Here is a 574,384-nt window from a genome sequence, read left to right on the forward strand (position 1 = left end):
GACTGAGGATGGGGAGCACTTGGTTTTATTCTCTACCAGAGCCTTAGCTACCCTTGAGGAGTCTCTGTCTTCGTGCTCTTATTTGACGGGAGGGAGGGAGGCAACACTGCTTACCTCCCAGGGATGCAGTGAGACTAAATGTCGTGTCCATAATGCTTGAGGTCAGGTGTGTAAATGTGCATCTAACGCTTGGCGGTGCCAGGGCTTTTTTCTGAGTATCATCTGGTAACAAACAGCGATTCTACCACCTGTAAAATATTGGAGCTGCTCACAAACATACACTTCCAGGCTCTCCCTGTGGGGAGCAAAATTTGGGTTCTTTGCCATCAGGTGTTCATGTTCTTCAGTATCATAAACCCTGCCTTTACTTTCCACTAAATGCTTCCCAAAAGCTTTTAAGTCACTGAGACCTGCATGTTACCACATTCTACTTGGTTCTTTTATTTTTTTTAATGAATAAGACATATTTTATTTGAATCAATAAAATAGGTATCTACTACAATACAAGAAATCTCTACAGCAGTTCCTGGAATACAGAGAACTTAAATATACTTCTTGTAAATCTCTCCTTCTCTTGTAGATCCAAAAGATAAATTAAATAAATAAGAAAACCATAAATACACATTTCAAGATACAGCAATTATTAGGTACAAACATTAATCATCTCCTCTTTGCCTCCATCCTGATACTGCTTAAAGCTATTAATTAACAAATGAAATACTACGATACAGCTTTCTCAACAGACAAAACTCTTGCTGTCCTGGACTGTGTGTTGGGTGCTCTATGGGTCACGTTAGCTACAAGGGCAGGTACCACAAATGCTCACTGTCTTAGTTACCCCACATGCAGCAAATGGATTTTTCCCAGTGTCTGTCCATCTTCTTTGCTTTTGCTTTGCTTAGGGAATGAGACCGAAAAAGAGAACTGGTGATTACTATTCTCCCTACTCCTTGGATGTATGCGTTGCTGTGCAAGAGAGTAATTCCACTGAATTTACTAGGTTTACCTTCCAGCAGGATTTCTATGGGCTGGGGAGGGGGGTGTAGTGTGGTTGGTGATATTTGTAAAAGACGTTTCAGGAAAATCTTGGCCATGGCTCCAGCTTGGTCAGTCATGGAGGACCTGATGTTGGCAGGGGCACGGTGTCCGGGCTGTTACACAGGGGCAATGTGTCAGGGTCTAATTTAAAGGTGGGGTAGACCCTTGTGAGAAAACTGCTCTGGTGCTGTTGAGGTGTGCAGCCTTCAGTGGGCATCGGCATTGCTCTCGCATGTCGTGGCTGGCGACACATGATTGATACCGAGCCACCATCGCCTCTTCTCCTTGCCCTGCCAGCAGCTGGGGCCTTTCAGTGTGTGGTTAACGAGGAGCTGTTTTCTCCTTCTTTCCCAGGAGGAAGACAGAAAAGCAGGAGAGCAAATCATCCCTCTGTCAGGCTGCTGGGCCAGAGAAGGACTTTTGCCTTTGGTAAGGAGGAGGGGAGAGCCTGTGTGACTTCTAGCTGCAAGGCTGTCCTCTGTGAGTTGTTGAGCACCTCGGAAGGAGAAGCCTGTGACTGAAGCAGTGATGGACAGCTGAATGCGAGGGCTGACAGATATTTTATGACGGGCTAGTGCCTCTCCCCTCCTTGGCAGACTCTGGACTGAGTTGGCTCTGGCTGTATGAAAAACCATAGTACCTTTACAAATGAGAACTTCCTTCCCGTCCTACTGCCTTCTCCAGCACGTCCAGCCCCACATAGGTGTCCCCTGCTGCCCTCCTTGGAGCCACCAGGGACATTTGCTCTGTAAAGCTACCAGGCTGCTCCAGTTGCTTTCCCATCCCATGGACTTTGGCTGCTCAGGTTGCCAAGCTGCAAACCTTTCCTGTGTGCTGCTCCACCCTGCTCGCCCCAAAGCCAGAGGACCTGGCTGCTTTAGCAGCCTTTCCCTCCCATCCAGGCGGTACCTCTGAGCTGGTGACCCCTGCCCGGGGAAAACCGCCCAAGCCTGCAGCTCTGCTGGCTATAATCCAAGGCTCCCTCAGTCCTGTGCTGTAAGAAAAATTCAGAATATGCTTTTTTTCTAAGTCCAGGTTGAAGATGATCTTAACACAAGCAGTGGATGAAGTCAGCAGGTAACCCAAGTGCAGAAGTTGCCCAGGTGGCTGTGGTAGGAGGGGAAGGAGCTGTAACTGCCGTTAACGCTGCCGACATATGGTTCAGACCTTTGGTGGGTTCACAGCTCTGGAGCCTCCTCACCTCAGTACCGTGGCACTGTGCACGACAGCATCTCACTATGTTTTACTACGCTGGCTGTAGGCAAGCAAGTTTCAGATGGGAGCTTCTTTCCTCTGCTTCTGTCATAGAGTAAGACTTTTATTTTTCACTTATGCTTTGGAGCACTGGCAGTTAGATTAGAGAAGATCGTCATTACTATGAGGAACAGGAGATACACTTCCTCCAATTTTATATTTAAAGTTCTGTATTTAGGCAAACCAAAGCCTTTTATAATAACCAGGGGAGCACTCATATGAGGCAAGTACTGTTCATAACTAATATTGTCTGTAACACTGGTGAAACTTTTTTTTTTTTTGAGAGGAAAACCCAAGGGGCCATGACCAGCAATTTCTAAATTGAAAAAATTTTTGAGCAAAATTTTTGAGCAAATTCCATTAAATCCATCTATTCATAAGCACAGGTCTCCTATATGCAAATATCTCATGTTTAGTCACCTAGTTGCATCATTTACATATTTTCTTTCCTCCTAGTATTTTGTGCACTTAGTGAACTATCCTGTTACCACACAGGTGGAGAGCAAGTTGCTGACTATCAGTTAACATATAAGCAGGTTCTATGGAAGAAAGTATCTCTTGAGGTTATCCAGTTGCTCATAGTTTGATCTGGCAGGACACTTTGAAACACCAATCACTTGTCACATAGCAAAGTTTGGTAAATGTGTGTTTGCAAACTTGCTCAGTTCTGACTCACCCATTCTTTTAAAATGTTTGCATCTAACTGAAGAAAAAAAGATATTTAGCATATGTAATTCAACCAAGCATATCGTAAGATGTTGTTTTTACCTCGTGATATAAGAGGGGGAAGAGGACAAGCAGTGGTACACAACGGTCAGACCCCTGGGATTTAATGGCACTCTGTAATTGATCTGTTGCCTCGCAGGAATACATAAACCTCTTGGTAGGCTTTTCTTGTTGTGAGGCCGAGCTGATTCAGACAGGACACATAAAATGTTGAATGGGACAGCAGTAGTTTCAGCATCATTGAGTCAAGACGTAATTCTAGTGGGATACTTGGGATTTTTAGTATATTGCAACAAAGAAAGGCCAGTGAGTTGCATCACATTCACCATTTTTACCTTAGTTAGCCTTTCTCCCACCATTCTGAGGCAATGGCATCAAGTAATAAAAAGGATATCATATTCCTGGATGAGCTGTGCCGTGTCTGTTCCCTCATAAATCCTAGAGCACCTTGTCCTGGCTAAAGGACCTTCTGTCTTTCCAAGTGATGCTGAGCCTTATCAGTCTGCCTCAAAGGCACTGTTTGTTGCCCCCAGGTACTCTGACTTCTTCTTGTGCTTCATCCACATCTTCCTCAGGAGCCTGGGCGTCCCGCACAGGTTGCCTCCCGTCAGCGGTAGGGAGGCTTCTGCTGCCGGTGGCAGGGTCAGGTCGTACTCTGCTGTCTTCCTCCAGCGCTGCCTGTGGCTAGCAAATAAAGCACAGATGCGTAAAGCACTCACCTCTGTGGCCCTTCTCCCCTGCTTATGACTACTAGCCACTGAAAACCAAGGGCTGCCTGTTTGCAAAGGTATGTCTGTACCTCGCCTGTCCCTGGGACTAGCAAGTCCGGGGTGAGCAGGGGCTGTGCAGAGCAGTGGGCTTGGACACCGCCACTGCCCCCTCCCTGCTGCTCCTGCTCCCCTTGGAGCCCCTCGTTGACTTGCTATCAGGGTGCACACTCATACAAGGGGATGGGCTACAAGTGGGACTGCTACTAGGTGCAGCCTCTGTAGCGTTTGCCACCAGAGCAAAAGCTGGTAGGTGGCCTGGGGACAGAGCTGAGCCCTTCCACCAACGCCCCAGGGACCATGCGGCGGTGCCCAGGTGGGGTGAGCTCCACCTGGCCGAGGGGGCTACGCTGGCTTACACTGGCCAAGGGGGGGGTTATGTCTCTGTGCACAAAGTGTGAGGACACTGTGACAATGAGCTCGTTACAGTCCCTCAAGTGGCAATGGCGGCATCTCAAATATCACGCGGATCCGTGTCTGGGTTAACTGTCTACTGATGAGTGCATTTGTACTATGGTCAATCTGTTCCTTAATTGCAGAATCACAGAATCACAGGATCGTATAGGTTGGAAAAGACCTTTAAGATCATCAAGTCCAACCGTAAACCTAACACTCCAAGTCCACCACTATACCATGTCCCTAAAAGGACGCTTAAAGACAATAAAGCTTTGTTTAAAAAATATTTAATTACATTTTCTAAACTGCCTTAGGGCAAATATTATAGACTTCTTAAGGGGAAAATACTTAAATTTTGAATTTAGATGCTTTTCTTTCTAGTGATAAGACAGAGCTGTAACTGGCACCAGAGCAGCTGTATAAATGGCCATGTCTGACGATATAATCAGTGTGTCCTTTAGCCGATCTCTCCCTGCCTTTGGGAAGCAAGCGGCATGGCTTTACTGTAAATCACCGAGGTTTTACAGCTGCGATTCAGAGGAGATCTGCAGCTGAGCACTTCTTTGTGTTCCTGGTGAGAGGGTGACCCGTGGTGGAGGTGCCCCGTCCGCTCCCCTGCCCTGCAGTGCCCCACGCGCAGGCCCCCAGGCTTGGCTGGAGGGGTGGGAAGGGACTTACTCGTCTGTAGGACTGCCGTCGCCTGCGGGCGAGTCTGTGGCAGCTGCCGCTTTCGCTGTGATACGGGCAACTGGCGATGGTGGGAACTGTGGGGGGAAAAAGCACGTCATTAGGAAACGCCACTGATGAGTAGGGACCCCAGGTTCGTCTGAGGAAGGAGGCTGTTTTAGGTAAATGAATAAATACTGGAAACGTCTTACCAAGAGAAAGCAGGCTGGCTAAGGATTTGACTGCCCAACTCTCACCCACACAAATACAGACTGCTCACATGAACGGTCTCACTGAGCTCAGCACAGGGCTCGTATGAGCAAGAACTACACTACCCATCAAAGGAGGGAGGCTTGCAGAACTTTTTATTCCCTAGTTTTTATGTCTAACTTCCTGAGGAGGCAAGGCTTTTTGCAGATGGAGCAGCCTGCTTCTTGCAGCTCTCCACAGGCCACCTCTACCGCTGGCTGGGAAGCAGCTGTCCCAGCCATCGCCATTTCTTGAGCGTTCAGAAATGTCTCCCCATTTTGCTGGGTGCTGCTCTGTGGTGTGGGAGGCCCTGGTTCATGCCCCAGTTCTGCCACAGCCCCACGAGTGCCTTATCATCGACTTCCTCCTTGTCTTATTTGATCATAAATCGCCCGCCGGAACTGAGTCACATTTTCCCATAAACAGGCCACTGAGACTGGCATATCCTCCAAGATGGTAAGCTAATGTGTGGGTTGCCCAGAAATAGAAAAAAATGTCAAAAATTGTGACGTGCTCTTGTAATTTCAGGCAATAAACACACTTACTAATTTTACTGGCAATACTGAAAAATTTCTTCATGTTATTGTCAATACTATAACTGGTCTTAAGCTGTCTAGGGCTATTTCCCCTGGGATTAATCCGAGACTGGATATGTTTAGGTGTGCTCTGCAAGTATCCCAAGACTTAAAGATGTTTGAAATTACTTTTGCAAGCATTCTTTGAAATTTAACTGGATTAATTACTGGTAGGTCCAATTAGTTTAATTACACCGAATACCATTAATTTTGACCATCCTTCAATATTGTACAGACATTTTTCTCGAGTGTAACCCAGCTACCAGCTAGCAACTATACTGCAGCCATCTAAAAGAGCATTTGAAGCCATAAAGTTTCTACAGCATGGTCTGGTGTTGTTCAGAAATTTTTCAAAGGACTATTTTCTGTTTGAAAACCTAGTTCTTGTAAAATGTAGGGACTTTGAAAATTGTGTTTTGGTAAGAAAAAGAAGGGAGGGAAAATGTTTTAGTAAAGCTGAGTCATTTTTAACCAAACCATTTTGACTGTCCATTACAGAACAAATTTTTGGTTGTTGTATGATGATTTTCCCATCAACTCTTTATTGACATTTTTGATTGATCTGATTATCATGTCAGGCTGGCATTCTGCAGAATATGAATTATTTGATGCTTGTTCCACTTCAGAAATTAATTTTTTCCCAATTGTGAAATTCCCTGAGAAACAAGAGGCTAATTCCTCCCAGCTCTTGCAGGTGGCTGAGCTTCCAGAATGGGAGCCTGCCTGTTTCCATCCCACAACCCTTCCTGGTTCCCTGAGGCGCAGCCATCCTCTGCCAGTCTCTGCTCCCCGCTAAGGATCCTCTGGCAAAAATCATGTCTCAAAGCCTTAATGAAGACTGTGAAATCTGCACGTACTCTGACAGGCTGACATGCTGTTAATGTGGGACATGCTGACAAGTACTAGGTTTTAAGATGCATCAGGCAGTGGTAGTTGGTCTTGCTGTATTTACTTACCAAAGATTTTCCATCGAACAGGTGATTACAGGACTTGGATGACTCTCGTTCAGTAATTCCCACTGCAAAGCATAAGAAACATGGCATTATTGGTAGTCATCCCATTGGCACAGCTTGTATTAAAAGCCTCTTCCACGCAGTTAAACCCAGCTATGAATAGAGCCCAGATTCGGGTTATAGTCCCACTAGATTTGATTATAGCCAAAAGTGCAGAATTTTCTTTATTATGACCATCTACTGTGATGTCAAAATAAGTGATTTTGGAATTGCTTAAGTCATTCTGGAAAGTCACTCAACTGCTTGCTCCTAGGCTTTACAAATGAGATGATGGACTGTCCTTAGGGGACCAAGCTAAGTGGGAGCCCTTCCCCCTCTGTGAACACTCGTGTATGTATATACAAAGAGGGGTCCCATCTGCTGCTCCTCAGAGGCTGGGTGACACAGTTTTTGTGTGTCTTGGAGACCTCACTGCCAGGTTTGTCCTGCCTAGGAGATCATTCTCCTTTCTGGATTGCCCTGTGGAGTTATTCTTACCTGGGCAGAGATGTGGGCTACATCCACCCCATCACGGGGAGGGATTTCAACCTTTCTGTCTGCCCGTGGCTGAGTGGCAGCTCTCTCTGCTGTCCTCAAACCTGGAGGTTACATTTCAGTTACAAGTAACTGCTCAGCCCATAACTTATCCATGGATAAATGCTCACTGACATTTCTGCTAGTTGTGCCAAGGCAATAAATGAGGGATGCCAGATTTTTTCATGGAGCCAAATCCTCCCATTTGGCTGTGGGAATGTGGAGATCTCTTTTTTTTTTCTTCCCCCTTTCTTTCTGTTCCTGGCTGGTTTTGGTTGTCTGCTGTTTTTTTAAAAGGATATTCAGGTAAGTGAAGAGCAAGGGTCTACAGAAACACCAAGATTCACCAAGACAGAGGACAGAATATGATTCACAACTGCTGTGACCAATGGAATATAAATAATGACAGCAAACATCAGAAATAGCCACGGTGCTGCTTATAGTGCTGTCTCCAGGATGAGTTAGCAATCAGAACTGTCTTCTCCTTCTGAGGGCAATATTTAACCATGAAAAATATCTTAACCAGCCTCTCTCTTCCCACCACCCCCCTCCCCCGCCAGTAATTCCATTAGGTACCTAACTGTATCTCCTCACATCAAAGTTTAATTCAATTACCTCCTCTCATCTTGCATATTAGGTACTAACAATATTCAGCAAGTGGCTCCAGGAATCAGTGCTTCAGCTAATGTCCACATTTTTTCTTTTTTTTTTTTTTTGTTGTTTGCTCTTATATTGTCTGATTCTTCCCTTCAGTCTGTCCCTCTTCTTATTAGATACAGAAAATGTTCTGGCAAAGTTTTAGCAAAATATGTAAGCAAAAGTAAGTCCTCATGGCTTCAGGTTCAGAAGCGCTCTTCAGGACAGTGGTGGCTGGGTGCGGCATGAATTCCACTTCCAGAAGGTGCTATGGATGTCCAGGCCTGGGACAAGGGTTGCTCCACATCTGTTGTTCTGACTTGCCCTGTGTTTCCAGGATGAGTACTTGTACAAAAACTTGGTACCGAACCGAGTACTTCTTTCCTGGAGGAGAAGTGCAATTGTTTTTTAATCTGTCCATCCTGTGAAGCAAAGCAGAGCTTTGAGTGCAGTCAGGGGTTTCTTGTTCTGGCCTTCCACTTCACTTACTTGCCTTGCTGCATGCTGGAATGCACTGTCCTTATGCTTTGATATTTGTGTAGGGTTTCCAATGCTAGCAATGAGTGTGCCGATGCTCTCATCTATGCTCTTGTTTACACATTTTCCACTTCTTCTGGAAGTTGAACTGTTCACTCTATGACCCAGATTCCAAGTTGTGCTTTACCTAATCTGAAGTCTCTTTAATATTCAGCAGTACTTGTCTGTGGAGCAAGCATGGAAAACTCTACAGACACAACTATTTCCAGTAAGAAAGTTGAAGAATGTTTTTGAAGGGTGAAATTTATGTGGAGGTCACATTTGTACAGAGATTAATGAAAACAGATGATACATATCCATACATATACCTCACTTCATATCACAGTGTGCTGGCTCTCCAGCTGTTGAGAAACAACTGGATAAACCTTTCTGGACTCTCTCATGGCACCCTATTCTCTGTGTAGGTATTATTAGTACAGTGCGTACTGAAACTGCGCACCGCAGCACATCATAGCAAAGAGCTGTTTTTATTTTCATACAAATATTTACAAACACTTCTACTTTCCTCCCCTTAAAATGCTAACTCTGCAAAATCAGGCACTCAAAAGTTATGAAATACCAGAATTGGACCAAAGTTATTTCATCCCCCAAGGATCTAGACATTGAGATTCTCTAATTCGTGACCAGAAACCATTTTTCCACAGACTTTCTGCTTCACTCATATAGACAGCGTTCACTCAGAAAGCAGTCGTTCATCCTTAGCTTTTATTTCTCAGTGCACAGTCCTACACTTACTTTCCCCACCAGTGAATCCTCTGAGGACAGAACTATTAATATTTTCACTGGCTTTTCTGTATTGCTGATCACTCTGGTCATCATCTGCACAAATGTTTTAAAAAACCAGCTTCATCACCTCCTGGAGGACAAGAAGTTGTGCCAGGGAAACAGGGGTAGGTACTGAATTGAAGATCAGAAGTTCCTGGGATCCAGTTTTTCAGAGGCGTGAGGAGGATGCAGCACAGTTCATAGTCAAAGCGCAGTTTTTAGTGCAGCAGGAACTGAGTGCTCCCGGGTGTTGCAGCTGGAGGTGTGAAGCAGGCACCCAGAAAAGGGCTGTGTGCGGTGACGAGCATCGCTGAGGAGCCTGGTGGCAGTGATGGACAGACCGTAGGGAGCTATGGCAGGAGATGCCCTGCCGCGGGCCCTGAGCACCTTCTGTTGTTGGGATCTGACAAACAACCTCACCACACTGTGCGAGCTTAGGCAGCCCTGCAGTACCTCTCTTGTCTTGTCCAGGTGCTCCCGGTGAGTTTGTCCTGTCCTGTTCTCCTTGTTCCCTCCTTCCACTCCTCAGTCCTTTTTGTTTTAGTTTTTGTTCTAATTTAAACTTAATTTCTCCCTCTTTCCCATTCAGCATCCCAGTTTCTTTGCCCAATCCCTTCCCTTTCTCCCCCTACGAGAATTGTTTCCCCTTTTTCTGCTCTTTTTGGATTCCTACATTTTTTCTCCTCTTCGCACCTCTCTGTCATCCTTTACCTCTTGTTGCCCCTAACAGCAGAGACCAGCAGTCCCTCCTTTCTCCCCTGCCGGCTCTCTGCCACCCACTACCCCTCAGCTGGTCCCAGCCACTTCTCCTCCTCTCCCTGCTCCAGCCCCGAAGCCCCAGCTCTTTGTTCAGCCTTTTCTTGGCTCTGGTCCTGGTTTAAGATCTTTCCCTACAGTCCCAAGCTTAGTTTGTTCTTTCCCGCTCTTGTCTGGTCTGTGTTCAAATGGGATGGCTTATGAGCAGTGCAGTTGCAGACCGGTGGTGTGAAGAACATGTACCTTCACGGTAGTATCTGCTTTACAGATTTAGCACCTTTTAACAGCTGAATGTCCCATTTCTCTACCAAACGTGCCATATGGGATTTTTTCAAAGGCTTATGACTTGACTGCATCTGGGTGGCTTTTCAAGGGAGAGCAAAAGATGCGTTTTTGATTAAAAGGCCAGCCCTTGCCAAACTGCATGGCCGTGCTCCAGCTTCGACCTTCCAAACATAACACACCAGCGTTGAAGGAGCTGAATGACCAGTCTATTTATGTTTACTCATTTCCTTGGTTTTGCATTGGCAAACTCTATTTTTCCTTCACGGGTTCTCACAAATATGCTGAACAAGTTTCCGTTGAAAAAACAAAATCAGGTCTGTGGCTGACATCCCAAATCTAAAATTTCATCCCAAATAATTATGTTCTAAGCAGGGATCTTATACAATAAGATGACTCAGGCAAACTCAGTAATACGCAATCTATCATCTCTAGAATATTGTCAGCCTTTGGAAAGGGAGTGTTTATGACTGAACAAAGCGAGTTTATGACTCTGAATAAAGCGAGAGCTCTGCAATGCCATGGTCGTTATCTCATTAATTCCACTGGACATGGAAGTATCCTTCAGGTGCATAACAAAGCGCCTGCTTCGCTGCACACCGGAAGACTGCAATATCTAAAGATGTTCTGAAGCCACAGAGGAATAAAGCCACTTCTGCGGACTTACCGTGCTGGGCAGCGCCCTTGGTGGGGCAGGGTCCCCGCTGCCCGCTCTGCAGGCACCCCAAGCCCCGCACGTCATCTTCGCTGCACAGCACCTGGAGGAGGTCACCCTGGGGGGGCTGCAGCTTCTCCGTCCTGTGGGGCCGACAATCGGATACGGCTACCACCTACAGCGAAGAGGCAAAACCATCCCGTTACACCCGGCCTTGGAGATAAGGTGGTCTGTCAAGGTCACGGGGGAGCAGCATGGCGCTTGCTCTTCCCACGTCTTTACTGTCATCCAAAGGGGATTTTGTTGGGCAGGGACTGTGGGATTTGAAGGGTTTGTTTTGTTTGGATCCTACCTCTGTGCATGAGATGTATGAAAGTACGGGAAAATCAAGTGTGGTCTCTCTGGGACCCAGCTACTTAGTTGTCCATTTCTGTATTCTCCTCAGGAGACTGAAATGTCCTTTTCAAGATCTACTGAACAGGATACGCCTTTGAGACAGCTCAATCATATTATAATCAATAATCTTATTGCATCATATCTTGGGCAATCAGTTAAACTTATGCAAGGTGAATTACAAATGCTATTTCTGCATGGCCTCTTCTCTCTTTTGGACTTATTTACATTTTAGACCTGGTAAATGACTACAGAGGATACAAGGCAGTGAATAATTGTGCTCCTAGAGATTAATTTTCACAAACACTAGCTTGCACAAACAAAACTCACTGATTGCTGCATCTTTGAACATTAGGCCCCCTGTATATCAGAGTCCCTGAAAATGAGCGTAAACAGCATCAAGTTCTTTTCTACATCTACCACGACTAAGCCGTGGCCCTCACTGTACTGCCACAGGCAACTGGGGAGGCCAGAGCTAATGTGAGCTTAAAAAAACAGGGATAGGCTCCAAGCATGTGGATCTATCAGGACGGTTATCCAGGATGGTCCAGAAACAATTTTCTCAAGAAGATTAAAGTCCCGACAGCAGGGAAAGAGTGTTTCATACTTTGGGTTTTTTAATTCTTCTCCGAAGGCTTGCTACTGTCATACAGAGAACAAGTTAAACAGGGCAAAGATCCAAACCAGCAAGGAAAGAAGACATGTGGCAACTATTCCGACTGTTTCCTATTAGACTTGTTTATGTTGATCTTATGTTGGAAGACCAGGAGAAAAGCAGTTACTTGCATCTAACTGATGACTGATAGTTGCCATCTACATGTTTTATATAAAAATACAGTTATTTTGTCTCAAGACTGAGATCAGCAACGGACCGGTCTGCTATTGGCATAGAAAAAGACTTAATTCCATCTATTGCTCTGCCTTCTAACATACACTCAAGATAAAAACAAGACCGCATTCAAGCATGTTCCCTCACGCAAAATTGTCCATTTTCTTTAAGTAAATTTTAATTCAGTTTGCTATTAACCTGCAATATTCTGTGTATGTGAATTTTTACACACATTAAAAAACACATGCAAACCAATGTTTTCCAAAACAGGAAAAAAGAAAAACCCCAACCTGACCACTTTTTACTCTTTTGACTCCCTGTACCCTCAGGAGTCTGGAGAAGGCTACATGACATGGATCCTACTGACCAGCAGGAGAAAGAGCAGAAACTGCCCAACAGCAAGCAAAAATACTGCTGGAAAGGGCTGGTGAGGCAACCAAAGCCTAATCCAAGACCTGAGAGGGGTTTTCTCTTTGTTGTGTGGATTTTGGCACACAGCCTAACACGATCCTGCTCCGTAAGCTACTTAAGGACGTGCCCAGTGTTAAGTTAAAGTCAAAGGGACTACTGGTGTCCTTGAAGACAAGCACATGCTAAAGGAGGCTGCGGCTGGGGCCCAGCTCTACTGACCACGAATCTGGCGATGCCGGACACAGCTGAGCCTCAGCATCGCTCCGATAATTCAGAAATGAGGGTGATGCTGGTGGTGGGAAGCCTCCTGTTGCTGCTTAAGCAGTTGCCCTTGGCTCTCTCCCAGCCAACTGGACCCATTCCAGGACCTCCCCATCCCCCTGCAGCAGCTCCTCGCAGGCTGCAGGCTCCCGTGTGCACGCACGGGTGTGCAGCCCACTGCATCGCCCTGACCACCCGAAGCTTGCAAGCTGCTTACCAGAGGCATTGCCCCCATCACCACAGCAACATCGGTGGAGACACTTGTCTTCATTAGCAATACGATGAGGCGGTGGCTGGCAGGGGTCTCTCATGACAGCCCTTGGAGTCTGCCTCACGTGAACCCAGCTCTTCCAGCTGTCAAAGAATGCTACAAAGCTCACCTTTCCCACCAGCTCTGGAAATATGCGCAGTGCTCTTGGTCACACTCAGTCTTCTTTGGTGTGTGACAGAAAATGTCTGCAACCCTCTGCTACTGAGACACTTGAGGTCATTTCTTTTGCACAGTCACGGAAAGAGCGTTTTTGGTAAGTAGGATGCTGGCTGCAGTCGTCTCTAATCCTGAAAGTGGCTTATTTGATCAGTGTAAACCACCACGAACTTGAAACTTAACAATCTGCCTATGCATTGCAAAGGATGAAATTTAGTTTGGGGAAAGGAAGCAGGATTTTAAACTCCATTAGTAGCAGGAATTATTTAGGTGCATTGCCTATGTTTTCAAGCTTCCTCGTTACATGTCATATCAGTAATGCCAAAATGCCTTCAAGCAGAAGAATCTGTATAAATAAGTTGCAATGCCATTTTCTGTTACAGCTGGAGACAACAGCGCAATCTCTATAGCACATCTTCAGTTAACATCTTTGCAGCATTTGGCTGTAGTACCCTTTTGGAGTTTCTTATCTCCTAATTCAAGATTTCACCGTGACTTTGTCTACCTCACCCATTACTGTAATATGTAAAGACTTATCTAGGTCAGGAAACTAAACCTGCTGCAGTGCAGTTTTGATCTAAACTGGAGCTGACATTTCTCTAGGGTACCTGGAAAGAAGGACCAGTGGGAAGTCACTTTTCTTTTCTAGATGTACCAGGGAATTTAAATCTGTGTGAATGGCAGAGCCAGCCAAACTATGCAGAATTAGTAAACTGCTCTCTAAATAACTACTCTTTTTAGAACCTGTAAGTCCCTTGACCGGCTCAGTCTGTTTGCAGGACGCCGACTCTGAATTCAGAGCTCAGCAAAGTCTCTTTTTTGTGGATTTTACCACCTAGCATACCCACTGTTGGAATTAGCTGTGTTAAGTGGGGAGCACAGAGGATGCAGGAGGGCTGCAGAGCAGTGCAGAGGTTGTTCCAACAACCCAGCCAGTGCTCCTCGACCCAAAATCCCACCGGCAAACCAACAACCAACCAGAAGAGGTGACAATTAAACATCTGGCTTTGGATAAAACTTTGAAGCTTAGAGGCTGAACAACGAATTGCTTGTTAGTGCTGGAAATGCCAGATTTGCAGAGTTAAGCTCTTTTTGATGGTCTAATGCTGATCTAATTTTTAATGTGGCAGCACTAGCATGCACACAGGGATTTGCCATTTTTCTGCAAAAATGGCAGCCAGGTACTGGTGTCCAGACGGTTCTACCCCAAGGATTTTGGGGCTAGAAGAGCAAGGGAAGAGAAGGGAAGGACCTACTATCACTGGAAATAATTCTTAATAGGGCAATAGGAACTGCAAATAAACATATTGGTGAAACAATTAAAAAAAAGAAGGTTTTTTTTCTCTGCCCCTTTTTCTCACCTTTCCACAGTCATGACTGTGCTTTTGGGATAGGCTCTTGAATGTGATGGAAGTTATCCCCCAAGGTCAGTCTTTTGAATGTCAAATCACTTAATGCTACACTGCTTGAGTATTTCTGTTGTGAAAAAAAGGTCTGGCAGATGTCCACGTTGCTTGCTATTTTTTCCCTTGCTGAGGATTAAAGTTGTGCATCCACTGCAATCACCAGAGCAGATTTCATGTTAGCTGAGGCATTTCTACAGCACTGAGTGCAGGTGCAGAGGTAAAAGTGAAAAATAAATAATCATTCTGCTACTTTTCTGTGGGTCTAGAAATTGGCAATCACAACTTCCTCACAGGCACGTATATTCCAGTACCCGCAATTTATTTGAATGCTTGCGCATGAGCTGTAAGCAGCTGCATCACACTGAAGAAGGGGAATGCACAAGTCCAAGAGCTGACTGTGCCAGCTGCGTTGGTTTGAGAGCCTTGCTTGTTTTCTTAGCTGGGCCTGCAGACCATTCCTCAGGCTCGGTGCTCCCACTGCTATCTGGTGCTGCCTGCATCATGACTAAGGGCCAAGCAAGGGACACATTTAATTGAGGTCAGGAAAGTCCCAAAGGAAAACAAAAATCCTCTAAGAATACAGCAACAAACCAGGGACTTTCTAATCTTATTTTCTTAGACCTTTATGAGTACAGTGCTGCTACAGCAGCTGATCCAATCCAAATGAAATATTAGAGGCTCCCGTTTAGCAGAAACAACAACTATCTATCTGCTGAGATTCGGAACATGATAACAGACATACAGTTGCCCTAGATTTTGATGAGAGCTAGCTGAAAATTTTCCAGCTGAGTAGTTTTATGAGAAAATTCTGGTTAGGAATCTGGGCATTTTCTTGGAAAAGTATCTATTGTGTCAAAAAAATTGAGAAATTATCTGAGCATTCTGTTTTATTAAGTCAGAATAGTTCCCTTTGGTTTGGACTTTTCTCCTATTTTTATATTACATGGAAAACAAAATATACCAAAGGCATAACAAATAAAAATCTCAAAACATCTTATTCTGAGTAACACTCCATCACTCTGACTTTCATCCTCATTTGGAATGAAGAGTCATTTTGAAACTTCAGCCTGAGTTATGGGACAAAAATAAGATTTTCACAATTTGAGAAAATACACACATACATAGTTTCTACCTAAACACGACAGGCATGTTATTGACCCTTTCTGGGGACTGCTTCAGGCATCCTGTGAAGTATTGGGATCCTGTGATCCGCTTTAATAACCAAGAGAGGGGATGGGAGTGAATGTGGCGAGGTTTTTTTTCAGTGCACAGGTAAGTGTGGTAAGCAGGGGGGACCTACGGTGCTGTGGGGAGCTCAGGGAATCAGGAATATGGAGGCTATTCACAAATGAGGATGGGGCTGGGAAGTGGGATAGGGCATGGAAAAAGGAAAGGCCATTGGAGATGGAAAAGGTCAATGGAGCAAAATATTTCAACAAAGTGCCAGAGAAGAGACAGGTCTGTAGTGAGAAGAAATGCTTTGGCAGAAAAGTCTCGAAGCTTGTAAAAAATGTTTTGATATGCACAAGAGGAAGAGGCCATCATTCCTGCAAGTCAAAACTGTGATAAAAGGATTGTGGAAGGGGTTGTGAATGGGCCAAGTGGATTTAAGGAGGGAAAACTGGCTCTGAAGACAAGAAACCTCATGCCCATGTGTTGAAGTGTCCAAACTTGGAAAACATTTTCTCAGAGCATGAAAAATGTTCAGTTATTGGAATTTGGAGGGGCACCTCACCTGCAGGGAGTGGGTAAAGCTCCGGCTGTGCCCTCTGTGCTGGTGCACCGGGGGTGAGTCAAGGACAGGCAAGCACCGCTGGGATCAAGGGACAAGCATCCTCCTGTGCCTCCCTCAGAGCCACCTTTTTGAATCGAGGTTACACTCCACTGCTTGGTGTTTTTCTCCCAAATTCCCTGGAGAATGGGATACTGGCTCCTTGATTAATGCGTATATGTATTAATATGATTTGTTTGCTTTTCATACCTGCCTGTCCCCCTGATTAAGGTTTTATGGATATTATTAAGGCCTTAAGTCTGTGATTGCTTCAGATGACCCATGTTGATAAGCTGCTATGTTCATTTTGGCTGGCTCTGCACAGCAAGACTGTATTTTTTGACGTTTCAAAGCGCTTCTGTAAATAAACTGTAGCTTTACAGAAACTCCCCTTTCTGTTTCCCGCCCCACTCCCTGCATCAGACACTGATGCACTTCTTTTCCCTGAAAGATCTGCTTCCCATTTATCCATGGCATTTTTAAGTATAAGTGTAGCCAACTAGAATAAAAAAAAGAAAACAAACAGAGGAGAGAAAGGGAAATTTTTCTTACAGTCTTGGTTAGGATGTGCTGCGTACTTTTGGCTCGTCTTCGGGCAGGACTACATGCTGTGAAAAGAAGAACAGGAACACGGTCAGGGTGCAGCGGAGGTGGACAAGATGAGGTTACACATGCCTCTCAAAGTCCGCTGTGAAAATACACTTGGGGCACGGTGGGGAGGGGGGGGGGGAACAAGAAAGGGTTTAAGGAGGATTCCAGCTGAAACAACCCAAAAGAAAGCCCTTCCCAATGTCATCTCAGAGCCCATGCTCTAGCTACACAATACAGACATCCATGATGGCAACAGCCATCCCCAAGTTTCTGCACTTCTCCCACAGGCTTCCAGGAGGAACCGTCCTCTGTCCTGAGTTTTGATCTGGCCTCCCACCTGCCAATGTTTCAGCAGGAAATGAGCTTCCCTTTCCACCCAGTCACCTTCAAACATGACGAGTACATACATCAACTTTGGAGAGGCCTATCATTTTATCTAGATCAGGACTTTTTCAATAAGCTCAAACTCCTTTGTGACGTCATTTCACTTTTACTGCGTGATGTCCGAAGCACAACATTTGCACTAAGCCTAGTCTTTTATTTTCAATTCTTAAAATGACCCATTTGGTTCTTTAACAGGGGACATTTTGCTTAAAGTCTGGGTCTCAATTTTATTTCTTAGACCCATGAAGACACCAAAATCATAGGCAAAACAGAATCACTAGCCACTGACACACAAGATGCCAGGACCATAAGGCAAGCTTTTGACTGGACTGAAGTGACTGGTTTTGGGTGAGGGTTTTTTTGGACAAAGTGAAGATTGTTTAAACACTTGTTGTTTCAGTTTGACTTGAAACTGGCCTGAAAGACTCTGTGATACTCCCAGCTCTCCCTCTCATCATACCTTACCCTTTGCTCTTTAACATCATTACCCTCCCCTGTGTTCAGGCTACACGACCTACAGGATTTAGCAGGCAGTGACAGAAACAGGCCTGCAAAAACCTGCCAAATTCAGAGAATTAACTCCAATTCTAAAGGCTGACCCTGAGGGCAAGGCACGTGAATGGGGTTTTCCTATTCAGGCTCCATGTATAACCCAAAGGCTTTGAAGAGCCAGGAAGGTTTCTTATGGGATGACAGGTGACTCTTGCTCTCCAGGTGAGCTTTCCTTTACATTTTTGGCATACATTCAACTCCAGGAGTTGCAGTGCTTATTGCTGCTCTGTATTAATGTTTGCGAAGGGCTTTGAAGCTGTGGAAGCAGCTGGAGGTCATCCAAGGCTGCTCGTTACTGCAGCCAAACTCCTCTCCTCTCATGGCAGGAGTAACAAGTGACTGGGCTTTCCAGGGCTCCGGTACAAGCAGAGCTGGCAGTGGGACCAAAGTCACTCTTCCTAGACAGCTTGTGTTTGTCTAAAAGCCACCCCTCGATACCCCAGTGAGGATATAAGTGCTGAGTGTTAGGATCCCACTGGACAGAAATAAGTTTTGGCCAATGCTCTGCCCGCAGTGAAACGGGACCGTAACATGGGGGGCGATCAACCCTGCCCAGGGTCCCTGCCAGCGCCCCGCTGCAGCGCAGGGTACTTCCACACTGAACTCATCACAAGTTATCTGCCTGTATGGAGCTTGAGAGTGTGCTAAGCTGTCAGTTCGATTACGGTCTGTTTTGCATGGCGTGATATCCTCAGGGATCCCTACTGCCTTCTCCTGCAGAACACGTTTTATATTTTAAACCATGGCGAGCGTGGGATGCAAACCAGGCAAACATAATGAAGGTGGCTTTTTTTCCTAGGAATATGTTGTAACTTGTTTTTGAAGCTGCTGCAATCACCTTTACTTCTGGAATTTCATCGTGTGAGGACTAAACTAATTGCTCACAAGCACAAACACTCAAGTGCAGAAAAGTTTAGTGATGCAAGGAATTACCTTCTTGTCTCTCTGGTATTTTATGTATTTTACTGGACAGTGTGAGGAGCACAGTTTATATAGATTGCTACCAGAAACAAGTACTGTTATGCTGTTATTGGTACTCAGGCTGGTGCACAAGGAACAACACATAAATATGCCTAAGGGTAATAAATTTGCATATTTTCAGAGTACGTATGATCCACAGTCCAACTCACTGCCTGTCATCTGCCAGAGCGAGTGGCAAATGGCTTGCAGGGGCTGAAGAAAGGCAAGGCATGAAAGGGAAGTCACAGTACCAGTAAACATGCAATTACTTGAATAGCTATTGAACGAAGAGTGAATCACGGAGGTAGCCAGAAGCGACCCACTTGCGCAGGAACACAATGGCAGCAATGCAAACAGTGGGGCTGCAGGGCTCTCCCTGCAAGCATGATTTTCTGCAGGGAGTGGGAGCAGGAAGGGAAGTAGGAATCCTTGCAGGTGATGTTTCTGGATTTGCCTGCAAAAGGATGTTTGTATGTACAGCCCAGCTTTTGGACAACGAAAACAATTACAGTGATGGTTCACTTTGTCATTTCCACTTATATTCTGAAATTACGCAGCTGAGAGCTCATGCTCGCAGCTTGCAAGTAAAGATCTGATCTGGCCCCACAATTTGTTTACCCTGCTTTTACCTGCTTTCTTGTTGCTGAAATATGCAGCCACTGAGTTTAAACTAATTTGTTCAATCAAATGCAGACTGGGCTTTGTCCGGTTCTTACTCTTCATTACAAGCAATTAATGTTAATCATGCATTCATTTCCAGGGCATGGCTTTGGAAATGTTCCACTTATTGAGCCAGCAGACTTAAATTCAACATTCATGCAGTTCACCCAGTTCATCGGAGCTGCTAACTGCTCGCAGAACTTCATTTTCTTTTCTATTACACAGAATAGCCACACAGTTGCAAGCTGTCACTTTAGCAATTACCTCATAGGTATATCAACACCGATTCCAGATCTCCCAATTTTGCCAGCGCAAAGATTTTACACAGCCACAATGTCGAAGCACCTGCACAGATTAGCTCCAGAAAGAAGCAGCGAGCGCTGGACTGCAAGCAGAGCATGGCACGGCATGGCAGAACAGATGAGCTGCTCATTTCAGAGATTTCCCTGATGCTAAACACCCCATCCAGCTAAAAGACAACACCGTGGCGGTTGTTACAGTTTTGATGTACTCACATTTGGATGAAATCACGGTGGTGAAAACTTCTAAATTCTCGTCGCTGCAGCTGTAAATCTGGTGCATTTTCCACCTCTGCCTCCTGACTGCCTTTCAGCTTCATGCAACTGCTCTGAACTTCTGGTAAATAGGTTTCACTAATCCAATCTGGCTCTGTGATCATTGTCCAGATCTACAAAGGACAGACTGATGCTGTGATCTCATCTCATTCCATATTCTTCATTGCAACATTTTCTGCTCCCATCTGCCATTCTATGAATACTATTAATGCAAAGATTTAATTTAGCTGTTACTTAACCCTCTATTCAGATAGGAGCATTTTATTTTATGTCTCCTTTTACCAGTTTGGAGAATCCTCTACCATAAATGGCTAATAATTAAAGTCTGTTCTGTGCGGCCAATGTATAGGCAAATACACATTTATAGAAGTACTGCAAGGATTTTTAAAATAAGCTGGGTTAATACTTTGTGTACTTTAACACATTTATCGTAAAAATTTGCTCCTCCCATATAATGAGGAGCTGATTCTAGGTGTATTAGAAAAGCATTTTATGCTTTACCTTTAAGTTCATAAACTAGTACCTGAATCCTGGGCACTTCAGTGTAAAATTTCAAATGCAGATGACTAAAGAAGGGCACGTCAGGCAGATGTACATGGGTCTATATGTCCCTACACTTCAGTGGCTGCAGAGAGAGGGCAGGTGGCTCCGTCATAGATGGGTTCCTACATGACTTGATGGTTCTGGGCCCTAATTCCATGTTTATGCACTTCAATAAAGGGTCTTCTTGCCAAAGCTTTTCATTCCTTAATGCTCCCATCAGAAATTGTTCCTTTCTACATCTACAAAAATCAACCCCCTCAACTTCTGCTGCCATGGACACCTGAGATAGATAGAAAATTTTGGCTTGCAGGCTCCAGCAACTGATGTAGCAGAAACACTTTCAAGTGTGAATAATGATATTAAATTATATCAGTGTAATGAATAGCCTTCATTACTAGCACCTGTGTGTAATTAACACAAAAACTAGCACTGTCTTCTCCTATAGACGTCTGCCACCAACAGTCCCAGATGGAAAGTGCCAGCAACCATCGGCTGTCCCTGTCATATTCATGTAACGTTTCTTATTTGAAATAATAAATATTGGTCAAATACACATCCTGAGCCTGAAAGCATTCTGGTTGAGTGGAAGGTGTCACTGTTTCAAGAAAGAAACGAGTGAAGTGAAGCTGGTGTCACTTGTCACCTCCCAGGGCAGCCTCCTGCTGTCCAGGGGCAGCAAAGCCATTGCAGGGCTGGGGGCATTGTCCCAGCAAACCGTGCTGTGTTTGAAACGGGTGGTGGGACGGCAATATAACCAAGCAAAAGTTCAATTAGTTTTTGATTTATTGCGCCACATGTTCTGCTTGTATGACTGATGTCATTAACATCAGGCTCGGCTGGCGTGTTCATCTGTCCCTGCCCGGCTCCCTCTGAAGGCGCACACACTCAACAGATGGGGAGCTGCACGAGTGCGAATGCAATTGTTTATCCCCCTATTGTTCCTGTGTCAAGCAATCAAACCAAATCCATTACCCACCGAGAAAAAGACCAGCACACCGTCCATTCAGCAGTGAATGGAGCAGAGGCGGTTATGCAGGGAGGCTTTAAAGCTTTCAAAAGGATAAAAAAAATAATGAAGAGCAACACTGAATAGTTGACCAAAAGAAAAAAAAAGGCTATAACAAATCTAACCCACCTTCTATTTCATCTTCGGATATTCAGAGTCCTCTAAGAGGCACTTCTGGATCTGAATCATTGTTTTCCTAGTTATAGGTATTTTTAAATCATAGCTGGGGTTTAACATTAGAACAAATATTTGGTGCTTCAGCACTTTGAGGGGTGGTGGGGATGTGGAAACTGAAGTGAGACGCAAGAGCTGGTTACCAGCTGGCATTCACGGCTTTATAGGCTAGGTTTTGAGCAGGTAGGCTTTGAACACCTCTCTTTACAAGGGACATGATGCTCTGGGGATGAGTCACTCTGGGTGCAGAGAGCTGACAAAAGGCTCTCACATCAATTCCAGACAGAAAAATAGGGCTTGGGAGGGCCAATATAATCTGTCTCAACTGGGAATGCATTTCCCCCTGTTCACGAAAGGGAGTTTGCTGCTTCATTCTGCCCAGATCTTACAGGGTAGTCGAGCACTGTGAATGCCCAGGGTTTTGCAGGAAATCTTAGTGTGGCTTCAAGAGAAGGACTGCATATATTGGGCTACTTTTTTCTAGCTGTCCGTGAGTTATTTTCGATAAATATCTTGGTTTATCTAGCTACAAAATAGGTGTGATAATACCTGCCAAGAAAGCATACTGTCAAGCTCAACTGCATGCAACCTGCTGAAGAACAGCAGGCAGTAATTTTAGACTTGAGGAAGGTATTCTCCACAATGTCCAGCCTGGGGACTGCTTGCAGAGCCACATCAGATGATTTCACATAGCATTTCCCTCCGGCTCCCTACTGACCTAACAAGAGTTCAGTCTGTGGTGGGAGCAGGAAACCAAATGTTTATTGATCCTGTGATCCTCCCTGTTTTATTCCCGAAATTGCATAAAATATCCAGAAACTAGGCTCCAATTTTTCCTCACTGCTAAACACAATTAATAAGCTATTAATTTAATTCACATGGTGCCACTGCAGCCAAGAGAAGACGCAAAAAAGTTTTTGCACTGGGGTATATCTTTGACTGAAGACTCCCAAGCCAACATGTGGAATCCAAATTCCTCGCTGTGGGCTAGGATGTATCTCTGTTTAGCAAATACCTGATCCCAGTGTTGTCAGTAAATGATCAAAACATTTGCTGGTGGAAGAACTTGGCGACTAAAGGTGAATGGGGACAACTGAGGAGGAGGAGGAGGAGGAGGAGAACTCAGGACACAAGAACAGACATATGGTGTCTGGCAAAACATCCATCTAACCTGAACTGCAGGTCTGGGACAGGGAAGGTATTTGATTTTTGGGAACGTGGGCAGAAAAGAGGGAGAAGTGGAGAAGAAGAAGAGGCGTATGCTGAGGCCAAGGTGGAAACAACTGGTGAAAACATCATAAAATTCAGTGAACCTTGTCAACATGGCAGAAAATCCCAGAAGCTGGCAAAATGTTCCTCTGGGGAGGCGGCGAGAGTGCTTTTCCCATGCGCTGGATCTGTTCGGCTACATCTGGAAGAAACACGCGTAGATGCTTGTCCTGTTTACCAAGTATGCCACAGTTGGTAAGCTTAAAAGGAATCCAATAAAAACAAATTTGAATTATGGTAACAAAAAAATGTAATTAAAACTTTGAGTAATTTAAGAGAAGTATCAGAAAACTTATTAATCCTGGCCTTTGTAAACAAATGAATGCCTTCCCAGAGCAGCATTTTCTTCCAGTTAAATCAGTGGTACTGATTTCCAGTGAAATCCCGGTACTCTCAGCATATGCAAGGGATATTGCCAAGGGATTCCCTGGCCCGCAGAGGACAGAGGTCTTCCCAAGGCAGGTCTCTGGCTTCTCCCTGCATCTTGTACCCTGTTGTGTAAGAGGTGAATCTAATCCGTACTGAGCCACTTGAGCCTATTTCGCACCGTTAGCTGGGCAATATGATAAGGATAAATCCCAGGTATTTTTGGAATAGGATTGTGAACCAGAGCTATGCAGAGTTAACCATTTAAAAATAAACTGCACATGCATGCTGTGGACATTTACTCTAAAACACTTCTGCGTGATGCAATGCAAGCAGCATTTTTTATGGAAAGAAAATCGCTTTGTTTCATTTTAGGGCCACAGAATTGCAACTGCCAATGACTGAAAAGGAAAACCAACAAAAAAAGCAAAATATAAAGTGAGCTTCTCATACATAATCTGTTATTTTTCTCTAAATGCAAGGAAGAGAGAGGCAGATATGCTATCAACAACTTCACCTCATACTTATAGCAGTCTGCAAAACTAGTTCAAAATTAAAGTAGCGTTGCACGGCTGAAAGGTTTGTGAATAAGTGAAGATTTTTCAAAAGTAGCATTTTAATTTGCATCTGGCTGGAAGCTGCTGTAACAGATTTTACCCAAGTGGAAATAAGATCAAGGCATTTAAAAAACATTCTGAACTTTAAACTCACTATAGGGGACCAGGAGAGAGGGATGCAAGTGTTGTGCAGTTTGAAGGGGCTACTGCACAGACTTCTCTGCTAATCAGAAAAGGAAATACCAGCCAGACCTGGAAGCCAGGCTGAAAGCATCCCCCCACTAGTTACAGAAAGATACTGCAGGATCCTGAGGGAAAAAAAAAAAACAACCAAAACCCAAGCCTGGTTGGCTCCTCTTAAAAAAGTTACATATAGATAATTGGACATTCACAAATTTGCCCTAAGCTTGTAAAACACACTTGAGTAAGTCCATACAATGATTAGCAAGAAGCACAATGCCCAGCACTGCAAGGTTCAAGTCCCGCAGAGCTTGTGCCAGCAGCAGGGATTGCACTGAGCCAGCCTTAAAGGTAGGGCCAGGCTGAGCACGTGGAGGCTTAACAAACTTTCATACACTGGTCATGTACTGGTAATCCACAGAAAGCATTAAAAAAGTCAACAAAGGAGCGATATGTCCAAATTGGGCTGTGACAACAGCAGCTTACTAAGATGCTGAACTTTAATTACATTTGTCCTTGATTAATTCATTTTTCAAGCTAATTGATCAGTGAGGTCTTCATTCCCCTGATAAAGCACAATCATTTTTGGATGGGGCTTTTTCATTCCCAATTTTTTCCTTTAAAACATTTTAAGATTATTTTGACTGTTGGCTCCTGATGTGAACATAACCATTTTTGCACAAACAAGCACATTAATTAAAGCTTGTCTTGTGGTTCCTGGATTTGTGCAGTGGTAGCTGTCTTGCTGCAAGTGCGTATGATGTCTTATACTATACGGAGGAAAATCCACTGCTTGGGGTAACCAGGCACAAACTTCTTAGGATTCCTCCCATGGATAAGTCTAAAGAATGAGGCAACCTGAACTGTCACCTTACTTGTCTCTAGTGTGTCCTCACGCAGCCATCAAGCTCCTTTTGCCACGTGCAACACACATGCTCTGTGGGGTGAAGGTCTTTGGAGAGTATCAGATGGCATTGCCTCCTCTGGCCTAAGTTCTGCGTGAAAATGAGATTAAATTTAAAACAAGGACCATCATTATTGGCACTCAGAGACCCCTACGCTAGAAACTTAGAAAATAGGAAGTAGGAGAAGCAGGGTCAAATTTATGAGTCCCCTTTTGGTCCAGATTTAAGTTACGATGCCTGCGTGAAGCAGCAAGACAGCACAGGAGATGGCACCGTGACAGAGGAGGTTTTAGGATAGAGTGGGAGCACTGGTACGGAATTGCTGTGTCCTGGAAACGTGAGACTTTTGAAGCAGCTTTTGTGTGACAAGTATGTTAAACGGCCATACTGGGTACGACTATGAGCCTGGAAGGGGACACTGGGGGACTCCCTCTGATGCCAATTATCCTAAAAAAGGGTTTTGGAGAGATGAAGCGGGTTATCTTCTCTCCCTGCTGGTTTGGTCTTTGGCCTCTCTACTGATGCTGCCAACAGGGGTGTCAAAGATCTTCTCCTTTAAGTACCTGACTTGTTTCTAGGAATCTGATTAAAGTAGATCACCTCAGATAACAAGAGGAATTAATGCTGCAAATACATAGGAGAGGATTTTCAAGCTCATAAGCTACACAGAGGTCAGTCCTTTTCAAGTCACATGGCCTCTGAGATCTTCGATTTTCGCAGAACTGATGATCTTACTTGTCCTTTTCCTCTGTCCTATTAGCCTTTACACTTAAACACTTACCTTTACTAATTCAGTTCTGGTTGTAATTTGTTCAGTTACTCTGTCCACTACATGGCACACACTGTACAGAGGTAAGCTTGGGAGAGAGAAAACCAAAAGGGAACAGGAAAGAGTTTTCAGGGGCTTTGCAATAGACATGGCACACGCTCCTTAAGAACTACATAATTTTAGATTCTACATCCTTCGGGTTTTTACAATGTTTTGTAAAATGCATATTCTCATCTTAGATGTTCCCCTGAAGTCTGACGTTTCTATGTCCTCTCGACTTGGTTAGCCAAAAAGAGGTAGACTCCTAGATCCTAGCTCTTCAACTTTTTCTACTCTCTAGCCTCTTTTTATACTCTCTAACCTGTAACCGTGTTATATATTCAGGCTCAGTGTCTCAGCTATAAGCAACCGTACGCATATGTCTACACACACGTCAGGTTTTTTCACCAATGCCTTGTTTGCTGTGCACATGCAGGTATCTCCAGTGAAGGCCATGCTTAGACCTTTAGCACCCGTCAGCCGACCCTGCGCTGCCTTTGTTCAGTGGGCTGGCGTTTTTGGGTAGGGTCTGTTGGGTAGGGTCCCGAACTGCGCTTTACAGTTGGTGACATGACCATTTCTGATATGAGAAGTCACAGACGGTTACTTTACTATCAAAATCTGCCCCCAGCTCTGTGCTCAGTTTTACCAACTGAGTAGTCAGTAATTTTAGGACTTCCATTTAAAATACAAATACAGTTAGTTATGCAGTACATCAGCTTGACCGCACCAGGAACTAAACCTGGGAGATGGCTACATGAAGGCTGTGGGACGTGCTCTTCTAGGATGTCCTAACTGCCAGAAATGTGTGTCTGAATGGGACCTGCATGCTCCAGGAGTGGGAGCAGAGGCTGCAGCCCTCCCGGAGGGAACACCGAAGTGCCACCGCTCACAGCACAGCACTGACACGGCTTCAGCCCTTCCTGGCTTGGAAAAACGACCCTGGAGAAGGACTGATCCACTGAAACAAGTGTTACAGGGCTCTGAGGTTTTAGTAGTGCAAGGCAAATGCAATTCAGGCTCTGTTCACGTTAATTCCCATAGTGACAGCTTTCAAGAGGCAGCGATCTGTCCATCAGAAAATGGATTACGACCACCAACTCTCGCACATAAAGTAGTGAGCAGCCATCTAATGGTCACTAGAGAGACACCCCAGGTCTGTGCTGGTGACCTAGAGGTGAAAAGACTTTCTTTGTCCATCTGAATCCCTGAAGCTTTCAGACCCCTGATTGGGGGGGAAGTTCTGATATAAACGACCATTAATCTTCCTTAAGGTGAAAAGGTCAGAAGAGCAAGTTATTCAATGTTAACTGGTTTTTATGCCAGCAGAAAAGCATCTTTATTTCCAATGCTGTCTTAAAATATACAGCAACACTTAAACATCCAAACTTTCGCAGTGATTTTTCGAAAGTGACGTCTGTCAGCTTTTAGATAGATGACAAAGTCCACACACAGTGTCAGCCCCCCACAGCTGTGTCCATAGCCATACCAACAATGCCACACAATGGCGTCCTTAAATCCCATAAAGGCAAGTGACAATGCCACAGAATGAAGCGATAACGTACTGGAGCTGCTGACAATCAGTCTTTAACATGTGTTATCCATTTAACTGCAGGTGTAAATCAGCATTTCAATGTCAAGTTGCTAATTTAAGGCTGTATGGTCAAACATCCAAATAGCATACCCCAGGAAAAGCACAAGAGCATTGTTAAAGTAGGTCAAAGTCACTGCAAGTCTGGGAACGCAGATGAAAAGTTCCACATCAATAAACCAGTGTTTGTGCTATAATATATATATTTCATGATAGGTAGTATTAAATTAAACATTTACCGGAGCTCAGACTACAGTGCGGGCACAGCCATCATTCTGTTGCCGCTCGGTTGACTTTGGTGGTGTACATGCTGCCAGCGTACGTGGCCGCAGAACCAAGCTCTGTGGCTCTACAGTGTGACATGAATTAACACGGCTCTCCAAAGGACACGGGTCACATTTCCTCTGCTTTCACTTAACTGTGCCACCTCATGGATGTGCATTAACTTTTCCCCCTTTAATTTGCATGTTCAGAGAAATAAGGAAAATATCTGCTGCCATTTGTTGTATTTAAAGTTCTCTGAAAACCGAGTACATGTCATTTTTCAAAAGAAACCAAAGGCTGAAAGTATTTTTTTCATCCCCTCTCCTATTAATAGGAAAGTAGTTAACTTAAGACCCTGATTAACATTCCACTGAGCTGTGTCAAATGGTTCTTCCTCTTATTGTTATTATTTGGCTGTACAACGTTTTCTACCAACTCGCTCGTGGCAGCTGTTTCAGTACAATGGGAAAAAAAGAAAATGAATGGCATTTCAGTGGGTTATTTAACGGAAGCCTAGAACTGGCAAAATATAAAACGGCATTCAGAAATGTTGCATCTAAGGGAACTGCAGCCTTCCTAACGATAGCCCAGGCTTTGGGGATTTTTTGTCTCAGTTTCACTGAGAAATTCTGAGCAACAGTAGAAGCTTCTGCTTATTCTCATGGACAATGACGCATAAAAAATATGCACTAAACATTTCGTAACAACCTGAGCCTGCGTGATTTCTCATGTGTGCACTGCAGGTAAGTACAAAGGTAACTGCCTGTGGAAAAAAACGCATGCGCAAAGATAGCCGAGACCTCTGCAAATTCGGTCACTGGCAGTCCCGCCACACCACTGCTCAAAGAGGAACCTCTTCTTCTGCAGACGGCCTGGTGACGAGTCAAAGATGGAACCAGGTTTCCAGGCAGGATTAGTAGGGGCAGGTAGGTGTGGAAGACCCTCTTCTCACTGCCCAGGGCTGACACTGCCGCAGACAAGCAGTCTGTGTGCTGCTGCGTGAGCTACAGCTCCTGGAGAGATCAGGAAAATGCTCACATCACTTTCTGTATTCACTAGCTGGTGTTTGAATTTAAATTAAGTTCCCTTTTATTTAGGAAGCACTCAGGGATGGTCTGAGGAAAAATGGAGACCATACCTTTAGGCCTCCTGCTGCATTGCGTCAGTTTGCCCTTGTCCCTTCTCCACAGACACGCTTAATGCAGTGACGGATGTATTAGGTTGGAGCTGTTGAACCCAAGGCATACTGCACATGGCCTGGAGCACTGTGATGCTTAAGCAGATTTACTCGGGGGTTATGGAAAGTGCCTAGACATAGCTTTGCTGTGTGTCTCTTAACCATCACTCTTTCTCATCCATTTTGGATGAGGGGATGGAAAGTCAACCACAAGAGAGAAGATGACAGCCTGCACATTGCCTTAAAGTGAAGACGGTGCAACGAGGAATGAGCATGCACACTAACCCACCTGTGATTTCTTCCAAGTTTATTCACACAGGATGATGGTGAGAGTTTTTGCAGATTTAGGCACTCTGGTTACATATTTTTTGCTTCATTCTCTTTTTGCTTTAACTGCTGGGAAAATCAGCAGTGGAATGTGAAGAGGCAAGGGAAAAGAAGGGCTGGACAAACTATTATACCAGCTGCCCCCACTTCTACTGATGCCAAGCAGCAACCCTGCAAGTTCCGAGTACCTTGAAACAGGAGTGGGCTTTCCATTTTGTAGTCCAGGTAAAACTGTATCTGCTGTCAAACTGTTTTCACCAGCACTACGCGTGCCCTTGTTCATACTTGCTCTCCAAAGCTAACCTTACCACTGTAGATGGACTGAGCGAGTAACTAGATGGGCCAGGGTTCGGTTTGTGTTTGCCTGCACAGAACTTGGAGAATACAGAACTAGGGGAGAGAAGTAGCAGGTCGACGTCCACAGCAAGAATCTACTCTACTAGGAGTTCCTAGGGTCCCTCAAACCATTCTTCTGTCATGACTGAATAGCTGCCATTTATGCTACCTTAAAACCTACTAAAAAACTAGATAAACTGAGCATTCGTTCTTTTTTATGTAAAGACTGACAAATCCTTTTATATACTTATAGCTGTTTAAGACAGAAAGTGTCTCTGACTCCACAAGGAAGAGGGAGGGACTCAATCAAGCCCTACTGCTAACAAGTATGACATACAAGGATTGGTAGTGTTGTCATGAAATATGTAATAATACTTACAACTATGTACTGATTACGCAGAGTAAGGTGTGCAGAAAGCATCTGAAATGTTGACAGAAATACCGTGCAGCAGTTCGGGTGCTTTTATTTCTGGAACGCCTCTAACATTGCTCTCAGTCGTCACCCACGATACAATGATTTTGCCTGCACAGCACCAAGGTCACCCAGCAAACGATGTTGCAGGAAGAGTCATTATGCTCTGGGAAGCTAGTGAAAGCCTACTTTCTCTCAGTGGTTTTGGTTCATAGTTACTTTACAAGATTGAGGTTAACACGACAGAGTTAAACACGGCTCTCAAACACTTTCAAACAAGCTTGTGTTTATAGCAAGTACAGTATTATTGGTTATTTGCATTCCAGTGTCATCTAAAGGCAGTAACAGATTTGTCATGGAGGGCTTGAGTAACAGAGCAGTAGCAGGAGCCACAAGAACAAGCTGCCTAGATTTCACACACGTGCCCAACCACCGCTGACCACTCACAATTACAATTTCACCCCAGCTCCCCATACAAATGCCAGGCTCATGGGCACAAAATAGGCATGTTCAAAGATACAGAGATATTTGACCAACTAGGTTTTCCCAGTACAGAGCAATTTAGTAAGATAACACATGAAAAACCCCGGTACCTCTTCAGTTGTGAATAAAACTACCACTGCCCGGTAGCCAGGGCATGACTCCCTGTCACACCATCACTATTTGAAAGACAGCACTGTGGGGCGGCTTGAGCTCCCTTGATTTTTCCTCAGAAAATTTCCACTAGTAACTAATAATTGGTGGTGGGAGAACACTTGCGTAGCTGATGTCCATAAGTGGGATTTCACAACCAGTTTAAGCCAGTTGAAGACCGTGATGCTGCCAAAGGGGTGTGGGAAACAGAAACGGCCCTTCTTACAGCACCATCTGCTTATGTTGGGTTAGGCATTACATCAAATTTTGCGTTTGTCTCATCTATAAACTATGGATAAAACCTACTATATCAGAGGGGGGTGTGAGGCTTAATTTAAAAACTAGCAAGAGCTCTAGGTTACCTGGTATAGGAAGTTAAGTGCAAGGTTCTGTCAGTTGAAAATGCAGCCTGCTAATAACTGCCATACTGGCAAAATAAAAAGTGTGCTGGAAGGAAATACCCTACATTCCTAACTAGCCCATCAAAGTGCTCTGCTGCAGTGATGAAACCCATGTGCTGTTCAGTTCCCCAGAAAGTATATTCTCCCCAAACACAGCATGGCTGCCATGAATTAGACTCCCAGAAAAAAGATTCTCCCTTCAGGACTCTGTACTGCTACCACAGCCTGGAGAAAGACAGGAGTGGAAAGATGAAACAGGCCAAAAGATTGTGTACAAAAGGGTTTGACAAAAAGTTTTTTTTTCCAAACATGGCAGCTTTGTACAATACAATAAAGTGAATCTCTTGCCCCTTGCTATTACAACATCAGCCTTCGTGACAGAGGTTCTTGCAGGCAATTTCAGCAGAGGGCAAGATTCAGAAGGACATGGAAATCAAATGTGTGTCCCAGCACAGGCTGAGGCATACTGGCAGTACAGTCCCTATGGCCACTAAACCCATTCTGTGGTTAAAAAGAAAATCTCCAGTCTTCAACCAGTACCCATCCACCTATTTAAACTGAGCTTTAAAACAGATCCAATGTCAGTATCCAGTACACATCTGTCCTCAGATTCTAGGATAGCATTAGCTTTAACAGACAAACAGAAGAATGCAAAGGTGTAAGTACAGAGCCTTCTCCTTCAACAGGGTGACTGAAAAGTGTTCCCACTCTAGCAGAGAGAAATAAGTACACCAGAGGTTATGGGGTTCTTCTCGCGTTTGTCTTGCGCTGTGGTAGCTGCATGAATCAGATGCTGAAAGGGCCCAACATGAAGCAGAATCTGATTTAAATGAACTGTACACACAACCATGTGCACTTTTTTTTTAAAAAAAAAGTATTAAAATTTTAGTTTCATTTCTCCCTTTCCCACTTCCCTTTCTCAGTTGACAGTCAACCAGCTGGTTAACTGCTCCGAACGTGCACACTCATTCCCACATTTAACAAGTGCTCCCAGCGGGGCACTGTGCAGCCATATGCTACACCACCACTTTTTAATATTGAACCACAGCACGCTGCCACTTCCTTAAGCTGGTGGCCGTACTCTGAGTGACGGCACCTGCAGGAGCTCAGCAGAAGCAATTGCTTCACAGAGAAGCAAGATAGAGTTGATAGCTTCTTTCCACAGAATGCAGCAGGAAAAGGGAGCTGTTGCCCCCACAGAGACAAAATGACCGTGATGGATGATGTCTTGCTGTTACGTGGTTCCTGTTGAGCGTGTGACCATGCTTTACTCTGGTTTTGCTCCTCCTATGAACGCTTCATATAGATCTTAAAAGGAAAGATAAATATCTGACAATACATGTCAAAATTTTAACCCAAAGCAAACTTCCAGGAAGCCTTTTCCAAATATGTATAAAGTGTGTAGGCTTTTTCTTAACCAAACAACAAAAAGTACCCCAGTTCAATAGCCCTCTTTGCGAAGCCAGACAGTAAAAAGATGATGCAGGGGAACAGAATACAGCAAGCTGACATTTTCTGCAAGGTAACTCCCTTTCCCTATTTAAAAATGCCCCCAATTATTTCTTAAATAGCATGACTTTTTAAAACAAAATCACAGACAATTTTAATAAAAACCATAATTTGTAAAATATTTTGGAATATCCCTTAAAAATTTTTCCACCTTTGACGACCACCTCTAAAGCACAAGAAAGCCTTAGTAAATTGAGAAATCTGCTCCAACTTTTATGCAAGTTAATACCACTGACTACTGAGCAAGAAAAAAACCCCACAATCAAGCCTCCACTTTAGAGCACTATTTAGTTAAAGATGAATTACCTGACCTTTGGGCAGTGTACAATGGAATGGAAGTCAAAGACACACAAGTTCTTCCACTCTCTAAACAAATTCAGCGCCCTATCTACAAGAAATTACCTTTGTGTTAGAAGAGAGCACACTTTTCGGAACAAAATGTTTAAGCTAATAAAGCTTCATGGAAGCCTCAAAGAGGGCAGATAAGTCTTCTTCTGTTTGGGGACGTGGTGATAGTTTAGTCACTCTCTCCTGCAAGATTAAAGAAAAACTGGATTGCAGAAGGTTGCCAATGAAATTAATCAAACAGTAGCTGAACTATGTGCCTTTGTACTAACGTCCTTCACAAAGAATAACAAGGTTTTGCAAATAAGTAATCAAGTCATTAAGGTTGAAGCATCATTAACTGTACAGTACTTCCAAGAATATATTAAATTGCCTATAATTAAATACGCAGAAGCAAGATTAAAATGCAGTTCAGTTGCAAAGTCAAGTACTTCAAACATGGGTCTTATCAGTCACAGATGTCAGAACAGTGGTGGGTAGTATCCTGGGAATACAGTCCATTTTAAAATTCACTTGCCAGCATTGGAACTAGGAGATCAATTTTTAGGGACCAATATTTTCAAAATACAACATCTCTCAAGGCCCAGGAACTGCCATAGTTGGGGAGAGTAAACAGTGCTTGCAACTCAGACTCCAAAAAACGAGACCCAGCAAGGGACGGTAGTGAAACTGCTTACTAAATAGCCTGACACTTTGGAATCAGAATACAAAATAGTTGTGGTTGGTCTTCATTTGGACAGTGATTCAACAGAATTTTCGGGTGCTGACGTCCCACCGACTAAAATGAAACTTAGGTTTATGGTTCACTGCTCTGCTTGACAAAATAACCTCAAAGGCGGGGATGGCAATTCAGAAAAGCCCCATGCTACTGAGGCTGAGGAGCTGTATTACTGTAGGTATTCAGTTACTGCAGAAACACTCAGCTGAAAGGGCCTAACATTAATGGACTCGTACTGGTTATGATTAGTACTTTTATGCTTTCAACAATCAATGATCTTAATATTTACTGAAAGATTGGGGAGAGTTACAAACATCTGCAAAGACAGAGGCCAGGCGTACACTAGGAACACCTTATCTTTAGATGAATGTGGTGCATTTTAGCCAAGATGGGAGTTTCTTCTGCTACAACCTGTTTCAGCATCTTCCTCATGGAAGAGGCTGTCCCAGTAAAAGCTCTAAATTTTTTCCCCCCTTTTTCACACGTGAGACAGTGGGTGTCATTTGCTGGAGGCCTTGCCTCACACACCAAGGGGGATGCTGGGGAAGGGGCTCCTCCAGCCCCCTGCCTCGGGGGGAGGCTGAACTCAGACGCCCTCCCGAGCAGAGCACACACCGCCGCCGCAGCACGATGCTGCAGTGCAGTGCTGCAGCTGCTCCACTTCCCTCTCAGCCCATGGGGCTGTGATTTGTGGACAGGATGGATATGGTTACACAGCAAGAGAGGCCACTGCACCGTGAACTTAACATGTGAAATATTTGTCTAGCATGGTGAGGAAGTCAGCTGTGAGATATTCACAGTTCAAAATCACGCTCAGCATGGTTAGCATGGCTTGTGATGAGTCTGAAAAGTGCAGCTTTGTGTGCATAACTTCAACCTACACAAGAAGCTTTGCTGGTGCAGCAGTAGCAATCAAATGATACCTCTTTCCCCATCCCTGACCAGCACTGTTATGCACACAGATCCAGCCAAAGAAAAGGCTAAGGTTCTACGTGGTTTTGAAACCAAATGGAAAATTCAAACAGCACTAGAGCAAAAGTAAGACTCACAATATGCAAAATATAAAAACTCAGTGCTCAAGTACTCAGTAAATTCACTAGGCTTATATTAGGACACTCTGAGCCAAATTACAGCTTTGCAGCCCTGTGCACTGCGATGGACAGTTATCTGTAAAGTCACGCGGGGTGACAGGAGATGATCACCCTGACAGACCGCAGCATTTCCCAGCTATATCGACAGGCTGCAAATGGATGCTCCTCCTGTATGCCTTGACACAGAGGCACCAGCACTCCCTCTACACAAGCCTGCTGATATTTGCTGGTGCCCAGACAGCAAGGCCCCAGCTCACCCAGTCTGACTCAGTGCATTCTGGTATAGTGCCAAAAATGAGCAACTCCTGGCTCATCAGTGGTTCAGCCCCACCGTAGCTGCCTCTGGGATGTCTGCAGGGGGTGGGTGGGCTAGAGAACAGCCCTTCCACTGTCTCTCATTTTCAGTCCTCCCCATCTCCCCTCAAACATCATCACAGGGCCGGACACCTTAGACCTTGGGACAGCATGTTCTTTGCTAGACTCACTGCTGTCTGTAAATAGGATAAATCTCAATAGACTCATTTAGAAAGGAAAACAAAATTCTGCTTTAATGTCAAGTATAAATGTTTGTCCCAGTAGAGTTCCCACCCCAAATCCCAGCAGTTAGAGTAGATCAGTTTTGTTTTCCTGCAGCCTGCACTTCACAATACACCCTGCACACTTATTAGTGCTATCACCACTGCACCACACTGCCTTGCCAACATGAATGGGTCAGTGCTGTATTCCAAAGAAAACCTACTGCAAGATGAAAAGAAAAAATATACCAAAGATTAAACCGTATGGACTACCTCTGTGGGTAATAATGGACTATTAAGGAACACTAATACATTTTCATCATGCTACATCTCTCATACAAAAATGAGGTTTGAGAAACGATTAGGTCATCTCATTTTGCACAGTGCAATTAATCATCAATGCCGTGAGACGACAGTAAATGAATTAAAAGTCAATTTGAGCTAAGCTAACAAACAAAAAAGAAACCCCTTCAACATCTTTTGGTGGAGAGCCTTCCCCCCCAGCTATGCGAAACATGCCTTCCATGAGATGCTGTGCTTGTTATGACCCAAACCCAACTGTTTTAAAGGAACATATTTATCAAAACAAACCTCCAAAATGCCCCATTACAATTTACAAGCACAACCTATTTCATGGGCACTCAGAGATCTTAGTTTTCTTCCTGGCTTTGCCACTGTTCTGTTGTGTGTGATCCTAATAGTTGCACCTTTGTGTCATTTTCTCAGGTATAAGATAGGAATATTACTATTTACCCTCTGTTATAAGTTGCTCTGAGATTTACGAATGAGAAGAACTAGACATGGTAAGAGGTACTGCTGTAAAAAGTGAATAACCTTTCAGCCTACAAAATTTTCATTTTCTCCATGGTGTTTATTTCCCTTGCTACTTGGTGGAAATAAATCCTAAGTGGACAGAACAGTCCATAGCATATGAATCAAACTGTCTTTTTACAAGGAAGGCACTGGATTTTGCTTTTGGAGTGGTGTGTTGCTTTTTGCAGTGTCTTTGTGAGCACTGAAACAATAAAGGGTATTACAAGTTTAATCTATATCATCCCAGGGGACCTTATTTCAAATTCTGATGGGGGTCAATGGAACAAAAAAGCCATCTGGGAAGAAAAGTGCAACTTCTCAATATGGAAAAAGTTTAATGCAAAGTGAGCTTGATCATTCCTACCAGATAGCTCTTGGTATTAAGGCTTTATCTATAACCCATCCTGCATACATAATTAACAGAGATAGTTATGAAAAAGCAGTATCTTCTACAAAGATCAAAGGTCTATGAAAAACATCCTCTTTTTTAAAAATGTGACTTTAAAAAAAAAAAAAACAACCCAAACACCTAGCCATTCTTTCTGAATCCATGCAAAGAACAGACTGCAGCATGCACTCCATCTCACTGAAAAGAAAAACCTAAACTGTGCAGAGAAACAAAATACTGTTGACTATCCATAATTTTCTCCATTTTAATTGTTTTCATGTAGGACTAGAAACAACATCTGCTTGAAAAGAAACACTTCTGTTTTTTAAAAAATCTGCTCTTTTTATTTGACAAGAAAAACTGTTTTGCTTTCTGTCTTACCTGAGGCAGAGTGCCTTTGACTAATGCAGGGATGTCTGCTTTAGAATAACCAATTGCAGCTAAGCCATCATCAACATTCAGATCAAACAGGAATTTCCGGAGCGTGTCTGCCAAAATAAACCCCGCATCTTTGATTCTGGCAGTGCGGATGTCAGCTCCTAAAATAAGACATAATGCCTTGACTGTAGGGCGGAGAGGGAGGAGGAAGCCTGTTCTGGACTTAATTTAATCATAATATGAGCTGAATACATATCCATACATAACAGTCACTGCCCTAAAAGCAACATGAAGTAAAAAGAGGAATCAGTCTTCATTTTACAGTTGGAATAGTTTGTAAAAGGTGAAATAAAACAAGATCAGGAGAAGCAGGTAACTGCTGCCAGAAAGACTAACTGTCACATGAGGTTAACTTCCTTTCCCTCTGTGCTTACAGGGAGAAGCACTTTTCGGTCTGACTAACTGCTGGGAGGAAAGAAGCTAATGCATGAACGTCAGTGGTATTTATTTTTATGGACAGTGTGCCAAATGCTAACTTTATTTTAAGGCCTTGAGTTTGCTGACATCTAGAGGACATGGAAACCACTGACTATTCTGTTCAGTTACACATTCAAAGAGAGGACTAGAGCATGGAGGCTGAGAAAAACAGCAGATGCCAGGGCAGTGTTCAAGGGGTTAAGTAAATGCTAAACTTAATGCTATTTGAGTATGTGCTGACTTGTGTAGGATAATGTAGAACTGAAGAGGAGGAACTGGTATCTTTGAAACATCTCCTGAATAGTAATGAAAGCATCAATATAAAATGAAAGACTACCAGTATTTCTTACAGAATAGTTTGTTTCTCCCCTCTTTCAATGAATGGTCAGGACTTATTTAAAAGTAGTAATAAAAACATGTCCAGATAGAAGACACAGATTCCTCCATATGATTTCTTTTCAAAGTAAGCTGAGCTAAATTTGTTCTCTGTGTAACCTCAATGATATTACACCAGAACTATGTTAGGTCCAAGTGTCATACTGAGGATGAGTAAGAGCACACATAGCTACAGGAAAAATACCTTCTGTGATCCTCATGCAGTTCAGTCAAACATTCAAAGGGGGTTAAGTGAACAGGAAACCAACAAGCTCATTTGAGGAGCTCAGATATTCGGGTAGTAAGACTGGCAGTACTGTGGTAGAGAATGTCTGGGAGAAATTGATAAACAAGGTATGACAGAGTGTTGTACGAAGTCTTATGCTATTGGGATTATGCCACGCAGTCTGAGTTTATCCTGGGTTTTGCTGTAGAGGAGTAACTGGGATACAAACCCAGTATCTTCAGATCATAAAGTAAAAGGGAAAGGGAGGAGGGAAAAAAAGGACAGTAAATGCGAAGGGCAGTTTTAAAATACTGCTATAGTTATAGTACTTTTTGCTCAGCCTAGAGGATACATCAGTCTTTGACTGCACTTAGAAAATTTCTGGCCACATGCACACCTATTTCAACTGTTTAAGAATCCACCCAGGGAGGTATTAAACTTTTTCTGGCTGTACTCAAATTTGCAGCTGTACATACACACAACATAACTATTTAGTAATCTGCTCCATGTCATAAAATACCTTCTTACTCATTGCATTTGGCAACATGACAGATTTGAATCAGCTACTGTAGTCAGTTGGACTCTGGACTGGAATCAGAAGTAAACACCCAGGTAGGAATTAACAAATTCAATTCCACATTACATGTTTTTGGCAGAGTCCCTTTACAGCAAGGCAGACAATAACATAGTTTAAATTTCTATTGAGAAAATTAACAGAGTGTCCTGGTTTTGGCTGGGATAGAGTTAATTTTCTTCCTAGTAGCTGGTATAGTGCTGTGTTTTGGATTTAGTATGAGAATAATGTGATAACACACTGATGATTTAGCTGTTGTTAATCAGTGCTTATACTAGTCAAGGACTTTTCAGCTTCCCATGGTCTGCCAGCGAGGAGGTGCAGAAGAAGCTGGGAGGGAGTATAGCCAGGACAGCTGACCCAAACTGGCCAAAGGGCTATTCCATACCATATGACATCATGCTCAGTATATAAACTGGGCGGAGTTGGTCAGGGGGGCAGCGATCGCTGCTTGGGGATGGGCTGGGCATCGGTTGGCGGGTGGTGAGCAATTGCATTGTGCATCACTTGTATATTCTTTTAACATTATTATTATTATTATTACTATTTTGTTTTATTTCAATTATTAAACTGTTCTTATCTCAACCCACAAGTTATTTTTCACTTTTACTCTTCCGATTCTCTCCCCCATCCCACCGGAGGGGGGGGGAAGAGGGAGTGAGTGAGCAGCTGCGTGGTGCTCAGTTGCCAGCTGGGATTAAACCATGACACAGAGCTTTTAGAGACAGAATTTAAGGCAGCAGTTGATAACAGAAAACCTAAAGGAACTGCTTTTTAACCAATTGTTTTAAAATCAAGGAGCCACAGTCAAATTCTCTGATATGCTGTGCTGGCCAGTTATGCAGAAATATTTTCTTAGTCTACTTTGAGTTGTATGTTATTGCAGTAGGAACACAGACATTTTGTAGCTTAGTACATGATTCCAGCTAGGTTTGTGTTCTGGTTTTGACCATAGGCAGGATCGCATACTTTGGAGGAAGGCTGAACAAACCTCATAGCTAACATTTATGAAATAAATGGAATTTTCCCCCAAGGTATTTTTTCTGACCATATTGTTTTACAACCTCTTTAAAATACCATGATATTTTCATTGCCTATATAAAGTCCCACTCTTCCTTGAAACCCACAATGCTTTCAGAGTACTTATACAAGGAAGTCATACATGTGACTGGATTGCTATGACTTGCATACAGAAGGCTGACCATACAAGGGACTGAACACAAATTTTCCAAATACCAGGAGATTTACTCTAACCACTTTCTCTCTCCTCTCTACGCTGCTGCGCATGTGACTGTGATTGTTCATTAGTGAGCATGGGTATTAGCAGCAGTTTAGCTACAACACAGTCTAGTGCAGACAAAAAAACTGACCTTAGATATAAATAAATTAGCCCACCGCAGAGCCATGCTGTCACAGCTAGACTGCTAACAGCTCCAAGATTACATTACTGAGGGCTAGTTTATTACACACAGTCATGCTGGGGGTGCAGTGAAGAGGTATCCTTTCTCTGGATAACAAAGCACTGTATGAAAAGATAATCTTTAAATGAGCTGTCAGCCTGCAGCATTTACTTTTATTCTGCTAAGAAGCAGAAAAGGCCACTTTGTTCATTAACCCACTTCTGAGCCATCACAGATGTGTCCACAGAATAGCTACTCCATGGTTTCCCGTGACATCGGCCACTGAGAAATTCCAACACCTACAAACAAGCTAAGGCCTACATTAGAAAGACCAAAACCCACAGTTGCATGCCACAGAAGAAGAGCAGGAGTGATTCAGAACATCACTCTCTCCTAATTCATTGCCACAGCAGGAAATTTGTTAGGCAAAATGCTTCCTTTTAGCTAACAGATATACCCAAGTACTGGTTTGTTTTATGGTATCTACTCTAAAGCTACTATTCTCCATAAAGCACCAAGAGAGATGCCAATCACAGCTACTCTCTCCTGATTCACAACAGATCTACAGTCAATTTCAGCTGTCCAGTTTCCTAGTTGAGAAGCAGATTTCTCCAGCTTGCTTCTCTGACTACATCATCCAATTAGCAAAATTAAGCATTATTCTACCTAAGCTTGCATTATGTGTAACTCAGCCTCCAGAATCTTGTTTCTTAAACTTAAAACCCCTGCAACAACCAACTGCAATTGCTTGCACACATTTTTTTTTCCTCCCAAAAAGACATTTTGGAAAGAATTCATTTGTATGAGTAAGCTGTATCCATAGAGATTCCTACCTAGTATCTCTGCAGCTTCCAAGTGCCGCTCAGGATGTATCTGTGCTGTGAAAGCAAACACTGCTGGGGATGTCAGCACCACAGAAAGGCCATGTGGCTGGGGAAAAAAAAAAAAAAAAAAGAAAAAAGAATAAAATCACATCAACAGGACATGTACTTTCAACTTCAATGTGCTTTAATGCTCATTAATGTGAGATAACAGAGAATTGACATGTATAATACAAAAACAAAGATAAACCAAGTTTTACCACTAAAGAGTGATCCACATTATAATCCTTTGGTTTATAAGTTTTCACCAAACCAGAAATAGGGTAAGACATTCCATGGCTGGAACAGAGAGTAGAGAGAAAGTGGTTAGGGCAGCTCTCCTGGTATTTGGAAAATTTGCATTCAGTCCCTCGTGTGGTCAGTATTCTGTATGCGAGTCTCTTAGGTACAGGTACTCAAAAGGTATTTAGGTACAGATATGGTATGGATATTAGGTACAGACAACCCTCACCCCTCTGCACCTTACAGACCTAGCTGTAAAAAACAGTATCTCCTTACTTTGCGAGTGTGAAGTTATATTACTCCACTGACTGGGCTGAAAGATGTTCAGTTACTACAGTAATACAGATACGCCAAAAAGAGCATCATCTGCATTCCTACCTGATCACACTGCCTGAGAAAAATAAACATTAATTTTGAAATATAATTAAAGAGTGGATTTGCTCAAACAAAACGAATGAAAGGAAGGTCTCTGAAGAGAATGTCTGCTAATAACTTCTCCACACAATTCAGGCTTAGGCTTTGCCTCTCTGAGATTTTCACCCATATGAAACTACATTGCCTTGCAATATTAATTACAGCTAATTTCAGCCTGCTGAATGCCTACCCCACAGACAACTGCATCCATTCAGGAATGGCACAAGACTACCTCATCACTGTCTCACTGCAGAACAGCTGGCATGAAATTCAAGATTTTAAATGCCATTGATTTTTTTTCTAACTATGGTTTTTACTATCAAAGAAGGTAAAGAAGGCCATGTTTTGCAATTTTCATTATTGGATTTGAGTATCACAAGCCAGAATATACATAAATGCCAAGAGCCCATCAATTTCTCACAACACATTGCTCCCTCTGCATCACAGCCCACGTTACAATGTCTTATATATTCAGCAACAAAGGCAGCGATGTCTTTGACAATTTGAAACAAATACTAGCTAGAAGCTGACCTCGGATGGGGTTAACATTTTTCTGTACTCACCAGAGATGAACACCAGCATTGCCAAAGCCAATACCAGCAAAAGCACTTGCTAGGTGCATGTTGGCTCTTGCTTCACGGTCTTCAGGGTTTCTGATGGCTCTGTGCACCATGAAGACAATAGTACCAGTGAATTCACAAACGGATTGGTAATTCAAGATGGAGAAGGGAGAGAGGCCTTCTTTATGGACAGATATACAAAAACCTCTAAGATAGGCTGAGATAAAAATGCTGGAAATAGGATCAATTCACGCTTCAGTCAGAGAACAGTCCTGCTTCTGGTTCAGTAAGTAAATCAAATTGGTTCAGTGAAGGGCAAGTTTCCTTTTACTTTTCTAAACACTGAGTAAACAGAGTGAATTTAGCCATATTCACCTCAGTGGTGGTTTAAACAATTCTACTTAGGAGCTCTGGCAATCCTACGCACAGCTCCAAGATCACTCCAGCTTTCTCACCATCTCATTAGGTGGTGGTCTGGACCCCACCATCTGTGTGGGAAGAGGACAGGGTTCCTCGCCTTCCTATGCATCAGACTGCTTGTGTAGTTTGACAACATGGAGAAAAAGTCTCATTAATAGATTCCACAGGAACAATAAACAACTACTTTGACTAGCTAGGTACTGTAAAAAGTCTTTTACAAAAAAATCCACGTTGGTCTTTAATAGAAGTGCACATGGTATACAAAAGCTGTATACAGGCTAAAACTTTATTGGTAGGGATAAAAAACAACTCCCAGTTAAGTCAAAACTTAATCTAAATTGAAAGTCATTGAAAGTAGGACCTAGTTTTCAATAAATGCATAATTTTGCACTTTCATAAGTACATGCGGTTACCTTCTTGATGGATGTATAAGTATCTTAATTGACACTGCAGGTCACAGAAATTACACCAGCAGTGTTTCGTTCAGTTTGTTACATATTCCCCTTATACTGTCATAAAAAGAGGATGCTTGAAAAAATATGTGAATGCTGCTCCCATATTAACTGAGCAGCTTGAAATACCTTTAACTGAGGACTTATAAAATAGATTCACAGAGGCATTAAAAAGCTACCTCCTCAAGACAACCTAGTAACCCTAATTTTACTTTCAATTTTATTTGAAAAACTTTTTGCTTTATTTAAGAGAAATCCAGGGTAGCAAATGAAGGTTTAATGTAGTAGTTTGCCTTATTTTAGCCTAAGATTCAAGTTCTCAGCATCCCTTTTTGGGCACCGAAGACTGAACATACTGCGAGGGGGGTGGCTGTTAAATATATTACCTTTTCAAATATTTAGCCACAATGCGCAGAGCATGAAGAGCCCAGACATCACTGATGGGGTTGCTGCCTTGGTAAGCTGGTCGGTTGATTGGATTTGAAGGGCAGGGACTGCGCATGTTGTAAGGCAGAGCGGTGTACGACTCTAGAGCATGGCTAAAAGAAAGATGGAAAAAATCAATTATTTAAGCAGGAGAGCTCCATTTTGCTGCTGCCCTTTGAATGCAGGTTCTTCTTATTTACTTCTGGTGTTTTCAACAGTTGCCAAAACTAGAAATACAATCTCATAGACAACTGGGAGAATGCTGGGTGGGCACCTCCAGAGTGCTTCGCTCTCCAACAGACACACAGAAGGCATTCCAAACACAGTCACAATCTATCAGTTCACACCATGCTTAAAGTTAGGTTGGATGAAGGGGCATCTTGGGGTGTAATGCTTTTCACTGAAGAGCACTGTGCATCTGCAATGGGTGCATTTCCGTTCTGTAGGACAGGAACTGTAAGAGCCTTTAGCACTGGAAGCATTGTAAGCTACCTTTCTTTTAAAAGTATTGACCTTTAAAAAATTAGGATTATGATATTTAAGCTAAGTGGAATTGCCAACAGTCTCATCTCTCAGATACTCATGAATTTGGCTATGTAAAGAAGGGGCACTACCTACATAGCTACATTTAGATGTACAAAACTATAGACAAACCATTATCATTTATGAACAAATGCCTCAATTCCATTACAGACACAGTAGTTCAGGATACTTCACCAAGCTTGAGAAATCACACTGTTTCATTATACATCTATTACTTTAATATACACAGCACCCAGAAGCAAAGTAAGCTCTGGCCCTCTGAATAGAAACTTCCATGCATTTTGTGCAGTTAAAACTGTGTAGGTTTAAGATGAAGATAATTTTGTGCCAAGTGAAAATCACATTATGAGAGAGGTTCTGAAGATGGTCATAATTGGGCTATTACCTGCCAGCAACCCACAAACCTTCACAAATTTTTGTTGACACATGGTGGCTTTTATTAGAAAACTCTTGTTCTCCATTCCCTGCCATGCCTGTGAGACATGCTAAATGCTGTCGCAGTTGTGATTAATCATCTACATGATCTCTTAAAAAGGGATACCTGGATGCTCTTCCCTGACAACAACCATCCTGGAAGCAAATGGTTTCTCCAGTGTACTGCAAAAACATTACAATTTCTGCAAATAAGTTATTTGTTTCCATACATTCTGAGGGAGCTAATGAAATTAAGTAACAGGAAAGTATAACAGAGACCACCTTAACAAGAACAGGAAAGGGAGAAAAAAAGATCATCCTTTTCTGCTCCTAAAATGTATTTTTTCTACAATCACAGTAAGAATACAAAATTGTAATAAATTCAAGTAGCAGCCTACACAGAAAACTCACCAAAGCACATCAAAGCCACTGTTGGCCACTATTCGCTCAGGCATAGACAGTGTGTGTAAAGGATCAATGATGCCTAATGTTGGCTTAATGGCTCTTGAAGCGATTCCTGCAATATGTAAGTGGGGAAAATGAGTTAAAGAGGACAAGCTTAAGGTTCAAAACATAACAATAATGAGGGAAAATTATTTGAAACTATGAAGGTAAAAGCAAAGAGGGAGAAGGGAGAGTAAGAAGTATCTATGAATCTAAGTCTTACTGATTATCAAGCCCCCGTAAGAAAGTTGTATCATTTGAGGCTGTTTCCTGAAGTGAATTATACCAGACAATGTTCTCTCTCCGTTTGTAACCCTCCCTGAGCAGCCTGTATTTTAAAAATGTTTGTGCTGAATGGCATCTGCAACATTATTCTTAGATTTGTATCTTCTGTGAACAATCAGAGGGCAAGACTGGTTTGTGTCTACAATCAATTGCTATTGCTAATTGCTGTCTTCAGCATCTGTAATAACCATGCCTTCATATTTTCGTTAAGGGGGCACAGATGCAGCTTTGAGAAAGAGACACATACAGACACACACAAACAGACTGATTGACTACATACAGATTAGAAAACTCTGAGCTATGGTCAGAGCTCTTTAGCACACCCATTTGGGTCCCAAGTACTGTAGACTGTGTGGCATATAAAATCCACACGTTTAGAACTAAAACCTCAAAGCAGCCATGAAGCTTAAGATGACATTTTAGCCTTAATCTTTATTTCCCAGGGATGAAAAGGCCAAAGGAAGACAGTGCCCCTCACTTGCACAGCATCTCAGGCCTGAGGTTTCAAAAGTCAGGAAAAGGAACATTTGGTTGCAATTACACAACAAAGAAACAGAAGTCTTAAAAGCAGAAAGAAAAATACAGAGGAAATAAGGAACAGTTGGTTGACCCTGAATGTAAGTAGAAATTTCCTTTGCAATTAACATTTTCTGCCATTTAAGAACTTGAAAGATTTTAGTTTCCTGTTTTGCCTTCAAACTATAATCCACTGTATTACATAGGTATTTCATTATGTTAATATGCTATAAATTTAATTCAAGGAGGAAACCTTTAAGCTCTTCAAATTTGCCTGTGGCAGTTGAATAAAATAAAATGACACTTGAAATGACATGCAGTATCCCTTTTTTTCAAGGCAGGGAAATAATGAAGACATTGGAAAAGCAATTGTCTTGAATAGCAGATAGGGAAAAAAAAAAAAAATCTCACCGGTTTTTACTTTTAGTTCTTTGAAGTCAAAAATGGCAACACCAGTGGTTTCACTTCCAGTTCCAGCTGTCGTAGGAACTTAAAAGGAAGAATGGGGATAACAACAAATAATAAGTAATATATAATATTGCAAAATACATAAATAAAAACACAATATTAATGCCACCAAAAATATAGGATCCAGGAAATCGTGGAGGTATCCCTGATCCGAAGCCAACAGGTCAAAGAGAAACTGCCGCTTTGATCTCTTTTCTCAGTAAAAAGAGTCAAACTCAGCTAAACAAGACAAACTAATGACAAAAATGGTGATTTTACTTCCACTGAAGTAAAGAGCAAAATTGCTGCTGAATACAACTAGAGCAGAAGTAAGCCCAAAGGAAGGTGAAACAGTCATGGTAAACTGATTTCAGTAGAAATATGATACAGAGCGTGGAATGACTCCCTTTCTCCTAGCCCTCACTCTCCACACACCCCTCTCCTGCTTTACCTGCAATAAGTGGCTTGAGGGGCACAGTGACAGGCTTCCCTTTCCCAATAGGAGCATTGACATAATCCAAGAAGTCTGATGTAGGGCTGGACGCATACAGGTTGGCAGCTTTACAGGTGTCTATTACAGACCCACCTCCAACAGCAACATAGGCATCAAACTCTCCCTTTTTAGCAAATGTAATGGCGTCCAGGAAACTTGGAAAACAAGAAAAGCTTTCCAATTAGTCAGGAGAAAAACAGCACACAAAGAAACTGACTATTAAGACCAGTGTACAGGTCGCAAGGAGGTGTTTAAACAGCTGTATGGCATGCTGTAAGAGCCTAGGCACTACTTTGAGAAGCACACTGTCAGAAGTAGTACCTTTGGTCTGTTGGCTCCACCCGGACATTGTCATACATCTGAAAGTTTATACCATATTTTGCCAAGGAATTCAATACTGCATTTACAGGAGGGAGTTGGGAGAGGTTTTTATCTGTCATCAAACAAACTCTTCCAGCACCAAGATTCTGCAGGTCCTACAATAACAGTGAAATTAAAAACCAAACAACTGGTTGAAAATCATACACTGAACTATTTAAATACTAATCCAAATCAACAGAACCACTTAATAATAATAAAAACCCCAACCTAAAAACAGTTGGTTATTGTAAAATTTTTGAAACAGTATCAGCTAAAGAAAAAGAGGATTAACCACATACGTATATATATATATGTGCAGAAAACAGCATAAAGTATAAAGCTGCCAAACTTACATAGTTGAAGTCTTATGATAGAAGAAAACTAATGATAAAGATGTTGAACAAGTGAAAACCAAGTGGAACCACTTAAGACTACAGTAAAATGTAAAATATTTTTTGAAATATTTTTTCCTACACAATTCCTGTGACATAAAAAGGCTTTTCCACAGGTTAGGTCTCCCCTAACTGCCTACCAAAGCACGGCATTAAAATCTTGAAAATTTAATACTGAATATTAATTTATTGATGAAAAATCAAAATAAGGTGGCAAAAAGAAGAAAAATAATACTACATCCTAACCTTTGCTAAATTAATTGTCACAATAGCTATACAATACATCAAGTTCTAAATAATCCTAATGCTATTTAAAGACAGAAGTTCTGTCTAACTTCATTTACTATCTGACTATTAACTTACTTTACAAATTTGTAAATAAAAAGAGAGAACTGTTAATGCCATAAATGCCAAGAAGAGAGGAAAAAATGATAAATTAAAAAACCCAATGATAAAGGCAAACTGGAACAATATACTCAGCTGAATCATCTCACGCTGCTGAAACAAAAATTCTACACTTTCACAGTGCAAACTCAGACCTGAACGAATACCCACCTAATTTAATGGAAAGTCTCTGATTCATTTTAATGAGCACTAGAAAAGACGAAAGTGATCTTGAGAAAACCCTGGTGAGTCACCAGGATTCAAAACTTTTTGAATTAAATTCCCTGTCAGAGAAAGATATGGTTGCATAATCCTGGCAAATCATCAATTATCTAATTATCCACTAAGCTGCATTTCATGTACTCAGTTATACCACAGCAACATTGATGTAACATGTTTCTGTTCTTTACCCAACAGTATTTTCTGACCTTTTTACACTGGTATATATGACTACACATACTGCAGAGCAGTGGAGATTCAGACACACCATATACAAGCTTTCCCTTATAAAATGGATTGATAGCACCAGCAGCCCTTTAAAAAAATAACTTATCACTAGTGATGGATTTACACTATGGAAGCTTACCATGCCAATCTCTTTTGTAACTCCTTCTCCATATCGGATGTTTGAAACGGCCATCTACAAAAAAAAAGAACATATTTTTTCTGGAAAAATGGAGAAATGGCATCTAGTCCCAAGCAGTCAAAGTGAAATATAAATATTTACTAATGTAAATATTTGTTAAATGCCATAGTTGGAAGTACACAAAATATTACTTTTAAATCTAGTATATTCTGTTATTAAATCTACCTCAAATGCATAGTCTGTATTTCCCAGCGTAGGCCATTCAGGGACTGGAATGGAAATGAAACAATAAAATTAACAACGAGACTTCAATCTGTATCTCAATACTAAAGTTGACAGATTCCTTTGCTTTTAAAATCACTAATACATTTGCACGGGTCATCTTGGCTTGTCGGGGTAACAGTTACCCATTTCGTCCCTTGTTGTTTGAGAGATTAAATGATCCAGTTACTTAATTTGAGTCATACAATTCAGCAAAACAAGGGTGTTTTTTCTGTCCTTTAGTAATTAATTCTTTCCTATAAAAACTAAGTTAGCAGGAAGTTTGCATGAGAATTTGTTTGCACTCTGCAAAGACCAGAACAGTACATAGCAAGTATGTAGAACTGAGTATCTGCAGAGCATATGGGCTGCTACATACAGGTTGAGAGGTGCTACAAATGTATACGGCTATATGATAACTTTCAGAACAACTTTTATGACAAATCCATGAGACATCCTCCATACAGACCCAGATAGAGAACATCTTTTGTATGTGTGAGAGTAATACTGTCAGGTGTTTACACTTCTTTTTACTTCTGCCTAGTCCTGAACTTGCAGGTGAAACGGAATTGCTTGCTTGAAAATTAAGGAACTGCATGCACTGCTAATAATGAACAAAGTTTTAATAAGAATCAGTGTGTCACTATCAACTTTATTTAGTAGAAGAGAGAAGATATTTATAAGGATTGCATTTCAGTTACATCCTCTCTCTACCATGTCATTCTTGCATGAATTTCCACAAAACTCTCCATTTCTTGCATATCCTGATTCTGCCACAAAGTGAAGCAAACTGCATCAACTGAAACAGCCCATTCTTCTCCAAGAAAAGATCAGATGAGGCATTCTGCTCTTCCTGCTGAAGTCATGCCTTCTGTCTGCTATATTAATTGAAAATATGCGATTTGGATTCAGATCCAATGAGTGAAGCCACGATAATGAGTCTTACAGACACTCTGGGGTGCACTGAAGCACTGACCCACAACAGTCACAGATAGATGTATTAAAATCCTTTATGCACTTTCTATTCAAGCCCAGGCCAGCTGCTATCAGCTCTTTCATTGCCATCTCTTGCCAGGCTGTACATGTTTGACCTCTCCTGGAGTTTGAGTCTGCTGTACTCTCAGTCATTAATCTGACAGGCTAAGAACATGTCCAAGCCATTTACTCTCTTGCTTTCTGATAGTATAATAGATGCCCTGCTGTTATATTCTTGAGCCAAACTTAACCTTCAGGAAGAATTTTACTGAGTTCAAAAATTGCACTATTTCCTCAAACACTGCCAAGAAACACAATGAACATTTTTTTTTCTGCTACAGTCACTGTTAAATCAATTCCCACTATTTAGAGACTTACTGAACTGATACCATCTTGCTGCCTGATACCATCAGGCAGCACTTACTGAACTGATACCATCAATTGCTGCCTAAAACGTACAGAGAGGGTTCTTAACTAAGACTTCTATTTAGCAAGGGCTTAGTTTGAATTGACCGAGTAGGTCATCAAGCAGACAAGCAGAAGAATGAGATTCTATTTCTCAGCTGCGCTGCCTTGGGCTGTATGATGGTCTTGGGCAAAACAAGTATCTGAACATATATATAGCTTTTCCATGTGTAAAATGGTAGTGGTAGTTCTTTAAAAAGTGTCTTAAGTAAAGCAACTGAAACCAAACCACTCAGAATTACACATTGCTGAAATTATGGTGAAAAATACTAATTTTTATTGGATCTGGAGACTGACCAGCACAAAGATAGCTATTCCCATAGCCTCCCTACAGTCAATGCAAACAGAAATTCCTCCCAGGGTGACTCGGTCACTCAGCACAGCTCTCCTGCTCTTACTCCACCACCCTGGCCTAAGTGAGCTGCGTTCTCGGGACTGACTATATAAAAAGCCTATGGAGATTACATTCCCCAAGCCAAAGCAGACCTTTGTGAATAGCTCCTTTTTATCCATACCGCTTCTGGTTTCTTTTCTAATGTAACAGATGAGTATTTTTCCCCTCAAAAGCCAATCTTAAGTTAAGATGGCTCAGGTGATGACAGTAGTAGTAGCAGCCAGAGCAAATTTCTGATCAGCTTGCCTCACAGTGAGGAGGGACAGGATGCATTAGTTGTGTTTTACGTGGAAACAGTGACTCTATCCAACAACAACCACTATCATTGTACTGTTGCAAAATAACAGACTGCTTACCTTATCCTTTAAACTGTTCTCTTTCCTACCTGTTACCTGCACCCTCCGCCCAGGTTACACCGATACATACGGCTCTACAGGGCCATGGTCTCCCACAGAATTATTTTGGAGACACAAATTAAGTCTTACCTTGGGAATAAGTGTGGCAATGGCTCGGGCACCGACATCTAGTTACGAGGTAAAAAAAAAGAGGCATGGTTAAAAGGAAAAACTAAAGCAGAAAAACGAATCTGTCCTTGCCTAAAAGTCTCCTGTATGCACCCGTTCATCGTGCCCTACCCCAGAGAGGCCTGCCAGCAGAGCCTGGGTGCCTGGGGAGGCCTGGCCCGCCCCCGGGGCCCAGGGGAGCGGCAGGCCGGCAGCTGGGCCCCCACCGAGGGAAGAACACGGGTGGGTCCCGGTAGCCGGCCCGTGAGGTGCCCGTGTGAGACGGGGGGGTCAGCGCTAGGGAGGGGGCATTAGGAGACCCCCACGGCCCCCAGGTAGGGAGCGGCCGCTGCTTTTCACGTTTAAAACCTGCCGGAGGAAAAACAGCGGCCCCACGGGCGGCCCCGCCGGGCTCCGGGGCCTCCGCTGGCGGGGAGGCCGGTCCCCGCCGCCGTCCCCACGCTGAGGCGGCGGCTGCCCTCAGCCGCCCCGGCCCGCCCGCACTCACGCGGCCCGCTGCAGCTGCCGCAGGAGGCGAGCGGCCCGCTCCCGCCCTGCTGCCATGGCCGCGGCTCTGGGGGGCCGAGGGCCGGGCCGGGGGCCGGGCCGTCGGCAGCGCCTCCTCCCGGGGCAGGCGCCAGGGCAGCGGCGGCTCCTCTCCGCTTCCCGAGCCCCGTTTCCGCCGCATAGTTTAGGAAAGGAAGGACTTTGCACGGTTGGAGTAAGAACCGTCCCGACGCGGCTCCGGAGGGCCTGCCGGGCCCCGCCCGAGGCTGTGACACCTGCACCCGCTGGGCAGGGCCAGAAAGCGGCAGCACCCACGGAGCGCCCGCACCTCCGCTCGGGTTACCCCATCGCTGCTGGAAATGCACAAACTGCCCAGGATTTTAGCGCAGAAAGTTCACCTTTAACGTCGTCAGCAACATAAAATACCTATCGAGGGGATATGCATGTGGAAAAACCCACCTGCTCTGTGGTTGAGCAGGTACAAGACGCACCCTGTGGGAACTGCAGGAAAATCAGAGGTCTGGAGTGTATCTCAAAGCAACTTTTTCTCCACATTTCCAAGTGCTTTTTGCCCCTGCTTTGCCTAGCTACTTAGACCGAAGGCTTGGTATCAATGGGTTGTGCCCATGAGACTGTACCTGCCACTGGCAAGTCGGAAGCAGCCCGCGGTGGTGCAGTCTGCTCAGCACAGTGGCGAGAAACATGTAAGAGGCAAAGAACACATCTTCTGCCAAGCCCACAGGGTGAGCAGTAGTCAGTCCGTCAACACCACCCAAATCCCTTCAGCCCCAAAGCATACGTACCCCTTCTGCCCTCAGCAGCCGCCTTGCACAGACAGAGGTTTTGCTTTTTGATCGTGCTCAAGCTGCCATCCTACTGAACTGCTATAGAATGAGACAACAGAAGTGCTATAGTCACATAGCTTTTTCAAAAACTCATTTGCAGCGAAATATTACGTTATCAGTAACCACTCACAAGTTTACTACTGGAAAGTTTGAGAACTTAGTTTACTTGAGATTGCCAGAACTTGTTTTACTACCCCTCTTACCAGGAATGGCCCCAGGGAACAGCATCCTCCCTGTAGCTAAGCCACACATTGGGACAGCAAATTGTATTTTTTATTTCAAGTGTACAGGAGGCACTACAGAGTTCAAAAGAGTAATAAGCAGAAGTCTGAGATCATTTCCAGTATCTGCTCTCAAACTGCCTGGTAAAGAAAAACACTGTGAAACTATTTCTGTGAAGTGATGGGTTACTGTTAACACAGGGAGAAATTTAGGTTTTCACCTGCTGTTCAATACGAATATTTTTCTGTTGAATTCAATGGCTGGTCACTAGCTTTGACTTCTTCTTTTAATCAACAGAACTCTCTAGGCAATCTGTACAGTTTCTTAGGCCCTGCAATAAATCTTACAGTAAGTTTTCACATTCCTTTTGTAACCGAACCTGAATACCACAGCGCTGAGCAGCAGAAGTTGACTTACAGAGCAAGAGCTCCACCATCAGGCCACTTGCCCAGAGCAGAGAGCAACAGCCCCGTCCTTGCTATCTCTGAGCAGGCTGTTACTCGATCAACACACAGGTTACAGCTGCGGTCCACCCCCAGTCCCAGTTACCTGAGCAAGGACAGCTTTGCTCAGCTCCAGTCCTGCCTGGAAACGCTGCAGCCACAGCCAGCTGTGAAGCAACATCACCTGGCTGTCCCTGCGAAACTGGGGGGAACTGGGGCTCCCGACCCCCTCGATACACCACCAGCTCCCCTTGGACGGAGAACACAGCCCTCCTTGACTGCCAGCTAAGAGCCAAACGCAGGACATCTCAGAAAGGCCGGAGCATATTTATTGACAAATAGGTGAGGGAATAGAGCAGCGGGCAGGAGGCTGGCAGCGACAGTCCCTTCCCACACCTCGGCGGGCATCCCCAGCCCCGTGCCGCATGCAGTCCCTCCATCCCTCACGCCTTCTTCCTCCTGCCGGTGCCGCCGCCTGCGGGCCGCTGCTGCTGCTGCTGCCGGCGGGCTCCGCTCTTCTTGCTGCTGCGGCCAGCCCGCTGCTGCCGGCGGCCACGCTTCCCCCGCTGCGACTGCTTCTTGCCCTTGGCAGCGGCCGCCTCGGCTTCCTCCTGCCGCAGCTGCTTGTTGACGGCGCGGGTGATGTCGAGGACCGGCTTCTTGCTGCCCATGTCCCGCAGCAGCTCCAGCTGCCGGCTGCGCTCGGCCGCCAGGTTGCCCAGCAGCGGCTCGAAGCGGCGCTTCCTGCCGCCGCTGCGGGAGGGCGGCTCGGCCGGCTCCTTGGGCAGCCGGGGCTGGAAGCGGCCGAGCGAGGCGGTGGAGACGCGGGCGACGCGGGCAACGCGGCCCAGCTCCTCCCGGCTCTGGTGGCCGGTGGGGTGGAGGGGCGCGGCGGGGACGGCGGCCCCGGCCCGGTGGGCGCGGGCCAGGTTGCGCAGGCGGTTGAGCTCGTTGCGCGCCACCCGCTCCCGCTTCTCCCGCCGCAGCCTGGCGAACTGGTTCTCCTCCGGGTCGGCGCCCGCCGGCACCTCCGCCAGCCAGGCGCGGGCCGGGTCGCCGCCCGCCCGCCGGTAGCCCCAGCGCCGCCGCCACTCCTTGGCCTGCTCGTCCCACACCAGCGAGGTCCGCTTGCGCCGGCGGATGCCCTTCAGCCGCGCGAACTGCTCCCAGCGCGTCGGCGGCCGCGGTCGCGGCGGCGGCTTCTCCCGCGGCAGGCGGAAGGCCGGCTCGGGCAGCCGCGCCACCAGCGGCCCCCCCGCCCCGCCGGCACGCTCGGCCGGCAGCTCCCAGAGCCGGGCCACCAGCAGCTGCGTGTTGTCGCGGGCCAGCGCCCGCAGCTGCGCCTCCCGCCGCGGGCCGGCCCCGCGCAGCCCCGCCGCCGGCGGCGGGTTGCGGTCCAGCGCCAGCAGGTTGCCCAGGTCGAACTCCAGTTCCAGCTCCTTCTCCACCGTGACGCTCCGCCGCCTCTCCGCCTCCTGCTCCTCGGCGGCCGCCAGCACCTCCTCCACCCGCACGGCCGCCATGGCGGGCGGCACGCCGGGCCGGGCCGGGCCGCTCTCCACACGTGGAGACCGCTCCCGCCGGCCGCTCCCGGAAGTGCGGCAGAGCCCTTCCGGTTCAGCGCGCCGGAAGCGCGCCTCCGCGCCCGGATGGGCGGAGCCCGGGAGGCCCCGCCCGGCGGGGGCGGGCTCGGCGCACTGCCTGCCGGGAGCTGTAGTCCCGCCTGCGCCTTCCCGGGGCCTTCTCCCGGCTGCTGGAGTGTCGCCGCCCGTTAATTCCTCTCGGTTCCTGTCAGGGAACGCCTGCGGCCGTGACTTACGGGCAGGCGCTTCCAATGAAATCCCCTGCCGCCCCCAGGCTGGGGCTGTGTGTGGGCCGGGGCGGCCCCACACCTGTCTCCCGCCACCACCACGAGTGGGGCAGAGGCAGAAAATGTGTGGAAAGAGCCAGCGCGTGAGGGGATGCAAAGGCCAAAAGCGCGTTGCAGTGCAGAGAGATGTTGCCATCACAGAGCCGCCAGGGCCTCGCAGCTTTCCCGGCCTGTGCCTGCCTAAGGGCCGTGCCATGGCATTCCAACACTGGGCAGCTCTGAGACTGAGAAACAGGAAAATACTTCTTCCATGGGTTTTGGGTTTTTTTTGGTAGCATATCGTTATGTCTGACAGTCATTGCTGTAGAGCGATGCCTGTAAGTGCTTGTTGCGGGACCAAAATTCAAGTACTGTATTGCAGCTCCACAGAGACCAACACAGGTCTTGCGGGCAAGTCTTGCCGCAGAGAAGGGAGGGGAGGAATGCCGTTTGGGAAGCGGTATCACCTGGCAGATGTCTCATCAGGCATAATGATAAGTGAGGTGATCGGGTGATACTGCATGCACCCAAAGGTCAGCTGGGTCAAAGATACCTCTGTGCTATTTTTAAACAAATGAGCTATGGAAGAATCCTTTTATAGCTATACAGTGATTTGGCTTGTACAGCCATGACATTTTGAGCTGATCCCTGGTGCCCTAAAAACAAGCTCATGATAGCACTTAACTGTAGCCAAGGAAAGTGACGGGAGTTTTTATACTAAATACAATTTTCTGCTAAGTTATATGACGTCTCTGCCTTTACATTATGTTTGGAGTGATGGAAATGATTCTGAGTATAAAGGCACAGCAGTATTGTTGGAACGAAAATAAAATGCCAGCCTTGTAAAATGGAGATGAATAGCTGATTCTCAAGTCCTAATGCCTAGGATATCACAGCTTACGCTTTGTAATTCTAACTATGATAAAGTCTTTGTTTTTCCATGTCAACAGGTCTGAGTATGATTCATATACTATGGAGCAGCAGAGTCCCTATGCGTTTAGACCCAGGCCGGATGGCACAGGCAGTTTTCCCGTTTACCACAAGATGGCATTGCGCTGGATAATATTTTGTTCCCTGTCTTGGACAGCTCATACTTTCACCTGGAATTACAGATAAAATTAACTTTAAGGACAGTTCTTTGAAGAGGTGCACATGCACTATTTAGATTTAGGCATAAATTTTACTTTTGAACTGCAAGGTCCACTTCTTTGGCAGTCTGGTCAATACCTTTACGTTGATCCCTGTACCCTACTGTTTTATCCTTATGCAGCTAACTGAGTTCTTTTGGTTTATATTTGTACAAAGCCCAGAAGCCTTCAGGTAAATGTCTGGACATAATGGGCAATATCTATTGCACTTCCAAAGTTGCTTTAAGTGTTAATAATTACTGTGTATCACTGGAATAGCGGAAGGAGTACATGCCAGGAATTGGTCTTCTTGTTTTGCCTGATAGCATGACCCTGCTAAGGAAGGGAAAAAAGAATCTCAGAAGGTAAAAATTACTTTCCGGCAACTGCTGTGTAGAACTGAGTTCCAGCCTTTTTATGTATTCCAGAAATTGTCATTTACTGTATGAGTGGTCCCAACACAGTGAACAGGACTGTTCATTTACTCAATTGCTTCACTGTTACTTTGCGATAATAGTCTAATAGGGGCACCTTTATGATTACGGATTAGTGACAGGAAATTCTATACTTGGCCTCAGATGGACTTCAGAGGTGAATTTTTTTAATGGCCTTTTTTCTCCTTTTACTGATCTTTGTTGTGTGTTTCATTGCTTGAGGCAATGAATTGATCCTGCATATTTAGTCTCTACATACCTCATTGAACAGTATCACTTTGAACAGTAACACTAAATGCTTTTGCATTGGGGTTTTTTTTGCTGTTTATGAAAATCACACTTTCTGCAAATTAGGTAAGTCTTTGAAACTTGTCACAAGTAGACGTACAAGACATTCTTAACATTATTTCAAAAACCACAAAAAAATCATCTAAATATCTGTTTAGAGAATAATTCTGAAAAAGCTTCTTGCATCATTTCAAGGATTCAGGCTTCTAAAGAGCATGGGAGAAACCCTGACCAAGCTGCAGTCTCGGATGGTTTTGCTGTAGGCCTTGGCAGGGTCAGATTTTACTTATTACAAGCCGAAATCTCATAGTCTTTGTATAGACCTCCTCCTGTTGTATAGAAGAAAGAAATATCTGCTTGGTTTACTGACAACGCCAGACTTTTTGTCCTGTAAGCACAGGACATAACTGAAGAAGGAGCCTCATGCTACTGTGCTTCAAGTGTCCTCAGCACAATGTTGCCCGTTAGCGAAGCCTGGCTACAAAATCATTACTGTGGTACATAGTGATGGTATATTATTCAGACAGGACATTTCTGAGTTTGTGATTTCACAGTGTGGTTGGGAAGGTGGTAGCTGGAAGAATATTTGAATAAATTTGTAAACCAAACAGGATTTGTCAGTAAGAGTCATGGATATTTTGGGGAACTATCCCACTGTGAGAAGTGGCTTCTGAGGTGCTGACCATAGCAATCATAGCCACACTTTGAGCTTATAACTCCCAGTTTAGAGCTGAGAATTACAAGCAGGCACGCAGCTTCCTGTAAGTGAATAGGCATGTGTGTACTGCTGAAAATTTGGGCTTTTGAAAGATGAAAGGGTGATATCAGTGTTGGATTATAGAAATAGCTGTTAGAAAATATATATTTTTCTTATCTCACGTTTGCTCCAGCTTTGTTATGAGGCTTTTGCAGTAAATTTTTTAAGGATAAATTTTTAGCAATGCTTATTCATTTTGGTCATCTCTGGTTTTGGGTTCCTAGTTTTAGAATCTTGAACATTGCATTTCTCAAACTGCCTGTGGCTGGATTTGTGGGTGCTCAGCTGTAGGACTTGAAAGCAGTTATCCCTTACCATGGGCACTCACAATCCATAGATGCTTAAACAGTTTCAGCCTTACTGTCTCTTTCCATGAGGTTCTCTGTCTCTTCAGTATAAATGATGATAATAATACCCAAGTTATGGGGTGTGTGTATGTGCTTAATTCCTTAGTATTTGCTTACTTTCTTTACTGTGAGATGATCAGACAGAAATTGGATGCTGTGGCAAAGTGCAGGCTTTCTACGGGGTGAAGAAGGCTGTAGGGTTTTGGATTGTTTTTTTTTAACTGCAGTTGAGGTCTGCGTGAAAAACATAAGACGGCAGAGTGTAATTTGCAGAAACACTTGTAAAAGATTAATAGAAAGCATAATGCAGCATATATGTGACGCACCAGAAGAACTACATCATTGGTATGATATACTGTTGGTTTTGTTTTTCTGTTGGAAAAGAATAAAGAATTATCCTGTTTAACTTTTATTTTTGTAGTTTCTGTTCAGCTGGGCTACAACTTTAAGTTTGTATTTGATAGGAACTGCTCTAATGTAAGGTATTCGTGTCTCACTGTTAGTGATACCATTAACTTATATTTACTCTTCAAACTTTTGCCAGTTACCTCTGGATGGCAGTAGATGTAGTTACAAGATGATTCAACCAATTCGTAAGCCTGCTGTGAGGATCATTATGAAGAACACTTTTATCAGGAAAACCCAAAGTGCTGGTAATTTTGGCAAATAGTAGAAAGTGCCCTTAAAATACCCACACTGCCTCCAAATCATTCCTTTCCCCTGACTTTGTTCAGTACACTTTGAAGTAAAAATCTATGTTGTAGGATTTCTTCCTGTAAGGAAGAAGTTATTTGCTCACTGAAGCTAAATTAAGTACAACTGAATTCTGCTTCCCAATACATTTTTTACCCCTGTAAAATGTATTTCATGTATTTCAGCATGCATCTTATTTCCTGGGACATGTAAGTGCTTTTGCAGTCCCAATAATGAAGCATAGGCATGAAAATTTGGCTAAACAAAGACTCTTTCCTATTCACTAGTCCATATAATGTGAAAAAACTGTCAGTAAGGAATAAAAAAATTGCAAAGACCTGAGCCACCATCTTTTATCAAATATCAGGATTGACTTCAGCAGTAAAACAAAAATGTGCCTGGTAGTCACAGTTTTTACTATTCAAGAAAGAGTTAAGTTACTGATTACAGGTAATGGGTACTTGCTTCTCGTGGTTTCACCAATGCAAGGCCCTACTAGAAATGTGTTAAGGGACAACCTTAATTCCAGGCTTGTGGATTTTTCCACTGATGCTGATGATACTATCTGTGCTCACATGCTTAAAAACTTGGTTTGTAAATAAGCAGGATTAGATTTCCTGTCTGAAGATTTAATGTGATATTAGCAGAATGGTGTATTTGTGAAAAACCATGAAGATGAAACTCGGAAGGCTGTAGCTCTGGTCCCAAAACCTAAGACTGGGTAACTGGGAATGCAGTTACAAGTGGGTACGAAGTAGAGCCTGATTGTTGGTTCAGAAGCCAGAACACAGATAGCTGGCAAGATAGCAGGGCGATGTGGATGACTGCAGGCATTGTGGAAAGTGATTGGTAGACCATAATCTATTTTGATCAGTTGACTGGCTGTGGCTGCATGGTTTCACTGAACTGATTGTGGGTAAACAAAACAAACCTAAGATAATTTGAGGCCTTCCCAAGTGCTTGATGCCTATCTTGCTATGCATTAGGGAATCAGGCTGAAAACAGATTGTGATGTGGTTTGCTTTTTTATGAGCTTTACAGTGACCTGATTTCTTTGAGAAAGTTTTCTTGTAGCATGGTCTTAATATTAGAAATACCAGCAATGGCGTGGCTTGGTTTTGTTAGGTGTTTTTTAGGAGAATTTAAAGAACAGAGTGAGAACTTTATCAGACAGTGATGGAAAGAATGGCAACATAGTAACGTGTTCTTTTTCCAGGGTCAGTCCTTCTTATCACCTGTCTAGAGTAGACGTACTTTTTGGCATGAGATTACTTCTACAAGTTTAAAAAAAAAGCCATGGAACACATTTCCTTCTTTTACAAGAAATCTGTCATGCACAGAGATTTGTCCTGGATTAAGTCTACACTTGCAACCAGAACAAAAATGGTTCCTCTCTTCTTGGGTTGGGTTCATGGTTGGAAATGTCTCCAACTTGGGAGTGAGATGGAACGTGTAAGCCTTCATCCATGACACAAAGGATGTGCCATAGTCATTCCTGATTTTTGACAGAAGGACACAAGGCAAATCAAATCAAACTACGGGTTCAATACTGTGAATCTGAAATTAGGATAAATCTCTGTGTGTCTGCTGACGGTGACTGTGCCAGCTCCCATATTCTAATGCCTTTGTGAGTCAGAAGCAATCCATCTTCAGGAGTGGCCTTAGAAAAGGCTTCTTGGGCCATGTTTTCAGTAGAAAATCTCAGCTGTTTATGCTGAGATTTTGTACAGATACTGGATGCATGTGATTAAGCCTATGCAGATAATGGCATTCACATGTACAAGAGAGATTTGAATATTGATTTTTGCCAAAAGAAAAAGGATGAGACCTGATCTCAAAGCAAAACAATGCAATGCATTTAGGACCATGGTTCTCCAGTGACTTATTGGGGAACCTTCAACTTGGGGCTAGGCATAGATCCAGGCATCATTTCACACACACACCACAACCATCTCGTGGACCTCAACTGCCTGAATCTTCTTCCAGCCCTTGCTGGATGACATGGAGATGTATGCTGAAATGCTGCTTGCCAAAGATGTCTTCAAAGCCTCAGCACTACTTGGCAGTCAGCAAGAAAAAGGCTCCCCAAACCCGGTTTGTAACCTTTTATCCTCCACATTTCCATTCATCAGCGAGGCTGATCAGTCAGGATGGAATTTTGTCCTCAGTGTGTTTTCAGAGTATTTGTTCTTCAAGCTACCTTTGACACCAGCGTGATGAAATACACGTTGAAGGTGGTGTGATGAGGAGTGGGGAATGTACATGCAGGTCCTGCCATGAAGCAGCAAAAGCATTTGTGTATGCCGACTATGCCTCCCACAAGCTATTTTGATAATGTACGTTGTAGGCGTCCAAGTAAAAGATACTAAGCGCTGTGCTTCAAATTTGATGTTTCAGTTACATTGGTGGCAGTCACTTCAAGGTCTTGCTAATACATTTTCAGTTGACGGTCATCAATGAAAGGAGGAAAAAGTTGTGGTTTACATCTTTTTGTACATAGGAATATGGCACTTCATTGGAAGATATTAGAGAGGAGATATTAGAGAGGTTTTCAACCACATGTAACCACAGATGACTCATGTAGGACAAGAATCATCTGTAAACTTGTATGAGCTTGTACCTAGGATGTATGTTGTGGTTCAGAGTAAATTAGGGGAATTTTTGTTAAACAAATATTTTTCATTTTGAATGTCACAGCCTGAGGCTGTGACTCTATGTCATTATCTGTTGCCAGTGACAACAGATTTGGTTAAAATAGTTCTTGCACTGAAAAATAAGTTCTAGAGATTAACACCATCAATTCACAGGTTTTAGACCATGCTCACAAGGTAGCTGAATCAGCATAGCTGAGGGAGGTAGCTTCTAGGGTGGGAGTGTGAAAGCGTGGCTAGGCATTCGAAAGGGAACAGCAATATCTCAAACTGGCTTTTTCTCTGAGGGAATTAGCCACAGCTTGACTCACAAGTGGGGATGGCTTTCCCTTGGAGGAGCAATTGTGGTTCATGCCTACAGCAGCCTACCAAACCTCTTCTTGGAGAAGTCTGTCTTGTAAAGGTGGCGTAACTGCTCATGTAGCAGCAGAGATCTCCCATAACTGCTCCTGTAGCAACCAGAGCTCGCAGCCTGGTGTGTTAAGGGAAGCTGGCAGCAATTTGGGGTTACCTTATTATAATATACTATAAACTAAACCAGTTGCGACATAGGTCGCTCAGTCATTCCTGCAAAGGGTTTGGGAGCATCTCAGAGGGGTGGTGGTGGGGATAACTGGGACCAGGAACGACGTTGGCCATCACAAGGTAACCTCCCGGCTGCTGCTGAGTCGGAGCCCTCAGAGCTGGGGCAGGAAATTCCCTGTCCTAATCTCCAGTCAGAGCTCTTGGGTCCTTGGAGGGGATGAATGATTCTCTGAGCTGTTCAGAGCCTCCCTCGTGCCACCACAAAACCAAGCCAGCTGTTCTGCACAGTGCATCCTTATTCTTTTAGTTTTCTGCAGTGTGCCTCTGTTCATCAGCTTCTGCACTACAGGAAAAGGAGCAAACCTGTAAAATGGGATAGAATCTCAGTTTCCAAAATCCTTCTACAGGCACTGTGGGAACTGCTCAGTCTGTAATTTTCCTCAGTTACTAAGGAAATTTTCAGCCAGGGGCAGGGCAATTCCGTGTGTAGCAGTAGTTAGGAACAACGATAACATGAAAATAAATAAATATTTTCACATAATAAATGAAAGGGACAACAGAAAAGATTTGCTTCTTTAGCCAAGGGGGAATGCTTAATCTACAATACTGTTAACTCTTGATTTAAAACCTGCAGATACCTCATACGACTCATGTTCAGTCTTTGCTACTGGGACTACCTGCTAGGACGAGGTGCTGTATGGAAATAGGAGTGCTTGCTGGGCTGTGCTGTTGCTCCTGTTGCTCCTTTCTCTATAGTATTTACAGGGCCAGGCATTCGCATTCTCTAGCTGTCCAAATATCCCCAATTCTGCCAAAAGACACCTTCCTTTTCTCTTGAAGATGAATCCTGCACCTCCCTCTTCTCTGGGCTTCCCAACACTCGCCTCGCTCCCTACAGACCCATCCAGAGTGCCTCAGAGGTGCTCCATGTAACCCATCATCTGCAGCCTTGTTTTCCTCTCATCCCTTTCATTCCCTTCCATCATTCCTCCTTCACCACATTAATGCAGACATCTCCAAGGCCCATTATTTCTACTGTGTTTACTTACTTGCTCCTATATTTGAAGCTGTTCTTCATAGTCTGTGCTCTACCCTGGTCATGTCCGTTAGTATTTCTAATTATTTCTGTGAAGCACTGAGCTTGAATTCCCCTGATTTGTGGGACAACCTTGCTCCAGTCTGCAGCCTGTCTCTGGACTAGTTTGTCGGTGGACAGAACAGCCGTGTGTTGTGCTGAGGTGTGTCAGAGCATGCGTTTTTTCTGCAGGTCTACAGAGCACTCCTGGGGACCTGGAAAAAGTACCTACTAAATTGTGTGAGTAATCCAGGCTTAACTTTCCTATAATGCACTGATATAAATGGTGCGATAAGTTCGAATGGTGTGGTAAGTGTGAGAAACAGGTGGTGGTTAAGCTTGAGAAAGAGTTGATGGTAAGTTTGAGAAAGAGTTGATGGTAAGTTTGAGAAATAGTTGAGTTGTGAATTAAGTTTATGACTCAACCCTTATTGATGTTACCCGTCAATTAGAGGATCATGGAAAATCCCAGCTGTACCTTTGGTGTGGGCAGTGTTATGTATTGGAAAGCAATTGCTTTTCACTCACTTGGTAGGGCCTTTCCTGGGCCTTGTATCCTCCGTCAATGAAAATACAGACATCTATAATTGGAGAGAGTAGAAGAAAGAAGAGGAAACCTAAGTGGAAAAATACTTCATAAATGAGTTTTAGAGGATCAGTAGGGAAGAAGGAGGAGAGCAACATCTCTTTAAATGAATGGTTTGAATGATTGCAGCTTTTCCTTCACTCCAATTTACTCAAGCTGTGCAAAACAGCTCTAGAGAAAGCATATTCTCATTATGTTTTCTCTGATTAGAGAAATGTGTAGATGGTTTAGGACTGGACTGAGCATATTCACAGATCTTGGGAGATGCTCTTGTTCAGGCTATGAGTTATTATGATTAAAACACCTGACACTAAGCCTATGTCTTCTAGAGAAACCCTCTAAACAAAGAATTTGAACAAAAAGAAAAGTAGATGGATACTATCAAACATCTTATTTTCTAAAAAGGCTGGTTTTGGATTGGAAATTCAAAGATTTGTGTTCATCTCAATGGATTCAGTAGTGGTCTTCAAGGTGGCATGAGATCTTTGTTTTACATATAGGAAAAATGCAGTTTGACTGCAATATTGATTTCTGTCCTTTGAAAAAAAAGTTAAACTTGCTTTTATACTGTCACATTTGAGTTTGCATTTTCCATGTAAATTACACTAGTTTAAAATTACATACATATAGAAATAAAATATGCTTGTAAACCTATCTTCCTACCTACCTTCAGCTAGGTACGTTTGTTTTGCAAACTAACCATCTGTGTTTTCCTTTGTTTGGATTTTGAAGTTTAAACCCAGGCAGATAAAATTAAGCATGAATTTAAGAACCTTATGAACTAGAGCTTTGATCCCTTCCTTTTAGAAACCCACAGATTTTTTTGTATATAGCTTTGCTGAGATGTGATCAAACAGGACACAAGCTATGATTCTGAGTTGGTTTCATTATAATTTTGGAAAATTCAACAGATTGTTGCAAACTTGCTCTTTGCAAAATGCCCAGATGAACAAGTCCCCCAAATCACTTGAAATACTTCTTCATTCTGCTATCTTTCAGGGTGGTAGCATGACAATTTTTAAGGACAAGTTGCTTTCAGATTATGCTTCTGTCTAAAAAACAATAGGATGATAGAGCTTTCAGAGTCCAGAAGACACATTTTAACTTCAAATCCTTAGCAAACTTTTGCTGTAGCAGCACTAAAATCATGCCATGACATTACTGTTTGTGTTAGGATAGAGAAGAGCAAAATTTAGCCAGGTTTTCCATGTGTTGTGGGCAGTGAGTGGAGGAGCTTGCCAAGATAATGAGAGCTAATGCTAGATGAGAGCTGTTCAGACAAACCAAAATATGTTGGCTGCTACCTTGCTTCATCTCTCAGCTTCATCTTTAGCTAAACTAGGTGGGGAAAATGTTGTTTGCAGCCTGATTCAGGAAGGTATTCAGGCACATGAAGAGTCCTACTGATTTCAGGGTTTGAAGCGAGGTATGTCTTTAACTGCAGGTTTTGAATGCAAGATCCTCCAATAGTGTATCTCTCTGAGCAAAAAATTGGTAGGCCCTGCATTCTCATCGTGGTATCAAAATGAAGGAGCGTATGCGCCAATAGAACATGGATTGTTGGATGTATATTTTGTTTAAATGTACATGTCTTATGGCAAATGCCCCACAAAGAAACTTTCATTCTCAGCGTATTCATTCTCAGTGTGAACCTTAAAGCAAAAAAGTGGAAGTGTGCAAATACCTTCTATATTGCTTAATAACTCCTCCATGCAACTCTTAGAGTTTCTTAATTAAATTTTTCTCTGCTAACATTAGTACAACAGAGTCCTTGTGTAACTGCTGGCCGTGTACATCACTTTATAGAAACTGACAAATGAAAGGCCAAATAATGTGTTAATTACCTCTTGTTGAAATGTAAGTGCTGTTGTGACCTTTTTCTGTACAGTACAAACTACTTTTTTGCAGTGTCTAAGAGAAGTTATTTAAATGCATTATGAAAGCTATGCAGGGCCTGATCCTGAAAGCTTTTATGAACCAAATTCTGTCATTGCTACAGTCCAGGTCTATGGCCTGATCCTTGACAGGTGTGACTTGGCATAGCCTTGGGTCACATCAGCTTTGCCAGCTATCGGAGCCTGCTTTTGTGCACAGACTGTCAGCGGGACTAATTAGAGGGCCACAACTTTACAGCATCAGGCCAAAGAGTTGCTCTGTGTTGCTTGTTTCTGAGGGTACAGTTAGGGCACAGTTAGTTAGGTACAAGGATGTTAATAATTGTATGAGTATCTGCAAGATACAGTTAGGTACCCTCAGAGTATACAATTAGGCTAAGCTGTTGAAAAGGGTATGTAAAGGGAAAAAAACCTTGCAGATACTCAGACAATCATTAACATCCTTGTAACTTGCATTACATACCCACATGGGTACTGTGAATGAGCCCTCAGCAAGGCAGCTTTTTCCACCTATTCCCTACAGTTCCCTGGGATCTTTAAAAGTTTCCCCAAGAGAACATGTTGGTGTTTGTGGGCTGGAAGGATTGAGCCAAGAATTTGGAAATCACACCCTTGCAGCACTGCAAATGGGAAGGACCTCCAGAAATTGCGCTGATGATAATAGTGCCTCTAACCCACCCTTGTCTGTTGTTGGTTCTCCAGACTTTTTATTCTTGTTGCTGCCCCTTGAAAGCTTTCAAATATGCCTATGTCTTTCTTAGGCTTTGATACCCCAAATGAAAATCAGTAACGTACTTCCCAGGTCTTGCAAATGGCCTTCCTGTCAGTACCCCAAAGAATAAGACTAGGGTTTTTTTTTGCAACATCACGCACTGTTGATTCATATTCAGCTCATGAGCCAGTCTAACATTGTTTTGTGCACAGCTGCTGCCTAATGAGATGTTCCCCCTTATAGAATACAATACAGTACACAGCATAATATAGTACAGTACACAGCCAGTCCATATTAAATTAAATTGAGAACAGTAAGCTGAGCATCTCAATAATATATTAACTCTTTGCAATCCTGGCCTATATGAGGTGACTAAGGCCTCATGACCAACGTTACTTTTTCTGATGTCATACTTGCATGTAACGTCAGAAGAATATTGAACGTGTAGAGCAAGTGAAGAGCAAAACAGCAAACAGAGCAAGTGAAGCCATCTGAATCCTTCGCTCGGAAGTGAAACTGGCAGGGAATTGGGAGAAATGGTTGCAAAGCTTCAGAATTTTCTAGGTTGCTGCCTAGAAATGGCAGGGTGAGCGATCCCTCCCGCTGCCACGAACAGCAAGTCCCGTAGTACTGGTGGTGATCAACAACACTTTCTTGTGGAAACATGAAGTAGACCACAAACTTCTCAACAAAGACATTTAGAAATGTCAAGAATGCTGCAATTGACAACAGAATGTCACTTGGAAAAAAGCACATCTTGACACCAAAGCAGATGGCAGATGAGACAATTGAGCATTATGTCAAGTAGCTGCACAATAAAGCGAAGTCACATGAATTTGAACAGCTACCAGCCTAATTAGTGACTTCATAATTTGCCCTCTAACATATCACCAGGTGAAAACAGTGTACAGGAAACTCATCTACCATGAATAGTTGGGGCTGGCAGGACCTAATGAAAAACTGTGCTCTGCTCCTTTTTATAAATTCAGAACTGATACTGGAACTGTCTTTCAAGAAGAAGGCCTAAGCTGTCAGAGTTTTAAAAAGGTGCACGAACAAAATCCTATATGTTCTAACTCTACAAAGCATGCAACCATTTAAATATGGAACACTGCTGCTCATCTCCTCTAATTAAGATCTTCCTTACTCTGTTTTCCCATTCGTACAGTCCGGTGGATTTAAGTGGATTTACTTGTGGTTCATTTTGGTGTAAATGAAATGGGAATTGGTATCCTGAAACAGGAGTGAAAATTTATGTGCAACAGCTTGATTCTCATTTAGTCAGACATTACTTTGCACTCCTCTAACTGTGTAACAGAATTGTGAAGCGAATGTGGATGTAATCTATATAGCCAATGAGATGCAAAATACCTTTTGTATCAGAAAGCGTCAAGGCTGAATACGGCTTTGCTCCTTAGGACCTGAGCATAGATGAATTAATTTCTTCTCACATATGCACTGTTGTAATGAACCAGAATTTAACTGGAGGCAGTTAGAATTAGAAATTAGTGTATTTACATACTCAGAAACTTAGTGTGAAAAGAAAATGAGATCCACCTAGTTCCTCATTGATTTCCAGGTGTCTTCCTGTTAGTTACCTTTATTTTAGCAAGTACTTTGTAAAACATGATTAGTCTTTACAGAATACGGAAATCTCTCTGATTTTATTAAAAACTACCTTAAGTTTCATTTGCACAATAATTCATTTATTGTGAAGCATTACTGAGAAGCATTTGACAATGAAGATCTCTAAGTATTTTAAAATTCAAGTGCTGGAGAGGGTCTCATCACATTAGAAAGCAATCAACCATCTTGAGACAGGTTAATAAAAGCATCTTAAACTCATAATCAAAAGGCACTCTTGACCTCCATTATCAGGCACAGGACTCCTAATGATTCATTGATCACATTTTCTCTGTTCAACAAAAATATCATGAGCCTGAAGGTTTTGAGATATCTAACATGAGAGATTTTTTTTCCTGCCTCACAACTACAGTTGACAGATGACCTTTAGTCTTTCTTTCACATTAGTGAGATATTTAACAAAGATAATGCAGATACATTTTTCACAATTATCTGATGCACATGCTCACAGAATCCTCTATTCGGTACCACACGGTAAACAGATAAAAGAGTCTTGCTTCTGTAAATGCCTTCATTATAAATAAGTGCCCTGCTTTCAGCTCTCCTCTTCCAGTAAGATCACAAGGTTTAAAAGCCTCTGAGTGATTCTATGATTCTATGATTCTACGAATGCATGTAGTTAACCTGATGCTGTTTCACAGGGAAATTGGTGCATGTGTAGGTATACAGGAGGTTTTCAGGATGGATGTGTAGTCTGTTTTCATCCCTTCCATCCAGCGTCCCAACAACTGCACTTGCATTTCCAAAGTACCAAGAGGTCCATGTACTCAGCATTTTGGTTTACACTTTTGCTGTCGTGCAGTTCAAGGGGCGGACTGTGGCTTGCCTTTCCATCCTGAGCTCACCTGAAATTTCCTGGCTCGGGTACAGATAACAAGGGAGCTGTAACATTGAGAATATCCGCAGCCAAGTGCTCGCCCAGGGTCCTGGGCAGATTTGCACAGTCTGAGCAGAAATGCTTGCTGTCAGCACCAGAGCTGGCAGCTGAAGGTGACTCAAGTGTGCCTAGAAGAGCTGCAGTCACATCTCTGGATCATGGCAATGTTCCTGTTTTCACTGCTTCTTCGGCCCTGGCAAGTGTCTCCTGCTGAAACTGCCGGTCAGAGGTGTTGTGGAGGGCACAGGATTGCACAAAAGTGTTAAAAGAGCTACGTCACCGCAGAGCTCCCCGCTAGTACGTCAGTGGTCCTCACTGCACATCCCCGCTCTGTCTGTTTTACAGGTAAAACCTGAAGTTATTCCACTGAAGTCAACGAGTTTGAGGACTGTGGCCTTGTCCGTCTGAAAACCGTTCTCTGCTGGGGAGAGGGGGCAAGGGACGTTGTCCTGTCGGGATGAGCTGACACCCCTGCGCTCTGCAGGTGAGAACGGGGAGGGAGGTGAGAAGTAGGCAGACAGCATCACAGAGCAGCTGGCAGAACATGATGAGCTCAAGGTCACTTGGCTGTTGGCCCAAATCCACCCAAAAATACTGAAAGCCAGCAATTAGTCAGGCTGGCAGCCCCAAAAAAAGGAACTAGCTGAGCCATGGCATTGTTCAGCAAAGGTGTGCAGATTCTGCTAGCACCCTTTTGAAGGCCACCGTGGATGTAAACTGGGACCGTCACCGTTCATGGCCTAGCTCATCAGTGTGAGTTGAACTCAGTGTCATTTTACTTGAATACCTGCCTGAAAACAGATTCAAAAGTACATTCTTGAATGGATCAGGAATTCCTGATAACTTTGCAACTTCTCGTGGGATGAAGAGGTGAATGACTGAAGGCAGCAATGCTTTGATGCAAGATGCCTGTTAGAGTGGCAAGTACAAGCTCTGGACAGAAGCTTTCCCAGCACTGAGGCTTTTACAAAGTTCCATAAATTCTGAGACAGTTAAATCTTTCTTCCCCCCTCTATTAATAAACATGAATGTGTGGAAAATTACCCTAATCTTCTTCCACAGAGGATGTGCCTCCAGAATCACATCCAGTACCAGGGACCTCAAAATTCTGCTGCCGTATTTAGAGGCGATAAAAACAGTCCTTGAATTTCTGACCAAAATCCAAATATAGTCTATTTCTTTTTGCCAGCTGAAAATGTACCTTTTTATTGCATTCAGTTTTGTTCAAATTGAACTTTGTTCCAAACTTTTCATTCTATAAATGTCTCTTTCACTATTATTATTTAAATAAAGTGGGAAAGTGCCCAATTTAGTGAACTGAATTAGTATGCTACTGAATATGCCTGCTATTGTCATTCTACTAGGACTTGTGCTCTGTTCCTGTTATGACTTCTCCCTGACTTCAGCAGATTTACACAAGAGCTGAACCCAGCCTGTGAAGGACAGATTACCACAGGCAGTTGTATTTGATAAATTTGAAGTGGACGTGGTTGCTGTTTCTACATGATTTATCAAAGTCTTCACAGTGGGAGGCATACACCAGTTGCTACTTGGCCATGCATTGGCTTTATGGCGAGAAACTGGCAGTGCATGTCAGTGATGCCCTGAGACATCTAAGCCTACTTGTCTTGTGTGTCATGGTGCGCCAGCTCCTGGTTTCCCAAGCATTCAGCCGATCTCCAGCTTGGCAGTGTGACAGCTGTTGGCTGTGATGGGCACCTGTCTCTGAGAAGTGGGAAACATGGAGCTTAAGAGCCCCAGAGAACATCAGGAAGCAGAAGAGACCATGCAGGAGTGTGGGGGATGTTGCTGTGGTATTAACCTCAACTAGCTTTAGGTGTCTACACTATAGCCATCCACAATGAGCTGGTTTTTTTGGCTCCTTTTAGAGCCAATGGAGAGAAACTTGTTTCTCTCTTGTGGAGAGAAATACTGAGATATGCTGGATAACTTCTTTGAGATAAGACAAAGCTTGCCTGAGAAGTGCTTGTTTCTCTTCAGTAACCTTAGTGGCAATTTGGGTAACTCAAGTATAGCCCTCATTCTGTAGGTGTCACAGGTAGGTGAGATGATCCTATCTTTCTGGTGTGGGACCTTGACAGGTAGAGACCATTCAAGGTACTATGTATATATTCCCTATCCAGAGTCTTTTTTCCTTCTTGTTCCCTTCTTTTTATCTCCTCTGAATAAGCTATTTTTTCTCCTCCACTCTCCTTTCCTGTTTCTTTTCTTCCCTTGCTTACATTTTTACTCATAGTCTATTTTTCTTCTACACTTCGGTGCTTTGAGATGATGGTGATTCTATATAAATGGGTTTGGCAATCAAACTACTTAAGGAATTCCTTGGACATCTTTACTCATCTCTTGAGGACTGAAGGTGGAAAGCAGGCCAGTCAACTGGACAGACTCATTTGACCACCCTTGCTGAATGCTCTCTTCTTGCCCCACCTGTGTCTCACCCACTTTCAGTCCTTGACCTGAGGTACCAGGTGCAGCCAGTCATGCGACCTGCAATCTGGAGAAGGGGTTGTGCACGGCAGCGAGACTGGTGTTATCCAGTGGACCCTGTGCTCACAGAGGCTACTCCAAGCAATCTTCTGTCCTACATGGAGCCTCTCATGGCAGCTTCATGTATTTAATCCAATGCCAGGAGTCTCATGCACCGGGACTTTTGGGTTGCAGTGATGATACAGCTACCCAGTTTAGGGGATGGGCACTGCTGAAAGAGGGTGGTGGTGCCATTTTCTGCCCCTGCCTCCCTGGCCGTGGACCCCTGCTGCTTCCCACGTGCCACCGGCGCTCGCCTGACGTTGGAGTGAGTCAGCTCAGAGGATGGAGTGGCCAAAAATCACATTAGAAATGAACACGTTTTTCTCATGAGGGAAAGAGGAGAGGTGGCGATTTCTGTTCTTCTCTTTGAAACTGCAGGCTTTCAGGTACAGCAGCACTCTGCTCTGGGGTACAGTATAAAAGCAGTATATACGTCTTTAAAATGTCTGTGAAGAGGTAGTACACAACACTCCAGTCCAGCTCCCTCAGAAATTTCCTGTTGGCTTCAGTGGCTCAAGATTTAATTCTGTTTACTTGCTGCTGTGTTTCTGTAGTGCTGTCAATATTCTCCTACTTGTTCTGCATGGTCAAAGACAAAGATACTGTAAATATTTCAGTACAACATTAAAAATGGGGCTCGCTGTGCTGGAAAGCACTTATACAGCTATGCTTTATGTATTGTTGTTACACCAGGCTGCACTCTGCTCTTGCTCATGCTACTGAAATTCAGGAGTGATTCCCAAAACATCTGTAGGTCAGCTCTGTGGGGTGATGAAGCCATGAAGGGAACGCAAAAAAAAAAAAGGTCTGCAATATCTTTTTCTTCCTCCTTTTGCAACCTTTGAGGCAGAAATTCAGTGTGGCCTCCCTGAGTGCTGTTGTGCTGCGGAGGTGTGAGGACAAGTACTGTCCTGACCTGCGTGAAGGGGGAAGCCAGATTCTATCACCATCCTCATAGCCGTAGCCGGGTCCTGTTAGGTGAGAAGGGGTGGCCAGTGTTAAGGTGGTTGGCCAAAGCCCCTGCACTTCTTCATAGTAGACCTGAGCCTGCCCCGCGTTCGAAGCACAGCGCTCCCTGCTCACAGTTGCGGTTGCTTCTCTTTAGAGAATTCACTGGATTACTTATCGGAGATGAACTAGGAGTATAATCCCAGTGAATTTGTTGAAAAATGCAAATGAATATTCACAGCAGGTTTTTTTGGGGGGGAGCGGGGGGGGGGCAGTAACATTTGTTCAACTGTATTCCTTACACTTGGGTTATAAAAAGCAGCAAATTAAGGCTCAACATGAAGCCACATAACATAAAATCAAAAAGTGACAGCAGAAATGTTTCAGTATCCGCCCACCACTTGCACAGGGGAATGAAGAATAGTGTTTTACTTGTTCCAGAAAGACTATCATAGTGATCTAGCCTAACAAGCCGTGAAGTCCAGTCTTCTCCTTAGAGCCCTTTACAGTTTTGCAAGTCAGAATGCTTGGTTTTTCCTACAATTGTAAAGGAAGATGCAAGGTGGTACCAGTCAGTCCAGCTTGAAGGGAAAACACTGTGGTTCCTGCCTCCCTCTGACTCTAAAGAAAGGCTTTCAGGATGGTGAATTGAGCACAAAAACTTTGCAGAACTGGACTATCACAAACACATGGGAAAATGATATTACACTTGTCCGCTTAACCGGTAAATTTCTTATATAGTATAAAAAAACCTACATACACATTCAATCAACCTGTTTGCAGCTATGGAAGAACATAGACTATGCATTCAGCACGTACTGTCTTTCATTGCAAACCCCCTTTCTGTCTGCCCACTTTCTAACAGATGATCTGGGTGCATGCATTTAGGGATAAAGATCCAGGGACTTGGTTCCCCAGCGGGGGCCAGTTTCTTTTAGTCTGCCAGATCTTCCATTACATGTGTCTGGGGTCTGCAGCTGTGAGCCAGTCTGCCATTCAGGTGATATCAGACCTGGACACGCCGGGGCATTCAGCATCCACCACCCAGACAGTCTGTCCTGGACTCCATTCCCTTTCCAGAGAATTGCATACATTTGGGATTTTTAATTCCTCAGTTTCTATATGATCAATATATTTTGTGAATCAATTATTTTCCCCCAGCCCTAACCATGTGATACCTCTCAGAAGAGACATAAACCTGAGATGCTGATCCCTTTAATTTTTACAAGCTGGTCTCGTTTCATTAGCGTAGGGATATGGACCTGTCCCAAAGTCTTTGGAAGTAATTCCATTCTTCATGCATACATCCTCCTGAAGTGTCAATTGCAAAAGCCATTTGTCTTCATTTCCTGTACCAAAACCAGAGGACAACATTACTGTGTACCAGTTACTGCCTTATACTGCTCTCTACTTCTCAGGTGGGTTTCAAGTCAACCTTATAACTCTGTTCCAATTTAGAAATGGTCCAAGCAGTAGTTATACGTGCTAGGTGACAAATTGTAATCTGCCCTTGCTGCTCCTTAGGGGCCAACCTAATGGGTGCTGAAGGCAGCTGGAAGTCACTGCAGCGTGCTTTACATCAGGTTAAGGCCACTGCATTGGAGCTCCTGCAGCTATAGCTTGCTTGTGTGACCTCCCAGCACAGGAGGAACTCATACATTTAGAAGCTGTATGGAAAAACATAAATGAAGCAAAGGTTGTCTTCTGTAGGAGCAGCTGTGCTCACAGAAGATGTTTTTGTAGTGATGAACTAAATGGTGAGAATTTGCACCCCAAGCAGATATTGCTCTTCTGGAAACGTTTGTGGCAGAGATTTGGTCCAGTCAGGAGCAACCTGAAATGTATAGTGCTGCTTCGCTTGTGAAGCTGCCTGTTCAAGCACGTCTTGGCTGCTGGTGAAGTTCTGCAGTTTCCTGCTGCACTGTGCACAAAACTGACCAAAAAAGCAGAGCCGAGTTGGAGTTCTTCTAAATTAATAGCGTGCTAGAACAAAAGTTAATGAATTTCATAACAATTTGAATCCCTCATTTTTTGCGTTTACCTACTTTCATATTTGGGATATCCTGGTTTGAGAGCCACTTCTGTCAGTATGGGGCTTTAGAAACAAAAGATCTATATAAATATATATTATTTTAATAATATTAAAATAAAATAGCTGGTTTTGCTTATTATGATAATTTTGTATTAGACAATTTTCTCTTTTTTTCAGAGTCATGAGAAAAATAATCCTGGAATGTATTTCTAGGAAAACAATCAAAAGTTGGTAAGTCAAATGCTCTGTTACTGCACCAAACAGGGGAAGTAGCAGAAGGAGAAACCTCTGATGGTACCATTAATTAAAAGAAAAGCAACTCAAAACCTCACAACATAGCAAATTAACTATTAGGTACATCTGACTTGATGATTATATCTGTACTGTGGTCTGGACCAAAAAAACCCCCCCTGTTTGTCCTCCTGTGATTACTTCTGCAGCACTGTAGTACTGTCACATCCCCCTGGCTTTGCTGTTTTCATTATTCCTGACAGAACGTTTGGGTAAATGCAAGAAGAGAGAGGGGATAGTATAGCGGTTTGACAGCTCTAATTATGAATATTTAAGAGCTGCTTAAATGTGCTCTCTTTTATCACCTAATTTCCTATCAATGACAGCATTGGAAGCACTTGTCTCATTTTTCAAATCAAAGCTTCCTCAGGCAAAATGCTTGGAGACTGAATAGCTTATGCATTCTATTAATCACAGAAGGTGGGAAAAGATCCATCAAGTGCTTCAGATAGTTTGAGAGTGCTCCATCCTTGTAGAGCTTTCACCTCCCATTTCTCACAGATGAGTGCGTTTGCCTCCTGTGAATGATCTTTGTGATCCTTCTTCATCCAGAAATGGTTTCAGATTTATCTTCCTTCAACAGTGCGTCAAATGATGCCTGAATATTTATAAAAAGAGTAAATTCTAATTGGGGTTAGTCATAGATAGGAGGAAAGAGCAGTCATATGTTGTTTTCTTAAAGGAGGATAGCTCTTATTCTGCTTCCAGTGGGTCAAGTTTAATTGAAGAAGCATTACAGTTTAGGTGGAAAAGAGTAACCACTCCAACTTTGAAATGAACTTTCTTGATTTGAGCCAGAAACAATATTGTTGCCTGATCTTTATTCTGTGATTACTGTTACTTTCTGCATTTAAGGTTGACTTTGGCCATGACGGTGAAATGATCCCAATTAATTTTATCAGAGTTTTGTTCTTTATGCATATACTGAAGAGAAGTGTCTTCTCCTTACTAGATAACATTAACCAGACTCTCCCCAATAATGACATTTAAATTATGCAGAATGTGCTTAACTGCTGCAGCTGGAGAAGGGGAATATCTTCAAAGATGTGCAGACGGTACCCAGTAATAGCTAGTCTGGACCTTTGCCTCCTGGGGGGCTTGTGATGGCAGAGCAGCGTGATAACGTCCCCAACTTTTTGAAGGAGTGTGTGTCTGCAGTGCTTGTTCCCTCCTGTTTTGTCATTACAACTTGTGAATTTACATTCCATATGTTACTGAAAGATGACATGAGAGAGAAACATGATGACATGAAATGAAAAAAGTCAATACTTCACTCAGCAACATCTTGTGGTATTTCCTACTATTACTAGAGGGGGATATCATTCCTACTGGTCTCGTCAAAGTTAGGAAGTTTGATGGTATAGCACGGAGAGCCAGTCTCCAGACTGGAGATGTGTGGGATTCAACGGAGTGATGTCTGTCTGTGTTAGATAAGAGCAGGGGAAAAAAGGTTTAGATAGGGAATCAGAGAGAAGAAGGAAGCTGAAAAGAAATGGTTTGGGAAGATGAAGAGCAGGTTCAAAACTCCTTCGTGTACATTGACACAGCTGGGTAAAAGTGTCCTCGAGCTTAGAAATGCCTAGTCCCACAACTCCCACTGAAATGAGTAAGATCTGCATCCAGTTGCCTAAGAGCGAACCTCTTACCAAAGACACCCACAGCTGAAAATTTTGGATTTTTGTTTTCATAAAGTGTTGTTTTATATCCTATATTTAGTCTTCATCTTCATGGGTCTAAACTTAGAAATATTTTGGTCCAGCTACCAAGCTAGAGGGAGCTACAGAAAAATAAGGCTGCAAACCTTTTAAATAGAGTTCTGCTATTAACTGTTTCTAACACGCCATTGATTACATTTCTGATTTTCCAGAAAAATCACATTTTGCCCTCTGAATGACTGTTTTAATTTGCTTCTGATGCACAGTCAGTTTTCATAGCACAATGTTTCTCACCATTTCTCAGTGCTTAAGGGAGACTGTGTACATTTTTATACTCACTTTGCTACGTGCATTTCTGTTAACACATTCCTTCAGACTGTCTTTAAAAATACCTTAAAATGGAGCTACAGTTTTATTTATGTAAGGCTTTTGTTGTTGTTGTTGAAAGGAAGACCAGCTAACAAAGAAAAACGGGATGCCCTTTGTTGGAAGGACAAATTATGTCCTGAAACAACTACCAGGATTGTGGATTTCCCACTGAGTGACAGGTGAGACTTTGTAAGAGGGCAGGTTGCAGCCAAATACTGAATTTGGCCTCAAAGAGAGGAGACAATCTTAACCACACTTTATGGATTGACAGAAATTAATAGTGACCCTGTGCATTTGGCTGTGAGGGAGAATACGAGTCTGCTTACATTTTTCAGTCAAAATTGTTAGTTTTTGTTAATTGAAATGATTAGCACCTAAGGCATATTAACTATGCTGTTCAGCCCAGTGTAAATGAGATCACTGAATCATGTCCTTTATACAAATTTTAAAGTGGGTCAAAGATAAATTGAATCAGTGACCTTTTCCAGTAGTTTTCTCTGGGGCAAAGCAGTATGTGTCATGTGCCCAAGTAATCTGTTTTCTTTTTACAAGGTTCTCTCTTCTGCAGGGGTTTTCAGCAGTCTCCAAACTTGGTGCCTGAGTTCTGCTGGTCACAGCTCGTGGGACAGCCTGGAAGCACTTAGATAACCGTACTGACACAAAGCAACTGGCACTCCACCAGACTCAGTGAGTGAAACAAGCACAGGCTCACAGAACGGCTGGCGTGGGAAGGGACCTCTGGAGATCCTCTGGTCCAACCCCTCTGCTCAAGCAGGGACACCCAGAGCTCGTTGCCCAGGACCATGTCCAGGTGACTTTTGAATACCTGCAAGGAAGAAGACTCCACAGCCTCTCCGGGCAACCTGTGCCAGTGCTCGGTCACCCTCACAGGGAAAAAGTGTTTCCTGATGTTCAGAGGGAACCTCCCGTGTTTCAGTTTGTGCCCGTTGCCTCTGGTCCTGTCACTGGGCACCACTGGGAAGAGCCTGCCTCTGTCCTAGTTACACCCTCCACCTTTATATCACTCCATGCCAAAAGACTGTATTAATCACCTTAACGAACTTCCAGGCCTGATTAGTGGGGGTGTGTGATGCAGGGAGCAGGAAGAAATATTTCAATAGGCTTTTGATGAGTTGATGTATAAAGAGGCGAATGAATTATGTAATTTTTACTCATTTTTCACTGGAATCCATAGTTACTTGGGGTATAAGAACAAGAACAATGAACTTTGATACCACAACTCTCTGTGCCAATTAATGTTTGTGGTTTATATCAGGCAGCCATTTGATGAAATAAATAATAGCTGATGCAGAAACTGAAGTGCTGATTTCTCCTCTCTCAGATGAGTGCTCTACACATCTGACTAGATGCTCTCATGTATTCTTTGTCTATGGTTTCTTCTCTCTGCCTTTGGAGAGGGCTCTGGAGAAGTGGTAGGTAGGGCTCAGAGCAGGTCACTGAGCCCAGGTCTCCCACCTGCTGACTGAGTGTTGCTTCGACTAAATTACTGGATTAAAATGAGGAAATTGCTCCTCCTTCCTGTTTCTGTGTGCTCCCTGATGTATTAGGGCACACACAGCTTTGCTTCTTCAGTGATTCAAGTGCTGCAGACAAAACAGAGAGCTTTCAGTTTGTAGATCCTGAGAGGATGCAGAGAGGAGCCAAGGAGCCAGGAGTTAACGTTGCCAGGGCTGGGGTACTTCTGAGAAGACCCAGGTGCAGAATTTTACAGTGTATGTATATGTGCAGTGTAGCTGCCCTAGCGCAGTGTTAGTGAGTCCTTGCGCTAGGAACTTGCACTAGGATCATGGGCTGTAGTCTTCGATCAGTATCTCTTGCACAGCTACATCTCCAAAAACAAAGGGTGGGACACATCTCATTCAACTTTAGCTGGTTATTAGATAGCTATCTCGTCTAATCAATCATCTAGGTTCCTCTACACAGAGAGAGGAAGGCAGATGTAAAGAGAGATTTATCCAACTTACCTAAAATGAGCTGAACTGCCTCTGGAGCTGCTTCTCTCTAACCACTGATGGGAGTGCAGGCAGTTAGCTGAGGCAGGACACCTGGAATGGGATTTAGCTGCAGATCATAACTAGGTATCTACAAGTAGGGCTCTCTGTGGTGTGGACTGGTGTCTAACCTCCTGTATACAGCCACTTGAAATCTCTCAGAGAATCTAATGCTCTTACTCAGGGCTGGCAGATATGCCACAGGACCTACAGGAGACACCAGCCCTTCTGAAGCAGCAGCGGCAGGTCAGAAGGGGTACACTAGGATATCCAAAAGGCACAAGTTGCCTATCCTTGGACAGAGGAATCAAGCCCTTGTTCAGCGCAGACAATGAAGCTTGCTGTCAGGGACCTGTGCAAATCCCTCTGAATCCTGGGGGTTTGGCAGCCTGGGCTCAAGACCAGCTTAGATGTGGTGCAGCTGTCTGGCCCTGAGGACCTCTGCGGGGTCCTGCTCCTCCGTCACTTGGGAGCTCTTTCCCTCGGTCTCTAGCGGAGCTGCAGTGCAGGGGTGCCCCTGCCTGGTCTCGCAGCTCCCTGGGCCTGACCCTGGCTCCCTGACTTGCCTTTCTGGCCTGGCCTCAGGTCTGCCTTGCCACTACAGACTCTCTGGGGGATCACAGGGCTCTCGGCTAACGCTGGTTCCCATTGCCATGTCTGCTCAGCTCTTCTTGCCCGGATGCCCCAGGAAAGCACCCAGTGTCAGCGAGGCCACCATCCTCCTGCCCCGCTGCCGCCCTCGGCTCCCAGCTGCCCTCCCAAAGCAGACCCACTCTTGCTGCTCCCTGACACTCAAGGTTGTAGTGATTTAGCCCACCAAAAAGTAAACATCTTCTGGCTGGGCAGCTCTTTACCTCCCCTGGCTGTATTGATGAGAGCTCCACTGATGACGATGGGAGCTTAGACACTTGTCTCCCATGGCAACATCTGTCATAGCTAAATTTAGGTGTCTTAAACCGCAGAGGAATTTCACTTTTACCATATAAACAGTCAGGGCTCGGTTCAGTTTCCCCGGCATAGGCGTTCAGAGATGCCCCACCGCTTGGCAAGGCTGGAGGATATACCGCAGGAGCGGTGGGAAAGCTGTGTCTCACTGGAGCAGCGCTGGAGGCCGGGCGGCAGAGCCGAAGGGACCTCACGTGGCACCAGGTGCTCACATTCAGGCAGCCGGATTCTGCCCATAAAATCAGTCAAGGTGGAACTCTCACGAAGGGCCTGATGTTCTTTTGCCTTGAACCTGGATGTTTTTCTATGCAAACTGCACACAAAATGCCATTGCACACCCTGCTGCGGGTCAAAGTCAGAATGACTGTGTGGGGCCAAGCAGTGGGGAACCAGCCAGGACCCACTGGCCCAGCCAGGAGCAGGGCACTGGGGGGCACTGGGCAGCCCTGGGCATCAGGCACAGCCTTGGGGACGGGCTGAGGCTGGGACGGGATGTCAGCCCATGGGTGGAAGTGAGGATCAGGCCTGGAGAGGGAAACAGGGGTCAGACACGGCCCAGGGCGGCCAGGTTTGGTTCTGGCCATGTCGTCCTGCTCCTTTTGAATTCAGTAAAAATCAGAGCAAATTCATAGAATCTGCTTTCTCAAATGATAAACTTGCTTCAGATACGTTTTGTTGTTATTGACATAAATGACAGTGTGTTATAAAGGCATGTAATTATTTTATGCCCTCTGTGTGTGTAAAGCAGTGCATAAAATCTGAATTCTGCTGCGTGATGATTTTTGGTTTTATATGCAAAAGGAGTGCAAAACCCACCATCAGACTGCATAATTTCCTATTGTATGTTTCTGCATCATTAGTGAGGTTTTGCAACAGTCTTCTGTATGAAGATGTTCCTAAAATAACTGTATGGATTCTGCATCTTATCCACAGCTGTATCAGGGGATGTGTAGGAGGTGTCAACAAAGCCAGTAGGTGAATTTGAATATCTAATTAGTGTAGTGGGAACTTTGTTAATTATTTGCAAGAATGTAACTATTCTAAAATGTGTTTAAGATACAGCTTGCACGTTTAAGTTTTGTTATGGTCTTACGTTATAGACAAGATAATGGCATGGAGGAAATTATCAGGACACCCACCAAAGGCACTTGCTTGCCCATGAGTGGATCATTTCCTCATTCTTGAACGTGGAACAAAATGTTGCTTTTACTGTTTCATTAAAACATTTTCTCTACCTCAGGCTCCTGCTATCCTTCAGCTTCTTGGAAAGGAAAATAAAGCAATTCTTCAATATAATTCAAGAAATAAGACAAATGAATTGAAATATTTGGGTATTTGGACAGGAGATCATTTCAATATTTTATGTAGGTGTATAAACCTTAAGGTGTATTTGTAATGTAGTGTCTTGCAGCTTTCCTTCGAGATGTAGATTCTGAAAGGTAACCTGACCTTTAGCTCTTTTTCAGAATAGGGCAGTTATGGTAACAGCCAGTTTTGTAAGAAGGATAAGGTCATTTTTGTGGTTTTAGGTCAGCAGAGAAAGTGATAAAAGCTTTTATAGCTAACCTTTCTTTTCCTAATGAATGGATTTTTGAGTAAATGATTCAACTGTGCTAGGACTTTTCCTATTTTTTTTAGCAGTTTTTACAGAGTTTTCCATATTGAAGGTAGTGCAATATCTTTTGAACTTAATTGACTCTTAATTGCATCAAAACTGGTCTTCAAAAGTGGTCTATGTTAGTTAATGTTTTCTGCTGGGGAGTTGTGGAAGAGACTATTTTTTGATTAATTTTTTTTCATAGTTGATGGTTTAAATAGGACTTTTCCAAGTTGATACTGTCTCCAGTTTGGGTGTGAGTCTTCATTTAGACTTGACTGGCTCCACATTTTCAATAAGGTCTTGCACCAGGTTATAAGAAAGGATTTGCGAGACAGCAGTAAGTGAAATGCATGAAGTGTTAGGGTCAAGGAAAAGAAGGGGAAGCCTCAACTTTTGGGGTGATGGCCACTTGGGGTAAGTAAGGGTAGAGGAAATCAGAACATGAGTTACTCAGCCGGCCTCTGGCCAGTGTTTCCCTGCATCCCCAGGAAGCCCACAAACGAGGAGTGGGCCCAGCTGGTGCTGTGACCTCAGTTCCACCTCCCACTTCAGGAGGATGCGGCCGACAGTGAGAACTCACATTTTTGAAGTTTTAAAGGAGTAACTGGGGCCAAAAAGTCTGGAGAGACCTGAGACTGCTACCTACCATTTCAGGTAAATGAGAATTTATCACTTCCTAAGTGTGGTGTTTCCTTTTTGTCAGTATAGGCTACATTTTTGAAAAGTTGATTTTCGTGGTGTGCTTGGCACTGATATGTAGCGGTAGTCTTCAGTCACGCTATCTAGGTTTAATTCAAATTGAATTTTCTCTAACTAGGCTTAAGTATAGTTTTATGTGTTTGCTCTTCCTATTGCCTAGATTGAACTCATTTGTTTCCACATCTCTATGGCAAAGGGAATCAGATCCATGCCACATCTCTTCAATAAACCAGCATTCTATATCCCATTCTCTATCACACTTCGCATGTAATTACTTTGTCTAGGGTGGGAAGGTGTGTATCTAGGGTGAAGGACAGTATTCCTTATGGGTGAGTCTCCAAAATGAGTTTTTCTAGCCTTTTCATTTCTTGATTTCCAGTTCTCTTCTTCCGCAGTTAGAGCACAGCCTTTGCGGCACTACTGACAGTGTGGCCATTCATTGCTCTGACAGCTTGGCCTCCCGATTCCTTCTCTGTATTCTCTGCATGTGGAAAAATCCTCCTTCTTTTCCTGTGCTGAAAGACCTTTCTACTTGTCTTGCTGTGTTTAGCTGGAATTTGATCAATAATCAAAGGCATTTATTCCTAAGCCAAGCTTTAACTGTTCAAACAATCAAGACCCCCCTCCCCAAAACCAAAACCAAAACCAAACACAAACCCCAAAGCCCCCAAACCCAAAGCAGGAAACATATTTAAACAGTCACATAGGCTATGGGAAGGTTAGGAGAAAGTAGGGGCTGGGTGAAATACATGCTGGCTTTGAACAGAGGTGCTGTGTGGAAGGTCTTGTGGGCTCTATGCAGTGGCGGTTTCTCTGCCATGTAATCCAACATGCTCTGTCACATAAACAAAATTGACAAGAGCATGTATGTGCAACAGATCATGAGATTGGATGTAACAGAAAGGGGCTGCAGTACTTTAGGAAAAGGAGGCAGCAGGTAACAGACTGCCAGAGCAACTTTTCTGCCTCCCAACCTGCTCCTGCCAATGTTTCTGGGTCTTTTGTAGAAGACGGATTAGTCTTCAGGCTGGCTGGCTCTAACCCAGAGACTCTAGGTCAAGTGTCCCTGCTATACATCATCTGCAGAGATGTTCAGAAGGTCAATTAGGCAGGCGGTTTGATACCTGTATTTATAGCCCTGGTCCCTCATGTTGAGACTCCCAGGGAAACTTGTTCTGATGTCATGTCAGGGTAGAGAAAGCACAGATCCCTAATGCTAGTGAATCACCTTTACAGATGGTTAGAGTTAGCAGAACTGTGCTGATTTACAGTACTTGCTAATCTGGTGCCCTGTAAACTGGAAAAAGGCATGCATGGCGACAGGACAAGAAGCAATGGGCACAAGTTATTTCAGGGGAAATTCTGTCTGGATATAAGAAAAAAACTCTTCACCATGAGAACAATTAAACTTTGGAAGAAGATGCTCAGAGAAGTGGTGGAATCTCTGTCACTACAAGTGAGGCACTCATGCCTTGGTTTGGCAGATCCCTTGATAACCTAATCTGAGGCCCTGCTTTCAAAGGGTGGTTGGGCCAGGTCATCTCCAGAGGCCTCTTCCCACCTTGGCTTCTGTATGCTTTGCAGTTGTGCTATAATATTTTTGAAGGAGGAACAGAACTGTCTGAGTGGAAGGAACAGGCCAGGAAGAAATTAGACCAGCAAAAATGAAAGGGACCATATTGCTGTGTGACTACAAGCACAGGATGAACTGTAGGTAGAAGAGAGATGCAGGTGTGCATGGAACAGGGTTCAGATTTAAATATGACATTTCACTGGCTGTAATAAAAAATATTACCTGAAGTTAAAGCAAAAGCTGTGTGATAGGACCGAGCCTCCTGTGTCACCTGTCTAATTAGTCTCCATAATCTGCTGCTCTTTAGATGCTGACACTGTCATGGCTTATGCTTGTAGTTGCAGCAAGACCAGACGAAAAATTAGAGAATGGAGGGATCGCACAGAGAAACACTGTGCAATCTTCCCATAGAGAGTGTATATCATGGAAGCTGCTTTTGATTATATTGTCCCATTGCTCATGTTGAGACCAATAGCTAAAAATAGAAATCCCATTAATAATGATAAATAAGTGGCATGTTTAACACAATCAAATTAAATATATAAGTCTTAAGCAAAGATTCTTGTAACAATGTTAATTCATTAAACTACAGGTGGTCTCACCATGAGGGCATTGTATCATAGTGTCACTCATTAATAATCTTTTCCTGTCACTTCTGAATTAAATAATTTATAGAGATCCTGTGCATTTCCTCTGCCTATTAACCAACTTGCTATTACATACTACTGCAGGAGGTAAAAGTCCTGAATATTATAAATCCTGAAGTGATTTCTGATTTACCTGAATCGCATCCTGTTCTTTCTTTTCATGAGTCTTATTGCCTTGCTAGTAAACTACAGCTGGTAATAAGCTTAATATTACATACTTACATTTAGACTACAAAGATGTTTTCATTTTAAAATAGAAAAGATTTCAGAATTAGCTCTTTCTTCATCTAACTGCCAAATCCCAAGAGTAGGATCTCGGGCAAATCTAACAACTATTTAAGCGAGTAGATCAATGCCAACTTACTCCTGCTGAGTGGCTGTCCGTGCTTAGCTTACAGCTACAGGCATAAGCACAGCATGAGAAGAGCTCGGGAAGTGAGGTGTTAGTGGGGGCCAGAGGCAATTTTTTATTTGAAAGTTCAAATGTGTTTGTAAGAGACCTAAAATTACACCCTGTTCATGCTGATGGACCTAAAGCAGTTTGGAGTTCTGGGGTGAAGTCAATGGCAAGGCTTCTGTGGGTTTCACCCATGACCTGTTCATTGGATTACGGTTTGGATGGTGCCAGCTGTTGCTCTGCTGCTCTCTTCCCAGCTATTTCTTCCATTCCCACTTCCACATGCAGTTGGCTCCGGTTTCTCTTGCCGTGGCTTTCTCATCCCAGTTTGAGACTCACTGTCTGTAAGTCTAAATAATTTCATAGTACCTACTAAAAAAACCTCCCATTTTTATTTCCAAACAGGTTCCTTACTCCTTCATTTCCCCTGGTCCGGTCCTTGTTCTCTGCATCTCAGGCAGGAAATTCCTATTCCTTGACACTACAGAGAGGCTACGTCTGCATTAGCAAATACTGTGGCCCAATGGGAGCAGACCTTTGGAGTGAAACAGTATGTGTTCAGGACCCAGTGTCCACCCCATAAGCATTTCAGGGGATTTCACTTTGGACAACCTTTCATGGGCAGGTCCCTCCTTTACATTAGGACCATATCCCTCCCTTAATAATTTCACTTTGCAGGAGTGTGATCCATGCACTGTGAGACCACGCCACAAAATGAAGCAAAACATGGTAAGTGGTGGACAGACAGGAGACTGGCTGCAAGAGTGTGCTCCTCACCCACACACTAGTAGATGCACCTATGGTGATACAGGGGAGGAAGGTGTCTCTGACAGTGACAACACATTGGTCCCTGACAGTCCAGAAAACCAACTGCAGGAAAAAACGTGCTCAGCCTCTATGGCTTGAGCTGGAGGTACCCAGTGCCACAACATCGTTAGAGAATTTAGGCACCAAATACTAACAAATCTTTACTGGGCACGTGTGAGTAAAGATTCCTTGGAATTTGTAAATGCATCAGAGAAGCATCTCTGACATGAGGACAAAATTTCTGCTCCAAGCCAGGGCTCTTGAGTTTCTTAGTGTGAGATTTCTTTCAACTTGAAATGTTATTTCAAAACAATAACTTTTCCTTAAGATTATTCTCATAAACACCTGAAACATATACACTGAATTGAGGAAAAATTATCAGTGTAAAGCAGATACCTGTGGAAAATACGAGTCAAGAAGTGAAGTCTGTTAAAGAGGTAAGCATTTATAAGCTCTTAAAAGAGATTTCTGGGAAACATCCTCTGGAAATCACCCCATCAGGTGTCTCTGTTCAGAGTCTGAACTTCATGTTGATGTTCACAGTATAACATGGTACTCCATGATCAAAAAGTACATTTCTACTTACCTTTCAGCTCCCTCATATGTATTTTAAAGCTTGTAATATTGGTTTGTCCAAAAGTTCACACATGAAGACTTGGATGTGGAAGGTGATGTATGCAGTTTTTTGAAAGCTGGTGAGAAATACACTCCCATCAAAGAAACAAAAGAAGAAGTCAAATCAGACTGCATAAGGCTGCCCACTCATCCAAAATGGCCCTTCTTTGCCAGCAGCAAAGGAAAAACAAGCATGGAGCATGCAGTGTTATATTTAAAAAACCCCAGAAATAACATAAAATGGTGGTGCTTGTAGTTAGCCTCGAAATAACCAATGTCAATAAATATCAACTAAGACTGTAGAAATCCTACCAGGTTATTTTAAACTGCATGTTGCCTAATGAATTGTGTAGTCTTGTGGTGGATAGAGACCTGTGGAAGGGGCTGTGTCCCAACAGCTTGCCTGCTTTCTTCAGCTCTCGCAAACTCATCTCATGGGGGTTTTAGTTCTCCTGCCTGTCAGGGCCCCGAGCGCATCCCCTGCTGCGGGTGCTGGCTGCCAGGCTCCGGGCAGCTCGGTGCCGGTGCAGCCGAGGGCGTCCCCTGGCCCCGTGGCCATGGGGAGATGTGGCCCGACCATCACGGGCATGTCTGACCCTGGTTACCCTCACCAGGCCTGATCGTGACCCCCACCCATGCTGGGGGGGGTCGGGACGGGACATCCCGTCCCAGCCTCAGCCTGTCCCCAGGGAGGTGCCCGATGCCCGGGGCTGGGGCTGCCCCAGTGCCCCCCGGCTGCCCTGCTCCTGGCTGGGGTGGGATGGGATGGGATGCCAGGCCCTGCCCTGCCACCCCATCACTCCTCAGGGACCCTGAAGAGCCCTGGCACTCCCCAGCTGGTGCCTCGCATATGATATGCAGGAGTGGGGACCACGTACATGAGCCTCCTGGCCCACTTGTGTTGTTAAGAGGAGATTCAATACAAGTGACACCCTATTATGAGGCGGCCTGGGCACCCTGGTCCTCCCTCTTCCCCTGCCAGCCCCGCTCAGCTTGGCAGAGACACCCTGAACTACCACTGTCAAACTCACGAGGCCACTTGTGACCAAAAGGAGATGGGGAAAGATCATCCCTGTCACCTCTTTATCAATAGTGATGACACATTTGAGGAAACCGCTGCCCGTCTCCAGTGAGGTAGCAAGAAAGCCATGAATTATTTATTAGTTCAATTAGTTGACATGGGCGAAGAGTGGTGAGGGCTGTAAAATAATTACTTATTGATTTGCCTTTTCTTCCTTGAACTGCTTTACGATTTTGGTGCGAGACAGCAAAAGCACAAGGGCTCGGGAGCCTGCTTGCTTTCCCTTCTGGTTACAATGGAACTGGCATTACAAATAATGAGGCTTCAGCTCTGGACATGTCCAAATATTGGTGCTGGCACAACAGATGGAATAACTTTATTTGCTACAGCACAGAAGCTGTTACCCCATTATTTTCTGCAGGCATGTTAAGCAACAATCAATAACTCTCTGTCTGCTTATGGCATTTGGAAATCTCTGGGGACTACTTATGACACTCATTTGTTTTTCACACTTGCCATTAAATCATATTCAAAATGCCCCAGACCTTCAAAAGGTGGCTACTTTTTGGGTATTTTTTGTGCATATTACAAGGGGCCTAATTTTTGTGCATATAAATACTAACAAAAAAAATCTACCCAACTTCATCAGATGACAGACTATGACACTCTTACAAAGAAGGTAGGGCTAATGGCATATTTTTAGATAATTCAGAATTCTGCACAGCTTCAGTAAACTTCTAGTTACTTCATTTTTGTTGCTATGTCGGTAATTAGCAATGTTGGTTACAGTTTGTATCAATGCCTATATCATGAGGTCATCAGATAGGAGACAATCTGAGAGTGATGCCTGCTACATGCTTGTGGTGGTGTAGATATCAGAAACACTCTGTTGTTGAATTGTTACCATAGGCCACTGCTCTTGGGTATGGGACCTCTTCACAGAGCCCTTTAATTAACTGTTTTGAAAAGTAAAGTAAATTGCAAAACAAATACAGACCAAATAATGAGCTATTTCAAGTAAATCAGAAGCTTTAATAACATTATTGGAAACAAACAAATCAAATCACCTTCTAATCCTGGTGGAAACTCATATCCTAGGGTAAGAGTGTGACTAAGAATTTGTATCGTGGCTCAGGACTTCTTGCATTTTGAAGCACAACAGTTCTTAAATTTTTTGACTGTTATCAAACTGCAAGTTAGAACATGACATATATACTGTCGTTAGTCATCACAGTCTGTGGTCAGGAAAATGTCAGGTCCACTCAAAATTATTTCTAATCACAGAAGAATATGAAGAATTTCTATCGTAGGACTAGCCTGCGGTGGACAAAAGTGAATGTGACAAGCACTGACATTTAAACCTTGAATCAAAGTTGCAGGTTTGAAGAGAGGAGAAAGATTTTCTTTAGCTGGTGACTACCATCTATTCTACCACATATTTGCTCGTTACTCAAACTCCTAGATTCAGGTAGCACAGGGCTGTGTGTTTTTCTGTACTGGCCAGAGAAGTGTCGTTGATCAGATTCAGCAACTTGTTCGAGTAAAAGCCAGCAAGGTGGATTCTTACCGCTGGCTTTACAGCACCAACAGTGTCATTTTTCTTGGTGCCATCGTTGTTGTGGTTCACATGATGAATGACCTCCTTGTATCCAGCACTGGCATACACACACACCACTGCCAACAACAGGAAAATCAAGCTTAGGATCTTCTGAGGTGGGTTGATCCTGGCTAGCAACTAAGCCCCCAACCAGCCGCTTGCTCACTCCCTCCCCTCAGCGGGATCGGGGAGAGAATTGGAAGAGCAAAAGTGAGAAAACTGCTGCCTTGAGATAAATACAGTTTAGTAAGTGAAGGGAAGAGAGAGGGGAAAAAAAAAAGAGGTGGTACAAAGGCAATAATTCCCACGATGCTCAGCCAATCTCTGAGCAATGGCTAGTTTGGAAAGTAGCCATTTGAAAACTGTTTTTTCTAGTTTTATTGCTGAGCATGATGTTGTATAGTGTTGAATATCCCTTTGGTTAATTCAAGTCAGCTGTCCCGGCTGTGTCCCCTCCTAGCATCCTGCCCACCCCCAGCCTGCTCCCTGGGGGGCAGAGTGAGGAGCAGAGAAAGCCTTGACGCCTGTGCAAGCACTGCTCGGCCATAGCTACAAGATTGCTGTGTTACGAACACTGTTCTAGTCACAAATCCAAACCACAGCACCATACGGGCTGCTATGAAGAAAGCTGACTCCATCCCAGCCAGACCCAGTACAATTTCATACCAGTGCTTGCTTGTGAAATACTTGGACTGAGATTCTGGTTCACCCTGAGCTCTCCTGCTCTCCTGTTGCAGGGCCAAATCGCAGCTTGACCAGAAGCTGCAGCTAAGGTGGGTCTGGAGAAGATGAGGTTTCTAGAAATCATGTTTGTTCCTGTCTTGTCTGGTGACTCTGTAGCGGCTGTGGTCCTGCTGGTGGTGAGTGTCACTGTGAAACAACACTAGAGGTTTAAAAAAAAAAAGAAAAAAAAAAAAAAGGCAGTGCTAGGAAATTACACATAAAAACCCCAAGAAGAATACTGTGGTTGTGTGATTGAAAGCTTCAGGCACTGAAAGATACAAAATGCCATGATTATGTTGCCTGTACCATCCCCATACAGGGGATTATCACACCTCACTCGTTTGCCCTATGACTGTCTTCAGTTCCACGCTCGTACACCACTTTCTCCACAGGCAACTTTTAATTCCAGTGTTTTCTTAAGTGCTTGCCTTTGCAACATTAATGTTCTCAGCAGTTTCTCGTTAACACAGTGTGGGTGACCTATAGATATCTGCAAGAGGTTTTTACACTTTTTGTTTCTCTCTGTCTTTTCAATAAAACATATTTTCAGGAAGCAGAATTGAAGAGCATTGTGTTAAGCAGGGTCAGAATGAGAAATGTCAAGATCTTATTAAAAACCATGCATAGTCTGGGCATTCAGCTCAGCCAGTGGGTATCCTACATTTTTCTTGCAATCTGTTTGGGAAGTGAGCTTCTTCAGCAAGTAAATGTTAGTAGGAAATTAGGGGAAAGTTTCCAGCAGTTAAGTGTTATTCCAGCATTCAAGTGTTATTTTGAAAATATTTCTGGTTAAGTGCTAACACATTTTTAAGTGTCATTTAACAGGTATGATGGCATTTCATGTGGGAGGTGAGCGTACACCAACAACAGTACTGCTCCTTCAGCATGACACATATGTTCATTTTGTGTGCTGGAACAGTGTGGTTTTATGGGCACCTTGTCAATACCTACGTTGGCATCATTCACAGAATAATCCTATGGGGATTGTAAATTTAATTACTGTCAGAGTGCTCAGAGGCATTTTTGCACATCAAATCAAAATACGTAAATAAATAAATAAGGCAAACTTCTCTCTCCAGTAGAGACACTTTCTACCAGCAGCGGCTCCAAGTTCTGCTGTTAGCTGCCTGCCAGCTACCCAGTCCCCATCCACGGATCCGGGTGCAGGAGTAGAGCCCAGCCACATCAGTTTCTGAATGCTCTGCAGACACGGCAGTTTTTACCAAATTGCAGGAACGAGGTAAACATAGCTGCTAGGAAATGTGTTTGGTCTGTCCAGGGGAGTTCTGACTGGCTGAGGGAAAAGGTCAGGAGCAGCCTTCAACGAGACCATCCATCCAGGTGGATGTTTGACAGACCTTAGCGTACTCCTGGGAGGGATTACGTGGCTTTTGGAGGAGAGCTCCCCCCAGGGTCCTTGCTTTGTTTTTCCTGCAGTGGCAAAGGACAGTCTTTACATCATTCTGCCCACTACCTTTTTCCTCAGTTATACTGAAAGTCCTTCGTATGTTGACACCACGGCCTTTTCCTTGTTGGCAATTTTTTCTTACGCAGTTCAGCAGCTGGTAGTAGTGAGGTGTCAAAGGTCAGAGCAAATAAATACGAGAATTTTACCTTCTTCTATTCTGACTGCAGGGTTTAGCCTCTCAGCATTGGCCTGTGTGGAACACCAAAGAGGTAGTAAGTTTATCCACTGCCTAGTGAATTTATGTACTTTTTTCTGTATCAGTATTCTGCTGCTGTTTCGTTAGTTACAAATCATGGCTAGTTTTACTAAGTTAATATTAACACAGCACTTTGAACAAGCAAACCTTTGTAATAGTTAATGCTTCTAGCACACTGTATAAAGCAATATCAAAGGTGACACCGGATTAATATTTTTCCTATTTTCTTGCTTCTAAATGTCTTTGTTATCTTCTGTGGACTCAGGGTTCTTGAATAAGGATACTCGAAATAAATAGAGTAATTTGCTAATGTTCAAAATTAGATCTGCATGACTAATTGATGGTGGGCAAAATGGAGAACAAATTGTGTTCTGGTTGAACCCTGTGTAATTGTCCTCCTTTTCTTTTCACTGAACTGTAAATCCTAAACATCGTGGTGGCAGTAGCTCCTGTTTGGACCCGTAACTCAGGGGCTAGAGCACTCGCTACCACAGTATGGGAGATGCTGGGTCAGTTTCAACCCCTGCAAAGCAGTTTTGAAGCCCACATCTCTCACTGTCTCAGAGAGTGTTTTAATCCATGGATTTCATAAGGTGAAGAGGCAGACAGGAGAAGCTGGGAAGAGAAAAGGTTCTCCTGGTCCTATTACCCTGCTGTGTACAAATAATTAAATACTCACTCAAGCAAGAGCCAAACCCAGATGACCTGGCACCCTGGTGGGACAACCTGTCACTTGACTGCCCACCATGGGAGTTTCCTGGCAGTCAGGCTGCCACCCCGTCTTTGTCTCTCTAAACACTTACTGCAAAATAGACCAGCCTGAAAAGGAAAAACTACGTGGATACCCCTTGCCTGCTTTTTAGGACATTCAAGAAGAGCGCAGCTGAAGGACATTCATATCCGCTGGGGCCTTATTCAGGGTGGGGATTTCAAATGAAACTCCCCTATCTCCCAGAGGGCACCCCAGCTACCTCCAGTAGACTGCTCTCAGGTGGTACAATCCCAGCTGGGAGCTGTATAGGACACTGAGCAAACATATGCAGAAAGTGACCAATGTGCCTCATGTTTAGGCTCATTAGGAAGGTGAAAATTGTAGGACTTTTTTCCCCTCAAAAAAATTTAATACCAAGCAATTAAGTCATTAGAAGTTTTCTTGCCTTTCCCATCCTCCAGTCCTTCTAAGTGGAGCCTGATATTTAGGACACTCTCTGGATTGAGCTCCTCTCAGACAAAGGAGATAACTGCAGACAGGTCTTCCATATCCAGAGAAAGGAGAATCTCCTTTACAGATCCCAGTCTAATTGATTAAAGACTAGTGGTCAAGCACTATTTATAGTTTTGATTTTAAAAACGTTGGGATCATTGACATTTCCCTTCCCAGAAAAGCCAGCCCTCACTGTATTGCCTGGTGTCTGAGAGGTCTCATAAGCTTCTGCCCAAAGACCTAAAAGGAAGCACCACACCATAGTAGGAAACAGGAGAAATCCAATAGACCTTAAGATCAAGAGTCTTTCCATCTGTTTTGATGGATCTTGGATAAAGCTTCATGATAAGTGATGTTCATTTGTCACATTTATGAACATTTCACCACTTGCTTTATGCCTGAAAGAAATATGCTTAAACCCTGGTTGTTATACAGCATGAAAAGTATACTGAATTTAATGGGCCTGATTTTCTCCTCTGTTAGCATAAATTCTTGCTGGTTATAAGCCTAGTGATAGCACTGGTACTATACACATACCTCATTGATGCAAAAGAATGAAGAATGAGGCTTAGAGACTGATTTATATTACCTGAAGACAAAACTGGCATGCTTGATTTTAATAGTACCACAGGAGTTCCACTTGTCTTTAATTAATAAGTTACTTGCATTCAAACATTCATCAGAAGAAGCCCCAGAGGAAAATTGTGAATAAGTCTGTTATCATTTCTATATCTTAACTTGCATAAACATTTGATGATACCAACTATTCTAGCAATTAGCATTTAATACACGTAACACTAGCATAGTTTTAAAAAAAATAATAAAATTGCTGTTATCTTTTAAGGATAGACCCATTTGTTTTCCTTTTTCATCATATCCTAGTCTGATATTTTTGCTACCTCTTTTCAGGTTATCTTTCTGTTTTACATTTCTACTATATATTCAGGAGCATCGGAACAGACAAGGCATAAACCATAACATTTTACTTACATTTACTTAAATAAGAAAGAAATTATAAGTATTTATCAGCACATTTCAGTATCTTGCCAAACGCAAAGGTAGAAGTCCTTTTTTTAAAGGGCAAAGTAGTGAAATGCTTGTAAAACAGTCTTGGTGCTGCAGGCCTAAATCTACCTTGCATTACTTTGTTGTTGCTGCCTTTGTTTTCCTTCTCCTTGCTTTCCCTCCATGATTCAGTCTCTTTATTCCATGGCGGTCCCCAAATACAGTGTTTTAGAGTGAGATCCCCATTTTAATGGGCATTTCAAGATTTAGCATCTTGGAACTGACAGGCAGCATCAGCAAAAGTCTGTATGCTCGGCCTCAGGGCAGCAGGGGACTTGATTTGAATTTTGCAGGCATTACTGGAGTAATAGTCTGTACGGACAAATTTAAGGAGGGTAGTAGTGAAGAGTTAACAGGCATGCTAAAAGATCTGGGCAAACAGGGTTGCAGGAAGCTTCAACTTGATGTGACTCAGAAATGCTAGCAGGGTAAGCGAGGATTCCTGACGAGAGGTCAAGAAATATGATCTATAGAGCCGTACATTGACTTGCAGTTTCTAAATGGCAATCAAAGTCTCGGAACTGGCTTTCTTTGCAAAATCTTATTTCCTGTCATTTCTTTTGCAAGCTTTGAAAAATCCCGGTGTTTGGAGTGATTTTAATTCAGCGTTCTAATAACATTTCACACATGAAAAGAAACCAGTCCCTGGGAGCAAAGGAGTTACACTCTGACATTCAATGAGGCAAAAGTTTTTGAGAGGCTTGCTTTTTTCCACATATACCTTGAAAAAGCTGGATTTCCTGTCCATTGCATGTCTTTACATTGACCAGGGAGCAAACAAAAAATCTGAACAAGTTGCAGATTTATTTTTTGTGAAGCGTTGTGTGTTGGGAGTTTGTAAATAAAACACTGTTGTTCAAATATCAGGAAGCATTCCTGAACACCATGATGATGTGTGAGAAACGTGAAACTGGGTCTGAATAAGGAGTCAACTTGGGAAGGAGTCCTAGAGGATTTATTAACTTCAGGCCACACAGAATCATCTGCTTGATTTACTCAGAATTTCTGTGGGTCTAAGTGAGAACAAAGTCTCCCCAGTATCTTAAAGGCAGATTAGTGCTGAATGTGCCCAATGAATCTGGGAAACTTTGTGTTTGGTTTGGGAGAAAAACAGTAAGGGCTTGCACAGACTGCAACAGATCGGTCAGTTCTTCACACCTCCAACCCTAGATGGGAAAACGAAAACCATTAGATCACTGGAAGATGTTACAGATATATTTAAAGGTCACTGATTTGATTTATTTCTTTTGGGTACTGAGCACCTTCTCTTCCAGAAGTAGGTATTGCAAAAGTCAGCTTGAGCCTTTCAGGTGTAGGTATGGTGCATCATTCTGAGAAAGGTCAAAGCAAGCAGCAGCTCCTCTTCTTGAAAGGACCCGAGACATAAAAAGGTTTCTATTAAGACTTGTTCTGCAAAGTTATGCCTAGACTTTGAGCAGACTATTTCCAGATGTAAACAGAAAATTTTTTCTTACAGGAAAATTCTCAGTCTTTCAGGTGTTTTAAGATATGTTGAGCCAGTCTGTTAGACAAGAGCTGTCTGATGATAAACCAGCACTATAAACGATTTTAAATTGAGAACATAATAGAATTACTTACTATGGTTACATTTATTTTTCCACCAGTAAATGAACATGAAACTTCTTAGATTTTTTTTTAATTCGGATGGAGCCACGCAAATTAAGAATTAACAGTGCAGGATATAGTTAATTTGATGTAGTTGGAAGAGATTTTTTACTTCTGCTGTCAACTAAATAAATATTTATTAGCACAATTCATGAAGTATGGAGTACTTTGTATGCCAATAGTTACTCTGAGTATTTAAAGTCATAATTCCAGTACTGCCATTTTGTAACATTAAAAATAATGAGTGATATTAAAATGGTAAATTGGAAATGTGCCCACGGTTCGGTATATGCAGATAGAAAATTTATGAGAATGTGATACAGAGGTAGAAAAATCAGTTCAAGAGAAGTATCTGGAAACTGGTAAGTGCTTTCTCATGTACAGATTAAGAAATTTTGTACACAGCATACAAAACTGAGTGTTGTGAGCTGGTTGCTGTTAGCTAGATATCTATGCTAAATACATATGGTATTTAAGGCCAAATTTAAAATCTATCATCAGGCACATAATTTATAGCCATGCCCCAGGAGGTTGTGAACACATCAGACCTCATTTGCTGGGTAACTGTGGAGTCTATTGCAAATCCGAGAATAATTTCAGGAATAGGGTGAAAGGTTCTAATTCTCACTTGTCCAGATATTTACATCAGATAGAATATATATAAAATGCTAACAGATCAAAGTAGTAGGAACATATTGCCACTGATGTATATTACCAAAATTTTACTGTGTTCAAAGTTGTCTCTCACTTGGCTTCTCTTGGATGGAGCCTCTGTGCTGGCCCCAGTCTGCTGCCATAGTCGGCCATTAAGGAGTAAAATAGTGAGCTGTTATTGCTGGCAGGATTGTTGAAGCAGAGAATCCAGCTTTATTCTGTTTGCTTTGGGTTCAAATACACCATTTCTGGCAATATGGACCGTAGAGGCTCTATGGTTTGCTGATGATCAGGGTATGCCAAGACCAACTGAGAACTGAACTGGTTAACTGGAAGAAGAGCAAAACAAGCTCATCTCTGCCTGCAGAAATCCAGGCAGACATATTTGGCTGTTTGATGATCTGCCTCTTGTCTCAGTGGAGTTGATTTCATTAAAGCTGAACTTCCTTTTTTTCACTTCATTCTTTTTCCTTCAGACTAATACACTCTCTGAATGAATGATGCCCAGAGGTGCTATCGGAGTTCACCGTAAGGAAGTTGTTCTGGTACAAGATTCATTCTGGTGAGAACTCATCCACCTTAGAGAATTGTAGCTCTTGAACCATCCCAGTAGAGTTACAGTGACAAGATTATCCTAGCGTAGTTACAGCTGGGCTGATGGAGAAGTGCAGATGGCTGGAGAGCTTGCTCTGAATCTGGAACAGAAGTAGATCGCACTTGCACCAGGTATCTTGAGTATGCCCAACCTGCAGCCATGTATGAGGATGGGCTGGTCATGAGTCTACACTCATAAAAAATCTAACCTCTTGGTTTTTGCATATGTACAGGGTAGAGGAGCCCAAAGAACATTATTACTGGCACTATTTTAGATTATCCACTTCCATGAAGCTGTGGCACAAAGCTCAGTCTGTCAGTCTGTCAGATGAAACCGGGCTGAGTCTTTAGCGGGTGCAAATCAATGCAGCTGACAGAAGCTGATGGGTTCATGCTAATTGACATCACAATTTGCTGCTGACCTCTTCAATCTGCCCAAATCTTTGGCACTTTGTGCCTCCTATAATCACATAAAGCTGTGCTGAGCGATTGGGTTAAGATAAAGCGCTTTCCATTTACTTGGCACTCAGTGGGCACAGGTTCTGAAGGAGTTTTGAGGTACCTGAATCCTACTGGATTTCTTTAGAGGCTGGACGTCTGCCTTCCACAGGCTCTTTTGAATATCACTTCCATAACCTCTCAGTCAGATGTAAGGGTGGAGGGAGCAGGGCCCTGAATTGGCTAAGAACTGCAGTAATAACTTAAGTGACTTCAAGTGAGGTAAATACTAAATATAAATTTCCAGTTTGACACAGAATCCACTGACAGCACCATAATCTCAGATCCTTTCATCATGCATGATTATAAGCACTCATTGGCATGAGGCACCTATCTGTCACATTTATAGTTAGAAGCAGTGGAGGCAGCTGACATCTGACAAGGATGAGGCAGACCTGACAGGCACCCCCATCTTGGCTTGCTTCTCCTCTCCCTTTCGTTCCTGTCTTTCAGAGGCTGGTACAACATCTCCTCCCTACAGCGCAGGCTCTGCCTGCCCTGGTCTCGCTGCCACTGGAGGGAAACATGCCTTTATGGGATGACTTCATGACCTTGCTGCTGTCCTCATGGCAGCCATCAGGGCATGGGTCTTTGAAATGGACAAGGAACTTCTCAGAGAGCAGAAACCCATTTCAGACAGGCCATGTGTACGTTCTGTTTCCTCATGGTCAGGGACTTCTCTATCTGGGTACCCTTGAAAAAATCAGCAGTGGTGGATCCTTCCTGAATACGGGCTTGGTAATATGCATTGCTGCAGCTGTGTGTATTTAGCAGCTCCAGAGTGCAATGATCCTTCCAGACCAAGCTGGGTGCCAGATCTTTGCTGCGAGGAACATGCAGTCTATGAGCCCGTTAGCCCTATAGAAATCAGTCCTACATTATCAGAGAAGAAGGTGAATAACCAAATAGTGACTAAAGAAGTGTTTTAAATTCTGCTTCTTTTTCGTTCCTTGAAGAGGACAATGTCTGCCTGCCCTTTTCCTGGCAAAGCTAGCCTCTTTCCTCACACTTGTTTACTGCTGGAAGTCATCACCTTGGTGGAGGGCATCGTCCATCCACACCCACTCTATGGTGATTCACTCCCTTCCCATCAGCAAATGGAGAAAAGAATCAGCTCAGAAGCTGGTGGTATCCTGTTCCCTGAACACAATTAATATGATTATAATAGTTCCTAACTTTGCTCAACATATGTATAATATTGTCTATAAAATAGCTTCAACAAACCAAGGGAGCACAGTGAATACAGTAGTGGATGAATGAATGCTCAGATCAGCATTTGTCTTATTTCTAGGCTGTCTCTTCATTTTTGCTAAAACTTGCTGTGAAAAGGACTAGGAATTTCTAACAGTTTATTTCACTGTATTAGACTGATGCTGTCTAAAGCTGAGACTTGTTAATAAAATTTGCCTTTGGTACCTAACAGGCAAATATCTTACTTATTCTTCTGAACTGCTATGCCACAACCATGACACTTTTATGGTCTTCCCATTGCTAAAACAAGGAAACACAGTTTCCTCTTATTTTCTTACACCAGCATAAATCTAAAATAATACCACCATTGAAATCAGTGGCAGAATTTGGCCTGTCAACTTTTTGTGAGTTTTAAAAACAGCAAGGAATTGAAAAGGAGTCTGTTGTCTCCAACTTTAGTAGAGGAACTTTATCTATCAGGCAGCTGCTGTAGTCTACCTTCAGTTGATTGATGTTAGCTTAATAATGATGATCGATTAGATCATCAGTGTCATCCTTAGAAAGAATGTACTTTAGCTAATGACATCAGTTGACTAATAGATTCCTGTTTAAATGTCAAGGGGCCAGAGAAAGACACTCTGCTAAGTACTTACATTATACCTATTGAAAAAAATCACATCAAGTCTACCTTACAAAGGACTTTTGTGCCATAGTTATAAGCCCTCTCTTTCCTCTACTACCGACAAGCAAATTCTGCTTTAAGTTACAACAGTGTAAAGCTGAGAGTTACTCCATTTGTCTTCAAAGTTTGGCTCAGTCTTTCTAGAAACCACCAGGTATAAATCACTGAGCTGTGACCTGAACTTTTCTTTCCCTGCTGTCATTACAGAGGGCTGATCTCCAGCCCTGAAACCAGAGGTGTGGAAGGTGGCTCCTTTGTTCATTGTGGTCTCAGAAAAAAATGTTTGGGGTTGAATTTTCTCTTTCAAAGTGTGTTTGCTTTTGGAGAAACTCAAATTCCCTTCTTCTAATTATATACACTTCTTATGAACATCTTGAGAATATCTTCCATCATTATTGCTGTAAACAAACTGCATTTCACCTTCCCCTCAAGCAGAAGATTCCAAATAAATTTTACATTTAATGTTATGTAATTTTATGTAATTTAATGTTATGTAATTTTACGTTTAATGTTACGTGTTATGCACAAGTTAATTACTCCAGTCAGCTATACTATGCTATGAAATTTTCAAACATTTTAAAATGTTATGTATTTTCTTACACCAGCATAAATCTAAATTGATTTTTAAATTAACATTCAAGGAAATACTTGCTTAATGCAGACTTAGAGTAGGTAAATATGAATGGGAATGTCAGTCTATTACGCCATTCTTTATGGATTCCTTATGGAGAGGTACAATTTATGACAAGATATGACTAACATATTCAGCTAATATAAGGAGGTGGTTGAATAAGGGGCATACTATTCTATGTGCAGATGCATAATTGCACAGTACAAGATAATTTTGTACTTTGAACTTGAATCAAAATGTATGGAACTGTGAGCAGACCAATTCACTTTATTTTAATAGTGTATCTAAAAGCTTTCTTACACAGAAGTTTAATTCCCAGACAGATTTATTTTATTCCTTTTCAGAAAATCACTGCCAGTGTAAAAATAAGGTGCAAAGCTGATAGACACAGCATTACAGATACATATATGAATGTCTTTGTTCATAAGCATGTATGCATTAAATCCAGCTGCCCACCCAGCAGCGGTTATATTTTTATAACTGGAATTTGAATGTACTTAAGTGAATGTATTATTTTCGTGGCTCTGGCTCACTGGTAAGTCAAAAAACTTAATGGAAAGTTGACTATAGAAGCTGCCTGAGCAAAACAAACAAACCAAAATTACCAAGTGACGATATTTGCTTAGAGACCATCACGAATTTAATTGCTTCTGATATTCAGTTCACTTGAACACGTCCCTTCTGGAGCAGGTTGATCTGAGAGGACTATTGCAGGCAGCAGCAAGGAAAAGGTGAAGTAGCAGTGCTGATCCCCAGAGAGTCAGAGGAGAGTCTCTACCTGAAGGATGATCTTTAGCCGCCACTGAGCTCTCAGGGAGGTGGAGCAGGGCGAGAGCTTTGCGGAGGAGAAACACTCTTCCTTGTTTATCACTGTCCAGAGCAGGGGAGGAAGGAAGCTAGGGAAATACGTATGCAGGACAATATTCCATCATCCCAGCAAAAATCAGGAGGATGAAACACAGAGGATGGTGTGAGTATTTGTAGCATTTAATTTTACATGTCCAGCTTAAGTGGCTAAGGTTATTCAGTGCAGACTCATCCCCAAAAGACTTTTATTGGACTGAACCCTGACTGGCAATGGACAGAATCTGCTACATCCTGAATTTATACCAAGGTTTTTCAGCTGGCATCTTTGGCCTTCAGCCATGCCACCTTGCTCCATCAGCACAGAGGGTTATTCACAATGTATGAGCATCACAGTCTGATGCTACCTTTTCTTTCCTTGCATCAAAGTACCTTGCACTGCTGGGAGGGCAAAGACAGAGGCAATCCAGGGGCTAACGCAGCCATGACCTTCCTGGATGTGGAGAAGCATTTTGTTTGTGGAGGTGTCTGCTCTTCACAGAGTGCGACATAACCTGGGGAGACCTGAGAAGTTTTAAATGAGCTAGTACTCCCAGAAAAGCCTAGGTACTGCAGTATGACACCCAGACTAAAACAGGCTGTAAGCAATCTCTCCTGGATGTGGCTCTGCCAGTAGGAGATGTATTGCCCCAGCTTTTCAGTGCTACCCACTCTTAGGGGCTATTGCTACTCTGATCTGCTCACTCAACTATGTGTGTGAGTGCTCCCAAACCCACCTCAGTGAAAATGAGCAAAATAAATCTGAACCTGCTGTTTAAATTAGTCTGCTTAAATTGACCTGGCTCACACAAGAGGCTCAGAGGGCAGCAGTAGAAAAGCCAGCTCTGTAAGCTGGGCAGTCATGGAGAGTGGGGAGCTGTAACCAGGGCAGTGGGCTGCAAGGAGGTTTGTGTTTGTGTCTCCAGCATGCCCACACACACAGACAGGCTGTGCTTCCTGCCGAAGGGGGCTGCAGGTCTGTAAAGTACTTCATGGTAGGCTGGTAGAGTCCATGGTCTTTATTTTTAAGAGCATGACATATCTTTCATATGTGTCTGACTTCAGGGGACATTGAACTGGGACCAAAATCCAGCTCCTAGTGGTTCAAAGATGCCGAGATGCTCCACAACACCCAACTGCTAGATGACACAGCTGTGTACTCCATGCTGCTCAGGCTCTGCTGTGAGCTCAGGGGACCCGACAGAGTTCAGACAGAAGACAAAATCCTGCTATGAAGGTAACAGCTCAATAAGTGACACGAGTTTGAAATTCAACCAGCTATCGTCATGAAAGTGATAACAAGACAGCTCAAAAGACCCAGCACAGAGCTGTTCTCTTTGCAATTTCAGGATAAGGAGAAGCATTCATTGTCTCATTGCATGTTGCATAGTTTGCTTATTTCACCTTTATCTTATCTAGAGAATAAAAGTGTACTGAGGATGTCTTTTAGCAAGAAGAAAAACAACTTGAAAAGAACATTTCTGTTGGTGTCTATCTATCTGTTAATTTAAGTCTTTAAAAGAGAATCATATATTACAACCACCAATCCAGACCTAAACAATGTATGAAGAAGAATTTGGCATTTTTAGAAATATTTTTGCATTTTTTAACGTTTTGTTTCCCAGGACGAAAAATTAACTCTTTTAATAGTGGATTTTGCAAAAGTGTCTTTTTAAATTTTCTGCCGAATACATCATGCTGTGAATCACAGCATGGAGTTGTATAGGTCACATCAGACTTCTTTCTTTAAGGAAAACATGATGTCACATACGTGGCCCAGTGTGATGTGTCAGAGCCCATGAGAGGTCATGCCTGAAATGTGACAGAAACAGTTCTCAAATTAACTTAAAATCTAAGGACAAACAGAAAAGTGCTAGATAAAGCTGTCTCATGCTGTTAATAGTATTAACTCTTATGCTTTTCTGTAGCACCTTTAATCCTGAAATGTGACCATCTCTGGAACGAAAAAATAATTTGCTATTTTAAGTATGGTTTAACAGAATCTTTTTTTTTATTATTTTCCTTAAGAAATAATGACTGAAATTGAATCTCTTTATTTTAGTGACCTACCTAGAGTTAGGCTGAAAAATAAAATCTTGTGAGATACTGAGACCCTTAGGTTTATGGTTTTGATTCCACTTGATGTGATAACTCTCATCCCTACAGTTTTGCTTCAGTAATAACATGAAAAGAAAGGTACCTCCCTCTTTGAAGATGTTCAAAAGCCATCTGGACATGGTCCTGGGCAACCTGCTCTAGGTGGCCCTGCTTGAGCAGGGAGGTTGGACCAGATGCCCTCCAGAGGTCCGTTCCAACCTTGTCATTCCGTGATTCTGTGATTCTGTGAAATCAGCAGCAGTACATTGACCCACAGCTACAAACATATCCTGAGTCCACGACTAAAGACGCTTTTTCTTTTTTAGACTTAAACTCTCTTTGATGACCACCAGCCCTATGCAATGCTTGGGTCAGTTAAATACATGTTACTGTGGCTTCCCAAGCGCTTTGAGTAATGTGTTTGTCTGCTTTCAGATTGATGTTGTACAGAGTAGCACCAGTGGCAAGAGGGAGGTTTTGGTTAAAATAGACTGAGAATTACAATATTTAAATTATTCTCCATCTGAGGCCGTGAAGACATGTATATATAGGCATTTCATGAATTAATAAAAATTTGAGTTTTATTCTTCTGAACATAGACACATAGTTCTTCATAACATATTTTATGAAAGTGCTCACAGTCATAATCTCAATGAGAGTTTACACTTAATATTTAATCCCAAAGTCTCTTTCAAAAAAGAGGAATACATTTTACTATATCACATTCTGATAAATCTTTGACCAGATCTGCTCCAAAGTCTGGACAATATTTGCCTTTGCTTGAGCCCAGGGCTGCCTTGATGCATGGTACAGATTATTGTCTGTGTATGGTAATTAACGGTTTCTAATTACTCATCTATAAACCACAGCTCATTTTTCTCTCAGTTGTGCTGCATTGGTGCAATATTTTTTTCCTCTTTACCTGCACTAGGGCAAAGACCATTATGTAGTGTGTCCATGCCATGAGTCTATCAAACAACAGATCTATATTGCATTACTGTATCTATATTTAAAATTTTCAGTCAGGATTTCTAAATATTCCTTAACACAGCAACTGTTAATGGGAATAGTTATCAGATGAAAATTATTATGTCTAAGTTCTGTGCTTATTAACATTTAGCAACTTCTTTGGAATAATTAATTGTCCTTTCCTATTGAAAATCTTCATTGTTTGGTAAAAGTGCCAGGTTTTTTGAAGTGTGGGATCAAAATTCATTTGATCTCTTTGCCTAAAAAAAAATCTTTAATTTCCTGACTCTTCTGTGAGAACAAGTGTGGTTAAAAAGGGCTGATTGCTCTTTTCTAGTACTGCTGTTGGAGTTATGTTCAGGGAGATGCAAGTCATCATTTCTTCTTCTCTTAAGCTCTTCTAAAATGTCACTCTTGACATATACTGTATATACACTGCAAAGTGTGCCCAGATCCCAGATCCAGGCTCAGATCCAAACCTCTGGTCTGGCCAAATTTTTGTTTTTTACTGCATACAATCCATGCACGTGTCTTTGCTTCTATTCTGGTGCATCAGTTTGGAGAGAGTTTGGTGCAAAGGAGTTACAGGAATGTTTCCCAGAGTCCTTAATACCCCCTTAAATAGAGCCACTTGAAGGACTAGCTCATGGGAGAACTTGTCTGCCCATCAGCTACCTCAGCCTGTGTCTGGTGTGCCCCAGGCTGAACTTGGGCAGGCATGCGTTTCCCATAGGAGGTGACTGGCTTTACTTAGTTCCCAGTTGCCTCCTGCTTGCTGAGATGAGGAGGGGGTGTCTGTATTTCACTGTAATGACACCCAGGTTTGGTCCCCCTAAATCGGAAAAGGTGCAGAAAGGGAAAGCCAGGCCCTGCAGAGGCACAGACCGGCCGAGCGCAGTAGAGCTGGTAGGCAAGGCTGAGAATGAGAACGGGGTGACAGTGGGGACTGGTCTCTGCTTACTCGGCATCGCAAAGCAAGCATGGCATGTTAAACTAAAGCTAAATAGATGCTAACAAATAGACGTGTTCATACGCCACAGTCCTAGTGAGAAAGCACCTGGGGCCATGCCCAGGGAGCAGCAGCCAGACCTGTACCCCAATTTATAGGCGAGGAAGGACCAGTGCAGGCACATCTGGGCAGGAGGCAGGGAGTTCTTGGGCTACAGACTGAGTCACCAACAGGTTCCTGTCTGACCAGCCTGGCTACCACGTGCTTTGCAATTTTATACAGACAAGGTACAGAGTCAAGAAAGGTTAAATCCCAAGCAAAATACATTCATTCATCTTCAGAGGTACATCAGGCTCCGTGAATAACACTCCATCCCAAACCCTTGTTTCAGTTTGTTCCCTGCTCCTATCTATATTCAGAAGAAAGTGGAAGCTAGCTCCTTAAAATATTTATAAAGTGTTTTGTGCAACTAGTCTAAGTTCTAAATTTAACTTTTCCCCTAAAGCCACAAAACATTCTGGTAATAAATTCTCTCTTTTTTCCTATTTGGGAAGGAAAAGAAATTGTTTATTTTTAACAATTCAGTTCAGAGGAAAAATTATAGCACAGTGAATAGCAAGTAAATTAGCAATTCTCTCTATTATGCAAACCAGCAGGTCTTCTATTAACAAGGGCAGTTTGTGGCCCCTGGATTACAAGATCAATCAGGCAGTTCATTTTTATTTAATTTCAGGGAATTAAGTAATTGTAAATCAGGCAAAAGCTGCATGTAGGACTTGTATTTACCTGTGCTGAGTTGATTTACCTGATTTAATACCACTTTCTTACTCCTGCTTTATTTTCTGAAGTTGGTGTTGCTGATTGTATGTAATTTATCCCAGATTAAGGACAGTTATTAAAGACTCTCTCCAGCAAATCTGATGCAGACAACACCTTCAGTCTTGCTCTAAGAAATGTGCTTAGAGAGCCTGACACTCAGCCAAAGGGATGTTAACGATACATAGGCTGGGAAAGGGGAACTATTCCATCTACTCTGTTTTGTCTGCAAATTTAATGGCAGACTTCTTTTTTTTAATCAGGCATGTATGTTGGCACACAGAGCAGCTGGTGGGTTAGCTGTCCAAGGCAGCTCAAATGAAACTTAAATACAAGAGTTAAGTTTCATGTCCCCCTTCTGAGGCTGGATTTTACTCAATTGTAGTAGAAACCTCTCGGTAGTACATAGCAGAGGCTACCATTGTGCACAAGGTGGGACTGGGGAGGAAACATCCATCTCCATGTTTTGTCCTTCTTAAAAAGACAGATGAGACCTAACTGAGTTCCTCTTTACCTGTAGGTCTGTACTGTCTGCTGGCCATACACAGGAAGCAGGAAACCTTGCATTTGGTTTCTTCTAGATCACTTGACTACCCATAGACATTTGCCGCATGTCAGCCTCCAACTTTATGGTCCAAAGGCAGTAGTAGCTACATGTGCACATGCACCTCAAGCTCTTACTCTGAGCTGGTGCCATTAAGTGGAGTCAGATTCAAACCAGTTGATGGTGGGAAGCCTGCAGTCTGATCCAGGGAAAAGAGGAGTATGGATAGATGATACTACAGCCATTGGCCTCACCAGCTCCTGGAGCCCTAGAGGGACACAGAGCCCAGCAGAATTCAGAGCAGCTTTAAGACAGGACTGAAATATGCCATGGTCTAAATCAGTTCCTTGGAGCCAGAGGTGAACTGAAGTAGTGTGAAGCCATGCTGGTAAGCTCCAGGGTAACTGAAGGTCTGTTTTATGACATAGGTGCAGGACCAGAGATCTTCCTCAGAAATTCAAACAGCAGTCAACTGTGCTGCTGGATTGCGTCGTTCCGCCTTTGAAGATTAAAAGAATTGGATGGCTGAGATTAAAGTATACTTTTACTGCGTGAAGGCATACAATCCACCTACTCAGAGAATTAGATGAGTCATTCAAAAATTCAGTGCATCAATACATTTTTTTTAAACACAAACAAAATCTGAATTAGTAATGGCAGCAAGTTTGAAAATTATGTGAATGGGCACATCCTTGCTTATGGACCTTTGGTAGAAAACATGTATGGTAAAGAGGAGGTCAGTTTAAAAAAATAAAACATTTTCTAGAAAGGCTAACATCAGAAGAGAGATAGTAGATGTATTTCTCAAAGCAGGCCCCTGCTGCTAGTTCTGCACCATCAAGGACAAAATAGGTATGAAGATGGATGGTATTTAAGGCCAGAAAGCATCTTTAGATCATCTAGCCTGAAACCCTTCATGTGTCACATACATGCAGGTCATTGTCACCTCTAAGTTGAATTCAGTAACATGTTTGATGAAAGACGTCCCAGAAAGGCACTGAGTCCTGTTTTGAAAACACTTGAGAACTGGAGAGCCTAGCTCTTGACCAGGCAGTCTGTGACAACGGTTACCCTGTTTCGTGATAAAAATGGTGTGTCTCCGCTCTGACTTGGAGCTGTGTGGCCCATGTTTGCCTCCAGCGCCCACATCTTCTTATGCCTTTCCCCACCGGATTAGAGAGCTCAATGGATCAGAGCAGTAGACACCGCTTTTCAGTGGATCAGACATCTTAATTACAATGCCAGCTGTACGAGTGATCCAGGAGAGGAGCTTTGCTGGAGCACCGAGGGCTGTGCCGTAGGCTAGGACTGCCCTGCCGCTCCCGGGAGGCTGCATTACCCTCCGCAGCTGTAAAACAGAAATTGTGCAAAGGCGATTCAGCTTTTTACCATCTGGTACCTGAGGGAGAGCAGTGTGCCCTCTACCCTGCCCGCTTTCTTCCACGGACTGCAGGCTGCTCCTCCACCCTCACTGCCCTGTGACTAAGGGCAGGACTCAGCCACAACTTAACGGCAATTGTGAAATGTGTCTAGGTCTGGACTGTACAGTCAAATTGCCTCTTTTCAGTAACATGAAGGTTCTTCAGCGCTGCTGTGGCAATGCAGAGGTACCTTACAGTGAATAACATTTCATTTTACATTCACTTAAAGACATCTTTTTATTGTCAAAGTAGCAAAAGGAGGCCATAACAGAGGGGCAAGCTGACATTTTTGGAGGATACATCTAAGCTATGCAAAGGAACAAAATGCAGAAATTCATGGGTCAAGTTCCCTGACCTGACTAGTACCTCCACAATGTACAGGACAGTCCTGTGAGGCACTACTAGCTTGTGTCCTCTATAGGAGCTAAGAGGTCCCACCTCTCAACAAGGTTAGCAGACGTGGGTGTAGTGCATAGCCGATGCAGTCAGACTGCTGCTGGTTCTCAAACGAGCTCAGTAAACACCATCCCAGGGGTCTACGTACCCTCAACAAAGCATTTAAATCAGTATGTTCAAAACCCTGTGCTCAAGCTTTTTGACTTGTAAGTGTTAGCAGTCTGTAGTTTCTGTGATGAGATATGGATGTGTTGATTTGGAGGCCTTTACTACCCTGTTCTCTTTAAGACAGTGTATACATGGACTATGCTGCCTGGGCCTCATCTGGGAAAGAAGAAATCCAGCTGCACATGTTCCAGTGCTCCTTCAGCTCTGCTGCCTCATCCTTGGGATGACACACATCACAGGTGATATAATGTTTTCTTCCAGAGCTCAGGAGCAGACTTGTTAGTCATTGGAGAACTCAGCACAACTCAATTAAATTTATTCCACTACCTAATTGACATTTAGTCAGCTAGGAAAAAAACAACACCAGCAGAAAACAGTCCCTGCTTTCAGTTAAGATGTTATGAAACTTCATAACATCCCAACTGGCCAAATATGAGGAAGAAATGAGGAAAACCTAATTAGACATTGCATGGCCTCTCCTCCAAGTTTAAATGTAATATATTTGTGGTTACAGCTTCCCTTGAGGATCCTCCTACTCATGTCAGGCATACAAAAGTGTTAAAACATCTGTGACAGCATGGTGCATAACATAATATGTAATCTGTGGTCACAAGATCGGGGTTAACTCTTCCAGCCAAAGAAGGTGATATGTCTGCTGAAGGCTTGAGGCTCTGAGCATCTGTGATAAACTTAACCTCTGAAAGTGTGATGGACATGGACAGCCATTGCCATAGCAATGCGCAGCACGCCTCAGCTTTGGATGTTGTAGCAGATTGCTCTTGAGAGCAATGCAGGACGGCGTGCCCATCTTTGGGAACACCACCTTCTTACAAACAGTTTCTAGCACTTAGCAAGCCCTAACACCACTCTTTGAGCTATTGTGTTTTTTCCTAACAACTCCTGAAATCATATAAACTTAATAAAGCATATAGTCGTCAGGATCCTACTGCCTTTTAGCCAAAGTATTTGTGACATTGGGACACAAAACGTATGAACTCTCCCTTTTCTCCAGAACCTGGGGAGGGGGTTAATCCACAAGCAACAGACAGCAACTCCAATAGGCTTTTTACACTGTCTCAGGGGTATTTGTCTTAAGCAGCATAGGGGAACCTTGTCTAGTTCAAGTTTCTTTCTGGTAGCTTGTGGACTGACCTCTAGTCTTTTGTAAGATATCAGAAATGAGTTGCAAAATGGTTACTAACAACAGTTAAAAAGAAATGTGTGCGCACTCCTATGCATGATGGGACTGAAAAACAAAGAGGGAGGAGAAATAAGCTTTCATCTAGTTTTCAGCACACCTAAATCTCAAGTGGTGTCATTGCACAAGATGGTCCATTGTTTTGGTTTTTTTTTTCAAAAGGGTCGAGTGGTTCTTGTTGAATAAGGTTGAAGAAGATTGCTCTAGATTAAAATGCAACACAGCTGATGCAAATCTGGTTTAAAAAAACCTTGTTCAGAGACTAGTTATGATTACCTTTCCAACTGAGGAGATGCATCCAAGGAGCTATAACCTGTTAAACCTGCATATGACACCTACCTGGGAGGGGCAGCATAAGTGGCAAAGCACTTAAGTGTTACTGATGACCTGAAAAAAACCACTACTGGGCTAAAAAGCTGCAGACCAATAAGCAAAGTTCTGTTATTAGGAAGAAAAATGCACAAACCTAAAATGAGGGTATTCAGTAGACATAGATCTTCTGAAAAAGTCTAGGGATTACAGCAGATCACAACTGAATTTACATCAACCATGTCACATTGTTTGGATAAAAAAGCAGCTATCACACCAGGATGTATGCAGAGGAGTGCTTTACTCACTACTGATAAGGCTTCACCTTAGTCTTGTGTCCAGTCTGGTGTCCACCATCCTGCAAGATAGATGTAGTCTAAAGGAGGGTAGTATGGGTGATGCAGTCTTAGGAAACAAAGTGTATGTGGGTAGATGAAAGCAACTGAGAGGAGTTAATACAAAGAAAACTGAGTGAGACACAGTCGTGGTCGCCAAATAATGTTTTGATAGGATGAAAACTCATGGGCTGTGTGGATATTGCAGTTAGGTGTTAGGAAACCTTGGCAATAGTAAGGAAAGATTGATGTGTGGGTCGGGCAACCCCCAGTATCAAAACAGGCTGGGGGATGAAGGGATTGAGAACAGCCCTGCGGAGAAGGATTTGGGGGTACTGGTGGATGAAAAGCTGGACTTGAGCCAGCAATGTGCACCCAGAAAGCCAACCATATCCTGGGCTACATCAAAAGAAGCGTGGCCAGCAGGTCGAGGGAGGTGATTCTGCCCCTCTACTCTGCTCTGGTGAGACCTCACCTGGAGTACTGCGTCCAGCCCTGGAGCCCTCAGCTCAGGAAAGACATGGACCTGTTGGAGCGGGTCCAGAGGAGGGCCACAGAAATGATCAGAGGGATGGAACACCTCTCCTATGAAGAAAGGCTGAGAGAGTTGGGGTTGTTCAGCCTGAAGAAGAGAAGGCTCCAGGGAGACCGTATTGCAGCCTTTCAGTACTTAATGGGGCTTATAAGAAAGACAGGGACAAACTTTTAGCAGGGCCTGTTGCAATAAGACAAGGGGTAATGGTTTTAAACTAAAAGAGAGTAGAGTTAGACTAGATATAAGGAAGAAATTTTTTACACTTAGTGTGGTGAAACACTGGCACAGGTTGCCCAGAGAGGTGGTAGATGCCCCATCCCTGGAAACATTCAAGGTCAGGTTGGACGGGGCTCTGAGCAACCTGATCTAGTTGAAGACGTCCCTGCTCATTGCAGGGGGGTTGGACTAGATGACCTTTAAAGGTCCCTTCCAACCCAAACCACTCTATGATTCTATGATTTTATGATGTGGAGTCTCTGTGGTCCTACCTTGAGGCAAGATGATGGTCTGGTGTATCTCCGCCAGGATCATCAGACAGGTCAGGCTGTCCGGGTGCAGAGCTGTCAGCAGCATGGGTGTCCTATCTACCTTCTGCTCTGCCACAGTCAACAAGGAATAATTTGTGTTTTATTTTGTATATGCTACCTCCTATTTTTACTTGGGTTGAGCTTCCTGTATCTGAGGTGCTGAGTTTTTCATCTCACATTTTTACTGGTTGCCTCTATTTTTACTGCTGATCATCTGCATGAGAATGCTTTTCTGTACTAGTTCTTTACAGTTTTACACCAAATAGGAGCTTTTAATGAGTTACTCAGCTTCCAAGGCTGAATTAGTAGCGAACAAAATAATCCATATTTCACCACATGGTTCAGAAGCCACAGAAGCAGAAGGCCTCTACCATTCAGATATAAGAGAGCATAGTAGAAATTACTGACAAAACTGAGGTTCACAATGTCTGTAAAGCAGGTAGGGCTCCTGAGTATGTAGGAAACAAAAATGGAGCCAAGTTGCACTAAGCAGAAAGTAGCAGTTAAGAGTAGTCCCTTGAAGTAAGTACATTTATGGTGGTGTAAACCAGATCTGGCTGCAGGGAAAAACAGGCTTAAAGAAACTTGACTCATGTTACATTATCATAAGATCAGCTTCAGCCCCAATAGACTTAAGCTTCTCACACTGATTTTGATTAAACTCTTGTCACATGTAATATTGATTTCAACTGAATTATTTCTGTTCACACAATATGAAGGAGGTGGTCTGTCCCTATGAGCATAGAAGGTCTGCATGTCCTTCAGAAAATATATAGAAAGTAGTCTGCCCTTCCAGCATTGATTATTGTTTCAATACATGCAGGAACAGGAAAACATTATGCATGTGCATTTCCCAATGGCTAGTTTCAGCACTAAAGGGAGAAGTAACATTTGCATTCCTTAAAGAACTGATTGAGATTCTAAAAACAGATTGGAAACTTAATGGTAAGAAAGGCACAGCTTGAAAGTCTTTACTTTTTGGCATGAAAGTGTGGACCAGATTGACACAATCTGTGACGTAGTTTCTAATGAAGCATTTGTAATGAGACATTTAAAGCAACTCAAGAGGCCTCTCTATCCTGTTGGGAAAGGAACACAAGGAGCACATATTTGAAATTCATTCAGCAATGAATACATAAGCTGATCTTGACATGAATTTAGAGTAGGATTCAATTGTAGATAGGTGCTTGGGGAAGAAGTTGCTTGTAGCAAAAAAAAAAAAAAAAGAAAAGAAAAGAAAAGAAAAGGAGAGAGAGATAAATTAAGAGCTAAAATAGTTGGAGGAAACTCTTGGGAAAATTACCAAGAAGAGAGAGAGTTTTCTGCTTATTGAGCTGTTGAATCATGGAACTGATTTCAGTTGGAAAACTTTGTGCTGAAATTTCATGCAGAGACAAATTTGGTTTCTCAGTAGGTAGGTGGGAAGGGTGGGACCTCCTGATTTCTGTTTCTCATGCACATCTTGCTTACCCCAGGCAGGGAGGCATCTTTGGTGCTCACTAACACACTGTAACAAGCCCATTTTAAACCTCTGCTGTAGCTGGGTGAGAGTAATGTAAACATTTTTTTTTCTTAGTGTTTAAATGTTTATTAATTAGGCAACTCAAAGCATCCCACTAGGCCTGACCTTGACCCACTAACATCTGTTAAAATCATAGTTTACCTTATTTCCCTGTTGAAAAACACCTGTTTCCCTACAGAAAGCCACAACAAATGAATGACTGTGCTCTAACGATCTGACCTTGCTTCTGTAGCTCTGTTTTCTGATCCTGAAGTGTTGTTTTTGTTTGCTTCCTTTGCTAGTTAGTTAGGGATTAATTTTCTACCTAATCTGCTTGTGTAGCTCTTTGAATATAAAGTGTTTTTAAGTGCCAAATATTGCTGTTAGTGCTGATTAGGTTATTAGGTAATAATCAGTAGCTGAAATAGGACTTCCCAGAATGAGAAACAAGTATGGCACTCTTCCATGCTCTTTCCCGTCTGTGGAACGGCTGACTGGCTCTGCAGTGCCCGTACGGCATACTTGTAAACACCTTACTGAGCCGTATATGGCTATATGATATAGCCATATACACAGGTGCATTTTAACACCTGATCATGAAATTAACTTTTGGATGCAATGGCAGCTATGGCTTTCAATGGCATGAGTAGCATGTGCCACTCTGCAGCCATCCTTTAGGACTATAATCCATAGATGTGAAAACTCGAAAAGACGAATGCCTTGGTTCATGTGGTCTGACTTTTGCCCCAGTTTCTGTGCCTAATATTTCCTCTAGTCTGGCTGTAGGTCTTCAGAGGTGCTAATTGAAAACACTAGGCACGAGGAATTAGGTGGAAGTTGGGCTGAGTGAACCTGGGCACAAGCTGTCTCCTGTAGCACATGAACGTCAGAGCAATGGCTGATTACAAAAGCTGTCATCTTCCTCAGTAGTCATGGCCTGAAGTCTAGCATGGGCACAAGGGAAATTCTTGTCCTGGAGACACTTTTCGATTGATTTTGCTGTCAGGCTATAAGTCAGGAAGGCACTCCCAACTGTAGCCTCCAAGACTAGGTCTGCAGCGTCTTTTAGGCCCGGGCTGATGGCACTCTGCTGAACTGTGTGACGGAAGGAGCTGGCTTTATATTGTCAAGTATAATAAACCCAAATGTTAGTATGAATTTACTAACAAATGAAGGTAATTGGGTTCTTTAGGAGGGAATGAGATGACAGCTTTTACTGTACTTCAAATATCAGTCCCAATTACTGTAAATACGATCATGATGCAAAACATTAATTAGGAAAATCTGAACTGTTTGAAATGTAGAGTCCCATATGAATGATTAACTACATGCAAAATATTGTGCCTGATTAGAGGCATTCTACTGAGACAGCCATCTGTGAGCTCCAAAATAAACCTGGTAGGAGGGGAGGAGAGATCACGGCACTGAGGGACTGGCACGGCTGAGATGACCTAGGAAGCTACTGAGCCATGTGTATCTCATGTAGGATCATAGGACTTCCAGGACAGTAACGTCTGTGTACCCTATGTTCTTTACTGCAAGCATCTTCAGAAAGAATATTTGAGGGTTAAGGAAGTCAGCCACCGAAACAGTACATGGCTTGCTCAAAGTCACCTAGGTTGACAGTAGCAGAGAAAGGAACTGAGCATTGGTCTTCCAAGTCTTAGCTTAACTCTAGTTCTTGTTTCTTATGCAAGGGTGGAAGTGGCTGTCCACAAAAAGGTGCGAAATAAAACTTCTCAAAAAAGACAATAGTGAACACACAATTACGGCAAGACCAGGAACTACAAAATTGCCTGTAGGTCACCCCAAGTGCTCTTTCTGGTGGTGTAAATTCTTGTGATAATGCATTAGCAAGTGTTTATCCATTGCTAATGAAATAACGCACCTGGAAATGCTGGCTCCAGGTATTTCCTATGGGATAAACACATCCACCGATTACCTCCACCAAGTCATGGGCAAACTCTAAATGGTGAAGGACATTCTACTGAAATAAGGACTTTAGGACATAGCTCGGTAACAGAATAGATTTAGGGGAAAAAAAAAGAAAGAAATAATCTCTGATCTTATGGCTTAGTTTTATTTGTGTGTTCTTTGGCAGGGAGAGGGACGATGAGAGCTCAAAACACTTTATCTGCTGGTTTGTATCTTATTTGAAATGCATTGGTCTTCTCAGTTCATTAAAAATACTAAATAACTATGCTGTTGCTGTTTTATTATGAAACTTGGATATATATTGCCAAACGGGCTATTTTAGCAAAATATTCTGTTGTAGTCTAAATGTACTATTGTTCCCCATTTGGACATGAGTCCATAGCCACTGATACATAAAAGCTGACAAAATGGTGTTTCTTTGTCAAAACCTTGGTGAAAGAATCAAGCAACAAAGGATAATTGTTCATAGTTTGGACTCCTTTTTCAGTCAGTTCTTAGCCTGAAAGTCCTCTCTCTTTTTTTGGTGGTGGTGCCACATTCATTGCTGGTAGAGCTGCTCACCACCAGATCCCCCATTGATCCAGCTGGAGCATGAATATACGCTCCCTTTTCTGTCAAATTACTCGCATCACGTGCTGTGGTATTTATACTGCCTCCATCTTCTGTGCCAGCTTTAGGGGGAACAGATGATACCCAGAGCAACACAAACCCCGCTGGTACAAAATTATCTTGCTTTTGAAGAGTTTTGATCCAGCAGCACTTTGCACCAGGTGGCTGCAGTACTTTTGATCCAATACTGGCAGGCGTTGGGTCAGATTTGCAGTACTGAGTACTCGGAGCTGTGTGCCCAGAGCTTGCTCTGATCATGTCAGGAGCTTTTCTGCTTCTCTTTCTCAGCAGCTTTAGTCTTCTCAGCCTCTTTCAGATGGATAGCCTTCCAAAAACAACGTCCAATAAACTTCCCCTGCTAGTTATGCTGATGTATGGCTTTATCGGTGACGTGTGCGCATTTTGGGGACAGAGAGTAGTATCGTTTATTGTCTGGTTCCCTGGAGTACTATAATTAATGCTTACATTTATCCCAAAATGGAAGGTGGCTGTTAAATTCATTTGTTCCAAAGAAAATTGGTCTCGTGCATAACAATGCATTGTTATAAAAATTATATAATATAATAGTGAAAAATTACGTAATATCCTAGCATTTGACTTTGTTATCTCAGTATGCTGTTTTTATGATGAAATAAAACCAGGTTTATTCATGAGCAGCTTACGAAAATTTCACTTCAAGTGCTCTATCAGCTAATTGTTTAGGAGCTCTTCAAGAAATTCCCTAACCATTGATCATGATGCTACAATTTATTAGCTACCTCTTGTTGATTCTGAAGTAACAGTCTTTAGTGGGCTGTTTTCGTAGAATAAATGAAGTTGATGAAGGAGGCTTAATTGTCCAGATTTTGATGGAGATAAATATAGAAAACACACTGGAAGCTATAAGAGGAGGGTTCTTTTGGGGGCCTTTTAAAATCAGTTGCTAAAAGGTGGTGCAAGGTAACAAGTGATAAGTACTGTTAGCTGATAATAAAAATGGTTATTCACTGCTCTCGTGGTCTCTGCTTAGTTTGATTTGGAAAGGTCTGTGCTGCAAAACTGCCACTGAAACCTCACTGTGTGGTTCTCGCAGCAGACATGTACGTGCTCTTCCTAACATTGCTCAAATTTCCACTGGCAGCACCAGAATTTCCCTTTAAGGATGGCTGCATAGAGGGAACACTTCCCAGGGGATTGATTTCCCCATTCAGCCATTCACCATCAGGGCAAGAAAAGCTTCAGCTATGGCAGATGCTCCTGTCAGTGATGCTGTAAGTATCTCCGGTGTTCTTCTTGCTTTCTTACTCAAGGCCCTTAACCCGAAATTTAGTGCGATTCACTGTCACTGAAAGAGCTTCTGGTAATTCATCCCCAAAGTAGGACATTTGTCACTGATGAAAGGCCTGGTGTTAGTGTTAAGCATTATTTGACTCACGCATATTTGGTAGTGTGTTGCTCTAGTGCTCAATTTAGGGACAATGAGATGAGATTAACTCATGAATATTTGCATCTGAGGTAGTTGTTCTCATTATATTGATAATGAGTGCTTCTGGATGTAGCTGAGGAGTGAACAGTTTCAAGAACTCTAGGACGCAAGCAGGAAGAATTGAAGATGATTGCTTTCCAGAACAGCTAGCCCCTAAAACTACAAAACAGGTTATACTCTTCCTAACATGTTGCACAGGCAGCTGAGAGAAACTAAACAACATAGACTGGAAATATTATAAAGCATAGTGAGCGCAGCCATCTTTTACATCTTTCCACCTGAAAAACAGATGGAATAGACAGTTTGCTGGGTACAAGATAGCTGAGTTCTAGCACCACCTCTTGGCTCCCACCTGTAGGTATGGGATGATTCAAGCTAAACAAATGAATAATGGGGAATCAGGAAGCTTAGCCTTTTTGGATAAAGATCATTCCTTCCTTTTCTTCTTCTCAGAGAGATGTTATTTCCTCAGCTAGAGGCACAAAGCAAGCAATCTACCAGCCTTTCAAAGCACTGCTGGAATTTCTGGTGTTTCCACTGGAAATCTGAGCTGTGGGTGATCATCTGCATTGTTTATGTTGTGGAAGAATAAGGACTTCTACAATCAATTATAAAATCAATTCCTTCCTTTTCCAGTGCAAGGACAGCAATGTCAGATGCAAAGATATCTTTCCTAGGAAAAGAAGGATCTCGCCGGTTTTACAGATGAGTTGTATAACTGAAGTTCTCTTTTTCCTATCACAGTCACGTTACATATTAGGATCTGTTATGGAGCTTGTTTACTTTTAATGCAGATGTCATTCACAGACAGAGCACTTCTCAATCAATCTTTGTTCAGACAGATTCACGAAATAAAATTCTGTATTATTCTACTACAATTCTATTCTATTAAACACAAAGCGTGTTGCTGGATCACAAAGTCCCTAAGCTGCAGACCGCTTCCCGTCCGAGCCCCGGTGCACAGAGCTGCCTGGTTGGGCCCTAGCACGTGGAGCAGGGGGCAGAGAGCACGTTCAGCTGAAGGCTCAGTCAAATGAATGACAGACCCACGCTGTATTTGTGAAGTATGGTAAGCACTGTAATAGTTGTTACTTCTTCAGCACTCAGAAAGATAGTACAGCTGAAGACACAGCTAGTTAGTGGCTAGTAAGTGAGGCATCTGTTAGTTCCCAAGGGAAAATGAACTCAGGATGAGTACAGTCAGGAGATACAGTCTGAGACTGGCATCCCGGAGAGTGGCATGATACTTGATGCTGTGCCTGGCAAATTGGAGAAGGCCAGTGCCCTATCTGAAATTGTGCTATCGAAATATCAAAATATTACTTCATTTCTCCAAAACCACCGGGAGTTATACATGCTGTGAGTTCACAACAACCTAGTTCCTTCACTGTCAGAAGAGACAAGCCACTGGAAGATTTACTTCAGTTTAGATCCTTGAAAACATCTTAGTCTGGCTCAAGCTACATCCTAGCCATAACTGAAGGCTGAAGGATAAGTTGACTATCTGGTTTTGGTAATGAACAGAGACTGGTTATCAGTAGGTGTCAGTGGGCGTGAAAAGATTCACTAGACTGTTGTCTGTGACTTCTCTGCAGTTGGCATTGTTCATGTCCAATTCTTAGAAGACAAAAGTCAAACTGAATAGGATCTCTGTGATACTGTGGTGGAAATACATGCAGGTGGAAAACTTATTCCTTGTGGCTCCAGTCATAGTGACAGATAGCATGTAAAGATATTTAAGCTATGGCATTCGTTCTCTGGAACATGAAGCAGCTCTGCCTCAAGCTCTGAGTAGTATCTCAAGCAGAATCACGCAGAGAGACAAGGTTGCACTTCAGGACGGTGTTCAAGATTTGAAATCTAGCCTTGATCCCAAACTGTGATTTTATTTTCATTCTCTACAAAGGAAGAGTCAAATAATGCCTTGTTTCCTGTCAGCTGATTTTGACTCTGCTTGGTGTTGACTGTAATGGATTTTTGAAGGGATTATCACGTAGCTCGTTTTTTGAAATGAAGACCTGTTCTGAGGGGCCAAAACTGGGATATTTACCCCTTAGATAGGTATCTAGAACATGTTGTTTATTAGAAGTTTGTCCTCACATGTCGCTAGGCAGCTTAAGGAGGGAGGATAGTCCTGTGCCTGTGGCAGGAGACACAGTTCTCAGCTACAACAAAAAAAACATGTGCCACAGTTTCTTCACTCTCCAAATAGATTAATGCCTCCTTTCCTTGCTCCCTGAAGGACTTACTTGAGTGTTTCCTGGGTCTAGATAGAGCTATGCTGGACATGTTGGTTGGTTGTGAAAGCACAATATTCCTTCTTGCTCATTTCTTTAATTTGAGGTTTGTTTGTTAATAGAAATAGCAAAAGGATCCAGAGAGAAATTCCACCTCTTAGGCACAGTCACTGTAGTAGCAAAATTGGAGGGTATCTTGAGTCACACATATGTACCTACTGTCATTGTTCTTGCTGACATGATAGAGACATGACGGTGCAGTTTAATCACCTATTGACATGTAGAAGCCACTGCACTTACCGCTGCCCTTCTTTTCCAGTTCACCAGTTTCTTGTTATTGGCATCTCCTTTCCATTCCTGTTCTGCAACAGTCAGCCAGCCTCCATCATACAGCTCTGCCAAAAGCTCTGCCAAGACAAATAGGAGGAAAGCGTGTGCTTGTCAGTCTGGGGCCAAAACAAGTTTAATTACAGTCAGTGTCAAAACCCTAGATTTCAGAATGCACAATTTCATCCCCTCTGAGTCAGAACCAGTACCTTTTCCCCCTCAGGACCATTAACACAGGTAGGACAAGCGAGGGACTGAGATGCACTCCCCACATTACACCCGGGACCCTCTTCCTTCTCCTACTAGCAGCGGGAGAGACCTTTCTCAGTCTCAAGCCTAAGAGCAGTTCTGACTAAGCTCTAAGTGCTTTTGTGTTAACCCTTTTACTAGATGTGTTCCGGGTTCCTCTGAATCCATCTCTCATGGTAGAGGCCTTGCTGAGCAGACTTCCTGGGGTGGCATCTCTTGGAGGTTCGGATGAGCTGTCTGGTTGAGCCAAGGATTTTTAAAATCTTCCCTGAGCACAAGATACTCGTGGAAAACTGAAGAGAGGCAACCTCAGGGAAGTTTATTATAATTCACGCTGCTGTCTTACAGCAACACCTAAAGGTCAATGGCACTCACTCACCCGGGTGAGCCAGGTTATGTCAGAGATGGGTGCTGAAGAGCTCTTGGCATTTACCCAGATGGTTTTAGCCAAGTTTCAGTTTAACTGTCAATCTAAGGGCACGTATAGCAGAGCGCAGTGAGAAAGCGCTGAGCTATTGCTGCTCCAAACCCATGTGCCTGCTCTTGCAAAGAAAAGTGAGGAGCTACCAGCCCTCAGCAAGACTCTTACAGGAGATGTGGCATTGCATTGCTGGAGCAGTATGATGCAAGCTTGGACAGTCCAAGCATCTCTGCACCCATTACATGCGGTAGGCTTGCCCGTAACACACTCAACCTGCAGCCTTGCTTGGATCCAGTATCCATACACATGTCTTGGTGCTAGTTTTAGCCCAGTCTGTGGGCCTGGATCCTGGGTGGTGTTGGACTATCTCAGTACAGAATGCATTTCACTGCTAAACAAAATTAGCTATATATGGCTATTCATTAACTTCATTAAATTCAGAGGTAATATTTGCAAAGCAGTTTGAGATCTGCTTCTTATCAAGTGCTTTGATGTCAGGCCACTGGCACTGCTGTTTCTTGGTAAAGGAGAAATCAAAAACTTAGTGCCTAGGAATATTCATAGTCCATCTTGATTTTCATATCCACTATCCTGGAATAGAAGGGTTTTTAATGACATCCTCAGGCCGAAGATATACCTGCTTCTAAGTTTACAGGAAGCTCCTAGTTGTAGAGAAGCAGCTACGATACCTCCATTGCCACTCGTCTTTGCTCGCCCAGCATCAGGAGTTAAGAATAAAGCCAGTATTTTCTTCCAGACTAAAATATTCCTCTTTTGCTAAAAGAATAATATATGATGATGAGTGTGTGGCAGTACCATCCATAGCCGCTGTCATTACATCCGTAATGATGACAAAGCAGAAGAGAGATGAATGAAACCATCCAGTAAGTAAATTCATTAAGTATATGCTTTGCAATAACAGTAACCCACAATGAGAATGGGAATGGTTGAGAAATCTGGAAATTTTGTCCGGTGGAGACTGATCATTTCTTCCATTTATTGGCTGGCATGATTTGTGTTTTTATTCTGTACTTTGATTCCTTCACCCAGTCTTTCATCTTGGCTATATCAAAACCCACTCCAGTGCTTCCAGACACTGCAGCCCTGAATTAGAGGAACCAGACAAAAAGTCCTGCCAAATTCCTGAGAGAAAGCTGTAGTTTTGTGTTAGCATTGTCTTCTCCTCATAAAAATGTGTTTTCAGATAAAACTCCATTGGCCTCTGGCTTATGAATGTTTGTTGATCCTGTACATTGGAGATGCTGATGAAAACCACCTTCATGTTCCCAGCTAATTTAATACTACTGTTTACTATAATGTACTGCTTGAATTGCAGTAGCACTTAGGATTCCTAGTCACAGACTAGGGCGCCGCTGTGCTAGACACCAGGCAGGCATGGAACAAAAAAGAAAGCCCCTTGCCTAAAGAATTTGCAGTCTTTGGCATAAGTATGGTCATTATAAAGATAACAATCTTTTTTTCCAAGAAACGCCTCATCTTGTTCATTATGCCTTGCAATTAGTCTCATGGGGCTCCACTTCCAGCAACACGCACCTGTTGATAAGTGCAGCCTAGTTGGAGCTTACAGAGACTTTGATTCTTCCATTTTTTAATGAACAACAAATGGTGCATTAGAGATGCTTGCTCCTTCAAATATGCAGACATCTGAATTTCTAATTGTTTAGCATTAGTCATAACTTAAGTAGGACAGAGCAGATTCTATATATAGCCCATTGCCCAGCCATTCAAGACAGATAGTGTGTTTGTACTCCTTCCCATATTTCCTCACTTGAAAGGAGTGAGAAGGCAGTTGCAACATCTCTAGCCTCAAGTATTCCAAAATTGTGCTGCCCCCATCTCCTTCTCCCCCAGATATTGAGATTGTTTTCAGAATCATGAGATTTTTAAAGAAGATGACATTTTCAGCTCTTCTGGTGTTTATTTGGGGGTTCTCAGCCCTGACGGTATAGCTGGGTGATGTTTTTGAGCTTGAAGGCTAAACTTTCTTTTTTTTTAGCAACAGTTGAGGTTGTAACAGGATTCCAGGAGCAGGAGTTGCCCTTGGTATCACAAACCTCCTTTAAATTGCACTGATCATTTTCCTTCTCTACTCAGTTTTCATTTCTCAGTCTCATTCTCATGTTGTATGTGCTCTTACATATGAATGTATCATGTGTCTTACATTACGAAGGAAATCCTTGGTCACAACAAACACACATGGTGGATGTTTTGCTGCTGAGTAAGAGTTTTGCTTTCTGCAAATTCCAGCTCCAACTTTTCTCCCATTATCTTCTCCTCCAGTGGGACAGCAGTGGGTTGGCCACTGGACAAACATAGCCCCAGCAATTTGCTCAAATTGGTTCTGCCTGGATGATGGAAAATGCCACACCAGCCCAGCTGTGCTCAAGTGTTTCTCTTGGTTTTCATAGTGATGCCCAGATCCATCACCCCAGAAGCATGGTTTCCCCATGCTTGTGACACGGCTACAACTTTAGAGCTGAATGAACTAAATATTGCTGCTGACACTAATGGCTAATGGCAGGCCTGGTGTCGCACGTGGTGAGAGCAAGGCAAGGCCCCTGATGTCAAGGGTATGTTTGATGGCTGAAGCCATGACTGGCTCAGTGGTCCTTTCCATTGGGACATCCTAGCTGGACAGACAGGCTCTCACCTGCTCGTGGCCTTCGGTGGACAGTTCCTCACAGACTCCCTGGGACAAGCCTGCAAGCAGCCATCTACAATACAATCACGGTGTTGTGGGCTCCCCTCTGTGCCCCTCTCTCAGCGCCGAGTCAAGGGACAGCTCTGGGCGCTAACCTCCCAGGGGCAGGGACGTGCCTGGGGAGAGGCAATGGCCCACCCTGGTCTCCCCTACCTACTGTGTGCCCGACGCCTGCCCTCCTCTGGTTCAGCATCTCCCCTCCGGCTCAGCCGAGCCTGTACCCTGCTGCCCATACAGGCTGTGTGTGTCCTTGTCTCTGCCACTGCGAACTAGGGTGAACCCGGCGATTTCAGTGGGTTGTTCCAGATGCGTGCGAGATGCAAACCCAGACCCTTGTCCTTGCCCCAGTCTGTGCCAAAGACAGACAGACAGACAGACTGGATGCTCAGCTAACCAGCAAAATTCCTCTCATGGCCAAAAGTACCTAGACACCAAGACAACCAGGAATACCGATTGCTCAGTGTTCTCAGGGCGTGCTTGTTTGATGGATTTCCTTGTCGCTACCAATAATTGTGAGATTAGTTCCTGCAGCATTATCATTAACGGCATAGAGGGCTCGCACACGTACCCATGCAGCCTTCTCCAGCCCTTATTCAAGAGCAAGAATAGCAACTGACAAGTCTTGTGAGGTAAATATAAAGGTCAGCTGTTGCCTCCCTGGATGAGGGCTGTCAGGAGGAGAGAGGCGCAGCCCTGGCCGCCTGCACGCTTCTCCCAGCCTGCGTCTGCAACTTCCCTTTGCTGCTCAGAAGGAGAAAGCGAGGCCATGAGGCCTCCAAAAGTGCTTTTTGGTGATGTCCAAGAGGGTGTGGGCACAGCTCCTCTCTGTGTTACACGCGCTGGTGGGAATACCCCCCCGGGCGTGCGGGACTTTGGGCAGAGGGAAGGCTGTTGCTGGGGCAGAAGGTCCGTGACTGAGATTCCTGAGCGGCGTGTGCTGGCCTCTGCTCAGCTGGGGGTCAGGCTTTGGGAGGAAAACCGTCCCTGCAAATCCACCCGTGTGTGAGCTGCTGTGAACAGCTGTGTTCTTCCCAGACACGGTGGAACCGAGAGGATATTCCTGAGGAATTTTTCCTTCTGCTGGGACCCCCAGCCCATAAAATTGTGTCTTGTGGGCAGCCATCTGGGATCAAGAGTATGAACATTAAGTCATGAATGAAAATAGTCCTCTGGTTGAGCTTATGAACTTGGTCTCAGAAAATGCGAGATTCACTCCTGCCTCGTACGCAAATCCTTGAGGGATACTGAATACATCTCTTCACCATCTCATGTTGGTTTTCCCCACTGGAAAGTTTGGGAAATTAAGGTGCTTTCCTCTCTCTCTTACAGGACTGTAGGAAAACCGGTTATAAGTTGTAGGTGGAGCTCTGATACGACGGTGAGACGTACCACAGAAAATCCCTGTGACATGAGCATGTGAGTCCCTTCCTGGAGTGAGGTCATTGAAACATTGAAAGAGGAATTAAAACTGAATGAATTTTGAAGACTTCTTCAGAAGGGGGCAGAAGAAAGGGCAGATAGCTGAGCTCCTTATCAGTTTTGTTCTTTGTCCTGACCTAGAACGTACTCTTTTGTATTTAATTAATTGATTTATTTTTATTGATTTTTATAACTGACTTTAATTGAGCTTCCTTATGATTAGTCTGGCAAATTCAGTCTGCTGAGAAATAATAGGCAAATGTATTTAGTTCTTAAAATGACTTATCACCTTCAGGCATAGTAAGATACCTTGAATTTTTTTCTTTTTCTCTAGATTGCCCTAGAATCCATAACATTTATGACCATCAGATTTAGATTTCTTAGTATTAGGAGTACCAAAGGGTGAAATGGAAATCTAATGTATAGATGTGCCAGTGTATGATTGCTGGCACCTCAGAGTGGGTGAGATGATACACTGAGTTCACCTGAAATAGTCACAGAATGTAAGATAGCACGTTAGAGGGATCACAGGGACTGAGTAACGATGGTGATCACACGAAGGGGTTATGCGAGATGATGTGGAAATGTTTGCTGAACGCAACAATACCACAAATCCTTACCGCCTTCTGACAAAAGCTGGAGTGGTAATGAAATATTGCACCATGGTAGAAAGCTGATCTGCATCTAGTGTGTGTTCTTCGATGTTTGTAGTTGGACATCTTCAAAAATACCTGGGGTAAGAGCCATGCCCTCCATTTAACATCACCACTCCTGTATTGCTGTTTTTAGCACTGCGCAATCTCTCTGCTATGGTCAATCAGTGAGAAGGGGATTCTTCTTGCCTCACATTAGCTACCTAAAAATTCAGTGAGTAGGCTAAGGTAGTTGTCTGCACTCCCTTTATAGACAAGGGAACGAGGTGAGCTTCTCCAGAAGCCTGAAGGTACTATTTTGTGATGGGATGTATCATGCTCTGGGCATGCTTTTGCTTTCCACTAGCTACAGCAGAGTAGCTATAATTGCCTTTCAGTAGGTGCCTGAGTTTGGGATTACTAAGGCTAAAGGGCAGGTGCACCCAACCCAAGTCAGCAGAGCGGAGATGGGCCTTGCTAACACTTTTTATTTCTAGGCAATGTTATTCTGTGATTCACTGCAAAAATTATGTTTGTCCCCGGTGTTTGCAGAATGAGTCAAATATGAATGCTTTTCTTATGAAGGTATGCTAATCTCAAACTATATCACTAAACATAAAACTCCAATCCAGATATACCTGATATCTGCCTTGTCTCTCTCTTTCACCCCTCCGGTGAGAGTCCAGGATTTCTTCTGTTCTAATCTCCTTCAGGAGTAACAGCTCAGGTTTCACCCAGAAAGTAGTGACTCTTTGGAGAAAGGAATTCTATGTTCCTCGGCGTCAGTTCTGCATTTGAAGCGCTGAGGGAAGTACTTTTTGGTTTGTGTATCGGTGATATTTTATATTCCTCATCATCGAGACATCCAAATGTCCCACAGTCTTCCCTGCATTTAAATCGTTGCAAGCCCTCTCGCACATCACTCAGGATCTATGGGCAAAGTGGGTAATATGGCCATGCTGGACTAGAAACAAGCATATATGAGACACTGCAGACCCTGCTCAGAGCCAGGGGTCAGGAAAAAGGGGAGAAGAACCTGGCAGGTTGTACAGCTCTTGTGAAAATTGCAGGAGCTCTCCTAGCCCACTCCTATGCTCTATTTGCTATCCCTGTAATTCTTCAAGGGACGAAACTGTCTGCCTAAAGGGACCTAAATAATATTGTAAATGATAAAAAACATAAAATAATCTGAGCCAATTCTCACTGGCATCAATCTTTTGGAGAGATGCAGCCCTATGTCTTATTCAGATCTCACTCACGACACTAAAAAATGTATTTTGATCAGAATGCTTCCTTCTTTACATTTATGATCACATTTTTTTAAGAGGTTTCATGTCTTTAAAAGGTGTATTAAACCTAAAAATGGAAACACTGTGATAAAACCCACTCCAGAGCACATCTGGAGGGTTTGAATTTAATAAGTGCCTCTCGCATTTTCCATCAACTGATTGAACTTAGCTCCTGTTTCTTTGAACCTCTTGTTCTCACTGAAAGCCGTGCTGACATGCTTTAAAAGCATACAAATAGCTTCTGCTGTGACTATCTACACAATATATTCTGTTCTGTTTTCGTTGTAATACGCATTTCAGTTCATGAATGCCTGAGCTAACAGAGGTAATGCAGAGATAAATCTCTGGTATTACTACTTGTTTTTCCATTCGTTTCTTTATGATGCACAAGACCTGATTCTTTGGCACTTCACCAACAGTGTCCGAGTCTGGAGACAGGTATAACAAGAATTAAAGTGTATAGCATCCCTAAGGAGATGCTTAGAGTTGGGCTGTGGCCAACCTCATATATTACGTTGTTTGAACTTTGTTATTTTATTAAGGAAACAGATTTCAGATTCATCACTGATTTAGCATGGGTAGCATACGACCACCTTCCGTGGTGTGTTGAAACTCTTTGCTGTGGTGGGAGACATGCAAGTGCATTTACAGTCTAGGCAGGGTAAAACCAGTAGGTTTTCAGTACCATTTTCCAGTTTAAAGGGAAGGACATGATTAGTGTTGCAACTGAGGCAGTGAAGAAGCAGGACTGAGATGCAGTGGCAGAGCTGATGGGCTGCAAAAACCAAAGAACACACATTACACATGGAGTGGGTGTTGGGCCAGAAGTTATTTCTATAGGCAGCGCTACCTCCTGGAAGAGGAGATCTGAGGGTAAGCAACCCGGCGGAGACACTGGTGGAGTATGGTCTGGTGCCTGCAGACATAAGGGAGGCGGGAGAGCCTTTCAAAGGGAGCTCAACAAGGGATGAGGACACCCTGGAGGGCAGGGCCTTAGCTGAGGGGGGCACACAGGGAAACACGTGGCCGTGGGGGTGAAGACGTGGGGAAGCTCAGCTAGTAGTGTCGGGGGGGGGAAGAAAAAAGAGCAGTTGCTACCTCCGCGCGAGACGTGGGAAGACGGTGGGAGGGAAGCAAGGGCCAGAACGAGGGAGTGGGAGCCGGCAGCGCGGAGGCAGGGCCGGGACGAGCAGGCGGCGGTGCCGGAGGCGGCAGGGGAGGAAGGGCGGGCGGACCGGCGCCCCAGGCTGCTCTCCCTGTCCCGGCAGACGCTGCCGGGGCGGCCCCGCCGGCGGCACCCCCGGCCCTTCCCGCCGCCCCCACCCCCGCCCCCAGGGGGGCTCGCCGAGGGCTTTCCGCCCCCTCTCCCCTCGGCGGGGCCCCGGGCAGCCCGTGCGACGTGACGGTGTCGGCGGTGCCGCGGGTCCCTCCCGGCACCGGCACCTGCCCGGCCCTGCCCGGCCCTGCCCTGCCCCGCGGGGCTCGGCTGCGCTCCGGCCCGCTTTGCAGGGGGAAACGCTGCCCCGGCCCGGGCTGGCCCCGGGCGCGGAGCAAAGACGGGATCCACGCAAAACCCGCGCCCCGCGGAGCCTGCCGTGCCGGCCGAACGCAGCCGCAGCCGCAGCCGCAGCCGCCCCGTGCGGGCGGGCCCGGAGGCGGCGGGGGGCGGGGGGCCGGGGAGCGCCGGGGGTGGGGGAAGGACACTGCCCTGCGGGGACGGCAGCCCTGGTGCCGGGTGGGTCGGGTCCCTCCCCGCGGGCCGGCCCGCGAGTGGAAAGTTTCCCCCGGAGTGACCTCTCATAGTACGCGCCCGCTAGGAAATTCATTCAAGTATTTTTGTCAATGGGGTGGGGGGGGGGGCACCCTGCTCCCCGGCCCCCGGCCCGGCTGACGTCACCGCAGAGGCGATAAATATCTGTTGATATAATTGGACGTGAGATTTGGGGTTGCGATAGCGAAACTCGGCCCATCGCCGCTCCGACGGGCCCCCATGATTTATTCAGCAGTGGATCGGGGCACGCAATCGGGCTGTCAGGAGAGCGTCAGCTTATTAGGCAAGTTCTGCGTGATTCCAGGAGAGGGTCTAAGCTATAAAAATCCCGCGCCCCGGCTCTGATTAGGACCAAATCTGATCCCAAGTTCGCCAGGAGCCGGCTCCGAGGGAGAGCGAGAGGAAGGGACGCCGGGCACCGCCGAGCCCCGCCGCCTGCCCTGCCCTGCCCTGCCCTGCCCTGCCGCCGCCGCCGCCGCCGCCGCCCCAGGTAGGTGCGGGGCCGCGGCCGGGTGCGGAGCGGAGCGGAGCGGAGGGGAGCGGAGCGGAGCGGAGCGGAGCAGAGCGGGCTGCCCTGCCCTGCCCTGCCCGGGGCTGTGGGGGGCTGCGGGGGGCTGAGCGCAGCGCCCCGCGGGAGGCGGGGAGCTCCCCCGGCCGGGCGGGGAGCGGGGAGGCGTGGGGGAGCCGGGCGCTCGCAGCCCGCAGCTCTGGGGGACAGCCGCCCCGCCGCAGGCACCCCACGCACCCTCCCTCCCCCCGGGTGGGCGAAGAGGCGGGGGTCTGCGCACACGCGTGGGTTCTCTCCGCAGGGGCTCAGGCCAGCCCCGTCCGCGGGAGCCGCTGCCGGCGCAGCCCGCAGCCGCCCCGCGGGGCTGTTCCGCGGGCGGCGGCCGCCTCGACGGCGGGAGCCGGCCGGGCCGGGGCTGAGCGCGGCCGGGCCGCGGTGTGCGGGGCGCGGCGGGGCGCGGAGGGGCGCGGAGGGGCGCGGAGCGGTGCGTTTCAGCACCGGGACAGCGGCGGCGGGGGGCGGCCCGGCCCGGCCCCGCGCTGCCCTCCCCGCCGCCGCGGCTCGGCTGTGTAACCCCCCCCGCCCCGCTCTGCCCCGCAGGTTTGGGCCCCGACCATGAAGATCCCGCTGCTGGTCTCCACGGGAATCCTGCTGGTCGCCCTCCTGCCCTGCCAGGAGTGCAGAGCTCTCAGCAAGAGCCCGGCAGCCGCCCACGGGGCTCTGCACCAGCCAGATTTCTTCCAGCAGCAGCAGCAGCAAACTCTGCCCGTCCTGCTCCGCATGGGCGAAGAGTATTTCCTGCGCCTGGGCAACCTCAACAAGAGACCCGTTGGCTCTTTCTCCGCCTCTTCCAGCAGCACCAGCCACCTACAGCCCGAAGCCTCCGCCAGCAACTTTTTCCGGGCGGCGGTGCAACAGCTGCAGCAGCTGCCCGAGCGCTCGCTGGGGAGCCCCGAGGAGGGCGAAGCCGAGGGTGAGGCCGTGGAGAGGGAGAAGCGATCCGAGGAGCCCCCTATTTCTCTGGATCTGACTTTCCACCTCCTGCGAGAAGTCTTGGAGATGGCCCGAGCCGAGCAGTTAGCGCAGCAAGCTCACAGCAACAGGAAACTGATGGAGATAATCGGGAAATGAAACGGCCCCTCCCCGCCTTGCCAAAGAGATTCCGCAGTTAGCACAAGAATAATTACACCGTCCGATGTACCATAGTGCTGCTCTGATGTCATCTCTTTATTTTTATATAGCTTTAAACCTAGAAGGGTGTACTCCGAACAGCCTCTGTCCCTTGACTAGCATGCACAACCGTGTACCAAGTGCAGAAACACGAGTGTCGTTCGTAACCTCCCCTACCTTTATTTATTTCTCCATTTCCCAGTTATTCTAGTGCCATCGCTACGTAGGGATGTGTGAGCATTGGAAGAAATGGTGCCAAGAAGACAGGTAACTTTTCTGCTGGGGGCAGGGAGGTGGGAGGGGGAATCTCTGTAAGCTACTTTAAACTCACTTTTTTCCTGTAAACATTTTCACAATAAAACATCTTTTCAGCGCTCGGTCGATTTTGTTGTGTAAGAGAATGTTTAATATTTATATTTTTAATAAAAGCTGCAAAGTAACGATGGCTTGATAGACTTTCTTGCCTAGACGCCGGAGGGCTGCTCCGCCTCCCTCGGCGCTTACCGGGGCGGGGGGGGCACCCGCGGCCGCGGACACCCAGAGCCGCAGGGAGCCCTAAGTCACCCCCGGGGACCTTCGTGTCTCCCCTCCCCGCCCCGGGGAGCCCCCGTCCCTGCGGGCTCTCCCAGAGCCGCGCCCCGACGCGCCGAGGCCCCGGGCAGGGGCTGCCCCCGCCGCCGCCCGCGTCCAGGCTGCTCCCGGGGCCGGGGGGGTCGGGACCGGCCGGTCGCCCCCAGCCCTGCCGGCTCCCACCTCAGCAGCAGCCCCAGGGGGCTCCCCGGCTCCTGCCGCTGCCGCCGGGGCCGGGCAGCCCCCTCCTGCCAGAGGCAGCGATGGGACACCGGCGAGGCGCTCCCGCATCTCTTCGCCGTTTTCTTTCTAGCTCTGCTCACCCTCTCCGCAGCCCAAAAGGGCAGGTCCCTCCCCGCTTCGGCTCCCCGCGTCCCGGCGGCGGTGCCCAAGCCGGGTCCCTCCCAGGGGCGCCGGGGAGGTGGCGGTGCGTGTGGAGAAACTTCCCGGGAGGAACTGGGGGAAATCCTCCAGGGCGACCGTGAGAAAACAGGAGATCCCTCGCCCCAAACCACATCCCAGGGAAAAGCCGCTCCAGCAGCCGGAGGCGATGCGGTGGCGGCAGCGGTGCGGAGCAGAGCTTGCTCCGGGCTGGGTCTCAAAGCTTTGCGCAGCCCTCGCCTACGCAGCCCTCCAAAACTTCTCCGGCAGGAGCGTTTTCCAGGGGAAACTGGTACAAATGCGGGTCGATGTGTCTCAGCCCTGTAGCCAGCGATGGCCAGGACTGGGGCTGACCCCTCACAGCCTGCTAACCGGGCTCTGCGTTGCATCTGCACTGCCAGCTCACCGGCCCTGCTGGGGCGCAGCACAGCCCTATGGCCTGGCGTAGTCCCCTGCCAAAACTGTGTGTGTAGGGCCTGACTTGGGGCTTCTGGAAAGATCCACACTTAACCCTAGCGCAGAGCTTGACCCCTGGTCCCCCATGGCACCGAGCGCTCCCGGCAACCTGCCAATCTCTCTTAAACACTACTGAGTGCTGACACCCTGTCCCCAGTGACAAAACTCTCGGAGTGTCACCTTTGGTGCATCTTGTAGAGCTTTTCTGAAGACACAAATTTGATTTCATTAGATGGCTCCACATCTGCCACGCACACGGAACAGGACATTCGGCCATTCGCCTTTTCTACAGCGCACCACGGGGCCTTCAAATTAAATCTTATCTGTGACCACCTCACTGCATCCTGGTTTCATGCAAGAACATGCCCCTTTTCCTACAGACACGGATGACTGAGAAGACGTAGGCACAGATTATGGCTGGACAGACGTGGGCAGCACTCTAGCATCTGCCCCACACGCTCAGAGCTGTGTCTCACATCCACACGCGGGGGGTGGCCAGTGTTTTCGGCATGTGCACCTTCCTTGTCCCTGCCACTGGGCACCTTCCCTACAAATAACCTGTTTATGTCAGCGTTGTCTGTTGTGGCTTAGCAGGAAGAGTAAGTGCAAGGAAGAAATGGCAGCTTCGCTCTCCCCTCCCGTGTTCAGCCTCCGCAGCCGGGGAGGCACCGGTACCGCAGGGACTACGACTGACTGCAGGGGGGTGCTTAGACCCAACCCTGACTTGGGGGTGTCAAGGGCACGATGTCACTGAAGTCACCAGCACCGACGAGCTGGGATGCAGGAGGGTACTGAGGAGAAACGCTGTGTTGGCAAAGGATGCTACTAGTGAATATCTTACCAGCATTTTAGCTAACAACATTGGTGAAGCATTTACACCTACACGGGGACATGCCAAAAAGTGAATAACAAAACATTAGCAGTGCTCAGCCTACAGCTGTTGTGATGCTATTTTCCCCTTGGAAACGAGAAATTATTGGAAAACACTCTGACTACGATACAGTATAGCAATTTGTCCCCATGCTCCCATCCCTCTTAGGACTCTGTCATCTCAAGGGCCGGATACGATGTGGAGGTCAACTGAGTTCCTGGGAACGAAACCTGCTCGGATGTCCTTTTCCAGGCCAGTTTCTTTGTTGATTGCAGCCAGGCTGCCTGCGCTCACGGTCCCTCCGAGGAGAAGCACACCAGAAGCCAGCCGGAGTGAGTCATCATTCATTCAGTGAGTTCAACCAGGAGAAGGAGAAGACATGACGAGCCGGCTCGTCACCCCTCTCATTGCTCACAGGAGTTTCCTCCACTTGTCCTTGAGGGGATGGTTCAGAACCAGTCTGTAAAGGAAGGAAAGGTTGACAAATGGACGAGGAAAAGATGAATTGCATTAAAATCCTTAAGATTTCACAACACGCAGAAAAACAGAATGAAGTGGGAAAGAGGGGAAAAGGCAGGAGCATGAACATTTGGGGAGGCCAGCCAGACTTCTAACGCCAGAGAAGTCAGAGGGACTTTTGCCACAGACAACGGCAGAGGAAGGATTACGCCAGGTGAGCGTGTTGCACCTGTGCAAAGGGCTTAGTCCTGATTTGGACCTCTGGAATATTATTGCACCAAAGGTGATAATTGCCTGTTTAGAAGTGATCCTGAGCCAGCCTGGCTTCTGTAGCTGGGCCTCCAGATTGATGTGGACTGAAGCCAAAAGTTATTGTCAGTGCATTGCCACTCAAAATGATACTTGTTCTGCTGTCACGAAATCTGCCTTGGATGTGGTTTTTTTTTTTCTTTAAAATCTTTTAATATTTGTTTCACTTCAGTTTCACTCAGCCCAAGAACAGGAAATAAATAATACAGAGATATAAGCTTCTGCTTATATCCCAGGCCAAATTCTGCTTTTGTTTGCACAGGTATCCTACGCTTACAGTAAAAAAAAAGGAATCTGGACATGATATGCTGTAGCTGCTAATGACAGGAATTACTACTATTTTTTAACTTAGCTGAATATTTAACAGGCCAGTATGATATACAGAAATATTTTTACTAGTTCCAGTGTTTTCAGACCCCTTTGTCAGAAAATGAAGACCAGCTTTGTGATAGTCTCAGAAATCCTATTAAAGATAAAATATAGAAAAATGGGTGATTTGGTAGCTAAGGGATACCTTGTGTCTTCATCATTAAAATCACAATTTAGCATGCAATATACAGGATTTTTTTTTTCCCCCTATATTCCTAGATATGTACATACATTATTGTACATTCTTAAAATTGAAATAGCTGATACTGCCAGCCTTCTCTGTGCAGGGTTTCACCTTGCTTTGGGAACTTCAGCATGATCTCAGGAGAACTATTTGATGTCAAGATACTACTTGATAGAGGGAAAATGACAGAGCCGTGTCCTCTGAACTTTAACACATCTCAATCATTTATAATACTGTCCTAAAATGGAAAGTTACCAAAGCAGTGATGCTAACAGACATATCCAGGAACAAACAGTGAAGCAGGGGTGCTTGTGAGGAATGGAAGCATGGGATGGATGATTTCCTCAAGCATTTTTGTAAGTGCTTAAAGTTAAAGTGTACCACAGGAATTAGTAAGAACTAATGGTATGTTAAGTATAAATTGGCTACTGGGCTTCATTCCAGTTACTACCTATTTGAGTGTCGTGACACCAACAGACAAGACAGCATGGAGGTATGAAAAAAGTAGCTCCCTATTTCTTTATTTATATCTAATTAGAATTCATAGCTCCTTTTTTAGACCCAGATCCTCAGTTGCTCTAAACTGGAATAGCCCTACTTGTTCCAATGAAATACTATCTGAGAATCTGCTTTAATATTTGAAATGTGGACTGATCTTTGACTTAGATTGGTATTTTCAAAGCAAGGCACTCCCTGCTACTCACTGCAAAATACAGGGCTCAGAAAGGATTTTTATGGACAAGGATCTTGCAGAAGAATATAGTATTTGCTTGCTAACTTTATCATGTACTTTAATGAGAGCACAAGCATGGTGAAAAATCTGGGAGAAACAGCTGCCTACTTGAATACAGAAGTCAATTTTCAGCGATGCTGGTGAGAAGGGTCGTCTCTCCCAGGTTTATGCAAAAGTATTGTAAAGAATTGGGCCCACGGGGCCAGATCTTCAGCTGAAAAGACACGTAGCTAATTGAGTCCCAACTATAGAAGATCTGCCTCCCAGCCCAGGAAAGTGCTGAATGCAAACCTTTCAGCTGGAATGTTCCAACCCCAATTACAAAAGCCAGGTATCAGCAGTAAATCTGTGGCTAGACTTTCTGAGTCGTAAGGGATTCTGCGCTTTCTTGATCTCGGTGGATGCAGGTGCGTAGGTGGTTTATTAGTCCTCTGTGATGTTGAAAATTTTGCCTTTTATTTTTGGAAGCCGGAGTGCCTGGACTAGCTAAAAGTAATTTTGAAATTGGTTGTGCAATTTTGTGCACCGAGCCCTCAGCAGTGTGTGTAAGCAGGCATGGGACAACCCTCCTCACTTCTCCTCACCCTGCAAAGGAACTGGACTGGCAAGAGGTTTAAAAAAATAACTTCCTGTATTTTTATTCTTTTTTACTTAAAACCACACTGGTACCTTGTCATTTCTCTTCCTGTGCAAGATGGGCTTCCTTTAGCACTTCTGCTTGCTATTTCAAACAGCCATTATCCAGACATATACATTAAACTAAGCTTTACTTTGAAGCAAAAAACTATCTATGGGCTTAAACTTAAGTAGCTTGTTTCACAGAATTTGGACCTAACATGCTAGAAGAAATAAAGCACAATGTAATGACTGAGACTGGGCAGGTGACTGCATTACCTTGTTAACCAACACTGCTGCTACTGCATTTCAAACAAAACAATCTTTGTCTGCATCACTGCCAAAACTGTATTTCATAATGTGTTAACTCCTTCATATTCTGCTGTGATGACATCTTCCTGTGTCAGCAAAACAAAGTCAGAGCTCCAACATATTCCCACTGGGTTTGGCTGGATGAAGCATTTACTCCCTGCACCTCGCTGGACTCAGCAGGCTGCCAGGCTGCAATACCTCAGTGTGCCTTTCCAAGAGCAATCATTTGCCATCACACCCAGCTGGGAGTGAAGCAAGTGCAAAACTGACAATAGGGCCATTCCTCGGCTTTTAGACTTGTGTTTTCACATCTGTGACACTTTAGTGTTTGTGCTCTGAGTCATACAGTGACTGAGGTACGCTATCAGGTGAAGCAAGAGACCATCAAATGGTGCCAGGAGTAACTCTGTCCACGTTATTAAGTCTGTTCCCCCCTTCCAACGGCAGCCCACACAACTCAGAGTTATACAGTGTGCTGGGATTGTCTGAGACAAAGATTTTGGCTGTAGGCTTTTACAGAAAACAACTTTTTTGAACCAGGAGGTGATTCTGAAAGGTAGAAAGCAGAAGTAGGTCCCCTCAGTGTCAATGGGATTCGGGCATCCCCCCCCCCCCCATCGGTGCTTGCAATCTCATCCCGGATCACCTCACTCTCCCCGTTACCGCAGCCCTACTCCACTGCCAGAGAAAAGCTTTCTGCTGAGCACGGCACAGCCCTTGCCACATACCTTTCAGGCGGTTCAGATTCAACACTTCATTGTGTCTGTTCATTGCTATTAGGTAACTGTTGTTAAAATTCTACCCTAGCTTAATCTTAGTCTTGGAGATCTCATGGGTAGGGCTTGTTTTTTCACATTACCTAGAATAACAAGTCCCAACCCTTGATTTGGGTCCCTAACAGTAATAAGGAATAACTGAAGTGTTTACCTCAGATTACATTAATCACATTAGGCCAATGCTGAGAGAGTGCTGAATACTTACACTTTGATTTATATTTTCCCCTGTGGTGTCGAGTGACATCAGATGATGCTTTCAATAAGCACCAGGAATTTTCACCAGGCCAGCTCATGAAGCGGGGAGGGAAGCACACCCTGCATGACTGATGGTTGGATTTGTTTTTCCCATAAGCGAAGTCCAGGCTGGAGTTTACATGCCAATTCTTTGGAGGTGCTGAGCAACCACAACTCCCACTGAGCAGCCATTCAGCACTCCTCAGCATCTGGCACACTAAAATTTGCATGAATAAACAGTTTAAGGATCTCAGTGTTTAACCTGATGAGTCGTATCAGAGTTGCAGGTATTCAGCATCTTTCAGCATTTGCTTCCTTAAGCAGAGCACTACTTAAATCTGTATAAGGTTCTTGTAAAGGGTGTGGAGGGGAGGAAAGGGGTGAGTGGGATGGCTTTGTCATAATGTTTTCATTTATTAGGGCCCAGCAGTTATCCTGTTTATGCTGGGGAAAAATAGGCAGTCTAGGCCTTCTAGATATTTGAAACACAATTAAGTCTACACACCATTTTCTGCTTCACCACCACTAATCTCCATAGCTTTTAGGTACAAAGGCTGGAATCCATGTTACCAAACTTCAGTCGTACAGAAATGAGATGGCCACTCAAGCAAATTGCATTCATCCCTTCTAATGGGAGTGATGAGAGAAAGGCACCAGCAGAGGGTGATTTGTCCCATCCTAAAAGAAGTGTCTGTAGGGTAGATTGCTCTCTGGAGGTCCCTGTTTCTCTCTACTGAGTGGAGACACTCTTGGTGACCGGGTTAGACTAGATCTGGCTTTTAAGTAATTACACGAGAAAGAATCCAGCCAAATACTTCAAGATACCAGAAAATTGCTTGGTAGGAATTGAGGACTTTGACTGCACTATTACCTTTTACAAGATCAGTAACTCTTAAATTTAGGAAGTGTGGAAGAAAGGTGAAAGGTCTTCATAGTCTTCTTCAGTTTGTTGTTTGTTTTGGCAATTTTTTGCTTATTTTTGATGACTTCTGATAAGGTAGGGTCTGGAGAAACCATTGTTATAATGGCCCTCTTAGAGGTTATATCACACCAGCTTGTAAGGAGATGTGAGATATAAGAGAAATGAGGGCTGAAATGGTGGTTTCCTCCAGGGCTGTAGATCATCCACCAGCACATTTTATCCAGATTGAGCATGACTAAATGATCACAATTTTTTGTAATTAATCAGAAAACAAAAATGGTTGCTGGTTTTATGCTGGCCACAGGAGAATAGATTGTGCCTTTGTTGGCAAAGCAAAAATGACCTCCTCACATTTTTTGAACAAATATGGTTCTACCTAGTGAATTTGTAGTATTTGAACACTTTGTGTCACCCGAGTATGTTATTTCCGACCTGGTGCCGAATTCTCCAAAACTGTATTTACCATCTTGTGGAATCATGGTCTCAGTTTTGACTGAATTAATGAGAAAGGTCTAGATTTACAGTGAAATAAGTGAGAAAAAGAATGCATGTGGTTTATTAAAAGTCAGTATGCCCTAGGAAAGGGGGTTATTTCTTACAACTATGCACATGGATGCACTGGGTGGTTACAAACAGCCCTCTTGTGCAACTACATGATTATTTTCTGGAGCAACAATGCTAACCAAAGCAGGTCCTGCCCCTTGGCTCCCCATCCACCTCTTCCCGCTATGCCTCCATGGATCACTGTCCATTTGCATTGCTGCAGCTGTTTGCAGGGCTGTGCTAAGAATGGGAATGTCACTGGAATGACATCAATTTTTTGTTGTTTTTTGAGGTGAAAGAAGATATTTTTAAACCTGGACCATTTGAATGATTTGATTCCAACACAGCCCAACAAACAGCTGCCTCAGCACAAATGCCATGTGAGTGGTGGCATCGGGGAAGGAACAAGAAGCAGGGCCATTTGGCAAGAAACTCCTAAATCACCTTCGCTGCCAGAGAAAAAAATGGATCTACACCCTTAGGGGCATGTGAACTACCCAATGCCTTTGCTGCCTCCTCTTGATCCAGCAGGAGAGCAAGAGTGAATTTGTTAGAAAATGTGGGTCTTGGAGAGAGAAGCAGTGAAAATACAAGCTTCTTGCTTCTATGGTTTCTGTAGCCTCAGAAAATAAGTGAGAAATTAAAGTTAATTCCCATATTTTAGCTGGCTTGTTTAGAAACAACCCCCAGTGTTGACAAGAACAGGCATGATTAAAAAATGCTAGCTGGTCGCAAAGCCATCACAGAATTTGTAGACTATGTTTGTCTGCCTCAAATGTCAAGTGTTACACTTCTGGCACTCAACACTTCCAGGCAGCGGAAACAAAGGGAGCACAACAGGTTATTTTTAAATAGTTTAAACTTTAGTTCAAGCATTTTGTTTTCATATTTTTATGCAGTCTAGCTCCTTCAGCATAACACCTGGCAGCTGTCACATATATCACAACAATATTGTAATAAGAGGCTGCTTATTTTGTATGGATCTTTTCTTTTTATTAGCAGGAACCAACAGAATATTCTCTGAAATAATTGCTACAATTACCTGTCATGGAAATACATATGGTGGCAGACAAAATAATATGCACAGACAAGCTCCATCAGTCACACTACTAGATATGTCACTCTCTTAATAGTGGTCAATAATGAATTTTAAAAGTCCATTGGGAGGAAATGCCTTTCTTCAATAGATTTTCATTATATTACAATTAACATTATGTGGTTAATGTCTAATGCAATGTCTCTTACATAATGACCTTAAAGAGACCAAATATAGTTCAGCAGATATCAGCCTGGCTAGCTTATTTTGGTGTAGGATCTGCACACCTCCCATGGGATCCAAAGGTCCAGACACTTGAACCAATGGTGGAAACAGTTTTAGAGAATGGTGTGAGAGAGCAACTTTCTTCTAACTGTTACCTGGGACAAAGGAAATACAATTCCCTTATTTATGTCACCCATCTTTTCCATGACTCAAACAAAAAAGCCAGAAATAAGATACTTGTTTAATATTTCACCCATTGCTGCACATCACTGGCATTACTTTTTGTTGAGAGTGATTAACTACAGTTTTGCATAAAACCTAGTCCTGCCACTGTCCAGGAAAATGAAGGAAACCCAAGAGGAGAGTCTTACAAACAGGTCAATATTAAGGCTGCATGATCAGAACAGTCTTTCCACACATCATTCTTCGTTCCTCTCAGAGTGAAGTTTTGGAGGACTTCCTGATCAATGAGACATCTACCACTTCTGCTCCCTTCCAGCCCTGCTGGAGAACTGTCTAGCAAAGGAAGGATCATCTTGAGAGGCTGTAGGAGTAAGTGGTACGCACTGGCCACCAGTGCCAGAAAGCTACTCATGGCTACCAGTTCTCCCCTCTTCCCCCTACTTCTGCTTTATCAGACAAGTAGATATGACTTCAGATCAACAAGCTAAACTTGAAGTAAAGACCTTCCAAGAACTTCTCTGTGGCAGTAACCCAGCTAGTCCATGTCAGGGAAACTTCGCTATTAGCTTTCGGAGAGAAGTAGCAAACCTAGTAATGGTTTAACGTCATGTTTGTCTCTGTTATGTAGTCTTTCCTTTGAGTAATATGGAGTGTTGTAAAGGAAGGCTTTTTCTTCCTTTGCAAATGGTATTTTTGTAAATCCAATGAATGAGACAGAGTGCCAGTTCAGACTGTGACTCACCCCAGAGCTCCATTCACAGGATCAGATAACGGAGCCAGCATAGCTGCGAGGTGTGTAGACACATACCATGTTTTGGAAGTTGGAGCACTGCTCACTTTGTGAGTGCCTGGCTTAGTTGGGCTGTTTTAAGTATGTGGGGGGTGGTATATGTGAGCTGTGGACACACCACACCTTCTCTGAGAGACAAAACACACTGATGGAGATGCAGGAAGAAAAGCTGGAACGTCAGCTAAACCAACCAGCTGCCATTCTTTAACGCCACCACGTAACAGAGAAAATAAAGTCTTGGCCACAGTTAAAACATTTTTTCCCTCATCACCTGTTGCTGCTGCCCCTTTTCCTTTGTGTGCTGATTTTTCCATTTCCTCAGTTGCCTGAATCTTCTCCTTACTACGACTACAGCAACTGAAACTGGTAGCCAAGAAATGACTCTACTCCAACAATAATACATTGCTCAGAGAGCAGCACTGTGATTTCCTGGACAGACGTCTGTCGTATCACGTCTCACATTGTAATCTCTGCTCACCCATTAGCAATGCTGGCTTGCTTGCACAGCAGTCGGCCAGCCGATGCGCAAGATACTAAATCAAGCTTCCTTCTGCCCATCTCACACTGTTCCCAGGTGAAGTCCAAGGAAGCTGTGATAAATACTGCTCTTAAAGTCTCTGATTCAATCACAGTTATTGACCGGGTTTTTACGGAATATAGAGAACAGATCACAGGCAACTGTCCCCAGAGACAAGCTTGGAATTGGCCTGCATCTGGGTGGGCACCAATTCCATTTTTTTTTAAAAAAGGATTCTATTTATTTTATAAAATTAAAATATGAAACTGTGCATAAATATAAAAATGAATGTATTTAAAAAAATAAATCTGGTGCCAGACGTTGAAAAGGCTCACCAGCACTGATGGGGGAAACAACAGCTACCTTTCCTCTGTAAGGCATTTTGTAATAGAGCCAGTCATACAGCAAGGTGTTTCATCATGAAAAATAGCCACTTCTTCTGTGTACAGAAGTGCTGAGCCAGGAGTGCTCTAAGAGACTCTGTCTGTATTTCGATCACCACCTTTGGTGGTTGAGATAAACTCAGGCAGATTTTATAGGGTGCTCTCTAAATTAAAACGAGCAATGAGAAATTCAGATCACTTATTCTCCAGGATTGTGAGATCCTCATTCTCTGCTCAGTCAAAGGTGTGACATCTATGTTGGATATCTGCATCATGGTTTGAACATCACAGCACCTATCTATCTCCATTGGCTGGTAGCCTAGGATAAAAGGTTTTCTGAATTAGTCACTAGTCTCTTACTTAGTGACCTGGAGATTATTATAAAGATGTTAGGAATACATATCAACTGAGAAGGGAGCTAAGACTGAATCAACGCTGTTTGGTATGCCCCTCTCCTTTTTTTCTGTTTCATTTTGGCTGTATATGCAGCCCCCCAACTTGTATCTCCATTTCAAATGCTGAAATTCGGTGGGCACTGAATCCTGCAGGGTGCTGCGGTCCAGCCCCTTGCCTGCTCACAAGTCAGGAAAGCCTAGAAGTGGCATGATAAAATATCCAAAGTACTCAGTCCCAGTTTATTAATTCCTGCCAGTGGGACTTCAGTCAGATAAGCTGGTATTTAAATATTGATCCATCTCTAATGATTACAGAATGACAAGCACTGCTTTCCACAGACGAGTGTACAGCTACACGGAAAGCCTGAACTGTCTCAAGGCAGTAGGATGACAACTAACCAAGTATTTTACAAACAGATGGCTTGTGTTGTTGTGACATAAATCTACTGTAATGTGATGTAAAACAGCAACAGTTCATCCATGATTAAGAAATATTTTTTGTTTACACTCTATTTTCCTTTCCGAACGCCTTAACAATGAGCAGAATGAGCGATGCTTGGAGGAGGAGGTTGAGTGGAGGTAGGATTCAGTATTCAAATGAGCTAGTGGCAGAAAGACAAAGTCTAGGTGAGCCTGGCTTTGTATTAATTTGAACAGAAGAAATAATTTTGTCCACGCTGTCATTGTGGAGGTCCTTTTGCTAGTTATGTACTGAAAAAAATGAAATATACATAAATCAGATGGTATCTATGACTCACCAGACAAATCAGAGCAGACTATTTGAGGTAAAACTTCAGGTGAAGTATTTGCCACTCATATTAATTATGAGGAACTGTTGTCTGAAAGCCGGTCTTAATGCATTGCCCTCACGACTCATCACTGCTGCCTCTGAATCACTCAGATAATTCTCAGAAGCAAGGGAGAGAGAGGTGTTAAAAGAGGAACAATCAAGATTTCCTGATTTTCTCTGTATGTGTTTGCTAAACTGAGGGAAAAAAAATCTCACCTGAAGCACAAAGTCAAGATGCAAAATGGAAATTTACAGTCAGAATTTGCCACCAACTACACATCAGCCTGAGTGGCCTCAGACCCAGACGCTATAACTGAGTCCCAACTCACTAAGTCAAGTTACAGAGAAGCAAAGGCAGAATTTTTTGACCATTAACTGAGATTCTTGCATCTAGCGTTTGCCCTGTATTTCAGCTACAGGCTGAACACTTTTTTTTCCCCAAGTGACATTTAAGAGATGTTTAGGAAGAAGCTTCAAACAGAATTTAATTTGGGCTTGTATACTAGCTGATTCATGGGTCTCCTACAAAAGGCTCAGCTTCACGGAGGATAGATGACCCATTTTTCATTCAGTCAAAATTTGCAGATTTTTTTTATCTGAACATAAATAAACCCATCCAGTTCTCTACCTAAGGAAAAATATAGTACAAGTATATCCCGACGTAGATGATAAATATCAAGTTGACTTTTGCTCTCTGCGTTCCCAGATCTTTCATTAGCACTAAACACAGTTATTGCAGGGAGCAGAGAGCCTTCAGAGCAGCAGCTGGCTTCCTGGGAGAGAGCTGCCTGGGCTGCGCCTGCTGCTGATGCTAACAAACTTGTCCCGCTCCGGGGGCAAACTGTGGGAAGGCCGTGTCGGGTGGGCCAGAGGGGAGGGAGACCCTCCTTTAGCATCATTCCCACAAGATCCAGCCTTGCAAGACTCCCTTCTCTCATGCAAGCAATCCCGCCTCTTGCAGCAGTTGGCTTGAAGAGGGGGACTTAGCATCCTTACCTGAGCTGATTGGCAAGGCTGAGTTTCCAATTCAGAGAAGAGAAAGGAAATTATTATTTGTGTACCACCGCCACACTCGTGCAATCATTCCAGAGCAGCACTGCACTAAAATGTGGGACCGTACCTTTTATAGAGTGATGGAAAAGCAGAGGTACATGGACAATGAGCACAGCGTGATCTCTCTTGGGCTTATTTTGGTTTTAAATGATCTTATTTTGTCCGTGTTGTCTGCATATTGACATGACAACCAATCGGCTAAAACTTAGCTAAGTACTGACCTCTCTGACATGTGATTTAAAGCTGTCTCATGGAAAAATATTTGAAGGATCACCAGCTGAAATTGAAGTATTCAGCAGCAGGGCAAAGAGAACTACAGTACATGAATACAGAGAGGACTGTCCCTATGGTAATTCTGGCAGATGGCATAAGGTTGCAAGCAAGTAATAGAAAATTTTAAAACTAATGAAACAAGATTAACATAGGCCACTCCATTAGTATTTCTCCTCCCAAACAGCTCAGTCCTGATTATATTTTATATCCTCATGGAATTAAAACACTGAATTTACAGGCAGCAAAGGGAAATTAGATCAGAATACTGTTTGTGGATGATTAACTTGCATTTCCTTTCAAACTAAATGTATGTGCTTCAGTCCTTCAAAGCCACAGACAGCCACTTCTCTGACAGGGAATTTGAGGAACAGAATATGAGGTCCAGTACTTCATCTTAGGTGAAATAAACTGGATAACCAGAGACCCAGGTGAATACAACACTTCCATAAACTCACAAATTTATATGGTGTCACTGCATGAGAGATGTTGCCTACAAAAAACTGATTAGGGGAAAAAAATGAACAAACTTTTCCTTATGCATCCATTGCCCTCTGTATTTTAACCAGACTGAAACAATTTGAGCAGATGTAAGGTATTTTGTGATCTGCCTTCTTCCAGTGACAACACAAGAAGGTTTTATTATAAAATACTTGTCACTGCTGATTTTTGGGATTCCTCTATTAAAAACCGAGGGATAGAGTGGTCCTGAATGTGAAGACATTTTTAAGGACTACACATTCCCAGGAAGTGGTTTTACTGTTCTTCATGTGCATGGCTTTCTCTAGCTATCAGAGGTCTGCACAACAGAATTAAAAGGCAGAACTTAGGGCCAGCTTTTCATGTTTGGTTGCCTAAAGCTGGGCAGCAAGAAGGGCTTACATACCTGGCTTGATAGCTGGGAGTACTGAGCATTTGCACTGTTAGAAGTGACGGATAGATGTTCAGCACTCCTGAAAACTAATCTTACTGCTAAGGATGACTCAATGCATATTTAGAAGTCAGATTTCCAAGAGACTGAAGGGCCATATACCCCTTTAGGTGCGCCAGTCCAACAGTTAGATGCCACGAGCATTTACAAACATACACACCATTCTTCATATGCCTAAAGCTCCACGCCTATATGCCTTGGTAGCATCCTCCAGATATAAAGAGTACAAAACCACATGCCTGAGTCCTGAAATGCCAAATGGGTGAATGAGTTTCTGAGGTGTAACGCACAAAATATGTATTCTTCTTCCTAGCTCGCTCAGCCTGTCTTCTGAGACGAAACACAGGAAGACAACTTAAGACTTGGTGAAGGCTTGCTTCACCTCCTTCTGTAACTCATCACACAGTTTTTCTCTAAGCTCTCTAAATTTTTGTTTTGGACTCTAAGATCTGTTTCTCCCATGCACTGGAAAGGGCTGCTTGTTAATGCCTATGTTACTCTCCACTAATACATTGCTCCCCATGGTGGCAAGGCAGCTCATTGATGCTATTCCTGTGCCCTGTGTTTTAATCACTCACTCCTGGTTGTCATCTGCAGAGGCTCAGATTCACTTCAAAAGACCCCTCAACTTTAGACACTGAACAGAGGCACCTGGGTTAAGAGCAATGTCACCTTACACACAGCAGGCAGATGTGAAGATGTGCCAAGTGAGAACCAGCAGCAGCTGGTGAACTGTCTCTCCCTGGAGATGCCTCTCGTCCTCTGTCAGATGCAGAAGCAGCCTGTGGTGCCTATACTTCTGACTTAGGCACTCCCTGAAGTGGGATGCAGCTCTCTAGTGTGGAGTTACCTATTCTGTTCATGCTGAATCATCTCTTTCTGTCGCTTCTTAGACCAAGCAATCTGTACAGCTGTGGGCTGTACCTCCTGTTGCTGTACCCCTGCTGATACACCTTCCTGCACTCTGGATGAAATTTCTTGATGCATCGATACAATTTCTTAGAGTGCAGTGGCCCTTAAATAAAGTAGATTTTGGGAATTAATAGGTGGAACTGACTTATCTTTGCTGCTGAAAAAGAAGGAAATCCCTATCAGTGCATTCTATGAAAATAGCCTGAAAATAAATTATGTACTGCTTTTATGATGACAGTCATGAAGATTTATATTATTATTATAAATTATTATAACAGTTATTTCAAGTAATTTTGTTATTTGGCTTTCAGGGCCTTATCACACAAAACCAAAAAAGGGCAGTGACCTGATATCTCGCATGAAAGATAAAGACACGTAAACTGTCTAAACAGCCACCTCACTAGAAACGGAGAAGAAAATAGAATGCAAATAGAGTCTGAAACCAAAATGCCTTTCTCCCTCACCTCCTTTCTATTTCATCATTAAATAAATGATAAAGCTGTCACTAGAGACCACATAGAAAGAGGTCTCAAAGGGTAGAAATGAGAGCTTTCTGCATTTGTCTATTTTTAATTTCAAAAGGTATTTTGAATTAAAAAAGAAAGAGGGAAAAAAGAGCATAATGCTATTCGCATGCCTGATTTCCCAGGAGTTCAAACAAGCTCTATGTCCTCTTGTAATAATACAACGAATTTTCAAAACCAAACACAAATAAATTAAAATTAAACTATGATCCATAAATTTAATTGAGATTCACAGTGTCCGATGCTTTTCAAATGCAAATTACCACCAGACAGTGCATCTTTTTGCATCACTTATACAGCTAAAGCATAGGTGATAGCTTCTCCCCTCTTTCTTTTTTAAATGGAGAGATATACTTCAGTCATAGTGCTGGAATTTTTGCACATAAAAGCTGAATAATAATTTATCATTTTTCATAGATGCACCATATCATGTTGTACAGTGCTTAGAGCGCAGTACAGAAAATGAGCAGGAAAAACAAGCATTTTTGTGTTGAAGAATAGACCAAAATTGAATTCTTCTGTCATTAGAGAAAATATCCAAAGGTAACTACAGTTGTTTTGTGTCAGAGGTCTTTGGTCTTCAGAAAATAAGATTAAATGCCCCAGTGGTAACATAGAATTCTGTGCAGATCAGCCATATCCCTTTGGAAATAGAACATACACATGTCTTACCTAAGACGGGTGTGAATTTGGAGCTGGAAGAACTAAATCATGGACAGCATCTACCAAAAGGAGCTACTCCAGAAGAGATGTTATGGAATAGTTAAGGTTTAATTTACAGTATTTGCATTCAGGACAACTTCACTGGGTAGTGAAGTTCTTAGTCCTTGATCTTACAGAAATTTCAGCTCTTAGTTAGTGTGACCTAAGGAAAAAAAGCCTTTGCCTACAAAAAAACATTTTTTAAGCACAGATATTTAAAAGCACACACACAGCCTTGCGTGTCTAAAGGGTTGGGATCCCCCCCAGCTGCATGGGGATGCGTTTCAGGACCATGTTTGGTTCTCCGTGATCACTGGGAATGTGGGAGAGATGGCTTTGGATGCCTTTGGGTGCAAAAAGGACCTGAAAAGGAGTCCCCAACGTGTAGGGTGTGTTGTGTGGGCTGGGGTGTGAGAGGACTCTCTCCACGGTGGTGTTCCCTCGGCGGGATGGCTTGAGCCCCTCGAGTCCCCATGGACTTCCGGGGAGCAGGGCTTGAGCCATCCCCCTGAGGGACCACGGGTGGTTTGCTTGCAGTGGGAATCCCAGAAGCAGGATTATTTAGTGGATTTTTCTTCCTGATGTTTACCCCTCTGATGACAACCATTGCTCTCCAGATCTTCCTCCCCCATTTGTTGGACTGAACAAGCTCGGAGCTCTTCACATCTCCTGTCAACCCACAGGTTCTCCATCCTGCTGGTCATCTGAACAGCAACTGAAATATAAGCCCATATATCTGAGGGAGTAAATGTCTCTTTTAATTTTGAACTAGGGAGATGCAATGTTTAACCATGCAGGAGCAAGCTGAAGGGTGGCGTTTCAAAGGTGCGAGGAAGAAATGTTTTAGGCGGCTTGTATTGTGAACTAGCATGATGTTTTTGGATGGGAAGAAAGGGAAAAAATCCTTTAAAACCATGGAGGAACATCACCAGAGACACTATTTTAACTGTTAGTTAATGGTAAAACAAAATATTTCCTACCCATGAAAGTACAAATCATGTATTGAATCAGATTCCAAAGATGATGTAGTATGATAAGAAATGCCAAAAGTGATATGCAGAATGCTAACTCCTGTGAGAAAATAAGAAGAGTCCTTTACCAGTGTTGTCATGACATGAACTAGTCATTATCACTATGCTCAGTGAAAAAGCTCTGTTTCTACAGCACTTTTCCATGATATCCTTTAACTGGAGGAAGGGAGTAAAAACAGTGGTGTGAGGAACATCAGTTGAGGTTTTAAAAAAATAAACAAATATGGCATTTCAGAGTGGGTTGTGTAAAAATCACATGCAGGAAAAAAACAAAGTTGAAGTTCACATACTTAAAAATGATCACTGCCACACGACAGAGGCCATTTTGCTCTTGACATAGACACATTTCAGCTCAGATCCGCAATTCTGACCACGGCATCATCTCGTGGCATCACCCTTCCTAGCTTGGTCACTCTGCTTTTTCTGTTCGTCAGTACACTCCACACCTTTCTGCTTCCCGAGCTTTCCTATCCCTTCCTCTGCCTCCAGCCCAGGGGGAACCTCATCTTCACCTGCATCCCCTGCTCCTTCCTCCCCTGTCCCCAGAACCACATGCTACTCTTCTCAACATCCTCCTCCTCCCAAAATGTCAGTGTCACTTGTGATCCGGGAAAATGTCGAAACCCAGCACCCCCAAATTCACACGCCAACGGGAATTGACATCTTTCCCACACGCCCGTTTTTATTCCCAGTACCCGATGATGTAGAGAGCTGGGTACCAGATTACTGCTTTGGTGTGACTGAAAACCACTGCCACTGTTTTTTCAGACAGTTGGCCACATCAAACCTTAATTTTGGTCCTTTACTTGCTGCTGGTAAATTAAGACCCAGGGAAGCAGACCACAGTCAGGCAAGCTCCCAGGGAATTTACCCAGTAAGGATTTTACCTGACTATGGTGAGATTTGGCTGCCCAGTCATTAGTGGAACTGATACGAAGAAACCGCAGCAATTAATTTTACTGTGAATCTACCTGCTTTTGCCAGCTTGTTTGGAATATACTTAAGACGACAAGGTCATAGCAGATTTGGTAATTTTAAAATACTCTTTTTTTTTAATTCCACTCAAATATTCTCAAATCAAACCCTGACTTGAAAAACAGCTACTGAAATTTGGGGGTCAAATGTTGCTTTTGTTAAGACTGAAGTCAGCGAGGATCCTTCCACCAAATTCGTGTCACTGATTAAAGCCTCCAGCTAAAAGATAAGTGTCCCTTTTATCATATCTGTATGAACTCCTTCTAACTTTTTGCCTGCCACGTGGTGGTTTATCATAGTAGGGCTGCTTGTGTATGCTGAATGGTCCAACTTTAAAAGAAACAGTATGAAATACTTACTACCCACTTGTGCCTTTTCACACACACATAATCTGCTCCCGTCACAAACATACAGGTAATTGCTTTGTTAAAACATACGGCTTAAGCCTGTAAATCAGGATGGTCTAATTTAGAGAGTGCGGCTCATGGGCTGGTAGCCAGGCACTAGAGCAGGAGCAGGTGTAGTGTGCAAATCCTTCACACACAGCTCCCTCAGCTCTGTTCCTTGGATCTTTGACCCATGTGGAGTTTGTACACATATGCAGAAGAAGGAATATTCAAATTCAGGTTATCCCAACTCTAACATTGTCATTTTAAGGGAAACACCTTCCTGTACCAAACACATCAGTTTCTGTTATCCCATCATGCTGCTGGTAGTCTAACACAGAACTGGAATATATTATCTTCATGCTCTCCTTTAATCAAGTCCCAATAATCCTTGGAGGAAACCCTCTCCAACAGATCTGAACCCAGGAAATCACATTGCTTACTGAGAGGCAATCAAACACACAAGAAGGCTCTGGGTATTTGTATAGCTTTGTGTTCACATGGGCAAGCCATATGCGCTGGGTGCAGCCATAGAGCTGCAGAAGGCAAAGCCAAGCCATCGCTGCTCTACCAGTGGTGGTAGGATGGCATATGATGTACACAGGCTTTCAACAGGTGACGAGAATAATCTCATGCACAGGATTTGTCTGCTACTAACACATGCAAATATCTGATTGCGCAGAGGCATCGCCAGCCTCTCCAACAGCTCCTGAGCGTGTGCATGAGCAACTCGGATAACAGCTCGCACAAGCGAGGTGCACTGGCAGTTAAGCACAAGCAACTGTTGGCATGCTACTCTGAAGCTGAAAAGTCAGCCTGTCACATACTGAAACCATCTGTAAATCCAGTGGATTTGCTGAAACGACAATTTATGCTGTTTCCATATTGCTGAAATTATTCTTATTCTTTAGCATGCAGAGGAAAATTCAGTCACATTTTCCTTAACAATTGCCGTTCCCGCCTTGCTGCATGTCACAGCCCTCTGGGGTGACTGCGGTAGCACTGACCTTGGACGTCGCTGCAGTGGCATTACTTTCCTTACCACTCCTTGGTGCGGTCTCCTCGATTGCTGCCGCTGCCGGGGCTTCTGCCTTCTTTGCACTTGTTTCCAGAGAAACAGGAGGCCCTACTTTCCCCAACCCACTCACTGGGGTTGAGCTCGGACTGCTTGATTGCCGTGACTGAGCCTTATACCAGCTAGGGTAAAACAAGGGATCGATGGTTTCTGCTGTGGCCGGCACTTGAGTGTCAGACTCTGGGGGCTGTTGAGAACCACTTGGTGTCACAACCTCATCCTTAATCAGGACAGATAAAGAGAAGAACAAGCAGAGTGCACCGTGTTACCTTCCTGCTGTAGCCACATTGCTCTGCATGCCGTGTTTGTTATATCTCACTGCAAGGAATAGATTTGTCCTAATATATGGTCCAAAAATTTACAATCAAAATGCAAAGCAAAAGCAACTATCATTTGAATAACACAGATATGGAGGGTAGAATTAGCTGGGAAGAGGATGCTGACTGAGAAAGGAGTGAGAACGTGGTTCCTTAATTCAGATAAATGCCCAGTTCAGTCCTAAAAATATAAGAAATTCTCCATAAGAGCCTCATGAACTGGTACCAGCCATGAACGACAGGCATAGGTACCTTCGAACAGCTTGTTGGGGTTTGAGTTGACAACACCACATTTGCCAATGAGTCTGTTGATACGAGCAATCAGAATAAGGGGAATACAAAGACATTGAAGAGAAACATTTACCCACCAGCCTTGCTATCAATGTTATGAGCCAAGCACAGTTGCCCTGCCAGGAAGAGCAGCAGCTGGCTGAACTGCACCTCTCTACCTGCATCAAGCTCTCGGGGCTCACCCACATGGTACCTGCTATCACCACACTGTTTCTGTTTTGCCCTTTTTACACCAGAAGGCAAAAGCTGAAATACAGGTTTCCCACACACTGCAACACCCACATCATGTCTGACTCCACGTCCGACCACCTCCTAATGGCATTTTACAATTGCTACAGCAGCATGCCGTACCTTTCCCATTTTAGCCTTAGAAGTGAGGGACTCCACGTTAGTGGGCAGAATTGCTTATGTCTAGTTTTTGTTTGCATAAAAACCTACGTCAGTTAGGCAACATAAGTTTAGTTAAGTCAGTGCAAATCCTCAAAAGACAAACTTTGGTTAAATCAATAAAGCCTGATTTAAGAGCATCTTCATACAACTGGTGCAAACTCATGTATGTTTTTAAATCAAAGCAAGAATGAATCTATAGTCTTTATTTTCCCTTGTTTTATGTGGGGAGCTTGCTACAATCAAAGATTCTTTACGTGCTCTCTTGTTTTCACACTGGCCTCCTCAAATATCTTCACAACAGCCTTTACCCGCTCAGCAACTTCACTGGGTAAATTGCATAAGAGGAGAATTTGCTAAGTTAGTTGTATGTAAGGCCAGCTAAAGTAGCACATGAAGTATATTTTTTTATGTAGCTCTTTTAGAATATGTGGCAGTTATGGTCTCATTCTAATTGCATTCCTGAAGAAAAAATGCTGGCCTAAATTATTCACACCCTGAATCAGTTTGCTGCTAGGTTGTTGGAGGCAGTTTCCTCTCCTGTTTGGGGTATGATATCCCTGCATCCACCTAGATGATATCCCTAGGATGACCAGAGCAGAAGGCAGCAAACACCATTCACAGAAAACAGATTAGAAGTATGATCTAAAAATTGGTGGTGGAAAGCTCATTAAATCCAGAGGGAATGCCAAATTCTCCTAGTATAAATAGTCTCCTAGTATAAATTTTAACAACCATTTCATTTATAATAGTTAGTCTGAGTTAAATCACAGCAAGCATAACATCTATGGTAATGCGCTTAACTCCCAAACTGCATCTCATTTATATCTTCTGTATCTGAGATATCATATATATCTCAATTTATCTAGCAGCATAATTTTTGCCTATCAAGCGTTATATACTCAGGTCAAGAGGATAGGGTACAGTTGTGTGTATGTGTACAAAGGCAATAAACAATTTTGTTCTCCAGCGCATTGACTCCCTTTGCTGTGCTCCTGACATACGGTGCCTACAGGCCACAGGGGAGCGTTTTCTTGCTCTGCCACGGCGCACTCAGCATAGCTGGCAGGGCAGTGGGGCACCAGGGGCACTTACCTGACCAGCCGGAGCAGTGGGCAGTGGCACTGGAGCAGGTTCAGCCGGGGTCTCTCCCGCTGCACTCTGCGGTTTGGCGTCCTGCTGAGGTGGCTGTGATGCTCTCTCAGCCCCTTCCTCCTCCAACTCTTCCTCCTCCTCTCCTGATGACTCTGTGTGGACTTCATCCAAATCTTCACCATCCACTGTCTCCTCCTCTTCCTCTTCTCCCTCCTCCTCTGATAGGACATGCGTAAAAGGACAGGGCTGAGCACCACGTGAAGTTGGCTACAGTCTTTATGTAATTAGAAAGCCATTTACAATTGCACAACAAAGCTGATAATCTGCTGCCTGGCAGAGTACGCAGGCTGGGGAGAGGGCATTTGTGAGGAGCCTGCTCCCACCAGCCATGACTGGGCACTGCCATGGAGCTGCCAGCAAGTACTTCACACCAGGGAGGACACCAAACACACATGCTTGTTAAAATCTCAAGCTGGCCCCTTCCATGGGAAGGAGGACAGAAAGTCCTGCCAATGCAGTTATACTCACGAGGGATACACAGCATGGCCCTGCACTTTTTGGGGAGAGGATACCTGGTTTGGCACAATCTGCCAGGAAAAAAGTCCCTCTTGCAATTTTAGGTATATGTTTGTTTTAAACACCAGTGAAGCCATCATAATAAATCTTTACCAGGTCAGTGCTTTGCAATACATGACTGGAGGTTTGGGATACCAACCTCCCTAAAACCAGACTGTCAAACTTGATCAAACCATTGCTTTTGTGTCATCTGACACATCCTGTTGTCAGCATTTGTGGCTTGGCTCATTTCGAGAGGGAGCCCACTAACAATGCGTTTTCTTTTGCATAATCACACTATTCATCCTCACAAACGTCGGATGTTGTTCAGAGCCATCCTAGCACTTTGGAGAAATCAATTTAGATGGATGCATTAACCCAAGCTCCAAACTGGCTGTGCATTTTGCACAGGTTATGGTTCTGCCTGAGTATATAGAAGGAATGTAGATCTGCAAATTAAGGAACGCCCTCATAATGGAGAAATGTTTCTGTGGACAAATACACTCCTATAAGCAGAGTGCTGAATCTCTGCTTCCACGTCCCCTGGTTGCAGAGGACCTCATTGACTGTAGTAGGAGTTTCAAATGCAGGACCGAACTCCCGATTGCCAAAGCCCTTGCTAATGCCTTGTCCCCAAGAGGTGGGTGTCACATTCCCCATCACATGGTGGGGGTGTGTGCCTGGAGCACAAGGTCATCATCTTGGCAGATGCACGTGTGTGGCAGGGATGTGGCAGCCGTGGCTGATCACAGGGACAAACTGGGCACGAGGATGTGATTAGGGATTGTCCCTCCCAGGACAAATCCCTGGAGGTTCATGGCCCTGCGAGATGGCACCTGCTCCTCTGCTGCTGACTGGTGCTACAACTGCTGTCCCACTACATGGACCCCTGTGCCAAGTACAGCTAGTCCACGGATCCCAACCTACAGACACGCAAGGTCTCTCGCAGGGAGCAGCCACGCACTCTGAAGTTAGTATAAGTTGTGACGGGAGAGTAAGAGATGGGTGGCATCTGCATGAGACTTAACTGGACTGATAAAGGTAAATGTAAATGTACTAGCAGAATCCAGTGCTAGCAAGAAAATTAGAGATATCCAGATGACTGCCTTTTAATAGGAGAGATCTGCTTATTTGAAACATTCATTTCCATTAACTTCTTGTGGCTTACTCTGTAAGGTAAAGCATAGATGAGCCTAGATTTCAGGCTACTTTGGTAAATGTAGAATTACAACTTCATGTTATTATATAGACATATTAAGCATGTTTAGTCATGATGTCATGACTAATGACATGACACAAGATGTTAAATGCATGAAAGATGATGACAATTTTTGTTTCCCTCTATAATCCTGTGATCTTGAATTTTGATTACATTTCTGTTAAATTTCTTGATTATTAAAAAAAAGAGTTAAAAAAAGTATCTTTCATAAGTACTTATTTTAGTAGTAAACATTCTATTTCTTTAATGACTTTCTAGAGCAGACAGGCCATACAATAATGGCATCTTTTAAGGAAAAAAGGACTTTACAGACTGAGATAAAAGCTTAATTTTGTGGTCCCTTCACATGAGGAGTCAGTAAAGATCATGGGCTTAGGAAAGTGTTGAGGCCACATAAAAGGTAAGATTAATGGTGCCAACAGGTTATGTGATTTTTTGACTGTGATGGATTTTGCTTTTGATTGTAATTGATACAAAATGGTCTAGTTACACTTTGGGGTGGAGAGAAATATCTGATTCAAGTTTTCCTACTCAGAATCATCATGTAAATTACACACAGCTGCAATTTAAGAAAGCAATTGAGGTGAAATAAATGACATACCTCTGTCAAAATCAATTTCTCGTATTATCTTTTCTTCTCTACTGAGGTTCACTGTGAATTGGTTCATATTTTCATACCCATCCTCTATTTTTTCCATTTGAAATCCTTTAGATGCTTCAGTAATTCTGAAACAGAGAGATTGGTTATTGGCATTTGGATTTACAGATAAAGTTGTAATTTGTAATTCATTATAAAGATAAAAGTCTCAAGTTTAAATACTTACTTTTGTAGCAATGTTTTGGCATTCTGTGAAAACAAAAAGGAAACAACTGACTTCTTAAATGGTTCCATTTTTTCAGAGATTTTATGCATTGAGATCTAATTCTTACACAGGCTGCTTCTAAACGCACTAATATGGATCTCATAAATGACAACCATGAGATCTATGAATGAGATCAAATTTGAATGGTAATTAGTATACAGCTGAGTAAACCTTTTAGTTCATTGAAGACTTTTTAATTAAAATCTGAATATGATGGGAAATACATACAATTTCTACAAAAATGAAATGGAAATATTTTTGCTCTTCTTTTTTGTGTGTGATGAAAAGCAATAGTTCCATTACCATCTTTAGTCACAGTAAGTGTATCTTTGACTATCCATAAGGGCATACTTCTGGAGCCACAAAATTTTATTTGTCTGGAAATAATATTTTACTCTTCAAAGGCAGTTCTTTGATGAAAATAATTTATTTATTTTTTTTAGAAAACACCCTTCCAGCCTTTAATACAGAGGAATTGTAAACTTGCAGGACAGAAATTCTACACCAATGAATTCAGTGGACAGGCTGCTAATGGTTTCCTAACCAGCTCTCCTAAGTTTATAGTAAGAAAACAGATGGGAAAAAAAAAATTAAGTAAAGGCATAAAAATGTGACTGAAAACATAAATATTTAATTATTGGAAAGTTAATCACTCTGTCAATATGCAAATGAAACCTATAACTCACAGAAGCCCATATACTCATATATTATAGTGGTGGGACAACAAAGATATGTTGGAAAATGTTAAAATTCCTGTTTCGTCTTTGGGGACCAGAAATTCATACACAGGATAGTATATTTTGGTGCAAATAGCAAATACTCACGTTCTTGGTTTGGATACTATTTTCAAGAAGACTAGTCATTTGTCTGTGCTGATGCAAGTGTTTAAAAAATGAGTTTGTATAAATGTTCACTCAAAGATGACCAAACTCTGAATGTGCCTAAAATTGAGAAATGCTTAAATAGTATTTCGATAAACCCATCGTTCTTTTTCTACCTCTATTTATAGACTTTATACCTGCAAAAACACGGCCATTTCTGGTTCTTCCATGAACTGGATTCCTGATTCGACCAGCTTTGACACTGCTTCCAAATGATCCGCATACTTCTTCATCAGGGAGCGGACGTGTTCCAGTTTCTCCTCTTGGGTTCTAGTGATTATTTGTGTCATCTCATTTTTTCTTTCTTCCAGTACAGAATAGAGATAATCAAATTTTTCACACAGCTGCTCTTTCTGTCGTCTGCAGCATTCCTGTGAATCATTTGGTTTATATTAAACATGTTATGTTCTTAAAAGAGTTTCTATTTTTACAGTTACTTGGAAGCATTTTCATCAAAGAAATTCCTCTTTCTGAACAGTGCAAAGGATTCTGAATGACCCCAGAGACTTTTATAATTTTCAAAGTCCAAGCTATTGAAACAAAAGTTTTAAAACTGTTCTCAAACTCTAAGTTTCAAGCCACTGAAAGCCCCCAAACAGGTTATTGTATAACTTGTCAGTCTGCTAAAAAATTGTGAAAGGTATTTATGATGTCTGTAGTGATACATCAAAGTCTGCAGAAATAGTAAAAACCCTCACCATATTAGCAGCTGGGTTCATTTGCACGAACAGAATGGTTTTCAAAGGAGTGATCATCTCAAATCAGCTCTGGAGAATTTTCTTTTTCTACCAGAGAACCTGGAACTATCCTGGCTGGGCTTGATTTTCACATATGCCCTCTTAGACTCTATTTTGACAATAGGTGTCCATTATATTCCATTTACTGTGCACTAAATGAGGTAGAGGTACCACAAAGAAAATGGTGTGTGACAAAAACAAGAAAAAGGAATCAGGTTCCAACCCTACCTTCAGGCACTGATTTTCACATCATTTTTTGATTCACTTTTATTGTCCTTCCAACCAGATAACATAGCATATTTCACTGAGTAAGGAGGATGGGTTTGATGACTGCTTCATTGAGTGCTCTCTAACAAGAACACACTGCACTTGCAAGGGAGGATTTATGGGGAGGAAATCGGAGACAGGTTATCTATAATGTCTGAGGTCTACCAAACAGAAGTACTTGAGTCATCTGTGTGCCCCAGGGCACACAGATGGGCATAACCTTATTGTGGTTATATCTGGTTGCGGATGGTGGTGATTATTTAAATTTCTTTCCTGGGAACTGAGGCTGAATCAATTCCTCATTTTCGTCCCTTGAGGCATAATGCTGAGATCCTGGCAGCACAGGATTATTAACAGTCCCACAGTACTTTTGGAAGTGATAAGACTGATTATTCATAGCACCTGGCCAGAGAAAATCCAACTTTTTTCTTGACTTTCAGCCAGAGCTCTTTCCTATGAGTGGTGACAGTCTGCTCTGTATTGTTCAAAGGAGAAAGCCTTTCAAAGATGGTCATGTGGCCAAAAATCCCTGTCTACATTGAGGGGTGGAGAGCGAATACAGATCTTGTTGCATTGACCCAAGTATCCACCTCTGCTTTCCAATGAAGAAGACTAGGCTAAACAGGCACTCCTAATTTAAAACTCCTTGTGGGGGGCAGGCTTGTCCTGCCCTTCTGGAGGTCCTTGCCACTTCCCAGAAATTCCTGATTAGTGAATTATAGGGTGGGGATAAAGAAGCTTTTGAACCAAGTGAGTTACGGTTCCTGGGTGTCATTCTATTGTTTAGACCTCAAATAATCTTCCTCTCCGCTTTCACTCCTCTCCTAGCTTTCTCCCAGTGTTTCCTGCACTTCTGCTTACTCCAGACTCCTCTTTGGTTTAATCTACAATGACCTCCCCTGAAATGTCATTCAGATAACTTGTAAAACAACCTTAATTTCAAGACAGGTATGTGCTATCTTTGCCATTTGACACAGGACAAGCGTTAGGGGAAGAAGAGCAAGAGTGATAGCAGGGTGCCCTGAGAGATCCTCCCCTATCTCTAAGCTCTAATATATAATATTTCCTGCCAGAAGATATTACAGAGTTGTGAACTTCAAGAGTGAGAGTGCAAAACAGTTTCCTAACTGCAAATGCTGAAATATTTCTGAAATATTCTCTTCCTGTATAAAATGTTCCCATACAAAGTTTCTGCCTGATGGAATTACCCTAATCATATTCTGAGTAATGAAAAAGATTAACAAATACATTACTGTCCATTCTAAAAAGTTCTCAGCCTTTTTGTTTTTTAAAGCATGGCTATAGCAAAAAGAAAGGAGTCCTTGCCACTGAGCATAAGTCGCACTGCTTGTTCTGAAGTATCTGTATTGACTGGCCTATGCTATTAGCATTTGAAAGAAACACTGTAATTTTTCCTTCATTGTTTGACTCATATTGTTTACAGGGCTAAACAGTACTGAACTATTTGTTATTGTTTTCCAATATTTAGCATTTCATATTCCCTGTTTTTATTTTCAGTATAATATGTGAATTTGGACTACCTTTTAATCAGTTAAAAGCTATACAAGTATTAATCAGGTTTTTTTGTTTGTTTTTCTCTTTTTTAGGTTTGGACAGGAGCAATACCTAAATATAGAACTGTAGGCTATTGCTTACTCCAGCTGAAAGGAAAATGATCATGTATTTTCTGCTAAAGCAGATATTTATTGTTCTCTGCAAATTGTTAAGCAGAGAGAAGAGACAATCCTGGATTATAAGCATTATTTCCATGTGCGCACATTTCTCAGCTCCAGCTGTAGCTTTTCATCTTCAAGGACAAACTGATGTCAATTCAGACAAAGCTCTTGTATAGTAGGAAATGTGATTTGCTTGAAATGTAACACGGAAGTGCCAAGGTAAGCTCTAAGATCTATTTTCTGCAATCTCTGGCTTTAAAGGTGAAAAGCCTGTTAAACCATCTGAAGGTAAAATGGCTGCACTTTCTTTGGGCAGTTCAAAGGTTAGACTTTAAACTGAGTGGATGACTGAGGAAGCTAGTTTCAGAAACTGTTGTATTTATTAAGGTATTTTTAGCACAGTGTTTTCTCCCTACTTCAGACTAGATGTTTGAAGTTTTGTTTCTGGTTCAGCTAGTTCAGCTTAAATGAGTATAATCTTTTGCTTTTGTATCATTCAAATTTCTGCAGTTAACCTACTTGAAAGGCTTGTTTCTGTCTGCAAAGTCCTGATAGCAGCCAATTTCATCCTTGCGACATGAAGACTTCCTGACTACAAAGTTCTGACTGCTGCTAACGTGTTCTCTCATTTACTTGGGCTAATAGTTTTATGTTCTTTGAACCAAACTTGGCCATTTTCTGTTCTTCCATGCTCTGAGGAAATAGGAGCCTTGGGCAATTGTGTACATAGATTGTGGAATCAATTTTTCTTACCAATTAGAATCTATACATCTTGGATTAACTTCTTTTTTTCTGCAGTTTCTCTTTTCTGCTCTAGCTCTGAAGGGTCAATATAATTCTAATTGGGCTGAGAGGGATGCGACTCTTTCACTAGATGCTTCATCAAACTCTGATCATAAAATCAATTCATATGAGTTCCTTTCAGCCTATTGCTCTGTGATGCTCAAATTGGTCAGAGCTGATATTTATATTCACTTTGCTGGTGCAAACCTCTTGGAGGAAATGAAAACCACTTCTGCTATTGAATGACACAAAACTAATTCCAGCTCTGTCAGAGCAAGACCTTTACCAGAAAATCCAGACTCATGGTAAGAACCCAAACGCTTCCCTCCCACAAGCAAAAAAAACAAGACTCCTTAAAGAACAACATAAGTATATTAAATAACTAGTTCTGCACAGGAGGCAAAGTAACCAAAGTTAGAGTTGAACGGCATACTTGTCAGCTGTGCTGTGGCTACCTTGTGACTGAGACTAAGGCTCTGTTCACAGGACCCATCAGGTGTTGGACTAATACTGGTCTTTTACAGCTTTAGCACCTGATCTTAAATGTTAAATGAACTGGGAGTTGATGTAATTTTGTTGGATTTGCTTTTAACTTCAGTGATATCCTATGCCACTAATAATGCTGAGCAAGACGTGCTGATGTGGATTATCCTTACTCTTCGTCCTCAACCACGTGGCCAATGTCAGAGGCAAGGTGTTGAGCAGGACGTATCCTTTAGTCGAGGCAGTACAGCTGATACTGTACAAAGCCACAGGTAATGGTTTAGCAAAATGACGTGGGAATGCATGTGGGTAAAGTGAGGTCTGTTAAAGAATGACCATTACCATCAGTTCAAAAGATGTGACTTCACACTGAAATACCTGAATTTAAAGGGGTAGTACCTACCTCAACCGTCTTGCAGGTCTCCTCCAGCTGCGTGACTATCCCTTGCACTCTGTCATTGCTCCCCACCAGGACTGCAATGCCATCACTCAGCTCGGACTAGGCAGTAAGGGGAGAGCAAGCAGTAGGGCGTTAGACACGGTCCCACTTCAGGTGCCACATCTAATTGTGGGGAGCAGGGGACGAATGAGCCATACCAGGGTATTAGCTCTTCTTTCCACCAGAACTGAGGACAACTGGAGCTTTACCTGCCCACAAGTTACCCACTAGTACTTTGACATTTGTCTCCTCTCCCGAAACACTATGAAAACACTGACATTTTGAAACTTTTCATGGAGAAGAAGCTGTGGTTCGGAAAGGAGGAAGCACTTTGTTCTAGGAGGCTCTTCTAGATGCTTTTGTCTAAAGCGCTATGTTTCAACAGCCCCAAAATATTCCCTTTGGGTTTGTTGACAGAAAAGTCTTTGTCTCTTGAGGGACTGTTTTTTCTAGTGTCTGGGTCTAGCCACACCACTGTAGTATTTTCCTGATGACTGTAGCTCTGGGCTCTGGAGAGAAGAGGTGGGCCATGGACCTGGAGGGACTAGGATGCTACAGAGCCCCTGGCACAAAGGCAGTGGGGCTGGGGCTGTGGTGAGAGGGAAAGGGAGAAAAGGAGGAGGAGAAGGTGAAGGCTGAGCCACTGGCACAAGGGAAACGAGTGGAAGGAAGGAATGGCCTAAGTGTGGGGAGGGGGGTGACTGTAGGGTGTCCTTAGAAGAGGAGAGACAGAGAAGCTAGGCCCTAGGGAACTTGGTGAGGGTGCTGGGGAGGGCGAAGGGCCCTTGGCACACCACTGTAGTGACAGACGCAACCGTGTCCGTGGCCTCCACAGCTTTGTAAAGGATCGATCCTTTGAAGCATGCATCCTGCAGCCTCTGGGTTACACCTCCCGTCTTGGGCATGGCAGCCCCTTTCCACAGGCACACTGGGAGGGAAATCACTGCTTGCAAATCTCCACACAAAGGGAGTTATCAGGGGCATGGATTCGGTCCAAGAAAATTCTCCCCCTTCTCCCTCCCTTTTTGATTGAAAAGGATGTTTGTAACTACTTTCCTAAAGCGACTTCTCATTTGTAGTTTCCACACACAAGCATCTGTGACAAAGTTGGAAGCTGGGATTGCAAACTTGGCCTGTCTGATTGCTTGCCCCACTGGGGCCCTCCAGAAAAATGAGCTGTTTATCTCAGGAGGATAACCCAGTGAGTCAGGTTTTAAATTAATACTGCATTAAAAATAAACAAGTCTTTTACTAGTGACAGCAAGGGCAGAGGATGTTAGGTACATCCTGTGCTGCCAGCTATTGAATATTCCTTCATTCACTTGCAGGATGAGGTTTTTCACTTAACTTTTCTTAAAAGTGGGATGCTTAAAGGCAAAAGTGCCTGATAGTTAACTATTTGATTGGTAATGATCTGTTCTCTTTCCAGTTCATGTGTTGGAAATCCCACTTGTTTTTCTGATCTAAAAACACTGAAAAAAAGAGATTAGGAACCTCCGAAGAGAGATCCTCAGCTTCACATCAAATCACTGTCTAAAATGTTTACTCACTATACTAACAAAAATTGGGACACTGTAATATATTTCTGTGATTTCTCACAAATTTATTTTGCTGTGTTTCTAAACAGTTGCTACAGATTTATGTGAGCCTTTCACTCGCACACAGGAATGGCAAAGGCACCCCCAGGCCCCTTTGGAAACGCACAGGAAGCCCATGGGAATACTTTCCTGTCGATGGTCCTGTCAGTTGCTGGGAGGACTACGAGATACGAAAAGATATTTACCTTCTGTCGCTGGTAAACGTTTGTGAGAGGAGCAACTTGACAGTCTTTGTGGGCACCAAAGACTTTGCACAAGGAGCAGGTGGGCATTTCACAGTTCAAACAATAGATATTAATTCTCTCATCTTCGTGCTCTTCGCACATGGGCTGGTCACACTTCCTTTCGGGTCTGCAAAAGAAAACAAGTTTAAAACAAACTTGGTGCTCATGAGTTTCTGATGACAACACTTAGGGTATCAGCATGAAATAGGGTACATTTGTATAGCAGTGTCCAAGGCTGGCCTGAATACACAGAGTAGACTTAAACCTGCCACACAAGATGACTAAATAGACAGCGATACAGCTTAATGTCCTGACACAACAGAATGTGATGACAATATAGCAACATGACTTCATATGGGGATTCCAGCTGGGAGTGTGACTGAACCCTTGCTCATATTTAAAAATGTAAATAACCTCACTGAGACTGATCTCAGACTACTCGTGTACTTTAATTAGTACGTTATCCAACATCTGTCTGAAATATGAAACATATGTAATTCCTTTAGAGTTCATCACGCAAAATGTTGGGCACTTGGCCTTAATGCAGCAAAGCTCTTAATCAGGGGGCTATTTTGAAGTGAGAGTTGTAGGTATTGGTGGACCTTCATGCCCTTGACTCTATAGCTCTGGTGGTGAGCTTTGTGAGGCCCAGGTCAGGACTGTCAATATCAAAAAGAGCTGGATCCTTATGGCCTTTACACTAGGCCAGCAACCAAAATAAGGTCTCACACAAATTAATTTTAGCTGGATGGCACGTGTCTAGCTTGTACAGTGTTGAACTTTTTAACAGTAGCTACTCAACTGTACCAGCCACCAACGGCATGGGTTACACAAGAAGCGTTCCTCTCCTGTGCTAAGCCAGGAGCTGTCACCAGACTATAGCTCAGTCCTGATCTTCTCTTCACCAATATGATGTAGCCATATACACACAAGTCAATCCCTGCTATTTTAGGAACTAATTTAGTTGTAGCTTCCTTTAAATGAGCCACTTAACTGACATTCCCAGTGTAAGTGAAAGCTCTGGTCCAGTCTGTGTGGGCAGGCTGATGCTTTTCTGAGCCCACGCTTCAGTCTTAGCACCCTGAGCGTCTGTGGCAAGCACGTGAGTGTGTGAGGATGTGGTATTGGAGCACAGAGTTAGCAGATCAATGGAGCGAGTGTCCCTGGGGGTTCAAGCCTCCACAGGTTGCCAATCCTACTGTGGCAACGTTGAATCTTTCCAATATCAGCCATTATCCCCTTCTGCTACCATTTGGAAGGAGAACTATGACTATGACCAGTAGCAAGTGGAGCAATGCATCATAGAAATATATCTTTTCATCATTAGATAGAAAATATTTTCAAAAACTATAGAATTTAATGGAATTAAATGGCAACAAATTTTTAAAAGCTATTCTACAGAGCTCTGTAGCAAGGAGGCAACCCATCATTCTATTACAAGTTTAAAAGTTTATGGAAAGATAATTATTTTAGATTATATTACAATAGAGTTTTTCCATACAGTTCGGTAGATTGGACATGGCATTTATTTTTTAAAGACAAAGTACGGGTTTTTTCTTCTGAAGGGAATGGAATGTGATCAATTAGATGTGTTTAAAAAAAGATCAAGCACCAAAGAAAATGTCTCATGCCTTCATATTTTTTAAATTCAGGGGGGCACTGGAATTTAAAGGGTTCATAATGAAAATCTGTAATCTGCAATATAACACGATATACCAGAATAAAACAAAATGGACACTTCTGACGGAAGCCTGTATTATTTGGGTCAAATTTCCAGCATACATTTACATGAGGCTCTCAGTGTGTCAAATCTAGCATCAGCATCATTTCAATGCTAGTCAAAAGAGGTGTGTCTCCACTATAAGGAATGCTTTACATTGTTTGCAGATGACTGCAAACAGCCCCTAATATATTCATGCTATAGTGCACCATGGGAGGGCCTGCATGCAAGGACAATAACAGACAATGAATTTCAAAGTGATTAATTAAGACTGAAATAGCTGCTCTTCCTGCAAATATTTACAAGATCAGAACCAGAAACTACTAGAATGTTATTTGACACTGGAATGGTGCCACTAGCATGAAAGACACATTGCACAGGGCAAAAAGGTGACGGTGTCGAGCAAGTTCAGCCAGAAGTAGCCAACCTTCAAAGGTGCCGCAAAGAGCTGGAAGAAACCTGGCAGAACTCCCTGAACTAGTGGGGCCCTGAAGACAGTGACAGAAGACTAGAAGTAAACAGATCTATAGTCTCCTCCCTAGGCTTTGCAAAAGGAGAGATTTTTAACAGAACATTCCCTGACTTCAGAGGAGGTCCTCTAGGTCTATGTAGGTGTAGCAAAGGCCAAAACACAATCCTTAAGTTTAAAACCGTGGCTGCTCCTGAAACGGAAGATTAAAGAGTAGCCAGTAGGAAAATGACAGCATGCCTTTAGTAGAAGAAAAGATTCATCATAAATGTGCTTGTGACCAAAGAAGTGGCAGGTAGCTGAAATGGCCTAATAGCTTTGTGCTCTTGTTCTCTCACTGCTCTCTGAGATGCTAAGCCTGTGTTTGACTGCTATAGGAATATTCTTTTCCATTAAAATTGGATTGGGACCTTAATGTGCAGAGTGTTGTGCATGTTTTATGGAGAGAAGGATTCCCAGCACTGGTGAGGCCATACCTGGAGTACTGGGTCCAGTTCTGGGCTCCCCAGTACATGAGAGACATGGACGTACCAGAGAGAGTCCAACAAAAGGCCTTGAAGATGATTAAGGGTCTAGAGCATCTCTCCTGTGAGGAAAGGCTGAGAGAGCTGGGACTTTCAGCCTGCATAGGAGAAAGTTCAGGGGGACCTTACCAATGACCTTGATCTTATCAATACCATCAGGTATCTAAATACCTGAAAGGAGGGTGTAATGAGGGTGGAGCCAGGCTCTTTGCAGTGGCACCCAGTGACAGCACCAGAGGCAACGGGCACAAACTGAAACACAGGAGGTTCCCTCTGAACATCAGGAAACACTTTTTTGTGAGGGTGACCGAGCACTGGCACAGGTTGCCCAGAGAGGTTGTAGAGTCTCCTCCCTTGGAGATACTCAAAAGCAAAGCCATCTGGACATGGTCCTGGGCAACTGGCTCTGGGTGGCCCTGCTTGAGCAGGAGGGTTGGACCAGATGACCTCCAGAGGTCCCGTCCAGCCTCAGCCATTTTGTGATTCTGTGATTTGGTGAGGAAATGCAGAGTTGCTGGGCACATAAAGGAACACACTTTAATTAAGGACATAGTAAGACCTTAGCAAAACCGCTGTTTAATTAGAAGGCACGTTTTCCTTAGGATTTCTACAAATCCAGAAAGGTCTCTACTGAAATCCTGAATCCAACTTCGATAGTGTTTTTACTGAGGACCCTAAGATAGCTGTAGCCCTTCCTGTACCATCACATCACATAGTGCCTGCATGTGGTCAGGGGATGGAGAGAATCTGCATGACTGTATGAGGCACAGTCAGGTCATCAGTGAAGATATTAAACTCTGTTGGCCCCAGTATCAATCTTGGGCATACACCACTAATGACTGGCCTCCAGCTGACTTCATGCTGCTCACCATAACCCTTTGAGTCTGGCAGTTCAGCCAGTTTTCAGTCCACCTCACTGTCCACTGTCCACTCTAGACCTTATTTCATCAGTTTGTCAGTAAAGATGTTACAGGAGACAGTGTTGAAAGTCTAGCTAAACAACATCCACTGCTCTCCTCTCGTTCACTGAGTTAGTCATCTCACTATAAAAGGCTATCAGGTCAGTCAGGCATGATTTCCCCTTCATAAATCCGTACTGACTATTTCTAATCACCTTCTTGTCTTTTATATGTTTGAAAATGGTTTCCAGGATGGTTTGCTCCAACAGCTTTCCAGGGACCAGTGTGAGGATAACCAGCCTGTAGTTCCCTGGATTCTCATCTTTGCACTTCTTGAAGATTGCAGTAACATTGGCTTTCTTCCAGTCCAGCCCTCAGGAACCTATTCTGATTACCACGACCTTTCAAAGATATTGAGAGTGGCCTCACAATTACATCAGCCAGCTCCCTCACCACTCATGGGTTCCTCCCATCAGGATGTCCATTTTTTTTTAATATTCCTTAACCTGATCCACCTCCACAGAGGGTAAGTATTCCTTGCTCTAGACTTTCCCTCTGGTCTTGGGGGCCTGGGATTCCTGAAGGCTGATCTTACCAGTAAAGACTGAGATGAAGAAGGTATTGAGTACCTTGGCCTTTTCCACGTCCTTTGTCACAGGAGCCCCTGCCTCATTTAGCAGTGGACCCACACTTTCCCTAATCTTTTTGCTGCTTGTGTACCTGTAGGAGCTTTTCTTGTTAGTCTTCACATCCCTTGTCAGATTCAGTTCCAGGTGGGCTTTGACTTTCCTAAATCCATCTGTCCATGCTTGGACAGTGTCTCAAAATATTCCTGAGTCACCTGTCCACCTTTTTTTCCTTCCTTTTTAGCGTTTTATTTTTATCAGGAGCTCCTTGTTAATCAATACAGATATCTTGCCACCATTGCTTGAGTTCCTCTATATGGGGATGGACCATTCTTGAGCTTGGAAGAGGTGGTCCTTGAAAATCAACCACAATGATGGACTTTTCCAAAAGCAGTGAAAAGCCCATCAATACCCAGGGCAGAAATGGGGCTTGAAAAATGAGAAGACCAAAAAATTCATATGGACGTACGGATTCCTGCAGCTCCATTACACTAGTACTATTGTGAATGTCTCACCCCAGAAAACCATTGGCCGCAGGTGAGCTTGGGGCTTTGTCTCTGGGGGGAGTTGGAGAAGATCCAGGTGATCTCTCTCCTCATCTCTTTTGCTGCACAGTCTGTGGGGTTCCTCCTGCAGCTCTCTTGCTTGGTGACCTGTGGGCAGGGAGCCCATCTCCCTGGCCAAGCTTATCTGAGATGCTCAGGCACGCCTGCAGCCTGTCCTGGAGAGCCACATCCTCCCTCAGGAGCTCTGGCTGAGGCTTCTGAGGTGTCAGGGATAGCTGCTCCTGGTGGTGCTGGCTACCTTGTCGTGCAGCACATCACCACTGTTGCAGAGCCCACGCACGCTGCTCTCAGCACAGTGCCTGGTCCCTGCTGTGTGCACTGCTGCACGCAGTGCTCCATCTGTGCTCAGGGCTGCAGGGACAGCCTGTACCTAGGGGTCTCCCTGGTAGGTGCAAAGGAGAAAGAGCGCTCAACCCTCCCTGATCAGGATTCAGCCAGTAACAAAGCCCAAAGCACCTTTTGATCAGGAATAGCCGGCCAAGCTCGTTAGAGGCTGCCAGAGCTTGCGAGAAGTCACAGGCTCCTGTTGCTACCCTTTCCTGGTGGCAGCAGGCACCCTGATGTTCCTCAGATAGTTCAGATAATCTGTGGCCTACAGACTTTCAAACATTAGTTTAATATTTTAGTCAAGTCTGTTTCCACTGGGTTCAGTCCTTTGCCCTCCTTTAAAGCTTTGTAGGAGCCACATCGTGCTTGAAGATTTCTTTCCTTGCGTTGCTAATAGATTCTAAATTGGGCAACAGGCTACGCTGCCATCAGCTGGAATTTGATGAGCAATGGGATAAAAGACTATATGATGTGATTTTAGTAATAGGAGGGGCTGCATGTGAGGGCTTGGGCAGACCCTCCCAACCCCATAGCCCAGCTCCTGACCCAGTTTTTATTTAAAAAAACCCAATTCCTTAATTCAAATAGAAACTCAAACTTTAAAAAATATTTTTGAAATAAATTATTTTTGCCTAAGCAGGAGACAAAGCTTGCTCCCTAGCTGAATTCACCTCACTCTCCTATGTTCACGTGAAATGCAGCTGGGAGCCAGCATCATTCTGGCACACACAGTTATGGTGAATTATACCCACAGGAGGACTCGAGGGGAAGAGGCTCCTGTCTGGAAATCGCAGGTGCTGCCAGTTTGAAGGGTTGTCTTGGGAAGAAACAAGGAGGCAAATATCACATCTCACCCTTCCTCTTATGTACCTCTGACAGACCTCAGCCCTCAGTTTGGAAGAGACTGGTACAAAAGGAAGAAGTGGAGAAGACTTGATTTCCCTTGACTTTTTGGCTTCAGTGGGACAGCATGGGGTAAAGCCATGGTAGATCTTGCTCACACTCTCGTGGGAGCCTGAGGAACATTAGACGGAGGGAGATAAGCAGCTGAGGCCTATAAAGTGCCAAATAGTTTAGATAATGCTGCTATGCATTGCAGCTGCTACGTAACACTGATAACTTGCATTCTAAGGACATATGTGAAGGTTAAATAAGCACCTTAACAGACTAAATAAATGAACTGTTTGGACAAATATCTAAGAAAATATACGTTCATACTTATATTTTTTTTCTATTGTCCCCTTTTATTCATCATGTTGTGTTTTACTTTCATGGAATTAAAAAAAAAATCTACTAAATCTCTTACATTTCTGTTTAACTGAATTTTGTTCCAATTACCCATGAACTATGTGGGAAAAAGAGCTGCATTTCTTTATTTTTTAAGTTAAATCCAACTGTGAGCTGAAAAAAAACCAAACCCAAGAAAGACATGATGCCACACATGTCCAGCTTATTTGGTCAAAAGCAAAGTCCACCACAGTAGCTTTGCTGATTCATTTCCTCTGAGATTTTCCTGACTAAAATAATATTTGGGTATCAATGACACACACAAGGCTAGCTGACCTTCCCTTGGCACTGAGCACAAAGGGCAGCAGAAAGGACAATTTTAAACCAACTTTGTGCTCTCCGTTGCTTTGGAGCTCCAGCCTAGGCCCAGCTGCAACAGTCCCTGAAGAGATTCAAACAGCCAAGAAGAGCCAAAGCCACTGCTGGGGTCCAAAACGTCCTCTCTGCTGGTGACTGTCCTCCTCTGCCAGAGGAGGGTAGAAATGCCCTAAGCCACCTGAGGTGCGGGGCTCCTATGGTTGTGTCCACCTGCTCCAGTGATATCACCTCATTGTCCCTGTGAAACCCAGCTCCTTGTTGGGGTGGGATGGGTAGACTGTCAGGGAGCACGGCCAGGATTACACCTTCCTTCAGATGTACAAAACACCTTGCCATACAAAACTGACCCTATGGATGCACGCTGGTGTCAACAGGTGGCTTCCCTGAGTGAGAGCTGCTTGCTTGGCAGCCTGGGACCAGGCTTAGCTTCCCCCCACTAAGTTCCCCAAGGTGGTACCATGCATCTGACACATCCCAGGGCAAGAGAGATGAGAACACAATATTTTTCTCTTGCTGGATCCCTTACACACCCAATGCAGGCAATTAACATTCAGGAGTAATCTTACTTTTTAGGATTAACCCATTCCTCTGCCCTGGGGTCCTGATTCTTGTGCACAGCCACACAGCACTGATACGTATTATTTCTGTCTATTCCTTCTCTTTTATGGAGTCCTAAATAAGACTTGATTTTATGAGTTCACACCCCAAGCTGACAGGAATGGAGATTTTTTTATTGAGTTTTGATCTGACATTATGATGCAGGGTATCTTCTCTGTGAAATTCAGTTTTCTTCTTGTTTGTGCTGTCTGTCCCTCAGGATTTTCTAACAAGATTTGAAATTTCTTTCCCTTCTTTAGCATGAGAACACACAGGTTAAAGACAAATGAGATTCGTCTGAACTGTTTTTAAAATAAACGATGTGAACCTAGCTACTTTTCCCTTCTTCATGTGAGCAGCCATGCTGACCTCAAGGGCTTTGCTTGCACAGGTGAGTATTGCTCATGTGAATAAGCATGGCACAATCCTCTGCTGTAAGTAGAAGCAGGGAAATTAAGCATCTATTTGGATACGGTTTGCTGTGTTCAGTGAGAGCTGACTCCATTGCACAGCAAACAGACAGGCATGCACGGCAGCACAGTCCCTTTCTGCATTTCCAAGAGAGAAAACAACTACATCATTTTGTGCAACAAACAGAAAGACCAGAAGGCCACCGCAGTCTCCCAAACCATTTCTGCTTTTGTTGCAAACCTCCTCTGAAGGGTACACATTCATTCGTTACCTTGTAGACTCCTGCTTGTAGATGTCGATGATGTTCTCCACCAGCAGGTTCCTCTGCAGCCCGTAAACGCCGTGCCGGTCAAGGACCACTTCGTGCCTGCAGGAAGGACAGCGAAAGCGGCCTCCCGACGCCACGGTTGTGCCTCCCCTGGTCGGCAGGTAGGGGTTGGAGGCCTGCTCTTGCCAAGCAGCACAAGGAGAGGTGAGTAAGGCCATGCAAAACCAGGAAAACCTCTTTCAAAAGCACCGGGGCAAAAACATACTTGTAGCAAACCATTTGTCAACATGCCCAAGGAAAGGGTAGGTCCAGCAAGCCACCCTCAGGAAAGCACCTGGTGACTCCAGGGTGAGGGGCCGGTTCCTCAGCTCACACATGCGGCCAGGTCCCCGCAGCTAACAGGTGACACTTCCACCTGCTGCGAGCTCAGCCCTGGCCCCCCAGGGACGCTCAACTCTCCTTTAAATCACCCCCCCCCAGTCTTACCGACTGTTAAAAGCAATTCACTGAAACATGTAACAATCTGCTTTTCCATTCATTTCAGCCAGCGGCACTTGGGAAGCAGAGCTTTCTGTGGGAAGAAACCTACCTGGAAAATGTCGCTGGCGCATTTCCGACAGAGGTTGTGCTGACAGGGCAGGATGACCACGGGCTTGGTGAACATCTCCAGGCAGATGGGGCAAATCAGCTGTTTCTCCAGGTTATCCATGGTTTGCTGCTCTTTGGAGAAGGACTTGTAGTTCAGGGAGGTGCTCATCCCTAGCTTTTCCAGGGGCATATGCTCAGGATCACGGCCTCGTGGAGGGGTTTCCAGGTTAATTTCCCTTGAAATAAGTCCAAGGCTCTGCTGCGATCAGAGGCTGCTCTGGCCGGAGGACATTGTTTAAACGAGGGGCCGAAGGCAGCCGGGGCTGTTTTTAGCAGCACGGCGTCACAAGATGCCGTCCTGCCGTGCCCATATAAGCGCGTGAGAGGAGGACGGGCTGGGACAGGTGACGGCGGCGGGGGGACGGGGGGGCGGCCGGCAGGCCCTGGCTCTCCTCACTCACACATGGCGGCCTTCACCCCCTGAGGAGGAGGGAGAGCGATAAGCAAACGCAATCCGCTCCCCCCCTTATCTCTGCATGGTGGCGGAAAGTGTAGGGCTGTCCCAGCGGCATTACATGCTGCAGCCTAATAAATACTCTCTTGTGAGCAAGTAGCCGTGGCCGTGAGATGCGGGACGTAATTTTGCCCGTGCGTTTCGGCATGCTCCAGGATCTTGCCTTTCCAAGGTGTGAAGCACACGTGGTTGCTGGAGAAGACAATAGGAGCGATGGCTGTGCTGGAGTTCAAACACTTCAGGGCGTGAACATGTCACCACCTTGAAAAACAGTTAAAAAAAATTGCCTGCTTATAACTGTGCTTAAGTTTCTTCCGGTATGATTTTTTTTTAGGAGCTGTAACATAAGAATCTAACACGACTCTTCAAGTCATTAGTTCCACAGCGGCTTAAATATGCACCAAAACCAGTATTTGAATTTCTTGATGAGAAAGATACAGAAGAAATACAGTATGAAAAGCTTTCATTTGTACTGCTAGAGAATAGGTGCTAATTGTATATACTCTCTCTCCACATAGTTTAATTCAAATAGATTTTAGTTTTGGGCACTGCTGTGTTTATATCTGTTTATTAGACACTGATATCCCTCTCAGCTTGGCACTTGTTCCAGAGTTATTTTTAAAATGACAATTTCCCAGATAATTTGTGGCATGTGATGCCTGATCTTAAGGGAAAGCCATCTGTGCTTCTACTTGCCAATAATTTATCACACAACTGTACAAGCAATAAATATCTCATCCTCAAATTTAAGCCAAAGTGCCTGCATGTACTGTATAAAATCACTGTGCCACTGTACTGTACATGTAATCAGAATATTGTCTTCTCTTTTCATCAATAACTACAATACTTTCTCTGTTAAGTGCCTTGTAGAAAGCTCTCATGTTTATTCTACCTCATGACTGTATAGGGCTTGCATCTGAAATATGCTATAGAGCAGCTGAGCGAGTCCCCTATGTGACCAGGGGCAGACCCCGACTCTGAAGCAGGGCCCTTTATCTGCATGCAACACCAGTCTGGAAACTGTGCACTTCAGGGAAATATAAAAGTGAAGGTTTCCATTGATTTCTGCATGAAAATGAATACTATTCTCTGCATGCAATGGCAATGAATCACATTAATTAAATGTATTATTGACTATTTTATTTTCAATGCCTTGCATACTTGTTACGTGTTTGGGTGAAATCCTGTACCCATTTGTAGCCCATCCAGCTGGAATTTCCCCTACATAAACACACACGTTTTTCACCAGTCACATAAAAACAAAACGATTTTTCTGAAGTCTTGCATTCACGGGAAATTTGTGATAGCTTAATTAAACGCGTTTGAAATCACACCTTTGCTTTGACTGCCTGGTGCAGACAAGAGCCCAGAGCTGAGCGGGAGAAGCTGCTCCGGCAGCTGAGCCGCGGACAGCTGGGGCTTTGGCAGGGCCAGTGGGGAGCCTTTCCTGGCAGCAGTGAGAAGATATTTCTCTTCTTCCCCTCCCCTCCGTGGCCGGGTCAGAGGTGACTTCTGCGTCTGGAGGAATTTGAACACCTCATTCCTACCCTCCCAACTCTGAGTCAGCTGCCCCTTGCGTATTAAAACCTGCTTTAATAAGGGGCTTTGAATTAGATGAGGAAAGCCGTCCTCGCCTGGTGAGGCAGGCACTTCCACCTTGCTGCACAGGCAGAAACAGAGAAATTCTGGGAGGGAAAGCTGAAGGTTAGAAACATCAGTGCACAGAAACACCTGCATATGGTGATGTAGGGAAGGGGGCGTTCACGGCATGGAAAAAAGCCGGGGGATCATGCCGCTGTGCTGGCCCTTTGGACAATGAACTGAGGCACCTCTCAGGGTGTAACATGCCTCTGGGATGTAATTCTGATGAATTTATACTCACCTGTGGTAGCCCACAAAATCCTTCTGTTAACAGGCTGAGCGTGACACCTGATGCATCTGCAGAGGACATCTGATGGCAACAAGGTGAGGGACAGTCTGCTGCTGGTTTTCCCCTTTCTGTGTGCTGAAGCACGCTAACATGGAACAGATAATAAACAGCACAACCACAAAAAGGAGGCAACAAAACAAAGATAAACCCACCTTCTGCAACCAGGCCTAAGCCAAAATCTTCTTCTGGCAGGAATATGTAGTTCAGACATGTGAAAAATTAGTACAGGTTTTTCTGTCAAAGTATTATGAACCACAGCAGTGATTGCTAGGTAAAGAAATGTGGAGGCTCGGCCACGCTTGCAAAGGCTGGATGAGAAATGCCAGGAAAGCCACGCATGGTACAACAGTGCTGCAACAAGGAGGAAGAGAAGAGCAAAGCCCAAGAGGCTGCGGAGCCATGGGACGGTCCTGCAGCCAGTCTTCAGCAGGGATTGCTTAGGCTGGACTTCGAAGGATTCACAGTGAGAAAGAGCCCGGCACCCTCCTGTCTCTCCCTTGCAGTCCTATCACCCTCCTCTTCCTCCCCTTCCACACCCGCAAGGGAAGACCACCAGCATGCACAGCTGTCCACCTCCAGAGAATCACCAAGCCAAGCCATCTCTCAAGGAACTAACAGAGGGCAAGAGGACCTGCTTTAACTCCCCTCCTGGACAGAACCTCTGGATGTCTGCCAGCCATCACCAAGAAGAAAATATCATTTTTTAATGATTTTTTTTTTTTTCAGTATTGCTTGCCCAGGAATGTTACCTGGCTTTGTTGACACAACCGGATCACTGTTTCCTAGAGATATGCTTGCTTTTACAGACATTGCTTCCAACGCCTCTATTTTTGCAGCTGAATAACAGCTTGCGGGCTGTGGACTGACAGCCAGGAGAGCCTGAGAGGCTGGCTGCAAAGCAGTGGGTTTAGGAGAGGGATTTGGAGGAGGAAGGAGTGGTTGAGCGATGTCCAGGTTCAGGTTTCAATGCCTGTGCTGGTTTTGGCTCGATAGAGTTAATGAGATCCCTGGGGTTTGCATTCACAGAATTCCCCTCTGCAACCTCTTATCTTGTACCAGTGCTGTGAAGCTCTCATGTGTCAGTCACAGAAAATCTGCCCTGTGGCTCTCTTACATGACTGGAAAACAAAGAGAAAAAGCATATTTTTGCCAGCGGATAACTCCCATGTGACTTACCTCCCCACCGAACCCAGCGGAGAAAAAGCCCGCTCTGCAAGCACCAGGCTCCTTGCCCAGCCATCCTCACCTGGACATGGTGGGAGGCATGGAGCATCCCGGTCCATGGGGCGACAGCGTCCTGGCTTGCTGCCACCCCACCTCCCGCCTGTTCTCAGGGACGAGCGAGCACCCTGCCACCCCTGCCACCCAGCCCAGGGGTGGGCAGACCCCTCCACCGGCAGCTGCCTAAAGCAAGTGGGCAGCTGCCCATCATCCCCTAGGCAGGGATCGGCACCCACCCCCACCCCGCTGCCTCCAGCAGCCCCCCGCACTCCCGAGCCGGCGGGGCTCACCCGAGGGCTTTGTGGGAGAGCTCAGCTGCTGGAAGAGGAGAACACTGGCAGGCACCCTTGTGGGGCAAGAGAGGGGAGCAGCCACCACTGCTGTGCCGGGGGACCCCCACACCCACCTGCCTGTCTCCCCCAAGCTTTGCCCTGCCTTGCTCACCTCCGGCAAGAAGTCCTGGCTGCCCGAGCAATACAACATCCTAACAAAAATGAGGCTGCTCCCTCCATTTTTGCCCACCCGAATGTGAGATTTAGAGCAAAATGACAATGCGGCGTTCCCCTCTCCCCATTCCTCCTAACTCTGCTTGTTGTTTGACTACAAATATTTGCATTTTTAGCCAAGCATCCCTTGGGGGTCAGGGGGGAGGCTGTCCACCCATCTCACCTTTCGTCTGTGCCCATTTACTCTGCAGTGAGCAGTCCTCAGCAGCAGATGATGAGCACCAGCATTCCGACCTACCGCAGGCATGTTGCAGAAATTAAAATTTCACTTACATTTGCAACAACTTACTAAGCAGATGAGCCAGCTATAAGATGAAGCCCTCCTACCTATACAAGTGCAAACTGTGAACGGTATCTTGCATTTCATGTTTTTATTGTGATCACTAAACATCCCACGATAAATACTGAAACTACCCTTGTACATGACTCCATTTATGCAGCAAAAGAGCCTTTGCAACAGAGACAAGTGCTTTCAAAAACAGTTGCCTTTTGAGACTGACATTTTTCCACTCAAGATATATATTCGTCTTTGTGTACCTCGTATGTGATGATAGGCCATATGCGGTCAGTATGTGGAGACCTTCTAAAAACAACCTGAGAGACGGTTTCAGATCTCCAGGAAAGCAAGGACCAGCACAGGAGCTAATGACATTTTCTGAAATTTCCTTTTGCCCATACAAAATCACAGCAGCGGGGCAAGCTCAAAGCACTTCTAAGGGTGAGTCACTGGGTGCACATCAAATGTGCAGGAGCACAGGATTTCAGGGACAAGCTACAAAGATCAGTCAGAGGGATGACATCTGCTCTTTTCTTTCGAATTGGGGATGGACACTGACCTGAGCTGAATTGTGCTCAAAAGCAGCCTTCTCTGGGCTTATCCATGCTCAAGGAGCTTCCATGGTTTGCAGCAAACAGACAGAAACATGGGATAAATGGGCAGATGAACTACATTATCATTTGTGTTCCAGATTCATCAGCAGTACCAACATAAATTATAGCAGACAAACCTCTGAGATTTGTATTAAAAGACCCTGAAACAGGTGGATGAACTCCATCGGGGAGTCACCTCCGCGCGCCGTGGCTCTGCTGCTGGTGGGACACCAAACTGTGCTGTTGCTGCTCCCGGCTGCCTGCCTGGGAGAAGGAGGGTCCTGTGGCTTCCTGCTGCCCTCCAGCAATGCCAGCAGGCCAGCGTGGACGCCAGTGTCACCTGGCTTTAGGGGCCACAGGGAAACAGAAAGCCCTCCCAACAGAAAGTCCTGGTTTCCTCACAGTCCTTGAGATCAGGAAGAGAAATGGTGGTCGGGCCATACCCTTCAGGAAGGCAGGGCAACCCTGAACGTGATTCAGACGAGGCATTTATCATCTTCCCTGCAATTATCTGTATTCTCAAAGGTCTCAAAATCAGTGAGCCTGAAAAGACAGGCTGCTGGTGCTGTGGAATAACAAACATGAGATTAGCAGTTCAGCATCTCCCCGAGCAATACACAAATTTACAAGCCCAGAGGTTCCCAAACCCTCATCCCCTCAACACATTACTGCTAGAAAGAGATCTACATTTCACACGCAAGGCCTAAAAGTATGTCCAAAGCACTGCATGGAGGAAGTACTGCATGTGGGGAAGAAATAGCCACGCACTACTGCCTACCTAAAAATAGGTCCTCTCCAGGGCTAGGGACAAGTTTCACAAATAACAGGCACAGGCTTGCTTTTCCACACCCCCAAATATGCACTGCAGTGAGAATGAGACGTGAAGGAAGAAAGGATATAAATAAAACAAAACCAGTTAGAAAAATGGGAGAACACCCCAATTAGAAAAGTGGGAGAATCCCACTTCCTGTTGGAGAGTAAGCGACTAAATGCTTTACTATTTTAGCACAGTCCCCCACTTTTCAAATGCAGCCCTGACCCTTTCCCCTTACTTTGCTATCACAGCGTCCCATGGGAGCCTGTCTGTAAATCATCACTACGTGTCTCCCCTGCTAGCAGAGAGGAAGGAATGACGGCTCCTCCCTGAGTTCCTGCATTTTATGGAATAACATGGGCGTTTAGTGCGGGGTTAGCAGTGGAGGAGTCGGTGCTGTGACTGGGGGGTGACAGGCGACACAGCCAGGGCAGTGCTAAGGGGCCTCCCGAATGTATCAGAATTTAAGGAAAAGGCGATTGCAGAGTTTTAACCATAGGAATTTTGACTGGGGGACAGATTTGATTTCTGCTCTGGCCTTAACAGGCCGTAGCACTCCCCTTTAAACCCTGCTGCCACAACCCCAGCTCTGTTGTTAGGAAAGAAGAGTGATGTTCAGTAGAGAAGCGCCTTGTGTTTCACAGCACAGATCCAGCTCAGGCTTCCCAGCTGGCGTCAGCTCATCACTTCGCAGAGATACAGCCCTGTCCCAGTGTCACGTTTCTCCCCAGCCTTGGTCTGCTCAACATAAGCCACTCTTGATGCTATTTCAGTGTGTCTCCTCCATAGCTCAGCTGGCAGAGCAGAGGAGCGTGAGTATTTTTTTCTCCAGGTCAATGCTGAGGTCTCTATTTCAAAGGAGAGACTGGTTTTAAGGTTATACTCAGCACATGACTTTACACCACATCAGAGACCTGCTGAGACTCCATCCCAGCTCCCTAGGCTGGTCTAGGGTTTTCATCCATAGGTTTTCATCCATCCCCATCTTGATGATCATTCCTCCAGGACAGAATAGAGATTCAGTGCTGGAAGATAAAGGATCGAACATTATGGTATGACAGCTAAACAAAAATACTGTGTGTGGGGGCAGGAAAGTTTTCACACAGCAAGGCATTACCTGAACCAGTCAAGCGCCTGCTTAGCACGTGACTGGTGACAGAGGTGGTACCTCTGTCCTTTAGCTTTTTTTTCAAAGACGACCTCTGTTTTCCTTTCATGTATTCCTTTGCCCTGTAAATGCTCTTTAGGCATATAGCAAAACCAGCATGACTATTCATTTCTGAGCGCCAATGCCTTTTTTTCTTTTGAAAGTCAGATTGGAAGAACAAGTTTGCCTTTTGGCCATTTTCCAGCCAAGTTCTTTCGCCCTCTCCCTCACATGAGATTCACGTGAGTGTAGGGGAGCACAATGCATGAGAGAGCGATGCAGGTGTTTGCAAGGACAACAACAGCTGGAAACGCCTTCAAGCTGGGCAGGAGTTGAATGAATGCACTTTAAGCTATGATCAGGGATGCCATCCGCTGTGACATTGTGTTCATTGTACCAAGCGGCAGTCTATTGGATTAATGTCCTTTTGAATTATCACTTCAGGAAGCATCTCAAACACACCAACCCACGTCCACACGCACGGTGTTGTGTCCCCCTCTCCCATCAGGCTGTTCCCCAGGAGTCAGCTTTTCTAATTCTGGCTGAGTTTAGGGAATGCAAGGAAAGAAAGGGCAGACAGCAAGTCCTTTGGCCACAAAACAAATCAGATTTCGGGTGCCTCTTCAAAGGCTTTGACCTTGTCACCGAAGTGTCAGCTTTGCAGTAAAATGTATGTTTTGCACGGAAAGCCAGGGTTGGGCTGCCTGAGGATGCACATCTCTCACTGTGAAGTCCTACACCCCTGCAGTCAGGGTTGGGCAATATGAACGAGTAGTTCGTGGCAGCAAACTGCATCACAATAATCCGTTACCATGATCAGGGGAGAAGACAAAGAGTTTGGGGCTTTCTCTCCCCCCTCCCTCCCATTTTCCCCCTTCCTCTACCTCACCTAGCCAAGCACAGCCTGTCCCCAGCCCAGAGGGTGACTCCCAGTGACTCCAGCCATCAGCAGGGAGGGAAGCTGCTCCAGCGCTGTGAGCAAGGGAAGGAGTGCTGCCGTGAGCCGGCAATGCCTGACCTCCCTTGTCCTACCTCCATGGTCAAGAAGCTGGAAAAACACGGCACTGCTGACCCCATATCCCCCTGCCACAGCCACCCTTTGGATCAGGAGAAGGTGGCTGGGGGAGAGGAAGGGCATGTGCGGGGCACAGGGAGGACTGCGATGTGGTGGCAAAGCAGAGCACACGATCTGTGCCGGAGCTGCTGCGCGTTTCCATTATCGCAGCACTTAAGAGTTGCGCTGCTAGCGAAGCACATGGCTGCCTGCATGTAGTCTGCAAGAAAGAAGAGGTTGTGCAACAAAGTTAGTCCTCTGAGGGATCTGCTTGTTGTGAGTTTTTCCTCCTCGTGTCGCTTGTGTAGCTGTTTTTCTAATGCTGTGGGGTTGGATCTCCCTCATCTCCGCCCCGTTGCAGGTGTGCAGGGAATCTTACTTCAGGGAAACCTCGGGAGGTGACAAGCTGGAGCAGTACACAGCATGTTTCTGCTGCTTCTGGTAATCCCAAAGACTGCAATGGAAACATGAGAGGGGTGATAATAGATTTATGTATGAATAGACCACAAATCATATCTCTTCCAGTTACCTACGTAATATGGCCTTCGTGCTATTTCCATCCCTAATCATTGCGATTAAGCACTTCACAGCAAGGCAACAGCTTTGCAGCAGCAGAGCTTTGTGCAGAAATTTGTATTCAAGGTGCCTTTTAGGCCCTGGTTCCCCATATCCCAGAGTGATACGTCTGCCACTTGCCACCACGCTGCTGGGACATCACGCTGGGGCTGCTGAGGATTCCTGCCAGGAGTCAGTCTCAGGACAGCATCTCTCATTCTTTGATAGCTCAGCTCCCAGAGTGGAGGGCTGTGGTGCTTTCAGGGTAATCCTTAGTCACTGGCTTAATTCCAACTCAAAGGAGAGGGGGTTTTGGGGTGGGCCGGAAGGCTCTTGCTCATCACTGGGCTTCTTATCCTACCCTTGACAGACACCATGAGGAACCTCAGGAGTCGAGCCTGGAGCCAATCTCCTATTCCACACCAAACAGCAGAGGATGCCTCTGCCATCCCTGACCTCCAACAGAGGTACTCACCAGAGACCTCGCCCCTGCAGCCAAAACGGCGCAGGCATGGCTATTGCTATCCTTTAACACTCCGGAGAACATGCCAAGGAGCCTGATATGAGTTAGGTGGCCACAGGGTAACAGTTCACTGTAACCTTCAGCAAGCAATGCCAGCAGGCAAGCAGTAACACTGAAATCCCACTTAATCCAAGAGAGATGAAGCAAAAATGCAAATAAAATCATTTATCCATGAGAAATCCATTAATATCCATCCAAAATAGATGATATTTATGGAATACTTTAAAAAGCTAAACAGACTCCTACCCTTACCTGTCTAAACTGGCAAGACCTCTGACCTGTCACTGGCTGCTGTGCAGGTGATTGCCCTGAGAAGGTACAGTGCTTCCTTAAAAGCTTCCTCTGCAAGTCATGGCTCGGGTTGCATTCATTAGGGTGCTCCTAATATGTCAGGTCTCATAGCCAATTCCTTGGGCTCCTGGCAGACTTTAATCTGAAACGCATCCAGACTGGCTGCTCATTCCCGGGAACTGAAGTCAGCCATCGATCACTTCCAGGGAAGTATAAATGTCTCTCTCTCAAGCCAGGTGTCACCCAGTCAGGCATCAACTTCTTGCCTTGAAGAAGGTGACAACACTCCCATCCTTCCTCTGGTGACTTAACATGTTCCCGTGTGAAATGCTCTTTACGCTGACCCTCACAGGTCACACCAGGCTGGAAATTGAGAGATAAAGCATCTGAAGGGGCCAATGTGTAGAGCAGGAACTCCACCTTTTTCCATCTTGGTGATCCCATTTTCATCCTTTCCCTCACTTTACAGCTAGGGAGCGATTCTGAGGGAAGCGTGTCCGTCCAGCACGTGGGAGGCAGTGGGATCAGTGCCTCTGCTCTCCGGCCCTGGAATGGTGTTGTCCCCACTCCTCCCCTGGCCCCATGCGCTGTAGCAGCCGTGCGGGGTGGGGGGGGCAGAAAGGTGCCTGGGCCATTTCCTTCCAGTTTAGGGAGGAAACTGTGTTGCCAGCGGGCTAACGGGTATCTCTGTGTGGTCCCTATGTGAGGCCACTTTGTAAAACTGGAAGGAGAAAGTTTGCAGAGGCAAGTGGAAGATGCAAAGGGAAAAAGACACAATAACAGGGTACAAAAGGAGTAAGCACACAGCAGTCCCAGGATGTCCTCTGCGTTGAATAAGCACTGCTCCCTTTAAACTGATTCCCCAAAGCTCAGCACAAACCCCCCCCGCTCCTCTTCTACTTCGCGGCAGCACAGCAACCTGCTTTTCCTCCTTCCCACATCAGCCTTCAGCTCCTTTATCCTCCACCATGAAGGGAGTGGACTGTCTCAGCCTGTCCCTGAAAAGACAAGTCCTGTGAACCAAAGAGCAGCCTCTGCTCGTGCGGGCAGAAACTGCCCCCCGTACTCCTGATCCCAGCACCAGCTTGAAGCAAGACATCCCCTCCAAACCAAGGCTGACTAGGTGCACGCACTTTGCCGTACGCCCACCGGAATAATGATAGCAGGCAGGGCAAAGAAGAGATGTTTACATTATTGCAGAACAAAAAGTTTAAAAAAAAAAAAAAAAGAAAACGGTGGCATTCAGGCATTGAGCCAGTGCCTTTCCTATGACAGCACTCTGGCTGAGCTGGCCAGGTAATGCTAAAGGAATGAAATAATTTTAAATTTTGGCAAGAGGAAGGGCCAGCACGTCTCCTGGATAAGGAAGAAATAGGAGGAGCTCCATGCTAAAGTGGTGGACCTCCCTGGAAGAGAAGAATTTGGTTTTTTAGGAGGAAATTAGATGTGAGAGGCACTTTGTTCCCCCATGAGGAAATACTTCTTGGTCAACACAGCCTGAGGTGTAAGGTGTGGAGGAAGGTAGGCTCTCCGCTCCTCACTGTGTCAGGAGAGCCTGTGGCAAAATGCCTGGGTATGAGGGAATGGCCTTGCTGATTTAATCTTCAAAGCCAGTAACTGAAGTCTGGTTTTCTCTCATTTCTCCACCTACCTCTTTTATAAGTTTATCTATCTTGGCAACTATGAGTAAATGTTTTTGTTTGCTTTTTGTCTTAACCTGTCTTGAATTAAGTATGATTTCAGTGTAATTGGATACTAATGACTTGTTCCTTGCCAAAGGATGTGGTAAATCTCCACACAGAGCTTGAGGCACCTTACAAGCACTCTGGGTTGCCAGCTTGTTCTCCGTAATATCCAAAGCATTACTGAATGCACCCTCCCTCAGCTGCAGGGCCCTGCTGGACCTGCAATAACCAGGAGGGAAGAAGTGTCTTCTAGGGATGGGAGCAACCAGGAAGACCTGAATCCCATGGGCTTCTGCAGGGTTTGTTGGAGGATTTATGGTTTGGTGAAAGAACAAGCGGTTCTTGCACCATGTGCTGAGCAAGAAGAAAGGAGAGAATCTCCCATCAGCCATAACTGAACCAGCAACTTAAAGTTTATAAAAAATGACATATATTTGTAGCCTGCCTCGCTGCCAAGAGAGCCAGTGAAAGAAGTTAGGAGCAGCCACCAAAGGTAGGCTTGGCATACTGTCAGGCACACCCATCCTTCCCTACCTGCCCCCCACTTTGTATCACCCCTTCTCATTTCCAGCTCTTACCTGTATTCACCCCCTCCCTGGGCCACTAGCCTGATTTCCCAGCTCTGGCTCCAGCTTCCTCCAGGCATGAGGATGGTTCCCTGCTTGACCAAGGTTTCACCTCAAATCATTATTCTTGGCTGCAGCCCTGTCCTGGGTTCGAGCAGGGCCCACCTCACTGGGACCTGCTTTCTGAATCACAGGGCACCACAACACAGCTGTTCTTGCACGCAGTACGTGCTCTGTTAGCCAAAACTGAGTGACCTTGTTTGCTCAGAGCTATTCTGTTAGAAGTGCATGGAAATCTGATAAACTACTCTTTTTCTAACATCATCCTTTGTCCCCCCATCGCAGCAAGGGTAACACCCCTGGGATCTCTGAGCAAATACATGGAAGCCCTCTATCCCGCCTGGCCCGGGCATGTGGTGGATCATCTCTCTGGCTGCCAACTGGAGGAATAGGTGCAAGTTCAAGCTGCCCAACTAGAAAAAGGTGCTACCCCCACCCCTGCAAACTCCCATTCACAATTACATTCTTCCTGTTGTTACATGCCCACCAGCCATTTGGACACACTCACCCCCTTTCATTCACTTCGTGGTTTTTCAAGGTTAATTCAGGGGAAAAAACAAAACCCATCTGCAAAAGAGGAGCTATTTGCAAGTCTCTGCTTATGAAGGAGCTGCTCCCCTCCGTGCTTACCCCTCTGCACTGGCCTGGGGCAACCAGGAGGAATTTGGCCTCATCTTCACCGCCCACCTTACCAGTACCTGCAAAAAATAAAGAGAGCAAGAAGGAAAGTGAAGAGAGGATGGAAATAACAAATCAAAAGTGAGGTGTCTGTGGACGCAGACGGCGGCTCTACCTCTCACCTACTGGATACCTTCTGCACTTCTCACACCTTGCTCCCGCTCCATGTCTTCTGCTTCGTTGTCTCAGCACGACATTCCTCCTTCGGGCTGCAGTCTGACAAGCAACTGCAGGCGGCTGAGCTGCTCTGGCCAGCGGGATGGGGCAGCCCGTGCCTCTCACCTTCCTTGTGCTGGCCCTGGCTGCAGGGCCTGGTCCCCTTGTTTGCACCAGCTGAGCTGATTCACCTCACTGACCATTAGGAAAGTGCCCTCTTCTTTGCCGGAGTATCTAGTTGGCTCAGGTGCTGGGAGTGACCACAGACCACCAGAGCAGTGACAAGGCAAGCTGTGTAGCTGAGCACAGTGGAGAAGAGAGGAGGAGAAGTGAGACCTCATTACTTTGGAGCGAGGAGCTGCTAAACTGGCTCTTCCTCCTTTTAAATTTCACCCTCAACATCCTCGTTGTTATCCAGAATGTAATACTCCACAAGATGGTCCATGACCTGAAGGAGCGCTCACAAGCAAGTCAAGCCAAAAGCCATCACTTATCGCACTAGTCTGTCAAAATCACCGCTGCTGAGGGAGGTATGGCAGCAATGCGTGTTCAGATAGGGTTGTGGTGATTAACATCTGTCTCCAACAGCTCCCGGCATTTTCCCTGGCAGCCGGTAACCCCATCCTGCTCCTAAGGAATGGAAAGAAGAGTCATTCACGTTTTTCCATGCTCCCTAATGTCCAAAGCTGGCTAACTGGTTTTTATGTTTGTTTGTTTGCCTAATGAAGCTAGGGCTAAATATGCAGAGTTTGTTTTCAGCAGCCAGGGTCTCTCTGGTACAGACCTGTTCATGAAAGCCTGAACGGACAAGTGTCAGGCCAGAAATCAAACAGCAGTCAAAGGCTATCATCAGAAAGAACCCAGCAGCTCACTGACACCCAGGTTATTACCAGTGATGGGCCAACACGTTTGGCTGCCATAAGGTCAGTGAAGGGCTCAGAAAAGCAGGCAGCAAGCGTCACCAAGAAATCCTGAGACTGAATCCAAAATGTTACTGATCTGTGAAGTGTTCCCCGGCTCTCCCTGGAAAAGCAAAACTTACTCTGCATCTAATTGACAAGGAAAAACTGGAAAACAAATTCTGGGATGTTGTGACGTTTGCGGAGCATACCAAGCAACCAAGACCACAGCCACTGGGGCACTGGTCTCCTTCCTGAAGCACCGACATGGTGCTTTGTATGGATTTAAAGGCAAAGCCCATCTTGGCAGTCCAAAGAGAATTGTCTGAGCTGCAGGAAAAAAATACGAGGTACAGACCAAGAGTAGCTTGGGGCAGGAACTAACATGCAGGCGTGAGTCAGGCACGTTGTAACGGGAGAGGTATCGGTGTGACAGTGGAGTAGGGTTACCTGGAAGACAAGGTGCTGATGCTAACTTGGTGCCTTCAGAGCTGCCCTTACCCCTCTGAACACATCAGCTCTGCGCCGCACCACACAGCCTGTCCCAGCCCTGCAGGCCTTGTCTGTCTGCTCTGGGGTCCTTATGTGGGGGCAGGACCAAGCGTGGGGTGAAGGCTACAAGGCTCTTCTGCTACAGCATTGTGGAAGCAGAGGCAGATCCCACCTCCTCCTCCCAGCAGCTGGGATTCCTCCTCCAGACATCACGGGAGCAGACAGGCTCTGCTGGCCCCAGGGGCTGCTGGGGTTTGGGGGAACCGAGTTTGAGCGAAGGGGCATGACATAACTCCCAGCGTTTGGGAACTGGATGATATTACGATGTTTTCCTTTTCTCCTTTCGGCATAGATATTGCAGCAGGTGACACGACGCGGCTTGTTCCCAGCTTGTACTTGCAAAGCTCTTCATCACGGTGAAGCAACATCAGATACGGAGCTTGGACCCGGATGCCGGTGGGAAAATGGGATTTCCACTGCACAACCTCCACCCGCTGCTGGAGAATTTCGGGTTTTCCCTCCCCAAGCACAACAGCGCAGCAAAGATGAGGGATGGCGGCAGCATCAGAGACCCAACACCTGGGGACCAGGGTGTGCAGGACTTTGCTCCTGCCCTGCGGCCCCGCGTTTTGGCGGTGTTGGGCGTCGGGGCCGGCCCCCTCGGGGCTCCCTCCCGGGCGAACGCCCGGGAGGGAGCCCCGAGGGGGCCGGTCCCGACGCCCAACACCGCCCGCGCTGGCTCACGGCCTCCGCTAGGGGCCAGTGGCGCAATGGATAACGCGTCTGACTACGGATCAGAAGATTGTAGGTTCGACTCCTGCCTGGCTCGCTAGTTTCACTTTTACAGGGGAAGCTTGGGGAAAAAGAAAAAAAAAATACAAAACCCCAACCGTTGGAAAGCTGGAGGTGCGGATTTCCTCATGAAAGGATCTAATTAAGCTGGTACCCGCACATCCTGCTCAGCATCCTTGGGAGTTTTCAACTGGGTCAACTCTATCTCCAAAGAGATTTATTTTTAAAAAAATCGTGCTTATTACATAGATCTTTCCCAACCACACTGGGAACCTCCAGCACCCAAGTCGATTCCCAGCATCTTTCAGTTTTCCACTGTTGTACCATGGCTGACCCCAGAGAATGCTTGCTCATCCAGCTCCTGCTGCTGAAACAAGGTAGGTTTGGCTGCTCTGGGGAACATCCTGAAGAGCTAAAAATGATGTCTAAGTGCCCAGGACATCAGTTGAGAGACCTGCTGTTAGCTTAGTGATAACTGGATAGATGTGGTGACCCTGAAATCCCACTTAACTCAAGCCAGCTGAAGAGTAGGTACAAATAGAACCATGTGTTTACGGTATTCAAAATAGATACACTGACAAGAGTACCTAAATCAAAAAATAATAAAGCTTCAGATACTAACAAAATCAGGCAAGATGCTCTCTCATTTCCAGGGGTTTCCCACCTATGTGATCAGCAGGACATCTTGTCCGTGCACATGCCACCTATCTCAAACTGCCATCATCAGCCAGCACCTCGTCATGCGGGACCATTTGCACCATCGCTCCTTTGAAATCCTCCAGGCGGGCTGAAAATTTTTATCCTCATACTCTTAACTCCCCCGAGATTTATTCTATTTCCCCTTTCTCCAGGAGAAGAGACAGCTTTTGCTTGAAATGCAAACAAACCTTTTCTTACAACGTGGGAGCTGAGAATTTCTTTTTCTTGGAGCAGGTGTCCCCTCCTGTAGCTCCTCAGGCCAGTTAACAACCTCTGATCCATCTGTTTGCCTGTCCACCTCATTCTGGTGAGCCAGTGTATCAGAGTGAAACGAATGGGGTTTTTATAATCTCCAGCATCTTTCGTTATTAAGTGACACAAATGTTTGAATAGGATACATGCACACAGCTCGTTATTGGCACTTGCTGGAGACCAGATACAGAAATAATTAAGCACTTGCAGGTAACCGGTCACCAATACTATGCTCCTAAATGAAGTATTTAGCAAGCTACGCTATCATCCAAGCACTGAATAGGCTGTTATTTACTACATTTAAATACATGAGCATGCCCTAGAAGAGTGGGAAGCTGAGCCAAGCAGTTACAGTAATGTAACAGGGCCATAGCTCAAGAGGCAGAATAGTTGTTTAGCATATAGCAAGTCCTGAGATCAGTGCCTATATTTTTCTGGGGTTTGAGTTTTGTTGGTTTTGGTTTTGTTTTTCCTGGCTTTCATTCTGTTGTATTTTTAGCTTTTTTTTCCTTTTCCTTTGCCTTCCTTTTCACTTATGGGTAATACACAGTTACACAGAAACGCATGCATGTCAATACTTTCTGGGTGGGTGGGAGAGAAAAAATGTCTTGGAGATGGAGGGGGAAAGAAGATGGTCCCTTCTCCAGAAGAAAATCTGGGTGTGCTTTTATTTTGTGAGCTATCCTTTAGGACAAGGAAAAAGGAGTGCCACTGAATGAGTGAAAAGGAGTGAAGGAGTTTGCATGAACTTCTGCAAAAAGTAGGAGCAGAGACATTGATATAGGAAGGAGTCAATCTTAACCAAGAAAAAAATCAATCTCGTAGCCCTGGACAGAGTCTGTGCCCGCACTGGGGAGTGGCAAAAGGATGCGATTTTGGACTGTGGATTCAGATTTGACTGCTAGTGTGTGCAAACCTGTAAGAGAGCAGACACCTAAGGAAATGGGATGCCTTCCCTCAATTTCTGCTCACCGGGGTGTGCCAGTTCCCTGCTGGGCAGGCTTTTCACGCCTGGATTTCACCTGAGATAGTTCTGGAGAGGGGTGCACTGCACCACGCTGGAAGGAGAAAAGGCTCTGTGTGTGTGTCCATATGCAGACACAAAAATGTACTAATTAATAGAGAGGTAGCTGGGGCCAGGGATGTAATGCATGAAGTGTGTAACTACAGAGCAGAAGCTTGCAGGTCTGACTCCTGCTGAGCTTCATAAATCTGCTTTCCTGCTGATAATCTTGCTTGTACTCTGTTCCCACAGATAGTGGGTCTTCCTTGCTCTCATATCTGAAATCTACCCCAGAAAAACACTCTCACACAGAGAAGACTCATTCTGTGTTCTTTTGAAGGAGAAAACTTCCATTCTTCCCCTGCTATGCAGACAGACTTGGCCGCCTTCAGACACGTTTACTCTCTCCAAGCCAGGAGTTGTTGCCAAGTGTGTTTTTCTGCTCACCACGTAGCACCTGTAATGAAAAAGAAGACTTGAAGGGAAAAGGAGAGGGGATGGCAATACAACAGAATAGAAAACAGGAAAAAAAAAAGCAGCAGACTATGAGTGCTGGCACTGTTATTTACAACATCATAAGCAAGCCCATGTCCGGCTGCGTTAAATGTCTTCTGTATAAAGGACTCCTATGCTCTTTCCCACTGCTCCACCTTCTCCTCCATCATCCCGTGTACCCCTTGATCCCGCGATCTCCTCGATCATCCCATGCACAACCAAAGGCATCCAAATATCATGTCCGTCATCTCAAGTCAAGAGACCATGGAGCAGTTTTATCCACTCCCATCAGCCAGGGTGCTTGAAGGCCTCACCCGTAAGGCTTATCTAGCATCACATAAAGCTAAATCAGCAAGGATTATTTGGCACCACAGAAAGCAACAGGCAAAATGAGGAGAGCCTGTCCAGAGCTGAACTGGCACCCCAAGGATCACCCTGGAAAAGAAGACCTAATAAAACTAGCCAAGATTGAGCTAAAACCACCTAATTTTTTTGGCTTCACATAGCATAATGCCAAATATATATTATCTTTATTGTAATATATTACTCTTCTTAAATAATTTATTATTGCTACTAATAATATTTTTACGGAAAACAATGAAGCACCTCCAGAAGCATCGCTGCAACATGGATTTCAATGTTTACTGCAGGGCTGTCACCTCTTTGCAGTATTTTCTTTTTTTTTTTTCCAAAAAAAAAAAAAAGGGGAGATGTGTGTTGCTTATATATTGCATGTGCTTGAAACGGCTCCAGGAGCCTCTGCGCGGCCGTCGCTCTCCGGGCAGGCCGGGAGAGAGGCGGGGGGGGAGCGACGGCCGCGTCCCCGTCCATCACCGAGGGGTTGAAAAAATCAATTTCCCCCAGGAACGGGAAAAAAAAAAATTCAACGTCTCCTTCGAGCCGGAATCGAACCAGCGACCTAAGGATTCCCGCGGGACAGCGCCTCTACAGTCCTCCGCTCTACCAGCTGAGCTATCGAAGGGACCTGCCAGTCGCCGCCCAGCGGCCGTCCAAGGTGCCGCCCCACCCCGCGCGGAGTTTTGAGCATGCGCCTTGCGAAGGCAGAGGTTCGGAGAGGTGAGTAGCGCATGCGCGCAGCGAGCCCGCCGAGGGTGAGGGGTTTGCTGAGGGGGCGGTGGCTCGGCCCCTTGCCGCGTGCGGGGCCAGTGGCGCAATGGATAACGCGTCTGACTACGGATCAGAAGATTGTAGGTTCGACTCCTGCCTGGCTCGGCTTCTTTTGGTGCCTTGGTTCGTCTCGCCACACCGTCTTTTCACTCGCCCGTACAGAGTAAAACCAAACGGGCCTGGCCTCCCTCCCTGGTGGGCATCAAAACCCCATCACACTCACATAGAAACTTGCAGAGCACAGCGCCCTTAGATGTCCCCCTGTTTTCCTTTTGAATAGACATTTCCCAAGTTATAATACTCTCCAGAAAGTGTTCCAGATGTGACTCCCCATGACTGTTACGTGAGTGCAAGCAACAAGCGGAAAAATGAGGGTCCCAAGGGCTTTGCGTGACATGGTGTCCTTTCCTTGTGCCGCCTCCCGCCTGTCTGCACATCCTTGTGTCGTGACCGTCACCAGCCCCGTTCACAGACATCGCAAAATAAAGGATGGCGATGCCAAACGTTAGCAGCCCTAATGAGCTACCTCGGTTATTTATTCATAACAACACGAACCACTTTTTATAGTCAGCTTGCACTGAATCTGCGGATTGCAGCTACTCCGAAGCTGTGGAGTATTCCCAGATCTGATCATGGGGGACGCCTTCCTCGCCTCTCCTGGGTGCAAGCCGCTCTTCACATGCCGCATAGCCTTCGTATATGTCAGAAACGGGTTTCTGCAAAACCACACACTTTTCATTCAACTGCACGACAAGGATGCTCTCGCTCTTCTCAAGGCTGATGGACAGTCACTATGAAAATAAGAGTCTTCATCACAGCAGTGTTGCTTGCTGCCTTCAGAGACCTCGTGGTTATTTTCCGTGATGTCATTCCTAAGACTAACTGTACTGTGTCAGGCCAGTGATGAGCACACTGCGGCTCTCCTAGGGCCTAAAGGATTTTTCCCCATGTAATTTACCGGTGCATTAATTTGGTTAATTTGTGGGCACAGTTAAGGCACTTGACGAGACACGTACTTAAGATTGTTGGAAAAGTTTCAGCCTAGATGGTGTTTTACGGTTTCTGACGTTGTCATTTTTGCTTTGGGAGACAAAATAATCCAACGATGTGCCGGGCGTGTAAACGGTGTCACACGCTGAGCTCAGATGAAAAACAGTCCCCCCCGCCTGCGTGGAACGGCGACGGTAACAGGAGAGGAAGGAAAAACAAATGCGAGCCAGGCAGGAGTCGAACCTACAATCTTCTGATCCGTAGTCAGACGCGTTATCCATTGCGCCACTGGCCCTGCACAACACTAAAACTTCCTCGCTCTCCTGTGTACCCCAACAGCCGAACGCCCCGCCCCGCGCCGCCGGGCCCCCCCGGCTGCCCTCCCGCCCGCCGCGCCAGGCCCGGCCCCAGGGCCCCGGACGGGGGCACAGCACGGCACGGCACGGCGCGGCACAGCGCGGCCCAGCCCGCCCCGCCGGCAGGAGGCGCTCCCGGCAGACCCTGCCCCGCCGCGCAGCGGGCCCCGGCCGGGGCTGACGCCCGCCCTAGCGCGGTGTGCCTTGCGCATGCGCCGCGCAGCGCCTACGCGAGCCGTGCTGCGTTCTTGTGGCGTGGCGGAGGGCGGGCGGCCAGGTCCCTTCGATAGCTCAGCTGGTAGAGCGGAGGACTGTAGAGGCATTGCCCCGCGGGAATCCTTAGGTCGCTGGTTCGATTCCGGCTCGAAGGAGACGCCAAAATTTTTTTCTCCCCCCCCCCCCTCCCCGCAAAGTGCTTTTAAACAGCTTTTCTGCAAACAGTTGCAGATACGGTTGTTTTTCTCGACGAGATCCAGCTGCATTGCAAACCGAGCCTCTTCTGCTGTGACTCGCTGACTTGCAGCAGGAGCTGTTGCTGCGGGAGCAGAGGACGCTTGCTGCCTGACTGCCAACACCTTGTTAATTTTTAAAGGAAAACAAGATGTATGTTGCTCTTACTCCAACTTACCACAAACCCTCACAAAGCAAGTTAGCGCAGGAGGATACCTGTTGAGATCCCTTCATCTCGTCGCAGGTAATTAGGATGTTGAAATTCTGAGGGGGTTTTTTCTGAACCTCCTTTCCCCGACATGTCTACACACTATTTTCCCAGAATAAGGAAGTATCTATACATTTACATACTGCCACAATAGGAATACATTTTCACATCCAGCCAGGTGATACTTAGCACGTGTTATCTCTCCCCGCTAGTGGGAAATTGTGTGTCTTTACCAGCGTCTTTCTGAGATTATCTTGCAGGTGTTGGCTACCATGCAGTTGTCCCATGCTATTGCCTTCCCAACCCTGGGACGGGTGATGCTGGCACAAAGGACTGAGTCCTCTTGTAGGGAAGCTCCTGTACCTGTTCATCCCTCTCAAAGTGAAAGGAGATGCTGGATGTGATGATTTTGCTGACTTTAGTTCAGGGAGAGAAGGAAGGGGATTACTCTCATCTGCGGTCTTTCTCCCTGCTTTGTAACAGGACAACGAACATTTTCTTTTCTATAGAAAATGATAACATAGAAAAAGAAATCAGTAATTTTGACTGTGCTCAGTTCTGCATGCTTCATCATTTTTCTTTAATGATTTTATTCTAAAAAGAGGCAAAAATGTAATTCATTTTGACTGAAATCATATCCATACTTTGGGTACTAATTCTTAGGGAAGGTATGAGTACATCCAGCCAGAACAGTTGCCCCTTGTCCATTTTTCAAACACTTGGGCTTCTGTGGTCACAGAGACTGGATACCATCCTAGTGAGAAATATTCCTGTCCCGTAGCAGGCCCAGGCTCTCTGGCACTCTGCGCTGGCTCTTGGACAGCTGCAAAACCCCTGAGTGAGATGCCGGCCCCAGGGGAGGTGACCGGACATCTGCCATTGTCCTCAGCAGCATCACGGTTTCACTCTCTGCACGCACCCCTTCCTGGGGGAAATCGTTCCATATAGGAACTGATGCCAGTAAAACCACTGTGTTATATCACTTCATCGCACTGCTGAATTTTTTTATGTAGGCAAGCATTCTGCATTATATAAAGGGTTTGCAATGTGTGGCTATAGGTCTGGCTGCTTTGCATAGGTAGGTGCATCTGCTGCAATCCAAGACCAAGTTCCTCTTTGGGGAAACCCTGAGTTGCCACTTGCCACTTCTCGGGGTGTAAAGCCGTAATTTTGGACAGCTGTCTCAACAGCTTTTCTAGCTGTTACTGGAATGAAGTTGTTGACAGTGTGGAAAAGTAAAGGGAGTGCTACAATTCACACATACAACCTTTATTAGTCAGAGCGGTTGACAGCAAAGGTAGATTTGAATATATAGTAATTTACATATAAACAAATGCAGCAAAACAGAACAAAATTTTGAGGATCCGTACATTTTGAGGAGATTAATGGGTGTGCAACTGAACTTTACACAGAAACAGACCATGTAAGCATAGCTATATTCACATTAGGAACTTTTCTGTAAAGCAAACAAATGAGTAAAATCACATTGAAGAGCTAAGACCTGAAATCCGTATTCATCCTTTCTCCATGTGTCCCCAGAATAGCTAGTCCTGACAGCAGTGAGAGAGGCAAATGCTCTGGTACTCTGAAAACTAAGTTTCCTCTTTAGAATTAAACCGTGGGTTCAGACACTCAGATTTTTTAGCTGCAAGTCCCGGAGGACCCACTCAGAGCCTTGGTCATTGGTTTGTTCTGAGGTTTTTGGCTAACTGAGATAATATGTTGTGGCTCTTCTGTACAGATCCCCATGTCAGGAAAAGGGCTTTGCAAACATGCAGCAGCTTGTCCATCTTTGCATCACACTGTGAGATCGAGCCATAAATCTGTCCCAAGAAAACTCTCTCATCTAGAAAGAGTGAATAAGAACCACATGACATACGGTACATCTCGAGCCCATGCAGATAATTTCCTTGATTTTGGTAAACTTTGGCTCTGGTGAAAAAATTCCCCAATTGCTTTTGCTAATCTGGGATTTACCTTTCCCTCCCTGGCTTTAGGCCTGATCTGTAGCTGTTGTTGAAATCAAGGGTGCAATTCTCAGTGACTTCCATGAGAGCAGGAGGAGGGATTTCACACGGGAAAGGATTCCAGGTATAACGTGTAGCTTTACACTAGACTTCTCCCTGAATGCCTTTTCCATCTCTGCTGGAAATAGTCACTACGTAGCATGTGCATACTTTCACAGTGAATGTCTCTACCAGACAGTAAAACTTCAGAAATCACTTAGCCTGCATATGTGTCACGTACTATGGCTCTCCCTACTCCTTCGTTGGGTGATAACATCTTACACCAGAGTAAACATCGTGCAAAAGGGAATACCGAGGAAAGCCAAAAGATGTGTGTGTGTGCACATGCATGCACTGGGGCGAGTGGGTGCTGGTGCCCCCCGGCACGTACCCAGTGGGCTGCGCCCTGCCTGTCTCGCAGCACTAGCACACCAACGCACACACCGTCTGATCCGACCGCCCAGTGGGAAGATTTGCGGCACTCGGCTGCCTCTGGGAACGTGCCTTCTGGGGTCACGTCTCCACAGCAGCAGGATGGCGTCACCAGCTCCCCTTCTCTGGGACCACTGGGATGGATGGGCACATCCCCCCGGCACCGCTGGGCAGGCAGGACGGCAGTCTGGATTTACGTACGTATGAGTGGCCTCCAAAATTATTTGCAAGACACAACTGAGGACAAAGAGGAGTCCATGGGTAGGAGGGGAGCGAGTGCCTGTCCACAGCCCCAGCCGTGCCAGGACTTCCCCTCTTCTCTGAAGCAGAAAAATAGGCTATTTCTGAGGGCAATGTGAGCATTAGCTGGCCCCAGTGCCTGCACCTGGAGAACAGATATATAACCTGAACTGGAATTAATGGCTTTTAAAATGTCCATGTGTTATGGGAACTTTAAAGAAATGTTAAAAGTACTATTTCTTGTCTTTGGAGTTACAGCTAGTGTGATGAAACACACTCTTTTCCCATATATTTAGCTGCCACTGAATGACATTTGATGTGAAAGGTGAGAATAGAAGGAAGACAATAATGTTTCACAACCACAGAATCCAATTTTAAGGAAGGGAATAACAGTTTTGACTAGCTATATATTCACTGGTCTATATAATTTAGTGGTACATTATGTCCCCCTTTGGACCGCAGCACTGTGATTAGAGGAGCAAAAATAGCAAATGCACAGAACTGACAATGATTGATGTAATGTGATCAATAAAGAGAAATTCATCTCTCTAAGGCTTAAACTACTATGTCAAACCAGTGAAGTGCTAAGTTTAAGATTTCAGAGGTATTTCTTCAGCTCTTAAAAATTAGAGGCCTAATTTCTTCACGCTTGCTTTAGCCACACCACACGTATCTCCACTGATTTGTGCAGTGGTACACCTGAACGTACATCTCATCCCTACCTCTTTATTTAAAATCACGCCATGTGCTCTTAAAGCCCCTGTGCCTGGGGCAGAGGGGAGTACCCAGGCTCACCCCGATGAGCCGGGCTGCAAGGAGGACGGTCGCTCCTCTGCTGCTTGCCTGCCCTGCCAAGACCTTGCTGCTCCCGCAGCGCCGCTGCCAGTGCTGGCGCGATGGCTCCCGGCCCAGTGCCAGCGGGGCAGCGGGGCTGGCAGCCAGGGGCACGGTGGAATAAGCAAGCTGGCAGAAAGCTGTTGGCTGGGGACCAACTTCCAGCACATTGCAGCTGCAGCTGGAGAAGCTGGGGCTGCCCGGCATGGGTGGCAGGCCCGTCCAGGCTGGAACAGGGGAGCTTTGCCATGGGGCTGTCACCGGCTACGGAGAGAAGAGAATGGCTCTGGGGCAGCCCAGGGCCAGCCTCCCCCTCCATAGGGTGTTTGCCCACCATCTCCCGGGTTTGCAACTTGTGCAGGGGAGGACACAGAGCCTATGTATGCTTTTGGTGCTGGATGAGGCTCCTGGATTTGGAGTGACCTGCATTGTAATCACCAGCAGAATGATCCTCGAGCACTTTGTCCTGGCTCAGGTTTAAAATTGCCAGGGCTGGGCCCCAGCAAGCCTCTAGCTGCTTTGCAAAGAGCATTTCCTCTCTGGGAAGGACAGTCCCATCTGCCTTGCATTTCCTGGGAGGTGAAACCTCAGCTGAGGGTGGGGAGGAAAGCAATCATACCAAAGGGAGTATTATTAGAGGGAAAGACCATGCTGAGCCTGGCAGTTTGAAGCCATGAGAGACCAGCATGCTGGTCTGTAGAGCTCTATACTGGCCATAGGCATCTCCTTGCAGAGTGTAGATATCAATCTACTTGAAGTGGCCTGCCTAGAGGCAGATTCCGCCTTGATAGGAAATTACTCTCAGGTTACTCTTGATTAGCTTAAAGACAACTACAAATACAGGCTGCACAGCTTATCACGTGTTTTTTCTCACTGTGATACTCAGTGGGAAGCATCAACAGGTCATGTTTGCCCACTCTAGGAGTCTGTGTGATAGCTCTGATGGCTGTCCCCTATTAGCTGTGTCTTCTCAGTTGCGTTAGTTGGCTGAAGCATGATAGGAGTTTCTCCATCTAAATTGGGGAGGAAGACAAAAAATACTTTAAGAATCCTTTTCTTGCTAGCAAAGTCAGATTTCTTGTTAGCACCACAACATTTCATCTTAACAACATTTAATCTTGGCTTCACAGACAGCTGGGTGCGTACTGAAGAGGCAGCAATGCCCACACTGAGTCTACAAATGCTCTTACTCCTTGTCCACGAGTAATGGCAGATTTCTGGGTGACTATTGCTGTTGTTATTAAACTGGACATTAGCTGTACCTGGTGCTTTGCAGAGATGGCAAGATAAGGGTCCTTGCCTGTTCCAATTGGAAGTGCTTGTTCCTGCAAATGTCTGAATATAATGAGCGCCGTTGTGAGTCAGCAAGCACTAACCTTGACAGTGTTTGTGAGAATGGGCCAGAAATGAATCTTGAAGAAGGCAAAGTTAACAGTAAAGAAAGAAGAGAGTTAAAAGGAAAAAAATGCGTGAGCAGTAATTTACTTGAGAGGGAAGAAATCATATATATCCTGAAAGCCAGCTAGTTAAATAAAAATGTTAAATTGCATTTTGAGGTCTTATGTAATATATATACAATAGGATTTTGAGAATTACTGTTTTAATGAGTTTGGAACTGCCAAAACCTCATATTATCACTGTATAAATCCTTACTGCTTTGTACTTTCTCATTCCATGCAGTTATGTGTTTGGTTTCCCAATATATCTGTAAAAAATGCATTTGTTGTAGAGTGGAGGAAAGTGAAGTCCTTACAGAGTTCTCTGACGGCTGTTGTGTTCCCTCTGATAATGAACAAGGTTTGGCTGCCCTTCTCCTGGGACTCTTTCCAACCGACCATTTGGGGGGGGAGGAAGGGACTCAAGACTCAGAGACTGACTTTTAAAGGTTCAGCCACCTCAGTGAAGTGTTTTCATATGAAAAATTTTGGACTATCTATATCTTGATACTAGCACAGCCTTCACAGTAACTGAATACAAATGATGACTTTTTTGGCCAAATGACCGAATATTCAGAAAAAAACTCATCTGACATTTCCTCCTGTTTACATGACAGTTGATGGGATGAATCATAGGCAAAAGATGTAAGGTACAGGAGTAACGTAACCCAGAGCAGGAATCTAATTGCATGCCATACGGCTTCCCCTCAGTGGGAGAAGAACAACTTTGACTCTGTCAAGGTGAAAGGCAAGAATGATTAAATGCCAAACAGCTTCTCTGTATGGGCAATTCCGTATTTAGACACAAGGTCAAAGACAGACATGTTTCGTAACTTCTGAAAATATGTGAGTAATTAATGCTTAGAGCTCAGCTCGGGCTCAGATTAGTTTGGCAGTTCCAATCCATTTTTAAGTTGCGATGTATTTTCTAGATTTCTGAGCAGCACTCCCTCCCACCCTCTGCTGCCTCCAAGTTGTTCATTTTAAGGAAGATCGCTGATGGAGGCCAGAGGCTAGCAGTTCATTTTGCTGTGATTGCCAGATGTGCACCAAGAGAATAGGACCCACAGCAAACCTGTCGCATCACTTCCAGCTGATCTGCAGACAGCTCTGAGCTGACACCTTCCCCAGGTATTTTGTTGCCCACACCCTTCTAAGATTTATGATGGTTTTTATCAGAACAGGAACCCATGGTATAATAAACTGTACAAATATAGCCTGCTAATGGAGAGCTGCAGAATGGAGGTGCAGCAGAATTCACAGTTTAAACTGCTTTCTATAGATAGCTCTTGCTCACTGTTCGCCTACATTAGTATCATATGGAGTGCGGAGGAGACAATGAAGTGCTAAAAACTTACTGCTTCTGAGTTGGGAAAGTATTTTGTTATTCAGGTTCTTTTTTTCTTTTTCTTTTTTTTTTTTCTCTCCCAGATTTCATTTTCTGTAAAATGAAAGTTGGTCTAGAAATGCCTTGCTTTGTTCTTACAATGATAACCAAACAGGAGAGGAGAACAAACCTGCCAAACTGCTTGAGTGCATCATTACGGCCTGAAGTAGCAAGGCAATCCAAATTCCAACAGCACCTCCTCTGGGACCACAAAAGTCAACAAAAGGTTTGCCATCAACTTCAGTGGAAGCAAAATCTGGCAACCTGCCCCGTGTGTGTGAGTGAAAGTGATGAACTGTTGCAGGCTTCCGTGCTGCAGATGAGCGAGTGATACTTCCCTCTGTCAGTGTATTTTTGCAGGTCACCCGTAACATCATAGCACGATGCCACAGATTACCCTACTTTACACTTTTTTAATGTCTTGTTTGATCTGAAACCCTAAAAAATGTCATGTTTAAAACATAATAATCCAAATGTAAGACTTATTTTGGAAAGCAATCGTCCATTGTATGTTAGGCCACAGTCCTCTGTGGTATAAATCAATAGTCATGAGAAGAAATCACTGTAACCTAAGCACAGGCCAGGGCTTGCAAATCCCAAAGTTCCTTTAGTTCTGATGGTTGTGCTACCCATGGAAGTACATGCTGTAAAACAAATCTCTCACGGGAGATATTCAACTAACTAAGCACTAGAACTAGTCAAATATATTTGAATAAAACCTTCTTCTAGCGGAATATGCCATTTTATGAGAACTGAAGCCTTTGACAGGATTGTGTTGATTTCAGTGACAACTCACTTTGCTTTTACATTTTAGGAATGAATCACTGAATTTTTGGCCTCACATCTCTTTTTTTTCACTAATAATTATGTTTTATAGTATGTTAATTTGAGGAATGAAATCAACTGTGTAACACCTTAATTTTGTTAAGGAGAAATATGAGGGACTCTGAAAATTATTACTGTTGTGCCAGCTCAAAAGATGAAGTCTAAATCTCTGCTCCCACAACGTGCATATTGCCTCTTCTGTGCAGTACGGCCAGCTCCAAGCAGCTCCCACTGAGCGCAGCAACAACTGGTGGAGACTCGCTCTCAGAGTTTTTTAGCATCAGGAATGCTGATGTTTTATCGATGTTGCATTCCTCAGAAAAGCAATGACTGACTACAAAATATTTGGATAAATTAAAGTATGGCCTTAGCTTGAGAATCTACATTTTGACCTTAGCAAAAAAGTTCTGGCTAGCAATAATATAGATACTGCGGACAGCAGGAAGCAAAGAAATTAATTACCAGGTAGAATGCTCAGTCTGTGGGCAGAGGGCATGTGAAGAATTTGGATCCTAATAGGATTTCCTCTTCCAAAATGAAATCTGCTGCAGGAATTATTACAGTTTGTTTCTGAGTTACCTACAGGAGCGTTTCTATTATTTACATAAAGGAAGCCGTGAGTACTCATTTATATGGCCCAACATTTGAAAATGTCTGGTGGAGAAGCCCAGTCTTTGCCATTCTAATTCAGCTGCATCTTTTTGGCCAGCATCCCTAAAATCGGGGAGGGGGAGGGAGGGAGGAAGTGGAGTTTGAGCTGGTTATCATTCATTTTTCTAAATGCAGTGTCTGTTTTCCTTTCAGCTGCAGAAAAGATGCTCACATTACCCTCTGTCATGAAGTTTTTAGTTTTATTCCTGACATGTTGCTCTCTTTTCATCTAATTTTAAAATATAGAGAATTCTACTTGACTGGGGCAAGCTGGTTTTGATTGGTAGGAAAATGTAGAAAGACTGAAGAGATCAGTAGGAAAGACAGAAATATCTAGTTTTCTCCAGGCTCTATCTATACACTTAATATTGTCTTCAAAATACTTAAAACACATAATTCCACATGCTGTTAATTTTTCAGACTGGTGCTTTGCTAAACATTTTAAATTATTTTTAAAAATTGATATCTCAGTGAGACTTGGTGGGAGTAAAGGGATGGGAAGGTGGCCTAAAATTACTGAATACCAATAAATACCACCTGTGCCAGAAGGAGGGAGAAATTTTTTTTCTGCCACTGGGGAATTTTGTGCTGGATTTTGAGAGAGAGCAAAATACCTGCCAAATTATAAAAAAGGCAGAAGGATAAAAAATTCTTATCCTTCAAAGTTCCATCTTCATATTTCAAACTTGGCTTTGGTGTCATAGACCCATAAATATCAAGACCCATTTTAGATTTGCACTTTTCAGGTGCCTAATGTTGTAGAGTATATTACATTTTTTTCAAATAATGCATTGTGGTTATAAGGCTTTCACTAATAGTTTTTGTTGCCTTTGCAGAGACTGATCAAGTATGATCAATTCTTAAGCTGACTGTATTTACCTTGATACGCCTCTAGGCAAAACCAATTTAAAAACACCACCACACGTTGGCATATCAGTTATATAAATAGTATTTGTTTCAGCTACTACAAGTGTTTTGTTACATATTTAAGGAAGGGTAAATTTGTGTGAAAAGTTGGGGGGGGGGAAATTCTTCCTGCTAAGGGAACATGACATTTGCAATCTGGCAGTGCTAATTTAAGCATAATAAACGTAAGAATATAACAGCGTAAGACCTTCCATAACAATGGAAGAGAAAAAGAGTGAGCTGACTGCTTAGGTCCTTCCTCATAAAAAAGCGTAATCCTAATCATAGTTTATATAAATTTGCAACTGAAAAGTCGCCTAGGTCTTCCCGATACCTTGGCCTCTTATTGCTGGAGCAAGGATCATTGCCTCTCTCAGCCTGTCCTGCAAGTGTCCAGATCTAACCAGTTTGAGATGTTTCTGCTTCCCCTGAAGATGAAGGCAAAACTCTGCCCCACTTTAGCAGATTAGCACAGGGCTCTTTGTTCAAAATATGTAACCCACACTAGTGCCAAATTAGGAAATCACCACCAGCATCCTTTGGTATAGCCAAAACCTGAATTTGCAGCTGGGGGATGCAGCAAAGCCGAGAACAGAGGGTGACCTGCTGCCATGGGGGTCCTGCTGCCCCCAGCCCATGTTCCTGGCCGGGCGCTCTTGCTCCCTTCTTTGAGCCAGCATTAGCACTTGGCCTGCCCCACCGTGAAGCATGGCAGGGAGTTAAACGGGCAGGGAACTACACACATTTTTGAGAGGATTAGTTTTCACCTGGATTGTATCCAAGATCTGGCTCCTGGTAAGGCAGTACAATTGCTACTGCCAGTGCAGAAGAGAGGGAGCAGCTTGGGGGCTGGATGGGAGAAGGGCAGGACCGTGGCAGCTCCCATGCAAACTCTCTTAGGTTACTGCACAACCTTACTGTTGGAAACTTTGCATCTTTTCTTGAAGCCTTTTCTTGAAAGGGTACAGTTGGCCCATCACAGCCAGTGATAAATTTTACATGAACAAAAACCAAATGACAGCTTATTCAGGCAGATCAGAGGTGGCAAGCAGCAGTCCAGGCAGAGCCTAATCTGTAAGTACAGGGTCTAGGATATGAAGCAATGTGGGCATGGGGGCTAGAGGGTGAACATCGTCTCATAAGATGAGCCCTAAGACTTCTAATGTTTAAGTGTCTCATAAGAGATACGGGAGGTATTTAATTGTTAGTGCCATAAGTTTAGTTTTTCATTAACACACAACTTGGGAAGTTCATCAGGTCATGGTGTTAGCTGGAGTGAATTGGCATGTCTCCACTGATGTCTGGAAGCAGCCCCAGCATCGTGAGCAGAACATCTGGCCTACAGGCTTTAAAGATTGTTTTGAACAGCTTTGCCACACAGTAAGCCCCTATAATACACACCTCTTTCCATGTCGTTCTTAATTTGCTCTTCCAAATCTTCTGGAGACACACAAAACTCCTGCTCTTCCCCTTCGGGTGCTTTGGGTTTACACTTTCCACAGCAGCAGTTGAAGCAGCAGCAGAGGCAGCAGCAGAGGTAGCAGCCCGTCAGCAGGCCACAGACTGCAAACAGGCCCTGGGTTAAACATAGCAGGAGGAAAACCCCGTGAGCAATGACCTTCCTGAAACTCGTGGCAGCGTCTTACAGCTGAAAGCAGATTGTCGAAGAAACTCAGGTTCCCAAGTGCTTAGCACTAAGAGGAGTCTAGCCGCTGGCCAAGTACCTAAACAAGGGCCAGATTTTCTAGAGTCCTCCTCATCCACCAGCTCCTACTTGCCACTCAGGACCATGTCCACAGAGAAGACACCAACCAACAGGCCCCCACACACTCAACTTTTGAAAGTCTGTCTTCAGCTGACGGCCCTCAGAAAAAACTTCCAGGCAGTATGCAAAACCCCACCCACCTTAAAATGACTCATTTCCATCTTAAAAATGACTCATTTGCCCAAGATCACTTTTGCAAACACTTATTTACTGGCAGGTTCTTGTCAATAGCAAAGCCGAGAGAAAAAGAAGCAAAGACCCAGATGCATCCCACATAACTAGGCACTGAACTAAGGCATCCAAATTGGGACTGTAGCCCCCGTGAGCTCCCCACATAGTCAATGGTAAATTGAAAGCCCTTCCAGAGTGTGATTCAGCCTCAGGAGGATTTGAGTTGCCCATTGGGGGTGTCTCTCTCTCTCCCCATTAGCCTGTGCAGGAGCACACAGGTGACAACTCCTAAATTAGACTCCTCGGGCGGTGGTTTCTTGATGTGGGGACTCAGGCGGCAAGATGTTCCCACCTGCCTCACCCTCTGCTCACTCCTGTCCCTGTGGCACAAAGTGTGGAAGCTTCAGCAGAGGCAGTGCAACTGCCTGGGGCTGAGACCAGAGATTTGAGCCAGATTTAACAGCCAGAAAACTTTAATTTACAGAGCTTTTCTTCCTCCAGACCAGGTCACTGCCTGGATTCACAGCACAGCTCCACAGCTGCTTGCACTGGGGGCTGTGTGGCATGTTGCGGCAGTGGGATGAGGGGCTGCAGAAGGGGAGCCCTTAGGCTGGCATTGCCACCCTGTGCTCCATGGGTGCATGACGGCAGCCTGGCTCCTGACACACAGCGGATCCAGGCCTGCACCGAGATGTTTGTGGCAAAGGAGAAACCTCCACAGGTCATCATGGGCATAGTGGTGGTAAAGGAACGCCAGTGACGATCCTGAAAGAGGCATCAAGGCTGATATATGGAACGTGTATGTAAAGCCAGCACAGCTTTGTGGCTACCAGCTATCTATAAGTTAACTTGAAAGTACAGCCAGGCTTTAGCATTATAGTTATACAGTCTACCCTTTACTGTTTGTTACATTCGTAAGAAAACATGCTGCTGAGGAAGAAAGCAAGCACAAACATCAGGATATTGCCAAACTTTGACGATGAAGCTATGTAAATAACACTCAGTTATGTATGCATGTCTCAGGCAATATTAGTGGGGGTCGACTGGAGCATCTTTGAAGGTAATAAGACTATTTACAAGCCTAATATTAATATAGGCATGTATCAAGAGTGAACAAGGTGGTTTAAAATGAAAAGAAGGACTCTGACCTTTTATTTTAAAATGTTTTCCTTCCAATGGACACTCAAAACTGTTCTAAATGCCGTAACCCCTAAAATAAGTTTTCCCATAATAACCCCTAAAATAAAAGAAGTTATCTGACTGTTTATCATTTATGCCACAATGGAGAATAAATCATCACAATGCACAGAATGAAAAAAGACAGAATAAAAGTGTATAGAGGGAAAAAATACTTGAATTTATTCATGATACCTTAAATGTTTCAAGATTTCTTGTGCTTATATTATCGTAGTTGGTAAATCAAGAATCAGTTTATTGATGTGATCAATAACCTGTCTTCATGGAAGAGGGAGAATTGCTTTTTGCTAAAACAGTTAAACGAACAATGCCTATGCCTGCCCGTGGAGAAGGAGTTAAAGTTCCCATTACCCATGTAAGTATGTTCCCAGTTTAATATGCCTGCTAAGAAGTCTGGCACTCCAAAAAAAAGTAATTTTCACTTTGCATTTCTCCTTTCCTTTGAGGTTTCCTTACTTCGACTGATATACCTCCTCACAATTGTCAGATTTTCTGAGTATGAGTGTTATAGGAAAGAGGATTTACCAGGAATATTCATAGTTGAAGAGGAAAATAACAAGCGAAAGCTGTGGTTCCTACTGTCTTCTACCAGAATGGAGGAAACTAGGGGTCCAGAGGTCATCTGCAGATGATGTCTTGGACTCAAACAGTACTATGATGGCCAATATAAAAATCTGAAACTGACCCAGCATTTGGGCATGAGCTAAAAAGAGATGAGGAATAGTGAGCTCAGCTTGCAAAAAACACTTGGTGGCCTGTTTGTGCTGTGGAGGTGGCAAGATCTTGGGTTGGGGGAGGGATAGAGAGACCACCTGTGACAATCCTCAAATGAGCCTGTATGCATATTTTGAACTTTTTGCACAGAATTCTTAAAAACCAGGAAGCAGTGATTACTTTTGCTGGGATATTCAGCATATCTTGTCTCACCTCTGGGATACAGCTTCCTTGAAACAATTCACACATTCCTCCGTTAGCTGTTGGGGACTTACTAGCTTCTCTCTCTACTCTCGAGTGCTCTCCTTATGAGTTAAAGCCACAGCGGTTATTTCTGTTCCTGATTTTCTAACCACAAAGGCTTTTACACTTCATAAAACCTTCATTAACGATTGGTAAGCAGAAGAGGAAATAAAAGCTGAAAAAGCAGCAAACAGTGAAGAAAACCTTGTTTAGCAAGACTGTTAAAGGAGTCAATATTGCTGCTCTCTCAGCTCTAAGGCAATGCTTCCTGGCATCTGAACTGTGACAAAGAGGCCGAAGGAGACTGTGGACAGCAAAGAAAAGAGGGAATGATCCAGCAGGAGAAGACAGTGGCTGTGGCGGGGAGTCCAGCCTGCAGCAGGAGTCAGGTACAGCAGCTGCCGGCAGGCAGCCTCCAGCCTGCTTCTGAGGGTGCAACTGCGCCTTTCGCATTCATTGGTTTCATTCTCTGTTGGCGTTTGAGCAGCTTCCCTCTCACCCTGATTCAGAGGACACACTGTGGCTTCTCAGACCCGCAAATTGCCCACATGACTTCCCAGTTTGAAAGAGGACTGCAGGGCAGTGAAGCACTGGCCTGATACATGCTCAACACAGGAATGAATCCATGTTCCACGGTCCTCAGATCAAAGCTGTCATAGTGTGATTGCCTCACACAGTACAGATAATTTTCCTATGTATTCCAGCAGAGTCCTTGCTTTCCTGTGCTTCTGTTGCTGGAAATAGGTGGGGACAGCATGGATTTTGCACATTTGCAATTCTGTTGGTTTGTTACATTTCTGTAATGTTTCAATATTTGCTGAAACACTGGAATCTGACATATGCAAACATCAGAGGACACCAGTGACATAAGAGAACACATGAACACAACTCCCTTATGACTAGAACAGCCCATGACGTGTTTTTCCTTGAGCAATATGCCAGTTTTTGATGTATCATTCTCTTCCTTTCGTAGTCTTCCTTCACTCCACCCTTCTCACCTTTTCTTCCACTTCCTTTCTCTCACCCCCTCACCAGGGCACATATATGACACCATAATCACAGTGTTATGTATTATTATTGCTTACTTACGCTGTGTGCTGTATATAGCAAAGAACACAGCTAAATTTGTACTGTAATAACTTATTAACTGGTTGTCACATAAGTGGGACTTCTCGGTTTTGAATAATGAGTCATTTTTATTTAGTCATTACTGGAAAGAAATTCAAAATTAACCTGGAGCACTAGGTTCAAATTTAATTAATGTCTGAAAGTGTTACAAAACATGCACTCTATTTAACTATTTACCAAGTTAAAAAGAAAAAGAAAACATTCTATATTAGCGCTATTCTAAGCTGATGTTACATTCTGCCACTGTCGCTTTTCCAGATAATGTTGTTTAATTAAGCTTTTTGTAGCGGTTTACATTCAGATCCTACTGTTTGTTAAGCCTGTAGAGAGACCATGTTTTTCAGGGGGTTCCTTGTGTATATAATTGTCTGTGTGCATTGTAACATTTGATTTCCAACAGAAAATAACAGCTTACCTTTGCCCACCAGCTTGACAGCATGAAGTAGGTGTTAACATTTTCCTCACCAAACTGTTCTGCCACATAGAGCCCTAATGATCCGTACTTGTCATATATGTTTCGCTTGGACAGATCAGTCAGTGTTGCATGAGCATTGTTGATCTCTTTAAATTTTTCTGCAGCCTCTGGATTGTCCGGGTTCTTGTCAGGATGATATTTCAGAGCCAGTTTTCTTAAACATGGTAAAAAAAAAAACCAAACATAAGGAAAATAAATCATCTGTATGTGTGCATGTATACAGACACTTACAAAACATTACAAAATATTTTAGCAGAGATATAATCATTCTGAACAGTGTGTTCAGCCTTCTTTTTTCCAGCTCTGTTGTACTCAGTGGAAGAAAAGTGACACAAAGTGACTGAACGTGGAAGTTTTGGTAGAAGAGGTGTTCCTATTACACTGAGCATGAACTTTGTGTATTGATACCTAGTCAGCTACCATGTTAAAGGAGACAGTGATATATGCTGAAAGCACAGATTGCAGCATGATAACAAATCACACGCATTTGTTGCATTATGATTGCCAACTTATTTGCATAATTTAGCAGGTTTCAACAAAGATAAAGATTTTTTAAAGGTTGTTTAAAAACATGATGATCACACTGCTTATCCCATCAACATTATCTTCTTTATAGCAAAGCAAATTCCATGTTTTATTGCTTATCAATAGTAGCTATATTAAAATTTTGTAAACAGTGTCTGTGTTTGCAGAAGCCCAGACAGTGGTGATGGAAAACACAGTTAGGAGTTGCAATAGAAAGGAAGCATCTTTCTGAAGCACAAGGTGGAAAAGCATAGTGAGTTAGCCCCAGTTTCAAGTGCCTGTCTTTGGGCCTAATTCCCCACTGTCACACTTCTGAGACAGTCCTTAAAGCAGTGGCAGCTGATTGTCAACTGTTTTGGGCTGTTTATGCCGGTGGGAAGCCTTTGCTGGGGCAGGGCTCAGTACTGTCTTTTTCCCCTGACTGGCCACAGCGCTACAGCATCCGAGGACAGGTACAGCTTGGAAGGAACACTATGGGACTGTCGGCTCACAGACAGTGCTGGGGAAGCGCAGCTTGGAGAAGAAAGGGGTTGCTTCCAACCATTTTGGAGCACTGGCAGTGTGAGTTCACACGTACCTGCAAAACAAGCATAGACAGCAGTGTATCTTTTAAAAAATCTCCACTCCCTTTGAAGAACTGGCAAGATTTTTCCAGGGCATTTATTTAATGACTAGTGCTGACCTCTAGTGGCATCAAAAGTGATTTAGTAGCGTTTTAAATTCCGTGATCCTCACCTCAGTCAAGCTATGTTGCATTTTGTAAATATTCTCTCCGAGTGTTTCAGGAGCTAGCCATGACTGATACGCAAAAAAATATTATTTGTGGTGTGAAGGCAGTGTGCCCACATTTCTTCTAACAAATTTATCTCAGAGTAGGGTCTTGCTTGACTTTCCACTGAAGTCCCAGTACAGGTCATTCCCCCAGTAAAATGTAACTGCTTTGCTCCTGATGACAGTTCCTGCCTTGGAGACATTCTGCCAATATCAACACGGATATGAGCCTGGGAACAGCCTCTGTCAACCATCTCTTCAGTTCTCTATGCTGAACCCAATTCATCTTCTCATAGATAACAAGTAACTCCTTAAAGATGTCTCTAATAGCATGAAGGGGTTCATGTTCAGTCATATTTAATGTACTGTGCCTGTGGTACCTTAAACAAAAATTTTCAGTCATATATAACATCTGGTACCTTAAACGTAATAGAAGATTAAATAGGAGAACTGGAAAAACAAGCTAAGTCTTGCATGACTAATGAAATTATGTGCCATCCAAGTATTTAAGTCGCTTATGCAATTTATCCCTTTCCTTAGCTGAAAGCAAACCCCAGCAATTAGAATTAAAAAAATTCTACTTAGGGAGAGGTATTACTTTCAAAACCCATGCGTGGTTGCAGGCATTGGACAATCAGTCTCCAGCCTTTCTTTCTTTTCCCACAAACCCAAAGATATCTTCTGCCCTCTCCATATCCCCAACAATATCATGAAAAATAAGAATTTGAACAAAATGTAGTTTCGAAAAGGTGAAAAACATTGATTGCACACTCACTTTACTTAGTATTGCTTTAGAAGACTAACAGAATTGCTTTCAACATAGCACAGTTAACAAAAGATATGTTCTTCTTTTGATTTGGGGAAAACTGTCCTCACTAAAAAAAGTATATTAACAAAGCAATTCCCTGCACATGAAGATGACATATACTAATTGGAGATGATTTAGTAATGGGAAAGAGATCTATATACTAGTAGTGCAATTCATATGAGTGAGAAAAAGGACTCAGTTAGGTCCAATCCAAGAAAAAATAGAAGAATATATGACATAAGTATCAGGTATATAGAAGCTTTCCTGTGGGTCCCTGGAAAAGTGACGTTCCTAGTTGTGTCATAATTGTGGTCCAATATGAGCAGAGAAAAAGGAAGAAGCCAAAAAACAGAGAGTGAAATGAACACAGGAGTTTGTAGGCTACTTCCCATACAAAACACATGAATTTCAGTCCATTCAAATTTTTCTCATGATGAATGGCCTTCTTCACCACCTTGGGACCACTGACCACTGCAGCCCCTCACAACAGCAAACAATGTGAAGAGTTTGGAGATAAACAACAAGAAGAGAAACAGCCATCCCACAAGATGGATGGGGCACTTATAGAAATGAAGTCAGAGAAATATGCTCAGCACCTCTGTCAGTGGGAGGCTTAGGATGAGAGGTGAGATCAGCCTATATTGTGCTGCAGGGGTGGGTCTGATGAGGATACAACTGGGTGGAGGGAGCAACATTTTGAAGGCAGGAAAGTATATTGTCTAGGGTGAGATGTGGCTGTGGTACAGAGTATCGAAGGGTGTAAGATACACCCTGCCATTCCTTTGCACAGCACAGGTGGTAGAGCGGAGGACTGTAGGCTCCCTTGCACGGCCATCCTTAGGTCGCTGGTTCAACTCCGGCTTGAAGGAGCGCCCTTTTGACTCTGGCCCAGACAGACCCTGCGGCACCTTTGTCTCTTAAGCAGGAAAGTTCACGCTGAGGAGGCACTTGTGAGGTCAGAACGGAGCGTCTGAGGCCAAAAAGGCTGCTCGGGCCCAACTGGGAGGGCTGCACAAGCTTCAGTCGCAGTCGTGCGGTGGACAGGCAGCTTCCACGGCCCTGCTCGAGCCGGTGGGAGTTCAGGCAGGCTGCTTGAGTCCAAGGGTCACGGCCAGGCTCAGCATCAATGAGGAACGTGGGCAGGCACAGGCAGAGCTGCAGGCCAGATGCAGTGGTTCTCAGGAAGGTCTCAGGAAGGGCAAGAGGCTCAGCTTCAAAGCATCTCCCGTGCCAAGGAGGGCCGGGCCCCTGCTCAGGCTTCTCGTAGCATTTTCATGCAAGGCCACCATTTGCACACGCTCCAAGTTGTTTCTGAGCTCCGACAGCCAAATGCGCGTGGTGGTGGGGCTGCACTCAGGCTCCCAAGTGACTTGACCCCGAGTTCTGGTTTTGTCAGAGGGGCACCTCCAGCAGGGAAGTGAGTGGGTGAGTGGGTGGGGGTGTGAGAGCCAGGCCGATGGGAGGCCCAGGCTTTGGGTGCAGGGCAGCCTGGGTCAGGGGTGGGTGCCTGGGAGGGGAGGGGACCTCAGGCAGAGGCCGTGGGTTGGGGAATTAGCTCAAGTGGTAGAGCGCTCGCTTAGCATGCGAGAGGCAGCGGGATCGATGCCCGCATTCTCCACTGCTTTTCGCTCCCCTTGCCTGGACACAAGGCCCTTTGCCTGGGGCCCGTGTCCTCTGGGGGCCGTGGGAGCTCGCAGTGCACCCAGACAGCAAAGGGTAGGACAACGTCCTGGGGTAGTTACAAGAGCAGCGTGGGCAGTTTAACAGGGGACCTTCTTTTCTCCCTCTTTGCTTGACAGACGTCAAATGTCATCTCAAGTCCTGTGTCCAGCTCTGAGCTCCCCTGTACAGGAGAGACATCAATGAAGTGGAGGCAATTCAGTGGAGGGCCACCAAGAAGCTCAGGGAACGGAGGGATTTCTGTGTGAGGATGGGCTGAGGACACTGAGCATGTTCAGCCTGGAGAAAGCGAAGTTCAGAGGCCTTACGCAGGACCTTCCAGCACTTAGGAGGCGGTTAGCGAGCAGAGGAAATGCTGTCCTTTTGTCTGGTGCTTGAGCAGAGGGCAAAAGACGGCACAGTGACATTGGGTCAAGATGAGTGCAGGTGGATATGGGTAAGCTTTTTTTGGCCCTGAGGAGAGTCCAGCTGTAGAAGATGACGTCCAAGGAGCCTGTGGAGTTCTCCTGTTTGGGGGTCCGCATGATTTGATGGGCGAAAGGGCTGAGCAAGGTGGTGTGATGTTGGAGCTGAGGCTGTTTGAAGCATGATGTGGGAGTAGAGGCGTCATTCTGCGCTTGGCGTGGAGAAGTGTTGGATGAGCGTGTGATGGGCGAGGCAAGGGGCAGGGCCCCATGATTCCTTCGATAGCTCAGCTGGTAGAGCGGAGGACTGTAGGCTCCCTTGCACGGCCATCCTTAGGTCGCTGGTTCAACTCCGGCTCGAAGGAGTGCCCTTTTGGCTCTGGCCCAGACACTGCGGCACCTCTGCCTTTTGGCCCTGCCCGGGTGGCTGCCCGTCAAGGGCTGCCCAGCCTTGAACTCTTGCCTGAGGTGGGGAAGACGACCAGCCCAGGCAGTTTCAGGTGAACCCTGGGCAGGGGATGGTGGTCCTGAGCAGCGAGGTTGTCAGGGGTCACCCCCGGCGGGAAAGTGAGTGGGTGAGTGGGTGGGGGTGTGAGAGCGAGGCTGTTGGGAGGCCCAGGCTTTGGGTGCAGGGCATCCTGGGTCAGGGGTGGGTGCCTGGGAGGGGAGGGGACCTCAGGCAGAGGCCGTGGGCTGGGGAATTAGCTCAAGTGGTAGAGCGCTCGCTTAGCATGCGAGAGGCAGCAGGATCGATGCCTGCATTCTCCAATGCTTTTCACTCCCCTTGCCTGGACACAGGGCCCTCTGCCTGGGGCCCTCTGTCCTCTGGGGGCTGTGGGGAGCTCGCGGTGCACCTGGGCCGCACAGAAAAGGACAGCATCCAGGGCTGCACCAAGGGCAGCCCGGGCCCTGGATCGAGGAAGGGATTTTACTCAGCACTTTTACTCAGCACTTGACTGATGGCATCGAGAATAACACGGCCAGCTTCGGGCCTCTGCGTAGAAGACAGACATTGACCAAGAGCGGTGACCTGGGAACAAGGCCACCGTGACGGTTGGGAGCAGGCGCATTTGCCCCGTGAGGAGATGCCAGTGAACGTGGGCTTGTCCAGAGCCTGCAGAAGAGAGGGCTTTGGGGGAGCTAAACAGCAGCTTTCAAATGCCTGTCAGGAGATTATTGATTCAACAGGTATAGGCCTTTTACTGCGGTGATTGCGAGAGGCGTGAGAAACAACGGCCCGCAACTGAAGCAGGGCGGGTTCAATTTGTTCTCCCCTCACGCCAGGCAGGCAGGAGAAGAAGGGTGCCCCGGCGTGCTCTGCAGTCTCCATGCTTGGAGGCTGGCACGAGCCGACTGGATGAAGCTTTGAGCAAGCTGCTGTGATCCCCAAGCTCAGGCTGCTTGGAGGAGGTTTGAGTAGAGATGTCCTGAGGTCTCATGCGAGCTGATTTCTTTGATTGCTCTGTCGTGGAGGCAGAGCTGGGATGGGGCCCTGCCAGTCCATCAGCAGCTCTGCTGGTGGAGCAGAGGACTGCAGGCTCCCTTGCATGGCTACCCTTACGTCTCGTCCGGGCCCTGAGAGCCCTAATAGGCCTGACTGGCCCTGACCAGCCTCGTGTGGGGCCTCCACCTCCACCCATGGGTCCAGGAGCTGTATTTGCGTTCAGCCCTGCCTGGGCCTCCGCTCTCCTTCCGAGCTATACCCTAGGAGTCCTGGTCTCTAGCTCAGCCGTGGCCATGGCCACGGCCACGGAGATGTCCAGCCGCAGCGACCCTTGATACAGACGCTGACGCGCAGACAGATCTTCTGTCTTGACCTCATCCCTGGCTTGTCAGTCTGGACCTGCCTGGCACTCGCTGGACGTGATCGTCACCCTGCCCTATGCAGTGACCTCCTGGCATGCCGTTGTCCCTTCCTCACCATGACGCTTGTACGTTCTGCTCTGGACGCTCGCTTGGAGCGAGCCACCACGGCTGGGTCTGCCCTGGTCAGGTGGTGCGGGCCTGAGAGGTTGTGGGCAATGCGGGTGTAAGGCAAGCCTGTGTTTCTTCCTGCTGGGGAGAGTCATGCGGGTATGCGGGAGTGGTGTGAGAGCAGAAAGGTTGGATGAGTGTGTGATGGAGGCGCGAGGTGTCAGTGCTATCCCATGATTCCTTCGATAGCTCAGCTGGTAGAGCGGAGGACTGTAGGCTCCCTTGCACGGCCATCCTTAGGTCGCTGGTTCAACTCCGGCTCGAAGGAGCGCCCTTTTGACTCTGGCCCAGACAGACCCTGCGGCACCTTTGTCTCTTAAGCAGGAAAGTTCACGCTGAGGAGGCACTTGTGAGGTCAGAACGGAGCGTCTGAGGCCAAAAAGGCTGCTCGGGCCCAACTGGGAGGGCTGCACAAGCTTCAGTCGCAGTCGTGCGGTGGACAGGCAGCTCCCACGGCCCTGCTCGAGCCGGTGGGAGTTCAGGCAGGCTGCTTGAGTCCAAGGGTCACGGCCAGGCTCAGCATCAATGAGGAACGTGGGCAGGCACAGGCAGAGCTGCAGGCCAGATGCAGTGGTTCTCAGGAAGGTCTCAGGAAGGGCAAGAGGCTCAGCTTCAAAGCATCTCCCGTGCCAAGGAGGGCCGGGCCCCTGCTCAGGCTTCTCGTAGCATTTTCATGCAAGGCCACCATTTGCACACGCTCCAAGTTGTTTCTGAGCTCCGACAGCCAAATGCGCGTGGTGGTGGGGCTGCACTCAGGCTCCCAAGTGACTTGACCCCGAGTTCTGGTTTTGTCAGAGGGGCACCTCCAGCAGGGAAGTGAGTGGGTGAGTGGGTGGGGGTGTGAGAGCCAGGCCGATGGGAGGCCCAGGCTTTGGGTGCAGGGCAGCCTGGGTCAGGGGTGGGTGCCTGGGAGGGAGGGGACCCCAGGCGGGGGCCGGGGGTGGGGGAATTAGCTCAAGTGGTAGAGCGCTCGCTTAGCATGCGAGAGGCAGCGGGATCGATGCCCGCATTCTCCACTGCTTTTCGCTCCCCTTGCCTGGACACAAGGCCCTTTGCCTGGGGCCCGTGTCCTCTGGGGGCCGTGGGAGCTCGCAGTGCACCCAGACAGCAAAGGGTAGGACAACGTCCTGGGGTAGTTACAAGAGCAGCGTGGGCAGTTTAACAGGGGACCTTCTTTTCTCCCTCTTTGCTTGACAGACGTCAAATGTCATCTCAAGTCCTGTGTCCAGCTCTGAGCTCCCCTGTACAGGAGAGACATCAATGAAGTGGAGGCAATTCAGTGGAGGGCCACCAAGAAGCTCAGGGAACGGAGGGATTTCTGTGTGAGGATGGGCTGAGGACACTGAGCATGTTCAGCCTGGAGAAAGCGAAGTTCAGAGGCCTTACGCAGGACCTTCCAGCACTTAGGAGGCGGTTAGCGAGCAGAGGAAATGCTGTCCTTTTGTCTGGTGCTTGAGCAGAGGGCAAAAGACGGCACAGTGACATTGGGTCAAGATGAGTGCAGGTGGATATGGGTAAGCTTTTTTTGGCCCTGAGGAGAGTCCAGCTGTAGAAGATGACGTCCAAGGAGCCTGTGGAGTTCTCCTGTTTGGGGGTCCGCATGATTTGATGGGCGAAAGGGCTGAGCAAGGTGGTGTGATGTTGGAGCTGAGGCTGTTTGAAGCATGATGTGGGAGTAGAGGCGTCATTCTGCGCTTGGCGTGGAGAAGTGTTGGATGAGCGTGTGATGGGCGAGGCAAGGGGCAGGGCCCCATGATTCCTTCGATAGCTCAGCTGGTAGAGCGGAGGACTGTAGGCTCCCTTGCACGGCCATCCTTAGGTCGCTGGTTCAACTCCGGCTCGAAGGAGTGCCCTTTTGGCTCTGGCCCAGACACTGCGGCACCTCTGCCTTTTGGCCCTGCCCGGGTGGCTGCCCGTCAAGGGCTGCCCAGCCTTGAACTCTTGCCTGAGGTGGGGAAGACGACCAGCCCAGGCAGTTTCAGGTGAACCCTGGGCAGGGGATGGTGGTCCTGAGCAGCGAGGTTGTCAGGGGTCACCCCCGGCGGGAAAGTGAGTGGGTGAGTGGGTGGGGGTGTGAGAGCGAGGCTGTTGGGAGGCCCAGGCTTTGGGTGCAGGGCATCCTGGGTCAGGGGTGGGTGCCTGGGAGGGGAGGGGACCTCAGGCAGAGGCCGTGGGCTGGGGAATTAGCTCAAGTGGTAGAGCGCTCGCTTAGCATGCGAGAGGCAGCAGGATCGATGCCTGCATTCTCCAATGCTTTTCACTCCCCTTGCCTGGACACAGGGCCCTCTGCCTGGGGCCCTCTGTCCTCTGGGGGCTGTGGGGAGCTCGCGGTGCACCTGGGCCGCACAGAAAAGGACAGCATCCAGGGCTGCACCAAGGGCAGCCCGGGCCCTGGATCGAGGGAAGGGATTTTACTCAGCACTTTTACTCAGCACTTGACTGATGGCATCGAGAATAACACGGCCAGCTTCGGGCCTCTGCGTAGAAGACAGACATTGACCAAGAGCGGTGACCTGGGAACAAGGCCACCGTGACGGTTGGGAGCAGGCGCATTTGCCCCGTGAGGAGATGCCAGTGAACGTGGGCTTGTCCAGAGCCTGCAGAAGAGAGGGCTTTGGGGAGCTAAACAGCAGCTTTCAAATGCCTGTCAGGAGATTATTGATTCAACAGGTATAGGCCTTTTACTGCGGTGATTGCGAGAGGCGTGAGAAACAACGGCCCGCAACTGAAGCAGGGCGGGTTCAATTTGTTCTCCCCTCACGCCAGGCAGGCAGGAGAAGAAGGGTGCCCGGCGTGCTCTGCAGTCTCCATGCTTGGAGGCTGGCACGAGCCGACTGGATGAAGCTTTGAGCAAGCTGCTGTGATCCCCAAGCTCAGGCTGCTTGGAGGAGGTTTGAGTAGAGATGTCCTGAGGTCTCATGCGAGCTGATTTCTTTGATTGCTCTGTCGTGGAGGCAGAGCTGGGATGGGGCCCTGCCAGTCCATCAGCAGCTCTGCTGGTGGAGCAGAGGACTGCAGGCTCCCTTGCATGGCTACCCTTACGTCTCGTCCGGGCCCTGAGAGCCCTAATAGGCCTGACTGGCCCTGACCAGCCTCGTGTGGGGCCTCCACCTCCACCCATGGGTCCAGGAGCTGTATTTGCGTTCAGCCCTGCCTGGGCCTCCGCTCTCCTTCCGAGCTATACCCTAGGAGTCCTGGTCTCTAGCTCAGCCGTGGCCATGGCCACGGCCACGGAGATGTCCAGCCGCAGCGACCCTTGATACAGACGCTGACGCGCAGACAGATCTTCTGTCTTGACCTCATCCCTGGCTTGTCAGTCTGGACCTGCCTGGCACTCGCTGGACGTGATCGTCACCCTGCCCTATGCAGTGACCTCCTGGCATGCCGTTGTCCCTTCCTCACCATGACGCTTGTACGTTCTGCTCTGGACGCTCGCTTGGAGCGAGCCACCACGGCTGGGTCTGCCCTGGTCAGGTGGTGCGGGCCTGAGAGGTTGTGGGCAATGCGGGTGTAAGGCAAGCCTGTGTTTCTTCCTGCTGGGGAGAGTCATGCGGGTATGCGGGAGTGGTGTGAGAGCAGAAAGGTTGGATGAGTGTGTGATGGAGGCGCGAGGTGTCAGTGCTATCCCATGATTCCTTCGATAGCTCAGCTGGTAGAGCGGAGGACTGTAGGCTCCCTTGCACGGCCATCCTTAGGTCGCTGGTTCAACTCCGGCTCGAAGGAGCGCCCTTTGACTCTGGCCCAGACAGACCCTGCGGCACCTTTGTCTCTTAAGCAGGAAAGTTCACGCTGAGGAGGCACTTGTGAGGTCAGAACGGAGCGTCTGAGGCCAAAAAGGCTGCTCGGGCCCAACTGGGAGGGCTGCACAAGCTTCAGTCGCAGTCGTGCGGTGGACAGGCAGCTCCCACGGCCCTGCTCGAGCCGGTGGGAGTTCAGGCAGGCTGCTTGAGTCCAAGGGTCACGGCCAGGCTCAGCATCAATGAGGAACGTGGGCAGGCACAGGCAGAGCTGCAGGCCAGATGCAGTGGTTCTCAGGAAGGTCTCAGGAAGGGCAAGAGGCTCAGCTTCAAAGCATCTCCCGTGCCAAGGAGGGCCGGGCCCCTGCTCAGGCTTCTCGTAGCATTTTCATGCAAGGCCACCATTTGCACACGCTCCAAGTTGTTTCTGAGCTCCGACAGCCAAATGCGCGTGGTGGTGGGGCTGCACTCAGGCTCCCAAGTGACTTGACCCCGAGTTCTGGTTTTGTCAGAGGGGCACCTCCAGCAGGGAAGTGAGTGGGTGAGTGGGTGGGGGTGTGAGAGCGAGGCCGATGGGAGGCCCAGGCTTTGGGTGCAGGGCAGCCTGGGTCAGGGGTGGGTGCCTGGGAGGGAGGGGACCTCAGGCAGAGGCCGTGGGTTGGGGAATTAGCTCAAGTGGTAGAGCGCTCGCTTAGCATGCGAGAGGCAGCGGGATCGATGCCCGCATTCTCCACTGCTTTTCGCTCCCCTTGCCTGGACACAAGGCCCTTTGCCTGGGGCCCGTGTCCTCTGGGGGCCGTGGGAGCTCGCAGTGCACCCAGACAGCAAAGGGTAGGACAACGTCCTGGGGTAGTTACAAGAGCAGCGTGGGCAGTTTAACAGGGGACCTTCTTTTCTCCCTCTTTGCTTGACAGACGTCAAATGTCATCTCAAGTCCTGTGTCCAGCTCTGAGCTCCCTGTACAGGAGAGACATCAATGAAGTGGAGGCAATTCAGTGGAGGGCCACCAAGAAGCTCAGGGAACGGAGGGATTTCTGTGTGAGGATGGGCTGAGGACACTGAGCATGTTCAGCCTGGAGAAAGCGAAGTTCAGAGGCCTTACGCAGGACCTTCCAGCACTTAGGAGGCGGTTAGCGAGCAGAGGAAATGCTGTCCTTTTGTCTGGTGCTTGAGCAGAGGGCAAAAGACGGCACAGTGACATTGGGTCAAGATGAGTGCAGGTGGATATGGGTAAGCTTTTTTTGGCCCTGAGGAGAGTCCAGCTGTAGAAGATGACGTCCAAGGAGCCTGTGGAGTTCTCCTGTTTGGGGGTCCGCATGATTTGATGGGCGAAAGGGCTGAGCAAGGTGGTGTGATGTTGGAGCTGAGGCTGTTTGAAGCATGATGTGGGAGTAGAGGCGTCATTCTGTGCTTGGCGTGGAGAAGTGTTGGATGAGCGTGTGATGGGCGAGGCAAGGGGCAGGGCCCCATGATTCCTTCGATAGCTCAGCTGGTAGAGCGGAGGACTGTAGGCTCCCTTGCACGGCCATCCTTAGGTCGCTGGTTCAACTCCGGCTCGAAGGAGTGCCCTTTTGGCTCTGGCCCAGACACTGCGGCACCTCTGCCTTTTGGCCCTGCCCGGGTGGCTGCCCGTCAAGGGCTGCCCAGCCTTGAACTCTTGCCTGAGGTGGGGAAGACGACCAGCCCAGGCAGTTTCAGGTGAACCCTGGGCAGGGGATGGTGGTCCTGAGCAGCGAGGTTGTCAGGGGTCACCCCCGGCGGGAAAGTGAGTGGGTGAGTGGGTGGGGGTGTGAGAGCGAGGCTGTTGGGAGGCCCAGGCTTTGGGTGCAGGGCATCCTGGGTCAGGGGTGGGTGCCTGGGAGGGGGGGACCTCAGGCAGAGGCCGTGGGCTGGGGAATTAGCTCAAGTGGTAGAGCGCTCGCTTAGCATGCGAGAGGCAGCAGGATCGATGCCTGCATTCTCCAATGCTTTTCACTCCCCTTGCCTGGACACAGGGCCCTCTGCCTGGGGCCCTCTGTCCTCTGGGGGCTGTGGGGAGCTCGCGGTGCACCTGGGCCGCACAGAAAAGGACAGCATCCAGGGCTGCACCAAGGGCAGCCCGGGCCCTGGATCGAGGGAAGGGATTTTACTCAGCACTTTTACTCAGCACTTGACTGATGGCATCGAGAATAACACGGCCAGCTTCGGGCCTCTGCGTAGAAGACAGACATTGACCAAGAGCGGTGACCTGGGAACAAGGCCACCGTGACGGTTGGGAGCAGGCGCATTTGCCCCGTGAGGAGATGCCAGTGAACGTGGGCTTGTCCAGAGCCTGCAGAAGAGAGGGCTTTGGGGGAGCTAAACAGCAGCTTTCAAATGCCTGTCAGGAGATTATTGATTCAACAGGTATAGGCCTTTTACTGCGGTGATTGCGAGAGGCGTGAGAAACAACGGCCCGCAACTGAAGCAGGGCGGGTTCAATTTGTTCTCCCCTCACGCCAGGCAGGCAGGAGAAGAAGGGTGCCCCGGCGTGCTCTGCAGTCTCCATGCTTGGAGGCTGGCACGAGCCGACTGGATGAAGCTTTGAGCAAGCTGCTGTGATCCCCAAGCTCAGGCTGCTTGGAGGAGGTTTGAGTAGAGATGTCCTGAGGTCTCATGCGAGCTGATTTCTTTGATTGCTCTGTCGTGGAGGCAGAGCTGGGATGGGGCCCTGCCAGTCCATCAGCAGCTCTGCTGGTGGAGCAGAGGACTGCAGGCTCCCTTGCATGGCTACCCTTACGTCTCGTCCGGGCCCTGAGAGCCCTAATAGGCCTGACTGGCCCTGACCAGCCTCGTGTGGGGCCTCCACCTCCACCCATGGGTCCAGGAGCTGTATTTGCGTTCAGCCCTGCCTGGGCCTCCGCTCTCCTTCCGAGCTATACCCTAGGAGTCCTGGTCTCTAGCTCAGCCGTGGCCATGGCCACGGCCACGGAGATGTCCAGCCGCAGCGACCCTTGATACAGACGCTGACGCGCAGACAGATCTTCTGTCTTGACCTCATCCCTGGCTTGTCAGTCTGGACCTGCCTGGCACTCGCTGGACGTGATCGTCACCCTGCCCTATGCAGTGACCTCCTGGCATGCCGTTGTCCCTTCCTCACCATGACGCTTGTACGTTCTGCTCTGGACGCTCGCTTGGAGCGAGCCACCACGGCTGGGTCTGCCCTGGTCAGGTGGTGCGGGCCTGAGAGGTTGTGGGCAATGCGGGTGTAAGGCAAGCCTGTGTTTCTTCCTGCTGGGGAGAGTCATGCGGGTATGCGGGAGTGGTGTGAGAGCAGAAAGGTTGGATGAGTGTGTGATGGAGGCGCGAGGTGTCAGTGCTATCCCATGATTCCTTCGATAGCTCAGCTGGTAGAGCGGAGGACTGTAGGCTCCCTTGCACGGCCATCCTTAGGTCGCTGGTTCAACTCCGGCTCGAAGGAGCGCCCTTTGACTCTGGCCCAGACAGACCCTGCGGCACCTTTGTCTCTTAAGCAGGAAAGTTCACGCTGAGGAGGCACTTGTGAGGTCAGAACGGAGCGTCTGAGGCCAAAAAGGCTGCTCGGGCCCAACTGGGAGGGCTGCACAAGCTTCAGTCGCAGTCGTGCGGTGGACAGGCAGCTCCCACGGCCCTGCTCGAGCCGGTGGGAGTTCAGGCAGGCTGCTTGAGTCCAAGGGTCACGGCCAGGCTCAGCATCAATGAGGAACGTGGGCAGGCACAGGCAGAGCTGCAGGCCAGATGCAGTGGTTCTCAGGAAGGTCTCAGGAAGGGCAAGAGGCTCAGCTTCAAAGCATCTCCCGTGCCAAGGAGGGCCGGGCCCCTGCTCAGGCTTCTCGTAGCATTTTCATGCAAGGCCACCATTTGCACACGCTCCAAGTTGTTTCTGAGCTCCGACAGCCAAATGCGCGTGGTGGTGGGGCTGCACTCAGGCTCCCAAGTGACTTGACCCCGAGTTCTGGTTTTGTCAGAGGGGCACCTCCAGCAGGGAAGTGAGTGGGTGAGTGGGTGGGGGTGTGAGAGCGAGGCCGATGGGAGGCCCAGGCTTTGGGTGCAGGGCAGCCTGGGTCAGGGGTGGGTGCCTGGGAGGAGGGGACCTCAGGCAGAGGCCGTGGGTTGGGGAATTAGCTCAAGTGGTAGAGCGCTCGCTTAGCATGCGAGAGGCAGCGGGATCGATGCCCGCATTCTCCACTGCTTTTCGCTCCCCTTGCCTGGACACAAGGCCCTTTGCCTGGGGCCCGTGTCCTCTGGGGGCCGTGGGAGCTCGCAGTGCACCCAGACAGCAAAGGGTAGGACAACGTCCTGGGGTAGTTACAAGAGCAGCGTGGGCAGTTTAACAGGGGACCTTCTTTTCTCCCTCTTTGCTTGACAGACGTCAAATGTCATCTCAAGTCCTGTGTCCAGCTCTGAGCTCCCTGTACAGGAGAGACATCAATGAAGTGGAGGCAATTCAGTGGAGGGCCACCAAGAAGCTCAGGGAACGGAGGGATTTCTGTGTGAGGATGGGCTGAGGACACTGAGCATGTTCAGCCTGGAGAAAGCGAAGTTCAGAGGCCTTACGCAGGACCTTCCAGCACTTAGGAGGCGGTTAGCGAGCAGAGGAAATGCTGTCCTTTTGTCTGGTGCTTGAGCAGAGGGCAAAAGACGGCACAGTGACATTGGGTCAAGATGAGTGCAGGTGGATATGGGTAAGCTTTTTTTGGCCCTGAGGAGAGTCCAGCTGTAGAAGATGACGTCCAAGGAGCCTGTGGAGTTCTCCTGTTTGGGGGTCCGCATGATTTGATGGGCGAAAGGGCTGAGCAAGGTGGTGTGATGTTGGAGCTGAGGCTGTTTGAAGCATGATGTGGGAGTAGAGGCGTCATTCTGCGCTTGGCGTGGAGAAGTGTTGGATGAGCGTGTGATGGGCGAGGCAAGGGGCAGGGCCCCATGATTCCTTCGATAGCTCAGCTGGTAGAGCGGAGGACTGTAGGCTCCCTTGCACGGCCATCCTTAGGTCGCTGGTTCAACTCCGGCTCGAAGGAGTGCCCTTTTGGCTCTGGCCCAGACACTGCGGCACCTCTGCCTTTTGGCCCTGCCCGGTGGCTGCCCGTCAAGGGCTGCCCAGCCTTGAACTCTTGCCTGAGGTGGGGAAGACGACCAGCCCAGGCAGTTTCAGGTGAACCCTGGGCAGGGGATGGTGGTCCTGAGCAGCGAGGTTGTCAGGGGTCACCCCCGGCGGGAAAGTGAGTGGGTGAGTGGGTGGGGGTGTGAGAGCGAGGCTGTTGGGAGGCCCAGGCTTTGGGTGCAGGGCATCCTGGGTCAGGGGTGGGTGCCTGGGAGGAGGGGACCTCAGGCAGAGGCCGTGGGCTGGGGAATTAGCTCAAGTGGTAGAGCGCTCGCTAGCATGCGAGAGGCAGCAGGATCGATGCCTGCATTCTCCAATGCTTTTCACTCCCCTTGCCTGGACACAGGGCCCTCTGCCTGGGGCCCTCTGTCCTCTGGGGGCTGTGGGGAGCTCGCGGTGCACCTGGGCCGCACAGAAAAGGACAGCATCCAGGGCTGCACCAAGGGCAGCCCGGGCCCTGGATCGAGGGAAGGGATTTTACTCAGCACTTTTACTCAGCACTTGACTGATGGCATCGAGAATAACACGGCCAGCTTCGGGCCTCTGCGTAGAAGACAGACATTGACCAAGAGCGGTGACCTGGGAACAAGGCCACCGTGACGGTTGGGAGCAGGCGCATTTGCCCCGTGAGGAGATGCCAGTGAACGTGGGCTTGTCCAGAGCCTGCAGAAGAGAGGGCTTTGGGGGAGCTAAACAGCAGCTTTCAAATGCCTGTCAGGAGATTATTGATTCAACAGGTATAGGCCTTTTACTGCGGTGATTGCGAGAGGCGTGAGAAACAACGGCCCGCAACTGAAGCAGGGCGGGTTCAATTTGTTCTCCCCTCACGCCAGGCAGGCAGGAGAAGAAGGGTGCCCCGGCGTGCTCTGCAGTCTCCATGCTTGGAGGCTGGCACGAGCCGACTGGATGAAGCTTTGAGCAAGCTGCTGTGATCCCCAAGCTCAGGCTGCTTGGAGGAGGTTTGAGTAGAGATGTCCTGAGGTCTCATGCGAGCTGATTTCTTTGATTGCTCTGTCGTGGAGGCAGAGCTGGGATGGGGCCCTGCCAGTCCATCAGCAGCTCTGCTGGTGGAGCAGAGGACTGCAGGCTCCCTTGCATGGCTACCCTTACGTCTCGTCCGGGCCCTGAGAGCCCTAATAGGCCTGACTGGCCCTGACCAGCCTCGTGTGGGGCCTCCACCTCCACCCATGGGTCCAGGAGCTGTATTTGCGTTCAGCCCTGCTCTGGGCCTCCGCTCTCCTTCCGAGCTATACCCTAGGAGTCCTGGTCTCTAGCTCAGCCGTGGCCATGGCCACGGCCACGGAGATGTCCAGCCGCAGCGACCCTTGATACAGACGCTGACGCGCAGACAGATCTTCTGTCTTGACCTCATCCCTGGCTTGTCAGTCTGGACCTGCCTGGCACTCGCTGGACGTGATCGTCACCCTGCCCTATGCAGTGACCTCCTGGCATGCCGTTGTCCCTTCCTCACCATGACGCTTGTACGTTCTGCTCTGGACGCTCGCTTGGAGCGAGCCACCACGGCTGGGTCTGCCCTGGTCAGGTGGTGCGGGCCTGAGAGGTTGTGGGCAATGCGGGTGTAAGGCAAGCCTGTGTTTCTTCCTGCTGGGGAGAGTCATGCGGGTATGCGGGAGTGGTGTGAGAGCAGAAAGGTTGGATGAGTGTGTGATGGAGGCGCGAGGTGTCAGTGCTATCCCATGATTCCTTCGATAGCTCAGCTGGTAGAGCGGAGGACTGTAGGCTCCCTTGCACGGCCATCCTTAGGTCGCTGGTTCAACTCCGGCTCGAAGGAGCGCCCTTTTGACTCTGGCCCAGACAGACCCTGCGGCACCTTTGTCTCTTAAGCAGGAAAGTTCACGCTGAGGAGGCACTTGTGAGGTCAGAACGGAGCGTCTGAGGCCAAAAAGGCTGCTCGGGCCCAACTGGGAGGGCTGCACAAGCTTCAGTCGCAGTCGTGCGGTGGACAGGCAGCTCCCACGGCCCTGCTCGAGCCGGTGGGAGTTCAGGCAGGCTGCTTGAGTCCAAGGGTCACGGCCAGGCTCAGCATCAATGAGGAACGTGGGCAGGCACAGGCAGAGCTGCAGGCCAGATGCAGTGGTTCTCAGGAAGGTCTCAGGAAGGGCAAGAGGCTCAGCTTCAAAGCATCTCCCGTGCCAAGGAGGGCCGGGCCCCTGCTCAGGCTTCTCGTAGCATTTTCATGCAAGGCCACCATTTGCACACGCTCCAAGTTGTTTCTGAGCTCCGACAGCCAAATGCGCGTGGTGGTGGGGCTGCACTCAGGCTCCCAAGTGACTTGACCCCGAGTTCTGGTTTTGTCAGAGGGGCACCTCCAGCAGGGAAGTGAGTGGGTGAGTGGGTGGGGGTGTGAGAGCGAGGCCGATGGGAGGCCCAGGCTTTGGGTGCAGGGCAGCCTGGGTCAGGGGTGGGTGCCTGGGAGGGGAGGGGACCTCAGGCAGAGGCCGTGGGTTGGGGAATTAGCTCAAGTGGTAGAGCGCTCGCTTAGCATGCGAGAGGCAGCGGGATCGATGCCCGCATTCTCCACTGCTTTTCGCTCCCCTTGCCTGGACACAAGGCCCTTTGCCTGGGGCCCGTGTCCTCTGGGGGCCGTGGGAGCTCGCAGTGCACCCAGACAGCAAAGGGTAGGACAACGTCCTGGGGTAGTTACAAGAGCAGCGTGGGCAGTTTAACAGGGGACCTTCTTTTCTCCCTCTTTGCTTGACAGACGTCAAATGTCATCTCAAGTCCTGTGTCCAGCTCTGAGCTCCCCTGTACAGGAGAGACATCAATGAAGTGGAGGCAATTCAGTGGAGGGCCACCAAGAAGCTCAGGGAACGGAGGGATTTCTGTGTGAGGATGGGCTGAGGACACTGAGCATGTTCAGCCTGGAGAAAGCGAAGTTCAGAGGCCTTACGCAGGACCTTCCAGCACTTAGGAGGCGGTTAGCGAGCAGAGGAAATGCTGTCCTTTTGTCTGGTGCTTGAGCAGAGGGCAAAAGACGGCACAGTGACATTGGGTCAAGATGAGTGCAGGTGGATATGGGTAAGCTTTTTTTGGCCCTGAGGAGAGTCCAGCTGTAGAAGATGACGTCCAAGGAGCCTGTGGAGTTCTCCTGTTTGGGGGTCCGCATGATTTGATGGGCGAAAGGGCTGAGCAAGGTGGTGTGATGTTGGAGCTGAGGCTGTTTGAAGCATGATGTGGGAGTAGAGGCGTCATTCTGCGCTTGGCGTGGAGAAGTGTTGGATGAGCGTGTGATGGGCGAGGCAAGGGGCAGGGCCCCATGATTCCTTCGATAGCTCAGCTGGTAGAGCGGAGGACTGTAGGCTCCCTTGCACGGCCATCCTTAGGTCGCTGGTTCAACTCCGGCTCGAAGGAGTGCCCTTTTGGCTCTGGCCCAGACACTGCGGCACCTCTGCCTTTTGGCCCTGCCCGGGTGGCTGCCCGTCAAGGGCTGCCCAGCCTTGAACTCTTGCCTGAGGTGGGGAAGACGACCAGCCCAGGCAGTTTCAGGTGAACCCTGGGCAGGGGATGGTGGTCCTGAGCAGCGAGGTTGTCAGGGGTCACCCCCGGCGGGAAAGTGAGTGGGTGAGTGGGTGGGGGTGTGAGAGCGAGGCTGTTGGGAGGCCCAGGCTTTGGGTGCAGGGCATCCTGGGTCAGGGGTGGGTGCCTGGGAGGGAGGGCGACCTCAGGCAGAGGCCGTGGGCTGGGGAATTAGCTCAAGTGGTAGAGCGCTCGCTTAGCATGCGAGAGGCAGCAGGATCGATGCCTGCATTCTCCAATGCTTTTCACTCCCCTTGCCTGGACACAGGGCCCTCTGCCTGGGGCCCTCTGTCCTCTGGGGGCTGTGGGGAGCTCGCGGTGCACCTGGGCCGCACAGAAAAGGACAGCATCCAGGGCTGCACCAAGGGCAGCCCGGGCCCTGGATCGAGGGAAGGGATTTTACTCAGCACTTTTACTCAGCACTTGACTGATGGCATCGAGAATAACACGGCCAGCTTCGGGCCTCTGCGTAGAAGACAGACATTGACCAAGAGCGGTGACCTGGGAACAAGGCCACCGTGACGGTTGGGAGCAGGCGCATTTGCCCCGTGAGGAGATGCCAGTGAACGTGGGCTTGTCCAGAGCCTGCAGAAGAGAGGGCTTTGGGGGAGCTAAACAGCAGCTTTCAAATGCCTGTCAGGAGATTATTGATTCAACAGGTATAGGCCTTTTACTGCGGTGATTGCGAGAGGCGTGAGAAACAACGGCCCGCAACTGAAGCAGGGCGGGTTCAATTTGTTCTCCCCTCACGCCAGGCAGGCAGGAGAAGAAGGGTGCCCCGGCGTGCTCTGCAGTCTCCATGCTTGGAGGCTGGCACGAGCCGACTGGATGAAGCTTTGAGCAAGCTGCTGTGATCCCCAAGCTCAGGCTGCTTGGAGGAGGTTTGAGTAGAGATGTCCTGAGGTCTCATGCGAGCTGATTTCTTTGATTGCTCTGTCGTGGAGGCAGAGCTGGGATGGGGCCCTGCCAGTCCATCAGCAGCTCTGCTGGTGGAGCAGAGGACTGCAGGCTCCCTTGCATGGCTACCCTTACGTCTCGTCCGGGCCCTGAGAGCCCTAATAGGCCTGACTGGCCCTGACCAGCCTCGTGTGGGGCCTCCACCTCCACCCATGGGTCCAGGAGCTGTATTTGCGTTCAGCCCTGCCTGGGCCTCCGCTCTCCTTCCGAGCTATACCCTAGGAGTCCTGGTCTCTAGCTCAGCCGTGGCCATGGCCACGGCCACGGAGATGTCCAGCCGCAGCGACCCTTGATACAGACGCTGACGCGCAGACAGATCTTCTGTCTTGACCTCATCCCTGGCTTGTCAGTCTGGACCTGCCTGGCACTCGCTGGACGTGATCGTCACCCTGCCCTATGCAGTGACCTCCTGGCATGCCGTTGTCCCTTCCTCACCATGACGCTTGTACGTTCTGCTCTGGACGCTCGCTTGGAGCGAGCCACCACGGCTGGGTCTGCCCTGGTCAGGTGGTGCGGGCCTGAGAGGTTGTGGGCAATGCGGGTGTAAGGCAAGCCTGTGTTTCTTCCTGCTGGGGAGAGTCATGCGGGTATGCGGGAGTGGTGTGAGAGCAGAAAGGTTGGATGAGTGTGTGATGGAGGCGCGAGGTGTCAGTGCTATCCCATGATTCCTTCGATAGCTCAGCTGGTAGAGCGGAGGACTGTAGGCTCCCTTGCACGGCCATCCTTAGGTCGCTGGTTCAACTCCGGCTCGAAGGAGCGCCCTTTTGACTCTGGCCCAGACAGACCCTGCGGCACCTTTGTCTCTTAAGCAGGAAAGTTCACGCTGAGGAGGCACTTGTGAGGTCAGAACGGAGCGTCTGAGGCCAAAAAGGCTGCTCGGGCCCAACTGGGAGGGCTGCACAAGCTTCAGTCGCAGTCGTGCGGTGGACAGGCAGCTCCCACGGCCCTGCTCGAGCCGGTGGGAGTTCAGGCAGGCTGCTTGAGTCCAAGGGTCACGGCCAGGCTCAGCATCAATGAGGAACGTGGGCAGGCACAGGCAGAGCTGCAGGCCAGATGCAGTGGTTCTCAGGAAGGTCTCAGGAAGGGCAAGAGGCTCAGCTTCAAAGCATCTCCCGTGCCAAGGAGGGCCGGGCCCCTGCTCAGGCTTCTCGTAGCATTTTCATGCAAGGCCACCATTTGCACACGCTCCAAGTTGTTTCTGAGCTCCGACAGCCAAATGCGCGTGGTGGTGGGGCTGCACTCAGGCTCCCAAGTGACTTGACCCCGAGTTCTGGTTTTGTCAGAGGGGCACCTCCAGCAGGGAAGTGAGTGGGTGAGTGGGTGGGGGTGTGAGAGCGAGGCCGATGGGAGGCCCAGGCTTTGGGTGCAGGGCAGCCTGGGTCAGGGGTGGGTGCCTGGGAGGAGGGGACCTCAGGCAGAGGCGGTGGGTTGGGGAATTAGCTCAAGTGGTAGAGCGCTCGCTAGCATGCGAGAGGCAGCGGGATCGATGCCCGCATTCTCCACTGCTTTTCGCTCCCCTTGCCTGGACACAAGGCCCTTTGCCTGGGGCCCGTGTCCTCTGGGGGCCGTGGGAGCTCGCAGTGCACCCAGACAGCAAAGGGTAGGACAACGTCCTGGGGTAGTTACAAGAGCAGCGTGGGCAGTTTAACAGGGGACCTTCTTTTCTCCCTCTTTGCTTGACAGACGTCAAATGTCATCTCAAGTCCTGTGTCCAGCTCTGAGCTCCCCTGTACAGGAGAGACATCAATGAAGTGGAGGCAATTCAGTGGAGGGCCACCAAGAAGCTCAGGGAACGGAGGGATTTCTGTGTGAGGATGGGCTGAGGACACTGAGCATGTTCAGCCTGGAGAAAGCGAAGTTCAGAGGCCTTACGCAGGACCTTCCAGCACTTAGGAGGCGGTTAGCGAGCAGAGGAAATGCTGTCCTTTTGTCTGGTGCTTGAGCAGAGGGCAAAAGACGGCACAGTGACATTGGGTCAAGATGAGTGCAGGTGGATATGGGTAAGCTTTTTTTGGCCCTGAGGAGAGTCCAGCTGTAGAAGATGACGTCCAAGGAGCCTGTGGAGTTCTCCTGTTTGGGGGTCCGCATGATTTGATGGGCGAAAGGGCTGAGCAAGGTGGTGTGATGTTGGAGCTGAGGCTGTTTGAAGCATGATGTGGGAGTAGAGGCGTCATTCTGCGCTTGGCGTGGAGAAGTGTTGGATGAGCGTGTGATGGGCGAGGCAAGGGGCAGGGCCCCATGATTCCTTCGATAGCTCAGCTGGTAGAGCGGAGGACTGTAGGCTCCCTTGCACGGCCATCCTTAGGTCGCTGGTTCAACTCCGGCTCGAAGGAGTGCCCTTTTGGCTCTGGCCCAGACACTGCGGCACCTCTGCCTTTTGGCCCTGCCCGGGTGGCTGCCCGTCAAGGGCTGCCCAGCCTTGAACTCTTGCCTGAGGTGGGGAAGACGACCAGCCCAGGCAGTTTCAGGTGAACCCTGGGCAGGGGATGGTGGTCCTGAGCAGCGAGGTTGTCAGGGGTCACCCCCGGCGGGAAAGTGAGTGGGTGAGTGGGTGGGGGTGTGAGAGCGAGGCTGTTGGGAGGCCCAGGCTTTGGGTGCAGGGCATCCTGGGTCAGGGGTGGGTGCCTGGGAGGAGGGGACCTCAGGCAGAGGCCGTGGGCTGGGGAATTAGCTCAAGTGGTAGAGCGCTCGCTTGGCATGCGAGAGGCAGCAGGATCGATGCCTGCATTCTCCAATGCTTTTCACTCCCCTTGCCTGGACACAGGGCCCTCTGCCTGGGGCCCTCTGTCCTCTGGGGGCTGTGGGGAGCTCGCGGTGCACCTGGGCCGCACAGAAAAGGACAGCATCCAGGGCTGCACCAAGGGCAGCCCGGGCCCTGGATCGAGGGAAGGGATTTTACTCAGCACTTTTACTCAGCACTTGACTGATGGCATCGAGAATAACACGGCCAGCTTCGGGCCTCTGCGTAGAAGACAGACATTGACCAAGAGCGGTGACCTGGGAACAAGGCCACCGTGACGGTTGGGAGCAGGCGCATTTGCCCCGTGAGGAGATGCCAGTGAACGTGGGCTTGTCCAGAGCCTGCAGAAGAGAGGGCTTTGGGGGAGCTAAACAGCAGCTTTCAAATGCCTGTCAGGAGATTATTGATTCAACAGGTATAGGCCTTTTACTGCGGTGATTGCGAGAGGCGTGAGAAACAACGGCCCGCAACTGAAGCAGGGCGGGTTCAATTTGTTCTCCCTCACGCCAGGCAGGCAGGAGAAGAAGGGTGCCCGGCGTGCTCTGCAGTCTCCATGCTTGGAGGCTGGCACGAGCCGACTGGATGAAGCTTTGAGCAAGCTGCTGTGATCCCCAAGCTCAGGCTGCTTGGAGGAGGTTTGAGTAGAGATGTCCTGAGGTCTCATGCGAGCTGATTTCTTTGATTGCTCTGTCGTGGAGGCAGAGCTGGGATGGGGCCCTGCCAGTCCATCAGCAGCTCTGCTGGTGGAGCAGAGGACTGCAGGCTCCCTTGCATGGCTACCCTTACGTCTCGTCCGGGCCCTGAGAGCCCTAATAGGCCTGACTGGCCCTGACCAGCCTCGTGTGGGGCCTCCACCTCCACCCATGGGTCCAGGAGCTGTATTTGCGTTCAGCCCTGCCTGGGCCTCCGCTCTCCTTCCGAGCTATACCCTAGGAGTCCTGGTCTCTAGCTCAGCCGTGGCCATGGCCACGGCCACGGAGATGTCCAGCCGCAGCGACCCTTGATACAGACGCTGACGCGCAGACAGATCTTCTGTCTTGACCTCATCCCTGGCTTGTCAGTCTGGACCTGCCTGGCACTCGCTGGACGTGATCGTCACCCTGCCCTATGCAGTGACCTCCTGGCATGCCGTTGTCCCTTCCTCACCATGACGCTTGTACGTTCTGCTCTGGACGCTCGCTTGGAGCGAGCCACCACGGCTGGGTCTGCCCTGGTCAGGTGGTGCGGGCCTGAGAGGTTGTGGGCAATGCGGGTGTAAGGCAAGCCTGTGTTTCTTCCTGCTGGGGAGAGTCATGCGGGTATGCGGGAGCGGTGTGAGAGCAGAAAGGTTGGATGAGTGTGTGATGGAGGCGCGAGGTGTCAGTGCTATCCCATGATTCCTTCGATAGCTCAGCTGGTAGAGCGGAGGACTGTAGGCTCCCTTGCACGGCCATCCTTAGGTCGCTGGTTCAACTCCGGCTCGAAGGAGCGCCCTTTTGACTCTGGCCCAGACAGACCCTGCGGCACCTTTGTCTCTTAAGCAGGAAAGTTCACGCTGAGGAGGCACTTGTGAGGTCAGAACGGAGCGTCTGAGGCCAAAAAGGCTGCTCGGGCCCAACTGGGAGGGCTGCACAAGCTTCAGTCGCAGTCGTGCGGTGGACAGGCAGCTCCCACGGCCCTGCTCGAGCCGGTGGGAGTTCAGGCAGGCTGCTTGAGTCCAAGGGTCACGGCCAGGCTCAGCATCAATGAGGAACGTGGGCAGGCACAGGCAGAGCTGCAGGCCAGATGCAGTGGTTCTCAGGAAGGTCTCAGGAAGGGCAAGAGGCTCAGCTTCAAAGCATCTCCCGTGCCAAGGAGGGCCGGGCCCCTGCTCAGGCTTCTCGTAGCATTTTCATGCAAGGCCACCATTTGCACACGCTCCAAGTTGTTTCTGAGCTCCGACAGCCAAATGCGCGTGGTGGTGGGGCTGCACTCAGGCTCCCAAGTGACTTGACCCCGAGTTCTGGTTTTGTCAGAGGGGCACCTCCAGCAGGGAAGTGAGTGGGTGAGTGGGTGGGGGTGTGAGAGCGAGGCCGATGGGAGGCCCAGGCTTTGGGTGCAGGGCATCCTGGGTCAGGGGTGGGTGCCTGGGAGGGGAGGGGACCTCAGGCAGAGGCCGTGGGCTGGGGAATTAGCTCAAGTGGTAGAGCGCTCGCTTAGCATGCGAGAGGCAGCGGGATCGATGCCCGCATTCTCCACTGCTTTTCGCTCCCCTTGCCTGGACACAAGGCCCTTTGCCTGGGGCCCGTGTCCTCTGGGGGCCGTGGGAGCTCGCAGTGCACCCAGACAGCAAAGGGTAGGACAACGTCCTGGGGTAGTTACAAGAGCAGCGTGGGCAGTTTAACAGGGGACCTTCTTTTCTCCCTCTTTGCTTGACAGACGTCAAATGTCATCTCAAGTCCTGTGTCCAGCTCTGAGCTCCCTGTACAGGAGAGACATCAATGAAGTGGAGGCAATTCAGTGGAGGGCCACCAAGAAGCTCAGGGAACGGAGGGATTTCTGTGTGAGGATGGGCTGAGGACACTGAGCATGTTCAGCCTGGAGAAAGCGAAGTTCAGAGGCCTTACGCAGGACCTTCCAGCACTTAGGAGGCGGTTAGCGAGCAGAGGAAATGCTGTCCTTTTGTCTGGTGCTTGAGCAGAGGGCAAAAGACGGCACAGTGACATTGGGTCAAGATGAGTGCAGGTGGATATGGGTAAGCTTTTTGGCCCTGAGGAGAGTCCAGCTGTAGAAGATGACGTCCAAGGAGCCTGTGGAGTTCTCCTGTTTGGGGGTCCGCATGATTTGATGGGCGAAAGGGCTGAGCAAGGTGGTGTGATGTTGGAGCTGAGGCTGTTTGAAGCATGATGTGGGAGTAGAGGCGTCATTCTGTGCTTGGCGTGGAGAAGTGTTGGATGAGCGTGTGATGGGCGAGGCAAGGGGCAGGGCCCCATGATTCCTTCGATAGCTCAGCTGGTAGAGCGGAGGACTGTAGGCTCCCTTGCACGGCCATCCTTAGGTCGCTGGTTCAACTCCGGCTCGAAGGAGTGCCCTTTTGGCTCTGGCCCAGACACTGCGGCACCTCTGCCTTTGGCCCTGCCCGGGTGGCTGCCCGTCAAGGGCTGCCCAGCCTTGAACTCTTGCCTGAGGTGGGGAAGACGACCAGCCCAGGCAGTTTCAGGTGAACCCTGGGCAGGGGATGGTGGTCCTGAGCAGCGAGGTTGTCAGGGGTCACCCCCGGCGGGAAAGTGAGTGGGTGAGTGGGTGGGGGTGTGAGAGCGAGGCTGTTGGGAGGCCCAGGCTTTGGGTGCAGGGCATCCTGGGTCAGGGGTGGGTGCCTGGGAGGAGGGGACCTCAGGCAGAGGCCGTGGGCTGGGGAATTAGCTCAAGTGGTAGAGCGCTCGCTTAGCATGCGAGAGGCAGCAGGATCGATGCCTGCATTCTCCAATGCTTTTCACTCCCCTTGCCTGGACACAGGGCCCTCTGCCTGGGGCCCTCTGTCCTCTGGGGGCTGTGGGGAGCTCGCGGTGCACCTGGGCCGCACAGAAAAGGACAGCATCCAGGGCTGCACCAAGGGCAGCCCGGGCCCTGGATCGAGCGAAGGGATTTTACTCAGCACTTTTACTCAGCACTTGACTGATGGCATCGAGAATAACACGGCCAGCTTCGGGCCTCTGCGTAGAAGACAGACATTGACCAAGAGCGGTGACCTGGGAACAAGGCCACCGTGACGGTTGGGAGCAGGCGCATTTGCCCCGTGAGGAGATGCCAGTGAACGTGGGCTTGTCCAGAGCCTGCAGAAGAGAGGGCTTTGGGGAGCTAAACAGCAGCTTTCAAATGCCTGTCAGGAGATTATTGATTCAACAGGTATAGGCCTTTTACTGCGGTGATTGCGAGAGGCGTGAGAAACAACGGCCCGCAACTGAAGCAGGGCGGGTTCAATTTGTTCTCCCCTCACGCCAGGCAGGCAGGAGAAGAAGGGTGCCCCGGCGTGCTCTGCAGTCTCCATGCTTGGAGGCTGGCACGAGCCGACTGGATGAAGCTTTGAGCAAGCTGCTGTGATCCCCAAGCTCAGGCTGCTTGGAGGAGGTTTGAGTAGAGATGTCCTGAGGTCTCATGCGAGCTGATTTCTTTGATTGCTCTGTCGTGGAGGCAGAGCTGGGATGGGGCCCTGCCAGTCCATCAGCAGCTCTGCTGGTGGAGCAGAGGACTGCAGGCTCCCTTGCATGGCTACCCTTACGTCTCGTCCGGGCCCTGAGAGCCCTAATAGGCCTGACTGGCCCTGACCAGCCTCGTGTGGGGCCTCCACCTCCACCCATGGGTCCAGGAGCTGTATTTGCGTTCAGCCCTGCCTGGGCCTCCGCTCTCCTTCCGAGCTATACCCTAGGAGTCCTGGTCTCTAGCTCAGCCGTGGCCATGGCCACGGCCACGGAGATGTCCAGCCGCAGCGACCCTTGATACAGACGCTGACGCGCAGACAGATCTTCTGTCTTGACCTCATCCCTGGCTTGTCAGTCTGGACCTGCCTGGCACTCGCTGGACGTGATCGTCACCCTGCCCTATGCAGTGACCTCCCTGGCATGCCGTTGTCCCTTCCTCACCATGACGCTTGTACGTTCTGCTCTGGACGCTCGCTTGGAGCGAGCCACCACGGCTGGGTCTGCCCTGGTCAGGTGGTGCGGGCCTGAGAGGTTGTGGGCAATGCGGGTGTAAGGCAAGCCTGTGTTTCTTCCTGCTGGGGAGAGTCATGCGGGTATGCGGGAGTGGTGTGAGAGCAGAAAGGTTGGATGAGTGTGTGATGGAGGCGCGAGGTGTCAGTGCTATCCCATGATTCCTTCGATAGCTCAGCTGGTAGAGCGGAGGACTGTAGGCTCCCTTGCACGGCCATCCTTAGGTCGCTGGTTCAACTCCGGCTCGAAGGAGCGCCCTTTGACTCTGGCCCAGACAGACCCTGCGGCACCTTTGTCTCTTAAGCAGGAAAGTTCACGCTGAGGAGGCACTTGTGAGGTCAGAACGGAGCGTCTGAGGCCAAAAAGGCTGCTCGGGCCCAACTGGGAGGGCTGCACAAGCTTCAGTCGCAGTCGTGCGGTGGACAGGCAGCTCCCACGGCCCTGCTCGAGCCGGTGGGAGTTCAGGCAGGCTGCTTGAGTCCAAGGGTCACGGCCAGGCTCAGCATCAATGAGGAACGTGGGCAGGCACAGGCAGAGCTGCAGGCCAGATGCAGTGGTTCTCAGGAAGGTCTCAGGAAGGGCAAGAGGCTCAGCTTCAAAGCATCTCCCGTGCCAAGGAGGGCCGGGCCCCTGCTCAGGCTTCTCGTAGCATTTTCATGCAAGGCCACCATTTGCACACGCTCCAAGTTGTTTCTGAGCTCCGACAGCCAAATGCGCGTGGTGGTGGGGCTGCACTCAGGCTCCCAAGTGACTTGACCCCGAGTTCTGGTTTTGTCAGAGGGGCACCTCCAGCAGGGAAGTGAGTGGGTGAGTGGGTGGGGGTGTGAGAGCGAGGCCGATGGGAGGCCCAGGCTTTGGGTGCAGGGCAGCCTGGGTCAGGGGTGGGTGCCTGGGAGGGGAGGGGACCTCAGGCAGAGGCCGTGGGTTGGGGAATTAGCTCAAGTGGTAGAGCGCTCGCTTAGCATGCGAGAGGCAGCGGGATCGATGCCCGCATTCTCCACTGCTTTCGCTCCCCTTGCCTGGACACAAGGCCCTTTGCCTGGGGCCCGTGTCCTCTGGGGGCCGTGGGAGCTCGCAGTGCACCCAGACAGCAAAGGGTAGGACAACGTCCTGGGGTAGTTACAAGAGCAGCGTGGGCAGTTTAACAGGGGACCTTCTTTTCTCCCTCTTTGCTTGACAGACGTCAAATGTCATCTCAAGTCCTGTGTCCAGCTCTGAGCTCCCTGTACAGGAGAGACATCAATGAAGTGGAGGCAATTCAGTGGAGGGCCACCAAGAAGCTCAGGGAACGGAGGGATTTCTGTGTGAGGATGGGCTGAGGACACTGAGCATGTTCAGCCTGGAGAAAGCGAAGTTCAGAGGCCTTACGCAGGACCTTCCAGCACTTAGGAGGCGGTTAGCGAGCAGAGGAAATGCTGTCCTTTTGTCTGGTGCTTGAGCAGAGGGCAAAAGACGGCACAGTGACATTGGGTCAAGATGAGTGCAGGTGGATATGGGTAAGCTTTTTTTGGCCCTGAGGAGAGTCCAGCTGTAGAAGATGACGTCCAAGGAGCCTGTGGAGTTCTCCTGTTTGGGGGTCCGCATGATTTGATGGGCGAAAGGGCTGAGCAAGGTGGTGTGATGTTGGAGCTGAGGCTGTTTGAAGCATGATGTGGGAGTAGAGGCGTCATTCTGCGCTTGGCGTGGAGAAGTGTTGGATGAGCGTGTGATGGGCGAGGCAAGGGGCAGGGCCCCATGATTCCTTCGATAGCTCAGCTGGTAGAGCGGAGGACTGTAGGCTCCCTTGCACGGCCATCCTTAGGTCGCTGGTTCAACTCCGGCTCGAAGGAGTGCCCTTTTGGCTCTGGCCCAGACACTGCGGCACCTCTGCCTTTTGGCCCTGCCCGGGTGGCTGCCCGTCAAGGGCTGCCCAGCCTTGAACTCTTGCCTGAGGTGGGGAAGACGACCAGCCCAGGCAGTTTCAGGTGAACCCTGGGCAGGGGATGGTGGTCCTGAGCAGCGAGGTTGTCAGGGGTCACCCCCGGCGGGAAAGTGAGTGGGTGAGTGGGTGGGGGTGTGAGAGCGAGGCTGTTGGGAGGCCCAGGCTTTGGGTGCAGGGCATCCTGGGTCAGGGGTGGGTGCCTGGGAGGAGGGGACCTCAGGCAGAGGCCGTGGGCTGGGGAATTAGCTCAAGTGGTAGAGCGCTCGCTTAGCATGCGAGAGGCAGCAGGATCGATGCCTGCATTCTCCAATGCTTTTCACTCCCCTTGCCTGGACACAGGGCCCTCTGCCTGGGGCCCTCTGTCCTCTGGGGGCTGTGGGGAGCTCGCGGTGCACCTGGGCCGCACAGAAAAGGACAGCATCCAGGGCTGCACCAAGGGCAGCCCGGGCCCTGGATCGAGGGAAGGGATTTTACTCAGCACTTTTACTCAGCACTTGACTGATGGCATCGAGAATAACACGGCCAGCTTCGGGCCTCTGCGTAGAAGACAGACATTGACCAAGAGCGGTGACCTGGGAACAAGGCCACCGTGACGGTTGGGAGCAGGCGCATTTGCCCCGTGAGGAGATGCCAGTGAACGTGGGCTTGTCCAGAGCCTGCAGAAGAGAGGGCTTTGGGGGAGCTAAACAGCAGCTTTCAAATGCCTGTCAGGAGATTATTGATTCAACAGGTATAGGCCTTTTACTGCGGTGATTGCGAGAGGCGTGAGAAACAACGGCCCGCAACTGAAGCAGGGCGGGTTCAATTTGTTCTCCCCTCACGCCAGGCAGGCAGGAGAAGAAGGGTGCCCGGCGTGCTCTGCAGTCTCCATGCTTGGAGGCTGGCACGAGCCGACTGGATGAAGCTTTGAGCAAGCTGCTGTGATCCCCAAGCTCAGGCTGCTTGGAGGAGGTTTGAGTAGAGATGTCCTGAGGTCTCATGCGAGCTGATTTCTTTGATTGCTCTGTCGTGGAGGCAGAGCTGGGATGGGGCCCTGCCAGTCCATCAGCAGCTCTGCTGGTGGAGCAGAGGACTGCAGGCTCCCTTGCATGGCTACCCTTACGTCTCGTCCGGGCCCTGAGAGCCCTAATAGGCCTGACTGGCCCTGACCAGCCTCGTGTGGGGCCTCCACCTCCACCCATGGGTCCAGGAGCTGTATTTGCGTTCAGCCCTGCCTGGGCCTCCGCTCTCCTTCCGAGCTATACCCTAGGAGTCCTGGTCTCTAGCTCAGCCGTGGCCATGGCCACGGCCACGGAGATGTCCAGCCGCAGCGACCCTTGATACAGACGCTGACGCGCAGACAGATCTTCTGTCTTGACCTCATCCCTGGCTTGTCAGTCTGGACCTGCCTGGCACTCGCTGGACGTGATCGTCACCCTGCCCTATGCAGTGACCTCCTGGCATGCCGTTGTCCCTTCCTCACCATGACGCTTGTACGTTCTGCTCTGGACGCTCGCTTGGAGCGAGCCACCACGGCTGGGTCTGCCCTGGTCAGGTGGTGCGGGCCTGAGAGGTTGTGGGCAATGCGGGTGTAAGGCAAGCCTGTGTTTCTTCCTGCTGGGGAGAGTCATGCGGGTATGCGGGAGTGGTGTGAGAGCAGAAAGGTTGGATGAGTGTGTGATGGAGGCGCGAGGTGTCAGTGCTATCCCATGATTCCTTCGATAGCTCAGCTGGTAGAGCGGAGGACTGTAGGCTCCCTTGCACGGCCATCCTTAGGTCGCTGGTTCAACTCCGGCTCGAAGGAGCGCCCTTTTGACTCTGGCCCAGACAGACCCTGCGGCACCTTTGTCTCTTAAGCAGGAAAGTTCACGCTGAGGAGGCACTTGTGAGGTCAGAACGGAGCGTCTGAGGCCAAAGGCTGCTCGGGCCCAACTGGGAGGGCTGCACAAGCTTCAGTCGCAGTCGTGCGGTGGACAGGCAGCTCCCACGGCCCTGCTCGAGCCGGTGGGAGTTCAGGCAGGCTGCTTGAGTCCAAGGGTCACGGCCAGGCTCAGCATCAATGAGGAACGTGGGCAGGCACAGGCAGAGCTGCAGGCCAGATGCAGTGGTTCTCAGGAAGGTCTCAGGAAGGGCAAGAGGCTCAGCTTCAAAGCATCTCCCGTGCCAAGGAGGGCCGGGCCCCTGCTCAGGCTTCTCGTAGCATTTTCATGCAAGGCCACCATTTGCACACGCTCCAAGTTGTTTCTGAGCTCCGACAGCCAAATGCGCGTGGTGGTGGGGCTGCACTCAGGCTCCCAAGTGACTTGACCCCGAGTTCTGGTTTTGTCAGAGGGGCACCTCCAGCAGGGAAGTGAGTGGGTGAGTGGGTGGGGGTGTGAGAGCGAGGCCGATGGGAGGCCCAGGCTTTGGGTGCAGGGCAGCCTGGGTCAGGGGTGGGTGCCTGGGAGGAGGGGACCTCAGGCAGAGGCCGTGGGTTGGGGAATTAGCTCAAGTGGTAGAGCGCTCGCTTGGCATGCGAGAGGCAGCGGGATCGATGCCCGCATTCTCCACTGCTTTTCGCTCCCCTTGCCTGGACACAAGGCCCTTTGCCTGGGGCCCGTGTCCTCTGGGGGCCGTGGGAGCTCGCAGTGCACCCAGACAGCAAAGGGTAGGACAACGTCCTGGGGTAGTTACAAGAGCAGCGTGGGCAGTTTAACAGGGGACCTTCTTTTCTCCCTCTTTGCTTGACAGACGTCAAATGTCATCTCAAGTCCTGTGTCCAGCTCTGAGCTCCCTGTACAGGAGAGACATCAATGAAGTGGAGGCAATTCAGTGGAGGGCCACCAAGAAGCTCAGGGAACGGAGGGATTTCTGTGTGAGGATGGGCTGAGGACACTGAGCATGTTCAGCCTGGAGAAAGCGAAGTTCAGAGGCCTTACGCAGGACCTTCCAGCACTTAGGAGGCGGTTAGCGAGCAGAGGAAATGCTGTCCTTTTGTCTGGTGCTTGAGCAGAGGGCAAAAGACGGCACAGTGACATTGGGTCAAGATGAGTGCAGGTGGATATGGGTAAGCTTTTTTTGGCCCTGAGGAGAGTCCAGCTGTAGAAGATGACGTCCAAGGAGCCTGTGGAGTTCTCCTGTTTGGGGGTCCGCATGATTTGATGGGCGAAAGGGCTGAGCAAGGTGGTGTGATGTTGGAGCTGAGGCTGTTTGAAGCATGATGTGGGAGTAGAGGCGTCATTCTGCGCTTGGCGTGGAGAAGTGTTGGATGAGCGTGTGATGGGCGAGGCAAGGGGCAGGGCCCCATGATTCCTTCGATAGCTCAGCTGGTAGAGCGGAGGACTGTAGGCTCCCTTGCACGGCCATCCTTAGGTCGCTGGTTCAACTCCGGCTCGAAGGAGTGCCCTTTGGCTCTGGCCCAGACACTGCGGCACCTCTGCCTTTGGCCCTGCCCGGGTGGCTGCCCGTCAAGGGCTGCCCAGCCTTGAACTCTTGCCTGAGGTGGGGAAGACGACCAGCCCAGGCAGTTTCAGGTGAACCCTGGGCAGGGGATGGTGGTCCTGAGCAGCGAGGTTGTCAGGGGTCACCCCGGCGGGAAAGTGAGTGGGTGAGTGGGTGGGGGTGTGAGAGCGAGGCTGTTGGGAGGCCCAGGCTTTGGGTGCAGGGCATCCTGGGTCAGGGGTGGGTGCCTGGGAGGGGAGGGGACCTCAGGCAGAGGCCGTGGGCTGGGGAATTAGCTCAAGTGGTAGAGCGCTCGCTTAGCATGCGAGAGGCAGCAGGATCGATGCCTGCATTCTCCAATGCTTTTCACTCCCCTTGCCTGGACACAGGGCCCTCTGCCTGGGGCCCTCTGTCCTCTGGGGGCTGTGGGGAGCTCGCGGTGCACCTGGGCCGCACAGAAAAGGACAGCATCCAGGGCTGCACCAAGGGCAGCCCGGGCCCTGGATCGAGGAAGGGATTTTACTCAGCACTTTTACTCAGCACTTGACTGATGGCATCGAGAATAACACGGCCAGCTTCGGGCCTCTGCGTAGAAGACAGACATTGACCAAGAGCGGTGACCTGGGAACAAGGCCACCGTGACGGTTGGGAGCAGGCGCATTTGCCCCGTGAGGAGATGCCAGTGAACGTGGGCTTGTCCAGAGCCTGCAGAAGAGAGGGCTTTGGGGGAGCTAAACAGCAGCTTTCAAATGCCTGTCAGGAGATTATTGATTCAACAGGTATAGGCCTTTTACTGCGGTGATTGCGAGAGGCGTGAGAAACAACGGCCCGCAACTGAAGCAGGGCGGGTTCAATTTGTTCTCCCCTCACGCCAGGCAGGCAGGAGAAGAAGGGTGCCCGGCGTGCTCTGCAGTCTCCATGCTTGGAGGCTGGCACGAGCCGACTGGATGAAGCTTTGAGCAAGCTGCTGTGATCCCCAAGCTCAGGCTGCTTGGAGGAGGTTTGAGTAGAGATGTCCTGAGGTCTCATGCGAGCTGATTTCTTTGATTGCTCTGTCGTGGAGGCAGAGCTGGGATGGGGCCCTGCCAGTCCATCAGCAGCTCTGCTGGTGGAGCAGAGGACTGCAGGCTCCCTTGCATGGCTACCCTTACGTCTCGTCCGGGCCCTGAGAGCCCTAATAGGCCTGACTGGCCCTGACCAGCCTCGTGTGGGGCCTCCACCTCCACCCATGGGTCCAGGAGCTGTATTTGCGTTCAGCCCTGCCTGGGCCTCCGCTCTCCTTCCGAGCTATACCCTAGGAGTCCTGGTCTCTAGCTCAGCCGTGGCCATGGCCACGGCCACGGAGATGTCCAGCCGCAGCGACCCTTGATACAGACGCTGACGCGCAGACAGATCTTCTGTCTTGACCTCATCCCTGGCTTGTCAGTCTGGACCTGCCTGGCACTCGCTGGACGTGATCGTCACCCTGCCCTATGCAGTGACCTCCTGGCATGCCGTTGTCCCTTCCTCACCATGACGCTTGTACGTTCTGCTCTGGACGCTCGCTTGGAGCGAGCCACCACGGCTGGGTCTGCCCTGGTCAGGTGGTGCGGGCCTGAGAGGTTGTGGGCAATGCGGGTGTAAGGCAAGCCTGTGTTTCTTCCTGCTGGGGAGAGTCATGCGGGTATGCGGGAGTGGTGTGAGAGCAGAAAGGTTGGATGAGTGTGTGATGGAGGCGCGAGGTGTCAGTGCTATCCCATGATTCCTTCGATAGCTCAGCTGGTAGAGCGGAGGACTGTAGGCTCCCTTGCACGGCCATCCTTAGGTCGCTGGTTCAACTCCGGCTCGAAGGAGCGCCCTTTTGACTCTGGCCCAGACAGACCCTGCGGCACCTTTGTCTCTTAAGCAGGAAAGTTCACGCTGAGGAGGCACTTGTGAGGTCAGAACGGAGCGTCTGAGGCCAAAAGGCTGCTCGGGCCCAACTGGGAGGGCTGCACAAGCTTCAGTCGCAGTCGTGCGGTGGACAGGCAGCTCCCACGGCCCTGCTCGAGCCGGTGGGAGTTCAGGCAGGCTGCTTGAGTCCAAGGGTCACGGCCAGGCTCAGCATCAATGAGGAACGTGGGCAGGCACAGGCAGAGCTGCAGGCCAGATGCAGTGGTTCTCAGGAAGGTCTCAGGAAGGGCAAGAGGCTCAGCTTCAAAGCATCTCCCGTGCCAAGGAGGGCCGGGCCCCTGCTCAGGCTTCTCGTAGCATTTTCATGCAAGGCCACCATTTGCACACGCTCCAAGTTGTTTCTGAGCTCCGACAGCCAAATGCGCGTGGTGGTGGGGCTGCACTCAGGCTCCCAAGTGACTTGACCCCGAGTTCTGGTTTTGTCAGAGGGGCACCTCCAGCAGGGAAGTGAGTGGGTGAGTGGGTGGGGGTGTGAGAGCGAGGCCGATGGGAGGCCCAGGCTTTGGGTGCAGGGCAGCCTGGGTCAGGGGTGGGTGCCTGGGAGGAGGGGACCTCAGGCAGAGGCCGTGGGTTGGGGAATTAGCTCAAGTGGTAGAGCGCTCGCTTAGCATGCGAGAGGCAGCGGGATCGATGCCCGCATTCTCCACTGCTTTCGCTCCCCTTGCCTGGACACAAGGCCCTTTGCCTGGGGCCCGTGTCCTCTGGGGGCCGTGGGAGCTCGCAGTGCACCCAGACAGCAAAGGGTAGGACAACGTCCTGGGGTAGTTACAAGAGCAGCGTGGGCAGTTTAACAGGGACCTTCTTTTCTCCCTCTTTGCTTGACAGACGTCAAATGTCATCTCAAGTCCTGTGTCCAGCTCTGAGCTCCCCTGTACAGGAGAGACATCAATGAAGTGGAGGCAATTCAGTGGAGGGCCACCAAGAAGCTCAGGGAACGGAGGGATTTCTGTGTGAGGATGGGCTGAGGACACTGAGCATGTTCAGCCTGGAGAAAGCGAAGTTCAGAGGCCTTACGCAGGACCTTCCAGCACTTAGGAGGCGGTTAGCGAGCAGAGGAAATGCTGTCCTTTTGTCTGGTGCTTGAGCAGAGGGCAAAAGACGGCACAGTGACATTGGGTCAAGATGAGTGCAGGTGGATATGGGTAAGCTTTTTGGCCCTGAGGAGAGTCCAGCTGTAGAAGATGACGTCCAAGGAGCCTGTGGAGTTCTCCTGTTGGGGGTCCGCATGATTTGATGGGCGAAAGGGCTGAGCAAGGTGGTGTGATGTTGGAGCTGAGGCTGTTTGAAGCATGATGTGGGAGTAGAGGCATCATTCTGCGCTTGGCGTGGAGAAGTGTTGGATGAGCGTGTGATGGGCGAGGCAAGGGGCAGGGCCCCATGATTCCTTCGATAGCTCAGCTGGTAGAGCGGAGGACTGTAGGCTCCCTTGCACGGCCATCCTTAGGTCGCTGGTTCAACTCCGGCTCGAAGGAGTGCCCTTTTGGCTCTGGCCCAGACACTGCGGCACCTCTGCCTTTTGGCCCTGCCCGGGTGGCTGCCCGTCAAGGGCTGCCCAGCCTTGAACTCTTGCCTGAGGTGGGGAAGACGACCAGCCCAGGCAGTTTCAGGTGAACCCTGGGCAGGGGATGGTGGTCCTGAGCAGCGAGGTTGTCAGGGGTCACCCCCGGCGGGAAAGTGAGTGGGTGAGTGGGTGGGGGTGTGAGAGCGAGGCTGTTGGGAGGCCCAGGCTTTGGGTGCAGGGCATCCTGGGTCAGGGGTGGGTGCCTGGGAGGGCAGGGGACCTCAGGCAGAGGCCGTGGGCTGGGGAATTAGCTCAAGTGGTAGAGCGCTCGCTTAGCATGCGAGAGGCAGCAGGATCGATGCCTGCATTCTCCAATGCTTTTCACTCCCCTTGCCTGGACACAGGGCCCTCTGCCTGGGGCCCTCTGTCCTCTGGGGGCTGTGGGGAGCTCGCGGTGCACCTGGGCCGCACAGAAAGGACAGCATCCAGGGCTGCACCAAGGGCAGCCCGGGCCCTGGATCGAGGGAAGGGATTTTACTCAGCACTTTTACTCAGCACTTGACTGATGGCATCGAGAATAACACGGCCAGCTTCGGGCCTCTGCGTAGAAGACAGACATTGACCAAGAGCGGTGACCTGGGAACAAGGCCACCGTGACGGTTGGGAGCAGGCGCATTTGCCCCGTGAGGAGATGCCAGTGAACGTGGGCTTGTCCAGAGCCTGCAGAAGAGAGGGCTTTGGGGAGCTAAACAGCAGCTTTCAAATGCCTGTCAGGAGATTATTGATTCAACAGGTATAGGCCTTTTACTGCGGTGATTGCGAGAGGCGTGAGAAACAACGGCCCGCAACTGAAGCAGGGCGGGTTCAATTTGTTCTCCCCTCACGCCAGGCAGGCAGGAGAAGAAGGGTGCCCGGCGTGCTCTGCAGTCTCCATGCTTGGAGGCTGGCACGAGCCGACTGGATGAAGCTTTGAGCAAGCTGCTGTGATCCCCAAGCTCAGGCTGCTTGGAGGAGGTTTGAGTAGAGATGTCCTGAGGTCTCATGCGAGCTGATTTCTTTGATTGCTCTGTCGTGGAGGCAGAGCTGGGATGGGGCCCTGCCAGTCCATCAGCAGCTCTGCTGGTGGAGCAGAGGACTGCAGGCTCCCTTGCATGGCTACCCTTACGTCTCGTCCGGGCCCTGAGAGCCCTAATAGGCCTGACTGGCCCTGACCAGCCTCGTGTGGGGCCTCCACCTCCACCCATGGGTCCAGGAGCTGTATTTGCGTTCAGCCCTGCCTGGGCCTCCGCTCTCCTTCCGAGCTATACCCTAGGAGTCCTGGTCTCTAGCTCAGCCGTGGCCATGGCCACGGCCACGGAGATGTCCAGCCGCAGCGACCCTTGATACAGACGCTGACGCGCAGACAGATCTTCTGTCTTGACCTCATCCCTGGCTTGTCAGTCTGGACCTGCCTGGCACTCGCTGGACGTGATCGTCACCCTGCCCTATGCAGTGACCTCCTGGCATGCCGTTGTCCCTTCCTCACCATGACGCTTGTACGTTCTGCTCTGGACGCTCGCTTGGAGCGAGCCACCACGGCTGGGTCTGCCCTGGTCAGGTGGTGCGGGCCTGAGAGGTTGTGGGCAATGCGGGTGTAAGGCAAGCCTGTGTTTCTTCCTGCTGGGGAGAGTCATGCGGGTATGCGGGAGTGGTGTGAGAGCAGAAAGGTTGGATGAGTGTGTGATGGAGGCGCGAGGTGTCAGTGCTATCCCATGATTCCTTCGATAGCTCAGCTGGTAGAGCGGAGGACTGTAGGCTCCCTTGCACGGCCATCCTTAGGTCGCTGGTTCAACTCCGGCTCGAAGGAGCGCCCTTTGACTCTGGCCCAGACAGACCCTGCGGCACCTTTGTCTCTTAAGCAGGAAAGTTCACGCTGAGGAGGCACTTGTGAGGTCAGAACGGAGCGTCTGAGGCCAAAAAGGCTGCTCGGGCCCAACTGGGAGGGCTGCACAAGCTTCAGTCGCAGTCGTGCGGTGGACAGGCAGCTCCCACGGCCCTGCTCGAGCCGGTGGGAGTTCAGGCAGGCTGCTTGAGTCCAAGGGTCACGGCCAGGCTCAGCATCAATGAGGAACGTGGGCAGGCACAGGCAGAGCTGCAGGCCAGATGCAGTGGTTCTCAGGAAGGTCTCAGGAAGGGCAAGAGGCTCAGCTTCAAAGCATCTCCCGTGCCAAGGAGGGCCGGGCCCCTGCTCAGGCTTCTCGTAGCATTTTCATGCAAGGCCACCATTTGCACACGCTCCAAGTTGTTTCTGAGCTCCGACAGCCAAATGCGCGTGGTGGTGGGGCTGCACTCAGGCTCCCAAGTGACTTGACCCCGAGTTCTGGTTTTGTCAGAGGGGCACCTCCAGCAGGGAAGTGAGTGGGTGAGTGGGTGGGGGTGTGAGAGCGAGGCCGATGGGAGGCCCAGGCTTTGGGTGCAGGGCAGCCTGGGTCAGGGGTGGGTGCCTGGGAGGAGGGGACCTCAGGCAGAGGCCGTGGGTTGGGGAATTAGCTCAAGTGGTAGAGCGCTCGCTTAGCATGCGAGAGGCAGCGGGATCGATGCCCGCATTCTCCACTGCTTTTCGCTCCCCTTGCCTGGACACAAGGCCCTTTGCCTGGGGCCCGTGTCCTCTGGGGGCCGTGGGAGCTCGCAGTGCACCCAGACAGCAAAGGGTAGGACAACGTCCTGGGGTAGTTACAAGAGCAGCGTGGGCAGTTTAACAGGGGACCTTCTTTTCTCCCTCTTTGCTTGACAGACGTCAAATGTCATCTCAAGTCCTGTGTCCAGCTCTGAGCTCCCCTGTACAGGAGAGACATCAATGAAGTGGAGGCAATTCAGTGGAGGGCCACCAAGAAGCTCAGGGAACGGAGGGATTTCTGTGTGAGGATGGGCTGAGGACACTGAGCATGTTCAGCCTGGAGAAAGCGAAGTTCAGAGGCCTTACGCAGGACCTTCCAGCACTTAGGAGGCGGTTAGCGAGCAGAGGAAATGCTGTCCTTTTGTCTGGTGCTTGAGCAGAGGGCAAAGACGGCACAGTGACATTGGGTCAAGATGAGTGCAGGTGGATATGGGTAAGCTTTTTTTGGCCCTGAGGAGAGTCCAGCTGTAGAAGATGACGTCCAAGGAGCCTGTGGAGTTCTCCTGTTTGGGGGTCCGCATGATTTGATGGGCGAAAGGGCTGAGCAAGGTGGTGTGATGTTGGAGCTGAGGCTGTTTGAAGCATGATGTGGGAGTAGAGGCGTCATTCTGCGCTTGGCGTGGAGAAGTGTTGGATGAGCGTGTGATGGGCGAGGCAAGGGGCAGGGCCCCATGATTCCTTCGATAGCTCAGCTGGTAGAGCAGAGGACTGTAGGCTCCCTTGCACGGCCATCCTTAGGTCGCTGGTTCAACTCCGGCTCGAAGGAGTGCCCTTTTGGCTCTGGCCCAGACACTGCGGCACCTCTGCCTTTTGGCCCTGCCCGGGTGGCTGCCCGTCAAGGGCTGCCCAGCCTTGAACTCTTGCCTGAGGTGGGGAAGACGACCAGCCCAGGCAGTTTCAGGTGAACCCTGGGCAGGGGATGGTGGTCCTGAGCAGCGAGGTTGTCAGGGGTCACCCCCGGCGGGAAAGTGAGTGGGTGAGTGGGTGGGGGTGTGAGAGCGAGGCTGTTGGGAGGCCCAGGCTTTGGGTGCAGGGCATCCTGGGTCAGGGGTGGGTGCCTGGGAGGGGAGGGGACCTCAGGCAGAGGCCGTGGGCTGGGGAATTAGCTCAAGTGGTAGAGCGCTCGCTTAGCATGCGAGAGGCAGCAGGATCGATGCCTGCATTCTCCAATGCTTTTCACTCCCCTTGCCTGGACACAGGGCCCTCTGCCTGGGGCCCTCTGTCCTCTGGGGGCTGTGGGGAGCTCGCGGTGCACCTGGGCCGCACAGAAAAGGACAGCATCCAGGGCTGCACCAAGGGCAGCCCGGGCCCTGGATCGAGGGAAGGGATTTTACTCAGCACTTTTACTCAGCACTTGACTGATGGCATCGAGAATAACACGGCCAGCTTCGGGCCTCTGCGTAGAAGACAGACATTGACCAAGAGCGGTGACCTGGGAACAAGGCCACCGTGACGGTTGGGAGCAGGCGCATTTGCCCCGTGAGGAGATGCCAGTGAACGTGGGCTTGTCCAGAGCCTGCAGAAGAGAGGGCTTTGGGGAGCTAAACAGCAGCTTTCAAATGCCTGTCAGGAGATTATTGATTCAACAGGTATAGGCCTTTTACTGCGGTGATTGCGAGAGGCGTGAGAAACAACGGCCCGCAACTGAAGCAGGGCGGGTTCAATTTGTTCTCCCTCACGCCAGGCAGGCAGGAGAAGAAGGGTGCCCCGGCGTGCTCTGCAGTCTCCATGCTTGGAGGCTGGCACGAGCCGACTGGATGAAGCTTTGAGCAAGCTGCTGTGATCCCCAAGCTCAGGCTGCTTGGAGGAGGTTTGAGTAGAGATGTCCTGAGGTCTCATGCGAGCTGATTTCTTTGATTGCTCTGTCGTGGAGGCAGAGCTGGGATGGGGCCCTGCCAGTCCATCAGCAGCTCTGCTGGTGGAGCAGAGGACTGCAGGCTCCCTTGCATGGCTACCCTTACGTCTCGTCCGGGCCCTGAGAGCCCTAATAGGCCTGACTGGCCCTGACCAGCCTCGTGTGGGGCCTCCACCTCCACCCATGGGTCCAGGAGCTGTATTTGCGTTCAGCCCTGCCTGGGCCTCCGCTCTCCTTCCGAGCTATACCCTAGGAGTCCTGGTCTCTAGCTCAGCCGTGGCCATGGCCACGGCCACGGAGATGTCCAGCCGCAGCGACCCTTGATACAGACGCTGACGCGCAGACAGATCTTCTGTCTTGACCTCATCCCTGGCTTGTCAGTCTGGACCTGCCTGGCACTCGCTGGACGTGATCGTCACCCTGCCCTATGCAGTGACCTCCTGGCATGCCGTTGTCCCTTCCTCACCATGACGCTTGTACGTTCTGCTCTGGACGCTCGCTTGGAGGCGAGCCACCACGGCTGGGTCTGCCCTGGTCAGGTGGTGCGGGCCTGAGAGGTTGTGGGCAATGCGGGTGTAAGGCAAGCCTGTGTTTCTTCCTGCTGGGGAGAGTCATGCGGGTATGCGGGAGTGGTGTGAGAGCAGAAAGGTTGGATGAGTGTGTGATGGAGGCGCGAGGTGTCAGTGCTATCCCATGATTCCTTCGATAGCTCAGCTGGTAGAGCGGAGGACTGTAGGCTCCCTTGCACGGCCATCCTTAGGTCGCTGGTTCAACTCCGGCTCGAAGGAGCGCCCTTTTGACTCTGGCCCAGACAGACCCTGCGGCACCTTTGTCTCTTAAGCAGGAAAGTTCACGCTGAGGAGGCACTTGTGAGGTCAGAACGGAGCGTCTGAGGCCAAAAAGGCTGCTCGGGCCCAACTGGGAGGGCTGCACAAGCTTCAGTCGCAGTCGTGCGGTGGACAGGCAGCTCCCACGGCCCTGCTCGAGCCGGTGGGAGTTCAGGCAGGCTGCTTGAGTCCAAGGGTCACGGCCAGGCTCAGCATCAATGAGGAACGTGGGCAGGCACAGGCAGAGCTGCAGGCCAGATGCAGTGGTTCTCAGGAAGGTCTCAGGAAGGGCAAGAGGCTCAGCTTCAAAGCATCTCCCGTGCCAAGGAGGGCCGGGCCCCTGCTCAGGCTTCTCGTAGCATTTTCATGCAAGGCCACCATTTGCACACGCTCCAAGTTGTTTCTGAGCTCCGACAGCCAAATGCGCGTGGTGGTGGGGCTGCACTCAGGCTCCCAAGTGACTTGACCCCGAGTTCTGGTTTTGTCAGAGGGGCACCTCCAGCAGGGAAGTGAGTGGGTGAGTGGGTGGGGGTGTGAGAGCGAGGCCGATGGGAGGCCCAGGCTTTGGGTGCAGGGCAGCCTGGGTCAGGGGTGGGTGCCTGGGAGGGGAGGGCCCCTCAGGCAGAGGCCGTGGGTTGGGGAATTAGCTCAAGTGGTAGAGCGCTCGCTTAGCATGCGAGAGGCAGCGGGATCGATGCCCGCATTCTCCACTGCTTTTCGCTCCCCTTGCCTGGACACAAGGCCCTTTGCCTGGGGCCCGTGTCCTCTGGGGGCCGTGGGAGCTCGCAGTGCACCCAGACAGCAAAGGGTAGGACAACGTCCTGGGGTAGTTACAAGAGCAGCGTGGGCAGTTTAACAGGGGACCTTCTTTTCTCCCTCTTTGCTTGACAGACGTCAAATGTCATCTCAAGTCCTGTGTCCAGCTCTGAGCTCCCCTGTACAGGAGAGACATCAATGAAGTGGAGGCAATTCAGTGGAGGGCCACCAAGAAGCTCAGGGAACGGAGGGATTTCTGTGTGAGGATGGGCTGAGGACACTGAGCATGTTCAGCCTGGAGAAAGCGAAGTTCAGAGGCCTTACGCAGGACCTTCCAGCACTTAGGAGGCGGTTAGCGAGCAGAGGAAATGCTGTCCTTTTGTCTGGTGCTTGAGCAGAGGGCAAAAGACGGCACAGTGACATTGGGTCAAGATGAGTGCAGGTGGATATGGGTAAGCTTTTTTTGGCCCTGAGGAGAGTCCAGCTGTAGAAGATGACGTCCAAGGAGCCTGTGGAGTTCTCCTGTTTGGGGGTCCGCATGATTTGATGGGCGAAAGGGCTGAGCAAGGTGGTGTGATGTTGGAGCTGAGGCTGTTTGAAGCATGATGTGGGAGTAGAGGCGTCATTCTGCGCTTGGCGTGGAGAAGTGTTGGATGAGCGTGTGATGGGCGAGGCAAGGGGCAGGGCCCCATGATTCCTTCGATAGCTCAGCTGGTAGAGCAGAGGACTGTAGGCTCCCTTGCACGGCCATCCTTAGGTCGCTGGTTCAACTCCGGCTCGAAGGAGTGCCCTTTGGCTCTGGCCCAGACACTGCGGCACCTCTGCCTTTTGGCCCTGCCCGGGTGGCTGCCCGTCAAGGGCTGCCCAGCCTTGAACTCTTGCCTGAGGTGGGGAAGACGACCAGCCCAGGCAGTTTCAGGTGAACCCTGGGCAGGGGATGGTGGTCCTGAGCAGCGAGGTTGTCAGGGGTCACCCCGGCGGGAAAGTGAGTGGGTGAGTGGGTGGGGGTGTGAGAGCGAGGCTGTTGGGAGGCCCAGGCTTTGGGTGCAGGGCATCCTGGGTCAGGGGTGGGTGCCTGGGAGGAGGGGACCTCAGGCAGAGGCCGTGGGCTGGGGAATTAGCTCAAGTGGTAGAGCGCTCGCTTAGCATGCGAGAGGCAGCAGGATCGATGCCTGCATTCTCCAATGCTTTTCACTCCCTTGCCTGGACACAGGGCCCTCTGCCTGGGGCCCTCTGTCCTCTGGGGGCTGTGGGGAGCTCGCGGTGCACCTGGGCCGCACAGAAAAGGACAGCATCCAGGGCTGCACCAAGGGCAGCCCGGGCCCTGGATCGAGGGAAGGGATTTTACTCAGCACTTTTACTCAGCACTTGACTGATGGCATCGAGAATAACACGGCCAGCTTCGGGCCTCTGCGTAGAAGACAGACATTGACCAAGAGCGGTGACCTGGGAACAAGGCCACCGTGACGGTTGGGAGCAGGCGCATTTGCCCCGTGAGGAGATGCCAGTGAACGTGGGCTTGTCCAGAGCCTGCAGAAGAGAGGGCTTTGGGGAGCTAAACAGCAGCTTTCAAATGCCTGTCAGGAGATTATTGATTCAACAGGTATAGGCCTTTTACTGCGGTGATTGCGAGAGGCGTGAGAAACAACGGCCCGCAACTGAAGCAGGGCGGGTTCAATTTGTTCTCCCCTCACGCCAGGCAGGCAGGAGAAGAAGGGTGCCCCGGCGTGCTCTGCAGTCTCCATGCTTGGAGGCTGGCACGAGCCGACTGGATGAAGCTTTGAGCAAGCTGCTGTGATCCCCAAGCTCAGGCTGCTTGGAGGAGGTTTGAGTAGAGATGTCCTGAGGTCTCATGCGAGCTGATTTCTTTGATTGCTCTGTCGTGGAGGCAGAGCTGGGATGGGGCCCTGCCAGTCCATCAGCAGCTCTGCTGGTGGAGCAGAGGACTGCAGGCTCCCTTGCATGGCTACCCTTACGTCTCGTCCGGGCCCTGAGAGCCCTAATAGGCCTGACTGGCCCTGACCAGCCTCGTGTGGGGCCTCCACCTCCACCCATGGGTCCAGGAGCTGTATTTGCGTTCAGCCCTGCCTGGGCCTCCGCTCTCCTTCCGAGCTATACCCTAGGAGTCCTGGTCTCTAGCTCAGCCGTGGCCATGGCCACGGCCACGGAGATGTCCAGCCGCAGCGACCCTTGATACAGACGCTGACGCGCAGACAGATCTTCTGTCTTGACCTCATCCCTGGCTTGTCAGTCTGGACCTGCCTGGCACTCGCTGGACGTGATCGTCACCCTGCCCTATGCAGTGACCTCCTGGCATGCCGTTGTCCCTTCCTCACCATGACGCTTGTACGTTCTGCTCTGGACGCTCGCTTGGAGGCGAGCCACCACGGCTGGGTCTGCCCTGGTCAGGTGGTGCGGGCCTGAGAGGTTGTGGGCAATGCGGGTGTAAGGCAAGCCTGTGTTTCTTCCTGCTGGGGAGAGTCATGCGGGTATGCGGGAGTGGTGTGAGAGCAGAAAGGTTGGATGAGGGTGTGATGGAGGCGCGAGGTGTCAGTGCTATCCCATGATTCCTTCGATAGCTCAGCTGGTAGAGCGGAGGACTGTAGGCTCCCTTGCACGGCCATCCTTAGGTCGCTGGTTCAACTCCGGCTCGAAGGAGCGCCCTTTGACTCTGGCCCAGACAGACCCTGCGGCACCTTTGTCTCTTAAGCAGGAAAGTTCACGCTGAGGAGGCACTTGTGAGGTCAGAACGGAGCGTCTGAGGCCAAAAGGCTGCTCGGGCCCAACTGGGAGGGCTGCACAAGCTTCAGTCGCAGTCGTGCGGTGGACAGGCAGCTCCCACGGCCCTGCTCGAGCCGGTGGGAGTTCAGGCAGGCTGCTTGAGTCCAAGGGTCACGGCCAGGCTCAGCATCAATGAGGAACGTGGGCAGGCACAGGCAGAGCTGCAGGCCAGATGCAGTGGTTCTCAGGAAGGTCTCAGGAAGGGCAAGAGGCTCAGCTTCAAAGCATCTCCCGTGCCAAGGAGGGCCGGGCCCCTGCTCAGGCTTCTCGTAGCATTTTCATGCAAGGCCACCATTTGCACACGCTCCAAGTTGTTTCTGAGCTCCGACAGCCAAATGCGCGTGGTGGTGGGGCTGCACTCAGGCTCCCAAGTGACTTGACCCCGAGTTCTGGTTTTGTCAGAGGGGCACCTCCAGCAGGGAAGTGAGTGGGTGAGTGGGTGGGGGTGTGAGAGCGAGGCCGATGGGAGGCCCAGGCTTTGGGTGCAGGGCAGCCTGGGTCAGGGGTGGGGGCCTGGGAGGAGGGGACCTCAGGCAGAGGCCGTGGGTTGGGGAATTAGCTCAAGTGGTAGAGCGCTCGCTTAGCATGCGAGAGGCAGCGGGATCGATGCCCGCATTCTCCACTGCTTTTCGCTCCCCTTGCCTGGACACAAGGCCCTTTGCCTGGGGCCCGTGTCCTCTGGGGGCCGTGGGAGCTCGCAGTGCACCCAGACAGCAAAGGGTAGGACAACGTCCTGGGGTAGTTACAAGAGCAGCGTGGGCAGTTTAACAGGGGACCTTCTTTTCTCCCTCTTTGCTTGACAGACGTCAAATGTCATCTCAAGTCCTGTGTCCAGCTCTGAGCTCCCCTGTACAGGAGAGACATCAATGAAGTGGAGGCAATTCAGTGGAGGGCCACCAAGAAGCTCAGGGAACGGAGGGATTTCTGTGTGAGGATGGGCTGAGGACACTGAGCATGTTCAGCCTGGAGAAAGCGAAGTTCAGAGGCCTTACGCAGGACCTTCCAGCACTTAGGAGGCGGTTAGCGAGCAGAGGAAATGCTGTCCTTTTGTCTGGTGCTTGAGCAGAGGGCAAAAGACGGCACAGTGACATTGGGTCAAGATGAGTGCAGGTGGATATGGGTAAGCTTTTTTTGGCCCTGAGGAGAGTCCAGCTGTAGAAGATGACGTCCAAGGAGCCTGTGGAGTTCTCCTGTTTGGGGGTCCGCATGATTTGATGGGCGAAAGGGCTGAGCAAGGTGGTGTGATGTTGGAGCTGAGGCTGTTTGAAGCATGATGTGGGAGTAGAGGCGTCATTCTGCGCTTGGCGTGGAGAAGTGTTGGATGAGCGTGTGATGGGCGAGGCAAGGGGCAGGGCCCCATGATTCCTTCGATAGCTCAGCTGGTAGAGCAGAGGACTGTAGGCTCCCTTGCACGGCCATCCTTAGGTCGCTGGTTCAACTCCGGCTCGAAGGAGTGCCCTTTTGGCTCTGGCCCAGACACTGCGGCACCTCTGCCTTTTGGCCCTGCCCGGGTGGCTGCCCGTCAAGGGCTGCCCAGCCTTGAACTCTTGCCTGAGGTGGGGAAGACGACCAGCCCAGGCAGTTTCAGGTGAACCCTGGGCAGGGGATGGTGGTCCTGAGCAGCGAGGTTGTCAGGGGTCACCCCCGGCGGGAAAGTGAGTGGGTGAGTGGGTGGGGGTGTGAGAGCGAGGCTGTTGGGAGGCCCAGGCTTTGGGTGCAGGGCATCCTGGGTCAGGGGTGGGTGCCTGGGAGGAGGGGACCTCAGGCAGAGGCCGTGGGCTGGGGAATTAGCTCAAGTGGTAGAGCGCTCGCTTAGCATGCGAGAGGCAGCAGGATCGATGCCTGCATTCTCCAATGCTTTTCACTCCCCTTGCCTGGACACAGGGCCCTCTGCCTGGGGCCCTCTGTCCTCTGGGGGCTGTGGGGAGCTCGCGGTGCACCTGGGCCGCACAGAAAAGGACAGCATCCAGGGCTGCACCAAGGGCAGCCCGGGCCCTGGATCGAGGAAGGGATTTTACTCAGCACTTTTACTCAGCACTTGACTGATGGCATCGAGAATAACACGGCCAGCTTCGGGCCTCTGCGTAGAAGACAGACATTGACCAAGAGCGGTGACCTGGGAACAAGGCCACCGTGACGGTTGGGAGCAGGCGCATTTGCCCCGTGAGGAGATGCCAGTGAACGTGGGCTTGTCCAGAGCCTGCAGAAGAGAGGGCTTTGGGGGAGCTAAACAGCAGCTTTCAAATGCCTGTCAGGAGATTATTGATTCAACAGGTATAGGCCTTTTACTGCGGTGATTGCGAGAGGCGTGAGAAACAACGGCCCGCAACTGAAGCAGGGCGGGTTCAATTTGTTCTCCCCTCACGCCAGGCAGGCAGGAGAAGAAGGGTGCCCGGCGTGCTCTGCAGTCTCCATGCTTGGAGGCTGGCACGAGCCGACTGGATGAAGCTTTGAGCAAGCTGCTGTGATCCCCAAGCTCAGGCTGCTTGGAGGAGGTTTGAGTAGAGATGTCCTGAGGTCTCATGCGAGCTGATTTCTTTGATTGCTCTGTCGTGGAGGCAGAGCTGGGATGGGGCCCTGCCAGTCCATCAGCAGCTCTGCTGGTGGAGCAGAGGACTGCAGGCTCCCTTGCATGGCTACCCTTACGTCTCGTCCGGGCCCTGAGAGCCCTAATAGGCCTGACTGGCCCTGACCAGCCTCGTGTGGGGCCTCCACCTCCACCCATGGGTCCAGGAGCTGTATTTGCGTTCAGCCCTGCCTGGGCCTCCGCTCTCCTTCCGAGCTATACCCTAGGAGTCCTGGTCTCTAGCTCAGCCGTGGCCATGGCCACGGCCACGGAGATGTCCAGCCGCAGCGACCCTTGATACAGACGCTGACGCGCAGACAGATCTTCTGTCTTGACCTCATCCCTGGCTTGTCAGTCTGGACCTGCCTGGCACTCGCTGGACGTGATCGTCACCCTGCCCTATGCAGTGACCTCCTGGCATGCCGTTGTCCCTTCCTCACCATGACGCTTGTACGTTCTGCTCTGGACGCTCGCTTGGAGCGAGCCACCACGGCTGGGTCTGCCCTGGTCAGGTGGTGCGGGCCTGAGAGGTTGTGGGCAATGCGGGTGTAAGGCAAGCCTGTGTTTCTTCCTGCTGGGGAGAGTCATGCGGGTATGCGGGAGTGGTGTGAGAGCAGAAAGGTTGGATGAGGGTGTGATGGAGGCGCGAGGTGTCAGTGCTATCCCATGATTCCTTCGATAGCTCAGCTGGTAGAGCGGAGGACTGTAGGCTCCCTTGCACGGCCATCCTTAGGTCGCTGGTTCAACTCCGGCTCGAAGGAGCGCCCTTTTGACTCTGGCCCAGACAGACCCTGCGGCACCTTTGTCTCTTAAGCAGGAAAGTTCACGCTGAGGAGGCACTTGTGAGGTCAGAACGGAGCGTCTGAGGCCAAAAAGGCTGCTCGGGCCCAACTGGGAGGGCTGCACAAGCTTCAGTCGCAGTCGTGCGGTGGACAGGCAGCTCCCACGGCCCTGCTCGAGCCGGTGGGAGTTCAGGCAGGCTGCTTGAGTCCAAGGGTCACGGCCAGGCTCAGCATCAATGAGGAACGTGGGCAGGCACAGGCAGAGCTGCAGGCCAGATGCAGTGGTTCTCAGGAAGGTCTCAGGAAGGGCAAGAGGCTCAGCTTCAAAGCATCTCCCGTGCCAAGGAGGGCCGGGCCCCTGCTCAGGCTTCTCGTAGCATTTTCATGCAAGGCCACCATTTGCACACGCTCCAAGTTGTTTCTGAGCTCCGACAGCCAAATGCGCGTGGTGGTGGGGCTGCACTCAGGCTCCCAAGTGACTTGACCCCGAGTTCTGGTTTTGTCAGAGGGGCACCTCCAGCAGGGAAGTGAGTGGGTGAGTGGGTGGGGGTGTGAGAGCCAGGCCGATGGGAGGCCCAGGCTTTGGGTGCAGGGCAGCCTGGGTCAGGGGTGGGTGCCTGGGAGGAGGGGACCTCAGGCAGAGGCCGTGGGTTGGGGAATTAGCTCAAGTGGTAGAGCGCTCGCTTAGCATGCGAGAGGCAGCGGGATCGATGCCCGCATTCTCCACTGCTTTTCGCTCCCCTTGCCTGGACACAAGGCCCTTTGCCTGGGGCCCGTGTCCTCTGGGGGCCGTGGGAGCTCGCAGTGCACCCAGACAGCAAAGGGTAGGACAACGTCCTGGGGTAGTTACAAGAGCAGCGTGGGCAGTTTAACAGGGGACCTTCTTTTCTCCCTCTTTGCTTGACAGACGTCAAATGTCATCTCAAGTCCTGTGTCCAGCTCTGAGCTCCCTGTACAGGAGAGACATCAATGAAGTGGAGGCAATTCAGTGGAGGGCCACCAAGAAGCTCAGGGAACGGAGGGATTTCTGTGTGAGGATGGGCTGAGGACACTGAGCATGTTCAGCCTGGAGAAAGCGAAGTTCAGAGGCCTTACGCAGGACCTTCCAGCACTTAGGAGGCGGTTAGCGAGCAGAGGAAATGCTGTCCTTTTGTCTGGTGCTTGAGCAGAGGGCAAAAGACGGCACAGTGACATTGGGTCAAGATGAGTGCAGGTGGATATGGGTAAGCTTTTTTTGGCCCTGAGGAGAGTCCAGCTGTAGAAGATGACGTCCAAGGAGCCTGTGGAGTTCTCCTGTTTGGGGGTCCGCATGATTTGATGGGCGAAAGGGCTGAGCAAGGTGGTGTGATGTTGGAGCTGAGGCTGTTTGAAGCATGATGTGGGAGTAGAGGCGTCATTCTGCGCTTGGCGTGGAGAAGTGTTGGATGAGCGTGTGATGGGCGAGGCAAGGGGCAGGGCCCCATGATTCCTTCGATAGCTCAGCTGGTAGAGCGGAGGACTGTAGGCTCCCTTGCACGGCCATCCTTAGGTCGCTGGTTCAACTCCGGCTCGAAGGAGTGCCCTTTTGGCTCTGGCCCAGACACTGCGGCACCTCTGCCTTTTGGCCCTGCCCGGGTGGCTGCCCGTCAAGGGCTGCCCAGCCTTGAACTCTTGCCTGAGGTGGGGAAGACGACCAGCCCAGGCAGTTTCAGGTGAACCCTGGGCAGGGGATGGTGGTCCTGAGCAGCGAGGTTGTCAGGGGTCACCCCCGGCGGGAAAGTGAGTGGGTGAGTGGGTGGGGGTGTGAGAGCGAGGCTGTTGGGAGGCCCAGGCTTTGGGTGCAGGGCATCCTGGGTCAGGGGTGGGTGCCTGGGAGGGGGGAACCTCAGGCAGAGGCCGTGGGCTGGGGAATTAGCTCAAGTGGTAGAGCGCTCGCTTAGCATGCGAGAGGCAGCAGGATCGATGCCTGCATTCTCCAATGCTTTTCACTCCCCTTGCCTGGACACAGGGCCCTCTGCCTGGGGCCCTCTGTCCTCTGGGGGCTGTGGGGAGCTCGCGGTGCACCTGGGCCGCACAGAAAAGGACAGCATCCAGGGCTGCACCAAGGGCAGCCCGGGCCCTGGATCGAGGGAAGGGATTTTACTCAGCACTTTTACTCAGCACTTGACTGATGGCATCGAGAATAACACGGCCAGCTTCGGGCCTCTGCGTAGAAGACAGACATTGACCAAGAGCGGTGACCTGGGAACAAGGCCACCGTGACGGTTGGGAGCAGGCGCATTTGCCCCGTGAGGAGATGCCAGTGAACGTGGGCTTGTCCAGAGCCTGCAGAAGAGAGGGCTTTGGGGAGCTAAACAGCAGCTTTCAAATGCCTGTCAGGAGATTATTGATTCAACAGGTATAGGCCTTTTACTGCGGTGATTGCGAGAGGCGTGAGAAACAACGGCCCGCAACTGAAGCAGGGCGGGTTCAATTTGTTCTCCCCTCACGCCAGGCAGGCAGGAGAAGAAGGGTGCCCCGGCGTGCTCTGCAGTCTCCATGCTTGGAGGCTGGCACGAGCCGACTGGATGAAGCTTTGAGCAAGCTGCTGTGATCCCCAAGCTCAGGCTGCTTGGAGGAGGTTTGAGTAGAGATGTCCTGAGGTCTCATGCGAGCTGATTTCTTTGATTGCTCTGTCGTGGAGGCAGAGCTGGGATGGGGCCCTGCCAGTCCATCAGCAGCTCTGCTGGTGGAGCAGAGGACTGCAGGCTCCCTTGCATGGCTACCCTTACGTCTCGTCCGGGCCCTGAGAGCCCTAATAGGCCTGACTGGCCCTGACCAGCCTCGTGTGGGGCCTCCACCTCCACCCATGGGTCCAGGAGCTGTATTTGCGTTCAGCCCTGCCTGGGCCTCCGCTCTCCTTCCGAGCTATACCCTAGGAGTCCTAGTCTCTAGCACAGCCGTGGCCATGGCCATGGCCACGGAGATGTCCAGCCGCAGCGACCCTTGATACAGACGCTGACGCGCAGACAGATCTTCTGTCTTGACCTCATCCCTGGCTTGTCAGTCTGGACCTGCCTGTCACTCGCTGGACGTGATCGTCACCCTGCCCTATGCAGTGACCTCCTGGCATGCCGTTGTCCCTTCCTCACCATGACGCTTGTACGTTCTGCTCTGGACGCTCGCTTGGAGCGAGCCACCACAGCTGGGTCTGCCCTGGTCAGGTGGTGCGGGCCTGAGAGGTTGTGGGCAATGCGGGTGTAAGGCAAGCCTGTGTTTCTTCCTGCTGGGGAGAGTCATGCGGGTATGCGGGAGTGGTGTGAGAGCAGAAAGGTTGGATGAGGGTGTGATGGAGGCGCGAGGTGTCAGTGCTATCCCATGATTCCTTCGATAGCTCAGCTGGTAGAGCGGAGGACTGTAGGCTCCCTTGCACGGCCATCCTTAGGTCGCTGGTTCAACTCCGGCTCGAAGGAGCGCCCTTTGACTCTGGCCCAGACAGACCCTGCGGCACCTTTGTCTCTTAAGCAGGAAAGTTCACGCTGAGGAGGCACTTGTGAGGTCAGAACGGAGCGTCTGAGGCCAAAGGCTGCTCGGGCCCAACTGGGAGGGCTGCACAAGCTTCAGTCGCAGTCGTGCGGTGGACAGGCAGCTCCCACGGCCCTGCTCGAGCCAGTGGGAGTTCAGGCAGGCTGCTTGAGTCCAAGGGTCACGGCCAGGCTCAGCATCAATGAGGAACGTGGGCAGGCACAGGCAGAGCTGCAGGCCAGATGCAGTGGTTCTCAGGAAGGTCTCAGGAAGGGCAAGAGGCTCAGCTTCAAAGCATCTCCCGTGCCAAGGAGGGCCGGGCCCCTGCTCAGGCTTCTCGTAGCATTTTCATGCAAGGCCACCATTTGCACACGCTCCAAGTTGTTTCTGAGCTCCGACAGCCAAATGCACGTGGTGGTGGGGCTGCACTCAGGCTCCCAAGTGACTTGACCCCGAGTTCTGGTTTTGTCAGAGGGCACCTCCAGCAGGGAAGTGAGTGGGTGAGTGGGTGGGGGTGTGAGAGCCAGGCCGATGGGAGGCCCAGGCTTTGGGTGCAGGGCAGCCTGGGTCAGGGGTGGGTGCCTGGGAGGGGAGGGGACCTCAGGCAGAGGCCGTGGGTTGGGGAATTAGCTCAAGTGGTAGAGCGCTCGCTTAGCATGCGAGAGGCAGCGGGATCGATGCCCGCATTCTCCACTGCTTTTCGCTCCCCTTGCCTGGACACAAGGCCCTTTGCCTGGGGCCCGTGTCCTCTGGGGGCCGTGGGAGCTCGCAGTGCACCCAGACAGCAAAGGGTAGGACAACGTCCTGGGGTAGTTACAAGAGCAGCGTGGGCAGTTTAACAGGGGACCTTCTTTTCTCCCTCTTTGCTTGACAGACGTCAAATGTCATCTCAAGTCCTGTGTCCAGCTCTGAGCTCCCGTGTACAGGAGAGACATCAATGAAGTGGAGGCAATTCAGTGGAGGGCCACCAAGAAGCTCAGGGAACGGAGGGATTTCTGTGTGAGGATGGGCTGAGGACACTGAGCATGTTCAGCCTGGAGAAAGCGAAGTTCAGAGGCCTTACGCAGGACCTTCCAGCACTTAGGAGGCGGTTAGCGAGCAGAGGAAATGCTGTCCTTTTGTCTGGTGCTTGAGCAGAGGGCAAAAGACGGCACAGTGACATTGGGTCAAGATGAGTGCAGGTGGATATGGGTAAGCTTTTTGGCCCTGAGGAGAGTCCAGCTGTAGAAGATGACGTCCAAGGAGCCTGTGGAGTTCTCCTGTTTGGGGGTCCGCATGATTTGATGGGCGAAAGGGCTGAGCAAGGTGGTGTGATGTTGGAGCTGAGGCTGTTTGAAGCATGATGTGGGAGTAGAGGCGTCATTCTGCGCTTGGCGTGGAGAAGTGTTGGATGAGCGTGTGATGGGCGAGGCAAGGGGCAGGGCCCCATGATTCCTTCGATAGCTCAGCTGGTAGAGCAGAGGACTGTAGGCTCCCTTGCACGGCCATCCTTAGGTCGCTGGTTCAACTCCGGCTCGAAGGAGTGCCCTTTTGGCTCTGGCCCAGACACTGCGGCACCTCTGCCTTTTGGCCCTGCCCGGGTGGCTGCCCGTCAAGGGCTGCCCAGCCTTGAACTCTTGCCTGAGGTGGGGAAGACGACCAGCCCAGGCAGTTTCAGGTGAACCCTGGGCAGGGGATGGTGGTCCTGAGCAGCGAGGTTGTCAGGGGTCACCCCCGGCGGGAAAGTGAGTGGGTGAGTGGGTGGGGGTGTGAGAGCGAGGCTGTTGGGAGGCCCAGGCTTTGGGTGCAGGGCATCCTGGGTCAGGGGTGGGTGCCTGGGAGGACGGGGGACCTCAGGCAGAGGCCGTGGGCTGGGGAATTAGCTCAAGTGGTAGAGCGCTCGCTTAGCATGCGAGAGGCAGCAGGATCGATGCCTGCATTCTCCAATGCTTTTCACTCCCCTTGCCTGGACACAGGGCCCTCTGCCTGGGGCCCTCTGTCCTCTGGGGGCTGTGGGGAGCTCGCGGTGCACCTGGGCCGCACAGAAAAGGACAGCATCCAGGGCTGCACCAAGGGCAGCCCGGGCCCTGGATCGAGGGAAGGGATTTTACTCAGCACTTTTACTCAGCACTTGACTGATGGCATCGAGAATAACACGGCCAGCTTCGGGCCTCTGCGTAGAAGACAGACATTGACCAAGAGCGGTGACCTGGGAACAAGGCCACCGTGACGGTTGGGAGCAGGCGCATTTGCCCCGTGAGGAGATGCCAGTGAACGTGGGCTTGTCCAGAGCCTGCAGAAGAGAGGGCTTTGGGGGAGCTAAACAGCAGCTTTCAAATGCCTGTCAGGAGATTATTGATTCAACAGGTATAGGCCTTTTACTGCGGTGATTGCGAGAGGCGTGAGAAACAACGGCCCGCAACTGAAGCAGGGCGGGTTCAATTTGTTCTCCCCTCACGCCAGGCAGGCAGGAGAAGAAGGGTGCCCCGGCGTGCTCTGCAGTCTCCATGCTTGGAGGCTGGCACGAGCCGACTGGATGAAGCTTTGAGCAAGCTGCTGTGATCCCCAAGCTCAGGCTGCTTGGAGGAGGTTTGAGTAGAGATGTCCTGAGGTCTCATGCGAGCTGATTTCTTTGATTGCTCTGTCGTGGAGGCAGAGCTGGGATGGGGCCCTGCCAGTCCATCAGCAGCTCTGCTGGTGGAGCAGAGGACTGCAGGCTCCCTTGCATGGCTACCCTTACGTCTCGTCCGGGCCCTGAGAGCCCTAATAGGCCTGACTGGCCCTGACCAGCCTCGTGTGGGGCCTCCACCTCCACCCATGGGTCCAGGAGCTGTATTTGCGTTCAGCCCTGCCTGGGCCTCCGCTCTCCTTCCGAGCTATACCCTAGGAGTCCTGGTCTCTAGCTCAGCCGTGGCCATGGCCACGGCCACGGAGATGTCCAGCCGCAGCGACCCTTGATACAGACGCTGACGCGCAGACAGATCTTCTGTCTTGACCTCATCCCTGGCTTGTCAGTCTGGACCTGCCTGGCACTCGCTGGACGTGATCGTCACCCTGCCCTATGCAGTGACCTCCTGGCATGCCGTTGTCCCTTCCTCACCATGACGCTTGTACGTTCTGCTCTGGACGCTCGCTTGGAGCGAGCCACCACGGCTGGGTCTGCCCTGGTCAGGTGGTGCGGGCCTGAGAGGTCGTGGGCAATGCGGGTGTAAGGCAAGCCTGTGTTTCTTCCTGCTGAGGAGAAAACTGGGTGCCTGGGAGGGGAGGGGACCTCAGGCAGGGGCCATGGGCTGGTGAATTAGCTCAAGTGGTAGAGCCCTCGCTAGGCAGCGGGATCGATGCCCGCATTCTCCAACGTTTTTCATTCCCCTTGCCTGGATACAGTGCCCTTTGCCTGGGGCCCAACCTAGTCATGTCCGCAGAGGATGAGAGAATTCAGGGCTGTATCAGAAGTAGCACAGGGCATTGGAATATGCATAGGTGATTATCCCTCTTTTTTGGCAGTCAGTAAATGGCATTCAGGGTACTGCAGTCATTTGCTAACAAAATTCTAAATCTCCAATGTGTACTCACTCACAGAGATGTTGATGTACTTATGTTTTTGTAAATCGTCTATCAGATTGGATCTTTCCAAACTTCTGAAGAATATATAAGAAATACAGTATCTCTCTGTATATTCCTTCACTGTCAGACTGAAAAGCAGAAGGCAAAGTACAGTTTAAGTTATTATGCCAAAAAAGTTTCTAAAGATTTTTTTGTAGGGTAGTGAACATAAACAGGTCTCCTTTGAAATTCTGCTGATTAGAAGCCTATTAGCTTTACTCCTTGATAAATTAGACTGTGCCAAACTCCAAATAAAAGCACAGAGAGGTACCTCTGTCATGTTTATTAAAAAGTAAATTTTGCCCTGGGCTGTGGTAGTATGATTAATACTGACTTAATTAATAGTGGCAAGAAACTCAGAATCAGGTATTGCTGGTTTTATACCTTCTACTAAAGAATACCAGTTTAGCAGCAGATTTTTGGATTAGCATAAATTAAAAGATAATTAAAGCAAATCTATGAGACTGACTCATCATTTTATCTTGCAAATATTTACAGCTACTCCATTAAAAGTGAATCCCTCTGACATTTCCACTTTAGTCAGAAGCAGCCTTTTTTTTGCTGTAATTACTAATAAAGATGGATAAAGCACCACTGTCAGTTTTACCATAGATCACTGTGTAAATCATCCTTCTTCATGTTCAGCATTAAATATAGTTAATTCCATTCTACATTCTTCCATGACAACTCTCTCCTTTGGGGATTAATGAAGGCCTCCTTTTCATAAATTTAAATGTAAAAGCAACAGAAAAACATGAGGTTTGATACAGAAGATGGTTTCTGCAGCCAGGCTATACTACAGGGACACAGAAGGTGCAAGTCATGAGTGAATTTGATACTGTAGTAAGTTTATCCCCCAGTGGTACAGTTATGCAAGACAACAGAATCGTGAGATGTCAATAGTTTTCCTTCCATTGTGTGAAGAGTTTGAACATTCACTACTTCTCCCACCTCCATTGATTATATGCCTTTAGGAACAGAAAGCAGGAGAGATGCAATTTGTTCAAAAACACAGAGGACAGAGTCCCAACAAAATTCAAACTAAACGATGCAGGTAGATCTACTTCATAACCTCTTTTTCACTTCAAATATATTCTTGCATTTTATAGGAAAAGCAATCTGTGTTAAAGTTTGACTGGTAATACAGTGCAACCAACAACACCCAGAATGATGCTGTAATAAAAGTTTTACTATATTTATTAAACCTGCAAGTACATGTCTGGCATATTTCAATGTCAAGAACATCTATTTCACTCATGACATTTAAAGTTCTTTCTCTTTTTAATAGCAGCAGAACAGATTTAAGAGCAAAATGGCCCATAAAATCTTCTAGTCTTACTTCTAGATCTTGTTTTCAACAGTAAAATACTTTTCACCATTTTGATAACTCGTGTTTGAGTAAAACTTACCTTAAAGTCCTCTCTTCTTTTTCAATAGAGAACCTACCATTTCCTGTGCCAGTATGTTTCAGTGGTTGGTTACGCTCACTGTTAAAACCATGTACCTCTCTTTCAGCTCAAATTGCTTTTAGATTCCAAGCACTGGTTTTGGTTATGCCTGCCTTCATAAAGTGAAGAACCTTCTCACACCTAGCATTTTTCCCCTTCAAAGACATTACACACTATAACCAAATAATCTATTGGTCGTCTTCTTTATGATAAGATACACTGATGGAACTCCTTATGTTTCTTACTCTAGTTCTTGAATCGTTATTATAGCACTTTTCTGCATTGGCTTTACTTTTCAACATACTTCAGGAAAAGTTGTTAACACAAGAACTGGGTGCAGTATTCAAAGACTGCACTTCACAAGCATAGTCTGCATTATTTTACCCTAACAGTCTGACCTCTCATTCAGCTAGATTATAACATTTTAGATGAAGCACACAGATTGCTTGTGGGATGAAATAAATAGGTTCACATTGCATCATCTCTGATTCTTTTCAGGCTTATGGTGCAAAAAAAAATTCTAACAATGAATGACTACAGTGCAGGTAACTCAAAAGGTTTTACCATCATAATCATGCCAGACACACAAGTATTTTTAGACGTGTTGCAAAGCACATTTTACATACCTGTAGGACTTCTTAATCTCATCATGTGTTGCTCCCTTCTCTAGGGCCAGGATTTCATATAACGCTTCCCCTGATGTTGACAAAGCACGTTGCCTTTGTTCAGCCATGTTAGCAGTGCATTGCCAAAGCTGCTAATGTAGAATAGAATTTAAAATAGCAGGGACTGCAAGTATATATGGATAATATTTCTTCTTGTTCATTTTAACAGATTTTAATCAGGTAGTAAAAGGTTAAAAATACATGAAAGTGAAGCTAGAATAAAATCTCCTCTAAATTATCCTCCATCCCTTAAGATATTTTTAAATTATTTGGGAAAATGGAAAAGCAAAAAACAAAGAACAGAAGCTCTTGTGTTAGGTATCACCGTTCATATTAAAGGCTTGATGTTGCTTTCACTGAAATGAATGGCTAAATTTCCTGCAGCATTAATGCCTGCACATAATATTTCCACCTAGTTTTTATTTGTGTTTGTTTACATCTATCTTTTCTAAGTCTTAGAAGAATAATTCTACTATTTGTTAAGGCTATTGGCTTCTTGCAGTGGGGTAAGAGCTTTGTACCTCTGAGTATAACCTAATGCAACACAGCGGCGAATTTTTGCTTTCTCAAGAGAAGGACTCAGATTCAGCCTAACCAATTTTAGGTGCCTAATTTGAGTGATTAAGTTTGAAGCTTAGTCAAACTAGACGCTTATATTGTCAACAGACAGACATACATACTCAGAGGACAATTGACCAAGCACTTTCTCCGTATTACCTCTACAGCATGCTCAGGATGACTGCATGCCCAACTCATGTGCCTGAGGACAGGTAGAATGAATCTGGACCTAGGCAAGGAGACTACATACCAAGAATTGACCTCAGTATTACAAAAGTAACTGTTTATTGCAAACTTATGCATGAGAAATACTGATGTCAATCAGCGTCCTATCTTATTTGAGGTACAAGACTTTGGGCTGAATTCATGAGCTTGTGATAAATTTAACAAGGTGCCCTTATAGTATAGTGCAAATAAAGGCTAAGCATAGGCTGACAGGTTTAGTCCACTTAAGATCTATCATCCACTCCTCCGTGCATCACAGAGGCAAAGCAGACAAACAAGTGATTGTCCACTGAATGGCTCTACTACCTCCTTACACTTCATAGTTCATCCTTCTGGATTTGAAAAACCAAACATTTTTAAACCAGATCTAGCTAATGCTAGGCAATGGCATGAAGAAACGCATATAAACAATAATTTGAAACACCAGGCACAGATACCTATCATTCATAAGAGGAAGCTGCAGCTCTTTGATGGCAGACTTGCCACAACAAAACACTCACCACAACCTCTTTATTTCTTTGTATGTTGCACCCTTCTCCAAATCTTGAGAAGTGATCAGAGAAAAAGCCTAAAAGTGAGCTGTAACCCCAGCCGTAAGAAAAATTTCTGAGAACCTGTTTTGCTAGATAAGACTACCCACTCTGCTATTTCACCCTTCTCATTGCTGAGCTAGAAACACTATCTTGCGATTATTCATATATTATTTACTAGGCCACATTTTGGTTCAGAACCAGCCATGTAACACTTTTAAGCTCTTTGGCTTTGTTCAGTACCAAAAAGAAAATTGAATACCATGTAAGTACACACAGAAATATAATAAACTGAGTAATTCTGGCACATAGTATCTGATTTACTAAAAGACCTAAATTTATATTTACTTTGATATTTTCTTTCTCTTAATAAGCTAACACACAATTTAGGGTCTCGTGATCTGATGAAAAAAAGTTCCTTTCTACTTTTAAGTGTCGTAAACAAACCATCAACTAAGTGGACTGATTTTTTATTTTTAAAGTAACAATTAAGAATGAAATTATATATGAGCATATAGATATTACTTTATCACCTGCAGCAGTTACAATGCTACTTGTTAACAATGGTATGTCCAGAGCATATTTAACATAATCCTGGGATCTATCCTGATCACACTAGAATCATGCAAGGCACATCAAGCCTGGTAATGCACAAAATAATGGTAGGCAACTGTGTGAAGTCACAGATATACAGCATTATTTTAAAATTCTGTTACATAATGCTGATTAGCTACATGGCAACCCTGAAGCATAAAACAAAATTAAAGTTATGATGGATTTTATTCTGAAGAACTAAAAAATCATGTAATTTGTACTTTCTAATAAAAGAATTTTAATAACCCAGTTGGCTATGGAAATTTAAACTCACTACCTTGTTCAGTCTTTTAGTGATTAATCACCTTGAAGGTCTAACTGCTTCAAGTTATTTCTTACTTATTTAAAGCAGTCCTATAAAATACTAAAAGCACAATGAGATAACACATTTCTAGAAAAAAGTTATGCTCTCTTTATTAAGGAAGATATAACAGTTACAATTTTAGTACTAGATCCTTTCCTGATGGCTGAAATTACATTAGAATCCTATTTTCGAGCTATGTGTTTTTGTTCCAGTGGAACAGAGACAAGGAAATGTTGTTTACTTCCTTGACCGACAATAAAATATATTAAAAGACAATCCAAATTCTGACAACAATTCCACATCTCCTAAGAGGATGGGACCTCAGTTAACTTCAATGTTTTCTGTGCAAATTTTATACTATCCAGGATGAACTATCTTATACAGAGGTTGTAATAATATGCCTTTTTTCTACCATACCCATAATTCATTTGGATTTGCGCTGAAAAATAAGGCAAGGTGATTCAAATAACATACCTGCTTCAAAAAGGGATGGAACACAGTCTGGCATGTATAAACTCACAACATTATCCGCTCAATATCTTGATGTCTTTATGCCAATATAATCCAAAAGGAAAGAAGCAAGTGCCACCAGAAGCCTCGTTCCACGGAAAGTGGCTGCTGCTTTTCATCCTTCACAATCAAGGTTAAACAGGTCAGTGGAGTCTGATTACTCTTTTTGTTTGTTTGCTCAGTATCCAATTGGTTATCTCTCAGGAAGACCTATGAAAGAACGAATAAAACATTCATGAGCCTAAAGGCTGATATATCTGAGAGTTAATGACACCAAAAAATATGGGACATCAGTGTACTTACTTAGTTGTTCTGTGCTTTACTCTTGACGGAGTCTTGAGTTTGTCTTTTTTTGTGCACACAAATGTATTAAATTTGTTTAAAGATACAACAGTCTTGCTCTAAAGTTCACTTCTCTGAGACCAGCCATGATTTAGGCTTACTATATAGTCTCTTCCAGAACAAGATTAAGTGAAGAAGACCCTTTAGGACTCCTGAGTTCTTGTAAAATTTTATATCAAAACAGAAGATGTACTTCGCTTACTCTGATGGAGCTACTCTTCTAACGTATACCATTAAAAAGCCTGGAGAACCATTCCTTTCCATTTGGAATAGGGAAGACTGTAAATGCCAGAGATTTAAAAAAAAAAATTGACCTTGGGACATCATCCTTGGAACCAAATAGTTCATCCTTCAAACTCAGAAAGTTCATCTCCCAGATCACCCAGTTCCAAATGATATGTTTTTGTGGTGCATTGACCTTGGCCAGCTGCCAGACCCCCACCCAGCCACTTACTCACTCCTCCTCCTTAACAGGACAAGGGGAGAAAATAAAATGAAAATCTTGTGGATCAAGATAAAGATATGGAGATCACTTACCAATTACTGTCACGGGCAAAACAGACTCGGCTTGGGGAAAATTAGTTTAATTTGTTGCCAATTAAAATAGATTTGGATGGTGAGAAACAAAGGCAAAAATTAAAACAATGCCTTCCCCTCACCATCCTGTTTCTAGGCTTAACTTCACTCCTTCGTTCCTGACTCCTCTACCCCCACCCCTGAGCGGCACAGGGCGGACAGGGAATGGGGGGTTGCAGTGAGTTCATAACAGCTTGTGGTGGGTTGACCCTGGCTGGAGGCCAGGTGCCCACCAAAGCTGCTCTATCACTCCCCTCCTCAGCTGGACAGGGGAGAGAAAATGTAACAAAAGACTCGTGGGTTGAGATACGGACAAGGAGAGATCATTCACCAGTTACTGTCACAGGCAAAACCAGACTCGACTTGGGGAAATAAGTTTAATTTATTACCAATCAAATCAGAGTAGGGTAATGAGAAATAAAAAATAAATCTTAAAACACCTTCCCCCCACCCCTCCCTTCTTCCTGGGCTCAACTTTACTCCCAAGTTCTCTACCTCCTCCCCTCCAGCAGCGCAGGGGGACGGGGAATGGGGGTTGTGGTCAGTTCATCACACGTTGTCTCTGCCACTCCTTCCTCCTTGGGGGGAGGACTCCTCACACTCTTCCCCTGCTCCAGCGTGGGGTCCCTCCCACAGGAGACAGTCCTCCACGAACTTCTCCAAGGTGAGTCCTTCCCACAGGCTGCAGTTCTTCACGGACTGCTCCCGCGTGGGTCCCTTCCACGGGGTGCAGTCCTTCAGGAACAGACTGCTCCAGCGTGGGTCCCCCGTGGGGTCACAAGTCCTGCCAGCAAACCTGCTCCAGCGTGGGCTCCTCTCTCCATGGGGCCACAGGTCCTGCCAGGAGCCTGCTCCAGCGTGGGCTTCCCACGGGGTCACAGCCTCCTTCAGACATCCACCTGCTCTGGCATGGGATCCTCCACGGGCTGCAGGTGGATATCTGCTCCACTGTTAACTTCCATGGGCTGCAGGTGGATATCTGCTCCACCGTGGACCTCCATGGGCTGCAGGGGACAGCCTGCCTCACCATGGCCTTCACCACAGGCTGCAGGGGAATCTCTGCTCCGGCGCCTGGAGCACCTCCTCCCCCTCCTTCTTCACTGACCTTGGTGTCTGCAGGGTTGTTCCTCTCACATATTCTCACTCCTCTCCCAGGCTGCAGTTTCTGTGGCACAGGTTTTTTCCCCCTTCTTAAATATGTTATCCCAGAGGCGCTGCCACTGTCACTGATGGGCTCGGCCTTGGCCAGCGGCGGGTCTGTCTTGGAGCCAGCTGGCATTGGCTCTGTCGGACATAGGGGAAGCTTCTAGCAGCTTCTCACAGAAGCCACCCCTGCAGCCCCCCCGCTACCAAAACATTGCCACGCAAACCCCATACACAGCTCCTCTCTGCTGCTCCCTGCTCCTCACACTTTTCCCCTGCTCCAGTGTGGGTCCTTCCTGCAGGCTGCAGTCCTTCATGAACTGCTCCAGTGTGAGTCCTCCATGGGCCACAGTTCCTGTCAGGAGAACCTGCTCCTGGCATGGGCTCCTCTCCATGGACCGCAGTTCCTTCAGGAAATATCTGCCTTCTCCGGCATGGAGTGGATGGGCTGCTCTGTGGGTATCTGCTCTGATGTGGGCCTCTTCACAGCCTGCAGCGAAATACCTGCTCCACTGTGGCCTTCTCCACAGGCTGAATGGAAATATATGCTCCACCATGGTCTCTTCCACGGGCTGAAGGGAAACACCTGCTCTACCGTGATCCTTTCCAGGGGCTGCAGGGGTATCTCTGCTCCAGCGCCTGCAGCACCCGCTCCTCTTCCTTCTTCTCTGACCTTGGTGTTCAGAGAGCTGTTTCTCACACTTTCTTTTCCTCGCTCCTCACTGCCGTGCAGTTTTGCTCTTTCTTAAATATGTTTTCCCAGAGGTGCCACCAGCTTGGCCGATGGGCTCAGCCGTGTCCTGCAGTGGGTCTGTTGTGGAGCTGGCTGTATCCAGCCTGGGACAGCCCCTAACCTCCTTCCGCAGGGCCCCCCTGCAGCCCCCCGCTACCTAAACCCTGCCACAGACATCCAGTACAGTTTTACACAGACTGCAGTCCTGCAAACGGATTCATGGAGCCCCATAACCCAGGTAAAGTCTGCTTCAGCAAGAGTCAGTGAGTTTGTGCTTGGATTCTACTGCAAGACTGCAACAATAAATCAAGAAATTTTTTAAAACCCAGCATAATCAATTATGTTCACATGAAAACACTATTTATGAAAAAGGAAGAAAACAGTGTGATAGGTGATGAAAAAAATTAAGTGGATGCTTTTTAATGTGAAGCATGTGATTTGAACATTTCTCTTGTTCTTAGGTATATTCTTTAATTTCAAACATTCCCTCAAATTTCAGCTTTGGATGAGGATAAAGCAAGGCACATTTCAACCTAAAATGTGAGTGTTTTTCATAGTTATGAGAAGTCAAAATAGCATAGTCAAAATATCTTTTCCAGGACATTAACAACAGAGCAGGTACAGCTAATTCTGTTACGTTGTATGAAGACAATAAACCGGATTATTCAATCAACTTGCTTGATCTCAATCTTTGAAATGACTTTATCATTCTTGCAAAACAAACAAACAAATAAACAAAGTACATGTTTTAATGGTAAGAACAAATTAAGGGGAAAAAATATAAAAGGAAGAAAATAAAATCACTTTGAGGTTACCCAAGTCCTCTGTACTTATAAACATCCTATTATCAAGAAAAACATCACTCACTTCTGCAATCTTTTCACATACCTAGACCTGCAGTTCTGTGTGAATACAGCTCCCTCTGGTGTGTTGTGCTAACACTGCTCTGTAACCTATATTGCTTTTCTTATAAGCATTTTTGTTTTGTTTGAAGGAAATGAACGCAATCTCTGCAAACCTATTTCTTTTCCTTTGGGGATTCTACATCCTAAGCACATCCTAATGAATCTTTAAAAGACCCAAACGTTAATTAATTGTCATAACTCTTTCGTCAGATCAGCTATGTAATTTAGAAGAATAAAACATATAATTTGATACCTCTTCACTCTTCTCTTTTTTTTTTTTTTTTGTATCGTAACACCTAATAGTGCATCACAACACCACTGTGGCAGGCAATGCAAAACTAAAAGACAGTCCTAGTTCCAAAGGACCTTATATCTAAAAAGTCTTACCCTTTACATTTCATTTATATGTTGCATGCATTTCAAAACAGACAAATCAGAACATGTCTGGAAAGGTAAAGCTGCATATGAGCCTATAAAAATTTGAAACATGGCCCAGACAGAGCAGGAGGTCCGGGGTTGCTTCAGAAGCCTCCAGTTGCACACAACTAGAGCTAAGGGTTGAAGAACTCTGAGTCACTCTGGTCCTTCCTCCCACCGCTCCCTCCTTTTCCTGGCTCATAGCAAGTTCAGGAACTAAGAGCCTGGAGCTGAAAGACTGGTAGGTACACATACATGCATGAAAGGACTGGCATCATTGCTCAACAATGGTGTGAATTTTTAGCTTCCAAGGCAAGGAAAGACAATTTTTAAAAGCTGAACTGTTTTCTTAGTTTGTTGAATCTGGCGGTCTTAATACTGACATCATCAAAGCATCTAAGAGATAGAAGTGGACAGATAGAGCATTCCTGATCTTCACGGAGAACCTACAGCTTCTGTCTCTTTCTTCCAGTAGTGACAGGGAAAGAAAATCTCTGATTTTAGTCAGAGGAATTTGGGGAGTGACATAAATTATCTTGCTGATGTGCTTCAGTAAAGTCAGCAGGTTAAGGGAGGTGATCCTTCCCCTCTACTCAGCACTGATGAGGCCACACCTGGAATACTGTGTCCAGGTCTGGGCTCCCCAGTGTGAGAAAGACATGGACATACTGGAGAGAGTCCAGAGAAGGGCCACAAAGATGATGAAGGCACTGGAGCATCTCCCCTATGAGCAAAGGCTGAGAAAGCTGGGCCTGTTGAGCCTGGAGCTGAACAGGGGGCTCTGGGGTGGGGGATCTCATCCATGTATATAAATACCTGAAGGAGGGGTGCAAAGAGGACAGGGCCAGGCTCTTTTCAGTGGTGCCCAGTGACAGGACCAGGGGCAATGGGCACAAACTGAAACACAGGAGGTTCCCTCTGAACATCAGAGAAACATCTGAACATCAGGAAACACTTTTTCCCTGTGAGGGTGACCGAGCACTGGCACAGGTTGTCCAGAGAAGTGTCCTGGTTTTGGCTGGGATAGAGTTAATTTTCTTCCTAGTAGCTGGTATAGTGCTGTGTTTTGGATTTAATATGAGAATAATGTTGATAACACACTGATGTTTCAGTTGTTGCTAAGCAGTGCTTATACTAGTCAAGGGCTTCTCAGCTTCCCATGCTCTGCCAGGTGCACAAGAAGCTGGGAGGGGCACAGCCAGGACAGCTGACCCCAACTGGCCCAAGGGCTATTCCATACCATATGATGTCATGCTCAGTATAGAAACTGGGGGAGTTGGCAGGGGGGCAGCGATCGCTGCTCGGGGACTGGCTGGGCATCGGTCGGCGGGTGGTGAGCAATTGCATTGTGCATCACTTGTTTTCTACATTATTTTATCATTATTACTATTATTTTCTCTTCCTCTGCTGTCCCATTAAACTGTCTTTATCTCAACCCACAGGTTTTATTTTTTTTTCCAATTGTCTCCCCCATCCCACCAGGGTGGAGGGGGGAGAGGGCAAGCGAGCGGCTGTGTGGTGCTTAGTTGCTGACTGGGTTTAAACCATGACAGAGGTTGTGGAATTGCCATCCTTGGAGATCTTCAAAAGCTGCCTGAACATGGTCCAGGGCAACTGGCTCTAGGTGGCCCTGCTTCCTTTCCCCAGAACTTCCCTAGTGTGATTACTATTATCACCAATTTCTGTGCCTTGTTCTGCCAAAAAGGTGGTAAGAACATTAGCAAGGATGTTGGAATTTATACTGGTGACTGCCCAGAAGTGACAAGAGAAAGAAGGCAGGTGAGGAGACTGAAACAAGAGCTCTTGCTAGTTGATGACTTTTCACAGGTGAATAAATGGCAGTCTGAAAAAAAAAGACACAAAACAAGTACAGCATGAGGATATGAGTGAAGTACAGTAGGCTGATGAGATAGGGAACATGTACACTGAGAAAGGGTGTGTACAGTGGTAGTATGTACTGTTTTTTCACTCTTTGGGCAGGATCTATCTTTTGTTTTATTTTTGAATAGTGTGCTATGGTGATGTCAACATTAATAACACCCAACTGAGCAAGCTAATCAAAGGGCAAAAGACTGAGCAAGTGGAAAAGGATGCTTCTGCCAAGATGTGCTGGGCCTCTGGCTCAGGCACAGGGACTGATTTTTGTTAACAAGGGAAGAGTACTTCTGAGGTAGCTATATCCCAAAATGTTCTTGTCACTTCTTTTTAGCCAGTTCTGCTTCACATGCTCCTGGACATCTAGAGCCCTGCCTGAACTGTATTGCATGCTACCTGTTAGACAGTCAACCAATCTCCTAAAGAAGAGAGGACTGGTTTAAGGTCCTTTCTTCAGAGCGAGCCTTTTAAGATCTCAGATGAGCCCAACGATTCTACAGCAATAAATTACATTCATCTTGCCATATTTCTCTGTTACAGAATAGGTAGTGTCATTATGGCTTCAAAAGTAATAACAGAATTGATTTAAATAATAAGATTGCATTGCATCCATTTTTAAATACATATAACTATATTGGAAGGAAGGTATTCCATCTGGTAACCCATCTGCAACTCCATCTATACAAGAAGTAAGTATTCATAAGAGAACAGTCATATATTTGAATCCTCTGAACATATTGTGACCTTCTGTTACTATTCACATAAAATATCTCGATTTAAATATATGTTGGGTTTTTAATATCTTTCAACAACTTCAGTATTGGAAAAAAGTAACAAACTCAAGAAGCATGAACCTTAAATGAACAGTCTGTTACATATCCAAATTGCTCATGCCTTTACGTGGCCAGTTTGACACAGAGAAGCAATCCAGAACTGTAACTTCCTACCTCATTCCAGTAGATCTAGTTCAAAGGCTTGGTGGACTACCTAAGTTATATGCATATAAACACTTTTTTCCCTAAAAATTAAATTAGAGGCTTAAAAATGAAGTTTTAAGTAATAGTAATATACTTAGTTTTTTCAACAAGATACTCAGTGGAACACAGGGAATTTTATTTTCATCTGCAGTTTAGGAGAAAGTTCCATCTACCCTCCCTAATTTAAAGTGGGTCATGGAGGTAGCCATAACTAAGACATAAATCATCATAATCTCTCTGGCTTCAATTTAAATTTCTTTCTGAAAAGCAAAGGATAGGAAGTCCCTAGTTTATATAGCTTTGACAACTCAGAGCTGACTTATCTAGGGGTTCAAGTAAAAGTGAAGTAAGAGAGTCTCCTAAGTCCTTATTTAGGCAGTGCCTTGGTAATTTATTTTGCAAACAGCTGTAGCACTTTAAGGCATTATTCCACCACTTCTTATTGTAAGTTAACAAACCTATAGTTTTGATAGCAGAGTTATTAATTTTAGCACAGCCTAATCAGCTACAGCTAAGAATCAGTACGATTAGCTTGAACAGTATAAATGAGTGCTTTGAACTATTTTTAAGCTTATTTTACCAGAAACAGATTAGCAGTGGCAGTACCACATCTTCTCAGTACCTGCTCCTGGGAATCAACAGCTGCTTTCAGTCCTCCCCGCCAGGTACAACCTTTCTCCAGTACTTAACAGTTCTCTCCACTTGTTCCTCCTTCACACAGTTTTCTTAAACCAGTCTTTGATACCTCCTGCAGTCTTTGTCTAAGCAAGCTCTTTCCTGAAATCCCCAACATAGTCCTCAGTTCCATCCTGCACCAACCTCCTAACTATTCTCTCCCAAATTCCTACAAGCTGGCTCCTTACCAAAATTGTCCCCAGGAGGGAGGGGATGCAGCAGGGGAGATGGCAGTCAGTAGCCATTTCTTTTTAAAGCTTCATTAATCCTCACATAAGATTTATTACCCTGTCTTAGAAATGCTCACTTAATTGATGGCTGAGAAAGGTAAACTCTTTCTAAAGTGCTGATGAGTAACGGTCGTAACTTATTCGGCTATCTAGATCCAGAGAGGAATGTCTGTCCAGCTGTTGAGTTAAAAATCAAAGAATTAAAGCAATATGCAAAATAGAGGAATTACAGATTAATGGATGAGAAGACAGAAGCCTCAGATACATTTTTTTTTCTGAATGTCACTTACTGGGAGAAAGTAAAAATTTCTAAAAATGTATTTAATTAGAATAAATATTTCACCAATAAAGTAAAGAAGCAAGAACATGAATATGAATGATACTCTCCACATAGTAGGTGTAGAAAAAGCCACTGGAAACATTTCCCAATAATTCAGCAGACTAACATTTGAGTAAATTAGTAGCTTCATTGTTAACCATTTATCACAACTGTTCTTAGGGTTCCCCCCCCCTTTAATATGACAAGACCTTTCAGCTAGAAAATACTCAGAGCTGAAACTCAAAGTCTGAACCTGTGGGCTTACAGTTGGCTCAAGTCAGTCTGAGGGCTGCCAGCAAAGGAGCGGTCCAAACTTTCACTGATTTTCTTTCTTTTTTTTTTCCTTAGTTTTCAGTTAAATCAACTTGCTAGTCTGACTCACTCCATGACTGGCTTCATTACTAGAGCTGATGCAATGGAAGTGGTGACATCACACCTTTTCAGCAGCAGTAAAGTCTTACATTGTCTTCAGCTCACCACAAAACTGCACCTTAAAAAGTATATAGGGGCCAGAATACCATACAAGTGCGAAGCACAAGTAAATTCTATGGAAAACAGCACGAATTAGAAGAATTAAGACTCCTCCGGACTAGTCTGTGGCTATAGGACAGGCCAATGTTTGACAGCCCATTAAATATTTTGGAGGCTTCTGCTGCCAGCTTTACAGTGCCATGGGTGCATGACACAATGTGCTGTTCCTGTTGAAATGCTCTCTGCCAATTCAATTTGTTCAAACAAAACTTTGACAGGTTAACTTTGCCCCGGCGGGATGACTGCTACAACAGGCACCGGCTGCCCGCACAGCCCTAACCCTCTGTGGTTCCGGCACTACGTGTTCCTCTGCAACCAGGATAAAAGCAGACAGGCAGCGTAAAATCCTCACGAAGCGCTCTGCTAATTTGACAAAAATGTAATCATGTGCCCACACCTGATCCAGATCAAATTTGTACTGCTGGGTGATGTGGCATGGCCCAGAGCCAGCGGTAATGATTGTGGAACCACAGCGCTCGGCTAAGGCTTCTCCTGCAGATGAATTACCCGTACAGCAGACTGTAAATACAGCATGTGGCCTATCACTGTGGAAACAGCTTGTGCAGGCTCTCCAGGACCTGCCCCGATCCGCGCAAAAGAGACATAGCATAACCCCTTGCCAAACCACCTTTCTTTCTACCCTTAGAGGGAGGGTGCTGGGTTAGCCTCTGACTGAGAGCATTAAGTAGGGGAGGGGAAAAAAAAAAGGAAATTACATGTCTGAGGTTTTTCTTTCAGGCAAGTCTCTTATAAAAATAAAGGAGTGTGCAAATGTCTTTGTTTCCCTGCCAACTTTTATAAGAACTAATTAAGACCAAGGAGAGCTTCATTTTCCTGTTTATTTCATACCAAGAACAGCTAAGGAATGTAACCTATTGATGATTTTGCAGCTGCCTGCTTTAATTTGCTTATGACTGAGAAACAAAAAGTTAGTGTAACAGCAATGAGTTGCCAAAGCCGTGGAGCGGTCACTGGTGCGTGATCCAGCTGTGTAACCAAACTTCAATTAGGCAGCTGTGACAACAGAGCGCGGGCTGTCCTTTGGAGCAAGAAACCAGTATTAAAATTATGGCCGCTGCTTAGTAGTTGCTTATTTCCAAGTCGGCTGATTTGTCCATATTAAGGTCAATATAATTGTAAATATAATTGAGTGCTGGCATTTATTCCCTGCTAAAGAACATCATGCACTTTTCAACTTTATGATTTATCTATTGATTGCAATAAAAAATTCAGGCCATAAAATTCAGGCCATAAAATTCAGTGGTAATTGCTATCAATAAATGAAGAATTATGCTTTACCAGAAAACAATCTTTGGGGGTGAATATTCACAGGCTTTACCATAACTCGTATTTCTGAGTTCAGGCAAATCGATTACAAAGCATTTATTATATTGAAGAGTCCTATGGACTTTATGGAAATCACACAGAATTCAATAAAGAATTTTATGGCTGCTATAAAACCTACAAAATAATTTTTAATGTCCTTTTGATTCAGAAGGTGAGATCCCAGCCCTCTATAAATCAGGGACAGAACTCCTGATTGACATTGACAGAAAATGAGCACCCAATCATTTCCAGCTCTTATTTATAAAATTTTCCATAAATTACTCTATGTGACTGGGGAGCCTTGTGGGTTTTACTCACATTAAATTCTACTTCCTTTTTTTTTCCCAAAAGTGGGGGGGAGGATGATTCACTTCAGGGGAAGCGAGGTACTTTAGTTTCTTGCTTTCCTTAAAAACCAGCTCTTCAAACTTTTCCATGTTATTTCAAAATATTATTTCAAAACAATTTACAGATATTAGACAGGGATTCCCAAACCGTGGTATCCTAGCACCAGAGTACCTAAGCTACTTAGGAAGGCAGTTGCAGTCCTTGGGAACTACTGCTGCCCTGCTGCACCACCGGTCCCCAGCCCAGGTTAACCATGCGTCAGCTCATGCAGGAAGCTTTGTACAGTTCTAACGAATGGAAACGAGAATATCGAATAACAGCTAACTCTCCAAATTTGCACTGTTACATGTTTATTCTATTCCAAAATCACACACCTGGAGAGGTGAAGCTTCTCCTGGGAAGCTGGGCAAAAGCCTTCTCCTTACAGCAAGTAGAAATTGGCCACCAGCACCCTCTGGCTGGAATGGGCAGTATTATAAAGACTTCTAGTGTGTGCAGAGTCCATGCCATAGAACGGGGAAATGATTTGCTGTGGCATATATGTCGTACCAGAGCAGAACAGAATCCATATTAGGTATTACTAGCTGACAGTTGGTATATGCTGCTACTGTTCGTTCGCATCGCAATCTCCTCTGCTGGTGCTAGGCACCTGACTTTGTAATCTTTCATCATCAACTTTTGATGTCACAATTCAAAATAGACAATTTGCAATAACGGATTTCACCAATTCTTCCTTTCCCTATTTGCATATTATTTAAAAGTCACATGCAATTTAAATTAATGCATTGTTACAAATCACATACAAAACAATGTTTGTTCCTACATTTTATAAGTGGCAATTATAAATAAGTGTGCATGATGAACATTTGTTCATTTTTTTCCAAGTAGTGTTTAGAAAGATCCATTTCATCAATTGTTTCTGCAAATGGACATTCATGCATATAGACATGATAAAGTGACAAGAAAACAAAAATATACCTGAAAATTGAATTACAAAGCAATTATGCTTTGAATGCATATATTGTTTGGGAGCATAGCTTCACGCTGTACATTTTTTTCCATATCTTGCAATAAACCAGTCACTTGTAATGCAAATGGTATTGACTTGCACTGTATTAGTAATAGTTCTGACTTCTAACAAATTAAAGTCAATTCTCCCATTATCTGGGAATTGATTATCTTGGCTACAGATGCAATGACATGTAGCTTGCCCACAGATCATCCAGCTCAAGATCAGCAGCAATATAACCAATCTTTCACCAAATTAAGCTATTTGGGCCTATTGGTTCTCAAATCTTTGTGCTCTGCAGTAAAGTATCAGGATCTTTCTTTAGATGCTTTACACTCTTTTTGTCTTTTTAGACAAATTACAGGTACTGCAGAATATGTTTTTTCTACTTATTTTGCGTAATCATGAATTGAGTCTGTAAGTAAAACCTCCTGCATACAACTGAGCAGATGTCATGGTTCTCCCTGGTTTTAGGGAACCTGAGCAGATGTCACGGTTTTCCCTGGTTTTAGGTATACTATAAAACATGCTGTCTTGCAGGTTTTGAACAATTTGCAAACTAGTATATTTATTCATATTTTTTACGTTTTAGAATGAAATTGCTTAGTAAAGAATTATGTTAAAAATATTCAGAGTCCAAGGTGAGATTAAACATTATAAAAGTTGTTTATTTTCTTAGGCCTATCCTTGAAAAAAGTATTCTACAAACTTCTAGTCATGTAATTTAATCCAGAAAAATGCTGACATGGTTATTGATTTATGTAGATTTAACTGATGTTCTAACACATGACTAGAGGGTGTTCTCCATAATCCCAACTCAGCAAAGCATGTAAGAACATGCATAAAATTAAGTACATACTTTGCACCACTAATACTTTATGCCAATTAACCCATATTTTCACCGCAAATTCTGCTATGCCTGTCTTGTATCATAAACATGTTACATATATATTCGACGTTATATACATATATATTCCACGTTATATATTCCATATATATGTTATATATTCCACATATCCGTTACATATTTCAATATATGTTATACATATATTCCAAAGAATATCTTTTTGTGAGATTTTAACACTAGATTTTCTAAAATGAACTACTGTCGTGGTTTAACCCCAGCTGGCAACTAAGCCCCACCCAGCCACTCGCTCACTCTCCCCCGGTGGGACAGGGGAGAGAATCGGAAGAGCAAAAGTAAGAAAACTTGAGGGTTGAGATAAAGACAGTTTAATAGGTCAAGCAAAAGCCACGTGCGCAAGCAAAGCAAAACAAGGAATTAATTCACTCCTTCCCATGGGCAGGCAGGTGTTCAGCCATCTCCAGGAAAGCAGGGCTCCATCACATGTAACGGTTACTTGGGAAGACAAACGCCATCACTCCGAATGTCCTCCCCTTCCTTCTTCTTCCCCCAGCTTTATACGCTGAGCATGACGCCATATGGTATGGAATATCCCTTTGGTGAGTTGGGGTCAGCTGTCCCAGCCGTGTCCCCTCCCAGCTTCTTGTGCACCCCCAGCCTACTCGCTGGTGGGGTGGGGTGAGGAGCAGAAAAGGCCTTGACTCTGTGTGAGCACTGCTCAGCAATAACAAAAACATCCCTGTGTTAACAACACTGTTTCCAGCACAAATCCAAAACACAGCCCCATACAAGCTACTATGAAGAAAATTAACTCTATCCCCGCCAAAACCAGCACAACTACTTTTTGAATTGTATAGTATCCGAGTAATCCCTTATATAATCCTGATTTACACCATGTAGGTGAGTTTTTATGATACAGATGATGTGGTCTAACTGTGGGCTGACTCCAAAAGGGGCACTCCCATCGCCAGTTATATATCTGCACCTTGTACCTGCTGTGCTGTTTGGCTGGTCCCACTTTTTGGGGGGAGGCTAAGGTTCATTTTCTGCCAGCTTAACTCCCTAAACTCTCTTGGCTTACCCTAGAGCTGAGCATCAGTCCTGGTAGGAGCAAACAGCCAGGAGTGAGATGGAGTGTCATGGCCCCTCTGCATAGCAGCATCTAGCTTAGCACCGATGTATTTTAAAACCACATTTCCAGTGCACTCCACGCCATTAAGAGCCCAGCCTCTGTGCTTTAGTGCACTAACCCCCCCTTGGCTTTTAAACCAGAGACCCGTCTCTAATTAAATGCAAAGCTGCTTTTAAGAAATTGATTGAAAAATGTTCTCCTAGTACTCAGACTGGCTTTTATCTGAACATAAAAGTCAGTTTATCAGAGTTAATCCTTTTAGTATGCACTTGTCTTACAAGAACAATTTTCTTTCATTTGGTCAAGACAAAGGAATTCAGGAATTTCTGTAAACTAACCCTCCCATCGTTTTGTTGCATTTTTGTTGACATATCGGCAACATTCCTTCCAGTTTTAATTGGATTAAGCACATAGAAATGTAGTGAGTTGTAAATCAGACAGGATTCCAGCTACCTTTTTGCTATTGTTAAAAACAAAAGGTCTAGCAAAGAATAAACCTAAATAAAACCAGAGGTAGTCTCTTGAAAGTAATGAAATCGTTTCGCTGCATTTGCTCAGGTAGTTAATGGGAAGACTGGCAGAATGACAGATGTTTTTCCAGACTTTCAAGGAGAAGTCATGCTAATGCTAACCCCGACACATTCTTTTCTTCACAAAGAAATGTCAGGATGCTACATGGTGGAAAAACATGAGTTGCTGCAAATATTTAATCCTCTCACCTCTATTAATGTGAATGGGATAACCTTCTGTTGCTACAGGTTTTGATAGAAGAGTGGTCCCACCAATTAGCTAAAAAGCAAGCACAAAAAGATGAAATACCTGATTAATTTTTGATGCAAGCTCAAAAGTAATGGAGAACCTGAAGTAGTATATTTGAACATCTTTTGAAAAGGCAGAAAAAATAACTACTTGGAATATAATGGAGTAATTTAATTTGAATTCTAATTAGTATACCTTTTTACTACTAATGTAATCCTCTGAACGTAGCTGTTAATTCTAATTGTAGTTAATATTTATTTCAACTTAACTCTTTTTGTGAGGGAATAATTGCACAAAATGACACTTCAATAGAAATAAAATTGAATAATAAAAAAGCCAAAGTGCAAGAGGAGGGTAGGTGTAAGAGAAAGACTGCTAGTTCCCTGGATGTAGTCATCCAAATTATCAGATGTGCTAATGCTGCAAGTTACTCCAGCTTCCATTTCTGATTTGCTTCATCCACCAAAGGGAGACTGTTGTTAATGTGTCCTTTTTGTTGCTAGAAATTTTCCAATAATTTTGGCATATATAAAAAAGCAACTATTCTACATTCTCATACAAATAAGCTTCTGCAACAAGGGAGTGCACTCATCTTTAATATAACCAGAAATAAATTAAAATGTTCTTTGTCTGAAAAATTCTAGTGTTATTAAGGAAGGTCTCATTTTTGAGCTTTAAATAACAAACTGCTTTCCTTTAGTTTTTGACAACTCAACACAGTGAGATTAATAAGGCACTGTTGCTTCAGCCTAGTTGGTAAGCAGGAACTTCAGTTCATTATTTCACTTCTAGCAGTATTTGATATTCTCAGTTTTAATATTACAAGACACCTTTACCAGATGCCAACAGGCCACTAAAGAATCAGATGGGACACCAGGAATCTTTTGAACCTAAATACAACTTCCAAATCCAAACCTAATCCTAACTCTCAGTCCCTAATTATGGGACTGCTTACTTAATTTTTTTAAAAAAAGAAGCAAAAATTGCTTTAAAAAATCCTTGTTAAGACTGCGCTGGAAATTACACCTTCATGTCAAGAAATCTAGAAAGGATGTGCAATTTTAATGAGGTATTGGGGCAACATATAACACATTAAAAAAAGTTACAAAACCAAATCAAAATAAACCACTACATTTTCTAAAGACAGAACGGGTGATTGATGCGCTACAGCTTATCACAGAGGCTACCAGGTACTGTATGCTGAATGGTACACTGAGGAATTATTCAGCTGGTGAGTGTGCAATGCATTCGTTGCGTCTGTTTATAGGGGTCCAAACCCACTTCCATTACCAACACAAAAAGCTGTGAATTTTCAGCTTCTAATAACACCATTAAACTTGTAAGCTGCACCTCTGAAACTGCACCTGGGGTTCTCATATCCTCCCACTCTGATATTAAAAATATTCTGTGCATCAGCTGTTATTATGCATGTAAAAATGACACGAAGAGCAGCCTTCTCCACAGGCTTATGCTGACACCAACGCCCTTAGTCATTTTAACACCACTGTAGTATGAGGATTTTTGTCCAGACAACCATAATCACTGAGAAAACCAGGACTTCGACGGCTGAGATCATTTAAGCTGTGTGCACTCTAGCAAGTTTTCTAGAAATGCATTTAAGCAAGAATAAGTGTGTGAAAAGGATCACCTTTTCATGCTGTTATTCCCAATAATATCTTCAGTGGAGTTACAAAAAGCTGTCTTTGAACCAATATTAAACTTTTGACAGTCTGCAGCTGTGTTCAGAACTGACTTTTGTTAGCCTGTTTCCACAGTCAGCCCCTGTTTCTGGAGGCTATAACTTGTCAGTAAAACTCCAGTCTTAAATTAAGCATAGAGGGGGATTCTTAGGGCTGGAAGCAAAGAAAAACTGAAATCCTCTGGGCTCATTCTTTTTAACTTTCTGCTCCAGCTTGCTGGTTTTCGTGCAGAATTGGTACATGTCCATTAGCCAATGTCAGTTTAGTGAAATTGAAGTTATTACAAATATTGAAAGTATTCTAAATAGTTTTCAATACAATATTCAAAATACCAGAAATGGAAGCAAAAGCAAACAAGCAGTCTGCCCAAGCAAGCCAAACTGACTTAATCTGCCCCTCCAGCAGAATGACAAAACCTGCAGCTAATGGGAACATGGTACACGTGACATAGCTCGTCTTCGCTGACACTGCCCTTCTACACAGTCTGCTCTGACACTACCGTAAACAAAATCACCTATCCCACTTCATCTGATCAACTTCATGGACACAAACCGAAGCATCTAAATTAGGAGAAAGGCTGTGCTGTGTTCCTCCTTTTCAGTGAAGAGAAAGGCAGCTTCAAAGAATAACTTGAATGGCCTGCTGTCTTTCCCTTAATTATTGACTATGAAATTAGCCTTAGACAACTATTCTCTAGGTTAAGCCTCTAAAGTTAGGAAAGATGAACCTGGGCCACAGAGTAGATAAAGCTACTGCAATATGGGTACAAAAATGATTGGAAACCATTCCCAGAGGAGTTAGCAAGGGTTGACAGGATATACTAAATACCACTCTTCAGGTCTCTTCCAGATCTTGGACTCACTCATTCACAGAATTTTCACTGTGGACCTGACTGTTTTTGAGAGCATGCTTACTAAATTTGCAGATGACAGAGAGCCAGGAAAGACTGCAAGTATATTGAAGGACAGGACTAGTATTCAATCTTGACCAACTGAAAAAAATGGCTTGGGGAAATCACAATGCACTCTGGTAAAGGCAAGTGCAAGTTATCCCACTCAGGAAGGACTAACACACCAAGGGGATGGCTAAAGTTCTGCAGAAAATGATCTGGGGGTGCAGGGGATGGCAAACCAAACAGGAGTCAAGGATATCATAGAATCATAGAATTGTTTAGGTTGGAAAAGACCTTTAAGATCATCAAGTCCAACTGTTAACCTAGCACTGCCAACTCCACCGCTAAACCATGTCCCTAAGCACTACATCTACACCTCTTTTCAATACCTCCAAGGATGGTGACTCAACCATTTCCCTGGGCAGCCTCTTCCAATGCTTGACAGTCCTTTTGGTGAAGAAATTTTGCCTAATATCCAATCTAAACCTACCCTGGCGCAACTTGAGGCCATTTCCTCTTGTCCTATGGCTTGTTACATGGGAGATGAGATCAACACCCACCTCGCTACAACCTCCTTTCAGGTAGCTGTAGAGAGCAATAAGGTCTCCCCTCAGCCTCCTTTTCTCCAGGCTGAACAACCCCAGTTCCCTCAGCCACTCCTCATCAGACTTGTGCTCTAGACCCTTCACCAGCTTCGTTGCCCTTCTCTGGACACGCTCCAGCACCTCAATGTCTCTCTTGTAGTGAGGGGCCCAAAACTGAACACAGTATTCAAGGTGCGGCCTCACCAGTGCTGAGTACAGGGGCACGATCACTTCCCTAGTCCTGCTGGCCACACTGTTTCTGATACAAGCCAGGATGCTGTTGGCCTTCTTTGCCACCTGGGCACACTGCTGGCTCATATTCAGCTGGCTGTCGACCAACGCCCCAGGTCCTTTTCCGCTGGGCAGCTTTCCGTATTGCCACAAAATGTCATATTGCCACAAAAAATCAAAAAAGCCCGATGCAGACCCAGGGCAAGGCAGAGGGAAGGGACACACCGAACTGGGACAGGAGTATGCTTCAACTGGGCTGCCAGATGTCTGGAAGTCCTACGGAAATATGTAGTATTCACTCAGACAATAACCCTGGGTAGAAAGAAAGGATGTATCTGGATATGTGCCAGAGAAATGGCACATGCCAAAAACAATGTGTAAAAATGCAGTTACTGAGGACACACCAAATGAAAAGACATTTTCCTGTCTATAGAAATAAAACCTGCCTTTTATACCATGTAACTTCTTCAGGTAAGAAGAAAAGCTAAAAACTCTCTTGTGCTTGTCTTGATCGTGTACCTGGACAAATTAAAATTTTCTGTGTTCTCAGGGTGTTTTCAAAGTACAAGCATGTTATGCCTTTGAGGATCCTTATTTTCTGTTTTGTAGAAGGTGGGAAAAGCATCCTCGTCTGTTCAGACTGTTCAGTTCTGCCAGTGTTAGCTGGCTGTGCCCCAGAGTGGCACTCTGTGCTGTGCAGTTAGCCCAGCAGAATGTCTTGCTGGTGTACCTGTGTGATTTCATCCTCTTTTCATAGTAACCAGGAAACCAAACTAACTCCGATTTTGTGATCTTCCGTCTCTCCGGTTTCATGAGTGCCCCGCTTTGCGATAAATCTGGTAATCAGTAACGCTTCTTCCTTGCTAGACAGCACCCTGAAAATGATAACGATGTGTAAAAGACATTAACTGTAAATGTGCTAAAAAATTTGAACTATATTAACGCTCCCTAAATCTGAATAAATTCTGATGTGTAGTCTCTGTTAAAGGCTGTATCTGCCGTGATAAAGAAGCCACAATACACAGGGCTTACGTAGGTGAACTATGGCAACTCATGATGCCATATGATGCATTTAAGAAGTGCAGTACCATGGTGCTCAAAGCACTCCATGGTTCACAAGGAAAACAACTTAATTCAGACAAAATGCTGTGAATGAACATTGTGGTGTTGCTACACTTCTATAACAAAAATAAATAAAAACCTCTTTCCTGTGCTACAAGCTCTTAACTTGCAGCAAAACAAGATAGCAGACAGGATAGGCAGGATGTAAGACATAGAACATGTATTCTTTTTGTAACAAACATATTTAGGCTGAAAATACGTGACTTATGCCGTAATTCTAAGGCTGTGTCTATCATCCTGAGGTGGGATTCTTCCTCATAAACTTGTACGAGAAATCATCACCTTGCTAATATTAATAACTTCTGTATTTACTAAAAATAGTAATTTGTGTCCTGAAAGCAGACCACTTATGGAATCAGTCACTGCCTGGAAAAATCTATGCTTACGTCGTAAGAATGTATTTCAGATTCCTTAAAGGTGTTTATGTAACATTAATTAGAGATCAAAGGTAATTTGATTATTAGTGAGGGAAAAGAAAATGCTGATTATGTTATTTAAGGATATACTGGCTCAGACTGAGCGCTAATAGGACCTTAAAGAACTAGTTTCAACTAGTCAGATGGGAAGTACGTAGAGCGGATAAGAACCGTAAAACACATTATCAATAATCTTTATTTATAGTTTGACCTCGTAGGATTGAAATATATACTATGTATATTCAGTGAAAGTGAATATGCTTTTTTCCCCCTACAAAACATGACATTTTGTTCATAAATTGAATTTTAGGTTGACTAGAGTAAAAAGCCATCCTACCTGAGTACAGAAGACTAATTTGTTATTAGTAGGAAAGAACCAAAAGTAATTTTGAAAAATGAATGGGGGAGGGAAATCCTGACTCCAGTGAAGCTGGTGGAGTTCTATCAGTAACTTAAACTCACCATTCATTTAAGGTAAGCAGGCCAAATATGAGTAAACTGTCAAAGAATGCAGAAGAAAACCTGACATACCTTAATTACTGGGGAAAAAAAAAAAGCTGAGTATGTTATTTTTCTGTGAATTATTATGGGATTATTATATATTTTGAATTATTGCATGCATATGTTACAAAATCATACTGTGAATGCTTGTGACATTTTTATTTCACGGAACAGGAGGAAAACAGCTGAAGAAAGCTTTTAAAATGAGGCAGTTGATCCAGTGTCCTCTCTCATGTGTCCGAATATCCTTGTGGCTATCCATGAGACAATGTGGGATTGCAGTTCTGCAAAAGAACGAGGTGCATTTGTTAACTTCATAGCTCAGAGTAAAATGGCCATCAGTCCACATCTATAAAACTTCTTGTTTCTACAACTAGTTCAAACAGATGAAAATCCTCCATACAAACCACCTATTCTTTCCAATTGGGTTGCTCCAAAGCCATGTCATTGCCTATAAATAACCGTTATCATGTGAAATCTAAACCTTTCTGCCAGTAAGCAAGCACTTCGAAGAACAATGTATTATGCGAAATTAAATCATATGAATCATTTTGCAAAATCTGATGTTTAAGTGGGTACAGGCACTTCATGTATTATTCAAAGAACAGAAACGTTCCCTTACCTATCATGCTATATTTAGGATTTTTTTATGATGGAGAAATAAAAGAGATGAAAGGATGGAAAAAAGCAGCTGCAGGGAAAGACAAAGAGAGCCTTAGTTCTAAAAAACAAACCAAAGTTTAGTCCTAACTGTCCCAGCTAATGTGATGTACGCACCAATGGACCAGACCATGTCATGGATTACTCTATTTCTTCCCTAAAGTCCAATTCCTGGAATTGTGTGGTTTGCCAGGCATCTCATTTTTTACCTTAACAAAAATTACATGTTTTTACTTCTTCATCTTGCAAAAAACCACCCCTCCATAGTCTGAAAAATGAACAGCGAGGATTCAAATGCAAATACAAACTCCTCCGTGTATTGCTTTTGATAGATGATGCATTTTAAACAAAACCGTCTTTCCGTGTTTGATTTTCGAGTAGCCGCGCAAGTTGGCGTTGAAGGCCAGACCGCACCGACCGGTGCCCTTTCCCGCGGAAGCAGCCGGAGAGGCCGGATCCCTGGAGAGACCCACGCCCCCTCAGCGAGGCTCCCCCAGCCCTCAGGGCACAGCCGGGGAGGACCGGGGGCTGACAGAAAACGCGGGCACCGCGTCACCCCCCCCGACCGCCTTCCCCGCCCGGGGGCTCCGACCCTCCTCGCCCCCCGGGCCCGGCCCCCTCAGGCCTCGCCCGAGCAGCGCCGCGCACAGCACGTGCTCAGCCCGCCGGCGGGCCGGGAGGAAGGAGGGAGGGAGGCGCCGCCCCCGCCCCTGGGGGGGCCGCGCTGCCAGCCGCGGGGCGTGGCGCAGGCCGCCCGCCCAACCGTCCCCCCACCCGCCGCAGCCCCGGCCTCGCCGCCAGCCGCGGCCGCCACCGAAGGCGCGAAAAGGAGGGCGCATGCGCCTGCCGCGGCGCGCGGGGCCCGCTGGCGCCGCCGAGCCACCCTGCTGCGCACGGGCGGGCGGGAGGAAGGGGAGAGTGGGTAGTTACGTGATGACGCGCTGCGTGTCGCCAGTCGCGCGACCCACGCAGAGTCCGTCGCGCTTGTGCCTCCTCCTGGGCCCGTGCGCTCAGGGCTGTTCCGAGTGGGGGCGGGCGGGGCGAAGGCTTCCTCCCTCCTCCTCCCTCCTCCTCCTCCCTCTCCTCCCTCTCCTCCTCTCCCTCTCTCCCTCCCCGGGTCCCCTCTCCTAGGGCCCGGCCCCTTCCCCCCGGCGGAGCGGAGCCGAGCCGTGCGGCAGTAGCGGCGGCGGCGTCTCCTCCTCCTCCTCCTCCTCCTCCTTCTCCTCCTCCTCCCGGCCGTGCCGGACAATAGGGGCGAGCGCGGCGTGTGTCTCACCCAAAGCGGCCCCCCCCCAGGCCGGTCTCGCCTCCATGCGCGCCGCCGGGCAGCGGGGCTGACAGCGGCTCCCGCCGGCAGCAGCGAGGCCGAGGGAGCGGCGGCGGCCGCGAGCTCCGGGCCGGGACCCACCGCCTCGGGCGCTGACAGCGGCGTCCCGCTTCGCCGCCTCCCCCTCGCTCCCGGCGGCGGTTCCCGCCAGGCTTTGGCGGCGGAGGACAAAGGCCCGGGGCCCGGCGCGGCCCGGCCCGACCCCCCGGGGGGTGCGGGGGCGGTGAGGAGGCGCCGGGCCCCCGCGGGGTTTCGCCGCGGGCTTCCCCCCCGCCGCCCCGCTGCGGCGAGCCCTGCGCGGGCAGGTGCGGCGGCGGGCGAGGCCGCTGCCCTGCGGGGGGCCGGCTCACGGAGGCTTCTTCAATGGAAGTATGTTACCAGCTGCCGGTGCTGCCGCTGGACAGGCCGGTGCCGCAGCACGTCCTCAGCCGCAGAGGGGCCATCAGCTTCAGCTCCAGCTCCGCGCTCTTCGGCTGCCCCAACCCCCGGCAGCTCTCGCAGGTAGGCACCGCCACCGGGCCGGCCGGCTCCCGCCGCTCCTCGGCGGCGGGGTCTGCGCCGGCTCGGCGTCCCGCCGGTCCCCTGCCCGGGCGGGCGGCCCCGGCCAGCCCCCGCCGTGCCGCTGCCGGGCGCCAGGGCCTGCTTTTGCTGTCAGCAGGGAGCTGGTGGTGCCAGAGAGGTGCGGCGAGGGTGGTCTAGTGGCGGAGCTGCCCCCGCGGGCGCCCGGCGAGCTGCGGCGGGGGGCGGCGGCAGGGGCGAGCGGCCTGCCTCCCCGGCCGAGCCGCCGGTCGCGCCTTCCCCGCCTGCTGCCAAATACCGGTGGCGGTGACGAGGACATACAACGTCTTGTAGGTTTATGGCTAGTTATTGTCGAGGTTGTCTTTTTAGCATTGGTTGTAATGCGAGCGGTGAGCTCCGTGGGTTTTGTTTTTTTTCAGAGCCAGTGAATTATGTGTTTCTTCTGTAATTTTTAAACTAGGGTTGTTTTCTATCGTTTTAGCTTGGGCTTTCTTTGAAGGGTCGAAGTTTCCTATGGGGTTGCCAAAAGCTGCAATGACTTTATTGAAATAATGAACATGCACTGCAGTGTTTTATTTGGGATGCTAAGCTATTTCTCCCTCCAACTATTAAGACTTGGCAATCCGTCTAGAAAGAGACAAAGATCCTTGGCTTTTCCATTTCCACGGTATTGTTCCCTGCTCGCATTACATCAGGCACAAGACGAACTATACTGTGTTTTGTTTCATTTGATCGTGTTGGAAATACTACAGAAAGGGTCATTATAACTATCGGGACAAAAGGGAGGTTTTTCTTGTGACCACTGCCTTAAATTTCTGAATATGCGTTAGTATGGTTTCCCAGAAAACAGTGATAAAATCATATTCTGGCAGAAGTCTCTGGGGAAAATTTGGAATTATGGTGGAAAGCATGTGTTTTGGTGGAAAGTCAGCCGGTTTTGGCTTCTAGGGATTTCCTATAATGTCTAGATTGAAAGGTCTGTTTCAGTGCTCTAAAGTACATTGTCCTTACAGAGGATGTTGTCTTCGCTCTTTACATGTGTAATGGTCATTTTTTTTTCTTGTTTACATTTTTGGGGTATCATATTAAGTTATACTGATTTTTAATGACTTGCTCTGCTTCATATATGCATACATAGAAAATATAGAGCTACCAGTCTCTTTTGGCTTTGCCCCTGGTTTGGTAGCAGTGAAGCTCTGTGTGTATGTGAGCATTAGGCATGTGTGTGTTTGGGAAGGAAGAATCAACAAAATACTGTGTAAATGACCGTGAATTTGAATGGATATGGAAATAATTATTAGTAAGCAAATTAAGATGAACATATGTTGGTAACCCTCCCTTCCCTGAGTATGAATGTAATAATTGACAAAAACTTTGTTTTTATGACAAATTAGTTTTCCACATAGCAACTGGGTTAGGATGTTTTGCATTTGTACTGCTTGATCTGAGTTGTACTTGGTGATGGTCAATTTTCCATACATATAAGTCGTCTTGAAAGTCCAACCTAATTTAGCACATTTTGTCCTGTGCAAATAAAAGGAGTCTCTCTTGTTTGAAGCATTCATGGTCTTCTGGGAAAAGGAATAGGCAAAATGGTCAAGGTGATGTATTATATTTATTCCTTTTCTGTGTGGTCTCCAGAGCAGGTGATGCATGACGTGTATACAAGCTTATCAAAGTAAATATGATATTGACAATTAAGTATTTTTTTTCCCAACTTTCAAGCTTCTTAATGGATTCCTTGTTTTCTGACCAATACGCTGCAGGTGTATTAGAGTGAGTCACAAGGAGAGGTGCTTGAATAACTTGTAAAAAAAGTGAAAACTATATGTATGCTTGACCAAGTAGTATTTCCTTTGAGTAAACCAGAGAAATAAGCTTATGCATTAATAAAAGGGAATTTAAGTGAGGAAATCTTTGTAAATATCAGCCAGCTGATTAAAGTACAGCTATGTTTTGCTGTCTTTACCTTTTTTTTCCTTTTCTTGAAGTCTCCTACAGATAATAGGATGTGAATGTCTACCAGACTTGCTATCGTAGGCTGGTGTAAATGATGGACTAAGAAGCATCACCAGTGAGATTAATGATTCTATGTAACTTCGGAACTTAATTTCACCTTGCAAGTCTTCTGTAAGACTCCTAGTATTCCAGTTCCATTGCTGTTCAAAGAGGTCTGAACCCTTACCAGTTTGTCGTTTTCGGTCTTCTGCTTGGGCTAGCTTTGAGCAATAGGAGTAAAACTGGAGATGCGTACTAGCAAACTCAAAGCCACTTATGTACAGCCAGCATTTTACAGTTAATACACATTTGGCAGATTTTCTTAAAAAATGTAAGGTCTTGAAAATTGAATTTGCGCTTACAGATTAAAAGTGAAATGATTTTGACATAAGACATTTTAGGCTTATCCTTTCAGCAAGGAGGTATTTTACATGGGAAACTCAGGTGAGACAAATGCATGCTACATTAGACGTAGCATTTAATTGTCATAATGCTAAGCAGGCAAATATTTATCTCTTAAAATATATTAAGTGAAATTTCAGTTTAATATTTTGTTAAAAGCTTCACTAAATGGGTTCAAAATGGGCTCTGTGTTACTTTTTTAAAGCTTAAATAAAGTGGTGCTGGAAATGACCTCAAGAATTCTGGTCTATGCCTCTCAGCCCCAGGAAGGATAAATTGTACTTACAGTATTATTAGCAGATGTTTGTCTAATCTGTTTGCTTAATCTGTTTTTTAAGATACAGTCTTATGAGATGCGGTGAGCTGACATAACTCATTATTGCTGAAGGTTAAAGTCCTGACATTGGGCATGTATTATTACTACTTCCTTTATGCCATCTCTGATGCTTGTCAGGTGTTTGCTGTTTCAGTTCACTGAAACAGCAGAAAACTAATACAAGCAGGAAACTGGGTAGCTGCCTGCCATCTCTTTGAATAAAATAGGCTTAGTGAAGTTTGTCAGAACTGATTTAAAGGAAAGGATGGTACCACTAGGCTTTTGAAACCCATAAAAGCCTCAGATAACAGAAATTACGCAATCTCACTAGGCAACTTAACTGTTGTTAATAGTGCTTAACTGTTCTTGTCATAGGAGAGTTCTTTCCTAATACTGAATTTAGATCTTCCTTGTGGTGATTTACACCTGTTACTATCCCCAGTAAATGTGGAGAAAAGCTTATTCCTTTTCTCTTTGCAGTTTTCTTTTATGTATGAATTATGTCCCTGTAGTCATCTTTAATTTCAAAATTTAACAGCAAAAATACTAAGTGACATCTGTTACCTGGAGGTTATTTGTGATATTTACTGTTCAAGTCCAGTCAAGTGAAAAGCTGCTATTGTATGGGTTTATACAATTGTTTGAGTTAATAATTGTCTTTGAACATGAAATAATTTTAAATGCTAGTGTTAAAAGCTGTTTTTAAGGGCACTTGAATGGGTAACTGTTGAAATGACTAGGACATTTCACACTGGTGAGACTGACTTTAGGTTCACTGTGAGATCAAGTGGATGTTAAGTAGTACCTTGGATCATACGTTTAGGGTGTTCATTCCAAATGTTGCAAAATGATGTTTTTTAAATTAAAGCTGAGCTTTCAGAGGACGATTTTGGATTCTTTGCTCATCTGGTTTTTAACTTGTGTTGTTAATAGTAGTAAAAAGGAGTTTCTAAGACTGTCTGTACTTTAGTTTGAAAATTTTTAGTCATTTTTTAAATGAATAAGGGTTTATAAAAAACACTTCACAAATGTAGCTGTGAGCACTTTTAGATTGTGTCCTGTGTTGCACTCCCTCCCCACAAAAGTAGAATTGACATAAATGTATCACAAATGAATGCCTAAAGAAAACTGCCTAACCTGTTATTTTTGACTCATTTCTATCCTTCTACCTTGTAACTAGTTCTGCACTCTCTTCAGTGCCTCCAAAAATGGCATTGGTGGTATCTAGTAGCAGAGTCTGAATGGAAGTAAAGACCTAGTTTTGGCCTTTTTGTCCTTAAATGTTTGAAATTGATGATGGTAAAGGAATATATCTCCTAAGGACAAATTGCATGAAGGGGGAGTGGAGCAAATAGAAGACTCTATTTGAGTCTCAGAAATGTAGGCACTAAGTCTCTACCTGAAGTACCAAGTATTACCGTGTACCAGGTAGTACCATGTACTGCTACCTGGTGTTTGATCATCTAGTTCGTGATCCCTTTTTATTGCATCTCCATTTCATGCATTTAAGCAATACAGCATCATGCTTTGTGACTCTCCATGTTATATACACCTGAACAGTAGATAGCAGATCATGCACATGGAATCCTACATTTGACTTAGAGGACACAGTGGGGAAAAAAGTCACTAAGAGCAGCTGGAAGTGTACTGCACTGGTGGGCTCTTCAGTGAAGGGTACATGCTTCCTCTGAAAAATGTATTCCACAACATTAACTAAGTGCTTTGGCCATCTTTTGCTGTGTAACTCCTCTTTTCAGTGTTTGTCACCTGATATGATACAAACATGTTTTGCTCTGCATGTAGTGTTACAAGGTACAAGACATAGTTGAGAGGTGTATTTTTATGGTCTGAACATAGGCCTTGGTCTTTAATCCCATGGTTGCACCTTTTTGTTGGGAGAAGTGATGGCATGACCTATTTTTCCCTTGCAGCTGCTCATTTCTGCTCCTGCATTTTCCTCTCAGTTGTGTCAACTTCTTTTTTTTTTTTTATCAGGTTATTTTTCAGCCCTGGCTGATTCATAGTATAGTTTCACAAATGATTGTGCCTGTTAGTAAGGAGGAAGCAGTATGCCACAATGCTAGACCAGGAGTAACGAGGGATGGGGAGACAGAAGGAATGCCTTAGGTTGGCCCTGCTATTGAATGTGGAACCTTACCCTAAACCCCTTTCTTTCGTCATCTGCTGTTTTTCTGTAACTTTTCTTTTATACCTTTCTAATAGTCTCCATTAGTGTTTCTCAGTTGCTTCCTCATTTTTATTAGCTTTCTCCTGCTGTTTCCCATATCTCTGCTGCATGAATAATTAATAAGTTAAAATAATGAAATAATTTTCATGATGTGATTCCTAGCCTCTGGAATTAATTCTGTGTGTTGCTGCTATGCTTGCCATTCCCTTCATCTTCTATTTATTGTGTCTGGTTGCTGAGATTGCATCTATTCATATGAGAGGCAGAGTCTGACTCTACCCACAGCACAGACAAGTTCTGATTGGGGATTTCATGCACTACAGTAATTTTATGTGGCAGTTCATTTTTAAAATGCTCTCTTGAGTTTTATGACCAATTAACTTTTTCATATGTTTTAGTGTAAAGCAACATTGGTACTTTCATTCTGCAAAAGGTCATAGCAGCTTATTTCATGGCCTATAATTGCCTATGTAAGATCTAAGCAGAATAATAGTTTAAAGTTCCCATTAATTAGATTGTCTTAAATCACCAGAAGTCAATTCTTCTTTGTCCAGATTGTGTAATAGTATGTCTTGTGCTTTGTGTGAACCTCAATTTTCTGATGCTATCTTTAAAGAGAAATTGGTTTGAAAAGAGAGATTGTAGCTATGTGCCCCTTAAGTTGTGAAATATTGAATTTTAACTGTAAAACAATTTAATGAGAAGTTGACATTAGTATATGAATATTCAATATTCTATATAAACTAATAATGTAGTAACGTAATGCAAATACAGGTTGTTGGAATTAGAAGTGTTTTCTATAGGATGTCTGTTTCAGCAGCTTTTCTTTAAAAAAACCCCTGTATTTGCTAAGTAAGTCTGTTTTTTTAGGTTGCTTGAGAAAAGCAACAGTATCCAAAGTGGGTTAATTCTGAGTCAATATGGTAATATGCTCAATTATGAGGTAAAATAAAGTATCATAAAAATAATGTAATTTTCTGACACTTCTGTTGTTGTGCTGTTTTTGCATGTGGAAAATAATGTTGAAGACATCTGTGGTTTGAATCCTTATTTCTTCAGTTCTTTTATTTTCTGCAAAGCCTGTGGGGGAAAAAAGCCCTGGTAATAGTTAGAATGGTGATTTGTTAGAACAGTTCTCTGTCATGTCAATGACCATTGGCTTATTTTTTTCCTTGTGTTTCCCTCATCACTCAGTATCTACAAGTTTCCACTTGTTTTCTGCTAAAATTGTAGGTTTCTGAATATACTCAGTCATTTTCTAGCATAGAGGATCTTGGATTTGTGACTCTTTTTTCAGGTCCTGCCAGGTTATGGCTCATGTATAAGAAACGCTTTTTGGATTGGACTAAACCTGTTGTATTTGCCTTTCTTAAAAAATCACTGAATCTGTGTGGAAATAGTGAGTAATTTGGCAGCTCAAATTAGATATATTTTTTTTTTCCCCAGAAGTGTGAAACCAAAGTAACTTGGTTGTCCTTTACTGTGTAAATCTTTGTTAATACTCATCAATACTTTCCACATGTGAATTTGTACAGTTGGGTGTCTAAGATGTAATTCATATATGTCACGATATGATGAAAGAAATGTAGTGTATTCTTTTAGTTAGAATGCCCTTTCCTTGTAAATGAAGGACTGAGGATGGACATGCTAAAAATTTGAAGAGTTTAATCTTAATCTCGGAAATCATACTAAATAATGCATTTAGTGCAAATGGTCCTTTGTGTGCATTCACAGCTAAGTCAAATGTTCAGTTCTACTTGAGAAAATTCTTTTGTATAAGCAAATACAAATGCTTGGTGGGTGCATGTGCATGCACGTAAGGGTCTCACAGGAAGCGTGTGTCTGGGACCAGGAATTGAACGTAGACCTCTCAAATTCCAGTTCAGTGTTATGCGTAGAAATCCTCATAGGAAAACTTGGAAGAGTTTGTGTTTCATTAGATGTGAAGTTTTCCTCAGTTTGTTCTGATTATGTCATTAACAAGTAACTGCAGTGTAAATAAGCACCCCATGTAATCCAGCAAGGCAGCCTGCCAAAGACAAAGTATTTTATTATAAAAATGCAGTTCTGGAAAACTGTATTTAAGGGTTAGTTGGGAGATTGTTTCTTTGTATGTTTGCATGCTAGGTGTATTGTAAGGAATTTGTAGCCAAATATTTTGTTTTCTTTCTGGTCAAAAATAAATTTGTGGCTGTTATCTCACCTTCCCTGCCCTCCTCCCTTCCATACCCTGAGAATTTTTTATTTCTGTTACAGCAGTCTAACTCCTGTTTTCCTCCCACTTCCCCCCTCTTTGTACACCTGTGATACGGCAATCTGACTTATTATCTTCCTGACCACACTCCCACAATAATTATAATTAAAGAGATTCCTGGAGTCTGCTTTACATCACAAGGTAGAGGGCAAATTCTTTTCTCATCTCCTAGCTGGAAGCGTGAAGGAGCCAAAATTTGCAGCAGGCCCTCCTTCTCTGCCTGCCTGAGCATCAGAAAGAGAATGCTGCAATGAGAATAATGAAGATAGGTCTGTATCAGTAGAAGATTTTACTATTTCTCCCACTCTTTTCTGCCAGATGAGATATGTGGAGAGAAAGAGGCTGTTTACCAGTGATCCCCCCCGCCATAGCAGATGATCCCCCCGCCCCCCCCCAGCAGACATAGCTGGATATGCATTTAAAACATGTGAAATACAACTGTTTGCCCACTTTAGGGCAAGGGGTCAATTCTGTCCCAAGGGGGAAAAAACCACAGAGGAAAACATACAGTAACCTGTTCCAAGGCTGTGAGGAAAAAGGTTGTAATGGGAAGCTTGAGACTTCAGTAGGCAGGTCAGCCTTGGTACAGGAAAGGTTTAGAATCTTTGTGCGCAGTCTCTGTCTGATGTGGTGGTTCTTAGTTGTCTTAGAAATTGAGGTACATATGGTGTTGGGATACTGACAAGCAAGTGATTTCCTGAGGGGCTCAGTTACACATCTATATCAGAAAAAGTGAACACTCTTACAAAAAAATACTCTGTTTATTAATAGTGTAGTCCGGTAGTGGAGGGACCATAGCTGTCATGACAGGAGTGACACTGGCCTGTGTTATTTCTTGCTTTATGTTTGTAGCTAATACACTCTGTATGTTGATGTTGCAGTTGACGGCACACTGAGGAGGTTTCACATTTAGTCAGGCATGAACTTGCACTTCAATTTTTTTAAACTTTTCAGTAAAGTTCCTGTGCAACAGTGATCTCCTGAAATGCATATGTGTAGTGGTGGTGGTGGGGGTCTTGTCAGTAGTGCCCTGCCTTAGCTTCTCTTTTGGAATGGTAAAGGCCTCTAACCAGTTTTCAAAATGTCTGGAGTACAATCATTGAGCTCTTTCTGGTATCGGGCAAAGAAAAATCCATACAGTTTCTTTTACAGCTGCAAACATGGTGTGAGACTGCTAAATACAAAATGTCCGTGTATGGAAGTAAAGGTGAGGAGTTTTCTTTGATGTTTTTGCTTATTGTGAGAGATCTAGAGAGTAACTTTATGGAGTTTTGTTCTGTCATTTCTTCTGTTGTAAAGTCTGAGCTACATTTCCTTTAGCATAGTGATAATAGGAATTTCTGCACTTTTCACTGGACTTAAACAATATATTTAATCAGCTTTTCCTAGCTTGTTTTCATTTGGACAAAATAAACTGATTACATCTTTGTCCAGATAAAACATCTAGCATTTAGTGCACAAATTGACAGAGGAAATGGTAGAAGTTTATCTATTGCCTGAATTTAAAAAAAGGAAAAAAAGTGAACTGCAGTTTTTTACCTTGAGAAATCCCATAATGTCCCAAATACTTCCAAAAAAATTGTTGTCCATCCCAATTTTTTTCCTTCTCCTTTCAAAAATGGTACTGGTTCTCTTCTGAATAGTCACCTTGCTTATATCTTTGTCACTTCAGATTATTGTGAGAATTTTGCAACCTATCATAAATGAAGACTAGAAGTTAAACAGAGCAAATTGCAGGTACTAAATTCCTTAAGTTTTGCTTGCAGAGAATGTGTTGGGCTTCTACTCTGTGATCTGTATTGACTTTTAGGCTTTTTTAAGGAGGAGAAAGGCTTTATCTCCCTAGGAATGTTGAATGGTTGAAGCTATGGTTACCTTGGTGTTTTTCTTTTTCATGTGATATTACAGCATTTTTGCCAGTGCCCCTCCAGCTTACGTTGAGGCCCAAAGGGATGTTTTGTGTCTTAATAAAAGGCCCTTGGTTACAATTCCTTGTCTATCACCTTTTGATACAATAGACTGTAAGTGAAATAATCTGCTGTGCACTACAAGGCTAATCCATTTTCATGAGCTTTTTAGGAAAGATGATTTGAGAGGATTAGATGAGAAGTTATTATTCATGATTGGTTGACTAAGTAGGAAAGACTATTATGACTAATGAAGTTTAAGACTTTTTTTCTTTATCTTTAATACTGTTGTATTCATACGAGAGTGTAGGAAAGAGGCTATGTACTAAAAAATCTGATTGTATTGAAGCCAATTTGGGAACCAGGAGGTCAAATTTTTCTCTTATGCTGAATGTGGCAGAGGGTCTGGTTAGGGTGGGAGGAGGCAAAGATCGATAAGCTAACGAATACATCTTAAGCTCATTTCTTAATGTAATAATACACATTACAGAAGGTTTTTGTTTCTGACAATCCTCAAGTTAAGATTGTTAAATTGAAGTATGATGGTTTTTGTGTTTAAAGTGTCATGAAAATAGGAGGGCAATTTCTTTAATTCTACATTGTTTGACACTCTGTGATGCTGGGCTTAGTGCTTGGAGAGGCATGGTGGTTGATGATTGTCGTTGACTGGAGCCATAGTTTTTGTTACTAATATTATTTTAAACAGAAATTCTTCTCTTTCAGAGAAGAGTTTTATTTAATGTCTGTAGTCATAGTTCCAAGGTGCTTTTGGTGTTAAATGTAAACAGTATTGCTTGCACAGGAATTGCTTTTAAGCTGCGTGTCTTTACTCCTCCTCTTGTGCTGACATTTGCACTCCTCTGACCCCACAGAAAGCTAGTTTACTGAGCTACAGCAGCAGAAAGCCCTTTCCTTTTTGTAGCAGTAATTTTCTGCTTATTTGTCTCTCCCTGACTTTCTTGCAGGGTCTGAGGAGTGTTGGTGCAAGGGAAGAAGCAGGGATGTACAGTCAGAGGCAGCACAACTTGTGGCAACACTGACTCAAGTTGTTTCCACTGCAGTTGGAGGACTGTCCAGAACAGCTGACAACTGTGTGGAATTGTTTCCCTTTCTCCCCAAACAAGAGTGGGCTGAGTAGTTCCCCGTTGTTATTCAAATTAACTAATGCACTGTATTCTGCTATTTAGTATTCTTGAAAAAGCATTGTGCACCCCATGTCTTTTATACATTAGTATTCACATAACTTCAAAATCTGTAATTTCATCTTTATTAGATGAGTCCATGCTTCTGTATTTTTCAGATATTGGATAGATTTGACTTGGTAAAAAGAACATTTTAAAAGGGCTGTTGTTAACCTTTGAACAAGTGCTTGATAAAGGGCATTAAGTCAGAAGAATCTAGATTCTTCTCCTCTTTTTTAACTGTAAAACATGCAGTTTGGAAATTTGGGTTAATAGACTTCTTCAAAATATGAAATTCTGTTTTTGTTTTTCTCGTGTATGAATAGAACATTTACAAATAATGTACAAATGAAAGGTTATTTTCATGTGAAACTGAAAGCGTCTTTCCTGTCTCCTTTTTTTACTGAAAAGTAGGTATGGTTGTTACAGTTTATAAATGAAACGTGTCAGAACATGAGGATCAATCCTGTCTTTTGTCTTTAGAGAATTGCTTAGAATACTTAAAAGGCTTGCGTGTGTATGTGGGGGTGTGTGTGTATATATATGTGTATATATGTATGAAAAGAAATATATATATATATATGAAAATGTGATAACAGAATAAGGGTATGGTGGGTGCAGCATAGATTCAGAAAAAACAGTATTCATTGTACCATTTGCTACCATGTTGCCTGGTGTCCAGCAAGTCACAGGACAAAATAATATCCTAAATGTATCAATTTCTGGAATATTTGTTGCTTTTATTCGATCTTTCTAAGCAAGAAGTTTATGCTTATTAGATCACTAGCCTTTATCATTTACAGTAAAGTTTTAGAAGCACTTGGTCAGAATGAACAATAGATAAAGACACATAGTTTTACAGTGTTGTAAGTGCTTCAGGATGATGTCAGGTAACGGTTGGGATTGTTCGTTTTAGTCTTCCCCCCCCCTCCAGATTCCTAGTTGTTAGATATCTCTTTCAAACTTTGTAGAGCTTGCCCTGGCGCATGTCTTAGGCCAAGGACAGTCGTACCGTAATAGCTGTTCTCTATGTTGCCAAGTCAAACAAATTTGGATTGACTGAATACATGTGTGCACAGTTGTTCAGCCATCCGTTTCTGCTGAATTTAGTAGAGCACACAGTATGCTGATTATGTTGATTGGCAGAATTATTTTGAATCCCAGCCTGAAGTGCCTCCAGTTCTGTGGAGGTATTTGTGGGTGGCTTCCTTAGGGGCCTGTGTGGAACCCAACCCCTGTCCTAGCAGAAGTGCCTTGAGGGACTTCGGATGCTATATGCCAGTCTGCCCAGTGTAACACCATGAGAACATTCCTGGGAACCGTCAACATACAGGAGATAAGATAGGCTGTATGGCTGATACATTTGCTGGATCATGATAGAAGAGAAGAAGCTGCGGCAATAAATGTATTGGCTTCCATTTCATGCATGCTGGCATTTGTGAGAAGAGAATTGATCAGTAGCAGATGATTGTTCTGCAGATGAAGTAAAACTTGAGGATGGCAAAAGTGACGTGCATGGGCATCCTTTCTTAGTAGTTCTTCATGTTTGCTGTAGAAGACGCTGTATAAAGGTCTTACCTATTCCTTTGTAATATTTGTGAGAATAAAGAATGAGGACTGACTGAAGGCAGTGTATGAGAGTTGTGTCACCAGTGACTTATGGGGTTTGTCCCCCTTGGGAGAAGGGGGGCAGATCAAATAATTTGTGTGAAGTGCTTTATGGCAGAATATTACCTCTGCATTTTGTGAGATTGTTTTGAAAGCAATATGGTTTTGTTGAATGCACACATTGATCCCCATCTGTTTCATCTGTTGTATTTTCTCACCTCTACTGACTGGTTTGTGGCATTGCTTTCTTCATGTTCCTACATGGTGGCCCAGGCCCAGATACAGCCTCTCAAACCCTCTGTGAAAATTTCAGGTGTCTTTATGGGGCCCAGTACTTCACTTTACTCCAAAAGTGCCAATGAAAACGAGTTTAGTAAATAAAGGAAATGGATCTATTGCAAAAATATGGATTATTTATTATAGTAATATGTAATAAAGTTTTAAGCAGATCTCTGCTTTTTATGAATTCCACTGATTTAATTGCTTTGGGAAAAAGGAAGAGGCAGCTCTGGTCAGGAGGAGAAAGCTGTGGACTTCTAGGGCTTCCATGGCCACCTAGGCTTGTGTGTGTTGTCACGTAGTGGTGTATACTTTCATCCCTGCTTCTCATGAAGTGATATTTTTTGCTGGCTATGGGCTGTGCCACTAATTCTCTGCAGGGGATGAAAAAAAGACTGTGCTGCAGAGAGTATGGCAGCGCCTACACAATACAGAGAGGCCTCCAGTGAGGCAATAGTTGCTGAGTTACGGTTTCCAACATTGAGCTTGCTTCTCAGTTGCTTCTTCAGTGTCTCTGTATCAATTTTCTCACCCTTGTTGAAGCCATATAGTGGCCTCCAGCAGTGCCAGAGCAGTAAGACAGCTCTTACTCTTTTGTTGCAGTGGTCTTTTAAGCCTCTCTTGGAGCCTCACAAGGATGTGAACTGCTTCATATCCGTCTGGTCAGTCGTATTGTCTCATAGATGATATAATTGTCTGTGCTCCCAGTTTGGGCCCTTTGTGCTGCTGCTTTGCCTTGTAATTCCAGCGTATCCAGGACTGCTGCCTGCATGCAGCTGGAATAAAGGGGCTGCATTTGAGGTGTGCCTAGCACATAATTCACTGGCAGTTTTGGCGGCCCTGCCTCTGGATTGCGGGCTGACTTTGGGTGGGTGCAGGATACAATACTAGGTGTAAGAACTTGTGCTCTAACTGTGGAGTGGCAGTGTCTTTTGGAGCATGGTTGTTAAAGTGCTCAGTAACTGGGGAAGAGAGGCAGTTGTTGGTTAGAGCTGAAGTGACTTAATTTGAAAAAGGAAGGACAGAGGGGAAAGAAAGAGAATCCTGGTTTTGGAGATGAGCCCGATTCTACTGAGCGTTCAGATGGAGAGTATGGTTACAGTTTCTAGTTTCTGTAGTTTTTTCCGAAACCCTACTCTTCCTTTGACTGCTATCAGTCTTCTGAACACCCAAGTCAACCAGTAGAGAGTGTAGGCCTGAAATAGTTTATAACGGGGGACTGTGAAGTGTGCTTTTGTTGTTAGTCCGTAATTTGGTAATTGGAAAGTGTTTGGTAAAAGCACCAGAGCAATGATATCCAGAGGACTAACAAGGAAGCTACTAATGTGGGTTAATTAGACCCATAACGAACTGAAATAATTCAGTCAGGTTTCATCCCATGAACAAACTGACCTGGTAAAAAAAACCTCATATGCAGGCAAAGGAATTAACATCCTATTGTTGCAGTACTTTTCTTAATACTTTCTTTTTTATATTCAATGTCAGGCATCCTGCAGGTTTTTACTGTTTTATTGGTCCATGGTCCTACATTTTCTAGTTCAGGATAAAGAAACATATTAGTGAAAATTCATTGGTGCATTCAAAATGTAATGTTTGGGTTCAACAAAGATAGGAGATTTGCAGTTCTGAAGGCAGGTGAAATGTTTGTGTAGTTAAAATGGATATTTAGTGAAGTGATTATGTTCTTTAGTTTTGTAGTGTGCAGGTCTAAATGTTACGTGAGTTTTACCCTACCTTAATACTTTTTTTTTCAGTTTGCAGTTCTGAACTAGATGTGTGTGTGCTAGCTAGTTACACTTACTTGGTTGAAATGTGCAAGAGTTGTCTGCATTTTGAGTCTTTCTCAGTACAGTTAAGAAAAATAATGTTACAATAAAATCAGGAATTGTAATACTGTTAAACTTCTGCTCTAGGGCTGAGGAATTGTACAAGGATTGTAGGTGAGATAAGGGACTTCGTCATCCCTGCCCTAACAGCAGTGACCTCTCATGTCCTGTGTGGCCTGGTTTAAAGGTGCTACGAAGCGTCCATCTCCTCCAGCATCTCTGTTCCCATCTCAGCTATGCAGATACACATAAGCATATCCCTTCATTTAGCTGTTTTTGGAATCTTTCATCCTTCATCCTTCATAAATTCCGTTTCCTAGTCTTATAGGCTGTTCTATAGGCTCTTCTGTCTACCGTAGAATATGGTAGTTCTGCTCCTATACTTTTGAGGGGCAGAAGGACTCATGCTTAGGGAAGAGGGTCTGGTCAGTCTGTAATCCTTCACAGTGCTGTTAGAGACAGAAAAGGGATGAGAATGAAGACATAAATATACATAAATATTCTGGGGTCTGATGATGCAACCTGGGGCCCAGGACCAGTAATACAGAATTACTGGTGCAGGTACTGTAGTAGGCATTAGTGCTAGACTCTTTGGTGTTGCTTCCACTTTTAACTGCAGTGTCGCTCTTGTAGTAGTATATTGCTTTTTCACTAAATTAAATTAATGCATTTATGCTTATTTGTGAAAAATTACTCTGTGAGATAAGGACATGTCTTTCATAATAGCTTTTTAATGCTAGATCTCCAACACTTATTTATGCCTCCAACAACAGCCATGAGATATTCTGATTACTGGGCATGTTTTTTGCTGTGGAGAGCAACATGATGATTTCTGCCTCTTTAGCTGGGAGAAGGAATCTCTGGTTGGTGGGCTTTAAAATAAAATGTTTTCTTGGTATTCCATGGACGTTAAAATTCCTGCTAAAGGAACTGCATTTATCTTTCATGAATGTTCACCTTCATGAGTACATTTCAAGTATTAAGTATCAAATCTTTCTGGTTTTAATAGGTGTTGTGCTAAGGGGAGGCTGAAGGGCTGCGAAGCTGCTTGCTTTTAAAGTTCTCAAACAGTGTTTGAATGAAGATAGCTAGTGGACAAACCCATAAGGGCTGTGCTTGGTAATGCTGACTCTTCATCATACTGTGTAAAAACTTCAATAATCAGTCCTTCATACTCACAAAATAGAGCACATAGAATTTTGCATCTCCTACTGTCTCATCTAGGAAGAATGCTTTTTTTACCTCACAACTTCAACTGGAATTAATTTTCTGTCATCAAGCAAATATGTAGTGTTTAGGAGGCATGTGAGCTGTGCTTTTTGATGTTAAATACACAGAGGTAAAATATTTCAACAGTAGCGTGAAGGAGAAAGCAAGCTATTTGAATGTGTAAAACTAGCAGGAACGATAGGTAAAATGCATAGCAGAGCCTGTAATTTAAAAGGAAGAAAAATGGGGTAGGGGGAATGTTCTTGTGTAGATTTTTCAAATATTTGAGCTAGGAGATCCTATATAGTGGTATTTAAGAACTACGCGTGCTTTGGTCTTGTCCTTTGATTCCTTGTAAGGGTACAAAAGGTGGCCCAAGTGGAGTGCTCTGCTGATTTCTGTGGTAAAGGGACAAACTAGATCGATCATTCATTCTCTGTCAGGTGCACGCACACAGGCACTCACTTCAATAAAAAATAAAGGCATTTACAAATGTTATGTGTGGATGGACAAGCTTTGGAATTAAGAATTTTCAGGTTTGCTACTTTAAATTGTCCTGCAATCACAGACCAAATTATGGCAAAAGGATGCCTTCTTGAAGATGATTAAGGAGTTCTAAGTATTCTAAGAGCAGCTCTTGAGGCCATGGGGCACAAATTAGTTCTAATTAGCCCATGGTGGAATGTGTCATTGAGGTTTTTAAAACTTTCTCTTCTATAAGGTAGATATCCCAGCATGTTTCTCAAGATGTCTTGCCATGTTAAAATCCACACAACACCACCTGGAGGGTTCTTCTTTAAATTGCCAGTCTGCTTTGTGATGTGTATCTCCAAAGCCAGCTGACAACTCAAAGCAGTTGAACATCTGCAGGGACCACATTACATAAATGTGTTGGCGCCAACGTCAGTTCTTCCCACACATTCAAATGAAGCTGGTATGGCTGTACTATATCTTATTAATCAGCTTTGTCTGTCCATCTAGGTGATTTGTCTTTGGAAATGATGTCAGTTACTTAAGAATTTGTGGTACCTCACATATTGGCAAGGAAGGTGTGGTTGTAAGAAACTGAGCAGGAGGAATGGAAGCTGAAGAAGCTGGTGATTAAGTCCCCTTCTGGAAGATGAGACCTACAGAATGTCTTCAGTATTGGGTCTCTTTCTGCAAACTGGTTTCAGGATATGCAGATTAAGTGAAAATAAATGTAGTTTTCCTCTGAAGTGAACTTCTAGGCTGGTTTTTGGTGGGTCTGTGTTGTTTTTTGTTTGGAAAAGCAAAGTAACTGATTTTATGGGTAATACTAGCTGCCTTGGTGTTGCCTGGAAGGAATATAGGCACGGCTATGCATTTAAAGCTTACAGAGCAGCGCTCCAGAAGCTGTATCTGTACTGAAAAATGTAAACAACTCCAGTTGCAACTTGAATATTTTTTTACTATCTCAGAGTTTCCAAGTTCACATAAGCTGGTTAAATTCTTTTCTTAAAAGTTAACTGTTATACCAGTATGATACATTCATTATAATTTGCAGGTAGTATTGATTTAAATAAATTGATTTAAAAATGCTTTGTGCGTCATGGCAAATAAAAATCATTTTTGTATCCTATTGCTTTCATTCAAGTACAATAGGTGAAGCGTCATAATTGCAGATATTGGAATACACAAGGTTTTTGTTCCCAGGCTTTTATTCATATTAGTGGAGGGCATTAAAGTTAAGAGAATGCTCTCTTATTTTTTATTCAGCCCCTCTTTTTCAGCTTTCATTTAAAGATTACATGTTTTCAATAATTCTTAAGATTTCAGATCAAATTCTCAGTATTTCTGTAACAATTAACTTTGGTTATTTTTTTTCTATTGGTGGAAAAAGTGGAAGTGAAAGTCTTATTTTAGTGTCTTTTAAATTACAAACATCGATAGATGTTGCATCATAAGATTGGTGTCTGATTATTACATTTTTCAGGTGTTCTATGCTTTCTAAAATAGTTTTTTATCTTGGCTATTATATTATAACCAAGTATATTATTCTGATAGTATTTTGGCATGGATTGGTGCTATTCCTGAAAGCATTCTCTTGATAGGGGATTTCTATGAGTTTGAGGATCTGCTCTTTCAAGGATGGCTGGGGGATGAAAAGAGCCTCACCAGTTAATGCCTGACTATATTTCTTCTGTACTGTTACGAGAAACTTTTTGTGTGGATTAATGATTTTGGTTCCATCAACAGACTGTTCTTTTACCAGCACAATAGAGAACCTAATGCAAAGTCATCATCACGCAAATCCAGAATCTGGCACCCTTGATATCTTGGAGACCTTCATTGTGACATACGAATTAAGTTGTGGGCTGTTAATACTCTGCAGAAATCTAGACAGGGGTACAATGAAAAAAAAATTGATGGCATACCTGAGGAAGATTTTGTAGATTTAGAAGGTACCTAAATCAAGATACTGAAGATAGTTTTATCAAGATACTGAAGATAGTTTTATCAATTTTGTTAAAGATTAAACTGTCTTTATAGGTAGTGAATTAGCCTTTTATATCAACAGATATAATGGGCCTGTTACTTCATTGATAATAATTAAAGAACTGATATGCCATTTTATGTGTATTACAGTTCTTGGCTATTTGGAAAGCTTAAGATATGAGTCTGTGTAATGCTTGACATCATGCATTATTTCTAGTTATTAGTTTCTTTTCTTGCCTGATCTGATGATGCTTTGATGCTTTTAGTGCTGGATACTTTTTGGTAGCTAGCCTGTCAGTTTTGACCATAGGTACAAAAAAAATGTTATTCTAGAGAGCCAGATTACCTTCCTCCCCATTGTCTCCCCCTCCCCCCAAAATAATTTCTTCAGGAACGTGGATTGATATCAGATATGCCAAGTGATTATTAGCAGGATTATTTTAATTTCAAGGGACACCACTGGTATGATGTTGATTTGGTCTGAAGGAGTTTGACAACACCTGCAGCTTAAAAAGAAAAGGAAAAAAAGGTCTCTTAGCTACACTGAAATGATGCGTGTACACATCAAGGAAATGAGTCATTTAGTATTCTCTATTGGAGAAAGTGGTTAGGAATCCAAGGAGCCTTCTGCACACATGTAGCAGGCTTTGACATGCACAGATTTAGTGCATGCATGTAGGCTGTTCCCATATTCATAAGCTCACTGAGTCTGTTCTAGACTTTTATATCAAATGATCTCAGTGCCCAGAATGTGCTGATTTGCTGTGCGTGATACCACGTTGCTCTCTGAAGGATTTCCAGATATCTGGCAGTCCAGATTGATAAATGTAGGGAAATTGGATAGGTTACTTTTTAAGTACTTTGTCCAAACTGGTGCAGTTCATAGATGTGCTATTGCATATGCATGCCAAAATGGAAACTGTCAGGCGGGGGGGGGGGGGGGGGTAATAGTTTACTTGCTGCTTGTTGAGGGAGGCAAGAATATGCCTGGCTTCTCTTCTGGTTCCCTGTTTGTGTGAATTGTGAAACGGAGCCCAAGTTTCTTCTGGATTAATCTGGTGGTGGTGATGGTGAGGCTCAGCTCCTACCTGCCATTAGTTAATTGTCATGAATGGCAGTTAAAGAAAAGACTGTGGATGTCGTCTTCTCCTTTCTTGGGGTACACGTGCTGTGTACGTTTATGGATTCATGAATTCAGTCACTCCTTTTCTCCCAGCTCCTGCAAAAAGTTGGGTTACTCTTCTGACTTTGCAAAATGTTTGCTCATCTTATTTCGGGAGAAGCGCTTATGCCTCGTTACAAGCCTGAGGTGGGTTTCCCCAGCCTCCCATTTTCTAAACTCTTGGTTAATGAACTATCTTACTGTTGGGTTTCCTGAGCAGTTTGCAGACCTTGCTAAAAAGGTTTCACTGCAGCACGAAAGCTAAAAGGTAAAAGCAACTAAGTAGGACTGTTGAACAGGTCATTGTCTTTGGGCTTGAGGAATATTCATGTATATTCTTTAGAAATTTGTAGGTTGGCTGTACTTTTGCTAGTGCAATTGTAATTGAACACTGAGTAAACAAACCTCTATCAAATAGGTAATGTAACATGGGGGAAAAAACCAAACCCAAATATAGTTTCTTGAAAATTATATTTCTGTCTCAAATTTGTTCAGACCTTCCCCCCCATTTTTTCAGTCTTAAGAGCAAACAAAAATGATAAGCAGTTCTGATGTTGAGCTTTCTCACCTATTTTTAGTCTCATCTGAAGTGCAGCAGGGGTGCTTTCAGTTCAGTTCACTGGGTTTCTTACATTTCACCCTTTTGTATGTTTGAAATAACAAAAATACTGGCAGTTATAGAAATCACCACACTTTCACTTTTAAAGGAAGAATCTCAAACTGTTGTACAGAAATTAACCATAGATGTTAGGGGAAAAAAAACCCCAAAGTAATTCATCAGGTGAGTTTGTCAGGATATATTTTATAGTACAAAATGTCCAGGAAAAAAAAGTAAAATAAGTAAGTTGTGATATTTGGTTAGAGAATAAAAGTTGAATTCCTCTTTTGAGGGGTTTGTGATGTAATTTATATGGAGGAAGGGATTGGGCGCTGATAAGCTACTTGCTTAATTTTGCATGTGGAATTCCATTTTATATGGAATGATTTTCATTAAAGTATTGTGAGAATATCTAGCTAATCTCACCTGCCAGTGGAAAATAGCTTATTGTCCCTTCAGCTGGTTTTGTGGGAGATATTTGTGACCTTTGTAACTTTGTGTTCAAAGAAATTAATTTTCTACAAAAAAAAAAGCTATAGTATTAACATGAAAATGTACTGTTTTGATGCAAATTGAAATTTATCCTGACTGTTTCACAGATATATGCTGGTTTTTAAACATAACCGTGTTTTTCTCTAATGCCATAATAGACTTGCCTTTCTAAGCCTTGAAGAAGTTACAGTTCCAATTTCAAAGCTGTCTTTCTGTTGTCTGTTCCAACATGTGATAATAGATACCCACTTGCAAAAAATCAGGATTTGACTCCAGTGCCTCTCTTCAGGAGCCCCACATTTGTATGAGCTTATCCCACTCCTTCTCAACATGTCTGGAATCAGGAAGAAGTGGAATAATATATATTGCCTTAGGGCACGCCATGCCTCGGTGGAAGGCTGAAAGGTGTGCAGCTGAAGGGCAGCAAGCTTCAGTATGTGGGAGGCTGGAGCCAGGAAAGGAGTTCAGCTTATTAGTCGTACTTCCTACTTCTCGAATGTTGAGTGCTGTTATATTGAAACCTGTTTTGCAAAATTAGGGAATAAAAAGAAGATCTAATAATGTCAATGCACTGAGGTGCAAGTCAGCGCCAGCCCTGGGTGTTTTATCCCATGCATGCATACTGTAACAGACAGCATAGCAACCTCTTGGTTCAAGGTGATCTTGAAGTACTTATGATAGTAGTCTTGTACCAGTAAACACAAGCCATAACCTGATGATGAGAGGCATCAGTTTTTCAGATAAACTGCCCTATACCTGTGGATTTTAAAACATTAAGCAATTATTTTTTATTAAACAAGGAAACTTAATTATAGCATTGTTTAGTCTCATTGTAATTATTGCAAAGGTTCTTAGGAGGCTCTCCAGCACTCTGCTGTGCTCTTGTGGCTAATCTGTTCAAAGCTTTGTACAATGTTAAATTTTCAGGGTCAAAGGCATTTTGGTGTGAACCGTGCACTTGAAAACTTATTCTCATCACTAAGGACAGATTGCTTTATGGCTAATGCCCTGTCCACGCCTAGCCCCGATTACTGTACCACTTACAACTCTAGTAGGCATTGTGTGTTGAACTAACCTGCCTAGAGGAAGCAACTTTGGAGAAGTTCTAAACCCAGGAGTTTTAAAGACTTTTATTGAACTTTTGGGTTTGTAGACAATAGAAGGAACCAATCCAGTGCAGAAAGCTCAGTTGTTCAGGGAAAAGTGTAAGTAGCTCAGGTCAAGAGGATAAAAATGAATTGTTGTACAAAATACTTTAATTTTTTTGCATTGTACTGCTTTCTGTAAAAAGCTGGTACTTGCTGGTTAATAATGATTGCTTTAAATTTGTGCATTTGTTTCCAAATACAGCTTATATGCTGAGTATATTTGTATATCTCAATGTAAAGATTTATTCCTCTATTGCTCAGGATACATTTTCAATTTGTTAATTTTTAAAATAGATTTTAAATTTGTTTTCTATTGTTAGAACGTGATAAGTTATGTATCTATGTAGTTTATAGCTTAAAACAGCAGAAGTGGCTGCTGAGATGAATCTAGAGTTTGCAACTTTTTTGGGAAGTTATGTTCTGACCCAATAGAATTTCATAGTTTGGTTGTTGGTGGGTTTTTTTTTGTGGGTTTTTTTTTGTTGTTGTTTGTTTTAAATCAAAAGAAGATAAAAAGCTATGACATAAGTTTTCTTCCTTTATGGTTGTAATGCTAAAGAGAAGCACAGCATTTAGGAAATATGCATTTGGATTGCCTGTGCAATTCATGTTAACATCCTTACATCAATGCATTGCGAGGTTTTAATTTTGTTAATATTTTCCAGGAAATCTCTGCCTCCTTTATTGCACAAAATGTACTTGCTTGTGTTGTGAGAAGCGTTATAACCATGCCTTGTGTTTTTTATCGAAGAAGAATGGAGGATTGTGTGTACTTATAAGACAGTTAAATGCCACTCTGGAGAAAAAGATATTTCTCATGCTTCCATCTTGTAATTGCTTATTAGTGGAGACATGTAAATCAAGCTTTTCCTAGATCATGATTGTATGCTTCTCATTTGTTAAGTGCTTGATGTAAGATCTTGCAGCCTGATTTGCCTTTCCTGCCCTCTTTGTCCCCTCCACCCACTCCCAACAGAGGAAAAAGATCAGGCCAGGGACCTATGCTTACGTAAGGGCTGTATGTGATTAAAAAATTGGAAGAATACGATTATAGCAGTCTTAAACTGGGTGCCCAGAAGGACTGATGTTTGGGCTCTCATCTCTGTGCTGGGCTGGGGTTTTGAAGATGAGTACTTGTGAAGTGCTCTGGTATTTTTGATGAGTGCTTTAGAGAAGCCACTGAGAAAATTAATTCTGCCTTTGGAGTTTGAGCACTTGGCAATACGTGAAGCCTGTTGCCATTTCAGACCTTTCACTTTTCTTTTTAAGTAAAGAATTATGACTTAATTATGGGAGCAACAACCTATGTGCATAAATTGACTTGGGAACTCTTTGGAAAACCAGCATGGAATCTTACTCTTGGTCTATTAAAAAAAGTATATGCTGTGAGAGAATTTAGTTAAGATGCACCAGTACTCTTTTTTTTTCTTTTTTTTATTTTTTTTTGGGGGGTGTGGGGGTGTGTTAAGGATGTCATAACTATGGATTATAAGCAGCTGACTATGTTGGCTAATTACTTATTGCCATGAATACCTTTAAGTTCAGGATATTTTCCAAAATGTCTGTATAATTTGTCTAGAAGGATGTGTCTGAAACTTTCTTGAAAGAAATAGAAATTACTTCATAGAAATACTCATATCTCTCAAAGCAGAATAAAAGTTCAGTGTTGAAAATCAATTGATCTGTTATTTTCCGGATTTGAAAAGTTTTTGCTCTTCACAGTTTGGAAGGTGAATGAAAGACCAAGAGTTAGGCCTTTCAGCAGGCTGACAGGTCAGCCACAGTATGTGGTACCTTTCCTTCCCTGTTCCTGCACTATTCCCTGCACTATTATTTAGTGGGATATGATGCAAAAAAGGCGACAGTAGGATGAGAGTGAGTTCTTTGATTACACATGGGAAATGTTGGTTAGAGGCATGAGGAACAACTTGTAATTTTGTGTAGGAAGCAAAGCAGTAAAGAAAAAGTTGGGTTAATTGTGGTGGAAGTAGACTGATTTATAGCATGGGAAGCAAGGCTCTGCTGTGTACGTCACAGGTTGGGTCCCCCATGTCCCCTCCCCAAAAACGGGGATCTTGAACTACAGGCTGGGGTTGCATTTCTTTGTATTTTTTTCTAGTCTTTGGGGTAGGCTCAGCGCTTTCAGTGCTGTTCCCTTCAGGAGCAATGACATCCATATTCAGTAACTATTTTAAAGCAAAGAAACTTTTTAGTGTTTTTTGTTATTCTTTTGTTCTGATCTTTAGTTTTATGTGCTCATCTATATTTCCATAAGTCTTAAAATTCCTTCATAAGGTGAGAAAGGCTTTAATTATATTGAGGCTCATGTCTGTCTTCCATCATATTTGGAGAAGTAACTGACAGCAGATCCTCCTTTCCCCTGGAGAATGGAGTGAGCGGTGCCGTACACTTTTTGATCTGCAAACTCCCAGCTCTGACAGAGTGATGAGGAGCCTGGAATTATGCTACAGTCGTGCAAGTTACTCCTCTTTCTCTTCCCTCATTTTCCGAATGTGTTTCGGAGGTTGATTATGTAGCTTAATTGTTCTGCCATTCTGCATCTTTCCAAAAGTCCCTCTATAAAATTAGATCACTACATGCATAAGGAAATTATGATCCAATATACTAGACTTTCACTTTACTGCCTAAGTCATGTAATATTAATGAAATTAATTGTGTCTTAGTGTTCTTAGTTTGTTGCGCATAGACAGCACAAATTTAGTACTGGATATAATCCCGTAGCAAGCTGAAATGGCTTCTCACAGAACAATGGGATGATAGTGACACTGAATTTGAAGGCAAAACTGGGATCTGGTAATAAAAACTTGTATGATTTCTATATACCTGAAATACTAAATGCTTTCGAATGTACTAAGCTGAACTACTGTTCACGGTTCTCAGTGAAAATGAAAGGTTTTAACACCAGCTTGTGTGCAAACAGAGAATACTGCAAGCGGACTAAACCCAAGACTTCAAATGATAAATTCACCCATAGTAGCTAACTGTTGCCTTAATTAGATATAGCTTCAAAGCGTATGCTAAGATCTTTCCACTACAGCTTTTCATCACTTCCACAAGTTCAGCACGCCCTATACAGATGCTTAATTTGTATGCTGGGCCCTGTGATAAAGCTATTTCTGTCGATGAGATTCCAAAATTATAGGCACTGATGTCAATGCAGATGAGGTTAGCCTAATTTGGTCAAGAGAGGGCTATGCCATGCAAAATCTTCTTTACATGGGCACATAAAGGCCAGTGCCAAGACTGACAGGTGTCCAGTGGGTGGCAAGGAGCTTCAGAGATAAACATTCTTGTTGGTACTGCTACAATTCTTGCTTCTTTAAGAAACAATATAACAATTGTATGGCTTTTTTTCAGTATCCCTGCAGGATAACTAAGTAAAATGGAAATGGAACTTAATTTTACAAATGTAAATCTTTTAAATCCTATTGAAATCACTTTTTAATGCTAGATTATTAACTTCAATTTCTGTGTAATGTTAAAGCTTGACAATGAAAGTAGCATCAAAAATGGTTACCTTCAAAAATGGATTATTAAGTTCAGATGTATACTGCTGTGAAATCCCTGTAAGAAAAATTACTTGAAAGTGGTTTTTAATTGTAGGAGGTTGCAAAATGTTGTAAATGTGATAAAATGCACTTTCAGGTTGAATAATGAGAAGGATTGTATTTTTGAGAAGGCTGCAGAAGGATTTTAGTTGTAGTTAAAGAAGTCCCTAAACTTTTTTCTACTAGCTTTCCACCTTTTTTCTATGTCAATGTGTCAGCTGTGAAGTGTATCAAAAATGTATTAATCTATTAATAGAACACTTTCTTTATATGCCTGTTTCCATACCTCCTTCCATGCCTCCCCCTAACAGGAGATTGCAATCATGGATTTTTTTGCCTGGGAATTTTTTTTGTATTAGTTTTAAGCTTGTAATTCTTCTGTTCCTTTTTCAGCTATCTCTTTCTTAGTACTGATGTATTTTTTTAAAAAATAAAACCTCTTTCTTTGTATCCAAGAAAAAATATCTTATGCTGACATCTCTGTAATAGAAAGCTAAACCCTTTCAGTGTATTTCAGTCTAAAACACAGTAGTCCTTTTTTCAGTTTAACACCTGCAGACATAAGCCACAGCACTACTGAAAAGCTCTCTCTGTTACTGGGTCAGCTTTATCTATAGTGGGTGAGATACTGAAATAAGTATATTAAGTTTTTGATGAAAAGTCTTTGGATGCATGGATTGCTGGCACCCACGTGCTAACCAAATATTAATGGAAGTCAATAACTACGTGTTTTACAAATGTGTAAATGTCTATAAAATATCAGTTTTGCATGAAAATACCTTTATTAAACTTTATTAGCAAGTTTTTAAAGCATTCGCTATAAGAAATTTGACTCTGCTGCAGGTCAGAGAAGGAGAATTTGGAAGTATGTAAGACAGGATTGTGTTGGTAACTCAATAAAATAAAAGGTGGGAAGCTGGCAATAATATATTGCAGCCTGGAAAGTGAGGGAAGGTGTTGCAATTGCAGGTGTTAACTGTGGCATTTGGAAGGTTAGGGTTTTCAGCTTACTGTCTCATTAGAGACTTTCTAAGTTTAAGTAGTTCAGCTGAAACTGGTCTGCTTAACCAGTTCAGTTGAAATTGGTCAGCTTAACCATAATGGGTGTAGCTTTAATTAGTTCTTGGAAAAAAGCATGGGAGACTACAAGCATTTTTGGGTATGGTGCATGAGCAAGTTCTGAAATAAGTGTTTAGTGCAGATGAGTCTCCAGATGAATTTTGTCCGGAAAGAACATTGTGGCAAAAACTGTAACTCTGCTAATGTTTGGGGTTGATTGGTTTTTTTTAAAGCTTAAACTGTTAGATTTTTGAGGTGAAAGGAGTTGAATGTAGTTGGCCAATGTAACTTCTCTTAACCTTTTTTTATATTTCAGGTACTATGTGTTGCTGCTTAGCTATGTGCTTTGCATTTTTGTGATATGCTTGGGCACGGCCAATCTGATCTTTCTTTGAATCTCTTTAATCTTTATAAATTCCGCAATGACTATTTAAGTTAATTATTATTTTCATTTGTAATGCCATCATATTATAAATAAGATACTATATTGATTTGTGGATTTGACAGCAGATGGTGTAACCATTTCAGTGTTTGTCCTGTGTAGTCATTCAGTTATTTTAATGGAAATGATCACAGAATAGGAAAATAAAAGCTAGGCTTGATTTATTTCAGATGTTCTGTTGCCATATCTGCTTAATTTATTAATGAGAAACTTCCAGCTTTCCCCTTGAAATTTAATCTTTTTTGACAACATAATATTTTCATGTTTTTGTGTGATAGCTAGGAAGGAACCAGAAACAAACGTGACTTTATTACTGCCTTTTTAATGTTTATCATATTTTTGGATCCTTAGCATATGCCTGTGTGCCTGGAGAAATACTGAGATGTGTTTTTTTTTCTGTGGGAACTCTTAAATTTTTTTTAAAATAAAATTTGAAAATTATATCTAAAATTCTTGCATAAATACCTGCTTATAATAAATGGAAGCTGTGTTGCCTGGGGAGTCCCAATAGATGTCAATATTTTAATTTTGTGTAAACTACTCTTTAAATACTTCCTAAAAAGTGAATTGAAATGTGTATCAGGGGTTAAAAGTATCTTTTAGCTCTGCTTGAGTAGTGAAAACTTGCTAGTCAAGAACCTTGCAGGCAGATGTTTCTGAGGCTGAGAGGGAGGTGAGCCCCCATAGTTATGGGAGATTATCCATCACTCAGGAGCCAAATAGAAGCTCTTAGGTTTTTTGATTCGATCTATTAATTGCTGATGGCTTTTCATGTCTGAATGAGAGAGAAGCCAGGGAGCAAAGCAAAAGGAGCAGCTCACATTGTACCCTGCCCCCATGCCTTTTAGCCTCTGTTCACTGCACTGCATGGCTCTCTTCTTTGGGTTCATGAGCTAGACAGACACATCTGTGGAAATTCATTCATGCAGCTGCTGCTTGTGGGGGCCCCAATTGCTTCCTATGCTGCCTCTTTCCACACACACACTTCTAGGAGCTGTGAAGCTGCAGAGGTGAGCTAGTAGTGTTCATATAAGAATAAAAGTTATTGGAGAAGCTGCTCTCCAAGGAAAAGAGTGAAAGCCTTGAATTTAGATGACAAGCTTCTTGTCCTGTGTGTCTTCTGTAGATCATTTATGAAGAATTATAAGATGCAACTACTGTGACTTAAATTTCTGTAATTTCCTTTTCTGGTGTTGTGATGTGTTGACAATTTTGTGATGTTGTCTTTCTGTGAGATTGTAACCTCAGTGTTTTTTATTTAGGTTTCCAGTTAAATATAAGACAGACAGTAAGACAGTCTTTCACTGTTCAAAGGATGTGCTTTAGAAATAGAACATAAATGTTTTATTGCAAAGTCTAAAACATTGGTAGCTTTTCTTGTCACACATTACTGTTCATCTGTTTTCACTTACATAGCCAGGTTACTTGCAATATGTGAAGTACGTGGGAATTGGAATTACTCTTTATTTGCTTCCCAGATATCATTCAGTCTTTGTTGAAGGTGTGTTTAATAGTGAAACACGTTAACTCAGAACAGCTAAAACTCAACTTCTTGCATCTCACCTTCAGAACAGTCTGTCTTTACTGAATGGATTGCAGTCTGAGGCCCTGATGGTGGTTTGTCTTGTAACAATGGTACCGTTTTTTAACTCTTCAAAATCACGGGTGAAGGCATTCGTATTGAACTCTAAAACTGGTCCAGTTTCTTGCTGTGCCACACACCCTTTGTGACTGAGCAGATGACAGTATCTGCAAACAGGTGTGGACAGATACCAGCTGATGTAGACCAGCCCTGGATGAGCATCTGTACGACCATGCTAAAATTGTTTTCTGTCCAAGGTAATGAGCCTCACTATGTCCAACAGACAATTGAAAAATAAATATTTCCTAAATAACATGACATATATGCATGTGTAGACTGTCATCTTAACTTTTTAATACTTTTTTTGTTTCTTTAAAGAGGACTTGGTAAAAGTGGAGTATAGCTTCTTGCCAACATCTCTCCTCTGGAGAGAAGCAGAAATCTAAGTTCTGTGGATTTAAACAAAGCCCTAAAATGCAATAGTAAGTAAGCAGCCTCAGAAAATCGGTGTCTGAAAAAAACTGAGAAAGAGTACTGTATTGTAGAACTTTAGTTCTCTGGCTAGATATGTTTTCATAACAACAAGGGTTATATGGTACAAACTGGCACAGTGACAAATGATCCAGTTTAGATCCTTTAAATGTGTAATGGTATGTTCTTTGTAGAAACTCTGAAATTTACTATGTTAGGTAAAACAAATCACCAGAAGATTAACTAAAGTTCATGATATGACAGAGGCACTGAGAGTATTCTAATTTGTATTGCAAAAGCAGCATGTTAGAAAGAAGTAATCTGGTTCTAGATGTTTAATCTATGCAAGGAAATTAAAAATGCATTCTTATCCACCCCTCAACTAAGATATGTGCTTTTTTGCCGAGTCACTTTTTCAGTGTTACATGGCCATTTCTATTAACCTGCATAAGCATGATGTTGAGCAAATAAGATGAAAGGTTAAAAACAGCCATCAGAAAAAATGCAATATTTAATAACGCGCTTGCTTTGGCAAAGATTTATGTGATTTGTTTATAAAACACAAACTATGTCTTATGCCTTTTGGAAATGCAGTGTGCATAGGATTATCCTGATAGTTTTCTATTGCTACGTTAGAGTAGCTGATGAATGAGTGGTGGTATGGAAATGTAGGTTGTTGGCTTCCCTTCATTTATTGATATTGGATCGTTTATTTTCTAAGGCAGGGTTCCTTCTCTTTCTATCTTATTGAAGACTGAAATGAAAGATTTCTAATAATGAAAAGTGGTCTTTAAGGAAATTGCTATATTCTGTCTTCTGGATCTGTAGCCGTCCTTGGCTTTGGAAGTTCATGTTCTGGAGTTCTAAGCCCTTGGTTTAAGATCAACCAGCCTTTTGAGTTTAGTTGCAATGAGTTTGGTAGCAATGATGATTTATATGTGGTAATGAAGGTGAATTTTGCTAACTTTCTTTAATTTTTCATGTTTGCTTATTACTTACTAGCTGATATGTAGCTTTATGTGGTTGAGTTATCATCCCTGGAGGTATTTAAAAGACATGTAGGCGTGGCACTTAGGGACATGGTTTAGTGGTGGACTTGGCAGTGTTAGGTTTATGGTTGGACTCTGATCTTAAAGGTCTCTTCCAACCTAAAAGGTTCTATGATTCTATGATTTTATTAATAAGCAGCTAGAATAGTTGGAATCTTGTACCTAGTTGCAGCATAGGTTAACATGGCAAATCTTTTACGTAAGAAGCTGAATTGAAAGTAAAATGGTTAGATAACATTTTAAATTAAGACATAAGCAGAAGTAGCATTTGTAAAAGTTGCTCATTGTTGTATACGTTGTGAAATTCTAAAAGGTCTGCTCTCATTATCCGTAAAAATAATGGCATATTTTCCTCTTATTTTTTCCTTGAGTGCAGTGTTTAGTGGTTGGGTTGGGCTGCAGTAATAGCTACCCACATTTGTTACAAGAATATGTCTCAGAGTACCATTTAATTATTCTTTGTTAGTGAAGTCTGCTGAAGAGAGAGATCACACATGATAGATAATGAAGCAGGGAGAAAAGTGAAGAAAAGATGGATATTAGTTGAGAGCTGAGTGGTTGGTTTTTTTGTTTGTTTTTTTTTCTTTTTTTTCCCCCACTACGTGTGGATGCATTGGTAACCGATAAGCTTATTCCTCTGCTGTCTTTACGTGCTGTTAATGTAAATATGGTTAAGTTCCCTGACTGGTCCATAACAAGTAATATGCCAGTCGGGAGCATATCCTAGAAATCAGTGTGCCACAGCCACTGTTCTGGAAGGGGGTGTTTGAAGGGCAAAGGAGAATCCATGGAGATCTCATTTCTGGGCCAGGTGTACAAGTGCATGCATGTGAAATCAGGTCATTCTGGCAAGTAGGAGAGATTAGCAACGGGCCTCAAACTTCTGCATAAAATCTCGTGGTGGTGGAGATCTGTGAAGCCCTGCTGCATTTAAACAGGAGCATCATATGAGACCCAATAATGTCTGTGAAATATGGTGCTGTTGCTTCAGCTCTGGATTTCCTGTAGGTGTTATTGAAATGTTTTTTTGGGGGGAGCATTTAAAGATGCTTCTGTACATATAGTAGTTACTGAGGTTTGTAAGGCAACACTGAGTCATTCTTCAGGACTGCTGAAATGTATTTAAAAAAAAGAGAGAGAAAAGGATTGGAACAGATGGGTATTTAGAAATACACAAGTAAAACTGCGATCCTGTACTTGGTACTTCAAATAACAGAGTATGCTAATAGGAAATAATGGGTTTCCATGTGGACCCATGCAGATCTCTAGGAGTCTATATGGAAATAATTGGATCCTTGCAAATCACCAGGGCATATTAATGGAGAGCTACTTCGAATCGGTAGGAGCTGGTCCCATGTGATGCCAGCTTCACAATGAGAGCAAACTGGTATCTTTAGCTAATTCCTTAGTGGAATCTCTGTAACAACTGTTTGTTGCAAGACCCCAGGTGCTTTCTGCTGTATTGATAATGAATTCTTGTCTTATAAAGAATTACACAGAAAGGTTTACTCAGCAAATGCAAAAACTGCAGCAAAACAGCCTTTGACTGCTTAGATGCATCTACAGTGCTGTATATCATTAAGTTTACATTGAAGTCATTGGGATATTTATGTTTCTTTGTTTGGAAATGGTAAGAGACAGCAGTTGCACTTGTACGCTTGAGCTGACGGTAAGGACAGAGGAACTAGATAATGACTTGTATGCTATATTTGAGTGTTAAGTACTGGAAATCTTGCCTTATCAAACATGGTATCTCTGCATGCATTGAGAAAATGAATTTTAGAAAAACTGAAAAAGAATCTGTTAAAAAGCAGGGGGGAAAAAAGAAGAAAAAATGAAACAGCCTTAGGAACTTCCATAATTTTTAAAAGACAAAAAAATGCAATGTATGATAGCTGTTCTTTCTGGTGTGCTCCTTCGTTTCAAGATGAAGCTGAGACTGATGGTGATGTCCACAGTCCAAGGGTGACTGATTGCACTCCCAGAACTTAGGTAGTATAATAGGTAGTATGTTATCACAGAGGGAATTTAGTACTATCTTATGTAGTCTTGTACCTGAGGATTTACCATACTTGCTAATGACATTGACTAATTTATTTCATATACTTGTAAAACATCATTTATTTCACCTTCACCTTAGAATTGTTAATGGGGTTATTCAAAGCAGTACTTTCCCCAAAAGAAACAGGTAGCTTCTTTGTTGATTTCTTATACTTCTCATACAAACCAGTGCACTTTTTGGTCTTCCTCTGTCTCCAAATTCAGAATCCTATTTCTGAAACAGTCTTTCCATTTCTAAGCCATAGTTAAATAATGCTGTAGTGGTGCTTAACAGATGGGCAGATATTTTTATTTCTGTGTTCTGGTATTAAACTTATGCATGAGACAATAGTTTTACGAAAAACTCTTAAGAGGGGGCTAATTAATTAACCACTTACTATTGGAAGACAAAAGAGGAAAGGGTGATTACTTTGTATCACGATGTTTTCTAACATAATGTGTTTCCGATATCGGTGGAAGAAAGGCTTGCTCCATGCACTGGGGATAAGACCATCCACACATTCCAAGAACATCTTCGTGTGTTTTGTGACAGGAAAACAGAGAAGATTGATCAGGGATTGAAAATAGCGGTGACAGAGAAATGCTTGACCTTTCAAAGAGTGTAAGGTTATTTGTGTTAGAGCTTTATTTGGAGGAGAGTTCAGTCTTGAAGCAGATCGCCTCATTGTCCCTGTTTATCATGCCAATTTGTTTGTTTTCCAGAGTGGTTTCGGTATGTGCTAACTAGACTCCTTTCAAAAGAAACTAAGCCAATTCCACTCCTTTCATGCACCAAATGTACTCTAATCCTTGATAGGGTTGTAGAGGTTTGGCCAGTTATCGGTCATTTTTGGCAGCTTTGAACCTCCTGTGGTAGGGTACGGTTCAGGAAGTTTGAGTAAATATGGCCTGCAAAAAAACCTCCTGGGCTTCATATAGTATAGGTGTAAAGACCTCAGCAGCAGCTGTGTTTTGATGTGCTCCAGTTGTGCCAAATCGCTAATGCACATATAGCCTAATGCCATTTATTGTGTGTGTGGGTTTTTTATTTTTTAAAGTTACATCAGACTGGTGATGACTAATTGTCAGGGTGTCTTAACCTTGTCAAGTGTTTGGAGATGGTAACATTTTTAAATCTACCTCCGTGACAGTTTGTATTTTGGGTGGAACTTGACAGACCTTTAGATAAGCGCTGTATTCATTAAGTGAGGTACCAGAAGGTCCATTCTGAATGTTCTTGCCTATGGCTTTGATCTGACTGGTTTTCAGGGGCATGGGGAAGGGAGAGAGCAGAAGATATGTGTTTGGAATGTAATAGTGTTGTAGGAACCCACAGCTGGTGCTGAGATCATGATTATAGCTTAAAAGCCAGCCCAAATATTGGGAATCATATTATAAGTAACAAAGAGCCCTATCCCACTTACTGAGTCTTCTCCTTCATTCAGTAAACATCCACTGTGGCATGTGTCCCCTTTTCCTGTGGATAGGAGGAAATTAATTTCTCAGCGCTAAAGTTACTCCTTTGGTAATCTGCGCTAACTTTTGTATTTTGTGCACATATTGGAATTTGCAATATGATCTTCTTATAATAAAAAAATAATTATAGGAAGAGCAGCATCTTCATATAATTTTCCTTTCAGTTATTCAACTTCATCCTTTTAAACTCCTCAGTATCCCGCACTCTGTTCTTTTTTCCCTCCATAGCTGCTTTTTTCCAAACTATTTGAGATTTCTTTGCATTTCTGAAATGAAACACTTTTTTTGTCAGCTTAAAATGACAAAAATTAAAATGAATCTCAAAGCCTCACCAAGTATATAGGACCTCTTGGCTGCGTAATCAGTGCTGTTAGAGGAGGTTAGTCTGCTTTCCAACCCTGGAAAGTGCCGGGGGGGTGAGGGGGATTGTAGGCAAGTTCAACCCTTGGAGCAATAAGCCGAAGCAACATGCCAGTTCAGGCATGAGTATGTGTGGCTAGAAAGGTAGTATGAAGGTTGGCTTGGTATTTAGTGGACATTAGAGACAAAAGAAGACATTAGAGAACCATGACTGGTTTCAGTGATTGCATGCATTCAGTGCATTAACTTTCTTTCATCAACATTATTTATAGTAAGTTGCTATAAAAGCAAGCCTGAAATATGTTTTGAAGTTCAGTTCATAGCAGTTCTCCAGGTGGCAGAGATAAAAGGAACGTGTGAATATCGGATATGGTGAAATCTGTTGGAATGAGGCTCTTCATAGCATTTAAAGGCAAGGCAGTATCCTGAATTAGCTCCGGTGCTTTGAGTACTGGAGTTTGATCCTGTAGTCTAGCAAGCTTTGCTGTGTTAAAATATGCGTTATAGAAGCATGTAATCATGGTTTTTCATTTCCTTTAGCATTTCTGTAGGGTTTAGTATGGTTCGACTATTTGCCGTGTCCTCTGGTTGAGTACGGAGTTGGCAGCGAGACAGGGCAGCGCCGCTCACGCGGAGCAAATTGCTGGGCTGTCAGGTGACTGCAGCCTTCGCGCAGCTGTCGGCGGTGCAGGCAGCGCCTGCCTGCCTTCTGCCTTACCACGGCGCGCTACTTCTCAGGCTCTTCAACCCTCACACGGCTTCCAGCACTGGCGGGGATCAGGGAGGAGATTATGCTTCAGGTCTTCGGGGTGATCCAATGGGAATTGCATTGATCTGGTGTTTAGCTCTGATCCTTATCAAATGGATTACTTCTAAGGTAGGCCATTTTATTATTCTGTTTTGGCTAACTGGGTTTATAAGTAGCCTGAGAGAAAACAAGTCATTAAGAACTTCACGAGTACTTATTTTTCTTTTTTAAATCTAATCTGTTTTGGAAACACATCATTCGTCATTTAAGTTTGTGTTTCTTAAGTGTTCATACATGATTTTGTAGCGCTTGACTTTTGCCTGCCTTGAAGTGGGAAGAGTGTGTTTGTAGCAGTGCCAGTTAGGAGACGGGGAAAAGGGATCTGAAATGGCTTCTGAATGGCAGGGGTTTGCTTGCCTCCTTTACTAACAGATCTTCAATTTTATAGCACTTTAAAGGCTTTATGAAAATAAGGAAAAACAATTTTAAACATAGTGAGAATAATACAAATTAGCGTGTTTTGCTTCCTGGACAGGATATCCTTTTTGTATTGTTTATTTCAGGGTTACGGGAGTGGATATACCAGTTTTGTTTGCTTAGGTGAAATACCGGCTACTTTGCTTTGTAGCCTTTCCATTTGAGATGCTTGTGCTTTGAAAAATGTGTGCTAATGCTAGACAAAATTAGGAGTTCCTACTCTCCCATTCTAAAGGACGTAAGTGTCTCCGTAGTATATATTATGGTAGTAAATGTAGGTGGGATTAGTGCCTGGAGATGAGACCAGGCTCTTCTCAGCATAGCTTGCTGCCTAACCTGGAATTAATTCCAAAAAGAGGAATGAATTTAAGTTTAGGATTGTGAAGGAGGGCCAGAATCATTGGAGAGAATGAGGGAAACTGAAAAAAAAAAAAAAAAATCAGAGTTCATGCATTCATATAGAGATAGATTCTATGATTCTTTTATTAATACACAATTTTGTCATTTTTGTACAATTAACAGGAGAACCTGAACAAACATGAACTTGAATTGGTTGTGAAAAAAAGCTTTGCCAGGTATCCGTGCCTGTACTCTTCAGTCATTGCCAATAACACAGTTCTAAATTTACTAAAAGCAAAAACGATCAGGCCTAGTTGCTAGCACTTGTGATAACTTTCATCACATCAAGAAAAAGACCAAGATACCCTAATGGTAGTTCACTTGTGACTGAAGGCAGACTCTAAATACCAAAGTTTTACAGCCAGTGTGCTAGCCTAGTAAGTCATCTCCATTTTACTGGTATACTGTTGAATTGCTGGTTTTCTGAAACTTGACATAAAAAGCTTGCTTAAGGATTATGTCTAATTCAGTCTGGTCAACGATCCTGTTAAGGAGGGAAAAAGAGGAATTCCAGGTAGCTGACATAATACAGTTAAGCATAAAAACCTCTGCTATTTATGGTCCTGTATTTAAATGTGCTAATGGTTGTTTCTTTTAAAGAATTTTTTTTTTGGTGTGTTCGTCCAATTATCCTATTTTGCTGTTGGTTTTGAGTCCTTCTGCCATTCTGATTTAATTTCTAAAGGTAATACCCCTGTGTGTTTCTGTCCTCACTTAAGTCAATCACTTATGCTTTTTTTGACTATGCTTTCTTTTCTGATCAATTTTCAAGCTTTTGTTTTGTATATTTTTGTTAAAGTTTTTTTTTATAAAACTTTGGGTAAATCTCAGGATGCCACATGATATACATCGAAGTTGTATGAGAGAAAAAACCTTACAGATGCTTGTTAGATGTAGTTACCAATAACGTTGATAACTATCATTCAACCAATTGCTAAGTTTATAAATGATTGCCATCCGTCTTGGGAGATGATCATTTAAAATAGCTTTATATGGAAGAAAATAGTAAAATTGCAAGATTCAGATATTTGAAGGGGGGGTGTGTGTCTTACTCTTATTGCTGATTGACTTTCTGAAATTAAATGCATTTTCTTATCACTGGTTTGATAAACTTTCAAAATAGTGCTTTGAACTCCAGTGAAATATTTAGAAAATAGTAGTAAGGCTGTTTTGCAGTGGCTTGTCTGAGTTCAAGGACAGTTACTTAAGTGCTTTAAAAGAACATTTTCCAGGGCTTTAAAGGTAAAAGGCTTTTCCAGGGTAAAATCTTCGTGTTATCTTGTGGAAAATTGTGGATCTTATGTTATTAATTAATGAAATCATTCTAAGAATTATGATAAATGACAGTATTGGTTTTGAAATCCAATAATAGTTGGAGAAATCCAGTCTAACTAGTTTGTCATTCTAGGGACTTTTAGTTGATAAACTGTCTTAGAATCTTAAATTGTTTCCAAGCGTGTATATTTGAGGCAGTGTAACCAGCAAATTGCAGTTTCCATGATATAACAACTTCTCCAAACTTGTTCTCAATTTCTCTTTCTGAAAACAGCCCCCTGATTGCTGGGCAAATAACTTGGGCAGAAAAGCCAAGTAGGGAAAAATACCTGACTAGCTGTGTTGCTGTCCTCTGGCTTTTCTTTCCCGGCTTCTGAATAAACAACCGAGTCGCAAAGTGAGGTTTAGGCACTCCATCAAAAGACATAGATGGTTCTTTCTGATGGGGGGTACTGAATTTTGAAGGCTGACAGCTCCATCAGTTTCTTTCTGCTGTTACAGAATGAGACCAGCAGTTGTTTTCGCTTGACAGTCTGAAAGCTGGCTAGCTGGCGTTTGCCGAAATTAAGTGCCGAACAGTATGCTGGTGCTCTGCTCTGAACTGGATTGGGAAGTCCTTGTGATAAAACTGATACATCAATGGAAACGTTTCTGTTTGGCACAAACAGCAGCAGGTGCTCTGTTTCCAAGTGTTACATGCGTATGCTGTACTCCCTAGCATCACTGAAGCGGTTTCCCTTTGAAGATATATCTGTGTGCTATTTTGGCATGTCATTCCTGTTGCATGGCCTGTAATAACTTTCTATACTCTTGTGAAGGGATTTTCAGAAAGATCTGACTTAAATCTATCTTTTGCTAGATGCTCCCTTCGCCTATTTTTGTGGAGTCCTTGTATCGTTGTTCTTAAAGGATTAATGGATCTTCCACTTCAGTTTGAACTTACTCCATTCACTTTGCATAAAGAGAGGAGAAATGAAAGCTTTTCTTACTGTATTGCCCTTTGGAAGAATAAATGACACTGTAATACCACACTGAAGTTTCAGGTGAAGTTTTCAAAGTCGAAGTCCAGTGTAAACAACCCTTCCCAGTCATCTTTCTGACGTCTGTCTTCACTGCTGAAGCAAAACAGCCAACCCAGTTCAGATGGCTGTGCTCGTGTCTGGAAAGGAGCGGAGTGGTTAAGAACGTCGCCTAAGCATTTGAGGAATTTGTTGAATCACTTGGAGTCCAGCAGATATTCCCACCGGACCAAGTTGTCCTCGTGCTTGAAAAGGGAACCCGCCTAAACACATTGTCTTCAGTTTGAGCGCTAGTAATTGTTGATAATAATAAGCACCATTGGCATGCTGCTTATTTGTTTGAGATTTGTACAGAGGGTCAAGGAGTTCAATATGCTTTACGGGTGTTAACAGGTACAAAGCTTCAGGTAGTCCAAAGAGGTGGCAGAGATCTAGAAATAATTTTTTATGCTTAAATGAGTTAATATTAACAATAATGTGATATTTTGAAGTGGCAGAAGTCAAGCTCTGTCCATGAAGTTTTTAGCCAAGGTTTGTAAGTAGGCAGATACAGTGTATGCTGCAGTCATCTCAGCTGTGTAAGTAAAGTAAACTTCTAGTGGAATTACAGTCTTGATGTCTTGGTGTAGGCTACAGAGAGTGGGCCTTTGATTAGCAATGAGGGAGGAGGCATTTTTGGTGGTCAAGAGTAGAATCCTGGTGATTAAATTGTTTGAACTGTTCAGTGCTTTACAGAAACTTTAGTTCTTCAAGACGTATTTGCCTTTCCACTTACAAATTTGCTGCACATGAAAGTTCACATCTCAGTAGAAGCTGATGCATTAAGTCTGGTCTTTCTGTTTGCTGGATTTAAAAAGTGGAATCTGGGCAGAGTATCTTAAAGTACCACAGGCAGGGTGGATTAAATTACTTCTTTTTTTTTTTTTTTTCCTTTTTCTTGCATTTTTCTGGAGTAATATAGGGGGCAGTATAACAAATACATTGACAGTGTTATTTGAAGTGGGAAAATAGGTGATAGATACACCTCAACCTGTGGTATGTAGTCTGTTACCTATTCGGAGCGTGAGCTGACACAAAGCAGTCCATGGCTGGATGAGCGTAATATTATTTAATTTACCTACCTGTCACAAGTTACTAAAAACCTCTGTACCGTTAGCTCCCTCCTCTGTCTCTGCCCACTACAGTGCTCCGAACTATCCGTGCCTCACTTATTTGCCAGGTCTAAAGGCATGAGGTCTGACCACTCATCACCCACCCTATATCTGTTCCTTGGTGGAACTTGCTAATAAGTGTTTTCCTCTTATCTATTTTATTTAACAAATTTCAATGAATGAAGTATGTTTAGGACCTCTACCCTTTTAGCAAAATTAGCTGAAATTGTCCTTCTACTTTTGAAGTATTGTTAGTAAGGTTTACACAATAAATTGTCTCTTTTTCCTTAGGAAACTAAACTTTGAAAGGTAGTTTTAAAAGGATTTGATTGTTCAAAGATTCCTACAGGATCTTTCAGAGTCCTTGCAGAACAAAATCACTTGTTTGTGTAATTGCTTTATGTTTTTAAAAATGTGCTGTGTTTGATATCATACATGGATGTACTACTTTATCTAGCAAATAATATTTTAGATTTTAGAGAGCAAGTAATATTTTAGAATCAACATATCAAAAGCTTTGATTTTTCAGTAAACTTTTGCATATTGTTTTCGTTCTCAGAGGCTAATGCTCCATTTGGGCATGGTTCTGCTAGCTGCATGTGTGCTTAGCTTTCTGCTGTATTAGATTACAGAACTGTACTGGACATGTCCAGAAATCTGTGATAGACAGGTGCAAGTTAGCACTAAATTACATCACTGATTGTGCCTAGTCAGTGATATGAAATGTTCCAGGCTACTGAAAATATATTCAGCTGAGATTTGCTGAAATTCAAAGGTAGGTTATATGAAGAAATTTGGAGACGTTAGTGGGAAATCAGCATCATTTTCTAGCTGATGAGATGCATTGCTGCCTTTCCCATCAGGACAGGCACATTCTGTGAGAAATGCTGTAGAAACATATTTCAAGGGAAGGATTATTTGCATGGTTTATGATCTTCCCAGGAAATAAAGAACAAAAGCTAAGACAACATAAAAGTGCTGTACAGGGAGTTCTTCCTTGTAGTCTTTACAACAGCAACTATAATGGGACCCCATTTGGAGCTAGGTCTTTGGTCATTTCTGTAATAAATATTAAGCTTACCTTTGGAAAAACTTTTCTGACTTCAAGTGTAAGGTTTTTTCTTGATTTAACATGAAAAATATTAAAACAATTAAGTGTAACTTCTGGGTTTGGAGTCAACACATCAGTTGTACAAATCATGCTGATAGAGGTTATTAATCTTTAGTCTTTGTGTAAATTCATTTGCTCTGTACATAGATGTTTATAAGCAATTTTGCCTTTTTTTTCCCCTTGCAAGTAATTTGTTTCTTTATCTCTTTTTCTTTCTTTTAGAATTCTTCTCAGTGTCCAACATCTGTTTTTCTGTCCTGTTTCCTAATATGGTCTGGTTTCCCATCTTTTGAACTTGTGCATTTTCAGGTTGTTGTGTATCCCTGGTGTAGTGTTGTTCCTGCTACACAGAGGAAAAAATGGGTGACTGTGTTCAGATAAAAGCCAACCTGGAGGTGAAGTTCTCAAAGGGGTATGATTACCCTTTGTGGCACCCAGGACTTAAATGTCCTCAGTATAAATAAGTGTGGTGGACACGGAAAGGTCATAGGAGTTTTTAACACGCATGCACAAAAAAAAAATCTTATTTCTTTAAAGAATAAATGTTGTGAACTGGCAAAATTGAAGTCTGATTGTGAAGGTGATCCTCTGATCCTAGGATTAAGAAATAACATTAATGAAGGCCGTAGGAAGTGGCAGAAGATGGTGAAAGTACAGTAAAGGCAGAACGTGAAGGCTGGGTGCTAGGTCATGCCAAGCTTTGAAGACTACATGGTGCCAGTGTTGTGTAACTATGAGAACATTCCCCCAGTTTTTAGCTATTGGAGGACCAGTTCACCACACTTGCAGGAGACTTCCTGGATTAATAACTATTATTGCATTAGCTGAGTATGTATGCAACATATATATTTTGTGTAAGAAAGAAATACAGCCTGTATGGGAGTATCTCAATGTTGTGCATGGATAGCTTGATGACTGTTTTAGACTTTATCATCAAATATGAAATACCACTTGCTTATTTTCTTTAAAATACCTTTATGTATTACATCCTGCTTCAGTGGTACCTTGATTTGCCTACAGAAAGTAATGGGTGGAATGAAAGTAGCATGTGGCAGCCAAGTCCTGCCCTTGCAGAATATAGGTTGAATTCCTAGGATTGCAGTAATGGTGTCATTTGAGTTCTTTTACTTCTTTTAAAACTTCTTTTAGCTTTGAAAGATGGAAATACCCCATAGGTAAAAGTAAATAAGCAAATAAACCAGGAACTGCAAGTATTTGTTTTAAGTATTACATTCTCGAAGGCTATGAGGAGCATGGTTTTTTATGTCTGCTTAATCTTGTTCTGTGTCTTTTTTATTGTGAGGAATGATTGAGGAGCATCTGGAAAGAAATTTAGGGGGGATATTTTTTCCCCACACTCTGGTCCTGTTTTTCATAATCTCTTCACTACCAATTCCTGTCTGACCTTTGTCCCCTACTAAAACAAAATCAGTATATATATTTGAAAGACGCATGTTCAAATTTCCAAAATTAATTTGGAGAGTTAAAATGAACAAGTGATACTTTATTTTCATTTCAATTTAAAAATGATTCAGTTCTAACTTGCATAAAATATACTTTTTTTTTTTTCAGAGACGTGGAGCAATTTCCTATGACAGCTCTGATCAGACTGCGTTGTACATTCGTATGCTAGGTAAGCATACCAGTTTCTATATTGCAAAGTTCTAATGTTTATGATTGATTTAAAATAATTATTTTTTTATATTTGAGTGTTGAATTCTTAAACTTATCATTCCCTTTCTCCTGGATAATATTCTGGTTAGATTCTTTAGAAGAGCTTGGGTTCCTTTGTGTTGACTTGGGTTTTTTGGTTGTTTGCCTTTTTTCTTTTTTTCCTGAGTTAACCATTGTGTTGGATTTTTACTCCTATATTAAAAAAAAATTAAAAGTTCATATAATTAACGTAATGTGTTTGGTAGAAGTTAAGTTTTCCAAGTGACTCATGATTGATCTTTATTTCTGGGATGGAATTTATCATCTCTGCATGGTATCTTTCTGGTTAAAACTGTAGCTTAGAGAGCATTTGTGTGAGAGTTACCACACTCTTTTAAGAACTTCAGTAGTGAGGCTATGAAATGCTCAAGGTGTTCTTAAAATAATGATACAATTTTAAACAATATTTCTCTTATCCTAGAAGATGACTTGAGAAGGGAAAGGACACATGACAGGGCCAGTAGTTTAGTCAACTTCCTGAAGAATGTTTCCAGAGTAGCAACTAGATAAAGGGTAAAGCCGAATTAAAATGAAAGAACAGTATTGGGAGGGGCAAGCATTCGTGAGAGACCGTCTGTGACAGTGAGTTGCACGGAAGGAGTTGAGGTCAGTCGTTGAGAGGAGAAAGATGCAAAGCTCTTGCAGATCTGGCTGCCGGATTCAGTACTTCCCACACCTCTTCTGGAGGCTGCTGGTGGTGCAGATGGCATGGGGACTGTGTCTATACTCTAAGTCTGTTTCACTGCAAAATTATGCCACTTAATGTAAGCCATCTTGAGCTATGATTTTGTGTTGAAATGGACTATGAATGCTTGCATGATGTCTTGCACGGCTCAATGAACATCAACAGCTAGTGATTATAAATTCTTAACCGGGTCCAACTAAATCAGCCAGAACATGTCTTTTTATGCCCCGAGTCTTTTCAATGTAGTTGTATAATGTACATATTAAAGTCCCCAGAAATTCATAACTGTGATGTCTATGAATTTAAAGTTGTAAGCTATATGCATGTGTACACATGTGTGTATATACATGAATATATAGTCATAACCTGCATATGTAGGCATAGGCGTGCGTATGTATATATAAATCCAATTTTGACTTAATATCTTCGATTTTTGTTTTTCAATTATTTTGATTTTTTAAGTTTGTGAAATTGTTAATAATATAGCACTGACTGTCTACTGAAGGATTTTTGATAAAAGAATGTAATTGCTTTGGAGATTTGTTAAGAGGAGGAGGACAAGATGCTGGCTTCTAAATGTCGAAAAAGCTGCTGAGGTTTTTTTTTTGTTCTTGGAAATAGGTTTATTTCATTTTCAAAAGTTAAAATAACTTTTTCATTTTTAATAATCCTTTTTGCAGGATGAACACTAGAATTCTTCAAAATGTGATATTTTTTTTTTTCCCTGCTCTAGTCATAAGAATAAGAAAGTAAATTCAGGCCTGAGGTAGTTTTGTTCCTTGATTATGTGATGTTTTGTTTAAACAAAATTTATTTTGTGCTGTAATTAGAAAATACAATTTTTTTTCTGCTTCCAAATCCTACAGATTGAGTACTTTTAATTCCACAACAGGGGAAATAAGTATTAATTTATTTTAAAAATGCATTTATATGCTTGAATTAAAGATACTGTAAGTATATGTCTGTTTTTATCTTTTTAAAATGAATCTGCTAGTGATAGAATCAGCTTGTAAGAAAATAATTCTTAATTGCTGGGGAGAATAATCTGATTTCTTTTGCTACTTTGGAAGTTTAACTGTACCATGAAGTAGTTAGGCCCATCACTTCTGCAGAAGGCTTTGTGATAACGCTCAAGTAAATCTAGAGGAAAGCAAGGCATGGCTTCCTGTGGTTCTTGGTATATGCACCTGAACTGAGGGGAGAATCTTGTTTGTTTTAAAACCTTTCTTTGACTATTCTCATAGGCAACACTGGAATATATTCAGAACGTGATGTTAAGTAAATTAAGTTTTCACTTGTTCTGTCATTGGAATTAATTATTAGACTGTGATTGGTGCTTGTTATGAATAGCATAACTATTGCTGGCATTCGTTGCCGTTCAGTGATGCTAGCTATTGAGAGGCAGTAGGTCTTTTAAAGGATTGAGCTCTTCTAACTTCGGCTGGGGGGAGGAGGGTACCAACAAGCGAACAAAAAATTGCTCATTGGATGTTTGAATCAGTATATTAAATTTATATTACTTTCTCACTTGTTGGTGATCACTTTGTTTTCCCCAATGTTATGTACACTATACTGTACAAGCTAGCAACTATTTACAGATTTATTACTGTTGTATTCCTAAATGGACTGTAAAAAAGACCAGCCTGAAAGCTGAACAGTTGGATGCATCGGTATGTAGAAACATTCATATCGGAGTAGATTCAAGAATTAATATATTCAATTAGAATTTTTTGCAAGAAATGTGAAGTATTGCATTTCCCATACAGTATTGTGAGGGTTTTGTTTTTGTTTTTTTTATTTATCTTAGTATACTTGAGCAGAGTAAGCTGTAAGGAATCCTCAGCTGTAACTTAATGGGAGGTTAGGCAGAGTTATGAGACGTTTTGCCTTTTACTTCGTTGGTTATTATTCCAAACAGACTATATCTACTAATAAAATGTACCTTGATAAGGTGTTTATTCTAGCAGACCAAAAATATAAAGCTAAGGGTATCTAGGACACCTCCCTCTGCCTCTGTTTAGTTGTGCTGGCCGTAGAGTTGCTTCTTTTAACGTTTTCAGGCTGTTCCAATGGGAATCCAATGGAAATTCATTTGCACAAGTAAATAGAAATTCCTGTGGTATGGCAGTTGTTTCCAGGTTCAATTTAAAAGATAAAATTTTAGGGGCACACAAAATAAACAACTAACTCTTAACTGTCTTCATCAGTGTCGATATAAACAAACAGCGTTGACTCTTATGACTCATCTGTCATACCCCATTCCCAAAATATACACTAAGCCACTCCCAAGTGGCTTATTTACTATTTTAAAATATAGATACAGATGCAGCATTGTAGAATTTTTCTTTTAAGACCTTGGAAGGGCTAATATATCTGCATCACCTCAGTCAGCTACTTCTCTCAGCAGCTACGAGGAATTTTCAAAATTTCTTGTAAGTGCTTCTGTGTAATCTTGATACTTGATTTTTCTCTTCTTTGCTTTTCTGGTTTCTTTTTCTTGTTGTTTTATATTGCCTGAAAGTTTTGCTGCTGTGCATGGGGTAAAAAGAATGGGGCACTGACTGCTTGTATTGGTGAGCATGCACCTCTCAACTAAAACTGGAGCATTTTACCCTGCTTTAGAGGTCTCGATCACTTCAAATAGGAAACAGTGGAGGCAAGCTACTGTGTAATGCAGGTGCACGCTCTTTTCCGGTAGTGGTTGTTACGTTGTATTCCTTCTGCTTTAATTCTGGCATATTCAGCTGACCTGTCATCTGTTTCTCCATCAAATTTAATAGGAATTTTAATCTGTGAAGCTAGTAATTCTTTCTGGAAATCCTGCTCTTCACAACTTCATGGCTTTGACTTGGGTGGTTTACCTTGAGGTGGCTGTTGTAATTTCTGCTCCCAGCTGTCCTCCGTGGTCTTTGAGATTTCTGCCCCTGCTCCAGAAGGCCTCAGCTCCCCAAGCAGCTGCTGCATTGTTACTGTGCCACACTGGAGTATAAGGGTAGCATGAAGTATGTGCCGTGTAACCCTAACGCGCAGGGATGTCAGCTATGGCATTTCAGCTGCCTCGTAAGTATCAGAGCTGTCCTTGCGGTGTGAGCAGGAATCTGAGAGAGGGGTAGGAAAAACGATCTGTCTCAAGGTAAGTTTTGTTACAGCCCTGATTCGTTTTCAGTTGCAGGTGCAAACCTCCCACTTACGTTCCTTCTTCCACTATTTATTTAATCTTCAATTGAGTTTCTGCCTGTATGGCCTTTGTCTTAAAAATGTAAGCAATCCTGGTCACATAGAACTATTCTGGGAAAAAATCTAGTTAAATACTCAGCCAACAGATATTTTATCATGTTGGTGCACAAAATCAGATTTTGAAAGGAAGGTTTCATGTTTTTTAAATCTTTCTCTTGATTCTTTGGATTCACAGAAACTCTCAAAGAGGGGAAAAAAAAAATTGTTCCTGGAAGTCCACTGTCATTAAGATGCTGGACTTGAATGTGTTCCCCTAAGGAAACAGAGGAGTGTGTTCAGAGTGGCTAAAGTGGCTAAAGAAGAGACACTTAAGATAAAAACTGCCAGTTTGCTACCACTTCTGGCCCCCAAAGGAAACTTACCTATAAGCAAATACTGCGATCTGAAGGTTTCAAAAGATTTTGTAACCACTTCGATATTTTTTAAAGGCCTAAATAAATAAAAACTATTCATAAGTTCTTTTGGTTTAGGTGTTGAATTTTAATTATCTTTTAAAATATATTTAATTTCTATATTTTATTATCTTTAATTATCTAAACAGCTACCATAATAATGATTGGCTCTGAAGATGGACTTCTGTTGCTGTTTGAAGGAATTATTTAACAGTGTCCTTTTGTCTGATAAAAGTAATCTTAAATCTGAAATGTCTTGTGCCTTTTTTTAAGTTTGTCATCACCTATGATGATAAACATGTCTCTTCCTTAAAATTAAATTCTGTATCATTTCAGAGTCATAGGGTTACAAAAAACTTGTGCAGGATTTCCCAAGCAAATCGATGTGAATATGTTATGTTGTGTGCAAGCAAAATTAAGTGGGTGCATTTGGGATCTATTGGTCTTTGCAGGTCAGATTAACTCAACAGTGAACGCATAATGACGGTCCAGTATTTCTGGATGTTTTGGGACTAACTATACATATGCAGTAGAGATTAGTTTCACTGTGCTAATTAGCACATTATGAAATGATGTGCTAATGTGCAGCCAGTTTGATGCTATTCCTTTTTATGCTTCTATATACACAGAAACTTCAGATGGATGTATGGTATCTTCAAATTCCATTCGTACCATTTTTTTCCAAGCACATTTGTCTGAAATCTTGAAAAATGAAGTCGTTCTGTACAATGATAACGGAAACAGCTCTTCTGCCTTCTTTTTGGCCCAATAGGAATTTCTGCTTTTACTGTGATAAATTACAGTTCTGTAGAGGTGATATCTTTTTCCAGAATAAATCCAAATGTATTCTAAAAAAAATTCATCGCTGTTGAGATCTTGATTCTTAACAAAATACCCTCTGCTTCTACCACGATCAAGGGAACAGAATTTTGTTTAACAACTATTTAATGACAATATTTTACTTTCATTGCTGGGAATTTCTCATTTCATATGTATGCAAGTAAATACCCTCATTTTACCTTTATCTCATTACAATCACCTTTTTAATAGTTTGCAATGTGCATTTTTAGTATATCACTTCTTCTTTTGGCTAACTATTCCTGTAAATAGACATTTTAATAACTCCTGTTAAAAGCAATGTAGTTAATTGCACTTCTGCATTTCACTTGCAGACAGTTTTTCTTGTTTTCCTACTCAAAATCCACAACACTGTGGGCGTTTCAAGGGTAACAGGGATACTGTTATTCTCTCTATGCTGTTAGACTAGGTACTAGTAAATAAAAAAAGAACAAAGCAGAGAGAAATTTTCTTGATATCATTTATCAGATCAACCTGTTTGTTTTGTTATTTGCAGAATTCCATGTTAGTCTGCAGGCGTTTTTCTGTGAACTTTTCCTACTCTTGATACTTGGAACAAGTGAATTGTTCACCAAAACTTAGTTGTACACTGACTGAAACTATTTGCTAATTCACATTATGGTTGGTAAATTTTGAAAGTTAAGACTGCCTTGAAAACTAAATATAATTCACAAAAGTTGTATCACCTTTTCTGTAAAAAATTAGCTCAACTAAAAAACCCTCTTATTTTCCTTTTAATTCAGCTGGTGAACTCATTCACACAGCTGTAGCTATGACTGATTTCCCAGATAAATATGAGTGAAAGGTAATGAAAGTTGCATTTTCCTCTGTGTAAACTGATATTTTCATACACAGCTACTAATGCATTCCCCTCCTCTTTTCCAAAATTTCCTTCCTTTTTCCTTTTTATTAATTTACTTTGTAAATAATATTCACCAGTTGCTTGTGCCTAACAGAAGAGTTCTACAATTTGCTGCCTCTGTATTGCCTGGAACAAGACAAGCCTTGTGCACTCTGCTCAGATGAATGCTTAAAACCTTTATAAGTAATATATTGTCAATGGTCTGAAAAATAATATTTACGGGTAGTAATTGGATTACTGTCCCTTGCAGCTCTGTTAAGGTTTTCAGTTTCAAAAAACCAAATGGAGTAATAATTGAAAACCACATGTATTTGGTATATTTTTACTGATATGTAAACTTTAGGCTCCTTATTTGGGAAGCCCTGGGCCTACTTAACTTTTGTGGTCCTTACAGCGTGCCTCATAAGATAACATTCATGTGAAGTGTGCCGCTATAGATATGTCAGTGTTTATGGACACGTATCTCTAGAAAGATACCTGTTAAGTATTAAAAGTATATTACTGAAGTTTTAGTTAGTATCTTTAGCTATTTTCTGACAAGTTGCCTGCTTCAGCATTACAAATTAGCAGGTTGGGGAAGAAAAAGAAAAAACTCTCAAGATGTTATCAGTTGCTGGAAATTAAATAGCTATATTTTATTTTGTTCTTATGAAATCAGTCTTAGTTCCTTGTGCTAAATACTTAGTTTTGATTCATATGAAAATCACTGTATTTGAGGAGAGGAGAATACTACACTTGAAGGATTTTCATAATTAGGAACCAGGACATTTTCACACCTTAAATTTCACTTTTTTGTTAGGATTTGAGGAGGGAAACACTATTGCATTTGATCCTCAAAGGTTTGCCCAAATTTGTAATTGCTAAAGGATTTTAAGTGAAAGCTTTTAATCCAGGTGAACTACTTACATTAATGCATAGAAATACCTAATGAAAGAATACTGATCAGCTTTCAGTTGGTAAAATGCATAAGTAGAAATCAACTAGCATGCTAAAAGATTCAGGTTGAAGCTATTTGCAGTGCAAAATAGTTTGATAAAATTTTAATACTGAGTTTTGGTATTTTAATAGGCTCTTGTGTAATATTCAAACAGCTGAGCACAAGTAAGTAAATGCTAGTGGGAAAATATTATATTATGTAATATAAAACCATATTGTAACTAGCTTATTTGCTAAAAGCTACCATTTCTAGAAGCTGAATCTTTTTTGTATTATACAAAATGTTACTGTTTTATGTGTGTTACTGAGGAACAAATCAACTTTTAATGTTCTTGTTTCCTGTCATACTAAGGTGCATTTTTACCATACTGGTGTAGCAAGCTGTTCCTAATTTCATCTGAATGCTTATCACATGCTTCTGGCAACGTATGCTTAGGCAGGAGAGATTTTGACAAGAAAGCATGCGATTGCATGTTTAACAAGTCTTCAAACTTTGTTTTGAATTTCACCTTTAAAACAAAAAGCATTGAAGTAGGCCTATTGTTTGAATAACCCTCCTCCATTAAGTACATGAATCTTTACCCCTCCAGGCTATGTTCATTTGCATTTTATCTCTGCCACTCTTCCACACTTTTATTTCACTCTTGACCCTGTTTCTAGGAGATGTGCGAGTAAGAAGTCGGGCAGGATTTGAAACAGAGAGAAGAGGTTCTCATCCATACATTGATTTCCGTATTTTTCACTGTAAGTATTTAAAAGCAGATAAATGACAAATAAACAAAGGCTTCCATTAATTTTAACTACTGAGCCTCTAAAAATAAAGTTAGCAGTTTATATAGCAAGACCATTTATTATACTTCTTAGTAAAATCCTTCATGCTACTTCATTACCAAAAGTAGAAGAAAACCTTCACTGCTAAATTTTTATTTTTAAAAATATAGTTTAAACTCATTGAATTTAGACCTGAATCCCTATGGAACCTGAAGACTATATACAGCTTCTGATGTGTGTGCTGAGTTCTTACTTGGCAGACACAATCAGTTGAGAAGAATACTTTCCTGCTTTTATAAAGCAGCAGAAGGGCCTGGTCCAGGATGATGTTTGAAGAGAATTACAGTAGATGTCAATATTCGTGACCTCACCATAATCAATTAACATTACATTTACTCAAACATGTAGCTAGGACTTGAATGTTTTGGACATAGGCAAATATTAAAGATTAAAATGTTATAAGAAAACAGCAGACTAAATTTTTTTGATTATGTGTTTCAGGAAACATTTTTTCTCAGAATTGTTACAAGAAGAATATTTTTGGATAATTTCACTTTCTTTCTCTACATCTATATTGTTATAACTAAATATGTCACTAGTTGTTGTAATATAAAAGCTTCAATAGCCCTCAGACCAATATGCAGGAAAAGTGCAGGGGATTTAGGTCTTAATTAGATTATGCCTATAATATTAATGCATTAAGTGTCATAAAGTATCTATACCAACATTGTATCAGCACAATTCCAAGTATTCTGAATGCAAAGGAGAGATTTAGAGAAACTTATTTCATGGTAACAAGTGTGGTTGTTGTAATTACCTTATTAATAAAAATGAGTGGCAGAAACTGGTCTAATATTCTGATCTTAACTGAAGTTACTCTTTTAAAAAGTAGATTTAAATATAAAACTCTTAAACTCTTAGTTTCATTCAAAAGTTAGTATCATAAAATAGGTGAGAAAACAAAGTTTGAAGAGTATGCTATATCGATTTATTTCAATAGAGGATAAGAATTCTATCTCAAGTCCTGATAATTCTATTGAGTATAATAAAAATTCTCTGTAGAAATAGCATGGGATTTATGAATTACATAACTATGTCTTTTTGTATATATCTATGTGGCATTTCATGCTGATACGGGAAAATACTACCAGAAGTATTAAAAGAACTACCTGTTAAAAGGCAGTCACATATTATATTATTGCTGTTGTCAAATTAACTGTATCTTCTATGGTACTCATCACGCTGTTTCTTTCCATCCTGGTGACTGTGCATCAGGCAGATCATGACTAATCAGGAAAAGGATTTTCACACCCTTTCTTCTTGCCCCTACTTGTTCAGGCACAGGCACCAACTTTTAGCAACATCAACTGTGGTGTCTGATGACAGCAAAGAATGTTGCTAGGAGGCCCAAAAAATTCTTTGGCTATAACTTCCCTCTTGAGTCAGCTGCTGTGGCAGTTTTCAGAGTTGCCGTATTATAGTCAGATTTTTTTGCACTTCAGGATTGTGGCCTGTTGCAGTGTTGCTCCTTGACTTCAGACTCCTGCTACATTGTGGAGTTTCTTTCAAAGTCAGTAAGGAATTCAGCCCCATCTCTCACCATATCACTAGATTATCTATTAATTTACAGAATTTTTTTTAAAATCAGTAAAATGTTTTCTTTTTCTCTGCAGTGCTAATTGAGTCCTGATCAGTGTTTTCCTTAATTGTTTTAAGCAAAAGAGTTTTAGTATCGTACTATCAGACTGCAGGTAGAGAGAAGTTGTGGGAATCAAGATTTGACCTAATTTTTAGGATATTCTCCCCGCCCTCCCCTGGTAACTCCAGAAGGATTTTGCCACATAGAGCTACATGGCTGAAACATGTTCACCCATATGAGCAATAGACAGCATGTGAGAGGAGCCAGCTGGCTGCTCTTTGCTTGGGACAAAAACTGGACTGAAAAGGGTCTCTTCTGCAGCTGAAGCAGACTAAACCATCTGAATGTTGGACTTTCCCCCCTGCCCCTGCTACCACAGCTGCATACTGAGCATCAGTAATGCATGGATATGCTTCCTTGATGGTGTTTGTAAAGTTTTACTGTAACTTTCTTTTACTATCCACTGACTTTACTCTGTGGTTCTAAATCTTTTGCAATGATCATTGCTTACCTGTTTTGCAGATGACATATACTGGCTATCATTCACAGTGAAGTGTTGTTGCCATTTTGTATTTTGCTTAGCTAACTTTTGTTTAGCATTATTTTCTTTTTCTGTCAATGACATTTTCTGAAAAAGTTGAACATCTTTCAGGAAGTCCAGCTAATAATCTGCTGACCAGTTCTCTTTTTCCAGTATTTTATTATAGGCTCTTAACCCAATATTTTATTGGTAGGTTTGAAGAGTACTGAATTTTAAATGCCTTACTCTATTTTCAGGAAGCTACTGCTTTTTTATTGTGTTTTTTTTGGGGGGTGGGTGTGTGTGTGGTTTTTTTGTTGTTGTTTGTTTTAAATAGTCACTTCTATTTCATAACGTTACTCTTACTTGCAACTTCAACTAGTGTTACCAAAGTAAAGTTTGTTAGCATTTAGTTCTTAAGGCCACTTCTGTTTCTTCTTAAGGATTATAAGCTCAGTGTCTGCATCTTTATCCCGGAGTTCTGTAATTGGCACGTGAATATTCAAGTTTCTAAACTGGCTAGAAGTATTCTCAAGGGTAACTTCTTTCTAGGAAATTTGATTTTAAAACGATTGTTGGAAAAATGTCTTTACTGTTGTTGCTAGAGATGGTGGTATGGGAGTCATATCTGAGGATTATTAAATGCAGGATTTGACTGATGATCAAACTAAGTTTCTTGGGTGGTAGTTTTCCTTCTACATTATCTTTTATTCCAGAAGTCACATGTTTATAGCTAATCGCAGGAACTAGCCAGGAGGAATGGCTCAATAAACAAATTTTTGTTTCAGCAAGACTGCTTCCCGATGAATGGGGAAAATCAGGATTGTATTCTTCATGTTGATTGGTAATTGGTTAACATTGGGACATCAATTAATAGTTTTTCTGTTACTGTGGTCTGTTGATTATGTCTGTGTGGGACCATGGGCATAAACTCAAGTTAGCAGCTAAAACCCACCATTTCTGGAGAGGAGAGAGCAGCTACATAACTTTCTTCCTCAGAAGTAAATTTTTACCTCAAATATAATGGTCTGGTTTTGTTCAGTGGATGTACATATTTCACAGTTGCACAGTAAATTGCATACACTTTATTTTATTGAGTTGAATATAGAGCACTGGATCTACTTTTTCACTCCTTAGGTAACAAGGAGGGAGTTTGGCAGTTTACTGTCTGACAAACCCAGCATGTACTGTTTGGTTTTTAGGGAAGTTACTGAAAAAATGATTGCAGTGGTTATAACCACTTTTGCTCTCTGCTAGTTTACAAATAGACTATAGTTAACGTGATTACTTTAACATTTTTTTTTTTACATTACTCAAGACATCATAGATAGTAATTCAGTCTGCAATGTTGACAGAATATGTTGATAAAAGCTAATGCAAAACAAAATCTTTGGTAGAAGAATGGGTAGATGACAGTATAAAAATATTCCCTTTTTCAGAAATAGCAAACCAGCAATAAAACTTTAGGTTTTGTTTTCTTGCCATTGAGAGGTTATCAATAATGTCTCTTGTTTTTTATACGCATGTGTCTGTGTGTATATATACACACACACATAAGAAACTTTGATGTTTGTGAGGATTTTCTAGCATGCACAAGCAAAAATAATATATAATGTGCCCCAATCACTCACTGTTTCACCTGGGGAAAAAAAAAATCAGTGAATGTGCTGTGATGGGTACAGTACGTTATAGTGAGGAAGTGAAGCGAAAATGAACAAAGTGAAGCTAAAGTGAATAATCAGGATAACAGCAAAAAATACTGGGAAGTGTCTTATGCAGCTACAACTTAAATTAATACTTTCAAACTTCCTTTTTAGGAAAGGGTTGTTGGATATAGTCTGGAAGAACCGGATAAAAAACGAATACTTTGGTTTTGTGGAGAGGAAACATTTTTTTCTTCTTGCTTTTCCTGTTGTAACTGCACCAGAATAGATAAGATCTTGTCAAAAGGTTTTTTAAATTCTCTTGTGCCAATCTAGTCTGAGCATGCTTCTATAGGGAGATGGTGATGTTGCCAACACATGTGGCTCTATTTTGTGTTTTATAGGTAGCCTAATATGTCACATTGGTGAATTAAAATATCTTAGAAAGAAAGAGTTTTTTGAGTTAATCAGTATGTTTCTGTAAACATTTAGGAATGACTCAATTTTGAATCAAATTGATGCTTGCATACAGTACAGTGCTTCACATAGAGAAAACAATGTGATTGGAACTTAAGACTTCATTGAGACTTAGATGGTTCTTCTCCGTAGTTGTATATGGAGCCTTTTTAGCAAGGAAAGAAAGGAAGAGTTTAGGTGACTTTTATAGGTGATGGATAACTCTAACTCCCTTTCTTAAGAGTGCGAACACATTAAGAAATTCCAGAGTTTATCTTTGGTATACAACTTTCAGACTGTTTACTTGGAAATTGCAGTTCACGGAACATTTTATATGCTACCTTGAGATCTGGCAAAGGTGTTGTCAGCATCTACTGTTTGCAATGTTGTTTTGAACTTTCCAGTTTTTTGCTCACAAATCACTGGAAAAGGTTTACCTTGGACAGTGAATTTAGACTTCCCTTGGGTGAGAGGCCAGAAGTCAAAGAAGAGAGAAGAGTTCAAATCCAAATTGATTGCCTTAAACAATTTGGGAAAACTTTGTGTAACAGCACCTGATCATGCTTTTGATAATACCATCTAGAAGTTGAGATAAAATGAGCATAGTCCAGATGAAGTTGAATGTCCTTAAGTTTCAAGAAAACAGAGGAATTACCTAGCTGAATCTGGTTAAGAGTAATTGTCTGTCATCTTCAACAGTCTACTGTGAAGAAGGTTGAGTTTCACAGAGGATAAAGTTATGCAAGAATATTTCTGTGAGGTTATAGGTTGAACGAAGTATTTGTTTCTCTGTGAAAATACCAGCACTGAGGAGTGAAAAGCTTGTACTCAAGAGATTTCTCTAAAAGCTGCCTTTCTGTGAAGGATAAATTCTGAAATTGTCATCTAATTACTCACAATCCAGATTATTCAAATAAATTGTTTTCCTCAATGTGAGAGAAATTTTGACTTTGGGTTAGTGTGGAGAATGCAGTCACACAAGGGGAAGCTATAGAAAATGTCCTAAATACAGCTTTGGCCAAAAGAAAACAGGGAAGATAAACTTGGAAGTGAAAAGAGAGCTTGAAGTGAGCTTGGTTAAGGAACACTTCAGGGTAAAAGCTTCCAATTGAGAATACAGGACAGATTTTTTTTTTTCTTTTTCTTTTGCTATCCTAGATTGTTATTTTACCTACAATTTCTTCTTTTCAAGTTTCTGTAAAACAGCATGTGTGCTCTGGAGTCTTGCACTGGTACAGCTCACTCAGTGTTTTATTGCTGAGGTAAGTTTGACCTGAGAAGAAGACACAGCCACATTCTAGGTTTTTTTTTTTCTTTTCTTTTAACCTCTCCAGTGTGTTCCTTCAAGTAGGTTATTTTGAAACGCTTTTTTTTTATGCTGGACAATTTGGCATAAACTATGTGAGAATTCTTTTGTTTTCATCTCTGCTCCCAGTTTGACTTTTGTATTGACAGTCATACGGACTCTTAAGGGATATTCTTTTTCTGTCAACCACAATGTGTTACTTTTGAGTTCGTCTTTCATTTCTGGGGGTGAAAAATAGCCAAAAAGGTTTACTTGATGGTTCTGTAATTCCATTGCCATAGAACTGAAGATTTCTAGAACACCAAAGAACGGTGTTTTCTTGGCAGACATCAAGAAAAGGAATTTGGTGATGGTCTGGAATATATTATCCTTCTTTTGGGAAAAGAGTTGAACCGTTATGTGTTGTGTACTTGTTCTTCAAAAACATCAGTATCTTGATTAACACAGCATAACCCATTTTTGTAAGGGATATATGTGTATTCTGATGATATTCCTCTAAATATTTTGCTTCAGTGAGGTTTGTTAGTTCACACGGTGCTGTTGTGAGCTACAGATTTGCCTTGTCCAGTGGGTGGATTCAGGTTAAAAAAAAAAGTACACAACTGCAGGATTGCTGGGGTTATGATTCAGTAAATTGGTAGGGAAAGAATATGCCTTGTATATTTTGTTTCCTAGTCCTAAGATAATTGCAAAATGTTACGCAGTCCAGCACAGGAATGGCATTGTTCAATTTACTTGATTTTATATCCTTCCCGAGGTGTTTACAGAAATAGTAAGAGGAGCCAAAATTCAAGAGTTATATGAGTAGAATCCTTTAGATACCTTTACACAGTGCTTTCTTTACACTTTTGCTGCTGTGTAATGGCTTACAATGCCATTGGAGAATTGGCATTTAATGCATACTGAAATAGTCCAATCCCTGCACTTTGAGTAATTTCTCTCAAATTAGCTCTACTTTGAGCACATAATTGAACCAAAGTACTTTCAGAAGTCTCTTCTGTCCCTTCCAACCTAAATTATTCTATTGTTCTGTGGCTCTGTACTTTGCTACGGCAGTATTTCATTCTGTAAGATCCTTCAGGGAAGGAGTTATCTTTGGTGGTGGTGATTCCTAGCAGTTGCCCTCCATCAGGGAGGTTCTGTTGAAAAGTACTAGAGTTTTTATTAGAGTGGTGGTACTACTAGAGCTTCTTGAAACTTAACAAATTTTTCTGATTCCGCTCAGAAGACACTTGCAAAGCCATGTTTGTTTAACTAATCCTTAACCCACAGCATATTTTCCGGTGATCATTATTATCTGGAAAAACATGTATGAATGTGTATATAAATACATATATATGATACATTATAAACAAAACAGTCTGGCTTAATTTTTTCTTTTGAGCAGAAGAGGGGGTATAAAGCCTTACAGTGATGCTAAGCAGGGCTTCAGAGTGGTTCTAAGGAAGACAGGAAGTATAATAAGGTAATTCAGACACCAATAGTCTTTATATGTAACTTAAAATCCTTGCTGAAATTATATCTTCCAAACGAAATCAGTTTTATATATGACTTTAGTACTGAATGCCTTAAAAGTACTTTAAAGTGCAAATAATTAGTAGAAAACTTAGAAGAGCTAAAAAACAGGACTTAAAATATTTTTTTAAATGTGCATGGATCTAATATAATGCATTTCTTAATGGTTTGATGGGAATAGATGTGAAATTAGAATGCTTATGGGTCCCTCTAGTGGTGCTAGATAATACTTTCAGATTATTCATAAATAGAAAATTATTTGTATCCTGGAAGGCCTTAGAAATATGGTTATAATTGGCATGTGAAATTGAATATTTCTTTCAAGTGTATATATTTACAGGTGGTGGAAACTTTCAGCTATTATGTCAGGTTTGGTGATGGTATCTGCTATGTAAATATGATAAATGTGTAGTTGGGTTTAATATGGAAAAAATCTTATGCTGGATAGCCTTGTATTGACCGGGACCCCATCAGAGGTTGTGAGTCTTTATCTTTGCATTAAAAGAAAGTTGAAGCATTTTGCTAGGATTTAAGGTGTCTATTAAAAAAAAATTAAACCAAACCATAATTAGGTTGTCATTCTTCCTTTTGTCGTCTGTCCTTACTATACGAAAGATGCAAAAATTCTGAGAATAAATATATCAGTGTTTTATGATTTTGTAAGTGATTGTCACTTGTCTTTTCTCTACTTATCTTGCATTTTTATTTCAGCATGAGAAAAAATATTTAATATCCCTGTGAAATGTGATAAAATTTTTTTTTTAGGTTTTCATGAAGTACAACACACTTAAAAGACTGGGAGTGGGAAGAGAGATTAAAATAAGTGTCTTGGAATACAGATGAAATCTGTTGCATGAAGACAACTTGCATTATTTAATTTTCTCACTGTATGTGCGTAACATTAGCAAAATAACTGATGTTAGTAAACAGAATTATTCCTTTTTTCTTCATTTTAGAGAAAAGCATTTTATTTTACCAGCATCTCACTTAAGATACTTAGAAACAAGACTATAATAATTTTAATAAAAAAATAATTTGGAAGTAATAAATACTTTGGGTGATATTCTAATTTTAAGTAGGGCATGAAGAGTTAAGAAGGGAAGAAGAATGTCATAGGAGAGCTGCTGTTGACTAGGCACAAAGGCCTACACTTTCAGTCTTCTGGTTCCTTGCACCAAAGGCACCTCTGAATGCGGTAGCTTCCTTAACATGCCCAACATCCTGACTGTGCTTTCATTCCGTTTCAGTTCAGACTGTAAATGTCATATACATTTACTTATTTTTTCATTCTAATTTGTCCTTAAACTGTCCTTATCTCTTAAGAGCAAATGGTCACTATTGGATATTAGGCATTTAGCACACTGCAAGCTCCAAAAGAAATTAAGGATGTTTGGGCTGGGAGGAGGGATGCTTTTGCAGCATGCTTTTTCTTGAGCAAATGTAATGCACTCTTCACCTTCTTCTTTCCATTATAAATACATTATTGAACCTTGCTTTGGTAGGGTCTCTGAAATTAGCATCTCGTTTTGTGACTCATGGTAGAAGAGGGTAGGCTGACATTCTCTTATTAATCATGCATATAAAGGGAATGAGTTTTCCGCTTGTGCCAGGAGGGGAAATACCAAATTTCCATTGCACAACTGTATCGTTCACTTTACCAGTTCTTCCCATGAACTTGTCTTTGCTGGTCTGCCAGAACCACAAAGCAGTTGATTTTTGTATCCTTCATAATAATTTATCTGTGAGGAAAAGGAATCTGCAAGCATAGATGCTGTCAGTGTTCCTGCAGTTGCAGTAACCTATCTTCTCCCCCCCCCGCTAGCTATTTTCTTTTTCACCCTTCCTTTTCAATTAATTACCTGTCAAACCTCCACATCCGACTCACCTATTCTGAATTGTCCTGTAGCAAATGTTTAGCTGTTAGAGAGCAATTTACTTTTTGGGTTGGTGTAGTCCCCCTAAATTAGGTGTTCTGGAACTGCAGAGGGCTGCCAGGGCTCAAAATCTCTTCTCATTTGGAAGTTACTCTAATCATTGCAGATCTAAATGATAAGACATTTGGTCAAGCTGTTATTACCTAACTTGGTCTATACATGTGGAATCAATAGTAGTTCAAAGGGAAATGCAAAGCCCTGCCCCTGGGGAGGAACACCCCAAGGCACCAGCTGGGGGCTGACCAGCTGGAAAGCAGCTTGGCAGAGAAGGACCTGGGGGTCCTGGTGGACACTAGGTTGAACATGAGCCAGCAAGGTGCCCTTGCAGCAAAGAAGGCTAATGGTATCCTGGACTGCATTAGGAGGAGCATTGCCAGCAGGTCTGAGGGAGGTGATCCTGCCCCTCTACTCAGCACTGGTGAGGCCACACCTGGAGTGCTGTGTCCAGGTCTGGGCTCCCCAGTACATGAGAGAGAGGGACATGCTAGAGAGAGTCCAACAAAGGGTCAGGAAGATGATTAAGGGGCTGATGAGGAAAGGCTGAGAGAGCTGGGACTGTTCAGCCTGGAGATGAGAAAGCTCAGGGGGATCTCATCAATGTATATAAATACCTGAAGGGAGGGTGCAAAGAGGACAGGGCCAGGACCAGAGGCAATGGCACAAACTGAAACACTGAACATCAGGAAACACTTTTTCCACTGTGAGGGTGACTGAGCACTGGCACAGGTTGCCCAGAGAAGCTGTGGAGTCTCCATCCTTGGAGATATTCAAAAGACATCTGGCCATGGTCCTGGGCAATGTGGTCTAGGTGGCTCTGTCTGAGCAGAGGAGTTTAACCAGATGACCTCCAGAGGTCCTTTCCTGCCTCAGCTGTTCTGTGATTCTGTAATGGCAGCATTGCTGCCAGGAAAGCTGGAATGAAGTAGGCTTTGTTGTTGTTTGTTTGAATTGCATCAGCTGGAGCAGTACTCTTTCTTTTTTTTCTTTACTTTTTTTTTTTAAAGAAGGGGGAGAAAAAGTAGGATTAATGTGTAAGAGTAGTGGTTTACGAACTATACAAACTGCTGATAATTTAGAGAGTTTAAAACTATTTTTAAGATGAATATCTCAATAGCATATTGCAAAGAGTAATGACTGTTCAGCTTCATAGAAAACTGAGTAATTCATTTGCCTCTGTACCTGCATCATCATCAGAAAAAATACTGAAGCAAAAACGTACAACCCCCCCAAATGACTTATGAACACAAATATAGGTTGAACACAGGCCTATACTGCCAAATTACTGCATTTCTGTGTTCTGTAGGGCGCTTTGCTGACAAAAGCTGTTGTTTTATTTGTATTACCTACATCATACTGTTCTGCTAAAGATTAAGGGTGGCATCTGTGACAGTGAGACTTATTTGTCGCATGACAACAAAAGTAGTTTTTTGTTAACTATAGATCTGTAAAAGACTACTTATGATCAAGAAAACCATCTGTACTTCCAGAAGAGTGCTCATTTCTCCTACTTAAAATATTTCATTTTACTGAGCTTCAGTGAAGTTCCTGGATTTTGTATGTCACTCTGTGGACATTTTACATCATTTTATGACCTAAATATACCCATTGTGTATTTTATTTCAAACCTAGTGAATTCTGTTCTGAAATTTGGATTTTAAGGGACTGGATTCAAGACTGAGGGGGAAAAACTTTTTACCCAAAACCTACGCTCCATTAACAGGAGCAGTTGTATTGCTCCCTGCTTCTCTGTTCTGCAGTGCTGGCAGGCTGGCAGTGCTCAGACTGTAACCTCATGTTAACAAATGTGATTAGAAATATTGGTAGAGTAATGCAGCATGACAGAATCTATCTATTTGCCTGCTGTATGTGTGAATGTTGCTCTGTAAGCAACCTTCATCATATGTAGTACACCTGCTTATGTAACTGGGAGATAGATATATATAGAGAGAGATAATATATATGTATGTATGTACCAGTGTCTCCAGAAGAAGTGCCCTTGGCCTTAATTATGATGACTTGAAGAAAGATATTTCATGTGAAGTTGCCTGTATTAGCCCTGTCTGTGTTAGAAACTGATGGGAACTTTAGTATCCTGATGAACTGTTTCAGGCATGTCTGAATATTCCAGTTTTGTCAATTTAAACTCTGTTAGCGCAGACTGTTTATGTGAAATGCTGCTACATTTGATTAGATATTGTATGTTTGTGCAATTGTCAATTCAGTTCAGAGGCACTTTTTTTAGTGTAGCTTGGAAATTAATGTATTAATGAGTTAATGTACAACAAAGTATGTTGGAACTTCTGCAGGGAGAAGAATTTATATGGATAAAGATTTATTTTATGTAGAATTAAACTGCTTTCACTAGAAATCACTGAGGCTTTTAATTGAGGTTGTTCGTAAGGCCACACCTTCCCCTGTACAATATTTTAGACTGACTTTAAGAACAAAAATTGTAGCTGCTTACTTCACCAGTTTCTAATATGCCTTATTCTTAGAAGGGCAAGAGGTCTGTACTACGAAGTTGGGCTCATATTGGTTTTAAGGATCTGCATTTTTGGAAAAGAGCATGTTTGCATTGACTTCCTTAATACCTTTTTTCTTTTTTCTTTTCTTCTTTTTTTTTTTTAACATAAGAGGGATGAGGGAATATCAAGATTATTGACTGTCTGTTGGTTATATAAAACTGCTGTTGGGGGTACTGCTGAAAAGAAAGTAAAGGCCAAGTTTGGCCTTAAATATTTTGGAATGAAAATATCTGGCCTGTTGGAAAGAAGCTGTAGCTATGTGTATTTTGATCTTCAGGTTTCTAAAAATCTTCAAGCATAGCAAATGGAATTGTACATAAGCTAGCATCAGTCATTTGAATAGCTAAACCTGTTAACCTAATAAGAGTAAAGCAAAATATTTGGATTAATCTTTGCAAACAGGCTAAAACAATTTTCTGTAGTGTTTTCACTGTACTGGGAAAGGGAATTACATATGCTGTGAAAGCAAATGTGCTCCTTGTTTGGCAGAGGAGAGGTTCTGAGCATAATTATCTGCAAAAGTACCAAAATATCTCAAGTGTGTTTAAAACTTTGCCAGTAAAGTTAAGAGAATTCCTGATCTTTAAAATCCGTGTAAAAGTTATTTGAATGTGCTCAAAACCTACTTGTAACTCTTGTATCAACACACAATTACTGATATTCTGTTGCTCGTGTATATATCTTATGTGATTTGCTAGGGACACGGATTGGATTTGTATACATGAGAGCAGTTTTCCAAAAAGAACGTGTTTCAAATACTGTTTTTTACACAATTTCCATAATATTTCTGTCCTTTCAATAACAGAGTTCCTTAAAAAGATAAGTTTCAGCTGTGATTTAAATATTTGTTTTTCTTTACAGGATGCTTACATAGAAAACTTTCTTTTTGAAGCCATGGCTCTGTATTTCCTATTAATAAAAATCTCAGTGGCTGAAACATTTGATATACCAATAAAAAAAAAAATTGCAGCACCTTTGTTGTACCAAACTTCCCTGAACGGTCTTTTTTTTTTTTGTAAAGGTTTATTAGAGAGAGTATTTATTTTCTTGTTTTTTGTAGCAAATTCTGAAATCGAGGTGTCTGTGTCTGCGAGAAATGTGAGAAGGTTGCTTAGTTTCCAGCGATACCTGAGATCTTCCCGTTTTTTCCGTGGTATCACTGTTCCAAATTCTTCAAACATTTTAGATGATGATTATAATGGACAAGCAAAGGTTGGTTGCTTGATTTTTTTTTTTTAAAGTATGTTTTTAAAAATGTTCACTAGTATACAACTGTATCTTATGTTAAGAGATAGTGCAGCCAAATACAAACTTTAAGCATGTGTGTTTTATATGTGTGTGTGTGTGTGTGTTTATATATGTCTATATCTTAGTAAAGTCCAGCCAAAATTACCTGGTTTCTAACAAACTCCTTCACCTCCCACAAGTTTACTGGGATGATTTTCAGAGCTTATATGGCTAGCAGTTTTTTTAATAACGCTAGTGAATGGAGGATGCACTGTAATAACTGAAGAAAAAGTGAAGACAGAAAAATGTAACTGTATTTAAGAAATGTAATGGAGCAATTTGGACAACTGTTATCCCCCCCTCCCTTTTCCTTTTTAGTCTAACCTCATTACGGAACATCTGGAAGAGTGACTACTACTGAAAACTCAATAAAATGCATAAATAGATTTATCAGAAGATTATTATGCCAAACTGACTTTTTCTTTGGTAGGCAATTCTTCTAGATAAGGAAAGTGTGATAGCTCTAATATACCCATGCTGCAGTAAAGCATACTGGGAAGGCAGACAGTACTAAAAGAATAGTTGGATGAAGGGCTAGTGAATTGGGGACAGAGGATGGATAGAGCTGAAGGGGAATGAGCAGGCAAAGTTTACAGGTTATTCAGGATCCCAAAGGCTTTGTCTTAATGATTGTGTTGTGAAGCTGCTTGTTCGTAATCTTGATGTAGAAAAGGAGTATGCTTATAATGCAATGTATCCATATGGCACATAATCAGGCTGCAGTTTAGGAAGAACCCAATAACCTGGAGGATGGATTTAAAAATATGTACATTTAATTAAACAGCAGAAAGATCTTGTTAATGCTGTTTGTTTCTTCTGGCAGCTGGGTTTTAGTGACTGGTGGAGAAAAGCTAGAACGTAGTAATTGGATCACGAAACAGCTCTACCAATCTAATGAGAATAGGAGAAGGCAAGTATCCGTTGTAAAACGTGCTGGGCAGGTATTTCTGATAGAGATAGGGGAAGCAAGGATTGTGACTGCTGAACTCTGGTGAGGCCTCGAGTGCTGTTTGCTGTTGTTCATCCCCATTGCTGGAAGAACTGCTAGTTCAGTGAGGTGGAAAGTCAAAAGCTGGTTGCTTAAAAAAGAAATAAAAAGCTTGGCTCATATATCTAGTAAAGCATCTAGATATTATTTCTCTTCTATAAACAACAAGGGAAAGAGAGAAATGGAGGTGAAGGACTACACAGAGATTAATTACTAGCTCATTGCAAAAATTAAAAGTGGAAGAAGTCTGAACACAGAGTTACTCTGTCATACTATTTCTGGCTTTAACCTAATTGTTTTAAATTTTATTTCTTTTAAGAAATTGACTAAAGGATAAAGGGCAAATCTCAAGCCAGTACTGTTAAGACACTTCTTGTATTTCAGTTTTTCAATTTACAACATGTATTTTAAAGTTTTCCAGTTATCAGACAAATTTAATTATTATTTTAATACTATTTTTTGTATATAGAAATTCTAAGACTTCCATCAGTCTCTGAAATCTTAAATACTCCTCTGGGCTATGGGAAGATAGGCATATACTGAGAAAAAAAGTGATAGCTTTTGTGTTTTCTTTCAGTGTATGCTGGAGAAGGTTGGAAATTGGAATTTTGATATTTTTCTTTTTGATAGACTGACAAATGGTGAGTTTACTTTTGCTATTTCATTTGTGTTTTATCTGTTATCATTATTTAACTATTGCTCTTACATTGTGGTATGTGATTGCTTACTCACTAAAAAGCACAAATTTAATCAAGTAATACTTTTTGATTTAATAGTCTTTAATCTAAATCCTAGTTTGCCTGGTCGCTCTGTTAAAATACCATTACTGTCAGTACTGATAATCATAATTAATTTGTAGAAGAGGCCCTTCTTGTACTTTGTAGGTTGCTGTTCTTTCTTAGTAATTTGAAGTGGTAATTTGGTATAAACTAATAAATCATTTTGCTAACTTAGTCTTTTTTTAATTATGGAATGCTAGTAATTTATATGATTGTGTCCAAAAGGTCATTTATATTGAACAAGTATTTTTCTGATAAATTTAATGTTAGATAGAATAGTTCTATTACTTTACAGTACAATAAGAAGGCATGGTAGTGTGAATTCATTATAATTATGACATAATACCTAGAGAATTAGGAGTTGAGCAGACAGAAGCTGCTGTACACATAGCTTGCACAAAATACAAAAAGGAAGAGAATATTATGGTTCGTTTAGTACACCCGTTACAAATAGTGGTAGGAACTACAGAAGTAGTTGGTTTAAAAAAAAAATCAAAGTATTGTTTAAGTTAGGGACAGACAGAAAAGAGATCTGTAAACATGCTGGAAAGAGGAGGGAGGGCTGCTGCAGTGGGTATAGGGAAGTTTTGTATTATAATCACAGCAATGGAAGCTGAGTTTTGAATAGAATGGAAGGAGGAGATGAGCGAGTCCAGCATCACGGCAACATTTGTGCCAGTGTGGGAAGCGAATGGAGGGCAGCTCTTGCAGGTTTTTACATCAGTCAAGTGGAGTTGGTAGCAGAGATGCAGTTAGTGTTTCAAGTTGGCAGAAAGAAACAGAAATTAAGTTCAGAAAGGAAAATATGGCACCAAAAGATAATTTTCTCTCCTGTTCTGTTAAAGGGATGTTTGGCTTAATCTAGTGTAAAAGCAGTATCCTCACAGTTTGATTTAATACAGAAATGGCTATAAAAAATGAAAACTGAGGATTTTTACAAATAGAATGTTTATATAGGTAGATAAACTTGAGACTAGTTAACAGTGATAAAAAGCTATGTGTGCAAGTTAACCTGTTTGTAAGCATAGCTTATATCAGATTAGTTTCAGATGGGAGTAATCTGAAATCATCCTTTTTATATGAGGCCTTCTCTACCTTTTAAATATGCTTTTTTCAAATACATTTTCGATACTACCAGTACAGCTTCTATTGTGGAAGCCTTTCTATACCATCCTCTTTGCATCCTAATTTGGTCATTTTAGGAGGACATTTTGAACAGGCAGTCTTGTTCTTGAAAGTTTGTAAGGGGAGAATGCTGTATATGAAACTCTGCTTGATGAACTGCCTTGGATGAGCCTGTAAGAAACAAGCTACTCATACACAAGTCTTCAAACAACTTTTACTCATTGCGAGAAAGTGGCGTGCATGCGCAAGTACTTCAAGCCTAGTAGTAACCTAGATTTAGCAAAAAGTTTTGTCCTTTTGTACCTCAGTTTCTGTCTGTGCTAGGTTAATTCCTGCTAAACGAAGATTGTAAGAGTCAATGTACCGAAACCGAGTTATCTGCCACTATGTATTGTTTGCAGAGTAAATAAGCAAGCTACTTCAAGGAAACATTTGCAAGCTACTTCTCTGTCTCTTAGTTTTACTTGGTTACCGCTGCAAGTGATAGCAATATTATAGCTATGAGTAGGTGAAGTACACTGTAAGCTTGTAATAGCATAGATTTCCTAGAGAAACTTAAAACTTCTTGAGTTCTTGGTGAAATAAGGAGTAGTTTAGCAAAATACATGATAAAAATGAGAGATAGCATATGTATAATGTACACTAATTGATAGTGTTGGTTAGCTTTTTCCTTTGCCTGTTATTTTTGTATTTGGTTTTAAACTGTATGTCTGTTTATAAAAATCATGATGCAACATACCACAAAGTTGAATACCATTGTAACAGGTTACCATTGTAACCTTTTGCTTTTTTAATGTTCAGTAACATTTTCCTCTTATCAGTTGACAGTGGACAATTGGTGAATGCATTATAATTATGCAAAAACACTGGTGATTACTAGAGGAGATAGCTAATGGAATCTTGTCATGCAGTAAGATTTAAATATTTATCATAAATTGGTGTAGAGAAATTTGCTTGTATAATTTTTGTGACCGATTTGTTTGAAATAATACATTTCTTATGAAAGAGTCACTGATTTCATGGCTTCCAATGAATTAGTATTTTCATCTTATTTTTAGGAAACAGTCTAGTCAGCTTAACCTTTCATCTGTTTAATCTTCATGGACTAATTGAACACTTCCAGTTAGATACGATGAAACTTCGTAGATTTTTGGGTAAATACAGCTTTTTATTATGATGAATATTGCTGTTTATCCGCTTTTTTATACCTTAACTGAAGTGCTGGTTACAGTTTAGCAATAAGGTTTGAAGAGTACTGATGCAGTCCAGATTGTGCAGTGATTTAAATTATATTGATTGAGACAATCTCTCAAAGTTTCTATGAGTATAGAAATCTCCATGTTAAATCCAAGCAAGTATTACCAAGTTTAGTAGTTTTGTAGCAGATGCTGTATTGTATTTATTAAATCTAAATAATCAGGAATATATGTGACATTGTGTGACATTTTTATTGGGAAAGGCTAGGCAGCTCCTTTCTTTGTTTTGGTTTTCAGTTATCTTAATTTCCGAAGTTCATGATATAGTTTCCTAACTGTGTTGAACATGCCAGCTTGGCCATATTTAATGGTGCCAATTTGATGCTATCTCTTGCTTGCTCAAACTCTCCTACAAATAAGCACTGTACTGTGTGGGCATACTTTCTTCATACACAAAGTGCAACACAATTTTACTCGAATGTTTGGGCCTGTGGCAGTGGAATGTTTCAACAGAAGCAATTGTAAATATGATGTAGAATATTCAAACCAAGTGGTACTCTCACTTGACAGCTGAAAGAGCTGTCTTTCTGTATCCCCATACCATAGACACAAACGCTGGTGTGAGACTTCCCTCCTTTGGTGGTTCTGTGACACTACCTTCTATTTAATTTTGTGGAGTCGGATGCTTTTTTTAACTAAGCAGGAGAAACAAGTTTCTGGTCCCTTTTAGCAGGCTTTCACAGTTTCAAAGAAAACAATTTTGTGGTTACAAAGCCTGTCATTTAACAGAAATCGCATTTGGAAGGCTTTTCTCCCCTTTCAAATAAGATAATGTTTTTGTTTTCATCATTTAGTTCTCTTTCAGCTTCAAAAAAATTCACTTCTGTCTTGCATTTCCTGTTGTTTTAAAGTGGACTCAATTCCTTCCAGTTGTAAAACAACAGATCAGCTGACTTCGAGGACTGATATATTGGAATGTGAAGAAAATGATTATAGAACTCTGGTCTTAGGCTACTCAAGTTGTAACTGTGTGTGTTTTGTCTTTCTCATCTTGCTTCCTGATTAGTTGAGATTTAACAAAAGACAGTACTTGAAATTAAAGACCAGTTAGGAATGACTGGATTAGTTAAATGGCTATCAAAAGACAACAATAGTCTTAACTACATATGACTACTCAAAGCCATAAGTCACTAAAATGAGATTAGACTTGGAAGAAAGCAAAATTTTATTCTAGCTTTGAAATTCAACACTTTTCCCTTTTCATTAATGCCTTCTACTTAATAGCAGTAAGAAAAACATTTCATAGATCTGTCCTAGCTCATCTGTCCAATCAAGGAACCTTTCTTCCAAATACAGCTTCTTCGCGTGAACTCAATTAATTCTCCTCTTTTGCTACCTCTTATACTCTAGTCCAAAGTAATCTGAAGATCCAATTCCAGAAGACTAGGACAGGTCAAGTGGTCCATAGTGCCACAAAAAATTCACTTCATTTGAGAACTTACTGGAATCTTTTTAAGGAGAGAAATCTGATTTTAGTCCTTAGCAGGATCTCAACATTTTGTGTGTGTGTGTATATCACATGTGTGTGTGTGTGTATATGTTTGTTTATACACATACACAGTCTTTCTGTGATTTCCAAAGGTTACTTGGAGATGTGTGTGTGTATATATCTCTCTCTCACGTGTGTGTGTGTGTATATATGTTTGTTTATACACATACACAGTCTTTCTGTGATTTCCAAAGGTTACTTGGAGATGTGTCTCCTCCTACTGTGTGTTTTCAAGTTCTTATTCCAGACCTGAACAAGGGGAGAGGAAATCCAAAGTTCTATGTTCCTGGAAACATAGGGTTGTTGTGCCATTCTAGTTCTGGCAAACTGTGATCAAAATATTGTTCTAGGTCTGCTTTATTAAAATAAATAAGTTAAGAAAATTGTAAACTTCAGGTAGCTGGAGCAGCTTATGAAACCACAAAAAAGTGAGGAGTAAGCCAAGGACATCCTCATTCATGCACTGGATGTGAGCAATAGGTGAAAGGGAGTTCTACTGCAGGTTAATAGAGCCTGAAGATGCTTATTTTCGTTATTTTCCATATGAGGTGTCAGCTATGCATTGAGTACTGTTGAGATTACACGATGGTTACAGTATTTTGACTTTTCAAGAGCCACAGCTCTTCACAAATACCATGGCAGTAATGCTCTAACATTACAGTCACAATTACATGGAGGGTACTGGCTTGTAAACTGAGTAGGAAAAGAGGTTGTGGGCATGTTTGCTTGAATGGGACTGACAGACTGTGGTCAGCCAAGAAAATGTTGGGTTTTTTTCATGTTTGCTTGAAAGAGCTAATGTGTCATATCAGGCAAAACTTTAGAATATAGTTTGATTGCTGTGCTTCAGATCTTCTCCCCCTCCATCCTTTTTAACATTATAGTTCTTTTACTCTACGTATTCAAGCTAGTGTGCATGTCCTTTAAAGTATTCTACCTATAATGTTTAAAGACAGCCAGGAAGATGGAGGAGAGAGGAGGAAAGCAAGGAGGAAGTTAAATAGGGAATATTAAATCTAGGAATGGTTAGTCAGACCATCATCTAAATGAGATTCTTTTCTAAATTGCATATAGGCTTAAATTTGCCTCAGTACAAGTATGAGAAGATGCCTAAACTATGTAGAGGTGGCTTCCCATGACCACTCTCCTGAAGGGGAAAGAAAAGCACTTCATATGACAGGAAAGCAGTGCCTAATTCCTCTGATCCTGTCTGTTTTCAAGGCATGATATGAAGTCATCCTGATGCTTTGGTAAATAGTATCATCTTCATTTTGTATTCCAGGTTGCCTCAACATTCAGACAGGCTAGATTATCAAAAAGAGCCTTTCCTAGGAAGTTGTCAAAGTATCTCAGATTATATATTGATTTCAAGTTGTTTAATTTTTGCTCTGAGATGACTTTACCTGTAGTTGATTTCCTTTAGAAATTACTGTTTCTTCACATAAAAATCTTTTATACCTGGGTCTTGGTTCAACTGACAATTTATTGACTTTGACGCTTTTATGTGTATGTAACTTGTGATATTGCATATTTCTGTGCCTAACAAGGACATATAAAATGGTACTTGAAAAAAATTGCTATTTTATTTAAATTTGGATATTTGTTATTTTCCTGCAGTTATGGTTCAAGAAGATTATCACAGTCAAAACCCTTATCATAATGCAGTTCATGCTGCTGATGTGACTCAGGCCATGCACTGTTACTTAAAAGAGCCCAAGGTAAGGGAGTGTTCTCACTTTCTGTATGTACACATGATGTAAAATACATGTATTTGTGTGTGTGCATATAAATGGATTGTGTGCACATACATACTACATATATGTGTATATGCACACAGTTTTTATTAAAAACAAACAAACCCCAAAACCCAAAAAAACCCCCCGCTTTTTGAACACAAAAAGGCGGGGGAGGAATCTCCATGTTGCTGAGGCTGTGGGTTCACACTTAGCAGTATGCTTTTCTTTTTTCCCCTCTTCTGAGCTGGCATTGTCTTTTGTGTGACTTCATGTTGAACCAGAGAGGGAATTGATTAAGATTGCAGCTGTTTAACATAGCGCTGTGCCCCAAGACATTTACATAGAATCACAGCCTGAGTCAGAGCTGGTGATAATAAACGTGCGTATTCATGGTTTTGGGTGGGTTTTTTTGTTTGGTGATTGTTTTTTTTTCTCCAGAAACTACTGTTACCCTTGCTTTGCTCGTCTTTGATGTTAATGAATAGTATGCTTTTGCTAGAGGCAAGACATCAGGAGTTCTCTTTGGCCTTTCTTTCTAAAAAAGGGCAGTGTGACAGACCTTAAAGAGCTGAGCTAGTTGAGTGTGTGTTTCTTATTACTTGGGCTGCTGGCAGTCCACTGTAAATGATGTCTTGGACAATTTCCTGGGTAAATCCTGTCCTTCTGTATTAAATTGAAAACTGTAGTGCGCTCTAGCCAGGTGAGAAGTTGTCTACCTTGATGTAGATTATCACCAATCTGGTATTCTCTTGAATAGCATAGCTCTTTATTCTGCTTCTGAGGTAAAAACAAGTAAGTTCTGGCTCCATAGATGTTTTTCAGAGGCTCTTCACCCACTCCTCCCACTCAGTTTCTCAGTGCTGCTCTCAGATCAATTGTTGGTGCAGTGAGCCAAATCAGAGCTTATACACGATGAGCTTTTTTGATGGCATGCAGTTTGGAAGCTCTGAGCATTTTTTATTTAATACTCGTGATGGAAGTTTTGTAATGCTTCGGATACAAGTATAGACTTTGTATTTTTAGTAACATATACAGCTACTGGTTCTGTTGCACCAAAGTGCATTATAAACATGTGAGGCATGAGAGATGGCAAATGCAACAGGGAATATAAACTGGCTGTGTTTCACTTTTGTGCAGGCAGAACTGTCCTTTCTGGTTTAGTGAGAGCAAGACTTTATTACTGAGTTTAACTCTCAGACCTCCCAACCAGAAGTAGTAACAGCTCTGAACAGTGGAAATAAGTCCGTGCAGTTTCATGCTGAGTTAATTGACATGTACATTCTTCTTGAAAATATTTATTTTTGGCAGATTTTCCTCCTTCGGTTCTTTTCCTGGTAGACTTTGAAATATAATTTTGTGTAAGAGTAGAAATCCATTCTGAGCAGTTCTAAGGTCTTCAGAGCATTAGTTTCTTCATTCTAAGATGAAAGATTTTTATGTTTTTTTTTAAATATACCCTGTATTTAAAGCAGAATTGAAACATACAGAAAGACTTGGTAAATGAGATGGAGAGCTAATTTTAAGAACTTGCTGCTTTTACAGGATCTGGTTAGAAATAGTATTTCATTACAAGCCAGAAAGTAGCATTTTGTGTGCCAGCATTTTTTAAGGCTGAAGCTTCCCATTCAGAAAGAATAATGCTTAAACCATTGTTGAAATTTTGTAGCTTTGGCGGGGGGGGGGGAATACTGTGGAAAGTCAGTGGAATATTAGTTTTACATTATTAATTTTTTTTCTGAGTTTCTATTGGCTTTTAATTACTAAAAAAGAAAAACAAAAATGTGACACTCATGCACTTTTTCTAAGGGCATACTTGCATTGCTAACAGAATAACATTTGTTGCTATTATCTTACAGCTTTCCAAATCTTTAACTCCATGGGATGTTCTGCTCAGCTTAATAGCAGCTGCCACACATGATTTGGATCACCCAGGTGTTAACCAACCTTTCCTAATTAAAACAAACCATTACTTAGCAACTTTATATAAGGTAAGGACAAAATTGGCTGTTTTGTTAAAACCAAGTTTGGAGAATGCCTGGGGAGTACAGAAAAGGAGTATAAATTGTGATGTGCTTAACTAGTGATAGGTTTGAATCCAGACATTGTTTCCTAGCCACTGGGATAAAAAAAAAAGTGCAAGCTAACAAAATATTCAGGATTTGTGAGTTTTAACCTCCTTGGAAAAAAAAAAAAGAAAAGAAAGAAAAACACCACCCCCAAAACCCAATGAAACTCTGGTACTGCTCTTAGTATATGGCTCTTCAGTTTAAGAAAAAGTCATTGATTGATACCTGTAATAACCTTTTCATTCGCAGAATACCTCAGTATTAGAGAACCATCACTGGAGATCAGCAGTGGGGTTGCTGAGAGAGTCTGGTTTATTTGCACATATGTCATTAGAAAACAGGTATGTTTATACAAAATAGTATAGATTAGTTTAAGATGTAAGCAAGCTGTCACTAAGTAAGATGGCCTTGAAAAACAAGCTGAATTATTGCATGGCAGTTCTGAACACAAAACATATATTGTGATCTATTTTAAGAATTCCTGGATACCATGCTGTTGGAGTAGAGCAGTTCATGGTGCAATGTGATATTTGGAAAATAACATTTACTGCGAGCACACTGAAGAAGTGTATTCATATAGTCAAGCACCCATTTAGATTAAACTTGGCAGCCTTTTCTCGTTCTGCCACCACAACTGTAGTTTAAAATAGATCCTCTTCACCTACTTTAACAAGAAATAAGCTTTAAACAATTAGTTTGTGCATTTTTAAGAAAAAAAAGGGGGGGAGGGGTCTAAAAACTGGTTTAGTCTTCCTGAAAGCTTCCAATGAAACATCCTGATATTTCTATGGATGTTGTAGGAATTTTTCAGAGAGGGAAAACAACAGAAAGAAACAATTCAGTTTAAATGCTGATTATAAAGCTTGTATTTGTATAATAATGAATATGATAAAAAGACATGTAAATCTAGTAATGGCTGTTGTTCTTAATTGTTATGCTTTTTGAATGTCTGGTATCACTAATTTCAGGCAGCTGATGGAAAGCCAGATAGGTGACCTCATTCTTGCCACAGACATCAGTCAGCAAAATGAGTATCTGTCCATGTTTCGATCCCATTTGGATAGAGGAGACCTATGTTTAGAGAATGCGAACCATCGTCACTTCATTTTACAGGTGATCTTTTTGAAATATTTTGTAATATTTTTGAAAACATTTTTGTAATATTTTTGAAAACATAATTTTAGCATCAAAAATAATTTACTTAAAATGCTAAATACTACTTCTTCCAGACTATCTCCTACTTTCAAAATGAAGTAGAAATATATCTTTTAGTCATTTTGTTTCATTACAAAAAGGTTGTTCCCTCTACTTCAATCTCCCCCCGTCCCAGCACTTCTCCCAAGTGATGTTGTGTGTTGGTAGGTCTGATAACTTAGAGCTGATAAACCAAGGAGAGTTGTGTTTCTAAAATAAGGTTTAGTTCTTATGATGATTCCAGTGCAGTCTCAGAACTGTGCAATGCTTTGTCAGAACCTACTTCAGGAAAGGAAAGCACTATTCTTGTGAGTCAGTTTGCAGCTGTGTTAGAGAGAGGTTTAGCAAGCTTTAAAAAAAAAAAAAAAAGCCTTGAGAGTCTCTTTAGGTTTATAAAAATTTTTATTATTAGGTTCATGTTGTGGACTATAAAAGAAAGTGGACAAAGAGACAAGTTCAGTCCTGTGCAAACCATTATTAAAAATGTGAACTTCAGAGCCAGAAATGCAAAATACTGTTTGCTTGCTTTGATATTTCTTTTTTTGAATGTATAGTTGTCTCCTGTACTAGTGAATATACTAAATATAGGGCCTCTGAAATACTTTCACTTGACTGAATTTCCATATTACTCAGAGATGATCATGAGATCTGATAGTTCCCTGAGCGTTTCTTAAATATGATTACAGAACATAACTTTAGACTAAAGAAGCACAAGTGGTAGGTAGGTTTGTTATTCACAAAACTTAAAATAAACTGCTGTCAGGAAATAAATAATTACAGATGCTTCTGTTGGAGGGAGAGGTGATCTAACGCTGTATCTTAACTTACTAGATGGCTTTGAAGTGTGCTGATATTTGTAATCCATGTCGGACGTGGGAGCTGAGTAAGCAGTGGAGTGAAAAAGTAACAGAGGAGTTCTTCCATCAAGGCAAGTAAGAGTAGAAGTATCTGTTGGTACATAATATATTTACACTGTGGCGAGAGCGACAATGAGTCATAGCTGCTTGCAAATAAAGGGATTTATATTTAGGACTAATAGAGATTTACAGTACAGTGTGGGATTTTTTTACTTTCATGAGTTGTACTTCCTGCAAAAGGTCGGTGTTAACTAAAACCCAATGAAGAATCTGCTTAGAATCTGAATCTAGAATGGCTGGTTCAATAGATCCTTCAGCCCAAAAGGTGCTTCAGATGAATGATTATGCTCACTTTACATTTATCTAGTGGTTTCAGTAAACTATGAAATATATTCATCATGTACCTTCAATATTTAAACTTTGGCTGTGAGGCCTGTTGGTAAGCAGGTAAGAGCTAGGGAGGAGATTTTTAGTCACCATGCAGTTAATGCTACTTACTTATGTAAGCAGTTAATAAAGCTTTTAATTGACAAATGGAGTGAATTTCCTCCATTACTATTAAGTTGTTTTAATAGTAAAATAAAGTGTGCTTCTCCTTTTTAAGGCTAGTTTGGCTGACTTGAGACATGCTAATTTATACATGGGGAACAGACTGCTTTATTTGGTGCTAATCATGTGAAGCTTATTCTTAGATAAAGGTGATGGGGAAGCAGAACAACAAATTGGCTTCGGTGAGAAATTCCTGAAGGCTAAGCTATTCTCTTCCACATTGCTAAGGGGGGATCTTGATTTGTTATTTCTATGGCAGTCTAGGAGGTTTTGCAAGGAAGTGTGTTAATCCTTCAGGAAACCTGTGATTTGATGGTTTTTCTTTAATTATTGTTTGATGAAAAATACAAAGTACTGTTAGTCTCACCGACAGACCTACTTGGTTTTTTGAGGGAGATGAGGGAAGGAAGTAAATGCATTCAGCCTGCTGCAAGATACCATCCTTGTTAACCAACTTGCACCTCTCACCTCTATCAGTGTTTGATGATTCCATTTGGGTCTGGACTTGATGACTTAATAGTTGTATTACACTTTTATTTCTTTAGGAGATATTGAAAAAAAGTATCACTTGGGTGTGAGTCCACTTTGTGACCGACAGACGGAAACTATTGCCAACATCCAGATTGGTAACTGCAGTTCAATTTATTTTAGTAGATTTCTTTCAGGATGCAATTTGAAAAAAGTACCTTTTAGATACATTTCGTAGAGGTTATACACGCTGTGTGTGTGGCAGCACTTCGTTACAAAGAGCAAGTTTTTTCAATTTGCTGTATAACATTCCTCCCTTGAATTGAGTGTTTATGAAAGGTGCTGCACTGACAGTCCTGGAGACCGAAGCCCCTGTGTTTTCTCACAGAGCAGGTACAGCAGGGGACGCAGCTGTCTGACTTTTCCTGTGCTGCTGCCCAGAGCTTTCCTCATCTGAAGTGGCCAGTTTGGGAAGAAGAGGAGTGTTCATTATTCCCTTGTCCGTGCAGTCTCGGGTGCCTTTCGCAGCGAGGTTGCTGCAAAAGGGTTCCAGCTCTCTGGGTTTAGCTCTCTGGAATGTTAGCATTCCTTTTAAATGCAGCCTTAAAAAGGGTGGTGGGCAGAGATTTGATGGAGAACCGTGAATAGCCATTATATTAAATTTTTGCTAACTTGAGTTGAATTTAAAATAGCAAAAGGGCTGACTTTTTATAGTTATCTTTTAAATAAAGTTGTTCGTGGAGATTGAATGGGACTCAATGAAAAACATGGTAAAGAAAATAATCAATTTAACAAACATAATACGAATTAGTGCTTGAATTAGAGACAAAAAATGATGTGTTCAATCAGCTGCACTGTTTTAATTTAGAATGTTAGGAAATCATACATTTCTGTCATTGACAGATTCAATTTTGGTATTCTTACCATTGAATTTTTGGTTCATGGAAATGGACACTATAAATAAATGCACATGCACATACAAACATGTATATAAATGTTTGTATGTTGATGTTCTGTGGCTTTTTGTTTAAAAATTTCTGATTTGTGTTTTTCAGTATTTTTAATCAGCTTTAATATTGTTAAAAGGATGGGGTTTTTTCCATGTACTATAGTTCAGTCTGTCTATGGGGTAATTTGTTATAAAATACGTCTTTTAGAAATTTAGGTTTTGTAAAGTAGTTTGTGTGACTTAGTTGCTGATGTTTAGATTCTCCCCCCATGTTTTCCAATGTTTTCCTTTATTTGGTCATTGTTGTGAAAGAAAGGAGGTTAATTTGTAATCCAGTATAATGCTGTTCTTTTGACTGACCAGTAAAATCTTCTATATTTTGAGATACTATTTTGTAAAGATGCCCTAAATATTGAAATGAATTTTTAAATGCATGCTGGAGAACAATAGCCTGATGCATTGTTTATTTTTTGCTACTAAATTTTAATTAAAATATTTAGTTTGAGTGTGATTGTCCCGTTTTTTTTTCACTTGGATATGTTTGTTTGCTTGTTTTCGAAGGTTTTATGACCTACTTAGTGGAGCCACTGTTTGGGGAATGGGCCCGGTTTTCAAACACCAGGCTGTCGCAGACAATGCTTGGCCACCTGGGACTGAACAAGGCTAGCTGGAAGGGAGTGCAGAGGGAACAGTCTGGCAGCGGTGACGATGTTGACCCCGCTTTTGAGGAAATGGACTCAGACATATTACCTCAGGAACCTCGATTGTCCTGACCTCAATCTTCATGACAAAACTGCCTCTTCTCGTGGTATCTGCACGGTTGGATTAAAGGAGATACTTGCCTGCCCAAGGTTTTGGTAAAATGGTAAAATGCCAGCATTATTTATTTCCAAGTTTTCCTTTGACACAGACCACTTGAACCAGAATTTTTTAAACTGCAAGATCTGAACATAGAGCAATATGCATACGCCTCAGTTGGTTTTCGTTCGGAACCTTGAATATGCAAAGCACAGCAGTGACTGAGCCTTGAAGGAACAGTACGAAAGCTTCATTGTGCCACACGGTTTTGACTTTCTGGTGAAATTTGGAATACGGTCTTCAAATCTAAGACTTGAGATGGATTGTTCCACTTTCTTGGAATTTAGCAAGACTTGCATAAACGTGTTCAAAAGCATACCTTCCACTCAGTCCCTGTTTTAATACGGAAATGTGAAGTGCCCATCCTCTGCTGCCTCTGGCAAGACTTGATGTTTACAAATGTACTCTGAAACTATTGGTTCTAGACTTAACCTTTGCGCATGGCTGTGAAGGAACCACTAACTTGTTTTTTTTGCTTTTTTAAAAGAAAAAGATCAAATCTGAGACTGCAGCTCTTGTTTCTTTGGATGCCAGAAAAGCCTCCCATTTGCCATAATTTTGTTTGTGCACTGGGAACTGAGCATTCATCATAGAGCACAGCCAAGCTTTACTCCAGTGCTATATGGGAATGCAATTTTTTAATGGCAGAAAACACTTCTGAATTTGGGAAGGGAAGGGGTGGGGGTGGGGGGGGAGCGTCCGAACTGCATTGCGATTCTGCAGTGGAAACATCGCATGTTGTTTTCACTAGTGTACACTTGAACTGCACATGCAAGAAAAAGGTGGAATGTCTAAACACCATAATCAGCTCAGGGTATTTGCCAATCTGAAATAAAGTGGGATGGGAAGTGTGTCCTTCAGAACAAGGGTACAAATGCCCCTTTCGCTGCAGCGTGTGTGTATGTGTGGGTGTGTGAGTATGTTTGGGACGGGGGAGGGCGGGAGGGTACTGGGAAGGGTTTGAACGGCAGCATTTTTTTTTTTTTTAATTTATTCTTTTAGAATGTGACAATTTCATGAACAGCCACATTGGGGAGGAAACTGTAACAAATTGCTACAGATGCCTTAAACTATGCACAAAGCTAAGTGACCAAATTTGTTTTTGATTTGAAAAATAATAAAAAAAGTGCATTGTTTACGTATTCCTCCCTCTACTGAAACGTTACCCACTAATGGGGTTTTGATGGGAAAAGGAGAAAATGTTTTTTAGGACAAAATTAAAGGACTAATTTTAAACTTAAAACATTCCATTTTTGTAATTTGTTTTACATTGTTTTAAGTACAGTAAGCACAACTGTAATCTAGTTTGAGAAACTGGTGCTTTCTTTTAGTTCATTTGTATTTCCCTGTTATTATTGTAAAAGACTGTTTATTAATTCTGTTTACAGTTTGTTGCAACAGCCATTTTTGGGAGAGAGCTTCAGCGTAAAGCCATTTGTAAAGGCTTTGCCATATTCATTTTAATATGTGCCTGTTGCTGTTAACTTTTAATTAATAAAAATAAATCTTTTCACATTATGCTCCTGTACATTTAAGTTACGACCGAGTCCAGCATTATGGAAAGGTAGCTAAGGTTGCAGTCAGCTTCCACTGTAAAACTAAGCCAGCTTGTGGATTTGAAAAGACTAGTCCTCATATGCCAAAATTTATTGCCTCTTGGAGCTTGGCCTTTTACTGTTTGAAAAGCAAATCTGACTTACCTGATTGTTTCCCTTCTAAAATTAAGTTATTTATTATTCTTTCATGTTCCCTGAAGTGGTACCATTAATCTCAAAGTGGCCATGTTTAAAGAAATAAATTTATAATGAAACCATTTTTTCGAACCTGCGTGAACTTCCTTCCTTTGCTGTCAGTGCAAGTTCTTGCTGTTGTCTGACTTCAACAGAGAAGGATCGAATGTGATAATGAGCTTTGGTTATAACTTGCAGTAACAGAAAAGCCTTATTTTAACAGGTGGTCTTTGAAAGGGTGATACTTGCCAGTGCTGTTTGGAGCTGTTAGGACAAAGAGGTAACGCCTGTGTGTGAGTAACTTACTACAGAGAGACTGCAGCTAGGCTTCCTTACAGCCTGTAGGGTGTGGAAAATTATTGATTCCTCTTCGCTGTTTTCAAATAAAGAATATTCCAAGCCTGCAGCTATTTTCAAAACAGCCATTAACATCAGTATCTGATGATGTCATCTGTGACTCACATTTTTTAAAAAATGTGACTTGGTTTAAAGACAGGGCCTCAACAGCAATATAAATTTTGCTACTTGTTACAGGCTATTTATAAGCATATTCTAATATGCATTTACAAATGTATACAGTAATATTTCAATATAATATTTATAAACAAACTGAGTCTTGAACTTTGTGCAATCTTGCTGTCAGTAAGATTGATCTGTTGATAGGAACCAGTACAGCTTGTCAAGATGTTAGAGTAAAATGTGAATAATTTTGTTCAGAGCCACCTTTCCTGGAAAGGGGCTTCTATCTTTTCCTACAAGACTGGATTTAGAAAGACTGGTTCTAATCCCATCTATTAGTGTATTTCTGACATTTGACTGAATTAAAAAAAAAAAAAATGCCTTTTCTTGAATGTGCTCTCTAGAAATGCCTCCTACAAATCTACATGGAACGTCAACATTCCTACAGCTTAAAAGTTTCATGTGAAAGCTGAGAGCGTACACTTGCCAGGAGCATACCTAATGCGCTACAACCGCTCACAGCTGGTCAGCCCACGTGAGTCCAGAAACGTGTTACGGGATGGAGGCCAGGTCCTGGCCATAAATTGTTAAAACAATCTACAGATCTGCTCCTGGTGCACACCACTACTTGCTAACATACACAGACAGATACAAACAGGCCTTAGGTTATGTCTAAGGTCTCTGCCCAGTGTGTGTGAATGTCCTTAGTTTGAGCACCTCTGCTTGAGATGTTTTTCTGTGGGCAGTAGCATTGTGCATGTAAAAGATTTCAAGTAGAAAGATACAAATTAAGGTACAGAAAAGTATGAAATAAATTATTTGATGGCAGCTTTGTGATTTTATTTTCTTGTGCAGGTGACATTACCATAATTTTACATCACTAGTGTAAGGCTTGCCACGTTTTTGTATTTCTGGGGTGCTGGATACCTGCACCTCGTATCAGCAGTTCAAACTGAAAATGTTTAGTGTGGTTTTTTCCCATGCTTTAGCCTAGTTTAATAGGTCAAGTGATGTCCTGAATTTTACGGTTAATGTAACTCAGTCCAGTTCAATAATTATTGCAAATGTCAGAGTTCAAATGAAGTAAGTTGAAACACTTTCAGCAGTGGTTTTCTGGGCCAGGTGTTCTGAAGTGGTGGCCCTTTGGGAGGGGGATGGTTGTGCCACACCAAGGGACTGTCAGGGCAACCCAGTGTACAAGGGGATGGAGAGACGGTTAAATGAGTGCCTTCCTGCTAAGTTTGTGGTGAGGCATAAAGTTCTCACTGGTTCCTGATATTTTTTTTTTTAATCTGAGTGTAACTGAAGTAACAGTGCTGTGCTGTTCTGTGACTAATTCTACTGTTATTCCTGCTGCACAGCAAAAGGAAGTAGTCCAGACCTGAAGGAGATGCAAGTTGTCACTACATCGACTTATCGTCACTATAATAGAAAAGTAAACTATATTGTGGCTGTTATCTGACTGCTATTGTTTGTAGAGTACCACAAATCACATACACAATGTTTATTTTAGCTGCTTTTAATTTTATATAGTGGCAATAGAGCATTAAATACAAAACTTGAAACCAAAATTAACTTTCAAAAAGGTGTTTTAAAGGTATTGAAGATTTAATGGCCTATCAGTAAGGCTGATGGCAGAGAGTTCTGGAAGGAAGTTATATTGTGTACATATTAACACCATTTCAAGTTTCATACCAGAAAACATCCTCCTCAGTCCTACAATCTACATTCCAGTTATAAGCAGCAAAGCTTCAGTCATCTTCAGTAACCTAGTCAGAGCCATTCACCTGTCTTTATTTAAGAAGTGCTGCTTTTTTCTTTTCCTAGAAAACAGAAGCTCTAAGAGGCACTTGTACTTGTCCCAGCAGCCAGATCAGCTTAGAACACTGAAATACCCAGACTCAGCTTTTTCTATGCTCATCTACAGTCAGAGCAAACCTTGGCTTCATTTAAGTGTGCAGCTAAGTTGTAGCTCTCTGGTTCCTAAAGAGCTTTTTTCAACATGAATTTTATTGTTAACTTAAGCCCTTTCTTCATCTGTGGCTGGAGATGTGGGCTCAGGTGGTTGGTTAATGAACCAGCTCTGTATGGGTCTGGCAGCAAATAGCTGCTATGGGAAATCCCCAAAAGGGCTTCTCCTGGAAAACAGGTTATGTGCAACAGCTTGTACCATCTCTTCCTTGCAAATAGGACCATGAGGGCTTGTGCAGTCCCCAACTGCTAGAAACCTCTCCAGAGACCCAAGACAGCTGGGGATAAAAAGGTGTCCGTGAGCATCTCTTTGCACAGCTGAGATGAGCAATATGCTTTTGGCAACTTGCACCCCACAGTACTCTGTACCTGTTTTTCTTATCTATACCACTTCTACGCTAGTTAACACATACTCTGACATTAATTATTTTACTCTGCTGCTACCTACAAGTTATTTCAAATTCATTGGACTACCTATTCACAGAGGCTCCCACAGCATGATTTACTCACTTGTCATGCACTCTTTACATTGGCCACAGGATGACAGAAGTAGGTTTTGCTCTTACCCTTGCAAGCTCATTTGAAACAAACAAACAAAAAACCCTGCAGAAAAATGTGCTACTACTTAAAATGTCTCATACCTGGTGACCTCTGCAGCAGATTTAAGTTTTCAGTTTCAGTAGGAAGCAGAATGCATTCAGGTTTACTTTGGGCTAAAAATTTGCTAAAATTAAGTTTAAAAGAAAGACTTTGACATGAAAAATTCAGTATCAAACTAAACATTGTAGTGCAAGTTACAGTTAGAGCTCAAGTAACTGATATTAACTTAAGGGTGTATCACTATCATTATTAACATGTACACAAATTTTTAAGGTGGTCAGTTATGCACAAAAGAATGTTGTGTATATAACTTAGTGTTAATCAACTAAAACCACCATGTAAGTCTGAGTAGAAAGCCAGGTTTGAATACAAAATTAATACCTGAGTATAATGGTCAAATTTATTTCCCTTGATAAATCACATACAAACATGTTTAGTGCCTCAATTCTACATTTCACGTTAGGTTTTTCCTGTGTTGTAAGAGACCACTCAGTACTAGTGCTATTTGCAACATAAAAGATTTCAGACAAAACAGCTTAACAGTCTTTTGCGTAGTGATCTTAATACATTAAGATTTTTCAATTAAAGTCTTCATTTTTCCTGTAGACTTCAGCATGTGCGGTCCAAACTGAGAAGGAAACCAGAAACACATTCAGATTGCTTTCAACAGAAACCTACATGAACTATTATCCATCCACGTTGTAAGTAAAACTAGAACTTGGTCAGAGATCATTTCCTCTATCAACCTGCTGCTTTGCATGTGGATTTCACCCACTTCATAGCCACAAAGTAAAGGGAAACTTGTGTCAGCAATCAGCTGAAATCACTCAGATGAGGCAGCTAACCATCTGCTGGAGCAGCTCTGACTAGAGATAGTTCACTCTACCACAGCAAAATAAGAAGATAGATGCAGTTATCTTTAGAAGTTGACAACCAATTGCTATAGCAGCAGTTTAACAGTATTTCTGTTCTTACTCCATGTTGCATTTTTGTGCAAGTCCTTTTAAGAACTGTATCATACAAGGACTGAGCTAGCAAAGAAGTTATATATTGATAATAACTGATGACAGATGTTTATTAGCTCATTATGGATCAACATTCCATCATTTAACAACTTAAAACCTTCAATTTTCTTAGCTCTTGAGGACTTGATGATCCTTAATCTCGAAAGATGGACTGTAAGTTTCAAAATTGGAAAGTCATGAAAAACCCCTGTGTGAATAAACATTGCCAACTCATGTTCATTTCGTTAAAGCCCCAGAGATGCTGGGGAAGAAGGGATTGATTCTTGGGGAATATCTAGCCTTTTAGTTATGAAGAACAGCCTGAACATTACAGGAATATGCCTCAAAGGCCTAAACCAGAAGGCAAGTAAGTCAACATTAATAAGCTGAAGTACTTGGAAGTCCTGAGATTTGTCGCTTGGGAATCTTATTTTCCTCAGAACCTAATTCAGAGTGCAGCCAGCTTTTGGAGTTTTATGTGCATTTTTCCAAACGCACAAAGGGAAAAATAACTCTTTACTCTTCCTCTCTGGTTCTATAGCACAAAGCTTCAAGGGTTGCTTACTAACAAAACCGATCTATACTAGCCTGTTCTTGAAGTAAGTGTATATTGCTAGAAACTTGCATCTTGAACACTCACCACTTAAAACCCCCTTACTTCAATTTCAAATCAATCTGAAATAAACTAGAAGCCATTAACTTGTACTGTGATGTGGATTTTAAATATAATTTCATTTTAACATTCTCATGCTATAAAGAAACTGCTTTTATTTACTCAGCATTTCCAATTATTAGAAGAAACTCCCTATACCAAGATCCAGCAGGCATTTTGAACCATTTGCTTTCTGCATTCCTAGGAATGGCTGACATGTTTCAGGGTCTTGCTTCAGAATTTCACGTGCACTATCTGAATGGTTAAGGCTGGTAACAGCAGGCAAACTCAGCTCAGATTTGATTCTGGTATGAGCCCTTAGGAATGGAGTTTTCAGAATATCACATGCTCATGGTAACAGAAAAGATTTTTTGTTTAAAAAAATAAGAAAACTATAACAGGGCTTTTTAAACCTAGGGCCAAAAGAGTACACAATCTTAAGACTTGATACTAAAAACACACGATTGCCACAAATCCTGGCATATCAGCAGTACTTCATAGGGTTTTGCGGACAGGGATGCTAACTCATAGGTATTTGCATATGCTGGCATAAAGACATACGTTGGCTTTCACGACAACTACAATTTAGTCCAAGCATGTGTTCAGAATCACAATACTCACCAGCACTACCTCAGTCTTTGTCTTTGTTTCAGTCTTTGGAATCACTTTTTCTGTGTCACTTTGGCTATCATTTCGGTATCGATATGCAAATTTCTTTTTGAGCGCCTCTGCTATTAATGCTGCAGGATCTGTAGGGTCAGCCACTTTAGATTTTGTACCTTCTGATGATCTAGAAAAGAAAATGAGAAGCATTAACATAGTCCAAAACAAAGCTTTAGACGTTGTGAATGCTTTTGCATTCTGTTTGTCAGACGTTACATCAGCATCTGTCTGACCTTGAAATAGTTCTGAGTCATAAAAACAAATCATTAATGCAAATGTTAATACATTGGTATTTATTTATATTTATTACCTTTTCACTGAGCGTAGTTTCACGCTGTTCATGTCTTTGAGGATTTCTAGCATGTTTGGTATTTCAGATTTCTTTGGCCCATTTTCTGTCAGATTCTGTCCAGAGTTCATTTTTTTGTTTTTCCTTTCTTTAATGAGCTCAATTGCAGACATACTCTGTTGTAGACCTGGGGGAGGGAGTGGTGGTGGAGGAGGTGGCGGCGGTGGCGGAGGTGCAACAGGGACAGCAGCTGAAGCAACTGGACTTGACCCAACTACAAATAAAACATGCATTACATGTCAGTTTACTTGTAAATCCCCTTTATATCTCACAAATGCTCAGGTAGGAATATGACTCTAATAACTTCAATTGCCTCCCCTCTGCCTTCTTTAGATTATCACATAACTTCTTCATTCCTAAACCACCTAAGTAGACTCAACTGCAAAGCCACATAAAAATCCTTCTCGAAGAGTGAGAACCATTCTTTGAATTTCCAGTTTCAAATTCTAGGTGCATTCATGTCTTTACTGCAATGGGATGGACATAACAATGTCTTTTAGTTATGTTCTGCTTTTAAAGTTATCAGTATCTCACTTTCTTCTGAGAAGCAGGTACTGAGCTGGAAGTCACATACAATCTGCCACGTGAGCAGTGTTTCTTCCTACTTATCACAATTAAAGGAATTACCATACAAGATTTTAATATATAAATTATAGAGCTCAAGTAGTGCTTAAATTCAAGCTTAGTCCAGCTCTCTGAAGTTAAGGGTTTTTAGGCCAGCTAATCATTTGCCTGAAGAGAGAGCATTCTCAAGGATAATCTTGGTTTTATGTTTCCTGTACTCTTTAGGTAAAAATTGATGTTATAAATATAACAGCAGTAATAACTTGACAAATAAATGAAGAAACCTCTGCTGAAATGCACCTTTAAAGAAATCAGCAAAATCAGATCAAACCAGAGTTTTGAAGCCTGGAGTACAAAGGATGTAAAGATATGTATATAGATAATACAGAGGAGTCCACTCTGTGTACGTGTATGCATGCACACAGTGTCATTACCATATTCTACCAGAAGAGGGAGGTAAAGATGATCAAATCAAATCAAAATTTAGTTTTCCTAATAAAAAGAGGTAAAGGGAAAACAATAAAAAATAGGTTGTTAGTTATTTCACAAAACCCCCACAATAATTATAATTCAAGAGTTAAACCATGTAATCCTTAAAACTATTTCATAGTTTTGAATATGAACAGTTAAGGAAAAATAAAGTAACTGCTATCAGTTCACAGACAAAAACTACACAAGAGCATCTGAAGAATCAGAATATGATTTTATACATAAACATAGGCAAAACTGTACTTGCTAAGTGACCTTAGGAAAGAGTGAAAACCAAATGGCTGTCATCTCCAGTCGACGAGGGCCATCTCCCACTAATCTTTGGAGATGGTAGACTTAGAACTGGAAGGCAGTCAGAGGGGAGGGAAAGAGGAGGAAAACTCAGGAAAAGAAGAATTATTCTGTTTACTACCAGAAACAGTGCACCACTTTTGGTTCTATCTGGACAATGTGTCTGATTCCAGAGAGGATTCCAGTAAACAATTAATCTCCTTTTCTGTTATTTATTTCATAAACTTGAGATGTGTTATTACATATTCCAAAAGCATAATTAGCATCTTGTATGATTACTTCATGATATTAGAGAGCCTATTTCATTACTGGATGGGAAGACTTAAGTGTTAGTAATTAAGTTATGTTCTTTTAGTTTGGTTTAATCCATCATGTTTATCATGAACTTTGCTCTGAAAGCTGTTTAATACTTCTTTACTCATCCACAGATTCAGAATTCTGGCAGACTTTCACACAAACATGAAGACTTTTGGAATACTAGAAAATACAGGAAAATCTGGCAGGTCTCTTGTCTTCAAGACCTATTCTGTATCCCTTGGTTAGTATGCTATGTCTGTCTACCAAACTAACCAAAACAATATGAAGAAGTGTTCAGTGTTGCGGTATCTCACAAAAACAGATTAGCACATTATTAATTATAAAAGGGACAAATTCATTAACTAATTTATGCTAAAAGTACAGCAAACTTAATACCTGCTGTCAGGTTCTGTTGTTCTTGCAAGATTACAATTTTGGCTATTTGTGCTCTTAAAGTGGCTAGTTCATTTTCTAGAGCACTAATCTTCTGCAGAGCTTCTTCATTTGCAGTCACTGTCCTCCTGGACACTGGTTCTTCTTCCAACAGGTTTTGTAAGGACATCTGTCTGCATGGGGACTTTCCAGAATGATGTCGTTCACCTGAAAGAGGCTGGGCTGTTTTTGACCAAACTTCTGACCTGTCACAAAAATATTGCAAGATTCCTTTTTTAAAGGCTTTGTTATAGATAAAAACTAAAGCACCATTACATACAAACTAGGAATACAAGTTGAAGGCCTGACTTTAAAATTGGCTTTACACAAATCACTTCCACCAAGACATCATATAGCTTAAAATAAACAAGAGCTTCACCTCCTTTCTGCTTGCATCACGAGCTGCATTTCTTCTCTTCCCCTAGCCAGCTTTTTGTGGAATCCTTGATTTCAGGAGAAAAAAGGAATACATTCCCCCTCACCCCCATTCTATTTCTTTGCCTCATAGCTATTGTATTTTCTGTTGGAATTAAGATCTAAAATTTTTTTGCCCAAATGCTACCATTTTTCCCCCATGGGCTGCAAATAGTCACTTGTAGTTGATTCCTTTGAAGAAGGAGGAAGAGTTTCTTAGTTCCACAGCACTTTTGGGGCTTCTGAAGGGACAGTCCTCCATTTTAGCAGTGGTGGGAGCATGGAGTACATGAAACAGCTTAGTGGTGCAGAGGCTGCTTATCAGTAAATGGGAAAGGGTCTTATATCTAGCTTTCTAACACAATAAAAAAAACTATGGAGAAGAAAACATCATACCGTTTTAAAAAGTCCGTAAGCTTCCCTCCTCTTTTCACAAGAGCAAGAAAATGCAACTCTGTTGCCTTCCTTTATTACCCACCAAAGCTCAAGCTATGTTAAACACTGAGGCATTACTGAGCTTCTGCAGTCAAGTAAGCGCTTACAAAAGGTTATATTCACTGAAGACACTAGCATTTTTAAACAGTTTATCTCAAGTAGAATTGATAAGGATTAATGACAATAGATTATCATAAACATTATAACTGCAAAATATGACCACAAACTTAAGTCCTCGATCCTCCTTAACTTCAATCACAAAACTTCTCAGGCAGGTCAGGATTCCACTGTTGTTCAAACATGAGAGTAAGAACAGTAGCTAGTGATAGAACTTCTCAAAATGTGTAGAATGGCTCCAGACTAATACAGCTTAAGAGCCCCATCACTCTGGATGCATGGGTTAAGCTACTCTGCATGCGCATCATGTTAGATCTGCAGTTGTGCTAGACTTAAAGCAAGAGGCAAGATTTAAGTCTAGAACAAGCCCTGTGCTCTGACCACCTCAATCTGGGATTAGATACACATTTGAGTCTTCCAGGACCCTGACAGAAAACATCAGCACAACTTGCAGAAATCTGATCACGCAGAACTGAATATTATCAAGGATGTTAAAATTTAAGTGCTAGATAGGAATAGAGAGCAACTAAAGCTGAGAAGAGAGCAGGATGCTTCCTCTAGCAGCCATCTCCCTGCTTTCCCTAAATAAGTAAGGTGGAAGGAGCCAGTGGTCACTTCACTCTAAAACCTGCCTTCTACAAACTCTTTAATGGAGCAGAATAGCTAAACAACAAAGGGTATTTTCAGCTCAGAGCAGTAATGGTGTTTTAAGCAAATGTCTTGATTGGAATCTAATGCTGTGGAAAAATATTATGCCTGAATTGTCACTATTGCTCTGACTAGGGGTAGGGGAAAAATGATTTGTCATTTAGTTGCTTCCTCTATAAAACCGCATTCACAGAAAAAATTACGTCTGCAAGACTCTTTACTGAATTATACAGTGAATATATATTTAACAGTAACACCTATGTGATCTTGTCGAAACAGAGAATTTCAAATGCCTGGAAAACACTGAATGCATGCTAGCTCCACTGCATAATACTGTGCACAGATGTAATAAACTGCACACTGAAATACTCGTATTTGCTAAGTAATTCACTTACCATGCTCCATTACAAGCTGTTTGCCTTAAGGTCACTATATATCTGCAGGATTATTTTAGTCCCATCCCATATCCATCTGTCCCCCTTCCCCCTTCACATGCAGACGTCTCAGCAAATATGCAAGTCCTATGTCTTTCGTAACAGTTTCTTTGAAGCAACAAAGAGATATTCTCCCTGTTGCCGCCATTAAACATAATAGCTTTACAGTTCAATCCTTAAACAAAATGTTTCTGTGCAAGCAAAAGTAGTACTGTCCAGTTAATTTCCTTCGCATCAAATATACTTTACAAATAGCGTTTCCCAAACAAGCATTGATTTCTGCGACTCCCCTCTGAGTTTGTGAAATTAATGTGGCAGTGCCAGAATGTTTGTTATGCAAAGCTTCACTGTGGCAAGTCATGTTGGAGGGCATCTAGGTCATTACTAACCTATTTCATGCTTTCAAATTAAGAATGGTATCCTCCAGTAATCTCTGAAGCCAACAATCTGTGCCTTTCTCTGGAAGGTTAGTTTGTTTAGAATAAAAACTTCCTCTGCACTACAGAACTGTACCTTTGTTTCTGGCTAGTCTGAGCAGCAATTTGGGTAGGCTGGAATAGAGAACTTCATCACTTCAGCCAACCTGTTTCATGCAGTTACAGTGCTATGTAGTACTCTTGGTCCAACACAACAGTACCTATCCCGTCATTCTGGACACAGGTGCTCACACACTTCCCTGCCAGTTTTGTTATGAAGATTAAAGACAAAATATAAACCATAATTTTTTAATTGTCTTTAGCAGACTGTAGAGCCTTAACCAGAAAGGAGAAAAACAACATGCCAATTATTGGATTGTCAGAATGACCATTGCTGCTAATTAGGAAGCTGTACAGTACACTGCCCCATATTAATGAAAATCTCAGGAGAACTGGAGAAGAATCAGTGTTAGCAATTGTGCCGTTTTTGTGGGGGCAAGGTTGCTTGAAGCTGTCACATGCAATTCTTTGCAATAAATACGTAAATAAAAAACACAATCTTCCTTGTATAAAGCCAATCTCCTATACATTCTCAAATGAGTCTTTCATTTATAATCCTGTTAGTCTAACCTCTACTACTGCTTTTCCAGACCCTGCCTTTTCTATCCCTCTTCCCTCTCTCTTCTCCCAGCATTCAAGTCCTCTCCATTAATTGCAATGCACAGTAGATTCTCATTAGAGAGAAGCTAGGCTTCTTCCTCTCAGTTCAGAAGTTCAAAGAGAAGATTTGAGGAGCATACCTGAGCCTTGTAGAGACTTCCCCTTCTTCTTGAGCAACCCATCCCACATCTGCAAAGGAGGCCACTGCATCTTCTCTAAGTTGATTAGGATGGTTTCCTTCTGTGGCATGAGAAGTAAGCTAAATTTTAAAGACAAGATAGAAGGTTTTAGAGTCACTATTCCCAGACCACATCACAGTTATTTTACCCGATACTTTTAGTGAGGCTACACGTAACTATTAACACATACATGCACAAAACACATCTGTAGACTTAGCACACTTATTTCTGTCCTGGGCTTGGTCCAGAACCATTTCACTGAATTCAAGCTGTTCAATCTAGTCTGCTGAACACTATACAGAAACTATTTTTATTTTTAAGGTTCACAGCTAACTACACATGACACTACTGAACACTAAAAATGCAATGCAAATTGTTTCCTTAAAGACTAACAAACATCAACATTCTCAAGCAGTTTGCTATATTAACTCAAATAACATGTTTTTAAATTATATTCATGACCAGTAGTTAATACAGACGTTCAGGCTACTAGTACTTCTTAAGTCTTTTGCTCTGATTTAGTATTATTTTGAAAGTGAAATTCTGTTGAAGCGTCTTTCCCTTCCCCTACAACTTCCAGAACTTCTGTACAAGAATAAAGGTGTGTACATTACATGGGGGGTGGGGGGAGAGAAGCTATTTCTACTAGATCAGTAATCACAAAGACTTTGAGTGAGGGGTAGGATGCAATCATAACAGAATACGCTATTTGCTAACAATTTCATTTGCAGCATATGAAACAAATTGACCATTTTCCAGCATGGTTCTGCCATTAGCTTTATAGCTGTTTGAAGCCAAAGGTGAGCAAGGCTCCAGAGACTGGAACCTCTCTTAGATTTACAGTTAAGTAACCTGAATAGAGATTTGAAAAAATGTTTGGACCATTAATATATGTTCCATAGCCACAACTACACAAAATGGTTTCAAATCTACTTTGAAATACTGGCTGCTTCCCCAGGTTAGACACAGGGAAGTACTCAGGAGTACTCTTCAGCACTCAGGAGAGTCACTGAGTACACTCCAGTGTACTCAGTCACTGGAGCAGCCTGGTCTCAGTATCTTAGCAGATAAAAGCTATCGAAACATCTTTCAGTAATTTCTTCTGCTCAGTCTGTCACCTTGAGTTACTTATCTCCAATGCAACTATGCCACCTCTTTTGCTTGTGTTGCATACAGTCCACAGGCCAAATTTGCATATGAGCCACTGCAGCTGGTTAAGTGCTGCCTGCTGCTCGTAGTGGCCAAAAAACCAGTAATACTGACAAAGACGGTGGTAGTACGTAACAGTCTATGAAAACAACTTTGATTCAGCCTGTTAGCACTTAGGACAATTTTCAAGGCAACTCACTTCTGTAAGAGGAAACTATTATGTAGCAGCAACTATGAAATGTTAGCATTAGCCTGAATTTGTAGCAGACCTATCACAGTAGGACTGCAGTCTGGATGAGGTGAAACCGTTTCTGAAGAACATGCAGATATTTTAGTTGTAGCCTGTGATACACAAGTCCCAGGAAGATAGAAGTTGTGGGTTTGGGGTTGTTTTTTCCCCAGGAGTTGTTACAAACAGCTTTGGAAATCGAGATTAGTCATCTTCACCTCACACTCTCACAACTTGTATGTGAGCCTTTATCACAGCTCCCAGGAGTGTGTATTGGCACCATCAGATCATTTGGAAACAACAGGGTTTTTTCCAGGTAGCATCAGCACAGATGGTAATATGTTTATCACATTAACAGTTGTGCCTAATACCATCACAGTCTGCCTCTCTTTAAAACAGTCTAGAGAATACTATACTGCATGTTAGGATTTTCATTGTTTGAGGTTTCCTTGGCTTTTTTCTTTTTTAAAATAAAAATAAATTTTCATGACCACAGCATCTGTATTAATGTTAATGGTAATTTAAAAAATCCATAATACATTAGCCACTTCTTGCAGGTGATACAGATTTTCCTGATGGCAACGGCCACATGAGGAACTATTACCATGAAAAGACTGAAGGCACATTTAAATAAAGGCGCTACACATACTTGCATCAAAAATAATTTTATAAATCAACGGTAAGGAATGCATTTACCACTGCCAGGTTTCCTGCATTGTGAGATAAATAACTTCTAATCCAACATTTAGTAGCAAGCCTTCTGTTATATTGTGATGCAAGTTTCTTCTTACTTTTTTATTCATATTTATATGTAAACAGAATCTGCTTGTTACCCCATATACAGATGTTTTTTTTCTCTATCCCTAAAAACAACAAGGCCTTCCACAGCAGTGGATTTCAAATTTCAAGTTAATGCAGGAATTTTACTTCAATTTAAAGGTTAAAAGCCAACACCCATCTCTTAAAACCTCCACCTGTCTGTAGAAGGATGCTTAACAACCCTGTGACCACCCTATTCCTCCAGCCAGTCACAGCTGAAGAAAACCTGGACGGCTGCTCTGCCAGCACCTGAAATGGAGAACAGAGAGCTGAAAACAGAGGCCAAATTTTCTACTGAATGGCAGGACCTGAATAAAACAGTGAAAGTAGCCTGCTTTTCTTTCTCTGGAAACTATGTAGTTGCTTCCTCTGCTTCTTCCTTCACAGGCTTTTTTGCCTATTTTAGTGTGCATGTATGCTGCATGCACACACATGCACGCCTGTGGGATTCATACCCATTACTCCACGAATTTCTATATACGCTGTATTGTTTTGGCTGATGTCATAAAATCATAGAATATCTCAAGTTGGAAGGGACCCATAAAAATCGAGTCCAACTCCCCAAGAGTCAGCCCTGCCAGTGTTTCCACCTGGTTTCGAACCAGGGACCTTTTCCGTGTTAGGTGAACGTGATAACCACTACACTACGGAAACACAGCTTAGGAAGATGTCAAAGCAGGATCCCTACTTTTTGTTTGCTCCAGGAAGTGGAAAGTAGAATAAATGCTTTTAAACATTTAAGGATAGAATAAAAATTCTAATTTTAATATCTAACTGTAATAGTAATTTTAACATTTGGAAATACTTCTTCAGGTAAGAAAAACTTGCTATGATTTTTCAAATTAGCCCAGTAAACCGATGTTTGCTATGTGCACACCAATTCCTTAGGAGAATTCTATTAAGTTATCAGGTTTCCATCAAACAGAAGCGCGGGACTAGAACAACGATGCTGTAGCTGAAGGATACTATCTTGAGAGACAGTATTGTAGGTTTGGTTGAATCTACCTAGGCTACATTGCTAAGTTTAACTTTATTTTCTCCTAAAGACTACAGATAAACGTAAAAAATATGACGTACAAAAGAACTATATGAATAATTTTCATTTGTTCACGCCACAGAGTACATAAGGTAAGCTCTGCCACTGCCTACTGAATACATAAGCAGCATTTAGCAATTAATTTAAATGTTGACGATGGCAAGATCCAGAGACAGATACTACAACAGTCAGTAGACCTCAAAAATCAAAATGTTAGGCTACTACTTTTTTTTTCAGACTAGCTGAACAAAAGCATGCTAGAAAAGAAGAAAGAATAAACATAACAGAGATATTATTTCAATATCACTTATCCATTTATCAGAAGGAAAACAAAGACCTGTGGAAAGTTTGTTGCTCTTAGATAAAGTTAGAAACACTGATGATACACATGCACCCTCAGATGAGGCAAGTAAGGTTTGCTTTTGTTTTTAAATAAAGTGACTTACAGCAAGGTTCAGTGCATGGTCCTTTCATAATATAGCTAAAGCTGGCAAGAAAGAAAGAGGAAGAGACAGCTATAGGAAAGCGTCAGTTGCAACAGCATAAAAACGATCGAGATCGGTATTGAACTTCACTACAGAATCTTAACGCTGAGATAAAGACATAAAAAACAGATGTTAGCATCACACTTTTACATGTTCAGCAGTTTATATATTAAAATAGTTTAAAGCCTGCATAAACCATATAAATTTTAATGTGTTTCAAGGCTCAATTTCTGAAATTCATATTTCTAATTCAATCAACTCTGACAATTGTACTTCTGTTTTTAGGGTCCTTTCCTTTCATCTAACAGAAGATGAATGTTTATACTTAGTGTGCATAAAATCTAAGCAAAGCTGACCAAATATCTCTTTAAGAGGAAAAAAAGGCAAATATTTTATTTATTCTAACACAGAATTCAGACGAAGACATGTAAGTATTTTTATTTGAACACTAAAATATTCAGGAACAGATTCCCCAGATGTATCTTACAGCTCTTTTCAAGTACATAAAACAGAAAAGTCTTCTTTTATGTACCATATTAAGAGAAGGCAGTATTTGGCTAACTATCTGCAAATGAGCGTCATCTTCCCTTGTATGGCCTTTACAGTACAGAAAATCAGACACATTATGGGACTTCACTTCCTTTCAAATCTGAGGCACACAGATCCTTATTGCTGGCATCACTACCATTAATTATATATCCAAAAGTTCAAATCCACCATGTCGTTTTGTTGTCCTCACCTGCACAAATCCCCACCCCCACAACGTATAGATTTATTTTTTAAGTTTCACCAAGCCACTAGTACTGGGAGATGGTTGCCCCCCTAGTTTCTCAATGTAATTATTTGAGAAGGGCAAAACGTTAGCATGGATTTTACTATCACACCAAAAAGGCTTCTATGGTAATCTGAATTCTCTGATTCTGCTACTATAATTTCAAGTGTAAATATTGTTCATACATTTCATATAGGATAAAGAAATTAATTTAAGCAGTGAAAAATTTAGCTGTGTGGAAATTACCTTGTCTTACTGTGAGTGATGATTCCCACCATTCATCTTTATGTCCCCCTCCTTTGCTTGGCCCAAGAAACATTCCTCTCAGCTTGAGTTTCAAACACTAAATTTCTCCAATTCTGTACCCACCCCTATCCCTAACACATACAGAGTTGAAAAGAATATGTGTAACAGCTTCCATTTTCCCATCTGTTCCTGAAAGACTTGTTATTAAAAGCAAGGGTTTTCTCCTCCTTAAGCTTTTACCCTCACTCTTTACCCTCCCACTATATGCAGCTGAAGTTAAAAGCAAACAAGTCAGAAAGCTGCACAGAACTGATGTTCCTCTTTCACGTATACAGTGCTAGCCTGGTATTTAAGACAAAAGTAAACAGGGTACTCATGTTATCTTGTTACTAATTTTTACTTTCTGATAAAGTTGTTTATTTTCCCAAATATTTTTAATTAACACTGTTCATCTTTACATGCCTCTTAAGCCTAGCTTATAAGTAGTTTATAGAAATGTTTCAAACATTTTTCACTTTTATGAATTTTTTTTTCCCAAGAATAACTTTTTAATACTGTATTGCCTCATTTTAGACTTCTAATTTCCCTAGGAAAAAAAAATTTGTTTCAAGTTTCATTACGTGTGTTACAGCAACATGGATTCAGGCTTTAGGCAGTACAAAAGCTGAAGAATCCATATTTGGAAAAAATCTGAACTGGAAGTGGGAAGAACTGAAGTAAACTAATTTTCCTATGTGCGCGGTTTATCATATTCTGCTTTTACAAACCCTCTAGTCATTTATTTAAATGAACTGCATATTTGCTTAAAATCTTGTGATGCAAGAGCAAATCCCTTTACCAGTATAGTGAAAGACATATTCCAAACTGTTGAGAACACCTACCTGAAACTGAACTCTTGGACATTGTATAAGAGAGAGGTTAGTACCTATTTTTCTTACAATACTTCGAGATGAACCATAAGGCTTGCTTGACCAAAGCACCTAGATGGGAAGGAAAAAGAAGCCAGCTGTTAGGTAACTGATTTTCATATCATATTGGAATAGTTTTCTCTTATCCTTCCATACTATGCTTGTGCTAAACGTATTTGAAGTTATTCCTTTCATGCTAGAATATAATATAATATAAATACAGTGAAATTGTAGTAGTGAACTCCTTACATTCTATACCTGCCTTGGCACAAAATTTGTTTTTGTCATTACAATATAGCTATGGCTGTTTAAGTTCAAGACAGCCTTTGCATTAAGTTTAAATTCAAAGCAATAAATCAGGTAGCACAGAAGGATTCAAGAGTTGAAAGCGGCTTCCAAAGCATAATTTGTCCATTTTCAAGACAATAAAGAATCTGCATTGGGACAGACACCTCTTTTTAAGGGGTTTCAAGAAAAGCCACTCAATCATGAAAAATCCATAAAGTTATGTAATTCTACATTTCCCAGAATATCTTTTTTGTTTTTAATTAAGAGCTCTTCTAACACAGGAACAGCGTCTACCAGTTCCTACATAAAAATAACTATCAGCTAGCATAAGCATGAAAATGTAGCTGTGAAATTAAAAGAGCAAAGAAAAGGGGGAAAATAAATATATGAGAATGAAACTTTGTCCAAAAAAACCACCCCAAACAAAACATTCACCTAGATAAACTCGGACACAGCACCTCAACACACCTGGCTTCATCGGAACTGTTTCTACTGCAATTCAGATTTCTTCTACGTTGTTTCAACAGGGATTGAATTTGCTTTCTTTTGTTGTACTTAATGACAGGAATGTTTGCTCTACTATTTACCATAGTTTATGAAATAAAATGAGACTTTAATCTTAGGAGAATACTACAAAATGAGCCAGAACAGAAGAAAGAAAGAAAGAAAAAAAACAAACCCAAAGAGAGGTAGGAAAGATTTCAGCACAGGGAAAGGCAACAAAAACAATGCAAAGAAGAAAAAGAATAATGAGAAGACTCTAACGCAGAAAACATTGTTAGTAAAAAATTAGAACACTGGCTGGTAATTTAAAAAACTTCACCAGTGTTTACTTATAGTTGTAGATATGAATTTACTACTCAGATCTTAGTTTTTAAAGGCTCATAGCTTCAAGCAAACTCAATATCCTCTTAGAAGGTTGCCCAACAGAGAAAACTTAGAATCCAGGCTATTAATACTGAAACAACCCTCATCTGGCATGGCAATATTGCCTGTGTGATTAGTGTAGTGCAGCTGTGGGAGCTTCACAACACACAGCTGAGTAACATTTTGATATACTAAGCAAAGATCACTACTCTTCGATTTTGAAGGTTCTATTAAAAAGAAAAATTTATGCTCCATGGTATTTATCACCAGATTATATTATCTCAGAAACCACACAAACATTTTGCCTGTTTCTAAACAAGTATCTTTCCTTCCTCTGGCTTTATTGGAATGTACAAATTTTGACAAAATAAATGTGTACTGCACCTATGCTATGCTAGATCCTCACATCAGAGCTGCAACTTTGCTATTAATGCACTCAGACCCATTTTTTCCATTCTGTGAAACATACATTCTCTTGCTTAATATGCTGCTAAGTTTGAACACAAATTTTTTCAATGCAGAGTACTTTATTGATCCTGCATTTTAGATGCCTCAAACAAAGACCTCACATTCATGACTATCACGTTACTGTTTGTCTATATGTCTTGAGCAAATAGCAGGTAGATCAGGAGCCTTCAGGAAAAAGCCACTGGCAAATAGTACTGCAGTAATACAGCCTCACTATTCACAACAGATTCTGATGTTAGAAGCAGACCTGTTGGCGATAGCCTCAAAGCAATGTTGCATTGGAAAAAATAATACTAGTCAAGGGAAGGCTTAATTAATTACAGAAGTACTTCCACAACAGCAAATGAGCCTAGACTACATGCTGTATTACCAATATAAGTGCAGTGCATTTTAAACAACTGGCAAAACGTGTTTAGAGATTGCTCAGACCACAGACAAGATGTTGACTAGCACCCAGATCCTCAAAAATATTTGGTGCCCAAATGCCCTTGGGGTTGTTCAACAGCAGTGGTTTGGTGCACCAAAATGACTCAGTTTTGGTAATTCAAGATACACCTGGACAGTATTTTCAGAAAACGGCATGCAAGCTGTGCCACAAGGTATGCAAATAAAGTCAGCACACTGCTCGGCTGAGCTAAGAAGTCTCAGCACTGCTCTACCCAAGCTCACACAACTTCTTGTTGACTTGAAGCACAGGCAGAGCAAGTCTGCAAAATATTACTTAGTCATAGCCTCTTATTGCATCAGTGTTCTGCTGTTGTCCAAAACAGCTGACATTTGGAAATGCAACTGCATTATCACAAGCTTGATTACAAGTAGAGAATGGGGGAAAACAGATTAAAAACTTGTTTCCCCCCACCTATTTAGGCTGAAAGATGTTGCTGACAATGACCACAGCAACACTCAAGGTAGTCCAGCATATTCTCATACTTTGAATTTTCAAAGTTACACTGCATAAAATCTCAGATCCAAGTTCGAAAATCCTAAAATACAGATTCTTATTGCTAATTTTAATTTACAATGTATAAACAATTTGCTCTCCACAAATTCCCAAGATTGATAAAATGTTCTACCACAATAATCCAGAGTAAGAACTGCCCTTCTAAGTACTGCACATAGCCGTTAAGGATTTCCCCATTGTTAAAACTTTAAAACATTTCGACAACTTATAGGGATTACTGCATTGAGGTCAATACTTCTACTCAAAATAGCTTCCTAAAGGTTCCAGTGACAAAGCAGTTGATGTGTAGCAGACCTCTCTCTCTCTGAAACTCTATATACACTTTCCTCCAAGAGGAGAGCTATGCATGCACATTCCTCTGTTTCCCCAGTAAAGAACACAGCCGTGCTGCTCTCATGTACTGTAACACTTTCAGGAGAGGTAAATATAGCACAATTATCATCATCCCAGTTTCATGGGGCTTTTCATATCTCCAAGGTAAGAGCAAAGAAATAAGATTATTTAAGAATTAATATCAGTGTTAAAAATCAGTTGAAAATTTTCCTTCTGCTTCGAAACACACATAGAAGTCCAGCATGAAAAGCAGTATTTACAATATAAACAGCTTGTTATTAGAGCTAGAAGGAACTGCATGGTATTTTTAACACATACATTACTCAATACTTCAGTGTCCAATTAGTAAACTTCATACTTTTTCAGCAATACAGAATCATACAAGTATTGAGTATACTTAAAGTGTTCTGCTGGAATAGATAAGCACAAACTAAAATATATGAGGTGCTCTCTATACCTGATTTTCTGAAAACATGAAGCAAGTTTGAAACACTTACTGATTCCATGTTTAATCCAACTTGTTCAAACGCCATCCTAATTAAGCGCTTAAGCCAGCAAATCATTTGGAATGGAAAAAGCCTTTCCAAACTTGGACTTAAGCCTTCCAAACTTACAGGGCTGCGGAGGTTCCATAGTACTTCTGAAATGAGAAACATAAGAATTTTAGATGCATGTTGTAGAACATATACAGAAGTAAACTGCTACATGTATTCCTAGAAAAACAAGCTTTAGAAACAGTTACTGAAAACAAGACATGTTAGGTGACAACAACTCCTAGTACTGCAGGTGACAAAGATTTTTAGTAGTGTTATTTTTAAGAAATCAAAGCTGTTGCAAAGTTAGCGATTAAAAAGCTGGGGAAATGATTGCTCACTTGAGCTTGGACAGATGATGGTGTTCAACAACCCTAAGTGAGCATCAAACACTACGGAATGCCTGCAGCTGGGGACTAGCACTAAAATTGAAGGGCCATACTCCTATCTGAAACTCATTTCTGTGCAGGAACAAACTACAGAAAGCTGATCACCTCTCTTCATTCACATTCTCTGACAGCTTTGTTGTTTCCTCCTTTTTCCCACAACTGAGGAGAGAAAGGAAACATGGAAAAATGACTAATGCAAGAAAATGACAGGAAATAGCATAGATGTGGGACCTGAAAATACTCAAGTGATTTATAAAGTTGGACAGATTTCAAATTGCATCTATTTATATGTACTACCATTAACTTAAATCAAGATGGTTTTTTTGCTCCTCTAGTGAAAGCAGTGTAGCTTTTCTTTAACTGTGTTCTGCACCAGCCATAACTTGGACACCACTGAGAAGTGTATACCACCAAAACCAAAAAGGAAGCCATAGATTTAGGTTTACGTTTGTCTTGTGTATCAGGCTAGAAAAAACACTCTGTTGAACCACCTTCAACAACATATTTGTACTGTGAACAACAGTGTTGCTGAAGCCACTATATATATACAGAGTGATGACTAAAGCAACATAGCAGCAAGGTACAGGTACTTCGGAAGTTTGAAAGTCAAGAGATGGAAAAGCTATGCTGTTTGACAGTGCCCACAAGCATTACAGTCAAACCATCACTGTTTCCATTACAAATGTTTCTTTCAACAGTTTACAGTTCCTTAGTAATAACCTGCTTCTTGTGGAAACTTGGCAGGAACAGTGCAACTCTACAGTTATCTTTTTTTAGACAGGCTTGAAAAAAAAAAAAAAGGTTGTTATTAGTTTCTCATCCCCACAGAAAGTAAAAGACATTTCCTAACATGATTTTCTTTTGTTTCTGAATAAACTAGGAAGAAACTACTAATCTATCAGCTACTATCAGCTAAAGGAGGACTAATGAAAATGTAAGATTAAAAAAGTTATTAAGAAAAAAAAAGTGAACCAACCACCATGAGATTAGAATGGAAACTGCAATTGTTATAAGACAAACAATAGTGAAGAATAATAGGCTACCTACCAAACAGCCATGAATATAAGCTACAGTCATACATAATAAATAAGTAAGTCATGGACTTCTTTGCAGAAAGCTGGAAAAGTCTATTAGAGAAGCATTACCACCTACTTGCTCTATTCTTCCTTTAGGCATCTGTTACTCTTCCCTTAGACAAGCTACAGTATGGACTGTATGGATCTTTGATCACATTGCACCTGCTGTGTTTTTAAAACAGGAAGAATACAAGTCTTTCTACAAGCCCCATATTAGATTTGGCATCATATCTGCAGACATGCAGTGACATAAAAGAGACAGGAATGCTGCTTTAAAAGGGGAAACCTGTTCCAAAAGTGTGATACATGTGATGCACTCCGCCTCATTCCAAAGTTCAGACTTGTTGAACATGTAGTGTGGAAATCAAAGAGAAGAAAAACGGAAGCGGTGTCAAGACATTCAAAAAAAAAGAGGAAAAAAGGTAGAGACTGTACAAGCAAGCAATCACAATTGCAAGGACAGGGCTGGCTGGTAAAGGCAGATGATAGGACTATAAAGGGATTACTGTATCCTGATACACTGCTCTTTCAACAGATAGCGAGGTCATTAGTTTAAAAATCCCCAGATGTAGTCAGAGTCATGTTTTGTTTCAGGAAGTGAAGAAAAGGTATTATTTTGTTTCTGATCAACTGGGAGGACTGAGTCTTTAATAACAGAGACAATTTGGACAGAAGTGAAAAGAGAGTGTTAGAACTTCCTCTGAGGAAATCAGAGCAGGTCTAGAAAGTTCCCATGAACTCAAGAAACTGAGGCAAAGAGGTAAAGGAATGACACAAAACCTGTCAAGATAACCAATTAAAGGCACAAAAGCAGATGCAAAAAAAAATAGCATAATATTAGGATGACAGAATAGTATAAATATGAAGTAGTAAGTTAAAAAATGCCAAGGTACAAAATGGGTTCCAGCTTACAGGCATAAAAAAAAACCCTGCACATGTATTAGGAGTAAGCAGGAGACAAGAGATGCAGCCACAATGTAACAGGAGAGGAAAGAAAGCAATGAGTGACATATATAGTCAGTATATTCTGTGTTTTCACTTGAAGATAGTAGAAGAGACAGAGACATATGTCAGGACCGGTTACAGACAACTCTGAAAAGTTGTAAGCATCTGGGACAACAGTATCTAATGAAATTCACATTGAACAGCTCAGAAATTAGCCAAAGCAATTTCTGAAATATTGGTGATTACTTTTAGAAACTTGTTCAATGAGATCCAAAAGAGATCTAAAAGAAGGAGCATGATGACACAAAGCATCGGGAATAGTCCAAAATACTTATCCTGCTTTAAAACATTTAGGTGACCTTTTATAATTCCAGGTTCTGAGACTTTGATGACTGAACGCAAAAGAAGATTCATTCAACAAAACAACTACTTCAGTAAAATGGTTATTTATAGTTCACATTATATATCATTGTTTCTTCTGTAGCCTGAATACTTAAAGTACCTAAGACTGGGGTCATCAACTCCTTGCTCTTGCCAATGACCTGTTATCTGCTTTTGCAGAAGAAAGTGACAGAAGTCAATCTGTAAGAACGCACAGTACCAACCAGTTCCCGGATTAGTTTCCTTAGTTCCTGGCACTAAGGAAAACCACCAAGTTTTAACAACCTCCAACTAATTTGTTATCTAAAAGGAGATCTAAAAGGAAAACACTTCTAAGTGTATCAGCTTGATATTTTTATGAGATCTATTAGTTTTCCAGAATTATTCCCAGACAAACTTGATACTAATTTCTTCCAGACTATATTGCACTATACCTTTCCTCATTAAATCTCAGTTATTTCACAATTATTTTCTATGCCAAGAACAGAAAGGGTTCACTCCAAATGAAAGTGCTGGACAGCAAGAATGAAAACATTAGCAAACTTTTCTCCCATGCTCTGTATACATGCCAATTTCAGAAGCAGGAGTTAAACGTTTATTGCTTTTAGCAAGCTAGAATAATACCTCTTTTAAAATACTGATGCTTGCTTTATTTATCCTCTATCTTCTTTATGCTACCTAAACTAAAAATAATAGTAGTTTAATTCCCCTAAAACTTCCACAACTCAATTACTACAATAAAAAGCCCTGAGTGGTAGTAATATTGCTACAAAACACGGTCCTTCTGCTGTGCTTAAGCAAAACTATTACAACGACAAGCAGTACTCATAGGCAAGATTCCCAAAAGAGGTTAGAAGAGCCATAACACAAAGAATTGCATTTCACTGCGGGGGTTGGAATTTCATGGGTTCTTCCTTTACGCAGAAATTAGCAATGCTGAAGAACTTTCCTTCTGATATGGAAACATGCAGGAATTCCCTTGTTCAGAAATGAGGAGGTCTACACTTCTGAGTGTCGGGGTTCTCACTTTAGCCTCCTTGAACTCTCTTTTGCCCCAACTTTTCCCAACCACTTTTGCAGGTTTCATTCAATACTGTCATATCAAATATCAGTCTACAAAGCTGAGAGATAATACCATTTATAAATTACAAACTGTTCATGAAATAAATATAAAGGCTCTGGAGGCTGTACACCTAAGGCACACCACTCAGTAAATATGAAATGGAGCCCTCTGCCAGGCTTTCTAGTGAGTCCTAGCCATGAGAGATGTAAAGAAAGAAAAATCAGATGCAACTGCTTTCAAATTGAAATTCTTCTATGTGTATTTTCCAATGTTGTACTTGTCCAAGTCCCTTTCAAATTAGGAGTTCTTGCTCTTAAAAAAGAAATACGATACTCATATTCTTCTTACTAAAGGAAGTTTCTCTCATTCATGTAAGATCCACACAAAAATAAAAGAGAATGATTTAATGGGCTTGAGGCAGCAGATCAGCCTTAACAAAGAATAAACAAATGCATGAAATCTGAAAAATGAAAGGTGTAGTCTTTAAATTGAAAGGGTATGTATAACATAAAGAAGTACAAAATTTTCAAAGAAGCATGGTTTCAAAGGAATACCAACCACATCAAAAATCACACGAAAAAAGAGCAGGTTCCTCCTTATTTTAGCTGTAAACTAGGGCACACATACCTTCACAGTCTTTAAGACTGACACATGACCCAAGCTCATCTCATGAAATTATATCCAGAAGGAAACATCTTAAAGAAGTAATAAAGAAAGATAAAGCCAACAAAAAAATATCACAGCAACAGCAAGCCAAGCAGGCAGGAAGAATCTTCTGATAAAGGACTAGATCCTCTCCCAAATTGACACAGACCAGTTTTAAGTAACGTAGAGTATTTAGCAGAGATCACACAGCCAAATACAGAGGTCTATTTTTTGGCTTAGAAGCCACAAATAATGAAGTGCCTTACTACTTTCAGAAATACCTGTTTGGAAAGATAGGCAAAGACAGATAAAAGTCAGTGGATACTACAGAGACAGTCAAGGGCTTATCCAAGCTAATATCAGCATGAAATCTAACGCAAGAATTGAAAATAATACATACTTGCAATAGAAGTTGTTAAAGCTTTCTTAAAAACAGAGCTCAGTCATATATACCTCGAAGTGCAAAACCATATTAATCACATCTTACCCATGTTACCACATCTTGCCAACTAAGGATAGAGAACAAAAAAATCCATGTTTCAACACTAGTTTAATCAAAAGCCTTTGCTCAGCAGAGTTTATATCTACACGGTGCAATATGATACCATGTAGAGGTAAATGAAATCCTTCAACATCTCTAAACCATACCATATTATACTATACAGACATAACCATACACCTACACTTTCCTGCCAGACATACAAACCTCCCTAGTCATTGCTGTGAATGACAGTCCTTATGCTACATCTTTGAGAAACAAGAGCATGCAAATTTTATTAACAAAAGGGTATATTTGTCTGAAAAAGCATTTAAAATGGTCAATTTTTTTCCCCCAAAAATCTCTCTTTGTAACAACATCGAGTTCCTACACACAGAGATCAGATTTCAGCTAGTGACCTCTGTGAAGAAAATTATTTTGATTCAGTGGCAGTTAACTAGAACTTTTACAGCCCATGTGCAGAAAACTCAGCTCACTTCTTTTTTCTTTGTCACCTACGTAAAAAGCAGCAGGTATCAGAGGTCAGAATTATTTCCTTTCCATTTAGTCTTTTTAAGTCTTGCCTTCACAAGAGCTACAGAGGACTACAGCTGTCTGAGGACAACGTGTAAATATTAATGAAGTCTTGCTGATGCTATCATGCAGAGATCAACGCACTACGGTTGATGTCCGCATTCAAACTCTACTCACACTCAGTATTTGGAATTTTGACAGCTTATTAAACAAAATAAAAACAAGCATCTAGCAAGTTAGTTATTTATGACAATTGCAGAAGAACCTGAGCACAGCAGCAATATCACTAAAGGTATACAAAGTAAGCATCATAAGTTTACAGAAAAGGAAAATAAGCACCAGACCGCTTAAGACTAGGCTACCTCTGTATTTAAAGCCTCCTTAAAAAACTTCCCTGAAACTTCTCCAGATAATCTGCAGATTATATTTTATTTACATGGTTTCCTGTGACCTGTCACTCCCATCACAGCAACATAAGAGGGTTTCAGTTTCTGTCAGCTTGCCTGCAGAAACGACAGCTTCGACCCCAACACCCCGAGCCGTTTCCACGCTGCTCTGCTCCTCTGGAAAGGCGCTGCAAAGCACGGCACCTTCGCAAGGCCGTTGCCTGCCCGGCACCTGCCCTGCCCTGGATCGGCCCTCGGCGCTGCCACGCTCACAGCGGGAAGCGGCGGCTCCATCCCGCCGCCGTGCCCGGGGACAGCAGCCATGAGCGGGGCCGCCCTGAGCGGCCTGTACCAACTTCCAGTCGAGCAGCACCCCTGCCTCCCCTCGGTGCCCACTCGGGAGCTCCTGAGGGCTGACCCCACAGGAGAACAGCTCCTCAACACCACCACCCCCCCACACACAGGGCTCCCGGTCTGAGGGGGCCCCGGCTGAGCCGGAGGAGCGGGGCGCTGCACAGCCCGGCGGCAGCAGCGGCCCGCGGCAGACGGGGAGAGGTGTGCTAAGCGCAGCAGCCTCCGGGCCCGGGTCGCGCTCCCCCTCGCGAGCCGCCCCCAACCCGGGACCGGGCGCGACGAGAGGGGCTACCCAGGAGGAAGGGGAGGCCCACGGGCCGCCTCGGGGAAAGGGCCGCCACCCGCCCCGCCGCCCTCGCCTCACCCGCCGTCCGCCGCGGCCGCGCTCTCTCACCCGCTTCTTCCACCGCGGCTCGCGACCCCCCCGCAGCAGCCAATCCACAGCCGCCCCGGCGCCACCGCGACCAATAGTCGCCGCGCCCGCGGGAGGCGGGACCTCGAGTGCCCTCCGCAAGGCTGCGGCGCGGCGACCTACCCGGCAGCCACCGGGCCCGGAGGAGACGGGTGAAACCACCCCGCCCCTCTCCCCCACGGTGACCGCCGGGGCACGTGACCGGCCCCCTCCTATAAGACGGGGCCGTGGGAGAGCCGCCAGTGGTTGCTTGGCGGCGGCGGCGCAGGGAGAGGGTGAGGGTCGGGGCCGGCGCCGGCCCGGCCCGGCCCCGCCCCGCCCCGGGGCCTCCCGGCGCGGCTCCCGCGGGCGCTGGAGCAGCGGGGAGCGGCAGCGGCCCTACCTGGTCATTCCGTGCCTGCCTGGAGCAGGATCCTCTGAAGTGCGGGAGTTGCCGGTGTCGGAAGCGCTCGGGGCCTGGAGGGGGGAGGCTTCCTGGCGTTACTCTGGAGCCTCAACGGGAGCTAACGGCGCTGCCAGGCGGCTGCTGCTGGCTGACGGCGTTCTGCGGTGCGGCTGTCGGCTGCAGCACCGCCGGTGGCTCTGTGGGCGCCGTGGGCTGTGTCCCATTAAAACGTGCGGAGGACGGCGAGCGCTGCCATGCCTGCGAGGCCAGAGCGGGTTCCGTGGGACCGGCTGTGGCAGCGGCAGAGCCGCACGTCGAAATCGCTGGGAGTCAGAGGGCGCGGGGTGGGCTCCCGGGGCGTAGGGGAGCTCGGAAGAAGTGTCCCCGTCCTGAATCTAGGCTGAAGGGTTACTCGGGAGGTGTTCCCGCTTTTACAAACTTTGCTGGAAACTTTACTCAAACCTTTCAGAACTCGGAAAGCTCAACTGCCACGAGTGGAGCAGAGGAACGTGAAAATGAAAAATCTTTGCACCTTAGGGGGGGAGGAACCCAAGCCTTCAAACGGGATTAAGATGTAGATTAAAATTAAATTTAATTGTTCGGGTCTCGTGGGGTGGGGCCACACGCTTCGGGTTTCAAAATGGGGGTCGGGACTGTGTCTCCGTGCAGGAGCGGGCGTATTTTGCACTATATTGTTTTACAGTGCACTTTACTCGAACAGTAAATTCACGTTCTGGTGGTAACCGGCTATGGAAAAAAAAAATTATTAAAAATAAATGGAACCAAGGGGCCGGGTTCCCCCCGCCGCTCCCTCCCAGGCGAGGTCCTGCTGCCCTCCGAACTGCAGCTCCCGGCGTGCACAGCGGCGGCGCCGCCAGGGGGGCGGGGCAGCCGCCGGCAGCCAATCGAGCCTCGTCAGGAACAAAGCGTGCCGCGAGTGGCGGAGAGGCGCGGGCGGACCTGCGCCAATCGGGTTGCGGGGTGGTGGACGGTGCCGGGGTCAGAGCGGGCCCTGGCGGGTGGTGCGTGTGCGGCGGGCTCTGCTGCCGCCCTCCTCCCGCCGCCCTCCTCCGGCCGCGCCGCCCCCGCGGGCGATGGGGGCGCGGGGCTGAGTTTCTCGGCCGGAGACGTCTTTTGCGACGGTACGGGGCCGGGAGGGGAACAGGTCGCGCCGGGGGGCGGGAATGGGGGACGCTGGGGAAGGGCGGGATGGCCGTTAGAGGGGGGCGGCGAAGCCGGCTGAGGTCCCTCCTGCTCCCCCTAACCGCGTCCCGGAGCTCACGTCAGCCGCTCGCTGGAGGGTTGTGCCTCCGCCGGGCGAGGGGCCCGGGAGCTGAGCCCCGAGGCCTTGTCGCAGCCAGATTGCTGGCTCCGCCGCTTAGGGAAGGCTCAGCGTGACAGCGGAGGTGTGCGGCTGTGGCGGTTCTTCTCCTGGGCCTCCCCGGTGAGGACACAGAGCGGAAAGGGAGACCGACAGAGAGATCTGCGGTGCCTTTGTTAAGCTTTTATCTCAAAGCTACAAGGAGGAGAAAAGAGCCTGGCTAACTTCTCTGCTAGGCCCCCAAATTCTAGAGAACTTCTTAAAACTTTTAAAGTAGCTTAATTGTTTTTTTTATGAAAAAATGCTGGGGGTTCTAGTTTTTGTAAAATTGGTTGTTGTAGGTGATGGAGAAGGTAGGGACTTCAGTTGTCTCCTCAGTTGTGGGTGAGAGAGAGGGAGAAGGGTCTGCGGAGGACATGAGTGTGGCCTAATGGGGTAGGAGGGGGGTAAAATTTGGCTTCATGCTTTTTCAGGAGATTAGAAGGGAAAAGCAAAAGGTGATCAGGATGGAGGGAGTTGTAGGAATGATCTGGTGCTTGGGGCGCAGAACTGGTAGTCAGAGACTTTGGTTAGCGTCAGCTCCACAACTGACTTGATTTTTAAGTTTTGAATAAGTTCCTTTGCCAACTATGAAAAGCAATTAACAGATTTGATTTTTTTTTTTTAATTTAGAGTTGTCTGTTTTGGAAATATACATTAGTGTTTATTGGTTGAGCTGCGTGTATCTCCCAGTTGGTCTTTTTTGGACTTGTGATAGTCAAGAAAAATGGCCTGGAGACTAATCATTGGCATGTACTTTTCACATTAGCACACTCTTTCCTGAAGGAAGGACCAGTGACTTCAAGATTAACAGCATTTTCTCTATGTGAAAATGTCAGAAATTATCATAACCAAAATACGTATTTGTGGTTCATTGTTTTTGATGAGTATGATTAATTTGTGTTATTGAAAGGCCTACATTCAGCAAGAAAATAATATAATGTTTGTAAAATATTATTGGTTTGTGAAATTATGTTAAAAGAATGTGACCACTTACAAATTTAATTTGTTTTATTTTTATGCAGGGGAAAAATGAGAGAACACAAATTAACAATACGTATTTACTCACACTTTTGTGCCTTAAGAAAAGTTACTTGCATGAGTTGGCACTGGCAACACCAGGACCACAGTTAGCGTTTAGTAGTTTCAGAGGCACATAATCAGTCTTTTGAAGGAAACTAGTATTTTTGCACCAAGATGTAGCATTTTCTCTGAGTAAACTTATGCTTTTGTTGCCTGTTAAGTAGTTATTCCTTATTAAACAACTCTGGAATCTGATACTTTCAAGCTAACACGTGTCTCCTTTGAAATTGATATGGTGGCTTGGACTTCGACTGGAGCAAAGCGTGATGTGCTTTCTTTATTTTTATTGAGAGGGTATTAGTGAAAAAGAAAAAAAAAAAACAACACCCACCCTCTAAAACCCTTTCTGCCTTTGAATGAGTATGGCATTACACTAGTTATTTGATATATAGATCCAGATTAAAACTTAATGTTCACTGATCAGTGTTAATTAAAACTTAATGTTCACTGATCAGTGTTAATTAAAACTTAATGTTCACTGTTCAGTGTTCAGTGTTAATCTTTTGCTGGCTTTTCTGGTTCATTTTTGTGTAAAATTTGATTATTGCTAAAGGTAGTGTGAAAATACATATTTTTATTTTATGTGCGTTTATACAGAAGGATGCTTATAGACTTCTGGGGTGCCTTGTTGTGAGAAAACTGAATTTCTCGGAAATATTTGTCAGTAGTATAAAAAAACCAATACAAACATACTCCTGTAAAAGCTGACTGGTCTGAAATTATATATAGGAAACAAATCAAAATATTATTAACCAAACTTACCTGTTTTCTGTGTAAGAAGTTTAGATTTCCAGTTTACAAATTTCAAGATTCGCATCCTTATCAATTCCATCCACATTCCATGAATTCTAGTCCTTGGTTTTTTATACTGTTATGTTTATGACAAATCAGTGCCTTCATGCTTTTGTCTTACCTGTGTTTTAACTGATGATAAATGTTGTGGTATTAGTAATAGAGATTTTTTTTTTTCAGCGGGTATTTTGTATGCATGGTGCAGAAAAAATGAATTCTACTATGAGTGAGGAGCCTGATGCACTGTCTGTAGTTAACCAACTCCGAGATCTAGCAGCTGACCCACTGAACAGACGGGCCATTGTTCAGGATCAAGGATGCCTGCCAGGTCTTATTCTGTTTTTGGACCATCCCAACCCTCCAGTTGTTCATTCAGCTTTACTAGTAAGTATTCTGGAGGTAAATTTGTATGTCAGTAGGACATTTTGTAACTGTTAATATGTCTTTAAACAAGTAAAAATGTAAAAAATAAAACCTGGCTTTAGGTTGATATTCATTATATGTATTTTTTTAAAAACGTGTTTCAAAAATTGTTTAGCAATGACACATTATTCCAGGGGAATTTACGTTTTCTGGAAGAGATTGATTTACTTTGCATTTTTTCCCTAATACAGCTATTTCACTTTTTGTGTGGAGGGAGGTAAGTGCCTTTAAATCTCTTTCTTAAGATGAAGTCATGGAGCTTGGTAAATATACACAATGATTCGACATTCATATTGTAAAAAACAAAACAAAACCAAGAAAACCCCCATATAGGCTCATTTAGGTTAGAAACGACCTCCAGAGGTGATGTAGTCCAATCCCATGCTCAAATTAAGTGTTCTCAGATCATGGCTCAGAGTTGTGTCTGCTTGATTCTTGAACACCTTGAAGGATGGAGATTTCATAAACCTCTCTGGCACCCTGTTACAGCATTTGACCACCCTCGTGGTATTAAAAACAAATAAATAACCCCCCCCCAACCCAAAAAAACTGTTTATAACCCCCCCCAACCAAAAAAATCTGTTAATATCTAATACAACTTGTTCCAGCTTTTGTCCGTTTCTTCTCGTTCTAAATCATAAATGCTAAAGTCATGATTTCTCATTCTGAATCTAAATACTAACTTGTAAGTGTATTTGTTGCTTAGAAACAGGACAAACAAAAGTCAAGATTTTATTAAAAGTCTAATTCAATTCTTCTAATACGATTTTAAGTTACTACAATTTATGTGGTGCTCTTTTTTCCATTTTTATGTCATTAATGAGTTCTAAACAATGTGAAACTAAAGACCTCTGGCTTTTACATACGAGTATACATGATTCTTTATACCATTAAGACCTATCTGTATCATAATGTAATGTATCATTACTTCAGTGTCTCTGATATTCTTCTAGGTTCAGGGAACGAGGTCCCATAATCCAGGAGACCTGCTAATTGTTTTTTAGGTTAGCCTTGCTATAGCATTTGCCAGACTATAATGTTCTTCACTGGAAGAACTTTGAGTTGAGTTTACAGTTCTTCCAAATATATTGCATTGGTTTTCTTTCCAGTGCAGTTTCCTTAGGTTGTGGTCTTAAAAGAGGATCTTGTTTGGATTTCTCGCTCTCTTTTTCCTTCCTTTGCTCCTTTGGGCTGTGTATTGTCACTGCCTGCAAGAGATTCTATAATGAGTCTGTGATCATGTTACAAAAATTAACTCTACATAGAAAGGACTGATTTTGTCAGATTGATGAGGGCTAATCCAGTTTGCAGTGTGGTTCCACAGCCCCAGATATTATTCAAGTTGTGTTGTAAGAACATCTTGTTGGGTGGGAATGGGAGATAGCTGTGTTGTTCCATTTAGCGATAACCTGCAGTTAGAGTGAATTAAAAATCAGGATTTAGAGGAGACCATGCTATATCCCAGGACCCTGGCTGCAGTCAAAAATGGATCAGTTTACTGTGAAAACATGTTTTTGCCTGCTACTAAGACTCCTTGTGTTCATGAGTTCTTGAACCTCTTAGGTTCTGTAGCTTTTAATACCTTGCTGATAACTTTTTAGTCTTCATTTTTTATATTTTTCCATTCTGAAAGGTCTTTTTGGTTTGTTTTTTCTAGCCATCCCATTGATCAAAAAGGTGCTTCCATTTGAATGGAATCATTAAATGTAATGATTTTCCTTTAAGTTTGTACCTAATAAAAGGATGTGCAGCACTGACTTTAAATTTCTTACTGTATTATTCTGCGATTCCCATAGCTGAAATTATCAATCATCTGTATGAATCATAATAGTTCTGTATTTAACTCTTTTGATATGTTGTATAATTTTTCAGGGAGGGTGTTTTCCTCCCATGTGCAGTTTCAGTTCAGTCCTTTCTTCTATCTGATCAAGAAGTGGTATCTTTTTCTGTAGTTTTCTCTAGTTTTGATTCCAGGAATTCTTTATGGTACACTTCAAACGCTAAAAGTTTTGAATGTTTTAAATAAAAAAAATCAGAAGTAACCCAGGCAATACTACTTCCCCCCCCCCCCCCCCCCTTAAATTTGGACTAAAATTTAAAAAAATAGGACTCCAAAGTTAAGAAACTACTTTAACATTTCACTTATAAAACATCAAAGGTGTCTTTTGTTATTAAGACTGACAACAGTGTATTTTTATATTCAAGTATGGAGATAGTCCTATTGATTATGATAAAATTACTTGTGAGCTTAAAGCTAATGTATGTAAGTGTTTTGCTGAACAGAGGCTGAGCCAAAGTCCATAATAGTAATCTTCCTTATGCTTTCAAGTAGACTGTGATTTAATAAACATAAATGATCTCTCTTCTTTGAAGGTGCAGACCTTTGCATCTCCCATGGGGGGCAGGGGGAAAAGGACTTCCTAGTGTTGAAAAGTCAGGTCACTTAAGTTGTTCTGATAACTTTGTCTTTCTCTTATTTTAGTGGAAGTTACATTTGTGTGTAAAGAGTACGTAACAGATGGAAAAGAGACTGCCTACATTTTGACTCAAATAATTAACTGTTAAGAGAATGGGTTTTTCTTTGTCCAACAAAATTACATCCTTACTAAATTGCCTGAACAGAGACTAATAAAAACGAGACAGTTTTTCTACCAGTAAGGATACATTTCTTAACACAGAAGTTCATAGTTCAGAGCTATCATTCAGGTATTTCCCCATAGTTGAAAAGTAAGAAAATAAATGTATATACAACATTTATAAACTGCAACTATCGATACTGATCTACATCCGGAAATAGCAAAAATCATATTTAGATTTTTTTATCATGCGAGACAGCAGCCAGACTTTCTCAAAAGGCAATAAAATGGTCTTGAATTTTACCTAATATGTGCTGAAGATGATTTGGAAAAAAAACCCAGATAATTAGTTCTGTATCTGAAGGGATTAAGGAGCATGCTATTTTTAAAGCAGCTATTGAGCAGCATAGCTATTATATGACTATATTTAAAGAATTGGTGCACTTCTAAACCTTGCTATCACAAAACCCATTTTATAAACTATTGTATTTGTGTATTGCAGGATTTTACAAGTGCAGTTCTTGTGCCTACATCAATAAAACATTGATTAAAGTACAATGCACAGTACACCTTTGGAGGTTCCTTCTAAGAAGACTTTGTCTGTCAGCACTAACAATAGAGAGAGGTCTCATGAAAAGAAGGACTGATGTTTTAACTGGAAGTGTGTTATGTTAGGAGGATCATGCAAACATGCAGTTGCCGACTGGGGTCAGCAACGTGAAGTTGTGCAAAGAGTCTACTGTGAAAGTCAAACAAAGCCTTGGGCAACAAATAAGTGTAAATTCCCAGTTTAGGTAACAGTAACCTAAGCAGCTTGCTGCTGCTTGTGTTATTATTTGTGCATGGAGTGATGAATATTGCAATTAGTCTTCAGAAGCTTATAATTGTGGTAGACCTCTTTCTGTGGACAATAGAAACTTGGTGGTGGTGAGTTTTCTAGTACTGGAGAAGCCCATAGAATTGATGGAAATTATACTAGAAGCATAGTGTATAAAAATTACTTTAGATCTCAGATCACATAAATGTTTGTTGGAAGGGACTTCTGGAAGTCATTCACTTAAGCTTCCTGCTTGAATTGGCCCTGTCACCAACACTCAATCAGGTCAGTTGTAGCTTTGTCTCAATTCTGTCATCCTACTAGGTCATCTGTTTCAGTGTTGAGCTACCTTCATAGTGAAAACCTTTTTGTAATACCTGATTTGAACTTCCCAAGCTGCAATTTGTGGCTGCTCCCTCTTGTTACATTGTCTGCTGCTGTAGAGGAAAGTTTGGCTTAATCGTCTTTGTAAAGGCTTTTTGAGTAGTTGTAGGCAGCTGTTAGATTGTCCCTTAGGCTCTCTTAGCTGGTGTAAACAAACTCAGTCTCTCAACTGTTTGTCATAGATTATATATTCTATGCTTTCTGTGTATTTATAGGAATAAAACAATTTTTTAATGTTCACAGTAGGTGATAATACTCTCTATCTTCTTACTAGAACTCACATTGTGAATGTTTTGCAGATGTACACTAATAAAAATGAATGATAATATACTGGACATATTGCTGATTTGCTGTGGTCCTCTTTCTTTTAGGCTCTCCGCTATTTGGCAGAGTGCCGTGCCAACAGAGAAAAGATGAAAAGTGAATTGGGTATGATGCTCAGCTTACAGAATGTAATACAAAAGTAAGTTTATGATGGGTTGTTGGATCCAAAGACAGCGTAAACAACATACTGATGCAAAGTAAAACTTTAACTGTCAATTTGTATAGTGAATTTTTAATATTGCGTTCTTCATTGTTGAAGTTATGTGGCTGCAAGCAATTAATGGTTTTTGTTTTACAGTATAGCAAAGTAATTAGACCATAGTCCACAAGAAATATTCATTTGAAAGTCATTTGCCAAACAACAGATTTCTTGCCCTTGTTACAGATAACTAATTTTCACTCTTCCTTTTAGGTTCTCTTCTAATCCTTCTCGTCATTGTATACGGGTGCTTTGCACTAGTGCATTTAATGAAATTGGTTGGCATCTGCCACATTTATTCTTTGAATCCCACCTTTGAGAAGGGAAATTGTATATGCAATGTATTTGTTTTGATGTATTTTTGAAGGTATATATCTGCAGTTCTGTGTTGAGGAAACATGTTGCAGGTGGAGTAGAAGTTGACAAGGTTTGTGGTGGTCTGATTTCTTCATAGAATGTGTCAACTGGTTTATGTCTCTTAAAATTTGCAACTATTCGATTTTAAGATTGCTAACTGTTGAGTCTTGAATACTGGAAGATGTGTGGGTATATGCATGCTGGAGAAGATGCACATGTGCACTTATCAATAGAAATTAATATGACAAACTAAGATGAATCATTATTAGCAAAAAAACCTCCAACCTCCTTCAAAGATTAGTCTGTCGTAGTAAAAATTAATTTGCCATCAAGTTATCAAAAGTTGATTATTTTACACACAGTTTGATAGCGCTCTAGTTAACTGGACTTTTCAGATGTGAGGGACTGTTCCATGAGGGAGGAGAAAAGTCATATTGTTGCACTGAGTTGTGTCTCAGATGAATGTTTAAAACAATTATTTAGAAAAGGATGAAACACACATAAAATTGTATATTAAAGATTCAAGTGGAAACCTTTTGAATCTTTAATATGTTAGTTGAATCTCTAATGTATCACTTGTGGTATAAGTTACAAGTTTCTTTTATAAAAAAAACAAGGCTAGACTTTGCTAGTTCCTTTATTCCATAGCCCTCTGGTTGTTGGTGGTGTATCTTTTGTTGTTGTATCTCTTTCTCTCTCTGACACTGCTTATCTAAAGGTGTGAACCTGCAGAATTGGAGGGGAAATTCTGGTCTGTTCACAAGTCCTATGTGATGTGATCTAAGATTAAAACTGTTTACCTTTAAGTCCTTCATTAATTCTGCTGAAACTAACAAGATTATGTATTGGCATGAAATTCAGCATTATGCCTAAATACCATCTTGTTATTCACCAGTTACCCAAAACACAAGGATTTAAAACGAACATCTTAAATAGGACAATGAACTAAATGACTAGAATTCAGAAGAGAATAGTTATGAGGTTTTTTGAATAATGTAATAATTATAACTTTTTAAAATTATAGGTGTTTTTAATAGCATGTATGGGGAAAAAAAGAAAGTCTTACAGTATGCACCTTCTTTAAGCATAATTAAGGTAAAATATGCAGAAGTCTTTGCTTGCTGCTTTTAGAATAACAATAAGAACTGAAATGTTTAGATAATAACAGAAGCATGTATTTCAGAAGAACATACTTTTAGTATAGGTTACATGTCTATTTAGAACACAGACACATCCACAAGAAGTTGTTGAAAGGGGAATGGTATTCCAGTCTCTGCAGCTTACAAATATTACTCAGGAAACAGTTGTAATTAAAACTTTGTTTAAAGAATTTTATGGAAACCTCTTTGACAACATTTTTTTCTACGTTTGAATTTCAAGGACCAAAAGAGTGTGAAGTTCAGAAACATGAAGAAAAGGAGAGATAAGTCATTAAAAACTGGAAATCTTGTAGGTGTTCTTTTTTTTTCTAGAAAGCTCTTTGGCAAGAGTAAGAGCATACATTTGATTTGTATGCTTGTAACATTTGGAAAGTGTGATATCATGAAAATTTAAATACATAGCATCTTCAAACACAAGACTTTGTCATGTGCTTGTCAGGATTTTAGGCTTTAATGTTGACAGGAAATGCTGAAGCTAAGTTTTGTATTGCCTGCAGAAATATGGAGAAAGATGGTAGAAAAGTGCTGAGAAGATAGATGGAGAATTATTTTTGTCACAAAAAACGAATGGTTTGGGGTTGTGGTTTTTTGTTAGAAAGCCTGTAGGGGAGAAAACAAGGTCTCTACCTTCTTCAGATTTGCTTTACAAAACGCAGATTCTAGCTTTTAATGTGATTTCAGTTTACCAGAAGACATTGTAGTCCTTTGAACTGAAACTAAACATTAATAAATGCAGTAATAAATGCTTTGGTCTTAATGACTTTACGCTGGGCGTTCCAGTGTACTTTCCAGAATCCACGTATCTAGCTCATCGCTCTATCTAATCTAAAATCTTTTGATTATTTCCACAATTTAATTTGGGGTTTAGATTTTTTTTTTGGTGATGTGTTATAAAAATGCAAACAGATCATACAAAGAGATACCAACTTCTGTCAGTATTCTGCTTTTCCAGTCATTGCACAGTTCTTTCAAGCGAGACAGAACCTAGCATCTTCTGGACCAGAAGTTTTAGTCACTGGCTTTTTGCTCTTGACAGGTTAAGCACATCCTGTGGTCTGAATCTTTACCTTTCATCAAGGGTTTTGTAACTCTCACTGTTCGCTTTCATTGACTTCTTGCTTAACTAAATAATATCCAGTGGCTTTCTCTGTTCAGTACTGAATCGTGACAAACTGTATTCTGCCACTGTTAAAGCTGTGTTACGTCTTTCAAGCAATGAAATGGAGCTCGTGTGCACAGAGGCAAGCCGCAAACTGAATATTTGTCGTATTTCAGACTTAAGTTGATGTTCAGCAGCACTGAACTGACGCTGTGCTTAGGTAATCAAGAGTTTGTTTAGAATTCCGGTTCTCTTTTGCTTTCAGTTATGTAAATCCTGAAATTTGAGGGCTTTTCTCATCATGTGAGTGTCTTTTTATAAGCCTTGAAGATCTCTGTATTATTAGAGACCTCAAGTTCAGGGGTGGAATTTCCTGTCGTAACCTGCCTACAGTTAACTAGTCTAACATCTTTAAATGGTCAATGCCATCAACTGGAAAATAATTGTAGTTGGTTTGCAACTTAGGATTTCTTGTAGTAGTACATGGGAGCCTAGGGCACAGGCCAAAACCCTTTTGTTGCAAGTAATAAACAACTAATGGAAGAAGAATATCACACTTGTTTAAACCTGTTATCGTGAAGGTAGAGTACTGTTTCCTTCTTAAGACTATTGAGGATGAGAGTTGAAAGTGAGTGCCACCTGTTTATCCAATGATAAGCAGTAAATTATACTCTGTACTACATCATAGCAAATGGGTAGGAAATATTTGAGAAACATCTAAGTTTAACTGTAGCTCTTTGAGGTACCTTCATGTCTAATTTCATGACTTATCAGTCTCCTAGTATTATCTGATCAGCTTTTTGGTATTTGCTTATAATAAGCATTATAGCTCATTTGTGAAAATAATTTTGCTGCTTAAAATGAATGTTTGGCTGACTCCTTAGTTGATACTACATTTCACCTAAGGAACAAAGGATGGAGTTTAGGTTCACTGTGACATTGACTTTCAAGATGTATGAACACTAGTTTTTGCTAACAGAAGAGTAACAGATTTTAGATGTAGAGACTGGAGCTTACAGGCTCTAGAGGAGAAATAAGAAATGTCAGCTCTGAGGAGTACAGTATAAAAATTTGAAGGCAGTGAGATATTTATATATTTAGGATTTTTTTTCAGACTGAACTTGATTTGGAACATGTGTGACTTTGAGATACTTCATATGAAAGGCTTTATACACTTCCACATTTTCTAGGACATGTAAGAAGCTGTTCAAGTTTCATGGAATACTTCAAAACATTTTTCAAATATAATAATTTCTGTTGCCCTATTTTATACTTGCTGGATTTTTCCTTAGCAAGGGAGATTTCTTTTTTGTTCATCCACATCTGCTTATTTTTAAGTGAAGCTTGATGCATCTTTCTATGTTATAAGCTAGTAACTGTGTTGGAGAGAAATCAGACCTTTAAAATCCTTGCCTGCAGGTTTCCAAACTTTTCTTTTTCTTTTTTTTGTGGCTGTTACTGCTTTATTGCTATTACAAAAATGTTTCACTCCCTTGCCAGGTGACTGAGTACCTATAAGTGTATGTGTAGAAGTGTTTGCGTAAATAGGTAAAAAGGAGAGGAGAAATTAAGGCTTATTGGAGAATGCTGTTTCATTGTATTCCAGCAGTCATCAGCAGTTATTTAATATTGAAAACTGGTTTAGTTGCTGGCTTTATGAATTGTATGGAGGACTTAATGTGTCCGTATGGACTTTATAAAATGTTATTAGCAGCTTCTAGAGTTCAAATTAATTAGGATTTATAGCCTACAAGGAAATATACTAATTTGTGTTCAGAGTGAAAGTGACTTTTGATGGACAGTAAAGGTCAAAGTTCATAATGTTTCATAATCTTTATGAGCAGCATAATGGTACTGTTTAAATATAACTAACATGTATTTAAAAAAAAAAACTGATGAAGAGTCAATATACTAAATAGCTCTTATTATGGAATGGCAAATTACTGAGAGTAAAATTCCAATTACTTAGCTAAAAGAGCTTTTCAAGATAGTCTTCCTTTGCCAGGGTGTCAGATTTAACAAGCTGAACTAAATCCAGTGCATTAATCAGCTCTTCCAATTTATTACTTGCCTAAGAAGATTAGGGCAATTAATATGTGTTTAATTAGAGTCCCTTGCAGATCTGGTAAAATACATGCAGTCTGTAATTGCTGACTTCTTACTCAATTTTAATTTTTGGTAGTCTTAATTACCTATACTTTTTTGAAAATTTAATTATTTGTTGAAATGAACAAAATTTAAATTTATGATGTCTGGGGGAAAAAAAAAAGCCAAGTATTTAAGGTAGTATTTGCTGCAATTAAAATAGTAGGGATGTAGCATCACAATAGTTTTATCATTTTTATTGTGTGACATACTCTTTCTCCTTTGTGAGAAAGGAGGAATGGTTGGGGGAAGGCATGGCAAAGGCTATGTATTAATTAGCAAGAAAGCAAACTACATATTTAAAGGGCTATCTGATGATGAAGGGCATGTTGCCATATCATAACTGGCTTCAAGATAATACTTTGTGAGAAATTATAGCTAAAAACATTCTGTAAACTTTTCATGTTTACTGCATTTATACTTTTATACTATTGATTGGAATACTTAAATTCTGATCTGCAAAGAAGGAAATAGCTTTTTACAGACTGTAGAGATTTTATTTTTCTATACTGGAATCACTTAGTAATGTTGTTTTTGTAATCCTTGGTATGTGGGGTTTTTTTACACACCAGAATTGAGAAATAGTTGAGACAGGGTAATGGGAAGCATGATTCTGTTGCATGATTATTTTTTGACTCTACCATACTTGTGATTCTGTACTGAGAAGTTGTGTTTTTGGCGAAAAACATGCTTATCCTATGTCTTAAATATTCCTGTGAGCAGGAGGTTCCAAAAATTTTGGTTTTACAAATGATTTGCAAATTGCAGTGTATCTATCACCTGGAATGAGAGCGATACACACATCACTCTGTCTATTCCATGTTAACTTTCCTGGCCTTTCCTTTGCTGTTATTTTCCCAAGCCTTCTTGTTTCACCCACTTTGTAACATTTTGTCTATTAGAAGGTAAGTGCTTCTAGAAAATCACACTATTGGTTGCCGGTGCATCTCTTTGGGCTGTGGGGCTCCAGTCTATTCAGTGCTGTAGCAATGTGCTCGTTAATAATAGGTGGTCACAGCAGGAAAAAGTCTGCAGGCTGTTTTATTCAGCATTGTTAAGAAAAGTGGCTTAATATCCCCCTCCCCCACCCCTAGTTTCTTTAAGGCATGTTTTTATTGTATATTTTGTTAATCTTACAAGTTTCAGAAATAGATTGGGTTTTGAAATTATTTTTGAAAAAGCATCCTCTGCCAAAAAAAACCCAGTGAAATATTAGGAAATGTAGGAAACATCAGTATGTCCTCTTTAAATATACCCTGTTATTTGTTCTAAGTGGCTGAATGCTCCTTTTGTCTGTTAGCTTCCTGGTATTTGGAGGAGATTATACATAGGAAGGAGTGGAGAGGCAAGGGAGAGGATGGGTTCAATGCTGTGGGCTATCTAGATCACTAAGGCATGTATTCAGTAAAAGTTCTTGATCTGTTTGCTTGTGGGTCATGGCAAACTAACAAGAGTTCAGACTTTCTCACATTTCATCAATTTTTAAAAAAATGTTTCAAGACCTTTTTTGGTATTTCTGTAGTATATTTAGCATTATGAAGGACATGGGAGGTCATGATCTCAACACAGAGATGTGGTAACAATGTGGTAACAATGGTAACAATAAATAAAACACAAAAAGCATTAAGTAATGAAATGGTGTAAAATACTAGTTTTACAGTATTGGTGTTAACCTGGACTTTAGTCATGATGTAATGGGCTTTCTGGGAGGATCTTATGAGTTTTGTGAGATAAGAAAATAAGGTTTAAAAGTTTGGAAAGATGGATGTCATTTGTAAGAATAGTCCAAGACTTGACTGCCAACATTTGAAATGTAACTAGTAATTTAAATGTTGACATATTAATGTGGATTTATATTTTGCAGGGGTTAATAGAAATTAGCAGTCATATAAATAGCTGTTCTAACAGTTTATTATGAGAGGTGCAATTTAGAATGAGCTTATTGTTTTTGTTGTAGAATTGGTCACTGAGAAAAACATGAAAGCATAGCCAAATGGAAGGGTCTGCCCTGTGGCCTACAAGATGTACTCGATGTTCTCTTGATGTACTTTTGATGTTCTGTTGTTTGGGGTTTTTTTGTTTGTTTGTTTGTTTTTTATCTCAGGACCTCTCTATAGTCAAAGAGGTATTACAAAGTCATCCTTTCTTCTTGCATGCAACTTACTTGCTTAGTGACTTCTATACAATCAATACCGTTTCTGTACTCAACAGTTTAGGTGGTTGTCAACCTCTTGATTTGGCTTTTGTGTGTTTGTATTATTATTTTTTTCATTCTGTGGTGTGTGTAGTTCCTATTATAATGTTTTTGACTGCAGTCAGGAGTTGGTTTCACCTTTTTCTCTCCAAGCTACTACTTTTACCTTATAACATTCCACTTGGTATCTGGCATTTCTATCAGGACTGTTGGTTGTGTGACTTTTCATCGTCTGGTGTCTGTCTCAATTTAATTCAGGTACTATACATTGATAGACTTTTTAGTATATCAGTTCAATACAATACTAGTTCAATAGACTAGCTTTTAGTGTACTAGTTCAATACATTTGCAGACTCAATGAAACAGTGGACCAGCTACTTTTGTTACTGGTTTCTGTGCAGCACCTGCAGTTAATGCACAGCTTTCTTGGTACGTCTCTGACACTACAGTTCTTGCATTTCAACAGTTTCTCTCGTCCCCTTTTTTTTTGATCTAAATATTTCATTTTCTTGGTATTTAGTGAATTCTAAGTTAACTAATTGACAAATAGTGAGGTAATAAAGTAGGTAATCATTAATGCAGTGTTTTCAATTGGTCATTTATGTAACATAAGGTTTAGAGACTACCTGTAAGTTCTTCAAAATCATGGCCTTCAGCTGGTTTACAATGACTGGCTTAAGAATATGATAACAAGTAGTGCAAGTTTCATGCCCTGTTACCTAACCATTGAAGTGCCTAAGTTCTACAGTGGTGATTTATGTATAGTATCTGAAAAGCCACCTTACCAAATTACAGGTTCCTAAACCTGAAAAGAATTTTCAGTACCTGTTACTGAGTGAATAGGCATTATTCTGGTGTTGCTTTTTTTGGCAGAGCGAGCGCCACAATCATAATTGCTTTGAGTGCTTTGTATTTAAATATGAAGAAATCGGTTGGGAAGTTAGAAAATGAACTAGTAGCTTTTCATTATAGGCAAGAAATGTTGTGACGAGTATTGCAGAATGAAAAAAAAAAAAACCCCACACTTTGAAATACTGAAAAAAAGTGTGTGAAGTGTAAAATAACTTTGATTAAAATGCATATATTTGAAAGCCTTTTGTGCTCAATGTCTTAGCCAGTTTCTTCTTTATTTACAAACTGGCTGGAGCAGGAAGTTAAGTAGTTTAGAAAGCAGTATAAGCTTAAGGTGTTTTCACTTCCTATTTTTTCTTGCAGACTTTATATTAAAACAAATATGGGACTCTTGAGAAACATTTTGATTTTGAATGTAAAACTGAAACGGTTTACAGAGTGTGGTACAATGTTCTGATATGTTAAAAAGAATAGAATCTGAACTGGCATTTAACTAATTGCTGACTGTATGATAGAAAAAAAAATACTATCATGCTGAACTCAGTTGCCTTTTGGCATGCCATGTCAGGCACTGTCTTCTCTTTTTGTGGTGGGGTTCAGTACTCAGGTGGGAGGGAAGAGATTTTAAGTGGATTGGCAGAAGAGTCAGGAATAGTAATGGCAACACAGGGTGCCTTTAACACTCAATAAACCTTGTCGTCAGCTGATGTCAAAAGCATTTTTAGGAATACAGTGACTTTCACTGGTTACTATTGAGTTTACAATAAAAAGTGCTGAGGTAGGTTCTTTGATATGCTGACTTTTTCTGGCAGCTTACTAAAATAAAGAGCAAAGAAAGCTTAAGATACTTTACAACACAACTTTCTACTTTTACTTCAAAGTATTTAATACATACCGCAGGTGCAGACTGACAGTATTGTAGGCTGGAGCCATTTATCTGTGAAAGGGGAGTTGATAGATACTTAACACTGTGAGGTTTCTCATCTTTCCTTGCCAGTATCATATGTCTGCTTTTGGGTTACAGTAAGCTTGTCCACAGGTGATGCTTGTCCCTGGGTTTTCACCTTCATGCTAAGCATCCCCAAAAAATTGCAGATTTTTTTTCTATTAAAATTATTTCTATTTCTTAAGTGTCTGGATTACACTTTTTAAAATAGAAACTTAGTAAGGTGCTGGTGTGTGATTAGAAATTACATAGTTTCATGTGGGTATTAGAGGCAGCAAGTGCCACAAAGGGAAATTCCTCAAAAAATGTTAATGATGAAACAGTCTTCATTAGCAGTTTTTGAATGGAGCTGTTATTTTAAAATAAAGTGAATTTTACTCTGGAACAACTAATGCAATATGAATATGTTATTCTGAATTAGATACATTTCTATTCAGGAATGTGGTTTTATACTTAGTTGTTTTGTAGTACACATTACAATATCTTTTTCTGCAAGATTTTCATTGAATTTTGCAGGTAGGGAGTCCTATGTAATAACTTGGAACAAATTAAAATTGTTAGTGTATTCTGTAATTACACAGTACATCATCAAATTCACACAAATTTTTTTTTTTAAACCTTGGTGCATGCTTCAACCTGTTTTGTATGACTGCTGTCCCTTTGGCTAGCAGTGAAGCTGCTAATACTGGCTTGCTTAAAAAAAATAATAAATCCATTGCCAACAAATAAGTAGTTCAAGAGTATGAAAACAAGATGTTTAAATAGCTGTTGCTTTCCAAGTTACCTACTTCAAGTCTCTGCTGAATAGATTAATATTAACTGTTTTAGCAAATGAGTCAAATACAAAGCTTACACACAGATAAGCCTACGTAGACTAAACCTACATTTTTTTTGTTCTGGTACGCATTGGTGCTGTAGTTTAATTCTTATTATTCACACGGGTTTTGTTTAGGGAAGCCTTTATCTGTAAGTTTGCAAACCTTTTTTTTTTTACTTTCTTCAGTAGATGTCAGGGAAATAATCAGATGAAGCTTACTTCTCAAAATTAAAACAAACTGGTTTTTTTTGAAGACATAAAAGGATTTTCCAGATAATTATATATTATAATCATATATTATTATATGATCTACTTAATGCTCTTAGCATGCTGATAATACAAGCAATGTTATTTGGCTTCCTTCGAGATGCTCCTAAAATGCTTCAGTACAGAGCCTAGTTCCAGCACTACCAATACTTCTATGCGGTCACTACAGCATTATTACTGTGAAGGATTGGCTTTTTAATGGCAGTATTTGATATCTTCCACTGGAAAGGACTGGAGAGAGTTGTTATCCTTAAGATTTTTTTTTTGTTTTTTTAACCCTGATGCAATTTGTTGAAGCCATATAAAAAACATTTTTGTCTGCCATATAACTGCATTAAATGATTACTGTTCATTAGCAGGCAAGATGTTGGAACTAGCTACTGTGAAATTCAACATGGCGTTTGTGTCTGTTATGCAGACTCTTGTCTAGCAAATGCTACTCTGAAACCTTTTGAGTTTAGTTGAGTAACAGGCCTTGATTTTTATTTTTTTTTTTTGAGATGGAGAATATGTCCATATGGTAGATACCAAGCTGTGGAAGATCAAAAGTTGATCTTCCATTTAGCATATAAATAGCAGGAGTTAAACAAAATTGGATGAATAGCTGCGTTAAAACATATGGCATATGTTCAAATCTGTTATTCCATTCTTGAAAGTTCTTTTTCTTCTTGTGATCAGAGGACAATAGAATGAATCAGGGAAATGTTCTAAGCATGGGTAATTACTCAGTTTGCTAAATGTTTAAGATTATATCACAGTCACTGATTTTACAGCAGTTAATGGTACCATACTGATTTTGACTCAGATTTACAACTTGTATTTAATATTTAGGTTGTGGGGGTTTTTTTGTTTTTGTTTTGTTTTTGTTTTCAGCAGTCTTCAGAACATCCCAACATTTACATGGTGTTTCTCTAAATTTTCAGGGTCAGTAGGCATATGACTTAAATTGAGCTGGAAGTGGCACTGGGAAATCGAATTCTCACTCCTAATTTCAGTCAGGTACCTCTTGTTTAGCACAAAATCAACTTCAAGACATCAGGTTTCCTTGTTCCATTCCAAACTTTTCTTAGTTTACTGTCTCGTGGTCAAATTGTCACAGCTAGTAGTGTGAGTAGAGTCTGGAAGACTTGCCAAGTGGCAGGGATCTTGCAGGTCTAGAAAGCATTCTAGGAAAGTCTGGCTGACCTTGACTTGTTTCCATGGTGCAACAGCCTTGGAGTAAATAAAGGTGATGTAGCTAGCGTATGGTTGATACCATTGGTGTGCAGTCACATAACACAACTGCACTCAGGCTGTTCATTGAGTAGTCCAGCTGCTTGGTTTTGGGATTTGGAGATTCATACTGCTGCAGCTCAGTGTGTCACTTCAAACTTGCCCAGTCCTACAGGTTCTATTGTTTTTTCCTGTTCTACACCTATGAATTATTTTTCCTATTGTTAATCCACTACTATGCTTGATATGTTGTTGTTGGCCAACATAAGGATCCTGCTGTCTATATTCTTGAGGATTTTGACTTCTTTCTTTTAAGAAAGCAGGTGGTAATCCTTTTGTCAGCTGCTGTATAATATTATCTGGTCTTTACTGTGTGTTTTGGGGCTAGAGGGAACTGACGTGTACTGTAATGGATAGCATGACAATAGCACCTGGGACTGTGAGAAAGCGTGTGCTGAAGTAATGCTCTTTTTCAAGTTGTTTTCAGATGACTTGCCTGTTGCCTGGAATGAGTCAGGAGAGCAGCCATATGCTTGTGAGCCCACCGTATCATGGGATGCACTAAAAGCTCCCAAGAAAGAGCAGCATTCTTGGAGATAAGAAAGAATCTTGCCCTGGCACTGGAGCAGAACAGCCAGAAAAACAGCCAGATCAGATAACTGTCTTGAAACAGATTGCTTTTTCTCTAATACCATGCTCTTTCTTTAGGCTTGTCATTCATGCTCAAAGTTTTCATCAAAACCATGTCAATCACTGTGTCTCACTTCTAGAATCAAGGATTAGTGATTTTCCACCCCACCCCCCCTTACAGAATGTAGCAATTCTTTGCAGCTTACTGCTCCCTTTAGTTATTACTAGAGACAATTTCTGTCTTTAAATATAGGAAGAATGGGCTCTGAAAGAAATGGGTCACCTGGAAACAAATACATCAGTGGTCTTAAGGCATAGTTGATATGAATATCAATTTGTTAGCCATTTTTTAACCATAATTAAATCAAATGATAAATCTCTACCAAGTATATGTTTTAAGGTTTCTAATACAGCTGCATTTACCCACAAATTTATTTAGATAGAATTCATGCCAATCCATTAAATTCTTACTTGCTCTTTTTGTGTCATATAGGATACTATGTTTACTATAGTGAATGAGGTTCATTATGGAAATAAAATGATGGTTGAAAATATCACTACTTAGGATCCTAGGGAAAAATATTAGTTCTGCCTTATAGGGACAGTACTTGCATATGTTAAAAGGATTGGGATCAAGTGAAAATAGCTACTTCTATGTGATCATAACTTTTCTCAAACTTTTTGGAAAGGTGCTTGGGTCATTCTAGAACTGGAGTCTCTCAGACTAGTATTTTGAAGAAAAAATGATGCATTCAGTCCTTTGTTACATTCACTGACTCCCTTAGGATTTTTCTGTTGTAAGACTGTAAGTTAAATCTGAGAGTTGTTTTTACTTTTCATTTATGAGTAGGTTATTTAGTATGGGATTCAGCTGAGGTCTTCCCAAATATCTGAGCCTTAACTTGAATAATGAAGATATTTTTATTCTTCAAACTCTTCATATTTGTTAGACTTGAATTGTGTGGTGGTTTTTTTAAAGATCTGTGCTTTAAGGTACTATTTTTCCAGTAGTATGTAAACTCCTTGAGATGTCAGTACAGGAAACTTTACCTGAACTGACTTTAAAAGGTTGAGATCCATTTCCTTAGTTTTGTGGGTTGGGTTAATCTTTTCTTCACCATTTCTAGCTTTCTTTGCTTTTACAGACCTGCTCTTAATACTAATTTTTCTGTGTGCTGGTTTCCCAAGTACTCGTGAGCAAGGGCATAGTGATGAGCCATACAATGCATGTCCACCTGTTCTGATTGGCTGTAACACAGCTTCTCCCCATTGAGCTGTAAGGCTGTATGCCATGCCCCCTCCCTTATGGGGCCATGCATACTGAAAATATATATAGTACAGACACTCTGTATGTAAAAGTGTCTATTACATGTGTATGGGTGGTGTACTGCAAATGTACTGTTCTTGTATATCATTTTCCTTGCTTGGATCTTACCAGAGTTTTGGGCAGTTGTCTGTTCTGTGATAGAAAGAATCTACCTCTAGCTGCCCTCTTCTCACAGAGGTTTCTCAGCCTTGTGCAGGGAATGAGCTGTGGCTCTTCTCCATGGATGCTGAAGTGTAAAGCAATGCTCCCTTCTAAAGCTAGAAGTTGAGAATGGTCTGTCTGTCTTTGGATCTCTTATTCCTGAGCAACCCTGGGGAGAAAGGTCCATTGGTACAAGGCTGAAATTGGTCCCTAGATTACAAATTGAGTACTCTTGAACTACATCAGATTTGTTTGAGAGAGAGTAAAAATACAAACTCCTGAGTGAGCTTATATACATTGACATTTTGATCTATGTTGTGAAAAGACTTGAGATATTTCTTTGGTGTTCCTGTGTGATCCCATTTTTGGCTCTGTACTACATTTACTGAATACAATTCTTGTGCTAAGTAAAATCACAAAAAAAATGCTATAGATTGAGGGCGAAGACTTGGATCAGTGTTTTCCTAAAATCAATGTCATGTTTGAACCAGTAAACTATTGGATTTTTAAGTTTTGTATTAAGAGTTTCTAAATTGTTATTATAAGGTGTAATAAGCTCAATGACTTTTCCTTGATGACTATGGCTAGTAAGATCATGCTATAAGCTAAGGTGAAAACATTTTAAATACCAGTTGGCAAACTGTTCAATGACTTTGAGAACGAAGCCTCCCCTTTTCCATCTAGCCTTGCCTCTAGTTCATGATGCCTTAAGATAAAACAATTTAGGACTGAGCACTGAACTGTAAGTCTAAATATGGGAGCAGGAAATTTCTGAAATCAAAATAAAATTAGCTGCTTATATTTCAGTCTTTGTAAATTATTAGGTGCATTAGAGTTATGTAAGCTGTCATGCAAAACTCTTTGGCAAACAATACATAAGGAACATATTTGGCAGGAAAATTAAATACATTTTTGCTTTACTTACATAAAAGCCTAACTTCTAAAATACTCTTAATCTGAAAAAAAGATATCCACAAGTAGATAAAAATGGATATGCTCCATGTACATTGCTGTTTGAATTTACCTAATGACTTCTCGATTTCTAATATGTGTTCACAGACTCACAGAATGATTGAGGTTGGAAAGGACCTCTGGAGGTCATCTGGTCCAAGCCCTCTACTCAGGCAGGGTCGCCTAAATCACATTGCCCAGGACCATGGCCAGATGTCTTTTGAATATCTCCAAGGATGGAGACTCCACAGCTTCTCTGGGCAACCTGTGCCAGTGCTCGGTCACCCTCACAGTGGAAAAAGTGTTTCCTGATGTTCAGAGGGAACCTCCTGTGTTTCAGTTTGTGCCATTGCCTCTGGTCCTGGCACTGGGCACCACTGAAAAGAGCCTGGCCCTGTCCTCTTTGCACCCTCCCTTCAGGTATTTATATACATTGATGAGATCCCCCTGAGCTTTCTCATCTTCAGGCTGAGCAGTCCCAGCTCTCTCAGCCTTTCCTCATCAGCCCCTTAATCATCTTCCTGACCCTTTGTTGGACTCTCTCTAGCATGTCCCTCTCTCTCATGTACTGGGGAGCCCAGACCTGGACACAGCACTCCAGGTGTGGCCTCACCAGTGCTGAGTAGAGGGGCAGGATCACCTCCCTCAGACCTGCTGGCAATGCTCCTCCTAATGCAGTCCAGGATACCATTAGCCTTCTTTGCTGCAAGGGCACCTTGCTGGCTCATGTTCAACCTAGTGTCCACCAGGACCCCCAGGTCCTTCTCTGCCAAGCTGCTTTCCAGCTGGTCAGCCCCCAGCTGGTGCCTTGGGGTGTTCCTCCCCAGGGGCAGGGCTTTGCACTTCCCCTTGTTGAACTTCATGAGGTTCCTGTCAGCCCATTTCTCCAGCCTGTAGAGGTCCCTCTGGATGGCAGCACAACCCTCTGGCATATCAGCCGCTCCTTCTTGGTTTATGTCATCTGCAGATTTGCTGAGGGTCCACTCTGCCCCATCATCCAGATCGTTAATGAAGATATCGAACAGGATTGGACCCAGTATTGACCCATGGGGTACATCACTAGATACTGGCCTCCAGCTAGATTTCCTGGCCCTGGACACCACCTTCTGGGCCTGGCCATCCAGCCAGTTTTCAGTCCACCTCGCTATCTGCTCACCCAGTCCATACTTCATCGGCTTCTCTATAAGGATTGTATAGGAGACAATGTCAAAAGACAATATCAACTGCTCTCCCCTCATCTGCAAAGCCAGTCATTTCATTGTAGAAAGCGATCAGGGTGGTCACGCATGACTTCCTCTTTGTGAATCCATTCTCACTACTCCTGGTCACCTTCTTGTCCTTCATGTGCCTGGAGGCACATGGTTTCCAGATTTGTTCCATCGCCTTCCCAGGGGTCGAGGTGATTGTTCAAAGATTATCAAGAGCCTTGAAATTTCATGAATGGGTAATTAACTTTGTCTTATTGTGGGTAGTGGGCAAACTGAGCAAGTACAACCAAAAGCAGCATCACTGTAGAAATGAGACTTTTGAAATTAAATGACACAAATCTCCTTTTGGTAGAATCTGGGATGTAATTGAACCTCTGTCAAAGAAAGATACCCTCTTGAATTTGAAAACCTCCTGTCTCTAGGTTATAAACTCAGTAGAAGCACTCTAATGAAATGCCGTTATAGTATGTTTGTTATCTGTTTGGCTAACGTGTCTTTAGAGCACAATGTATACCACTAAGGAAATGCATGTAATAGTTTCTGTGCTTGTGCACAGGGTCTGCTGTACTTCGAGCAGGGTTATGGTTGGATCTGTTTCCTCTGATATAGGAGTGTGTATGTAATGTACACACATGTATATGTACATGTATGTTTATTTTAAAATATATACATAAAATATTATAGCTTTTTAAAAGGATAAGGTATAGTCTTTTACACATGCACACACACATACGTGTATATATATAAAACCACACCCCATATATATATATATTTATAAATGTATTTATATCTTGTCTTTCTCCAAAAGGGGAAAATCCACTATATTAGTCTTTCTCAGCCTTTGTGCTTTTTCTAAAGGAAGAAACATAGCTTTCTATGTTACCTTTACATCAGATGCAGCTATGCTAGGAAGATTGTCAGGGCCCTTCTGTTATCATTTATGATGCTGTGTGTATACTTAAGTCACATGCTGGTTGTATAGCCATAATGCTATATGCTGCTTACACATTCTTTCCAAGCATACATACTAAACCCACATTACATACGCCTTTGGTGTTGTAGCCAGTAATTTTCGTGTCCTTTAAGTTTAGCTAAAACTTTAAAAAATGTCTTGTTAGTCTGATAAAACCTCTGCAGCACTTGGACCATGTTTGCAAAGTTATTTTTAACTGTGAAGAAAATAAGAACTATTTCTTGTGCTGTGTCTGTCAGAAGAGGATACATGTCACTGGGATTCTGTGTTCATCTTACTTCTACAGCCAGCCTTGGGCGAACGTAATGGAAGGACAGGCAACAACCTAGGATGACAGGAATTCAAGAAGACAGTGAAAATTAAAGGTTTGGGTTTCTGACAGGCTTCTTCTGAATCTTGCTGAAGTAATGTAAGATGTTACCACTTCTGAAAGAGATGGTAACTAACTCTTACCAACTGTTACTCTGTTCTAAGTAGAGACTACCATTTCCCTAGCAGGGTAGCAGAACACTAGCCATAGAATTGTAGAACAGCCCAGGTTGGAAGGGACCTCGAAAGATCATCTGGTCCAACCTTTCCTGGGAAAGGGAACCTAATGAGCCTGTCTAGCACCCTGTCCAATTGCATCTTGAAAACCTCCAGCAATGGGGACTCTGCCACGTTCCTGGGGAGGTTGTTCCAGTGACTGATTGTTCTCAAACAATCTCTTAACTGCATAGCGACTTTATACTATGTACCTGCACCTTCAGTGGTGAATAAAGTGCTGTACTAGAGTGTGAATGGGGGTGGTGGAAAGATGATCAAGAATTCCCTTCTGCTGCTCTGATGGTGCTGGGAGGGCCTGTGTCAGTACCATCAGAACCCTCTTCTCTTAAGGTTGCAATTTTTTCTAATTTCAGGCAACAAAACCACAGCCCATGTGTTATCCTTATTTTTCAAAAAACTTCCACTATTCTACTATGTTTTAATTTTACATGTAGTTTCATTGTATTTATCTTTTTGTTACCAATATAGTGTATAAAGAAACAGTCAGCATTGAATGTCACCTTGGTTTTACAACAGAGAGGGTTTATTATACTTACTTTCAGATAGATTTTTTTTTTTCCTTAAAGATCATAGAATCATCATAGAATAGTTTGGGTTGGAAGGGACCTTTAAAGGTCTTCCAGTGCAACCCGCCTGTAACAAGCAGGGACATCTTCAACTAGATCAGGTTGCTCAGAGCCCCGTCCAACCTGACCTTGAATGTTTCCAGGGATGGGGCATCTACCACCTCTCTGGGCAACCTGTTCCAGTGTTTCACCACCCTCAGCGTAAAAAAATTCTTCCTTGTATCTAGTTTGATATTAAGATATTAAGGTTTCTATTCTTTTTATAGCTGTTGTATAAATTACTTTAATGAAAGAATAACAGGTTGATGCACTCTTGTATTCACTCATTTTACCAGTACACTGAAAATTGTAGAAGGCATTGCATGGAATTCTGTGTATCTTTGTTTTAACTGAGTTGCTGAAAGTGTAATATTGAATTACTGCAGAATAAAACTGGCTTATACCTTTATTGGGGATTGTTTTGCAATCTGATATTCTGATGTGACATCCGTTGTTCTTGCCCTTGTAGTGTAGTGTCTGAGTTGCATGCTACTTCTTATTACACACTCAGTTGCTTATTTTGCAACAGATTCTCTTTATATGAGATTAAAATCTTGTGTTTGGGATTTTTTTTTTTTTAATGTAAGAGGGGTAACTATAGTTATCATCTGTAACTTAGTGGTAGATAGTAGTAATCCTCTATTTGGAAAAATACAGGGAATTATCTGAGTAGCTTGTTTAAGTGTGTGTGCATAAGCATAACATTTACCTGTATAGGCTTGTTTTAGGAATATCTTGGAATACGTATCAAATAAGAGCAGATTTAAATTTGTGTTTTCAAATCAACAGGTTGTTTCAATAGTACAGTTTATCTTAGGTCATTAGTTTTCCAAGAACTATGCCAACTATAATGTTGGGAGCACAAAACATACGAAGATCACTGTTGATTTTTTCCTTTTAGGCACTTGCCTATTTTATATTTGCTGATATATTGATAACTTTAAATTATCTTTCTTTTGTGTATGTATGTGTATATACAAGCATATATATATATTATGGCTAATATTAAGTATATTTTATTTCTCATTTGTCTTTCTGATTTTTTTTTTAACTCTGGGATGCAATAGTACAATTGTATTCAAGCAGAAACTCTTACCAACAGCATAGTGGGTGCTGTAGGTGGGATAGTGACATTTTCAATAGTGTGCTTAGTTAACTGTATTTAAACTTACCAAAAAAAAAAAAAAGTCCTCTATTGTAAATCACTTGATATGGACAGGATTGTTGTTGTTGTTGTTGAAAGAATTTGCCAAAACTAATGGGTGGGTAAATTTCTTAGTATCTTGATAAGATGTCACTTTTGCACAAGCTAATTTATTACTACCTTAAGACATCAGCTTGCATGGCTTTATCATCTATTCTATTACTTTAATAAATTATGGAAGGTTGAAGTTGAAATCTTTGTGAGTTCCCAGCTCTTGTTTCTGTGAATTAACATAAGTGTTTTTTTCACTGTAAGAAAGCAGAACATAAGCATGTATTTAAAATTGAATATATGTTCAAGAACTCACGTTTTCCTCTCCAAACGGATGCTGTTCAAAACAAGGTGCAGAGAATTTAAAAAAAAAAAAAAAAAAGCTAGCTGAGACCCCCACAAGTTGAGAACTCCTAACATGCTTGCTTCAGTGTTCTTTCTTGTCCGTATGGTAGGATGGAAAACATGTTTAATGTATGGTAATTAAGGAAGTCAAATGGAAGAAAAAAAAAATCTAAAGGTACTTGTTACTTACTTACTGCTTGCTAAACAAAGCAGCAAAGCTGTCATTCATCATTTTAAGATTAATTGCAAGTTGATGCAGTAATAATTTTGTTTCTGCACATATCTTTAAATCACTGGCATAATTAAAAGAGGGCTGAATTTGGACAACAGATTTATATTATACCTTATTAAAATTAATTGTAATTAATCATAAGAAATTAATATATGTTCGGTCCATTATCTACTTTTTTTTAATCTAAAAAAATGCTATCATATAGTTCATACCATAAATTTTAGTCTAATCAGAAATAACCTTTGAATTCTTGAAGAAAATCTGGGATTCTGCTTTGCTGTTGATACTCAGTAACTTTGGAGAAGAAAACATTTGGAAAGATTACAGTTCTACAGATAAATTATTTTTATTATGTAACAAGGGAAGTGGGAAATGAAACATATTACAAGGCAGTTGGAGATCATTTGTTTAAAAAAAAAGTTCAACACAAACAAAGTAGCAGCAGTGTACTGAGCGTTTACTGCCATGTTTTGTTTGAAGTTATCAAACTGATGTAAACTCTATTTGTGTTGTTTGAGAACACAGACTTGTTTACAATGATATTAGAATTAACAGATCGACATAAAAATTGGAGTATGGGAAAGGAAATAGTTTTACCTGATTTATCCTCTCCCCTTTTAAAATTTTTGTTATGTACCTACTGTATAATTGTATTTCTGTAGCACGTTGAGTATTCCAGTTGCAAGGACATAATCAGCAGCTGTTTGCAGTACTAATGTAAAACCAAATATTTACAAATCTTAATCCCTTTTTTCTTTAAGGACCACTACACCGGGAGAGACTAAACTTTTAGCTTCTGAAGTGTACGATCTCCTTCAGTCTTCCAACATGTCAGACATGGACAATGTGAATGAGATGAATTATCGTCGGCGGAAAGCACAGTTTTTCCTCGGTAGCACAAATAAGCGTGCCAAGACAGTGGTTTTGCATATAGATGGCCTTGATGATTCGGTAAGGAAACCTTCAGCAGTTATGTAAATAAGGCATGCTGCACTGAGGTGTATTTTGACCACAAAAATAATGTATTCAGGCTACTTGTGTGGCATCATCAATTGTCAGCAATTTCTGTGAATTTTATGTTGAATCACAAGATATGCAAGATAAAATCTTGCATAAATTGAGCTTACTCAGAATATCCAAAGATGTTTTAAGGCAGTTTCCTTGATGGCTTTCTAATTACTCTCAAAAAACTATTCTGTTTCCACCTCTCCTAATTTTCTTTCCTTTTTCAAGAAAGAATAGAATAAAAAAGGTACCTTCAGCAGTTTCACCTAAGGATATCCTGTGGTTGTATTGGCGTGTTAAAGTAAAAAAAAAGTTTCCTTTTAGTTATGAGAGATTTCACTGTTTTCTTTTTTTTTATTACTCTTAATTTAGAAATGCTGTATTTTCTTTGAGCTGGTTTTGCGACATCTTTCCATTGTCTGTGAGATCTTTTTCTACTGTAGTGACCAGAATGGCATTTGAGTTAATGAGGTCTCACTGAGTCTTTATGTAATGTCAGAATAACTTCTACGGATTTATCTACCATACCCCTGTAGATAACACCCCAGGGCCATGTTTGCCTTTTTACGGCTGCCAAACAGCATGTAGACTGTTTAAGCATGTTATCCACAAGTGCCCTCCGGACTCTGTATCTTCAGTTTTGTACCCATTTTAAATGATCAAACCTGATCCTTTGCTTTGTTGCTTTACATTTTGCCAAGTAAGCGTGTCCACAGGCCCAGTTTATCAACAGCATACCCGTCGTACTGTTTTCATAAGACCATAGTTAATTCCTTTAGAAATAACATGCTGCTCTAGCTCACTTTATACAAAGTAAATATTTTTTACAGTTTTGTCCTTCCAGCACTTGCTCTGTCTAGAAAGGCAGTGCTTTGTCAACACCATTGGCTTTTGTACTCTGAAGGTTTTTTTAATTCAGTCCAATCGGTTGTCTCCTGTTAAGTTTGTTTTGGTTTTAAGCTTGTAGTTGATTTTTTGTTCACAGGTATCTCCAAGCAAGAAATTTAATCCACTTCTACTTTGTCAGTTTAGATACTCTGGCTATATAGTTGATTCTCTCTTAAAAGTGTTTCTTTGTCGTCTTCGACAAATGGAACTTAGTGAGATTTGTGGAGTTTTTCTCTTAGATGCTGAGGGAAAGATGTTCTGAAAAAGTGTAGGATATTTAGATATTCAGCTCCAGAGAGCAAAACTGCAGGCTTCTGTTGTTGCCTAGAGGACACCAGCGTGTTTTCTTAGCTCATTGTTGAAGAAAAGAAAAATCTGACTGTGCACTGGCTGGAGATGGCTAGTGTACATAGCTCTGTATTTCATCAGGTGATTAAAGAAATGTTAGTGCCCATCCAGCAGTTAAACATCCCTATAACGCTGTTTTAAATGTCAGGATAAGTTGGGACTGGGAGAATGATGAAGGACGTGAACAACAAAAGCAGCTTAGTTTCATTCAACAGTTTATTCCCGACTTAACTAGCAAAGAATATTAGGTGGCACAAGTAAACGCAGGGCTGTAAATACTGTGTTCTTGGTTTAACTGTATTTTGTCATTTAGATTTGAAACAAGAAGCTGCTGTTAGGAATGATTGCAAATCCTACAAATGCTTGTGGATTTTAAAACCTCAAATATGAGATATTAATTATTTCAGAAAGGGAGGGGAAGGGGCGGTTGTTGTTTAGTGTGGAGTCAGATGTTTTTATTTTAAGATCTAATTATCAAATTTGATTATAAGTTTAAAAAAAAAAAGAAAAAATGAAGCAGTACAGTAGAGTAGTATTTGTTACGGTAGTAGTATTTATTACGGCCCAAGTACTGACCAGTAATTGATAACTAATGTAAATACACTTTGAAATAGCTTATTATTTAAAACCTTGCAGAAGCTTGCAGTAAAAGTTAAATACATCATTATTTTCAACTTGAGTAAGGTTGTCAGTTTCTTTCTGGTGCTGTGTTATCTTTTATTTTTTGCCCTTCTGTGCTAGCAGTCTCTCCAAGTATGTTTTAATCCTTTTTGTGACAACCATCTTGTGCAAATATTAAAAGGAAAAAAGATTAATAGAACATTCTAAGATAATGTAGAACAGATGCAACTGATACAGGTCAATGTAATGTTACAGCACAGTAGGCGATGTCACTTGCTTTAAACATAACATTCCATGGGTTATCAACCAAATATTTTCCCTTTGAAATAAGAATTAAGCTTATGTTGTGCAGTGATGTCCGTGAGCTGCCACAGATGAAGCAGCTGAAAGATACAACAGCTGCTTTGATGCATTCAGTCAGTATGGAGGCAAGGTGTCTGATAAATAGCAACTTAAACACTAACTACTCATCAATGAGCACTTCAGTCAATCAGAACTTAACCAGAGGGGACTGTTTAGCTGATCATACGGAGAAAAACATTCTTTGCTTTTCAGCACTTTTCTCTAATTATTTACAGTTGATTCCATCCTTCTCTAAAGTGTAAGCAATTTTTTTCTTTTCCTTTTTTTTTTATTGGTGGCAAGAGAGTCTAATATTTGTGCACTAAAATGTAAGTCTTAGTTTTTCTTTTACAAAAGTGCTGTCAAGTAACCACCTGCCCTCAGACATACAGGAATTCCTTAAGAATTAATTGTTAGCATTTGCACATGGTGTATTATGCAGGTACTTTAGTTGTGGGTTTTTTGTTTGTTTTTTTTAGTCTCGAAGGAATCTTTGTGAAGAAGCCTTGCTGAAAATTAAAGGTGTTATTAGTTTTACCTTTCAAATGGCTGTTCAAAGGTGCGTGGTACGAATTCGCTCAGACTTAAAAGCAGAGGTAAGTGCTCAATAACCCTCCAGATCCTCACGTTATTGCATTCTGTCACACTAAGCTCTTGGTTTTTTCTGTGTACTTGTAGGCATTGGCAACGGCAATAGCATCAACCAAAGTTATGAAGGCACAGCAAGTTGTGAAAAGTGAAAGTGGTGAGGAGGTAGGATATGTATCTTTCTAAATACCAATTGTTTTAGCTCAGCTGTATCTTTAATACCAGCACCTCTGTTCTCATAACATCTGATGACAGGCAAAATTTTGTAAGTGGGAGCGCTACACATACAGTACAAGGGGAATAAAGGGTATCCTATGTCAGGACATGTATCCATAGAACAGTTTTACAGAACTTACTGTTCAGAAGAAAGACGAAAATACTGTAATTGTTTCTCTCCTTAACGATGTGAAAAGGATCACAGTGAACCTTTTTTTTGGCTGCAGTTGCTGAAGCGTTTTTATTTCACAACTACAGTAAAAGGGCTATGTCTGTCTATTTGATATTTTTTCTTCCATGTTAAGCCAAAGCTTTTCTTGTGTATCTTCTAAGCATAGTAGATTCCAGATATATAGTAGGTTCCATTTATATTCTCACTGTATAGGGAGATGGGGAGAAGTCTTACAGCATGCATGCCTGTCATCCTAAATATGTATATATGTGTAACTTTCATTCATTCTTTTAAGTTACAATATTTGACATAATTTTAATCTGTTGTGTTTTATCAGATGCTGGTTCCGTTCCAAGATACGCCAGTGGAAGTAGAGCAGAATACAGATCTACCTGAATATTTACCAGAAGACGAAAGCCCTACTAAGGAACAGGACAAAGCAGTGTCTCGTGTTGGGTCACACCCAGAAGGTGCAGGAAGCTGGCTCAGCACGGCAGCAAACTTTCTATCGAGATCTTTCTACTGGTGACTTGTATTTGGTGTTAAAAGACTGTGTGAATGAACCAACAGGGGGGCCAGTTTTCCATCGGTGTGGTGAACTGCCAAGTGCAATTTGCAATAAATCATCACAAAAATTTTAGATTACGCAAATGTATGCTGCATTTTACATTTTATTGGATGTTTAGCCTGATAGGGCAGGGGTCAAAGGACAGAGGCCTCCAATCAAATTGTTCTTTCATTTGTTTTTCATGTAGATTTTATTGCTTCACTTTTTAAAAATGGGTCCACTGTTATATACCAAATGTTTATGCGTATAGAGCTTTAAGTTTGACTTCACGTGAAACACATGATAGGGAGAATCCATTTAAGTCAAGTCTCAGGGCCTCTGTGAAACAAAATTCTTAATAGCTCTAGTTGTGCATTGAATAAAATGCCCTTTTTATTTCTGCATCCCTTTGGACTAACATTATTTTGTTTAATTTTCTAGATTTTGACTCCAGAGAAAAATATAGTCTGCCTCTTTTTTTGCCTTTATTTTTGCCAACCATGTTCACAGCATGAGCATGACGTTCCCCTTTTGCTATTAAACTAGAATCACTACAGACTTGAAATTTATAACTCTTTTATGTATATTGAATTTTTTTCCAGCCTGCCCTTAACCATTGGAGTGCTTGGGATTGAATAAACACAAATATGTATACATACATTGTACAGTAAATAAACTAGAACATATTTGTAATGATGGGTGTGACTGACTGATGTATATAACTAATAAATACCACTGACTGCTGTTTAGGCTAGCTGGGAAGACTGTAGCAAAAAAACCTGTGGTCTAACGTACTGATGACCCATTGCAGCTCTGTCTGCAGAGCATACAGGGATGTAGACTGTATTTGGTTAAGAAATGGTGTTCACTGTTAGCAAATATTTAATGGTAACTGAAACTTTAAACTTGAAGAATAAAGCAGAACTGAATGCCTATTTTGCCACAGTGCCACACTCATAAATTTTGACTTTAACCCTTTTTATTTTTTTACCTAATAAATCTGATACGTAATTACTGTTCCCTCCTAATGTCTTTCATGAGATTCCCATGAAAGTACATCAGCCTGGATAGGCTTGAAAACATATGCAAACAATTGGCTTTACCTTGTTACTTACAGACAGTATAGGTTTAAAGATGTCTTGGTAATTTCTGTGACCAGAAGTGATAGTAAAAGCAAAACTTCTGTAGGTGGAGAATAATATATATCTGAGCTGTTAGTAAATACTGTGTACCTGAGAGGATTCAATATACAGTGCTTGAAAACTGCAGTTCCACTGCTTTGTTGCACCAGAGAAATACAGCTGAGAACTTTAAATAATGTTATAAACCTCATTATACAATGCTTTTTAGTGGTAATGTATTTGCTGTAATATTAATTATATTTACCACTTGGAGACTTAGAAAAAAAATTTAATGCATCAAAGTTATTCCCCTGTGCCTATGCACAAGGAAAGAAATTCAGACTGTCATAATACTACAGAAATGCTGAGGAAATGATAATGTAAACTAATAATGCAGGTCAGAGTTCACCCACCCAAGTTAATTGTCATTCTAGGATAAAAAAGAAACAAAAGCTTGTTGGCAGACTAGATGTCTCATGTTTTTTAATATATCTAGTTTATTTTTGATTCAGGTTTACACGCACAGATTGAAAATACAGGCTTTTCAGGGCATGTATTGCTTTAAATATGTAATACTACTCATATTGCTGTCTAGAATGTTACAGTACCAAATGTGTTTGAAAGTCCTCTGTTCTATAGCCATGAATGCAGAGTTTTATTTTTCTGCATTAACATCTGTTTGCATTTGCATTACTGCACATCTATGTACTAAAAGACTACACCCTTTGGATATTAATGGTTCAATACCAGTAGGTATTACAGTTTGTGCATTTGGTCTGTAAGTGTGCTTTTATGACAGTATTGCAGCTCTTGTAGAACAGTTTAAGGCATCTGTAAGAGTTTTTGAAATATATTGTAAAATAATAAAGGATAATATAACTAAACAACATGACTGGTGCCTTTTAAAATGTATAAACAAAGGCTGATGCCTTTTTAAATGTTCTGACATTCTTTTAAGCTATTTGTGGTATTAGAAGTACATCTTTTTCATCTTTAATTTAACAGAGAGGAATGCAAATGTCCAGTCATAGTGAGACCTTTACTGCATATCACAACAGGTTTTCTGTGTACATTTAGAACATGCTTGCATTTTAAACAAAGTTTTTGTAAAAAGTAGGGAAGCAGAAGCTACTGAAGGACATTGTCTGAAATTAATTCTTAGGGGGTTTTTTGGACATCAGATTTTTTTTTAATTGATGCTGTGTAGGTGATATTTCATTAGGGAAATTAAGAAGAATCAACATTCCTGGAGAAACCTCTTATTTTGAAAAAGTAAAATTATGACTCTGTGCTGTGGTTTTGTTTGGTTGGTTGGTTTTGTTTTTTTTTTTTAATGCTTGTACTTTTTCAGAGGTCAGATTAAGGATAAGAAAACCCTTTTACTTTGAACTAAGGAGATGACCAAAAAAACTTACTGCAAAATTAGAGGCTTCCAAAAAGAAGCTCAACTGGAAGACAGAGCACCGGTATCATGTTGCGCTAGTTGCAGAGTAGTTGATTGCCAAGGGAGCCAGGACATACATCATGGTTTAAGCTCCTCAATTGTCCTAGGGTTATAGCCCTGTACAGCATAATAGAATAATCACTACCGTATTTCTTCATAATAGGAGTAAATGCTGATGGGATAGGTAGAGGCAAAATTGAGGCTCATAACTGTGCCTCTGTGAACAGCTGTCAAAGCACTGTAAGCATTCTGCAGTATTGTGAAATACAATATACTCCAGCTTTTCCACTCCACAATCACCTATGGCTTATTCCGTACGAAAATAGCTGGTGTTGCTGAGTTTTGCCATAGGCCGTGTAAGCTGATGGGGAGACTACTGTGTGGGGCTAATTCGGAAGAAAACATTGAATACCTAGGCAGATGCAAACTGGCAGGTGTGAAGTACTCCTGTAACTGCCTGCAATGTAAAATAAAATGTGGGTGTTCCTTTTTGCCTGTGAACAATGCTCCAGCTGTTAGCTAGCAGAGTTTAAAAACATACCTAATAAAAATTAGCAGCAGCATTCCTTGCTGTATTCATTTTGTGGAAGGCTGGACCGTATAGTCTTTCCAGTTTCTTCATCTGGACCTAATTATTCTGAGTTCCTAAAATCTGAACAAATCTAATTGTTAAAATTAAGGATTGAAAATAAGGATGAGAATAACCTTTCAACCCATCTCAGATTCTGACTGTAATTCTTCAGGAAAAGTTGAGAGCATGTTATTTGGCAAAAGGGGGCGAGTGGCGGGGTCACTGGAGACTTCTTCAGTGAGGTACAGCATCTAATTAGCCTCAGGGGTGAGACTGGCTGTTAAGATTCCTGGTCTAAGGCTTAATATAAAGCCGTTACAAAAAGAAATTGTCCTATTTCTTGTAGTTTACATGGAGCAGGCAATGCTCTACTTGCTTAGCCTGCTTTGCATGCAGGTTTTGACAAAGATTGAAAAAAGCTGATTTAAATTTGCAGTACTTTGCATGTATATTGGTTAAAACAAGAAGAGCAAGGTCTACCTCTAAGCTGATGCATGTGCCACATCTGAATTCACATTATTTTAAAATTTTTCATGTTACTGTTCATTTATGTGCATGTTGCCCTAGGCTTGTTAGTGACTGGAGGAGATAGAGCTTCCCCTGTGGAATAAATTAAGATCCATTAAAGCAGTTAAAGTTGTCTGGAGATACAAAAACATCTCAGAGGAGATGCACGCTCATACCATATTTTTGTGCCAGTTGTCGTGGTAGAAGTTGTTTATTACATTAGTATCTGAAGGCTGCTATCTGGATCAAGTTCCCAGCAGCTCAGTCTCTTCATGGCATGAAGACTGCACAGAACTTTGTAGCTAAATAATTTCCAGCAGTGTTTAATACTTGCCCAGTGCCTACAGTTCAGGTCAGTTAACTGGCAGTGCTTCTGCTAATCTGACCAGCATTTCCAAGGAGCTGAATAAAATCATAACTGGAACCAAGCTTCTTATGTACAAAGCACTCCTATACCAGCAGTCTGTGGCAAAATGTATGATTGGCATGAAAAGGGTCTTTTAAGTAGCGGATATAAAAAAATGAATACCACAAAACCACCATACGACAGGATCGTTGCTTTCATTTCCTATCGGAGCACCAAGTTAAGCGTTAAATACTGAGAATAAGGGAGTACTTCTGGTTCGAAGTAATGCCTTGCTGTTTTATACCTCTTCTTGTTGAGGTCCTTCAGCGATGTGGGCGTGCTAACCCACCGGTGCAGGGAATTGCTGTGTCAACTTCTCCGCAGGAACTGCCCCTCTGGATGTTTGCTCGTGAAAGGGGTGGGCGAGCAGGGAGCAGCCGGCACACTGTTCACACCTAACATCCCACAGAAACCGCAACATCTGTAACGTGAGGTCTTTACAAAGGTGTTTTTCTACTAGCCGCATTTTACAGAGTGCACAACTGAGTCTGTTTACCCAAAATTGGTCAGGAATCCTGGGAAGTGCAAAATTTTGTGAGCTGTCTCTGATTCTTAGTTCACGCTTCATTACAAAAATAAGTTGAACTGTCCTCCATTTTAAGAAAGGCCTTTGCACTGTCTGAACTCCTCTGGCCTGGAGTAGAAAAGTCAAACGTGTCGTAAGCAACCTTCCTTATTGAATTATACATAGGATTGCATTGTGAGCCAGGTATGACTGAAAGCTATTTTTCTTCTCAAAATAGTCCTTACTGATTTGTGGAAGTTCTAGGTAAGGAAGAACTTTTGGTAACAAATACCCTTTCTAGTTGGTTTCCCAAGAAATATTTAGCTATCTTTGCATATGTTATGGCATATTTCAAAAGCTTTGCTGATTTATTTCAGCAGTGCTAGGTGCAACACATGCCTGAGGCATTTGCTGTCTTCACATATGTTAAAGCATCACCCCGACAGTGGTGTTTATGCCCTTTCCAGCAATTAATGTCATTAGTGGTTTTTTATCCCGAAACACTAAGAAGGTGTGATCTCCTTTATAGACTCCCCATATACACACCATCATATAGCTGATATGAACATGATATTTCTTCTTAGTTACTTTTCAAGAGCATGTTTTAGTTAAACTCCCCTCCTCCTCCTGGATCACAGGTTGAAAATGATAGCACAACAAGATGTCCTGTTTGTCGTGTGACCTTTTGGCCATGCTTCCTTCAGTGGGGGAGAACCCAGGGTGCATTGGTTTGTATTAGGCTTTGAAGGCAGGTAGAAGATCCAGCATGGAGACTCCTTTTTTTGGGAAGGGTGGGAGGGAGGGGAGGGAAGCTGGAAGCTGGTTCCCAGAGAAACAGGCTTTCCACTTGCAAAGGGCTACTCCTCCTGGCCAGAGGAACAGTACTAATTTAACATTTCATGAGACTGTCTAAAGGTGATGGTTTAATTTGTATTATTGCAAGATTAAATTTTTTCTGATTGAAAACTTAAACTACCATAATAGATTTTTGATTATAAAACCCTATATTGTTAATATGGAAGTCCCATGTTTAATATTGACAAAGCCATTTGTGTTCATTATCTTGGTATAAAACTGAAAGCTTATATGTTGTCCTTGGTTTTCATGGCTTTACCTTCTTTGCTACAACAAATATGTGCTGTAATGCTTTAGCAAATAACCATTATTGTTTATACACTGCAATTCAGTGGGATGTAGTAAATGGCATATTTTAAGGAGTCTATTTCTTTGCATATAAAATACCTGTAAAGCTTACTGAAGGTGAAGAGTGGCTACTACTTAGCTCTCAATTGTTGGCTACATTACTGAAACAATGAAGATATATCACCCACTATAATAGGGAAATAGCAGCCATTTAACATAGTCGAGCATTAACTCTGTCATTTAGGCTGCTGAAGCAATCTTATTATTATAGTCAATGTAGCTGGTTTTGTTTCTCCATATGTGTAGATGTTCTGGTATATAAAATGCATTGCTGTTTGTAACAGTAAATTACATGTGCTCAAAGGCTACTGTTGCTATTTAAATGAAGTTATTTCCAGACCCTTCAACAGAATAAGCATAGATAAAGTAAATAATGACTGGTTTTGAAATCGCTTTCACTGTAGTGGTTTCAACAATGAAAATGCTCTGTGCCATCCTGCAAAATTTTGTACTAAGAAAAAAAAATAGTGCTTTTATATATAAGCCTTCACTGTGAAAACAGCTTCTTGAAACATGACTTTGCAGTGCTTATTACTGAAGAGGTGCATCTTACCCATTTCAAAGCTAGGATCCTGTAAAAGAAAGCTGATGATGGCTAGTCTTTCACCTGGGATGTCTCAAACGTTGTCACCTCTTTAATATTACATTTGCAGTTTATATTTGTGTGTCTGGGGTAGATGAGTTGAGAATGTTGTATTGTGTTCTGGTTTCTTTTTTCTTCAGCCTTCCACATACATATATACCACGCTCAGTATAATGAACCCTGACGCAGATATCACTAGTGCTAGTAGCTAAATAGTCAGGTACAATTCAATCAAGGGTCTGTAAATTATGAAAGGGAAATGGTAGTTATTAGGAGAAAGCCCCAAAAATAGCTTTAGAACTTTTAAAAATGGTAATGTATCTAACTTAAAAAAAAATGCTTTATTGAGACACTGTTCATAATATACAAGATAATACATAAGGCAGCATGATGCTGACCTCTCTGTAGAGTGGATTAACAACTGGTAAACTACAGTAAGAGCTAGACCTGAATATTACTTGTGAAGATCCTTAATGTGTAAAAGTTACTTGCATTTAAATCAGTTGGAGTAGGAAGAAAAGAAAAAAACCTAATGCCATAAAATGAAGTGAAAGCTTGAATGTAGCCCAGCCCTCCCTGGTCCTTTTCTGCTCCTTGTCCGACACCATCACCACCAGACTGCAGCAGGGCCTGTAAACCGAGAGATGTGGAGAGGAGCGGACCCTTTGCTCGTGCGAGACTATCATTAAGTGAAAAAAGATGGGGGCCACAGTTGTTGTTCCCATTAGCTCTACAGCAATTAGTACTTGAATATTCCAGTAATGATAGCTCATGATGACCCAAATCCTGAATGGGCTTTTGTCTTCAGAAGTCCCTCTTTGGCCAGCCAAAGCTTAGAGCTCCAACAATGGTGTTTCTCATGCAAGACTGATGTCCTACTATTCTGGATAAAAAATGCTACGGTTGTCTTTGTGTTTGACTTGTTAGATAGTCAACCACCACAGGGGGAGGATAGAGAGGGTGGTCTTTAAACACTGGTGAAACACTGGAACAGGTTGCCCAGAAAGGTGGTAGATGGCCCCTCCCTGGAAACATTCAAGGTCAGGTTGGACGGGGCTCTGAGCAACCTGATCTAGTTGAAGATAGAATCATAGAATCGTTTAGGTTGGAAAAGACCTTTAAGATCATAAAGTCCAACCATTATCCTAGCACTGCCAATGCCACCACTAAACCATGTCCCTAAGCACCACATCTACACCTCTTTTCAATACCTCCAGGGATGGTGACTCCACCACTTCCCTGGGCAGCCTCTTCCAATGCTTGACAGTCCTTTTGGTGAAGAAATTTTGCCTAATATCCAATCTAAACCTACCCTGGCGCAAATTGAGGCCATTTCCTCTCATCCTATGGCTTGTTACTTGAGAAAGAGACCAACACCCGCCTCGCTACAACCTCCTTTCAGGTAGCTGTAGAGAGCCATAAGGTCTCCCCCTCAGCCTCCTTTTCTCCAGGCTAAACAACCCCAGTTCCCTCAGCCTCTCCTCATCAGATTTGTGCTCTAGACCCTTCACCAGCTTCGTTGCCCTTCTCTGAACACGCTCCAGCACCTCAATGTCTTTCCTGTAGTGAGGGGCCCAAAACTGAACACGGTATTTGAGGTGTGGCCTCACCAGTGCCGAGTACAGGGGCACGATCACTTCCCTAGTCCTGCTGGCCACACTGTTTCTGATACAAGCCAGGATGCTGTTGGCTTTCTTGGCCACCTGGGCACACTGCTGGCTCATATTCAGCTGGCTGTCACCCTACACTCCCAGGTCCTTTTCCCCTGGGCAGCTTTCCAGCCACTCTTCCCCAAGCCTGTAGTGCAGGACCCGGCACTTGGCCTTGTTGAATCCCATACAATTGGCCTCAGCCCATCGATCCAGCCTGTCCAGGTCCCTCTGCAGAGCCTTCCTACCCTCAAGCAGATCAACACTCCCGCACAACTTGGTGTCATCTGCAAACTTACTGAGGGTGCACTCGATCCCTTTGTCCAGATCATTGATAAAGATATTAAACAGAACTGGCCCCAACACAGAGTCCTGGGGAACACCGCTTGTGACTGGCTGCCAGATGGATTTAACTCCATTCACCACCACTCTTTGGGCCCGGCCATCCAGCCAGTTCTTAACCCAGCGAAGAGTACACCCGTCCAAGCCATGAGCAGCCAGTTTCTCCAGGAGAATGCTGTGGGAAACCGTGTCAAAGGCTTTACTGAAGTCTAGGCAGACAACATCCACAGCCTTTCCCTCATCCACTAAGTGGATCACCTCGTCATAGAAGGAGATCAGGTTAGTCAAACAGCACCTGCCTTTCATAAACCCATGCTGGCTGGGCTTGATCCCTTGGTTATCCTCTACATGCCGTGTGATGGCACTCAAGACAATCTGCTCCATAACCTTCCCCGGTACCGAGGTCAGGCTGACAGGCCCGTAGTTCCCCGGGTCCTCCTTCCAGCCCTTCTTGAAGATGGGTGTCACATTTGCTAATCTCCAGTCAACTGGGACCTCCCCGGTTAGCCAGGACTGCTGATAAAGGATTGAAAGTGGCTTGGTGAGCACTCCCACCAGCTCCCTCAGTACTCTTGGGTGGATCCCATCTGGCCCCATAGACTTGTGTGTGTCTGAGTGGTGTAGCAGGTTGCTAACCATTTCCCCTTGGATTATGGGGCCCTCATTCTGCTCTCCGTCCCTGTCTTCCAGCTCAGGGGGCTGGGTACCCATAGAACCACTGGTCTTACTATTAAAGACTGAAGCAAAGAAGGCATTAAGTACCTCAGCCTTTTCCTCATCCTTTGTCACTATGTTTCCCCCTGTGTCCAATAAAGAATGGAGATTCTCCTTAGCCCTCCTTTTGTTGCTAATGTATTTATAGAAACATTTGTTATTGTCTCTTATGGCAGTAGCCAGATTAAGTTCTAGTTGGGCTTTGGGCCTTCTAATTTTCTCCCTGCATAACCTCACAACATCCTTGTAGTCCTCCTGAGTTGCCTCCCTCTTCTTCCAAAGGTCATAAACTCTCCTTTTTTTCGTGAGTTCCAGCCAAAGCTCTGTGTTCAGCCAGGCCGGTCTTCTTCCCCACCAGCTTGTCTTTTAGCACGTGGGGACGGCCTGCTCCTTTGCCTTTAAGTTTTCCTTCTTGAAGAATGTCCAGCCTTTGTGGACTCCTTTGCCCTTCAGGACTGCCTCCCAAGGGACGCTGTCAACCAGGCTCCTCAACAGGCCAAAGTCTGCCCTCTGGAAGTCCAAGTTAGCAGTTCTGCTGACCCCCCTCCTTAGTTCTCCAAGAATCAAAAACTCTATCATTTTGTGATCACTCTGCCCAAGACAGCCTCCAACCATGACATGACCCACAAGTCCTTCTCTGCTTGCAAACAAGAGGTCCAGCGGGGCACCTTCCCTAGTTGGCTCACTCACCAGCTGTGTCAGGAAGTTATCTTCCATGCACTCCAGGAACCTCCTAGACTGCTTCCTCTCTGCTGTATTGTATTTCCAGCAGACATCTGGTAAGTTGGAGTCCCCCATGAGAACAAGGGCTAGCAATTGTGAGATTTCTCCCAGCTGCTTACAGAATATTTCATCTGCCTCTTCATCCTGGTTGGGTGGTCTATAACAGACTCCCACCATGATATCTGCCTTGTTGGCCTTCCCCCTGATTCTCACCCATAAACACTTAACCCTATCGTCACCATCATTAAGCTCTAGACAATCAAAACACTCCCTGACATAGAGGGCTACCCCACCGCCTCTCCTTCCTTGCCTATCCCTTCTGAAGAGTTTATAACCATGCATTGCAGCACTCCAGTTGTGCGAGTCATCCCACCATGTTTCTGTGATGGCAACTATATCATAGTTTTCCTGCTGCACAATGGCTTCCAGGTCCTGCTGTTTGTTGCCCATGCTGCATGCATTGATGTAGACGCACTTCAGTTGGGCTGTTCATCCTTGTTGGAGGGAGAAGCACTAATTCCTACACGACCATTCTCAGGTGCTTCCGTGGTTTCTAACACATCCATAACCCTTTCATCTTTGCTGCGCGTGGATCTCCATCCCCCACCTCCACTGAGACAGCAGACTGAAGGACCTCACTAGCACACTGTCCCTCAAACATTGGTGTGCCGCCCTCAGGCTTATCTCTAGCAAGCCTGGTTTTATCCCTTCCCCCCTTCAAATCTAGTTTAAAGCTCTTTCAATGAGCCCTGCTAACTCCTGTGCAAAGATCCTTTTCCCCCTTTGAGGCAGGTGTATACCAGCAGGCCTGATGTCATATAGACCGACCCATGATCAAAAAACCCAAAATTCTGCCAGTGATACCAGGCTCAGAGCCAGGAACTGACCTGCTGGCTCTTCCTGTTTCTTCCCTCATCATTCCCTGCAACTGGAAAGAGAGAGGGGAACACTCCTTGTGCTCCTGATCCCTTAACCAGTCGTCCCAAGGCCCTGAAGTCTCTCTTGATTGCCCTCGGACTTCTAATTGCAACTTCATCGCTGCCTGCCTGAAAAATCAATAATGGATAATAATCTGAGGGCTGTACCAAGGTAGGAAGTTTTCTCTTCACATCTTTAACCCAGGCCCCAGGGAGGCAGCAGACTTCCCTAAGAAGTGGGTCTGGTCTGTATACTGAGCCTTCTGTTCCCTTCAGAAGGGAGTCTCCTATGAGAATGACCTGTCTTTTTTTATTTATGGAAGCAGTTTTGATGCAGGGCGTAGGCTGACTTAACCTCAGCCACACCTCCAAGCTGGATGAACCATTGTCCTCATCATTGACCCTTGTCATTTTCAGGTGTCCCTGCTCATTGCAGGGGAGTTGGACTAGATGACCTTTAAAGGTCCCTTCCAACCCAAACTATTCTACGATTCTAAACAAATTCTCCATTTGGAGAGCTGTAAGGATACTCAAGTCTGGCCTTCACCTGTGTACCCACCTCTAAAAAGCTTTGTGCTTAAATGCCACCAGTGAACATTTTCTGTGTTTCCTTGAGGATGGGAACACCCAAACCCAAAATGTCCTGCTGGATCCTGAGCCCCGAGCCGGCTCTCTGTGCCGCACAGGGGCCTGTGAAAGGCTTCCTCAGGAAGCAACCTCCTCGCTTAGCCAAATGGAGCAGCAGCAAAAGCTGTAGCTAAAGCACTTCTGGGGCTTATGGCAGCTGCTGAGTGATGATTTTGGGATCACCTAAATGGACGATAACAAGTACCCAGCAAATTTTCAATATGTGGTCCCGGCGACTACAGCCCATCTCGAGTACCCACCTACTCCTAGACTGAAACGGCAGCTGGCATCAGCTACTCAACCAATCCAATTTACTTTCAATCACACCATTACTACAACCTCCCTCCTCCATCTGTGTAAACATATGTCTTTGTTAAACACCACCATTTGTACAGGATAAAAATTGTCAATGCTGACAAAAATGCCCCCACATAATGCTGTTGTGATTGCAATGTTGTCCTTGAGCTGATTTTAAAGAAGTCTGCGAGCTGATCAACATCTTCCACTGCTATTAGTGGGAAACTTTCTTCGATAGAAATAAATCTTGTAAAAATGGTTTTATTTTGTCCATGGGTAATGTGGTCTCCCTTTTCTAAGACTCAACTCTTATAAGCCATATATTAATTGTTAGTAGTGGTTTAGAGTGCCACAGTAATACCCCAAAGCAATCGCTGCTTCATGAGTAGTCTTTTCTAATATTACTGTGTTATCTTGGCAAGAACATACTTCCCTCATACCTTTCTGGGGCTGGCCCTTAAATCTGGCAAGGGAAAGAGTTACAACTCTGAATAAACCATTTGGTTATTAGCGATTGCTCCTTGCACCAGCTTTTCTTCAGAGATGACCGCTACTGGCCTCTGTACAGGAGTTTTCCCTCTTCTTTCTCCTGTAGTATACAGCTAGGACTGTCCTACAACATAACTGAATTCCAGCATAACTGGTGGCCTCCACTCTCTAAACCTGAGCATTATAAAAGAATATAAAGTGGATGAAGGTAGCTGTTTATAGAAAGATAGTGCTAAGTTGCTGTGTGAGACATCAAAGTGAAAAACTGAGAACCAAATCCCTCCCCTATGAAGGGGAGAGCTGTTCAGCAAACTGGACCCCCACCAAAATTGTGCAGTGCTTCTTGCTGGGCCATCCTGTAAAACACTGGGTTGATCAGCACTAAGGCAGGGAAACTGGTTTTGGTTTCTGGACCTGAGCTGCTGACTGTTTGGGATCTTAACTCCAGACACTTAAAATTAACAGTCCCCTTCAAAGAGCTAAATAAATCCAATACTTTTACGTCTGGACTTCTCATCTTGCTCCAGCATCGATCAGCACAGCGTGTGAGATCCTTAAGCAGGTAAGTAGGCATTTTCTTTTGGCAAACCTGCTTCCTCTACTGCACATTTTGCTCCTTTCTTTTGCTCTTATTACAATACTCATTGTGTTGTCGTCATCATTGTACTCTTCCATCCATTCAGACCTGGTAACACTAAATATGAAGTTGTAGTTAACAAAGTCCCACCATGAACTGGATTTAGATTCCCTGAGGATTTAAAACCAATCCTTTTGTTTCTTGCTTGTTTTCTCCAGCCATTTGGGTACGCTAGAGTGCAGTTCTAAGCTTTTTTCCCACCCTCTCTGCAGCTGTGAGGATTAGGGATGTTTGTTTTTTTAATGAAAATTGAGACTTTGTAGAATTGCTTCCCTTACAAACGAGGGCTTTGCAAAAGCAAGCATCAGAAAAACAAAACAAAGAAAACCAACCGAAGCCTGTAACAAGATTAAAACAGCTTTCCACCCTTCCTCTTACTTTGCTGATTCACCCGCTTCCTCACTGGTCCCCGTTTTATTCTGGTGATCTTTCTGCTGTTTCATGCTACCTTTTCCTGTTTCCCTGGCTCAGGGGTTTTGTGAAGCATTCAGGGTCTTCTGTATTTTTATTTTTCTGCTTTGCTTACCACAACTGCATCTCACTTTTCAACCAGGCAAAGCAGGGTAACAGGCAGAGAGTTTCTCTCTGCTTTTTTGGGATTTGGTCAAGTGAAGTGCTTGCATCAAGTCAGAGGTACTTGACTGAGCAGCACAGATGTAAAGGCACGGATGCAGAGGGGTCTGGTAGCAAATCTTATCCCACGCATCTTATGGAATTGCAAAAAGTTGTTTCTGAGATGTGAAGATTATGAAGAGAGGCTGTATCATCTCCCCTCCTTGATGATTCTTGTATAAACTAAAATGCAGGATGTCAGAAACTCCTTTATTCTGTGTTTCAAAGTACTGGTATCTCCCCCTGCTAGGGACCTGGGTGGCTGCTAGTGCAATCCACCAGCACTGACAGTATGGACTCCTGCCTTGTACTACTACCAGTCCATGTATTTTTGGTAGGTGCTAATCTGGCCTTATTCCCAAACTGCTACTTAGTGGTTTACAACTGTTTAAATGTTACGAAGTTTCTAAGGAGGCACTTTTTTATGGGCTAATCCTGCAGTTCTGATGAAAAGGGGAAAGTCCTGCCCTGGTTGTGTGGTGGAGAACGGGTGGTTTCCTCCTCTGCCGGGCCTCTGAACCTGCAGCGCTGCCTGGACTTGAGGCTCAGCCTCCATTTCAGCGACCGCACTTCCACCACCCGCGTCAAGGAGCAAAGGGAAGGCGGGATCGGCCGAGTTCCCACATAACCAGGTGCTCGCAGCAACGCCTTCCCCTGATGCGCTTTCACTACGAGCTTCTGATTCAGCCTTTGGAGTCGTAACGTGTCTTTTGGCCCGTATTTTAAAAGGACTTTTAATTGCCTGCCTGGCCACGCAGATCTCGTGCTGTACGGGAAGAAACTCCACTTTTACTGTACCTCAGGTCTTTGCTCTTCTCTCGGCTGCTGCGGTCTGCGCTCATTCCCATTACTATTTATTGGGTTATCTGTATCGAACATAGGAACTGTAGGCCCAGGCCGTGGCAACGCTGTTAAACATGGTTATTCCCTCCTAGCCAGCAGATGATACTGCCCGCTTAAGGAAGACATGTCAGAAAATCCCCCTGCAAATTAAGCATGAAGGAACGCCAATTAATTCCTAGCAAATATGCTCCTATTCTCGTTACTGCCGGGACGCGGGTGGAGAGCGCCCGTGGCGGGCGGGAGGCGCCGGGCGAGGCGGGGCGGGGCTGGGCCGGGCGGGAGGAGCCGCCGCGGCGGTGGCGGCGGCGGCAGCGTGTGCGGCGGGGTGGGCGCGCTAGATGGCAGCATGGGCGTGCCGTTGGGTGCCGTTGCGTGCCGTTGGGTGCCGTTGCGTGCCGTTGGGTGCCGTTGGGTGCCGTTGCGTGCCGTTGGGAGGGCGGCGGGCGGGCGGCAGGCGGCGGGGCGGCCCGGCGGGGGATGCTGCCGCCGGAGCCCCGGGCCGCCTTCCCCGGCGGGGGTACAAGGCAGTAGATGACGCCCCATCTTTAGCTCCTGTTTTTTCTGTTTTTTCTAAGGCATCCTTTTGCTCGGCTGCTGAATCTTGTGTGGTTGTGAGAGACGGAGTATTACGCTTTCTTTGTTCTCGCATGGATCTCACTGCTGTTTTTTTAAAAACTTAATTTTTTTTAAAGAAAAGCTTCCTGTGGAAGTGAGTTTTCATCTCTAACTAAAGATCACTGTTAATTTTTTACAATTAATTTATTAATAACTGCATATACAGCACTACAGACAATCTTAATGGCCCATGAAATGGAACTGATATTGGGGATTGTATGTTCGTGTGTAAATATCTGCATATTTACGCTCCACGTACCACCTGCTTGAGTGGCAGAAGTCCTGAGCTGATCTACCTGACAGGCTAACTTAATCTTAGTTTTATCCTGAATGCAGAGGATCCTGGTGTAATCGAAATCAGAATTTAGCCCAGGCTCTTCACCAATAAATGCCCCCTTCTTGGTCATGCTTTGGTTACAGAGCAAGGGACATTCCTTTTGTTCCAAGCTCCAGAGCAGCGTTTGTGCACGGACCTCAGGTATTGCCCAGGAGATTGGAGGTTTGGTTTGTATAAGCAGTCACCGAGGCTGGTGCTCTGCTCTTGGACCTGCACAGCACACTGCTAAGTCTTCTGCAACAGGTCTTCACCCGATGCCCCTGGAGCCCCCTTGCCACTAGTTGCCTTTAAAATACAGGAATGTGAGCAATGCCCCTCTTCTTCACTTATTCTGCTGTTTCTCACGGCAATACATATTGGAAGAGCATCCACATAAGTGAGGAATTAGTGGAAGGCACAAAAAAGTGTTTCCTGAAAAGTGGTCCAGGTTTGGTCTGTGTATGTTTACCGTTATTTTGGACTGCATTGTGCCTCATCCAGCACCGGGAGGAGGGAGGGCAGCCTGGCTCCTGCCCCTTCCCAGGGAGAGCTGATTCCCCTGCCACAATGGCACCCGCACTACAAGTGCCTCCCTGCTGCTGCAGCTGTGGGGCTGGTCCACGGGTGAGTGGAAGGGCGAGTGCGGCAAAGGAGAGGCCTAGGTAAAGGTCTGCACCCTTTAACTATGCTGGTATAAATAAAGTTAGGTCCCAGGTTAATGTAGCCAAAATTTGAGATCCAAGTTGCTTCTTCAGAAAGTGCTGCCCTTCCACACCGTTGGTCTTAGCCTCCAAATAATAGAGGAATTAATTGTGAAATTAGAGGAAACTAACCCCACTGTTATTGAGACAATCAATGTAGAAGAGGTCCAAAAAGATATTTTAATTTAGAAGAGATGCACTGATCTTTTTCACAGTGCCCTGTATGCCTTTTATTCCAAAAGACAGCAAGCGGAAACAAATATTTTTTCCTCTTGTAAGCCCCATTTAAAATGGTTTGCTGAAAGATCAGTTGACTTGGTGGATGTGGATGAATTTGTGTGTAGGAGAGAGAAATGCTATGGATGTTAGTTCAAAGAGCCCTTCATGTTACCTGGACTTTCCCGAATAGACAACAATCTGTTTATAGACTTCCCCTGCTCTTCCCCCAGTGCATATTCAACAACCATATCCTATGCAATATAGATAAAAGTTAAATTTCATCAAACTACTACAGCAGTAAATGCTTTAATATTCTAGGAGCATGTAGTACACAGGACACATGATCATGGTTAGTGTTATTTCCCTCATGGGACTGTTCCAACAGAAGTCAGCTTGGTGTGTGGGCAGAGCTGCTGACCAAGAAGACCGACCTACAGTAATTTTAGGAATGTCTTTGTCATATGGTGCTGTCTGGCTGCATGTCAGACTTGCTGACCCTGGTTGTAAGTGCAATTGGAGATGTTGGTGTAAAGTCTACTGATGCTCGTAGTGGGATTAAATACCCTTCTCAGGTCTCTAGACACTTCCCTGGAAATGGTCTGACACCTATTACTAGAATGGACTGCTCAAAACTGGAGTCCCATAACTGAAATAAAAAATAGAGATAGAATAATGCCATGTAAAAGTGGATGATGATACCAATATTCCATAGACAGAGAAGCAATAAATGAAAGTTGTGGGTGTTACTGACTATGCTACCAAATATTTTGATACCAATTAAAGTGTAGTGCCACTAGAGATGTTTTCATCACAATATGAGACAGAAGTACAAATACTGACTCAGAGAATGACAGTGGGGATATGAGCTTGTGCCACAACAGATGTATAACAGCAGAGAGGCATGTATAGCAGAGTGATTCAGAAAAAACAGGCACAGGATTGTGTGTTATGGAGATGACAGAAGTTGAGGTTTCGCATGTGGGGACAGAAAAGAGATCTTCTCCCGGCAGTCAGGCAGAAAAGATAATTCAGTCTCAGCCTTTAGAAATGTCCCATGTGGCAAGGACTCACGGCAAGTCTAGATGGTTGCGATACAGTGACTTAGGTTGAGTTTCATAGTGCAATACTTGTTTGTTTTGAGGTTTTTTTTATTTTTCCATAGTAAGTCACACATAGTAATTATATGAAAAACTCCAAGATGCCTTACCCAAAGAAATACACTCGGGTGTTTTGTTCAAAATGAGATTTGTGGTCTGGAGCTCAAGACTTGGAAAGTCTCCTCTGACTTCTGTCCATCTTATATGGACATAATCAAAAGGAAATTTAAGGGGTCTGAATTCAATTTGGCTTCAAATGGACAGGCTTCCAGGGTACATTTGTAGAGGAAAAAATATATTCACATCAGCCTCTATGTTGTCCTCTTCACAGTATACATCTAACAGTTCAACGCACAGACTGCTAGTTCTTCGTTTATGCCTATTGCTATCTTACTAGTAAGATGAAGAAGCAACAGTGGGAACTGAAAACAGGAACAAACTATTGAACACAGGCATTCACTGAATCCAGAAGCAAAATGAGCATTTTTTCATTAATATTTTAGGAAAACTGGATTATTTCCCCAAATAAAACAATGCTATAAAATATCACAGATTCAACATCTGCTGGATCTTCATTAGTTTAAGTGTTATGGTTCGATTTCATGAAATTTTATCAGCAACACTTAAAAGTGAAGTAAAGAGAGTGCTTTTTCTACAAATATCAACACCTTTGTGCAGTAGAAACTTGGGCCTGTTTGCTGATGGTCTTTGTGGTACTACTTTAGGATTAACTCTTACCGCTTCTTCTCTCTCCAGGTAGAAAAGTAGGTTGTTGTGAGCAGTAATTTTTGGTTGGTGGTCCCAAGGCTCTGTTCCCTGCTGTACCTGGGTGACTTGGGGAAGTCATCAAACCTTTCATGCCTCAGCTCCCACCTGGGCAAATGAAGGCATCATTGTGTTTTCCTCCTAGATGTGGAGGTTAATGTTCAAGGCTGGATGCAGCTGCAGTGGGAGTTGGATGGCTTGGTGGATCCTGTGCTGTGTGAACTGATGGTTGCACACCAAACAGGGAAACATTAGTAGGAGCAGAAAGCCCCTTGCAGCAGCGTGCCCACTAAGACCACACATAATAAAATGCACACATACTTGTACAGCTATGCAGAATCTGTATAAATTCCTCAGACTTGTGTCTAAGAACTTGTTAAAGGTTAATCTACAGCTTTGTTTTGTTTCCTCCTCAAATCCCCTCTAATTGGATCAGACCAGCCTTAATCTTCTTTCCAATTGACCCTAGAGATGATTAGAGACACTAGAGACTTCTAGAGACTAGTCTCTTCAAGAGACTGCAACACTAGAGACTTCTTCTATAGCAAATATTCCTTCATTGATTCCCTAAATAGCTATTTAGTGTCTAACAGGGACAGGCAAGTGGTGACCTTTGCATTGAGGAACACCAGTTCGTACCCTTCATGGTATGAGCAGAGGAAAAGGAGGACAGTCACATAGCTCTTTAGGTCAGTCAGACATGTGACAGCCTCTCCCTCCTTTTTTATCAGTGGTATCTTCCTAGCACCAGAAGTTCCAGAAACAGGGTTTTAAAGGAAGTTTTGTGAGTTGAGGTAAAACAGATGGGCTGAGATCTGGAGAGGTCAGACCAAACAAAGGTGCCATGGGGGGGCAGGGAGAGAGGGGGACAAGTAGCTACCAGTGGGTTGCTGAAGGTGGCAGAGTCAGTGGACCAGGGTACCCCAAATAATGCCAAAGATGACAGGATGAGGCAGCATATTTGTCAAATCCCAGCATTATTAAGTTCAGGAAGGTTTGGTTCACTTAATATGTAAGCAGTTGTAACTTAGGAGAAATGGGCGTCATTAGTTGCAGGCAGTTCTCTCCAGACACTCTTAATTTCACTAGCAGGATCAACTCTTTTGCCATGGTTTCCTCTTAGTTAGAATATCCCATGAGGTTCATGGGTGCTACCTATGGAGTATCAAAGTAAATACATGGGAAGGAACATCAAACATTACTGAAAATAGAGACAGAAGTTTAACCTTATGCAGCTGTGCAGCAGTGGTATATAAAGAAAAGTCAGAAAGGAAAAAAAAGATGGTTCTTTAATGCATTTCTACCTGTGCACCACAATCTGCTTGCAAATCTGCAACCACTAAAACAACCAAATACCTTAAAATAATGTGGAATCAAAACAAACTTGAACTGACCTTGACACCTGGGAGACAAGGAGGTGGCTGAAATGGAGAATGGGATAGCACCATACAATTATTACTTCTTTTGTTAACTTTGTGCCTGGATGAAATAAATTCTTAGAATAGTAGAGTTTCATTAACTATTTACTGATAAGCTGTCTGACTGCTTGCTTCTCATTCAGCTGGGAGACAATTTGTTTTTCACTGCCTGTCTTGAAATGCTGAACAGGTGAGCTTATTATTTTTTATCAATATACCACCAGGGGCCTGAAGACCCTTTTTCTCAATTCCTTCTCTTCTCAGAGTCGTGACAAATGCTGCTGCGCTGACTGTGCACAGCCAGACATCTCAGGATCAGAGCTCATGGGCTCACATAGGGACAGGATTTTAAGAAACACTTGATACAGAAAGCAACGCTGGGCTGTCAGTAGGTGGTGTGCCAGCATGAAGTTGAGTAAGGCATAACACACATGAGTGAAGCCCGTTAGGTAAAGTACAGAGTAAAAGTGATCCTGCCTATGAGACTGTAGAAACTCTTCGGTACCCCTTGCAAAAGCAGAAATAGAATGAATGTCCTGGTTGACAAGGTAGCCCGTGGAAGTACATTGTGTGCACGTGCACGCGTGGTTTCTAGCGTCATAATCCAGACCTGATCTGCACATTAAAGGCTTTTGTGCAGCACTTGCAGATCTTGTAGGCATGCCTCTAATAGGTAGAGCATTGGACCACTTGGTTGAAGAGTCCTGTGTATGTGTCATAATCACATAAGTTAAATTCAGCTTGCTGCTTGTAGAGCTGTCAGCCTGAATGCTCTTGAAATTAAGCTTTCACAGTTTGCCATCTGGGTCCTGTATGAAGGCAAAAATGTTTCCCATCTCTAGTACCACGTATTAAGAGACAAAAATTGAAGTTTTCTATACACCTGCCAAACCCACATCTTGGTACCAATTATGGTTGAGAGTTTTCTTGGAAAAACATCCATATAACAAAACGAATCTTTCTGATAGAGTATTGGATGAATTTAATTTAGATTTTCAAGTTATGCGTGACTAGAATTGCATGCTTGTCTTCATAACCATCATTAACAGTCTTGATCTCTTTACTCAGTTCTTGTTCAAGCAAGAATCCTGCTCACCTGAGTGGTCTGAAAGGCTAGTATCTTCAGTACTTAACCCTCCAACATTAGAATACATTTGTCACTGAGGTTTAATTCAGGCTGGCTTGGCCCACAGGGGTGATTTTGAGCAACCTTAATGAAAAATGTAGGTGACTTTTGTGAGTTTTTAACAGGAATGGCCTGCACCTGGTAAAATAATAGCATTTTGCATTTTTTAAAGAGATGAGATGATTGGTATGAGTTTTGTTCAAATTGCAAATGTTCTCCTTCATTTAGTTTCCATTTCCATCTACAGTTGACAGTCTTTAGAAGGTCCCTTTCTCCATCTGTATTTGTGCAATAATGAACAGGCCCGTGTTTGATTTGGTTGTATGACCAGATCTAACTTCATGAGATTGCAGGGAAATAGTCTCTTCACCGCCATCCAACAATTCACCCCTAAGGTATGTACATGAAGGAGGTGGCTGAAATGGAGCATGGGATATCACCATGCAATTGCTACTCCTTTTGCTAACTTTGTGCCTGGATGAAAGAAATTCTCAGAGTATTAGTGTTTCATTAACATAACTACAAAAGGTAGCTAGATAGGAGGGAGAACGTAGTCAGTGAAGAGCATTGATGTAGTACATTCCTGTTTCTACATTAATAACATAGATTTAGCTCAGAGAGGTGAGGTGAAGTATGTGCCTTGCTTCACTGCAAGCTATCTTAGTCCTGCCATGCAGACCTTACAAGCTGGAAATCCCATAGCCTTGGTATAGATAGATGGGAGACAGCTAATGGGTGGTTAAAGCCACTTTGAGTTCCTGATTTTGGTTGTATTATGGATGTGATGTTTTGTCTTATGTAGAAAAAGTCACTTTTCAGTACACACCACTGAAACCTCTCTCTTTCTCAAACAGTGGTCCCATGTCCCCTGCGTGGCATCAGGGCCCTTCTAATGGCTGGTATCCCTCTGCTTCAAGTGTCTAAAGATACTGAAAACATGGTGGTTGCTGGGGTGTTATACACTTTATGATTGTATATAGGAGATATTTTGATAATTCTGCAAGGGACCTCTTGGGTTTTTTCTTTTTTTTTTTTTCTTTTTTTTTTTTTAATTAAAGCTTGATACTGTATACCTGAACTGTAGCCTTAATAATTGGTAATACCAGCAAGTGTAGTTTCATGAGGAGAGCTACAGCTCTAGAGGTCTCCAACACATCAGTGATGGTTCTTACAGATATATTTGCATCTGGTGGGAGCTGCATAAGTATTTAGTTGCATATTTGTGTCTTTGCTGGTGACAGCATATTAATAAGCACTTGTCCATTTATTAACAGGATCCTGTTTTAATTCAAAAGGAGAGAAAAAGCAACCAAGGTTTATGTGCTTAAACTGTAGCAGCAAAGAAACGCATAATCAGAAAGAGGAATCAGCTTGTGAATGAGTCCTTAATTTAAAAAAGGCAACATCGTTACATAATTATATTTTTAATTATTTGACTAATTATTGACTAATTGGCTATAACATGTGAAGGCAGTGCTAACAAATCATGGCTTTGGGAAGTGTTTACTTTCGGGATCAGTATAACACGTATTTGCACAAATAGTAATGCCAAATGAAACATCTAGACTGCCTTAAAGCTGGGTATCATTGGTGAAAATAGGATGTGAATCTCAGTTGATTTCTTTAGTTCTTTCTTCTGCAGCACATTCTTAAAATCAAAGTGTAAAGATTGGGGGAAATAGCAATTTTGATTTGCAAATGAGTGTGTTTTTTCAGAAATGATTAGGGTTTTTTTTTCCATCCATTTCTGTATTTCTTCTAGAATCCTTGGTGGAGATAATATAAAACACTATAACACTATATTCTATTTCTTTTCTCTAGTGGAATATTTCACTGGGGTTATTATCACAACTATTTTGCTACGTTCAATGAAATTAACATTGATTCCATTTGTTGAAATCATATGGAGACTGCAACTGCACTCTGCCTTATTACCAAATGAGTACAGTGTGCCCTTCAATAATTCTCTAAACTCTCAAATGCCTTGGAAATAATATGCTGGAGTGTTACCGAACTGTGACTGAAGCACCATTTGTGCGAAGTGTGACAGTGCACAAATGATATTCCACAATAAAAGTTCAAACTACATTAATCTTTCACAGAGGTTCATTGACTGGGAAGATACCTCAAATACAAAATAAAGGCACTGTGGCCCCACTTCAAATTATTTTGGAGCGGTTCCTCTGTATGAGTCCTTTAGAAATGTGTACATTAATTTCTCTGTTATATATTTAAACGTAACCAATGAGGAATTTAAAAATGTAATAAATTATATTATTTCTGCAACCACAGACTTTACATCTGCATTTTTCTGTAGAGAAATCCGTCTTGGCAGTGGTATCATTAAGTACGTAATGATAGGCAGTGTAATACACTTATTTTCATTCCTTGTGGATGATGGTGCATAACTCATTTTGCGGTTTTGCTTCCCTCTGCCATCTTGAATTACAGCCATTCCTCAGTCAAAAAAGGGGCAGACTCTGACCACAGTTATTTTCTCACTCTCTTCATAAGAACCCACTACAGGGAAGAGGAAACAGTGCTATCTAAAGGGAGATTTAAATTTTTGGAAATTTAAGTTGTATTAGTTTTGGAAATAGGAGTGACCTCTGAGGGACCGTGAAATTTGGTGGTAGGAAAACAGGATGGGGAGCTGGGTTAGTCTACCTTCATGCTCTTCTCTCTTGCTTACTTGGTTTGTGGCCCTTGGGCATGTCCTCTCACATTTTACTTCCCTCTGGTGAACTGGAGATAAGAAGGGCATTGCCCCTGGTGTGACACAGGCATTTGAGAATTAATTGCTCAATATCTGCACAATTCTTGTAGTAAAACTTCCTGAAACCTGGCAGTCAGTGTCCAATCTTGACTTGAAGAACTAAATTAATGGGGAAAATGTAGACCGAAGTGACATGGCTGAGATCGGTCAGTAAGATTGTGCCACTGCTGTTTATCAAAGGTGCAGTTCTCCCAACTCATGATCCTGCGACGTAAATATCAGCCCATTTTTTCCTCCCCTGATTTCTGTAATTTATTTAGCTGCATAGCATTGAGGATTCTGTACTCCTTTGAAAGCCAAGACCTCATCTAAACTTACCGGTGTCTTCAGAGGCCAGAATTCACCTTTTGTGGCTGTGATTTTGCTAGGAACAGGGAGAATAAATGCAGGTCCTGGCAAGAGCACATGCTGTTTGGTGCAGCAGTCCCTTGCTCAGCTGCTCAGTGCCTGAACATGAAAACAGCCCCTGGGGACTGGTGGAATCCCATCCTCATCTTGGAGTAAAAAATGATTTATTTCTTCATTTATCAGCAAAGAAATTGCCTTCTTTGGCTGTGATGAACCAACCTTCTGACATCACATCAGAGATTAATTGCTTAAGACCAGAAGGGACTGCTATGACCATCTAATCTGCCTTCTTGCATAACATAGACCTTTGGACATTCACTAAATAACTCACACTTGAAGGCCACTGTATCCCCAAGGAAAACAGCCAGTCCTGATTTTATTGCCAGAGCCCACCGCAACTCTTAGCACATTTTCCAATGGAGCTATCTGTTAACTATTTTGTGGTCTTTTGAATCTGCACTGTGTTAATTGTTTTTTTTTTCTTTGAATATTTTGATCAAGAGCTAATCAAAAGAGCTTCCTCTACACCACTGGTGAGGAGGAGACTTTTTCAAGGTAATCTGGTTCCTGCTCCAGGAGGCTTCATATTTTTCTTTTGAATTCATGAGGACCTCTGAGTGACAGAAACCATGAGCCAGACCTCTTGCCCTTCTTCTGGATGGCACAGGCAGGTTCCCTGTTTGTTCTCTGGTGCTACGAGTCTTGCACAGAAGCACGCAGTGGGACAAGAAGGCACAGTTTCAACAAAGACAGGGAACATCCCCTCCTGGTGTGTAACCTGCACAGTGGGGTGCTCCCAGGGAAATGGGAGCTGTGGGGTTGATTCCCCTCAGTCTGAAGTAGAGTTCAGATTTTAGCTCTCCTCTTCCTGGGTTTGGGAACCTGCCACCATGTTGTTGTGCAAAGGCAGGTCATCACTGCCGCCACCACTTCCATCAGAAGAATATTTAGACTGCTGAGTCCTCTCTGAGCAGGTGGTGTTGCAAAACTGCCCCAAGCTCCTGTGCAGACCCACTAGGAACCAGAGTTTCCTACCAGCTGGAGCTGTGTTTGGTGTTCAGGAAGCCTAGAGGACCAAGGCAGAGAAAGAGACATTTGATAAGCTGAATCACATTCCCCACAGACTAGCTGGGGAGCCTTTGCTCTTATATAGGCAGCCTGAACCATCAGGCTGGGACCAGGCTTTTATTTTTCAGGTGCTGAAATCCTTAAAATTAAGTGCCTATAGTAGGTGGTCAGAACATAGTCCGCATTGCTTTTCAAATGCCAGCCCTCTGCTGGTGTTAAAAATGGTGCTGGAGTGGTACTGGAGTGATAATTGTGGGATATCTGGTAGTACAAGAAGGCTCTGGGGGCCAGATGAAGGAAATCACAGGGGGGAAAAAAAAAGCAAGAGAATGCAACAATTATGGATGCTTGCAGCCAGGTTTGCCTGTGCAGCTGCTCTTCATGCAGCTGAGTCACTCTTCCTGTCAGGGCTTTTGCTTACCTATGAGTCTCAGTCATGGTATTTTATTGGTAAGGACCATCTCTGCCCACACTCTATAGAGTCAGCTGTATTTGCTGCGACAAAGATTAATAAGCTACTGGGTGATGAGTAAATATTTAACAATATTTTTCTTTGCTTTGCTTTAGATGTAAAATAAATATATTTGCAGAATATTCATTTTCCCTAGGTCTGGCAGCTTCCTAGAGTCTTTCACTTTTGACTTTTAGCAGATATGTTCATATGCTGTATCTAAAAGGATGGTGAGGCAATCTTTATGTTTTGCATATAGCAAACATTATGTTTCATCCCCCTTTGAGAAAATCCCTTTCTGAGGTTTAAACTAAATGTGTCTCATCTTCATATTCAGTATGGCTCTACTTATGCTGCAGCTTCCAAATTATTCTAACCCTTGTGTGCTTATTTTTAGTAGGATTTTTCAAGGATTTTCAAGTTCCTTTTTGTTCATAGTAAAATTTCTTGATGAGACAAAAGGGCTTCCTTTTAAGGATTGAAATAATGATACTTTTAATGAGTCTTCCTTATGCTATAGTCCACAAAATACATTACACTGCTGAAATCTTTGTTCTCTTAGATGAACCTTGTTTCCTCTACTATACCTGACTATCTGCCTTCAGGAAGAAGCACACCAAACAAACTATTCTGAACATGGCTCAAAAAAGGCCTTGTAAGAGGGATTTGTTACAACTTCTGTGGAAATTATTCCCCGGGACTATGTTTGTCCTTGCCACTGATAATTGGACTTTAATCTTCAACTTTTGAATTTGCTGCATCTCTTCTTCTGAGTCTTCTTCAGCAAAATCCTACTGGTGGCAGTCTACTGATTCCCCATGGACCTGCTGGTATTTGCTGAGATTGCAAGTACCAAGAGGTCAAAGACTTACACTGCACCAAAAACATTATAAGGGGTTGTAAAGAAATCTCAGCATCACGGAGAAGTGGTGAAAGACATTGCAAATGAACTCCATTCAGGGAATAACCTGAAAAGTCTGAAAAAACTAACGAATGGTTAATCAAGGAGAGTTCACCAGTGATGGTGTCTCTTCCATGCTTACAAATGCTTGAATTTCTATCTAACTTTGATAGCAAAGGGCCCAGGCTGTGGAAGTGGTAGAGACAGAGCTCCTTTCTCTCACAGTGGAAACTAAGAGAAGCTCAAATTTAAGAAATAATTACATTACAGTTTTCTGGCATTATTCAGGGAATTAAACACTTCCTCTTCACAATGAGGAAAAGATTGTATGGGAAGCGTTGCTGTACTGAGACCAGGGCTACATAGACTCTAATGTTTGAATAAAAGATTGAATAGTCCCAGTGTTAAAGAAGGTTGTACTGATGTGTTATACCTTAGGAGAGGAGGGAACTGCCCACAATTTTATGAGTGGCGGTGGTGGGGTTCCCCTCCAAAGTGTAACCAAATAAGAAGATCCCTGACAGCAGTCTGACTGGAAAATCTAACTAAGAAATCTTTGAATTAGTCTATGTTCTTCTGTCTTTCCATTCAAATATAACAGACCTGCACCTGTATTTACATCCTTGATTGGACCACAGATTTAAAATTATGTCCATCATATCTTTGTTAACTACCTAACTTTTATAAAAAGCAATTTGAAAGTGTAACATTGAACATCCATCTGATGATAATAAACAGCATGCCAATAAATCATATTCTGTGCTTGACCTATACTAACAATATGCCCATTGTGGAAGAGAGGCTTCTTATTTTTCAGAAAGAAGACAGTGGTTTTGGGGGCTTGATGATTCACTCTAGAATACAATTTTTTCAGCAGATGATAACCTTTTATCCATGATCTTTCTTAACTCTATCATCAACAGATTAAACCAGCCTCCGTCCCCTGCAGTTTAATAGTATGCTGTAACTAGTTAATAAGAGCTACTCAACCGCACTGCAACTTTTATTACATGGCAGAGTCATCCTGTTAAGTTCTACCATTCTTGTTGGTTACTTCTAGCCCTTTGTTTTCTAAATGAGGGTCATGTCAGTAGGGAAGGGGTGGGTATGTGGCCCTTTGTTCCTTTCCTCTCCCCTCTCCTCAAACTCTACTCAGTAAATATGAGCAGTGTGTGGTTACTCCTCAGCAAAGCTTATAGACTTAACACAGAAAATCTCTGAGCTGCTCAGATGGAAGGCACGGCAATGCGACATGTACCTAAGTAGCTTGAATGACTTTTCTGTTCTAAATGCTGGGTAGCAGACAGCAATACATTTTACAAAACATAGAATTGCCCCCAAATTGCTCACAGCACTCCTACTGCCTCTCGAAGCATCCCCTGTACATGCATAGTGTCTAGTAAAACCAGCTCCCAATAAAAATAATACAGTTCACCTTATAAAAATCATGTTCTTGGAAAATAAAATATATTAAGATTAGCTTCTAAGTTCTTTGTAAGTATATTACCACAATAAATGATTTCTCTTGTGGTCTCCTGCATCAGGTTTTCTCCCAGAACAAAATCAATTCAAGTGTTTCAGTGAGCAATGATTAGAAATACCACGAGAGACTCCAATTCTTACTCTGTTTTTGTTTAAGATTGTATGAGCTTTGGATTTGTGATCAAAACACTACTGCTCCCAAAATTACCTGTACCAGTATTTCTGTACCACATCAAAAGTACAAAGGGAAGAAGGGGAATATTACAAACATGGGCGTAGCCCCCCTTAAATCTAGGACAGTACTCAGGGCAGTAGCCAGGAAACCTTCAGGTAACTCTGCTGCTCTTCAAAGTTTTGAGGTCAAATTCTACTCTGAGTTACAAACACATAGCCTTCATTGAGGACTGTGTGTGAATAATATGGGCACAGGGAAGGCTCATACTCTGGTTAGAGGAAATGGTTCCAGAGTGTTATATTCTGAGTTGCACTCTGCTTTTTTCTAAAAGAGTTTAATTGCAGAAAATTCCAGACTAAGGGGGAAAGTACAGTTTAATGGGAACCAGGGGACCCTGCTCTCTTCATACTCTTCTTTCACCTCCATTGCTAGTTTTATACTTCACAACCCTCAATAGTTACATTTGATGCAATTATTTTTGTTCCAATTTTCTTTTGTAAGTAAGTGTCATACTGAATCCAGGACTAAAAGGTAACCATTGGAAATGTGACTATATTTGAAGTTCCTATAAGACAATCTAGTTTAATGTGTGTGAAAAAATGGTGTTTCCTATTCCGGATCATTTATCACAAATTTTATTTGATCAAATTATACACTTTCAAATGGTAATTTATCACAAATCGTATTCGATTTAATTGTGCACTTTCAAATTTGAAAGAATGCTGTCCAGACATGCTGGGTCTTGTTTCTGTTGACCTAAGCTTTTTGTTAATGACCTATATTTATGAAGTAAGTGATTTTCTTCTCTATATTTGGCTTCCCCCCCCACCCCGAGGGGAACAAAGCAAAATGATTGGTGCTTCAGGTCTCTTGGAAAGAAAACATAATATCACAGGGAAATAAATTCTTTACACTAAAGAAGGAGGAGAACAAAGCCTTTGAACAAAAGACTTAAATTCCATCTGTCATTTCCACCCACTACTAAATCTACCAAAGACTGAACATTTATCCCACTGAGCTGAATACGCTGATATCTAACTGTGGTGCTATTGATCACTGCAGAGCATAGGCCTGGCTTTTTAGCTTTTTGAAACTGTTAACATAGATTTAAGTGCAACAGAGGAGGCATGAAGCCATGAATGTTTTATTGGAGTGCTCCAGATCATCTCTCAGCAGGTGAGTTCAGTGCTGTCACTTAAAAGATTAACCTCCTATCCCTACAACAGCAATTACGACAGGAACTGCCTTATTAGGTAAAGCATATTAGAGAAATTGAAGCTCTAACCCTATTGATAAATTCATTCAGTAAAGCTGACCTCATGGCTCCCAGGCTACATGGGAAAATCTGTGGTCTTTGTCCTTTCATGCATAGGAATCAGCAGGCTAATGAAGAATTAGTGAGTATGCATGCGACTTAAAGAGCATATTAAGAATGTGTCTGTTTTGCAAATGGGTCTGTTTTGTCTAACCTTTCTGTGTACCATACAGTCTTTGGGGTCTCACTTCGACAGTGAGGCTCAATAAGGTGTAACACATGTCCCTTCCCTTTCCTAGGAGGAATTTGCTAAGTAATCATTCCTCTGAGGCAGCTTCTTCCAAGAGACTTATGTTATTTCTAAGCTTTGATTTCAGCTTCATGATGCGCTGGTGTGTTGAGCAGGTAGAGCATTTTTTCTTTAGAGAAGAAAACTCAGAGGAAGTGTTGTTAATATCCAAGTTTGCAAAAGCAGTGGTGGATTTTCAGGTGTGGCTCTTCTGTTCTTTGATCTGCTTGAGTCTCCTCACAACCACTTCTGAGGGAAGCATGATTTGGCTGTACCTCCAGTTAAAACGGCATGAATCTGGAAGTGCTCAGTGCATCTGGAGACCAAGCCTATGGTGTCTGAGGACGTAAAATAAGATATCACCATGGAAAATACAGGCCAGTATGACTAGTCTTAGGAAACATGAAAAGTCTTTGCCAAAGCTGAGAACCTAAATGCCCAGTTCCTATTCTACAGATAGCCCTGTGAGATTATATTTTCCTATTGCCTTCAGACAACAAAAGGCAACTAATTTTTCTCTCATTTCTTCTTAGCAGGACAGAACATCTTATTTCCCAGACAAGAAATCACGAGTTATCAGCAGCTGTCTTTGTAGAGCATTGAAAGTTAATGTGACAGTTTAGAAGCAGGTGAGCAAGGTGACAGTTTTGAGGGTTTCCTAGCTTAAATGAGGCATAAATATTTGATTGCAGTGCAGTACCTTTAAAAGGAAGGGGAGAGGATGAGGGGACAATTTCTCCAAACTAAAAACAAAGTAAAGCAACTTCAGTTGTAAAGGATAGTTGATACATTGGAGGGATTGGTTTAATTTTTAAATTATCTAACTTCAATGGCAGAACAGCCAACTGAGGGACAAGGAAACCCCAGAAAAAAATAATTACTTATCATCCAAACCTTTGTTTTGTTGTCGTGTCATGCCATTCACTGTATTCACCATACATGAAGACTGTGAAAATTGAAAATCCTTTATATAGGCTAAGGAAATCATTACTGGACTGTGGAATTGAAATATTAGTTCCTATCAGAGCTGCATATCAGCTGAAATTTTGACAGGAGTAGTCTTGGGGCACAGGCCCACTCTGATGGGGAAGCTGTTGCTTCAGCTGGTCCAGAGTGCAAGGGTCGGAGGGAAGTGGGTGGGTTTCCATACAGACTGAGAAGGTACCTACACGGCTTACAGTGTTCCTGGTTGCAAATTTGGAGGATGCCGTTTCCTGCCCCCACACTCTCCTTTGGTGTCTCCCCCCCAGGAAGAGAGGGAGAGGGAATATCCCCTGCCCCAGGTGACACATCTGTGGCTCTGAGGACTTGGGGTCTGGACAGTGCTGGGTATGGGAACAGGCAGATATGCCACTAACAACAAATGTCTTTTGTACCTCTCCAACCAACATTTTTCAGATGCACTCAGAGTGTGCATGTGTGTGTGTTTGTGCATATGTGTGTGTAATATTTGCCGAAAGCACACACACACACACACACCCCCAGCTTATTGGAAAAGTCAGAGTAATGGAGTAAGACTTTTGGAAAAACTATTGTCTTGGAAGGTCAAATGAGGGATCTGACTGACCACACAGCTGCAAAATAGTAATGAAGTACAAGAGCCAAAAGTGGGAAATATTTTATTTAATTACTCTTTTTAGTGACAAACCTGCACCATCCACACATAATAAGTGATTTTAAAATAAATGCCTTCTCCCCAAGGGTTGTTGCTTTCAAAGGAAAATATAAAAGTTGTTACTGTCACACGCACACCCCCCCTCCAAGTTTTTGTGTGTCAATATCCTTTATCTTATGCCTTCAAGGAGATTTAAATTTGAATGCATGACATGAATACACGTGAAGTGCATATTACACTTAGGTCACACCTAAGTTGTTTATCATGAGGGAAAACTTCAGATGATAAGATTTCTTGGAAAAAAATGTGTTTAAATGATCCATATGGGGTTGAGAGGCTCCTTGGCAGAGGTGGCAGGGGTAGTAAGGCTGGGACAGTGATCAGCATAATGACTGGAAGAAGGTGCATGTGGGAATGGGGGCAGGAGGACCTGGAGTGAAGACTTAGGTGGTGCAATGGGTCTTTTCATTTAACTGATCCATCTCCCCTTAAGAGAAAAGGGCCAGCCTGACAGTGGGAAGAGGGTCTACATGTGAAGCTGTAGACCAGGTATCTCTGCATCTGCTGAAAGGACTTGTATGTGCTTGCCCTCCTGTGGGCTTGCTGGCTCCAGCTTTGCTCCATCAGCTCTGGCGGGACTGACGTATAAGGTTCCTGTAAACTTTAAAGGAACTTTCAAAATCTCTTTCTGGGTCAGACTGTCTCTCACTCTGCTTGTAGTGGCAGTAAGTCCTAAAGTGCTGACAACTCTCTCTAATTGTGGTGTTGGGTTATTTGTCTGTTGACTGATGTGACACAGAAGGTGTGAGGCAGATATTATGGCTCTAGTGCTCTGTGCTCTTACAGGAACCTTTCACTAGCTTCATTTATTGTTACCAAGTGCTAACATCCCAACTTTATAGGGAAAGATTTGAGGTACACAATCTTTAAATGACTTGCTGAAGGCCAAGCGTAAAACTCGTGTTTATGGAGGTATTTAGATATTTGAGTTCCATTGAACTTAGTGGCACAGGATACCTAAATATGAATGTGGATATGGCCCATGAGTTTTAGTAGAAGTGAAAACCAAACCCATTGCTACCTGATTGCAGTTTCTGCTGTGACTATACTACTGTAACTGCAGTAATCTTGTCCACGTCTTTGGCACCTTGGATTGCCAGAGTCCAAAATAGACTTAAGTTCTGCACATAACAGCAGAAGGGTTTGGAGGACCTTCACAAATGTTCCTCCTCCTCTCAGAAAACACTACGTATGGATTGGTTATGGGTTGAAGCTATTCCCCTAGTGTATTGCTGGATTTGTGCTAACATAAATGCCTTTTATAGGGCAGTGAACTGAAAAACTAGAGACATAACAAGTTATAGACCAGCCAAGCACTAGACTTCTCCTTGTAATTAATTGGTGAGGTGTGAGAATTGCTGTTTGTGTAGGAAGATGTGTGACAGGCTCCATGTACCATGTGTCTAGTCAAACTTGTCCATGGTTGGTTTGTCTGGATATCAGAATATCTGAAAGTTTTTCTTAGTATGCAGTCCTATTGCATGAATGTATCTCTCTGCCTCATTGACTCAAATCTCTTTTCAAACCTCATCTTAAAACATATCTTTTCTCCTTTGCCAATGTCTTTTAATTTCTTTTTCCCTCGGTCATTGGCCTTATGACTGAATGGTTTAGTTTATTCGCTGTGCAATATCTTTATGACACTGTTTTCTGTAATTTATATCAGATACAAGACAGTGGACAGTGTTATTTAATTCCATAAAGGGCTTTAGGATGTCATTTATACAAAAGATACTTATGAAATAAAGTCGCGTGTCTGCAAAAGACTTATTCATGCAAATAGTAACATTTAAAATCGATGGTGCTGCTCGTGTGAAGAAGTTTCCAGGTTGGACCCTAATATTTTGTACCCGGATACCTAAGCGTCCAAAGTGGATTGTTTTCTGAAAATCTTCTGCAAATTTTCTGGCAGCTGGTTGACTTACAGCTGGTTGATTTCTAGCATACTGTGAGTCCAGGAAGGTGCTATTTTATGGTCATGTTGGGTGATATTTACCCCAGCCAACTTTAGGTGTTCTGGAAAGGTACGTAGGTTGGAGGTTGGTCACTGTACAGTCAGCTGCCTTCAGGTGGCAAGCCAGAGCACAGATGTTCGAAGCCTGCTTTTCCCCATGTACTTTATAGGAAGATTCCCCTAAAGTCTCATCTCCTTTCTGGGCCACAAATAGATGCTTTCTGGAGGCTTACTAAGTCTCAGGTGGGTCTGGCTTAGCTTGGGAGGATTTTCCTGTTACCTCATTAAAAAAAAAGCCACATGCTTTAAATTTATTTTAGAGCCAATGCTTTTAAAATTTATGGTTGTTTAATGTTAAATAAATCTTTTTTTGGAGAGTGGCTTTATCTCCTGTTAGGTGTTCAGTGGGTATTTAGCAGACCAGAAGTACAGGAAAAAAATACAATTAGCTCAGAATTAAAGAGGAAGAGAAAACCTCAAGACTCTGAATTTTTCTCTGAATGTCCTTTCCATGTTAGACCAATCTCATCTGTGTTACAATATTCCCTGCTGGCATGTTTCTTCTCCCAGAATATCTCCAGTTCACTAGTCTCGAATTATGACATGTATCCCTGAATATGAAAGCTTTTGGCTGAGCCTGAATAAGCTTTCTGGTAAGACAGATGTTCACTCTTTGGATATGTAATAGAAAACTCATCCAATGTCTCATCAGTACAAAACTGATGATGTGATCCAACTTCAGGTGCTTTGTCTCCTACAGAAACTTTTATATCTATTACCTGGAAAATGGCATGATGATTTCAAATTGGATTCTAGATGCTGATGGAGGCTGGGCCCTGATTCACTGACAACACCAAGTCTTTCCATTTATTATCTCTCTGTTGGAGGTGAGGGGGGCAGGAAAGCAAAAGGAAGAAGGAAACCCATCAGTTGCATCCCCCCCCGGCCCCCATTTTTTTTCAACCTTTCTTTTTCTTAATGTTTCCCTTGTCTTAAAGCAGACACCTGATTTTTCACTCTGCTGCATGATGGAGGAGCAACTCCATCCAAGCCCCAAAGCAGCTCCTCATCCTGACCCTTGCTTTTTTGTCTCTGTGGTCTCACAGGTGACTTCCACTGTCTCAGGACATCTTCTTAATCACACTGATTGTGCTAGCCGAAATCCCTCAGTGTACTACTTCACAGATTCAGGGCTGGAGAGGTAGGAAGAAAAATTTAGCAGCTCAGAATAATAGATCAGGCACTGTACAGACTTCCCATTTCCCTGACCAGTGAGCCAGAGACTTTGTGAACCAGATTTTGAGGATGGCATTGAGTAATCCATTCAGTAACTGGCCTGTTGTCTGAATTTTTTTCCCATAGCTTCCTCTTTTAAGATGACAAAAAAAAAGAGAAAAAATAATTCTTTACATTTTGAAGTAAAAATGTTGAGCAAAATGTGGTTTGCTGAGGGATTAAGGACTGTTATAATGTCCCTTAAAAATGAGACCTCTTCCTCTGCAAGCAACAGTGACATCATGGGGCTCAGAAGGATGCTTTAGATGGGTGGACATTTTTGTAGCCTGTGTTAGGCCTCGCACAAGGATTATATCCAGCCATGACATATAGGTGGTTTTTAGATAACTTTTCATGAATTCTCCTTTCATAATCACTTGGCTATGGAAGCTGGGGGAAAAACCAGTTTTTAACAATCCAGGTACCTGTCAGGTGATTAATTGTAAACTCATTTTGGAAGTGGTATGTTTTGCTCCCCTGGAAAAAAAATCTCTGTTTTGAGCAATTTTTGTGTGTCTTCCAACACAATCTCATTCAACTATTCCTTAAAATAGCTCACTGAGGCAAGAAAAATAAGAACTATTTCAATTAGGAGATAAAAATTGCAGTCATGGAACAGACTAATGTTTATGGTAAATACTGTATTATCTTTTACATTCAAACTTGGTTTCAGGGGATAAAGAGATTGGCTGGAATGTAAGCTTGTAATTTGATTTAAACAACGAGGCATTCAAATGCACGAAGGAGGCAGAAAGCAGCCCTTCCTTCCTGGGGCAGACGAGGAGAAGGCAGCCCGCAACAGAAGAAGGGATCCCGATCCCTTGCGCAGGCGTTCCCACGTGGAGCAGGGAAAGCGTGTGCCCTGGCAGGAGGGATGCCAAGCAGCATGGGTTCAGGAAGAGTGCAGCTATGCGGCTCTTGGTAAATGACTGCTAATAAGACCAATATACCACATGTTACCAACACCGTTTTACCGCTGTCTGCCATTCCAAGGAGAAAAGCGAAGTGGAGGAGAACAAAAGGGTGGGAGTGACAGGGAGAAGAAAAGAGGGTTGCTGCTGTAATCAGCATTTCACTGAACTGTGAATTCTAACAGCTTTTCTGTAGTTCAGATTGTTATTTTGTCCACTAGGTACCTGTACAAGATAATGATGACGGCTGACAGAATATTGCAGTACAGCCGAATTCTCATGGACTTTGCAAACGGGTCTCTTGTCCAATATGTTTCAACCTATATGATCGCAGCTTAGTCATATTGCCACATTGTTTTTGATGCTACATTTAATTTTATGAATAAACTGGTTTCTAAATTGCTAACCAGTTGTCTGATTAGCTGCCTCAGATACCATTTAATCTAAGTGCTCAAGTAAAGTGCAACTGCTGCTTTTATGGTATTATCGATGCCCCTGTCATGCCTGTCTAACTGGCATTTATGCAACCTATGCTCATATGATAAAATTCCTTTAGAAATCATTAAAAAAAAGTATGGGCATTTGCGAGTAAAACCAATGGTTATATTTAGTTTTTTGTAAATAGTACATGCTATCCTACAACTTAATTGCTGGTTGAATTTCAGTGCAAAATATGGCAAACTGTGAAGTATAAGAAGGGATCACATATCTTTTGTTCTTTCTCTTCAAATATCTACTCTTGCTTCCCTGAGAAATGAAGGGTATATTTTTTCAGGGTTTATTTTCCAGCCCCCAAGAAGTGCTTATTTTAGTATTTGTGGGGTACAATCTGAAAACATAGGATTTAGCTTGCATTCAAAATGAGCTACTGGAGCAAATTTAGATGCTGATTTTCTTGAGATCTGCAATTTGTTCCATGAAAGCAAACATTATGGCCACCAGTCATGCCTGTAAAGGGGAATCTGATCACCAGATAACGTGGTGGAATACTTGCAGCTGGTGAAGTAGGTCTTGTCATCCCTATTTCATAAGTAGAGTCACAGAAAAATGAAGTTGCATTGTGTACTGGGAGTGTGGACAAAGCACAGTAACACAAAGATGATGAGCGGGTGCTCACACTGCCCAGACTAGATGCCTGTGATGTGAATTATTTACAGTTAATGAAAAGAGAGAGAAGCTCCTCAGAGGACCATTCAGAGTTAGCCCTGTGAAGCCTGGTAGAATAAATACTTTCTGATCTCATACTCTTTTGGCAGCTTTTTCATAGTTTAGGGTTAGGGGACATTGGAACAAGACACAAGAACTGAACAGAAGCCATAAGATATAATAAATACTACAGGCTGGTCAGGGTGGATACAGCCTCGATGGATGTTGGGCAGCATCGCAGGATGGCAGCTACTCCCCATCACAGGATGTCAAGTGTGTTATGAACCAGCAAGAGTTAATGTGAAGAACATCTCCTCCCCTGTCCCTGTGTTAAATCTGTGCCTACCAGCTATTGCATTTCTCAGTTTCTCATATGTACCTCTGGTCTTGCTTGCTCAAGGTCAAAATATTGTCAACACATGGTAGTGAACAATGTGTGTTAGCTTGTTTGGTTGTTTGTTGCAGGGGTGTTTGCTTTTTGCACAGCATAAAGTGGTTAAATGTGGTGTTTTGCCTACTTATGACTAGAGCTTTTTTACTTGCTTTATATGGTTACCTGAGTTATTTTCCATCTGTTTCCTCACATCACTTTCAACTGGCTTAATCCTAGTGCCTGATTGTGGCACCTTCCACGATGCAGTATAATTAACCACAGGCAACTATTCAACATATTAGAGATGAAAGCAACGTAGCGTGTTTTTTCTGGCTGCGTGACATGTGAAGGCCAAAAGAACAGCTTTATTCTCTCCAAAGCTTCTCTACCATTCTTTGGTGTGTGATCAGAATATTTTTAAATGGCCTTGCAGGTATACAGATATACCTAGGACACCTTGCAGTAATACTGCTTTGGCCCCATAACCAGCCTCTCCACACTGAAAAGAGGGGAATGTTGGCAATTGGTTAATATATAGCAGAAGAAATTAAATGCGTCTGACAGTAATTGCCTGAAGGAAATTCAGGAGATGAGATAGCAACAACACAGCAGACACAAAATAACTAGATTAAGAGCACAATAGCCGTATGTCAACATTATAGTAAGAAAACAGGGCTTAAAATGGTGAGGTCAGAACCTTTGCCAAGAGCCTGACATGTGGTTGCCAAACTAGTTTTGTCGGAGAAAGTAGTGTATGGAAAAGGTGCAAAAACCAGCCTCCCCCTCCAGACCCTATGATTTGAAATCTCAGTGTGTCCAACTGACATTGATTACTGCAATTGATGAGGAGTATTAATGGGGGAGGGAAATGTTAAAAATGAAAAACAATTCTTTTTCCATTTCTCAGTCTACTTAGAACTAAATGATGCTAATAAAGCAAGCCATAGTTGGCTAACAAAGTAATTTTTTCCCCATGTAAATCTTGACTCTTAAAACGTTTGTATTGCATTATGATCTCCCCCTCTCTACAACTAATGTGAGTAATAAACTGGTAGCTTGCATTAAAAATGAAGCTCATTTTTGGTTATGCGTTTCTGACAAGACAGGTTGCTGATACCTAAGGAGGGGGTTTAGTTTCAGGCCTCCTTACATTTCAATTAAACATGGTGAATTCCCCTACTCAGTCAAAATGTCCATCTCTAGGAAGTGTGAATATAGAGACCACTATCATAATACCATTTTCAGAACAAAGATACAGACTCTTATTTTTGGTATCACAGAGTGTTACATATACCTATCAGTTAACTTCTCTAAAATTTTGGTATATTGGTACATTTAGTGAATATCTGTACCCAACAAGATTATGCTTCCTGTAAAGGTTCCCTCTGAACATCAGGAAACATTTTTTCCCTGTGAGGGTGACCGAGCACTGGCACAGGTTGCCCAGGGAGGTTGTGGAGTCTTCCTCCTTGGAGATATTCAAAAGGCAGGACATGGTCTTGGGCAACCAGCTGTGGCCCTGCTTGAGGAGGGGATTGGACCAGATGCCCTCCAGAAGTCCCTTTCCACCTCAGCCATTCTGTGATTCTGTAAAGAAATGACTGATGCAAAGGGCCTATTAATGATTCTCTCTTTTTAGGGGAGCTTCTGGTATATGCCTAGCCTGACATGTCATCGGTATTATTTTGATAAGAACAGATAAACAGGCAGCCTGCTGTAAGGTGCCAGGGTTACATAGTTTAGCCTGTTTATTCTAGCTGAAAACCAGAAAAAAACCTCCTCAGTAAGTATAAGGTATCTGGGTGCAGATTTAACCAGATCTATGTCAGGTCTTTTAAAGGTAAAACTGTCAGCAAAATATCACACCCCAAACTGACACAGTTATACCAGTGTGAATTTTGATATGTAGGCCAACTCTTGCTCTACTATATGTAAAATGAATCATAGGCTGCAGTCCAATTCCCTTAACAAAAAATAATTGGCAGAAACCTCTGCTACCAGATTTGGCAGTGCAGGAGCTGTACGGGCACACAGGCTGATTTAGTCTCGTTTTCAGAGGCACTTCTTCAGAACAAGGTTACCCTATGCGAGTGAGGCATCATTAGGAAGTTCACCCTGCTGTTGCCCATTTTGTATCCTCACTGTTGACAGGATATTTAACTCCGTGTGCCACTTCACCACTCTCGTGAGGACTATATACCCTGATGCTGGATATTACTCTGGATATTAGTTCACGAGCAGCTCAGTAGCACAAGCGATATTCCCTGTCTGTCCCGTCTTCTTTGCAGGTGCTGCTGCAATTGTACCACCTGGACTCCCAGCAGCTACCTCTTGGTGTGGATACTTTGAATATGTGTGTAATTATAAGTTTTGCCCACCGTACAACACAAAAAATGCATAATTTTGAACCAGCATGTTGTGCTCTTTTTTTCCTTTGCTGTCTCTTTTCTAAGGTGTTTGCTTCATATCAAGCTTTTGTAAATACAACATCTAGAATAGTACCTTTTTGCACACCCCCCCAAATGAAAATGAAATTACTGCCTAATTAACTGACTAGAAGATCTGGGGCTTTATGAGAAAAACGGAGGATTCATTAGAAGTCAAAGCTTGGCATTATTGCAATGTATGAAAAAACCTTTTTGTCATTGGTTAAATTATCACTTACTCTGTTTCATCTATCTTATTAAAAGCTACGTCGGAACAGCCTGTTGCTTAAATGAACATACCTCCCCATGAATATGTTGTTTTGATTCCGTGGTTCTTTTTTTGTTAAATCTGTTTATGAGCTGAAGGAAGTGAAAGACAAGGGGAAAAAATTAGCAGTTGATATCTCTAGTTCTGACTAGATACTGCTACATGTTTAATATTTAGTTGATTTTAGATTTACAAATAATCCTGATATGTATGCAGTACTGAAATGGTAAATATGCCCTTGCTGGGTAAGGCTCAATAAAAATAACAGTGAATGTAATGCTTAATGGTCGCTATTATTTTTTTAAAAGGCTTTCTTGTCTTTGAAATACATAGGTGACTACTTGGTTTAATAAAGGCTCACTGTAATTAGTGATACACACTTAGAAGGAGTCGAAGTGTTCAAATTCAAGCCATGTTAAGGCTTTCTCATGTTTAAAATCCATCCATTAGATTAGGTGGAAGGGTCGTAAAGCATTCTGTGAAATCAGGCGCTGATATATCACTCTTGAAGGGTGTTAATTTGGTTCTCCAGTTCTGATTTGTTTGGAAGAACATATTAATTGCTTGTTAGACAGAATTAAACCATTTTGTGCTACAAAAAAAAAAAAAAAAGGAAGCAAAAAAAAGAAGAAAGATAAAACGGAATTGCTGAGAATAAAAAGCTGGATCTTTGCAGAGCATTAATTCTGATTACAGAAGCTTGTTTTGCAAAAGGCAGAACAGAATGATTCTGTCTTTTTGGATCTTTGAGCAGCTCTGAGAAACAAAGGCTGATACTGCTGAGAGATGAAAAACAGAGAGAATTTTATTCCCTGCCAAAAAAATATTCTTAAGGTCACAATATTATGTGGTCTGCCTCAGCATCTCTCCTGGCTCACAACTCAAGCAGTCAGGAAAATGACTGCAGAAAAGCTATTTCACTTGAAAGTAAAAGTGCTTGGTTCTGTTGCAGCTGCAGAGATATGATTGTACCTGGGGCCTGATCCTGTATCTCCTGAGCCAGGGCAGAGCCCCATTAAAGTTAATGAAGCTTAACTTGGGCATCAGGACGTACATGGATGAAGTCAAGAACAAAGTCATAACCACCAGGAATCCAGACAGAAGGGTCGCTTAAAAATGAGATTCTGCCATGACAGGGTCTATTTTAAAATACCAGCCATTTCAAGCAGATACATAGGTTCATGCTCTGCGTATGGCATGACTGTAGAGAAGACTGACTGGACAGACAACAAAGTGAAGGGTAAGTGTCCTCATGCTCTCATAAAGTTCTTTTTTTTAGACAAATCATGCCGCTGGATGAATTTTCTGGAAACATATAGAATTCCTGCAAAACCACATAGAACATAACAGATCCGTATTCCCACAGTAGAATTGTAAACGTTGATTTAAAAATGACAGGGCAAGGCTGTCCCTCTGTATTAAATTGCCTGACATGTTCTTATGAGGGCTACCACTTCTGCCATGTATTACTCAAGTTTGTACATGCGTAAGAGGTGTATGCTGGAGGAAGGACCTACCTGTTCACATGAGCCTGTCCTGGTGCCTTATTGTGTTTGAACAGAAGTTCCCAGTGTGGTTAGTGCAGTGAGGGTCAGCAAGATTCACAGGAAATCTTGGGGAATATGGCGCTTCTTTGAGGTGGACCATATGAAGCTGAGAAGTGACTTTGATTATTTTCTACAATACTAGTTGATTTCTAGTGTATTGTGTCAACATTACACCTATCTCTTTAACAGCAGGTAGATGAAAAGAAAGCAGGTGTGTACATCTGCCTGCAAATCTACCAAATACCTAGCCATTTTTTGGGCTTGGTTGTTGAATTAGCTGTGAGACCCAAACTTTGCCATTCCATTTTTTGGAAAGTTTTCTATTTGCTTGGTGGTTATTCTGTGTAGGATCAAGTTTTCATTTTCCTTTTGTTTAGTTCCAGTCTCTGGCTTCTTAAAAGATGCTATGTTTAAAGCTGAAAGGATGCTAATCAGCTTTTCTTGGTAATGTCAGTTTGTAGTGTTGCTCCTAAATGGGTGTGAAGAATTCACTTGGGAATTTTATGGATTCAGTATTTGTACTCAATAGACTTTACAGAGTTTGAATATCATTGGGTTCCCTTCCAAATATGAAATATATGTGCATAGATTGAAAACTTACTTTTTGCAGTGGTCTTACCGTATCTTGGCTCTCTGCCTTGCCTGCTTCAATTCTTACGTCTCCGGCACAGAGCAAACTTTGATATCTTAGAAACACCAACGGGAGACTTCCTTTGTGTAATTTCCTTTTGTATACCTTAAAACTAGTCATCCAAACCTTGTGCTTTGTTACTAACAACGGTATGTTTTGCTCTTTCTTCTTTAACTCTTTAACAGCCTACCCAACCTCTTGTTTTGTCTGCCTGCTGTATTTCTGCCTTATCCTCACCCCTGAGCTCTTTGAGCCAGGAGCTGTTGCCTAAACTTGACATTGTTGCTGCCAGTCACTTGATCTTGGCTGTGAGTCCATGCATGCTACCAAATGCAAAAAACCCGCCCCAAACCCACACATCTCCTTTATTAGGCCTAATCTTACCCTTAGGTAAGATAATGCTAAGTTTTTTGGGGTGTTTTGTTTGGGTTTGTGGGTTTTGTTTTGTTTTTTTAAAGGCATTTGAGATATTTGTGCTTTAGGAATGCTATGTATTGGCCATAAGAGATTGCTACTAACTTACAGCACCAGGTTAAATTAAAGTGGTTAACTCAAGCACAAATGCTGGAATTTCTCCATCGAAGGAAATAAAACAACTTTTGGCTTTTTCTGAATTTCTGTAACTTTGTTTGTGAGATAAAGGTCATCCAGTTTTTCAGATTCACTTGTCTAAACTTGTTTTGTCCATCTGTTTTTGTCCTGGCATGCACACCAGTAAATCCTTCATGTAAGTGCTGTTTCATTGTTCTTCCAGAACAGTGAGGATGAACACTCAGGAATATTATTGGTCTCTAAATAAAATAGAATTGTTCTCATTTTCTCTAAACAGGAAAATATCCATGAGCAAGACAGATAGGGATGTAAAGTCCATGGCAAAATAATGATACTATATTTGTTAGTAAACAAGATAAAATATGGCTTAATTTTTAAAATGATACCTAAGATGCAATGAAACAACAGAGATGTAAATAATTAAAAATATTTTAACATCAATGTTTGTTCTTTTTATCTTTTTTTTAATTTCTGAGGGACTCATTCATAGCCATCTTCAGATTTGGCCACAATTTAGTGGGCTTGTATTTCAGCACTTTGCAGTGAAGCAAATTGCTTAAGCTTTTATGTATTTATAAAATATATATGAATTATAAATGTTGTATACTTTTACACTATAAAAAACTAATAGTCCTTGCTATTGTCACCCCAATGGGTAGGTGGAAATAGTGTAAAATTTATAAAGTGTCTGTTGATTCAAAGTTTTGGAGTTGGATTCTGATCCGTGTTTAGATTTGCTAAATTACAGAAGAGTATCAGTGAGATATGACTGTCAGAGGCTTACATGTTGTTTCAGAGAAAACTGAAAACAGGAATGCCTTAAATGGTTAGAAACTCATGACAGAGTCAGTGTGGGTGAGCACTGAACGAAGAAAGAGATAAGGCAGAACAAAATACTTCAGAAATGTTGCTGTTTTCTGGCAGTAATGCCTTTTGTACCTATGGTGGGGAAAAACGCTGACCCTGTTGTCACATAAAGTTGTCACCACAGGAGCAGCGAATATGACTTTCAAGCATAGCCCAAGGATGGGCTAGGTCGGGGTTTTACCTGAGGTGGCACATGAGGATGACGATGACAGGCAAAAATAGTTCAGCAGGGCATGGCACAGCTGCCACGAAGGACTTACTTACCTTCACTGGGCAGCAGCCCTGCTGCACTGCAAAGCTTCAGCTCATGCCATGGCACAAGGCATAGCAGAGCCTGACTGGAGCTGGTATAGTCAATTCCTTCAGAGAAATGCTAGTTGGCTTGAAAAGGTATTGGTCTTTTTAAAATAAATACTTGTATTGTTGAATAACTGCTGTTGCATATCAACATTTGGAATGATGTGAAGGAAGCTGTTTCTCTCCAGGATGTCTCCGTGAATTGTTGTTCCCTGGAAAGCAGTCAACTAAGAAGCAAAAAGGGCACATCAAAAACATAGTATTTGGGTGAGATTGAGGTAAAGACAAGCAAAAGACAAGTTAATGAATCAAAATTATTTGTGTAACGCAGCAGCAACAATTTTACATAATTTCCACAGGAGAAAACATGGCCTGCGAATTTTCCTTTTCCATGTCAATTAGCTTTCCTCATGCTTCACCAAATGCCTTTAGCAGCACCTAGAATTATTGTGATAATGGCAGTTTAACTTGGCAAGAGGCAGAGGAACTCAGTCAAGGCCAGAATAATGTAACAAACCCTTTACATTGACAAGGGACAAAACACCCCGCTCTCTTTGACTCCTGGGCTGTGGCACACGAGTGTTCATGCCACCTCCTCATGCAGCACAGTGGTTTGAAGTTATAGATTGTTTTTTTTACAGGCTGCACCAGCCTGAACAGATTGTCTTGCAGTCAGACTGAGATAAAATGGTCTGGGTCCTTAACTATATGGACATTGCTACTATATATCCAGTTTTCCTTGAACATCTTTTCTTTTTTCACCTGGTTGGTAGGAAAATAGCACTTTGCCATTTGCTCGGTATTTTGGGTTGGCTGAAGCCCGCTCAAGCTGCTGGGTCTGCCCAGGCTGTGCGTGCCCTGGGTGGCAGCTGGGCATGCACAGGTGAACTCTAAAGGTACAGCGAACCTCAAGTGCCAGGATATACTGGTATGCCTGTATTTGCACAGCAGATTTGATATCATCCGTATGCATCATCTCTCTTGTACCTGCATTATAGAAGAATCAGGAGCAGAAATATGGCAGTCCTAGATAGGGGCACCAGTTCACATGCTGTTATCTTTCCATTGCTACTCTAAGTGGGAAAATTTCACTGTATGCTGCTCTTAGGACTACCTTCAAACAGTGGCCACAACAAAATTTTGTCTAGGTAGACCTTTTTGGTTTGTCATGTTCAGGCCTTGCCATGCCAATGGATTGTCGCGTACCAGGATGAGTTTTACGGATATTGCACTGTCAAGAATCCCCAAAGAAAAATAAAACAAAATTGGTACTGCCTCTCATTTTGCTTATAATGGAACACAACACTCAAGCCTCGTCTTGTAAGTACTTTGAATTGAATCCTCAGCTGGTGCAAACTGTCTCCACTCCGCAGAGAAACGGCGTTTCTGTGTGCCAGTGCTCCCAGTGGTTTCAATGGGAGCTCTTCATACTGAGCATTCGCAAAAGCAAACCTGTGGCAAATGAGCCTGACTTGGATGTGTTTGTGAGCATAGATAGATCTTGCCACAAACCAGAGAACAAATTTTATTTGAACTCTGTCCCCCTTGTAACTTTTTCTTTGCAATCCTCAATATGTTTTTGCATTTAGGGACTGAAGAGACCTTCTGTAGCTGTGCTAACACATGCCAGTTCCCCCGGGTTAGACTAGAAAGCTGTTTAGCCTGGTAAAATTCCTCACAGCTGTTAACCAAAGATTGTGTTGGATGAGGGGCATGCCCCATATGTCAGAGGGTGCTGAGTTCACACGTTGATAGGGTTTCACATTTTAATTTTGTTCTCTAAAACCACAAATAACAAAGACAAAACTGCGAGCCTCCCATGGCAGAACGACTGCAAATAAAGCAAATTATGATTGATTTTAGTTTGACAGGTGAGTATTATTTTGCCTACCTAACCCAGGAGAACATAAATATTCACCAGAGAAATGAGTGACTTGCCTCATCTTTTGCCTTGTAAAGTCATTTTGGCCACAGTTCTGCAAAGACAAGTACATGCTCAGCTTTCAATATGAGGGCTGTGGTTAAAAGTAGCTTTATCTCTTCCTGAACAAATCTGGCTACGTACGCTCAGGTATGAACACACATCTGAACACACCATCGAGTTGCACCACTTCTACAAGCAACGGCCTATCCTCTGCATATTGTAATTGATCATGTGTGAGTTCTCTAGTTCCCCAACCACTTACAAACTAAAATGCTTTGTTAAAACTATTTTTATTAAGATTTAAGTTGAGTTGCATTACCTCTCAATGCTGTTTCAAACTTGAAATGCATGGTTTTACAAAAATTTAAATGGTCTTTTCCCAGGATGCCAATACGTGTTATAAAATGTTTTTGATTTAATTGAAGAGATTTTCTCGCCTTTTTGGGGCAGTTCGTTTTACAAATGATTCAGAGGGTTACCTACTATAGAATGACAACAGCAAATCTGAACTACTGATTTATATCAACCAAGGTTCATAAAACCCAAAGGGTTTTTAATTATTAACAAGAAACATATTGTTCAAGGTAAAACAAAATCATGACTGTGTCTGCATAGCAGTGTATGAGCTAATTCAGACTGACTTGGAAATGAGAACTATCTTGGGTGAATGAGGAAGGCAAAAGCAAGCCTAAAGCTCTCTATAAGGTTGACAGCAGTTGTACCAAACAAGCCCTCTTTCGGAAGGCGGTGGCCTCTCCCTCCAGTGGGGTGGCTTAACAAAGTACCGACAGCACAGGTAGGTTGTACAATTGCCTTAGGTTTAAAAGAAAAGTGTGAACACACCCAGTATATTGGAAGCAAATATTCTGAAGGTTGCTCACAGACTTTGTTGGAACACGTCTAGCTCTCTGCAGCACATAAACACCAACATAGGGGCTGATTTTAAACTTATCAAACTTTCAGCCAAGTGTGGGTTTTCTGAGGGAAGTCACATATATCATTACCCTACACTGACTTACATCTTGGGACCCTTCCCTTAGCTCTACTGATAAACAAGAACGGTGGAGTCACTCCACTGGTCAGGGTATCAAGCAAGTTTTCAAGATGGTCTTGTAAAATTTTACATGCAATGTTTAAAATAAAGTAAGTCATTGTAAATGCAGCAGAGTGCTATACATCCTTTCTCTTAATTCCCTTAAACTTTAGCATGAACGGTAGTGGTGTCTACCATTTCTGCATAAGGAAGGATGATTAAAAATGACTCAGACAGAAAGGGAAAAAAACGGTCATTTTGTCCTTCCCTAACTTTCTTTCCAAGCCTAAGAACACTTATTTGTGTAGTTTAATTTAATTTATGTATCTAACTGTGATCTCATGGAGTCATCTGAATGAATCCTGTGAGCAAAATTAAGAGGTTTTATTTCCATTCTTCTTTTTCCTAATCACAAAATTATGTCCAATAAAAAAGAAACAAGATTTTAAATATTTAGGAGCTGAGTTTAGACTGGCAATACACACAAAGTTTATAGGCCAAAGTTTTCAAATATTCTGCCTAATTTTACATTCCATATTTGCCTCTTCCATAAAAAAGCCACTCTACCTTTTGGCATTAATGGGAAATACAGGCACTCAGCGGTGGAGTGCCTCAGACCGCTGAGTCAAACCATTTTTGTGCAAATATCAGGTCCAAATATGAGTCTGGTCACTTAATTATTTCTGAGTCTTGCCGTAAATGTCCAAGATTATACCCCTAAAGATTCCTGCTCAGGACGTTACTCTGGAGCACCTAGCCTTTGGGGTTTAATGACTCCCCAAAGCCTGCAGTTCTTCCCTGGATGCTGAGAGCAATCTCCTTCCTAGCACAGCCGGCGGAGCTGCTCCGTTCCCAGCCCGTACCTTGGCGCAACAGGGATCCAGCAAGATCGTTTTTGGCAACCCTTGGCTCCTTCTCCGTGGTAACAGGACGTGCCTACTGAAGTGCTGTAAGGCTCCTCCATGCAGGGCTTAACCCCCATTTTTGGGTGAAAGCTTAAGACTAACGTGGGCTTGGGAGCCTGCCGCCAGGCACTGCGTTTGAAAACTTTGGTCCAACCTTTATTAGGTCATACTGGAATTGCAGATTTCTGCTTCTGCTTTTAAAATGAGTGCTCATGTCTGTGTGATACACGAGCTACGAAATATTTCTCTAAATTTGTTTTATTACTTTTCTATATGGTATAAACTGCAGAATATTTTACAGTCTCCATATTAAATTCACCAAAGGTAGAAGCAGTTGGAATTTAAGCAGGTTGTATTACATTCCCTACATGGACATGAAGTTACCAGTGTACAAGTAACAACTGCTCTTACTGCTCTACACTCTGCATCCTTTTAGCATGGTAAGAATAAAAGATACAACACATTACAGGAGGGCAAAGGGGGAAGGAAAAAGGTTTTACATGAGGTACAATGAAGAATGAATTAATGGCTTAAGCTCAAACATGAGAGCTATGTCTTGTTAAATTCCTACCCTGAATTTAAGGGTATGGCTTTTGACAGCTTGCTGAGAGCCACATTTTTACAAATTCCTGCAGTTTTTCCACTTAATTATTGTTGAATCACTTAGATGCCTAAATGCACCTATAAGCTGAGAAGGTAAATGCTGACACACTGTATTTTGTGCCTGCAACGTTGCACTGCAGCTAATCATCAGGATTCAGATGGAAGTCATGTTCTCTGTTTTAAGAAGTATTGTAAAGAAACTGTCATGCTTGATTTCTTAAAAAAGAAAAGGCTAAGTCTGTACACATGCTAATGTTAATGAAGTATTCTGTGTTTATTTTAGTGCAAATCTGTTGTACTGCCTTGAAAAAAGTATAATTCTGATGTTATAAACTAGAACATTCTTTAGACTGTAATACAAAGGGCTTGACTCAAACTCTCTACAGGTAAATAAAACAAGCTAAGGTGTTACTAAGGCAACATAATATGTAGTAAACAAGAAATGAGAACCACTACAGGATTTAACCAACATGCTAATATATGCTGAAAGCCCTGGAAAACATAAGGAATCTGATCTGAGTCAGATCAGTTAACAACATTGTTCCACTTCGGTGGATGATGCTAAATTTGGCCCATGATGATTGTGAAAATTCTGGGACTCATTGTCTGGAAATGTTATGGGGATCTAATTAACCGATTATAGTCTGTTGTGTAACTTGCTCATAGTCAGGTACTCTTGTGCTCTGTAAAACAAAACAACACCACTTACACACCAAAAGACACTAGAAATACAGGTGGGTTTGATATTATCATTGCATATTATTGCATTGACATTATCATTGCATATTGTCTTATGAATTTTTTAATCACAATAATGTAGAATTCAAAAGTATTTTAAAGAAGGCACCATATGAAATCTGTAACCCTATATGTTTCTCATGAATGCATTTGAAGAACTTCTCACTGACCTGAAGAATGGCAAGTTTAGTGTTTCTTTTCTTACTGCATTGCATTTTTAATTCCTTACTGACACACATGAAAGAATTATAACTTTTCAAGACCTGAAAGGATTTTTCCTCAAGTCTACCTAGATAAATCCATAGTAAGAAGGTGGTAGTAGTTTTCAGCTGAGTTTCAAAAGGGATTTCACAGTCACTTAGGAAAACAAGCATTTGGCCCAAAGAGAATATATAAAAATGGTTATAAAATAAATAAAATAAGGGGCATTGAAGGCAGTGGTAGGTTGTAGGGTGAGAGTGGGGGAGCTCAAGTGCCTGAGTTCCCTTTTAAACTTTTCTAATTAATTAGTAATTCTTCTCAATTTTTTTAAGCATATAATTTTCTTTTACATTAGGATTTTACAATAATTTGTAGTAAATTTTGTGCCTTCCCACCCATCCTCAAACAGGAGCAGCCTGGCACAGCCAGCACGCCCCCAGCCTCAGGCCAGCTGCTCACCGGTCCTTAGCTGTGGCAGAGAAAAACGTAGAGCTTGCATTCAATGTACAGCAGGACCCAGCCCGTACACCAGGCACGTCTTGTGATCCCCAGCAGAACAACTCCAGAATGGTGTCACTCGGCCTCCTGTCATCTTCGCTGGCCCAAGAGGGCTTGTGGAGCAGGTAGCCATGAAGGACCTGGCAGGGGTTTTCCTCCCGCGAGTGACACCTTCCATGGGAGCTCAGAAAAAGTTGTGAATGTCCAGAAAATTCCAGCCTGGTTTTGAGCTGAGCTGTCTTGCTTTGTTTTTATGCTAAATGTCTTCACCTGTTCCTTGTGATAGCCACAGTCAATGTAAAGCTCATGTATTAAAGGACCTGCAAAGTGCAGTGACTTTAATAAGCTGTTTTCTGAGGTCTGCAGTGGAAATTGTAATCGAAGACAGGAGGAGGGGGAGGATACTTGCCATTTTAAGCTCCTAGCCAGTGGTTACCGATCTTGACCCACAACATTGAGACTTTAGCTCCAAGTCACCCATGTATCACCCCTTTCCGAGCAGGGACCACCATGATCCTCAGGCAATAAGACAACCTGCAGTGTCTTCGTATCAGTGCCTTAAACTGATGCTATTCTGTGTTAACCAGCATTAACCAGCCTGGGGATGTGATCCAGCTCTCTTACTCCATAGCTGCATACCACGAGCACTGATTGGCAGAGTCAGTCCCTTGGAGCTTTGAACGACTGTCTTACTAGCCAAAGAAATGGTTCATGAGACATGAGAAAATATCTTCCAGTTTGTTTAGTGCTGAGTGGATTTAGCTTCTCCTTCAAGTCAATTGCAATCGAAGATTTCAACAGCCATGAGGACCAGCCTTGATCCTGCTAAGCCTTACTTAAAAGAGGAATCTTAATTCATGCACGTCCCAGTGACTTTGATGGAACTGCTCACATGTGTAAGAGTCTGCAGGATCAGCAACCCTTAACTAACAAGGGAGTTATGTAAAACTGAATGGCATCTGTAAATAAACACAACACTACAGACCCTGGTGTGCTGCTCTGCTCCTTTTTGGACACACTATCCTATCTTTGCTGAGGCAAAGTCTTCCTGCTCTCTTCGCATCACACAGATGGGATCAAAAAGCTGAAGAACTGCTTTTTCATGACAGGAGTCCATCACAGGAGCATTGCTATTAGCCTTTGCTAGCCATCAATGTCTGGAAATTTCACAGTCAAGTTGCTAGTGATTGTATTGAAAGGGTTTGTGTGTGGGTGGTTGAAAATATGGTGCTTGGCCTCTGGTGCCAAACTCTCAGGCAATATCAGCTGTCTTTACACAAGTGATGAGGCAGAATATGTTACTTTAAGTTTAATATTCAGAACTTTGTCTGTCTTGCTGTCAAAAAGCTATACATGTGGAGAGGATTGCTGACTGCAGAAAGTGCATAATTAAATACCTCAGCACGGAAGAAGATGTCATGTAGTTTTCATGGGGAAAGGTGGTGTGAAGGGGTTCTTTCATTGTTTACATTTAAATTAGTCTCCTCAAATGCTTTCTTTTTTTTTATATAGCAGCAATTTGTTGTTATATCAGTAGTAGCTTAATTTTAGACTCTCTGTATGTGTGGTTGACTTTCCTGTGTTTTATTATGTGTACACAGATAGTCAGATGCTTGTGTTTTCCCCCCACTCTTAGTAGAAACTTTCCTATTTGTTTTTTACTATTTGTTAGTATTGCACAGGATTACTACAAACATTGGAGAATAGAAACTGCTGAATTCTATCCCTGTTTTTGCTGGTGCTTCTTTTTGTATTATGAGATGAAGTCCTTTATAGCTTAAATGTTGAGAAAAAGGGGAGCAGGTTTGAAAAGGAGAAAGGGAACCGAGGGAGAAAGGAAGTCCTGAAGAGAAAGAGAGTGGAAAAGACCTTGAAATCAAGTGAGTGTAGCAAAAGAAGGCTAAGGATGAAAATGTGGTTTGATGTACGTGTTAAGCACATGGACACTGGTGATAGTAAAAGTGAATGTCAAGGAGACATGGAGAACGGGGAGGAAGTGTTGGGTATTTTGCAAAACATTGCCTTTGCATCAATGTACATCTTTAACGATGTGCATTTTGTTACCTTCTTTTCTTTTATAATGCTTGTGAAAGCTGGCCATACCCTCCAAAGGACATTTGACACACGGCTGGCAGGACAACCTCTTTGGGGCCACCATTTAACCTTGGATGTAGGAAAGAGGTAAAATGGTGATTGTTGGTGCTTCCTCCAGGAAGGGCTTGTTGTGTATTCTACCTGTGAATATCCATCTTCAAATGTTTATCAGTACTGACTTTTAGCTGAGAGTGCTCCTCTCCCCTTTCTCTCCAACATGCTTGTTTGCATACCCAGGCTTTGCAGTAATGGCCCCTAAGTTGCTTAAGCAAACAAAACAGGTGTTTTTCTTCATCTTTTCTTAACTATTTTAGTTTACTTCTATGAAGTGGCAGAAAAAAATCAGTAACAACCATAGACCTGTCCCTTCAGGATTTAGTGTTAGCCTACAAAAAAGTTTAGCAGTGGGTAGTTTGGAAAAAGGATAATATATATGTATTTAAAGATAAACTGCTCTTTATTTCTCTCTGCAGCAAACCATATTGCTGATTAACCACTGCTTTCATAAACTACAAGTGGGCCATTTAAGCTGTTTCACTGCTGGTTAATGTACTGTATTGTGCTCCCTCTTTCTACAGTACCTAGCTAGTGTTTTGTTTTTATTAGAAATTCACCTATCCTTGTCTACTGAGGAGAAAAGAAATTACACTACAGAGCCCTACAGCCCATAAAATGGCAGAGATTCCTAAATAAGACTGGCCCGAAACTGAAACCTCTGTCTGCCTGCACTGTAATGAAATGCATGACTACAGGAGATAATAATAATTGCAGCAATAGCTCGTTACAGCTCCCAGATGATTTGGTGCTGTCAGGAGTGCACTGTCCTCTGACATCCCAGGAGGCGAGCAGCATCACTGACTGCAGGCCCTGATTGGTGTAGTGAAATATTGCTGGCAAAAATTAAAAGGTCTTGGTGTCAAAATAATTCATGATATGCATATCTTCCATTCTGATGAAACGGCTGATATCCGGATTAGCAAGATAATAAAACTGATCAGGCTACAGTTAAACAATTTAAGCTGGAGAGCTGTTCATTTTGTAGGTGTCACTTGTCAGATCAAGGGGTCAGAGCGGGATGAAAGGCTCTCCCCAGTAACCTTCTGATGATTTGGATCTGGAATGTTCTTCATGATTTGTCCAAAGTTTTCATCACTGTGCTGCCGGGTAGCATTACCACGGCAGGCTCTGTTCTGACATTCAAATCCTGGGAATGACAGGTTATTAGGAGAAAAGAACTGGCTGTACATACATTAAGCCCCGTATCTTTGACCTGTAATTTGAACTGATAGTGATATTGTAATTGAGTGAGTAAAAAAAGGAATTTTTTATTAAAACACAGGAAGATGAAGAAAACGTTTATTTTCAGGAGATTTATGGGTTCATAAAATAAGCTTTTTTGATGACGATTTATTTTACGGCTCTTGAAATGCTGAGCTGTGTGCTTACTATTTATTTTATGGAACAGTTATTTAAAATAAGGCAGCTTCCCATATATTTCCAGCCTGTTCATCAGTACCCAAGCCTGTGCAGATGGAGAGATATCCGTTTCATATGGGAGTTCATGTATTTGAATAGTTCAAGGATTATCCCAATAAAATGGACCTAGGAAAATATTGCACCCAGTTAATGCTCATTGCTTCAGAGACCCCTAATGTCCTTTCTTGACACCTTATTGCAGGCTATTATTATACAATGGATCTTCAGTCATATGGTTATAGGGAGTGGGGCAGAGCCGCGCTATCAGGGTAATTGACTCCCGTGCGCGGCAGTGTTACACACTTGAGTAACTAATTTAATGGAATGTGTTTGCGTGTTCTCCCACACAGCCCTGCCCCGGCATAATTCTTCTCTCGGGGCCCCCAGCAATTTGGGACAGGTGAAGAGTGGCACAAGGGCTCTTGATTTCTCAAAGACGGGGCCAGAGGCTCAAACAGAGCCAGCTCCCGCAGTAAATTTGCTGCCAGCGAAACAACTGCCTCTGACCGCAGTAAATTAATTGGGGTTACAAAGAATTCACTGCTCCTGATGAAGCTGGACCACCAATGCTTGTATGACAATTATTGTTGTTGCTGATTATTATTGTTTGTGACTGCTGTTTTTTGTTAAACAGTACAGTGATAATGGTTTGGCATAGGTAAAGCACTTAAATGACCCAGCGATAGCAGGAGTCAGGCTGTACAGCTGTTGGGTGCAGAGCTCTGCACCTGTGGGAAAAATGCCACTCCCTTGAAGCTCAAAGGAGTCTTCCTCTGTTTCAGGGTGAGCTGGTCCTAGCAGCGATTCAGGTAGAGGCTTTAATTTTTTTTCTGGCATTTGGGAAAATGCAGAGAAGAAGAAATGGCCAGCTCTCTAAACAAGGCACCTGGATTCTTAAAAACCAATCACAAAGGACACTGCTGGCTTGCTGATGCCATGTTTTGCTTCTGAACTGTTCCTAGAGGTGCAGTGAAGTGAGGATCAAAAATCACTGTCAACAAGTATTTTTGTTTCCCATTTACTATGGTACAATTGTTATCTAAATGCTTGGTCATACCACAGACGTTAATAGAGTATACTTGATTGCTGTGGGTTTATTCTCTGTTAATTTTCACAAGCAAGATTACTGATCACTGAGAAGTTATGGATTCACTGCATTTACATGATGGCTCCTTCTATGTAAAAGGGTACTAGGTCTGGTATTCACATACCAATCTTATTTTAAATCAGAAACCAAATTCTGCAGACTTGTACAATATTTTTTTCTGAGAATCATTCTCCTGACTTCATTCAATATTCAGATATTTGAGTAGATTCAAAAGAAAATACTTCACGGAAGACTTTTAATTAGCCCCCCCCCAAGCATAACTACCTCTTCTTTTGCTTGTAATTACATCACAATTGTCAAGTGAATATTGATGCTTATATAATTAAAGAATTGATCCTTAAAGCATAATATCGTTATAGTAATATTTGCATAATTGTATTAAAAAAAGTTTCCAGAATGTAAATTTTATGGCCCATCTTTCAGAGGGATTTGTATATGCTTGCCCTTACAGTTGGGTCAAGTACAACAGAAATTTGTGGGCTCACTCTCATGAGTAAAGTTAAATAAGTAAGCATATATTTTCAGGACTAAACCTATAGACTCTTCCCCAGTGCAGTCTCCCTAGACTACAGTGAATGATATAATGGTCTTTAGCCATAAGCCGTTTTGTAGTTTTGGAAGGACATAGAGTTTAGACCTTGTAAGTAGTTTTGCTTTACTCTGTGCCATTAAGATATATGCACAGTTTGCTTTTATTATGTTTGCTGTCATTTAATTACTGATGCATCAAGATGATAATCCAAATTCAATTAAGTTAAAATTAATGGTTATTTTGGGTTTTTTCAAGTCAGCTGAAGATTTTGGGATGTTGCCTTCCCCATGCACCAAGTATGCTCATCATCTAAACTGAAGGACCGTGTGCTTGAGGGCTGTTTGGTGGACTGCCAGATGTAGCCTTTCTTTACGTGTTAGTTTAAAAATTGGAACTGGTGGAAATTAGCGCAGAGTTTGGTTATCTGCCATATAAATCAGAATAGTTTAGGAAGGTCTTTAATGAAGCTTAGGGGCAGTTTCACCTGCTCTTTTTCTCAAGTGCAGAAAGTCATCATTGGATAGGTCATCACTGGTAGGCCATTTACTTTTGTGGGAGGTTTGGGTGGAGATAGTCAGAGTTAACTATTGTGAATGTCTTTCTAATTGTGGTATAAAAGCAATATCAGCCTTTCTTTCTCTTAGTTTTTCTCCCTGTTAAGAATAAGGACACAAAGAACTCAAATTTTTCATTATGTTTAGAAATATATGGCATGTCATACTCTGATTTTTTGCACTTTCATAGGGATAGCCTGGTGGCTGGTTTTCCATAACTTTAAACATAACCAGTAAAAGAGAAAGGCAAATTGCTTGTGAGGAAAGGCTGTTGAAAATCTTCAAATTTGTACAACAATCGGTGGGATATTTTCCCTGTTAGCTTATCACAAATTTGCACAGAAGTTCAAGTGCATTCCTGATGGAGGCCAGATGAAGGGAGAGGCTAGGAAAGTCCAGACTTTGTAGTATTTCCATTTTAAAATACAATACAAACTGGATTTCGTCTCTTAGATTCCAATTAGATCCAAACTGCTTGATTTCAATAAGCACGTTTGATTCAAATATATTTCTCATAGACAGTATGTAAACATAGGTCTCAGCCTAGTTAGAAAACAGTAGATACTCAGTGAATTGTATATATAATATATATTGGTTGGGAATAGATGTTTATATTTGACTCTACTTTGATATGCAATATAACCAGCTTGTAATGAGGACAGATCGTTCTTTTTGCCCCTCCATTATCTTTCCTGTGTCACAGGCGTGTATGTGAGTATACACATACCGGCTATAAAGACGCAAGAAGATATGAAAAACAGAGGGAGATTGGTTGATTACATACACAAAAAGATATGAATTTATTGTTTCCACACCAGCTGTACATTTTGGGGGTACCTAAGAAATGACTCAGTAGCTTAGCTTATTTGATTCCCTTACAGGTTTTATATCTTTACCCCATTTTAATTTTTCATTAGAATATAATAATAGCCACAGGAAAAAATGATTTGGTCTGTGATCTATTTCATTATGTTCTCATCATAAGGGGAGAATCTAAAGTGGGAGAGCATCACTAATTTTTCGGCACAGTAATTTATTCTGCAGTATTTAAATGTTGTAATTTTCACACTGAGGCACATGCTGCCACATCTATCGTCCCCTGGACCAGTCTCTGTCTTGCTCTTTCCTTTTCATCTGTTTTGTTTTTGCATTTTTTTTCATAAATTCGACAGATGGCCTCTTGATGAATCCTTGATAATACTGTCATGTAAAGCAGCTAAGACTAGAAATCATCTCACAACAATTTTTCATTGCAAAGAGAAAATTGAAGGCAGACAAACATCGCTAAGTCCATAACAACAGCAACAAAATATCCACTTCATGTAAATAAAGAGGACAAGCTTTCCTTATAATGCTCAAACACTAATGCCGCTATCCTTTAAAGCCTCTGGTTTTTTTTATGCTACATTTAATTCATCTTTCAAGCCTTGGGTTTGTTTAGTATTTTGTTGGTTTCATATTCAGAAACATTTTCCTGGCTCTTAATGTGTTCTCCATCCTCCTTAGTCCCCCTCCTTTTAGGTCTTTATAATTGTGGATCAGGTGAAGTTTGCTTCCCCTCATTTCAAGGTCATGCACCACTAGGACCATTTTCCTGACTCAGAGGGCACGTAATTTCACAGCCGTGTACTCCTCATTAATCCACCCTGAGTGGGTGCTCAGGAAGTTCCAGATCACAGATTTGTTTTTGTCTTGTTCTCTGACTCAGTGCTTCACAAAAGGATTAGATTAACCCCTTTTGATTGTATTTATATCTTACTGCATCGTGGTAGAAAGAAAGTGATTTCTTCTTCTCTCCATGTAACCTTCCTGCCCCTTCCACCTCTGCACTGGGGACCCACAGCATTTCTTTTCAAATAGGCTTCAGTTAGTTAAAGTGAAGCTTGGGGCAGACAGAGAGAATTATTTGTTTTCTCTTCCCTCTCTTAATGCAGCTTTAATGCATGCATCTCTCTCTTCCCATTTGCAGAGACTTGTTTATTAACTTTGAACGGTTTCTGTTTAATGGGAAACTGCTGCAGTCCACTGGCTCTGAACCTGGTCTCATCTGGACCTGAATTGTCCTGGATCCAAACAAACAAGAAAACAAAAAAAGACAACACAGTGACTACTGGAGGGGATCCATCCTTTCCCCCTTGGTATAGTGCCCCAGCCAACTGCATCAGCCAGACCCCTTCACCCGGGAGCTCTCTTCTCCCTCCATTTGTTGGCCAACTTCTCCTTGGCACCTGCTGGTGGAAGGGATCCCCCACCCACTGCCCCAGGTGGGGGCTGACCTCCCAGGCAGGGTCGGCGTTCACTGGTGAGCCCTCGGGAGCGGGGAGCCTGGCCTGCTGGGGCGGTCTGGAGGGTCTTGCATCCCTGTGCCTCACTTGCCCTATGGCAAAATGCAAAGTATGTGGGAGCTGTGAATAGTATATTAAAATGGAGTTGAGCTGCTGTATTTAGCATCGTAAGGCAGCAAGGTTTGGCGTTCAGAGCAACCCACTGGGAGACCCTAAGCTGGTACAAACCTTAGCGTAATTGCTTGACATTTGTCTTTCTTTCCTCTGTCTGTGGTAGGAAATGAAGTTTGTAAGTTATGTAAAGCTGGTTTTGAATCCTTCAGGTAGGGTTTGATTTGAGATTAAAATACATAAATGTAGGTGTCTACATATAAGCTTTGTGTCTCAGATGCCATTACAGTTAGTGGAGCCTGTGGGGTTGTTGAGTGGACCGACTGTAGGGCGGCAGCTCACAATCTTAACTACATCTCAATTTCTTGTAATGGGAGTTTAGGTCAGTGGTACACTTGTAAACACCTAAATTCAGGTGCCTTAATCTCAATATGAGTCCATCCTCAGTGTCCTTGTACTGAATCTATCTTAAAAATAGAACCTATATTAGGAATACATACACTTAGTTTGTGATATCTTGTTATTCCTAATAATTGTGTTTCCAATGGAGATGGCCATCAGCCAAACAAGAAGGGAGCCCCCTAACTCTAGCTATTTGTCAAAATTAAAGTGGTAAGTGGTCCCAGATCCACCAGGACTAACAGGATTAGATTCAAACTGTGTGTTGGGGTAAGAGGATGCTGACAATTACCATGGGAATTACCACAGGAATGCCAGAGTTTCAGGATGGAGAATGAGAGAGGAAGGGTAAAGAAAAGGTTTGGCCAACTGGGAAAAACAGAGAAAGGAAGGAGGTGGTAGGCCTCAAACTGAAAGGCAATGCAGAAAAGAGTAAAAGAAGACAGGGAGAGAAAATAAAAATTGATTTGCATTCATTGGTCAGACAAACAAAATTGAGTAGCTTGGAGGTTAATGGGCTCTACCCATCAGCTAACTGGTGGGAACTGCTGTGGGCATGTTCCTAGCTGGACACAAAGAGAGCACACTGGGGAGGACTGAGTCATTACCCTTCATTTTGCATTAGCGACATGTTAGGTGGGTACATGCCATTGGTCATTGTGAAGAGAGGCTGAGGGGACTGGGCATATTCAGCCTTGAGAGGAGACGGCTTCGGGAGGACCTAACAACAGCCTGCCAGTACCAATGAGGAGGTTATCAAGAAGATGGAGCCAGGCTTTTACAACAGTATGTGGTGGAAAGACAAGAGACAACGGACCAAAACTGAAACAAGGAGGGTTGTATCCAAGCGCATGCAAGGAAAAACCGTTTCACCATGAGTGAAGCAATGGAAGAGGGTACACAGAGAGGATGTGCTACCTCCTCACTTGGTTGTTTACAGGATCTGTCTGGATAAAGCTTTGAGCAACATAATCTAGTCTCATAGCTGAGCCTGCTTTAAGCAGGATGACCTGTCCAACCTGAATTGCCCTCTGACTCATGCTGGATGGAGGGGAATCCCTACCTTGTTCTGATCTCCCTAAAGCATGGAGAAAAGCTTTCCTTTTCTGCAGCTCTGAGTCCAAGGTGGCACAGATAGAAGGTATGACCCCAGCTGGACCTCCTTTTTCCTTTTATCCTTGGGAGAGTCTCTCTCAGTACTGGTCCTGCAGGATGGTGTGAGGAACCACAGCAGAGTTTGTCCCTGTGGGCTGCAGCCAAAAGTGGCTGCACATGTGGAGACACCTACCCCCAAAGGGATGTACCCCCCGGTACTGCAAGCTGTTCTGCACAGAGAGCACAAAAGAACCTTTATCTGGATATAAAGCTACGGAAATTTCAGAATATTTTTTGATGGCTTCTCTGGGTTTTGTTAAGGGAAGAGGGAAAGTCTCAGATGATATTGAGAGGAAGACTTGCTCCCAGCTGGGACCTGTATCATGCTGAGTGGCATTCACTGTGGTGCAGATGGCTGTTGACTTCTTTCTATGAGGCAGGATAATTTTGGACTACCTGTGAGGTATGCAAGCTTATGAAAAGTTAACAACATAGAGTCACTTGTTTTGCATGGGAGGGGACACTACACTGCAGTTACTCTGCAGCTGAGCTGACTGCAGTACATGCAGATACATCCTAGCTAGATTTAAACTAGCTCGCCTGGATGCTCCCGGTGGCATAAAAGAGAGCGCTCCGTGCAGACTGTAAAGCCTTTCTGAGGAACTCAGCAAACACTGGGGCATTTAGTCCCACTGATTTCTGTGCCACAAGAGCTATCAGGTCCCCAGGACCCATACAGTGAATACAGTTCTCTCTGCCCAAACTGCAACAAATGCAGTATAGGTATACCCTAAAATACTGTTTCTTTTAAAGTGTGATTTGACAGGACTCTCTTTGCTATAGGAATGGTTTTTTCTCTCTGCTTTTCCATCCTGATCAGAAGCCCCAGTTTCTTTCCTTGGAATCAGAGAGAGAAAAAGCCGTGACAAGAACATGTCCAGCATTTAAATGATGTAATGAGAGAAAGGAGCAGAGCTGTGTGAAGCAACGAGCCTTCTCCCTTCCATGAGGCAGCTACTCAGAACACTGAAATTCACTTGGAGATACTGAAATTGAGATTGTTGCTTATATTGCCACTTCTGGGTGCTTTTAGTGCTACAACATTTGATAAGGTTTTTCCCTATGAACAGAGTTTGCTTTTCCAATTGTATGAAATACTAGGAATTGTAGGTAGATAGTGCCCTGTGGAGGGTCCCATCTGTGACTCACAGGTGTTTTTTCCTTAGATATCATGCCAGTATTTCAGAGATAAGAGAAAGGTACAACATTTCTTAGGGAAGTTTTTCTATTACTTTGGCCCAAGCACCAAAGGCATGAAAAGATTTGCAGAAATGTTGGTGTGAAGGAAAAAAGCAAGAAAAAACGCAAAGTGATCATTAGGCATAGTGCAAAACTAACCATTTCAATGTGACTTAGGTGCTGTTTCCATAGTAAATATGATCAGTGTTAATCACAGTTTCTCTGAGTTAGCAGTTTCACTGAGTTTCACAGAGCGTACGAACTTCTAGCAGGTAGGACTCATACTGGACTAGGCAAGGTGCAAACTGAAGGCCGAACTCATAGAGATTGGCACCACCTTCCACAACAGACTCTAAACCCAAACCTGGGACTCCAGCTCCTTGCTCACTTGCCACCCATATTTCCAATGCCCTTAACTATCTGCTGTATCCCCTGATCATATGGCATAAGATATACAAAATTCTTTATACGATAATTTTCTGTTAGACTAGACCTGGATTCAAATCTCTGGTCCAAACCAAGCAATGGAGGGACCTGTGCCAGCTCAGGGGTACACTTGCACTAGGTCAGTGCTCCAATGGACCTAGGGTGTAAGAGAGGCATTAGCATCCATTCAGTGTGCTGATACTTGTGAATTCCCTTCAGAAGTGCCAAACTCTTCTCATGCTTTGCAAGGGACACATAGCCATGTCTCTTAGGGTTCTGGATTTGTAATAGGGCAGATAGGCTAGTGTTAAGTTTCCTTTGATGGATTTGGTCCATGAAACTTAAATCCATCCACTCTTCTTTGCTCAGTGAAACTGTGATTAAAGGTGGAGGTGTGGTTACCATCTAGCTGAAGTTGGGAGGTTAATAATTGGGCAAGAATAGCATGCTTGTTAATAACTGCCAATCGATAACGGAGGCAGAATGGGTATTTCTGGTATGGACTTTGTAAATGCTACATCTTTATAGATGGCCATTGAGTGTGAATAGATTGTATCCACACCACTATTGAGTTTAAAATTCTTGTCCTTTAAGTAATATAATTGAGCTTTAGAGAGTTTTTAATGCTATGATGTGGCCAAATACTAGATAAATCCAAGCAGACATTAATCAATCAGAGAGCTCCCAACTCACAAAAAAATTATATTGAAGATGCGTGAAGAGAGTCCTCCAGCCAGTGGTGAAGTTGTCTCAGCTTGATTTCTTGCTGCGCGGGGAATAGGTAGCTTGGCAGTGGGTGATGGGGGTTGGCAGAACACAGCCCAGTTGGAGGAAGGGAGATGGGAGCATCTCATGTCTCAGCCCGTTTATACTAGTGGCTTTAGGTTCCTGTCTTGTGATGCACCTGAAAGCTGTGAGTAGCCTGGTACAACATCAGCACTTGCTGCTTGCTTATCACCTCTCGTACAAGGCCTTGATAAAGAGGAGAGAAAAAAAAGTGCAGTGCCCCAAAATGTCATTTCTGTTCATTTTCGTGGCATAAACTCTGCATATAGAAAGATGAAGTTAGTTCGTATTTTCTTCCTCATGGTCCTTTTCAGTTTTCTCCTGTATTTTTTCATGCAGGCATCTTCTTTATATGGCATTTGCTCCCTGGCTTTTATGCTACAAACAGGCAGGAATGGACATCATCATGGGCATCAGTTGCACTTTGGGAAAAAAAGAAAGTTTTGGGAAATTCCTTTCTCCCCATTGAAGAGAAGCAAAGTAGGTAGCATTGCTCGAAGCAGTTTGGGAGGTGAAATGGATTTCTGCTTTGCAGGCTCTCCAGGGGTCACACTCTTTCTGCTGTGGGAATGAGTGAGCTGCAGGCATTGCTGTAGTGCAAATCTCAGCTGCTACTTGGATCTAGTGCTTCTTCACTGGTGCTCAGTGCTCAGCCAAGGCGCACATGGAACAGAGTGCTCCCGGACCCTGCTCTGTGATCGCAGCCATACACAAGGGGTGGCACGGTTGCCTTCTGGCACACTGAAAAGTTCTCTTCCTTCCTCTTTTTTTTTTAAGCACTTAAGCCCAACTGCTAATGGAATTTCATGATTTTAAATAATTTACATTTCCATCTGGTTTGAAAAACACCAGGTGGAGATTGCAGATTAGGATGAGTCTAAGTGGAAGGAAATGTTTGTTTAAAATATTAAAGTTAAAAACAAACATTTATGTGAACCACATTTTTGCTGTCCATTGTGCTGTGTTCTCGTATCTTCTCTACCATCACTTTAAATGTGCAAATAGTATTTTGCCTTTAATTGGATGTTTTGCACATGTTGCTTATCATTATGACTGGGGGAGAGGAGGCCAGGGTGGGGTACAGGAGGGAAGACGAGCCTATACCGAAAGGGTGAAGGAATTAAGGATTGAAGGGTTTCTTCAGCGCGTTCCTTTGATCATTACATTTGTTCCTTTCTGCTTTTCTATGGTCCTTGCTAACTTGCTTACTTGGAGGTGGAAAAAAATTTGAAGCTAGGTTACACAAGGGTGATTTTAAAGGAAAACATGCGACTCCCAAAGACCAATGAGAGTTTTGTTAGGGTAAAGACTGAAGGTTTGCTGGTGCACAGTCCAAACCACCCACAAGGACAAGAACTTTCCTTTTCTCCCACTTGCCAGCTGGCAAGCTTTCATTTAAAATGAGGGATACTGAGCTGTGGTTTGTAAAACTGCTTCTAATACTTGATCCTTGGGTGCCAGTTCCTTGATGCACTTTCCCAAGTACAGCATGCAAACACAAACTCACAGTGAGGAGCTATTCTAACAGCACTGTTCCCAAAGCTGCTGTTCCACCTTTTTCCCTGTACTTTGAAATATTTAATTTTATGAAACCACATCTGATAGTCATCTTAAACCCTGCCCTTCTTCCCTAGCTAAAATCCAGTTTTCAGTATTTCAGTTCTCTGGAAATGGGATGTTTTTCATTTTGAGTAGAAGCTGCAGAGACATTCTGGTGGGTGTGTGCCTTAGCACGACATGATTCAAAATCACACCTGCATTGTAATGATAGCATGTGGGGCTAAAGTTTGCCTTTGCTGTACAAAACTCCGGGTACAATATTACAGAAATGATCAGCGAAAAGCGTCAGTAACACAGAGTTAAGGTTGCCTGAGGAAAGCTGTATTTAAATAAAATAAATTAAATGTAGACCCATGTTGCTCATGCTTGCAAATTCCTGATTCAGAGATGCCAGTGGCTCAGAGAGAACTACCTCTACCAGCCTGTAGTATGAGCCTGATTTACTTATCATGAGTAAAACAACTCTTCAGCTGCTCCAGGCTCTGTCCATAGATGGTAATACTGCTTTCTACAGTACGTAGGTAGTCCACATTTTCACCATCCAGAGTTCTGTTAGGACATGAAAACTCTTTGGTACTTTGATCATATTTGAAAAAATGGGAAACAAAACATTGGCTCATTGTGTACTGTGCACCCCATTGCCCTAAGACACTAACAGACAGCTGAACAGTGAGTTAGATATTGAAAGTTATAATATCCCATGGTAAATCCCAAGTGTAGTTTGTGGTGACTATAAGTTGAAGTATGATCCAAAATACCAGAATATGTTTTTTATTAGATATGAAATACTAGAACTTATTTTTTTTGGTGAGGATTTGGCTCTAAAACCAGCTAGTCTGAAAGTCTCCTAAACAATAAAATTGGCTTGTACTAGGATAGGTGAATATTAGAATAGATCAAAATTATCTGCAGAAAATTTACATGAATTTACCAAAGGAGAGGATGTATATACAGTGAGCAGATTTTAATTTTTTTGAGTTTGTTACAGAACAAGCTGACAAGTATAAAGCAGTGGATGTAATTTATTAAGACTTAAAGATTTACTGTTTGGAGAAGTTGCATTTTGTACAATCAAAAAGTCAGATGTTGCTTATGAAATATTCAATAAGAATAGTTTGGTAGGTGAAAGATAGATGAGGAAGGTAAATGGTTATTTTTCACATCATAAGGTAATTGCAAAGGGGTTTGTTCTAGGAATCAGTGTTGAGTCTCTCTCTATACTGGTGGCTCCAAAGAAGGAATATCGGTAAAATGTGAAAATTTGCCAGTTATGATAAAGTAAAAGATCTTACTAGTACCAAAAGGAGAATGCGATTACATTTAAGGGGGGAGGCAAGAGTTGAAAGTGACTTTGGTCAATTAATATACTGTAGCACTGGAAGTATGCTAATGTTTTCAGGGATCAGTAGATGCCAATCACAAATCAGGAAAATGAACTGATTTTGTAAGAATCAAGAAACGTTAGTAGTCAAGCCTTGAAAGACAGCTGACAACCCAACCTCCATAGACAAGCTACAGGTGCCTTTTTGTCCTGAAGTGCTATTTGGATGTTGCGTGTTATAGTCAAGTCTGGATTCTCTTTTAATCATTTCGTTCCCTGACCCAAGGACTCTGCCTCTTGACTGTGAGGAGTACGGGGGTTATCTTTAAAGATGTTGCTCGTTTTTCTCCCACATCCATTATTTTTATAAACAGCTTTTACCATACTTCATTAATAGTAATCCCCTGTGCGGTCTTTGCAATCGGAGGCATAGCTGAGAGCTCTTCATCTGTACACATGAAAGAACTTGCATTTTGTATATTTGCATCTTAAGTTTCTCCAATATTGGAATGTGCAGTAGGTGACTTTAAATTACTTTCTTCTTGTTTCCATCCCATTTGGGAAAAAATAGTAATCTCACAAAAATACTCTCTAAACAATATCATTAAAGGTAAGTAAACTAATAACACATAGATTTTAGTGTTTGCTGGTTTGTGTCAGCGTCTGGTAATACAATGAATAATTCATATCAAACTAGTAGAATGTAACATTTACATAAAATAATACTTTGCAAATTTATGGTAAGTACTAATTACTTGCCTTATTTGCCATGACTATGATATTAAATATTCATAAAAATGTGATTATTTCTTTGATTTGGCAGGCATTTAGATTTCTCTACAGCTTTTCACACTGCTAATTTTAATCCAGTAAATTATCTGGAAGAAAACAGTATGCAGCCTAAAAACTGTTCAAAATTCACTCCAACATTGAGCACATTATGGACGTAATGATCCATTACAACCAAACTTCAAGAAGGTCTTGCAAGAAAACTGAGAATTAAACAAAGAAATATGGAGACTATCATTATTATTTATCAGATATATTTATTAATAGTTTAGAATTTTATATACCTTGAGAAACTTTTAAATAATTAGATCTATTTTTATATGTTTTATTTTCATGAAGTTAAGTTTTCTTAAATTCTTTCTGTGTTAAATCTGTTGCTCATCTTTATTTTTGGTGTGTTTATATTTTAACTGGTTAAAGAATCTGAATTCTGTCTTTTGAATACAACAGACATATGCTTATTTTTAACTGTCACTTAGAAAATAATCCTTGTGAACATCACTTGGGGTTGTATGATATACAGTATTAATATCACTTTGCACTTAAGAGTGTGCGAATGGGTGTGTGTGTATATATGTATACATTGATTCCAAGGCTTCAAAGCTGTTTATATAATTAAATCTTCATATCTATCTGTGAATATTTAGTTCCTGTCTCTCTAGCTGTGTAATGTGTATGCATGTAAATCTATGACATTTTAATTAATAAGAATAAAGTATCTATCTAAGACTATGTACTACATGTACATTGTATATGTGCCCCAAAATGGAGAGAAGTAACAACAGGAATCAGAAATGCTGGTTCTTAGACCCCCATGCTTAGGTTATTTCCCTGCATTGTTTGCATCCTTCTCTGTTGTTTCTAGCAGCAGAGGAATAAACGGTCATCTCGAATGAGGTAATATAACCAAATCATCAATACAATACAGCAGCAAAACAAAGAATCAGGAAACTTGCGTGTATAAAGGTTTCTATAGTAGAATACAAAAGAATTATGTAATATTAGAGATATACAGTCTTTATATGATTTATGTAACGTGTAATATGTAATATGTAACTGTAGCTGTAGAATTATCTTTGCAGCCTTTAAAATCAGCAACGCCTGTCCTTGCTTCCTGTTTTTTTTTCTTCTTTACAGACTTTGCACTAAAGAAGGTGCGTTGTCAGCACACCTACTCTCAGCTACGGGTACTTCTCAGCCACTCGACGGCTTGCTACCCAAGGGTAGCCCTGAGGTATCTCAGGGAGGTGTGCCTCCATCCCTGGACACCTGTTCCATTAAAACTTTGCTGCTCATCAAGCTTCAGTGAAATATGTGTGAAACTTTCAAAGATACATAAACCTTTTAAAATCTTTGATTAAAAGTTAAACCGATGACTGGTAACTTGCAAACAGCATCACTAACCATATGTAAAAATACAGAGTTCCTGTATCACTGCTTAAAATAAACATTTGGAAAAGGTTTTGAAATATCAATCTGCTTCTTTGCTGTACAAATAAGGAATGTGAAATGAAATGTAACTTTGTTAAGTCTAAACACAAGAAAACAAATTTTGCCTTTCGTGTTACGCAGCTCAGCCCTGCATAAGACTTGCAGGATTTCAGCAAGCCGTGCAGGTTGTTGGAGCAAAATTGAGGTTACAGAGCTGCATCTGCCATCAGATCCTGCTCAGTAATGCCCTGAGCTTAGGGTACGTCACTCGAGCACTCCGGCAGTGAAATCTCTTGGGACATTTCCCCCACGGCAGAAGGTGGGACAGTGCTGGGGCATGTGGTGTTTGCCCTGTACTGGTGCCAAGTGCCCCCAGGGCGATCCATTGCTCTCGGTTCCGGCTGTACTCGGGGCCATGGCTTGGTAACTCTCCCTGGAACAGCTCTCTGCTATATTCCCATGGTTACATGCTTCCTCTTTCTCTACAAGAGGATTTTAAAGGGCAGAGGCATCTGATGAAATTTCTGCTTAGCAGACCACTTGGTTTTGAGGCATGTTACGTAAAGATGACTTTACTCCCTAGCTAAATCTGTCAAATATCAAATAGATAACATGAATCTACAAAATATATATATCAAAAAACCAACACTGTGCTGTCCAGGAGGAGAAAGGGAATGTGCAGTTCAAGGGACACATTCTGCATTTATTCTGCTGCCAGTTCAGTCAACCCAAGGTCCTGCATGCTCATCTGAGTGGAGTTCTTGACCTTAAATAAATGTGAGAGATAGTAGCCCTAATTTCCCTGTGTCGGAGGAAAAATCCTTCTGAAAGCTTGCTCAGGTAGTTTTTATATGTACAAATGCTAGCACCTTGTCACCTGTGAATACACCATGTAATTAAACTCCTTCTGAAGTTGTACACTTACTGAAATGTCTTTTGTAAGTGAAATGAAATCCTTTGTTTTTACGTGTTTTGACATTGTGAAACGGGGACAAGTGAAGCACAGTCTTAAAATCCCCAGTGCAGCTCTAATGGAGCCTCTTCTGGTTGCTTTGTACTAGTCTCAGGGGTGAAAAGAGAGTTCATTTAAACATAAGCACTTGCCTTATGTCAAGATGAGAAACTATTGATTTGTATTTGTATTCTCCAGGAAAAATCACTGATCCCTTCAAATGGGAAAAGAACCTCCGTGTTGCAATCCTGTGAGCTGTGTAAAAGAGGCCGCATGCTCAAAGTCAAAGGGAAGCCAGAGGAAAATGGCATACAGGAGGTCAAAGCAGTTCAGATGGCTCATCGGCAGCTGTTTGCACCATATGACAGATCTAAAGGCAACTTTAGAGCTGTCTGTACAATATGTGGAGCTTACCAGAGATATAGAAGCTGCTGCTATAATGTCATTTCCCATAAAAAAAAGTTGGTAAAGTTGGCACCGTGTTTTATGGACTGCAGTGCCGATGATAGCCTTAATTCATGATCTTAATCCCGACAAAAATAGACAAGGAAGAAGTGGAACTGGATGATCACTGTACAGGAAGTTCTCTGAGAGCACAACTCCTGGCATCACTTTTGTGCTGCTCGGCAGTAAGTCTGTATCATAGCCTGTTTGCTTTGTTTTTCTTATATCAGAAGTACAAGAACTGAAAAGAAATTGCACGTTATTGCCCTGACTTTCACTTGTCTGAAGGCCACTTGGGTTCAGCTGGCTGGAGTCACACGAGAAACAAGTCTGATTGCAACCTAAGGTTAGCTGGTAAGCGTGAGAGAAGGTAGGTGGAAAACCAAAACAAAATTATGTTCATTAGCCACTAAGTGGGGCTTGTAGATGTCACAATATAACAAAACCATTAAAATCTTTTCAGTTGACATGATTCTATACAATTGCTAGCTAGCTATTTTTCATAACTTTTTCACAGCAGGCAGTAAGACTGATAGAGGGAATGAAATGAGATAGGAGAACTTTGAGGACTTCGAGAACTTTTCTTTTTCTAATTCATTCCGTGAATGTTGAAATACATGTTGTTTAAAACTGTTGGTTGTTAACAAACAAAAGCAGAATATTCCAGTCTTGCCTAAAGGCTATTCTGCACTGATGTCTAAAATTGCATTTCATTGCCTAAATTGAATCATTAATCCCTGATCCTGGAAACTTATTTACGCAATGTTTAGTCACCTGAATAACATCGTTGTTATAAGCAGAACCACCCAAGTTCATCAGGTTTCCTGAGCATGGTGTGTTCTCAGTACCTGAGATCCTGACCTGCATAAACTCCCTTGTCTGACTCTGCAGGCTGATACTTTTATGCATGGTTTGTGAGGTAGATAGCTCATACAATTCTGAGATGAAATGCTCTGTATAAATAGTTAATTTATTTCAACGTGCGTTACCACTACATCTCAAGACGCATAGCAGAGCCCATCTTGTGCTGTCCTGCTGGAAAGACAATCTGCCACAAGTCTGGACTTTAAGGGATCATTCTGAGAAGTGTTGGAATTGCTATATGCAGAAATAGATGTGTTGCAAACTTCAATCACTGTAGGAAACCTGCTAGAAAATGTGGCTGCTCAGTTAATGAATCTGGAGAGTCAGATGGGCATATTGAAAGAAGATTGGAATGCACAGAAACTGAATTTCCACCTGAGGAGCTCAGCATGACATTTTCCAAGGTTCATGAAACATTATTTAAATGTCTTATTTTTAACTTTTGCCCCCATCTCTTCCCTTGAGATACCTTCTTCATCTAGAGAGACAGGGTGAAATCAAGGGAGTATAGCACTGGTCCTTTCTCAGCAATGCTTTTTTGTGGGAACTTCCATCCCAGAAATAATTTCTTGGAGTCATTATTATTCCTATTTAGGGAAGAAACAGCTTTCAAAATTGCAGTGGGCTCCTATGTCTAGATTGGCCAGGACTGTCCTTAACACGGAGACTCTCTGACTTTATCTACATGGATGAGTATGGGAGAAGATGGAGATGGGACTTGCCAGCTCCAATAACTAGGTCCAGCTGACACAGCCAATTTTCCTCTGCACCCTGAAGTCCTCTGCTGGTGAAAATCCTCTTTAGCAATAGACCCCTTGAAAACTGATATTGAAAGGCTGGGCTTGTATTCTACAGCTTTATGAGTTGCAATGGTGCTTGTTCTTGCAACACTCACGTGAAATTCCTCCAAAGAGAAGTATGGATCAGCATTTTCAGAGACAGAAAAATAATGGCTTACTGTAATTTCTGGCATTGTTTGATGAAAGGTGTATAGTTGTGAGAGATTTCTGCCATATTCAATACAGTTTAAAAGACAATTGGCTGAGAGAGACTTTATGTGAGCAAATTTTCAATACTTAAACAAAGTATTTATTCAATATTCTTTATGATGAAAACCAGGAAACTGGTGCAAATGAGAGTTTTTGTCCATATAGGTTCCTTTAAGGGTAATGAATACAAAGAAGATAGATTTTGGCTCAGTAAGGTGAACACTCTTCTATGTGTGTGTCTAACAACTAACAGTGAAAATGGATCCTGAACATGCCTATTTATAAATTAATACAACTGTAATGCAAATTATTTAAACAACAGCCAAATAGATATGAAAAACCTTTATTGTTTGAGAGAAAATAATGCAGAAACATCATGGAACATGCAGGTGAATACAATCTTAGAGCTTATTTGTGTATTTTTGCTTATATCAGTGGAACAAAATTGAGTCTGGATCCCTCAAAACACAGATATTAAGAATATTAAATTAGTTATATTCAGAAGATTAAGTATGTTGTGTGAGGGGAGAAAAAATTATTTACTGAAAAGTGTAGAAGGAGGTGGAGCTTTATATGTATACATGAAGATTCTTTTTGACAGTGTTTCAGTACCTCTGCTAGGATAGGGTTGCATTGGAAAATGCTGCACAGCAATTGCAATGAATATTTTTTTCCAGCTTCTGCTAGAAGAAGCTCTAGTATATTCATTTTCCTTTTTTCTGGATGTCCTAAGTTATATGGAAAAGATATTTATAATGTAAGCTGTTTGAATGACTGGAGGACTCTGCTGATAAAGACATAGAGTGCATATTCTGCTGCAGAGGTCTTTATACTGTGGAATTGATGGCTGATTACAAAGCAGCCTGAAGATCTAATTACAATTGGCAACCAGGAGATGAGGGAAGACTGCAGACAATTTTCCTCTATTTTTATACACAGTCCTTGTGGCATTCACATTGCTTTCAATAAGCGTGCTTCTGGCAAAAACTGTCAATGATGGTAATCGTCTGGATGACTGGCTTCGGAGAGGCTGCAAGCCTGACCTTTGCTATTGTAATCATCGCCGTCATCAGCGTGGGGATGCACACCACCCCAAAGCTAGAACAACTGCTGTAACTAGGCAGTAATTGCAGATTGTTAATGATGATGCTATTGATGATGCATTTTTGTTTGTGTTAATTGAAAATACGTTATGCTGGGCTTAACTCTAAGGTGGTGAATGATTAACACTAAAAGAGGGAGGAGATGTGTGGCAGAAGTAAGACAGACAAACATTTTGTGTGTGCCATTCTGCTACATCTACCCCACCCGGTACATAAACAAAATACATAACACCCTTCTGTTTGAAAAGGAGGGCACAAAATTCAAAGTTTGTTTAAAAATTAGGTTAAAATCCTACAGCTAAACAGTGTACTCTTAAGGCTATTGCACTAGCCAGCTGTACTGTTACAGCTGTGTAATAATAGTTGCAGCTCACCAGTGAAAGCAGATCATGGATGCTGACTAGGGCCAAAATACCAGTTTAGATACTTGGGGAAGATGTGCTCTGTGAAGGCAGTGGAGTGTAACTGGAGAGAGAGCACAGATCGAGGATATATAGGATTCTCTAGAAATTCTAGGATCTGGATTTCTCTGCCAAAATTGTAATAATCTCAGATTGAGTACTTTATTTTCATAATAAGCATGAAGAATTATATCCTACCTCATGTTTTCAATTTGTAGGAAAGTTTAAAATTTACATAATGGACTTTATTCTCTGGACAGATATGACTAAACATCACAAAAGTTAGTGTAAGACTAACACTTCTGTAAGTGGTTCTTTAGCCTTCTTGTTCTTTCTGGAAATTTGAAAATATAAAGAACAATGGTTTGTACTGTTCAGCTCTTCACTGGAGGAGTCTCATCACTGCTGGAGCTGAATGCTGAGTAAAATGCTTTGGAGAAACCAGAACTTCCCATGGAAACAAAAGTTTTGAGCCTTGAGTAAAGGAGAATCGTTCTCCATGGTTAAAAGCCGAGTGGCTGAAAGACTCACCTGGCACATGGGAGTTTTTTGCCCTCTGTCACAAATGCAAAAAAGTTTGCCAAACTTCATACCCAAATGTCAGGCCAGACTTACTGCTTCTAGCTTTTGATTTGTCTGCCTGATCTTGGTTGCATTAGCACTAAGCCAAACACATGCACATTTTTCTGTTGCACTGTATCATGGGTGTAAATATCAGGCACACACAGTGTCAAGTGTATAGACTTGTCTGTGACAAAGTATGTGGTAATTACTCTTGCATATTCCCTTAAAGAGATCTCTCCTAAAAAATTATATCTAATTAAATTAATGGGTTTCTACCAAAAGTTGCACTGAAGATGGATGGAATGTAATCAGAAATTAAATTTCTGCTATAAAGTGGTACCTATTAAAACTTCATTGTTCGTGTTGTTAAAGGACCAGCCAGTATAGTCTCATTGAAGGGGAGACCTGGTTCAAACTGTGAGGTTTCTAGAAGTTTAGGCTATTCTTCAGAAACTTGCCACTATGTTGTAGCCCTCACTAATGGCAAGATGAAGCAGGTAGAGTCATGCATGCAGCTGAAGGTGGAAGCCTGTGGAGAAATGTGCCTCCAGTGTGCTTGTGATTTAGTTTAGCTCTGAAATTTTGTGATCTCTTACAAGTGAAAGTCTTTATCATCCAGCCATGTTTCAGCAGCCCTTATGAAACAGTCGATCTCATGCCATTTCTGTAAGCCTAGTCCCACTGCGAGAGAAATGCAGTTACAAATGATGATAGCTCTGCCGGCAAGTCCAGGAAGCCCAGAGATGCCAGTGGACATGATAAATGGGACACAAATGCTTTCCCTGGAGCCTCTTCCCAGAAATAGACTAAATTGTGTTGGTGAGGAACACCACTGTCACTCATGTTGTACCCCTTTGGATAAATAAAAGGCTTTCATTAATACAGTGTCTTTTAAGAGTAGTAAATTCACATTAAAATAATTGGGCCAAATTAGTTTCTACTTTAACTCTGCTGCCTTGTTCAGCTGGCACCAGATTTGAGTTTGCTCCAATTTCTTTAAAACTTGAACCTGCAAGATGCATTTCAGTTATACCCAAATCAGTTCTGGCAGCACCAGCGTATATTTTGGTCTCAGTACAGGTAGGAGGATGATTGTTCCTCCTCTGATATTTAAGAGCCTTGTGGGCCTATCAGGATAGCTACTAAAAATTGCCTCCTGCGTTATGTGATCTTCTGAAATTAAATTAAAGGTGTGTGGTCATATATATCAATAGCCAGTTTCTTGGCCAAACCTGTGCAGATATTCCTGCGACTATACTGTAAGGGAGGTCATCTTTACATGGAAGGTAAAAATAGGAATAGTGACACCAGACAAAGGTAAAAGGCTATTACCTCTCACCTTGTACATATATTCATGTTAATACCTTATTGCCAAGTCACACACAGCCTGTTTTTCTAGGGAAACCAATGACACACTCTGAGCCCTCTTCCCTTCTCCCCCAGGTCAAATTCTGTCCTCAGGACCAGAGCTTACCTTCACCATCTAAGCTGATCTAGGGCTTTCCTCTTCTCTGTGGAAATGTGTACAGCAACACCTAACAACTTACGGTGCTGAAACCTCTTCTTTTGCCAGTGGATCCCAGAGCCCTTTCCAAATGTAACACAGTGGTAAGTGGGAGTCAGATAATACAACGCTGTGAACACACTTAAAAACCTTGGCTTGCATTTCCCACATAGCAGAGTCCAAAATTCGGCAGTCGTTCACTATTCTTACTACAGGAAATGTAAATGATTGCAGGACACCTCACCTACCTTTTGTAATGATGGTAGGTAAACATTTACTCTTCATTGGGGCCACTACTTAAAAAGGAATGTCTCCATAAAATATTCCACACACATCCTCTGTTAATGAGGCCTTAAAACTTATGAGTACAGGAGAAAAGCAAGGTACTGCACTTAGTTAGACCATGGATTAAATTAAGCCATGAAATTACTGCCTATTATGAAAAATGCATGCTCATTTTACTGTTATCTCCTCTCCTCTCTTCCTCTGTGTTTGTGTATTACATCTGTATGTTGTCTGGTCATAAACCTGGCTTGTAAACTCTCGGTGGAGGAATCTGTCTTTATTATGGCGTGCGTGCACAGCCCCAGACATAGCAGCGGTCCTTGTTCTTGACAGGCATGTCTCTGCACGAAGGTGATGTAGACTATCAACAATGCACCTCTCAGAAATAACCCTACAACATCATAAAAGTCTCCTGCCCTTCTCACTCAAATGCTAAACTGCATTTGCTATCGGAAGATGCCCGTTCATCTCCCCCCAAGCTTCTTTGAACCATCCGGTTGATCGTACCGGATCATCCCGTTGTTTTGCCAGTTGCAGTCCCACCAGGGCTAATAAGTGATACTTTGGAAGATGGCAAATACCTCCCACCGTGCAGCTAGGCGATTATGCGGTGCTGTACACAGGAAATACTTCTTTTCTATGAGACGCCAATATTATTCAGAGACACTGAAATAGTACTAACGCTTTTTGGTTTGTTTTTTAAAAAAGCATGTATGTATGAGCACATAGCAGAGGTGTAAAATATACAGCCAGGTCCTTCCTGCAGTGCTGCCCAAGGGGCACTGGAAACAGAAGTGTGTTCCTCACATTTTGATTTTTGGTGAGGTTTATTCTTTGCAACATTTTTGAATATTCAGCCAACACTTCAGTGCTCCCTACCTTCCTCTGGGTGTTTGGGAAGGCAGGCTCTTCACAAGCAGCTGTTCATTGTGGTGCCGCCAAGGTCCTTCGCTGCATTTCCAGCGCTGGAATTCAGCGTTACCAATAATTTATGTATGTATATCTTCACAAACGTCAAAAATAAACCCTTAAAAATCTGAACCTGCCCTCCAAAGGTTTAAATATTTCAAAATAGCATTTAAATGACTTTCTGTTGTCCTGAATTCCTTAGTATTTTATAAAAGTACAGGTTTACTCAATTAGTATAAGCATTTGAAAAATACACAGTCATATGAGTTTTGCTGGGAATAGATATTTGTTGGCAACAGAAAAAACACATTCCCCACGAAGAATTTAAGCAAAATAGAATGTTTAAACCCAAATATCGGCAGTGGATCCCCAGCCAAACAACATACTACTCTGAGGGATGATCACAATTAAAAAAAATGTGCTAAATTATTTCCTAACACAATTTGTGAATAGATAGGAAGAGCCGATCATTCAGATGATTCAGCTCCGTCTTTAGATGATATAAATTTATGGTCTTATCTAATAACTGCTTTTGAGGGATGATGTGCCACGGTTAGAGGGAGCGGGTGCCAGTGAGGACACAGCCTGTGTCTCTGAGATGTGCAGGGTACGCTGGGGCACAGCTGAAGTCGAACAGAGTTGAGCTAGGGGATACTGAGGTAATAGGAGCCAAGAGGGAAATGCCACTGAAACACCTCAAAGTACACAAGGGGTGTTACTCTATGAAGGAGACACAGATGACAGCCCAGCTGAAGTGCCTCTACACCAATGCACGCAGCATGGGCAACAAGCAGGAGGAGCTGGAAGCCATTGTACATCAGGAAAACTATGATATGGTTGCCATCACAGAAACATGGTGGGATGACTCGCACAACTGGAGTGTGGCGATGGATGGCTATAAACTCTTCAGGAGGGATAGGCGAGGCAGGAGAGGCGGTGGGGTAGCCCTATACGTTAGGGAGTGTCTGGGTAGTTTAGAGCTTGATGATGGTGACGATAGGGTGGAGTGTCTGTGGGTAAGAATCAGGGGGAAGGCCTGATATCATGGTGGGAGTCTGTTACACACCACCCAACCAGGATGATGAGGCAGACAAAGTATTCTATAAGCAGCTGGGAGAAGCCTCACAATTGCTAGCCCTTGTTCTCGTGGCGGACTTCAACTTACCAGATGTCTCCTGGAAATACAATACATCAGAGAGGAAACATTCTAGGAGGTTCCTGGAGTGCATGGAAGATAACTTCCTGACACAGCTGGTGAGTGAGCCAACTAGGGAAGGTGCCCCACTGGACCTCTTGTTCATGAACAGAGAAGGACTTGTGAGCCATGTGATGGTTGGAGGCCATCTTGGGCAGAGTGATCACGAAATGATAGAGTTTTTGATACTTAGAGAAGCGGCGAGGGGGGTCAGCAAAACTGCCACCTTAGACTTCCGGAGGGAGGACTTCGGCCTGTTTAGGAGACTGGTCGACAGAGTCCCCTGGGAGGCAGCCCTGAAGGGCAAAGGAGTCCAGGAAGGCTGGACATTCTTTAAGGAGGAAGTCCTAAAGGCACAAGAGCAGGCTGTCCCCAGGTGCCGAAAGATGAGCCGGCGGGGAAGAAGACCGGCCTGGCTGAACAGAGAGCTTTGGCTAGAATTCAGGAAAAAGAGGAGAGTCTACAACCTCTGGAAGAAGGGGCAGGCAACTCAGGAGGACTACAAAGGTGTAGCAAGGCTGTGCAGGGAGAAAATTAGAAGGGCCAAAGCTGAGCTAGAGCTCAATCTGGCTGCTGGTGTAAAAGACAACAAAAAATACTTCTTTAAATACATTAGCAGCAAAAGGAGAGCTAAGGAGAATCTCCAGCCTCTATTAGATGGGAGAGGGAACACAGTGCCCAAGGATGAGGAAAAGGCTGAGGTACTTAATGCCTTCTTTGCCTCACTCTTTAATAGTAGGGCCAATTGTTCTCTAGGTACCCAGCCCCCTGAGTCGGAAGATAGGGATGGGAACCAGAATGGAGCCCCCATAATCCAGGGGGAAATGGTTAGTGACCTGCTGCACCACTTAGACACACACAAGTCTATGGGGCCTGATGAGATCCACCCGAGAGTACTGAAGGAACTGGCAGAAGTGCTCACCAAGCCCCTTTCCATCATTTACCAGTGGTCCTGGCTAACTGGGGAGGTCCCAGTTGACTGGAGATTAGCAAATGTGACACCCATCTTCAAGAAGGGCCGGAAGGAGGACCCGGGGAACTACGGGCCTGTCAGCCTGACCTCGGTACCGGGGAAGCTGATGGAGCAGATCATCCTGAGTGCCATCACACAGCATGTAGAGGATAACCAAGGGATCGAGCCCAGCCAGCATGGGTTTAGGAAAGGCAGGTCCTGCTTGACTAACCTGATCTCCTTCTATGACAAGGTGACCCGCCTAGTGGATGAGGGAAAGGCTGTAGATGTTGTCTATCTAGACTTCAGTAAAGCCTTTGACACGGTTTCCCACAGCATTCTCCTGGAGAAACTGGCTGCTCATGGCTTGGACGGGTGTACTCTTCGCTGGGTTAAGAACTGGCTGGATGGCCGGGCCCAAAGAGTGGTGGTGAATGGAGTTAAATCCAGTTGGCAGCCGGTCACAAGTGGTGTTCCCCAGGGCTCTGTGTTGGGGCCACTTCTGTTTAATATCTTTATCAATGATCTGGATGAAGGGATCGAGTGCACCCTCAGTAAGTTTGCAGATGACACCAAGTTGTGCGGGAGTGTTGATCTGCTTGAGGGTAGGAAGGCTCTGCAGAGGGACCTGGACAGGCTGGATCGATGGGCCAAGGTCAGTTGTATGAGGTTTAACAAGGCTAAGTGCAAGGTCCTGCACTTGGGCCACAGCAACCCCATGCAACAGGTTTGGGGAAGAGTGGCTGGAAAGCTGCCAGGCAGAAAAGGACCTGGGGATGTTGGTTGACAGCCGCCTGAATATGAGCCAGCAGTGTGCCCAGGTGGTCAAGAAAGCCAATGGCATCCTGGCTTGTATCAGAAACAGTGTGGCCAGCAGTAGGGAAGTGATCGTGCCCCTGTACTCGGCACTGGTGAGGCCGCACCTCGAATACCGTGTTCAGTTTTGGGCCCCTCACTACAAGAGAGACGTTGAGGTGCTGGAGCATGTCCAGAGAAGGGCAACGAAGCTGGTGAAGGGTCTAGAGCACAAGTCTGATGAGGAGTGGCTGAGGGAACTGGGGTTGTTTAGCCTGGAGAAAAGGAGGCTGAGGGGAGACCTTATCGCTCTCTACAACTACCTGAAAGGAGGTTGTATCGAGGTGGGTGTTGGTCTCTTTCTCAAGTAACAAGTCATAGGACGAGAGGAAATGGCCTCAAGTTGTGCCAGGGGAGGTTTAGACTGGATATTAGGAAATTTTACTTCACTGAAAGGGTTATCAAGCATTGGAAGAGGCTGCCCAGGGAAGTGGTTGAGTCACCATCCCTGGAAGTATTTAAAAGATGTTTGGATGAGGTGCTTATGGACATGGTTTAGTGGTGGTCTTGGTAGTGTTAGGTTAACGGTTGGACTCGATGATCTTAAAGGTCTTTTCCAACCTCTACGATTCTGTGATTCTGTGATTCTGTGAATGTTGCTACTTGTTTTTCTTCTGTATGGTATTTTGTCATGCATTAGAAAATGTGCAAGTGATGTAAGAGAGATGATGCAAAGCTTTGGTTTCCTAGCTTGGCCAATTTCTGGACTGAAGCTTTTGCTTTTTTTCATGACAAGGTCTTCATTTGGCTTTAAAAATATTTCCGCTGCAATGTTTAGCAAATCTAGACTAGTTTTTGTATAAAAAGACATATTCAAATACTTTCTTAACAGCTGCGTTAATAGTGCTGCAGCCACCTCAGTGCCGGGAACTGACAGCCAGTTCTGGTGTTACCTTGGCGTTGTGTTGCGATTTGAAGCATACACAGCATCCTCTCTTGCTTTTGGGTATTTGCCTTTCCAGAGCGGACGGAGAAGCCTCGAGCCCCGTGCAACCAGGCAGAAGGGGAGAGGGAGCGGAGAGCAGCGGTGGCTGCCGGCAGCCTGGGGACGGTGCCCAGCCTGCCGGAGCTGGGCACAGCGGGAGGGCTGTCCCTCAGCTCCCGACCCCTGGTTCCACCGCGCTGCGTGGCATCAGCTGGGATGCCAGGTTCACCGGCTGCACAGGACCCATAAAATATCTGCCTGATTTTCTTCAATAAGCACAAGCTAGAGGTTAATAATGTGGGGATGTTTGATTCCCTCCTGTTTTAAATAATTTCATGGGGAACCTAATGCGATAGGACACCAGTTAGAAAGGTTATCACCCTCATCAAACTACAGCACTTCTTTCCGATTATTTCCTACCAATTTCTCAGCCTTACACCTCCTCCCCCTACATGTATTGCAAATGAGTCTTCAAAAGGACACTCTGTGGTGGGGTGGAGACAGAAACAGTCCTCCTCAGCCGGTGTCCTGTCAGTGCTCCTGGGGCTGTCGGTGTCCTCTCCTCACCCTGATGGAGGGATGGTGGTACCCAGACCGTGCTTCTCGCCGGGGCTGGAGGATGCTCTCATCCCTGTGCTCCGAAAGGCTCAGCCAGCAACCCCGCACCTTGTGATCAGTTTTAGGCTGTCTAAATGTGGGAGGGTGGTCCACCACATCCCCTGGACAAGCAACCTGCTTGCCTTATATCTTTCTTCCTTTTCTTTGCTTTTAGTGCCACATAGGGGTTTTTTTCCCAGACTATTTAGGTGATTTAGCACCCTTGTTTGGGTATTTTTTTCTTTCTTCCCTTAAACTAAATTTCTGCCTAACTTGATTTCTCTTTGGCACAATATTTTTATCCTTAGCCGTTTCCCTTCTCTCCCCTCCCCTTTCTCTCCTTTTGATTGCTCTGGCTTTTCTTCCACCCTTTCTTCACTTTCTTTCTAAAAAAGATGAGATTTCATAGCCAGCTCAGCTTTTTAATACAGCTTTTGGGAATGTTCTGTTGTGGTTGATAATGGGAGACTGAGATTAAAATGGTGTTTGCATGGGGCTGCAGTGCCTTGACATCGCCATTTGGCCAAGGAGAAAATAGTTTTGTCCAGTAAAAATGCAAGTTGCAGTTCACAGGTGATTAGTGAAGAAATTCTTCTACATTTTGATACATATATATATATACATGCCACTCTTCCGATTTTAACAAATTCCCTGAAGTAATTTCTATGAGAAAAAGTATCTTTTTAAATTTAATTTCAAGACCTTTCTTGAGACAAAAATGTGTTTTAAGAGAAAAAATATGAACTAAAAATTTTTCTGGGCTTTTTTTTCAGTTACAAAACAATTTAAAAATTTGTTCGTTTCTCACTTTGTTTTCTCTTCCTTTTTAGTGGCAAAAGCATAATGGGGAAGAATATTAAAGCAGAAAAAGAATTAAAAGATATTTTAAAAAGTCAGTAAAAATATTTTGACAATTATTTTAAAAAATGTTTGTTTGGTTTTGGAAGCAGCAGAGGAAAAATTATTTTGAAGTCTTGAAACAAAAATTGCCCTTTTCACTATAGCAACCATGTGTTACAGTTCTAAGTTACCAATAATGCTCAAGACAATGCTGTGATTAAGTGTAAAAGAAAATAATTGTCTGAACTTGAGAAATTTGACCCAAAGGCTGGCATCAGTATGTTTCATAGACTGATCACATTAAGCCCCTGAATAGAGTACTTCATTTTACGAGATGTTGGTTACATTGACCCAAACAGAAACTGAGATGGAAAATTGTTTCAGTTTAGTACAATCCTGCAAACTGGATTTGAAGGGATGTATATTTCTTGACAATAATATCCAGTCCCCCTTTGACTATTGGGTAAACATTCAATTCATAAAAACCTGTGACTTAAATGTATACTTACACATTTTTGAAGATTTTCATAGATTTCCTAAGTCAAACTCAAATGTCTTTCAGTTTTCTTTTTCCAACCAGCTCAAGATATGCATAACAGATAAAATTTGTAAATATAATGTTTACAAAAAAATTCAAATGCTTTTGGAAGACACTTGATTTTCACATCTATTTGTCCCTTTCTGTTGTGCATTTATGAAGCTGAATACATTGCAGTTGAAGCACACAGAGTCTCCGTGATCTGAGTGTGAGCCTGAAATCTGGTTACAATTAAATGGTTTGAAGTTATTATGAGCTCTTAGCTGAAGGGGGGCAGGTAGGAGTGGGGCCAATATAAACAGCCATTCCCAAGTGATATTAGTGGTAGGAAAGTGGGTGAAACTCCCCCAGAACATTCTGCTGAAAGGCACTTAGGTGTAGAACATCATGTGCATTAATAGGTAGCTCCCCCAGTAAAGTTTGAATTCAGACATGCAGGGAAAATACTAAAAGACAGAGATTCAAGGTTTCGCTTGTTCTCAGGCACATTATTACCTGTGAACCATATTTTAAAATGCATTCTGAGATTTGAGCTAATAATGTGAATGACATTCAGTGAGATTGCCAAATGCTGGTAATTTACTTTCATTTTCACATTAATGTGGGCCCACCTGTGATGAATTGGAAACTAAATAAGCACATCAGTTTTAATTAGATATTTCAGCGGCTGGATCTAGTTAAACAGCAGCATTCATTCTTATCTATTAAACAGTCAAAGAGACTTCTGCATTCCTCACAGTAAGTTCTGTCTCCTTCCAACTCACCTTCTTTGCATTGCTTTCCTCTCTTTCTTACTGCAGTATTTTAGAGGAGATGATCTAAGCCAGTGGCGTCCTACCGAGTTAATAATACAGTTATCACAAATTGGCTGATCTAGATGATTTTCCAAATTATAGAGAAATTAAGAAGGCTCTCAATATTGTTTTATTCTGCAGTGAAAACAAAACAAAAACCTGCGCAACTGGAATAAGTTCACAGTTTAGGCTTCACAAAATGGAAATGGCTTTCTATTGACAAACTTGTACCAGTGCACCTTTGGGATCTGGTTTCAGTTAACGGATGACAATTTGGGTACCAGCTGGAACAGCTTCCACTCCTGGAGGGGCAGGGAGCTGCAAGAGGGATGGAAATATTCAGTGTTGTGTTGGAAGGAGTCAAGCCAGCAGCCTGGGAAAGGCTTTTTCTCCTGGGGTGGGTGCTGACAGCAAAACCTGCCTCGCGCCTCAGTTTTCCCACTGACGAGTCACCAGTAAAGCTGAAAGGCAGTTTTATCCTACTAAATAGTCAGTGTTTCTGTTGAGGCTACCGACAAGGAGTTGTTATTGTTTTCTGTTTCAGTAGACAGTCATTTGCTGAAATAACAAAGCTTCATGTTTCAGTCTGAGGAATTCATGTCTGCTGCTCAAGTGAATGCAGAGAAGATTTTTCTCTGTCTTGATTCCACCTTTCCTCCCAGGGTTTTGCATTCTGACCCTCCTTTCCAAGGCAGTTTTCAATAGAAAGCTGAGGTCTGAGCTACTGCCGTATTGAACAAGCACGTTTCAAAGCAGCTTTGCAAGAGAGAAAGGGCACCAGGTTGAATCTTAATCTATTTTTTATTCTTCTCTAACATCTTGATAGATTGAATGACAACTTTAAAAAAAGTCTATGCAATTATATTTCTCTCTGTGAATAGTATTAATTTAGGTAACTATTTCTAGAGATATTAATTAATGATTAACAGACATAGCAGATGTAGGTGTAACCTAGCAGGAATGAATTTTGAACTAGAGCCTTCATCGTACCTCTAACTTCCTACTCGCTGTTCCTCTAAGTGGTGAGACACTTGGAACAGCTTTCAGGAGAGCAGCCGGTATTGGTAAAGCTGATGTTTCAACTTACAACTAGCTTTGTGTCTTTACTACCTCTGACACTATTTTTCTGATTGGTATTTCTGAAGAAAGGGCAAACAAGCTCATAAATACAGAGGATGTGGTGCTAGTGAAAAACAGCTTTATTTGGAGCCAGGAAAACATGTGTGAACACCTTGAAAAATATTTGCCCAAGTCCTGGCTTGTTGCACTGACATTTCAGCCTACCAGCTCAGAAATATTTTTTTTGGGTGCATATTATGAGTAACTGAGTTGTTCAGAAACAGCACAGGAAATAGCAGGGAGAGCCTGAAGCTAAATTCACATCTAATTCATATTTCAGGCAGTTTCATTTAAAAATATGTATGCTCTTATGCAAAAATCTTCAGCGTTAAAGCTCAAGACTAATGGTCCAGAGCTGACCCTGCTCTCCTAGCAAAACTCATGATGTTAACTCAGCACATACCCCTGCTATGGTGCTCTAGAAGATGGTGTGTAAGAGAGATTCCCAGGAGAAGATCCTCACAGGCTTTCCTTCCCTGGACTCTCTCTGAAGGGGGGAAGCAGTCCTCCAAACAGTCATAACCTGCTGAAAATAAAATTGGGCTGACAGCTTCACAAACCCAAATGTATTGCTTTAAGCATATTCCAAAGCATTTAAACAGACAAACATATTTCAATGAAAATGTTTGAAGTGGTAGCTTTAAAGAAACAGAAAAGTTGTGCTAAGTGAACACAGCTATGTAGTGTGGAGAATATGTTTTAGCAAGTACCAGGTCATGCCTAGTTTTGGACAGCCTTCCTGCTCCCAGATCAAGCAGAGGTCCATAGGAAAGCCTGCCTGAAGCTGGATTTTGAAGACTATGGGCAGCTGAAGAGGACTTAAGTTCCTCTCTCCAGGTGAGGTTGTGTGTTGCAGTTTTGCTGGAGATCAGAGTCAGATGTGAATGGGAAACTATCTTCTATTTTTGGTTTTGTGATGTGCGCGGCATAATGGCAGCTCCTGGTTTCTCATACATGTGTCTCTGTCGTCAGTATTCTACGTTTTCCAGGCATGCTGCTGCAGTTCAGAAGCAGCTGTTTTGTAATGAGCTTGCACTCCTCAAATGTTGCAACATAACTTCCAAATCTTAGCTATAATTTAGTCATTTTCCCTCAGCTGAACTAAGCTGAGGATGGTGTCTGACCTGCCTCTCTCCTGTTTTTACGGAAGGTACATTTATTGTTTAGTCCCCTCATTTAAACAGATTTTCTATAACACAGAGAAGCTACTAAGTACTTATCAGTAGACCCCACATAATAAATAATTTTTCTTTCACCTTTCCATCTAGGTAAATACTCCAATTTGTACTTTAGCAATGGTGTTTTAACTAAAAGGGAAAATGAGGTAGACTTAACTTCTTTACCCTGCAGAAGAATAACTTGGGAAGTGTCTAATTTGCCCCTTCCCCCCACCATGTTTCAGAAATCTGTGCAGCCCTGCCCTGGATGCAAAGGTTAGGGAGAATTAATGCTACATTGATGTATCTTTTTCTGGCATGAGTAGTCCTTCACTTCAAGATAGCCCTTCTCATACGTAAAACATTTGAGTTTAAAAAAACACCTCTCTTAGATCCTAGCCTTGCAAAGCACTGTACATAGTGATGGATATCAATTTGTAGGTTGTCTGAATCATCCTTCAACTCCGCCATGAATGGCACTTTTTGTAAAACCTGTGACACTCCTTTAATTTGGGGTAATGCACAGAAGCTGTGCAATGAGAAAGAAAGGGTGCTCCAGGAGCAGCAGGCTAGCAAGGGTGTCTGAGCTTGCTGTACATCCTGGTAGCTGGCTATTCAGAGGGCCTGACCCCACAGCTATCCCGTGGAAGTCAGTCAGATATCACAGATATTCCCTTTTTCTGAAATTGGGGGTGGGGGGATAATGCTTAGCTGCCTAATAGAGGGATTACAATTAAAGCTAAACCTAGAAAGCACTTTGAATCTGGTGTAGAGCTATTGCATGGCAATGCTGGAGAATAAGGCACTAGCGTGAGCAAGTGCTGTGTAAATGCTAAGGCATCAAAGGGTATTTTATAATTCAGATAAAACATTGTTCAGAAAGGCAGACATTTGCAGGATAGAGCTCGTTCAAAACATGTGAGAGAGAAAAATGGGTTAAATTTTCTAGGCAGATATTGACTCATCATATCATAGCAAAACCTGCTAGAGCTGGTTAATGATGTGTCTGATACTTCAGCAAGTGACATAATGTTGAAATTTGGAATCAAAGCTACCAGGAAATTGCTCCTTGCTCAAACACAAGATATTCATGATGAAAACCTATTGTAATCTCCCTCTCCTGAGCCATTACGCTAAAGGGGCAAGAGAGAGTATTGCCTGGTGACATTTCTTTCTGATCCTTCTTGAAGTGCTACAGCTTTTCAGAGAAGTTTCTAAGCATGGTTTCCTCTGATGACTGCTAATATGATAAGGCAGTCCTTCGAAGGAGCAGAACACATAGGGCTGCAGATTTGGGGCTTATTTATGCAATCAGCAAATATGATTTTTTTCCCCCCAGCTAAATAGCTCACCATACAAATAGTAAACTTAAGGGCACAGTCCTTTCCACACTGCACTCCCAGTTTGTCCCTCTTTTTAGGCTAGCAGCTATACTCCCTGAAGCTGTGGTTCCCCCAGCTTGCTGCTTGGAGGTAGAGTGGGATAATGCCAGGAACGAACCTGTTCTGGCTGTCTCTTCCAGAAGGTAAAATTGCAAGTGCTCCATCATGTATCAGTGTTTGCTGGTCAGCTCTACCAACGAACTGATGCAATAGGAGTGCTATGGAAGGGAATTGATACCTATACCGTGGTGCAAATAATTAAGGAAGAAGCGTGCTAAAATCTTTAAAGCTATTTGCATGATTGAGTTGCTAAATTCTCCTCCTGTGATGTGAAGAGAGGCAGGTGGAAGTTTTAGCTTTGAGACTGACTCCCTTCTAACCTTCTTCAGATCAGCAAAGCTGTCTACCTTTTATTTTTCTTTGTCTCTTGTTCCAAGATTAATTTAATGGTTTAACACAGCAGGTAAGTGCCTAGGGATGGAATCCACTCTCTGTACTTTAAGGGCTGAAGTAGGGGCACTGATACATTTAGGATGGGAAATTAAGGTGAATTAATTTGTCCCTGCCTGTATTCCTTCAATGGGCATTGGCATGGCTAAATTGGGGATGTCTGGTCCACTGATGAATCAGTTCCTGAGCTGGCTGGTTCTGGGGTGGAGCACAGTGTCCCGCAGGCAGCGCAGTACTGTGGGCATGGGGCTCCTGCTGCACATGCAAACAGTCGAGCCACTAAACACAGGGTTAATTACTATCATAATTAAGTGTAAGTCTGACCACATTTAGGCTTTGGGAAGATTTAGGCAGAGCTCAGGTGGGATGACTGCTTAAGCCTGGATCACAAGGAGGTACCTGGTGGCATGCATTTTTTGGTTGTGTGAATGGGATTAGATTTAAGTGCCCAAGGATTATCAGGCTCTGCATGGAGGTGCCTAATGAATTTAAACATCTAGAAATTTGGGCAAATTGCTCCACCTTGATCCCCCCCAACACACCCTGAAGGCCTATGATGAAAATATCAATTTAGATTAAAGCAACATTCAGGTTTACAAAACAATCTTAAAATCAGTCAGGGTAAATCACTGCAGTGGTTCATCTGAAGTGGGAGGCAGGCATCCACAGACCCCTGAGCCAGACAAAAAGGTGTCAGAGTCCCCAAACTGGGGGCTGAGTGACAAGATGAAGATGGCCAGAGTCCTTGTGTTTCCATTCTCTGCTGTGGTGCTTACTCCAGTCGTTTGCACGCTTGTAAGCAGTCGCCATGCAGTTCTATGGCATTGCCTGGTCAGTGTGGGGCTGGATCTCACCTTGCCACAGCCACCACCAGTTCAGACCGAGCACTGCCTACCCCGGGCAGTCTTACTGGTACCAGTGGTATCAGGGCTGTGTTTAAAATGTCACGTTCTCTTAATCCAGCTCTACATGTTTCTAACACATAAATTTATTGTAAAATTTAATGCTTTTTTGGAAGAAGAAAGCAATATTATGTCTGCAAAATTTATTTATAGTAGTTGCCAAATGGTACTTTGGGGATTCTCCTTTTTTAAAATCAGCTAACGAGGGAGCAAATCCTCTATCAAAACTGTGAAACAGCTTCATGGTTCTTCTAAAAACATTTTGGTGTCACTACAACTCTTGCTTTACCCCCTTCTTCCTAAGCCAGTGTTGTGGTTTAGCCCTACTTGGCAATTAAGCACTACCCAGCCGCTCACTCACCCTGCCCCGCCCCCCCCCCTGCCCCCCCATGGGATGGAGGAGAGAATCAGAAGAGCAAAAGTAAGAAAACTCGTGGGTTGAGATAAAGACAGTTTAATAGGTAAAGCAAAAGCCGTGCACACAAGCAAAGCAAAGCAAGGAATTCATTCGCTGCTTCCCATCGGCCCGCAGGTGTTCAGCCATCTCCAGGAAAGCAGGGCTCCATCACACGTAACGGTGACTTGGGAAGACAAACACCATCACTCCGAATGTCCCCACTTCCTCCTTCTTCCCCCAGCGTTATACGCTGAGCATGACACCATATGGTATGGAATAGCCCTTTGGTCAGCTGGGGTCAGCTGTCCTGGCTGTGTCCCCTCCCAACTTCATGTGCACCTGGCAGGGCATGGGAAGCTGAGAAGTCCTTGATTTAGTATAAGCACTACTTAGCAACAACTAAAACATCCCTATATTATCAACACTGTTTTCAGCACAAATCCAAAACCTAGCCCCATGCTGGCTACTATAAAGAAAATTAACGCTACCCCAGCCAAAACCAGCACAGCCAGCCAAGTTTCTTTTTTATTTTTTTTATTAAGACTTGCATTGCAGGGAGACACCAGTAGCAGGGGAAGATTTCTGACTATATATTTTTGAGAGAGGATCTGCTTTCAGCCCAGCATTAGATGCTCCCCTCCTGGAAAGGGGGCTACTTCAAACCTTCCTACTCTGTGATGTTTCCTGCTCGTGGCCCAAGGTGGCTGGGCCTGCTGCCTCGTGTGAATCGTTCTCTGTGCTGGCATTTGGCTGTTCCGCTTAAGCCATTGACTATGAGCTGCTGATGATAGGGCCTTTTGTCCCCCTTTTCCCCAAAAGATAAGTGATCTGCCAGATCAGCTTGCTGAACTGACTTGCCCCACCGCCACAGGATGTCTAGATCTGATGCAAGGTTGGGAGAAGGGAAGAGAAAATGAGGCCAGGATAAGTGTGTAAGCAGGGCTGCTCCTTTCAGAGGTAACCTGCCTCTACCCAGGTGAGAGGACAATGCCAAGCAGTCCCCTGTGGCACCTGATTTCCTCTGCTTGCAGTCTAGGGATTTAGATGGAGGGGTCTCGATCATCCTGCAGCCGTCCTTGTGGTGGTGCCCATCAGCCTGCAGGACAGATGGCTTGGCCATGCAGCAGCTGCTGAGCCACCCCTGGCATCTCAGGGAAGCCTGGTGCCAGGGCTGGTTTTCCTCGATACACCCCGCTGCCGTTTGCAGCGGTCCAGCAGCTGCTCTGGGAGCAGCCTAGCCTTCTGGTTAGCAGCGATGGGGCAGGCAGCTGTGGCTGGTAAACCCTACAGCTGCCCCAGAATCCCAGCTGCTGGTGGGTGGGTGAGTCCCTGGTCCCTGGGGTGCATCCCTACGGCTCCAGGGAATGGGGTCCCCTCGCAGTGTTGCTTGCAGCTCCAGGGCTGCTGCTGGTGTACAGATGCGATGGGAGACTTTTCTGGTTGGAAAGATGCTGGTCTACCAGTGTGCTCCTCAACTCACTCAGGCTTGCAGATGCCAGGAGTAGCGTGTTGGTGAGAGATTGTATCCACGGGAAAAGATCATGGGGATATTTAATTCAATAAATGCCTCACTGAGATCCTTAGAACAGCTTCAGATCTATAAAGCTACTTCAGTGAGTTCATATCCTGAATAAATATTGTGCAGTTAGCTTCTCCCTCGTGTACTAAAGTATGACAGCATGATGCCGTGTTGACAGGGAATGTAGCACAGGAGGGTTAAGCAGATTTTAAACAAGACCAGAAAGAGCACCCCATTTTTGCTGGTTATCTGGGTATTTTCAGATTCTTGTGTCTGTGGGTGAAAAGCCTCCTGTGAAGGAGATGCATGTTACTTTCTGGCCATCTTAAATGTCAAAATGAATTTTAGTTTGAAGTGTTTCATATCAAAAATAAATGCCTGTTCTCTCAGCAGAAGTATATCATATTTTAGTGCCCGTTGCTCTCAGGTTTTCAATTAGAACTTTGAATCACATTCCTGATTAGTAACAAGCAATCAATCATAATTAATTAGTTAAAATGTTCAACCGTTAAAATCATTACCATTAATTAAAATAATTATCTCTATTTTGGCTGCACTTCATTGCCATTTCAGGGAAATGCGTTGCTTAACTCTACCTTTTGCACTCAGTATGGGATTGTGGTGACTAAAATGCATATGAGGGTGGGGGCATGACTTTCAAAAAGCTGGCTTTTGTAGTATGGTTTTAGTTAGCTTTAAATAGACTTAAGTATATCAATTTCTTATGTTTTTAGTGAAGTTATTTCTCCTTAGCTTAAGAATATATCTAATAGATGAAGAGATACAGTATCCAGAGAGTTAGTTCTTTTCTGAGGAATTTATTCTTTATATATATATATGCTTCATAAGTCTCTCCATAAATAAAATACAGCATTTATAATTTTGTGGTATTATGCTGGATATCCTTGTTCATGGATAGAGACCACTTTTGTCAAGCTATATGCTGATGAAAGTAAACTTTGATCCAGCACTGTGGAAAAGGAAAGGTTCTGCTTCTACTGAACAAATATTTTTGATTCAGGAAGGAAAGTGTAAGAAAAGGACTTAACCTTCACAAGAAGGACATAGACCCACTGGGCATGAAATCCTAAATTGTCATTACTGCAGCTGTCCCTTGATCTGGTCAAATATCTCAAGCCCTGTCGTGTTTCCCAGAAAGCCAGTAGCTTTGTGTTTGGTACCAAGAGATATTATCTTGGGATAATAAGGAGAAGTAGGAATTTATTCCATGTGTGTGCTTGTGTCAGATATGCATCTTAATGTGCGGGTTGATATAAAATTCGAGGATAATTAGAGTGACCACTAATTGCTTTGTCACTACAGAAGTTCCCCAGTTTCATGAAATAAATTTGTATCCCCAAAGGAGTGAACTGATGCTGCCCCGTAAACAGAAAGAACTAGCCAAGATTTGAAAAGAAAGTCAGAATCTGCCTAGGTCCCTGGGAGGACTTAAAAAGGACTTAAAAGGTTAACAATAAAAGGAAAACATACTACTAAGAAAGATTTTTTCTTAAAGATGCAACCTGAGAATTAAGATATGCAGGAAGATAAAATCCATCAAAAAGCAGGTCTTTCAGTATTTGTAAAGGGAAAGGCAAACCTTTCCAGGTAAAGTATAGGCAGATTAAATATAAGGTATTTTTCCCTCCCATTTCTTTACCTGTCTCTTAAATGATTATTTGAAAAAGAGCTGTCCTTTTTGAATGTTATGAAAAATGGTTGAGTAAAGAGTTATTTCACTATAGCTGGATATGAGCAATACATTCGTCACTCGGGGTATGGTGGATCTCTAAACTATAGCATCTCTAAACCACAGCACTCCAGTACCTCCGCACACCCCCTGCTCGCCAGCAGTCACTGCAGTGTCACAGGTAATGGTGTGAGACCTGGAGGAGCAGCACAAGGTGATGGGGAGCTTAGAGGTCAGCAGAGGAGGAAGCGTCATCTTTACAACTACTTCTTGTGGTTGTAAACTGGTTGCAAGGCTTTCTGCTATTGCACAGCATGCTTAAATTCTGAGCAGCCCAGGAGGGTTTTTTCCGTCTTAGGTACCACTAAATTCTTTGAGCGTAAAGTTAGTTCTGGAGGCCGCCTAGCCCAACCACCCTGCAAAGCATTGTCAGCCAGAGCAGGTTGTCCAGGGCTGTGTCCAGTTGGGTTTTGAATATCTCCAAGGATGGAGACTCCAGAGCCTCTCTGGGCGATCTGTGCCAGTGTTTGACCACCATTACAATAAAAAAGTTTTCTCTTGTGTTTAAATAGAATTTATTGCATTTCAGTTTGTGTTCATTGCCTCTTGTCCTGTCACTGGATATCTTTGAGAAGTGTCTGGCTACGTCTTCTTTACGCCCTCCCATCAGGTTATTATTCCTCCTGTTATTCCTCCTCTTATTTCTCCATGCTTCAGTTGGGGAAGATTTCCCGTACTTATAAAAGTGGTCAGCACACACTTGGGTCACTTTGGTCTGAAATATGGCCTTAATTTCCTGAAACTGTGATTCGGATAGCTGTTCATTGTGAGACCTCTCTGTGCCCACCTGGGACTTTCTGCTGTGTAGCTATTTCTTTAATCGTGTAATATCACCTTACAGGTTTGACACTCTGCTATGAGGATGACAGGCACAAATGTGCCCTTTGAAAAATCTTTTTTTATGTGGAAGGTGGATGATGTCTACCTAAGACACATGAATTGGAATAAGGACATTTGAGTTCTGCTCTCTGTCACAAATTTTTTGTATGACCTGAGATGTCTCATTAGCAACTGACCAAAAGCCTGCTGGGAGTCTTTTCATTTGCCTTAATGGGCTTTGAATTAGGTGCTTAACTTTCTCAGACTCACTGACCAATTTATGTAAAGGAGATGGTGTTATTTGCCTATCTCGTTGGGCTGTCAGAGAGTGAAATATACTACTACAAAGGATTTGGGGACCACTGAGTAGTAGAGAGTGCTATTCAAGTGCAAAGCATTATATAAACCTTTAGAAGCAGTAATAAAAGTGCTAGCGTTTCCTTGAAAAACTACGATTTCTTTTCACCTTTATATTTCTAGAAAGACTTGTCATTTCATGTTTCCTCAAGGAATACAGCATCCTCTGAAGTGTGCAGGGTCCAGTCTAGTGTCATATCTCAATGGCCTATTCCATAGGACAGTGTAAAGGAAGAGACTGCTTTCACTGTGCTGAATTTAAAATTTTGTGAATTTAAACTTTTAGACACTAGGTAGCAGGGGTCTCTCATAATGTGTTATGGGAATGTGACACAATGTTACAAAGGGAATAAGGAAAAGTTTCAAACTTCTGTGTTATTTTATAGAAGTGATCTAATAAACAGGAGCTTCTGAATATTTATAGAGTTAAGTGGATACGTAACTTCCCCTTTCAGATAATCTGGAAAAAAATTTTGAATGGTTCCGTTTGTACCTGTTAGATATGATATGGAAAAAATAAACATTAACACATCATTGTAAATAAAGTTGTAAATACAATGGTTTTCACCCCCATGCTTTTGTCTGTCTTTTTTTATTCATGTGTTTGTATAGGATAACTTGGTTAAAAAAGTCATAATCATTTTTTGTGTATTTGTTTACGCTTTTGTCTGGGGCTAGGCGTTATAAAATGAAACAGGATATTTTCATGTGTATCAGATCTGACTAAACCCAAGTGTACCTCCTTTAGGCACAAGTCTGACATCATTCTTAATCACCAACCAAATGTTGCTCAATATTCTGGTATTTACTCTTATTAAAAAATCAAGTAAATCTGAAGCGAAGCTCTAAACTGTCAAGCTCAGCCGTTACCACGTGTTCTCCATTTGGTCCAACTTCCTGGAACAGCGGTTCCAGGCTTCAGACTGGAGAAGAGGGACCAAGAAGATTGTGGCATCTATTTGTTGTGAAGCAGCCATCAATACTGGTTTCCAGTCCAGAGCAGGATTTAAACTTGCACCAGAGTCCAGAACACCTGGGCTTTTTGCTAAACCAGATCTTTCTTGTTCTGTTTTAATTCTGTAAGAATTTGATAATTTGAACTAAAGTGGCAAAACTAAAACCCTCCTCATTACACACAGCTTCTGTACAAAGGAGGAAAAAAAGATTAATTCCGCTGTAACTTTTACTGAAATAACCCTCTCCATATCTTTGTGATTCCTTATGTCTTTCTGAAGTTCATTGCTAACTTTCCCAGCTGGCCTGTGTGCTTCAGTATCTTAAATACGAGCATTATAAATTATGTCATTGCCAAAAAAGCATTATGATTTTATAATCCTGCTTGAAGGACCTGATACGTTGGCAGTAATGAAGAAAGCTACTTGAAGAACACAAGAACTTGCTAATCAGATTGTTAATTGAGTACACGAGCTTCACATAATACAAAGGCAAACTGTGAAGGTGACAATGATAGCCAGACTTCATCTGTTGAGTTGGAATTAACGATGAACAAAATCAAGATCCCTTTGTGGTTGATTCTTGTCCAGCTGCAGCCAACTATAAAAGACCCATCAAAGAAATCAACTCATTAGTTGGTAATTCTGTACAACTTCAAAAACAAATTCTTAACCCCTCATCAGTCTTTCTCTGACAACCCCTCAAAAGCTGTGTTTGTTAAAACAAAACAAAAAAACATTATTTGCTTCATCAACTCAAAGAAATGGCCTGCAGGAACATAGTATAAACTGAAGCTTTTAAAAACAGATCCATCCATAGGTAGAACAGTCAAAGTGCAAATATATTGTGACATGCAAAATCTCCCTCAGTCCCCCATGTCACACAGTGTCAATAGCCTGTCTGCTTCACAGAAAAACTAACCCCAGATTTAAATAATTTTAATATTGTAACAAAAACTGACAAAACCCAGTGAATTCAGAAAAAAGGCTGCCACTGTGTCCTTATTGCACTGTCATTTCGTCTGTAACCTTCCCCACTGGGGAGACTTCATAGGATATGAACAGTCCGTTCTGTCGTCTCATTGCCACTGTAACTTTTCATTTATCTCAGTGGGACTGCTATGATAAAGGATTGCAGGCCTGGACATTTAGTTTATATTTTTAAGGTTTGATTTTATAAGATGGTATGCAACCCTCGAAAGGTATTTTATTAAACTGGCAAAAATGCCTATTAGAGCTCTTTCTTACAACTTCTGTCTTGTAGGCTTTTAAACAATCTAAAAAATGATGAGGTATGTGAGTGAAAGATTAGCTTCCTAGGAAGCCTTATTTTGGATAGTCTCATATGAATGATGTGTGATTATATAGATATATCAACTGAGGTTTGTTAATGGAATATCTATTATTTCTGTTTTAAGGCTCTGTATGTTAAGTTTTGTGTGCTGCATTAGGATGCATAACATCTTAGAAGAAAGTAGTAGTTGCAGAAAATTAAATAATGATGGGGAAATATCCCAAAGATGTTTTTTTGATCAGCAGTAAACTACGTATTGAATAGTAGACAGCAATTCTAAAATAGTTTTTTTCACTTTATTTATCTCCTTTTCCACTATTATAATTTGTCTTCCAAATAGGTATTTTGTGGTAGGCACTACGCACATGTGGTTTTTTTTAAAATTCAGGTAGGAAGTTGAATGTTTAGAGGTTTTGTTTGCTGGTTTTTGAGAGACAGACTGATGTAATTGAACATGACCACTCCTATAAAGTGTCTCGCCTGTATTCTTCTGGGGTGACTCCAATGCTGTCTATAAGAGACCTGACAAAAGGTGAAAGCAAGAAATTCAGTATACTGCTAGCGGCTTTAGGTCAGCAGTCAGAGGCCAACTCACATTTGACTTCTGACTGGCAAAACCTTTAGTTTCCTCAGTGACCAATGCAGATTACTCCTTCTAATGTTGTTCTCTGTGGAAAGTGGGAAGATGTGAAATTTTGCTGTGCTTTTATTGAATCCAAGATAAGAGGAGACCTTTCTTTCCTCCCTGTTTGCTAGTTGCTAAGGCATGGCTCAGTCTCTGCATGGTGGGGTGTGCATGACTCCCGTTGCAGAGCCAGCACTGCTGGGTAACCTCTGCATAGAAAGAAAATGCTCAGAAAACAGAGCAATTGTTAAAGAAAAAAAAAATCAGTCACAGTCAGTGTGACACTTTTAATCCTGCTTTCATCCTGCCTTTTAATTCCGCTTTTCATGAACCTTGTACACTATCACTGCTTCTAAAATATGGCTTCACTGCTCATGGATTTTTATTTGATGAAGGAAGACTCTTTTGTCTTCCAGTCCAGGGTGGAAATCTGACTCTGAGTTTAAAAATTCAGAAACACTCTTGGCTAAAATCTCTAGCTGCAGCAGTTGGAAAGGTCTTTGTAAGAGAATTACGTTAATGCTTATTTTGCAACTAATTATGGCTTATGTGGATGTGTCTGCTGAACAGAGTGGACAAGTGGACTTCTCCTTGTTGGCAGGCCTGAAACTTTTGAAAGAAAATGTTTCTGTTTTATCTTTGGAAACCAGCCTTGAGACTAAACTCCAAGGAGCTCTTGAGTTTCATGAAGATTTTCAGAGCTGCCTGACCGTTTCCCAGAGCTCTCCCATCGGAGAGCTCGTGGGGAGCCGAACGTGATGCTTTCATATGGGGGACCCGTTCTGCCGTCCGACTAGCTCTGGTCCTTTGGCAAACACAAAGGAGAAGCAGCAATATTGAGAGACAAATGGAAAGTAATTCCAATGGGAGGAAAATAGGTGGGTGGGTGCATGTCGGTGCAAGGGGAACATTTTGTACCACAATGTGTTCCTTCCTGCTGGATTCACAATTCGCGAGTGAGTCTCCTATAATTAACACATTGCCATTATCAATAAATGCTATGAAGCGGGACCGGGGAGAATTGGCAAAGCTGCTGCTGCTCGCGCAAAGGCCTCCCCAATCAAAACTGACTCCCACCATGCTAAGGAGCCAGCGGGAGCTGAGGAAAAAGACGCCAGGAGTTGGTATTCCGGGTGTGAGCCGTTCCCTCCCTCAGCCCCGCCGTTTCGGCTGGCTCCTGTTCAAGCCACGTTGGCATGTGCTGTCTCTTAGCAACTGCCAGCCGGATGCTCCCGGCTAGCCGGCTGGCCACCGACAACCTGCCGATCGGCCATTGGGCTTCGGTGATGGCGGCAGTAGTGGTGGAGCCCTGCCCGGCCTCCCCAGTCTTTGGAAATGACCTGATGGAAATGACCTCTCTTTTCCAAGGAAATAGGCTTTGTTAGATCAGACTAGCAAGTCTGAGCTGTTCATGGCAGCAGACAGACCCCAGCCATGGCCAGAAAGGTGTAGCTCTGAAGATGACACAACAGCTTTCATAACTCAGCTGGCTGCTCCCACCCGATGAAGAGTCTCACTTGAGTTTTACAGCAGCTTAGTGTGTGAGCTAACGCACGTCAGTGCATTTTTTGCACATGTTGAACAAACACATTTATAAATGTTACATATGTTATTAAAAAAAAATTTACAAAAGTATTTTGCTTTTAATTTTGGTTAATTGTTTGATCTTTTTTGTTTGGTTTTGGTTTTCAGGATTTTTTTGGTCCCTCCTATACCAACAGAATTTTCTCCCTCTACAGTTATTGGCACTTTATGAGTTTTATTCTTTTTTTGTCTCTTACCTTCTCCCAAAACCTTTAATTTTTAAAATGTTAGGTTCAGCTTCACAGCTCCCCATAAGAGCCTCTGGGCTACATCTCAGAGGTAGGGTTAGGTCCTTGCCTTTTTCTGGGCTTCATCTTCACTGTGCTACTCAGTATCAGCCATCAAAAATGAATACAGTCATGCTTGTATAAATGTTTTCCTCTAGTTTATCTTTCCAACCTTGAGTAGTTTTTTATAATTGCAATGATGGAGCAATTTAGATATATTCTGTTTTGCTATGCAATGTCTTAGAGATTATTTGAGTGCTTTCGCACACAGCATATTGAATGCCATTTCAATAGTGAAACCAATGATAAAAACATTTTTTTTTCTAGAAAGTGCAGGTCCTTGGGGAAATAAATGTCTTTGCACCATGTTGTGACTCAATGCTATTAAAAAATCTAGAAATTCTATAGTCCCTAGAGAGTGCCCCTAAGCATCTGTTTTGCTCTACAATGTCTCTATTATTTCAAGTTCCTGAACAGGGAAAAATTATGATTGAGATCATTGCAATGATCTAGAATTGACTCTTTGGGTTGTAGTTTCGTCTAAGTCACGCTTATTACCATGCCTTCTTCCTGAAAGCCCAAATAAGAATATTTTCTGGCATCAGTCAACGAAATCTCATTTCTGCTCCCATTGGACCTCTTTACATTTTGATGTGGAAGCTGAAAAGGCTCCCAAAAGCTCTTAGGCTCTTTTCTGCCCATTGGTGGAAGCTAAATCACTTAACTTGCTGTTAACAATTTTGAAAATAGATTAGTGATTTTCTTATCTCATTTCCTTGTCGAAGGTGGTGAATGTTTAATAGCACTTGTTATGGCAAGCAGAGTCAAGATAGGTGCAAGGTGGACACACAGGGCTGAAGAATTCTATTTATACCAGGGAGGGGAAAAAAAATCCTGGTAATTCATAAAGCCCTCAGTGAGTCACCAAGGTTTTCCTTAATGGGCAGGATAAAACGAACAGCTGTTCTACTACATTCCATTTGCTTGAGTCAACAGGCCCATTCTAATAGTTTGTTGATTATCTTACATTTTGTCAATATTGTGGTATGATTTCAGTGTTTGTTTTATTATTACTCAGATTGACAATGGTTTATTTAGTGAGCTATGATGAGATAGCACTTAGGGTACTATGATAAGAATGATTTATCGTGAATTGCCATTTTTAGCAGATTGTTTTGTAGTAGCTACTGCCCTGGTCTAGCTATTTAATGGTTTTTGCTTTATGCTTCTCTTTTGTGGCCCCCAATCAAAACAATGTTTTTCTTGGCAGTCAGTGACTTAAGCCATTGCCCCTATCATACATGGTTGGCTCTTCTTCTTAAGGGGCAAACTATATTGTCTCTCTCCTCTTGAGAGAGCTCCTTCCCATGCCCTAGGGACTATACTTGAAGTATCCTGACATGGAAGTGATGCCGTGGCCTTCTGGGCTGCCACTGCTGCTCTTCTTCATGCTTTGGTCTGGAAGATGCTGGAGAAGAACTGAGCGGTGACATCCAAGCATGGGGGATCACCATCACACCCAGACTCTGTGCTGGAGGCTCAGGGGAGAGTGGTGGCCATCCTTGCCATCTTCAATGAGCACAGTGTAGCACTAATTTTGTAGTTCTCAGCCAGTTAGGATATCTTCTGTGATGTATGTCGGTAACAGGTCCATTTACCTGTTATGGGGTTATGAAGTGCTTAATAAGTTCTAGAAGACCAGCTATTAAGTACATGGCAGAGATATAACAGGTTGCATTGTACGAACATGCAAGGAGGCATATGATGCAGACATAACCTCCCAATAACTGAATTTGGGTTTTTATTGCTACCAATGGAAATCCAAACCATGGTATGGAGGTCAGATTTACAGGGCCCCCAAGCAAATAATTCATAAGATTCTGGATCCGAACCTTGCGATATTATATATTCAGCCCTAATTTGCTTAATTCTAACTTCTCCCTACAGACATACTCTATTGGAAACATATGAAGAAGCTCCAAACATAAATGGCATGTCCCTAATAAATAAATTATTATGCTGGGAGCAGAAAGAATATTTTTCTGTTTTCTTTCAGCTAGTATTTTGCAAGTGTTAGCAATTTTCACAACAGTTCAGAATTCCCATATCCATCTGTGGTGATTTCCCTCAGACACCCATAAACCCACTTTCTGAAATTTCTTATGTATTTTTAACTGTGCTAGTAGAAATATTCAATTCATTTGATGTGCATAAAGCATACTATGTTTTCAAACCATTTTCAAACTTGAGCAGTGAGTGCAGTAGCATTAATAATAGTCATGTACCTTGCTCTGCCATTTCAAACTGCCCACTTTATTTATCTAAGATGTTCCAGTATCTTCTATCACTCTAATCATTAGCAAATTTATGTTACTCTTTTACCTTTTCATGCTTGCCAGGGCAAAATATGTAATAATAGTCTGTAATTAAATCTTCCTCAACTTACTTTATCATTGTACATCTTCTCTATACATTTTCTTCTCTCCACCATCCATCAGATGATGGAACTGACAGAAAGGAAAGATACTGCTGGAGCTGCACAAATGCCTATATGCAAATTAATCTGAAATTAATTTGGAAAAAAACCCCACATATTAAATTAACATTTAATGAAGCTCTCAAGTTTTAGGATGTTAAACCTAGTTCAGCTGAGATTTGAATAGAGCTATTGATGTTCAGGTTCTGCAATGATGGTAAGTTTGATTAGGAAACGAAAAGTTTAGCTTAAAGTAGCATAACAAAAAATTTGTGTGTTATGGTGAATTATTAGTAATACAGCAATTACAGTGGCATCAAACTTTTCACCTTAGCTATGGTGAAAAATGTGCAAAACAGGATCAATTTCCTCCACTTTTTTTTTTCTTTAAGCCAAAGGGAAAGCAGGCTTTTCCATTCTGCTCTTCATCTCACATTCATCCTTAGTAGTGACCTGAAGTGTTGTTAAACTAGTGTAACTTTCTAATTGACTGAACTATGTGACTGATCAAACAGAAGGATTACCTAAAATTTTGCAGGAATATGTGATTAGAGTCCAGGTACAGCTTCTGGCTTCTGTTCAAAATGAAAGTGAATGTCTTCTATCAGATATTATCCAGAAGATTACAGGGAATGTGACAAGGAAAAGTAGGGATTTTTCCCTTAATTTCTAATACTTACACTTTAAAAGAATGGCATACGTGGGTGAGATTTTTTGCCGCTAAGCTTTTTTTTTTTTTTTGTGATAGGAAGTGGATGCAGCTGAATGAGAGTTTCTTTACTAGTTAATATTGTATAAATAAATTTCAATTAGACTTCCACTTATAGACAAATTTGCAGTATGTTATGAACATATGACTGATTCCCTTTGTGGGCTGTTCCAGTCTCAGAAAACTCCTTTGGAACTTCATAAAAAGATACAACTAAAAAGTAGTCTCAAACAAAGTCCTATTCATTTCCTTATCAGGTACAAAAAAATACAAACAGCAGAAATTGGCAATTTAAAAAAAAATCTGCAATGGTGATTTCAGGGATCTGCATGAAAGCAAATTAATTAAAAAGGTAACCTTACATTATAAATAAATCATATGTCTCATTTTACTTTCAATTGTCACAGCTTTTCCCTATTTCTCTCTTCCCCTGTTGAGGCCCTCTGCCTTTCTATTTTTACATATGAGTTTAGATGCTTCTCTGAAAATGTCTTCCTCTTTCTAGGCTTTGGGGAACCATGTATCAAACCACAAGCTACTACTACTACTACTAGTACTACTACTACTATTATTATTATTATTGTCTTTTTTATCCGGTGGAGTGAGTGAGGCTAAGACTGTGGGCTGGACTTCTGCACAGTGTTTCCTGTTTTGCAAACCTGGACTGGGGCTACTCAATCCTTTCAAAAACACAAACTCTTCCAAGAGGTAAGAGAGGCCCTCTGACCTGTCCTGGCTTTTGGCTAACCATGAGAGATGAAGTGGAGGAAGTGGTTATCAGCTGGAGCCCAAGGCCACTGATCTGCTGACAAAGGGGAGACGCAGCCGACTGAGCAGAGACGGCAGCAACCACCACAGAGGCACTTTGGGCACATGGTTACCAGCATCTGCTCCAACAAAGATCTCCTGTCACACCATGCAGCTTCCTCCCCAGTTTTTTCCCAACCTTCCCTTTTCTTGTTTCATCCATACGCGCCTGGTATGGATGGGCAGGCACCCTACAGCTGGGCAAAGTTTAGAGCTGGTGGTGGGTGCCTGGCTGCATTGCTGTGCTTGTTTGCGGGAGGCTGTGGACAGTTTTCATGAACGTTTTGTGTTTCTCATCCTAGCCTCGATGCTTTGGTCTCTTCCAGTCTCTCTCCAGTCACTGCAGCAAAATATAATGGATTAATCTTTGGCCTCTGAAAAGAGGTGAAACCCCATTGTATTCAAGAGAATCCTAATGATTTCTGATCTTGAGTGTCATTAAAGGAATGAAACAATTGCATGATTTTCACTTTTTTTGGTGATACCAAAATGAACTCCATTAAATACGGTTTATAACAAATTTTAAAAGTCTGCCAGTTTCAAACTGGTAATTCATACCAGCCTTTTTTTTCCTAGTAAACTGGAGAGATAAGGTGAGGGGTTATATCTTTGCGGAAGTTTTCAGCAATGAAATTATAGAGTTCACTGTATTCATGATGTGGGATAGTAGCTTTAAAGCAAACACAAAGAAAACCATAATCTGAAAGTGTTAACCTGCTTGAAAATGCAGAGAGCTGGAAGTCCCTTATTGCATACTGAGTTCAGTGCATCAATATGGGAATTTCTTCCTTGTAGTATCATGTGGTTATTTCACCAGAGAGCACTAGTTTTCCTTGCCTTGTTTGTAGAGTTGAACCTGTGTAGGTATATCTCTACTCTGAATAAATTTCCTACACAGCTCATTTAAGCAATATAGATGAGTCATTGAGAGTGACAGGTATAATACTGAAATAAACTTCCCATCTGAGCCAGGGGAAATTGGACTGGAAAGCCAAAACCTCTACATCTGGAAGTGTAGTCTCAACGTCTAGCAGCAAGTTACAGCTATGCTGAACAGATTAGAGTAGAGTGAGAGGTGGCATTAAGAGATGAGATGGTCTGTTATTCTTAACACACTGGTGTTAAATCTCGGTCTCTCTTTACCTCACACTCATTCCAGATACAGATGTTTCCTTGTTTAAAGATTTCAGCAAACAAAATTAAACCCATAGATACACAGCACTTAGGAAGTAAATGGATGGTGGACAACGGAAAGGCCGCTATCATGACTGTATCTGTTTGTTCAGTAGACAGATACCTGCAACCCATTAGGTAAATACTTGTGTCCTGCTGGGTGATAGCTTGACATTGCCATGGTGCAGTAGCTATGTGCAGCATTTTGCAGGTGATGCCAATGGAGCAGAATTGTCACACACATCATGTACCCCACTATTTTTAATTCAGTTTAAATCTCTGTATACATATGCAGGGGTAGATCCATCCACTTTTTCCTTGAGCATCATTGCTGCTTCTATGTGCAAAATTTCAGGGATGTGGAAAATGAGACATTGAATCACTTTGGCACTGCACAGATATGCAGCAATGTCACACTGAGCGACCATGTTCTGTGATATCTGGTCCCACTGTATGGTGTCTGTGGGCTGTGTTTGTGCAGGTTCATTGCTGTAGAGTGGCATTTTAAGAAGGTTTTGAAAGAAGTGACCACTTGGTCCATCTCCTCTGGCACAGCAGAGAAGTGTAGGGGAAAAAAAGACTGCTAAAAGGTGAAGATAAAGATTATAATGAGTCAACAGTGTGGGAGAAAGATGTAGCTGGAAACTTAGGTAAGATACTTACAGCAGGGGTGGGTTTTTTTAAAAATAGTCTTCCACTACAAAGGAAGAAAAAGAAAATGTGTTTTTCAAGGGGAGTGGGATTAGTTTGTGAAAGGTTTAAGTTACATGTTTGTTGTGATAGTAAAGTCTGCACTAACTGACTGAGGTCTGTCCAGTCCTGTTTTGAGATCAGGTGTTGATTTTCCTCCTTTAAGTATTGCTTTATGGTTGGAAAATGATAAGTATAGTACTGCAGGTACAAGAGATTAGAGGTGCAAACCTGACTGTGAACAACCTCTTTATAACTAGAAAAATAAAAACAGAATTGCTAACACAGTTAAGTACAAATAATGGCAGAATATAAGGAAATATATAGGATTTTAAGCCAGCTTGCAGGTCCCAGTCCTGTGTTTGCAGCACAGCACTAAATGGAAGTGTAAGTTTGAGGACCATTGAACAGAGTTCCTATCCCAAATGAATCACAATTAGAGTAACACCTGGATTAATAAATTTGTGCTGATTCACTGGGGAAATTCACCTTGTTTAATAGCCCTCAAATTTCTAAATAAAGTTGTTTATCTGTGGCAGGATGAACTACTTTGTCCCAGGCTGGGCTGCAGAGACTGTAGAAAGACTTCTTCAAGACCATTTGAAGGACTTTTCCAGTAAAACTGCAGAGTACCGTGCTGTCCTTTATAGGCTGGTCATGTTCCCGTAGTTCTGCCTTTTCAGTAACTGCAAGTAACCTTGTTAGGTTTACAGCATGATTCAGACATAGTAAGGTTGAGATTTTGAACAAGCTTTCACCTCAGAAAATGCATGGCATATAAAAGTGTGAGAGTTACAGCCACTAGGATGTCCCTGAGGGATTACCAAATATCTAATTTATGTCTCATACATGGCAGTGCCTGAGTCAGACCACTTAAAGGTGTTCTGGTGATATGAATGTGTTATTCAATATTTGTCCACTTTTTGCCATTTTGTGCCTGATGGGTCACCTTTGTATAGTAAACTATTCCCTGTTGTCAGACAGGTTGATTTCAGTCTTGCATGTAAAATTGGCTAAATTTACCTGATTTGTGCCACTTTGCCAAAGCTTCATAATTCTCTCTTGCTATTTTTCAATGTTAAGACAGATACTGTTACCTCTTGGATTATTTCTTCTTGAAATGCAATTTTAAATCCATAGGAGACAGAAGCTTGGAGCTAGATTTTCACCAGTTCGCAGACTGGAACCTAACCCCAGTAGGAGACTAAGAAACAACGTACGTACAGTGTGTGAGATCCTGCATCCGCTGTGAACTGTGTTGGAGGAGGGTGGAGATGTGGCAAGCATGGGGGCTGTAGAGCTGTTTGCTCAGCCCCATGCATCAGGCAGCTCGAGAGGTAGGGAGCAGCATTGCTGTCACCTTAGTCCCCATTCTGTCGTTTTGCACCTTTTTTACTGTCCTGCCACCATCTCAAGACTGTGCAAAGAATAAAACCATCTTTATACACTCAGGTCAGGATATGCAAATGACATTACAAAAAAAACCTGTAAAAGCTGAGGCTGGTTGTGTGAAAGACTTTCCTCTGAACTACAGTTGAGATGGTCAACATCAGAAATCTGATGACCTACACGAGTAGTAAGATCCATCCTAAAGAGTTGACCAGCCCATGCTTGAAAGTTATAAATAAATGAAATGTATTTTTATGATTACTACTGAAGTTCCACTTTCCCACCTTTTCTACCTCTTTCAGACCTCTGTGGTTCAAACCCCTACACGATTCCCTTGTATTTTGGTTTAAATGATACCCACCTAGCATTATTTATGCAGTAAATTCCCTGCTTATTCTGCACAAATAAGACATGTCAAGAATGAACAGGCTCTGCGTTGGTGATAAATGGCACTCTACAGGATCTAGGAACATGTATCATTGGCGTTTGTTGATTATTCAGGTGACATACGGTAGTGAGAGTGATTAACGCTGTACTGCTCAAATTCATCAGTGAATAAAAGCATTACATTACTGTGGTTCACGCTGAAACAAGCTACTAAATCAGACTCTTCCAAGACAGCGAACATTCACTTTTCTTAAGTACTAAATAAACCTTGCATCTTTAGGTTAGAGGAAATTGGACAGATGAAGAAAACAGGGCCAATGTTATCTCTGTAATTTTGAAAGGTGTTAGGTTTTTAAAGAAGATCCCTAAAATTCACTGAGTTTTATGGCTGATTGTTAGCATGAAGGAAGTGAAGCCATGTATATTTTTTGAGAAAACATTGTGAAAATTATATTTGTTGAGGGCATTCTTTAATTAATTTTTTTAAAATCACAAAGTTTGTAGAAAAGGAGGGCAGAAAGGTGCAGAAAACCAGTGCCTGATATTTTTCAAGTATTTTTTGGTGGAAAAAAAAGAACAAAAATTGACTATTATCAAGCGTTAGAAATATGAAACCAGAAAAGTTGTGGAGCATATGCATGAAGGGAATAGCCTACTTTGCCATTGTATATTTTCCACTTCTATACTGGTGAAAAATCAACAGGAGCTTAGCTGGCTGAGCTGGATTGATGGAGTTGCTCTCCAAAGACCAGATTTGCAGAAAGGTCAATGGCAATTAACCCATTTCATTCATCTGAAGGTTCAGCAACTTTCCTTAATATAGTCAAATATATATTTAGATATACATAAAATTTATTAGTTTTTAGCCAGTCTTATGACTGGGGCTTGAATGCTTGGAGTTGGCAACAGTGAGAGATACATCTGTGTTATGAAGGTGCACGTATGTGTTCATACACCCACAAAAGCTTTTCTGTGGGCAGTAGTGTCGTGATCCATGGAGGCTAGACACCTCATTCACCATTTACTAACCCAAATTCCATCTCCTTCAGCAGCCAGTCTGAAAGGGTTGTCAGATAAATGTTCTTTTGTGCAGTTAGCTGTGTACACTGAAAAACTGTATTACAGCTCAGAGTGGGAAATAGTCATGGGTTTTCGTGATGGATTTGAGGCCTACTACCATCTGAACAGTCGAAAGTGAAAAAGTGGTCTTGCTCTGTGTTTTAGAAAGGCAGGAAATCTACTTTCCAAACGTGAGAGGTTTGTGCATAGGTTGCTTTGGGAGAGCTCGGGAGAGCTCAGGAGAGCGACTGTCACTTTCCTGATTGTTTTAGAGAAGGCATCTGAGACTGTTCTAGAAATTTCTGAAATATATATGTTTATCTCTCCCTAGGAAATGTGAGAATCTGACATATTTTGCAGACATGCACTTATACACTGCTAATGAAAAACTTCAGAACTAATAAAATCTTTCTGAACCAGCTTTTCTGTGGCATGTTGACATATTCTGAATGCAAGACAATGATGCTATGAAAGTTTCATTGGCACACATTTGGGCTGACCTACATATAATCACTGTGCCTTTCTTGCAGACAAACTAACATCCTAAACAAATATGCCACATCAGCTAATTAGTTGGTAGAAAGCATGAGAAATGGCAGGAGACTGGTAGGTATGACTCACTAGACCCCTGGCTTGCAAAGGGTGAAGAAGTAAACCCTTTCCAAAAACTTGGCTGATATATGTTGGTTTTTTCCTACCTCAGAACAACAAACTATTTAAAAAAATACATAACTTAGAGTTACAAACTTACCTCAGCCCTATCTTTGCCAAGTAGCTAGGAAAATAAGGGATGTCTTCATCTTGATTTGAAAGACTGAGGGGAAATATAACAACAGTCTTCAAGCTGTTACGCTTGCTGATTCATGCTGCAGAGTGAATAAATCTTTCTAACGAGAGGAATGGATAAGCATGGGATGGCTCACATATGGGAAATGTGGTAGCTCTGTTTCTGGAGGCTTTTAAGACACACATCTCTTGGCAATGGTTTTTCCATATAGCTGATCTTGCTTTTACGCATGCAGTGGGGCATGACGCGGAGATACCTGAGCTCTGGCATCCCTGCTGGGACTGAGATTTGCTGGCTCGAGATTTGCTGAGCGTAGTCCAGGATTGCTGAATGCAGTGCAGTACGGTGCAGTGCAGGACTTATGAATTTGGGACCAGCACCGGGAACACTTCCCGGGCCAATGTGCCTGGCCCCCATGCACGCTCTGAAACACCACAGTGATATACTAGTGGTATTTGAAGTGTAAACATGGTTTATCAGGCACAGGGGAGGCCTGAACACAGGTTTCCCACATCCCAGGCGATTAGTCTAATCATCAGAATAGACAAATAGCTGCCTTGTCTATGATTTATATAGTTATTCACACAAAACAGCTCAATTAAGGATTACTACTCCATTATAACCAAGCAGTTAGGACACTAACACAGTCAGATGAATTTCCTATGCATTGGGTCCTCTGCAGTGATTTGTACTGAACAGAAATTGTGCCATAAGCCCAAATAGCCATCCGGATAAAGGGGTTTTTTTCATGCAAAAACTGAGAAAAACAGCAGTGTCAATGACTTGAAAATTTCTCACTATTTTATTTCTTTGAAAAAAAGTCCGTGCCCCTTCCGTACGTCTAATTTCTATGTTGATTAGCTCCTACCCATTTGCTACTGTTATATTTCCATCTCTCCAGAAGGCAAGCTGGCAAGGTTTTCCCCTTCTGGTAAATAATGATCACTTCCCAACCTTCATGATGTAGAATGTAACTCCACATTTGGGATGGAAGGAGCCTTGCTTACCAAACTGATAGCTACTTGTTACAGGGTAACAGATTTTTAATCGACATCTTTGCACCTATCTTTCATATTTTAAGTGGAAGAAAACCCCCTATTAAGCAAACAACCCCCCCAAGAAAATAAGATTTTTGGGCCATTTTCAGACTCCCTGGTATCTTGTCAGGCTTGGAATTTGTTTAGCTTTGTCTTTAGGATCACTTGGTTTTGATTTATAAATACCCGTGCCCTTGTGCTTATTTCTTTTTTCTCCTGCTTTCCCTGATAGATTACAGAGATACTTTTTAGACCACTATTGGCAAGATAAGATATAGTAGTTCTCTTTTCCAAGGTCTGAATCTTGTCCCCATCCAGTGCTGGCATGTCTCTCTGACTTGCAAAAAAAAAAAATCTGCTTCTGTCTCTCTTCCTTAATTGGACATTATCCAAATTTCATCAGGCTCCTAGTTTTGCCCAAATTATGTTTGTCTGGTCCTGCCACCAATAATCTGATCTAAACCATCAGGTAATTTTGTCCACCTATGCCTGTTAAAAGAGCCTGGGATCTAGCTTTGGCTCTGTTCCCATGGAAAATTTCCATTCCGTTCAATGGCAGCTGCATGAGCCCATTAGTTTGCAAATCAAGGAAGGACTTTAAAGAGTGATATCTCTTCCTAAATATCTTGGAGATATTTGGGAAATAACTCCGGTGATTATTTTTGTGCTAGGACAGATGAAATGTGAGTTAGATGAGGAGCAGTCCAGTTAGCATTTAGAACAGCCAAAAATTGTGGTCCAAATGCCAAAGACGCAGCTCTAGCCTGCTATTAATTAATGTACAAAAGGTTACGACATACGAAGTTACTCGTAGAAATAGCCTGTACAGATGCATATGACACTGCAGACTCTCTCGTCCGCACAAATACAAGAAAAGGAAATAAACCCCGGGAAACAGGGAAATAGTTATTAAATGGTGACCTGGCGTCCCACCAGCAGACTGTGCCTGCCGCAGGAGGCTGCGCAGGGCTGGGGCGCGCCAGCTCTCTGCTGAGGCTAGCAGGTAACCCGAGACCCAGCAAAAGGGTCATTCCTCCTTTAACTGCTCTGCGACGTACGTAGGAGGAAATTACTTTCTGTTGCTGAGCCTAAAAGTTTTCAAGGCACTTTTTTTCTTTTTTTCTTTTTTTTTCTCCCTTCATGACAGACTGAAGAACTCATTGGTGCTGTAATGAAAGGCAGACTGCGTTCCCTGTCATGTCAAGAACGCTGCATCGGGAAAGTCGACATGATTTCATGGCTAATGATTCACTCGCTAATATCAATGTGGGCTGCAGTGAGGATAACCAAGTTGAGCTGTCTTAGATCAAATGATTCAATTAGGCCAGCTGTCCCTATTTGTCATGGCTCAACTCGCTTTCAAATTACCTTTCCAAAGTGTGTACGTGCCTTAGCATAGAACTTAACAGCTCAACTGTTTTACAAAAAGGGGATATTTAGGCATGATGATAAGGGGGAAGAAAGCCGTCCCTTTTCATCTGCGCTGAATGTTTTTCCTTAGCAGTTACAGTATGTATTTGCCAGGCTAAACTTTAAACATCACAGTCGAGTGTGAATCACTCGCCTCTCCTGATGACAGCACTCTTTTAGATTTCTAGACTGTCTCGGCAGGTTAATGAAAATAGAAAAGAAAATCTAGCAGGGTGTGCGTGTGCACAGGGACAACTGACACAGAAAGGAGTAAATGGTTCATAGAAACCGATAAATGACTGCATAGTCCCTCAAATGTATCGTTTAGGCTTAACCTGAGCTGAAGTCAATGATGGCCAATGATCGTTTGTATGATATCTAGCAAAGAGCTTTTCTGCAATGCGTTGGTTATCTTGGTTAAGCTGCTTAGTCCTTGATACATTACCCGCAGGAGAACCACCCCGTCGTCCCTTGGTAGCAGCCCTTGATGCCGCAGCGGTGAGCGCTCTGCAGAGGTAAACCGGAGCTGGCGGCTGGCAGTGTCAGCACGCAGACCCGGGGCTGAATAGGCATGGAAATTCAATTACCCTTGGTGGTGGTCCCTGCAGTGCCGGGCGGGGAAGCTTCTCCTGCTGAGGCTGAAGCAGAAAGGAGGCAGCGGCTGTGCTTGCAGAGCTTTCACCCGTGGGCATTGATTGACTTTTTAGTATTGCAGAGGTGATAAATGGGGGGAAGAACTACCTGAATGTACATTGAACAGATGAAAGTTATTACAAACATACAATCACAGCTGTTAATAAAGTCTCACATATTTCCTGTAGTTGGATTTGGCTGATAATTTGGGCCTTCTCACTTTAAATATTTTAATAAGATTCCAGTGGTGTCTGAAAAATTCTCCCCTGCTGTCTGTATGGCTTATTTTGCACTATATATATTTATTTTGCCTAAGCTCTCGCTGGCAATCATACCAAGTTGGAAAATAGCAGTAGTGTTTACTAGAAAAATAAGACAGTTTCTCCCTGCTCTGGACTGAATATCTTGTAATTTTGTGATCGTGCTGTCAAGCAAAATATACTGTTGGTTTTGAGAAATGCTATATTAGGGAAGTATTTTCCATTTATCTAAGAGGAACAGTTAAAACTGGAACAGGCTGAACTTTGGTTCAGAAAATTTGAGAAAGTTTGTTTTTTTATTATCCACATCTTTCACTGCAAATAGAGACATCAGTTAAAAAAGTGTGATTGAAATACTAAAAATCAGAAAATTTTGAGGAGCTTTCTTTAGGATTTGTTCATCTTCTGATGGATGATGTTGAACAGTGATCTGTGAAGTCCTTTGGGCTGATTGGTGGGAGACATTGGGCGTGCAATGAATATGCTAATTGGATGGTAATATAGAGAGATGCAATAAATCCTCATTTGAATCGTATGGCCCAGAACAGCTCTCTGGACCCTTTTATTCAGAGTCATGGTTAGGGTTACGGACCACTGAGATTAGTGTCCTGACGCACAGAGTTAGGAGTCTGTGATGTCTCCAGCAATGGTACTTGAAGATACTTTTGAAAATGAAGATATATGGATCCAAAACTTTCTTGTACCGAGTTTTCTATTTTTTTTTTTTTTTCAGAAAGCTGGGGAAATTTGCCAGCTTTAAACCTAGATGACTCGGCAGGATTACGAGAGAGTAGGCGGAGTACTGCTCTCCCTCCTGCCCTAGCAGAGACATGCTGCTACTTTTTACTCAAGCTCTAATAGATCTTTGGTGCAGTCTCACAAATTTTCTCTTCCTCATCCCCGTTGGTTTTTTTCACTCGGAAGTGGGCATCAACATGGATTGTCCTCTGGAATCAAGACAATTTCTGACTTTTTGAATCATAATCTTAAAGCTATCAGCAACATTTTACAAGGAGAGCATGTGAGACTAAATCCACTTATCCTGGGCTGTCACATTCATGCAGTGATAACGTTCATGTGGCTAGTTTCATTTTCTTTGCCCCCTCTCTCTCATTTTCAGTTCTGCAACGCTTTTCTCCGATGATAACGGAAAGATCAGTACCATGTATTTGCCTCCTCTTCATTTTAAGGAAAACTTAAGATACCACCATAGGCTAAAATGTTACAGGCACACACAGGAGCTCTGCTCCTCGGACCCTGCCTGTGCTCAGCAGAAAAGCCAGCGGATCCTTGGACAAAGCCCACCGCCTGGGTGAGATGTACTCCAAGGCAATTCTCCTGCAGCCTCAGCGCTGGCTTGGAAAGTTCATGATACACTAAAGGTCTAAAATGCCTAAATTGGCCTTCTGCTTCCTGCTCCTGCTAGATACGTCCATAAGTGGGCATAAAAGTAATAAGCCAGTATATATTGCCTGGCTCATACATACCAAGTAGTAAAGGGAGTCCAAGATGCAACCATGCCATATTAGTTGCATGGAAAATATTAACTCTCAAGAAGTAGAATGGAGTTTGCCTGCTGTCTAAATTAACAAACACAGGTAAACAGATTTACCAGCCTTATGCCTGGTATTTATATTTGTTAATTAATTCAGTTAATCAAAAACACAATGCGTTTTGCAGCTTGTAGTCTCCAGCTTTGACTGCAAAAGACATAGCTATGGATGGGAAGACTGTAAAGTTGAAGAAAAAGGAAAGATTTGGTGTGGGTTTTAGTGGAAAACCTTTTCAAAGGTGAGCTGCAAAAGAACCTGAATGGTTACTGTCAGGAAATGTGGCCTGACCAAGCTGGTGCATTAGAGTTTTCATTCATTTCTGTCTGCTATGTTTTCTTCTTTCTTATTCCTGATATACAAATCTTGGCAAGGAGGTAGAATCTAAGAAAAATGACATTTTCCTTCCAGAGATTTTAAAATGCAAAGAGACTGCTAAGTAGATTTCTGACTGCATTGAAAAATGTCCCCCTCTGAGCTTTGCCTTGAAAAATACCTTTCAGTGCTCACATTTCAGCCTCCCTCCATTTTCTCTTCCATTTGGCCATAGCTCAGGGGGGGACATTTCCAGTCTACAGTCTCTGCTCACTTGGAATAATGTTTGTTTGCATGAGTAAACCAGCTAAAGTGGCTATCACTGAAGTCATAACTAGAAGATGAAACTGGTTGGGACTATTCCCATGTGAAGTGAGTCAGGTTGCTGAATCAGGCCCGCGTGTGAATTTTTCTGTGTCCCAAAGGTATTTTTGCCATCTCATTAGAAAAAAATGTTCTTCTAGAGCACCAGGCAACAAAAGCCTGGGAATTCAAAGTACGAGGGGACATAATGTCCTTTCAGCTTTTCCCTCTCACTTTTCCCTCATTTTTCCTTCCTGCAGTGGGACTAAAAAGGAAACTCTCTCGTGAATTTTATAATTCTAGATTTTTATCAGTTTGTTATTTTTGTTCTATTCTTGCCTAAATATATGGTACATGTAGGTTTTTTTAAAAATCTAAACATCCCTGTTATGTGTAGTTTTATCTTAAAGACAACAAAGAATTGCAAGGTGTTAATGGTGTGCATTGTGCAGTATGTATCTTAGCTTCCCCTTCTACAACAAAGCAGAGGTGGAGAGTGTAAAAACAGAAGAAATATGAAAACGGTAAAGACGTTTAATGTGTAAAAAGGACCAACTAATGTGTGTCAGCTCAGCCAGATGCCCGAGGCTAAATCTCTTGATGTGAGATGGTGATTCAGCTGTCAAGGTGCCTGAGTAGACTTGTGGTCATCATAATGATTGGCTATGGATTTTTTTTTGTGGGTTTTTTTTTTGTGGTTGGCTTTTTTTTTTTTTAGAAAGGCAATAAACAAAAAAGGTCAAAGTTATTCAAATGAACCAACAGCCCATTTTGGTGGAAATACAGCAGGGCTCGTTAACTCAATTCACATCTTTTGTGTCAGTTTTCTAACATACCGTACATCTGGAAAAATGCAGTGATTTGTAAAAGACATAATGTGCCTCTTTTCCCCAAAGGTTTTGTTTACAGTATGTAATAAAATATGATACAATTTTTCATGGAGATGGGATCTGATAATTTGTTTAGATATAATATGAAAGTATCAGTCTGTGAAATGAACAACATAAAAAGTAAGCAAATGCTCAAGATGTGTCAGCTAACAAAATGGCAAGTTCCAAAACATGCATTCAAGTGAAAATCAAAGGCTTCGGCAACAATTTTATTTCCCTTAAAATTCAGCCTCTTCAGACAGTGTCTAATATTTGATGTTGATTGCCATTAGCGAGACTGTGTTTTACTGTGACAGTCCTTCTTACTCCAGGCAAAACTTACCTCTAGTCAGCTGAAAACCCAGATAATGAACAGAGAACTCAGGTTTTCAGGTATCCCAAGTATCAACACTTCATTCATAAGAACATACATACTGAGTCAGCCCAAAGGTCCCCATTTAGTTTGATGTGCTGACGATACTGTTGGCTAATACTGAACATTTGGGGAAAGCGTGTCTTAATCTGGAAGAGTGGTTAAGTCGTATTTAACTCTTGGGTTTAGCCTATGTAGACTTTCCTTCATAATTCTTTGTTGCACTTCAGATTAGCAGCCTTGAAGTGTGTGGCGTTAGCCTTTAATTGTGGAATATTTAGCATGTGTGTCAGAAGTTTGTGATTCAACCTCCACTCTTTCCTTTTAGCTTGTGCAGGTGCTCTCAGTCTTTTAAAGCAACTGTTTGTTGGACGATGCTTTTGCAAACTGTCAGGATGCAAATGACATTTGTGAAAAGCAGGTTTTTCTTTACTGCTCACAAATTGGAGGCAAATGTGTTTAAGAAGCGGTCAGAGCTATGATTTATGCCTCATCTGTGTCAAGACATTACATTGGGTATGTATGCAAAGATATACCAAGGAAACCAATTGCAATTGGGGCCAATCTGGTTTTAAACCAAACAAATGAGAAGCTTTATTCTTTGTAAATAATCCTCCTTGAACAAGCAGCTTCACCTTAGAGTGAGCTTCTCTGCTTTACAGTCATGCTGGCCCATTTCAGAGTCCTCTAAGTCGTACCCCATACACTACTGCTGTTTCTGAATGGAGCCATCCTTGTTAGATGACATTCATTTTGCTCAGCTTTAGGTTCCTTGTACAATACAGAAATTAGGGACTAGTTTCTCTCGGTTCCCTGTACGTTCAGCAGAGAGAGAAAGGATCCTCCAGAGGGTGATTCAGAGTGGGAGTAAATTAGCTTAGGTTAATTTACACAACCAAGTTACTACTTCCAGTGAGACAGTGTGAATACCTCCTCTGTATGCCCTCTGCAGCCCTCAGTCTTATTACTAGGTGCCAAAAAGCCCTATGAAAATGCAGAGACACCTCCCTCCCCTTGTTGAACTCAGGCAAATCCCACTTGTATCCATGAGAATTATGAGTGAAGCTTTCATAGTTTATCACGTGGATGGCTGGACAAGGGCCGAAAACTGGCGTGAGTAAAATGAATCAGCTCTGGTGAAGAGTAGGGAAAGCTCATGAGATATCTCCAGGTGCAGGGCTCCTTGCAGGCATCCTGCTGCAGAAAAGGCCACCAAGCACCAAGAAAGTTATAGCACCAGGGGCTATCTGCCCAGAATGGGGAGAAGCTGATCTGGGTGTGGATACAATGGTTAACAAATAAAGTATCTTAAACTGGTGGTGCAAAATGGACACAGTTCAGTTTTATGCAATTAAATTGGTACAACCAGTGTAAATGAGTCACACCAATGTAAAGTCCCTGGGCATGTGTGACTTGGCTTATGGCACTGAAAAACACCTAAAGAAGCAGCAAGTTCATTGAGTACCAATTTAGTATATCAGTAAGCTTTCATATAGCTAGAGTAGACTGTTTCACCTTAGAAAGAAAGTTTGGGTAGGGGAGAAGTTAAAAAGAGCAGATTTTCCTTGTGAAAGGTGCAGGTAGGCTGTATGCTGAAGGCCTAAACCATTCCCTGACTGATCAACGGCATTTTAACTCCAGCTTTCAAGTATTCAAGAGCTCAAGGCAGCCCAAGCAGCAAATGCTGTGACTGCAAGGGGTTAACAGACAATTTATGTAAAGTCTTAGTATTCTGCAAAATGAAATGTGCATGTGAAATGGAAAAAAAAAAAGGAAAAGATTATATTTGTCAGCTGTGCTACCATATGTTGCTCTGGCGGAAGCACAGCAAAATGGTGACAATTTCTATTTTATTGAATGAGGATCTGTGTTGATTTCCATTATTTGAGAGTGTCTCTGGACAAACAGAGGTATCTTCATTATCACATAAAACTGTGCTCACCAGTAACCTAGAATATCCATGGCTACAGGGTGACCTGGGATTGCAGTCTCCTTGAAAATAAAATATCAGAGTGTCAGTTCAATCCATCTGCATATTTTAATGGATTTAGCCCTTGGAGGGCATGGGGGAATAGTCTTGTGAAAAGATAAGTGGCAGATACAGGAAATATAGACAAATTTGAAGCTCTTTAAAATCTGAGGAGAACTTATCTCATCAGCATGATTAAAACAAGTGTGTGTAAAGGCTTTGGTGGTTGCGGACTACTCTCAGCCATCTGGTCATGCTGGGAGGCAGGGCTTCATGGTTTGGGCGCAGAGCTGCACAAACATAACTAAATTTCTCTTGGACATAGGCTGATATGTTTGTTTAGCTCTGCTGTGTCATATGTGCTTACTTGTTGGGGTTTTGCAGGGTGAGGGTTACCTGTGCCATTCCCTTTTCCATGGTATAGAGATGTCCTAGAAGATGCTGCTTTTGTTATTCTAGGATCACAGCTTTCTCTCAAGATTTTTCTCAGCTTGCCAGGACCTCAATGTGTGAGCTGCAGTGAGCTGGGTGCTAAGTGTTGCTGAGCATTTGGGGCTCTCCTTGACTCCATGTGCTCCGTGGGTGCACAGTGTCTCTCTGGGCCATATGTCGAATGCAAGGCATGAGAAAACAATTCCATTGGGCACTAGCAATGATGCTCATTTGCTTTCAGGACAGCAAAAGTTAAGCTTTTGTTGCCTCTGCTGCTTAATGTTAGTCAGCATCCCTTGAGTGTTTCTCCTTCCAGTGACCAGAAAGCTTTTTTATGCTCTCCATGTCAACCCTGCCTTTGAAGTGGCACCATCATTTTCTGGCTAATGACACCACAGGGCATTACAGTATGTCCGTGTTGCCTCAGCAAACATGCCAGGCTGGTTTCAGCTACCTGAATGTATGGTCTGGGAACGTAGAGAAGTGCCTGCACTGGCACCATGTGCACCAGTGGGAACAGCTTGGTTATGTCTGTGTGGTTCTGTACCCAGGCCCTTAATCCCTGCCAAAGACACAGCTAGGTGATATCCAGGCAGGGCTGGCTTTCGGTTGGCCAGTTTTGGTCTGCTAGAGCAGGCACCCAGTCCTGAGCATCCCATCTCCACATTGGTGTGCTCTGTGTTATATGGCAGGAATGTTTGGGATGTGTCCTCTGGGTGCTGGAGTGCAGCATCCTTGGAGAGAAGTGCACTTTGTTTTACATGGGTAAGCTTAGCACCACTTGGTTCTTGGTCAGGCAGAAAAGTACTATGGTAATGAGGAGAGGTGAGGGCTTCTTACCGTCAGTCTCACCTGAGGGAATGAAATTGTTCAGATCACCTTGATTTTCCTATGTGCCCAAACAGAAGAGGTATTTGATTGTACAAGCTGAGCATTCACTGCCATAATGGTTAGGTTGGTAGGACAATTATTTGCCAGATACTGACAGTTACTTGCTAACAGATATGTTAACAGACCAGTTGGTAGGGAGAGGTAAGTTTCTGTTTCAAATTCGGGACATTGCAATTCTTAAAGGGGAATAAAGTGCATTGATTTGCTACCCTCTCCCCTCCCATTTTGCAGCAGGCAGGTTTTGGGCTGCAGAATCACCCACACTTCACTTGCTGTGACTGTAGGCACCAAATCAGTACAACTGCATGATACCAAGGTGAGCTGTGCAGCTGCTGAGGAACCACATTTTGGAAGAAGCAGAAAAGTAAAATCTTGATTTCTTGCATTCATGTTGCTTGGTGTCTCCAAGGCCACCCTGCCTTGTGCTGTTATGGCATTTTCTTAGTGGCTGAAATGCCTATTTTCAACAGCTACTGAGAAGCCTCATGAGACAGCGATTGTGATTTGCTTTTAGCATGCTTGGCCCAAAGGGTGACACATGCATGGTGCTTGCCATTGCAGTAAAGGAAGTTCTTGTGTCCGAATTTTGCAACTGTCTTTTAGCCATGGTTTTATGTGTTAAATCATCTATGCTGTACAGTGGGATACCTTGTACTGAGCAACCATGGAACAAACTTCCACAGGTTAAGCTTTTTTTTTCTAAATCTGATTATTTAGTTCTGGGGACTATATATATAGCACCTTTATAATGTCATCATCCTTCATTGCAAACAATAAAATAATTTTTCATTCCAACAGAAGCCACACCTCACTACGTGTCCTTCAAAATGCCTTTCTTAGGACATGTTTGATTTCTGCTGTTTCTTCTTAATATTGTGGGCTTGGAAGAGAATAAATGAGGACAAATCACCTACTGGTAACGTGAATGGTATTTTTTCAATGTTTCTGTCCTAGTTTCTTTTTCAGTCTTGGTTTTTGCTTTCTGAGTGCTTTTGTACATCAAAGCAAAGCAAAGAAGTCCATATTATACTCAAGTTTTGGAAAAAGTAACTACTCTGTCCTGAAACAGAAACACCATAAAATCATTAAATTTAGGAATTGGCAGTATTAGTAACTATTTCTCAGGCAATAGTATCCAGGACCTCTTAAAAGAGCTGGCAAGCTGGCTTTGTTTTTAATCATTCTCTTTGATCTTAAAATGAAACCCAGACAAATAATAACTAATCTTTTACTGAACTAACTGAGCTGATCTGTAAACTAGATATCCTCTTAAGCTGAGTATGTTAGCTAGAATATTTTTAATGCCTAGATTTTCATTAGGGAAGGTGATATACAGCTGAGGCCATCCTACACAGTGTCTTGGTACAGGTCTCTCCATAGATCACTGTGCATGCACTATTGATTGCAAGTCTGTGTCATAACTGCTGACGATGAAGCAGAATAAATTAATCATTTATTTAAGATATATGTTTTACTTCAATTTGACTGTCTTTTGCATACATCTCTCCTTTTAAATGTAAACATATTAAAACTTAAACTTGAAACTATGGTAGCATATGTTTAGACATAACTTCCAGTAATCTATTTAAATAACTTATGATGAGTAAAACTTAAACAGCACATCTTTGAAGTAAGTCAGATTGCTAAACCAAGAGAAATCATTAGTTCAGTGTCTGAAAAGAAAGTGGAAAAAATTGCCTACTTTGGAGAGCTGTACCCTTTTTTGGAGACTGTACTAATTTGACTTCAGTGTAGTCAGGGGTTTTTTTTCAGTTCTTAAATAATTGAATGGAGGCTAAGAAACTATTTGGGAGGTGAAAATTTAATAAAAGTAATTTTAGGAAATGTTATGTTTTACCCCTTTTTTATATGAATTAAAAAACAGGTTTCAGAGTCTAAGAACGTTTAGGTCTCTTATCTTGAAGGACTTTCTAACTAGAGAACATCAAGCCTTTTTATAATAAATCGGTCATTTTGAAATGCAAGTTAGTATTGATATTTTTATCCAGCATATTTGAAATAATTTTATTTAACTACTATAAATCTTCAATGTTAATTTTTTGCTTTGTTAATTGAATTTTGATATGCACCCAAAAGCTGTCTGGCATGAACGTGAAGTAAAGACACAGTCTAGTAAATAGGAAAGGTAGTTTAACATAGTGTTTCATAATAAAATAAAAATAAGGAGAATAAATGTACTTTGAACAATATAATTGCTTTCACTGTGTATAGTATATTGTTCTGAAAATAAATTCCAAATTTATTGTAAAAGCTCCTTTAGAGCATATTTATTCACATCTAGTGGTTGCCAAATGGTGAATCAATATTTAAAAAAAAAAAAAAAGAAATTGAAAGAGGCAGCTCCAGTTAGAGTTCCCTTATTGTGTTTGGAGTGAAGTTCCTGAGTGTCATCATGTTTGTGCTATAAGCAAAAATCTGTGGCACTAGTGCGGGGAGTATGTGGTCCCCTGTTAGTGTGTCATCCCTGTGTTCATGCACTTGAGAGAAGATTTTGTTCTCATGTCCATCGTTAGCTGGTGAGATGGAGGTCTGTACACTGGTCTGGAGACTGCAACCGTTCTTAGGATCCATTTGGCAGCCAGTCTGAAAGCACATCATGGCATTTGCTTCAGATATTTTGGGGGGGGGGTTTGCTTGGAATTGTTCAAAAAAAATTCCCCTGGGTTAAAATAATTTTATTAACATTGCAAAGTAGAATTCTGAATGTCAGTATTAGAGCTGTCTGGCAAGCTGTGGCAACTTCAAGGGCAGGCATTAATATGCCATCTTTTATTATATGAATTACTTTTTTCCCTTGGGCTTCATGCCATGCCTAGGTCAGATCTACTTTCAGTCCAGTGGCAAGATTTGGAGAGCAAGTGGCATGGTTTGTAAGTAGCATGATGGTATTTGGATTAATCAAGTATAGATAAGTAATCAAGTATAGATTAATCTGAGAAGAGTTATGAAAAATACTGATTTTAAACTAATGGAACTAAGCGTTGATAAATGTGAAGTCATGTATACTGCAAAGAATAACAAGAATTATAATTTGCATATCCAGACTCAAATTGCAACAGATTAATGAAAATTTCTCTTTGATGTATGATATTGATATACTATTATAGCAAAAGAAAATGGTGGCATATATAAATAACTGTAAGAGAAAAAAAGGGGAAACATCATTGTAAAAACTTACCACAAAGGTAGTGGATAAACCTTATTACAAAAAAGATCTAAGAGACAAATATAAGGCCTTGGGATAAATTAGGAAAATTATTAGATATATGTCAAACTTCTATCTGACAAGAGAAGGGAAGCCTGGGTTTGTTCAGAGAAGGTGAATGGAAGCAAAAATGTTACATATCTGTAAGTCATGAATGGTTAAGAGAAGGCGAACCAGACATTCACATTTTTGTTTCTTCATAATAGCAAGAGAGATATTTAACAAATCTGAAAAGCGATGCATTTAAAAGTGGCATAAGGGACTTCTCTGCATCACTCTCAGCTGATCTATGTGCAGCATATTATGAAAGTGCAGGATATTAGTAAGTGTAAGAAGTTAGGATTTTAGATGATTCATGTTTCTAGATATGAACAGTCATAGTTATATTAAGCATGTAAGCACTCTTTCTGAGAAATAAAACTCTCATGCTTTAAGGCATAAACTAACTCTAGCTCCAAATCAGATGGAGTTTAAAAATAAACCTTCCTTAAAATAGTATATTCCCACCTTGCTCACTGCAAAGTGCTCTGCTCCATTTTCTGCAACTCTTTTGGAGTCCTTTTTCTGAAAGCTTTGTCAGGTACGATATTGGATGTGTCTAATCCAGACCTGGGTCCTATTCCAACCATCTAGCAGAATCACATCTGGAAAGAGGATTCAAATGTAGGAACTGAGTCCAGACGTGTTATTGCAAAGGCTGTCTAAGCCTGGGGAATCACTAACTGATTCCTATTCAAGAAATCTTCTGTAATCTTATTTTGTGCCTTAGAGATGGCATTTCCCAAGCTTAATAATAGTTGATGTAAAATGAATTGATGGGTTTTCCGGATTCAGTTTTTGAGTGGTGCATCTTAGTACTGCTAGTTTATGATTTTTTTTTTAAAGTAGTTTGGACTATAGTCAAAACTCTGTGAAGATCTTCCACTCCTGAACAAAAGAAAGCAAATATTCAAAGATCCTACCAACTTTGCTTTGTATCTGTAGACAAGGCACAGATTTAGTACAGTTTTCTTTCTGCGATGTGAATGCTGCTCTAGCTGGCGACCGGCGAACCTGAGGAGACATCCATATGGCATCTCTATGGAAACTGAGGATGGCAGATTCAATGCATCATTGTATCTGATAGTCCAAGTCTTGTAACATTTATTTTGTATCAGGAATCCAGCCTAAGAGGTTGGTTGATTGCTGTGACTCACTGAGTCGAAATGAGTTTGGATAATCTTCTACAAGGGAGAATGGAATAATTGAAACATGGGCCTGAAAGGTGCCTGAAGAGAGCAGCTAGTACAACTGGTTGCTCTGAGGCAAGATCCAGTGCAGCTTGGCAAACTCATATATGTTGCCTGCATATCTAGAGATGAGACAGCCTTACCTGGGTACCAGTACCTGGGTACTGTAGGGCTGCTAAAAGGACTGAGAGGATAGATTAGATGAGGAGCTTGCTGGAAACCCTCTAGAGCCTGGGGAGCCACCAAAAGACTACCTTCAGGAAAATGTTAGTCTCCAGAGAAAGCTACTGCTGAGGCCTCTTAGATCATTAGTTTAGATAAGGATAAGTAGGCACTTTTGCTGAAGTTATTTTGGGAAGATTTTCCTTGCATGTATGAAATGTCTTTCCTTCTGTTATAACATGTGTATATAGTTCAACACTTGTTTGTGTAATTCCCTGTACATATTTAGCCTGTAGTGTTTTATGTTAGACTTTAGAATAAACTTGTTTTGTCATTTTCCGCTCACCTTCTGTCTGCTATTTATAACTATATGGAACAGTAATTAAGGAGGGAACGAAACAGCCTAATGTGATCGCCCTTGAAACAGTATTATGTAATGTAAGGAGGAATAAGAGAACTCATTCAGTTTACGAGCAAAAATGAAAATTTGCTGACAGGTTTTTCATGATGTTTTCCTCCACAAGTGATATTGAATTCTTTCATTATTCTTTAAAAATGTAGGGTATAAAGGGATAAAATCTGATGTGCTGAGTATGGGTTACTATCAAAGGAGTTACCATTCTTTTCTTGAGCCATTTGACAGTTTTTAAATAAAATGTACAAATAATTTATGGGAAAATGCACTAGTATTTTATAATGAGAAAAGTATTGCATGTTCCAGTCAATGCCAGAATGACAAGAGAAAATCCTACCTGAAAATTTCATGCATCTGACCTCCTCATAATTCTAGGAGGGGAATGCAAGAAGGATATATGCATTTCTAGTGTAGTAAAGCAACCAGATCCCTGTTGTGTGCTGTTCGTCTTTTGGGGTTTTTTTTGTAATGCCCACATTCACGGGGTGATTAGGATATGCTGGAGCTGCTACTGCATAAAAATCTGTGGTTATGGATTATGATGAAGCAATTTGAATGTCTTTCAAAGCTGCTCTAGTCCGTTCAGGTTCTTTACCACACCCAGTGCCATGGTATCTGAGTTTTCCCCTAGAGCATTAAATAACATGAGTAGAATCTGTCACATGTGGTTTGCTCTCCTAGTATAAATGCAAGGTTAGGTCAAAATCTTCTTCAACTTCCATAGTTAGACATGCTCCATAAATATGAGCTAATATACATATGTCATTTTTTGGATTGTTCTTGGACTTTTTGTTTTGCATCAGTCTCCTCTCTAAGATTTTTTTTTGCCAGTTTGGTACATATTACAGTGCTGAATGGCCAATGTCTGGCACCCAAGAAGTTGTTCTGAATCACAACATTGAATCAAACATGGGATTGCCTTGGACAATCAAAACTTCTGAAGACATGACATATGCAAAATTACTTTCTTTTCTGTATTAAAGCATTGCAAGCATCCCCTTATTAAGTTGTTAAAATTTAAGCTTGTACATTCTTGGAGCAAGGGACATTTTTGTGGGGATTATGTGTATGCAATATTCTGGGTTATAAATGCTTGCTTATGACACAGATGAAAAACAAGAAATTAAGACTTAAGACAAGAAATGTTAAGACTTAATCTACCCCTGTAAGACTGTGACCTTCAAGACTGGTACAAGTCTGAAAATAAGTCATGCGTGTAGGCAGTACCAGGAAGGAAGGAGAAGTTGCTCAGTTTGGTGACTTTTCCTCAGTGTGTACTACTTAGGCTTGCATTTGGAAATCACAATATTTTTGAGTGTCAGGGTCTACTCCGTATCAGCTGTCATTATTGGCTAATGATAATATTTGATAATCATGTTGGAATCTTATAGATTTTGACAATCTTTAACTGTTGGCTTTGTTATGGCAACATAACTACTACTCCAGCCAATTGATGTGTGAATGTGCCCAGTAACTTCTCACTTTACCATTCACTCAAGTTCAGACTCTATCTCCTAGTACTAACAGAGCAAGCATTTTGATGGCACACTGAAATCTCTGCAACTGTGATACATTATATTCTTAGAGCCTCCCAGATTGCTAACTGCCTCATCAGATCCTTTAAGAATAGCTTTTGAACACTGTTTTGTAGACAGTTATACCACTTCATTCATCTTATATCTTTCAACAGATATCTTGTGCCAGTATGAGTTCATACTTTCTATGCTCTGTCTACTTTTCATGATCGTTTTGTGAGGAAAAGTTAGTTTTTGCTTTTAGTACTGGGAGGTCAATCTTAATTTTGCTTGTGCTTAGAATGATGATAATGTATTTAGCTCCAGTATCTATTTTGAAATTTACTTTGACTGGTTATTTCCATTTTCACAAAGCCAATCTGTTATAGAATCTTGCTTTGATCAACAGACCCAACAAAGACCTCTGTTTTGGTATCAACATCATCCGAGCTTTGCCTTGTTGTGGTGCACTCATGAATATGTTTCCTTTTTATGTGTCTTTGCAACTTGTGCTGAGATTGACACACTTTGGCAAAATTTTATTGGAGATATGAGACAGCCCCCCCCTTACTCTGCATGCTTTTGTGTCTTGTTATGATTGCCTCCATATGGTGAACAAAGAACTTGAAACTCAGCCCAGTAATGTATAGTACTGGCTACCTAAATGTGTTCAGCCTAGTTAGATCAAAACTTATGGAGACTCAGTGATACTGTAGCATTGGAGGTTATTTTAGTCAAGCTAGGAGGTAGTGTGCAAGAGAGATCTCAGGCAATGGTTTGACAGCTCAGTCGTCAGGTTCTTTTGCATTTACTTCCGTTGGATGATATCTCTTCAGTACTCTCAGAGAACATGATTGTTCCAGGAGGGTTAAATAAGTGGGAGAATGCCAGAAATCCAAGGAGTTAAGTGGACAGACTAGGGGATGGTTCGGTAAAGCATTGAGAGGCCGTCAGTTGGATGTTCATGCTCTGTTTTGATTTCATTTGTGCAAACAGGTAAGTCTGCCATAATCAGTTGTTAGGTCTTGCCACTGAATGAATTTATGCTTCTGACTGGCGTGCATTGGGGGCTGAGCATAAGAAAGAGTGCATAGCCTCTTTTCCTCTTATATTTTGTGAATGTTGAGACTTTTTCTATTGATACAACTGAACATGTATGCTGAAACATGCTCACTGCAGTTCAAAAACCACAATTAAATATTTTGTCCAAAGCTCAAGTTTGGTGAAAACTTCACAAAACTATATGACTAATTATTTTTGATGGAAGAGATGAACACAAATTACAACGGTTTTGGATTACAAATGTTACAGCAGTTTGCTTGGGCCAGAGGGCACAGTCACAAAATTAACAGGAAAATAGCTGTAAAAGAAAGTGAAGTTGCTTAATTAGATTTCATTACATAACATAAGTTATAAGTTATAACTTATAACATAAGCTAAAGGATATGTCTGACCTATTGTGTGGGATGGGATACCAAGCCAAATGAAAAACCTCTGACATTTTCTGATAAGGTAAAAACTGTAGGAGTGAATAATCCTGTTCTAGACAGCATGTGTAATGATGAACAACAGGTACCCGCTTATTGACAAGGGAAAAGGAGTTCATTTATTTTAAATTTTGACAATGTAAACTTCCCTGTCTACTCACTGAGTTCAATTAAATAGTAATTAGAAAACTTTTTCTTTAAATCAACGGATGCCAGTAGCTTATGCTGAAGTCATTATGTTAACGCATGGCAAAACTAATCTGTTCTGTTTTTTGGGTTGTTGCTGTATGACCTTTTTCTTCCTATGCTACCTATTTTGTTGAGATAATAAATTCTTAAGGGCAGGGGCCTTGTTTTTGTACTGGCCTGTGAAATATTTTGCACGGTTTCTCTACAGAAGTAATGTAGTACAAGTATAAAAATAGGCTAGACATGCTTGTGACTTACTTTCTTCTTACTGTAGATTCCTTCAGATCCTCAGAGTGGGCTTATACTCCAAGCTCAGTAAAAGTCCTACACCAAAAGAGAAGCTGCATCCTCTTCAACAAAATTCAGCTGAACACTTTCTGTAAGACTATATCTCACTAAAGTCCATCTGTTCATCAGTGTTCAACATGTAAACAAAAAAAAATTTCAAAATTTACCTAATATAATGGGCTTCTTATTCCTATAGATTGATGCATTTCAAAAAATAAAAGAGACAGATGTAATTTTTTTCTCAGTGGTTTAGTACTCTGGAAAATTTATTTCTCTGTATGAGAAGTCTTTCTTTTATCAGTGGGTTCCTCTTCAAGGACAACTTTTAATAGCATCTGATGATAGGCCAGAATGCTATCTTATCAAATGTTAGAAAATCCAACTTTATTTGTTAATGCTGGGTTTTTCCCAATCTTTTCTGATGCTAACCTTGCTATAGGCTGCAGGAATAGTTGGATATCTTGACATGAGATATCTCTCTCTACCCCTTTCCACTGGGATCTTTGGCTTTCATGATCCTTGATTGCAAATGTTTGTTCTATTGTCCTAAATTTAAATGTGGAGATCATCCTTTTATGGTAGTTGGAAAGATGCTCTTCACTTGGTAATGTACAAGCATTGCAGAAGTCTCCAGGGATTACAGGTGGCTTTGATGCCTTTTGCTACTGTCATACTCGAAACCAAGAGCAGCTAAGTAAAGATTTCATTTAAATATAATACGAGTGGTAATCATTGTCAATTAAATACAGTTATTAAAACGTGCTGTCTAAATGCTTTATACTTACATTAGAAATAACATATCTATGCCAGACTATGTCACAGAAATGGATACTGTATTCATGAAATGTATGATACAAATTCAGTTAAATATATGCTAATAACATATCATATCATAAAACAACCAAGGCAGTGGTTTTGTTAGAAAGAAACAGCAAATTGTACCTTATATCCCCATCTGTGTGGCATTAAATCTGTCCTCTGTATTTTGTGCTTCTCACATGCATAAGTGAAATGGATTTCGTTGCATCTGACCAACGCATAAACCGCAGGGAGATGTTTTTAATAGGATTCATTGTGATTAGGAGCTGTGGAATAGCCCCATAGTCATAGCAATGTTAGAATGCCACAACTATTTGATAGGAGACATTTCAATCTGTCATCATCTTGTGTGCCCTGACCCCGATAATACACCCCATTCAACCTGAGGCACAAACAGAAATGGTGAGGTAGGGTTGCATTTTTTTTTTTCTTTTAGCACAGCACCAGTCACAGCTTTTATGGGTTCCTGAGAGAAGAAAAAGGATTTTTATTTCCTGTGCTGTTCATCCCTTATCTAACCATTTTAAAAGATATTTTGTTTCCTGAAACACAATAAACAAGTGGAAGGGGAGAAAAATCCTTCCTTAGGTAACCTCAGAACAGAAGAACTTTGTGCATTATGCAGCTCAGGCCATGCCAAAATGCAATTTGGAGGGTGTCCAGCACTTCATTGGAAAGTAATGGTTTTCACTGAACTGAGTTATGACCAGCTGTTTACAGACAGTCTGTGACATACTGATAGAGCAGAACACCGTATGTTGCTTTCCAAATCAAATGATACAAGAAGTGTGACAGAGTGGAGAAACATCTGTCATTAGCAATTTTCAGCACGCTTCACTAATTCTGGACAAAATACGAGTAATGAACTTACCGCAGGAAACTTCAAATACTACCACTGCTGAAACAAGGATATAAACAGCTAGTGCTCCTAATGGCGTCTAATTTAATTCATTTGCAGTAAGAAACAAACAAAGTGGGTTATTTGTTTTTGATCATGGGGTAGTAAATAGTAATGCTGATCACAAACATTCATTTTAATCAAAGAAAAAGGGATCGTGGAACTCAACTTTCCTCAAGTTCAGACAGAAGGTAATTATCAGGTGCTTTCTTTTCTTAGTCTTTTTTAATATTATTGATTTGGGTGTTTTGGGGGGTTTTGTTTTGTTTTGTTTTGTTTTGTTTTTAAGCAAGGTTGTTTCAGAATAGGCCAAGGAGAAGCTGTTACAACATTACAGGTATCGTCCTCCTTTGCCTTGGTCCTCTCCCTCGCATCTCCCTCAGTCACGTCCTCCTCCTGAATCTTCAGAGAGCAAAACTGCAAGTTTTCTGTGCAGTATCACTCACCAGTGGGCATGAAGACAACAGTGAAAGTAGTCCAATGCTGGCTTTTACTCCATTTTCCTGCATTATGGCACTGCTGCTGCTGTTCAAAACCTCATGGTTCCAGATGTACTTTTTCTAAAGCTGCACTTCAATGTGTATGTGGCCCCTATATATTCCACACTTTAGTATTTTCTGGTTGATTTCTCTATTTTCATCATAACTGGAGCCCAACCACTGTAATTTTGTGATGATTTTCTCTTTGCCTTTGAAATCAATAGAGTTGTTCTGCCATTCGCATTCAGGGGCTTTGGTTTCCCCTTGCCACTGATAACACAGCAAATTCCTGAAACTGTTAGGATTAAGTGGCAGTCCACAGGGGAAAAGGGGGGAAAATGAAAGTACAGGTTGTTACTCTTTATATGAACTTTCAACTAATGTTCACACAAAGCTATAATATGAAATGCAGAGGATAGATTTAGTCCAATCCGGTGGTGTCCCACCTATGGGACTTCCCTTGGAATGGATCCCAGACCAAGAGAGTGAAAGCCATTCCGAACTGATGACTGTAAAATGAGTGTAGGAGGTCTTTGAGTAGCTGCGTAATTGCAAAATTATTCATGATAAAAAAAGCACTAATGTAGAATTCCCTGTCTCTTGTAGAATTTCCTGAGGTGCCACAGGAAAATTGTGTAACTTTCTAACACCTTGGATACACCAAACTGGTTCGAGCACAATATGTTGAAGAAGAAGAGAAAATTTATGGAAATTATTTTTTTATGGTGGGGGTTTATGATAGAAATATTTTTCTCCTGCTTTAATGCAGAAAAGGAAAACTACTTAACAGAAAACATTTCAAGAACTGCAAATGTGAAGTCCCTCTAATTCTTATAGTCATCTACACCGGAGAGCAAAGCAAAGGGAAAATATAGGTACCATTGACACCCGTCATTATGTTTGTGATCTAGATAATAAAGTAAGCAGACCCAAGCAATTCGCTAACACTAACGCTATCCTTTACATAAACAGTAAATGTTTAGATTTTCCTGTTCACTGACTAACAGCACACATATCATAAACACTAAGCTGTTATAGTACGTTTCGTGTGTTGATTCACTTTAACAGTTGTTAGTGTGAAGACAGGAAAAGAAAAGTGGGTGTAATGAGACCATGTGCAGTATGCTGTGAAAACAGAGGCCCTTATTTGGCATAATGGGTTGCACCATAAGGGCCATAAAATTGTGCATGTGTTAGTATCATTTTAATTATTACGGGTGCCACATGTTAAGCAGAATAGCGGAACTACTAAAACAGCTTCAAAATCCTTACTGCTGATCGCTGCATTTAATTACAAATAGGAACATTTGGAGATAGGTCACCATAAAACCCTTCTGTTGTCAAATGAGCTCAAATCTGATTTTTGTAATTATGTTTTTATACCACAGATCCTGTTGAATAACTATAGGGAATAAAATTTTAATAAGTACTGATTAAATGCAGGTACATCTTGCTTCCTAAGAATATTTATGAATGTTCTTCGCCACTTACATCAAGGTACCATCACTGCTTCTGTTTTGGTCAGCGCTGATCATTCAACCTTAATGCAAATAAGCTGAATAACTTTATGTGCCATGAAATATTGTTTTTTTTCAGTGAAGCATAAAAGCACTGGATTTCAATTATTCATTCTGTTTGCTAGAGCTGTGTACAGGACTCTAATCCTCTAGTACCAAGGCACTTTCATTATAACTCTACATGTCACATACAGGAGGATATGATAATTAACCTTCCTAAGGCAGAGTTTTGGTATAAGGAATGACAATTTTTATTGGTCTGTCCCCGTTTCCATTGTAATAACATGTTCCTAGGTTCATGTTAATAATGTTCTTTGTTAGTATCAAAATGAAAGTTGTAAATATATCAAATTTGCAGTTTAACAGGTTAAAAATCACTAGAATATTAAAAGGTGCTAAAAATGGTAATTTTGGATTTAGATAAGTAAACTTTCATTTTATGTAAAGACTGACTATAAAGTTCTCCAAGCAGAGATTTATTTTGAGAGGAATGAAAAAATTAAAGCTGTATTCAGTGATATAAAAGGGAAGTAGCAATTAAATAAATATGTAAGATTCATTGTAGGTTGTAGGCTGGATTTTGAGTTATACTAAGGACAGTGGCGTATTTTGGCTATATTGTTCAAACAAGATTAAAGTCAGAATATACGTGCCTGTATATATCTCTGCACATTTATTTGTTCATACTCCCTGTTTCCTTTTTGGAGATACATGAAAACCTAAAACAGGCCTGACCTTGTGGTTTTTCAATTTTAAATATTGTCATCAAATAGAATGTTAAAAACAACTACACATTTTAATGTCTAAGGGAGGAAATCTGTTTTGTGAGAGAGAACCACTGGACACATGGGCTAACACTCAGTTCAGAACATGCTACTGCACATACACTGGCTTCAAGAGACCATCAGCTGGAAATAAGTAAACATACAGTGCCTCCTGGAAAGAGACCGATGTAATTTGTAAAATGATCAGTAGAAGAGAATTACTTTGCTAGTTTTGATGCAGACTGACTGCTCTGCATCATTTATAACTGCATAGTAAAAACCTCTCATTTAACCCATGTAGTGGTCCAAGAATCTATGTCCTGGCTCACAAGAAAAGAGGAATATTCTTGTTGACTTTCATAACCTTTTCCAAAATGTGATTGAATGAGTGCTAAATAGAGACCTCAGGATGTACTGACTGCCAAGAAAGCAGCTCAAAAGTTTTGCGAATGGCAGTAGGCAAGCAGCATTAGAAAATAATGAGCTCCTCTGTACTAGAACATTTGCAGGTTATGTTCAGGTTATGCAGAAAGATTTGTACCCAACGGGGTAAAAACACAGATACTGATGAAAGTCTGGCTCCATTCTGATCTCAGACTAGTTTGTGCACTGGTACAACTCCATCGGAGCTCATATTATTTGTGCTCCTCTCTGTGAGGGCAGAATGGACTCCCTGTTGCACTCTGGCTCAGTGCTGGAATAATGCACTACCTGTACGTCTAATGAAATCGTCTCTCACTAATGTGAAATCCTCATCCGACAATGTCACCCTTCTTCTAAAACACAGGCGGCTAAAATCAAATGCTTGGCTTCAGTACTTCCATTGCAACTCTGAATCCCGTGTAGTTCTGGTTGTGATCCGATTTCACGCTGTAAGGTGTGCTTAGTGTTGGACAGAATTAGGTCCTTGCAGGGCAAAAATAATAATAAAGGAGTATGAAGAATACTCAGCTGATTAACCGTCTTGTAGAGAAGGAGAAAAAATAAAATAAAAGGAGCGTTTTATCTGTGGAGTTTATTCCAGGCTAATTCCATGAACTGGTCTTGCTCTGCAATTGCAAGAATAAGAATATCTTAGTAATAAGAGAATGAAGAAGGGGATATCAATATAAATGGTGGCTGTTAAAGAATGGTAAGACATTACCTTACACAGTAGCACTGCTGAACCTATAGGAACTCATTAAACAGTCATTTGAGCTCTATATTGGAAGTTGTCTGGAAAATACTGGCCCATACCTGTGGGTTTGAGTGGTAAATGCTCTCTGTCAAGAAAACAGAAGTCCTGTGTATCAGATATATGAGGTGTATCAGTCCTTGCTCCTATGGTACTTGGATTCTATTGCCTATGGGTGACTTGCTTTGGAAATTTGGTTGTATACTAGTGGTATCTCTGCTGAATTGCTCTGTTTGGCCCAATCTCCCCATCTACAAGAAAAAGAAAATAAATCAAATCAAGAAATTAGACACAAGTAACTTCTGGGGAAAAAAAAAAATCAATGCATCACTTAACATTTTAACAATTTAATTTTAAATAGAGAGGATCATAACATTAAAAATTAGAGATTATTACCTATATTGCCATCTAGAAGCTGCTACTGCATCTCAGAAACCCTGTCACCCTTTCCTGTTGATAATGACACTCCTCTCAGTAACAGCACAGTCAAGACTTTCTCAGGGATTGTGTGTCTTGGGAACTACAGCAAAACTTATGGTAATACCAACTCATACAGATGAACTTAAACTCACATCCTTGATTTTGAACTAAGCCAGGTCCACTTGTGACTTTGGTCCATTCCTCTGTGCAAATGTGTTTTTGCGTGTACTTGAATCTTTGTTACTCTTAGGAACATTTCCTACTACACTACTCAATAATCCCTCTTTTGAACTCTTTGGCCACTTCTAGAGGATCTTCTTCAGCACCCTTTCTTTCATGCATTCTGCAGTCACAGCCTGCTGAATCTTTCATTCATGTGCTGTGGAGATTACTGGGTTTTGGTGAGTCAGGTGAGACTGTATTGTCTGCCCACCCTGCTCCACTTTCCAGGCTTAATGCTCTCTTTCTTCTTCTCAGTGGTTGGAAGATGAGCTCTAGGCAGTGGTAGATCTTGGGTTTTGAAGTTGAAATCTGTTGAGATGGAGGAAAAGGTTAGAAATAGTAAAATAAAGGTTATAAACATCCATTTCTTTTCTGGAAAACAGACAGTATTTTGCACAATTATTTATTTAACTTTAGTGTTTGGCTTCTTCACCAACCAAACCAATCACATCTTCTCTTATCTGATTTGTATCAATTCTCTGGGAATAAAGACCAACATCTTACTGGTCTTTGGTTACATTTATTACTAAATTTTTAGTATAGAAATTCTTTGATTGTTCCAATCAGAGGAAATATCCTAAACAATAGGTTGCTATAAATTAAAATGTTTCATCATAGGGACCTCAAGTTTCAGTGACTGCATTGGATATGTTTTCTGTTCTTACTTCTCTATCACTGGTACCTTGCAGGAAGTTGAAATTTTTGCTGCTGAATTAATTATATTTGCCGGAATTTACAGTTACTAAAGCAGAAACATTTGCGGCAACTTCATTTTCACCTCCAAGTCTGTGATGACTGTGAGAATACAGTGTACGTAAATGAAAGTAGTTTTGCTACATAGATGTTATTTCATTGTAAAGATAGCTAAAAAAAAAAAAAAGGCCAATATTGGTTCTCATTGGATTTGCTTTGCAAAGCATCTCCTGAACTCTTCATTCTTAATCCAGCCATGGAAGCTTCATTTCATTTGAAAGTGGTTGCTGGCCAAAAATATTTGTGGTGCTGGTACCCTAGCTCCTGCAGAGCTACTTCAAGGATAATAAGAAAGAAGACAAACTTTGCCTCCTGAAAAGCACAAAGGAGAATTTTTGCAGCTCTCAGTGTTTTCCAAACTTTAGTGCCCTACAGAATAAGAAAACTGAGTGGATATAATAATGAAAAATGACAGCAACTTATCAGTCAGCTGACTGAGTGTTATTAAATGCAAAGAGAAATTTTTTGGCTGCATAGTGAGAAGCACCCTAGATAAGACATTCCAGCTGGGTCACTCTTCTGGCAAGGCTATTGATGAGGACTGCTGCTTGCAATTGTACATTTGTAACATTTTCCCCTTGCAAAATGTTAATGTATGCTGAAATGGAAACTCACCAATCCACTATCTTTGTTTACCTATTAAGTTCATATTCAGAAATATTTGCAAAATAGTCAAGGACCTTTTCGATACTAGTCAAAAAGTACTTTTTATTAATGGCCCTGCTTGCTGGGTCATGCAGTTACTAGGGGTAACTTGACATGTCAGTGCCCTTTGTGAGGCATGTTGTGTTGTACTAAAAATACAAGCTTTTAATTTTGGACCCTGTCAACAAATATACTTTAGCCTCCAGATGTGATCTGGCTCCTTCAGGTGCCTCCTGTTCCATTACCTTAGGTTTGGTACTTTGTGAATGTAGAGAGCAGCTAATGCCCATTGAGCTAACTAGCCCTAGCCCTGCAGAACCCACCCAGCCCTGGACCAATGATTTTGCTTCATTTTTCAGATAAGGGAGAAACTGCCATCGCTTTGTACATTGTGCATTTTTCTGGACGATAATTTAAAGGAATCTCTAAACTTTTTTCATCTGTATCATGCACAGATTCTCCATCCTTCTGAGCCAAATCATGCCCTAAGAAAAACTATCACTCTGCTTCCATAAAATGTTACTTCTTAGTATGCAGAAGTGTTGCCTGTGTAATTTTATGTGGAATCTTTCTGTTCCTCTCAATCTTATTATGATTGATTTGGCTGAGCTGTCTGCAAATATCAGATTCTCTGCTTGTCTTAGCCAAGATATTCTTATCCAGCTCTGTGTTTTTGTTTCATGGTGAAAGTCTATCAATCACTTTATTAAAGACATTTAAGACTTTCCCTTCATCTAATAGCCCAGCTTATGTGAATCACAGTACTTCCCCAGTTGTTATATGATGATGGTCATGAAGAAGAAATGCCTTACTTTCCTTAAGAGGATACCTGAATGACCCTTTAAAAGGCTCAGCAAGCAGACAGAAGTGCTAGCATTGGAGCAGGATGTGACAGAAGGTAATTATTACTATCCATGATACGGTAGAACCTAAAAGCCACCATGAGATTGAAATTCCGTTCCCTGGAACTGTTCAAAGGGATAGAGAGATGCTCTCCTTGCTCAGAATCCTTACTATTTAGTTTAAAGAAAGATGCCAAAAGGAGGGGGGAGGCTTTTCATTACTAGTGCAATGATAATAAACAGAATAATCTTACAGCTTCACATATTCACAAACTATTAGTACTGGTTGCTCAAAACTTTTTATTAAGGGCATGTATGGAAATTTTAAGAATTCCATGTTAACCCATAGCCCTCTGTGCTCCCATTTTACATATCTGTTTTCCTGGAAAATGTCAGTGATATTTCTCTGGCTATTCTTTCTATACTATTTATTCCTTTACTTATGCGTACAGTTGAAAAGATGGATAAATTGTTGGAATAGGTAAATTATGAGATGGCATCCGTGCTGAAGCAGCTGAAAATGGGATAACCCAAGAGGATAATTCATGTACTGAAACAGGAGCAGATGTCAAAAGAGACAGCTTGTCTGGTTTGTTTGGATGATGATTCTCTAGCATGTATTGACGGAGCAAGATTGTCAGACAGCCTGTTTGTGAAGTTCAGTGTTGCCTGTCTTAATCGTTCTTTACAGGGAGGTGACATTTTGTTGCAGGCAATTGTAGAGTGAAATTTTTGTGAATTGTTTAAAGTAAACCAAAACTGTCCTACCAAGCGGCATTCTTTGCAAATATCCAAAGTCCAGTGAGAACAACTGCCATTTTGACTTCTTAAAATTAAATTGGATGGGCTGCCCCATCTGTGCACTGTGTGCAGAGTTGTTCTGTTCACTTCCTCTGGTATCCAGACGAGGAGGATTCAACTGACAACAGTGACAAGGAAGGAGAAATCCATTCTAGACAGAAGGTTGGGTAAACCGAGTCATTTAGAAAGTAATATACATCTGCTACATCTAGGGAGACGTGCTTGCTCAGGATGCAGCTTGTGTTATGATGCAGTTTTAGAGGAAAAGGAAATGAGGAATCTGAAGAACCTGGGGCATTTAACAGTGTCCAGAAAAACAAAATTCTACCTGGCTGACCTTGGTCGGTAATCGTATTTTCAACTCTCTGCTGTCTTGCGTAAGTGAACTCAAAAAAGTGAACCATTCAGCTGGAAAACTGTTGTTAACTTGTTAAAGAAAATGAAGTTACCCCTCAGGTTTTGTGAATCCCAACGATATTAAGGATTTAGGGTCTTAGGATGGAGGATTAACTCCTTTGTAGCAAACTAAGGAACACAGAACACTCCCTCCCAGAAAAATAAGGAAGGAAGATTTGTAAAAACCTGTCTTCACAGACAGAAAATTAGGTTTTAAGCTAATCTGACATGGTCATGTATGTCCACCCATCTCCCACAAATTATTTTCTTGAAATCAAATCTGCTTTTTTAGCTACCTAACTCTTCAATTGAATTTTTCAGTAATCCTCTCACTGAAACACTTCCATTGCCTCAGATTTTTTTCTCCTCTTGATGCTGTGGTCACTTTTGTTTAATGTACACAATATTCTGCTCCCCATCTCCCTTTCCCCTTCTCCCAATTTCCTGAAAGCCATAAAACACTGATGATGACTTCAGGTTTCTCCCTTTTCATTTGAAATCCTTGTCTTTTACAAGACTAGGATTCTTCATGTCCAAATTGTGGGATTCTTCTCTCTCCTCCTATTCCTGGTTTACTGTTACTACTGTGCTTTCTACTTCATTTGTCCATCCATGCACTTCTCCCATCATCCTTTGTGTGAGCTTTTCCATGTCCTTGAAACAACTTTCTTCCTCCCCTGTGCCAACCACCAAGCTCCTCTTCTTTCAAATCCATCCTTAACTCACATTGTTGCTTTTCATCTGCCAGTGACCATTTCTCCATATCATGGACTGATAGACCATTTCCTCATGAAGCAAATAACAAAACCAGAAAAAGATAAGTCAAGACACAAGATTTGCAAATGTTATGGTCTGTTTTCATTAGATACTAACTCTCCTGCTCGGCATGATCTGCCCTTCCTTTTTGTATCTTCCCTCTTTAAAATGATGCAGGTAAGTAGGTGTTGCCTTTGTTTTTCTCCTTTTCTTTTTGTCTCTAAAAAGGATCAATTAGTGTTGATACCAAGGTTTATACTAGCACCACATCAAGGCCTTCAGCTGAAAGATCCTGAGGTCAAGGACTTTGTTGTGCTATATCCTTGCTAAGTGAGATATATATTTCATTCAGTATACAAATAATAGTAGCAGACTGAATGAAAACGCCTTCAGAGGTTAAACTTAACGTTAGTAGGAAATCTGTGGAAACACAGGTGTTTTAACTACTGGTGTTTCTGTGCCAGCCATGACATATGGAGCAGACACCAAGGAGATGGAACTGAAGACTATTGTTAGAATGCATCAGTATAATCTTGCATTTTGAGCATTGCAATCTAATTTACTAATCCAATTTATATCAGTGTATGCATGCTTATGCTTAAATATATGATGAAACAGCCACATATTTTAAAAGATGACATATTTTTATTTACACTTAATTTTGCACTTCCCAGAATTTTTCTGTCTTTTCATATTGGCTTATGGTGTGTTGCTTGACTCCCGTTCTCTGTAAGTGTGAAAAGTCAGGAGGAGAGTTCACAGCAGGTTGATGGCCTGGAGATTAAAAGTCTGTCTAAGGACATTTCAAAGTTGTAAAGGTATTATTCTCACATGTACTTATTTCTTGGTGGGTGTGAACAACAGCTACTCACCAAGCTGGTGTAGTGTGAAACAGTTTCCTGTGAAATGATGTGCAGGCATATGCAGAAAGCTACATGTACAGTACATGCACAGACTCATCCCTGACTTATCATTAGTGAGATTCTTGCTGATAACTGAGTTAGGAATGACCAGTGGGGCACCCAGTGTTTTAATTACCTACACAACTGTGTGGATTTTCCATATTTACCAGACTAAAAGCATGATCCTGTCCTGACGCTTTGAGATTAACACACTGGAAATTACCTTGACTGCTCAGCAGGAGTTCACTATTACTAGGCCAACAGCAGACTGAGAATTTGCTCTGTGTGTGGTTATTCTCTATACATTCCTTTGTTTGTCAGTGCCTGGGATCAATTTTTCCCATGCCCTATAAAAGTAACTTTTATTCTACTAAATGCTAAAAGTTATTCTTAGTCAACCTAAATATGTCAGCTAAATTAAACAAAAGAAAGTTAACTCTTTTGAGCAGTTTTCAAAACCTGGGTAATAATTTGATACCTGTCTATTATGGGAATGAATATAGAATATAGTAGAACTGCTGCTGCTAATAATTTGCTTTTATCTTTTTAAGGCAGTGAACAGGACACCAGAGCAAGTGGGTGCAAGGCTTTTGACAAAGCCTGTTCAATCACAGATGCTCAGTGTGACTGTGACTAGAATGAGGGGCCTTTTCAACATGCACAAAAGTGAGCTCTTCCTGCCCTACTGCTGTACACCAGCACAGCCACACCTTTCTGGTGGGCCAAAAATTAGTGTGACACATGCCAGAAATGACAATAAGAAATGAAAAGGCCATATGGAGCCATTGCTGCCTGCCAGTCATTGCAGTAGGTGGCAACTGAGACAGGAGACGTATTGGAGAGGGTTCCATGCATTACGGCACTGAGAGAGTAATGCAAAACATGGATATGGTTCCTGGCAAAATTTAAATTATTTCCCTCTTTATGTTACTTTGCTCAGTTGTAACATATTTATTATGCTAATAACCCCACATTAAGGATATACTGAGTTTTGCTCTGGAAACAGAACTCAGATTTGCTACAACTGCTAGGATGACAATTTTCTTGGAATAGTATTTGGTGGATATTTACTAACATATGCAGATACTTCAGTCACCTGAAAGTCAGGCATTTCATCTCAAATACTTGTGTAGAATTCCTCTGAAGTCATTGAAGAGAGTTAGATGACTCCAGGAGGGGAATCCTCCTATCCTAACAGAAGCAGATTGGATAAGTCATACGTTAGTGGGGTTCATCTCATTCTAAAGTATTTGTCCTAGGGACCAGATGAAACATGCCCTGTAAAAGCTGGATTCTCTCCAGTTACTAGAGTGACTGCTTAGGCATGGATAATGCTCAGATGAGATTAATCCAACTCCTGGTAAATACTTTCTGATCAGGAACTTAGTGGAATGTATCAGCACTGTGAGGTCTTCTCAGATAATTCCTGGTTATTATTCATAAAGGATAAATTCAGAAATGCAGTGTAGGAACTAATGACATTTAAATGGAAAAAGGTATTGCAGTATGAATTTGTATATTGAACTCAGGATAGCCACAGGCACATACTATAATTTTGTTACTTTCATAAGAATACCTTATTTTACACTGAACATTGAAACAATCTTTGATTTTGATTCCTAGTATACATCTCTGATGCTGCTTTACTGTGGCATTGGCAGATTTCTTTATTCTTTTGGGCTAGCAGCTTAATTAATCTTTCCCTATTTAAGAAATATTTTTTGCTAAGATTTTCTGCATATTTCCTCTTCCCATCTATCTGTCTGTTCTCGTATTTGATCCACTCCCTTTCATTAGCAGGAAATTAAAATAAAAGTTTTAAAGTATTGTCTTGAATACTAAAGACTTTAAACATAACTTCTGTATCAGCTAGCATGCTAAAAAAATATGCTTCTAAATACTAAGACAAATGTGATGAAAATCAAATCCCAGTGCTCTAGCTGTTTCCTTGAGTACCTGGTGAGGCCATTCTTGAAGTTTTTATGCAGGAAGACCTTGTACATATAGCAAATCACAAATAATTTCACTCTAAATGATTCCTTAGAGTGCTGTACTGTGCCACACTTGCTTGCCAGATGTACCACCTCAAGCTCTAACCTCGCACCTTGTCCTGTGCAGATCAACCTCTGCAGAACCAACTAAGAGTTTCTACATTTTAGGAGATTACTCTGAGAGCAAAGAACTGTTCAATGTGAATAAGGCTGCCAGACTGTGATCCTAAAAAGAAAATAATCATTTTTGTTCAGCTGTAACCTAGCTTAAGCCAAGGAAGATCCAAACCAAAAAGACCAAAGTTCTTATATGACGTTCAACAACCTTCAGACAAATAGCCCCATCCATGCCAGTCATTAGCACATTATCAGACAAAGGAACCAGACTGCAAACAAGGCAAGCAAGTTTCAGAATAAGACTTATGCTGGAAACAATCCCAGGAGGAACAATTAGTTATCATCTGGCTCAGGTAAAACAACTGCCTATAACATAAATAGTTATTTTGCATTTTAAAGGTATATTAAGGTGTTAAAGTTTGTTAAATGTTTATTGATGAAAGAAAAAGAGAGCACCCATGCAGTCTTGTATCAGTCCATCTATTTTGCATGTTTGTTTGCTGATGAGCAGAATTTCCCTAGAGGAAAATAGAAAGAGAAAAAAGAAGGTAAAAGCAGCCCATTTCGTGAAATTATCATTAAACATGAATGCCATTATCTGTGATCAGGCGCCATTCTCATAAAAAAATGAATCCCAGAGGTGTTCATCATGACTCATGTAGTCTCATCATAGTCTCACTATGGGGCTGTGTGTCCAGAGTGTGATAGATCTCCCTCTCTGGAAAAGAGGGCGTTCTGTATTTTTTTCTTCCTTCATATTCAGTCCCCTTTTTATTTCAAGCATTAACAGTGAGTAATTTGGATTCATCTTCATCTTCCTCCTAACTACGATAAACTTTGTGGACATGACCACAGGTTATAGCAGATTGCTCCATTATAAACACCATTTTAATTCATTTCACAATGACTCAAGGAAGAGGTGATGTTACTGATTTTTTTTAAAGAAACTTAACTGTAAGTGTGGGGGTAGAGCTTTCCTCTTTCCAGCAACTTGCAAAGTAGCTCTGTAGGCTCATAAAAGGGCACAGAGCTATTTAGGAAGGAAATTAACTCAAAAGGACATCTATCTGGTCCAAACCCCTGCTCAACGCAAGGCTATTTGCATCAGGTACCTTGTCCGGACAAGTCTGAGTATCTCCAAGGACAGAGGTTCCACAATTTCTCTCGGTAACTTGTTCCAGTGTTTGACCTACTTCACAGTGAACCTTTGTTTCCTGGTATCTCATTGCAATTTCCCTTGTTGCAACTTGTGTCTGTTGCCTATGTGCTGTCTCTGTGCAGCGCTAAGATTTGTTCTCCAGGCGGTACGTGGCTGGTCTCCTCTGCTGGATGGGTGCGGTGCTGACTCATCCTCAACTGTTTGTGCACTTGTCTCATCTCGCAAAACACGTGATTAATTTCCACGTTTGGGTAAGGAGGGGAACATGTTCATTTCCCTTCTACTATTTCTCACTTTCATAGTTCACTTCAAGAAAAGACTAATGCAAAGGAAACACAGTTACTCACAAAATCCTTATATATTTCTTTATTCATCACACAGAACCTACAGTAAATCTGTTGTTTGAATTCTTCATCGTTGAAGACTTTTATTCCAAGGAACCATTTATTTTCCTGTTCAATGAGGGTGGGAATTTAAGACACAATTTCAGATGGGTGCAATAAAATGCTGTATTTCTATGTGTGAAATCTGTCAAATTAGAAGACAGATATAACCTTTCATGCATAGTTTGGACTGGTTGGAACTGAGAGTAAGGAGCATGTTTCTGCTACGAATCACTGTTAGGTCTTGAATAAATAATTAAGAGAGAACTGTCTTGATACCTCTTTCTGATACTCCCTACATAGTGAGTAAAAGCTATTCTCAGAAGTAGTCTACTTAATTGGAAGGTCCTGTGACTCAGACTGTGTCTCAGACTGTGAGCACATCTGCAGAAATCTCTTCTGTACCTAGTTCCTGAAAAAAAAAAAAAAAAAGAGAAGATGGAGAAAAGAGGAGAGAGAATGAAATGTAGGAGTAATTATCCGTCTGCCTTCTAAAAAGCACATTGAAATTATGGATGCAAGATTCTACTCAAGCAAAAACAGTGTTTCTTTAATTTTAATTAGTCTTACAATTTATATTTCTTTAATGGATTTCTAATTAATCAATTTTTATATACAGATTTGTGTCTCATTGTATGTAAACAGTTGCGCCGACAAAAAATTGAGTTCTACTCTCTGTAGAGAACAGAAAATCAGGCCCTGAAGAGAGTCAACCCATCATTATGGAATTAAATTAAGTTTATTGATTAAACCTTCATATTGTGGTTGGGCTTTTTCGAAGGCATGAAGTAGTCTCATTTAGTTACATTACAGCAGTGAGAGGAAGGGAAAGGGAATTGCCTGTTCTCTCCGGAACAATTGCAATATACACATTTTACTGACTAATAATTAAAAAAAAGTCAAGCAGTTATAAACCAGGAGGAATATTTTTCTGAGAGGTTTTGGTGTTAACAATTTCAAAAGCAACATTTGATTGACTTCTCAGGTTTCTACTGGAGATCTTGTGCCAGTACTACCAGTCTCTCCCTTGCTGACACCACGGTCATTTGAAGGACATGAAGATCTGATGTTCAGAGGTCTTCCATGGTTCATATGCATTACAGTGTGCTGAGTCCATGGATGTCACTGCAAACAGACTCCTCTTAGTATCTCTTTTTCTTCTCTCCCCACACCCCTTCCTCCATCTCTAATACTGTTGCTGCATCTCCTCCCTTCCAATTCCCTATTTTCACAGGGAAAGCCGAGGAATTAAACTGTTCGTCAAATATTTATTGTCCAGCTGAGAACTGAAAGAGAAGCATATGCTTTTACCTGAATATCTCTTTCTAACAGTCCCGCTAGTTCTTAAAGTCAAAAGTTGCTCCTTTTGTGGACAGTTTCTGTCTACAGTTCAGGTAAGAAGTAAAATATTGCTAGTAAAATGCGCAGTTCTGTGTCATCTGCTGGCTAAAGCCATGCAGAGCAGAAAGACATTTTCCTTACACCTTTGCCACCATGGCTGACTTACAAATAACTTTGTTATTACAGTCCTGGATGTGCAATGGAGAACACTAGCTGACCTAATCTGCCTAATAAGGCTAACCTTCCACCAGAGATTAGGACAAACCAAAAGACTCAGGCCCATTTGTGGTCAATGGAAAATGTGGACCCAGGTCCTTCAGAAGTGCAAAGATACTTTTCACCAACAATAGTGATTAGCACCTTTCTTACATCATTTTATTGTTTAGCCATGTGTTGGTCTGTGTCAACACAGATTGACAAAGTCATAGAATTTTATTGGATAATGTGAAAACTCATTTGCGAATTTTATTGCAGTCCATCATTGCCTGCATTCACAGTCCAGAGGCCTTCCATTGTTGTGAATAACAACTGGGAGCAATTTCTGGCTATGGTCAATGTAGAGGTTGCAGTCTTCCACCGACAGGTGTTCTTTCCTAATTGCTTCCATTTGTTTCTTTTTATTGCAGGGCTTCATTGCCCAATGAATGTAGTGCTTCAACAAATACCAGACCAGATCTATCAGCTCCAGTGTGTGGCATGATAAACAATGTACACTTATCGAGCCCAACCTTAGTAAAATGCTCTAGTCAATATACAGTACTTACCAATAAAATAGTTATACCAAATGCAATATTTTAAATAGAAAAAGCTATTGGTGCAGAATTTGTGGCAAATACAAGTACTTGCCAACATTTGTATCGAGAAACAGTGTGGCCAGCAGGACTAGGGGAGTGATTGTCCCCCTGTACTCGGCACTGGTGAGGCCACACCTCGAATACTGTGTTCAGTTTTGGGCCCCTCACTACAAGAGAGACATTGAGGTGCTGGAGCGTGTCCAGAGGAGGGCAACGAAGCTGGTGAAGGGTCTAGAGCAGAAGTCTTATGAGGAGTGGCTGAGGGAACTGGGGTTGTTCAGCCTGGAGAAGCAGAGGCTGAGGGGAGACCTTATCGCTCTCTACAGCTACCTGAAAGGAGGTTGTAGAGAGGTGGGGGTCGGTCTCTTCTCTCAGGTAACAAGTGATAGGACAAGAGGAAGTGGCCTCAAGTTGTGCCAGGGGAGGTTTAGATTGGATATTAGGAAAAATTTCTTCCCCGAAAGGGTTATCAAGCACTGGAAGAGACTGCCCAGGGAAGTGGTTGAGTCCCCATCCCTGGAGGTATTTAAAAGACGTGTAGATGTGGTGCTTAGGGACATGGTTTAGCAGTGGGCTTGGCAGTGTTAGGTTAATGGTTGGACTTGATGATCTTAAAGGTTTTTCCAACCTAAATGATTCTATGATTCTATGATTTGTAAATATGCTGACAAGAGAAGATGTGATTCCCATCAGAAGTAAAGAAACTTCTGACCTGATAATCTCACTGCACCAGAAAGCTTGATTTCATTCTAGATCAAGAACCTTCTTGTTCATAAAATCTTTGCCTACTTTGAATCAGAATCATAGGTATTTTAGCAAAAAGAAGAGTGCATTTTGATTCCTCTTCCTTTTCATACTCACTGAAGTATTAGCACAGGTATCAGTGCAAATTGGATTTTTGCTTGTATCTTGCATTCTGGATTATCTGAATTTTGTGGCACTGCACAGAGGTAAATGAAGAACAGAATATGCCTTTCAGGCCTTTTGCTGGTTTTGGTGATACTCACACCAGAAAGAATATCACTTGATTTTTTCAGATCTGAGGTTACATTTGCAGAAGTTACATTTAAAAATAATAACAAATGCCCAGTGTCTTCTTACTTAGGAACTGAACAAAGTCAGTTGAGAATTCTTAAAGACAAAATGTCCAGAGGACCATTGTATACCTTTTTAGCATCTTTCCCCAGAACAGAAGTGTAGTTTGACCAAAATCACAATTACATAACTCCATAGCTGCAAGGAATTTCTTCAGAAGTTCCTTTCTGCTATGGTATTACTTTAAAAATATTTTTCAGTGCCAACATTGCATTAAAAGTAAAGACCTTTTTTGGAGTGATTCCATTGTACCTTCAAAGGTAGATGTTGTCTCTAAAAGCACTGGTTTTTGTTTCTGAAATAAATTGTTCTCTACCATTGTCTTTTTGCATTCGTTCTCTCCCCATGTCTCTTTTTTCTCCATGGTAACACAGAAGTTGATAATAATGTATGACATTTACCAGCAGAAGGATTCAGAAGGGAGAAGCGTAAAGTGCAAGAAATGTAGAAACCTGTGCCCAGAGCTGCACACTAGCTTTCTAACTTCTGCAGGCTTTAACCTTTTTTTCTGCTCTGTTCTCATTTGGCTCATTCTCTAAAACGGTTGGGTCTCATTGGTTTTATCTGTCGTTTACTTTACCCTTCTTCTCTTCCCTTTATTGCTTCCTCAAAGTGCTAAACAATTCCTCAAGCTTTCCTGTTGAATGTTTCAGTACTAACTGTGAGAGAAGAGAATCATGCAGCTGCTAACCTGAACTCAAAGGCAAATATCAATACAGCTGATACCAACGGAGGCTTGCAAGTGGAAACGGAACCAATCAGCAGCATAACCATGAAAACAGCAGCCGGTGTCTGTTTCACAAGCATTTTTTAGGACAAAACAAAATTTATTTGGATCAAGTTCCTCTGGGCCATATATTGGTTTTCTGTCAAACTCCCAGCTGACCATCCATTGGCATACTTGTGGCTCTTGTGCCTGGACCAGACTCTGTTGCTGGGAGAATTCTTTGCACCAAGAACAACTAGAAATTAGCTTTTTCAATCTATGTCATTTTGTCTCTTTGCTCTAGAGGCCAAATTAAAGAACAAAAAACCTTTCAGATCCCTCATTTGTTTCAGCTAGAGTACACAGAAGTGCCCCAACATCCTCATGCCCTTCCCTGCTACCTGATGTAAACAGGATGTCTCATTCATCGTGCTATTACTGCACCTGTACATTTTTGACCATGTTGCTTGTACCTCGGCATCTCACAACTGTGTTGGCCAAATGCTTAGCCAAGTGAAAGGCCAAATTGATCTGGAGGACTCATAAAACACAATTCATGACTACATTCTCCCTATAACAGCAGTGAATTCAAATAATCCCTATTTTCTATTGGTATCCCAGAAAGAATGCAAATATCAGCACGATGGTATGAATTTGTAACATTTTTTACACACACACACACTTTCTCTCTCCTTTGATTTTGGGCATGCATCCAACAGAACAATATGTGTCGCTGAAGTTTAGAGCCATTTGCTTAATCCTACCTTCTGGCACTCTCACCTGTGAGTCACAGCCACAGTTACCGATGGAATAGATAGATAGATCCTCTGGAGTGCAAACCCCTGCTTCAAACTTGCTCTCCCTTAAACTAGCTGGCAGAGACAAGGATTTTCTGGCAAAAAAATTTAGGTGCTGAAATACTCATCATTGGAAAATAGGGGGTTTGTACACATTTTGGAGGATGATTTTGTTAAAATGTTGCACTGTGACATTTTTCAGTCCAGAGTATTTCTATTTTTGGTACCAAACCCAGCTTTTCAAAAACCAGTCTTCATTTCAGCTAGTGAAATAAATTATTCATAGACTTTTATTGCATAGTGAAGTTGTCTAGCTGTGTTTGGGCCCAGTGCTTGTAAGCTCGTCTGCCTCTGCTCTCACATTTCAATTTTTGCTCGTTTGTTTCCCCAGATCTGTGTTCCTTAGAAGGAGCACATTTTGAGAACAAAGAGTTATTTACTGCAAAGAGTTAAAACAGCAAACAAAGCCAACCTAGGACTTAGCACACCACACTGCTCTTCCCAGTTCAAAAGAAAGGAGGATTTGTCACGTGAAGGATCCCTTTGTGGGAGCTGCTGGCTTGCATGGGTGTAGACTGGGTAAATATAAAGTGCTTTGGGGAAGCATACAGAGGAGGTGTTGATGCTGGTTTGAAGTCAATGGACTACCTGTTGGGACAGGGTGGGCGACACCTCCTCCCACCACTGGCAGTCCTACGGGCATGGCTACGAATTTGCCCTTTTTATGCCAGAAGCCATGATCTCATATTTGTTAGGGATTGGAAGCAGTCAAAGTCAAAAACACTCCTACAGTTTTGAGGACACGAGGATATTATTCTACTGCTACGCTACAGCTAGTTATGCTGTGCTGCTCTCACTTACTACCTCCTGTGCCGCCACCTGCCAGACCCAGCCCGCCTCATCCGAGCGCCGTCTGGCATTGCTGGAGCGTGAGGGGCACGGCCTCCCCGTGAAGGTGGAGTATGTTGGCACCGCAGGCCAACAACCCTTCATTCTTCAATATGGCTGGCGCCCAGGGTCAGCGCAGGAGAAGTTGTTTTTTTTTTCTGGTCCAAGTAGCTCAAACAAAAGCCAATTATTGCACATACGACAAGTCTAACAGCGCTCCCTGAAAGCAACGCTGTGGTTGTATGGCAGATACATGCAAGTCCCCAACGTACCGTTGGATTGGGAAATGTCACGTTCACCTCACAGGTTAAGAATTTAGACACTGAACTCATCTTAAGATACAGTATAAATTGAATGTCCTTTTATTGAAACGACGGAGCTGCTTCCATGAGGTTTGCATTTACCTCCTTACTTTCAGTCTTTACAGCTGGTAACAAACGGTCCAACAGGTCTGAGGTTTTTTTGTCCTTTTCTAGGACAAACTGGCTGCTCCCCCTGCGCGGTCAGGGTAAAACTGCAGAGCAGAGGCATGGCAGGGCTCAGGCACGTGCTGCCGTGGAAGAGCGGCGCAGGCGATGGCGTGGCAGCTTGTGGCGTTATGGTATGTAGCCCATACAACTGCAGAGAGGCAGATTGGCTGGCCCGAGCACAGCCTTTTCTGCCGAGGTGCGCTACCACCGGCTCACTGAAGTGGGGACCTGTAGGCTGGGCCCACTCCTCCATTCGCCCCTATCGCTCGCCGCCGTGGCTGCGGTCCAGATGGACACTGCGTTACGCAGGCTGGAGATGAGGCTTTGTTCCCGCTGTCAGTACTGTGGAGCCCATTTTTCTGAGGAAGCAGCTTTCAGATATTTGGGGTTGTGCCAGGTCCTGATAATCCAGAAAATCCTGAATTTAAGCATGTTCCTTAAAAATAGTGTTCCCTGTACCTTTCTGTCCCGGGCTCCAAATGCTGCCCCAGGAGTAAGGGCACCTTGTTTGGCAGAGGTTTTTGTAGGTTCATGTGTGGCTTTTGTTTTAAAATATATTAATTTATTATAATGTAAAATCATCTGCCTGGGGGATGTGGGATGTTGTTGGACTACAACCAAGTATTGGCTTGTAGCCTTCTAAACCAGGGTGCTAAGAAATAAATCCTAAATAGAAATGGATGAGCGGTTTATGTTGAAAATGTATTCAACAGACTTCACCCTTCTTTTTTAAGGGTTTTCCTCAAAACAGTTGATGTTTTCTGGATTTGTTCAGCACATGAAATGCTGTATGCTGATACTGCAAACAGCAAAAGTTGTTTGCTTAATTGCAAATTATTTGAAATGTCTTTTCCCTCTTTGGGGGCTCCATGGTCTTCTAATTACAATGTATTATTCCTTCTCTGTGATTAGATGAGTAAAAAATTAATAGACAAAAAAGACTTTAATTATAACTAGTTTCCTTTAGGTGTTATCTTAATACCAGTACTCTTATATATAAAGAAATGATCAAAGAATGTGGGTAGGGAAAACATACTAAAAAGCTATGTAAAATGACTAATTTGAGTGTTACGCAAGCAGCACATTCTCTTCCTTCCAAATAATTTTGAAGTGTACTTTCTACACCTTGCAGTCATTCCTGTACATTTTAGTTCTCATTCTACTAATCCACTGATACTGATTTCCTGAGGTCTTACAAAAACTAGTTAAAAAGATCCCCAAAATGTGAGGATTTAAAGATTCATAGATTTTTTTTTTCCTTCCACTGGTGTTTTAGCAGGACAATGCACTGTTCTGGAGTAAGATCATGATATTGGCTATGATAGTTATGACCTCTCATATGTTCATTTACAGAATTTGTCAGACTTTTTTAGCATGTTTGGTAAATTCTAATGACTTTTTTTGGTTCAGTTGGTGCCAAGTGAAATGTAGGTTTGTATAAATTGTTACATTACTGATGATTAATTTGCATGTTTGTAACTTCTGAAGATCAATGAGGAGAGGGTACCATTGTACTACCCCCTTTACAAACACAAAAACTAAGCGAGCATTGATTTTTAACTTCACAGAGTTTATAGTCCTGCAGCACTTCTGCATTTGGTGGTATTTAAGGCAGCTTGCTGCGTCCACTGGCACTTCATTGACCTTAAAGGAGCTCCCCATGGGAAGGGCAGTCTTCTCATATTCTGCCAGTTATAAAGTTGGGAGAAAAAGACAGAGGGAAGAGGCATAATGTGCAAGCAAGATTGGTGGACACAAATTAACACAAGGCAGCCCCGTGCAATATGAGGTATTCAAATCTGTATTTGATGCATTTCACATTGATTGTTCCCTTTGCAAACTGAAACTGGACTAGAATGGTGTGAAGGAGTAGTTAAAGGAATTAGCTTTGACCTGAATTGAATTGTAGAATGATCATATTTATGGTTACAGAAGCACCTTGTTGTTAACTGGAAGCTATCAGAAGGAATTCACACTTTGGGGGCTGGAAGGATAATCACAGAATACTGGGTTGAAAGTGCTGATATTGTCTCAAAAAATTCAGGATTTTGACAAAGAACATCATTACCCTCTTCTTATCAGCACTCATTATGCTTGGGGAAAAGCTTATGTCTAAATCCAGAAATCTGCCATGCTATGTTCCTGTAATTTCATCTTTACAATTAGTTTTTAACACAGTGTCAGCAGAAGAATGCCGGTTGACAATGACTAAACAGAGGGAGAGGAGTCTATTTTTTACATGGCAAAACTTTTTTATTTTTTCATTTCCTCACTTACCCACACTATTTGTCTCTTTCCATCACCTGTTTTGTCTCTTCAGAAAGCCAGGCTGTGAGCTGTCTGTGGCAGGCACCCATTTTTCATTATCTGTGCAGGTAGGTACTCTACTATAAATAAATAATAAAAAGTCTTTGTCACTCCTCAGGCAATAAAATATTTAGTGTAAGTGGTGAGACTACTGCTGGGGTGTGAACATATTACATTGAGGTTCCAGCTACAGATCATTTACATCAGTCTACAAACTCCATGAGGAAACTACCAAAGTCTTTATACATCCTGAGCTGAAAATGTCCCCCACCAAACTCCCTGTTGTGGACTGTCTGGGGAAAAAAACCAACAACCCCAAAAAAGAAAAAGAAGGACGTCATCTTCTGATAACACTAATGGTAACAGTATAGTTACCTGCATGTTTGACTACCTCAGAAGGGATTTATAACTTTATGCTTGACTACCTCAAATATCTTGAAATTTAGGTCGGTAATAAAAAATATTTTGGTTGCAAGCTTTATCTCTTGAGATGTTGCAAGCAGGTACTAAATTCATATAATTAACTAAGTAAATAAGTAAACCAGACAATTATATAAGAAACCTTAGCTAAAACAGACTTCTAAGGGATTTGACAGATTACAGGCTGCTAACACTGTCATAATCACTGTTAAAATCTGTAATCTCATTAACATCAAAGAACTGGAACCAAACTGAACAAAACTGAAAAATCATTCAAAAAAGATATGAAATCTTTTTCCTATAGCCTCCAGTACTGTTGTGAAATATAAGAGGGAATGAAGGAGAGCAAGAACATTTCAGAAGAGGCTGATGAAATGAAAGCGGTGATGAAATATCTCCTGCCTTCCTTTCCAGCACTTACAATTGAAGATCTCACATTTACTCCAAACTAATGTTTGTTAAGAGTGCTCTGTCATGGAGGACGAGGGGTGTATCCAAATGATGCGTAACAGTAACAATAAAATCAGAGAAAACAGAATGGTGGAGCTCATAATTTTCTCCATTGTTAAAAAACCTGCATATCTGTTCAATGATTTTTACATCAAACAGCTGTTTTAGTACATTCTTGTTGTTTATGTCAAAATTTCCTAGCAGGTTAGAAGCACAAAATCAGCATTTTTGTACTTATGTTTTTATCCAGGATAGAAGGAGCTGATGAGCTTAGCTAGATTGTATATCTCAGTTATTGTTGCTTTTGCAGACGGAATGGCAAGATTTTTGATGAAGATAACATCAGCAGGTGGTTTTATGCCTTTTTGTGACCCATGATATTTTTACAAGATTTTGAAGATTCAATATTTACGTCAATTAAAAAAAAGGGGGAGCTTTCTATTTGATGTAAGCAGTCCTAATGCACAGACTCAAGAGAAACCCTAATGTGGCAATTCAGCATAAAACAAAGCAATTCTTTTTACATTACAATTCTCTTTGTACGTTACAAGCAGCATCTCGTCAAAAACCAGGATGGGAAGGTGAACAGATTCTCCTATGTCAACACCGTGCAAGAAATAAACTCAAAATAAAGAATAAATTAAAGATAAGTAAATAAATTCCTGCTGTTCACAGCAAGAGATATGACATGGGAAGCCCTTCCCAGCTTTGTGAAGTCAAAACCATCAAGCCCACAGTCAGGGTGTGCTGGCCATGGCACAGTGACAGAGCTATGCTGGTGGAGAGCAAGCAACAATTCTGCCCTGGCTCCAGTTTCTGTGATCATTATAGTGTGTAGTCCTGTTTAGAGTATGTTATGATAATGTAATCTGGAACATACAAAGGGCTGGATGATAGTTGATTGCCTCTGAAATATACAGTTTGTATCTATCTGTAAATATAATGGGGGTAAAAACCCCATCAACTGACCTCTTCACAGCAGCTAACCAATTTTCAAAGAATTTAACTAATTCTTAGATTGTAAATCTGATTATCTAATACTTTATTGGAAAATTAAAGCAAAATGTTATGATGTGAGGTGTTGTTGAAGAAAACAGAGTCCAGACCTGTGATCCTCCAACATTTGCTAAAGCTGGCATCTGGTTGTGGAAAAGAATAAGAGAACTCTAGAATGGAGGTAAAATAACTCATTTCAGATGGCATGGTTCAGATTAAGACTGAGACAGTCTCAGAAAGGTCATACATAAGAAATACACATTTTATATTCACAGAAGAAATGCAACAGCAAGGTTATTACAAACAAGACAGGAGCATATTCATACAGTTAATTATGAGTGCTATTGCAGACATGTTAACTTTCTGGTCCCTCATCTATTTAGACTTTTTAAAATCAAGGTCATGTGAAGGTTAAGCAGACAGAGGGAGAACAGGCTTTCATGGGACAACCCCAGCTGGGGCCTTTGATCAATCATTCCAGAGGATCTTCTGGGTCTAGAGTAGGAATGGTAATAAAACTGCAAAGGCAATATAATCAGCAGGTAGGTTAACAGGACCTCATGGGGAGGGTTAGCAAACCCTGCTCTCAGATTTAAGAGAACAAGGATGGACACCTGACTGTTCTGTAGGGAAAATGAGACTAGTAAGCAACCCAGTATATGCAATCTCCTCTCTTAACAGCAGACTGAATATAGTCCTAAGTTTTTGTCTCTCTGAATTTGCTATCAGAATTGCAGATGCTACCAAAGCTGCCTTTTTGCCACTTTTTCAATAATCTGTTTACAGCTATCTGCAGAATACATGACTGTGTACAGGGGTCTAATTTAGGGGAACAAAAACAGGGCTCTTGCTTTCTGCTGGGACACACAGAGAATCATCCTTCAATAGGTGCAAAAGAGAAACCAGATTCCCAACACCAGGAGGTTTGATCCAATGAACACACAGTGGCAAGCTCTTCCAACCCCAAAACCATATGATACCCGAGTCTTGGTGTGGCTTTGCTCCAAATCAGGGAGGCGATAATAACTGCTCTCACTCATGCCACCAAGGTCCCTATGTAGCCTCTATTGCATTGTGATCCATAGGAAGACCAATTTTACCCTTCCTTCCTCAAGTCTGTCTGGACCATGTATCAATGCTTCTGGGCCAGCTACAGCATCTGAACTTATAGGTGCTGTCTTTTTGCTCAAGCAAGGGAAGGCTTATGCTCATTAATCCAGCACTGCTGGGTTCAGTCCCTGTAGTTGGGGTGCTATTATACTACAACTGTATCTTCCAGTAGGACAGATGGGCAATATCAACTATGGCTCTTTGAAAACAATTAAGAAACATTTTTGAGCAGAGGCCAGTGTGCCCACCATCATAGCAAAGTAGTCGGTCTATCTTGGGTACTATTCCTGTCAGTCTGACTCAAAGAGAGAGAGAAAGAAAGAAAAAAATTATTCATGAACAAAATGGGTCCCATATTTGGATGTATTAAAAGTAAAGCATGCATTTTTAAAAAATGGAACTGGGCACTATTCAGGCAGCACTCTACCATTTTGACACACCATGTGGACTCTGGTGTAAAAAAATAAGAAAAAATAATAATGCATATGTGTGGTAATAATCTGCACATGACTGGTTGCTGTAATGTGCACTGCTGTACTGCCAGCAGGGAAGTGAGTGATTGCCTCTCGCCTACACAATGGACGCTGGCTTTGCCTCACATGGTTTTTCAGCAGGAGAACAAATAAGAAGGGGGGAAATAAGGAATGAAAACCACTGCCCGACACCACCGCCTCCCAACCCTTGAGGCTTGATTAAGTAGTCAGTAAGAAGCGTTTTGGTTTTTTAAAATGTTTAGGTGGGCTACTGTGCCCAGGGAACTTGCTGAGCGAGAGACGAAAGGCAACTACCCGCCTTTTGCTTTGACCTCTGTGTCTTTTAGCCTAGGTGGTGAGACATATGCCACAGGAGCTGTGCTCATCAGGAAAGTTTTTACTTGTTTTGCTAGTCTGGTGGCTCATCCGGAGCAGTTTGATATTCAAATGAATCTGTCAGGAACAAGAGTGTGGTGCTTCAGTTCTTGCTCGGGCCTGATGACATTGATTTGTGAGCATACTGCTTGACTACGGGATGTGTGACAGATAAATTTTATCAAAATTAAGGCACAATTAAACATTTCATCTTCCTAATTACTGGCTGTAGATTCAGCCTGATGACCATGTGCTGTAAGAAATCAGCGACCATTACACATTTTAATGGAGCACAGCTGTCTTACAGCTTGGTAATATTTGCACAGTGCCACAGAACTGTAATTTATGATAAAAAGAAAAAATGTGTATTGGCTCTTTTTTGCCAAAATAGATTAAGGATTCATATACTTTAATGAGATTTGGACCTAGCCTTGGATTATCGTTATAAATGATTTATGTGCATGTTGGTGGACTCCTGTAGTTTTGAGTTGATTTGTGTTTTGGTCGACCAATATGTAATTCAGTATTTTCTTGTGTGCCAGTATTTGCATTCTTTCCCTTCTCTCCATTTCAGTTCTATTTTTCCGCCATAACTTAGCAAGAAGGGCAAGTGGGAAGGTTAAGAAAGCATCGAGGCATATTTTCTAGGAGCCACCCTCATAGCAAAACCCACTCCTGAAATCCCTCCCCTGCTCCCTTGCTCCTCACCCCGAGCACTGAGAGGACAGGAGGGAGGGAAGCAAGGGGAGGTGGGTGACACCAGCCCGGATCAGGGTCACTCCTGCAGCCTGGAAAGCAGGGCACAGGGGAACAGATGCTACCTGAACCCTGCTCAGGCAGAGACCTGCTTGAACATTGCCGTATCTCAAGGCAGAGTATCAAAAACCTTCCTCCTGCTTGTTTAAAGCATGACCTACAAAAGGGTGTTTGCTCCCCCACTTGATATTTTTCCTGTTCCAGTCAGTTTTTCCAGAAAAGGTGCTGCTTCTCTAAAGGAAAAAAAAACCCAACAACATATGCACCCAAGTCATAATTTTCGGAACCACCTTTCTTCTCCATTTTCTTCACTAGGTTTCTCTCACGGATTATTTAGGGAGTGTGTGGAGCAGGGGGAATGATGAAGATAAAATTAGGTGTTTTATACATACACGCACATACATACATATATATATATATATATACAATGGCTGTGTTTGTATTTGTGCATGTTTTATTTTTACATTAAACTTAGTGAACCAAATTCACACTAAGTTTAACTACCTAGATTTCCAAGGAGTCATGCTTAAGTCCAGAGTTTGGCCCCATATGTTGCAAAACCCTGACATCCATATGTGCAGATGAAAAGAGAAACTAAATTCTAATTTTCATAATAAAAAAAAAAAAATCCTGTCCAAGCTTGATTTACTTCAGTGTTCATATGCTGGAATGTTTCATACTGTACCAGGTTGCATATGCTTGCACACTAATTCTCAATTGCCGTATGCAGTTTGTGACAACCATCTGCTAAGACCTCCCTTAGAGTTCTTTCTCCCACTCAGCCCAGATGAAATAAAAATATGGACAGAAACAACTTCTGCAGGGAGATGAAAAAGTTAATAGGGGACTTGGAGTTAGACTGCGTATCTGATTCATATTCAATTGCTCCTACAACTTATGCCCTACTTATAAAATATTCCTGAGGTGTAAAACATTAAATATAACCGAAAACTGTAAAATAAAGCCATACTTCCTTTGACAGGCTTGACTGTGCTAGAAAGGTAATAATAAAATATGTACGCAGAGTGCACATGTGTTAGCTCGCTCTCACTAACAATTCTAAAACAGCAGCTTAGACTAACTGTGTATAGCACCTTACCACATGAAAGCACCCTAAAGCAGGAGGGGGATGAGTGGTGAGAAAAAGAGGGTGTGAGAGAGAAGGGGCTGAAAAATCTGCTCTCAGTTTCATCGCCTGAGAAGTAATTCCATTTAAGCCAATCTCGTCAGAAATTCTGAGTGCCGGGTGTTGGCTGCTCCCATTCAAGCCAGAGGGGCAAGCCAGCGACTAGGGCATCTGAAAATCAGGTGAAGGAAATGGATAGATGAACAAGTGATGAGCAATGATAGAGGAGGGAGCCGTGGGGTAAGAAAGTGAAGATGGACTGTTACCTTTGAGTATCTGATCATCTCCAGTTTTCCATTTCACCTTATCATGCAGTAGTGGGTTAAATTCCCCATC

General features: G+C 43.0%; 9 protein-coding genes, 2 long non-coding RNA genes and 38 other non-coding genes across 63 annotated transcripts; 39 read left to right on the forward strand and 10 right to left on the reverse strand.

Moving 5' to 3' along the window:
* Positions 1 to 502: 502 nt before the first annotated feature.
* On the reverse strand, positions 503 to 23,216 carry VXN (vexin). Its single transcript, XM_072852404.1, has 7 exons — positions 23,085 to 23,216; positions 19,989 to 20,161; positions 16,879 to 16,934; positions 10,841 to 11,003; positions 6,628 to 6,689; positions 4,860 to 4,945; positions 503 to 3,702 (listed from the first exon to the last, which is right to left on the reverse strand). Exons 2-7 carry the CDS (start codon positions 20,053 to 20,055, stop codon positions 3,516 to 3,518), a joined length of 621 nt encoding a protein of 206 aa, XP_072708505.1. The 5' UTR covers positions 20,056 to 20,161; positions 23,085 to 23,216; the 3' UTR covers positions 503 to 3,515.
* A 3,969-nt stretch (positions 23,217 to 27,185) lies between these two features.
* ADHFE1 (alcohol dehydrogenase iron containing 1) lies at positions 27,186 to 52,000 on the reverse strand. Of its 3 annotated transcripts, none has more exons than XM_072852403.1 (15): positions 51,954 to 52,000; positions 50,626 to 50,663; positions 48,271 to 48,314; positions 48,046 to 48,099; positions 46,645 to 46,799; positions 46,282 to 46,478; positions 45,795 to 45,872; positions 44,550 to 44,655; positions 43,142 to 43,294; positions 41,887 to 41,985; positions 40,888 to 40,966; positions 40,640 to 40,736; positions 36,758 to 36,915; positions 32,909 to 33,037; positions 27,186 to 32,305 (listed from the first exon to the last, which is right to left on the reverse strand). In XM_072852403.1, the coding sequence occupies exons 4-14, from the start codon at positions 48,097 to 48,099 to the stop codon at positions 32,954 to 32,956; spliced, it is 1,260 nt and encodes a 419-aa protein (XP_072708504.1). In that variant the 5' UTR covers positions 48,271 to 48,314; positions 50,626 to 50,663; positions 51,954 to 52,000; the 3' UTR covers positions 27,186 to 32,305; positions 32,909 to 32,953. The 3 variants fall into 3 exon arrangements, 2 of the variants coding, with proteins under 2 accessions (XP_072708504.1, XP_072708503.1); XM_072852402.1 differs by lacking the exon at positions 51,954 to 52,000 and adding an exon at positions 51,152 to 51,456; XR_012040864.1 differs by lacking the exons at positions 36,758 to 36,915; positions 51,954 to 52,000 and adding an exon at positions 51,152 to 51,466.
* Positions 52,001 to 52,966: 966 nt separating this feature from the next.
* Positions 52,967 to 54,277, reverse strand: RRS1 (ribosome biogenesis regulator 1 homolog). The gene has a single exon (XM_072852401.1). The coding sequence runs from the start codon at positions 54,181 to 54,183 to the stop codon at positions 53,104 to 53,106; it is 1,080 nt and encodes a 359-aa protein (XP_072708502.1). The 5' UTR covers positions 54,184 to 54,277; the 3' UTR covers positions 52,967 to 53,103.
* Positions 54,278 to 126,446: 72,169 nt separating this feature from the next.
* CRH (corticotropin releasing hormone) lies at positions 126,447 to 127,733 on the forward strand. The gene is made up of 2 exons (XM_072851248.1): positions 126,447 to 126,584; positions 127,203 to 127,733. Exon 2 carries the CDS (start codon positions 127,218 to 127,220, stop codon positions 127,731 to 127,733), a length of 516 nt encoding a protein of 171 aa, XP_072707349.1. The 5' UTR covers positions 126,447 to 126,584; positions 127,203 to 127,217.
* Positions 127,734 to 130,390: 2,657 nt separating this feature from the next.
* Positions 130,391 to 168,289, reverse strand: TRIM55 (tripartite motif containing 55). Of its 2 annotated transcripts, XM_072851250.1 has the most exons (10): positions 168,101 to 168,289; positions 167,515 to 167,687; positions 159,461 to 159,626; positions 157,642 to 157,737; positions 153,430 to 153,663; positions 152,373 to 152,395; positions 152,150 to 152,274; positions 149,775 to 149,992; positions 147,617 to 147,904; positions 130,391 to 130,510 (listed from the first exon to the last, which is right to left on the reverse strand). In XM_072851250.1, exons 1-10 carry the CDS (start codon positions 168,287 to 168,289, stop codon positions 130,391 to 130,393), a joined length of 1,632 nt encoding a protein of 543 aa, XP_072707351.1. The 2 variants fall into 2 exon arrangements, with proteins under 2 accessions (XP_072707351.1, XP_072707352.1); XM_072851251.1 differs by lacking the exon at positions 147,617 to 147,904 and having other exon boundaries at positions 168,101 to 168,268.
* A 14,527-nt stretch (positions 168,290 to 182,816) lies between these two features.
* On the forward strand, positions 182,817 to 182,889 carry TRNAR-ACG (transfer RNA arginine (anticodon ACG)). Its single transcript has one exon. It is a non-coding gene; the product is annotated as a tRNA-Arg (tRNA).
* A 3,303-nt stretch (positions 182,890 to 186,192) lies between these two features.
* Positions 186,193 to 186,283, reverse strand: TRNAY-GUA (transfer RNA tyrosine (anticodon GUA)). The gene is given in 2 exon segments: positions 186,193 to 186,228; positions 186,247 to 186,283. It is a non-coding gene; the product is annotated as a tRNA-Tyr (tRNA).
* Positions 186,284 to 186,461: 178 nt separating this feature from the next.
* TRNAR-ACG (transfer RNA arginine (anticodon ACG)) lies at positions 186,462 to 186,534 on the forward strand. Its single transcript has one exon. It is a non-coding gene; the product is annotated as a tRNA-Arg (tRNA).
* Positions 186,535 to 187,641: 1,107 nt separating this feature from the next.
* Positions 187,642 to 187,714, reverse strand: TRNAR-ACG (transfer RNA arginine (anticodon ACG)). The gene has a single exon. It is a non-coding gene; the product is annotated as a tRNA-Arg (tRNA).
* A 341-nt stretch (positions 187,715 to 188,055) lies between these two features.
* On the forward strand, positions 188,056 to 188,146 carry TRNAY-GUA (transfer RNA tyrosine (anticodon GUA)). The gene is given in 2 exon segments: positions 188,056 to 188,092; positions 188,111 to 188,146. It is a non-coding gene; the product is annotated as a tRNA-Tyr (tRNA).
* A 4,717-nt stretch (positions 188,147 to 192,863) lies between these two features.
* DNAJC5B (DnaJ heat shock protein family (Hsp40) member C5 beta) lies at positions 192,864 to 262,706 on the reverse strand. Its single transcript, XM_072851252.1, has 5 exons — positions 262,581 to 262,706; positions 259,857 to 259,987; positions 202,784 to 202,997; positions 198,552 to 198,726; positions 192,864 to 192,958 (listed from the first exon to the last, which is right to left on the reverse strand). The coding sequence occupies exons 2-5, from the start codon at positions 259,961 to 259,963 to the stop codon at positions 192,864 to 192,866; spliced, it is 591 nt and encodes a 196-aa protein (XP_072707353.1). The 5' UTR covers positions 259,964 to 259,987; positions 262,581 to 262,706.
* On the forward strand, positions 206,493 to 206,565 carry TRNAA-AGC (transfer RNA alanine (anticodon AGC)). The gene has a single exon. It is a non-coding gene; the product is annotated as a tRNA-Ala (tRNA).
* TRNAA-AGC (transfer RNA alanine (anticodon AGC)) lies at positions 209,949 to 210,021 on the forward strand. The gene has a single exon. It is a non-coding gene; the product is annotated as a tRNA-Ala (tRNA).
* On the forward strand, positions 213,403 to 213,475 carry TRNAA-AGC (transfer RNA alanine (anticodon AGC)). Its single transcript has one exon. It is a non-coding gene; the product is annotated as a tRNA-Ala (tRNA).
* Positions 216,855 to 216,927, forward strand: TRNAA-AGC (transfer RNA alanine (anticodon AGC)). Its single transcript has one exon. It is a non-coding gene; the product is annotated as a tRNA-Ala (tRNA).
* TRNAA-AGC (transfer RNA alanine (anticodon AGC)) lies at positions 220,309 to 220,381 on the forward strand. Its single transcript has one exon. It is a non-coding gene; the product is annotated as a tRNA-Ala (tRNA).
* TRNAY-GUA (transfer RNA tyrosine (anticodon GUA)) lies at positions 223,002 to 223,090 on the forward strand. The gene is given in 2 exon segments: positions 223,002 to 223,038; positions 223,055 to 223,090. It is a non-coding gene; the product is annotated as a tRNA-Tyr (tRNA).
* Positions 224,579 to 224,667, forward strand: TRNAY-GUA (transfer RNA tyrosine (anticodon GUA)). The gene is given in 2 exon segments: positions 224,579 to 224,615; positions 224,632 to 224,667. It is a non-coding gene; the product is annotated as a tRNA-Tyr (tRNA).
* Positions 224,996 to 225,068, forward strand: TRNAA-GGC (transfer RNA alanine (anticodon GGC)). Its single transcript has one exon. It is a non-coding gene; the product is annotated as a tRNA-Ala (tRNA).
* On the forward strand, positions 226,453 to 226,541 carry TRNAY-GUA (transfer RNA tyrosine (anticodon GUA)). The gene is given in 2 exon segments: positions 226,453 to 226,489; positions 226,506 to 226,541. It is a non-coding gene; the product is annotated as a tRNA-Tyr (tRNA).
* TRNAA-AGC (transfer RNA alanine (anticodon AGC)) lies at positions 227,218 to 227,290 on the forward strand. Its single transcript has one exon. It is a non-coding gene; the product is annotated as a tRNA-Ala (tRNA).
* On the forward strand, positions 228,030 to 228,118 carry TRNAY-GUA (transfer RNA tyrosine (anticodon GUA)). Its single transcript is given in 2 exon segments — positions 228,030 to 228,066; positions 228,083 to 228,118. It is a non-coding gene; the product is annotated as a tRNA-Tyr (tRNA).
* TRNAY-GUA (transfer RNA tyrosine (anticodon GUA)) lies at positions 229,905 to 229,993 on the forward strand. Its single transcript is given in 2 exon segments — positions 229,905 to 229,941; positions 229,958 to 229,993. It is a non-coding gene; the product is annotated as a tRNA-Tyr (tRNA).
* TRNAA-AGC (transfer RNA alanine (anticodon AGC)) lies at positions 230,669 to 230,741 on the forward strand. The gene has a single exon. It is a non-coding gene; the product is annotated as a tRNA-Ala (tRNA).
* TRNAY-GUA (transfer RNA tyrosine (anticodon GUA)) lies at positions 231,482 to 231,570 on the forward strand. The gene is given in 2 exon segments: positions 231,482 to 231,518; positions 231,535 to 231,570. It is a non-coding gene; the product is annotated as a tRNA-Tyr (tRNA).
* On the forward strand, positions 233,357 to 233,445 carry TRNAY-GUA (transfer RNA tyrosine (anticodon GUA)). Its single transcript is given in 2 exon segments — positions 233,357 to 233,393; positions 233,410 to 233,445. It is a non-coding gene; the product is annotated as a tRNA-Tyr (tRNA).
* On the forward strand, positions 234,118 to 234,190 carry TRNAA-GGC (transfer RNA alanine (anticodon GGC)). The gene has a single exon. It is a non-coding gene; the product is annotated as a tRNA-Ala (tRNA).
* Positions 234,932 to 235,020, forward strand: TRNAY-GUA (transfer RNA tyrosine (anticodon GUA)). The gene is given in 2 exon segments: positions 234,932 to 234,968; positions 234,985 to 235,020. It is a non-coding gene; the product is annotated as a tRNA-Tyr (tRNA).
* Positions 236,805 to 236,893, forward strand: TRNAY-GUA (transfer RNA tyrosine (anticodon GUA)). The gene is given in 2 exon segments: positions 236,805 to 236,841; positions 236,858 to 236,893. It is a non-coding gene; the product is annotated as a tRNA-Tyr (tRNA).
* On the forward strand, positions 237,567 to 237,639 carry TRNAA-AGC (transfer RNA alanine (anticodon AGC)). The gene has a single exon. It is a non-coding gene; the product is annotated as a tRNA-Ala (tRNA).
* On the forward strand, positions 238,377 to 238,465 carry TRNAY-GUA (transfer RNA tyrosine (anticodon GUA)). Its single transcript is given in 2 exon segments — positions 238,377 to 238,413; positions 238,430 to 238,465. It is a non-coding gene; the product is annotated as a tRNA-Tyr (tRNA).
* TRNAY-GUA (transfer RNA tyrosine (anticodon GUA)) lies at positions 240,252 to 240,340 on the forward strand. Its single transcript is given in 2 exon segments — positions 240,252 to 240,288; positions 240,305 to 240,340. It is a non-coding gene; the product is annotated as a tRNA-Tyr (tRNA).
* On the forward strand, positions 241,014 to 241,086 carry TRNAA-AGC (transfer RNA alanine (anticodon AGC)). Its single transcript has one exon. It is a non-coding gene; the product is annotated as a tRNA-Ala (tRNA).
* Positions 243,705 to 243,793, forward strand: TRNAY-GUA (transfer RNA tyrosine (anticodon GUA)). The gene is given in 2 exon segments: positions 243,705 to 243,741; positions 243,758 to 243,793. It is a non-coding gene; the product is annotated as a tRNA-Tyr (tRNA).
* TRNAA-AGC (transfer RNA alanine (anticodon AGC)) lies at positions 244,470 to 244,542 on the forward strand. The gene has a single exon. It is a non-coding gene; the product is annotated as a tRNA-Ala (tRNA).
* TRNAY-GUA (transfer RNA tyrosine (anticodon GUA)) lies at positions 247,158 to 247,246 on the forward strand. Its single transcript is given in 2 exon segments — positions 247,158 to 247,194; positions 247,211 to 247,246. It is a non-coding gene; the product is annotated as a tRNA-Tyr (tRNA).
* Positions 247,919 to 247,991, forward strand: TRNAA-AGC (transfer RNA alanine (anticodon AGC)). The gene has a single exon. It is a non-coding gene; the product is annotated as a tRNA-Ala (tRNA).
* Positions 250,608 to 250,696, forward strand: TRNAY-GUA (transfer RNA tyrosine (anticodon GUA)). The gene is given in 2 exon segments: positions 250,608 to 250,644; positions 250,661 to 250,696. It is a non-coding gene; the product is annotated as a tRNA-Tyr (tRNA).
* TRNAA-AGC (transfer RNA alanine (anticodon AGC)) lies at positions 251,371 to 251,443 on the forward strand. Its single transcript has one exon. It is a non-coding gene; the product is annotated as a tRNA-Ala (tRNA).
* Positions 252,185 to 252,273, forward strand: TRNAY-GUA (transfer RNA tyrosine (anticodon GUA)). Its single transcript is given in 2 exon segments — positions 252,185 to 252,221; positions 252,238 to 252,273. It is a non-coding gene; the product is annotated as a tRNA-Tyr (tRNA).
* On the forward strand, positions 254,060 to 254,148 carry TRNAY-GUA (transfer RNA tyrosine (anticodon GUA)). Its single transcript is given in 2 exon segments — positions 254,060 to 254,096; positions 254,113 to 254,148. It is a non-coding gene; the product is annotated as a tRNA-Tyr (tRNA).
* TRNAA-AGC (transfer RNA alanine (anticodon AGC)) lies at positions 254,821 to 254,893 on the forward strand. The gene has a single exon. It is a non-coding gene; the product is annotated as a tRNA-Ala (tRNA).
* Positions 256,053 to 256,125, forward strand: TRNAA-AGC (transfer RNA alanine (anticodon AGC)). Its single transcript has one exon. It is a non-coding gene; the product is annotated as a tRNA-Ala (tRNA).
* A 12,667-nt stretch (positions 262,707 to 275,373) lies between the features above and the next one.
* On the reverse strand, positions 275,374 to 283,421 carry LOC140647607 (uncharacterized). Of its 2 annotated transcripts, XR_012040866.1 has the most exons (5): positions 282,847 to 283,421; positions 282,363 to 282,508; positions 280,916 to 281,060; positions 276,739 to 276,808; positions 275,374 to 275,601 (listed from the first exon to the last, which is right to left on the reverse strand). It is a non-coding gene; the product is annotated as an uncharacterized lncRNA (long non-coding RNA). The 2 variants fall into 2 exon arrangements; XR_012040865.1 differs by having other exon boundaries at positions 282,363 to 283,421.
* Positions 283,422 to 283,824: 403 nt separating this feature from the next.
* PDE7A (phosphodiesterase 7A) lies at positions 283,825 to 362,385 on the forward strand. Of its 7 annotated transcripts, none has more exons than XM_072852405.1 (14): positions 283,826 to 284,712; positions 325,556 to 325,616; positions 332,799 to 332,831; positions 333,327 to 333,410; positions 346,036 to 346,187; positions 347,828 to 347,891; positions 350,213 to 350,308; positions 353,517 to 353,617; positions 355,492 to 355,623; positions 355,951 to 356,042; positions 356,670 to 356,814; positions 357,727 to 357,823; positions 358,847 to 358,927; positions 360,280 to 362,384. In XM_072852405.1, exons 1-14 carry the CDS (start codon positions 284,575 to 284,577, stop codon positions 360,489 to 360,491), a joined length of 1,488 nt encoding a protein of 495 aa, XP_072708506.1. In that variant the 5' UTR covers positions 283,826 to 284,574; the 3' UTR covers positions 360,492 to 362,384. The 7 variants fall into 7 exon arrangements, with proteins under 7 accessions (XP_072708509.1, XP_072708506.1, XP_072708507.1 ...); XM_072852407.1 differs by lacking the exon at positions 283,826 to 284,712 and adding an exon at positions 318,534 to 318,680 and having other exon boundaries at positions 360,280 to 362,385; XM_072852408.1 differs by lacking the exon at positions 350,213 to 350,308 and having other exon boundaries at positions 283,825 to 284,712; positions 360,280 to 362,385.
* A 1,870-nt stretch (positions 362,386 to 364,255) lies between these two features.
* On the reverse strand, positions 364,256 to 389,286 carry MTFR1 (mitochondrial fission regulator 1). Of its 3 annotated transcripts, none has more exons than XM_072852415.1 (8): positions 389,090 to 389,286; positions 382,439 to 382,581; positions 378,998 to 379,096; positions 373,342 to 373,460; positions 370,042 to 370,283; positions 367,966 to 368,218; positions 367,614 to 367,782; positions 364,256 to 365,964 (listed from the first exon to the last, which is right to left on the reverse strand). In XM_072852415.1, exons 2-8 carry the CDS (start codon positions 382,502 to 382,504, stop codon positions 365,905 to 365,907), a joined length of 1,008 nt encoding a protein of 335 aa, XP_072708516.1. In that variant the 5' UTR covers positions 382,505 to 382,581; positions 389,090 to 389,286; the 3' UTR covers positions 364,256 to 365,904. The 3 variants fall into 3 exon arrangements, with proteins under 3 accessions (XP_072708516.1, XP_072708515.1, XP_072708514.1); XM_072852414.1 differs by having other exon boundaries at positions 389,120 to 389,251; XM_072852413.1 differs by having other exon boundaries at positions 389,085 to 389,221.
* Positions 376,159 to 376,231, reverse strand: TRNAV-AAC (transfer RNA valine (anticodon AAC)). Its single transcript has one exon. It is a non-coding gene; the product is annotated as a tRNA-Val (tRNA).
* Positions 389,287 to 389,398: 112 nt separating the features above from the next.
* On the forward strand, positions 389,399 to 423,418 carry ARMC1 (armadillo repeat containing 1). 3 transcript variants are annotated; one of them, XM_072852418.1, is made up of 7 exons: positions 389,399 to 389,558; positions 392,938 to 393,141; positions 397,329 to 397,420; positions 417,444 to 417,633; positions 420,366 to 420,482; positions 420,565 to 420,639; positions 421,200 to 423,418. In XM_072852418.1, the coding sequence occupies exons 2-7, from the start codon at positions 392,950 to 392,952 to the stop codon at positions 421,389 to 421,391; spliced, it is 858 nt and encodes a 285-aa protein (XP_072708519.1). In that variant the 5' UTR covers positions 389,399 to 389,558; positions 392,938 to 392,949; the 3' UTR covers positions 421,392 to 423,418. The 3 variants fall into 3 exon arrangements, with proteins under 3 accessions (XP_072708519.1, XP_072708517.1, XP_072708518.1); XM_072852416.1 differs by lacking the exon at positions 389,399 to 389,558 and adding an exon at positions 390,486 to 390,664; XM_072852417.1 differs by lacking the exon at positions 389,399 to 389,558 and adding an exon at positions 390,800 to 390,966.
* On the forward strand, positions 411,710 to 415,298 carry LOC140647611 (uncharacterized). Its single transcript, XR_012040867.1, has 3 exons — positions 411,710 to 411,998; positions 412,546 to 413,022; positions 414,046 to 415,298. It is a non-coding gene; the product is annotated as an uncharacterized lncRNA (long non-coding RNA).
* Positions 423,419 to 574,384: the final 150,966 nt, after the last annotated feature.

Source organism: Ciconia boyciana, chromosome 2 (genome assembly GCF_034638445.1).
Source record: "Ciconia boyciana chromosome 2, ASM3463844v1, whole genome shotgun sequence".
Taxonomy (NCBI): domain Eukaryota; kingdom Metazoa; phylum Chordata; class Aves; order Ciconiiformes; family Ciconiidae; genus Ciconia; species Ciconia boyciana.

What these genes read in the sequence shown, in the direction of transcription:
- CRH (XM_072851248.1), top strand. Translation starts at nt 127,218, where the DNA reads ATGAAGATCCCGCTGCTGGTCTCCACGGGAATCCTGCTGGTCGCCCTC.
- VXN (XM_072852404.1), bottom strand. Translation starts at nt 20,055, where the DNA reads ATGCACCAGATTTACAGCTGCAGCGACGAGAATTTAGAAGTTTTCACC. An exon ending in AGCACATCCTAACCAAGACT is followed by an intron (nt 11,004 to 16,878) that starts GTAAGAAAAATT and finishes TCTTCGCTGTAG; the next exon opens with GTGGTAGCCGTATCCGATTG. An exon ending in TGTTCGATGGAAAATCTTTG is followed by an intron (nt 4,946 to 6,627) that starts GTAAGTAAATAC and finishes TTCCCCCCACAG; the next exon opens with TTCCCACCATCGCCAGTTGC.
- PDE7A (XM_072852405.1), top strand. Translation starts at nt 284,575, where the DNA reads ATGGAAGTATGTTACCAGCTGCCGGTGCTGCCGCTGGACAGGCCGGTG. An exon ending in ACCCCCGGCAGCTCTCGCAG is followed by an intron (nt 284,713 to 325,555) that starts GTAGGCACCGCC and finishes TTTTTTTTTCAG; the next exon opens with AGACGTGGAGCAATTTCCTA. An exon ending in ATTATAATGGACAAGCAAAG is followed by an intron (nt 346,188 to 347,827) that starts GTTGGTTGCTTG and finishes GTTTTCTTTCAG; the next exon opens with TGTATGCTGGAGAAGGTTGG.
- DNAJC5B (XM_072851252.1), bottom strand. Translation starts at nt 259,963, where the DNA reads ATGGCTGAACAAAGGCAACGTGCTTTGTCAACATCAGGGGAAGCGTTA. An exon ending in GAGATTAAGAAGTCCTACAG is followed by an intron (nt 202,998 to 259,856) that starts GTATGTAAAATG and finishes ACCATGTTTAAG; the next exon opens with AAAACTGGCTCTGAAATATC. An exon ending in TAAGAACGACATGGAAAGAG is followed by an intron (nt 192,959 to 198,551) that starts GTGTGTATTATA and finishes TCCCCAATTTAG; the next exon opens with ATGGAGAAACTCCTATCATG.
- TRIM55 (XM_072851250.1), bottom strand. Translation starts at nt 168,289, where the DNA reads ATGCCCCTGGAAAAGCTAGGGATGAGCACCTCCCTGAACTACAAGTCC. An exon ending in AGACCTGCAAGACGGTTGAG is followed by an intron (nt 153,664 to 157,641) that starts GTAGGTACTACC and finishes AATGATTCACAG; the next exon opens with GAATGCTGCAGACGACAGAA. An exon ending in CCACTGCTCCGGCTGGTCAG is followed by an intron (nt 147,905 to 149,774) that starts GTAAGTGCCCCT and finishes GTCCTGATTAAG; the next exon opens with GATGAGGTTGTGACACCAAG.
- MTFR1 (XM_072852415.1), bottom strand. Translation starts at nt 382,504, where the DNA reads ATGATTTGCTGGCTTAAGCGCTTAATTAGGATGGCGTTTGAACAAGTT. An exon ending in GTCCAAGAGTTCAGTTTCAG is followed by an intron (nt 373,461 to 378,997) that starts GTAGGTGTTCTC and finishes TTTAAAATTTAG; the next exon opens with CTTACTTCTCATGCCACAGA. An exon ending in ACAACAGAACCTGACAGCAG is followed by an intron (nt 368,219 to 370,041) that starts GTATTAAGTTTG and finishes TTTTATTTGTAG; the next exon opens with TTGGGTCAAGTCCAGTTGCT.
- RRS1 (XM_072852401.1), bottom strand. Translation starts at nt 54,183, where the DNA reads ATGGCGGCCGTGCGGGTGGAGGAGGTGCTGGCGGCCGCCGAGGAGCAG.
- ARMC1 (XM_072852418.1), top strand. Translation starts at nt 392,950, where the DNA reads ATGCATGGTGCAGAAAAAATGAATTCTACTATGAGTGAGGAGCCTGAT. An exon ending in TTACAGAATGTAATACAAAA is followed by an intron (nt 397,421 to 417,443) that starts GTAAGTTTATGA and finishes TTTTTCTTTAAG; the next exon opens with GACCACTACACCGGGAGAGA. An exon ending in GCTCAGACTTAAAAGCAGAG is followed by an intron (nt 420,483 to 420,564) that starts GTAAGTGCTCAA and finishes GTGTACTTGTAG; the next exon opens with GCATTGGCAACGGCAATAGC.
- ADHFE1 (XM_072852402.1), bottom strand. Translation starts at nt 51,207, where the DNA reads ATGGCAGCAGGGCGGGAGCGGGCCGCTCGCCTCCTGCGGCAGCTGCAG. An exon ending in ATACAGACTATGCATTTGAG is followed by an intron (nt 48,100 to 48,270) that starts GTAGATTTAATA and finishes TTTTTTTTGTAG; the next exon opens with ATGGCCGTTTCAAACATCCG. An exon ending in ATGTGGATCACTCTTTAGTG is followed by an intron (nt 40,737 to 40,887) that starts GTAAAACTTGGT and finishes TTTTTTCCCCAG; the next exon opens with CCACATGGCCTTTCTGTGGT.